The 576,716-nt window shown below is 37.6% G+C and overlaps 1 protein-coding gene across 2 annotated transcripts; it reads right to left on the bottom strand.

The window, feature by feature from the left end:
- Positions 1-111,129: 111,129 nt before the first annotated feature.
- Positions 111,130-537,072, bottom strand: NRG3 (neuregulin 3). 2 transcript variants are annotated; one of them, XM_030487638.1, is made up of 9 exons: positions 535,432-537,072; positions 364,649-364,778; positions 231,124-231,197; positions 188,179-188,205; positions 146,243-146,345; positions 140,544-140,670; positions 132,411-132,538; positions 122,666-122,836; positions 111,130-116,870 (listed from the first exon to the last, which is right to left on the bottom strand). In XM_030487638.1, the coding sequence occupies exons 1-9, from the start codon at positions 536,123-536,125 to the stop codon at positions 116,363-116,365; spliced, it is 1,962 nt and encodes a 653-aa protein (XP_030343498.1). In that variant the 5' UTR covers positions 536,126-537,072; the 3' UTR covers positions 111,130-116,362. The 2 variants fall into 2 exon arrangements, with proteins under 2 accessions (XP_030343498.1, XP_030343499.1); XM_030487639.1 differs by lacking the exon at positions 188,179-188,205.
- Positions 537,073-576,716: the final 39,644 nt, after the last annotated feature.

Genomic DNA, 576,716 nt, shown 5'->3' with positions numbered 1-576,716 from the left:
TATAAAAAAATCAAGTTTACAAATCCATTCTCACTGTAATTTATATTGTTCCGGCTTAAACTGCCACTAGATTGGCATTCTGTGGCAGTAATTGAGGCCGATTTAATTGAGGGCTCAAAAGCTATCCTGATGAGAACAGAATCAGTCCAGGTATTGCACTAAATTTTGGATGTTTTCCAAACAGTGACCCATTTTTTTTCCTAGCCAAAGGGAAGCTTCTGCTTCAAATAGTGGTTGCAAACGCATCTTTAGGCCTAAACTGCTGCATCACATATGCAGGGACTATGATTTATCCCTAGAATTTCTTCTCTTCTACCTTTTTTTCATTACATATAATGCCAGCTCTGGATTTGTGCTCTGTTCATTTTTTCTTTTTTTTTTTTTCCCTAATATTAAAATACCTACCACACACACATATATATATAAATAACCCCTTCTGAGAAATCTCCTCATAAAATATCCACTAGGCAGGGTGAAGAATCACAAGGTTACAGATAGGAAAGATAAGCCACTGCTCTTCATAAGTATTCGAAATGAACTGAAATTAGCATGGATCAGCTCTTCCCATTTAACAGAACAGCAGAGGGAAAGATCAGGTCTTTAAGACAGCTCAAATACTCCTTCCATGACCTACCAACACTTAGAGAAAAACAAAATGAAAACAAAACCAAGATAAACCCAAGGAAAAAAAAAAAAAACCCAAACATGAAAACAGAGGCAGCTTCAAAGCAAAGGACCATGACAATTTCTCTCAAAAAACCACAGAAGCAATACAACCTATAAGCTTTCAGGAACCAAAGGTTAACGACTGAATGTGTTTACTTGGTTTGCTGTACTAAGATCAAATCCCATAAAGTTGATGATCAGTGATGGACAGTTTGTCAAGGGCCTAGACAGTCCTGTCTTCAGCAATGGAAAACAAGGGAGCGGTTGTCATGATAGAATATTCTTCTCATGGTACAAGAAGGTTTCTGCAATTAGTGGACAGTGAGTTTATAAGGATTTTCTCTTATGAGAAGTGAAGGGATTGAATTCTTTTCAGAATTGTCCTAAAATATTCTTAAGGATGGGAGAGGCTATGTATATGATTGACCAGGCCACAGAACAAAAACAGGCCAACTCTTCTGTTAAGAGACAGAACAACTGCATTGACCCTAACATCCTGCTGTAGGTAGACATTAACTCTGTTTAGAGCACATGTGTCTACAATGTCCCATCAGCATCTTGGTTTGTCCACCTCTGACATTTCATCCCATGACTACTAGTTTAATGGCATTAAACAGAGGACTTCAACCTGCATCATACCACCGTACTGACCAACTGCAATTGCCCCGTCAAATCAGATCCAAGGCTATACTATCCAGAATCTTATACATAAGAGAAAACACTACTAAATCATGTTAAAATGGGAAGAGACAAATAACCAGGGAAAGCAGGGACAGCTAATAAAGCTTTGGTTGCTTTTGTTTCATCACAAAGCTCCTCTAAAGATGTCCACGTATAGGCATAGGTAGGTAGTTAACACCTGAAATACCAGTAGGTGGCATTGAAGAGTATGTATTGTTTAGACTTCATCTCCATGCAATGCAAGTGGTTTCTGAAATACAGACATTTATCTAATTTTTTTCATTTACTGAAAACATAAACATGGGTCAAGCTAATGTAACCTAAAACTAGGTTCAGACAGCAAATATCTTCAGGTAGGACTCATTGGCTTGTGACTGAGCAGCTTGTGGTTTGTCACTGATGCACCCATGCAAAAGATAATCTGCCACTGGGAGGTGGAAAACAAATACGCCCAATTTTCACACCATTCATTTTTAAAGAACAGGCACGTAGCATCTGAAGAATGTAAAAGGTGCTGTACAACTAGAAGAATGGATCCAAATCACTATCCAAGTAGGAAAGTTTATTTCAATTTGAAGAATTCTGTTTAGTTCTAATGAGTTTTGGATGAGGAGATGGGAGAAGTGACTGCCAGACGGAATTTATCTCACACTGTCTGAATTCTTTTCACCAGAGGGCCACAGGTTTCTGACTACAAAGGGATAAAGTAAAAAAAGAAATGGAAAGGGTCTGTCTGTTCTAGCATGTTAATTCAGTGTAACAATTCTGTTTTACTTTGGCTGAACCAAGGTCAGAATTCTGAATTGGTTGGTATTTAGAAAAAAAAAAAAAAAAAAAAAAATATATATATATATATAAAGAATTCAACACATATATTCATTCGTGGAATGACCAAAGTTGGAGGTGTTTGAAAGTACAACCAAAACCTGCCTCAGAATATCTATGTAATCCATCATTCAGCCTTTATCACCTTACCCACATGCTTTCAATATTGTTGTATTCTTGGCCTTTCCAGAGACTGCTATTAACTTCAACATTATTGATTAAAAGGAGGAGGTAACTGCAAGACAGAGAAAACAGGATGAAAACACCAACTCATTTCGCACACATTATCCAGCTGCTGGTAGCTGCTAATCAATTCTGGTTATGCAAGAGCCGCTGGAAACACATCTAAAGGCCCCCTTGGATTTGTGTTACTGAAGACTCCCTTAGAAGTTCACCTTCAGTAAAAAAGCCAGTCTGCTTAAGTGTTTCATATCCTTTCTAAAGTAACAACAAACCTTGACCTAATTTGGGAAGCTTCTGACCAGATCGCTCCAAAGATACAAAAAGGTACAAAGAGCAGCAGTGCCAAAGGGGCTTCTGATTTAAAGAAAAGCATGAACAGATACCAGAGAAGACTGTACAAATTGTAAGTAGCACTGCAATAATTTTGCTTTTTTTACAGAAAGAAATTATTTACAAAATTACGTAAAATAGGGAATCTATTATAGATCTGGAAATGAAATTCGGACCTCATCAGGACCAGCCCTGAATCAAAGCCTCTGTTGCTTTACGTCTGATATCTTGCAGGACTGCATATTTCCAGTTCATCCAGTTTCCACATCAAAACAGGGATGCAGCTTAGATTAAAACTTTGAAAACTTTATGTGGTATCAGAAGGCCACTACCAATACAGTTCCTTTATATTTGGATGCATAAGTCCAGATGAAATACATAGGATATGTTTATGTCACTACACTTCTCAAAGAAAAAATGTGTCCATCTGACTTCTCTGGAACATAAAAGGTATTTGTTAAAGTTACTTAAAACACACCTCACACAATGTTCTGGCATTTCTGTGAATATTGGCAGGTTACATGTCCAAGTACTACTCCGGCAGGGTACTAACCAGTTGTGGCTGGGCCACGGGCTCAGAGAAAACAGCTATAGCATTCAAATATACTACGCTTAATGTATTGTGAACCGTGTTCTACTTGTTCAGAGAGGGGAAGATAAAGGGAATTATATATACTTCCCCATAAATAACTATTGCAGTAAGTGTTACAAATGCAACATGAGTGTAAAGATCAAAAAAGATCATCAACTCAAGACGAACAGCATTTCAATATTGAGCATTGTCAAGGCAACACTGCAGCTTTCCAGTCAGGTCCACACCCTACCCACTGACTCAACTCCATTGGGCACCATGACTTACAACTAACTAGATGAGAAAAAAAAAAAAATGTGCCAGTGACCCTCGAGACCAGTAGGTGTCATTTTGGAAGTAGCAAGACTTCCGTGTGTATCACATTAGTGCTGCTATAAAAAGTCTTCTATATCCTGCAGCTGAATAGTCAAGCCTAATAACACATTTGACCTTTATAAATACACAAACAGGATGGCAGAAGAGATTATTTCAATCAGATCTGAATGCATATGAGAGGGCAACATGCAATTATATGGATTATGCAATTATGCTTCTATCTAACATTTCAGCAGAAATCAACTTGGGTAACCAACAGAAATTCCTATCGCAATTGCCACAAAGCGTAATAGTACTCAGATTATAATTTAAAATTAATTTTATTAAACATATATACTTCCATTGGCTTAAAAAAAACCAAAACAAACCAAAACAAAAAAAACCAAACAAAAAAACCCCACCTCAGACTATGACTTTTAGATATATGATGGCATATGTCCTACTGCTGTGTGTCAAAGGGAACATCACAAGCTTGCTGGTCTCTTTGCTGCAGAAACAGGATGTGCTTGCAATTATTTTTGTTGCAAGATTTCTCCTCATCTCTGGACAAGATGGGGAACAGGAGCTCTAAAAGACAGTATAGAAAAAAACCCCACATGCTCATTCCAGTGGAGTAACATAAAGAGAGCATAGAAAAACTGTTTGTTGTGCTAGCTCTACCATCACAAACCATGATCTCCTAGGCCCTCAAGAAAGCCTCCACATACATACGTTAGGAATCAAAATAAATGACTATTGGATATGCCTTAGAATGAACTTTGTGCATGAAGGGCAACACTAAAAATGGGAAACTTAACGAAAAGAAAGACAGCAATGCCTGTGCAGAAACAACCAGAGAAATAAATAATTGAACCAGATGATCCTGTAGATTCCATGGCCCTCAAGACAATTGTAACGAACCATTCAGAGTGGGAAGTAGTTCCGAAGGGGATGGAGAAAAGTATGATGATCACTGAGCAGTAAGTAATCCAAGAACAGTACGGTACAGGGCTAGATTCTAGTCTTCATGCTGATCTCTTGGCTGTGGTGGAAATAACTGAAATCCCTGTTGAGGCAGAGCTAAAAAGGCAGCCAGTTTATGGGCTGGGAGGTCAGGTAAGAGAAGTAAATTTTAACTATGCTGCCTGAGGCTTTTACTTTCTATTTTAATCAGAGCCCTTACGGGGACATGCCTACGTAGTATCTTCTACTCCATTCCTAGAGTATAAGACATACCTGCCAGATTTTGTCTGGTTACCCTAAAGTGCAATATTCCCACAGGATCACTGAAGTTAGCATAAAACATACATTAGCTGTTGCTCCTGGCCACATATGCTGGTTTTACTGATTTCTGATTTAATTCTGCTTTTGATCAAGCTAAATCGAACTTCTCTTTCGACCCTTGGCTCATCTGAAATACTTTCTAATAATACAATAGCACAAAAGACAGTAAAAATTTGCTTCTCACACAGAAATTATTTTCTGTAGCAGTACTACAGAGATGCTGTTAATATTTTGGGAAACAGGAATTTGGAATTAAATACTTTTTTTTTTTTATAAAAACTCCCATTTTTTTGGATGAAAATATGTCTGGTAGAATAAGGACATAATTACAAATGCAGGCTAAAGGAAATGTAGTGTCGTGGTTTGAGCCCAGCCGGTAACTCAGAACCATGCAGCTGCTCGCTCACTCCCCACTTTCTTCCTCCCCCCGCTCCTGGAGGAATGGGGAGGAGAATCAAAACAATGTAACTCCCACAGGTTGAGATAAGAGCAGTCCAGTAACTAAGGTATGATACAAAACTACTATTGCTACCACCAATAATAATAATGATAAGGAAAATAACAAGGGGAGAGAACACAATTGCTCACCACCCTCCAACAGATACCCAGCCCGACCTGAGCAGCGATCTGGGCCTTCCAGGTGACTCCCCCCGGTTTATATACTGGGCATGATGTGCTGTGGTATGGAATACCCCCTTGGCCAGTTTGGGTCAAGTGTCCTGTCTCTGCTTCCTCCCGGCTTCCCCTCCTCCCTGGCAAAGCATGAGACTAAGAAAGTTCTTGGTTGGAGTAAACATTACTTAGCAACACCTAAAAACATCAGTGTTATCAGCGTTGTTCCCAGGCTGAAAGTCAAAAACACAGCACTGCACCAGCTACTAAGAAGGAGAAAAATGACTGCTACAGCTGAACCCAGGACATAGCTTGAACATCTTTTTGGTGGGTTTTTATGTTTGTTTGTTTGTTTTTATTTTAAGCTTTCTGTATTGAAAATTCTACTTATTTCAATGAAGACAACATGTATTAGCTGATCACAGTAGATACCATAGATACTGGATCTGAAATAGAATAAAAAGGTTTAAAAGAATAAAAAGGAGACCCACATTATTCAGGGAAAAAGCTACTGATGGATAACTGTTATTGATCCAGAAGGAAATAATGAGGCCATGGCTAGCAAGTGAAAAAATAAAAAAAGGTGTTAAAAATGATCATGTAGAAGACTGTGACACATTGCACTGGGATCCTTCCATTCTTTCTCTAAGAATGCAAAGAACATAATAAAGAAGAAAGGAGGAACTCAAGTATGTGAATCTAAGAAGAAACATGAAGTAAACTGCAGCCTGCAAGACCTGGTCTAATCAGGAAACTGACAGAACTACTTAGCTTCCAGAACAAAGTCTATAGAAAGGATGGATTCCTATAGACAGAAAAGGGGATAGAAATACATCCTGGAAGAAGAAGCAGCCCAAGGCAGAAGAAAGGAAAGATACATGCATGCTGACTGCAGCAGCACTGCTGATTTGTACCGAATTAAAAGATATATGCTTGGAATACTATGGGAAATTTCAGTAGAGCTCCAAGTCAAGATAAGAAGCCAGACTTGGAAATCTTTAGGAGAGGAAAGAAAAAAGTTAGAACAGTGATCACAATGGGTTTGCATGATGTACATCCTAGACATGATAAAAATTGCAGAATATTGAATTTCTGCAGTGGTGTAAGACCATGCTCATAGCTACTTCCTGCTTGACATTAAGAAATGAACAGAAATCATGTGCTTAGCAAAATAGCAGATAGATAATCAAAACGTGATGAAAGGTAGCAGGGTTTGAAGACATTTACAATATGGCACTGTATATTTATTTCATTCTCTTAATGCAAATATTTCAGGCATATATAAATTTGAGACAAGAGATCTGCCTGAATCAAATCCCTTTTAGAAAAAAATGCTCAGAATTAATTTACATTTCAATTGAACCATCACTCACGAGTGAAACAAAAGAGAGCAAGCCCAGTGCAACCTCAAGAAAGGAAAGAAGCATTGCAGGGAGTTTCTAGCTCTGAAGAAAAAAATTCACATTCTGTCTGTTCTGTCAGTCTTTATTGGAGATGGGACCTCAGGCACTGGAAATGTCAATGTCAAAAACATGTGACACCACAGAACAGTAATGCTACTGTGTATGAATAGGGGAGCAAGTTGGTGGTGGTAAGGGGTTGTGTTTTTAAAGATGATATATTCTTTCTACAAAAGGACTAAATCTAATTCTGAATTAAGTCACTGATACCAGAAATATTAGTATTCAGCAGACTAGGTGGTACAACCCCCATGAGTAGAGCCCAATTAATATTTTGCCACTTCTCCTAGATTGATCTGCAACCACTGACAAGTTATTTGAGGATGCCATAGTTTTAGTTCAGAAGTCAGGCTAACATTTTATTATCAAGTAGTTTCTCATACCTTCACAGCTTGTTACTTTTTCCCACTTTCAACACAATTAGCCAAAACAGGACAACCTGGTAATAAGAACTATCAGACAGGGCAAGTGCCAAAGAACAGATCTTCTACATTTCATTTGATCTACCTCACATAAGAATTTCCCAATCCATATGTGATAACAAGATTTGGAACACCTAATTTTCAGTTACTTGGCAAAAACACACAGAAGCCCATTAAGATAGTCTTATTACTGTGGTAATATACTGCAATTTTAACTTTGGACTTTGCTATTAAGCAACAGCAATGTCAAAAAAATATTTTAATTCAATAAAAATAGCATATATTTATTTTCCTCTCAAGACAAGAAACAAAAAGTGTTTTCACCTGAAAGGTTTCCCCTTCACATGTTATACAAGCATAAATTTTTTTTCCTGCCTGTCTTTTTGCAGAGCTATTTAAAAATAATCACCATTCATGCTGGTTATATTCCTATGCCACAGTTTGAAAAGAAAAGCAAGCCCTCAGTCTGCAGCACTCCACCTACCAAGCTGCCTTGGAATCGTGACTCTTTAAAAGCCTGCAAGTTTCACCTACCAAGGAGTGATGAGCACAGGTGCCAGAAAACCCTAGTATGTCAGGCACTCTATTGCTTGTCAACCTGCCAGGCATCTTGCCAAAGGCTGAGGCAGGGGAGCCAGCTAGAAACCCAGCAGGAATCTGCCAGAGCCCTACCTCAGCTTTGCTGAAATGAAAATGGTCTGTGCAAAACATTCTGACTTCAGTAAACCAGCAAGTTCCAATGAAGCTGCACAGTGATTTGTTACTTTGAAAGAACGGACTATGACTGAGGTGGTCCTTTCCGATATTCCTATGAAGAAAATGTTTTATGAGAATTTTCCTGGTCAGCCTTACGCAGGCCAAGCCACAGATGCATCTTCTTACTAGGTCACCTCCAGACAAGGAAACTTGCATTGCATTGTATAAACAGATTTGTCTCCTGTGTAAGCCAGACATCCCATTCCTCCCTTACATTTCATTTTCCATACAAGAGGGCATAACTATTCTGGCACTAAACTGGGTCAGTTTTATGTTCACAATCAGTGAACTAGACACATAGCTTTTCTGCCAGCCTTCCCTGATACTTTCTTTTGGGTTCTTGTGTAGTCTCTACTCTTGGTTGGGAATGAACCAATTAAAAAAAAAAGGGGGGGGGGGGGGCAGGGAGGGACAAGGGGACAGAAAACCATTTCCAGCTATTTAGCTGGAAATTGAGCAGGTCTTAGATTTAATTCCTTTCCTGACCAATACTTCTTTGCCTTCTGAGTTGCTATTAACTGGTGCATGTCAGCTGTAAAAGTTTTTTAGGCAGGAAAGAGGGAAAGTTGTGAATGAACAGTGGAAACGTGCTGAGGGCCAGAGGGAGCCCTGATCTTCGGCTTATGCAGATAGTAACAGTTTTGTAATTGAGAACAGTTCCTTTTCAAATAGCACAAAGCCTTGTATTTGAGAAAAAGGATGTGAAGATGAAAAGAAAAACTATTTTATAAAGAGACTGTGATGGTGTAAATACTCGTTCTCTACTTCTGACTTGACTCTAAGCATGTTAAATCTCACAAAAATTTGATCAAATTTACTGTTTAGAATTAAAGAGGCAAATATACAAGATCTTTTTATTCTACGGTAATTTTTTAATAAGAAGTCAATTTTATTATATTTAAATACTTTATTAGGAAAGTTAAATAAGATATACTTGCCTTCTTAGAATGTCCAGTCAGTTTCAAATGCATTGAATGCGAAGAAGTGTCACAAACAAAAATTGCTTACCTAATGTTGGCCTATGTTGTTATACCTTCAAGTTGTGCTATAGAGTAAAGCCTATAGTCATACAGTCATTTAGGTTGGAAAAGACCTTTAAGATCGTTGAGACCAACCATGAACCCAGCACTGCCAAGTCCACCACTAAAACTTGTCCTTAAGCGCTACATCTACACATCTTTTAAATACCTCCAGGGATGGTGACTCCACCACTTCCTTGGGCAGCTGGTTCCAATGCTTGACAACCCCTTTCAGTGAAGAAATTTTTCCTAAGATCCAATCTAAACCTCTCATGGAGCAACTTGAGGCCATTTCCTCTTGTCCTAGCATTTGTTACTTGGAAGAAGCGACCAACACCCACTTCAGTACAACCTCCTTTAGGTAGCTGTAGAGCAATAAGGTCTCCCCAGGCCTCCTCTTCTCCAGACTAAACAATATACATATAATCCCTCGTGCTATGCAGGTTACAGTGCTTCCAGTAGTGCAGCAATCAGTTTGGATATTTTCACACCATATTCCACCTTGTTTCTTGTTTTGTGGGTCTACACAGAGCCAACTCAAGCATCTGCTTCCATAGTACAGCTATACCATAGCCTTTGCAGAACACCTTCATGTTTTGGTGGGCTGGTCTTTTTTTTCCACTAACATACCTAGAACACTTGAGGTTTTAAAAAGTGGTTTTCCAAACTCTAGCCTAAGGGAGTCAAACTCTCTGCTATGTTTGCATCTTGGAGAGAAACTCGCTTGAGTGCTAACTACCTTCCAGCTGGTACCAGAAGGCTGCTTTGCTCATCCCCTTTTATTCCATGCATAAAGATCTTACATCTTTATCATTTTTTCTCTTGCAAAAGATGTAAGACACGAGGTATTCCTATTTCAAGGGAACCAATACACATTCATTAATTACTGATACCGATATGATTCAGATGAGATCTAAGCACGCTGTAGCACTTTGGTTTATCAAATTCCTAAGTGTTTAAAGAGTAACTTCTTGGTGAGTACCACATTTAATCTCACTTCCTTTAAAATCTTGCATCATCACAGCATTCTTACATCATGTGGCAATAGCTTAGGTCAAGGCCTCAGAGCACCTCTATGATGAAGGGGCTCTCAACATTCAGGTTTTTGTGGTCTGCATTTCTTGGTGAACCTCATCACTGTCCACTATTGTGGATTTACATATACGCATATATAGTGCTGATGGGGCAGAAGGGTACTCTACAGAACCTCCATTTTGCCATTACACTAACTAGTATATACCCAACATGCCAGCATCAGCATTCACTAAAAAAGGATTTCTAGAAAAAATTATTTGGAAAACATACATTTTTAAGAGGATGGAAACATATACCAGTGATAAATATATGTAGCAATTCCAGAGATATGTGACAGCAGGAAGTGGAGTGGGTTGATCAAGAAACATTGTAATTATAAAACCCTGTAATCTGGAACAGGGCCAGCTGATTTCTGTAATGGTGTAATTCAGCTGTTTTTAACATTACATTATGTAGCTATGGTATTTGATTAGGTAATTTACATGAAGTGATTTGACAGGAATTTTAAAATATCCTTATTGCTTTATATATCTATTAGAAAGGAACATTTCTATTTTACTGTCTAATTATACAATGAGGCAAGGACTCTGGTATCTGTCAGAATATGAATCCAGCAGACTAGAATTTAATTACAACGTACTTGCTACATAGTAGGGACACAGGTGAGATTTTTCTTCCAAAGCACTCCAAATACAGAATTTTTAAATTGGAGGGATTCACGCTTTTAGATGGCTAAATTTTACTAAATCAGCTCGCAGACTACTCAAGATTTTCTGCTTGTTTAAAACTCTGGTCTGCCCACTTCCATTTACTTCGGCCTTCCTTAAACACCACTGTAACACCTTATTCTGTTTTTCCATTGCTGTTTCTCCTCCAGGATCTGTCACACCCTCACTTTTTAGTAGAGGCTCCTTCTCCAATACTCTGCAGCTATGCTTCTTACTTTGTTTTAACTTCGTGCTTTTCTCTAACTGACCTTACCCACATACAATTTTCGCCACTATTTCTAAGCCCGCACCTCACAGTTCTATTATGTACTTCTGACTTCTTCAAACTAATATTTTGCTTTCCTGTACAGGTATCTCCTCCAAGGTAGTGCACATAATTGAAAGGGTTGATGTCATCTACTTGTGCACTGTTCTGCCTTATGCATGTTTCATTCATTCAGTGCGTAATTCAGACAGAGGTTAGGATAGGAAGGATTATCTTCCGATTCCTCTATCAACTGTTGCCTAACATCTTAAACTAGATTCCTAGCTTTTAAAAACAGTTAAGGTGAAATGAACCCTAACCAAAGGTACTTTTATGCTAGCAAATTAAGCAGTGCCAGGAAAGAGAAAGCATACTGTAAGGGGCATTGAAACATACTTGCTTAGACTGTTACGTTTTTAAATCTCAAACATCATACTCCCCTAAACAATTCTCAGGTTCCAGAGACAGCAGCTAACAAGGATTGTTCCCAGAAAAAACAGGACAGCTTGCATGTTTCCTACCTGTCCCTTGTGCTAGAGGGTAAAACAGTTTCATAAAATAGACATGGGGTTTTCCACACCAGCTAACCTTACTGCCTGAGAATGGTCCAAAGCACATTTATTTTAACTGTACAGATGTAACGAGCAAGTCTACTAGTATCAACTATCAATTCTGCCATTTTAAATTACTTTGGAGCTTCCTGAGGGGCAGGAGAGAAAGCAATGCAAGAGTAATTTAGAATAAAAGAGCTAAGTGGGTCTTTAATTATTGAATCCTCAGGCAATGTCATTTGGGATCAATCAATAAGGGATTTTGCACCACATATCACTTTAACTTCTCTAAACTAGCATCGGAGACAAAGCTCTTATTTTATACAGTTTAACCATTGGAAGCTTATTTTGAAATGTTTACATATGGCACCAGGAGATATCTACAAGAACAGTAAACATGACTCATGCATGTGAAGCTTTCTATCTGAACTTTGCATGAGAATTTAGTATTCATGAGACACATGCAGTACATCTTCATTGCTGCTGGCATCCTGATAGCACAGTGCTATTTTACACTGACAACACACCACTTTGGCAATCCAGAATTCAGAGTGGTTACATGGATTCAGGTCAGGACTGTAAATCCTATCCTCCCAGGAGTTTCATGCTGAGCAGCTGACATTTCAGCAACTCCCCCATCTCCCCAGTACAAAACTGACATTTATAGAGGGTTTAAGTAATAAACCCAGCAAATCAACCTTGCTAAACATTACTCTCTCATTCACAAGAACTCAATGATATACGTCTGACGAACACACACAGCATTACAGGCAAACTAAAAGTGCATACAGCAAGAGTTCAACACGTCTTTTTCTAAAACAGGAATATGGAAGTGTGGGAAAACCTCAGAGGAAAATATTCCATGTTGGTTTTGCACAGCAGTGCCAGAAGTCTTCAGCATTAGACCTAGAATGGTCAAAACCAGTTATTTATGATCCACTTTATTCCAAATTCTATATTAATGCTTCAGAAAACTCAGTTCTACAGCATCTAGGTTTCATGTTTCAAGTTTTTCTGAGACATTTAAAGCTCCCAAAATATTTGTTCAGTATTTAGTTACATTCATGGCTGGGTTCCCAGCTGTGAAAAGTGACCCATACTCCATGCTAAACCTGAACTATGCAGTGAGGAATCCTGGAGTCCTTACAGGATCCTCACAATGATCCTTCTCCTGAATCACAGTCAGTTCAGTATCATGAGTTTTAAATTTTGTTACCAAATAAATATAATTTTTTTGCCTCCCCAAATTTAGCATCTCACAAGGTGTAATCCCAGATGCACAAGAATCATGTATCTGCATTTCATCTCCTATTTTATCATTAAATCATTCTTACAGAGTTTACATACCACAGTACTTAAAACCAAACCTTATAACAAGAAGAGGGAAGTCTCTTCTGTTGTCACCATTAAGATGTGGTTTCACCTTTTGCCCTTACACAGGTTCTCATACCATTCTTATTTATGTAAGATTTAATTGCTATCCAGTAATAAAATAAGAGATGCAACTGTTGTCTGTTTTCCCAGTTCATTTACCATCACTTTTCCCCAACGTAAAAATGCTGGGTTCCTGCGGCAGAAGAGGGAAAAAAAAAAAGGAGAAACAGTTGCTTTTCTCTTAAACTTCTTTGGTCTATGTCCAAAAACCACTACTGACAGACTCAGAGGGATTCTTCCCCACTCCAACTGCCTTCCAAAAAACACCAACCCCACTTTCATATCGATTTAGGAGGCATACAGTGAGAGATTCCTTCAGGAAAAACTATGGGGAGGAAGATAACCCTCTGTTTAGATCCTTCCTTAACTACTTCAAGTTGAAGTAGTGCATCTTTTTAAACTACTTTGCCAAATGAAGGTGAAAAAGAGCAAAGGCAATGTGAAACATACATGGACAAATTATTCCCTCTTTTGTACAATTTTACACCAGTGTGCAGCCTTCCCCCTATAAAATATGCTATCAGCATTGTGCAGTACACAACAGGTGACAGCCACAGAAAATGGGCACAGAGCTGTATGCAATGGCACCTGCAGGAATGATTCGGTCTCAAAAAGAAATCCAGTGCAAACTTATAATGGACGGAAATTTCACTAGCCTACTGACTGACATCCCCTCCTCTCCATGACAGTATTAGGCTATGCATAGAGCAAGGCTCATAATTAGTCCCTTAGAGACAGATGGCACCTTCTCAAACAAAGTTTAAAGCAACTCATTCAGATCTCTATCTTTCAAAAACCTTCATATTCTAGATCATGTTAGAGAAGCCCACTGGGTAATACCAAGCATAATACTAATTAAAACAAAAGAAAACAAAGACACTATCTTAGATATAACTAACTGTGAAAAATATTTCTCCATTTTTTCCCAGTCAAAAAGGGATTTGCCAAATTCAAATGAATATCAAACTAATTAAATTCAAGGCTTCAACTAGCTTTTGAATTTTTATCACTGCTAACTGATAATCACTTAGTAGGGCAATAAAATTTACATCTACTACTACTTCTCAGCCTGAGAAATACAGATAATTAACAATAGAGTGAACGCATCATTTAAATGAGGAACTACAAAAAAATAATTCTAAGCTTACCAACAGGCCTGAGCCTCGGAGAACTAACTCCGTTAGGAATAAAACCAATCAAACACTGAGGCAACTATTAGGGAACAAAGTTCTGACTTTTTCAAATGTGCATTTTGCAGAATTGTGCATTTCACAATTTTCACCATTTTCTTGCCATTCCCACATTGATCTGTTTACTTGAAATGGTAGAATCTCTTGTATATTTCTATTACAGCTATACCTGTTTCTATTACTAATGTGTACCAGAGACCTTCGTTTTTAACATATCCAGCTTTCATATTATTTTACTCTTCTGCCAGAAGGCAACAGTACAGTTGTGTTTCACAAATGTTTATCTCCAGCTCACTGCAAAGTTTTCTGGACAGGTAATACAGGTCGAAACCTGAGATGGGTTTCAAATGAGATCCAATCCCAGCAGAGTAGATCTTTACTCTCTCCCCTGCCTCCCCCCAATTGCCTCATTCCGAATTCAGCAGATAGGTGAAAGCTTTCAACTTCAAGACTAAGGTCCTTCTCTAATAAGAATGAAGTTGCATAATAATTATGGTTTTAATTTTTCTTTTACAATATATTGAAAGCTAAACCATTCCTTCTAGCTTCAGATGCAACACACAAGTTGTGCTTTTCATTCTTTCCCAAGGCATCTGATAAAGATTTTTAAATTATTTTTACTGTCAACAGTGACTAGCCCAACCATCTCTGAAGCTAAAACTCAGCAAAATGGGGACACACTGATCACTTTTGACAAACTGGAAGCTAAAAACTTCTTTAAAGTACTCACACATTAAATGGGACAGATGACCAAAAGTCAGAAAGAATCACTAAAATTGTTTTATAGAGATGTTATCAAATAAAACATTTTAACTATCATGGGACTACTCAGCTCAAACTGTTAAGCTCAAGCTAAGTAGTCCTGTGAACGCCTTAAAACAACTGAAATGCAAATATATCCCAAGTGATTGAAAATTGAGACGACACATGGTTACTTACAGATAACAATAACATTATGAAATCAAGTCTTTTGAACAGATACTGCCTGATCTGACAATCATTTGTTTCAGGATAGATTACTATTGTTACTACTATGAGATCTAGAAGCTCTGCCAGCTTGCTGTTCAGCACCAATAAAGAACAAATCATTGGTATGTTAAGCAGTGGAATTCACTTTCTGAAGTACTTCAGCAAAAGAAAGCTAAATATCTGTCAACGATACTGAGTTGGCTCTGGTGAAATTTTGTGATAGGTTTTCATCTGTCCCATCTGATACTTCTGTTCGTTTCTAAATCAGCACAGATTACTAACCTATTGGACTGTTGCTGAACACCACACAGTTGGGCAAAGCATTGTATGCAAGCTCTCTCTCCTCCTTGCTGTCTCTATGTACCATTTCTTTCCAACACACAATGTTCCCTGCAAAACCATTAAAGAAAACACCAGTGATTAAAAAATAAACACTATAACACGTGTTGTTTAATCGTTCCCTAGCTTACTATCTTGTAGAGATCCTCGTTCTCAGAATAATGTTCTACACGACTTCATAGCTTTTATGGACTGTTTTTTTTTTTTTCTACCCCACAAAAAGATGCTTATGTATAAAATACCAAATATTACTGTACCTTTTGTCCTAAAGCAGTTTTTTGCAGTTTAGTTAGACCCCATAATTTCTGTTTAACTGTATCTAATTAGGGTTACTTGTTACTTTATGTGACATATTACTTTATGTGACATTGTATTATTCAAACTATGAAAACCAAATAATATTTCCTAATCACAATGCCTATAGCTGCATATATGCTATTGTAAAGGGCATCTCAAAAGATATTAAATAGGTAGTGTTTCTAAAAATCAGTGTTATTTCCAGAGAATTTATGAAAATGGACAATAACTCAGTTGGCCCTGACTGATGGTTCTTACAGATTGCAAAAATATGTTTCATCATATAATCAGTGAATCCTTTATTTTCTCAAGTATAAGCCCAAGAGGCTTGCAATTGAATAAAATATTGGAATGACCTTACAGGAATATTACCAAAGGCATTCTAATTTATTGCCTCTGTAGATATCTTCTGAGACCTTCTTTGTGTAGAAGTACTTTTACATTCCAGAGGTCAAAGACTACTATAGTATGCCTTTTTCAGCCTCCAGAAAGAAATCTTTGAAAAGCATTTACTAGTCGATAAAGAGCATCAGAATTAAGGCATTTTTATTTCCATGAGGCAGCATGCATTAGCAGCATAAACTACACAAATACAGACGGGAAAATATCACTGCACAGGTTAACAGCAGTGAAGTTAGTAAAAATCCACAGAGTCTTCATTATATATAGCCTGTCATTGGTTAGTATTCAGCCCTTCTTTCTGATAACAGTATATTCCCCAAGCTAAAGCACCTACATGTTTTCTCTCATTTCAGCTAATTGTGGAATGCAGTGTTCTAGTGAAAGGGAATTGGAAATGAATGTGTGGCCTCCCAGCTCCCAACAGACTGAGGTATCTAGCACAGTCTTGATTGAAATTGTGTTAACTAAACAACTTTGGTTTGGTTTTACTCCTCATGCATTATCAAGTTTTCTACCATCAACAACATTTAATGGAACAACAAATGGAAAGAAGCTCTACTTTGATGTGTTCTCATGACAGCAGCAGGTGAAAAGAACTGATCAGGAATAACCTAACAGAATTTGTCCAGACTGTGCTATATTTTTTGCATCTGCTGGTAAGGACAGATGCTCTGGGGACAGGGTGATTTCAACACAAGAGAAACATGATTTACAGATAACATGCCTAGACCATTCCTTACAAGTCACTTTTCCTCTATCCTTACCTTCAAGAACACAGCCACGTGATTAGCAGACAAAACTACTTCTTCAAAGTCAAAACACCCCCATCCCAAAAAAGACACATAGCAAGGCCAATAAAACCCCAGAAGAACATTTTAGAAGCTCCATTACAGCCAGGCTCCTATATTATCTCTTTAACATTTGATTCAGAATGCAGGCACTACAGTTTTCATAACAAACACCAATAACTATTTACCTACTAAATTTTTCTTCCCCCCCCCCCCCCCCGTTTTTTTGTTTTTAAGAATTACGGTAACAGCTCTATTTTCTATGCAGGTATTTCTACTACGCATAACATTTTGCATATCACTTACTTAACGTTTTTCATTTTCCATATGACACCCAGGTTATATGATGTGAAATCCTTCTTACAAAACTGTTTCATTCCTCATATATGCTTTTCCATCCCTTAAAAACTGTTCAGCAAGCTGAGGCAAAGGTAAATATTTGAGACCAGCCTCATTTTTCCTGACATGATGTATTGATATTGTAGAAAAAGCTCTGAAGAACAGGGAGATTCATCTCCCAAAAGCACTAGGACTTCTTGAATTGTTTTTGAGTTGAGTAGCACTTGAAAATACTTCCTTTAAATATTATCCTGGAAAACACATGAATCTCAGTGACATCTATTAAGCCTGTCCAGCATATCCAAAGATTGAGACTTTTTTCCATGTATACTCCATAGAAATAAATGTATTTCAGTGAATACATACATTTGTTAACACCAGTCAAAAACTGGATTTCTTTAGCACCCAAAGTCTCCGTAAGGTATAAAAGTACCAATCATAAAATAATCTGAATTATTACATGCACTATTACAGTACAGTACAGCAGTACAGTAAACAGTGAGTGAGAATATGGAGAATCTCACTTGGATCATTACCTGTTTGATAGGATGCCATGCAGGCACAGTGACAGTTCATCTTCCCTAGAAGATGACAGCCTAAGATTAAGGTTAAAAGGGCGAGGGAATTATTCTCTTTTTTTGGTGAGAATAACGGACTCCTTTTCCACCAGGAAAAGAAATTCCAACCACTATGCAAATAGATCATCAGTAATTGGAAGCATCTGTCCAGGCATAAGTTCAATGGAGTAATAAGCGAGTGAGATGGAGTAAAGAGGGTTTTACTGTTCAGATGTGGGAGACAGCTTAATATTATTGAAATGGTAAGTGAGAGTGAACAAGAAAGAAGGCAAGACCCATGAGATGGATAACAGAGTTGTGTATCTGCCAGGAAGAGCGACAAGATAATGAGTTCTCTGCAGAGAGGAGAAATCGAGAAGTCCAGAGCCTCTATTTCTTTACTTTCCTAGAAGTGTTGCAACAAAGGAATCACTGAACTAAGGCAAACCCTAACTATACTGGACTGCAATGGAGGAACCACAAAAAAGTGTGGCTCCTGTAAGAAGTAAGATAAGTCAGCTCTAACAAAGCAGTAGGTAAGGGATTTTTAGTGCACTGTTTTATCATTGAAAACATCTGGAGAAGTCCACTGCACATAACACTGTAAGCAACTCTGATTTACATACGCTAAGGGGCTAAGACTTTTTTTAACCAGTTTACAGCAGCTCCTATCAAGGTTTACATAACAGTAAATTTCTGAAGGACAACCCAGAGAGTAGGCAACTCTGTAACAATTTATATCTCGTCATGCCAGCTTTGGTAGATCTGGTCCACCAGTACACCGACACTCACTAGGGTGCTGGAAGTTGTATCCTTTCCTATTTGAAAGTGTGATGTGCCAACATATTCAACAATGTGTAAGTTATAACATCCTCTTACAACAAATATTTATTTTACAATGACCAAGAACAGTCAGAGTTCAAGGAAATCCACAAAAGGTACTTTGTGAGAACAGGCACAAACAAACTGTTCGTGTTTACCTGAGTGATTCACTTCAGAATTGGCACACATTATGTAATAAGGCCCTTTTGCATAGCAGGCCCATACAAGATATCAATACTGTTCTGTCAGTTTTAAGTGGTATAATACTGTAGTGATATAATAATAACTACCTAGGATGAAAACAAGATATTTAAGAGTTGAAGCTACTAGTAAGTAATTTTAATAGTTTCCTTTAGCAGCTACATAATCAAGATTAAAATATCTCTTTGAGGGAGCCCTAAAATTTTATAACATAAATAATAAAAATAATTTTATGTTTAAACATAACCTAAAAGCAGGAAGAATTAAAATTGGTTTGATTATATGCCTGACCTTCAGTACAGTGTTACAAAATTATCAAATCTGGATCTGCTTTAGAGTCCAGCAGGGTACACATGATCTAAAGGACTAGGATTACAGAGAGAAAAGGCCGTATTGGCAGATGGCACCAACCAGGAACAGAAGCATACAGTATAAATCACCATGTCTTTAAGGCTGCTGATTTTTCAGTGAATTAGAGGGAAACTTTTTTATTTCTACATTTTTGGCTTTGGGCGGTTTGCCATTAAAAATAGAATCAGTGACTCAGTAAAATTTATGTACCACAATCTGCATGATATTCATGATAAATCTGTCCTCTCTCACCCTGTCAGCTCCTTTAACACTGCTTTAGGTGTCAATGTTGTAATGACTGACACAACCAAAGACAAATTGGATTTTTTTTCTACGTGTTCTACATGGGATCTACTGATTGAACACCTTTCATGTTGTCTAACAGGAAGTTCTGATTGCTTGGCTTGCAAACATATGAGAAAACTTAGAAGCTTAACAAAAAAATCACATTCCTTTTCTAACTAAAGCTTTCACAGTGCCCTCATTATTTCAGAACAAACTACCCATGAGGAAGGAAATATCTTCTGATCCACACACCACACCACCTCCACCCTTCACCCCCCCCAACTTATGAAGGATGTTCAGCATGTCATTTACTCACTCTGCACTTGTCTTCTTGAGTTGTTGTGGTATTTTTTAAACCCACGTGACATGGACAGAAATATTTCAAAGCTGTCTCATCTATGAAAAAGTATACTAAGTTTCTTTTGAGGCATGCTGACTTCATCATACAAATCTAATTAATTATTCCTTACCACAATCATCTCTCCATAGAAAAGAATGTGTCACTTTCAACTCTGTAGATTTTGGGAAGGTCTCTGCTAGCTGGAAGACCTTTCTCTACATTCCTTTTTGTTTCTTCTATGATTCAATTTAAGGGGACAGCACAGAAAGAGAGTTAAGTTCTACTAGAAAATTGCTATCCATCCTTTACTGGCTGGAATTTTGTCCACCAACCAACATATCCACCCCATCATGGCACATACAGTCATACCATCCGTTTAGATTAGTAGAAAATTAGGCACCAGATCCTATTTATTGCCAGACTAAGATGCCATGTCTTTTTTGGGACCTCTACAGGCTGCTGTAAAAAAAAAAATGTAATTTTTTTATTCAATCTACAAAGCATTTTGATTCTCTCCTAAACACACTGTACAACCAAAAGATTAAAGATTATTTCTTTCTTTGAAACTTGCATGTAGTAATGAATAAAAGACCAAAAAATTGTGGAATGGAAACATGCAGGAAGAGTAAAAAGGCAGAGATCTATGCCAAGAATGTCAGTATGAAATAAGACCTCAAACATCACAAAACTTCAGTCAAATTGTCGTTCTGAGATTTGTTACCAAGTAGAGTAACTGGGAAGTAATGAAAATACTCAGAAATTACAAAGCTGGATAATAACTTTGTTCTCCCTGTTGGTTTATTTTTTAAATGAAATCCATTATCAAAATGGATCCCTATAAAATAAGATTGAAAGCAAAAGGAAGAACTGCTTTCTTAGCCTGTAACATTTGCTTTAAAGCCTGCTTTAGGCCCAATACAGCTTAGCAAAACAGAGCATAAAGTTAACACGGATTTTGTCAGACTTTTCCGTATCTGCCTTCTTCACATGCAATGATTACAGACAATTTAACCAGGGACTGCTATTTAACCTGGCTCTCAACTTTGTACTAAGTTGAGAACATACTTCATTTAACAACAAATTGCAAGCACCCTCCCACAGTCAGCATTATCAAAGAGAAAAAACAGATCATCAATATCTGAACTATTTGAAGAGTTGGAGTCACTGCCCTTTCAGATATGCTCATATTCCAAATATTATCATAGTTTTAAAGAACAATAAGATAGGTAAGGTAAAGCCTATGATAGCTCTCAGAAAGACCAAAGACTGCCTTAGTCATTCTTACACAAACCGGATCTAGAAATGCAGCCCATTCTGCAATCCAGTTAAGTGCTTGACATCAGAGACTAGAAAAAGTAAATCAAAACCAAGGTCTCCAAACCATTTTCTAACCTGCTATAAAGAGAGAAAAATGTCCCCAAAATTCATGATAAATGTTTAATAACTGGTATCCAACAAACTCCAGATTTCTTAGCTTGCTGTCTAGGCTAATAAACAGCAGTCTGTTGCCAATGACCAAAGAATACATTGGCACAAAACTACATATTGCAGAAAACATTTAATAAAAAATGAAAACTAACCTGAATTTAAGTGCTTCTATTAAAAAAATTTTGCAAATGAGCACAGAAAAGTGACTTGTACAATAATGATCTAGATGGAAATTAGCCAAAATAGTTTGACTATATGAATAGCTTTCATGTAAATGTTATCCTAAAGATAACAAAGATAAATTTGGCAAATTTTGTGCTTAATGTTGGACCTTTATCAACAGCTGCATGATGAAAGAACAGAACTACTATTTCATAGAATAGTTAGGGTTGGAAAGGACCTTAAAATCATCTAGTTCCAACCCCCCTGCCATGGGCAGGGACATCTCGCACTAAACCATGACGCCCAAGGCTGTCCAACCTGGCCTTGAACACCGCCAGGGATGGAGCATCCACAACCTCCCTGGGCAACCCATTCCAGTGCTTCACCACCCTCACTGTAAAGAACTTCTTTATATTTAATCTAAACTTCCCCTGTATAAGTTTGAAGCCATTACCCCTTGTTCTACCACTACAGTCCCTAAGGAAGAGTCCCTCCCACTTTGAAAGAAAGCTAGTGTGTATCAAGTGATTAAATATAATAATGTACATGTTAAATGAGTTCCTTTATGCTTAAAAATTACACTTAAATTTTGCTTAAACTTTATGCTTAAAAATAAATTGGCTAGCACAAAAAACTACCAAAAAACTTAATCGTTTTGTTAGGTTAGTGTGATCACTTAAAAGATCATTCAAGAATTAGTGCAATAAATTAATATTTAACAACATTCATTACTCCACTGCGCTCACAAAATATTTCAGATCTAGGAACTAAAGTGTAACAAATTTACTATCAAAATAATGATTCATAGTCAATGATGAATTAGAGCTACCCTGAAACACAGGACAGTATTTTATAATCCTTTTCTGCAGCAAGAGATCACACATACTCTAAGATTGCTACTTAATAGTGTAATTTTAGTTGCAGATTCCTGTACAACATAAAGTGGAAATAAACAATCAGTTCCTTTTCAGTATCCTGCCAATTATCAAAATTATAGGGTGGCTTTAGATGTGAATAACAAGGCTTAATGAATCTTCCCCCCAAATCGTCCATCTTGTGGGGTTTAGATTTTATTACATTTCCCCTTCAAGAAAAAAAAAAAAAATAATTCTTTTGAGTAGTTGTTGTGGTGTTAGGTACATACTAGGTAAGAAACTCAGATGCTTTATTTACTGGCTATCATTATTTCTTAATTGAAACACTACTGAAGTTGAAGGAGCTGTTAATTCATGGTCTCAGCTGAAATTGCAGTTGTACGTTACTAATCACCCAGCCTACTGCAGAATTTCAACTGTGCAATTCCAATACTGTAATTTTGAGATGGCGAGTACACACAACACCTTAGATCTCAACATTTAGTCTTACAGTATCCACTTTTGTAAATCTCAGCCTTCATCCCCAGCCTGGATACCGAACTCTTAATATATGATCAGCAGTCAGAGCTTTTGCTACCCTAACATTATGATCTGTTCACATTCATACACACAGTTGCCAAGATACTTCTTTTTCAATTCCCTTAGTTCAATATATGTTAAACATTTCATTTCTGACAAAAGTGCTACACAACTCAGGACCATTTACCTCTGTATCCACAAAAGATAACTCAAGATGCTGCCTGAGGTCACTAATCACCTGCCCAGAGAAATGCAGGACCATTACTTCATTTCTGTTTATGCTAAACTATGCCTGTCTAGCAGTAGTTGTAACTTCCTTAATAGAGTATACTGAAATGTGCTCTTTTATCATTAGGTTATAGTAATGAAAGGGATTCCATAAAAGCAGCAGCTATTCCCAGAGCTGCACCTTCACCACATTATGTCAGGTTTATGACTGCATAGCATGCTTGATATCAAAATAGAGATACAGATACTACCTTCATGTCCCGATAGTTGCTTTAATTAGAACTCAGTATATGAATAATAATTACCTGGTAATAGTGCTCATCGCCTATATACCATAATTTTCAAAGCAGTGCATACCTACCACATGAAGCAATTCATTCTCAGAACAACTTTATGTGACAAACAAATTTTATTTCCATTTTAAAGACAGGAGAGCTGTAGCTGCGAAGTTAAATGATGCTCCCATGAAACATCATTTAGAAGTAAGATTAGACCTCAGCAAGTCATTAATATGACGGTATAGTCATGCTTTCTTCTTCTGCCAATACAACACAAAGCTTTCAAGGTAAGATTTATAATACAACTATGGTAAAAGAGGTATAATTCGCAAGAAAAATAAAACAAAAAAAAAGAGCGGATTGATTAGCTCAGCATTTCATACCTTCATATTATGATGGAAACCTCAGGCTATGTTTCAGCCTTTTACACAGCAGAAATAAATCACCACCAAGATTTCCTGAGTATTCATTACAATATTCACTTCCAAAGTGACAAGTTCTATGGAAACCCACACACTGCACTTAGTTTTCAGTTTCGCTCCTTAAACATTCTAGTATTAGAGACCTAATTTCTAAGACTATAAGGATTTGTAAGGAATACCAAAACATCTTTACTACTATGAATGCTAAACTTGGTCTGCAGGACATTCTGATGCTTTTTGGCTAGTCTAATGGTACAAGGAACATTGATCTGAGTGAAGCTAAGATAAATGAGTTACCATGGCAATATCCTCCCAGGAGCAAGGCTTTGTTTGAAGCTGTTCCAGATTCTGCTCATTTTTACCAGATGCTCTTCCAGTATGCCAGAGTAAACAAAGTTCAGTTTCCGAAGTGCCAAGTATTTAACAGATGCTTCAGTATTTGTATGCTAGAACTGACGTCCAGTTTTAATCTCATCTTTTGCCTCTATATGCAGGAGGCAAGCAGCTGGTGTTAGCTATATTTTTTTGTGTATGTACCATGCAAAAATAATCAACTTACTGCCGTTTCTTGGCCCAGGGTTGCCAGTTTCCCACCTGCTTCATTTGCAGATAGAGCTCCACAGTCAGGCCAACTAAGGCAAGGATTTGCAATCAAGGATGTTTTGGGTTTGTTTGGGTTTTTTTGAGTTTGTTTGTTTGTTTTGGGGGTGGGGGCAGTTGTTTGATTGGTTTTTTGTTGTGTTTTTCCTGCAATTCCAATGTTTTAAACTATGTCCAAAAGTTGAGCTCTACTGTCTCACGTCACCAAAAAGGAGACTAGTGACTTCGAGCTTGATACTTCTGTCACATCTTCAGGCTTCCATAACCACTAACTCCAGGTACCTCCATTACCGGCTGTGACCATGACTACCTTGTTCTTCTCTTCTGTAGTATTCCCATAACAGAAGATTAGGACTTCAGTCTTCATTGCTCACAGAAACAGAAAGAAGCTGAGGATAAATTCAAGTAATTTGAAGGGGCAACAAAAAACTGAAGTAGACAAGAAGTTCATCACTGATATGCATCTAATGTATAAATATTATACTGGTATAATCTAATGTGTAAATCTTACAGTATTCTAAAAGCAACTATCACTTAAGGGATTTTGTGTCCCCAGGGTGCACCTTCAGGCAGATCTCAAAATCTTTTGTGTGAATAGGTAAATGTAATTGAAAAAAGGACATTTGTATGCAATACAGAGAGACTCGTGTTGAAATGCAAAAGATAGCTGGCTCTCTTAGCAAATCAGAGTACCATAGTAAATAAAGGAGGATGACTAGAGGGCTCAATTGTTCTCGATGCAAGCTATTTACCATAAGAAAGAAGAAAACACCCTGTGAAGGTAGGGGGTTAAGCAAAGATAATGTTCATTCCTGCTAACTGTATTGCCATTAAACTGTTGAACAAAAGGAGAAAACTAAAAGGACAGTTCAGGAGACAGGAATGAGGATGCTCAGAACAATCCTAGGCATGAGGTAACTTACAATGCGTGAAAGCCAAATACTGTCAGTTTTCCCACAACTTCCTAAGTATATCTCCCCGCTCATCTTACTCTGTGAGCACAAAAAAGGCTAAATCCATCTAGAGCAAATGTCTCTAGGCCAGGTCTTGAGAGACCATTGTGCAGGTGGTAAAGTTATATTTTAAGGGAAAGAAAACCTCACTGATGTGTCATTCTACTCCATACCCAAAATTCTGTAGTGTCCTTTAAAATAGCCAAGCATCCCAGAGGTCAGCAGCACAGCATGTTTGTTTTGAGTGAGAGCACAGCATCCCTGTTTTGATGTCATTCGCCAATTCCAGGTTATTGAATTTCGTGTGTGATGGTATTCTCCTCCAGCAGAAAAAAAAAAAAAAAAAAAAAATTGAACTTATGGCCATGAATTATATAGAACAGCATGAAGTCTAGTAACAGAAAAACAACTTCAAATTTCAGATTACACACCTGGCTGTGAATTTTATTCTCACTCTGAACTTTTACAACCGGTGAAGATATTATCAGCATTTTCAAAGAGCTTTGAAGTACTTTGCTCTCATTCAAACAGTTAAACCTGCCTTTCTCAGGCACAGCTCTATGAGCTATTATGAATCCTATTCTCATTATTCCTCATCTCCCACCGTATGCATCTGAGCACAACTACACAGCTTAGAACTTCTGGAAAGATTGAAAGGACACAGGGTTACCCATGCGAAAAAAATGAGTATGCAGGAATGAAGTATTCAGAAAGAAATGAAATACACTAGATGAGCATTTGGTGGTGCTCCTCTACCCAGATTCAAATCCAGTGGCAACCACTTTCCTGATTATTCAGCAAAAGAGAGGGTTGCTTATTTCATTATCCATTGACACCAAATAAGGAAAAAACCAAAAAAACCCAAAAAACCCCCACACACTAAAAAAACCACCAGCTTTTCAAACTTCAGGTTTTTGAACCTTAAAATATTAAGTATGCTTCTGGTTAGTCCAAAAGCACTAGGAAAAGTGCAAGAGAAAGGAAGCTGGGCAACTGGACACAAATTTCTTCCAAACAGCTGTTAGCAATACCAGGCATTTCTCTCGGGAAGTTCTCTTGAAACAATAAGCTGTGGTGTTTGGTTGGTTTTTCAGAAGAAAGCAGACACAGGCTCTGTACCATTCAGGTCAAGTTACCTTTTACTACTTTAACTGGCACATTATTACAAGACAAGAGTTCTAGCTAAATTAGCAAAACATGGTATAAGCCCTGTTCTTTATGCAGTTATGCATGCTGCTGGAAAGGCTTTTAACAGCCCTTGTCCATATAGACACTTCTAACACAGCTGCAAGGAACAAGGAGACTATGGGATTGTAATTGTACTGGAAACAGCTAGGTCTCTTCAAAGACTTTGTGGAACTTAGGCATAAGGGTATGTCTATGGTTCTTTTATTCTTTGCTTGGAGTCTGGCTGCAATAGTTGTATCTGTTGCTGAGAGGCCGAGAATAATTCTCGAGCCTCTGGATTGCCTTTTGCATAATGACACCAGTTGTGTGCTCTCCGCGGGGAAGTAAACTATACTCTTAACAAGATTTCAGTGATATGATCTATATCCAAATATCACATAACTGGGACAACTTCAGTACTAAAGGTTATGTCAATGAAATGAAATCAGAAATGCTACATAAAAATCACCATTCATTTGAAAAGAATCATTTAAAATCAAATCTTAATTTATAAATATAAATGCAGCTGTAGAAATGCAAAGATGTCCATCCTATAAAACTGAGTTCCTTACATAAATACACTACACAATAGAGAACACTTTGGATCACTGGCAAGAAAATTCTAGCTTCTAATTAACAAAGCAAGCAAAACAGACTTGAAAGTTATAACAGATTAAACAGGCCAGTATCAGACAGGGTCAAGTACAGGCATTACACACTAAGGTGGATGTGGTTTTGTTAATGATTATCAGAATATTTTTCTCGCTCAATTAAATGACAGCTGCACTTATTATCTTCAGTGCAGAGTAGTGGAATGGAAGTAGGTCAAAGGACAGAGCCAGCAACCAGCTGATAATGAGCTTCAACACAGGCCACAAGTGCCAGGTCAATCTTACTTTTATCCCAATGTTTTGGTTTCTGAACCAACACAGAAAGCTTTTCATAATTTAAACAGGTGATCATGCTCAGTTCAATGACTGTATCACATTAAACTTCATATGTAGAGGGGAAACTGATACAGAAATGAAATATTAATCAATTTGTGTCAGCAGAGGAGAGCATAACATGGAAAGAGAATGCTAGAAAGCATTCATCAATGGTACATTAAATTGATCCTCCACCCTGCTTGTTTAGCAGCTACACCTCACAAGTACATCCCTTCAAGGTTTTTCAGTGGAGCTGCTCTTCACAGTTCTTTCTAGATTTTTTTTGAGAGTTACTCATTTAGGGAAATGAGATTATGCCAGGTAGGTGATCATTAAAAGGAAAGAGTAAGTTGATGGAAGCTTATCTGTAACACCACCTCCGAGTAGTCCAACACTTACTGTCATCACATTTCCTTCTCTGAAGCTTGATAAAGCAATACTGGGATGACACAACACACCATAAACCCAATTATTTAATAAGTCTGATATACCATTGCCACCCTTACCTCTTACTTCACTATGCTTCTCTAGAGGACTCAAAGTGCAAGTAATTACGAAAAGGGAGGAGGAGTCGTCAATTACTGAAGAACCAAATACTTAATCTTTACAATGGTCAAAGAAAACATTTCCTATACACATATATACACACAGAGAGATGAAAACTTTACAATGAAGGTGGGTTTGTTTGGGTTTTTTTTTTTTCCCCTGTCAGGGAATCTGCACAATAGTTTGTTACTGACAGATAAAACAAAATAGTTATCCAATGTAAGTGTTTCAAGAAAAACCCTTAGAAACTAAGTTCTGAACAGTTCTAGTTAACATTTTCACCCAAACTGCAAGCCTCCTCTCAACTTTTAAAGAGCTTTCTTCGGCCCTACTGTCATACTCTATTCTGGTTTGCTTTTCAGTTTTTCCACTCAGAAACCAAATATTTTGTGGTTTATTTCCTCTTATTTGTGAAAGACACCTTATCCTGCCTGCTAAGGTATTTTAGATTTTTGTTAAAAACTGGAAAAGAGCTGTGCATAAGGCAACACAGTAAATAAATCTCTTCTGGGAAGTTTTGTATCTGCTTCAGAAAACAGCAACTCTTCCCACAAAGATAGTGTTCTACAACTAATTTCTAGGTGACAGTTTCCAAGTCATTCATTGATTTCAGCAGGTATTTTTTAGATGAGATGCTACAGCTTTAACATGAAGCCTAGAAATAAAGGAACACAACACTATCAATACATTATTATTTGCTAAAGTGACCTTAAAAAAAATATTCCATAATGCTTTAACATTGAACCAGGTTCATCACAGTGATACAGAACAGTTGGGGAAGGACTTCAGTATTTATTTTTAGTCATTAAACAAACAATACAATAAAGAGCAGAAACAAAAAAGTTGACACCAAACCACAACAGGAATATAAGTTAAATCCAAGCAGCAAAGCCAAGAAATGTTGTTATGGGGGCCTCAAAAGAACACTGTCCCAACTCAAATACACACCACAATGAAATGCTAAAACTACTCCTGACACTTCTAGGTCAACATTTCCATTCCACACCACTTTTACTTGGAGCAGTCTTGTGTTTGTGTGAAGAGCTGGGTGTCAGCTTATCAGTAATAGTCCATGCCTGATACAATCTGTGCTGGAGACCTATAAAGAGATTTTATATATTGCCTGGAGACTTTAAAATATGATAAGTAGAAGAAACGGCAAGTCACAGATTAGCTAGTGCTATTAAAAGGGAAAGTCTTCCTGAGGGATAAGTTTAGTACTGAAATGTTTAGTAAGTTTCTGTTTCTTTTTCAGCCAAAGCAAGATACAGCAAATCCCTGACATTAGGATAATTGGGAAGTAGGAAACTTTCAATAGAACGGCAATCCAAGAATGCTTTGTTAAAATACAAAGCTCTATTTGCATTTGCTGCTTGAAACAGTATTGAAAACAAACCAGATGTTACTTTTGTATTCAAAATGTGAAGACTTAAGTAGCCACACATTAGGATAAAAGCTCGCAAAATAAAACAAGAAAAAAAAAAAAAGAAAAATCCCTTCCTCCACCTGACAAAAAGTTCCTATTTCGAATTTATGCTAGGCAACACTTCCAATGAAATTATGCAGTATAGAAGACTTTTGTTAGCCTGAATACCCAAAACTCTTGTTGGTACTGCAGAGAGAATTGCACTGAATAAACAGGACATTATAGGGGACCACATGGGTACTCCAAGTCCCCTGCTCTTCCTTCATCTGCCCTCATCCATGACAGCCACACTCTTCTTCATGGACTAGTACACACGATGCCCACAAAATGCTCCCAATGAACCAAATCCAGAAGGGTGAAGGCCCCAGTTATAATACACCTAAGGTGTAAAGCAGGCGAACTCATGAGCAGTTCCAGTTCCTCGGGTTTTGCAACTACAGTGCGTACACTAAGAAAACTGTTGCACAGGTCTGACACAAGACAGCAAAGGCAAAACCACAAAAAACTCAAAGCCCCAGCCAAGCCACTCCAGAGAAAGAAAAAAAGCAAGCAGAGGACAAAAGAACCCCAAACAAACAAACAAACAAAAAAACCCAAAACCCAGTAACAAACGACAAAAAAAAAAAAACAAAAACCACCACCAAAAAGCCACAAACAAACAAAAAAAACCAAACCCACAGCTGCAAATTGCTTTTAATTCAACCTATATACACTGGCCAAGTCCCAGGCAACCCTTCACACCTTACAAAGGCTTATAAACTCTCAGCCATCACAAAGCCACGCTTACAGATTCACCGTTACTCAAAAGCTCACATTACTGCCTCTAATTAAACCCGCTGTTTGGCTTAATTAAGGCAGAGGCCTGTGCAGCCCCCATCCCTGCGCACCCGGACAGACAACTCCCGCCGAAAGGCGCCGTCGTGCGGCGACACCGGCTGCTCGGCTCGGCCCCGCCGCACAGGGCACGGCAGGATAAGGTAGGGCGGCCCCGGCCTCGCACCTCCCGCCACCGCACCCTCGCCGGAATTACCGAGGGGATCCATCGGCCGCCGCAGCCCACGCCGACGCGCCGGGCCTGAGGGAGGAGAAGAGGAGCTGTTCCCCCGGCGGCCTTTAAATAGCCCGCCTGCGTCACGTGACCCACGCGGCCGTTGCCGCCCTGTTGCCCAGTGGCCCCTCACTCGCCGTGGGTGCAGCAGGGCCTCGGTGGCTTACCAGAGGGTTTAGGCTGTTCCTTACAAGCCTAGAGGAATAATACCTGAGGGTCTCCAAAGGTTTCTCTCACTGGGTGGCGATAAAACATTGAAAAGACTGCAAGTTTTAAGCAGTTATGAGCACATTTGTGTTTCCAGTGTGATCAGGAATACGTTCTTCGGCCTACCAAAGCTGGTGAAGGTCCTGGAGCACAAGCCGTATGAGGAAGGGCTGAGGAAACTGGTGATGTTTAGCCTGGAGAAGAGAAGGCTCAGGGGGGACCTTCTTGCTCTCCACGGCTACCTGAAAGGAGGTTGTAGTGAGGTGGAGGTCGGTCTCTTCTCCCAATTAACAAGTGATAGGACAAGAGGTAATGGCATCAAGCTGTTCCAGGGGAGGTTTAGGTTGGATATTAGGAAAAATGTCTTCACAGAGAGGGTAGTCAGGCGCTGGAACAGGCTGCCCAGGGAAGTGGTGGAATCACAGTCCCTGGAAGTGTTCAAAAACCGTGTAGATGAGGCCCTCAGTGACATGGTTTGTGATGGACTTGGCAGTGCTGGGGTAATGGTTGGACTTGATGATCTTGAAGACCTTTTCCAACCTGGTTGATTCTGTGGTTCTGTGATCAGTTTTTATATATGTGCTCGCTGCAGAGCTCTGATTTCATCATGTTACGTGGTGAAACAGAGGAGATTATGGTATTATTTCATGAGGAGATCTGGGGTTATGCAAGCAAGAGGAACTGCACAGCATTTGAAAGCCAAGCCAGTCAGTTTGTTAAAAGATAAAGCACACACAAAAGGCTGACTGGCTGAACAATAACAAAAATAGTACATATAAAAGAGAGGAACCAAAGCCACTCCAGTAGAAACTTTCTGAAATCAAAGAGGGTCTCACTGCCAAACCTAACCCAAAAATTAACTAGAGCTTGGAAAACAACAGAAATCACTATGAATAAGCACCTAACCATAAAACCTTATAGCATTCACCCATTAACCTTTATGTTGTAAAATAGGAAACAAAGTACACAGAGCTCACTTTCTCTTCTCTGCTTTGCCACCCTGCGCCTCACTGCTTGCATTTCATCGGGCTGCACTCAAAAGCGAAGCCACCAGCATGATGGTCTTTCCTTGTCATTTACCTTTTTTTTCTTGCTTGCCTTGCTATTTTTCTTGAAGTAGAAATCGCTCACCATGGAAGCATATGGCATTTTCTAGGTATTTAAAGGACAAGACTTAGGGCCATGTGCAGGTGAAATTCCCCTTTGTGGCCTTTTCCCAACATTTAGGCATCACTCTCAGTCACCACCTATCTATTCTTGATGTTTAAATTTTGTATTTAAAATGGTACAGGCTCTTAAATTTTGCTGCTCTACATGCTCTCAGCCATTAGTGGGGTGATAGCATAGATCTGCCTAGTGTCTATGTTATGCTTAAAAGCCCTGCCAATGTTCATAAAAGAGGCTTTTGCCTACCTGTTACATTTGCTGGTCAGATTCAGTGATACATGGACAGCATTGGCTCAGGAGAACAAAGTTAAATGGGGCTTCCTGACCCTCAGGGTCCTGGCACCAAAGCTATTCGCTAAAATGCCAGCAGTGTCTTTTGTAGACAGCTCCAAGCACCGTCTCACAGCTGAGGAGACGTAATACTTCCTTGTGCCCATTCACAAGACTTACTCAAACATGCTGCAGTTTCACACAGATGGAACAGTAATAATAGAGTTGTGGGGCTAGTAACATCCCTATAAGAACAGCAGCTTTCCTAAATAGTGCTCCCAGGTGAGCCTGGTGTAAGATCATGACTCACTCTGTACAGAAGTGTTTTCTACACTCTGTAGAAAACAAACCTTAATACCTGCTCATGATCTAATGCAGAGAAAATTTCCATTTGGCTCCATATCTGTGCTGGGCTTTATGCTACATGGATTAGCAAAACACCAGCCAAACACATCTGAATTTCATGCTCTTTGCTCTTTCTGTCATCTTACTAACACATGTTTTCCACAGAATTCAGATTTTCTCTTGTGTGAAAAACATTAATACATCAAGTACAGATTACTGTGCGTACCTTGCCAAAATCCAACCTGTAGCTGGAGCCAAACACCAATGCTGCAGAAGTTAGTAGAAATAATACCCCAAAGCCAAACAGTATATCAAAATCAAAAACATTCGTCCTGATCTCCCAAAAGTACATCAGAAGAAACCTGGAGGCCTGAGATTAATACGGTATAAACACAGTGCAAATAAACTCTGTGATTGAGTGTTCTGCCATAGTTCTGCAGATATGCAAGTACAGCAGAAAACTAAACATCACTAGGGCAGACTAAGGTAACAAAGATTTTCTTGAAGAGGACAACATCTGTGAGAAAAAAGCTAGTAGCCCCACTTCTTTTATACTGTCCTTTCCACACCTTTATCTTTTCAATGAAGTTAATTGTATGCATCTGTTGTATTTAAGTGCCATTATTTAATCATCCAGACACTACCTCTGTAAATACAAATCATCAGGGCCATCTCTGGGGCCATGCTATCTCAAGAAATCTTGGGTATGGTCTAATCTGCCTCGCAGCAGAGTCAGACAGACCTTCCCCACAGAATAAAGAAGCGAGACCCTCCAGCATCCTTCTACCCTGGTACAATGAAAGGATGGTTGAGGGGGGTAGCATCATGTACTTGAATTTTGCACCCATTCTGTACCCCTACAGACTGCACATTTAGGGAGCAGGTGATGGATGTGCCAAGCATGCAGCAAGAGCCGTGAAGCTAGCACTATGCAGAACAAAAGATGTCCCAGTTTCACATCCCAGCACTTGAGTGCCTTACAGAAGCACCAATCTCATGAACTCTGCTGAACATTAAGAATGCTCCTAAGCAAAACATTTGCTATTCTACTGGTTTGGTCAACCACAGATTAGGAAAGCATTCAGGAGTTACACTTGGATGCCTGGGGTGACAGCCTTTTCCATGGTAGATTTAATGTTTAGCATGCATTTCTCAGCTAGAAGAAAGCTGCTGTTTCAAGAGTTTTTGAAAGGTTCCTGAATAATATATATGGAGTTTATCAGGTTTTGTGCTGAAAGTCCTTAAAATTTCTTTATCAAGTAATAATGTGTTCTTCCAGAAGCTTTGGATTCAAACTGCAGTGTAGTAAGCTTGGGTTTGGGCAATGTATTCAGAACAAAGACATTCAACTACTACAGCTTTTATTAAGAAAGAATGACCACCAGGCTGACATTTGAATAAATCAGTGTCTTACATGAGATTGTTCAGCAGATGTTTTACTGGTGCAACTGTTACTGAGATATTATTTCCTTATAATTCTCTGGTATTCCTATAGGATGATTGATATCCAGTGTCATTTCACATCAATTTCCATTCATTGCTCTTCTATATTTGAGGGACTACATGTTGGGTACCACAACAGAATCTCCTAATACCTGATTCTGGACCTATAGACCCCTTTTAATAGAATTACAAAAGCAAAACTAATTGACATAACTCAAAAGAAAACAAACTATGGCAACATTTGAAAATTTTTGAAGTGTGCTTCTGCTGGATAACGTGCTATCTTTAGGCGACCACGTTTTTGGAGAGGAATAAGAGAGAGAACAGCCATCAGACTTCAAAGCATTTCTAATATTTGGGATGAAGGATTGCATTAGGAAGCCTGTTGATCATTTTTATCATTAAATGCTTCATGAATATTGCTTCCTCTTCTCTTGTAATCCAATCTTACTTCTTTCAGAAAGCTTTCCCTTCAGCTGTTTACAATAGCATAGTGGCACTGAAAAAAAGGCTCAATTAGAGCTTGCCTATTCCTGAATAGTTGCTTTCATATGTTTCTATTCATCTGAGTCGCTAAACATCTGTTTCTTTTTTTTTCTCCACTGCTTCATTACTGTTATCTTGTCATTCTTCCTTCTGTTTTGTGTTTTTCTTCCTAATTAGACACCTTTCACCTCTCAAGTTACAGAACTAAAGTGTTGTTTACCAGTGTTTCATAATTCAGTCTGGATGCATTATATCCATGGCCACTCCATGCACTTTGTGTAGTACCTAAGACGACCTAAGGGGCTCCAAGGCTCAGAACGTGTCTGTGAATCTTGGCAGATGCTCCTTTTACTCAGAAGGGGAGAATCAAGGGGCAGAGCACTGGCACCATGTAAAGGAGCCTAAATAGTATCAGAAGCCAGGGACTATCCTGTGTGCCAGAAAAGGGATTAAACCTCCCAATTTTGCTTTAACTCTAGTCTTGTCAGGATTCAACTTTAGATCCTGCCAAATGTTTTGGTGTAAGTGGGAGAGCTCTGTCACAGTTGCTTCCTAGGCATTAGAAGAATTAATACAATCTTTAATAATATTTGCAAAAATCAGGCTCTGAGGTTTTAGCCAGCATACATGCTAAGCATTGAATCTGGATCAGGACTCATGTTTCAGAACTGTACATTACTCTGCTGTCCTGTTTGGTCATCTTTTTTAATACTTAATGGGGTTTTGCTGCTCATTTAGCCAAAAAAAAAAAAAAAAGTTCTGCCTGTCAGCCGTCACCTGCAGATCTTTTTTGCTATGTTCTTCCTTCTCTAATGCTGTGTTGTACCTCAGCCTTTCAACCAAGTACCCTGTAGGGCTGAGTTTTTGAATGGCAGCTGCATAGTGGATTTTCTTCACTGAGATTTTAGTGTAGCTTTGCAACCCTTAATTGTGACTGAAAGACAGAATTGGTTCGTGTGTGCTTCTTCAAGGTGTTATACAGATTAAGAGCAGTTCTGATTTTTCATTCACTTGCTTCACATCAGAAAAGCCTGCACAAATATTTTTTATTCCTTTACATTGTGATCATATCTGTGAGGAAAATACAATGCTCAAGTCACCGTAACGTCAACTGATGTAGCTCCACTCCTGTATTTCACTAACTGCAGCCTCGTGCAGTTAGAAGACACTTTACCAGTGCAAGACACACAAATATAAATATGTGGAAACTTTAAAGGATTTTATACAACCTACTTAGTAAAAACAATAACAAAAAAGTACATCTGAAAATCTAAATAATTTTTATAGACTCAGTTGTTAGATAAGCAAACCAAATACACAGGAAGAAAAATGATCCCACAACACACATCGTACTGAGACCATGCTAGCAAGAATAGAATTCTATTTTCCTGACCCACTCCTCTAACCAGGAGATCAAGAAATCCCAGAGTTAGATGTGTATAAATTATGGTACAGATGATGTAAAAGTCTTTTGAATTACATCCTCCTTAATTTACATCAGCAAGTTCAACTGCCCTGAGGGATATAGATTTAGGTTTGGAAGTATCTGCTTACTCAGACTCCACCAGCTCACAGTCTTTCTATGATAACTCCCTTAGAGTTATCATAGAAAGAGTTCTACTCCCATAGACCAGAAGAAGAGAAGTAGGGTCAGATACAGCACAATTTCAATTCAAAACACAATAGCTCCCCTAGAGAACTGTATCATACTAGAATTAGCTTATGCAAAACCCCAGGAACTTGCTATCTTTCCCGGCAAAAGTAAACCTCTTTTCTTTACCCTGAATTCCTGTCTTGAATCCCTTCCTTACTATTATTTTCACTTTGCAATTCTTACGGCATCAGCTTATGTCACTGCCATCATGCCCAGATGCAAGAGCTGCTCCAGTGTAGTCATAAAATGTCATTGGTGGTAGCCTGCTAGTGAAGCAGAATAGAGTGGGTCTTTAAAATCATTCCTGGAGCACTTCTAGAGATGAAATGGTATGTCATGGTTCTTGTTCCTGAGATTACCTACAAGCCTACATATTGTTGTGATTTTTCAGTAAAACCATTGTCCACTGGAAAATAAACTGAGACCCCAATTGCTCATCCCCCTAGAAAAATGAACAGTTTTACTAGCTGAGCTATGTTCACTTGTTTGAGCTCAGACCAGTCACAGAGAGGTAAAAGGCTTGTATCCTTCTGCTAATAATTCTGTCTACCTCAGTCATCACTACCTTAATACCGCCTAAAGAAGCAGAGGGCTGCCTCTCACAACAGTAGAATAGAACTAATGAAAACTTTTTTTTCTTAGAGATGGGAAAATATTAAAAAGCTTAAGTTCAGAGCAGTAACTGAAAATGTATTTACAATGAAAATAATTATATAAGTAACTGTACCTTGCACTGCTTTTTCACGTTTCATGTTATCAGCTTGTACCTACACTTTAATCAGATTAGTGAAATCATCTACATATTTTAAATGCCAAAAGACTTTAATAAAATAGTCCCAGAGGAACTAATTGGGAGGGGGGGAACCAAAAAACACCACCAAAACTGAACTAAACCAAACCAAAAAAAACCCAAGAAACAAACAAACAAAACCCACCAAACCGAAAAAACCAATAACAAAAAAAAAACCCCACCCCAAAAAAACCCAACAAAAAAAAAAAAAAAAAACCAAAAAAACCAAAACAACAACCCATAAACAAATAAACACAAACCCCAGACACACAGTTCATAGAACTATCAGAATATACTAAGGCACAAATGGGAATAATACACTCAAGAGAAATGCAAGGCAAGTGGGTTGAGAAAAACAATTCTTTTACAGGGGGAAATACGTTTTTTAATGATCTGCAAATGTAAGCATTTGTCATCTTCTGCAGCCTTTGATGTCAAAGAGATCTGGTTTTAAAATCTTGTCAGCCTCGTGTTACAAATACAAAAGCTGCTTTCCAACAGAGATAGTACCAGACAGCATAACGTCTCCCCCAGTCCTTGAGTATTGTCGGTGGGGAGAGACAGGTGGCCGACAAGCAAAACTGAGATTGCATGTCACCAGCATGGGCTGAGGTGGGGCTGTGGGGTGCTGTTTCATTGTGTCACAGGGAAAGCCAGGCAGTTTTCCCACAGGTACAGCAGGCTTAATCTGAATACCTGAACAGGTGTTTTCTTGAAGGTAAAAACAAATCTGAGTGAATTAAAGGGCAGAATGAGGAACCGCTGATATGTGAAGCAGGAGAATGAAAAAGTAGTCCAAAGTGTCCAGGGCTTGTTATAGGAGAGGAGGAGGTCTATGGATTCGTTGGAATTAATCCCAATCACTTGAGGGTGAAAGGGAGTTTTAAGTTACGTTTCTTTATCTGTTCCCCAAAGTTTTCAAATGGCTTCTTCAAAAGAGATCGGTTGACTTTGAATTTTCTTCCTAAAATCATTTTGTATCAGATTTAGCTGCTCGCTACATACGAAATCCAAGATAAGGTCAACCTCTGGTGGATTCCTCTCTGTAGCAGCCAGTGGAATTCCTGGAAATGAGTACTGCTTTAGCAGAATGATAGTGCTAGAAAATTTAGTATTTTCTGATAGATGCAGAAAAATATGTTTGATGTCTCTAAACTTTAAAACAAAGAAATTGTAAAGCTCCTTCTGCCTTCATTGTTAAAAAGATCATGTCAGATTCAGAATTATCCATTTTAGTTTATGCTTCCTACATTACTAAAAGGAAATAGTTCTTCTAAGATTTTTCACATGGGAGTTTGCATGAAAGAGAAATTTGACTTTGCCAGAATAGCATCTTCTGTCTTCTCTGCATAATGCATTCAGTTCAGATGCATATTGCTCTTTCTCCTGGCAGTTAACATGTGCAACAGTGTGTTTATGCAAGGTTGACCTTCCTGTTCTTCCCTGTCTTATTTCTGTTTGCATGAGCACTGTGAGCTATAAAGTGCAGTACATTTTTAAGGTCTCTCTACCTTGAAAAGCCTTGAAAAGAAGACAACACTTTCTCTGATAACAAAGGTGTTAAAAATAGACCAGACATACTCCTTCCCAGCACAATCATGAAGCAACAGTTAAAGCTCTTCATTTGTTGAAGCAAGTAGATGTATAGTATACAATAGATTTGTGCTATGCTTAGCAAAGTGTCCATGAAACTAAGTTAACAAACCTACACAGGCTGCCAGTTGGCTCTGTGTGGACCCTAAGCCTTGAATGTTTTAAGGACAATTATCAAATTCCATAAGCCCACAGAAGATCATAACCAAGGTTCACGTACTAATTTTCCTTTTTCTTTTTTTTTCCTCCTTCTTCGTTTAAAAAAGAATCATAAAATCATAGAATAGTTGGGTTGGAAAGGACCTTAAGATCCAACCCCCCTGCCATGGGCAGGGACATCTCGCACTAAACCATGTCACCCAAGACTCCATCCCAACCTGGCCTTGCACACCGCCAGGGATGGAGCAGCCACAACTTCCTTGGGCAACCCATTCCAATGCCTCACCACCCTCACAGTAAAGAACTTCTTCCTCATCTCTAACCTGAACTTCCCCTGTTTAAGCTTGAATCCATTACCCCTTGTCCTACCACTACAGTCCCTAAGGAAGAGTCCCTGGCCAGCATTCTTATAGGCCCCCTTCAGATACTGGAATGCTGCTATGAGGTCTCCACGCAGCCTTCTCTTCTTCAGGCTGAACAGCCCCAACTTTCTCAGCCTGTCTTAATACGAGAGGTGCTCGAGCCCCCTTACCATCCTTGTGGTCCTCCTCTGGACTTGCTCCAACAGCTCCATGTCCTTTTTATGTTGAGGACACCAGAACTGTACGCAGTACTCCAAGTGAGGTCTCACAAGAGCAGAGTAGAGGGGCAGGATCACCTCCTTTGACCCGCTGGTCACGCTTCTTTTGATGCAGCCCAGGATACGGTTGGCTTTCTCGGCTGCAAGCGCACACTGACGGCTCATGTTAAGCTTCTCATCAACCAACACCCCCAAGTCCTTCTCTGCAGGGCTGCTCTGAATCTCTTCTCCACCCAACCTGTAGCTGTGCCTGGGATTGCCCCGACCCAGGTGTAGGATCTTGCACTTGGCTTGGTTGAACTTCATAAGGTTGGCATCGGCCCACCTCACAAGTGTGTCAGGGTCCCTCTGGATGGCATCCCTTCCCTCCAGCGTATCAACCAAACCACACAGCTTGGTGTCATCAGCAAACTTGCTGTGTGCACACTCAATCCCACTGTCCATGTCGCTGACAAAGATGTTGAACAAGATCGGTCTCAACACCGATCCCTGAAGGACACCACCCGTTACTGGTTTAAAAGTGGACATTGAGCCATTGACCACAATTCTTTGCGTGTGGCCATCCAGCCAAGAACAAAACAGTTGCCCTGGCCACGATCAATGCCATGCTCCCACACATTTAACCACCCAAAAAGAGAAGGGCTGGCATGTCACTTGATTTTATCAGGGTTTCAAAATTACTTTTTTTCTTTAATCCACAGCTTAATGTCCCTTTCTCCAATAAGCAGTTACTCCCATTAATTAAATAGAAAATTAATTAGTTTGCACCAGCTAACATTACTGTAATATTGTATTCGCAGTTATCTTTTCAAAAGAATGCTAGGTGGTACTTTGCAACTCAATGAAATTAGCTGAATAAATAATGGGGATTTCCCCCCCCCCCCCCTTTTAAGTAAAAAATCAGCTGATAATCCCATTTATGAAGGGAAAAGCCCAGCTGTAGCTTTTTAAAAAATCAACATGAAATCATGACAAAGGTTTAATTTCCAAGTTCACATAAATGTAATTAAATGTTAAGCTTTCCCACAGAAAAAAAAATACATTCAAAAAAGAGCACACTCCTGCAACCTAACTCATAGGAGTTAGTCTCTGGTCTTCAAATCATCTATCATATCTTGGAAGCGCATTTCAAAGATGAATGTAATAGTATTACAAAAATATAGGAAATTACCAGTGCCAAGGGTAGCTTTTCCTAAGTGGAGGCTGTTGATGTAATTGAAACTCCAAACCTAACAGGTTTATAGTGGTAGTCTCTTGACACTGTCAGTTTTGGGAACCCACTAATGGTGGCTTATGGCTTTGCTAGATTTTAGCATCCATAAGCTTTACATACATCAAGAAAATTTCTTTTTTTCATTTACCAGGAAGATTCTGGGGAAAAAGCTCATAGGTTGATCTGTAACAAGAGTATCCTAAAACTGCTTAATTGAGAAATCTAATACCCTGTAGTTTGGCAAATGGACTTAAAAAAATTGGAACCTGTTGTGAGATATAAGAGCTGTTTCCACTAGAAAATGACTAATATCACATCAGTTTCTAACCTGTGTCAGTATGTGCTTTCATGAGAGAGCCTTTCATTGCCTATTCATATTTTGTTCATATGAGCTGTGGATTGTGGTCAGAGTGGTGTAATGGCACCTGTATCATTAATGTTGCATTTGTTGCAAAAAATTATACTGTTTGAAGTGAGACAAGGAGCTTAAGAAAAGAGAAGACAGTCTTATGGTTTAAAAGGGTCTGGAGAACTGCATTTTAACTCTGCCAAAAAAAAAACCCTCAAGTGTGTTGTTGGGCAGCTAATGAAGCCAGTGCTTTTCAGGGGTGCTTATTAAAGTGCATTTCATTCTTTGTGTAAGGAATATCTGGGTCTAGTTTGCAGAAGAACTATTTGAAAAGAAGCTAATCAGAACTGTTCACTGAATCAGTACAATAATATAAATGGCCAACTAATTTATGTCATATAAATTGGACATAAAACAAACAAACAAACAGACAAGCCTTTGCCTCTTGTAGCAGTAATGTGCCTTTATCCTACACTTCAGTTCCTCATAGGTGAAATCGGAAGAAGAAATCTCAGAGAGGAAGACTGTTTCACAGAGGTGTTGACATCAGTTTATGTTAAGTGCTCAGATTCCATAGTAAAAAAAAAAACAAAAAACAAACAAATAAATAAACAAACAAACAAACAAAAAAAAAAAAACCCCAAAAAACCCACAAACAAAAGGCTCCAAGGGCATTAGTAAATCTTCCATCCACAGAGTGGTGCAGTAAACAAGGCTCTTAAGCCACATAATGAATGAGAAAGATGCAAAATAAATATGTTAAATAGCTAACCACACTGTGTACAGCATGAGAAAAGAGGTCATGAGCCAAGAGCAGGGAATGAGACAGTAATCTGGTAGAAGAATAAAGTAAATTGACTTAAGTGATAAGTTAAATGTATGCAGTGATCATTTTGATACTCCCTAACTTCTTAGCAAATTCATTTTATATATTTTCTTTGCTCTATGATTATAATGTCAGCAGTGATATTTTCTGATGGACTTATAAAGATTGGCTTTGTACAAGAAACACATTATATGCAAGCAGTTTTTAACAATTAGGTCAAAGAAAGTATAATAACAAAGTTACAATCAACAAATGCTGTAATTATATTGTACTTCAGGAATAATAAACCCTCTTAGAAACGCTTCAGCATATATAATTTATTTTATCAATTCATGAATTTAGTGTTCTTCCAGCACTTCACTCACCAAATTTTCTTTGTTAATGGAGAATGTGAATAAAAAAACCAACCAAACAAAACCCCCCCACACACACACACAAAAAAACCCCCCACCTCAAAACCACCAAAAAACCAAAACCACAAGATAAAAAACACAGGTGAATTATTCGTGGTAATGATTTCACACCTAAACGTTATGTGAAAAGCACTAACTATGCTATTAAAATAAAAGGTAGCTTGACTTACTGGATGATTCTGAGAACATTTCACTTGTGAAAATGTATTCTGTACATGTTGCTTGACGCAATATAATTGAATATTGCATAAGTTTAATTCCAAGGTCCTGGGTGTTGGAAAGCATTTGCAGGCAGTGGGTTTGCATTTGTATTCCCCTAGGGACATGTGGACAAGTGTATAGAAGTCTTTAAAAAAGAAGGCAGCCTACTGTCAGGTAATCTGAATCTCCCCTGGATAATTTTGGGAAAGTTATAAATCCAGACTAGAATGTTACTAGACTGGAAAGCACTAGCTCAGAAGACCTGACGTCAGGTAGCATTTTAAACAGTCTGCTCTTAAAATTCAATCCAGGGTCCAGCCTCACAAGCACAACATGCCTGAAAGTGCCTAAAAACAAAGATAAGAATTTTAGCACAAGATTATCAAATTCACATGAATGATCTCAATAAAATCTATGAAAAACTTAATTCTAATTCTTATTGCAAATGGGAGCTTAAAAAATGAGTAGACTTGTAATTTATGCAATTACCTCCAGAGGGGCTGCCTATGCACATCAGAGAGAGTTCTGTGCTTTTGTCATGTTTGTCCAGACTTCTAAGTTTCAATTAACACAATATTTTCTACAGAAAAAGACATCTCTGCTCGGCTAGTGGTGTTGGTCAAAATGGTCTGCAAGTGCAGTCTTGCTTCCTGTTCCCAGTTTTTGTGGTAGGACAGGTACCATATTATGAAGCTGAAACTAATGAGAGGGTCCCTCTGCGTGGGAGTTTGGTGGCTGTTTAGCACCAAAGTCCCTCACCAGCTCTTTCATACCATGCGAGTCAGTAGGCTGAAGTGCTGTCATTGTTCTGATGGCATATGGGACCAGAGCAAAACCACAGGCCTGGGGTGGAAACAGATGCAATGCTGGTTCCGTGATCTCCTCTGTTCTTTTCCCTTGCTGGATCCTGGAAAAGAGCTTACGTAGTTTCTTTTGGCTTTCAGCAAAATGCTGTAACTGAACTATTTTCAGCTTCCAAAAAATTGTTCTCAATGACAAATCAAACGAATTGATGGGTTTGCTGTTACTTCAGAGTCTTGGGTTTTGTTTGATCAGCTCTAATATTTAATTGTGGGTGCCACTCATGAAGCAATTTAGCCCATCATCACTTCTACAGTTAACCACCACAAACTTGATTTTAAGCCAGAGGTTACCATGCACAGGGTAAATAACAAGAACAAGTGGTGATTTGGCTCAGACTGAGCTCTTCCTGGGATGTTGGCTCTCACACAAGAAACAATACTTTTGCAGCCCCTGAAAAGGACACCATTAACTTACAACTGCAGGACAGCAACAACTGTTGAAGCTTTGTGCTCTGCCTCTCCTTCTATTTTAGGCCTGGAAACTGACTCTAACCTCCAGGTACAGCCAGAGAGTGGAGCAGATTCCAGACTCCTCAGCTCTGTAGATAAAACTCAGTTTTGCAGTGGTGGTAGAATGGGAGAGAAGGAAAGCAAGGGCTGGAAGGGAGGAAAATTCAGATTTAAAACATGGCTTTGGTTAAAGGTCCAATGGTAACAAGCAGCTGACTGATTCTTTCTCTGCCTTAGCATTTGACTCAGCCTGTGTTACACACCATCCCTCCTTGCCCTTCCTATCCCAAACAACTGTGTGTCCCCGCCGCAGCCACACTTCTTTCATTCTCAAATGTCTCTTTGCTGACATTCACAGTGGAAAGAAGGAAGTTGGTTTGGGTCAAAATTTCAGAGGACTCATGCTGCTGCTGGGAAAGCCCACCACCTGCAAGAGCTGACACCCTCATCAGCATCCGTCATAGTAGCAGGTTAGAGGCGGGGGCAGCTCTTCAGGTTAAAATAGCTGATTCTCTATAGTTTGCAAGCTGCCACCCTTATTTCCTTATACCTGTGCAACCTCTCCTACAATACAGGATGACACTCAAGACTCTTCTCGGTACTTTGCTGGACATGTATGTGGTCATTCTACTTATGTGAGGTTTGGATCCATGCTCAAGAGCAAGCCTTCAGCCTTTTAAACAGTTAGACTACAGTTTATGTTCTCGTATGCTCAAATCTTAAGGCTGTTTTCACTTAGTTGTCACTCAGGCTGCCTCTCGTAGCACTGAGAGTTTGCCTTAGTGAAAAATATCTGAGAGAAAATAAAGTACTGCTGTTGGTACTTAGCTCACAGGCAGGACTGAAGGACATCAGAAAAATGATGCTTAGCTACCTCAGTGGAAAAATAAAGTAACACCATTTGAACAATAGCAACCTCTATAGGCTCTCCTAATTTACGGTAGATGTATGTGCCATTTGGTTTTGGAAAAATTTCCTTCAGTGTGAAGTGGGAAGAATTTAGCACTTACAGTGAAACGAACCATCAATTTTGTTATGATTGAAAATGAAAGAACATTTCCTTTTTATGTTTCTTTTATATCTTTTTGTTATGATTTTCGGTTTTTAATAAAAGGTTCAACATTCGGGGGGGGGGGGGGGAAGAAACGAAATAAGACCTGCATTTTAGTCCTTTTTCCCTGCTAGGTTTTAGAGTGAAAAAAATAAAGTTTCCTCAGACAAACTGCTGTCCTCGATCTTATTGCGTATAGTGTGTGTATGTATAAAGGAAAAAGAAATTTTGCCTGAGATCTCTCAACTGAAAATTTGGGATTATCATTGGAAAGCTGAATGTTTTGCTTTATTTTTCACATGGCAAAGCAAAATTTATAGTCACTGTATCTGACATTAGAGAGACTAAAGTGATGCAAGACTTACTTGGGCTTCCCATTCAGCACAGTCACTCTGTAGGATAGCTGTTGTATGACAGTAGGTTAACTACACCTGTGACAAAATACCTGCCTTAGAGTTGCTTTGCTAGAGGGGGAATCGATAACTCAGACTTTGATTACCTAAAAAAGAATATGGAAGAGTGAGGAGGGAAAGGTGAAAAAGCTAACTGAAATTTGGAGAATTACCTGCACCTGTATATCCTGTGGCAGAACAGGAGAGAAGTTTGCCCAGCAGCAAAGGGAGTAACTGTAGCCTTCTGCAAAAAAAGGGTGAGGCTCATGCAATCATCATGATGCAAATTTCTCCTTTGGAACTGGGAATTCAGATTCTCTCCAGACCTGCCTATAATATAACAACTCAATAGGTAAATATTGGCAATGAGTATCATCAGGAGTGCGTGAGGCACTACTGCTACAGTCTTAGTACTGGTGAAACAAACCAAGGGCCTGAGACAGTTGTGCTGCAGTGATTGTAGAGAAAACAATGGACACATCAGAGATACTCAGTAAATATATATCAAAGCAACAGATCAGTTGTACATCAGAGACTGAAAAGCTTTTCAACTCCAGAGGGGAAAAAGATGCTCTGTAATGTTTGCCACTCATACTTTTCTGAAGAAATACAGATCTCAGGACACATTCAGCCGTATCTATCTCCTGTTATAAATCATCTACCTATGCAGGGCTCTGAGTTGCAAGTCCAGATCTGGGAAAGACAAAGAGGCCCTTAGTTATTGATAATACCCCAAAAAGTAAAGCTGGACTGGAAGACTTTAGCCCAGGGATTGTCATTTTCAGAGCACATCTGTTCAATCCCCCTTGGAGCTGGGACTCAACTCTTACCAGGGTAAATAGCAGGCAGTTACTATTTTCATGTCATCCTAAGTCAGGCACCCAAAATTATTGGATGCTTATTTGGGAGTCATATTCCTTGACAGAAGTTAATTTAACCAGGGAAAAAAAAAAAAAAAGTCACAAATTTGGCGAGGCTGATTATTTACCAAATAATTTGTTTACTTTCTGATGTGTGTGATAACCTTTGTGGTAGGTGCACATGAAAGCGTGACATTTTAGATTAAAAGGAGCATCACTGTGTTTAGCTCAAATACCTCTTGGCAGGCAGTAAAATGGCTGGCTGTATATTTACATGCAAAATGTCACTTATATAAATCAAATCTTGAACACAAATACCTAGAGATACTGTTTTCCTGTATGCAAAAGTTCATAATGATATTTTGTGTGGTTTTGAGTGTGAGGCATGAATTAATCATTTGAAACAGCATTCGGGAGTCACAGACAGTCAGTGTCCCTATCTTGGGCGGCGTGCAGAGAAACAGCAGAATCTTTTCCCCAGTCCAAGGCTTTTTTTTTGTGCTAGAATGTCTACTGTGTGAGAATGTCTTGCAGAGCAGAAGCCCATACATTCAGGGAATCTAAGCTGCAAGTAAGCTAGTTTGCAGTTAAAAAATAGCTGGTCAGTCTTGACAGCTAAAAAACAAAAAGAAAGAAAATGGAATATTTTAAGTGAAAGAAAAATTAGATGAGACATAATCACAGAATAGTGGGGGTTGGAAAGGACCACTGGAGATCATCTAGTCCAACCTCCTCGCTCAAGCAGGGTCACCTAGAGCATATTGCTCAGGATTGTGCCCAGATGGCTCTTGCATATCTCCAGGGAAGGAGACTGCACAACCTCTCTGGGCAACCAATTCTAATGCTCAGTCACCCTCTCAGTAAAGGAGTTCTTCTCATATTCAGGTGGAACGTCCAGTGTTTTGGAATTTAATCGCAATAGTAGTTAAATTCCTCACCTGGGATTAGACCCTCTCCTGTGACCTGTTCTGTAGAGATATCTTAGATTTTAACACAGAGGAAGAGGAAGGATAGAAGAATTGAGTCAGAGAAGGACTACAGGGGATATTTTTTTTAAAGGTGTGCAGAAGCTTGGAATGAAGCTAGTGGCCAAGGGCATTTACAAATTGCTAATTTTCAGTGGAGTGAGGCAGTTAGTTGGCACTGGACATTTGACTTGATGCCTGTTTACTCTGAAAAGGCTTTATTGCTGTTATTTGAGGAACATTTCATAGTCACACACGATGTGTATGACAGTGTCTGGTCCTCAAATCAGAAGAACCTGAAATTTAGCGGTGTCTTCTTCACATAACACTTCAGGTTTTGTTTCTCCCTAAGAGTCATTCGTTGAAAATGGACTCCACCAAACTAGTGTTCACTGCTGAGCACTGCAAGGTATGGAACAGGATCTTTTTTTGGTCTTGTTTATATCTGTGATTCAAAAAGTCACCTGCAGGTTTCAGAGACAAACCACTGCTGAAATTTGTAGGTACCCTTAATATAAAAATAAGCCCTTTCAGTCGACCACTCTAACACTTCGCCATCCTGAACAGTATAGAAGGGAGAAAAAGAATCTTTTGGGATTCATCCTAAACAGAACTGACTACTGATCTGTTAGCAGGAAAAAGAGAAATTAGCTTTTTCCTTCCTCAGGGGCTCCTCTAAACCACCAACCAATAAGGTAGAATAAAATATTTTTGTTTCAAAGTCTCTAAAATTGACTGAAATAAATGTGGCTTGCCCTGTGGCACTCTGGCTTTCTTTGGGTCTGAAATGGCAAAGGTGCTCATATGATTTCAGCCCAAGTTAGAGGCATTATCCCCATAAAAACTGCTTCCTGTGAAATATTCAGCAATCCCAAACTGGATCCAAAACCAACAGGAGATGTTCAGTCTTAATTTCCATTCTATGAGAAAACCCAGAGGCCTGATATGAGTGAGTTTCAATCAGATTTCCAGTGAAGGCTGTTGTTATTTTATCTGTCTGACATACGGAGAGATTGTCTTGTCATGGTCATTTCAGTCATGGACATTCGCTCTTCTCTCTGCTCCATTTGGTTTTACAAAATGTCTAGTTTCTGCAAGAAGACTGGTTTTGCTTTTATGTCTTCAGCTGAATTGCCTTTTACTGCCTTAAGCAATTTTTGTCGGAGAAGCTGGGCACATGAGGATAAGGGGTACTTACAGCAGCTCTGTTTACAGGATGCCTTCCTCATACAAAAGATTCAAATCAGAGACTAGGTGACTTTTAATGACATTTTTACATCCTTTTTTGTGTGCTTGTGCTATTATCTACAGTGTGATTGCTATCAACAAATTTAGTTCATTTTGGGGATCTTGCTGTGTTATGTTTTATGGGGAGAAGTAATAGCTTTCATTAGCACGTCTGATATGGTTTGGAAAAAAGCTGCGTGCTTGGGCCCACAACTTCTTTTCAGATCCAAAAAATAATTTGCATGCTTGCAGTAAGAGTTCTAGCCATGCAGCTGTCTCTTATCACACACTGTTCCCAGCTTTAAAATGTATGAACAAATGTATTTGGAGTGATGAATAATAAATAATCTTTATCTCAATACACTCTTTTATTCCACAAAGTCTCAAGGTACTTCACAAAACGTAATAAACTTTCTATAAAGAATAAGGACCAACGTGCTGCCATCTCAACAAGGAGAAGTGGCAAATCCTCAGATATACACAGCTACGCTGCAGAGGACAGACATACACTCACATAGAGCCTTTGCTGATTGAAACATGCATAAAAGATGGGAAGAGTTCTCAAGGTTTTTCCTTATATCCATAAGCACTTGTCTGCTAAAGAAAAGTAAATGGGAAATGAAAGATAATAAAGGACAAATGTTGCATTATCCAGATTTCTGAACTGAAGCGTTTAAAAAGAATAGATAGTAACCCATGTTTTGCAATGTCAGGTGAGCTTTAAAACAGTGTGGGGCTTATCAGCTTGGAGTTCAGCCAGGACACCAGGTTTGAGATACTTGCCCGTTGTCTTAAGATTCTCTGTATTAAGGAACACAGGACCTCCGGCAGAGAATTGCCCTCTCTGGATTCTGGGCATTTGCTAAGTGCCAGCTCAGGAGCCTAAACATAGAAATTTCCTGAAAATGTTACTGCACTGCAGTGTCATGCACTTGTCTCACAAATTTTTCTTTCAGCTTCGTGCTGCAATTCTTTATGTCATTGGGGCAACTAATGTGAATTGGGTTCCTTTTGTACCCTGTGGCTGAGGGCTTCATCTATCTATGAGCCTCATCCTGGTTTTGCACAACACAATTGTCAATGTGATAGAGTTTTATAGAAAAATGCTGTTAAGGTGGGAGAAAGCCCACGAGCTAAAACCACACAGGATAAGAAAAGCAAAACAATAAACTTGACAGTATCTGCTGAGATGGGGTTACTTAAATCTCAGGGATTCAAGAGGAAAATGCTGACATGAAAAGCTGTAAAATCCTAGGGAAAGAAGAGCAAAGAATAGGAAGATAGCAAATCAGCAATATCAAAGATCAGACTTTGCCAGGGAGCAAGAGGCAGACCCTTCCTCACCTGACTGATGACTGCCTGTCCAACAGAGACTCAGAGCCACAAAATATTTACACAGCCCTGTAGCATGGTAGCCTCAGCTATCGACTGCATGCTTTCACCAACAAATAAATGTACTTTGAAGTTGTTTTTCCTGCTAGAGACTTAAGCACAGTAGAGGTACCCAACCAAAAGTAACCCAGAGGCAGAAGGCTAAAGAATAAATGAGCCTTTGCAAGAGAGACATCTGTTTCCATCCCACTTTCCCTCATTAATTCCCTACAATCCATTTTCCCTGGGAAGCCCAAACTATCACTAACTCCATGTTCATGGCAGCTGGTCATGGTAAAGGAAGAATGCTGCTGGCTGAAGAAAGTAAAGGAGATACATTAGTCAAGCATTTTCTCCCACCTTCCTCTTGGCGAGAGGAAAAGGACATAATTAAGTGATAAAGGAAAAAGAAGTGGGGCCAGGGTCAGGGGAAGAAGGGTCGTGGGGAGAGAGGGTGGATGGGAATCCAGCAAGATAAGGTGATTCAGAATAAAACTGAAAATGAGTATTGCTGCTTTTAGTATGATGGCTGTAAAGACTCATGATGCACACTAGTACTGATCTAACTAGGCTAAAGCCACATTTTTGTTTCTGAAAGGAAGAGCAGGCAGCAATCTAGATCTAAATGTTCCCTGAACAAGGGAAACAATGCTTTTGTCCCCTTCTAGTGCTCTTCCTGCAAGAAATTCAGTAGTGCAGTATGATTTCCACCTAGTCTGGGCAGTAGGAGCTTGCCAGCACCCACACACTTCCAGTAACCCAAATAGGAGTTGCATAAGCAAGGCTGAGGAGAATGCCTGTCTTCTAGACAACTGACATCACTAGTTTCTGCAGTACAAGCCTATTCTGACCCACATTAGCTACGAAACCTGGCTTACAGCCCAAATTGGTAATCCTGCAAGCAGTGCAGATTTTTTGGTACAAAGGGAGTGTTCCTTTCTTCTCATTCTTAGGTTTTAAAAACTCTCTTTTTAAATCAGGGTTAAACCACAAACAAACAAATGCCAATAGAAAAAGATTACATACATAACCCCTGCAGTGTATTTACCTATGTAAATAACATGTAATTTTCACTAATTACTGTTTCATGTCCCATTTCCTGCTGTAGTCTATATTTAAATTGCATATTTGCCTCTATCTACTTTCTTGTAATGTGTTTTGATATGAATATTCATACTACATTGAGTGTTTACTTCTGTGGTAACCTTGAAAATACTGCCCTTGCAACACAGCAAACAGCCTGGTGCTGTGGTTGTATGACAGTGAAGAAAATAAAATACAATAAATAATGCTCAGATTTATTTAACAGCACTCTTTGGGATCAGACCACATTCTCCCTTGTTTTTTCCTCAGCAGTTGTTTTTCTTTTTTATTTCTTTTCCCCTTTTAAGTTAAACAAAGTTATTCCTTGCTATAGTTCCCTGGATAACAACTCAGGAGACTGGAGTTCCATACATAAGGAGTGGTGCAAGGAATAGGCAATGCAGAATTCCTGCACATTATACAGCCTTTTCAGATGGGAAAGAAAAGCAGTTTATATTGCAGCTGGATGCACGTTCTTTTTCCTTCATATGAAATTTGAAGGAGCATTTTCAGTGTTCTAAATCAGGACAAAAAAAGACCCCCAAAACCCCAGCACAGTCTGGAGGAGTTCTCTCAGGACAAAAAAAGGGAGAATGATCAACAGAATTAAGTCTGCTGAAGTATACTGAGTATACTGGAACCAGTCAGAACCAGTTTACTTCCGTGATGACTGTTTTATATCATGAAGTTTTGACGTTCAACTTATTTTTCAAAATCAAGGCATTTGGAAAAAAAATTAAAAGACTCATTATTTTAAGATTTCTCTGTTTCATAATTCAAGATCTGGGAAGAGAAACAGGCTAATTCCCTGATCTCTTTTATAGTTTAATACCTAAGACCGTATGAACCATGCCCTGGCAGTGCCTGTTTCCCTACATTGACTATGGAGGAAGCCTGGAATCGCTCTAAGGCTGTCAAACGCAGCAAGGTGTGTCCTGGGCTGTTAGACTCCCCATATCCAAGACCATTAACTTATGAAAAACAGATAGACAGGCTTGCAGGTGGCAGGGAAGGGGGTTATTTTATGACAATGTCATATTGACTCCTGGCAACATACAAAACAGTCTATCGCTCTTCTTTATCTAGTCTTCTTTTACCCCCTTTTAAGAGACACCTACATAATGCAGTTTTCCCACCCTCCACAGTTAATCTACTTGAGGGCATTTTAAAGATGCCTACATACCAACTGCTCTTCACCCTTAGCAGCCCTGAGCTCACAGCTAGGTAACTTGTCCTGCTTTTTTTTAGAACTTGTTGTTCCAGTCTGCACTGCTTATATGCTTGCTTCTGGGTATCTTCTAAGTATCTTCACACTGAAGGCATCACTCCCTAACAACTTAACAGTTATGACTCAGCGGCTTTAGAGATTTCCAGCCTATAGAAGAGGAAAAGCCGGTCTAAGCTAGGATGTTACTTCTGTGAGAAGCCATGGAGCATCTCCTGTTGAGACACGATTTTCTTTCATGGCCTCCACTGATATATCATGTGCTATGGGGTAGTTAAGAAAAGAGCTGCTGAGAAAATGCAAAAAGTTTAGGCTGATATGGATCTCCAGCTAATTAATGTGTAGTGGCTGAGAATTTACCCCTCAGTTGTCTCCTCTGTTTGCTGTCTCCATTACTGCCTGTAGAAGTAAAGCTCTTTAAATCTATTCCAGTCATGCAGCTCCACAGAGACCAAATAAATTCACTCCTTAGGAACGCAAATGGACACAATCAGCATGGCAAGATTTTGATACAGCTCAATAAACTTTGAGCCTTTTGATAACCTTTATCCTAACTCCTAATTATTAGATTTGTTACAGTACTGGCTAGGGACCAGGCTAAAATGTATCCCCACTCTTCTGCACATGGGGGTTACAGGGAAGGAAGAACTCTAGGATTAGCTTAATGGCACTCTGAAGATCCATTTATGAACTTCATCGTAAGACAGTGATGTTGAGAGCCAGCATTTGGTAGGGGCTGGGTTCTCAAAAGGTTTGAGGGGACTGCACCCGGTATTGGAAGATGACAAAGGTGCGCTCAAGTCAGAGCCCATTTTTTAAAATCAGGACTTAATCACTTTGTTTTATGGATAGATGAGAGCATTATTCACTGAGGACAGCTTCTTTCCCACACAATACATTTAAAAGAGTTCTACCAGGATATAAAAATGTAAAAATGCAATTGCTAAAGTTATTAAAATTAGATCGTTGCTATGTAACATGCTGCCATATTTTAATCTATGCAGGCTGCATCTTGCTCTTGGACACAGTTCAAAGCTGAAATGCACAAACTTTAAGTAACTCTGTAAAGAACAGCAGGAAACTATAAGATCCCAGAAATGTTCTGAGCTTTAACTAAAGTTTCATCTTTAATGATTCTGTTCTGCCTCCAAATAAATTGAATAATGACTAGAATCTAAAGCTTATTTAGGAAGTTGCCATAGTAACAATTAACTACCTCTACGCCTTTCAGCTTTATCTTTTTTCACTGAGGTGCCCTAAATTACTTGAATCCTGAATAGCTACAGTAATATATCCATGTCTTTGAACTAAATGACATGGTTTTGCTAGAAGCCTCATTAAGTGAATATTGACTGAATTTCTAATTGGGCCTAGGCACCATCTTGCTGACACCATCACTGAGAGAAGCCATGTAAGAGTGACAAAGATTATTAACAGAAAAAGTAGAAGAAAATAAGAATGCTGTTTCCTCTAGGAAAGCAGATAGGCTGATCAAGCTGAAGAAACAGTAAATGGAGTAGAATTATCTTAAATGCTTAAGTTTATATGGACTAAAACCCTCCTCCACATGCAGTTCTGTTTGTTTCTGCTATTATCCTCTTACACTCCAATAAATATAAAAATATCAGAGTAACCCAAAGAGGCAGATTCTCGCCTGTGAATTAAATAATTATTCATGCCAGTGCAAAGGGCATATTAACCCTAATTGTTGTAATTTGGATGCATTTTCCACTCACTTTATCCTGACATGAACAATCCTGATATTATAAGTTGTGTCATGAAACATGCCCTGTATTTTTCTCTGCCACTTTGCTGTCATTTGAATTTATCTTCGATGAGATGGAGCTTCTGAAGTGATAGTGCTTCTGAAGCAATTAAAAACAATTGTCGTATTCTCAAAACTTAAATTGTGCCCAGACAACCATTCCTGGGCTTTTTCTACAAACTAGCTTCAGTCTTCAGATGCGTGAATCTGAGCTATAAAAGCTGCATCTCGTCTGGTGCATGGGGCTTGCCCTTGGACAGCAAATCTCTGAAAGGACCATACCACTGTTTTGTTTCCTTTAGAGAAGGCCCTTAGAGGGCAGACTGTAGAAAAACATGCTGTGCAGAATACCCTCGCCCTATGGGTACAACCTCTGTGTGCAGGTGCTAATCAGTATGCTCCATGCACATTCAGTTTCTGCTTATCTTTTGAGTTATTTCTGTGGATTCTTTTCTTAGAGTCGCTCATAGCTGTGAGTGTCTCTGGATTTTCTGAGTTACCTCTTGTAGGCATGGCCTGATTGCCAAGGAATACTTCAGGGCCTCATAAAGAGCAAAGAACAGCCCCTCTCAGTAACGTGTCGGCTTGTTCTTCTTGCCAAGGCAGAGAGGGGCAACTGAGGTGCCCCAGTAACTGTAATAGCTCCAAAGTTTAATTTGGCTCTGCAGGATCCTCAGGGTAGCTGTCTCCATCTCCCAGTTCCTTCTCGTGCTACTTCTACAGTCAACTTTTACTGCACACCTCCAGAGGTGGCTGTGCAGGGCCAGCATCATACTCCCAGTAGCAGCCAGTAGCTTTGAGGAGGAGTTTAAAGAATGCAGTGTTGGTAACATCTCACTCCTGTGTTGCAGCAATTGCCAGTTTGCTTTCAGCCTCTAAGGTCTTCTGGGATCAGAGTTAGCACCTGGACCAGTGCATTAAACAAGTCAGTAATGAACAGAAGTATCCACAAAAGACAACTCCTTATCCATGTTTCTTAAGTGAGACTGAAGTTTGTAGCATTAACACATGGTGCTATTCTTACATTTGTTCTGTATTCACAGTATTTTTGTCACCCACCTTTCAAATCAATCCTACTTCTTTTGTGCATGGCCTTCATTTATTTATTGTATTAGAAAAAGGACTGCATTATCATCTTGTGTTGGTTTTTTTACTATAAAGACAGTGCATGTCTAACTTTTCAAGTGAAAGTGGGAAAAAAGCCAACCCACCTATCAGTGGCACTATTCAGAAAGCGAGTAGTCTTTCTTACATCAGATAACTACAAGCAGTAACTGATAAAAATTGAATTTTAAAGGAATTGGAGCAAAATAATTCCAATTTCACTTGGTATGCCTTTTCTAAAGTTGGTCCTAAGGCAACAGGGATAAAGCAGATGACTTCTCTATTGCTTTGATGAAAACAATATTCATCTGGATTACCCTTAAACCTGTCCTGGGGTTTAATAATCACTTTAACTGCAGATAGCTTAAGAGAAATAGCCCAGCACTGGTTTTGTATTATTTTTACCACATCTTGACAAGAATTTCTGCAAGTCTGCTGAACGCCTTTGTTGGTAATAAAAGAACAATATCCTAAAGCAAAGATGTTAGTGTCATCCCTATATCTGACAGGAAGAAACACAATCATTCAATGCAAATAAAATCTGGAACAAAAGGATAAGATATGGTCATTTTTGAACCAGAGAAAACGATTCAGCAGCCATAGATTTCTTGTCTGCATTGCAGTTCTCAGAATTTTCATAATTTACATGACTAAGAGATGTTTGGCTGCTTAACCTTGTAATTCACAAGAAAATATCATCTAGCTATTTACACTGTTATATTGACCTTGGAGAGCTTCCTGTATGTATTTTTCTCTTGCAAAAATGCCTATTGCTATCACGTAAAGCAAAATATCAGTGATGACAGTCTTCAGAGCATTATATAGCTTGAAGTAGCTCCTGGGTCGTGCAGTGTTTGCACTCAGCATAGGATAGGACAGTCATATGGAATGGAAGAATGAATAGACAGTTTCCAGCCATAGCTGTACTCTATAGTGCAAGATGCAAATACAGACAGTATAAAAAGGTATTTATCACCTGCACACGTTCCAGCCAAGCCACCCTTCTCCTTTACAAGCCAGTTGCTCATTTTTATCTCTTCCTTTTACTTAAAATCTCCTAACAGACTGTGCCTGTTAGGACAGGGCAGCTATAGGTGGCTGACTGTGAAACATCTGACTTGCATTACAGGGAAGATGGATGAGCAGAGGAAAGAGAGGAACTGGGCCTGGGGGCAGTGTCAATGATATACTGGCTGTGGCTATTACTCACTGGCTAGCAGCAGGCTGCCTTATTGATAAGGGGATGAACTGGGCTGGGAAAGCTGGAGAGTAAAAACACTGCCCCCTTAGTGGGTGCTGGCATGCCTGAGCAAACACAGGGCTGGAAGCTGCTCCAAACAAGCTGACCACATGTCAGCCAGCAGGTGAGTAACTTCCCACCCACTCTCCACAGTACTGGAACAAACATCAATTCCATATGCAGCTTCTGCAAGGGCTGCTTGCAAGACAGATGTGAACAGCTAAAAAGATGGTTGCAACATACACAACATCTATTTAGCAGCAGTTTTCAGAAATGGATTCTGAAAGTACTTACCCCTTCTGCGCAGTTTACTTCTCAGGAAGGACGTGCTGCATTTTCCGAAGGCATCTTGCTTTGGGATCACCTCACAGCCATGACATCTTCAGGTCTTTTGTCCCTAGCTCCTGATGCCCTCTGATACTCTGTCCTCCATCTCCTCCTTTCTTCTGCTTTGTTTGTGGTGGCCTCTGGCTTGATGGGGCAACTGTTTGCCAGTCCTTTCCTCTCAGACCTGTGTGGCAGGGCAGACAAGCACTCACAGCTCCAGAGACTGTCCCCCTCCACACCTTATTTTTGAAGAAGGCTGTGTCACCTCACACAGAGGGTCTCCCCAAATATTCCTCTAGCCAGTCTGCTATTCCCTGTCAAGCCAGATGTGGCCTGCACAGCATGTCCCACTCTGCCTGTGATGCCCAACACAGTACCTGAATGTACAAACACAACACACGCTCTTTCATACATATGCTTCATTCGTTCAGCCCTATTTAATTCAGACACATTGATTCATGCATTTACTTTCCTTTGAGATATTAATACCATCTCATGCATACAGAATGAGAAGTAGCAATAGCATTGAAATTGGCCTGTAACACATGTAAGCAAAGATAGTTAGGATGTCTGCCTGGCGTACATCTTTGTTTCTTGGGTGGTGTGAATGATAGAGAAATAGAGGAGAAAGAGAGAGGAGGATTGTAAACCTTAGGTGTGTGTCGGGAAATGGAACAATTTAGTACATTCATTGCTTCTGTCTGGAGAGCAGACATCTTAAAACTCTATGAATTACACTCTGAACCTGAGGAGAAAAAACTATACCTTTGATTTCTTGTGGAAATGTGATGTGTTTTTTCTGTAGACAGCAGAATAAAAGAGTGCACTTTCAAAAGTGGTAACTGGAGGCAGTTACAAAAGAAACCAGCTGTTAAAGAGTCCAGGTATCCTAAGGCTGGAGCCTGGTGCTTAAAGGCAAAATGCTCAGTTAAAACCTAGTTTGTATTGTCAATTAAAATAGTCAATTTTAGACAAATGCACAGGTATTTTCCTTTGATATTTGTGAAAGCACGTTTGCATTTTACCAAGGAAAGTGTTTATAGTTATTAGACATGAAAGATGTACTAAAGAAATTGTCAAACATCTCAAGTGGTGGTTGTGATCAGTACGGGGTTTCCTCCCCTGCTTATTCTTGCAGTTCTCAAATCCCCAAATTCTACTTAATAATTAACAAAGCCTTGTAATAACATCTAGACTGGGCTGCTAATTTACTTCATGTTACCCAAATACTGACACTGAACATTACTGTTCAATATTACATATAAAAGGTGGCTGATTTTTCATGACAATTTCAATGGTGTCTTATTTTGTGATGTGTGGTGTAACTTATGGAGTGTTTGTATCATGGAAAGGCAGTCTGTAAGCCTCATGATATCCCTTGTACAGTTCTTGATCTTTCTGATAGGAAAGACATAATTGCATTGTTTTACTGACTCATATTTAAAATTTGGTTTGAGTTTGTCCTCTGCTCTGCACTGACCACTGAAATAAGTTCACACCCAGCATAAAAAATAAGAACGAGGCAATGAAAGATGTACTGGAATATCACAATGCTTATAGTTGTCACATATCTTAAATCCACATAATTATACTTTTCTTTAGAGACTCAGATATACTGCTAAAACTACACTCACTTTAAGCACATCTGTATTGAAAGTAGTAATTCAATAAATTTCAAGTTCAGATCCCTAAATATTAAAGAAAAAACCGAAGAAATATGCTAATCTCTATACAAATGTTTTCAGAGAAAGAGTGACTGATTTTTTTTAATTATTATTCATAGTGTGTTAGCTTGATATTTAATAGTATGATTTAATATTTTCACTTGGCCCAAAATTAATTATTATAGTGATATCTTTACATTATGACATTTTTGTGTGTTACAGCTTTACTGATTTTCACTAATTATAAAAGCTCAGGTTTTCCCTACATATGTAAACCTATGTATTGCTACTGAGTTGGAAATGGTGTTGTGCATGTCTGCTATGGAAAAAAATATTGCCTCTTTGAGTCTTGTAGTGGTTCACCTATTTCATGAAGCCTGGTTTTACCTTCTGATAATGTAGCTCGTATGGGCAGAAAGTATCTGATTAAAAAAAGAAAATCTCTTCCTGGAGTTGGTGCTGTTTTCCTAACAGTGGCACAGTCTAAGGATATATGAGGAAAATGAAAGTGTACAGGAAGGGAGGCTGAGTCCAAAATCCTGTTTGGTTTTCCACCTGTATGAATTGATCTAATAGAATGTATTACTTCTCCATTAAATTTGATGAACTATTAAGAAGGGGCTGGGTGGCACTTTAGAGAGAAATGGATAGGGAAATACAAATAGTCCACTGAAGCTAAGCAAATGCTCCAAAGCTCTCTGCCTAACTTCATTTCATACTGTATGATGAGTCAAGCATATGTTTACCTTTCTGTATTTTCTGTCCCAATCACAGGAACAGAGAAGCACACTTTCAAAGGCATATGTTCATAAATACCATATTTGTATAAACAGAAACCTCTTCCAACAGAATCTAAGACATCCTTGAAAAGTATAACTTGAAAGACTATTGCTAAAGCAGGCTGAGTCCTGAGCCCTGTCAGGGGCTATACTGACAAACTCTGAGGAGTCAGATTCTCTAACTGGACTCCACAAGAACTTCAGTCTGCTTTATTGGAAAGGTAATTGTTAAAAAGTCAAAAATAGAAATTCATACACAAAAAAACCCCAACTCTGTACTATGCAAACAAAAATCAGTATATTTATGAACCTTGAAAAGTTTTGAGGAAAAAAAAAGAAACAGTAAGCTAAACAATTTACTAGATTAAAAAATAAAATAAAATACATGCACTCTGTACCCTTCAATACACTAATAAATGATCAATTCTTCCTTATACTAGTATTAGATATTTTCAAAAAATAAAAATGCAGATCAACTTCATCTTAGAAATCTAGTAAAAACTTTTACCTATTAAAATGACTTATACTTTTTTTGTTGCTAAGATAATTCACCTATTTTTATTTTATTTTTATTATTCTTCTGGTCAACATTTATTGAGGAATCTCATTCTTTTAGTAAGGTCAAAGCACAGTTTCCTTCATTCCCAACATGCTTGGACCTATGAAGATTTTTAGATTTTACCTCTGGTTGACTTACTTGTATTTCCATCTGAATCTCTGACTTTCCCCCAAGTGGACTTCAGTTGTCCTTTGTGTTGGATCCAAGCTCTAGTACCTGCTGCATCCTTCGCAGATAATTTACAAATTAATAATATTCTTTCAATAAATAACTTCAAATAATTATTTGTTAGTGGATGCCATTACAGCCACTTTATTTGTCTTATATTCTTAGTGCTTTAGAAACCTAGAAAAAGCAGTGGTATCATTTTCAATGGCAACAATTCCCTAGAGATACCTATTGAACAGCTGTAACAGTCAATAAAATCATGCAGCACAGATTAGTTGCTCTGTTTAATAAAAAGGGATTGAAGACAGGGGTTTTGTGCATTAATTAGTAAAAGTCATTGTTAAAAGTTCCTGTTCATAAAATTTCAGAGGATTTTCTAACAACTGAAGCTACCTAGAGACATTAAGTAATTCAATGTAGATAATGTCATAAAATACCATTGGTTAGGATAAAAGCTTATACTGATTTCTTATCCTCAAGTTTCAAGGACAAGTCCTGAAGTGTTTCACCTGAGACAACTAAGTTGAGGAAAGTTGAAATTAGAAGTTTAACAAAATGTAAGCAAGCCAGTTCAAAAAAGCATGCAGAGAAGCAGAACTACTTCCCTTCCCCCCCCCCCCGATTTGCTCTAAATGTCTGTAAAAGCAACTCTTGACAATTTAATGTAATAGGCTTACAGTAACTAGGTGAACAGTTTCAAAAGTAGAGTTTTTATTCCACATGCATATTCACAACATAATTCTAGCATGCCTCTGCCCTCAAAATGAGCTCAGGAAATATCTGGGACGTTATTGCAGTAGTCTTCATACTCCCTATCCGTCAACAGATGCCTGGTATCTGCACTGCAAAGATTTTTTTCTGATCACTGTGTTTAATTATGAATGGCTAATATATACGAGGCTTGCTAGCAACTTTCTCTTTTATGTGATCTTGCAACCTATTTAGAAAATGAAGTATTCTGGAGGAAATAGAGGCATTTATGATTCATGAAATGCTTTGGTAACAGACCTGGAACGACATCAGATCTGTGCTGTATGACCCTCCCTATTCAAATTGCATCAATTCAGACATACACTCCAAGATCATAAAATTCCATAGGAATTAAAATCATCCTTAAATACCTTCCTAAATAGGAAGGCATTCTTTACAAGTTTAAATAAAGGAAGTCCTATAACATTCTTTGGACTGCTGCAAATTATAACTTTTTAAAAATGCCTGCAACTCTTCCCACTAAGGTCCACAGGTTTTGGAGCAGAACTTTTGTAACTAAGTGTTTAAGCATGTTTTTAATATTAATGATGGGTCTCAAAGAAAGCAAAGCATCGCCAAATATTAAAAATTATCAATTAGGAATAGACATTATCAGGTACTTAAGAGCTTTGCTGAGTCCAAGTCTGGGCACATGAGAAATTGTGGCCTTAAAAGGGCCGTGATACAGAAGTTTGTTTTCACAGCAATATTCTTGGAGATGGTCTTTTAGATAGAGTTCTCTGGATGATACAGTAAATACTTGGTTTGGAACCTAAAACTGTATATCTTAAGAGGGTACTTTGTAATCTGCCTTTGAGTACCCAGGAATTTCAGTATTTTGACAGCCATTTTGCAAATTGAGATCCATTGCTTACATCAGAGCTTGCAGCTAAATATACCGAAAGGGAGATAATATGCTGTATACATGCATATTTCCACAACTTACCTTCATTTCCAAAGATGTCACCAACTGCAGTACATTAGCATGTTGTGCTCAATAGTTAATGGCCAGAGCTAGATATGAAGGAGTTGAGCAAGTCTTTTTCCATTTGATACTTAGCTTGTACCAAGTTTTTCTCACTTGTACACTCTGCAACTGTATTTTTCTTTTGCTAATTACTTTTATAATTTATTGGGGTGGGGGGAGGAATGCAATCCATAGGTGCTTTAGAGAGCTCCTTTAGCTCTGAAGTGAAAACACCTGCATGCAATGAGAGGCTTATAAAACAATGAATTGCAACCCTTCAACAGTTGTGGGGAGTTATTTGCATTGCATTTCATTTTGTGTGAATCTGCAGTGAACAGCACTAGAGAAAGCTGTAAGTGCCAGTGCACTACTTGTACTTGCCAAGACCTGAACACAAGGCCAGAGCAAAGCACTTAAGTCGTTTGTCAGATCTCACCCGTGCCACAGTGCACTCCCAGTTAGGCACTGCATAGGGCATTTCTTTAAAAATTCATTATAATGATCTGCATGCCATTTTCCATATGTTTTGAATCAAGGCTTAAATATATCTGCTAAGCTCATCTCAGATGGGGTTGGAATCATCTTGAGACTAAATTCACAAAACTGACATCAGATCACTATGCATCTTGCACAAGTTTCTTCGTAATTTTCGCAGACATAGATCTATGTTCACATCCCTAGCAACTGTATATACATCTATATTATGCTAGATTGATTACCAGACTCACCTGGGAGGGCATGTTTTATGTTCATATGGATAGCCTTCCTCCAAGGCACCAGTAGCTCCCAAAACATAAGGATATTCACCTCAAAAATATTTTGCATATCTTTCTGGTGAGTCCTGTCTTCCACACTGCTTTGTATGGCAAACCCCCTCTATCTCTTACAAGCAGGAGAGAAGCACAATGAAGAGAGTGCAAATTGATCCATGATGGACTTTCTGTAGGTTTTTTTATGGTTAGCCTCTGCACTGGGTGCTACCAACTTCAAGTTAGTTCACTATTCTAATTTTCATGCTCCATAGTTACTCATAGATGGTAAAAAAATGCTTCACAGTGAGCGAAGTGAGAATATTGGGACTTGAACTACAACTGCTGCTGATGTGGGGCATTGAAGTATAGGTAAATAGTAAGCCAAAATTTGTCTAAGTCAATAGAATAAATATAGTGGCAAGATAATGTTTTAAACTACTTAACACAAAACAGATCCTAAATCACATTCTATCTTTAGTTGTTTCTCTTTGTATTAAGGTAACTGTTTGCAAATGGAAACTTATTCTTGTTTTCTGTTATACCTCCCACAACTCTTTATATTTATTGGTGAATGACCTTTCATAACTTCAAATTTATACTAACATGTGCATGACAGATTATCACTTACTTGAAGAGAAATTGAGACCAGAAAATTATCCTGAAATGCTTTGATTCATTCTGGAAGAACAGAGGCAAAAACCATTACCAGCTCAGCTCACTTGTGAGACACTTGTAATTGGGAATCTTGGAAAACATAGAACAAAATCCAAAGCAGAAAGGCCCAGCTGTTTTTGCTGAAAGGCAATTCATTTTAAAAATTCATGTAGTTTACATTTTGCATTGCTTATCTAAGAACCACTTTATGGGCACTCATTTCTGGTATTGCCTTGCAAGGATGTTATTGTTGCCATTGGGAGAAGTAAGGTAAAATTCCACAGTTTATTCTACTACAGCTTGACAGTGGGTCCTATTTTAAAATTAATAGTTATCTTAATATACAAATGTATGGATCACAGACCTCTCTCACTGCTCCTATTTGTATTCCTTAGCATCTACTGCAGCTTACAATTATGTTTCTAACTCTCCCTATTATAAAGCACTCCGGTTGCCTTGTTGTAAATTTGTTTTTGGAAAGCTGACTGTACTTCAAAATCACATTCCTGTTGATGTTGTACACTGTACAAAATAGCACATTTGTTAACATTTTGGTTTGGAAGGATCCGCAGTTTGCATAAAGTAATCCAAAGTGAACAAAAAAGTAGCCATCCAGATCCTTATTGCACACTGGTGAATGAGTTTTCCACAGTGGGAGGTTCATATCTCATCCAAATTCAGAGGTCCCAGTAGTATTCAAGATGGGTTTTTGAGCAACCTGGTCTAGCAGAAGGAGTCCCTGCCCATGGCAGGGGAGTTGGAACTAGATGATCTTTAAGATCTCTTCCAAGCCAAACCATTTTATGATTCTATGATGTCAGCAAATCAGAACTATGCCAGAAGTCAATCAATACTTCCGCTGTGAGTAGTGTGAGAACTGGAAGTAGCTTCCACAAAAGCACAGAAATTAAGGAAAAAAATGGAGGGGAAAGATGATGTTAATTGGCTCCCTGACATGTTACCATTTCCTATTGAGCCCAATTTGAATGTGGATAAAATGTGATAAGCCAGTTTTAGATGAGTTATACAGAAATTCCTCATCTTCCTGCATAACGTTACATTTTACCATTAAAAACACCCAGTCTAGATGTATTTACAATTCAAATATTGGAGAGCTTACTATGGACTAAAATGTTATATAGCCTCAAATTTCTCACCTCTGCCATAAGCTTCTTGAGGAACCTGAAGAAGGAGCTGTCAAATGCTACTGTGAGTTGTGTCAGTATGTGCAGCTATCTATGTACAAGATTTAATTTATCTTTGAAGTACATCTTCTGCCTAGAGAAATTGTATGGTGAGAGGGAGGGGAACCTCGTAAGAAATCACTAAAGAGGGTCTGATGATGGATGAGAATCAAAGGGATCAGTCCAGAGCTCAGTGCAATCACTTATAAAAGATAACCACTCTCTCTGAATACTGACAACTTTGGAGAAATGCTGCATGGTTTATAGATGAATGAGAACGTCTGTTCTGAATAATAAAGATGATATTTAGAGCAATAATGAAGCCAGGACACGCTTGCTTTCTAATTCAGTGTACCCTGTAAACAATGGGCATGCGAGTCTATTATGCTGAAATTCTTTAAATTTAAGTTCATGACTTCATTATGGCCTGGATCCAGACCGAGCTAGCATTTAGATTGCTCTTACTGTATCTAAGCATGAACATGCAGTGAACATCACTTATACATTACACTGCCTATTGTTTTTAATATAGCAGACTAGAAAAAACAGAATTTTGAGGGCACCAAGGGCAAAAGTGAGATCTCAATCTCGTATATGTAACGTGATATCATGTATTAAATCACAGCCTCCTTCAATCTCTTAAAACAAAGAGCCCAAAGTAAACTGTCTTGTTTGACACATCCTGGATCTTTTCTCCTACAGCTTTGTAATCCTCATTCTCCTCAGATGGCCCACTGGCAGGATAAAATAAAACATGATGCCATGACTGGAAGATTCATTCAGATAAGCGAAAAATCAGACACAAAGCGCTGCTTTTTAAATGTGAGAGCCATTAACCATATACTGCAAGAAGAAGCAAAAGAGATTCTTTGGTTCTTGAACATTTTCAACCAAGAACAGACTGAGTATCATCCTCAGAATTTTGTTCCAACTCAGCCAAAATTCATGAATTTGATTAAGGTACTGGCATGTAAAACCTTATGGCCTCTCTTATATAGAAAGCCCAATTTGATATCATAGTAGTCCCTTTTGGTCTTTAAAAATCTATGAATCTGGTTTCAACCATGTCAAGTGCAATAGCTCTTCATACAAAACGGAATCTTTGTTTGCCTTTATCCTCTCAGCAATGGATCCTGCTAGCAAAAATGAAGTCTGGCAAATGAAGAAACTAGAAGACTGATGTATTACTTTTTTTTTTCCTCTCAGACTGCCTTCTGAAGCTTTGGCTCTGTGTTAATTCCATCAGACTGCCCTCTAGCCAGCCTTTGCAATTTTTCACTCCTCCTTGCATATAAATATTTTACTGTGCTCCAACATGAAAATTTGACAAAATTTGAATTGAGGAAGCATAGATGAGGCAAGGATATTCAAGCTTATCTTTATGAAATAAAAATTGTTACCTTGGCTTTCTTACTAAAGTGGTTCAGAAGAAAGTGTATTTCTTGCTCTAAGTTTTGGAGGGAAAGATATTTCATATTCTCCTATTTATCAGGGAACATGTTTAGCTATTACAATATATATCTACTTTATAATGACAAATGACTGACCTCAGTTGATAATGAGATCTTTTCCAATGCCAAAAGAGAGATTGTTAGTCTGTTCTGAGCCGTAACAACTTTAGAAAGTCACACCCACAGAGCATCTTTTCACTCAGACTGAAGTGTTAGGAGGCCAGGCTTTTGTATAAATTTATACCGATTTACTAAATGTCTCTGTGGTAAGATTTTTATGATTTCCCAGTGAGCAGAACAATGGAAGGAGATGGTAAAGACAGTTTCCAAGTAAAATGGTTGTGCAGTTCTGGATATTTTATTGATAGAAGGAAAACAAATTATGACCTAGTAGGTAGATAAATATACTCCAAGCTTGGAAGTATGGATTACTGAACTGAAAAATTATATCTTCTTGACTGTAATTGCATAGCCTCTAAAAATAGCAAGAAGTGTATTTGGAGTGTTGGGTTCAAAGAGTTTGAAAATTAATGATGAAGTAGTGATGTAATTTCGGGCCAATATGTTTCAAGTTATCAAAATGTGAGATATGTCAGGATTTTTCTAAATAGAAACTGAAAAATGCTACCCGCCTTGCAGATACCATCTCTAAAATAGCCAATGTTAGAAATAGTAATACAAGTTTATGCACCATCTCCCAAATGCATTGGCCTTGACACCATACCCATGCTTCTGCCACTTGCTTGTTTTTAACATTTCCAAACCCAAGATTCATGTACTGCAGAATTTTCCCTATAACAATCCCTTAAAGCTTGGCTTATTTTTATCTTAAAAAAGATTTTAAAAAATCAAGCCAATATATTTCCCAAACTTCTTGGTGCTGTTAACATTCTCCTTTTAGCTTTGAATCATATACAACGAGCATTTCATTTGCCTAATGAAAAACATATTTAAACTAATGAGTACACAGTGTTTTTATTTACATATGCAATTAAAATTTACCACTATTAATAGCTGACAGAGAGGAAGAGAAAGTGTGATTATCCCAGTAAGTGCACACTCTTTCAAGAGGATAACACTTCACAGACAGCACTAAAGATAGATGTTAAAAATTGGCACCAGTGTGGAAAAAATAAAACTCAGAGGTATCCTAATCCCCATGGTCCATTTCTGCAGAGAAAACAATTAACACTTTCCCCCTCCCTAGGTGCACCAGAATTTATCATCTCTTTATAACACTCCTAACTTGCATTCCTACTGCTTCCCAGAGGAGTGCAGGTGGGTTCTCCCAGCAGAACCTATTTTGTATTTTTTTCTGCAAGAACAGAGCTGTGGGGACCAGTCAGAACATGTATGTCTTGGTCTGGTGGGAGGTCAGTTAAGAAAATATGCTGCTCTACAGACAGGCGGGAGAGAAAAAACAACAATAAATGTACACTCAGTGAGGAAGGAGAGCCAGGGTTACTTGCTACAAATTGCACAGGAGCAAAAAACCTGAAGATGGGGCTGCTCTCAGCAGGCATCGGCTATCTGACATTGACCTATAGACAGGGCACAGTAAGGTGAGATTAATCAAAGTCAGTGATACAGAGATCTTTAGCCCACCCCATTCTTCTTAGAAACAGTTCAAAGACAAGCGTTGGACACCAGCTATCACTGCATGGACAAACATGGCGAAGTGCTAAATCTTCCATCTTTCTGCTGTTATGTTTCACAGATGTTACAAAACCTGCCAGGGTAAAGCAGATTTCTGCTTAAAGCTGCACCATGTGCAAACATGCTCTTAGTGAAGAGCACTGTTACTTCAGCACACTCTGTTCTAGCAAGTGAGAATTTTACGAGGAACACTATAAAGGCACTCAAATTTCTGGTATACATCATAAATCCTTGATTATTGATGTGCACTGGTATGCATTTTTCTAAACATTTTGTGAATGGTGTAATCATACCTAGGACATGAAAAATATTAGTAATTTACATTAAAAAAAACCCAACTTACTGCAGTTTTACAAGCATCAATAATTTTGCTTTGATTTGAAACTTTGGGTTGCATTGCCCATTTTTTAATTTAAAGGAGGACATGTGAAAAACCAGCATGAATAGAGATGAAGATTTAATAATATTAATACATGTAGTGAACAGTGGGATTTTTTTGTTTGTGTGTTTTTTAGCAGGCATTCTTGAGGAAAACCTTTTCAAGTGGAGAGAGAAACTACAGTTGAAAAATCCTGACTATAAAAGCAATACCTGTTTAGCACAGCAGAAGGTTGGTTACCATGCAGATTGCTGGCTTCAGTCACCCTATGCTCCTGTGAAATCTTCCTGTTTTCAGTGGAAGAAGGGTCAGCAGGGCTGATTGGAAAAATCATCACTAGTTTGCTTGCATAGACAGACACCCACATACTGCAAGGCAAAAATGGTTTGAAAAATTAAAAGGATGTGAAAACCCCAAGTTACAATGTCTATAGATTAACTGTCACTGCAATAACTTTTGTAGGGTGGATAGTTTTTAAAAAAGTTTAATATTCTGGAGAAGTGCGCATGGAGTTCTGAGGTAGAAACGATTAAAGATATTAGAGATAGTTTTTCATATGCAATCTCTGTGCAAATATATGGATATAACCATGGCTAACCACTACAGATTTGTAGCTGGATAATGGAGTACGCCAGTTGTATGCTCAAATGTGGGGGTGCAGATTTAGAGGCTGTAACATCACTGTGTCTCCAGATGGTGCTGTTACAAATTGAGTTTTACATTCTGTTTATGTGAGAATGCAGGAATTAGTTTTCTCTTGGAGAATCTTGTCAGTTGTGAAGTTCATTGTAAGAGCCGAAACAGTTATTTATTGCCTATATTGTGCTAATCCTCAACTCCTAGGTGCTGTTGTTGTTTACAGCATGGACCATACAAGGAAACAAGAGGACTATCCAATGCAAAAAGACTAGAGGTATCACTTCTAATTTAAACAGTCTTTAAGGAAATAGGCAAAAGATAGAAAACAGGCAAGCAAATCAGTAAAGACAGACTAGAGGAATTGCCAAATGCTACATACCTTATAAAAAAACCGATCCTCTTGTTCGCAATGCCAGAAGACAGATTCAGAATCCTGCACTTGGGTAACTATTTCTTCCTTTCTTCCTCTTCTCTCTTTTTATTCATGGTCATAAAGTATGTGTTGGGGGGAGAATAGTCAAGAGGCCGTCTATATGAAAATACGTACCTTTGCTGAAACTTTGGTTTGTTTGTCTCTTTGTAATTATACAGAACCATAAAGCATGTACAGGGTTGTCAGCACAGCAAAGTAAATATTGCTGTGGAAGACTAAATTGTATTCTTTTCCACCTTCTGCTACGTTAACAAAATTGTCTGGTAAGTTCTGATTCTAAGACGTTTGCAATTTGCAGTAGCTGATGATGATGCATGAAGCAGAAAGAACAAGTTGATTTTTAGCTGGATACAATTGTTACAATAAGAATATTTTGAAAATATTATTTCCAAGATCTTAAGATTCATAGTGGAATGCTCTTACTATATTAATATGTGGAACACTGAGATGTTATTTTAGGAGAATTAATTTTCTAACTAACCACTGCATTGCAAATAATAGTTCTAGAATTTTTTTTTTTCTCAGTTAGTTAGTACTTAAAAATTAAATAAATTGTAACATTATGGTAAAATGACCCAGCTAAGTTCTAGATGGCTGTAGCTGATACAGCTGCAGCTTCTTAAGGTCTGCTGCAAGTCTGAGGTCTCAGGTGAAACATTAAAAAGTGTCTCAGCACATGCTTTATGCCTAACGATCACTAAGTTTCATTAAAACATATATGTACCAGTTTGAAGAAACACAGGTTAGGAATTAGTACAAAATGGCTTTCAAAAAGAAAAGAACTATGCATTGTGTGAAGATAAGTTTAGGCCCCTGTCCTTCTTTTTCTTTAAGTTTATGGATTCCATCCCCTTCCTCCCCAGAAATTCATTAATGCTTTTACCTCTAAAATTCAGCATATTTTCACAAGAGTAACTTTAAAAAAATAAAAAAATAAATTTAAAAAAAAATATTGGTCAAATGCAAGGATACTGAACACAAAAATAAATAGTTCAAATAACAAATGCTCTGAATTATCCACAGATACCTAGCAAGCATTGTTTGCAATAGAGCAACTAATTAAGCAGACTAGAAAATGAGTTTTGGCATGATTCTAGGAATTAACATTCTCCATTTCTGTGGTAACATCGATAAAAGGTTGTTAGTAATAATGAACTACATGCAGAATAAAAATAAGTAAGCTAAACAGAAAGACATCTACTGTAATCATATGCGTTTTTCCCTTTTTAATGAGAAATGTGCAAACTTGCACACACCTAAATTTTGGTACATCACAGACTAATGCATATACTATTAGTTTAGTTTGCTTAGTATGATGAATACATATTTGACCTAGAATATCTATAGGAAGACTATTAAAACAGATAAATGTATACATAGATTGTGGTGGTTTCACAGGCATTTTCTAGAATCATAGACTCACTATCAATTACTAATGAACCCAGGGCATATTAAAATTCTTGGCAGGTTTTCTCTGACATGAATGACACAATTACAAAAATACACAGTGGAAACTTTCTCAGCTGGGAAAATTTGCCAAATGTATTTATTTTATTACACAGAAAATAATTTGCTTCAAGCTACTTTTGATCCAGCTACTAACATAACATATAATTCTTAACTGTACATAAATACATATTTATATATTTTCCTTGGTTTATAGCCTTGTATCTAGGGAAAAGAAAGGCTCACCTTACCAGGGATTCTCAAATCTCAGTTGTAGTGGAAGGAAAATCACAAATAAACATAATGCAGATCTTACCATTCCCTCCCCCTTCCTTAGTGGAAAACATGTGGAGGTTCCTGATGATACAGAGGAGAAGTCTGATCCTATCATCAAATAAATTAAAATCCATTACAGGGGAAACAAGAGCAGGAGAGATGAAGAGTAATAAAACCTCATCTGCATATTAATCTTTGCTTGATATAAAATCTGAATGTGCAGCAAAGCTCTACCAGCTTTACATAAGCAGGGCTTTTCATTCATTTTCACAGGGTTCTGTATTTCTAAGTTCCTGATAGATGAAAAAAAACCCCAACACTGAAAGCTGTCAAATATTTCAAGCTTCTGGTGGAAATGAATGTCTGGTATGAAAGACTGATTTAGCAAGGTTTCTGGGGCACACAAAACAAATTCAAATAATTTAGAGTCACTGCGCGGGAGATGAAGCATCTAAGTGAACCAGCAGAAGCGAGAGCAATCAGAAGAAAGTATTGTCTAAATCAAGTGGCAGTAAGACTAAAAACATACTACATATATGCCAGAAGAGGTATCAAAAGTTTTCCCCCAAATAAAAATATATTTGGACAAAAGATACAGTGTGAAACATGACAAAAGCTGCTGAAAGCAGCTACAATCAGTGCTGCTAGTAAGTGCATGTCTCAGCCTGCATTTCTCGAGTTCCCACTTTCACTTCCCTGTGTTGTACCCTGCTTTTGCCTCTCATCCTTTGGGGGCCAGACCCCTACCCTTATATCAGATCTGTACAAAGGTTCACTGTTGCTTCAGATTTCATCCCTCTAGGTAATTTAATCTGAAGACTTTGCATACAATCTTTTCAGTTTGATAGACTTTATCAGGACTAGAAATAGGAGACTCCTTTGAGAGTCCCAGCCGGAAGAGTGGCTGGATGACCAATGCTTGTCTTGCAATCCAGGCATGTAATAAAGCTGCTCAATTCAAGGTAGAAAGTGAAATGTTTCATAACATGTATTTGTTTGGCGTAGTTGCATGAAAATAACGAAGGTATTTAGTTCTGCTGCCTATTCTAGTCTGTAGCTATTAGAAGAGTTGGATGACCAGCATCCAGCAGGTCACCCTCACCTGAACATGCCAGGGTGGACCTGCGCTGATGTTAACACCCATGTGGACAAGCTGGAGCAGACTGGTCCTGACCTGTGAAAAGAGATTGTGAACACTTAGGCCAGACTGGTTTTCTTAAACAGGAAAGGGTATATAAAAGCACCAGCTTATGGAAGAGTAAAGACCCCCACCTTGGTCCTGGCTTTTCTCATCAAAGTCTTGAGGCTGGCTGTCTTGGACTTGGTGATTAAGAAACATCAAATACTGAAGCCACTGGAGACAGAGGTACAGCATCAGAGTCTCAATAATGTCACTTGACTAATCTGTTTGATTAGTGCTTGCTTTTTCAGCTGTTATAATTTAGATTATCATGAACTGCTTGCCAAACAAGTGCCTACTTGAAATTTGGAGATTTGCCTGGTTTCTCACTCTATCAGCCACCCATGGCTATCCCCCAGTTTCCTTATAACGACAGTTGTTACAGTGTAACATCATAGAAACTTTACGTTATTTCCCAACCCCTATCATTGAAAACAGAGTTAACACAAATGGTAAGAAAATGCTGTCAGGTTGAGAGTGCCTTCTACTGGCCCTCCTAACCCAAGCTCATTATTGGATGTTAAAACTTTGCGAGGACAAAACTTGCAGTGATAACAGCTAAGTAAACATGTTTAGTAAATGTATTTAAGTCTTTTCCACTTCCCACTACAAATCAGTGCCGCATGCCTCATTTCTCAGTTTCCCTGTGAAAGGAAACCTTTCCACTTGTTTCCCTGGGGAGAACTCCATCTCTTAAGGATGGTGTTAGGAAAGACTGGGGGAGCTATGGCAATTAATGTTTGAACTGTTTGCAAGCAGTATTCCTATAAAAGCAAGCTAATTTGGTGTCCTGGGTCTAGTTGCCCCCATAAGCAAGGGGAAAAGCAGACAACAGCCACAAAGAGCAACCCATGCAGTGCGAAAGTCTAACGGAGAGTGGAGACTAACAGTAGACTATTGTGGCCTGAATGAAGTCATACCACCACTGAGTGCTGCCATACTGGACATGCTAGAACTTCAATATGAACTGGAGTCAAAGGCAGCCAAGTGGTATGCCACAACTAATGCGTGTGATTAAGCTTTGTACCAGATGGATGGTGTCGAGCCTGCCTTCATATAATGATGTTGGGAGCTGGATAGATAGGATACATCATCTTTCAATTGTCTAATCTCCTGGAACAGTTTTTCCACAGTTGAAATGATGGAAGGGGTGAGATTGTCCTTGAACTCTCAGAGTTGACGACTCAATTCATCCACTGCTGGTGGTGCTGCCTCACTCCAGGTCATTGATGCCGATGAGTGGGCATATGATGATGGCGCACTCCACTTAAGTTTCCGCCACATGGGTTGTGTATATTCAACTTCATCTGGATCTACGGATGCATTCCCAGCATCCGGCCTATGATAGATCATCTCTAGAATGGCTGATTCCCTCAGGGACTGGATACCTCTCTCTATCGTGGTCCACTTGACAAAGCGATTGCAAAAGAGAAATGAGCCCTCAGTCTTTGGAGGCAGCTTTTGGCAGCTGTGAAGGAAAGGTTTCCCTACAAGGACGATGTTATAAGTCAAGGAAATCAAAAACTGAAAGGAAAAAAAAAAAAAAAAATCATCTTCAAGACACTCAGTGAAAATATTGGAAAAGACTATCCAAAATGTTCTTCCATGAGGAATATGGTATATCATTTAGACACCATGTATGTCACACTAGTTATTTTGGAAATTCAAGTTAGAATTTTCTCTAATCATAGCTATACACAAATCAAGATAATTAAAAAATTATAATGCATAAGATATGGGTCTTCCTGGGATGAAGAAAACTAATTTGAAGGGTAATTTTCATAAAAATGAAATAAAGAGCAGATTAGAAGATGTGCAATCCATGAAATATTAAAAAATTTCATTTAGGTAATTGCTTCATTTAGGTAGGACTTGAACTTCAAAAAATATAAAAAGGTAATTTAAAAGATTGACTGGCCTCCCAGGTTGGGAGATGCAAAAACATTTGGATTATTAGTTCTGATGGGTTCTTCATCTTGTTGTTTCTGCAGCTTCATGTGTTTTCAAAATATTAATAATTTATTTCTTTACACAATTTTCTAACTTATTATTAGAATTCTTTATGTGGAGAAATTTGTACTGAGTTCTTTTACACATCAAATGTCAAAAGACAGAATCTTCTCCCTTTTAATTTTACACCATAAGTAATGCAGACTGTATTTGCACTGTAAATGCAAATAACTGGTGTCTTTATTGGTCAATATCATTTTTCAATCTGGCTAATTAACAAAAACCAGAGTCTTGTCATAACCTCAATGCTATTTACGTAAAATACTGAACAAAACCAGATTAACAGGATTGACACAAAAGGTAAATCAGAATCTGTCATTTATCACTTGTGTTTTTCCTCCACCACTTCTGAATTTGCATATTTTACAAGATGGATACTTTTGTCGTTGTATGCATGTCTCTATATACACTGATCTGTACAAAGTGTTCTATATATGTTCTATATATCTATGTTCCTATAGATAATAATCACACTTTAATATTTTATTAACACAATAATTTTTCTCCAGAGCAACTGTATTTATTCTGAAGATTTACCTTAAGCACACAATTCTCAAATACATCTTACTAAACCTATTTCTTACATCACTTTACAGCTGCACTTATCTCAACATATGAATTCCTAAACCCCCTGCATTAAAAACAAAAATCTATTACATCAGTGCTTTTATTTATAAACACAGATTTAAATTGGTACAGAATTGTCTTTTCTCTTCTTGTAACCGGTGCCACAAAGTCTAGATTAATGCCAGGACTCCAGCATAGAAACACAGCTACAATGCATTACATCCTAAGTCTTTTCTGGTTTTAATCAATTTTGCCTTTAGCCGAAAATTGCGGCAATGTAGAAATGAACCCATCAGATGTAATTTCACTTCTCCAGTTCCTCCACTGGAAAGCATAGAGCCGTGCTGTTCATCAGTGGGGATGTAACTCTTAGGAAGCCTTTTGCCAAAGTTCTTTTTTCAGCATATGTCTCCTTGCATGTCTTAATTTAAAAAGAGAGTATTAAAAAAAAAAAAATTTAAGAATTTAATGTGGAACTCTTCCTCATTCAGAGGGAGAGCAAAGATTTCATTGCTTATCACTCGCAGCATATGCTGGTCATCCCATCAAACACAGGTTATAGACTGGGACATTTTTAAGGGTGCATTTATTCACCTTAGCAGAACAATACTTTGCCATAATTGCTTTTCTCATACCATTTATCCCTCCAATTAAAAATCAGAGTTGCTCACTGACTGAGATTTATTGAGCCTGACCATTGCTGGAGCCAGCACTAGCAATGTTATAGAAAGCCCTTGTATAGAGGCCCCTGTGGTAAGCCACTGGGTAGGTGAAATCAGGGAACTGGAATGACTGGCCAGAGAGTTTGAGAAAACTGCTAAAGTGATCCAGGAATAAAATCTGGGATCCAAGGAAAGGAGCAGCTCACAGACTCATCTGGCTGCTCACATGCCTTGTACAGAGAAGCGAAATATTGCTCTTCCAAGTGCATGTGCAACTTGTCTGACAGGGTTATTTGGAGTCCTGTATGGTGCGTTTCTTGAGTGAGAGTGAACACAGTATCAAAACCACTGGGCACCTGATTCTCACAGCAAACACTGCTGCTGACCCTCCTGCACAGAGTACTCCTGGGCGGTGCATGCCAGGAGGCCTGAGCCCAGCCACTCCCTCTGAGGGTGAGCACCGATGCTCTTTGCAAAGATTGCCCTCCATCAGAACTGCAGCATAAGGGGAACAGGGAAAAAAAAACAAACGCATGAACAACATCACAAACCTTTTAAATTGTTTTTTCATTTAAATTCTGGGCTGAGTGCATACCTGGCAGTAATTTGAAAAATACTGAAGACTGGTACCTTAGGGCAGTCTCTCACTGCTGTTCCTTGCACTTCAGCACATATTTTCAGTGCTTTGCCAACAGCCCTCTCACACAGCTTAATCCTTACCCTGGCAAATCTTAACACATGGGGAGTTACAGGAAAGAGATGTAAGTTTTCTTATTTAGGGCTATGTCACATGTATAGATTTCTCCAGGAGTCCCTTTGAGTCTCTGATATGGGAATAGTGCAATGCAAAGAAGCTATGGTAACAGCCAGAATTTGGCCCAAATATTCTCCCTTATAGAAAACCAAGAAGCCACAGCATGTGCTGAATGGCAAGAAAGTAATCTTTGTTTACTGGGCTAAAGCCTGGAGATCCTTACTTGATACAGATAATGGAAGCAGTTTTGTGGCAAGCCAGCCAAGAAAAACATCTGTTGCTCAGCATGACATCCAGCTAAACTAATCTTTGTTTTCCACAGAAGATGCTTTTTCAATAATTTCTAAGATCTAAAGGACTTCATTAAAAACCATGCAAGCATTGATCCAGATGATAAGCCTCTCTGTGCAATGAAAAGCCCTCTTAGAAAGCAGTAAAGAATAATTGGTTAACTCTATCTGGTCCTGAGAAAAAGAGAAGAATATTGCCTATTTTTTTAATGTTACTATAAAACATTCAGATTCAACCTAAATGCCTTCTTTTAGCACTGAAATTTGTTATTGTTGCTAAATCTAATCCAAAGAAAAGTGTAACACTCTTTTAAGTGAAACAGGGCTCATTTTTAAATAACCAGTGCTAAGCAGATGTAATATTTCTAAGTTGTTACTTGTAGTCTTTTCTTTAGTTCTTATTTTTATATTCCTTTTCTATCAGCTTTAACCTTGGAAAATGTAAATGTGAAAATAATTCTTAGAAGGGTAGATAAACACGTAAATGGAAAATTAATCCTGTTCACGATGCCAGACAAATTCGTAGCATGTTAATTTCTCTTCACAAGTTTCTGTATAGGCCTGGCAATGCCATTTAAATATGGTCTTAATCTGTGTCCTTTCCCAATTTCATTAGACTTAAACTATAATTAAGGAAGAAATAAATTCAAAATAAACCTGGCTTTGAAACCTGAGCACTGGGCATCTGTAAAGGGGGTGTTAGGGGGCAATTTCTTTTTCAGTATCTTGGCAAGTTCATCTCTTTCTGCTCCATTAGTGAAGATTACTGTGAATTTTCAGGAAACTTATGCTTTCCTTTATATGTCTGGAACATCTTCCTCAATCTTTCCTGCAAAGCCACACTGCTTCACTATGTTGCTTGCAAATGAGCTGACCAAGTAGACAGGTCTGTTAAAGTCAGTAGAATTACAACACAAATACTTCTGTTATTTTTCAAATGAAAAGAAAAAAAAAATCTACACAACTGTTGCACATCAAACTTTGATGTATGCCTCAGTCCCCACTGTGCAGCCCTGATTCTTCCTGTATTACCTTCCAGCAAACTTGTGTCAATGGTTATGTCAATAAAACACATTATCTTTCTCTCAAATCCCCAAATACTTCACACCTAAATCCAGTTGTTAAACACTTGAGCCCAGTGTTTCACCTCTCATCCTCTGCAATGTTAGAGATCAGCATTCAAAAATCAGCAAACTAGTGTTCTTCGGAGATGTTTTAAAATTTCATGATGTGACTTATCTGGATAAGAAACATTTAGATCTCTGTATAGTCTAGTCTTGTTATCTGTAGTTAGACTTTGGCATTTGTAGTGCCTGACATCAGAGATCAGGCTTCGCGAAAGGTGTGTTTTCATGGAAAAAGCCAACAGCCCGGGTTGGTTCATACATTCTTCAAGTAGGGGAATTTTTGCCTCCACATCCGATATCCCATTTCCTTTGGGATATGGCAAATAAAGTAGATTTTGTCCTATCATCTTGATAGCAAATTTCCACTACTAGTATGGTACAATGCTGAATTCTGAAATATGCTGTTCATCTTAGTTCCTCTCAGCCTTGAGAGTTAATGGATTATTTCTATCAGGGAAAATAATTTTTTAAAATCCTAATTTACTGTGATCTTTAGTTTTTACAAAGAGCTGAACTGAAATCAAATGAGAAAGTATTTTGACATGAAAAACAGATAATGAACTATAATTGTATCTTAACTATGCAACCTACAAAAAATTGGGGTACTGCTTACAGTAGAAGCTAAGTATTAACTACTTGAATTTCTATGATGGAAGCAGACGAGAAACCCCAGGTGAAACATCCAGAATGCAGCCATGGCAAATTGTTGTGCTAAATCCTGTTGACAATTAAAGAAGGGTAAGAGAGGACTACAGGGAAAAAAGTGGGAAGCAATTCAATTATCCTGAATCCTGATAGCATGACAGATTCTTCGGTAAGAACAAATGAACTCGAGTTTTATGTTTCATGGTTAGAATGAGGCAGCAGCCACTGCTTTCTCTGACATGTACCTTGATCCTAAACACAGACTCCTTCAATCAGAAAATGAGAAAATCAAAGCAAAATTTAATTGAAACAGTGAAGACTGAAAACAGAAATGCTGCAGAAGTAAAAAGGAGTACCTTTCAGAAATCAAATAATGATTGAAATTCCTCTTAGAAAACAGATAACAAAACAGAAACAAAACCAAAAGAAGTACTAGGACAGTTCTTGATTAACTTGTATTTCTAACTAAAAATGAAAAACATATGAAGCCATGGTAAATACCTTTCATATTTTCTGTATAAGCTAACATAAGTGAAAAAAGAAATAATAAAAATAAAAATTGTCCAACAAAACAGTTGATGTTAAAGAAAAATATTTGGTGCACGTTAGTACTTTCTACATAGAGATCCAATACAGTGAAGGAAATGTTAGAAGATATTTTAGTTTATAAAAATAACTGAATTTATCTTGCAACTAAACCCCAATCCAGCTAAAGCTCTCCTAACATTAGAAATAGGTGTCCAAGGTTTTGGTTATATGTTTAAACTTTTTTCTAAGTCAATTTCCCAAAGATTGAGGTTTGCTCAGAACTGGTAACCAAACCTTATTTTTTCGAACTGTTCTGCAACAGAACAGTGAATTCACACAAGTGAATTAAAGTATAACCTGTACCAACCCTCTAGTTGCTAAATATGTCTAATATTTTAATTCGAGAGACTTCTTGTCTTTTTTCAGACACGTAAAATTCATGTGCTTATATTTCCTCATCTCAAAAGAAGAGTACCAAAACCCTCTAACAGGGCTGAAGATATTCGAGCACTCTTAGAAGTGACATTTTAATGCCTGGGTTATCCAAGCCACAAAAATTGAACTGAGAACTGAACTGTTCTATTGTGTGCTCATTTTTTCATTACAAAGGAAAAACTGTTACATCTGAAAAAATAATTCTAAACATACACTTATAAAAATTATGTTACTTCACAATTATGCATTTTTTTTCCTGTAAAACAAACCTTCTATACCTAGTAATTGCTTAATAATCTCTTCTCCACCTTCCGTAGTTCAAACCTATTAAGCAGAAGATAAAAACCTGTAGTGCTACATTGGCCCTTAGAGCTTGAATTGAAGATGTTAAGCACTAGAGCAATGTCCTCACTGTTAGATCACTTGCAAACTCCAAAATCAGCATGCTTCAATGCTGACACCTACTCCACACTTAGTTTTAAAGGGCTTTTGGAAAGACTTTGTTTAGAAGACTGGAGCACCTAAGGTTGAGTCCTGCATTCACAAGCAGACTATTTGGATTGACAAGCAATCATTTCATAGTACCTTCACCTGCCTTTTATTGCCTCAGTATGCCTTTATTACTATTTTTATGACCAAATTATTACTAAATCATCATTAGTGTAAAATAGAGAAGGAAGGAAAAATAAACCAATCAATCAGCCCATCCAGACTGAAGAAGGTTGATTCAACCAGGGCACTTCCACACTCAGAAGGAAAATCAACGTTTTAACCTGGTCCTTTCTTACCAAGACAGTGATGGTTTGGGAAATTTTTCATTGTATTTCTAAGATACCAGTCTTCAATATAATTACATCAGTGGTGTTATTGTTATTGAATCATTATAGCCAAGCACTGAAACTACCCACAGAACGTACTGAAACCTTCCATCCGGTAAGTATTAAATTCTTGCCTAATTCAAGCACGTGAAACATCAATGAGTTATTCAAATGTCTCAAGCTAGGTAGATACATTTTCAGAATGGAAACCTTATTTACTGTCACTTTGAAGATGATCATAGAAACATTCAGCATCTTGCAGAAGAGGTTTAACATATAATTAAAATTTGGAGCATGTATATGTATGTGTTTGGTTTTTGTTCTTTTGTGGGTTTTTTTAAGTAATCAGTGTGTTCTAGCATTGCTAACGATCCTGCAATAAACTTGCTTTTTGTAGGGAGCATTTTTAAATTCAGGTATTTCAGACTGACAAGAAATACCTTTTTTTTTTTTTTTTTTTTTTTAAGTTCAGAAGGCCTTGTATGAATGCTTATCAAAGATTTGAAATGTGACACTGGTTAAATTGCATACTCTTCTTGTTCTGAAATAATAAACCTGAGCTAGCTGATGTATATTACCTGCAAAAGTCCCATAGGTAATTTCTAAAAAAAGACAGGACAATTTTTTAAATAATTCGAGAGTTATTTGTACAACATAAGAATGTTCATAGATATATTTGAATGGGGGGAAAAAAAACAACCCAAAACAAACAAAATGTCTTTGGAGGGCAATGATTTGAAAGCCCATTGTTTCAGACATTGAAAACAGGACCAAATAAAGCTGTAAATTACAAGTATCTTTCTCTCCCGGAGGAGGAAACTTTAGATTACTCAATATCCTTCTCCAGCTTTCTCTGCTTTGTGTCTGGTTCTGGAACCAAGCATTTCCTCCTGCAGCAAATTCTGAGCTTACCTGCCCCAAAGGATACTTGGCATCAAAAAAAAAAAAACACCCCAGAGTGGTTATGAGATGTAATGACCGACCATACAACGCCAGACTGAACTTCAGTTTGTTTTACCTCAGTATTTTGTTTTGCAGACCTTTAGATATGTGATGTACTGAAATGTGTAAATCTCAATTAAAAAAGTAATTTATTCAAATACTTGGTGCATTTGAAGATGATCACTGTATGTAGCATTATACATTTTTCTTCTGTAACTGCTTTTTCTATACATATTTCTCGGAAACTAATATGCTTGTGAAAGGCTTTACTCCTAGTAAAAATACAGAGATGTTTTAGATCCAACAGAAGTAAAAAAAGTCAATCTCCAGTATTTATAACGTGGCCCATTGTGAAACATCACACACATTTCAATAAAGACAGGATGAACGTTTTAATGATACCCACTGTGTATGTTCTTTGGGAAATCCTGTGTAATCATTTCCTGACACTAGCATCCTTTTTGGTTATTCATCTAAAGAGTATTGAACCAGCTCAAAAGACAGAGGGACTTTTTAATCACAGATTTCCAATTGCTCAGTGCAGCTTTTCAACCAAATTACTGAAGTTTAAAAGTTTTCTAAGAACAAGACTTTCATTTTTAGGAAAAATATTCATTTTAAACCATCAACCACCTCTTTTGTGAGTACTGTACAATTATTTGTATGCCATATGGTATAAGATGACAAAATGTAAAGGTGTGTTATTATGCTTTCTTGGAAAGATCACTAAACTCAGACTGATATTTTCAGTGGCAACAGCTTAAGATCATGTTGGCAAATAAATTCATAATCTTCAGAAAACAAAATACAGAACAATTGCATTAGACAGTAAAGAGGATAAGAAATATTTTATAAAAAAAAAAAATCAAGATTTTTCTAGTTCATTAGTGCGCCAAAATAAACAATACCTTAAAGACAAAAAATACACTTATTCACCCTAGATCAGGTTCTCTATAGATTTCAGAGAGAATAACTCACCAGGAGAATAACATTCGAATGTCCACAATTTTTTCATTTTCATTTCTCTTGCTATCTCAGAAACCCTTCTTTTTATGGTTAAAAGAGTATATGCAACCCACCAGCACACAAAGTTTAGCAGAGCTCCATAAGAGACTCAAGGCAGTGTGAGGTTGTGATTTCTTGAACACTGAACAGTGATGTCTCTGGCAGCTACCTACCATGAGTGTGATCCTTCTCTTAAATTGTTTTGTCTACCAACCACATTAAAAGTCTCTGATCCATTGCTGGAAAGTTGCCTTTTCAAAAATTTAGGAGTCTTTTCAGTGTGCAGGTCCGGACATACTCACTTCTAGTAGTACATTCTTCTGTCTGAAGATGTGTTTAAAAAAAAAAAAAAAAAAAAAAAAAAAAAAAAAAAAAAAAAAGAGAGGGTCCAGTATCTAGAGACTGTGATTAGACTTGCATCTTCACCACATCTTTATTAAAAAAGCAGAAGGATAATATGCTTAAGAGTAATGAAAGAGACAATTAAGAGACTAAACAAACAAAGAAAACAAAATTGTTTTTGTAATTTGGAGAGTGCCAGACTATTACACTAACAGGCAGTTTAGAAATGCTTATTAACACAGGCAGACAGAGACAGGATTTAAAAAAAAAGGATAGATTAAGAAAGGCTATGGATATAATTATGGGCGTCCTCAGATTCTGACATATTAGCAAGTTTTGAAACTCATTCCTAATGAAAATCCTTTTAATGAAACAATCGTGAAAACTGCATTGGTATTATTGCAGTGATCTAAGCAGAAATCTACTTAGAAGAATTACTTCCATGCCAGTCATTTTTTTCAATTTAATTTGGAGCAGCCTCAATTCACTGAAAAGTACAAGATTGATTGATCTCTGAAGATCAAATCTTGTAATAAAGTGCACTGTTCTGGCTGGGGAAGGAATTTGCCATCATTTCATTTGCGTGCTTGGTGGGGTTGGATCAATGCAACTTCAAGCAAAAGCCTTAGCTCTGGACTTTTTCCTGCAAAGCTGTGTGGAGATAGAGCTCGTGGGAAATGCTCTCGATCAGGGGCATGCTATTCTTTCACAGCCAGTATGAACAATATGAGCAGATTTAAGCTTTTTATAATTAATCTGACCTTTTACATAACTTTCTAAGTGTTTCTAAAGTTAACACAAAAAAGGCTGCTAAAAAAAAAAAAAAAAGTCTGAAGTTTCCGTTTGGGGAAAGATCCTGTTTGTGATCAGATCATCATCGTTATTAAACTTGAAATAGAAGCCATGGAACTTGATACAGAAAAGCCATTTCTGATTGATACTAAATAAATGGTAACTGCTATAATTGTCAAAATCTAAAGGTAACCCATTAACCCATCTCACTTCAAAAAGGAAAAAATAGTATTGGCAAACCCTTCATAGGCCAGCAATGCCACAAGAGATTCAGGGAGCCACATCATTCAAAAAACAAGTCATGCAAATACCATGAAATGAACTTGACAGCCTTCTAAAATGGGCGAGTGATGAAAAAACCTCAAGCTATCAAATACCTTATTGATGACAACACCCAGATATAGGCTATTTATGGTCTACATTAAGTTTCTAGCAAGGCAATGTAAGCTATCATTGCATTCCTGTATTACAGTAACTGCATTGTTAGAGGTATATTCCTGAGAAGTGCAAGAGAAATAACTATTTTTTTAATATATTTTAAAATTTTAAAATGCAAACCACAAGCTAAACTGTGCACTATTCTCAGCTATAGATCTGCTACAAAATTCACACAATACCATTACCTAAAGCAGTAACACACTCTCTAAAAAAAAAAAAAAAAAAAATCCATCTCTACACTGAAAACTATTTTTTTGCAAATCCTGAAAACAGTTAAAATGCATTTATTGGAATATATTAATTTACAAACAATATTTGCTATATTTCAGAAATGTTCTTGATTATGGTTCTGCCCTCTGTAGAAGGAGGCAGATATGTTTTAAACTGTTGGGGTAGGGCTATAAGCATTACGGTTCACTTATTCAGTACAATTCTCTCCTATTTCAGGCTGCGCGAATGAACGCACATTCATTCGTAGCCTGCAAGCAGTCATCCTTAGACACCCCTCTGCTTTAGCTAATCAGCTGTGGTTGATGTTTGATTCACTTGCCAGTGCCCTGCAGCCACTTCTGGGGTTTTTTTTTCAGTCATTACAATAGGTTTTCCAGTTCTTATGAAGAAGAAAAAAATGCATCTGACACGTTCAAAGAGAAAAGTACATTTGTTACCATAAGAAATATAAATACCTCCTCTGCTTTAGACATATAAAGTGAATTTCTTGTAAAACATTTTTTTCACCTGACATTGGGAACTGAGGCCAGAAGGGATATTGATTGCCCTGTACGAATGCTCCAGTGTTGGTTTTAACAACACTGTCAACCAGCTTCACTTATCATACCAATATATTTAGCAAACCCAATCTGCAGTGTGTCATTTACACAATCACTGCACATTTGCCATTTTAAATTCTCATTCCATCACATTTATACAGTTATCTACGTAGTCCCCTTACAGCACAGATTGCCATATCCATTTGAATTTCTGAAGCAGGGAGAAAAAACCCAAAACAAGGATTTTAATGGAGACATGCACGCACCTTTGGCTCTTTTCCCTTTTAGTGGAAACTTAAGTCCATCCCTTCATCTACAGCAAGCCTTTAGATGTAGGTTTTGCTGAGCACAAGAGCTCTCTTGTTGTCAGAGAGTCACTCCACCATTCCTGCTTTAAAATGGAAGAATCAACTGCACCATAACAGTGTTCAAACCTGCTGCATTGCCAGGGCCGTGGTGCACTGTATGATGGTGCATGAAGCCAGCCTGCCTCTCCTGCAACCTGCTGCTTCCCACAGCCTGTCCACTTTTTCTTGCTGTGCTATATGACAGTGTCAGTTTCAGAGAATTATTTCCTCTGCACAGCTGTCTCAGAAAGTGTATGTGTGATCAACTTTGAAAGTGGGGAATTATTATAAAGCAATCAGTATGAAAGCTATTCAGTAATTACTCCCCAAAGTAGCGTAAGACTGTTCCCAGGTCATCCAAGCAACAGAGAAATGACAAGTACCTGAAAGAAAATAGTTCTCTCTAAAAGATGTTAACTACAGCAAACAACCATTGGGGGGAGTGGGGGGTATGGGAAGGGCAGAGGAAGGATTGAAGGTAAAAGGCAGACCAAGGGAATTTGAAATTATTTTCCAATCTTCTTTTGAGTCCTCTGTCTCCCCTAGGAGAAGCAGACACCTGCCATAAGGTAGAGCAAGTGCTTTTGCTACAGCAGCAGTTGAATAAGAAGACAGAAACTGGTATAGGCGTTGCCAAAGCAGAATAGAGTGGTTTCATGCCCCGAATACTGCTGTCATTTCCTCTGTAATGGGCAGCCACCAGCTCACAGATTATCTTTAATGCTTTCCACATGAAAGCTTCATTCCAAACATCTCAGCAAAGAAAGGATTCATCTTAGAAAGACTATTTAAAATAATGTTGATTTGTTTGGCTTTTTTTAGTTAAGATGTGTTTTCCTGCTCTAGCTCAGTATTTATGGCAAACCCAGCATCAGATAAAGCAATTTTTTGCTACCAGATGAAGACTAGAAATATCAAATCTTCCATCCCCCATCACTGAAGAAATATGGCAAGTGGAATTTATGGGTATCATGAGGACCACTAACTCCATGCCTTCTAGGATGTTCAGGGTAATGCCTGCCAGGCAAATACGTTGTATATGCCCTCCTGAGAGCAGACTCAGCAGAGAACATTTAATCCCTCATTCCTTCCCAAATCAATTTTCTAGTCTCCCGTTTGCTCCAATTTAAATCCGCATCAAAGGCTAAGCGTCTGTCCTGTGGTACCTCACCCCTCCCAGACTGTATCTGCCCCTTCATATACTCAAGTAAAGGGCTCAGTGAGCAAAAATTCCCTGTCAAGAGGCAAAAGAAAAGTAGTGTTTTCAGCTGCTGGGATGGTGAAATAACATGTGAACAGGTGAATCACAGCAAAATGTGGGTGGCTGTTTGGGAAAACGCATTTTGTTTTAAGCATAGATACCTGCACTTAGATGAGTCACACCCCATTGTTTTCAAATGAGTAATTTGAACTAGTTACTCACACACAGGATAGACAACATCAGCTCTCGAGGTGTAGGCAAAGCTTTGAACCCAGTGTTTGACTTGCTATTAACTTTATGCATTTTTTGATCACAACCTTGCGTAGCTCATCCACCCATAATGGCCAATGAAGATCAGGTGAGGTGGCTGCAAGAAACATGTTCCCACAGAAGGACCCTCTCTACAACATGATGTAGACGAGAGAGGTTTAGGGGTTCTTTAAACAATATTGGCCACCACAAGGGCGCAGATGTGTTTCCCAGAGGAATATCTCATTCAAATCCCCCCCAGAATGTCTAATTGACCTTGAGAGGTAATAATACTAGAGTTAATTAGGATTGTATTAAAACTTAAATTTTGACAGCTTAGTCTGTTGCTTCAACTTTCAGGATTTCTATGTTTGAGTTTACTTTGTCACAGTTCACAAGCTAGGTAGAAACTCAAACACAAACATGTCCCTGCAGGAATATTATTTAATCTGAAGTGCAACTAATAGGAAGGTCATATTCTACCATTTTCCCTCCCCTCTCTCCCTTAAACACCTTATTTTTTACAGCCACAGAGATTCAGAAAGAAAAATCAGGGCATCATAGAATGATTCATAGCAAAGCACAGCAGCAGCATTTAATCATTCACATCTTTAACACTAAAAGTAGATAAACTTCCAAGGATGATCAGTTGATGAGATGCATTTATATTATAGCTGGAAATCAAATTTAGAAATGGAACATCCTGAACTTCTGGCCAGAGAATAAAGTATATGGAATGCCACAGAGCCATTTTCAAGGAGTCCAAACGCATGGCTTCTACTCATGCGGAGAGGTATCCTTTCATATAAGCAATCCTATTATTTGCAATTCAAGTGGTGATTCAAGAAGATATCACAAAAGATGAGCCAGAGGAGCAGAACAGAGCCAAACATGCTGGGTTGGCTGGTCCCTCTTAACAAGAAGACTAAAGGAAGGATGCTGATTCTTGATAGCAGACTTGAAAACTGGAAGAGACGTAGTATGATTTATCTTTCTGCCTGAATAGTCCTTGGTGATCTTACTAATGTTCTCACTTACATTTCTAGTGGACCTTCTGGAGATGGAAATGATCAAAGTGAAGGCACTGAATGTAAGCTCTGTCCAATGATGTGTGGCAGAAAGAAATGGTATTGAAAACATCCCTAGGGAAAAAAAAAAAAATAAAATCCAGCACACAAGATGCTAGCAGTGACGAAAATCATATGCAAGTAATGAGCAGAGGACAAGGCATGGGCACGCTATAGGATACTTTTTTATGTGTGGTAGCATTTTATGAGAGTCCATAGTCTGAAAACTAAAAACTCCCTTCACCGCTTAGAGTCAGGGTTTCATTGTCTGCGACGGCAATGCTGCAATAAAGGCAGGCTCACGCAGTACCAGGACTTTCACTGGAAGTTCAATGTGTCTTTTTTGCCGTTCTGTATTCCCTTTTGTATTCTTTACAAGAAAATGAAATGCCTTCATATGCTCTTTTACAAGAAGAGAAGAAATATATTTTTTTTAATCTCATAGAAGAACTATTTTCCCATAACACAAGCTGATTTTCTGTGCAAATTAGAAACTATCAAAGCTGTTAAAGTCTTACAGATTTCCCAATTATACAAAATTCAGTAATAAATATTAGGGGAGAAGGAAACAGAAGAGGTCATGGCAAGACCCTCTCACAAAATAACATCTTTTGTTAAATACTTTAGATTCCCTTTATACAGTTAGTTTTCTGATAAAAGAACAATTTATAATTAGGTGCCATTTGCATTATTTGACTTCAAATAATCTAAAAACTCTAACATATTACAAAGCAAACTATTATTTTTTCCTTTCTTCACTTTTAGGTTTACTGTATCAGTAAGTTAATATGCCATGAGTCATATTTGAACTCTAAGGCTATTCTATTTATTTAGTTATCACAACAGCAGCAGTTACCTTCTGGCAACAAGGCAGTAGGAAAAGAATTTCAGTGCTAAAAAAAGCTTTATTATACTGTTGATGTGACTGTTTTGGATTATATACTAGAAACTGAACCAGGACCAATGAAATTAAGAGCAAGTTTTAGAAGTAGCAGCAGAGAAGCTGGCAATAAACTCAGTTTTGTTTTGTGGTTCAAAAGCCTTGGGAGCATATTTCATTTTGGAAAGTGTATGTTGGTACCCCCAAGTGGGCATTTCCTGGAAGACTTGATACTCTGGAAACCACGGGCAGGGCGACCTTTTCATGTTTTTGAGAACTCCCCACTAGCTAGAAATCCTGCTTTTTGGCTGCTCTTCTGCATAGTGACAAACATACAAGACAGCATCTCAATAAAATGGCATCTTGCATTCTGCAGGAGCAGGAATAGTTGCTTGGAATTCAGAGCATGGGCACCTCCCACCTGCAGATGCATTACCCACATCAGCATTATCTGTGGAAAGTCAGCTTGCTTCTGTTACGGAGGAGAAACACCTACAGGATAATAAAAGCCACTAATACAAGATAAGAACTGTTAGGGGAAAATCATTTGTTAAGGCTGAGAAGTGCCTTGGCAGTCCTGTCCTGCCAATGTGGTTGCTGGGGAGAGATACTGGTTTACATAGTAGATAACAGACAGATATATCTTTCCGCCTGTTTCCTGCAAGTTATCACCCGCTGTTTTCTAAGTACAAGTTTTAGCTGTACATTCACTGATGTTTCTTGTCACCACAATCCACAGGCCACAGCAGATGCTACATACCAGAAGTTGAAGCCTCTGCCTCTCCTGCAGCCTCCATCTACCTCAGCTACCACTGATTCTGACCTGCCTACCATTACAGGTATCCTCATAGGCTGCATACTCCTAAAGGATTACACCTGGACACAAACCCAAATGCTGAGCCCCATGGCTGCATTGCATTGGGGCAGCACCAGGGACTGGAGCAGTCCCCTGCACAGAGTAGCCACGATAGGAAAACTCCTTGCTGTATCAGCCACACATAGGTCAATGCCTGCTCCAGACAGGATCAGCAGAGGCCCAAATTCTCCCATCCACCACCAGCAGTGCTCTGGCAAAGGAGTATGTTACTATGATTTATTACTTTTTCCCCCTGAGTTGTAGTTCTTTTGTCTGTGCACAGTAACCTGTGATCTATGCTCCTTTCTCATTTATGAGAAATAACAATATGGAAATATGGTAAATATACCATCTCCTAGGATGTCACTCCATGCTCATTAATAATACATGATCAAATGTAAGAATATTCAAAGTAAAATCAGAAATTTATCATTGCCTTTATCATGAAGCTTGCTAGAAATAAAGTCAGGATGGTGCTTTTAGCTGTCAGGAACCTCTAGGCACCAAAGTTGTTCAGGCCAAACCATGCCGTGGAAGATGGCTGAAACAAAAAAAACCCACACAAAACCAAACCCAGGCTCCACAGCATGTGATTACCAACAAAGCACTAAATGTAGGTTTAGTGCTGCAAGGTACAACTGTGGGCCTGGCTGACGATATATGGAAGAGTTATGGAATGTTTATAGCTCCAGACTGAACTGCAGATTAATATTAGTTTGTAGTTCAGGGCATTTTAAGTGTCTGATATTTTAGGAATCCAGGTTTCCAAGATTTAGATTGCTAGCAGTTAAACCCAAGGACCTGTGTAAGTACCATTGGTAGTCATTAATTCCAATTAAAATTATCCCTGGTCTGACACTGATATAGCAAGACAGACTGGCGAGAAAGCCAGAGAATTCCATTTATTAAATAACTGAACCAAAACAAAGTAAGCTACATAAAAATTACCATTAGTTTCACATACCTGAAAGGTGCACATAATTCTATGCATTTATATGGAAATCAAGATTGGCTACCAACTGAATGTATTATTGCATTCTGTGTTAATATACTGACCTTTGGCTTTCTGCTGCTATGAGCTTCGTCACAGACAAGCCTCTGGTAATGGAAGTCTGCACTTGAGGCAGCAAACTTTCTAAATATCTCCACTCAGGTCATAACTGGTAACCAGTTTGAAAAAAGCTCCAGAAATTCGCAGAACAGTGGCCTTCCACAGAGAGGAGGCAGTGGCTCAGCTACCTGTGAAGGAAGGGAGGGACGGGAAAGGACTTTGGGAATACATGTGGCAGCAAGGAGCCTGGCTAGGGGAGCTAGGGGCACATAATCTTCTTTGCTCATCAAGCAGGTCTGCGGGTGAGCAGCAGCTGTGGCTCAGCTGACCAGCAGTCTCCTCCACACAACCATCTCCGCTGTGATTTAAACCAAGAATCTCTTTTCTGGCCACTAAGAGAAATCCCTGATTGCTCAAAGCTCAGATGAGCTACTTCAAAAGAAAATAAGCATTTGTTGTTTCCTTTCCAGCAAAAACATACCCTAGAGCCTCAGGTTTATTACAGACTCCTACATTTTTTCTCCAGCTCCTAATAATACCCATGGTGAATGGGTATTAAACAAGGAAAGAGTAACACAAAAGCAAGACTAACAGAACCTATACACTATGGTCATTAACACTGTGATCAAGAGCTTCCTGCTGTCAGCAGGTTATCTTTTGAGTGATTTGCTGAATTCTTTCTTGTTTCGATTTCATCAGTCTTTGACACCCTAGCAAGTATACTTGCAAGAAGGGCTGAGTACATGCTGGCAAGCAGGACAGAGCTGAGGAGGACAGATACCCTGCACCCAACCCTTTCCCAAGGTCAGCTGGCACAGATAGCAGCAGCATAAGCCAAGCCAAGCCAAGTGTATGAGGAGCAGCTGTCAAACCCAAATTGCCTAAACAATGTTGAGCCCCCATAGCTCTCTTCTCCTTTAGCCTCACCCATCAGCATCACAAGTAAATAGTGAAAAGTCTCAGTGGCAAGGCCTGGTAGGTTGAAAGTTTTAAGTATTTGTCGTGGTTTAAACCCAGCCAATAGCTAAGCCCCACACAGCCACTCGCTCCCCCCTTTTCCCTGCTTCCACTCCCCAGGAAGGATAGGGAGGAGAATTGAAAGAACATAAAACCCACAGGTTGATATAAGAACAGTTTAATAATGAGAGTACAGTATACTACTACTATGATTACTAATAAGGGTAATAATGAGAAAATATAAAACTACAAGGGAAAAGGAAAAAAACAATAAACAGCAGTGATGCCCAATACAATTGCTCACCACCCGCTGACCAATACCCAGACCGACCCAAGCAGTGATTGGTCCCTTCCAGGTTACTCCCCCCAGTTTATATACTGGGCATGACGTGCTGTGGTATGGAATACCCCTTTGGCTACTTTGATTCAAGTGTCCTGTCTCTGCTTCCTCACTGGCAGAGCATGGGGGTCTGAAAAGTCCTAGATCAGGGTAAGCATTACTTAACAACTAAAACATCGGTGTGTAATCAGCATTGTTCTCAGGCTAAGGCCAAAACACAGCACTACACCAGCTGCTAGAAAGAAAATTAACTCTATCTCAGCCAAAACCAGGACAGTATCCTGCTCTCATTATCTCTTCTTAACCCCCCATCCTTTAAGCTTCTTATTGTGATATTGAACACCTCTGTGACTTGGTAACAGACAGCTTTGTCCTTCCTAATCCAACCATGAAACAGAACCTAGTCCCATCTGATGGGGTTGTCCTCTTTGAAACATAACGGCTCACACAGAGGGAACAATTCCTGTGCTCAAATACACCTGGAAGGACTCCAGCACAGAGAAACTATTCTAGCACATGAGGACGTGCTCAACTTTTCATATGCATTCATATCAACTGTAGAGTTACGCAGTATTTGACTATTTTAACTGGGTATAGATTACAAAGCCCTTACAAATAAAGGATCTTTAACACAATCTTTGAATTTTTCAAAAATCAGTTTACAAAGGAAACAATGTTGTGGATTTTCTCAGCTTTAGTAAACGGCATTGAGTATCTCCTCATATCTATGCTGGCTCTTCCCCCCTCATCCCTATTTAAGTGCCTTTAGAAGGTTGCTACATGAGTAAATCAGAAGCAAGTCCCAGTAGCACTCTGCTTATCACTGAATTTTGCTTTTATTTCTGACTGTTCAAGTTGGATATGTAGGAGGCAGCTGGACAATTTAACCTAAGATGTACAAGGCACTTGGGAATGAACTGACATGTTGATTAGTAAATCCTGCAGTCTTTACCACCTACTTTTTTTTTTTTAAAAGAATGTCTACAGTACTAATGACCTAAGTAACAATATCTCCCATTGTTAACTTTCTCCTTGCAGCTACACAACACCAAATAAACATCCCATTGTGAAGCTGCAGTTAATGGCTTGCCAATACACAGCCCAACAATTAAAACAGCTTTCAGAAATCCTGCTACATCCCAAAAGGGCTTGAGCCTCTTAGCAGCAACCACAGCACCTCAGGCTGCACACTTATTAGCTTTACCCGGCACTAAACTGGGGGAGTGAGAGGGTAGATAATATCAACAAAAAAAGCCGCCAGTCTGTTAATCCCTAGAACAGTGCCATCCCACTTCCATTACAAGCTGAGAAACCTGAAGGAGCAAGGATGCAGCTTACCAAGCTACAGCTACAATACTATAAAGATCCTCTCCAGAGCCTGCTACCCATTACTCATGCCACTGTTTCACTTTGTACTGTAAGAATTTCACACACAGTAGGAAGTTATTTTTAGTGCAGTGTGTGGTTTCAGTATGTCTAATGGTTGTATGGTTTCACCCACCTCCGCAGCTATGGTTCAAGCCAGCGAGATTTAATTCAGGTTTGTTTTTTTTTGTGCCACTCCTATCCTGTTCCTTCAGCCTTCAAAGAGCTGAGTAATAAAGGGAAATATGCCTATAAGATTTTTATTTCTTATCTTTTCAGTCTGAACAATGTAATAGAATTAAAACAGTAAATTATTGCAGAAGCACAGAGCTTAATATAACACTGTTATGGGACACTGAAATTAAATAGCCTTTATATCCTCTTTACAAGCTACCTTCAGGAGCAGCAGCAGGGAATTAGCAATGACTGATACTTGGCCTTTGCTTGGCTTTCCAGGGCAAGTTCCATTGAATACCTGGAAGCAGGAGGAGCAAGTGCCTCCTTATGTAGGTTGCACCAGAGAGAGGGAGGGAAGGAAGGCAGGCTGCACTGAAGTTATATCAATGTTAAATTAATTGCTGTAAAAGCCTGGTTTCCTGTGAGGTTGTTGTCTTAGCTTGAAAGCAAACCAACACAAACTGCATTTTAATACAGCCTACTATACAAGCACTGACAATTTTCACTGCTGTAATTTGAGACTTCTAATGTTTCTCACCCTCTTAAAACCACAGTTCCTCTTGCAAGGCATGCGAGCTTTTGCATATAGCTTACATAGCCTCCAGAATACTGTTCTTTCAAAGCCTAAAAAATAAAGAGGAGAGATCTGTTCATGAGCATGTGGTTGTGCTACCTCAGAAATGAAGCCACCTGAACTCAGCTCTAACTATAAACAGTCATCCTCATCATATTTACCATGTTGACGGCCTGTGAGGAGACAAAAGAACTCCACAATATGAATTTGTTTTTCTTATGAAAGAATCTCTTGAAGTTTAGGATTGTGAAGAACATTGTACCATAGCTGCCCAGGGTGTCATTTGGTACTGCCACAGCATCCTCTGCAGACTTTTAAAGCAAATCTGTACTTGGAAAAAATCTTGGGAGAGGGGAGTCCTTATTTGTGATCAAGATTGTGAATGTGTGTACTGTAAGCAGAGCAAACTGTTAAATGCACACTCGAATACGTGAAAAACCCATTAGTCAGTATTGCTGCATGAGAGGGAGTTAGAGTCCTCATAAATTTACAGCTAGGCATTAAATACATAGAGAAGAGATTTCTTTCCTACCTCAAGTTAGCTTTGACTGATTTACATCTTCAAGTATAAGCAAGAGAACTTGCCTCCTGCTGTGCCATGTACCCACTTCACTCAGATCACTATATTGAAACTGCAAAATACATGGTGGTGGTTTTGCCTGGTGGAGGAACGAGTCATCCTGCTGCAGCTTTGAACCCTCAGCAAATCACACTTTAATTTGAGAGAAGAGGATGATGCCTGTGCTAGATGATGCTTTCAGACATTTAGGGGCTGAACTAGACACCTTTTCTCCTTCAAAGAAAAATAATAAAATTCATAAACTATCGAATACAGCAGCAGGTTTTTAGATCCTCTATTCAAGTATTAAATCAATTCAGCGTGAAGTTATGCTTTGGTTATGGAGGATCCCCTGCGCTGGGAGGTCCATCGCCCTTTTCATGTTCATAGCCTTGACCAGATCCCACGGGAGTATACACAAGTACCTGCAGGGGCTGATAGCATCCCAGCAGCACAGGAGAACTGGGAATAGGTACAATAGCAGCATGATTTGCTATTTCCACTGGGGAAACTTTAAGTAAAAACATAATGAAAATAGCTCAGATCTTCTGCTTCCAGCCCTGAAAGCAAACATGACATGGTTTATCTGAAAAAATCTGAACAGCACTTTCATTGCCACAGCAGTGATGGAGACATTCTGTCTGTGGCTCCAAAACACAAGACACTAGGTACCCCTGATAATTAACATGCGATTTCCTGCAAACACAATCCACCTTCTTGGCTCATGCTCTGCCAACATACCCAGACATTTGACTCCCTGTTAGGAATGGTGAACACCTGTGAGAACAGCTGAAAGCAATTCAGGGTTCCTCATGATTTGAATTCAGTGGATCATTCCACTTACATTGAAACAATGACATTTAATTCTCACTAGATTATGCAGTGTGTGCTTGAATTGTGGGCTACTGAGCACTCCAAAAAAGGGAAATAAATCCGTTTAATTTCTTTTTTCTCCCTCTGCTTTAAAATAGTGCTCAATTTATCTGCCAGGAGTCATTGTTATGATGGGTTACACAGAGATAATGTATGCAGTGGGTCCTAATATTTGATCTACATGTAACACCAAAGTCCTTAAAGGCTCATAAACAGAAAGGATACCTTCAACATGTAGCATACATGCCATGCACAAAGTAAAAGTAGCAATTAATATGCATTTCTTGATACCATTCTGGTCTTATCCTGAATATGAATGAAATTAGTCTTCAGACACTTGGAAGAAATCCATTTGCTTTTCTAACTGCATTAAAATATTTTTGACATGCTTTCAAACCTGATTGTCTGTTAATGTGATGCTTCGTGCAGTTTAAGAATAAAGACTGTTTCATTGTGTTTAGGCAACACTGTTGAGTAAGAACAGTTAAAAAAATATGAAAAGCAAGAGTATTAAAGAGAGTTACTTAGCCAAAGTTTATTATTTATGTTTAAGAGGTTTTCAGTGTGACAGACTGCTTAATTTCTGTGTTTTGTTTCACTTTCCTGCCTTTCTTTTCAACCAAAGACAGCAAAAAAAAACCCCAACCAAAACCAAAAACCCAAAAACCAAAAAAACCCATTCAGCTGCCAAAGACTTTTTTACAAAGAAAACTGCTGGAGTATTCTTGTCTTTAAACTGACAGCATGTACCGCAGCTGGAAGATTCATAAAGAAAAGAAACATGAAATGACACAAAGAAACTCGACAAACATCTTCCATCTACAAGTGCTCTGAAGCTCGATTTCTGCAAACAGAGCTTTGATACCTTTGCAGTTGTAGTCTTACCTGATAATTGTGTTTGACAGAAATTCCTTTAGAAGTCAAAATGAACCTATTACTTAGCACATTTGCTGCTAGGGAGACAAAAAAGGAGCTTTTACCAAGCTATTCATTTTTCTTGCATATTTTTACCTAAGTGCCTCTCTCTCTAAATTTGTGCAAATATTTGGAAGCTGGCTTTTGTTATACAGTTCAGTTTCCCCCACCTGCTGCGAAAGGGAGGATTCTGCATTTCTCACTGCCAGAGTCACTCCAAATTTAAGTACTCTGAGAACAAAATCATCTCCCCCTCCACTATTAAATGCTATGTTTAACATTACTCACCCAAAGCAGTGCTTTAATTAATGCCGCAGGGGAATACATACATCTAACTATCAGTGCAAGTGGCATCATGAGCTTATTTCCGTTTAGCTCCATCTTCTCCTCTCTAAAAAGCTTGAGTCTGTACATTGTGGCCACCTATCATTAGAGATAGACTAGAATAGCTTCAAAGGAAAGGCAAACTTTTCTGCCTTTTCCTTTGCTGTACTGGATTCCTGACGGAATTTAACAGAGGTTAATTTATTCTGCTTCTGGATGTTCTGCCTACCATTTGTTTGATTCTCTGCAACAAATTTGCAGTCATGAAATATTTGAAATTGGCCTCAAGCCAGAATCTGACAAGGTTTCCCCAGGTGACTTTTCCTCTCCATTTAGTTGGTGTGTTCCAACCACCACTGTTTGTCTACAGAGACGTCCCCCCCAAAAACAAACAAACAAACAAAAAAAAAAAAAAAAAGAAAAAAAACCAGAAAAATATGATCCCTGAGAGGTACCAGTACACTTTTTTTTTTTTTTAATCCAGCCTTTAAAGTAGATGTAACAATCATGGATTTATTGGGGTTGAGTTGTACCGAGGAAGTTGGTCATGCAACAAGGCACGTATTATCAGTATCGGAATCATTGGACAATTTTATGATGGCTTCCTGCTCTATGATGCTGATTCACAGATTTGGAAACCACTAAGGTTGGTTGTGTTTGTCCATTAAGAAGAGACATGTTTATGACCCCCCGAGCCACAAAAATAAGCTGTCACTCCTCCAAAACCATACTCTAACAAAGTTGTACTGCGCAGGGAGAACACCAAATTCTCATATTACTTTATTTTCCCCTGCTCAGTTGGCCACAGTTTATCTCTGAATGTCAGTGGCTGCATTCTTTTTTAATCACCATACCGTTTAAATGACAACACTGGTCTTCAAGATAAGATAAAAATGTTATTTTCCCCTTTTAAAATTAATGGTTTCCCTTATTTCTACAGAATCCATAAAATGCAAAAGTACAACATGGAAAGGAATGCACAAGTGAAGTCAATTGCTCTGCAAAATATTCAGAATGTTCTAGCAGAAATCCTTGTGGGCAAGTGCCTTAGGATGTAGGCCCTCACTAGCATCCAGTATTTCCTGAAAAAGCCCATAGGGGAAAACTCTAGAGAAGTTATTTAATCTTAAAATGACATCTTTCTCTGTAACTTACTTTCCATAGTGATTAGAAAGCAATACAAAACTCTGACTTGAACAGGTCTGTCTCATTGCCTGAAATTTTTACTTTTGTGGAATATACTGCAATATCAAATTTTGTTAAAATTACCGAAGGTAGGTGGAGACACATTAAAGTCCACAGTTCTGCATTAGATAGAAAAAATCAGGTGGAACTAGTTGTGTCTGAGGCCACCTGAGTATTAATGCAATTCATCCTTTCCTTTACACATTTGTTTTAGCCCTAGATACAGGGGATTGTTTAGACTATGCTAATCCGATTGCAAATAAAATCTTAAATATTATGTTTACACATATAATTTTTAACTCTGTTTTATATCAACAAGTATGCAAACAGCTCATGAGGGTACCTGCACCCCACAGTGGCTGGTTATATTCAGACTGTCATCTGTCATTTGCCTTGTTCCAATAACAGTGATTTTCTTTCACTCAAAGCAACACATGCCATCCTGTTTGGGCTAGCAAAATCAAACTTATTTTTACACTTCTGCAATGATTTGTGCCACTGCTCATTGCTCTTTAAGCTCAACGGTCTACCCAATCTCCACCTTACCCTCCACAGCTAGGATGTGATTTGTGGATTTGCCCTGGTTTAGCTGAATACCCTGGGTTAGCTGTAGCTGGGTTAGGGCATGTTGCATTGAACGTATACAAGTATAATGGATGGCAAATATTGGGTAAGAGTTGGTACAGGAATACACAGTCATGACAGTCAGCTGAATATGGGAAAGCTATGATAGAGTACAACTGCTGTCAGTGGGCTGGCAAGATGACTACCATGAGTCTGTCTCTTCACAGCTAAAACACAAACAATCCTTCAATCTCAAGTTTGCTTTAATGTGGAAGCGTGTCGGTATTTAATACTAAGATTACTAATTTCTGACCTTCTACATTTGATTTCCTATTTATTCCCTCTGTCAAAGGAAATGCAATTAATTTTATTCAAAAAACTATTAAGACAAAAAGCAAAGATTCACATTTAACAAACTGATTGGCCCAACAGCCAAATGGTAGTGAAATAATCTCTGCTTGAATTTAGTTTAGTTTTCCCATATTTCACCGTTTGATTAATGACTGAAAGGAATTAAGTACAAGTACATACATGGAGGACTCAGCCTTTTTTTATAAACAAAAAAAAACCCTTAACCAAACAAAAAAACCAAACACAAACCACACACACCTCTTAGTCAATTCCCCATTTTTTGTTTTCTTTAGCTGAGAATCCAAAGGAAGAACACTGACCGAAATACATATCATGGTAATGTTATAATCACAAAAGAAAATAGATGCTCCTGATTTTTCAGCTTGAATTCTTCTGAACCCAATCAACAGTATCTGAGAGTAAAAAAAAAGCACCAGAAAACCCAAACTATACACTGTTCCCAGGCCTTTCTTAAAAATACTGCTAGCAAATCTGAGTTAAATTCATTAGCAACCATAGAAAGTACATGCATAAACAGCAACTTAAGCATGAATAGTAAGTTTGAATTGCAAATGATCCATAAACACAGCAAAATTTGAAAGTGAGATAGAATTCAGTAAGATTTAATTAAGAATAAATTAAAGCATTACAACCACTCCTAATACCACTCTTTCCTACCTCTTTCAGTAGGAAAATGAGAACTGTCACCTGCCAAACTGCTGAAATACTGTTTTGTAGAACCATATAGAGGATGGTTTTTTGGTTTTTTTCTGTGTATAAACATTTCTGTGCATGTTCATTACTTTTGTCCCATGTTGTCTTCATCACTAATTGCAATCCTCTGGCTGGAGAGCTACCTAAAAAGAGTGGTGGGTGCAGAAAGAACCTTAGCTGTGGAAACTGAAGCTGCGATCTCCAGAAGTTTCAGTAACTTGATCAGCCTCTCTCTGCAGAGCTTCCCTGCAGTCTGAGCTGTAACTTGTATGCACATACCTGAGCTGCAGTATTTCATTGCATGCTGTCTCCTCACAGTCCTATAAAAAAAAAAAAATAAATCTAATTTTCTGGAAAACTAATGATGGCTCGTATTTCTTCTTGGGATAAAAGTAACATTTTCATTGGGTTTTGGCTACTCAAAATGCTTAGAGGAAATCAGTAGGTACTGGGGAGAGATGTTTTAGCAGGGCCCATTGCAATAGGGCAAGGGATAGTAGTTTTAAATTAAAAGAGGGGAGATTTGGGCTGGATGCGAGGAAAAAAATTCTTTACAATGAGGGTGGTGTAATTCTACAGCAGTACTCCTGGTAACAAATTCACCATCTCTTTTCACAACATCCTATAAAAATAAATATTCTTTAGGCAGGTCAACAAGACAGCATGTGCATGAGCTCTGTCTTGTTGGTGGGAGGTTAATATATTCCTACTCCATTAGCAGGCTGAGAGACATCATTTGTGTTAGATACAGCAATTGTTTATGATTCTAGCTTCAGCTATTTGTACTGAGGCTTAAACTCACTAGGCTGATGTCATTTAGAACATGCTAGGGAATAGCACATCCCTCTCCATCTGCTCATTTTGACCACAAAATTAGATCAACTAAAACAGATAGTAGGAATAAAGAAATCTAGAAGGAAGTATGTTGGAAAAATATGAACAAGGCAGAAGCAGAGAAGTTAAATAGCATTCTTCATTACAGCAACAATTGAATTCTTTCTTCAGATACAAGCACAACAGCATAACCATGGATCTTCTTTTGCTCAGAAAGCTGTATGGCATACTTTAGAAATCTGACTGACCTACCCTGTACTACTTCTCGGTGCTGCCCACAAACACTAATTTGGTGAATGCACTGCAACAGTACTATCTGAAAGACAATAATGAGCTGGGAAATACCTTGCCTTATGGTAAACTCCCTCCTGTCACTGCATCAGCAGGCACTGGTTCTCATCCACATGGTCTATGACATCTCCAACATCCAGCTTCTGGCTGAACAAAGATCAGGTGGGAGCTGCTATCAGCTCACATGCAGGATTATTTACTACTGACAAGCCACCACCAGTCGTCAGATGTGTTTCGTTGCTGCTTTTGGCATTCCTTCAGCCTGCTGCCACTGTTATTTGTTATGTTTAGAAGGTTTGATTGTCCTCCTCAATGGGAACAGAGACCTGAGCTCCTCATTTTAAGGCAGTGATGCAGCCATGATGCAGCCATGGCCTCAGCATTAGCCAGCCACCGCAGTTTACCAAACCTGGTAGCCACTCCCCACCACAATCCATCTATCTGCAGGTTGTTTCTCCTCTCTCCAAAATGTCACAGGTGCTGCTGCTTCAGCAATTGCCAGCTTCAGCAATTGCCAAGCACACAGATACTCCAAAACACCCTCTCAAAACAATTGTATTAGCATAAAAAGCCTGTTATTTGTACCAAATGCTCCTTCCAGGCAACAGAGAGCAACACCACAGTGGAAGCGCTCGTGTGTGCGTGTGTGAGAGAGCCAGTTAAAGCCCACCTGCAGAGTAGCAAAAGAAGGTAAGCAAGAAAGACTGTCACTAATAAGGAGTAACAGAAATAATATTTCAGTATGTATTTTAAAACAGTAGCCACAGTGGAAATGCTCCTTTGATACTAAAGATGATGAGCCCAAAGAATAAAATGAAAATTTGATTCAAACTCTCCCACACATGTGAGCAATAACAAACCCAATTCACATTAGCCCAATTCAAGCACAGCTCTGCTGCAACAGCACCAGCTGCTGTAGCAGCAGGGTCAGGCTAGGACCAGGTTACAGCACACACACAGCACAGCCTTGGAGGGATGCTGGCAGTATCAGTGCCACACTATCTTCTCTCCAGCTCTGCTCACCCAGGAAGGCAGAGAGGTGGAATGACAACACAGCTTTCTATGCACCAAAGAAGGATACCTGTGCCAGTGCAGGAAGCCTGGTAAAATCCCTTCTGTCAACTTTAGGATCAAAAATATCATCTCTGTGTACCCTATGATGGCAGAGAATACTGCTTTGGATCAGAGGAACTCTACTCAGGCCCACGAAATATTTCAACAGCTAGGAAGCCACTTGTGTGGATCTGGAGAATCCAATACTCTGAGAAATACCCCACTGATAATGAAAACAGGTACTCAAGACCTCATCAAGCAATACCTATAACACCCCAGAGTTCACTGAACTGAAGAGCCAGAAAAGCCTTGGAAGACTCAGTACAATTCCCCTATTACAACTGAGGAAATGCCTATTGTAAAAAGCTGAACAGGATTGACACAAATGTTCCTATCCCAAAATGGGAAGAGATTATGGCTGTTAAACCTGTACATGTCACTTGGTCTCAGGTGTTCTCCCACATATTTCAAGATGACGAGAACACAATTTTCAATACAAGAAATAAGGTAGGGGAGCCATTCATTGTTCCCCTATTCAAAAACCATTCTAATTCCTTTATCCCTTGCTTTCCCCACATTCATTAAATTCTCATTTTCATGTCACTTCCCCTTTCAGTCAAGTTAACATTTAGCTCAGCTTGTAAACCATAAAGATAATTAAAATATTTTCTTTAGTTACAAAATCATGTTTTCCCATACATTCCAAAACTAAATTGATATTTTGTGTCCCTCTGCACTTCTTCATGCGTTGCTAGGGGCCCTCCTTATCACTTGTATTTGCTGCTTCCTTGAAGGGCTGCTGCTGGGAATGATTGCCTTTCCCAAGGCGATTACTACTACATGACAAAACCACTCTTGGCTTCCTCTCCCCAACCTCCATTCAAATACAGATGAGGTGTATCACTAGCTTATGCCAGAAATCACCAGGCTTGGATTACAAATATTCAAGTACTCCCATATTCACCTGAGAGCTGCTTGATTTTCCTCTCTGTGCTGGGAAATATTTTAGAACTTTTGTTCAGGTTTTGTTGTAATTTTGTCAGACCAACTGCTAACCTCTGTCAAGAATCCAAAGCAAAATTTGGATTATTTGGCTAATTTGAGATAAATTTTTTTCAAGATTACTGATATGACTGCTAGTATCTGTGTCTTTGATCAATGTCCCAAGCACTTGTTCGCACAATGAAGTTAAATAACCAAAACAAGACTTTTCCCCTCCCCCCCCCCTTTTTTTGGGGGGGGGGAAACAAATACAAATCTTAAAAGCAGAGCAAGAGGGCTGCTTTCCTAACCAGGCATAACTTTGCTTCAGTTTGACAGAAAGCCTCACTTCCCAAAGTCTTTGGCTGGATTCATTATCCCTACAAGTAACTTGCTATAGGGTTATTTTAGTTGCTTCTCAAACTCATTTTTATGCTCCTGAAAACCTTCTTAGGGCTTTGCTGCTGCTTTTATCTTACATGGCATCTTCTAAATTACTTGGAAAAATTCTTAGTTTTCCTTTATCTGTACCAAATACCCCAGGGGTGTGCTATATGTGAATCACGTTTCAAATCAATTTATCTTCGTATCCCGGATGGGGAACCTCTTAACTTCCAAACTATAATTTTCCTGATCTTGCCTAGCATTGTTTTTCTGTCTGACCACAGATCAACCGCCTGCCCACTCCAGCATACATTGCTTTGGGATTTTGCTTTGTTTAGATGCATAGTTGTGAGGGGTTTTTTTCCTTCCAGAAAATCTGATTCTTTTAGATTTTTTTTTTTCTTAACTGTGTTTAAATAGTTAATGATTTGTTTGGCCTTGATTATAAAGCCTAAGAAGCAATTAAATAGACTTCTGTGTACTTCGCTTTTATCAACAAACTTTACGCATAAATACTTAGGTGTTTGTAATACAAATTAGTAATTAATTTTAATTAAACTGAAGGAAGTTTAATCTAAGGAAAAATACACACTCTACCAAAATGCAGCAAAAGCACCAGGGCAGATTATGCAGAGATACCATCAGGGACCTCTGACACCTTTCTAATGAGCAGCTCCAGCATTTGTGGGAAGACCCCATCCAGCTCTTGCTAATCAGTTGCTAAAGTAATGATTGTTTCAATCACCCTGATGAAGTTGATGACAATGATTAAACTGGCTACTTAAGACATCTTGATTAAAGAGATATTTAATCCATAAATCATGAAATTCACTCCTACTTGGCTTTATGCCATATCTTCCATGACATATCTTTCATGACACTCAGGTGAGAAATTTTCCTCTATGCACTGTTATTCCTTTCCAGTATTTGTAAGACTTTAGTAGAAGCAGTAAATTCTAGCAGAAGAGTGCTAAACTGAAGGGCTTGAAGTAATACTGGGGTTGTAATTACTCCAGGCCAATGTAGCCATGTAAAAATAGTAAGTTCTTGAGGAAAGGAATCAATATGCTAGTACAGTAATATAATTACTGATAGCTTTCTAATAAAGATTAATCTATTTAATTCATAGAGAGGAAGCTCTATGTGAGATAATTTAAGCTATATTGGCTCAATTAGCTAGAAAGGAATACAAGGTTCATTTGATCTGAAGTCAAAAGTTACATCTCTATATCTTGCTGGTCTACATTTACAATAAGAGTTACCAACAATAAATCTATAAACATTATTCATTTCAAAGTGAGAAAGCTCAAAGAACAAGGCATACCCAGTGGGGGTTTGGTCAAGAAGCTGTTAACATCCAATGTTAAAATACCGACTGTTAATAAAGAGTAACAACCAAAAAGCACCTGATCTCCGCAGTGCTCTGGAAAGCTTGCATATCAAGCACAGTTCAGAGAAAGGCAACATCTCGTCTTCTCCCAATTCCCTTGATAGCTGCAGGGCTTGTCAGGCACCTGCATCCATCTGTCCCATCCACCTCATTTATGTGTTGCGCACTACAGTGGCTTCGCATGCTCCTTATGCTGCTGGTTGTAAAGGGGACAACCGATGTCCATAAACTGTAGCTCACCATAAAACTTCCCTACCAAATTACTCCTACAACACTAGCTCACCAGTGATTTGACAAGTGATCTTGGCAAGTGAGTCCCCATACCCTAGGATCTCCCAGGAATATGCCCAGGATGTTTCTGCCATCCCTGTGCAGACACCTCCACTAAATGCAGCTTTCTGGCTATATCAGGACCAGCCTCAGGCCCTCCAAATTTCCTGGACACTTGGCCAAAACCAGAGTTTATTTATTTATTTATTAAAAAAGCAAGCCCTGAATAGCTGCCATGTCTGTTATCCCCGGTATAAATCACAGCCTAGAATAGCAGCACTATTTTTAGAAAAAATAGCAGCAAAATATCAAGCATGACAGAAAAAGAACTAGAGAAACCCTGAGAAAGACAACTGGTGACTTTGTATAAGATTCCAAAAAGAAAGCAGAGGACATACTGCAGCTGTAGAGATTTGTATTAACTCTTGGAGATAAGCCATATTCCCTCCATTCCCATTGCCCCAAATCCACTTCATTGGAACATCTTCTGAATGGAGAGAGATACAGCAGGAAGAGACAGCAATATATGAGAGATGTTGAGTGGAGCAAGACATGCATGTGTATGCATGCAGTACCCAATCTGACTGTAGAATCAATGCTGTTATCTACCATCCCAGGCTACAAACTAGTTTGTAACAAATCGTTTTCCCCAAGTTAGCCCGTAAAATGAAATCCCTCCAACTTTCTCTGTCCTGAATTCAGGAGAAAATGTAGAGGAAATAACTAAGCTAATCTCTATTTTTTTTTTTTTATTTTTTTGGTAGCAACAGTAGTGTGCGCTGCTTTTCCTCTAGCCACTTTGATTCCTTAAAGAGAAATCAGCTCTGCTGGAAAGCATCACCTTTGTAACGGATTAGTCAGTCTACTTCACCATTCCTAGCCCATGAGACTGACGAGTTAGGAGGTACAGTGCGGGTCAAGAACACCTAGGCTCTAAACATAGAATCATAGAATGGTTAGGGTTGGGAAGAACCTTAAGATCATCTAGTTCCAACCCCCCTGCCATGGGCAAGAACACCTCACCCTGCTGCGAGCGCACACTGCCGGCTCATGTTCAGTTTCTCACTGACCAACACCCCCAAGTCCTTCTCCACAGGGCTGCCCTGGATCAGTTCCCTGCCCAACCTGTAGCTGTGCTGGGATTGCCCTGACAAATCCCTCTATGATTTTGCTCTCACGTGATTATGCTGAACAAAAATTTGTATTTGGAGCCGCGTCATTTTATTTTATTTTATTTTTTTTTTTTTTTAATAGCTGATTACCAAGAACGAAAACCAAGGAATCTTCTTTTCAGAGTAGATTCCCCCACCTAGTTTTTCAAGTAGCTCCCCTCTACTGACCTGGATCTGTCCATCTAGCTTATATCCACCTGAACGTGGGGGAGGTTCAAGACAGTTTTCTTGTTAAGTCCTTATTAATATTTGGCAGACAGATCTCCCCAAAATCTGTCTGGAGTTTTTCTTTCCCTCATACCTTGGTTTCCTCCAATTCCTCTGCTGCAAACAGCCAGAGCCTCTCAAAACATCAGCTTCTTCCTTACATCTTGGTAAGTCCTATTGTAACAATGCTTATGAATACCAAATTAAGAAAACAGCCACAAACTCACCAAAAAAGAGTAAAATCAGAATTTTGTGAGTAGTTGTTCTGTCGCTGCGCACCCACCTATAATTTCATATCTTACTGTACTGAAAGATAATAAAGGGAAACAAGCTCTTCTGCTCAAGGTTAGAAAACATTGAGAACCTATAAACATACATGAACTATTTAAAGTAGTATTAAATTGGTAACAAACCTTTTATTTTATGGAGCAGTGCTACTCCTCCTGGGACATTTTGCAAGTAACTAGGTGCTTCACTGTGATCTGTGATTGCATATGCTCACCAAGCCCTAGCAACAAAGATGCTTACAGTAAGACATATTCTTATTTTGCATAGTACCAATGACATTCCTATAAGCATTTCGCTAGTAACTACGGTGTTTGGCATTAGCAGTAGACATAACTTGTTAGCATTTTTAACAACTTTCTATGGGTCTGTGAACAGTACAAATTAAAAGTACTTAAGCGATTTGAGGAAAGTTTTTGTTCTGCAGGTGACTGCCCATGCAAAGTAATTTGAATTATTAGGATAAGAATGTCACAAGAAATTTCTGAAGCTTGCTGTAGCCTTGCTTCAGAAAGCAGTAATAATTAACGTGCCTTTAACATTGGCATTCCATAAAACCATGAAGTTTTAAGCGAGTATCAAACATGACTTAATGGGCATTTTATGAACCACTCTCATTGCGTCCTTATTTGTTACATTTTAAGTTGCACCCTTGAAAGTTAACATGGCTCCTCAGCATGTAGGCTGTTTTAGGGGATGGTTGGATAGTATGCAGTGACTATTGTGGCATAAACCACACTCCTCTAAATAAGCTTCAGATTTTTCCGTTCTGGAAGGCAGCAGACAAGAAACTTACAATTTACCCTTGGGTGAAGGGGGAAACAAAGATGATATACTCTCTTACCAAGTAGGCACATTTTCAAAACCATCAACCATAGCTCTGAATGGAGTGAAAGCTGTAAGATAAAACTATAAGACTATTGTAATCTAATACCTTAATCTCTGCTCAGCCTAATAAACTGAGTTACTATTCCAGAGAACAAATAAAATAACTACTACATAAAATATCCAGCACAAACCAAAAGGGAAAGCAGAGAGGAAAAAAACAGCCAAACAACAACAACAAAAGCATTACCAAACACAAACATTTAAACAGAAACAGCACATTTAAGAAACAAACCTCCCGCTAGAGCCATACCTCCACAGCTGCCTCCTCTCAGCAGGACAGGACCCTTCTGGTGCAGACACACAAGGCAAAAAAACCTGAATGGGTGGCCACGGGTGGGGAGATAAAGGGTATCCTCAGTGACTGCAAACCAGGTGAACAGCTCCATCTAATGCAGGTGTGTGGGTTGCTTGTGGGTGGGACTCTTACCTGGGGCAGTGTTATACTCCCACCCAAACCTGTCCTTAGCCCTGGGCAAAAGGAAAAATCTTATTAGACCACTAAGTTTCAGCATCAAACTCATTTGAGTGTCTGTGCCCAGGGGGATGAGATGCCTGGAAGAGCAGCTTTGGAAGTAAAATCTTTTTCTGCAATTTAGTAACATTGGCATGTTCATAAGCACTTGGTCTAACATTAGTAAATTAAGGCAGATTTCAAGCAAAAAGCATATATAAGCAGAAGCCAAATGACAGATTCAGACAGCTCTTCTGAGCTGGAATAAAAAGAAAAACCCCAAGTTAGCAAGGAAAGTGGGGATCTGCAAGGTGGTGGCCAGGAGTGATAGGGTGTGGGGGGTGTTGGTGTTGGTACTGGGATAACCTGACTGAAGCAGAGCAGAGCTGTGGAGTACCTGCTGCCCTCCTGACCCCTAGCCCTGCACCGTCCTTCCAATGCCTGGGAGCAGGCTGCGTCTCAGCTCAGATTTAATGTGCTCAGCTCACTGTGAGCGGAGCCAGCAGTGGCAGGGAGCTGCAGTAACTCGAGGCTTCACCTGGGGGCTACCTGGCATCAACTAGAGAGACATTTTTTGAGGAACTCAGGCAGAAAGTCTTTCTGCGGGTTGGATGATGAATAAGCTCAGCATGGAGCGATTCAGCACAAACCGCTGGGGATGCACGTGAAAGCCGCACCCCTGGGCACAGGGGGAAGGGGAGGGACATCCACGCAAGGCACTGCAGGCTGCAAGGAGGCACCACTTCCCATGTAGCTGCCCCAGCTGGTGGGCCCCGGGAGGGGCCTCTTTGTGGCTTTGCTAACAAATGACATCTCTGCTTTAAGAGATGACTGGCGACAGCAGGAGCACACCACTTAAGCAGGGAAAAAAGACTGAATTCAATAAAACAATAAAACTCATTTGTGACACTAAATAGAAAAATTATACCGTTCAGCTTCACTTACACATATGGTAAACCACCCTGGGTGTTGGGAGTACAAAAACGAGTCAAAATACAGATTGATTCTGAAATAAGTTCTTTTTTTATCCTGTAAACCCATGGACAGGAATGTACAGCTCCACAAAAACGGAGGCCAAACATACCAAACCCAAACATTTCCTGGGATGCTGGGTGACACTTTTTCTAAGGTTATTTCCTCTCAACCACACTCAGTCTAAAAGTGGCTTCCATTTACAATTAAAATAATCGTGGTACACATTGCACAGTCCTTGAAACACCACCTTTGTCATAGGCACTATGATTATTTTTCTTCTGTTTTTATTTCTGCTTGTACCAGTGAAAAAATAAATACAGTTGAAAATAAACACCTTTCCCCCCTTCTTCAATGTGTTTAGGCTATGTGGTTAAGTGGATATTCTGTCCAGCTATTTAGATGAATAAACTTTATGTTGGAGCATTCATTTCTGTGTTCTAAAAGAAGGTTGTATATGTAGCTTTACATATCTATATCTACATATATTATTCAGAAGCCCCAAATCCAGCTCAAGTGTTTATCAGTGACTTTATTGACAGCAGAATCAATTTTGTTGAAATCAAATAGTTGTCTTTCAGTGAATGGTTCAAGACTTTCAGCTGCTAAAATGAAGGTTTCGCAAGACTCACCCTATGCATTGAGAGCGTTCAAACTTCATGTCCACATTAGGTGCTGTTTCATGCATATCTACAAATCAGTTTTAAAGTAAACATAATTTTATATGATATGGAAAAGATCTAGTGATCAATAAAGGAAATCAGGTATAACTCTACAAGTTAATCTACTTGAATGAAGCCCAATTGACTCTACTTGACCAGTGCTGAGCAAAAAGTCTGAAATATTGGAACTGTGACCATTACAACCAGTTTCAGGAACCAATCATTCTGCTTTTCTTTCTGGAAATCTTAATGTCCTTGTTTGACTAAATAGCGAGGACTGAAAAATTATTAACCAATATATCATTTTGCAAAGGCAAATGATTCTCTTGCAGTTATTCCAACTATCCCAGCTGGATATTCACAGTGAACAAGCCATGTTTCCTTCACCTTTGTTTCATTTTTAAGTGCTTTTAGTAGGGGATTTGCTCCAGGTCTCATCGGCAGCCAGTGAGTGAGGAGTGCAGGGCACTGCCTGGTCTTCTGTCAGCAAATTAAGGAAGACTGGCAAAGCACTGATGCCGAGATCCTACCCACAAGGATGTAACGTTGCCTGTGAACTATAGTGCCTTCCTAGAGCATAGGCGTTTGCACTATGTGCATGTGTTCTCTTTAGTCTCTGAAACTGCCTAGAGACAGCTTTAAATTGACCTAAGTGTCAATTAAAAAAAACTACTCAACTACTTACTGGAGAAATTGAAATGAAAACCACAACTTGCTTTGAAGGACTGTGATTTCTAGTTGTTTTTTGCCCAAGTCACCCTTTTATCTCAATCTTGAGGGAGTTTTTCATTTTTAGCTCAGGAGGCCTCCCCTGCTGTGAAGCCTGATTTCTTGCCTGACAAAGGGGCTGAGCCTGCAGGATGCTCCCTCACTGCCCAGAGTACTGCCTGCAAGGCTGAAGGAAGGACTGGTTTACCTTGCTTGCCAAAAAGCTATGCGGGGCTTGGTGCGACACTCATGCCTCCAGCAGTAGGGTGTCACTTCCACCCGTGTAATAGAAATGTCCATTAGTGAAATGAAACTGGGATGGAGGTTAAGGAGAGTGGTAAATGCCATCCTAAGTACTCTGAAACTCCATCCTGAGACACTGCAAAACACTGACAATTTAAAACAGGCTATCAGTTTACATACATCACAGCCTGCAAATAAATGTGACCAAATCATACACAGTCATTTTAGTATTACCAGTCTGTGCAAATACTAGTGGAACTAGCTGGAAAGGTTTTTGGTAATTAGCCCTTGCTTGTGTCCCAGACTCCTTTGCAAAGAAGGCAGAGTCCATGTTTTGCCTTAGCTTTGCTTATGTTTTACGTATTTTAGGTACACTGGCTCTTGGAAGAAAGGTTGCTTAGGAAGAAAGACAGACTAGATAAGCATCTGCTCAGAATAAGCCTCCCCTGCCAGGGTACCAGTTTTTCCTCTGAGGTCAGAATTTTAACAACTTTTTGTCTCCTGAGCTGCTTTGGGAAAAAAACCCCCGCCTACTATTGTTAGCTGAGATGAAAATGCAGACATGCTGAACTTGCCTTCCCTGCTTCTCTATACAACATACAGAGAAGCAGCATAGAAAATTATATTTAAAAGATAGCTTTGTTAAATAAAACAGTGAAGGATCAGCCTGGCAGCTGATCCATGCTTAGATCTGAATGCATACAATTGTGCAGAACAAGTATGGAGAGTTTTGCTTGTACATATTCCTTCACTATGAGGGTGGTGAGGCGCTGGAACAGGTTGCTGAGAGAAGCTTTGGATGCCCCATCCCTGTAAGTGTTCAAGGCCAGGTTCCATGGGGCTTTGAGCAATGTGGTCTAGTGGAAGGTGTCCCCTCTGCCACAGGCAGAGGGGTTGGAACTAGATTATCTTTAAGGTCCTTTTAAGGTCCCTTCCAACCCAAACCATTCTATGATTCTATGATATATACATGATTTTGGACTGCAAGACCCAGCTCTGACCTGTAGAGTTGAAGGACTTTACACCACTATTAGAACTGGAGCTGTGTGATCACAACCAGTTACTCTAACAAAGACACCTCAGAGATGACACTTTAAGCAGACTTTGGAAGCAGCTTCACCTCTACAATAATCAAGGACAATATACAGTGAAGTACAAAAAATAAGGTAAGTTGGAATCAAACTGCTTTAATAATGTTCCGAAGTTACCCTGATGGGCAGAGAAATTTCTGCTCAGATTGCTCCAGATCAGATGATGGAAACTCATGGGTCACATCAAACCAGGAGCCACAGCCTCAGAAACTGTAAATTAGCACCATTGCTGGTGCTCCCTATAACCTGACAGCAATTGAGAATCAGTCCCATCGATTTTTAGTTCATATTATTTCATTTTGATTTAATAAGAGGAGCTTTTGCAGAAGTCAGTGCTGACACCTGCCTTTTGATACAGTCACTAGTGGTGGAGCTGCAGACACCCTGTGGCTTGGGGTGGGCCAGTTTTAGAAAGGAGCATAGGTTAGCACTGTGGAGGTGGAAACCTGGGGTTTATTTTAGTCAGCTCAACTGCTGAGCCATCATAAATATCTTCCTCTGGTAGGCTCATTCCCTTCACATTAACTATGCTTTCCGTGAAACAGCTGCCACTTGTACACCGCTAGATTCTGACCTGGAAGTTTTATGTAGTCCATTTTTTCTTTGCAAATATGTTAGTTTTCTTTACCTTTCCATGTAAAACTCAAAGTGGCCATTGATGTGCACAGAAATCTCCAGCATTTTATGGACGATTCAAAAAATAAAAGAAGTAACTTGAACACGCTTCTCAGAGAACGGTTAGAATGGTTTGGGTGGGAAGGGACCTTTGAAGGTCATCTAGTTCAACATCCCTGAGATGAGCAGGGACATCTTCAACTAGATCAGGAGAGAAACATGACACACAGGTCTTAACCATGCCCTATTATAGTGATATAAATATAAAAGTTTGCAATTTATATTTGTAACACCTAATTGTTTTAAAAATAAAGTAATGCAAGCATTTCAGGTAAAGATGGTTTAAAAAATTTACAGAAGAAATTTTACTTCTTTTTTTTTTTTATTTTTTGAGAAGTCTCTGCTCCCAAAATTCAACACATCAAAGGATACCAGAATTTGGCAATCACTGACCTATAAAACCAGCTAGTGCTGATGACCATGGTTTCACTGACTTGACAGAGATCTGAGAAAGAAATAAAGGTAAGGCAAGTTTCTCAGATGATGTCTCCTGGTTCAACTCAAAATCTATCCCTCCTCAGCCATGGAAAAGCTGTGGCATACCCAGGAGAACCTCCCTACCCTCTGTGAGAACCAGGAGAAGCTCCCTACCCTCTTCTCCAGAAGTTCACAGTGTGCACCTTGCTGGGGTGGTGGGCATAGTAATTCTGCTAGCTGCTGTTTTCCCCATCAAGAACAGTAAAAATCTCAATTACTTGTCGGACATTCAAGTTCAGCAGCATTAATTGGTAGATTTCAGGGAAAAATAAAAGTAATCAATTATTCATACCTATTTTCATTTTTTTTTTTTTTTTTTTTTTTTAGGGATACTCATTCATTCTTTCCTGGAAGAGATCAGAGGTAATCTGAAGTGAGTTTAACACTTGAGTCAGAAAGCCAAAGTGAAACCTATACTGCATTTCTGTTCGGCTTATGCTAAGGTGGGTGATACTTGCCTCAGCTCTGTATAGAAGTAAGCTTTATGTTATGAAAGAAACATGATCTTAATATATTGTCAAGCAATGGAAACTCTAAGCCTGAATTCCTTAAAAACACCATCTTATACATATTACTGGCATGACATAAAATGCCTTATAAAATGAGTCTTTTTTCATTTCCCTGATACATCTCGATAACCTTTAGCTACTACTGTTTATTTCAGAGAAAGCAAGGAACTCTCTTTTGTATTTTAGAATATTAATTATTCTTTGTATTCTTTTCTATTATTATTATTTGTATTTTAGTTTCCAAATATTTACACAACTGAGAGCTCTCATTCCATATTCCTTCAAAGCAAGATATAGATAAAATCAATAATATTTACTATATAATTTTTCATTTTATGAACTTTGGCATTATATTTATTATATAATTTAATGCAATGCATATGAGAGGTCTTAACCTCTGGAGACATTTTACTATTAATAGGCAGAAGTGTTCTGATGTATAGCTATAGCTCAGGACACTTCAGATGACTTCTGGTCATTGGTACTCTGAAAGAAGTCAGAGGCTTCTGGTCCCAGTGCCCAGGAAAACCTGAAGAGAGCATTTGACTCAGAGACTGGAAATGTTGATACCAGCAGGAATGGCAGAAAAATGCCTTGTAGCACATGCTGCGTAAATCTTTCTTCAAGGGAAAGATTTCCCATAAGGGCTACCCAAAGCAGACAAATGTACATGTAAAAAATTTTGAATGTTTTAGGCCTTAAATTTACTCAGCGAACACCCTCAGTGTCCCAACTATTAGGCTATCAATTATACTAAATTCTGAGGGCAAGGTAAAATTGAACATGAATAAAGATGCTCAACCATTGCAAATTCAGTGACTTCAGAAAAAATCAAACAGGCATAGGACAGCACAGAAGTGGGCCTTGCTGGGGATGAATTGGGAAGAGGAATCCAGATTTTCTCCCTACTTACATGAGAAGCAGACATTAATTATCTTCTTATGATCTTATGATTGAACATTTGATTCAGGAACATATCTAGCACATGCATGGTCATGAGCACATGCATCATCTCATTGTTTTTTCAAAATTGAAACCTGAAGCTGTAGGATTCTAATGAGTAACACTGGAATTAGCCACCTGGCAGAAAGTTCATTGTTTTTAGAGCCTGGTCAGTGATACTCAGCCCTTGTAAAAGACAGACCTGACAAACCAATCATTTGGGCAACAAATCTTGCACTGTATTCTAGTGAGGGTGTTCACACACTGACACAAGTATGATTTTCATGAGCAAAATGATGGTAGCTCCATAAATCAGCGCAGAAGTCCTTAGACCACGTGGAAGGTTACTAAACTTTGTGACACTACATTGAATATTGAGTAGAAGAGATTTTGGATGTGATCCTCTATTAATATAAACTGTCATTACTACATTGACTACATCAGCTGGGAGCGTGGCTAGATACCAAAAGCATTCTGAAGAGCTCTTTTTGCATGGATGCATTTGTTGATCAAAATTTAACTGTGCAAGAATCAGAATGTTCCAGTTTTGTGTCATGGGTGTACTGAAGAATTTTCCAGTGGTTAATGCTATGAAATGTGCCCATACTCACCTACATTTCCTATTTCAAATGCTGGGATCATTCTACTGGATTTTTTTTTTTAGGGTTATTTTGAAGAAATTCTATACAGAAGAAAAAAATCAGGATATAGACTTCTCTCACAATTCTGCTCTGGAGTATTATGCTGAAGAGACACAGGCTTTCTCTGTTCAGTTCAGAGGAAGTTCAATTTATTTAGTTAGCTGTTCTCCCAGTTTACTCGAGTGTAATGCTGCATGTGTGAATTTTCACACCAGACTACACTTGGAACTTCATAGGTCAGATATAATTTTTAATTACATTACAGGTAAATTACTGAGTTCAGAGACTCTTTTAGAGGGATTACAGTCTGTTTCCAAGAATAGGAACAGATGTAATTTTAGGAATGAACTGCGTTGACTCACATCCCTTCTGATCCACTGAGTTCAGTGTGACCATAGGGATCAGAAGTAACGCAAAATTCGGCCTACCATTTTGGCTATTTCGGTTCAACTTTCTGTTGTGTCCTCTACATAGTTAATTGTCAGACTTCAGAGAAAATTTTGTTCCATTCACTGTAAAATAGAAGGGTCCATGGAGGAAAACTGGTGCATTAGAGAAACACACAAATGACATTAAGGCTACCTAGTTTGATGTTTTCAAACCTTTTTCTTTTCCTCTGCGAACAATGACAGTTTCAATAGGATCTGAAGCGATACTCTTAACAAATAATACACTAGTCTGTCATATGGTTAATATTAATGTCTCTCTATTCAAACATGCTGAAAACTGAATAGAACAGTTAACATATAACAGTCACACATCCTTTGCTGAGTACAAGATCGCATCTCTAACATAAACTGAAGATATCCTCACCATTTTAAGATCTATCGTTCAGTCAAACATTTCATTCTCTTAAATACATTGCTCTTTCCCTCTTTCTGAGTCTTTCAGGCGTGCTGAGTGAACACATTCTCTCCATAAAGGCATTGCTTATGACATGGTTCTTTCTTCAACAGAAATTTTGCTGTGTATTTCCAATATGTTGGTTGCCAAAGGTGAATTTGCAGAGTTTGGTAGGATTTGGGGGTGAAAAGACCTTAGATCTGGATTGAAAAGATCTAATTTTGAAACATCTGTCTAGGCAAGATGCTGCACTTTATTGCAGGGAGAGCATCTCTTGATAAAATTAATGACGAACAATTAATTAATTGTGATCACACTTTGCAAATTATTGAATCAGAGCTTTATATAGTAGCCAGTTTTTATATTACAGGTATATTCACAGGACTTATGGGCAGAGGCAACCTCACTTTGCTCATGTCCTGAGCTGGCTGGATGTAAATGGTGTTGACAGAAAAGTCATATGACTATAGGGACGTGAAGCTGAGCCCCACCTAAATAACACCTCATTTATCAGAGGGTTTATTTGGTGTGGGCTTGGGGCCATAGCCAGCACAGTTAGCTCAACTCATGCATGGTGAGACTGTGCCCAGCCACAACATATTGCAGAAACATGTCAGGGTGAGACCACTCTTCACGGTGATCGCACATTATGGCCACAACAAAGGCCCTGTGTCTTTGAAGAAGGAATTCTGAACGAGGCAGGCTCCATCCTGGGGCATAAAGCATACTTTGCCCTCAAATATATTTTTATTGAAAATACACAGCAAAAATTACAGCATAGAAAGTTCTGTAAACAAGACAATTTCATCAACTTTATCTTAAAAAATCAAACCAAAACAAAAACCAAAACCTCAAAAGAAACCCAAAATAAGACTTGGTGAATGAAGACTGTGAATAGTAATTTTTTTACTGCCTTAACAAAAAAAATGACATACATCTTCAGCATTTCTTTTGCAAATTTACTTGACAGAGGTTAAAATATTGCTTTATTCTGACTCAACATACAACAGCACTGCATGATTGATTGTGCTATTTTGGGAAGTCTTGAGACTTGTGAACTGGTAAGTCTGGGGCGCATAAATAAATTTAACAAATAATTTGCTGCAAAGGAGTATTTTATTACATTCTGTATATACTGTAAATTTTTTTTTTAATCAATCTTCTGACATTAACCAGGGAAGGCTATTTAGCAATTATTTATTATAGCTGATTTTACTTTTCCCCACGAATAAGGAGATATTTTAACACTAATAAAAACAGTAATGTGTATGCCACTGAATCCAATTCCTTGTATTATTGGCATATTGTGTTATAATTTATGGGGGGAAGAGGGACTCAAAAGAAAGCAAATGCAAAAAATGCTTATAGTGTGATTGGGATATGGCAACCAGGAAATGACATTTCTTCTCTAAGGCCTTGATTCCCTGCAGGGAGTGATTTGGTGGAAACCATCTGCTCTTATATAGCTCAATTAGAATTATATCTGTGCATGCTTGTGGGTCTGCCCATACTGAACCATCTGCAGGGTTGAAGCTTTAAAGTTCACAAGCCTAAGCCATGACTAATTGAAGTGACTGGAGAAGTGAAAGTGGGAACAAATTAGGGCAGTGTGGACACTTATCAGCTGGATTTTGATCATTCTGGATCTTACTGACTCTTCTTTGAAAAACCCATAATAAAAAATTAGTTAAAAAAAATACACACACACTTAGAAGTGCTCCTTGAGAGCTTAAAAATGCCTTCAAAGTATAACGGTTTAGAAATGTTGAGGGGTCATTAATGAACAATAGAATTTGTTCCCACTCAAAAAAACCCAAATCAAATCCAAACCTTCCATAATAAACACATTTGGACTTTTTGTTCTTCCTCACTCTCCACCAAGGTTGCTCTGACAGGCAAAGCAATGGAGCACCTGCAGGTTCCTGACCACTGTATCTCTACAGACCCCAATCCCACTCCACACTTGGCTGAACACAAAGCTCCTAAATGTTTCCATTGACTTTCTTTGACTGACACATTAAAGTAAGGTTGAGAGTTAAGTGTCTGACTCAATTTAGGGATTTATTGTCATTCCACAGTAGGTACCAGACCTCAGAAGTAGATGTCTGCTTGCCATGGTGTGAACCTGGAACCAAGAGGAGAGGGGGAGAGGGTACTGGGTCTGTGGTGGGGTCATGGGACTTGCTCCCCAGGATCTGAGTCCCTGGGCAGCAGCTGGCTGCAGCACTGCCCTGAAACTGGAAATGAATCTAAGAATGGTCTTGGCCTTTACTAAAAAAAAGATGCATAGCCTAAGCCTTTGGACAGCTGAAGAGGACCGTGGTAAAACGCTCTGTAACTGAAACTTTATGTGTAATCCTGCCTAGAAAGCACCTGATGCACACGTCACCCCTCCTGGAACTTTTCCCTTAAAAAAATATTTTGTTAAAAAACACTATGATATGAGGGCGATTGACTATTTGGTTTCTTCTAAGTAGATGCTCTTAAATTAATGCATATAAATAATTTGTACTTAATTTCCTCCCTTCCTGTTTAGCAAAGCATCAAATGAACAGATCTCGTTTCCCCTCCCACAATCCCCACACAAAGTCACTTGATCAATACCGGGTCTCTTTGCGTTTCGCTTTTTAAGACAAATTGTGCCTCTTGCTCTGACTTGGCCATGGGGCTCATGGGCAGAAAGGCCGTGTTTTCACTCGTGCTGCTCTCTGCTTCTACTCTTGCCAGTTCATAGTCCTCCGACCGCCTCGCGTCCGTCAGAATCCGAATCTGCTCCTGCACAGTTTCTAGCAATATTTTCACTTCGTGTTGTTCTGCTATAAGACAATTACTGACTGGGGAACTCACATTGACAAGTTCAGCTGAATAGGAGTTTTTGCACCATTTGATGCCTGTTACTTCAGAAACATTTTGCATTTGCATGCAGGCTTCGTCCAAGCCCACAGATGGGATGATGGGAACAGAGTTGGCTCTTGCAGATGAATAGCCGATGAAGTCCTTCTGATCCATGTTATTAAAATAAGGGGTTGTCTCTCTTGAAGGCAGTTGCATATTTATTGAAGTATTCTGAGGAGTTTTTAAACCACTGGATGAATACCTGGAAAGAGTAAAAAGAAGGTTTTGTTGTACATCAAGTGGTCAGATGCAACAAGCAGCAGGAACACTCTGAGAGTCAGTAAAATGTGCTGAAAAGATGCATGTCATTTTTCCCTCACACTAGGAACACTTGGTAATAGTGTGGCCCTGGGGAAAACAACAGACTCTGGAGACCTGGCTTTGATTCTCGGATCTGCTGGTGGCAAACCATTGCTTTCCTCCCAGCCTCATTTTGCGCACCAGTATATGAGAAAAAAGACAATTCCTTTTTAAAAGATTTCAGGAGTTGTACTGTAATATAATTTTTCTTTGGCATTATATTTGAAATTCCATTCCTACGCTCCTAACTGGGGAAATGGATTAATGCTTTCTTTGCTTTCATTGATGAGTTCAGAACTCTCAATGTCAAATGGCTACTTTAGGAAAACACTTTAAAAAGGTGCAGGAATAAAAGAACTTTAAACAAAACATGGCAGTGTAGTCTTTATGTATATAGAAATGATTGTATGTGCTCCCCTTCAAACAAGCAGAGCACCTAAGCGCAGCGTACCTCTAAAAACATGTGTTTTTTTCAATAGCCCATACTCCTAATGTTGGCCTGATTTGTTTTCTTGGATCTCATCTGGAAATAGAGCTAACATATTTGGCTTCAGCAAATGTCTGTGTTTTCCTGATATTGTAATCCTGTGCTTCAAAAAAAACCCAAAAATCTTTACCCTCCATTAATATATATGATAGCATGATTTTTTATTTACTATGAGGCAACTTAGGTGAATTTTTATCAACATTTCTGATTTGTTTTAAAGCCAAATCCATTACTCTGATCAGAAAGAGTTTTACATTATATACTTAAAAAATAGAAATGGAAAGTATACTAAATATAAACCAAAGGAAACAATGACAAAAAAAAAGTTTCCCATCTGAGAAGTAGCATTACTAGAAATATAGTGCTCTAAGAGTTAGTCATGATTGCCAAGGACCACAGACATTACCTCAGTACCGGAACATATTTTATTTATAATCAGATTTGTGATCGTATCACTATTTAATAAGGCAAGCTAATGGTGAAGTCTAATATGTTTTGTCCATGGATGAGGAAAACAACATTTAGATCTGGTGTGGAAGCAGGTGCTTTGAGCTATGACTTGAAGAGTATTTTTCTGAAAGCTGCTTAAGCTTGCTGGACTTCACTAGGGATATCCTCCTACTCATCCATGCCTTGCTGCTTTTTGGCATTAGCAGAAAAAGAACTAAGGAAGAGAAAGTGAATTGCATGAAAGAGCCATAGTCCAATATTAGCTCACAACACTAATTAACTGGAAAGGCTTCCTTTGGCCTCATCCTCCTGGCAGGCTGTCAGACAGGAGAGAGGAGGAGATATCTTTAGGCTCATTTCCAGCAGAGCGCCACTGACTTGTAAGTAACTCATCTATGGTGGCACTGTGTTTGTACAACTGTTTGACACATTAACCTGTACACATGCATGCATGCAGTTCTGTACAGCCCCTATATGAAAACTCTTCAGGTGTCCTCAAAAGACCAGAAAATGCTGCTGGGAGCGCTGCGATACCGAGGAGGTGGTGTGATCTTTGCTGCTATCTGATGGAAAGACACACTTCTTTGGGAAGTGAAACCCAGGGGAATAATATAGCAAGTGGCTTTTTCAGATGCATGCTAGAACTTCTTGTACATGCTATATAGCTGCGTTTATGTTCTACATCTGAGCCAGCTAAGACTCAGCTTTTGGTTAATGGCATTTGCACTCTGCTTAGACACACGTGTAGCCATTTATGGAGGGTCTTTTTAGACCTGTTTTCAAGAATCAGTATGAATGAAATACTGATCAGGGATATCATTCCCAAGGGAGGATAATTAAAAAAAAATAAATTAAAACAAAACAATGCAGACCTTTGGGTTGTGCCCATTCTTGTTTCCTTTGCTTATTATATAATTCAAACGACTATAGCTGGAGAGATCGCATCAGTTGCATTATTCCCTTTTTTGGTAATTCGGGCCCTAAATATATTCTGGGCTGCACCCTGAAAACAAAGGAAGGGAATGTTTTTCATGAATTCCACATGCAATGGATGCATTATATGGATGATATATAAGCAAAACCAAGAAAAGACTGAATTAAAATGGGTTTGGTGAGAAAACAATAACATTTGCCAATTCCATCATAGAGATTCAGTTTTTCTTGGTATTTTGAACACTAATTGGCAGCAACAATAATATGTAATGCAATGCCTGGCATATTTCCATGATATTTCTTGAAGTACAGATAGACTCACGAATTTTATGCCAGAATTACATGTTTCTGCCCTGTGCTTACAAGGCTTTCAAGGAACGACTGAAGCTGAATTAAAGCATGTACACTGTGTGCAACGGGCAAGGTATTAAACTAGTAAGGATATTACATCTAAGCCATGTAAGAGTCTGCTTTTGGCCAATTATAAACTGATCCATACTTCTACTTGTGACACAAGACTGCTGCTGTTTTCAATAGGCTGAGACTTAGACCTATAATTGCAGAATCTTAATTACATTTTCCTATAATTAACTTTCCCAGAACAATAGTTCCTCCTAAGAATGATATCTGGGTTTTTATGTGAAAAATTATTTTGTCTGAATGAATTCATTCATGTGCTCATATTTCAAAGTGCAGCTTGCTTTCCACCCTTTCCTTAAAACTAAGCAAAAAAGAGAAACTCAAACATTTATAAACATGCAATAGTAATTATGTTATACTCACAGAGTGTTCAAGAGTCTAAATAAAAGAATGACACTGAAAAAAGTGTAATAATTTTACTGCCCCCTTAAAACACATATAAAGAGAGACAGAAGAGATTGGTACTTCACATATAAAATGTTTTTCTGTTTAGCACAGTACCAGTAGCTTTGCTATAAGACCTATTACTATAGATGTCCAGTACAAGAGCCTGACGACAAGGCCCATTAAAACAAACAGGAGTCATTCTAGTGGAATTACTGGGCTTTGGTTCAGCCTTGTAAGCACGTATACCTACATATATATATATACACACCATTTTCTACCTGTAGATATGACACATTGGCTCTTGTATACATAAGCACATTTGTATATGCACATATTCACAGGCTATAAGGCATTACTTCCAACACTTCATACAGTGTAACACGAACAGCTGTCACTGTAAGCATGCAATCAAACCACTGCATGTAAACTCGTGACACCCTCAGGGACTCGAATTGGTCTCTGAGATGTGACTGGCATGGAGATGGTTTGTTTTCTTTAGGGCCCTCATTTCAGGCAGGTTTTTCTACTCCTTCAAGTAGTATACTGATTAAATAACTGATATTAGCTGTCTTTGACTCAAACTCTGCAAATATCAGCTCCTGTTGCAAATCATGAGGTCTGGTGCTTCTGGAAGGTGGCAAAAGCTTTCTTCTCAATGTGGGATGGGAAGAGGAGCCCTTTTACAGCCTAGACAAAAACTAATCAGGTAAATTAGCCTTCTTTCTATCAAGTGTAAACATATAAAATCTGATTAAACTGCTGATGGATGAACTTCAGAAGGGTCAAAAAATTAGGGAGATAAACCACTCTGGTTTGTGCATCCCTATAGCGAAACATGGAGGTGAAAAGGGAGAAGAAGGGAAGTAGTGTAAGTTCTGCAGGGGACAAGGGAACTTTTCATTTCGGCTGGAAATCTAATGAGAACACAAACATTATAAAACTAGCAGATATTTAGAAGATGAAAAGCGATCTGATTTTGGGAAACCTCTTCCTAAGTTAGAAGAATTCCACATAAAGTAGAATTAGTGAATTATTTTTTATATTTGCTCAGAGCTAAGGCGCGTACTTATATTCTGGTTGAAGAGATTACTTCACTGCTGCAACACAAAATAACTTGCAAAAAGTTTTGTTACATTATTCAAAGACTAAATTTTCATTAAAAACATCACCAGTAAAACACTGTAATAAAATAAGATCAAAGAATTGTTTTTATTTTCATGCCTTACATTGACATTTAAAAAATTAATTTCCATGGATACCAGTTGAAGACTTTTGGTATCATCTTTGTGATATACACAGACTGCTGTGACTCCCTGTCACAACACCACCTGTTGATGCTCCTTCAGAGAAAGGTCCAGTTGTTAGAGTCAGTATTAGGAAGATCTAATTCTACAGACATCCCTAGCACACAAACTACAGATGAAGTGCATGAGTGGATTGAGGTCAGAAGGGGTAACTGCCTGGTCCAAATATCAACCTTTTGTAGACACGCAAATTTAAAATATAGGCCAGTACAAGATCATGCTTATAATATCACACACTGATTTCCTAGAGAGGAGAAAATACAACTACCCACAAGACAGCTTTTCTGTTTGCTACCTCACTTAACCTAGGAAGGGGCCACAGCACTCTCCAGAGCCTGTGTTACAAGACACTGCCATTGAAGAGGGAAGACTCTTAGCCTGCCCCTTTCAGGAAGGGTTGCATTCGGAGTCACAATTTTTGTAATGAATTATACACACATTATCATACACATGAACAATAATATATTTACTGCAAGGATTACTAAACAGGTTTTCCTTATAAGAAGCAAATAATAAAAAAAAGTATGAGATAAATTTGTACTTTTAAAAGAGGTTACCAGACACTCAAACCTTTTGCGGCTTTGATTTCTCCTTTCACAGGTAAGCTCTGTTCTTGGTCTGTCTTTCCTAATTACTGATGCCAACTTTTGTCAGGAAGATCAGCTACAAAACATTTAGTGAACCAAGTCCCACTCTCACACTGTTCCCCAGACTGGGCAGTCTCACTGCAGGTTGGAAAGCATGGTGAGGAAGGCACAGGTGGAATGTGTGCATGCCTGTGTGTGTGCCCACAACGCACACATGTAACAGCACTTACTCTCGGTCAGCGCTTGTGACTGTCATTTCCCAGGAGCTCAGAGTGGATAGTGACCTTTCTTCCCTCAAGAAAATTAAACATGTAGGTGGCTTAGTTCTGCACTCCATAAAGCCAGTTCTGATACAGAAAACATACAGCTGCCTTCTCGCCATGTAACTGTTCACTTCGCTGCACTCAGCTGTGACCCACATGTGTCCAAATGAAACTGTATTATTCCATTCCAGATATCACTCCTAGTTTTACATACAACATGTTTGCAGTGATTCTGGAAAGTCTTCGGAAATCTGTAGGGATATGCAATTGCAAAAGACTTCAAAGGCAGCTAGCTGTAGGTGCTCAGGAGCATTTCTGAAATTCAGACCTTATGTACAGCTGGAGCTCACATTCAATATTCTAATAAGCTGAATTGAAAAAGGAAAAATATTGGATTCTTTGTGCACTTTCAAAGACAAACTTGTGTTAAGTTATTGCTATTCAGTCTCTACAGCAAACACACTTTGCAATGTACATTGATTTATTAAAAAAAAAAAAAAAATCTGAATTATTTTCTCTTATTTGCCCAGTGCTGATGGAAGAAAAAAATGCTATGCAAAAGTTACTAGAACATCACATCACCACTAGAAAAACCATCCATTATAAAGAGTAACATTGCCAATCACTTTGTTCTAATCACTTGCTTCTACAGCCTTTGAAAGGCTTAAAAAGAGCAGCCAGCCAAATGAGAATGTATTACCTTCAAAGAGCCAGTACGCTGAAAACATTCCTCTGCTTTCAATACTATAAACCCTGGATCCACAGTACACCACAACAAAGTTGGAAGGACTGTAATGGCAAAGCATATTAACCACATAACAGCAGCCACTCACAGACTGGCTCACTTCAGTTAAATTATTACTTACCCGTGACAAGGTATTGTGTCCTGGTCTGTGATCCTTGACTCTTCTAGCTGTTGATATGCTGGTCCTGTAATTCCACTGAACCTACCCCGAGGTAAGGGAGGAGTCCTCCGAAAGGCATTTCTATGTAGCATCCCACTTTTTTGTCCTGGGCTGCAGCATGAAGAGAGACTTCTAGGAACAACACCAAGAGTACAGTAGAAATTATCACAGAAAAAGCGTAAACTTCTGCAAAGATTCAGGATTAATAATGCATGGATTACTGTTTCTATAACTTTGCTGTGGCAGTCTATGACGTCAGTAGAAATTCTCTATGGAAATGTAATACTATAATCCATAGTTAGCTGCTGTTTATGCCATATTTAATACATCACCTCTCTTGTAGGAATGAAAATAATTGCCTGGTATATGAAATGTTTTCTCATACTTGATGAAGGATGCTTCTTTTTCTCCATGATGCATACCATAATCCTGCTATACAGAGTTGACTCAAACAGTATAAACAAACACTACAGCTCCATCATACCTACAGCTGAGCTCAAAATCAGATCTTAAATTGAGAACCCATTATATCATCTATCAGCCTACAAGGTGCTGCTTCCTGATACAACGTCATTAAATTATGAAAAAAATGTAAGTGAAGAATCTAAGTGAAGCTTATGAACTGCAGCTCGAAGAAACCATATCTGACAAGTTCTCTCCACGTTGAATAAGATTTCTATATTGTTTCATTCATGTTTTATATACAAATTGTTTTCTTCTTTGGATACACTGATAAATACTGTGTTGCTTCTGAGATATAATACAAACTTGAATACGATAAAAACAAGTAATTGTTTTCTTCTTACTTTAGAAAATTGCTTTTGTAAACATTTTTGTCGTGCTTTGGAAGGAGAATGGATTTTTTCCATTACATGCAGGTATTAAAAGTTATCTAGAATCCATAGTTTTGATCTATTAACCACAAATTCAGATGTTGCTGACGCAAAAATAAGGGTACACAGAACTAAGGCAAGACGTAACCTATTCCTGCTGTTAACAGGTCACAGTCCTGCATGGCATGACTGGCTATTCATTTTCCAATTACTCCTATTTCTCTTGACATCTTCTGGATCTCAGAAATGCACATGTATCACCTTATGTTCTGTTACCTCTTTAATGATATTTTAATATAGGTTTTACAGATTAATTTAAGAGTCATTGTTGTTGGTTATATGAATAATTTCAACTTCTGATAAAATTCAGCTATGCAAAATACTTTTCATAAATTTGCTTCTCTTTTCATATTATAACTTGATTTAAAAGCAATCTGCATTTTATACCTAGTGGAAACTCTATTTACAGTTAGGGCCACATCTACTCCCAAAGAAATTCTTGCTTGGACCAAGTATCTTGGACAAATTCTCTTGAACTGTACATTTCCATTAAAAATGACCTCTTCTCCCCAAAGTCAAAACATAAGAAATAAATTCCTATCCTACTACTCAGGCTACCAGTGTTCCACTGCAATCTCCACTCTGTTCTCTCCCACGCTTTTATTTTCCTCATGATTTTTAATTGAAAAGATCAACAACCCATAGCAATAATACTCCCCAAAGAATTTTTGATGCTACCTTAAATAGATTTTTCCTTAGCTATTAAGGAGGCTGTGAAAAAACTTCTTTAAAAAACAGAAGTATTGGCCTTTCAATTCTAAAGGCTAAGTTCAAGTTGTGAGTTACAGTTCACATTCTGTAAAATAACACTACCACATCACAAAAGAATTGACAATTTCTGGTCAGGAGAGCCTGAGATTATTACAAGATGCAGCTGAATGAGTAATTTTTGTTAGATAATGAATTTCAGGGGGTTTTTTTGATTGCAGTATATTCATCAATGAACTACAAAAGTCAGCAAACTGATTAACTTAAGAGACTTTAGATTGATTACAAATATTTGAAACTAGAAAGGCACTGTTTAATTGTGTTTGGTTTTATGCCCTGGCACATCTTCCTTGCTGGATGAGAGCACATGGTCTCCCATCTAATAACATGCATATGCAAATTCACAAAAGCTCGTCTTATAGCATTTTTTATGGACATAATTTCAACACATAAACATAGAACTGGTATAAACTGCAGCAAAGATGCATATAAATGACTTATCTGTACTTCCTTCAGCTTGCACTGAAACTCCTTGCTACGCAGAACACTAGACGCTACAGGCTACTAAAGGGTTGGTTAGAGTGAAGGGACCTGGCACATGCCAATATCTCCCTGCAGTCACAGCAGCTCCAGCACCAGCAGAGCTTAAGCAACCGATTTGTTCCTAATGTGAGGCTCTTATGCTTTGAACATTTCTGGCAGAAAAAATGGAGTGAAAAAATGAACAAAAATAATTTGTGGTCATGGGCAAGACAAACTCACTAAGGACCAGGAAATATTTACACGAGTGCAGCTGCACTCGTTAACACTCATTTCTTGAAGCACCAAAGACAAGATAATAACTTTTTTTTTTTAAAGTTCTATGAAAAAGTAACTCCAGCATAATGAAGTTTTCCCTTTTTCACAAAACTTCCATGAACGTCAGCATACTCCTCCTCCAAGACTGTTAATACAGTCCCTCTCAGACTTCCGCTCTACGGCTCACGTGAAGTGTTCCTCTCTCTGAGGCAAACAATGCCTTTCAGACTTCTTCAGGGAATTTATCCTCCTTTAGCCACCATTATGGTTTCTTCCTCCCTGTACTCCAGTCTAACTAGGTAAGAATACCCATCCAGCATAACTGAGCTGTTCAATAAAACAGACCAATAAGTAAAGATGTAAAAGATATGTCTTTAAAATCTCTTAACTACTCCAGAATAACAAAAATCAGAATATGCTTGAACTGGTTCACAAATAATGCATAAACTAGTGAGAAATACAGTTCTGATGAATTAATGGTTTGAAAAAAATAGTTCAACCATCTCTAAAGTGAATTAAGAACTTGGGATTCATTGTTGCAAATTGTTTTGTGTGAAAATTTTCTTCAGGTTGAGCAACCAAGTAAAACCAAAATCTGTCTCAGCAGGTTCAGTATTCTCTTCTCAAGGCATATACACAACTCCCAAGTGCAGTTAATGATGTTCATGAAGAGAAGACTTGTGGTCAATTTTACAGTAACTCTGGGAATTCTCCCATACTACTTTTTAGCCAATTCTTAAACCAAATTGATTATATATCACATTATGAACACATTCAGAAATAATTTTGCCAACAGAACATGAAAAGCATTAACAAGAGGATGACAAAATGTTAAAACTTTGGATGGGATCTGAATCCTTTCCTTCTTGTTTAATAAGCACAATAGAGCTTATTATAACCATGCTTGTCTGTATATCTATTTTACTTATTCTTTCCCCTTTTTTTATTATTGTAATTCATGAAAAGAAAAATGCAAAGCTGAAGAAGGAAGGAAAGTTATAAAACTGATTGTAAATACTCTGTACCTGAAAAAACTATACAGAGGCATATTATGTTACATACTCTATTACCTATTGATCACGAGATGCAAACAGTGTTGAAGACATGGGTTTTGTCCTTGCAAGACAGAAACAGTAAATACATACCCCAATGACAGAGCTGGCTGCCAGATAGACAGTGTCTTCTGATGTTCGCTAGGAGCCATGTTTTTAGGCTGAGTTAGATAATCTACTGCTAACATTTGTACAGATCAACTATTCAGACTTTCAAGCAATTTTCAGTTTTAATAAAAAGGCTCTGTTATACATGAGAACATAAGCATCACTCAATAAATACCATGCAACAATAATAATGCTGTATCACAAAGTCCTTTTGTCAGACTTCTTACAGGAACAAGATGACACACAGTGAGTGCATCTCTGTTGAAGTCTGTTATAGATGGCTCCGCAAAGGGAGAAAAGTAACATAATGTTTGGGACTTCAGCAAAACTGTATGTGATTAAAAGAATACTAAGATTGTAAGGAGATTATTATGACAAAAAAAGTTGTGGCATATGAAAACTGTACTTCATAGTTTCATCCCTTTTTTCTCCATAGCATCCTGTATCCAAAACACCACTCTTTCCCATGTCTTTGTAAAGTAATCATGTACTCTCTCAGGACATGATTACTGTCTAGGAAAATGTCTTATCTACAGCGGCACAATGACCTGTGCTTCCAAGCTTGTGTTCATGAACTGTTACAGCTGGTCAGGTTCTCAGCCCAGGTGATGGAGTGGGACTGCAGCCTGTTGTTTGCAAAACTCTTCTCCCTTCGCGTACACAGAAGCTTTCTAGCAGCCAGCCTATACCTACAAATATACTCTTGATTTCTGAATGGGAGCACTGTTGCTCCATTATATATTCTGGTATTCAGGAATAGCATGTGCCAGGGCTGACTGGAGACTTTGCAACTCTACATAAATCTTTCAACACTATGTGTATCATCTGGTCACCATCCCAGTTCCACCAGATAGATACATACAATAGGAAAAGGGAAGAGAGCATTTGAAGGTACCTCAGTGGCACTGAGTTTAATCATCTGCCATAACTTCATCATATACTCCGTTATGTATTGATGAACCTCCATCCCAAAACTACAACGATATCCAGGCTATTAGTACTCCAGAAAGTTGTTCTATATTGAAAACTTTGAGGCTTCCATTCAGTTTAAAATTATTTATGATGAGCATATATCTATTTGACATATGTGCTACCATTTTAAATAGGTCTTCATTTTAAACAGGTGTTTTACTTCTCATTATGCTTCCTCTGATGTATTTATAAGCAGCAGTCATATACTCTTTTCAGTCTTCTGAAGACTGAAATGAGACAGATTCTCTAATATTTTCTTATGGAACACAGATTATTCATTCCTCATATTAGCTCATGAATGCAATTTAAGTTCATAGTAATCAGGAGGCCATTTTAACCAGGTGAGATAATAGTGCTGTATTCTCATGCTATATTCAAATGAAGTGACAACAGTGTCGTATGAAGTGGTTTTCATGTTTCTGACTTTCTGATGCAAATGTCCTGATTAATAATTCCTCTCATCCCATTTATCTTTTGCTCAGCTGCATCACTTTGATTATTCTTTTGACCAAGTAGTATATACTGAAACTTTTTCTTCCTCATTCGTTTCTTAAATTTTATTATCAGTTCCAAAATGCCTGACATTATATTTTGTACTGCTGAGCTGGAATCCACCTCTGTTATGCCACTCTTCAAAGTTACTCAATTACTCAATTCATTCTTTATGTCTAGATCCTTATCTGTACTGACTCTATCTTTCAAACTAATTTTTGCACCAAAGTTGTGCACAAAAGCATTAAACAAAATTTGTCCCCAACGTTGACTAATTATTTCAGAGTTCTATTAGTGCTCCTCTGGTAAATGTCTTAAGGCCAGCACTCATCTTCTCAATGTAACTCCTTACTCTCTCCCTTTTAACCACCTCTGTGTATCTGCATTATAGCTCTTCTGTCTCTCCCTGCTTTATCCCTCTCTAAAGGCATTAGACATTTGTGACAACAGAGGCTGTGTAGAGATCTCACCTACACCAAATACAAAAAAAGTTCTCAGTGTAGTGTTGCTAAAACCGCTGCTGATAAATTTTACGACAATTTTTAGCCTTTTTTATATTTACCCAAAGAATCTGCCTCCCTCCCCCACAAGGATTTGTCCAAAATCCTTGACTAGTCTAATTCAATTTAATAGGTCTTCAGTTCCTTCGATGATTTTTTCCTTTCCTAAATATTTGACATTTTCTATTCCATCTTCACACAGCACAGTTCCTTTTTTGACAGATTTTGCTATGGGACTTGAAATGTCATGAGCCGGTTCTCCTTCCAGACTTCTTTGATCAAGATTTACTAGATCATCTTGACTTGAGAGCTTTGATTTCTGCATTTTACTTCCACTTTGACTATAGTAATGTTTATTTTCATACATTTGATTCTATTCTCATTCTACCTTCACCCTCAAATAATCACCCTAGCTGAAAAATGAAATATATTCATTCAGAATTGCCCTAACTGCTTCATATATTACCACTGTCCCACCATCAGCATTGCTTCCTCCTGTATAGTACTCCTTTATACAGCAAGAACAATTGATTGCTTTCAGTCTCACCAGTAATTCTCCCAACGATTTCTGGAAATGTTCACTTCAAGCATGACTTCTTTCCCTCTGCGATATAGTTTGTTTCTTTCCCTACACTTCATTCCTTTTAGGCATTCTTTTTATTAAATTTCTACAGAAAACTATGTTCTTTCCTTGGAAAAATGCAGATTCCTTATGCTTTCTCCCTTTCAGGCTTCCTCTGCCTTTACATTCTTAGTTGCTTTAGTTTATCAGTACTTCTTCTTTGAAATTTAATAGTCTAATTTACAGAATAACTTAAATCTACTCTTTTAGTTTAAACTGAATCAATTATATTGGGAACCTAAAAAGTAAAATAATTACTAAATAATAATAATAATAAAAATCATTTTACCATGGTTTCCCTGGTATTAACAGTTCATTAAAAATTCAAACATAAATAATTTTAAATTTTAGAGTAAGTTTATCCTATTTTGTCATTTTTGTAAGACAATACAACTGCTCTAGGCTGAAAGCCTCTGCATTTGGCTTTCATCATGGTATTCACTGAAATTAATCCCTATAAAATCAATTATGACTGAATCAACGAATGAAAATCAGGATGACTAATTGCCAAGAAAACTGCTGTTCAAAGGGATCACAACTCAGTCCCATAATTATCAAAACTCAAATTTGTTTCTATCTGTAAGAATTTAAGACAGTATCGGTTTTCTTCTTACTAAAATCCACAGATAATCTGAGATGAATTTTTGAGATATTATATACTTTACGAGAAGTTTACTGGTTAAACACATTTGTTACTTTCCAGTTCTGACAGTATTAAGAGTTGTTTTACTTATGCAAGCAGATGATGTAAAATTCTACCATAATAACAGTACATAATATAAGTGAAATATTTTAGGAGTAACGTTCAGTGGAGATTTAAATTTTCAATTCAATCTCTGCAGTAATTCTTTGCATGCAGCTGAGGTTCGTAGAGACAGAAATCTTCACATTCAAGGATCACCTGCTATGTGCTCAAGAGCGTTGCATCCTGACTAGAAGAAAGTGCAGCAGGAGGGCCAGGAGACCTCCATGGATGGACAACGAGCTGCTGAGGAAACTTAGAGGGAAAAAAGAAGCTTATGGAAGGTGGAAGCGAGGACAGGCGGCCTGGGAAGAATATAGGAGCATTGCCCGGGAAGCTAGGGACCAGGTTAGGAAAACGAAGGCCCAGCTAGAATTAAGTTTGGCAAGGGATGTAAAGGATAACAGGAAAGGGTTCTATAGATACGTAGCAAATAAAAGACAGACTAGGGACAATGTGGGCCCTCTCTGGAAGCTATCAGGAGAACTGGCTACCACGGATTTGGAGAAGGCTGAGGTTCTTAATGACTTCTTTGCCTCAGTCTTCACTAGCAAATGCTCTGACCACACCACCCAAGTCTTGGAAAGCAGATGCACGGACTGTGAAAATGAAGACCTTAGGCCCACTGCAGGAGAGGATCAGGTTCGAGACCATCTTAAGAACCTGAACGTGCACAAGTCCATGGGACCTGATGAAATCTATCCACGGGTCCTGAAGGAGCTGGCGAATGAAGTTGCTAAATCACTGTCCATCATATTTGAAAAATTGGAGAGACATCAATTTGACAGACGGACCACTTTGTGGATAAAGAATTGGCTCGATGGCCGCATGCAAAGAGTTGTGGTAAATGGCTCGATGTCCAGTTGGAAACCTGTAACGAGTGGTGTCCCTCAGGGATCGGTGTTGGAACCGGTCCTGTTCAACATCTTTGTTGGTGACATGGACAGTGGGATTGAGTGTGCTCTCAGCAAGTTTGCTGACGACACCAAGCTGTGTGGTTTGGTTGATACGCTGGAGGGAAGGGATGCCATCCAGAGGGACCCTGACACGCTTGTGAGGTGGGCCGATGCCAACCTTATGAAGTTTAACCAAGCCAAGTGTAAGGTCCTACATCTGGGTCGGGGCAATCCCAGGCACCACTACAGATTGGGTGGAGAAGAGATTCAGAGCAGCCCTGCAGAGAAGGATCTGGGGGTGTTGGTTGATGAGAAGCTTAACATGAGCCGGCAGGGTGCGCTTGCAGCCGAGAAAGCCAACCGTATCCTGGGCTGCATCAAAAGAAGCATGACCAGCAGGTCAAAGGAGGTGATCCTGCCCCTCTACTCCGCTCTTGTGAGACCTCACTTGGAGTACTGCGTACAGTTCTGGTGTCCTCAACATAAAAAGGACATGGAGCTGTTGGAGTGAGTCCAGAGGAGGGCCACAAGGGTGATAAGAGGGCTGGAGCACCTCCCGTATGAAGACAGGCTGAGAGAGTTGGGGCTGTTCAGCCTGGAGAAGAGAAGGCTGTGTGGAGACCTCATAGCATGAAATATTTTCAGTCTTTACTTCCACATTTTTAAGTTTAAGTAATGTCATGGTACAGCACCTAAAACATTTCAAACTTAGATATTGCAATCATGTCATTAAAGGTAAGGGAATGTTACTGTATTTTTTCTGAACTTCACCTTGTGACTAAACAGAGATAAAATTTCCCCAAAACTCCCATGGAAAGAATTCTAGGCAGCAGTTCCACCATTCATGTATGTTCAGTAAAATTACTACACATATTTTGAAAATCTCTGTGTCATAGAGAATAAGCCCTAAGAAATGGATCTGACATAACATTTGGCATTATCTTTTCATGCCAAATTAAAGGCTTAAGGAACGTAGAAGTAGATAGAACCCAAATATCCCTTCCTGGCTCATATGCTGTGCTTTGGTAGGTTAAGCAAATAATTTATTCAAAAGAAAAGGAACATGTAGCTGACTGGGGGACTGCAATGAAAATGAATGAAATACTACAGAAGCTAGATCATAACTTCATGCAATCTCACACTTTCGTTTTAGTGATTTTAAAAATTATCCTTTAATAAATGTCTTCCCCTCCAGACTATACAGCTAAAATATTCTGAACTGATTTTTTTCAGCCTTTTTTCTCTCTCTGTATGCAAAGACCAAATGTTATTACCACTGCCATTCCAAAACAGTATTGCTTATACCAGACACGAGTTTGGTTTCTAGTCTCATAATGAAGCACCTGCATTCTTTTTCATCCAAAAAGGCTACTAGCAGAATTCTAATCCAAATGCCATTCAGTGACGGGTGATGTTCCTCTTTTTTTCCTCTTGGAAACAATCATCCAAACTTTTTGGAAGATTAGTTTTCAAGGTCCACCATGTGTTTATAAACAAGTCAGTATCCATTTCAAGTATTATTTGTTTAAAGAAACAGTGAGAAAAGCTGTAAGTTTGCAACCACACCTTTCTGCAGCAAATAATGCAGCAAATATCATGAACATTGATGAAGAAAGTTTTGTTTTTAATGGCTTCTCAAACTACAGTTGTTTCATTCACTGGTCTCTGTCTACAGCTTGGATGGTGTCTTTAAATGCTTCCTCTAGGACTTTTACAAATCACAGATAAAGTTGTTGAGCACTGTTATTGCCTTTTATGTCTGCAGCTAAGAAAATGCTTGGACATCTGCTTAATGAGTCAGCTGAGGCTCTGTTGGTACCATACCATTCAGCATCTCCTCTATTCACAGCACACGCATATCATCAGTTCAATGACATCCCTCAGCAGCCTGCCAAATCTCCCATCAGACAGACATTTGCTTACCTATGTTGCTTGATGGGCTGGGTTCCTCTGTCAGGAGACAAGGCCTCTGGAAAAGACTGAGGGCCTGAAAAACTAGACTCCATAACTTTGTGAAGAATAGGCCCAGGATGCCTATCTGTTTTTGAATACTGTAGCATAGAGAATAAAATTAATTAATACACAAAAGGCAAAGTATATTATTGATGCTATTCAATCAGAGTTCATATCGGAGCAGGGTAAGAAGTGCTCTAATGCATTTTTAAATTAAAATTAGGCATTGCACATAATACATTCATTCACTATTGTTTACATAGCAGAAAACACCCGTACTCATTATCTCCATTACTTTGTCCACATCAAGATGCTGATATCTGCATTAGTAGCGAAATTACTGATTGATCTGCCCACAGTGATAGGGAACACTGATCCCTTTGACTAAAAGCCTATTTTTGTGGCTGTCCATGCAGAGACTGAGATCATAAAACACATCTCAGAGGACAGTCAGCACCTTCTTCGATCATTTGGTGATTTCGTCAGCATGCATAACCATGAAAATCAAACTGAAACAGCATTTGTATCCTCAGATAAGTAATAAAAATATTTGAATCCTATCCATAGAGCCAGATATACCTTCTGAACAGGTCTGAAAACTCTCGACCTCTGAGTATCTGTTCTAGTAAGAACAGTGTAAACATAATTTTTCTTGTGACAATTGTAGGTGTAGGGCAGTCTCTGGGCACATAGTGAGACACAAAGGTCTGTAAAGCTGATACCAGACATGAACAAGAACAGATTTTCTTCTTGCTTTGTGATTCAACTGGAAATTCAGCAAAAATTGTCTCTGATCCTGAATGGATTCAGAAAATCAAAGCATAAAAAAAGCTGCATTTCGGCACAGAAGAATAATCAATCTTGGGTTTGGTTACTGGGAAATATCTCAGAGATATGAGAGGTTACCCACATTTCCACTGAGGTATTTAATTTTTAATGTTGCATTACAATGACCTGCACTAAAACTAATTGGTCTATTTTTCTTTAATCCTTTCTTTCTGTATTAAGTTTGTAATTTTAGTACTAGATACCTAGATATCCATGTTACCTTTACAATAAACTGGTCTTGTGGAAGCTATTACATAATTAAGTATTTTAGAAAGAAAATACAAATTCTAATAATAATATAAAAAAATCACATTGGTAAAAAAAAGCCATGTTATGATACAACAGCATAAACTTTTGTGCAGAAGATAGTAAGATTTCTTTCAAAGTACAGCTCTTTTTCACAATTATTTTGTTGTCTAACAAAAGATCAGTAACTCCTTAAAAATAATTATTTTCCAATTCTCACTTATTCTTACCTACATTTACCCAGACTTCAGCAAATCAAAAAGGAAAGTCATACAAGATTACTGTCTTAGAAAAATAGGTTACATGCAATTTTAGTCCATCTACTCAAGCTTCTTATGACCGATTTCTATAGCTAAAATAATAAATTTTTGCCTAATGCTCCTATCCCTCTTTCTGTTGCGTGAAATACCCACGTAAACACGGCTGCTTATGTGCTTCTGAAGGTAAAGTCATGAGAGTGACAATATGCAAAATGTTGCTGTATGCATGAAATAAACACAACTGAAATAATAAGGAACATATTCCACTCATACTTCTTTAAGTTATAATGATCTTAGTTGTCACTTGTAAATGTTGTAGATAAAATACAGAAAATTCAGACAGAAGTATGATTTTTAAGGTACTCATGTCTTTGAAGGTTTTAAAGTTTAATAGTTATCCTGCCAGTTGCAGAAATGAAACTGTCTTTGATTTCCGACCTGAATAAATCAATTTGAGCTATGTAAAGAATGGGTTGTTAGTGCCAGAAAGGTACTTCTGTCCTTTTTTGTGTTTGTTCATGATACTAAATTGAAGGTCTGAATGGCTTATAAGACCACGAATATGATGTGAATCATGAAGGCTAATTAGAGAAAAGCTGAGCCTTTTGCTATGGGTAAGATGGGTGTAGGCAGGGGCAATGTTATACAGGGTCTTTCCCCATCCCAGCTGAGGAAAACCAGGACCCCCAGAAGCTGCTCTGATGCTGACTAGCAATCTATATTGAAGGTCCAACACCCAGCACCACCCAGGCACAGCCCGCAAAGGATATTTTTTCCCATAACTAAACATTTCTTCTATGCCATTTTCAAACACACCACTCACCAATTACCATAACAGCCAAAACATTAATTACAATGAAAATATGAATCACAATTTAAATTGAGGGTGTGAATATACAGAGAATTTGAACAATGCAACTGAACTTATTTGGATGTATCACATTATTCATACATTTTAATAGGTTTAAAAACATCTGGGTTTATTCTCCATTAGCTTAACTATAAGTGCCACATCCCTTCTCTGAGATAATCTTTGGAAAAAAATATCCTCAAATCTCTGTGAGGAGTTTACAGCAGTATCAGTTGGTGCCCCCAGAAGTATGGTATAGGATAACTCCCCATCTGTACGCCACCAGAGCCCATCACGGTGCTTCCACGGGTCAGTTCTCACCCAAGCGGAGCTTTGCAGAGGCCTCTGACTGTTGTGAGTTACTGAATACTCAGCCATGATGGAGAATAAGCTGTGAAATGCTTTCAAAGGGCTCTTCCAGTAGGCTGAAAGCATCACTGAAAGCTTATATGTATTATCTGGGGGGGTTTATGGTTTTATTGTCTTCTTGTTTAATTATTTGTGCTTGTTTGAGCAATTACTGAGAAATGCTCATGCACATGGCCAAATAAAGAATAATGATAGCATTTAAAAAAAAAAAAATTTTGCAAATTTTCAATTTTTCATGGTTTCATGGAGAAAATCATCTCCATGTTACACGCAATTACTCAACACTCTGACAATAAAATTCCACCCCTGCTAGTTAAAGCTAAGTGTATCTGCAAAGGCAGCCTGGGCCAGGAGACCAGAAATCAGCCTCTGCCACTGACCTGCTGCATGACTGTGAGCATGTAATTCCCCTGCTCCATGCTTTGTATTCTTTACTCTAAAATGTAGGATCCATGGATAACATATGCCACTCGAGTGCAACAGAATAGCTTGACACTGTTGTCCTGGTTTCCTATTATTATGCAAAACAAAAAACCCATCCCTTTCCCTGGCTTTTCTTAGCCCTTCATCCTCAATGATTTTCCCAAAATAGTAATAATAAAGATTCAAGAAACACACGCAGCATTGGAAGAGAGGTGATGTGGGGATCCCATTTCAAAAAGGACTGACAAGGCAATGAGGTCAGCTTTAAATTACATTCAGAGAGGGTGTCTCGAGGAGGTAAAGAGCCAGTGATTTTTCTGGATTGGTTGACCTTGCACAGAAGCCCATCAGGTGGTATAACTAACATCTTACAGGTGTTCTCATATGTGCTATATGTTTTGTTGCCAACACTAGCCGTAGCCAGAGGCCAGTAAATTCAAGTTTGTCTCTTCCGGCAGTTCTTCCTAAGTAGTCATGCAATTCAGAAGTAGGAAATTTACTCTTGATATTAGCTGATAAATCACATTGTAATTCAGGCAAGACCACACTGTCATCTTTTAAAAGATTCAAGAGTAGCTGCTGCTCAACAGATATTAAATGCAATTCTATCGTAGTAACTAAAAAGAATTTATTTCTACTACTATTAACAAAAGGCAAGAAGACACAAAAAGAGCTAGTGACTGCAAGCTATTAGAAACAAGTGTAGTGAAAAGTCATACCATACACTACAGCATGAAAAGCATATTAACCACCTCAGAGGGAAAGTGATGGGGAATTAATAGATCCACTTAGTACCATGGGAGAAGGCATTAAAATACACAAAGATAAAAAAGGTATAAACAACCATGACAGCTCTTAGAATCACTAAAGGAATGGCAAAGCTTCAGATGCCTGGTGTTTTGTCTTGTGGTTTGGTTTTTTTTATTAAATTTTTTTTTTATTTTTGTTTGGTTTTGCTTATTGCGCGACATGTTTGTCAAGTTATGAGTAGTTAAAGAAACAATCTAGTCAAGGTGGAAAAAGGAGCTAGTAATCAGGAGCATGATTAGGACTCATGAAGACTGGTGAGCTACAGAAAAACAGAAAGAGGGCCACAATACCTCCTCTCGCCCCTTGCATAGTATATGAGGGGGCACAGAGCACTTGCTTTTCTAAGAGAGGCAGCTGAGGATGTCAATTTACTTCCTTTTGCCTATGAGGACATCAAACCTTTTGCTGCCATCTCATGGAGCACACTCATTAAATATCTCCTGAAGAGAATATAATTTCTTTGGGACAGAGTACATATTACTAGGAAGTCCTAAGTTTCATGCATTAGGTGAAATAAATATGAATCTCCTGTGTACCTCAAAGTTCCTGCATTAAAAACTGTCACATCTATCTCTTCCTGACTGAAGAATTATAGCAACATTCTCAGTGCATTAGTATCCACATCCAAGACGCTAGAAAACCTAGAATAAAGTATGTTGCTGCCTTGATATTTGGGAAAATCAGTGGACTTGAAAGAGATCCAAGAGAAATACTAGGAGCTGTGTTCAAACAGTTATTTATGAATCCTGCTTACAGTATACAGTATTTTAAATGCAATTTGTATCCCTAACAAAATAATGTAATCAATTCTGACAGAAATAGACTCAGCACAGGTGAAGACAACTACCAGCTATGATCAGGAGGAATTCAGAGAGAATACAGCTGTCCTGACCAAATCTAACCTGTTATTTACTTTTCAGAATCACAGTTGAGCAGAGGAAAGAAGCGGAGGAGATGTAACACATCTGAGTGTGGAAAGGAAAAGCATATGATACTTCAAAATACTGTCGATGCAAAAAAAAAAAATCTTTATTCCCTGCAATATCACAAATGACAGGGAGGCATCCATGTTTTAACTTAAACGCCTAACTCTACTTGCATTCTTCCTCAACCTCAGGGCTTGCCAAGGTGGGTGCTGGGATGTGGCCATTGTTACTTGTGTTTACCCTGCTGATCAGAGGGCAAAAACCTCAGAGTACGTGCCTAACTTCTCAAATGAAGAGAGCTCTAAAAAGCCTACATTTTTGAGTTGGCCAGCTCCATTTTTTTTTTAATATCCTTTTGCTTAATTTCAATATCTGAAAGAGCAATCCTGCCATATGGATGTTTAATGAACCTGGGGGAAAGTCCAACACTTCAAATCCTTTTCTTAAACACTGACTTCAGAAATAAAGATTGCTGCAAGGTAACCCTTAATCTAGGAATGCAGCAGGAGAATTCTGATACAAATGGAGAGTGTTTTGAAAGCAAACATTCAGAGATTTTAACCTGTGTATGTTTCTCATAATGACACGGCTGTTAAAAAAGCTTTAATTGGCACAGAGGTGGGATATCATAGATCTGAAGTCCTTTTCCTTTTGCAATAATGCAAGCAGCTGCAAGTATGAGTTCACCTAGAATAATATACAAACTTTAATTCTTTTTAATACTTGGTTCAAGAATGAAAGGTGTGGTTTTCATGTTAACAACAATTCTGATGCATTCACTTGGCTTCTCTCATTTAAAAAAAGATTAAAAATTGTCTTTGAAAACACATAATGAAAATAATTCTTTTCCTAAAGCCCAGTCAAGGGTAAAAAGTGAAAAAAAAAAAAAATGATGCGGAGAAAAAGTCAAGCTCTTTACAGCCACAAACCACTTGAAACACTATCTGCTATACCATGGGTCTTGGGAAGTATTAAAACCTCTTTCTAAAGCAACTCAGCATTGGGAAAGATCCATGCAGCCTTTACTAAATAGCAACCTCTGAGTCAAAATGTGATGGCTCTTTCAGAACAGATATTACTAGAATAGTATGCAATTATTCTCAGGTTTACACCAATGTATTCTTCTTCTAGAAGAAAAAGCAGGGTGAAAAGCCCGAAAGCATCACCATTCAAAATAGGCAGCAGAAAGATATGGGAGAGTCTTTTAAGGAGAGAAAGGTGACATACATATGAGCGAGACAGTTTTCCCATGTGAGAGTAGCAAAAGAAACAGCTACCAAGATTACATAAAGCAAAACGGTAGACTGGAAGACTAGTTTCCAGAAAATAGCCACCTTAATTTATTTAAGTTTATTTACTGGCTCCTGGAAATAAAGAGAACTAAGATTTCTCCCCACATCCATGTGGTAGGAGCTGCAGATGGGAATTGCAAAGAGATCACATCCTGACAGTGACTGGCAGAAAGGCAGCAGCATAGCCAGAGGAAGGAGCAGCGGGAGTGTTCTTCTCCCGTGGCAATACCTGGTCCCTTTCCCACCCAGCAGATAACGCCTAGGGCAGATCTCTGGTCTCTGGTGGGGAGCCACTCAGCCATTCCTATGAAATGCCATTTCAAAGTCCTTTTCTGCTGCCTTGCCATCCTCCCCTGCCCCTTTTTTTCCACTCCAATCTGCCAAGTTTTCTAAATATTTCATGAACTGCCTACATGCATTCCTGCACTAAAACCTTGCTAACAATAGAAACCATTATTAGCTTGCACTGTTACACTACATCCTGCACAAGGTCATTCTGTTTTTCTTCCTTAGTATCTTTGCTCCCAAAGGGAAAATGCATTAATGGCAAGAAGAAAACAGCTGCCTGCAAGCAGCCACAAGAACAAGAAAACAGTGTGTTAATTACCAGCACTGAAAATGCCAGTCTGAACAGCATTAAAAACAGAAAAGCAAATTTGGATTAAAATAATGAATAATAATAATGGCTTTCAATCTCTAGTATCTGGAATCTCCAAACTGCTACTTCAGCCATTATGACTATTGCCATGGCAAAATAAAAAGACTTAAATAAAGCTTGTTGATGTGTTTGTCAGCTGCTCAGAAGACATCAAATAGTTCATAGTGATGATGGGTCGACAAAATATTGCACTGAATTACAGTGAGAAAAAGGCAAAGAACATGTTCTTAGTGTTAACCAAGACCTACTTTATATGTTAGAACAAAAGGATTACAGAAGCTCTTTACAACTTTACCTTTTGTTGCCATCATTACAACACAGCACTCCCCAAAGCTTTTTTTTTTTTTTTTAGGGGCTAGAAGGGGCTGTATGACTGAATGAACTGAAAGTAAAACAAAAAATTGCACAAGGCTCCCCAAACTGTGATTGTGTCAATTTAGTGAAGCTATCTTCCTTCTTGAAATAGTGTATTTTTCCTCAACCACGGAGCATATCATGACTACAATAGCAGTCAGCCCTTTAAGCAATGCTAAGATACTCTTCTTTTAAACAAACAAACAAACAAATCAACCCCCCCAAAAACCCAAAAAAACCCAAAACCAAAACCTAATAGTTAAGCATTTAGAAAGGCTTGAATAAAACTTATGATTTCCTATTATATTGCTACCAGGTTCCTTCTCAGTTTTTCCAAAGACTTTGTTCAAAATAAGACATCACTAATTGTCTATGTCCATGGGGAAGAAAATGACATGCATTGGAAAATAACTTACACCCAGGGCTAAATAAATTAGTCATCTTCAGGTTCCTTATTTCAAATACATTTTATGAATTTCATGATTGTGGAATTGTATTAACTGATGTGTAACTATACACAGAAAATGACTAACACATTTCAAACTTAGTTTGAACAAACTAACCTCTTCCTGGTATCAAAGTCCTTTGAACTCATGATCCAGCAAAATGAGACCATCTGCACAGTCTTCCCTTGGGCACTAGTTTACACATGTAAATTTAGATCTAGATTTTAAATTTACTCTGAGTTAACTGTGACGAATCTTTACATTTTTTCACGCAGGCTCATTAATTATCGGAAGACTTGAAATCACTTAAGATCAAGGACCCCCACTTCAGCTGTAAACCATACATATGAGCTAAGGTATTGCCGAAAACTCTAATAGTAATTTCCACTGCTGGATGCAGAGCTAGGGAGCTCAGCAAGGGATGTTACATAAACAAAATGTAACAGGACCCACTGAAATAAATTCAGAAAAAATCCTGCTTGGTGTTTTCCATTATCAGGCCTGATAGAAAACATTTTATGAAAGAGGTGAGAATTCTTGTTCCCATTGCTCAGATGCTAATAGTAACATGCCGATGTGCTGCCATCAGCAATAGGAACTCAGCCAGACTATTAAGTGTTGTAGCTGGCAGGATTACTTACATTTTGCAGCTGGACTTGGCTTTGTGCCATACACTCTGACTTTGCCATCATGCTGGAAGCATTTAGGCTGTAGGTTTTCCTATTCTGTGTTTCTTTCAGCTGTTCATGAATTTGCTTTGTTTGTTTCCTGCAGAGAGAAATAAAATTCATGTAAGAAAGAGCTAGTTTGATCTTCTACTACAACCATGATATCTTTACAGCCATGGTTCCCTTTGTTCAAAACTTCACTATATTAGATTAAACATGCTGAGCTATTTCACTAGTGTCTAGTATTTCAATGCTTTCAATGCAGTGGTCATTTTCTGGCAAGGCTTAAGAAAGGAAAAAAGAGCTCTTCTGTTTAAAATATCTTCTATTCTCAGATTACTATAATAGCATGCTAATTGTTTCAGTGCAGAATTTTGTAAGATCATCTATTAAATATTTAACAATAGCTTGCAAGTAGGCCTGAATATAAAAAAAGCATTTTGCTCTGATTAAGAACAAAGATTTTGGCAAATACAGCAGGCATTAGCCCCTGGTGGCTATAAAAAGTGTTGAAGAATCAAAGATTTCTGCTAGCTAATTAGACCTGACCTATAGCCCAGTATCTTTTATAGACCACCTTTGCTTACAAATTTAAACCTTTAAAAAAACATGAGTATGGTATCTGCAGCTGTGTTTTTGACATATTATACTATGATCCACAATGTCAGAGCTAGGAATACCACCAGATGAATCACTTGCAATATTCAGTAGATAACTACACTATCAATAATGGCTTTCTGTTTCTGCCACACTATATTGACAAACTGACTTTTAAAGTTCTGTCCATGATTGAGGATATGAGGCAGCAAACTTTGTTTTAAATATTTCTTTTATCTTCTGCAAACAGGTATCTCAGCTGGGCAAAAACTGTTAGCAAAACATATTCAAGGTGTTCTATCCATCTCCATTCTTTTGATAAGCTACATTGTCTGAGACTATTAGTTTTAAATGATCAATAGAAATAACTCCACAATACTATTTCCTTATTTCCTTCCTTCCTTCTTTCCTGCTTGCCTTCCTTCCCGCCTTCCTTTCTTCCTGCTTTCCTGCCTTCTCTCCAGCAGATGCATTTCTAGCAGTCAACCCACACAGGACCTGGAAACAGCCCAGCAAGGTCAAGGACTTGCTGCAGCATCACTTTGTTATGCCACCAGCAGCTTTTAGACAGCAATTGGTGTGGAGCCATATTTCAGAGGAAGTGATTTCAGGGCAGTGTTGATAAGAAATAAAGGAAATGCAGTATTTCTACACAGAAATCTGAAATTTTAGCAAAGAAGCTTCAGAAACATTTTGAAAAACTTCTTATGATTTTGCTGCTGAAAGCCTTGTGACATTGTCAATTTTGATAGCATCTTACTTGACTCAGGCCAATGAATTTGACACTGAATGAAGCATAAAAGTAATTTTAGCTTCTTCCAGTGTAGTCTGTTTCTAGCTCAGGAAAGTGTAAGAAACTAGAGGAAAATGACTTACTCAAGTGGTCAAAGGGGGAGACGGTGAGAAAGGACAAGTTACCTCACTATGAAAGCAAGCAGTGAGAAGTATCACAGTTGACATATTCAATATTTTTTGATATATTAAAACGATTATACAGGATTTCTTCTGCCTTTGAGTTTGTTAGTTCAGTATGGGAGGCACTCATTTTCTCACTACTCTTCAAACTTCAGTATTGCATAATGTAAGCATTAGCTTAAATTCAACAAGCTGTAAGCACCTGCTCAGAAGTAGGTACTTGTTAAAGCACATTTCCTGAATACAGGTCATAAACTATAATAAATTTTGGACTCTATAAGTATCTCTTATGCCTTCTATTTACATCCTATTTTGAAACAGCACGGCAAATGAAAAAGAATGAACTTACAAATATGAGTGGCATGTTTTGTGTATAGCTCATAGGAGCTCATAATTAGTAAGATTTATGTGCAGTGGTGAGAGGAAATAATTTCTCAAGCACAAAAACTTTCAAAATTTACTTGCGAAGAATAATGTCAGACAATCTGAAAAGATGTAATATAAAGCATTATAGTGTCAGATTAATTGATTCTGAAACATATTAAAACATATTTTTAAAAACAGATTTTTATATCTACTAATTTTTTAAACCAGTGAAATTGAATAATTTAATTTACAAAAAGTCAAAATGAACTCTTCAGCTTCTCATAAAATTCCTAAAAGCAACTCTAGAGTTTGTATGAATAATTATTTTCTGACCATCTAAATTACGTACACTGAGGAAATAAGCTAATGTATATCCATATGTCCTACTGGAAAGCTAGCCTCTTGCTTCTTGTTCTCCATAATAATTATGGAACATCCAGTCTTACTTGATGACTGTTTCTGAGTGGAGAATTCAAATTAAGTCTAAACAATGGCAGCAAAACATGATCACAGCATCAGACTTTGGGAATCTCCTATATATACAATATTCTTAGAATTAATTTGGGAAAATAACAAAGCAAATTACAATTTTTTTGAACTCTAATTTGGATTTATTTCAAAAACCTGGGTTTAGAGGTGCTTCCACATCTAAAAGCACATGTAAGTAAACTGGATATTCAGCTTCAACTGCTGAATATCTGCTGCACTTCAACAATTGAGCTTTCTGAAGGTATTCACTGAGAGGAACAATCCAATAATTAATTTCCTCTTATGTTCATGCAACCTAACATTAATATTAGGTTTATGCATATTCATTTTGCCAGAATATAGGATGCATAGTTATAAAACTAGAAACAATTAATAATTCAAAGTTACTCACCAATTACTGTTTTTATTTTATAATTTTTGTTTTCAAAACAAAAGGGCCTTATCTGTTCTACTTTAGAGAAATATGGCAATAAAGTGTTGTTACTTCAGCAAGAAATAGTCACTAGTCATTTATAAAAGTCTAAACCATAAAGAGAAGCCCATTACTGTACTCGCCCTCTGTTGCTAACACTTACAGCACTTTCTCAATTACCCTAAAAGGAATAATTGGAAGTGTTTAATTATAGTTCTAAATTTCCCCACATTGAATTTATTTTTAAAAAGGACTTTTAATTTAATGGTGCAGAGAGAAGCACATGTTTCCAGCAGTAGGTATTATACAATTGTCAGACTAAGAAAGTCAGGGTCAGTGTCTTTTTTCTTGTAGGGTGCAAGATTCAGATTTTCTGTAGCTGTTAGCAATATTTGGAAATTTCGGTACATCAAATTAAACCAAATTATTATCCCCCATGCAGGAGGAATGCTCTGATAACTCTTAAGCATGATCAAGATACTCCTGCCTGATGAAGAAGCTCCTGCAAATCTGTTGACTAAAAGCTAACATATGATAAGGGTTGAGGCACTTTAAATTTTTTGGGTTTTACACCCTTAAGACACTGGCCAGTGTCGCAGGTATGACAGTTTCACGTGGCCTCTATGCAACCCAGTCTAGACACTATTTACATTTGATACAGTCTGCCAGATGGAGCCAAAGCCAGAAAGTTAGGGATTGATTAGTATCTTAGCATTAATGTGTTTCATATATTTAATAAGACCTCTGGCCTGAATGGAAGGTGCTCATTTTCTCACTACTCTTCAAACTTCAGTTCCCAAAATCTGGCATAACCACACTTAACTCTTCCCAGTAACTCTTAACTATCATACTTACAATGCAGATAAAACCCCAACACCTCCCACCCCCATCCTGCTGAGATATGAAGCACTATAGTCCCATGAGTTCATCTTTGAAGCATTACTTCTACTCAGTAGTTTCAGACATAACTATCCCTATCACCTCATCAAAGTCATGGTATTTTGAAGGCTGTTCCAAACCACTCCATACAACAGTGCAAAATCAAGGGGGCCACAGCTCAATTAACAGAGGGACAGACATTTTATTCACACTATGCTCAGTATTTGACTGCATGCTCTTCCAACTGACTATCCCATTCTGCCTTTTCTGAACCTCTCTTCATGAGCAAAATCCCCAAGCTTTTCCAGGAAGATCAGGAACACCTTATTCTCTCTAAAATGCATAATGACGTTTCTAACGCAGTGGCAAAATGGCTGTTTGCTCACAATTTCATAGAATCATAGAATTACAGAATGGTTAGGGTTGAAAAGGACCTTAAGATCCTCCAGTTCCAACCCCCCGCCATGGCCAGGAACACCTCGCACTAAACCATGTCACCCAAGACTCCATCCAACCTGGCCTTGAACACTGCCAGGGATGGAGCATTCGCAACTTCCTTGTTCCAGTGCCTCACCACCCTCACAGTAAAGAACGTCTTCCTTATATCTAACCTAAACTTCCCCTGTTTAAGTTTGAACCCGTTACCCCTTGTCCTATTGCTATAGTCCCTAATGAAAATTACCTCTCCAGCATCTTTGTAGGCCCCCTTCAGATACTGGAAGGCTGCTATGAGGTCTCCACGCAGCCTTCTCTTCTCCAGGCTGAACAGCCCTGACTCTCTCAGCCTGTCTTCATACAGGAGGTGCTTGAGCCCCCTTATCGTTTATACTACATCAAAGAAGTTTGCAGAGAGGAACTGTGTTGCCACAGCATCCTCCCAGCTAGCATCACTGTCATACTCTAGTATGTCATACTCTAGGTCCAAAGAACAATTAAACACAATCCCTCAAAATATTAGAGCAGATAGGAGATGAAACATGAACCAACTCAAATCTTCACTCAAATCATGCACAAACTATCCCTGAAGTCTGAGGGGAAGAAAAAGGAGTTAGAAAAAGGCCTGGCGACTTTTCCAACTTTTTTTTTTTTTTAAATAGAAATGTAGATTTTTAAATAGATAGAAATATAATTTTTTTTTTTTTAATAAAAAGTAGTCCTCATCAGAGTTCCTACCCATTAAATTCTAAAAAGGGGGATTCGGATAAGCATCCAAACTTTTAAATAGTGCAAACCTCCACATTTTTGGTGCTCATCCACTATGACTAACTCATGCAGGTACTATTTATATTGATACATGTTTTCTCATTAGTTCCAACTGGAACAAGAATGAAGGATGACAACCATACAGAACATATTTATAGATACAGTGGCACTGACAAGCATGTCATGTAACTGCTATGAGGATTTTGCAACTCAGATTACACACTTAACAATAAATATTACAAAATAATGTTCAGTTGGGAAGATAAAGAAGCGTGGAAAGTATTTTACTTTAAAATAGTTTAGTACACTATACTTGGATAGTTCAATGTGCTTATACATTACGGATACTCATTATACAACTACATCAGCAGTTTACATCTATCTGTAGCTACAGGTTACAGATATTTGCAGAGAACTTGTCTCTGCATTTCTAACGACCTTTATTCTCAGCATACAGAAATAAAAGGGACATTCAGAGATATGAAATGCAAAAAGATGATACGTTTAAACTTTTATTTTCAAAAGAGGAAAGTGATTATTGCACTGATAGCAAAAGACACAAAATTCTTACTGTCAAAAAAAGAACTGGAAAGAGCACAATTCTTTCCAGATATGAGAAAATAGAAACAAGACACATATTATTCCCGCTCACTTTTTTTTTTTTTTTTTGAGTTACAAGGGTAGCCGTGTGGAAATGTTCTAGCCTGTCCAGAGATAACAACAGCTTTAAAAGGAGGGGAGAAACTGAAGAATTGTAAGCCATAAAAAGGACACAAGCTCAGTAACAAACACGCTAGATGAAGGCTCTTACTTTGTTTTGAAGTAGAACGCTGCACAAAGCATGCCCACTACGACTATGCCAAAGACGATACAGGAAATAGACAGCACCTGGCGCTGGTACACTTCTTCGCTCTCTGTGAACAGCAAAATTGAGAATTATGAAAGCATCAGAAAACAATACCTGCAAAAAGTGGAATTCACTACATCACGGTTTCACTAATGATGGACAGATATGATTGATTTGGAGGTCTGGGTTGGCCAATTCCTCAAGAGAATGGACGCTTCTCTGAACCTCTTATTTAGATAAGGTTCATAGAGTTGTGGCCTCCTAGGAGAGTTTTAGAAAATGTTCCAATACACACTGAGAAACACGTAATAATAAAAATCAGGATAGTTTAATATTTTCTCTGCCTTACATGCTCATCTTCAGCTTTTTTAGAAAGATTCTACTGTCAATAGGATAAAGAGCCCTACAACCATGGAGTTTTTTTGGCTTAAGGCAAGACCCATCAGAGCTCTCACAAAGTCCCACAAGACTCAGGTTTTTTTTTGCCACCCCAATTTATTTTTTTTTTAATTGAATGGTGATTACAATTACTCCTTGTCATTCCTTGTACTTGAAGCTTAAGTACAACATGCAAGAGTAAAAAATTAATTCAATCAACTTGGACGGAACCCAATGACTACGCTGCTACAATGCACCAAATATTGCTTTCATGGGAGTCAATTTTAAAAAAGAAATTTATTTAATGAATCTCATATTCTTCTAATTAATTTTAAAACAGGAACAGAATGAAAGTTAAAAAATTAAAAAAGCTAAGAAAACAAGAGAAAACACTCATTCATAATAGCAGACAACTGATACTGGAGCTTCACACACCAAATTCATCAACAGCTCCTTTAGTGTTATATTTTGGTTTTATTATTTCAACTATTCCTCTAGGTCTATGAACTAACATGCTAAACAGACTGTTATTTTTTAAGATCAGTTTTCCAATCACACACCAAATTCATCAACAGCTCCTTAAGTGTTATATTTTGGTTTTATTATTTCAACTATTCCTCTAGGTCTATGTACTAACATGCTAAACAGACTGTTATTATTTAAGATCAGTTTTCCAAACATGCAACACACTAACCAGTATTTTCATTCATATATTTTAGACAGAAAACCAACATGTAGGATTATCAAAGCACAGTATAAACACTGCACACTGACAAACCTACATTTTCTTTTATGGTTGGAGATTTTCAGCACAGACCCCACAACAATATGAATACCAGACACACAGGTCAAGTAGGTGACACTAATTCCAAGTTCCAGGTTCATAAGTCCCAGGTACATAAGAAGAAAATATTGTTTGACAATATCCAGGTGAATCTAGGCAAATATTGAAAAAAATCTGCATCTAACTGAACTTCGGTCGACTACTATCTGGTGTAATAATGACTGAAGACTATGTACAGTATCCTAATCAGTACCAATTATTAATTTCTCAAGAATGAATATAATAGTGCTGTTACTAAATATCTGGCATCTTTAATACAGTCATTTGTCTCTAGTGAAAGTCCCAGTCCCTTTTCACAAGGTATTTCAAATAAAATTACAAGTACCAAATCTTTATTTCTTAATTACTTCCTCACTCTAAGAACATCACAGTGATTCAGAAGGCATTTGTAAGATGTAAAATGTCTTCAGCTCCTGCTGACTTTTTCCCTTATTTAAATTTGAAATTCTAAAAGTTGTATTTTCAAAATATAGTCTTCAAAAAAAAAAAAAAAAAAAGGAGGAAACAAAGTAACTTTCACTTTTTACATGTCTAAAATATACCTAGAAAGGTTGCAATTCAATATGAAATCATGACAACATTGCAGTAAAACTTCTTCCAGAAAAATCAGATCTAGACAGTACACCCATCAAATATTTGGCAATGAGCTAAATATTTGGGAGTTTAACTTATTTTTTGTTTGTTTGTTTTTACTAGGCTGTCTAAACACAATGATTCACCTTCCGTTTCCACTGCAGTAGACAAAGGACTCATAAATTTTGAATTTTTATGTTGAAGTGGATCATAGTCGAAGAATTTAAGCAAATATGAAGCAGACAGTTGAAGAATTGTTCAGTGCAGCAACTGTTAATCCACTCTGCCTGAATATCAATACCTAGGGCCTGAGACCACAACTACAACATACTAAAATAACTGACAGTAACAAACTGTCATTTCACTCAAACACTGCATATAATTAAAAAATATATTTATTAATGAAGCTGATTTAAGTAATGTGTGCAAGCAGGCTTAATTTTGCTTTTCTGTCAACCTAAGCCCTCATTAAATACTTATTTCTTTTTTTTGCTTTTGTTATTTTTTGAGAAATGGTGAGTTTAATGCGGCTGTGGTCTTTTGTCAGTCTTGAATAGCTATCACTGTCCTGTTAAGATGCTTTAGAATATGTCTTACCAAGATAAAAGCAATCCAGAGACCAGACAATATTATCTTCCTCAAACAACTATGTGAAGATTTAAGTCTTTTGTGTAGTCAGATTAATCCCTGTCACTAGCTTTCAACACGGATCAATACTTTCTTTCTTTTTTGTTTATTTTGTATAGTGCCTATTTAAAGAACCACTTATTAAGTTTACTCTATTTCTTAGACACCTTTGTTCTTTTTTGTTTTATCTCTCTTTTAAATCTTTATGTATTGGACTCCACTATTTTTAGTCTTCAACATCTTAAGATATAATCAGTCAAGCATTTTTTTTTTCTACTCTTTAATTTTCCACGCTGGCTTTTTTTTTTAAAAAAACCACAACAAAACAACACCCCACCTTCTTACTAATAGAAATGTAATCTGTTTCCCTCTGCAAACTTTGAAGGTCTCCTCATTGTTGCCTTGATTTAACCTCATTATTGCTCTAAACACATATAGCACAGCTGAACCCTCTCTATTCAAGGTATAGTGAATAGGGTCTTTAAATATGGCAGAAGGCTATAGCTAAGTACTACAAAGCACTTTTGCTCTCAGAGGACAGAAAGCTACATAAATTCAATGTGCAGAAAAGAGAAGAAATTAAAACTTCTCCTTAGTTGAAAATGTGAATCAACTTGTGCATACACATACTTACATACCGGACAAAACTTCCCAAAGTAATCTAAAGTGTGTCTGAAATTATGATAAGTCTCTCTTTATTCACATGTATTTGATTATTCCTTGTGAAGTAAACCACCTTAATTGCATTCTATTGAAATAAATACTCCAGGAAGAGGAATTGCCACTTAATGAGCAGCCAAGAAAATATTTCAGCTGAAGAACAAAAAATAAACTGCTATGGATATTGCTGGATAATTTAGCTGGGGAGTTAAGAATACAGAACACAAATTCCACCAAACACTAAAATTATACAAGATACATAACCTATACAAACAAAAATAAAACCACAGACCACAGTGCTGAGAAAGTAACATAGTAAACTGTTTAGATGAAGCCTAATTCGTTTAATAAAAATTATGGAAAGAAAGATCATTCTAGAAAATAAAGACAAGACAAACTCACATGGGACATGAAGCCTGTTGAAAGGCTTCAAGTCCGCATTCACTGTGTGCACTGCTACATGTCTAACCCACTTTTTTATACACTATTGATTCTTTCCTATTTTCATTCCTGCTACAAAATTGTCTCTTCCCTTTAACACTATCATGTCACCTCACTGAATATAAACTTCTCATGTCTTAAGTGTCCCTTTTTCTGAACTTCTCTTATACATTTGATACCATTATGAAACACAAAATGAGTACTGTTGACCCATGGAAGCAAAGTTTCGTCCAGCACTCATATCACAGTCAAATTTCATCTCTCTGTTACTGAAAAAAAGTAAATGCCATATTCCAGCTACTAGGGTTTGGGATTTTTTTATTCTTTTGCTGTTTAAAATGCACTTTTTAAAGGTGTCATCTGTCTGTTCTATGTATGTGGAAAGACTCACTGAAGTATACACATAAGCCTTTAGAGGAATAAAAAGTGTAGGGTAGACATATTTTTCTCATGATTGTTACTTCTAGAGGATATGGTATTTTTATTGTGTAAATAAGCTGAAACTTGCCTCTTCTCTGTGACTTCATTATAAAAAGAACAACACTGGTACAAGGCCCTTGAGAAACAATCACGTATGTTTCTAACCATATTACTAAGAAAAAATAATTTAGTTAAAGCAGATTATGTTAGGCTTTATTAGCACCACAATACCATTACCAGCCATAATCCTGGCTCTCTAGTTCTATTGTGTACCTTCTGAATTCATTGAAATATCTTTGAAAGTTATTTCAAATATGAAGAGCAGCATTGTGCATATGGCCTGAGCAAAATGATAACCAAATATATTAGCTTTCCACTTGTGGTGCTGATTTCAGTGGCTCTTGAATAAACTCTCTAAATGGTCACAAGCATCACAGAGAATAGTTATATAATATATGAACTAAGTCAATTGAGATATTATGGCATTTACCAAACAAATGCATTACTTAAGCTTTGCTCAATAAAGAAAAAAAACAAAAAACCGAAAAAGAGTAAATGTGCAATTCATTTTTCCATTGAATTTTTTACTCCCAGCCCAAAAAGTACCACAAACTCTAACAGCATTCCCTTACCTTCCTCACCCCCCTCCCCTAAACAGACCCACTCTGCATTGCTGAAAGTAACAACATGCTATAGAATAAATATGGATAGCCCAGTATCTTGTTGTTGGTATGCATGACAAAAAATTGTTTTCCATGTACTTTCTCCCATTGACAAAAGCCACTTAAACCTTTATGAAAATAATATTATGGCGTATTTTTCACCAGAAAATTTGGAGATGTTCTTCTGTAATTTTTTCTCAATCCCTGCCATTTATGAGTGTTAACAGAGGAAAGGTAGCCTAATGGATAGAACATAAAAACAGGTTTTCCTCAATAAATTACAAGATAGTATGAACGTAGGCTTTCTTTTTGTCCCCATGCAAAAATTAAACCACGCAGGTGCAGTGAAGTGGGCACACCTTTGCATAACCTTATAGCCATACATTTTTTCATTTAATTTCCCTTCATTCCCTGCCTGTGCATTTTCTGAAACACCTCTTAGCATGCCATATTGTACTGGAATGTTCTGAAGAGCCAGAATCTTCCTACTGAGGAGAACCTCAATTGTGTCATTTGCCAGTTACACTCTAGTTGGTGTCCTGCATCCTCAAAGTCCCATATGTAAGAGAAGAGGATTATATGGAAACCTCATACGCAACATCAAGATTTCTCATAAGTTAAAAGGCACGAGAGAAATTAAAGCATATTTCTCAATATACTTAGATTTTGTGTGACAAGTGCTGAACTATATATGGCATTCTAAATTTATTTCATGAAGAGAATAAGAAAAGCCTACATGTTCCACAAAATCTGTGATTGCCTCAGCATCAGACTTCCAACTCTCCCAAGAATTTCCTCTGTTCTTTCACTTGCAAAAACCTACCGTACAGATTCACTGCCATATGCTGTAGCTTGTGCTACGGCAGAATGATTTAACAGTTGAAATGCTACTAGTCACAGTTCACAAATTCCTTCTTTGACTTGAGGTAAGTCAAGACCCTTGTTCTGTTCTGGATAATATTGCCTATTGTGTTTCAGTGATTAACATGATAAAATTTAATATAAACATATTAACCTCTAAAGGAATGAAGTCTATTCAAATACATGAAACAGATAAACCTGCCCCAGATAATTCTGTTCCAACATCTTTAAGAGCATATGCATTACTTCATATAAAATACCATGTTTTATTCTAATTCTCATCTACCTTTTTTAGACATTAAGTTTTCTTCCTTCAACTTTTGTCTGTCTGGGTAGAATTTCTCTTTTAAAAGGGCTTCAAAACACTTAGGTTTACAAATTAGGAGGGGAATTTTGTATCTGCTATTGTTTACAGAAAGGGCAGAGTCAAGGTTAATTGTAGAGATTCACATTTCAGACTGGAATCAGAGCAAGCTGAATTCTGCTGGGAAAAGTTCATAAAGCATTTCATAGTTGTGATAGTGATTCTCTCTTGTGAAGAACTGTTCAATGATTCTAATTGTAACAAAGATTAAAAAAAATACATGTTCTTCTACTTGTGGAACATCCACAGCAGAAGGATCTTAATGAGAGCAAAATGAAATAGATGTAGCCCACTGAATATTATAATTGCATGATATGATACATTGTTTGACTATTGGTATTTAACACTAGTGAGATCATTTTCTGCATACACAGAAGGCAGAAAAGGAAGGGATGAGTGTTCAACCTGTTTGACTGACCTATTTTGAGTACTTGATTCTACAATATTAATTCTGCATTAGCACTGGTTTTGCATGGAATATTAAAAATGAAGAAATGAATTAAGGTTAATGTTATACACTCATGAAAAGGGATGCAAAGGTATATGCTCTAACTCTCAACCAGCTATTTTAGGTTGGTGAGTGAAAGGTGAAATCTCATCCCAAAATTAATGAACCAATATATCCTAAAAAATTATTTCCATCAAACCCATTCTTAAAACCCCCACAAAATAATATAGCCAAACAGTGAAGAGTTATCTGCAAAAAAGAGAGAGGTTAACCTGGCACAAAAATCTCTAGTGTTGTCTATGGTTACAATAGGAATGAAGGTGGCAATATTCTGAGCAAGTGCTACTTGTTATGAAGTGAAAATCTGATAAGTACTTTTAAATAGCAAGATTGTAATTCTGAAGGTAAATTAATTTTAACTTTGGTTTCCTAAGAAACAATAATTTCCTTTTGTCTGCAGGGAACTTTGGAATTGTGTCAGCTACAACCAGAACTCAAATCTAACAAACTTGCAAAGCCTTAGCTAAGTACATTCAATGCAACATACTTATTGTTGCAGAGTATTGTACTTATTGTACTTATTGTCCAGAGACAGCTAGGAGTAAGGGGTAGCTTTTTCCTTTTTAAGAAAAAATCTGGTTAGGAGTTTTTGTGTATTGACAATTTAAGAGTAAGACAATCCAATTCTATTACAAACTTTATCTATTTTCATTCTATTTCTAAGGTGGATAACGTCACTCATCTATTGACAAAATTCATTACCTAAGTCTCTGCAAGTCTAGGGGGAGGAAACTGTCATAGTACCATTGTTCTGCTTGCTAGTGCCTTAGTACTGAACTAACAACTAAAACTAATAGCTACTGAAATAACAGCTAAAACTACTTGTGCTTTAGGTATTAAAACCTCTTAGCTAATAAATGAAACTTCATGATCTATCATCAAGTCTTACTCTGCTCACTGTCAGTTCTGCTTACTGAGAATCATAGCCCCAACTAACTCCAGCAGCTACTGCAGGTCTAGGAGGTGCAAATTCAACCCCTAAAACAAGGTCTTTCACCATCAGACCACTCTCGGAGACAGGATCATACCAAGTCAGCAGGCAAGGAGTGCATGCAAGATGCTGATAATTTAGTTAGTTGCTGTTAATTTAGTTTCACAGCCAAACTCCAACCAAGCAGATAGTCTGTACAGTTCCAGCTGCCTTTGTGTTGACAGCACTGTTGACCGTTCCCATATAATGGCTTTGACACCATTTGAAATTTAGGTAAGAAAATCCTAAAACTGTAATACATTACAAAGTCTGAATGTCACCTGCTGGTCTTCCATTGAACAAAGAAATTTGCAACATTTTCTGTAGTGTACAGAAAAAAACTTCTATTCTTTCACAGATGCTCAAAAAGCTTCAAAGCATACATCACAAAAGCTTAAAGATTGGAAAATATTTAAAACTTACAATGATTTTTTTTAATGAAATAACATTCTTTCCAGAAGCATTTAGTGGGTTATTTTGTTGTTGGTGGTTTTGTTTTGTTTTTTTCCAGTTGTTATGTTTCCATGTATATGCTTACAGGCTATCAATTATCTGCCAGGTCCTAGAGACCTTTCGTACTACAGATTTCCCACAGAAAGTATTATTTTCTTGCTCTCTCTCTGACAGAGTGTATAAGCTCCACAATTCTGTATGAGAATCTTAAGTGGGGTATACTATCTGGCTCCAAAATGACTCACCCTTAATTTTTGGCTGCTTCGTGGCACATCTCTTCATCTTCCCTCTCTGATTTTGTTATCTTCCTTTCTTTTTCTTATTTTTTATTGTAAATTTTATAACTAAACACAGTTCTGCACTTTAAAAATGTCTTTGCTGTCATCTTTTTTCTCCCTACCATCAGCATGAAAAATCTTCCAAAGTGAAACTTCCATTCAGCATTCATTCCTCTTGTAATATGTCCTTTTATTTCTGTGAAGTCTACGCTCAGCTGAGCTTTTCAGCTCTCCTGAGGCCCTGGTTCAGCCATACTTTGTGCTGGTAAGTGAAAGAAGCAGAGGGAATGACATTTAGATATAAGCTTCCTGTGTGTATCAGCATTTCTTGAGATATATGCATATATATAGGGACTAATCCAAAGACAATGAAATGCAATAGCTGTTAGATCAGAGACATAATCATTGCACTTTGTTTTATGTGTAAGTCCGTAAATATAGTTTCTGAGAGGTTAATTACATAAAAATATCATGGCTTTATAAAGTAACAGCATTTTTTAATTCTGCCTTTGTAATTCCTTAGCTGATGAGGGTAAAGATCCTAAGCATGGCTAGCAGCTAATATAAGAATGTCTTTATTTTTCAGCTGGCAATTTATTTGGTCTCAGAGCTTGCATTGCTACTATCAACAAAGCCCTGCCACAGGAATTTCTGCCAAAAGTTAGTGTTATATACTTGATATCTTGCTCACTTGCTAATATTGAAATTCCACTCAAATCTCGAGCTAATATCAAAGTTGCCGAAGTATATTTGATAGTTATTGTTGATGGCTACATTGCCAGGAGCTCACATTAAGTCAAGCAGTATTACAATTAAGTGCCATCTCTGTTTTGACTGCTGCTGTTTTAACCAGTGTGCTTTTATAGATTTTTAACAAAAAATATGGTGTGAGCAGTGACAGAAGAACCATAGAAAATTATAATTAATAACTTGAATTATTTTTTGCTTTTCTTCTTCATACACCGAAACAGAAATGGAATGCTCTACCTGGGAAGGCTCTGGAGGATGAGGGCACAGACTATAATTACAAGGTGTCCTGGTTTCAGCTGTAACAGCTATTTTTTTCTCCTTCCTAGCAGCTGGTGCAGTGCTGTGTTTTGGCTTCAGTCTGAGAACAGTGCTGATAACACACCCATGTTTTAGTTGTTGCTCAGTAGTGCTTACCCTGATCAAGGACTTTTCAGTCTCATGGTCTGCCAGGGAGGAGGGGCACAAGAAGCCAGGAGGAAGCACAGATAGGACACCTGACCCAAACTAGCCAAAGGGGTATTCCATATCACAGCATGTCATGCCCAGTATATAAACTGGGAGGAGTTAACCGGAAGGCAGGTCGCTGCTCGTGTCGGGCTGGGTATTGTTCAGTGGGTGGTGAGCAATTGTATTGTGCATCACTTGTGTTTATTAGGGTTTTCCCCTATTAGTTTTACATTCCCTTGTTATTTCCCTTATTATTAGTAGTAATAGTTTTATATTATACTTTATTTATTGAACTGTTCTTATTTCAGCCTCTGGGGTTTACATCTTTTCGATTCTCCTCCCCATCTCGCCTGGAGAGAGGGTAGGGGGGAAGCAGTGCGTGGTTCTGAGTTACCAGCTGAGCTTAAACCACGACTTAAACCATGGCTTAGTCAGCTGCAGAAAGATGTGACAAGGGATACTGTTGCTACTGAAGTATGACAGTTTCTGAACAGACTGCAGGCACAAAACTATGTATTTATTCACTGCCTTCTCTTTGTTCCAAGCCCCAATTCCTTGACCTGGTTTCTCCTCACAAGCCAGTGAGCAGGGATGGATGTGACGACAAGGACAGAGACTGCCAGAGAGAGTCAGAGAAGTGTCCTTGTTCACTGAGCTTTGTGTCAATCTGTGTTCCCCTTGAAGCCATCCCCACTCAAAGCTCCCAGATACACAGAGAGTTAAGGGACTGTATACTTGTGCACCCCTTACTTGTTCTGTTGACTACCTACTCCATGAGCCAGTGGAAACTGGGAGACAGAGATCTGGCTTGGTGCATTCTGTCCCTCACCTCTACCGGTGCACTGACATCCCCCTTACCTTGTCACAAAATATTCCTGTCAGTCAGGTCCCCACCACGGCAAGTGCATGTTTGCTCACTGTAATGACTACAACACTCAAATCTGGACTGGATAAATTATCAGAAAGAAAACCAGACTCTGCTGGCAGAGAGAAAAAAGTAAATATGTAAGCAGCTATACTCTTCCTTTAATCCTCCAGAAGCTTTTTGCCAACATGAGGGATAATGCATCCAGTTGTTTATACTGAGCAATGGCAAATGCTTTAAGCTTACTAATGTCAGCAGCAGTGTTCAGACACAATAAAGCCCTCAGCCCACAAAATGTCTAGCAGAGCACTCCCTGCACTCACCCACGTTGAGGGATCTGCTTTGTGTATTTGGCAGTGGCTGCAGGTAGGCAGCAAGCTGCCAAAACCAAGTTCCTCAAGTGCCAACTTGTACCAGTATCTGACTGCTGGGACTACCACAGCACAAGCCTTATCACATCCATTTACTTTGGAAGGATTGAAGAAGGGGATTAAAATCTTTAGCAACTGACATATTGCATAACATCAATAATACACCCTAACCATGTTCCTAGTTAAAGATCTTAAAGTAGTTGAGAATACAGTTTTACTTATTATTGTTTACTTATTATTGTAACTTCTCTTCCTGGCCTCCTGACTCATACATACAAAATCAAGATATAGTCCAATCTCTATGTATTAATATATTTAGGTGGGTTTTAAAACCCATGCAAATCGTAGCTCAAAGGGATGAAAACATACGCTTAAAGGTAAGCATGTACTTAAACACAAATATATTCCTTACTGATAGATTTTTAGATTTTGAAATCCCTTACATATGCTGATTTTTTTCCAAGAGTGAAGCACACAAAATGTCAGAAAAAATCCATAAACTTACCACTTCAAAAAGATGCATGGCTATCCAAAACCATGCAGTGCAACATAACCTATTATAATCTATAGAAGAAAGAGAAATTAAACTCAGCAATAGCAGAAGTATTTTCAGAATGACACATGCAATGAGTTTAAAATGACTTAAAGAAAAAATAAAATCAGATTATCTCTGACCCTGAGAAGACAGAGCCACTGGTGCATGGCAGGACGACAAGACAAAGTTGACAGTATTTGAAACAATACAGTTTCTGACTGGATATGAGGATAAACTTCTTCCCATGAGGACACCTGGGTGGTAGACCAGCGAGTCCATGCTGTGTCCATCCATGGAGGTTTTTGACGCCCAGCCGGTTGACTAGGGAGCTCCTGAGGTCCCTCCAAACCTGAATTATTTTATGACTGCATGAAAGGGAGAAGCTTTACACAGTCACTGTGTGGCAAGCTAAAGGACATATTACACCAATGTCAAATGTTTTCAAGTGAAGCCTGACTGATGGTACCAGTAATAAACATCTCTACACAGAGTGCCTGGGTGGGTGTTACAAGGCAGGAGCTGTCACACACAACAGTGATGCTGGCAGCACAGGGCAGCTTTTGACGTACTTTACAACATCTCTGGCCAAGATTTTTATCTAAAAATTGGAAATGGAAATACTATGCCAGAAGTAAGCACTACCTCTGGTTCATCACATTTTATCATAAAGCTCACTTTGCCAAGCAGTCACGGCAAAGCATTTTCTGACTCATGATTTATACGACAGCCCTTTCTGTACCCTCACTTTCACGACTTTTAAAAATATTCACATTATATACTGTGGCAGTCACAATGGACAGCTTATGACTATAAAGTCAAATGGGTGCTGAGCCTTGAACAAACATGGCTGAAACATCACCACTCTGAGTAGGGCTTAATGGAAAGAATAAAGGGACTTGGAGAGGCTGAACAGAATGACCCAGATGAAGGCAGCTGAATAACATGCAATAACTTGGCCTACTTGGGCCTGCCTGTGACCCAGTTTTCTGTATGGGCGAGAGATATTTTGAAGAGCATGGATAGCACTGAGTGACTGAGGGCGGGCTGACAGGAGGCAGGAGGCAACAGCTGCTGCGTTGCCATGGCATGAAAGCAAAAGGTGAAAGAACACAAAAGGGTAGACTGCAGAAGACAGTGCTGTTTACGATCCCAGAGCTGGCGAAGAAGTGTGCGAGTTCATGGAGATGTCTTTATGATTGCAAATGAAATCCCACATAAAAAGGTTTCCTTGCTGGCTGACCTGCTGCCTATGCCTCCAACTTATTGTTCTCTCCCCTATATCTGAAGTTACTCATGTTTTAAAATGATATGTCTTCATGTTTCCTAGCAGCTTTAAATAGTTATGTCATTAAGTCAGGTAAAATCCAGTTCGCAATATTATCAGGAAGGCAGCTAGGTAAAACCTCTTAAGGGTCTTTGAATTTTTCCTTTGCTGTCACATGTTGCTAAAGCCAAGGAAAATGCATTGCTTTTCCACATTGCTCTTCAAATATCCTCTTTGACATCGCCTATCTGTTTTGCTTCTCTGAGCAGGACTAGAGGGGAGATTCCTTCAGATGACCCTTCTTTACTCATTATCTTAACGGTATACATCTTATACCTACTCTAAGAAACAATCACAAAACATATGATTCATCAAGTTGCCAACATATTGCAATCATCAATTTCAATTTTTACAATACTGTCAGGGAATGCAGAGGTGGTATTCAAAAATGGCAGTTATGAAATAAGAGAAATGAGTTAAATGATTTTTTATTATAAAGGTAAGGACTTACAGCTTTGTCAATTGTTAAAGGAGACATCAAATCTCATTTTAGATGTCTTTTCTTCTAAAACAGTTGCGGTTTGTTTTATGTTACATATGTAACAAACGAATATATATGCTTATGCTACATTAATAGCTGGGAACCAGGTTCAAGTACCTGCTAGACTGACATTCCTCAACCCCCCCAACTCTTCTGATTTGCAGCTTTTATTAAAATTTTCTGTGTATTTCCACCTTGCTTAGACTAATTTTTGACTTGAAAACCTAAGCAGTGTTTTGGATGAATTTATCTCGGAAATCCACCTGCTGGAACTCTTGTGCAGAGTAGAGCAAAAATCGCTATGAATTGTGGGACTGATTCTGGTCTACTTTGCCACATGCAAGAAAATTTCACTGAAGACATAGTCATAGTGATATAAACCCAGAATGTGCATGACCTGTCATTACTATATTTTGGCTGGAATGAGATCTATCATTCAGATATGAGCTCTCCTCTTATATTCTGTCTCGAATGGTTCTTATTGAACCAAAAATCCATTTCCAGGTATACTTAACTGGCACGTAGAACATCAAACATTTCAATAATGCAGAATTGGACGTTAGACGATACAGATAAGAGAATCAACTACCAGATATGTGTCCCAATTAAGCAAAGCCTTCATTGATCATGCTTCTATCAGGTAATGCTGGATTTCAGCTCATCAAGAACATTTTCACAGAAGCAGCTGCAATATTTGAAGAAAACAGATATTTTCCCTGGCAAAGGTTTACAAATCCTCTGACGATATTTTGAAAGGTCTTAGAAATACTGACCAGGATGCTCCCTGAATATATTGCACATTTATGCTCACATGTCTCCTGCTCCTTGTTTTACTTTAGCCATCTCATAATAAAATTATATACTGAATCATTTCTCCCCTATATTTTGCTTTGTCTTTTTTTTTTTTTTTTAACCTTTTGACAAAACCAATATTATATTCTAGGTATTCTAAAATCAGCCTAAATTCCCATAACTTTATGAGCCAAACAATGTCATGCAGAGTACCATAACACTGCAATGATTTCTGACCTATGCTACTTGAATTTATAGAAAGAATCATAACTGACATCTCCATCAAACGCTGTGGATGTCTTCAAATTCATTGTGTCACTGAGGTCAATTATGAGATGTTGAACTTCAGTAAGTGACTATGTCAAAGTGTAGATTTCTGCTTCAGTGAATTCACAAGCAGAAGCCAGTGAATGGAAAATAATTTAGGGATAACTCTTGTACTTGCACTACATTTGTAGTTTACTTTCTGGTTTATCAGATTTTTTTTATAAAGACTAGTAACTTTTAGTCTATCAACACTCTAGCAATAATCCAATATTTGAAGTTTAATGATTTTAATAATAACTGACAAAATTCAGTCTGCACAATCATTCTTAGCTTTATCCAGTTCAAGTACAAAATATTCTGGAAGCCAAACTTTCCTCCTGGTAGGCCCCTAAATTAAAAGGCATAAATATAAATCACCTTATACATTAGCCAGGATTTTCAGTTAATCAAGATCTCCTATTATTAAGTTTATTAAACAAGTTGCTTTTCCGCAACAATAATTATGGAAGTGAACCCCTTTCAAACCATGCAAAATGTAAACAATGTACTTCAAATAATCAAAATATTATTCCTATTTTTATAAATAAATCTATTACATAACAGCTGTTTACATATTATTTTACATTTGTAAAAATAATGTAAAAATTCTGTCATATACTCACTGCAAGTACTGATGAAATAGTATACTAAATCAGTAGGAAACTTCCCACCTGCTTGAAATAGATTTTTTTAATAACTCATTGCATATTGTGTGTAACATAATTGTTTTAACTTTTTAAAACTACCTATGATAACCAAGACCTATTTATGGTAACCAAGGCCAAATAATTGAAAAAAGTAACAGCAATCATTTTAGTAGTATAATTACATGTAACTGTCCTTCTTCCTTCATAAAAGTCTGCAAACAGGACACAGAGAAGCTATTCATTGTGCTTTCAATGTTTTAAATGGTGGAGAAAGACATGCTTGGTTTTTGTTTTGCCTTTGTTTTTGTTTTGTTTTGGTTTGGTTTTTTTCCAGTAGAGTCCTTAAGATTTATTCTTCAGATAAAAACTAAACAAACTGCAATGAAGGCCGTCATCTTTTCACTGTTAGTCAGAGAAGAACCACAACCCAGAAGTAGAAAAGGAACACTGCTGAAGCTTTTGAAAGAACTTTTCTGCAAAATTAATTTCCAAAACTAGAATTAACATCCAATATCACAAAGATATGCAAAACGCTCTTCAGATGTAAGGTCAAAATCTACCCTGGATCAAAGCCCAGCCTTCAACTTTTTCTAGCTTAGTGTTGGCTTACTATGAGAAAACTGTTCAGCATCTGGGAAAGGAAACAGAACAGCAAAATCATCCCCCAATTCAGCTGAAAATCAGGATGCTTTGAAAGCCTCTAAGTTCTGCTGATTCCTATTTCTATCTTAAGTATCTTTTTTTAAGTTCTTGGGGTCTATGTGTTGCAATTATGTACACATGTCAGGATTTTCCTAAAGCTTCCTCAACAGTTAAAGAAAATTAAAATCTTGTTAATGAATCTTTAATATGAAATGGGTTAAAATTGACAGAACAAATTTATGGCTAGCTAGGTACAAGTGATATAAAGCTGTCTCCTGTGAATAATGGAGCAGAAACATCTGAGATAAAGAAAGAAAAGCTGATCTCAAGATCTCTGGTTTTGCTTTCTGGTTTGCATTTGGGTTTAAATTATAATTTTTAAATTACACTTCCAGAGCCCAAGAACAAAATTTTTCAAATAACCACTTGAGAGATGCATGTAAGCATTCCTCTAATTTAGGGAAGTAGCTAGCATGGGGATGAAACGAATGAGGACAAGGAGGAAGAACTTGAAGAAAATGAGAAAACTTGATTTCTCAGAGCTTCCCATACACATACTAGTCACTTCTCACAATGCTGAAATGGATCAGAATTCTCTGCTTGCATGTTTGTAAATTCAGTAATCATGTTGCTACCAATAAAGAGAGGTTGAATAACACGCACATGACGTTTATGGTATCAACATACAGTAGCTTGTCTTTAAGAAGGGTTGGAGCTACAGAATACTGAGCTAAACGCCTTTTTTTCCACTGGCATTATTATTTTTTTTTTTTATATAAAAACACACACACACACAGGCCTCTCTATCTGTCAGTCTTTCTCAAGTGCTCTCTTTCCTCTGCACTAAATGTTTTCTAGCAGTGTAACTGTGTAACCAATAACGTGACCAAGTTTAGGTGACTGAAGCAAGTACCCACAATGAAAGCTTGCCCCTAGTACAATCAAAACAAGTAGTATGTTTCCTGAGAAAAGCCAATAGTCCAAAAAGTCATTGATTTTTTTACAGTGGAACAAAGTATTTCACTCCAAGTCTTCTTTTGTATGTTCAGTGAACTCATAAAATATTTTATTCTAGAAGTAATTCTTCATTCTCTTAGCTGAGTGAAGACAGACTGAAGAACTATAATAAGTTAAAAATTGTGATAGTTAAAGTGTGGGTTGGCTTTTCTATCTTGCTCATATATGCTTCTACAAAACAAATCACACATGTAAATCACATGTTTCTGTGAAAGAAAATATACTGTATTTCAATGGCAAATAAAGTTTCCTAGCAATACCTAGCACATACTTTTGGCATAGTACTATTGTTTGATACCTAGCTCTTAAACTCTGTGGAATATATGAATAGACTCTATTTAAAGTGAAACCAGAACCAGTATCGCTGCCTTACAAGTTGCCATCTGACAAACCAAAAAGAAGTAAGAAATACTTCTTGTCACCTCGTATTTAATAAACTATAATTACACCATAATATTGCCTATACTTATAGTATGAGGAACTCAAAAAGCAGTGAGATCAACAGTGAATTTATGCAACATTTTCTTACAACAATATGTTGGAAGATAAATCTGCTTAAACAAAAATCTTTGAACATCTTAAAGTAAAAAAGTAAAAGACATTTCTCATTCTACCACCTTACAGTAAGGAATAATAATAATAAATAATCTTTTACTGATTGTCCAAATTTTTACTTCTTCCTATCTGCCATGCTTTGTGCCATTCCAGCACCACCTGGAAAGCCTCTTGGATTTAGCAGTAACAAAATAAAGGACAATGCCAGAAATCTCTCTTCAGAAAAAACCAGCTCTTTCTTATTCTAAATAAACTCCAAAACATAGACTTCCTAACTAGCTCATGTACATATGGATTTTAAAGGAATGCATTGGTACAACATGGTACCCTAATGTATCTTACGCTATTTGGTTAACATTACACTTGCTTCTCTCCTAAGTTATAAATAGCCTTGAAGGCCAAGCATCAATTTTGTAGGTACCCATAGGATATAATCTGACTTTTTAATGTCTTCTAAGTCCCCTTATACTAAAATGTCCCATCTACCTATCTAAAAGTCAAAAGACACCTTGTTTTAATATTGACTACTGCTCTCCAGGCAGCAATGCAATTCTCTTGGGAATAATACAACATTTTATATTGAAGTACTTTACACTTATTTCAACCTTCCTGTTCAAAATCTTTGCCTACTGATAAAATTACAAAACATCTAACTGGACTTCTCATAACCTTATCTGCTTTGTATTTGTACAGAAAAAAAGGATGCTAATATCTTATCAGCTAATTATAACGAATTAACTATACTGATTTTTTTTTCTGTTTCGGGCAGAACAAGAATTCTACCTATTTGACCACAAAGACACTGCTCTTCAGGAAAACACACACAAAAAAAAATCTTGTAGTTGAATCCATGCAAATTTCTCTTTAATCCAAACCTCCAATCTCTATGTAATAATCTACTGGATTTTATAAAAAAAAAACAACCCACCAAAAAACAAACAAACAAACAAACAAACAAAACCCAAACCTGCAATAGTTTCTAATATAAGAATTAAATTCTGAGGCTTCCAGTAATCATTATAGATTTAGCTTCCTATTTAAGAATCCAATTAAATATTTTGCTTGGTTTGCAACAAAGCTGGATCCAATACCAAAGGTGGATTCCAAACCTCCAAGAAATTTGAGGAGGGACATTATACACGAGCATGTAGGGATAGGAGAAGAGAGAATAGCTTTGAGCTGACAGAAGAGAGATTTAGATTAGACATTAGGAAAAAATTCTTCCTTACGAGGGTGGTTAGGCACTGGCACAGGTTGCCCAAAGAAGTTGTGGGTACCCGATCCCTGGCAGTGTTCAAGGCCAGGTTGGATGGAGCTTTGAGCAACCTGGTCTAGTGGAAGGTGTCCCTGCCCATGGCAGGGGGGGTTAGAACTAGATGATCTTTCAGGTCCCTTCCAACCCAAACCATTCTGTGGTTCTATGATCATTTTGATCTAAAAGAAATCTCAGGACACAAGAACCTTGCAAGAGCTATGAATTCAACATGGCCCAGATATTTATTTTTTTTTCAGTTTAGGATTTGCTTTATTTGCTATTATCAGTAACTTTAATAACTATATATTTTTATTCAGTATCAAAATTTCCACCCTAAGGCAACCAGTTTATATTATGATTCCAGTAAAAAACTGGTGGCTGAAGAACTCCATAATCTCATAAGATCTCTTTAAAGATAAGAAACACTAGCATCTGCTCCTCCCTAAGAGGCACAAACTACTCTTTTCTTACCATAAAACTAGAGATTATAGATACATTCAGCAATGCAACCAAACGTTTTGTTGTTTTTTGTTTGGGGTTTTTTGTTGGTTTGTTGGTGTTTGGTTTTTTTTTGTAAACCAGCATGAAATAAAAGGATTTTTACATATTAAAAAATATTCAGATATGAAATACGGCAAAAGCCTCTTTATGTTAATCAAACAGCCTAATGTCAGCAATAGCTCTGCTATTTAGCAGCTCACAGAAGCTGCAACAAGGAACAGGAAAACACACATTTGAATAAATCCAATAAATAAATAGATTTTACCTCCTCAGCCAAATTGTACTCTGTCAAACTTCCTCTACTGAAACATTTCAAGTATATGTGAAACTATAAATACCACCATTAAATATTTTTTTTATATTTTTTATATATATGAGTGGTGCAGAGTGAGCAGTGCTTAGACATTTTGTATAAAAAACCACTGAATACTCTTACATATTAAAAAAAAAAAAAAAAAAAAAATTCCTCTCCAGAGAAAAACACAGCATTGAAAGAAACTTTTCAGAAATTTACAGGCATGTGACGTAAGAGATGTTAGGAAGAAAACAATTTTCTAGCTTAAATTGTGGCAAGTATTATCAGGTAATAAAATATAGCGCAATTTAAGTGACCTGTCAAGGGAGGAGAAACTTAGACAAATGCTACACTTGGGACATGAGGTTTTGTTGCTATTTCTGTGACATTAACACATCGATTACAACTTTTTTCACTAATGAGCAGTAATTACCACTAATGAGCAAGTGAAGCTATTTCAGAGATGCAGATAATCAATTTACTTGGTTTACCATGCAGTGCATGCATGGTAAACTACTTGGATTGTATCGAATAGTTTTTCTTTCTGTTAATTTAAAAAAAATGAGCACCCAGTATGAACCTGTATACTAATTGAAGAGACAGATTAAAAACCGAGTTCATGTATTATACTGAAAATTGTACTTTACATATATTTAGCAATACTTGTTATCTCATATCTTAATTATTTTTAACTTAACAGTTATTGCACTCCATTCTGGTAAGATGTGCATCTCCTTCCTGTATTTTTTTAGATGCAAATGCTGTTTCAAAATTGGATATTAATTTGTATGACCTTTTCAATATTTTTTGAAGAGCAGGTTGATTAACTAAAATTGTCTCTAAATATTTGACTAAAGGAAGAGGTGAATTAGCTTCAGTTGTGAGAATCCTATTTGTTTTCCCAGTGCTTGCCTGCACAATTCTTCTAGAACTGCAAGTATTTGAGGTAGATTTTAATTTGCTTTCATTTAAGTTCCTATTAGATATACATTTCATATTGTATGTGATGGAACATGGTAAACATGGTATTTCCAAAAACCAAGCACAGAGATCTGTCAGGATCCCTTCTAGGAAGCTGAGAAGCAACCAAGTGAATCACAGAAAACCCATTCTTTGAATAGGAATCCACATTCCCAGTCACAGGGTTGTGGGGTACTGAAAAGGAAGGAGTGTCCATCAAAACCCCTGTGGCTAGCAAAGAAATGAGTTAGAAAGAATCCATCCTGCTACATACCCGCTTCTTGCCCATCTACTGTCTTCTTTGGCACAGAAGTAAAATTCACAGTCTGTCTCAACATCTGCTCCTGTAATAGGTTTCCATATCTGCCGAGTGCAAGACTTCATTTACTTCTAACGCAGGTGAGTACTTTAATGGCATGCAAGGAATTCCTCTGTACAGCATCACACGGATAAATGCCACTAGCTCACCCTGGCCCCAAGGCACATGTCCTACCAATCATTCCCATCACCATGCTGCTAACTGTATCTGAATACAGTTAGGAGGAACTCAGTTGGCGAGCAGAGAAATTTCAGTTCATAATTTAGGGAGCATAGCTTTATGCTGAGGATTTCAGTCAAGCAGTATGTAAAACATTCAGTTAAGTTCAGTTAAGCCATCATTCTGGCATCATGATCAATGGCATCCAATCAACCCAGTTCAGATATTTTAAACACAAATCGCTGATTTTTTTTTCTAAAGAGCTATTTGTAAGAGTGTCATAGCCTTCAACTGAATGGCAGATGTCAGTACCTCTGATACAGGGAAATGACTGAAGCTAAATAATAAGTGAAAAACATGCACTCTCTGGCTTATGGTACTTTTCAGTACTCCTGGGCAAGCAGGATCTATATTAATTCCCACAATAATATGTTTGATCGAGATCACAACAATATTTGAAGCTCTGTAGAAGGAAGGAACAGCAATCAGAGTTAAAAAGCCAGAAATATATTCACAGAAGTTATTGTCCCAAGCTGGGATACTAGATTTTCAGTTAAAAATTGTAAAGCAAACAGCCTACCTCTCCTCCTCAAAAAACTTAAGATCTCAAACTTCAGTCAAAGCTCCAGAATTAGTACTTTTAACTATTAAAAAAACCCCAAACCAAACCAAAAAACCCAAACAAAAACAAAAAATCAAACCCCAGACAAAAAGCCTGAGGAAAGTATTTAGCCTAAATAGTCAAGATGAGATTTTCCAAGAAGCCTAATGAATGCTTCAGCTGCATTTTGGTTTAAATTAAGTGTCTAATTTATGTTGTGCTTCTTTGTTAACTGCTGCTGATGGGCAGGCACAGCAGTGTAGTTGCAGAATGGCAGTAACAAATTTTGCATGACATGATTAGTCACCAGTAAATGAGTCTGGGGACAGGCAAATACTGCTTTCACTTACAGCTGTATTAAAGTGCCTGGCATGGGCATTTTCAGTAAGCACTGAGATGGTAGTCCCCAGAGTGATCATTGGTAGTATGTGGTTATGAATAGCAAGATTCAAACCAAAGGAGCAATATTCAGCAGCGGATACCTCAAATTCTGCCAACAGGCTTTTTTAGAATTATGAATCAATTTCCTTTAAAATAATTAAATCCTCTTATAAGCTACTGGGGTTCACTTCTTCCTTCACAAAGCAAACTATTCTCCTTTTTGCAAGAATAATCACTCCTGTTTGCAAGACTAAACAAAAGTAGCCTGAGTTCATGTGTCAAAGCCACCGAGTCTTGTCACAGACACCTTGTTCCCAGTTATGGCTCAGATTCTTCCATGCTAAATAAAAAGAATAAATTATAGGAAATAAAATATTCGAGTGAAGTGCAGGTACTGTTCTGGTTCCTGGCTGATCAGATGAACAGATTCCTATGCAAAAATAACAAACCTGAGAGGAAAACATCGCACTCCTGCTATTACTGGATCACTCCTGATCTTTTATTTTAGTTTGAGGTTGAGAAAAATATGTATCTGTATGTTTGTAGTGTCAAAACTACCTTGTCTGAATAGCACCTAACAATTTGCAGAAAAAACTCTCTGGGGCATAGAACACAGTTGTATTGTGCTTAATGTCCTGGATTTTCATTCTGGGTCCTACTCTACATAAAACAAATAAATAGTCATTAAGATCTAAAGCATTTGAGGAAAAGCAGCAATAAATTAGTCTCTCCACCTCAAGCTCATAAGGTATTTGCTGGGATGTACTTTGCACAGATAGGGCTTCAAGTTCAGAGAAAGCTGACTGGAAGATAAAAGCTCCTGATAACCTTCAAAGCTCTACTCTATCACTGAAAAATGAGTTTCCCACATAGGCCTCCAATGGATTAGCAGCTTCATTGTGTGCAAGCCCTCCCCATGGCTTTTCATTATATTTCATAGTCACTTAAGCCTTTTCCTAATAAAAAGACAATGCCAAGGGTTAGATTATGAAATACTCCAAAGTTAAGTTGATAACAGTTTAATTAAATGTTGCTCACTAACAACATTTCTGGCATGACTCAGACAATAAAACTGAAAAATGACTGCTGTAATTACTTCTTTTGCTGCCTTTTCTCGGTCTTCTGAGATGCTCTTCTCGTGACACTGCCTTTCAGAGCATGCTGCAGAATATCTGGTTACATGACACAGTGACAATTCAGTTTTACACTAAGCATGAAGGATTGATTTTGACTCTGGGTTTGGTATGGAGCAGGCTCTGCATTGTCAGATTTGGTCTGGTCCTTTTTAATTAAGAGGGGCAGGTCCTCAAAAAGAGTAAGTGAGCATACCTCTGTTGAAGCAAGTATTTACCAAGTCTTCTCCCAATGTCAATAGCAAAATCTTCCTATTAAGTCCAAGCTGTACTTTCTATGGTGGTGCACATCTCTGTACAGAGAAGGTTCATGGCGCTTCTTATAAGCAAGCTTCATTCACTTAATAAAGTCAGTTAATAAATGCACACTTCTTTTCTGTATTTGTTTATGGAGATGTTGCTTCATTCCTTCATGCTGCAAGTACTGCATAGTTTGTCCTCTATGCACCATGTAGCATGCTTTTACCCTGCAAGTCACCCAGGATAGATAAGCAGATGTTTCCCTAGTGATTAAGTTTACATTTCCCCTTGAAACTGGACTGTTCTTATGGCTTTGAAGTATATAACACAATAATCCTGTATGTTAAAAACTGGTACAGCCTTCTAGTAGGATTTCAGCATAATTATCCATTAACAAAGCCTATTAAATGATGACAATATACTTAGGTTGTATTAAAACTGTAACATAAGGGAGTAATGAGTTTTACCTGGGCAGGCTGGAAATCTAAATAAAAGAACGCACAACATCACAGAAACTAAATAAGGAAAAAATATTTGTTTTCAATACCAGAAATGGTCATAAAAATATGCACAAGAAACGCAATCACATGAAATGCAAAATTAATTAAATCCCAATATGAAAGTTAGCAATGGTACATTTACTAGGTAGCGTACAAATCCATGAACTACACTGAATCAGATGTTCCTATCTCCCATACAGAACAGTAGCAAAAAAAGCCCTTTCTCATGTTTGCAAAAGCAGAAAGTTACAGTAGTTCAATGAACTATAGGTCACCATCCACACAGACCAACCTTCATTTCTCTCCTGATCTTTCACATAAAGGCACAATTTATTGATGTTTTCCCTCAGACAACACTGATTTTCTGATTCAGAAGCAGACTGTCTGTAACACACTGAATTTGTTCCTCAGCAAAACTCCTGGCTTCACTTTTACCATGAAAGCCGTCATTCCTAGACTTTGCTTTTAGGGAAACAACAAGAAACAAATCATTTTCCTCTACAACAACAGAATTGCAATGTTTCACAGGATCACTGCTGCTTCTTCCAGCTGAATACACTGCCTCCTAATCAAAACTGAAGTGGTTTCTCCTTGTTTTCTTGAAGACGCACTGGACTTCCCCATGTTTTTAACTTTACCATTCCTATCTACATCAGCTTCTGTCTTAATCAATCTAGCAAACAAACATGGGTCAACAGGAGGGATTACAGCATTTTACAACTTAGATCCATCATGCTCCATGCTGAGCAAACAATCCTGTGAAGTAATCCAGCAGATGAAGGTGTTTTTCAGACTCTACTTGTCTCCTCCCTAAAAAGCTCCAATTTAGCACTAGGTGCAGAAAAGTGCAGCAGCAAAGAGAAGGGCTCAGACATGTCATACACAGTATTTTGGACAACAGAACATTATTTCTTCACTGTATTCATAACAAATGTTCTTGAAAACACCAAGTGTAACGTGAACTGTGTAAAATAAATGGAATTTGCTTATCTTATAAAGGTATCCTGTGGTATATAAAGAACATAAAGGTATCCTTTTGGACACAGCTTCAACTGTTTATTGTTTTACCTAAGACAAACTAGGCAGATACCAGGGGATATACAGTCATAAAGGAGCACAGTGCATATTCCATATCATGTAGTTATGGAGATAGGTTATGCTGAGCCAAAAAGTATCTATCAGCAGTTTCACAAAAAGGCAGGCAACTCCACCTGAGAGTGCTGAACCTATTATGACCATTAAAATCACACATATACCTGCCCTTGGAGTTACATGTGAACATACCCTGGCGTGTGTGGCAAGTGGATGAGCAGCTCAGCTACTGAGCACAGCACTTTTGCACCTCCAGGGAGGTGGAGGAATACAATACAGACACCAAAGTCATTTTTCCACCACAGAAAATGTATGGCAAGAGCTGCATTTGGCAGGGGGATGCCAGAAAGCTGCTGAGCATATGTACACTTGGCCTCAGGGAAGGACTTGGGGCATAAAAAGGCACCCCAAAAAGCAGGTGGGTACTGTTGTTAAGCAACTGCAAACCCTTCTACGAAGTCCTCTAAAAATCAAAAGGCATCCCTACATCAATAGGTTGTCTTCACATCAGCCAACTCCATCTGTAGAGAAGGAAGTAAATGTTTAGTTATGGCTATCACACCATGGCCAAATCTCGCAGTGGAAGGATCGAACTTTCTCTAGTAATGACGTATGTATGACTGGTTCATCTCAGGAGTTAAAGTCTTCTAATTCAACAACATTAAAATAATGAACTGCGTAATCTCTTACCTCCATGGTACTTTAGATTTTTAGAGTAATAGGAAATGATTTTTAGAGTAATAAAAAACTTATTAACAGAGAATGATTGAATTTACAGTAAGAAATAATTTTCCTTTGCAATACTGCATAGTAGTAAATGATCTGAAATGTTTCTTTCCTACTTTCTGTGCAGAGAACAGAAAGAAGCAGAGCATCCACAACATGACTGTCCATATTAATAACATTCTTAAGTGAAGGAAAATGTACTTTCATAAACTGTTATCATTGTGCCTGGACAAATGGGATGTGTTATTAGATGACGCAGGATTAGATCAGCAGGTTGGATTAGAATGACAGTATAGGATTTTTCTGTGGGTTTCTGTGTAACACAAATGAAAAAAATGTGACTTTCTTTAAATACGTGTGTAGGTGCTTTAGCACAAAAAGAAGCCACAATAGGAAAACAGAAAAGGAATCTATACTCTAGATATCTGGTTTAGGTATTTCTGCAGACAAAAAATAATCATGAGTTCAACCATTTTCCATTAAAAACTTCATTTCATTTTACTTGAATGGTATTTTAGTTCATTAGAACTGATTTTTCTGAGATTTTCTGTCAGGAATTAAGCTTTGTTTCATCTAATACAGTCACATATTGATACAGTTAGCCACTCGAACTTTCATAAGATATAGATTCATTTGCAGGTTACAGCTTCCAATCCCCACCAGAGTAAAAGGAAGCTCTCTTGACAGGTAAAATGATAAAAAATATGCATATCAGGTTCCATAAACAAATCACAATTATATTACTTCTTGGATATTATTATTAGGAAAGTAGGTTTGAATCTATTGTGGTACCCGGGACAAAAAATATGATTTTGATACATATTTTCTTTTAATCACTTATATTCATTTCAGAGACAATTTGCAAATGAAAGCACATGTTATCTGAAATGACTTTTGTTCACCAGCTATACGGTTTCAAATCAGTCTGCAACCATGCACTTTATCGTATCCAGGAATACAGTAGAACCAAACTCTTGAAAAATAGATTGATTTCTTCCTGGTTAGAATGTAAAATTGTGGTCAAAATTTTTTATCTGTTTCTTCCCATCATTCATTCAATTAATCCCTGCCTGCAATTCTGTTTTTCTTCTCGTCTGTGCTACTGTAGCAGCTCACCTTTTCATTAAACCTAATGGAAACACTGGCTAGATGGCAGCCCTCTGCTGTGTAGGGGATTGCTCCGGCCTTTGACATATCACTCTGTGCTATTCCCACCCAGGAACAGGTCAGCTATGACTGAAGATGGCAGAGTTTTGTACCATCAAATATCTCTAACAAATTGCAGGACAAATTTTTTTTAAAAAACCAACCAATCTAGCACACAGTTACAATCATTAAAAGCATAAAAGTTTACCTTTGCCTTCCAAAATGGAAAGATCTTCCATGATTTTTTTGTGTGGCTAACTAAAAAAGCTCACAAAGTTGCATTCAGACTGCTTAGTGAATAAAAGATAGTTAAATGACAGAGGAAAAAAATCATCTATAACACAGAAAGGGACAAAAAAAGGAGGAAAAAACATATTATTTTCTGCCTTTTAACTGCCTATCATGGTTAAGGGGAAAATACATTTTTTAAAGTATCAAAATATTTGATAGCATTCTTTTGAATTTCAAATCTGCAAAACTGTTTCCCTTTAAGCAGCTAGAACAGATTTCCCAAGTTTCTTATCCTCCATTTACAAAAAAACGTTGTTTTCTTCAGAGCATATTTACTTCCACTACCCACTCTTACTAAAATAATCTCAAAAAATCATCAGTTTGATACTGGTTCAAACTGTAAATGCTCAAGACTATCTAAAACACATAACAAAAAACTTAATTCAATCAGGTCAATTTTTGTACTATCATATTTTCAGCTGTATAAGTTAGTACATTATTAATAGATTCTACAATACATTATGAACTTATGTTCACAGTAGCAAATCCACAGTGCTGAGTGCTGCAGAGTGTTAAAAAACCCAAACTGATCTGTCAGACTGTACAATGAACTAAAAACCATTCTCAATCACTCCTGTAAAACAGCATTCCTGATTTATATACCATTTTTAAGTGATGGTAGAAATGTGTCCCAAAGTATAAAAATATCCTCCTGATATAGTGTGGTTTTCAAAATGGATTGTAGCTAGTATTTCTGATGACTCCCTGAAGTTGCATTACCATTTCACTTCATCAGCGGAATGCTGTGTTACCCACCTCCTCTGTTACAAAAGCCAATGATTACAACACCATCTTGAACGCAAACAAGATAGCAAATGGTGTGAATAGGGAAATGTAATATGAAGGCATTACACAGATTGTTAAGTCATGTCATATCAATGCAGAATGGCATAGTGATCACCCATAAGGTGATCTTACGGTATTTTAGAAGTCAAGATTTGCATCTGTCATATTTCAGTACATTTTCAGTTACTACCATTTGATCTCGCAACCTATTTCACTTGTACTAGTACTTCTCAAGCTTATAGCCAATATGCATTCTGATCTTAGGTTAAACACAAGTATGTTCACTTTCATGAGCATATCTGTGCAACATAACCCAAAGCCTTGCAATATTCTCATACTGGCAGTATGAGATCAGCAGCCTACAAAAGCCAGCTTATAGCCTATTGTCTTACCCAACTTGGCACACTTTGTTACCCCTTGTGTTTGTTTCTTAGGTTGGTGCAGAGCACACATCCACACCCCTTGTTTTGTTTGGGAAGTGACTAGGACTTTTGGGTGCTACCCGAATGACATAATGAAATAATAATCATAATTAATAATCAAACTGTGTTTTTATAGGCATCTTTATGAAAAGTGTTCTAAAAAGAAGCTTGGCCAATATGTAAAATAATGCAGGAAAGGAAAGCTGTCCCTGAAGGGAGTTCATTCGTCTTTTCTTTCTTTTGGTTGTCATAGAAACACCAGAAAAGAAAGAATATTCTATTAAATTCACTTGGATTTATTGAGTTGCTTGTTCACTGCCACCATGCACCATAAAAATGGAACAGATGCATCTCAGTCTAGAAGAATGATGTAACAAAATATTTTATGCAAAACATTTTAATAATACTATGGTCATATTTGCTATGTAAATCTGCACTGAAACAGAAAGATGAGTAGCATATGAAACTAGAAATATTATCAAAAAAGGCATTTTAATTATTTCAAAAGTTATTAAAATTCTCTTACAGTTCTTCAATTTGGAACATACAATACAATTAAAGCAATTTAAATATAGATGACATTAGGAAGAAAACAGCACAAGAGCAATCAGAAAAGAACCTATCAGATTTTCAATACTGAATCATGAGTCAATCCCGACTTAATCGACCTTTCATAGTTCTTCTCCTGTTTCAGGCTATTGCTAAAGTATATGGCTATCAATAAAAGCACTTGTGCATTTGCCTAAAGCCAGGCCTGTGCTTTAAATACCTTTTCAAGCTTATTTTGATGGCATGCTTTAGAGTTTGTAACTCTTTTACTAAGGCTTTTTGAAGATTAGACTGCACTGTTGAAGCTGTTTCAAACAGTTTCTAATTCTGTTGCACTAGACCCAAAAGATCTTTAAAAAATATGGATACACTGATGGTGAATCCTACTATTCCTGGTACTTCTATGACTGAGTACTCCTGTTTTACCTACCAAAGCACAACATTCTAAATAAGCACAAAACTGAATATCAATACGAAATTGTCTGAAATATGAAGTATCAAGTAGTAGAAAATACGTAACTCCAAAATATTTCTACATGAATAATAAATTTAAATGAGACATTTTAACTAAATATAAGAGAAATCTTTTACCATTAGGACAGTCAAGCACTGGAACAGGTTGCCTGGAGAAGTTGTGCAAACTAAGCTGGATAATACCCTGAGCAGCCTGGTGCCACCTGGGCTGACCCTGTTTGACCTCAGGCTGGACTAGAGACATTCAGGTCTTCAGGTTCCACCCTGAATTATTCAGTGGTTCTGTGGCTTCCACTGTACAAATACGTTTTAAGTAAACAGGAAGACTCACAGGCACACCAGCTAGTGTTGTAGGGGACAGAAGTTTCAGACGAGCATGGAACAGAAATAAAGAGGTACATGAGGGAGCAAAACAGGTGACATCAAGCAAAAGAAATTTTTTTTTTTTTTATTACCACCTCTTTAAAGCTAAAAGAGCAATAAGTATCCAGTAATATTCTCAGATAAGAGATTAAGGATTAGAGAAAAAAAGATATGTATGCTAGTAAATAATATATAATAGCTAGTAACTAATATAGACCAGGAACCACTTCAAATATATTGCACAGGGAGGTTAGTGATTAAAGACAGTCAGCAAAAAGGAAAGGGATCCTCTAAATTATTTGAACAAGCATGTAGCTCCTTGCACAGCAGTGCTCATCACAAATAACTAAAAGACAGTTGGGACCTTGGAGATAAACATGAGATTGGCAAAAAGAACTCTGAAAATACTGAAGGTTAACAATTATTATTGAATTATAAAAGAGAGTTTAGGCTCTAGCATAAAAGAAATAAAATATGAAGTTCTGAATAATAGATGTAGGTGTTCATGTATGGGCTTGTGAATAATTCAGAAAATTTAACTTTACAGACTTTTGCTAAGAAAGAAAAAAGATAACATCAACAGCACAAGTAATAACAATACCAAATTAATCAGGGAATAAGAGATGGCTGCAAACAGAGGTGTGCCAAACAATGAAAAATAGAAGGAAAGACACCTTAAAGAAGTAACTAGCTAAAAAGCTATTCTCTCAAGAACACAAGAGTAATGACCGTGAGGGACAGACTCCTTCGAACAGCAGAAGACCTTGCAAGCAGGTCTATCAGCACAGCTGTGCTATCAGCACAACCATCAATATTTTTTTAGAACATCGAGAGCAAAGGAATGAAGGGTAAGATGAAGATATCAAAGAGAATGAGCAAGCAATAAAGATGACAAAAAATAAATGAAATGATTGATGGTACACACCTTGATACCATAAAGAATAAGGAGTATAGAATGGGAGAAAACAGTAATATTACATCATGGAATGTATTTATGAGAAGATAATTCCAAGACAAAGGAATCATATACTGGTATTTTAATTATATTTTTGTTAGCATATTTATTGAGAGAAGAAACTCTACAAATTTAAATTAAAGCTTTAAATTTTTAAAAGAATTGGGGAAATTGAGCATATTTTGGAGGGCAAGGGGTCAGGGAATGAGCATCTGAAAAAATGAACTGTTTCCCCACCACATTGTTCACAGTACCAAAAAGGTACATAGACCAGACTATGTCCCTATTTTTGCTGCACGTATGAGATGGTAAAACTATCACCACCAGAATCCAGGAACACAGGCTAGACGCGCAGCAAGATATTTGGAGCACATTTCAATCCTAAATTCACAAAGCGGTTTGTCACAATAGAAGTTGTAGCTGCAAACTTAAAGGTGATTCTGAATATTCTTTGCACAAGGGCTGTTCGATCCTCACTGCACACTAATGAGCAGAATGAACAGATGATTACCAAACTGATTCATGGCCTGCAGATGCTAATTCCAATCCATAAAGTATTCAGACAATGAAATATTAAAAATAGCTGATACATGAATACTACTGAGTCCTAAGAGATAGAGAAAAAATGACAAATCACTTGAAAAAGCAAACCAAAAATATTACATCACTCACCTCTTGACAGAAGAACACCTGCCATAAAAGTTGAATAACACAGCATCAACGAAAAGGCATGTATTGTCTTTCAGATGTCCTCTATCCATGCCAATTTCATAACAGTCAATTAAGAAACTTTGACCCAATCCTGAGAAGTAAGATATTGCCTTTCCAACATAGTTCCTTCAAATCACTAGTCGCATTCAGCAAACCATTAATAAGTAACAGAATTTTTATTGAGGTTTTCATGAAATTGTCTAGTCTTATTGGAGCAAAATCTTGCATAGAACATGTAGCTTAAAGTAAGCAATCTTGGGAAAAACACATGAATAGATATTTAACTTCAAAGAGACAGCATAACTAAGGACAAGTACATCCACCTTTCCTCTTCAGTTCACCCTGAAGTCACTTCTTGGAATAAATTAATTAAAAATGGCTTGATTTGTATCCATAGGATTTTTACAGGATTCACTCCACCTTTTCCCACTAATGGTCAGCCATCTTATTTCAAGACAAGATTCGCTATTAATTGAAAGAATGCTCTGGTACTACAGTACCTTGAAAAGAGACTCTCAATCAGGCAAGAAAAACTTTAAAAGCACACTAAAGAGATTTACAAGAAAAAAAGACTGAAATAAAATGTTTACTTTTTTTGGTGATTTTATCTTCATCATTCATTAAATGAATAGTTAACGGAGGACACTTTCTTGGTTTTGCCTTAAGCACATTACCCAAACTACAGAAGCATAAAGAAACTTCATGCAGCAAAATCAGCAGGAGTCATAGTGCTATCCTCACTGAGGCAAGTTATTAATTTGAATTTAATAAAGGTTTGTTTTTATTGTTTTTTTTTATGGTGCACATTCTAGCAATGCACTTCATGCAACTATTTATAGCTCAACAATTTTAAAGGTCTACCCTGTCAGTCCATTGTAATGTACAAAATTTCCAGCACAGCTGGCTTTATATTCAGTATATAGACTCTACCTTACAGAGCGAAAGAAAAACATGGCACAAAAGACATCGAAACTTTTCTCATCAGAAGTAAATCATCCTCATCCTGAAAACAAATTTAAATTAGTTGAATAAGAGTAATGAGCACAGTATAGAATAAATACTGAAAATTAAGTAGCTGGTATTTTTCATGAATATCCCACGCAAATGTACGTTATAGTGATAAATACATCTGTTTTTCTAAAGCTGATTAACTGTATTAACACTGCTGTATTCACTTCCTGAGCATTCATATTTTATGAGCTGGGCAAGTTAGCATATGTTGCAACTCCCATTTTTCAAATGCTGTATCACCTCGGGATACAGGAGGGGACATTACAATTATAAACGAGTAAAACAGTGTGTGTGTGTCATATTCTCCGTTAAAGCTAAAAAGCGCAATTGTGACACAACTGATTCTGTGGTTACTGCTGTAAACATCAACACACACTGACCAGTAAACTCATGAAACTAATAGAAAAGTCTGCAGGAGAATACAAGAAAGAAAATGAGGTGTGTCCAAAAGAGAAAAGGCAGGGAGAAGAAGAATGAAAGTGCAAGAGAGCAAAGTTAGATACTCCTAGCTTTGCACAATTCTACAAAATTAGTTATACATGCTAGGTTTTTGACTATTGTTGAGGGATTTTTCTGTTTTAAATCTGTTTCAGGATGATTTGAAGCCAATCAGGAAAAGAACCAACTCATTTCACATATGAATCCAGTCACACACTCGATCTTGATTTCAAGATCTGTAGATTATATTAAAAATAATAGAAATTATATTGAAATATCCATTCACTTTGATGTGTGTTTTAGTCAGAAATCACGAGTAAGACAAAAGTAACTCTTACTAAGTTCAATACTGCAATTCTCAAAATGTCCAGTCAACTAGCACTCTGAAAATACCCAAAGTGTTTGTAGGCATCTATTTTAAGCATTTTTGGCTTGCACAAAGACACTTAAGTCTTTACAGCACTGAAGGACTTGGCGCTTATCCCATGCCACACAGACTGGAAAGAAGGCTGCAAGTGCAGCTGGCCACTGCACACCATGGAGCCTTAAGGCTTAGGCAGGGCACCATTCGGCACTGTAGTATGGAAATTTTTCAGTCAATTTAACTCCATGTTCCTTTCATGGCTTAAAAGCTTGTGCATTTGGAGACTAAGATCATTATTTCAATGATGGAAACAACTTACAGTCCTAGCTGTTAATAGCAATGTATGGGAAACTACCAAGAGAAGTACTAATGCTCCTAATTGCAAATAAACTGTCTCTTATTTCCACCTCCACTACAAACTGCTTTAATTAATTTTGTCTAGCTCTTCTCTCTATTATTTTGAGTGGATTTTTTTTTTCATTTCACTGTCAAATAGTGAAGACGCTAAATTGTTTCTGTTCATTCTGCTGAGAATTTTAATACTGTCATATTTTACGCTCCCTGCCAAGTTTTTATATTTCCATTTTGATTTTCCTTTCTATTTTAAACACCAAGAGACCTGAAAGAATAACCATAGAGTAATACTATATTGCAATAGAGTTTACTTGCTAATGTAGGCATGGAGTAGCACCTAATTAACTTAGCATAAAAATAGAAAAGGATCATATTAATACATATGAGAATTACTGGATGAATAATACAATAAAACCACAGCTCGATTTACTACTAAACTACATTAACATGATCCAAATGGTGTTTGAAAATTCTGAGTTCATATTAAGTGAAAATAACTCATGGTCATTAATTTCACTATTCAAAGGTGAAAAGTCAGCACTGGTAAACAGAAAAGCTCATCTGTCATCTGCATGCAATAGTTTGCAATTCTGTGATTATTTAAACTGTTATTAGGAATTCAGCATACAAGAACAATACAAGCACACTAATACACACTACTTGTTTCTCTTCCTGCCTCCTTTTCTGCTACTCAGACTTGTTTCCCAGATGAATGTTGCGCTGTCTAGTCAGAAGCAAATACTGAGAGATATCCTGGGTAACTGGACAAGCTGTTTTTCAGCACAGACAGGTTAGTTCTGAAATGGGAGTAAACTGATGCTGATGGAGACAGGAAATGGGATCATGAGACAATTTTCAGTTAACACAGAAATAACTTTATTAAAAGCAATCAGCCAGAGTAAGAACGTTATCTGTGAAGTTCTCCACGTACCAGTATCTTACAGCTCCTGCAAAAGAAAAGAAAAGGAAGTACATGAAAAAATAATTTTGTGCTCTACATAGCTCATTGTCAATTTTTCCACACTGCTTACCCTTCTCCTCTGCTTTCAGCAATTACTGGAAGGACACTGTCTCTACTCATTCTAGGCACAGAGGACACAAAGTTATATTTCACTGTCAGGAACATCAATTTTTCTATAGAACCATAATATACATTATAAGCACACCACTGTCATGGAACATTTATTGTGATACTTACCTTCTGCTTTCTGAATCCTTGCATCATTTACTGAATGAGACTTGACATCTACATAACACCTCCAAGTAGGAAAAGGACAAAGTACCACCAGTTCACTGTGGTTTCATAAACATGGCACAGCTCAGGCATATGGAGCCTCCTTTCCTGTAGCAAGATAACTTCAGCACACAGTAAGCAACTTTCTACTAATAATCCCCCACTCCCTAATAGCTTAAAAATGGACTGCACATTCACATGGGCATGTCTGGATTGTACTTACTACTTGGAAGCCTCCTGCCAGGTCCTTTCTCAATTGGAGATAAAAAGTCTTACTGGTAAGTCTTCTGGCAGCTGTCTCAACCACCACTTGTGACATGTAGGTATCGCTTTTCTCCTGCTAGGCTCATTTTAGGACCGTACAATATATGCAAATCACGGTCTACATGTCTTTGCATCTGGTTAAACTGCAACTGAGCCCAAACAAGGCCAAGAGTAAAATCTCAACACTGGAAATCATCAAATTGCATTAACATACCTGTGTGGTGTCAGTTTTAACAATTTCTCAAACTCAGCAAAGCATTTACTTAAATTCCACATTCAAAATGCAGGTTACAACACTGACTGTGTATAAGGTCACATTTAAATACACAGCTGTTTGTTCAGTGTTTATGTCATCCAATTACCTGTATTTCATGATGAAAAGTGTTTACCTCTGAGATACACCAGCCATGCAGGAACCTAAGGCACATGCCTAATTCCAAACCAGAATGTACCCACAATTTACATACATAGACAAACATACGTACAGCAAAGCCCCTAAGGCACATGCCTAATTCCAAACCAGAATGTACCCACAATTTACATACATAGACAAACATACGTACAGCAAAGCCCCTCTGTATGAGAATGAGATGCTGTGTCCTTAGTTGAAATCCAGCCTTGAAGCACAGATCCTTTCTCAGCAAGGTGACAATAAAGCATGAATGTTCTTGAAACGATTACCATGCACAAAAGTTTTGTACCTGGCACTAGGAGTCAGATGGAAACTTACCCGGAGGCTTGTATCCATTTTTAAGGTTTCACAAATTCTTTTTTCTAATCCACAGATAACACTTTGACCTTACTAGTACCTCCTGATCAGCACATAAAAATACACTGTACACATTCACATTGGCAGTGACAGACTAATAGTTATATATAGCATTACTGATGATATACACCCACTTTTTCAGACTGACATCCTGCTGAGTGCAACTATACCCTCCTCACAACCCAGCCTCCAGCAAAACAGGGAAAAACGGATCAATTCTCGCTTTATAAACTTGTCAACATAGTGTTATCAAATTTTTAATTTTTTTTTTTACTTACATAAGTGTCATCACAAATGGTTAGTAATTTTGTTATTAACAAGTGTAGAAAGGATGGAGAGAGGAGGTGTCTGGTCTCTTCTCCCATGTAACAACTGATAGGTCAAGATGTAATGGCCTCAAGGTGCACCAGGGGAGGCTTAGACTGGATGCTGGGAAAAATTTCTTAACCAAAAAGGTGACCAGGCATTGGAACAGGCTTCCCAGGGAAGTGGTGGAGTCACTGTCCCCGGAAGCATTCAAAAATGTGTAGATGAGGCCCTTACTGACATGGTTTAGTGGTGGACTTGGCAGTCCTGCAGTAACAGGTGGACTTGATGATCTTGAAGGTCTTTTCCAACCCAGCTGATTCTATGAACTTCAGTTAGAGAAAGCAGAAGAAACCAAACACAGAGGAAGGTCACCAGAGTAAGTTACATACATTAACACTATTTAATCAATTTTTTGCACACAGTTCACAGCATTACTATTTTGATAATGCACTACAGGCAATTAACAGCACTTATAAGTTAGCCGCACAGTAAATCTTAATCTTGCCTTTTAAAAATAACGCAAGTTAATCCAACCCAGTTTGTTGTCAACACAGAAAATGCAGAAAATTGGGAAAATGACATACCAATGGTACAGATGGTAGCACTGAAACAAGATGGTAGCTAGGCTACAAAACAGATAAATCTCTCCTTCCCATAAAGCAAACCATATCCGCCAAACTGAGCCAAGATGTTGTAAGGCAATCTGCAACATGTTCACTAGATGCATGTTGACTTTCACTGAAGAGAGTAGTTTTCCTAAGCAGGTACAACCACTGGTAGAGCTTCCTCCAGCCCCTGAGGAATCTCTGCTTCTTCCATGAGTCTTATAACACACAGGCATCAGCTGTTTCTATAAGACTCTCTCTTCTGGTGCTCATGTCTCTCTTTGCTAGAGGTGATGACTCTTCTTTCCAGCTAAAAGAATCCCGTGGAAAGTGCTGGAGATCTAAAGCCATTTTAGGCCTCAGGATACTATTGTTATGTTGCAGCATACTCAAAAAGGACAGGTGTTTCACAAAGCAAACAGAAAGACAAGGTCCCAAGAGCAAAGTTTTCACTAAGTTTGAAAAGGTAAAATCAGAAGAAGGTAACGAAAATTTGGGGTGAGATGAAGCACAAAGGGATTCAAGGAGCAATGACAATGGCAGTAAACACCAGAAGTATCAATGCCTATCAGAATAGCTCCTCTTAGTTCTTCAAGAATTTACTGAATGAGTGAATATTTATACATTTATTTATAATTATATATAAAGATTAAATATTATAGATGCTTATGATTAACAACAATTATTCGACAGATATGCTTTGATAGTACAGAGAAATGATTGTGATCAGAATCTCTAATAATAATTTTGTGTAACAGGAGCCTAAAAAAAGTCAGTGTGCCATATTACCAGAAAAGGATCTATCTGATTCATATTTTAAAAAAAGGAACAGAGGGAAAACCAAACTTTATTTTTTAAACATATATCCTTTAGAATACATACATTCTTTGCTCATGTAATTGAACATTCATCCTCTCTTCCACTGAGGACAACAGTGTTACAGGGTTTTATAACAGGTAAGAGCTGCTAAATAGTATAGTAACTAAGGCTAGGACCATCCATGCAAACACTGGTTATTTATTTTCATTGTCTGTTTGCTGCTACAAGACATTGAGTTTCAGAGGACAGCTTACCAGCTGCACATTTTGTGAGCTGTGCAGGAACTAATGAACTTAGCCTTTTTTTTTTTTTTTTTTTTGGTCATCTTCGTTAACAGGAAAAATAATAAATTGTTGCAGTTTTGCTTCCACTGCCCATCAGCAAAACCAACTTTTACCATTTGGAAAAATCAAAATGCATCTGTCACAGTGCATGACACAAGGCCACAGAGTCCATTTAGTTAACTGGATCATGTGTTCCTGGAGTCCTAGGCATACAACTGTCTTATCGCAATGAGGAGGCAGTGAGAATCAGCACAGTGAAAATGCAGGATGCACTATCTTCTCCAATATTAACAAATGCTCAGAATATGGAAAACTGAATACATTTCACATTGTAATCTTTGCAAGGAGATATATAAATTTTAACAGGATCTCATTCTTGAGTTACTTTATTGCTCTGTTCAATTAAATAGTATTTAACGATTAACCACTTAGAAGGATATTATATTTCATTCATACTCAACTGACTTCAGTCTAACTGCTTCTGATTTTTCAAGAAAAGATAACTAGTTCTAAGGAAAAATATTAATTTCCTGTGTAAGGCCTAAGTATCAGCAAGGTAAAAGTAGCAACTAAATATAGCAATTTTATTTAAATATAATAAATAAAGCAAGTATCATTTTTGCAGTTCACGCATAGGGAGATTCAGGTTATCACATCAAAACTGCTTATACCATTGATAGTGGTTTAACTGCTAAGCAGCCTAAGGATGAGGGCTGTTTCATGTAATGACTGTATTTCCATCAAAACTGTAGCAACCTGCCTGTTGCACTTTCTTAGGTCATTTTATTTTCAACTGTGTCCACTCTAAATTACTGTTACAGAACAAAAGATGAAGATTCTGGATCATCAGATTAAGTGGTGTAGGTCTATTGCTGAAATAGTCTTGTTTGTTCACATGTTGTAGCAGGTTATTCCAATACTCACTCGCCTTCACTTTCATCCCTTAACACCTTAACTCTACCTATTGTTAGTGTAAGAAATGAGTAAAACTGATGACTCCTTGTCTTGGGCACTGACTCTTTGCCCAGAACACTTATGTCCAAAGACCACCCTCAGGCCTTTGCATTTCCTTGAATTTGGCAGCTAAAGCAATGATTTCACTGCATGCATGATGTCAGTATCCACAACACAGCTTTAAACTGCTACCTGTTGCACCAAAGTAACCTGGTCAGCCATGTTGGCTATCACAAGATATTTGGCTTCATCATCACATTTTCCACCAGACAAAAACAAACCATTCAGCTCCGAAGTGCAGTTAACCACTTGGGTCAAAAAACTCATATCACCATGCTATCTAATGCTAACGGTACATCACTTAGCCTTCTCATTGAATAAAAGCTGCTTCTTTCAATCTCTCTTCTTTCACAAACTCGCTGCCTCACATGAGCATTACCAACACCCGGTCTGTTTTCAATTGACATGAAACTGTTTATACAAGCAGATTTCCAGTTTTTAGGAACACTGTGATAACATTTACTTACCTTTGTGTTGGAAATTTAAAGAAAATTGCATGTATCATCATTGGTGAGACACTAGGAACCATGCAGACATGTTCACCAATCCGGACCAGGGGCACTATGCTCCTGCAGGAGCAGTGCTTATTCTCCCATGCACTGCCGTGCTCTCTTACGAGGAACTGGGGAGCACAGGCAAGGAGGCAGTGAAGTCTGCACCCTCTTGCAAGGAACATACAGTTTGTGTGTTACACACTACTGAAAGATAGTCCCCAGATTGCTGAGGAATCTAAATGCAGAAAGCCTGACAAAAATTATTGTAACTGAGAATCTAAGGCACAGAAAGACTAAAATATCTTGCCCAAAGCCTCTTCCAGAAGATCACACCAGAGAGGGAATTTGAATCTAGCTCTCACGAGTATCAAACACAAGACTTTTTTTTTTTTTTTTCTCTGAGGTACTAGAAAGTGTAAACCATTTCCTTATCACCAGAAATTTCACAAAGCTTGGCCACTCTGATCACAATACTTAACATTTTTAAGGATGTACTGTCGCTTGAACACATGGCTTTCATTTAATGTAACAGAAGCTGCACCTGCATACATCCGAACTGTACGTTAAGTGTTATATTTGAAACATTTTAAAACAGATATGCCACCTTATTATGCCTGCATTTAGCTTTGCTACACATACAAAGAGACAGACACCGCAAAACAAAACCAGCAACAATATTAAAGTATCAGGTATTCATGTCTGAGAAAGCACAATATTAAGTGTTGTATGGAGCGTAAACCTGACATTATCTAAAATGGGAGAAGGGTGTGAGAACATGACAGTGGTTAATACAACAGTCAGTGTGGTAGACAAACTGAATGCATAACTCTTGTTCAATGAGTCCTGCATGAATCTGGTCAGAAGTGGATTTCAACAGGAAATGCAAAGGCAATGTAAACAGCCTTTAACTACTGAGCTCTGGAACTGGCTGACATAGGAGACTGTGGAGGAAGACAGTACCAACTGGTTCACAAAAGGATACACAAATTCATAGATGACAGACTCCCAACAGGATCTCATCTACTTCCTTTGGTGAACGTACATTAAACTAGATGTGCGGCTAGTGTGCTTCTCAACTGTCCCCTGGGGCACCTGTATAGACAGATGTTCCCATCTACATGACATTTTAGCTTTACCTACTGTGGAAGGAGTTCAACCTTCTCTGGGAATCCAGGCTAATACGGTTTTCAAGCAAAATTTCTGGAAAATGATGATGGGAATGGAATTCTTAAGGCAACTAAACCCGCAAATGCAATGAAAACATTGCAAAGAGTGTTCCCTGGATCACATACAAACAAGGCTAAGCTCTGCAGCATCTATATGCTGTTATTTCCCATAATTGGAAAATGCTCTTCCCACTAATTGCAATTATTTTCTATAGTACAGAAGTAAACTCATGGAAGAGGCTTTGCATGAGTGGCCCTAATTTGATAAGTATATTGCCACCTGATCTCTCTGTATACAGGGCAGGGATGTGTACTTTGCTATCAGTAATGATTCCATATGTGCTTACACTTCCAAAGTAATTCTTCCAAAAGACTAGAGAAGGGTTTAAGAAGCACAAGCATTTAATTTTTGCATATGATTCTGGAACTTGCTTTTTTCTAGCCCACAGAAAACCATCTCAAGCCTCATTTTAGACTGCTGTCATAACATTTACAGGCTTGAGACACAAGATTTCATTAGTTTCTCTACCATTAAGATCTGATTTAATATTAAATAAGACAATCAGAAAGCTACTCATATGAGAAGACAACCCTGAGCCAAGACTTTAGGGATTGGCTTTATTTCAAGCTTTAAAGAGATGTCTTAAAAAAAAAAAAAAAAATTGAAAAAGAAAAATCAACAAGGAAACTAAAATACTCATAATAAAGTTAAAATAATTCAGCTTTGCCTCCTGGGTAACGCTTTCTCACTTCCTATGGAAAGACTCATTCTAAGTATCCTATATATATTCCTTATCCTGTTTCTTTTATGTATATGCTTGTCCTTCAACTCGTATGCCTCAAGACTTCTGCTTACAATTTAAGTTAAGCAGTAAAACTGGGATATATGCAGAGCCTTTAAAGTAACCATTTTCCAGTTGTGCTTGTCTAAGTCTGTGAAAATACCTGCATCAATTACACCAGTACTTTTGAAGTTTTATATAAAGTGAAGTGAAACACTAAACTTCTGGAGATCACAAAATATTTCTCTAGAGAGAACTGTTCTGTAGGGATAACTGTACTCTATGTATGCTACACAAGTCCAAAAGCAGTAGGAAAAAATCCCTCAACCTGCTGGCTATTCTCCTGCTAATGCAGCCTGCCACACAGTTAATACTCATCAGCATATTGGTTTCATGACGACTTATACTCAACTTGTCAACAAAATCTCTGTATCACCACTTACAATGACTAGGCTACCATATTTTTAATTTTGAAATATAAAAATACAAGTAAAACTCAACATAGGGAAAGGACACATTAAAACCAATTTTTTTCATTACTTTGATACAAATTTGCAAGCTTTTTATGAGAGGATTTTTCAGCCATACTTAATGATTTATGCAAACTGTTTTTACAGAAAGGATGCACCAGCCCACTAACTCTGCTAACAAGGATACACCCTGGCTTCATCAGGGAAATTGTCTATGTTCTCTGCAAATCACCAGCTGAGAGGTGAAGCAGCAACCTTTTAAGCCTATCATTCCATCAGGCTATGAACTCATTACAGGGCAGCAATTGAGTCAATACAATGCCATTTTTTCCCTTTCAAAATTATAAAAAGCAACTATTCATTCCTGCATTTCTTTCTCCTAATCTGAAGTTAACCTATTTCACAGAAGCACAGATGCTTGTCCCTTTTCTTAAAAGTATTCCTCTGACTTGTCTGTTAAAAGCCAATGAAATGTTTCTTATTAAATCTAGTTATATTTAACATTGTAATCAACACTAAATTCTGAAGGAAAAGAAAATCTATTTTAAAATTTACTTTCCTTTATATGCAGATAGACATTAAATCTTTCAAAAAAATCTCATATAAAATATTATTCCTCAAATCTCATCATATAGCCATATAATATTTATATTATGTTTCATTAAACAACAATAAAATACCAAACCAACATTATGTAGTTTTTAAGCCTACTGGCAGCAAACAAAAAAAAAAAATAAAAATAAAAATCTTCATATAACTTCAAATGTAATCAGCAAATATAACAGAAGCCCAATCCAAAATCCACTGATGGAAGTCATGGGAGTCTTCCCATTAACTTCCATGTGCTTTGGGATAAATATGAGCAGGTAAAAGGAGGAGAAATTAAAACTTACCCATGAATTCAATTCCTAAATGGTCTGCTATATGCAAGAAAGCATGTAAAATAAAGAAGAAAAAAGAGACAAAAATGTTAGAAATAGATTGAAATGTAAATTTCACTTTTATCGTCACTGGTAGCATTCAATATTTGCATGGCAGAGCTGCAGAACACAATGTGGGGTCAGGGCCTCATTGTGTGGGTACTGACCAAAAAGAAAAGCAGAACTCTGCCCTTCGAAGGGCAATCCTAAGACTTGAATATAGGACACTGAGCTGTCACAGAGAAGTGTATTTGGCAAAGGACGTGAATGCCTTTACTCACTATATTTATATTACACTTGAGTGCCTCAAGCCAGCTATCTACAGGAATTTCATTTTCTTTTTCTCCTGAAACTCCTCTCTCAACATGCTAACTACTATTATTACTTTGACAGGTCCTTGCTTTCATTTTCTCTGACAGAGATCAAAACCTAAAGAGATGAATGGAAGGCTTTGCAGAGTGTTGCAGCTCTCACTACAGCACAGTGGCCACACTTGCACCCAATGTGATTGCATAACTGCTATCTCCCGTGTAACAGAAAATCTGACTTCAGGAAAGAGTAGCCGTGTTCTCTACTTAGCCATCTGACTGATATGACGCAGTCATTTCAACACATTTAGAACTGAAGCAAAAATTTTAACATTTTTAGAATACTGAATGAATTTACCCCATGTGAGTTCAAAACGTTCAAGGCCCTTTTTCACATGACAAATTAAGATATATATCTCTAACAGATGTTTTAGTGCAAAGTAGATTTAAATTTATATAAAACACTAATTTTTAAGTCTATAGAAATAATGTTTAAGTTGATAGGCAAATTACAGAATAACAAACTCTCCATCCTGCAGGGACAGGGCAACAGAAAAATGTTAACTGACTTTTCAGAACTGACTGTGTAAGGAATAGTAGCTTCAAGTCCAAACTGAAACTGTGGAAGGCCGTTCAGAAAGGCTGCAAAATGCAATTCTGTTCCACACTAATTAAATATTTTGTTTTTCCATGGGAGGCAATAACTTGCATTATAAAGAACAAAGGATTCTTTTTCCCCTTTAAAATATAATAAAAGCACAATACTTCCATTGTATTTATCTTCCTTTCAATTTATAGTCAGATTTCCTTAATACAGAACAGATTAATACATGATCTTGCCAAAGTTTCCAAGAGCAATGTATGCAGAGGCAGGCAGCAGGGAAAGAGCAGGAGGGTTACAAGAAAGACAGAACAAGACTGATGTGTTGGCTCGTACAGGGAGCTGGGAGGTACTATTGGGAGCTGTGTGAAACACTTAGTCCCATTAACCAATGTACTGCAAATTTCAAAAGCCCACTTAAGAACAATACAGCAAAGTTAAAAGAAGATTTTCCAACATAAATCAAGAATAATTTTAAACTCGTTATCTAATGAATCGTCAGCTCTGGTACTTGTCATGAGAATGTGAAATATTTGGGTTTCTGTTGAAAATGCTGGGAGTGATTCGCCTTTTGCAATCTTTGAATCCTTCCAGTAGAGGGCATTGAACATCAGCTTGCTCAGTTCACTTAGCATACAAGTCTATACAACAGTTGCTAAACTCAACATCTATTTTCATTCAGAAGACCCAATATGCATTTCAAAAGAAAAGAACATAAGATGATGCTATGTGCTATAAATATCTTATCAGCATGATGTTAGGAAAGACACATTATGCAAGTCTAGTGACACCCAAATGAATCTTTTTGGTATTAAATACATAACTCAAAATCATACATAGATGTATTCTATTACATCTACACATTACAATCTTCTAATCTGTGTTCTTGCATTCATGTACAAGCATCACGTACAAACATCCCTGATACACTTGACACAGGGATGTAATTTTTCTAAGAGCATGAGATCAGAAATATCAAAACTGCATTCAACATACTATAATCAGTGAATTGTAATTTGTTTTTTCTTCTTTAATTTTCTCTACCTGTGAAATCTGCAGATACTATCTGCATGAAATTCACATCTTGCATGCTTCTGTAGACTAGAGCAAGATGCAAGTCAATAACTGCTTACTTTAAAAAATACAACAGAGATTGAAGTACCATAATCTGGTCTCCAAGGAGCTAAGGATATTCACACATTAATCGAGATCATGCAATATCATCTTTTTAAGTCAATGTAGAACAGCTGAATAAACAATCCTCCTTTTTTAACTGGGCTATCCACATTTTCTATATGTTTTCCATTTGCAGCCTGCAATCTCCTCATTGAGTTCGCTAACGTGGTTAAAAGCAACTTTCTCAAAAAGAGCATAGCAAATACACCTTCCCTTTAAAAATATGGAAAAAAAAGCATTTTAGTTCATCTTTGGGTGGCTTATATGTAAATGAGAGTCAAGGGCGTCTGTAGCCTTCCTGAGAAATGTATTCCACTGGAGAGGGTGGAAACGTGGCAGGTTATTTATTTTAAATATCTCACATGCCTGGAAAGCAACTTTAGCAACCACCGTAATATATATTGCTGACAAAGCTGATTTACCCAGATTATGATGAAATGATATCTACTGGGATAAACCTGTACACTGAAATATCTAACCTGCCAATTCGTACCATTAAGCATAGTTCAACAAGCTCATGCAGCTATGTGGGAATAGAAAACAATAAAATTATGATTCTTGTGGATTTAGTGCGTGCTGGCACTGGCACAGCCCTAGTACAACGGCAACAGTGTCCAAGCCTGGGAGCTGGCCTCTGTGCTCACCTTTGGGTTTGGGGAATGGATGCTGCACCAGAGCCAGCAGGAACAGAAGAGCTGTGGCTCAGAGGTGGCAAAGGCAGCTCGGCTGGAAGCCTGCTGGATGTACAATGGGAAACACCACAGGTGACAGCAGTGCCTCTGGGACTATACATTCCGATCAAGCCTTCCACACCATCAGGTATCATGCAAGCACTACTCAAATGCAGTAAATGGTTGGTGGTTTGTCTTTTCCTTGCTTCCTCTCTTTTTAAAATTGCAAAAAGTCTGTAACACAACCATTCTCCATGTTGTTCCCCTCGCTCCGTGGTTTGAGTGTCAAGCCTCTGTGTTTAAAAGACAAAAAGACATTCTGATCCCAGAAACAACAGCACTACTTGGGCTGCTCTGAGACTTCAGAAGCAAAAAGAAAAAAAATAAAAATATTAAGAGCCTGAATGTACTCGCATTGTTCCCTTCCTTTCCCCCCTCACTGAAATTCAGCTGCACTCACAACTTACCAAAACCCTAACTTTGAAACTTGTTTTCCTTAATAAAAATATGGCTCCTGGAGCAATGGTGTTTACCAAATGTTCAGCATGTTGAATGGGGGACACTAGGCAAGGAAAGGTCATAGAAGAAATGTCACCAGTCATTAATCATACCCATTATTTGGCTCTCAATGTTTTTATCATTCTAAGATGTTTACTCCAGTAGCTACAGGAAAAAAAATCAACCAACCAAAACAACAAAACCCCACAAAACGTAAATGAACCCAAACCCCATGTATCTTCGCATATGAAAAAAATTAGAAAAGGAGAGAAGATAACTGCTTCCAACCCCAAACCCTTATCTTAACCAAAGACTTCCTCCAAGACCCACACACACCTTTTCAGAAGGCAGAAAGTGAATGCTGGCTGTCTTGGAGTACACGCTTTATACTGTAGTTTGCCATTTCCAGCATAGGAGTGTCTGGACTCTCACACAGGTAAAGGGGTCAGAAACTTCGCTGCTGGAAACAGCGGCAAGATGAGTCCCCAGGGCTCCCAGGACTGTTCTTCCCTCCCTGTGCCCATCGCATGCTGGCAGCACTGAAATGAGGGATGGGGAGTAACACGTGGAACAGGTTCTGACCATCACTGGGCTGCCTTCTGGTGACCAAATATCAGTCTAGTGGTTACTCTCACTAACACTGCTGTGGTGAAAATAAATGTGTTTTGGAGATGGGTTTTGCCCCCTCTTAACAGCAAGAAACTCCCAGCAGGTCCATGTGAGAGACAAGTAGGGCAGTGGGAACTGCACAGCAGAGGCAACGGCGGGAAAGCAAGCTGTGGTGGTAACCTAAGACTGATCCAAACACTAAAATGTAAGGTATTCACCCCTGATATGCCACAGTGTAACAAAGAACTGCTGTATTGCTATATAGTCATAATACATAAATGATAAATCGCCTGCAGAGCACTTCCTTGGACACAGCGAGTGCAATGCCAAGTAATTCACCATCAAGCAATGCAGTTTCTTTAAGGCCTCAGTCCAACAAACATGCATATGAAAGCTGTTAATGTGCTGAAGCATGGGCGCTGCTCCACAAGATGGGGTCATTAACCAAATAAAGTGACTGTATTTAATTTTTGTTATTGCGATTTCTTCTTTCTTTCTGGTATTGTCATGTTCTTAGGAACTAATATGTTACTCAGGAAGATTAGTCACTTTTATATTTTATTTTATGAATATTTCTGTATTCTGTTGTTGATGTGGGGAAAATACTGTGCCTTATGGTCCTTGCACTATGTGAATTTGTTGCTAGTATTAAAGCCATTTTAACTTATACTTTATGAATACATGCACACCTGGGAATACTTGATAACAAGCACAAGAGAAGATAAATTTGCACTCATTAATGGATTAATTTATTAGTACTTCACAAAGAACATGCAGTCTTGTGTCTGGATTGTGGTTTGCTAGGACTTTTTTCTTAGTCATAGAATCATAGAATGGTTTGGATTGGAAAGGACCTTATGATCATCTAGTTTCAAATCCCCTGCCATGAAGGGGCCTACAAGGACACTGGAGAGCGACTCTTCATCAGGGACTGTAGCAATAGGACGAGGGGTAATGAGTTTAAACTAAAACAGGGGAAGTTCAGGTTAGATATAAGGAAGTTCTTAACAGTGAGGGTGGTGAGGCACTGGAACAGGTTGCCCAAAGAAGTGGTAAACGCTCCATCCCTGGCAGTGTCCAAGGCCAGGTTGGACAGAGCCTTGGGTGACATGGTCTAGTTTTAACATGGAGATTTGTTTCCTCAGCTAAAGACAGGTTTCATTATCCCAGGTACATTCTAAGCTATGCTATGAATAGAAATATAAACTCAACATGTAAATCTCACAAACCTATAGAACAAAAATCTTGGATATAAAAATACTCATTGTAGACTACTACAGACATTTTAATCTGTTCTAAGGATAGGTTGACTTTGGTATGAAGGAGACAGCTTTAGGAAATCAATGCTATAGCCAAGTATTTTCTTCTGCAAATGAAATTTAACGTTTCAAATAAACTCATAAGATTTGTTAAATTGTCCTTGGTAGATTATTGTCTTGAACAGAAAATGCAATAATATGCTGCAAGATACCAAGGGACAGCTCAAGTACTCTGAACAGATTATCTGGTTGGAAGTAACAGAACAAAGTTTAACTTGTAAATATCAGACCAATCAAACTTGGTCTGAAATGAAGAAAAGGCCTTCGATTCAGAAAGCAGCTGGATTAGGATACTACCTAAAGATACAAACTGCTGCTGTCTTACGCATTATGTTTTATTCTAAGTTTAACAACACACAGTTATCACCCTATTTGTGTATTTAATGAAGCTAAACCCGTAACCAGTTAAATATATATGAAAATATATTATTTTTTGAATCCTCAAGTATATTATTTTTTGGTGCCTCATTTTGCATGTGAGCACACAGAATTACGGGACAAGGGATTTCTCTATTTAGTAAGAAGGGTACATTGCTCTTGTTTTTTCTCAGACATCCACTGGAAGTTATCAGACTTAGCAAACAGGCCAAATGTTTAGTTTTTTGGTTTTGTTTTTTTTTTAGTATCAAAAAAACCCCAAAGCACCTGCATGTATTAATGCATTTTACAAATCTCAGTTATTAGAAAGCATAAAATTTTATTTTACATTTTTTTTGTTTCAGAGAGATTCTGGCAACTTGTTTCTGTAATTAATTTATACAAAAGTACTCTTCACAATATTTTTTTCGGTGGTGGAAAAAGTGACTGGTGCAGTTCAGGGGAATCAGAGACATAAAATCAAGATAGCTCAACTACTGATTTTTCAAGGCACCTTCATTGAAAGATATGAAAGAAATTTCCCTCTGTGGGACATTTAAAAATGGAACAAACCAAATCCTGAGAATGATTTCGAACAGACTAATACCTGATGCCTCTTTTACCCTCCTGACAAAGAGGACTATTACAGTTTTTCCAGATGTAAAATTTCCCTGGTGACAGGTAGGCTTTTTACTACACATTAGCTGGTATAATAGTAAGTATAGGGAATGTATCAGTAATTTGCTCCACCTGTCAAGACACAGTGATGCAAATCATACATACACACATCCTTTACAAGCTACTCGGTCAGTTTTCAATAAAATTATGTATCATGGTTACAAAAATGATAAAACATTTTAAAAAAATAAAGAAGGCCATAAATCTTTAAAAACTTCATAATCGATTATATTCCCAGTATAAACAATGAGAGAAGATTTAAATTCTTCATTTGGATAGAGAGGGTTAATTTTATTTTAAACCAAATTAAAATCCTCAATCTGCAAAAAATAAATATTGAAGACACTACTTAATCTATCATTAATTTAATTGCTTCATCTATTTATTTTTAAGGAAAAAAAAAAGGCAAAGGAGGGAAAAACCTAGATTTGCTGTGAGTGTCTGTGTGGCTCTGGAGAGGCTATAGCATAGCTTCAGGACAGAATCCCACCCCCCACTATGAATTCCATCAGAAAGGAATATTTGGAAAACATCCAATAAAGCTTGTTGTTATATAAATAATAAACACTGCTGAATAATGGAATAAACTATTGTTTTTCTTTCCCTTTGAATGACAAAAGCTTGTGGCTGTGGTTTACACCACCAAAGTTGAAAGACTGTTTCTAACTTCAGAAAATAAATAATAACAATGCTCCAATCTTCACAGGTTCAAGACAAGTTGGAAATTTCAACTACTTACCTCATCTGCAGCATGCAGGCTCAGAAGATTAAGCTTGCCACCTCTCTACCAATTTTAAGACCTTATATTATAATCTCTACAGCCATTTGACTAAGTTACTTCTCGTTTAGGCACTATGTTGGATTTTGATAAAAAAAATAGCCTCATCAGAAAATGTAAGCAATCCCTACTGATACCCACGATACTGTAAATCAGCAGAGATTCTAACCCTATGTTATTTTTTGTTACTATAGTTATAAATTCATTAGAGCTAACAAAGATGTCTTTGATTTCAAATCGAAGAATTGCCTACCGAAATTACGCCATTAAATTTATAAAATGCCTGAAGAATGTGTTTAAGAATTTTACTAAATCCAGGCTAAAACGTTTAGTGTTAGCAAAATGCAGCAATGTTTTTTCTCTGAATAAGCCATTGTTTTCATCAATGAGAGGAGAGAACAGGTAAATATTAGATGCTGCTGCTATATGCTGATGTATTTTTGCTGATTTACTTAACATTCATTAATCAACATAACTGCTCAACATGTATAAGGACTTTGATTCATCCCAGAAGAGCAGCATGTAAACAGTAAGTCCACACACAACCCTTTGTCTCCAGTCAGTCAACTGAAAGACGCCTTCTGATTTTATTTGTGAAAAATGTAATGCTGTTTCCATGAAAATTAGTAACTACATCAAATGAAAATTAAGCTCTCTATATAAAGCCTCATAGGTCACGGCGACAAGGTTATTTCTGAAGTTTTCTCTAAGTGTATGTTGAAAATGATAAACCAATGTGATCACTCTGAGATCAACTTCCTCACTGCTCCCTCGCAATGAGATTAAAGTAAACACTGCACATTCTATCCTAGTTACTTGATTACTTGATTATTGATATTAGTATAAACTGTGTCATGGTTTAAACCCAAACTGGTAACTCAGTACCATGCAGTCACTTGCTCACCCCTTCCCCTTTCCCCTCCCTGGGTGGGATGGGGACAAGAACTGAAAGAATGTAAACCCCACGGGTGGAGATAAGAACAGTCCAATAACTAAAGTATAATACAAAACTACTACTACCACTAAGAATAATAATGATAAGGGAAATTACAAGGGGAGAGAATATAAAACTAAAAGGGGGAAGGAAAAACACAATAAACGCAAGTGCTGCACAATACAATTGCTCACCACCCAATGACTGATACCCAGCCCTGCCCGAGCAGTGATCAGTCCCTTCTGGGTAACTCCCTCCAGTTTACGCACTGGGCATGATGTGCTGTGGTATGGAATACCCCTTTCGCTAGTTCAGGTCAGGTGCTCTGTCTGTGCTTCCTCCTGGCTTCTTGTGCCCCTCCTCACTGGCAGAGCATGAGAGACTGAAAAGTTCCTGATCAGGGTAAGTGCTACTTAGCAACAACTAAAACATCAGTGTGTTATCAGCGTTGTTCTCAGACTAAAGCCAAAACACAGCACTGCACCAGCTGCTAGGAAGAAAATTAACTCTATCCCAGCCAAAACCAGGGCAACTGTTAAATACAATGATTCTGATATTCTGAGAAAAATCAAGATTTATCTGACATTCTGCAGTTTTGACAGATCAGTAAACTCCTATATTAGCAGTGTAATTGCAAAAAAAAAAAAAAAATCTTTCTTTTTTATTCCTGTTATTGAAGCTTATCACCTCCTCTATAGTTCCTTTCTCTTTCCCCTCCCCCTCCCCTTGTCTTCATACATAACACTTTTTTAATATTGCTATATAAAAGTCCAACCTCATATACCAGGATTTCTGACTATTAAGACAAAACACCAATGTAACTATTTGACCTACTTTTGCAACTCTCAGCTCTTCCTGGTCTTCTGCAACAGTTACTGCAGTGACTACACTTGTCCCACAGGTGCAACTGCATAGTGGGTGATTACAGCAGTGTTACAAGTGAGGAATCATGAGGAGAACTAGGCGATGGAGCAATATATTCTATTCTTCTTTGTGTCATTAACACAATGGTTCCTGCAGAGTCAAGACTCACACTACACAAAATCCTGGTCTGATCTTTCACAACTGCAACTGGATTTGAACTTATTTATCTAAGCTGAGCTTAGGTGTTAAGTCATTAAGCATTTCCACTGAATTTCAGTACCAATTTGCATGGTTAGAGTCCTTTGAAAATGCCAACATCTGCATTTGTGAAACTGGTTATTTTCCAGCTATGCTGTGACCAGGTCCCATAAAGCTATATAGGAGAATGGAGGGAAACCATATTTTCTGTCAAAACCTGGGGAAAAGTAGAAAACATACCCCAAAAGCATGTTTGGTACTTTTGAAACATATGGTCTGGAAAGTTGTTGTAACCATCTATGAATTATTTATCTTGTCATAAGCATGAAAGATTTTATTTGACTGCAGTGTTCTGCGGGAGAAAGAATCCTCTTTTAGTTAAAGAAGTAATGCAAAATGTCTATTAAGGTAGAATAAGTCTATGAGTTTCTTAGACATGACTGTAGGAATTTTTCCACTATTATTTCCAAATGGGTATTTGATAATGAGTCTGTAAAATATAACCAGCTTCACAGAAACATTAAAGGAATTGCTAATAACTCCCTTATCTTATGAACACATGACATTTAATAAACATTTCTCATGCTAAATGTTACTTTATTCCTTTCACAGATCATTAAGCTGTCCTTCGCTTGACTACTACAGGAAAATATTTCAGATGCAATTGTGTTTACTGCTCTCTAAAGGCACAGAAAATTTTGTAAGTTTTTGTCAATTTCTTAAAACCTAATTACTTTCTTCAACTTTAGGACAAGGAATATACATCAGTTTGGGGGTGTCGGGGGGAGCAAGCTTTATTCCCTAACACACCAAGTGATTTAATCCTACTGCAGTCGAAAAGCAAGCTACCAGCAGCAGAGTACAGGTATTTACACTGACTTTTACAATATTGACTGAAATTTTTATTGGCTGTGAATTATACATCTCTACTCCAATGACAAAAGTTGCCATATTTACTTATATCCATACTTAGCTGCTTAGATAACTGGTCTGAGTTTTGCACAAAAGGATTCAGGAGGCTAAAAAATGTGGGATTCTCAGAACTTTTTAGAAAGATGCTGGTTTTTATCTTCATTTGGGAAACTACATTTCTTTAGGCATCCAATTTTGACAACAGTAAGCACGTTTGCCGTACACGGAAGACACTTGTTTCATTTTAAATAATACAGAATGTAGCAAGAGAATTATTTGAACACATTCTTATTACTCTGTACATGTGCCTAGCACATTGTGTAAGCAGCTGCTGTAAAAAGCAGCATTACTGAGCCTCATTTCCAGCAGTCCCATGTTTCAGGCTCAGATGATGATAAAATGGCATAAGGTTTAAGCAAAAATTTCCCAGCATTTGTGGCATTTTCTGCCTTATGGACTCGCTGGTGTTCCCTGCGATAAGTACTGGTGTGTGTCAGGAGTCCCTTAACCAACGTCCCTGAACCATCAAAAGTTTATTAACACCAAGATCTCCAATGTTCTTCCAAATCTTAGATAGTCCTTTCTCTATGAAACCAGGCATAGAAGTCCCTTTATGCCTCAAATCCAGCTGTAGGCGAGCAATTCACACGTACGTGGTGCTTAAAAGGGTTTTAAGAGGTTTTTCTCAGCTATGTAGGTCTCCCCTACTTGGTAAGGAAGAAGAGGAGCATCCCTCCTTTTTGTTATTTCTTTCAATTTCACAGGGCCATATACTGAAAGCTTTATAGAACTTACTGCAGTGAATTTTATTAGAAAACACAGCATCTGTCCAACATCTCTTATGATTTAACGAAACAAATACCAAATGCCACTTCACAAAAACACTCCTATTACTGTGCAATTCTCCCATTTCTGCAAGAACGCAGTATCTATAGCAAGGGAACGACTGCAAATTTACTCACACCTCTTCTTTTTTGAAATGCTATTTTCTATTCATTTTACAACTCAACTGATGGTGTTTGTTGGGGTTTTGTTTTTTGGTTTTGGTTTTGGTTTTTTTTTTAATCTGCTGCATGTTTGTTGGCTGTCATGGAGTGCAAACCATGCACATACACAACATTGTTTGCAGTGCATTTATGCAGTTTGTAGTATTAAACATTAGAGGAACAAAAGTTCAGGCATAAGTGGCTTACTAGAGAAACTAATGTGTTTTATTTTTGGTTTCTTCTTGTTACCTCCAAAATGTCTATGAAAAAATTTTGTGATTACACCAAAACATTTGAGCAGTTTTTTTTGTTTTTTTTTTTTTTTTTTTTTTAAGCTGGTGAGTATACTTATACAGACACTTAAGGTGATTATTTTCTGTATAGTGTTTTCATATTCAAGGTAAGGCTCCTCGAAGGACAGGAACACTTCAGTACTCAGTTTGCATACTCTCTCAAGCCAGCTATCAGATGCCTTCCCCAAATCCTGTACTGTGATGTTGGTGCATGTTATGAACAGTCTTAATGGAAATACACTGGTAATTGTCAGCCTATATATGGTATCAAACAAAAAACAGCAGATGGGAGCAGAAGAGCTGCATTTTCTTCTAAGTTAAAATCCTTTCTTGACATCTGGGAATAATTTGTTCAGGCTAATAAATACTAAGACAGATACGCTGGAGAAGCACACTGATTTGGACAACAGCTCTGCAGCATACAGAGCACTGCGTCTGAATTGCAGGATTTTTGAAGTGAGATATCAAGATAAGATGAAGATGAGTTATTTGTTGATATGTGAAAACTATGGGTTGAGGTATATTATCAAGACACCAAGGAAATTTCTCTCTTACCTGAAGCTGTAACATTTCAAATGGTGTCATTTCTATTTGATTGTGGGTCTTGGCACACATGCCCTGACATCAGATCAACTTGTGTTTATGAACCTGCAGACAGTATAAATAATAATTCCCCATACTATGCAGTCAGATATAGTACATGCAAATGGAATCCATGCCTAAGCTGCCTTATGGAAAGTTTATGGAAATATATTCTGCTTCAAAGCCATTAGCTAATAATGTAAACAAACAAGTAGCAGCAAAAATGGATGGCAAAAAATGACCATCAGATCTTCCTCAGAGAATCTGAGTGTCTTGTGTAATTTTGGATACATGACATGAATTTATGAATTCTGATATGAGGGTAAAAAAATTACTGAAAAATTACTTCATTGCTTTTGTGGTTGAATATTACAGATGTTCACATTCTTTAATACTATAAATACATTAGAATATCATTAACTACTATAAACACACTTAACAAAGGTGGTCTAAATATGTTAATGTTTGGGATGGGTAATATGACTCATCCATGACATTTGAGGCAGACACAGGGCTATGAAAAAAGAATTATTAGGTGCTATCAAGAGCAATTAAAAATAGCATGTTGGAACAAAAGCATATGATGTGCACACAACCCAGAATCACCTCCAGCAAGAGCAGCAAAATTAAAGCTGCTGCTTGCCCTCATTTGTATATGGTGATACACTGCAATTAATTGCTATGAATATAACGTAAGAATAGTGCCAAAGGGCCCCATACATAGAAATATTAAACTCATTGAACATATTCACTCTGTCAGAGCTATTCAAACAAACGAACCGCTTGTGCACACAGCAGATGTAAGCCAGAACGGTACCTATATGTTGATACCTGCAGTACTGGCAGTTTACATCTGGCCCTAAAGCTAACTCACAAATTACTCCAGCACCCCACACAGAGCAGCATATGAAAAAAGTAAAAGGAGGAGAATTCATTCTGTGACCTCCATAAACATGAACCATGATTTAAAAGCTAGGCAAAGTGGTTTACATGAATGTGGAGCTCATTTGTTAAAAGATTCCACAGAAAAAGGCAACAGAAAGCTAGTAGGAAAGACTGGAAGAGCCATGGCAGCCTGCCCTCTGCGAGACACCTTGGTGATGTCTGTGCTTTAGATGATCAAAGTGCATGTTTTCTTTCTTCTTGTTTCTTCTCCATAACACAAATATTCAGGGGCCTCAAAGAATTCATCAGTTTTCAATAAATCCCAGAAAACATTCCTCCATCAAAGGTCTTTTTCATTCCAGGTTTAAGATACAACTTTATCTTACATTCAATTAGATGTTAACAACATGGTGGAATTCAATGTTTCCCTTATAAGATCTTTCTACTAGAACACAAATTATTTTGACAAAGAAAACCAGGGCAAAAGGAAGGTCTGGATTCTTTTCTAGTACAAACAAAATTAGGTATGTCAGTAAGCAAATGAGTTCTGTAGGATGGTCTAGAAAATGGCAAATAAATAAATAAAATTTGATTAGGTTTTTTTTTGTATTTTTTTTTTTTTTTGCTAGTTTTAAATCAGTAGGACTTTGCTTAGAGCAAAGCTGTGAGCACAAGTCAAAACTTTTTACTTATCTGTGGGCTATTCAACCTTCATGAATTATCAACATGGAAAGGGGAGATCACTTTTTCCATGCTTTGCTCCACCTCTGGCCCTTCTTCACAACTTGCAACTTAAGCTCTGCAAAATGGATGAGCCAACACAGTGGGTAACATGCTGCTGAACAGGTATGGCTCTGCAAGTACTGACCCAGCAAAACTGCAGTTCAAGCGCAGGGTAAACACTGTCATTTTCAAGAAGGGGAAAATGGAAGACCCACGGAACTACAGACCAGTCAGTCTCACCTTTGTGCCTGGCAAAATCTTGGAATAGATTCTCCTGGAAAGCATATTAAGGCGCATGAAAAACAATGAGGTGGTTGGTGACAGCCAACATGGCTTCACTAAGGGCAAATCATGCCTGACCAATTTGGTGGCCCCCTATGATGGGGCTACAGAACTGATGGATAGGAGCAAAGCAGTTGACGTCATCTACCTGGACTTGTGCAAAGTGTCTGACACTGTCCCACACAAAATCCTTGTCTCTAAACTAGAGAGACATGGATTTGATGGATGGACCACTCGGTGGATAAAGAACTGACTGGATGGCTGCACGCAAAGAGTTGTGGTCAACTGCTCAATGTCCAGTTGTAAACCAGTAACGAGTGGTGTTCTTCAGGGACCAGTGTTGGGACCTGTCTTGTTCAACATTTTTGTTGGTGACAGTGGGATTGAGGGTGCACTCAGCAAGTTTGCTGATGGCACCAAGCTGGGCTGGAGCACCTCCTGTACAAGGACAGGCTAAGAAAGTTGGGGCTGTTCAGCCTGGAGAAGAGAAGGCTGCATGGAGACCTCATAGCAGCCTTCCAGTATCTGAAGGGGGCCTACAAGGATGCTGGAGAGGGACACTTCATCAGCAACTGTAGCGATAGGACAACGAGTAATGGGTTTAAACTTTGGGGAAGTTCAGGTTAGATAAAAGGAAGAAGTTCTTTCCTGTGAGGGCGGTGAGGCACTGGAACAGGCTGTCCAAAGAAGTTGTAAATGCTCCATCCCTGGCAGTGTTCAAGTCCAGGCTAGACAGAGCTTTGGGCAACATGGTCCCGGTTCAGGCGCCCCTGCCCATGGCAGGGGGGTGGAACTAGATGATCTTAAGGTCCTTTCCAACTGTGATCATTCTATGATTCTATGATATACACACTACAGAGGGGAGGTAAACACCTAGGCAGGATGAAGATGTATTGACTGTTCCTGTAGTGTCTGAAGCATTAATTTCTTTAAAAAGTAATTATAAAGCAAATATAGAGAAAACATCTGTTCCCTCCATACCCCCATCACTGGTGAAAGACCTAGGAGTATGGAAATAATTTTTCATCTAAAAGTGATTTCCATCAGGGTATGGAAATCATTTTTCATCTAAATGAATTTTGAACTAAGGTCTGTAAAAGGGGAAAATTCAACTAATACAGTCTTTGGATAAACTGCTACTCAAATGAAATGGGGTTCCCCCACTTGAAACATACTAGGCTGAGAAATTAGAAGTGTAAATGGTCACAAAGTAAAAACTACTTCATCTCGCATGTAAATTCCAACAAAAATCTCTGGAAAACATTGCAAGCAATTTCTAGCAGAAATCCAGGATACCTTACTGAAAGGTGTATATGCTCGACAAACAGAAAATGTTTTCTAATTACAAGAGAAATACATAATATATCAGCATTTTAGGAGTAAAATAAACAATTCTGCTACCTGCGCACATTTTTATTTTTGCTAAATGAAACTGCATCATGGATTCATTTATTTACAAATACAGTTAGATTGACCACAGCAAGGTGGGAAAACCTCTGGGTTATGAAATTGACTTATTTTTTTTGCCAATGCAGCCTGCTAAAATGGAAGCACAAGCTGGCAGGTGACCTCTCAATTGACAAGACGGTAGTTACTGGGCTGGAAGCCTACATGGATAATTCTTTTTTTGTGATGGCAATATTACAGACCAAATAGTTACAAAAGTGTCAGACACACTGTAGAAAGTTCAGAAAGCTTAATACATTGAAGGGGAAAAGAGTCAGAGACAAACTTCTACTGTTATTTCTAATATAACCTGAGGGTCAGAATTTCAGGTGCAGAATAAGATCTGGTAGGCAAATTAACCTGAAAGATGGCAAAAAGGTGCCACAGTTGAGCAGCGCAATTTTCCAGTGCCCGCTCCAAACCCCACTGAAGTAGAATTGCTGTTGACTCGAGATGAAAGTTGTGATTTCACAGCAAACTTTGGGAAGCTGAGTCTCATCAAAATTTGATTTTGAAGGGGGTTGGTTTTGGTTTGGGTTTTTTTTTTTCCTTTATTATATTTTACCTGTATATTACCTTAAAACTGAGAATTCCAGCTATCACCTCTTTTTCCTCTAGCTACACATACATTTTACTGTCATGCTGGTGGCAGGATTGAGAAAGAGCTTCTAAAGGGTCTATAATCGGTGAGGAAGACAAGTCGCCTTATGATGGCATGAAGATGTCAGACAGCAGTGAAAAAGACAGCCTAATGTTTGCGTTCAGTGGGTATATCCCAACCACATCACTCTAACCCAAATTCATTAATCGGATTGTTAAACAAGCCACTTTTTTTTTTTTTTTTGGAGCATGCATGTGTCAGTAAACAGCAGAAAAGAGAGATCTATAATATGCTTCTGACTCAAATCCTCCGTTTCCCAGAACATTTAAATATGTTTAATGTTTAAATGTTTAAATAAACATTTCCCAGAACTGCTCTTCAGAGGAGCTGTAAGGCTCTGGCAAAATAATACCTGTGTTTTCTGGGACTCTGTCTGCAGTTCCTCCCAGTCAACTGTTCCATTCATTGAATTTAGTAGAAATATCCTGGAAATAGGTTGATATCAACGAAAAAGAACTTTACACTATTGCTACAATACCGTTACCTCTACCAGGTATGCAAATAAAAACAAAGGTGGGATTTTTTTTCAGGCAGATTTGTGAAGAATTCAGTATTCTGCCTTAATATCAGACAACACTGTCAGCTACAGCAATATTGTTTTCCTCAAAGGAAAACAGTTGTCCATTGCAAACTGCAGTCGCCTCCTTTTTTCAGCAGCTGTGCACTACATATAACTAACTTTCAAGAATATTTTAGGCTGAGAAAGCAGCTGTCTTTGTTTTCCATTTGCAAAATGCACTTGCAGTTGAGGATTAGTGATTTTCTTCCCTTAAATAAAACATTAAAGAGAGGCTAACACATAGATAAAAACCTATTTAAGCACATAAGTACCTTTGCAAAATACAAACCCCTATACCTTTACCTTTGTAAAACAAAGCCGAAGTCACATTCAAAATGGAAACCACTCATCTTTGGCTCATATGTCTTAAGCTCTCCTGAAAATTTGATTTCTCTGAAATAACATCTACACTGTAAGACAAGACAAGTGACTCTTGCACCTAGCTTTACATTCAGTCATTCAACTCGTCAGCAGGAGGTATAATCTGCATGTAGTTACTACAACATGGAAGAACAGCCTTGCATGAATTATCATGGCCTAGCAACACCTTGTGGTCTTGCAGCTGGTTCTTCCGTGACATTGCTATTATTGCTCATGCTAGATAGATCAGGTTAGCTTGGAGACACCTAGATTTGCTATCAGATATTCATTTTGATGAGACAACAACTACTACTTTTGCCAAACAGCTGCATTAGCAGAAAGCCAGCGGGGTAAAAGCTGGAGTGTGCATATTCACATGTGGAAAATTTCTACAGAGGTCCAGCAACCATGGCAGCAAAAAAAGAAAGTGAATCTGAGTCACTTGTACCATCACACTATTACATTGACTGCTAAGGTCTTAAACGTATCTTAGGCACAGAACCTGATTTTTCTAATGTTTAAGAATTCATTTTTGATTTTCAGTCTAAATTCATACTGCACCAATTTAAACCCATTCATTCTTTTACCAACATATCTTTCAGCCTCAATCATTCTCATCTTTCCTTTATCTTTATCCACTTGACGTATTTATAGACCCAACAATATCTCTCTGTCATATTTCCCAGGCCATCATTCTACAGAGACGTAATTTCCACACAGACATTGGAACATCTATCAATTACTGTAGTGGATCAGCAATATATTCACTCAAACAATGGTGCTCAAATACTTAAAAAACCCCTGATCACTGCTCCTACCTTCACTTCCTACATTCCTATAAAACACAGCACATGAAAAGAGCAAAAACCATCCTGTGTACCTCTCAGGGCTGCCAGAATCACCAGAAACAGAACAAACCAACTCCACTGAGCAAGAATGAAAGAGGTAAAAAGCAAGAATAAAAGAGGTAAAAAGCTTTGACTGGTGCCTTTGAGTCATACTCTTCAAGGGAGAGGAGAATGATCTGCCACCAAATGTGCAATTTTATCCCAACAGGTACATAAAGGACTGTGCTGGTTTGCATGCCTCCTCGCTCCACTGTGAGAAACTGTCATAATGAATCTGGAGATTTTCCTTAAATCCCTTCTGCCTAAGAAGGAAATTTATGCCCCACTAACTGTATTCTATCTAGACCTATTAAATGGAAAGAATATTTTTAATAGAGAAAATGTGTTTCTCTCATATTTGTGTGACAATTTCCAGATAAAATAATTCAAAACAGTTCAAAATCTAACTCTTTTCCATAACCAAGTTTTGCATCAAGGAACAATTTTCAGAATAAAAATCTTTTATATTCCATTCTAAAACCAAAATGCAAGGCAGAGGTCTTAAGACTGCATTTCTAAAAGCAACTTTTACAAAATCATGTTGTGATAATTACAGGTTATGTGATTATACAGCCATACATGAAATGCAGTCATAAGCTGTTCTTTCCTCTGCTTTTGTGTAGATGCTAAACACTGCTGCACAAGACCATCATAATATGAATATTTTTCTTTACTTCTTTTATTATTTTTGGTAATGCTGTTTCGATTGTTTGGACAATTTACAATAGTAATACTGATGTCTTGTTGACTTCTCTTCCCTGTTCGGTATGCCATTTAAGCAAGTTTGAATACACACAGAGTAATTATATATTGTTAAATATTTGCCTACCAACTGCCACAGTACCTGGAGAAGAAATCCTTGTTGAAGAATTAATACAAGTGGTGGCCTGCAATATGAACCTTACTTCTGGAATTCTCAATCAGTAGTAGAGACATCTATTAAGTAGTAATATAAGTGGATGAAGATAGGCAGATAGACAAATGCCATAAAAAAGTCACACAGCCGCAGTCTTCTTGGGTTGAAGTCAGTGACACTGTGATAGAGTCTTATAAGCTGCTCTGCAATTGCACATTTTCATTTTCTTACAGTCCATTAGGCTGACTTTAACAAAATTAAACACTCTCCAGGGCAAAATAACCAAGTAAACCAAAACAAAACACTTACATGTTTATATGTTTTTATGTGTTTATAAACATTTTCTTAAGAAATTTAAATTTTGAGGATAAACATTTCTCCCTTGAGCAACCTTCCTAGTTCTCCCCTTTGGATGGCCACAGAACTGGGATGGGGGAAAGCAGAGGTATTTTGTTTCTATGAAATACATTCACCAAAAATACATTGCATCTAGCTAGACATTATTAAATGATATCTCCAGCAAAACAAGATAAAATTAATCATAACAATAATAATACAAATCAAACTTTACTGTGATGAATGTATCTCAGCTAAGTGAATGTTACAACTATGTATCCTATTCATTACCTTTCCTCAGTTGTGGTAATTTTTGCTTTCTCTACCTATGGCCATTAAATGCAAAGTATGTTAAGTCAAAGAATCATATGCAGAGAATTATAAGGAATGAACCACACCTTTTTAACATCATCTTTTAAGCACTCAAGAGGATAAGAGAGTATGTCAGATATTGAATGATATAAATAAGACCTATTTGTTAACTTCACTTTCCATATGAAGGCAGTGGGCAGGGATAGCTTACATTTGGATTTGACATTCCGCATTTTACCAGGAAATATATGTTTCATCAAGTCACCGGTACCAATGACAGGGTTGGTTTTTTTTTTTCTTTTTTTTCAAAACTGATGCTTATAAACAAATTAACTGGTATGCAGGATGTGCCACCAAGTCAGAACATTTCATCCATTTCCAGGCTTTAAAGATGACAGTGTGCCATCATCAAGTTAGATATCAGGAAGAAGTTCTTCGCTGTGCAGGTGGTAAGGCACTGGAACAGGTTGCCCAAAGAAGTGGTAAATGCTCCATCCCTGGCAGTGTTCAAGGCCAGGATGAACAGAGCCATAGGTGACACAGTCTAGGGTGAAGCGTCCCTGCCTGGCAGGGGGGTTGGAACTAGATGATCTTAAGGTCCGTTCCAACCGTAATCATTCTATGATTCTATGATATACACACTACGGAGAGGAGGTAAACACCTAGGCAGGATGAAGATGTATTGACTGTTCCTGTGGTGTCCATCACATGTATGATAAACCTGCTTCAAAGAATTCAAACACCAATCCATTTACTTTTGACCTTTTGTAACAAATTTCCCTGACACATTTTGATTTAGGTGATGATGGCATTTTTCACAGGCCACCTAACGTTTTGACATTCGTGTGGTCTAGCCAGAATATTTATACTACTTTTCAAAGATCCAAATCCCAGTGTGATGAAAGTTAGAAATGCCAGCATAAACTGTGCTTATACTAGCTTGCAGCCAATGAAATGATACCACACTGTTCCAGTGCTTTGTAATGAATTCATAGAGGAAATTTGGGATTGACAATTGGATTGTTCAGGCTCTATTATCCCTCAGTGCTCCTTCCCCTTCACCTTTACTGCTCATGTGCATATAAAAAACCCACACTGAAATGTGAATTCCTACTTTTTTACATTCACTAGACAGAGAAATGCGGCAGTAGTATTTTAAGTGTCCACAAAAGTTTCAGTGTCAGGACGCTCTGCTCTGCCACAAAACCCACTCCTTTGTGTAATCAAAGTGGAACAGCAAATGTGCTAAACACAAAAACGGGCACCAGACCTTGTGCCTTGTCTTATCAGACACTGTCCCACCCTTACTTTGAATGCTAAAAAAGGAAAACCAGAAGGCATTCAGCAGCAAGCAGCATAACATGGTAGTACAAGTGGATCAAGTTCATCCCATTTGTTCATGCTGGTCCTTTACTTTCAGGTAGTGTTTAATGTAACTGAAAAAGATGCTTTTGCGACTATGACAGAAAGGTAGAATCTTTGCAGTATTTTTAGATCACAGTTCACTGTTAAATTGTGTATTTTAGTGCATTTTCATCTCAGAAAAAGAGGCTGACAGCTTATATTTTTTCTCAAGTTATGCATGAAGAAGTACAATTCTAATAGAACTGTCAAGGACCCATTCTGTCCAGTTTACTATATAGATTTGTACACCCCATACAAAAACATTATGAGTTTAATTGGAACAGACAGCATGACCAGCATAATTTCATACAACTATTTACTACAATGGCAGCTTCCACAGAGCTCTCAGTGATTTTTCAAGCATTTGCAAGCATAAAGTATGTGTTGGGGGGGGGGAGGAAAAATTTTCTGTGCAAAGTGGATTAAGGAAATCTATCAGTAGTGACACATATTTAGAAATGGAAAATACTTTGCCCATCTGGGCACAACTGTAAGATTTGGTGATGTTACTAGTTTTTTTTAATGGCTAGATTAAATAAATTATTCTATTTATCCTCAGATATATAGCACAAGAGAAAAAGGCAGCCTTAGAGGTGAGGAACATATTCTAGTTGTTTTTCATTTAGGGGGGAGGGACATCAATATGACAGAACCAAAAGCCTCTGGTCCTCCAAATGAGAAGAAAGCCCACAGCATTTGTGAAGTTTTGGCAAGTTATGTGATAGAGCAGCACGAGTAAGACAATATCAAAGGAGGAGTGTAAAAAGCAGAAAAACACAGAGTATGGGCCTAGGAAAAAATGGTGCAAAGGCATTTCTCTGGCAGCTTCAGTGCTGGAGCTGTGAACAACTTCCTTTTGTTTGATGGGTTCTGTTCAGACAAGAGAACTTGCTTGTTCTTTTGTAACAATAATTGCATCAAATATATCTGGATATTACCAGCTTGTCTTCCTAACTGCTAATTTTACAGAATCTTCAGTTCTGGCTAAGCCACTGGGTCAAAACTAATGTTATTATTTATATGCAATAGACACGAAGCCTCCTTTTTATCAGAAGATGCAGAATAGAGACTTACATGGAAGACTTGAAAAACAAGCAAATTTATTTTCTAAAGGGCATGTTGAACATGGACACTAAAAGGAGCTTTGTGAGCGTAAGGGGCAATAATAGAACAGAACACTTAATTAGCCAGTAATGAAAAAAGCTCATTAGGGAAGTTTAACACATTAACAGAGAAGTTTACAGAAGACAGCAACCCAGTTCCTTTTCCTGAAATGATTTTATGGTGATGTAAGTTCTTCTGATTCATTATGCTATGGATTTATCCTTTATTTACTTTTGAAGATATTCTCAAGACACAAAAGGTCCTTTTTGACCTTGAACTTTGTGCTTGTGTTGTTAAAATTGTCATCCACTCAAACCAGATCAGAATAATACAATAAGGACAGACAGGGAAAAAAACTGGGCTGTGATTAATACACATAAATTATGTTGAAAAAGGGGCCCATGAGAGTTATTCCGTTGAAGATGGACAAAATTGCTTTTCTTCTTTAGGGAGGGGGGCAGGCAGAGCAGCCTTTATATGAGCAGGCAGATTAATTGGCTTTTGCTCAGCTCTGTGCTGCTGCAGCTAATCTGCTTCCACAACCTGACCTAATTCATTTTGAATTTGCTTGGGTATTTCCTCATTCAAGCACAGGACAAGCATAATATGCAGTGCACTGCAGAAATGATCTTGGAAAGTTGCACAGCCCCATATGAAATAAATTTCTCAAGAGCAAATTAAAACTTCATAAAACATCACTGCAGCACAAAATTGATCAGTCAAATCAGAAAAGTCTAGATTAAAACTCATATAATGCTGTCAGAAAACTGGCAGAGTAATTTAAATGTACTGTGAGTGGCAATTAGCGAGAGGCTAATAAGCAGCTAAATTACAGGATACACTATATCCAAGTGCTTCACAGCATTAGTGACCCTAACATTTATACACTGACAGGCCTCATTTTCTCCGCTGTACTCATCAGGCTGATTTCTCAGTCTCTTTATTTTCCTTGTATGTACAAGCAAGAAAAGCCTGAGAGTTGCTTTGCCATACAGAACAAGTTTCTTTTACAGATTGCTTGCTCTCTGAAAATGGCCCAGAAGAAGCTGCTCCTCGTTTTGTGATGGGTTTGATAGCAAAGAAGTCTCATGAAGGCAGAATTTCTAGACAGGGGAAAAACACTGCTTCCATTCCCTTTGTGCCACACGAGTAATACAAAAGCAGTGTTATGAGGTGGAAAAATCTCACATTTTATTTCTAGGTTAAGCACCTGCATCTGTGCAGGGTATTAGTGAAGGCAGTAGAACACTGAGTCAAGCAGTAAAATATATATTTATAAATAAAATTCAGCCAGGTCTTACAGTTCTACCAAGCATGCCTTTGAACATTTAAGTTCCAAGAGTAAGTATGTAAATTTTTTTTGTTTTGTTTTGATTGGTTTTTGGGGTTTTTTTGGGGGGGGTTTGTTGTTTTTTTTGTTGTTTTTTTTTTTTTGTTAAATATATGGAAGAGAAAATGTGTCTGTCCTCTGTGAGAACATAACTTCTAACAAATCAGGAAACAACACAGAAATAAAGAGAATTAAAATGTTTTCAAATCATACTTTTAAGCAGATGCTATGATTTTTAGTTGGTTAATACACTGCAAAGGTAAGTTATGAAAGAGAAAGAATAACTTCATGAAAATTACGGGGTTGATTAACTAAAAGAAAGAAAAGGGCTTTGGCATAGAGTAAGGGCATAAAGCAATAAATGTCTATGTACCACGCACAAAATTAAATTTACCTTGAAAAGGCCAGGCTTAAAAACAGAAAAAGCCTATGCTCAAAGTGCTTATCTCTGAAACCAGAAGGATTGTAAGCGCTCAGTGCAGGACAAACACATCTTTAAAATTTGCTGCACTGTAGAGTTTCAGGAGACAGTGCATCCCCATCACCAACCAGCCTGACCTGTGCTACCACTAAACCTTAGAACTCACTGATTGCATTTTATAACTGCAAATAAGATAAGTTACAATCATTCCAAGTAGTAGTCCTATAAAAGTGTCTGTTCACAATTTAGATCTCATTGGGAAGAATTATGATCAGACAAGTCACATTATTTTACATGACTTTGTAAAACAAAACCCACCCAAACAAACAGGTACATATCAAGACTGTTTCTCAGTTGATGTTCCTCTCCCTCTCTGTCTCCTCCCTGTTCTGCACTGATGGGCCTGTATGTCAGTGCTGAAAGTCTCTCTGGCTTTCAACCAGCTTCAGTGTTGATGAAGGCTGCTTTTTTTGAAAACTAACAACAATAGTTATTAGTTAACATAACTGATAACAATTTCCACATCTCTGAGTAGAGACGCTTGTCTCTCTACTCTTTACACCAAACACCTGGGTACCAATTTAGTATCTATAACAACTTCCCATAAGACTACTGAAAACTTGTTACTCCATATACCTAGTGGGACTCTCTGGAAAGGGTTGTTGAACTCTGAACTCTGTCACATTTGCAAGAGTTGCACTCAGGAACAACACACACATCAAATTTAAGGACAGATTCTAGGGAAATTTTGTATTGTTTTGGGGGTCAGCTGTTTCTCCACAACCCTGCACATGTCTGTAAGGTCTCTCTCCTTGTGACAGCCAGATGCTGGAAAGGGAATCAGATACAAATAGTTGCAATCTCATGTAATAGTTGCCTTCTCACTTCCTATCCATTACCAGTTATTCAGTCCAAAGTCTGTTCTCAAATATCCTATCCATTATCAAGCTAGCCAACCCAAGGCACACAATACAAATACCATTTGAGACTCAAGAGTAAAAAAAAATTCCCAAGCCCTAAAATTGCATATAAATTTTTTCCAACAACTATTCATTTACCCTGAGCTGTTTCAAAGGCATTAAGGAGTCAATTTTCACAGTCAACTTAAGACATACAGGAGCCTAAATATTATAAAATGTTCACAGGTGTCGAAATTCCGCTAATAATTTTGCACTTACTTGCCTTTCCTTTTTCCTTTTGTGTAAGCAATTTTGCATTCTTACACAGCAGATGCATTGTTTTACATTCAAATAGTGGTGCAGCTGCTAGTACCTAAAGCTTGAGAGATTTATGCATAATAACGGGAGTGCACAATAAACGAGTACATTTGGATGCATACAAAAGAAGCTGCATCAGTCAGTGAAATTGCTGCACAACTGATCCAAGTTTACACATAAATGTAAAACAAAATAAAATTCTCCAGTAAGCCTAGCTTCTTTAGAAAAATATGGTATGCATTTCATGGTACTGACATGAATAATATAGTTCTTTCCCCTTTGACCAAGGCATACTGTGCAAATTTGTTTTCTAAGCCAGTGAAAACAGTATTTTCTATGCCTTTTTCATGAACAAGAGAGCCTAAAATAAAGAACCATAGCAGTCCCAATCCAAACTTGGCAACTTTCTGCAATTCTTTTTTAGTCTTTATTAATCAAACCCACTGAAATTGAAATAATGGAAAAGAGAAAAGCTCTGAATTGAATTCTTAATTGTAAACCTGTACCAAAAGCCAAAGGTGTCTGAACGCATTTCTCATTAACAACTCTGGGGGGAAATGGAATTTTGAGTTTAACACGCACCAGGGACAAGAAAGTATAAACTGGGGCACCCTACGGTCAAAACCTAGGGAGTAACATTCCTACAGCGTGGATCAAAGCAGCTGTGTCTATTCTAATTTCCCTTTCTCTTCTAGCTTTTTATGGACAGCAATTTAAGACACTCTGAAGTCTTTCAGAGCACCCCAAAGTCCTTCTTCAGCTGTCTGCCTGATCCCAGAGCTAGATCCTGACGATGAGCCCAAGGCAGTGTTAGCAGCTAGGGCTCTGCAGACCTTAAGTCCGAGTTCACATCTATCACCTTGGAACGACTTTCCATCTGCTCCTTCTGGCCTTCTACCCATACTATTCTATTGTCTTAAACCCACACAAAACTCATCTTAAAACTCAATATTTTTCTTGTATTCCTTCCGATTTGGTTGTGTCTTTTTTGAGCCAACCAGCTGTTACTGAAATATTTATCTACCTCTACCCCAAATATTATAATCTGCTGGTAAGCGACTTTGCATAGAGAACAAAAAGGGATGTGCTTAGGCAGTAATCATTAATTCCTTCTCTAAGCTCATATTTTTCCGAACTCCCTCCTCTTGAAGAATCTCTTAGCCAATGCCTAGCACACAGCTACATTTACAGCTTTTTAAACCTTACTATCACTCTTGGCAATATTATTTCCTTTGCTGCTGCTCTTTCTTCCACTCAGACACAGACCATCTGCAATCCTGCTTACCAAACTACTTGTCAGCTTTAATATCTGTAGGCACTGAAGGATATTATAGGCGTGAATTACTTTCACATTTTTCTTCTTAAATTTTGGGTTGAGAGTTTTGTATTGTAATGAGAAACTGACCTTGAAGAAAAAGCAAAAGCCCATAGCAGATAGGACAGAAGGCATGTACCATAAATTTTCAATGTGTACTTCCTATCACTTACTACAATCTTCTTAAAATTCTCTTTTGGCAGTCAACTCTAAATGTATTTCAGCATACCTAAATGTTGGGCAAAGGATTCCAAGTTACACACTTCAGACACTTCTCCCCCCTGCTCCTCACCACCCCCCTCCAGCCAAGCTGATCAATTTTGTTAAGCCAAGCATACAAATTGCTCCTGGGCAGCCTGTTCCAGTGTTTGACAGCCCTTTTGGTGAAGAAGTATTTCCTAACACCCCATCTAAACTTCCCCTGGTGCAACTTCAGGCCATTTCTCTTGTCCTATCCCCTGCTACTTGGGAGAAGAAAAACACCCAGCTCTCTACAACCTTTCATAGGTAGTTGTAGAGAGCGATAAGGTCTCTTCTCAGACTCCTTTTCTCCAGGCTAAAAAATCCAGTTCCCTCTGCTGCTCCTCATAAGACTTGTGCTCTAGACCCTTTACCAGATGCGTTGCCCTTATTTAGACATGTTTCAGCACCTCAGTGTCATCTTTCTTGTAGTAAGGGGCCAGAACTGAACACAGGATTTGAGGTGCAGCCTCACCAGTGCCCAGTACAGAGGCACAATCACTTCCCTGGCCCTGCTTGCCACACTATTTCTGATACAGGTCAGCCTCTCTGGGCACAAGCTGGCTCATGTTCAGCTGGCTGTTGACCAACACCCCGAGGTCCTTTTCTGCCGAGCAGCTTTCCAGCCACTCTTCCCCAAGCCTATAGTGTTACACTGGGGTTGTTGTGGCCCAAGTGCAGGACCTAGCACTTTGCCTTGTTGAACTTCATACCACTGGCCACAGCCCATCAATACAGCCTGTCCAGATCCCTCTGCAGAGCCTTCCTATCCTTCAGTAGATCAACACTCCCACCCAAGTTGGTGTCATCTGTAAACTTACTGAGGGGGCGCTTGATCCCCTCATTCACATCATTGATAAAGATGTTAAATAGAACTGGCTCCAGTACTGAGCCCTAGGGAACACCATTTGTGACTGGGTGCCACCTGGATTTAATGTCACCATCACTCTTTGGGCTTGGCAACCCAGCCAGTGTTTTACCTAGTAAAGAGTACACCCCTCCAAGCCATGAGCAGCCAGTTAGTGGCTGGGTAGTCACGGAATTGGCGGATACACAATGCTCTGAATATGCCATACTACTCTTCCAGTAAAGAGCAGAAAAAGTTTCCTACAAAACCCAACTAGATAGCAAATATTGGCTTATACATATCCAAGCACAAATTCTGAAAATTCTCCTGCTTGCATGACACACTGTGACAAATATTGTCAGCAAATGTTTTTGCTATTTTTTATGTGACATTTTCTTTTGTCTTTAAGGAATAAATTCTGAAAACAAATGTGCATGTTATAACTCTATTACTGTAGGAGAGCCCTGCCATGCTAAACTCAACATGAATTCAAATTAGAACTGCTAATGACTGCAAAGTCAACAGGTAGAAGAAAATAAAAACTGATGAGATTGATACTAGGTAGAAATTGATAAGGGATCAATTTCCCTTATTTTCTCCAAGTGGAAACATATACCATGTCAAGATATGATGGTCTTCCAGAAAATATTTGCCTTTATCCATTTACCAGCTTGCTGCCTGACATGTTGTCCCTGTTGTCTATTTAGTAAGTGGCCATTTAATTGTTTAGTTTGAACAGAGAATAAACTGAGCAACCAAGATCTAACTGGACAGCTCAGAAGAGCTGACACGGTTTGTAGCATAAAGTTTCAGCACATGTGCTTGGCCACATGCAAAAGCCAGTTTTGGACTACTACATCCAGACTGTAAAGTATACTGGAGATAGACAAGGACAGATTCTATATTAGTCTTATCCTTTTTGACAATTCTCTGACAACAGAAATCACTGTACATGTTTGATACACATTAAAACCCAATTATTTATTAAAAAAAAAAAAAAAAAAAAAGCCTGAGCCTCTCTTTCCATGCAGGGATTTACATTCTTCTTTTTAAAGAAACTGTTACTCTCTTAGATGCTCCTACTTGATAAGCTTAAATCTCAAGAAAGCTTTAAACTAGATGTGTTGGGGGAGGGGAGCACTGATCCATCCCAACACTCCTGGTCAGTTGCCGGCACCTGTAATAAGTACTTGGAGCGATGTAGAGATGTTCCAGCTGCCCCAGCCATTGAGTTGGCTGCATTTGGAGCTCGGCTAAGGTGCCTCTATACAAATGCCCGTAGTATGGGGAACAAGCAAGGGGAATTAGAGATGTGTGCAAGGCTATGGGAATATGATGTCATTGGTATCACAGAAACATGGTGGGATGGCTCCTATGACTGGAGTGTTGGAATGGAAGGTAACAGGCTTTTTAGAAAAGACAGGCCAGGCAGACGGGGAGGGGGTGTTGCTATCTATGTCAGTGATAGGCTAGAGAGTATGGAACTCTGTCTGGGGACGGGTGATGAGGTAACAGAGTGTTTGTGGGTCAGGATCAAAGGGAAAACAGCAACAGGGGACATTACTGTGGGGATCTGTTACAGGCCGCCTGATCAAGAGGACTCTGTGGATGAAGCGCTCTATAGACAAATAGGAGCAGCCTCACGCTCGCAGGCCCTTGTCCTCATGGGGGACTTCAACCATCCTGACATCTGTTGGAGGGACGGTACGGCCCGGCACAAGCAATCCAGGAGGTTCCTCGATTGTGTGAAAGACAACTTCCTCTTTCAAGCAGTAGAGGAGCCGACAAGGAGAGGTGCCATGCTTGACCTCGTGCTCACCAACAGGGAGGGACTGGTTGGAAATGTGACGCTCCAGGGCAGCCTTGGCTGTACTGATCACGAGATGGTTGAGTTTGAGATCCTCAGGACAGTGAGAAGAGCATGCAGCAAGCTCACTGCCCTGGACTTCAAGAAAGCAGACTTTGGCCTCTTCAGGAACCTCCTTAGTAAGGTTTCATGGGATACAGTCCTAGAGGGCAGGGGGGGCCCAAGACTGCTGGTCGATATTCAAGGATCACCTGCTACGTGCTCAAGAGTGTTGCATCCCGACTAGAAGAAAGTGCAGCAGGAGGGCCAGGAGACCTCCATGGATGGACAACGAGCTGCTGAGGAAACTTAGAGGGAAAAAAGAAGCTTATAGAAGGTGGAAGCGAGGACAGGCGGCCTGGGAAGAATATAGGAGCATTGCCCGAGAAGCTAGGGACCAGGTTAGGAAAGCTAAGGCCCAGCTAGAATTAAGTTTGGCAAGGGATGTAAAAGATAACAGGAAAGGATTCTATAGATGCGTAGCAAATAGAAGACAGACTAGGGACAATGTGGGCCCTCTCCAGAAGCTATCAGGAGAACTGGCTACCATGGATTTGGAGAAGGCTGAGGTTCTTAATGACTTCTTTGCCTCAGTCTTCACCAGCAAATGCTCTGACCACACCTGGAGAAGAGAAGGCTGCGTGGAGACCTCATACACATAGCAGCCTTCCAGTATCTGAAGGGGGTCTACAAGGATGCTGGGGAGGGACTCTTCCTTAGGGACTGTAGTGGTAGGACGAGGGGTAATGGCTTCAAACTTAACAGGGGAAGTTTAGATTAGATATAAGGAAGAAGTTCTTTACAGTGAGGGTGGTGAAGCACTGGAATGGGTTGCCCAGGGAGGTTGTGGATGCTCCATCCCTGGCAGTGTTCAAGGCCAGGTTGGACAGAGCCTTGGACCATGTGGTTTAGGGCAAGGTGTCCCTGCCCACGGCAGGGGGGTTGGAACTAGATGATCTTAAGGTCCTTTCCAACCCTTACGATTCTATGAGTCTATGATTCTATCCTACTTCAGAAAAACACGATTGCACTAATCTGCCAAAGGAGATCAGTTATGTACAGATTGCAACAACAGCAGGAACACAGAAAGAACTTGGCTCAAAATCCTACTACTATCATGGAAAGAGCCATAGGGGCCAAGAGTCATCTCAGAGAGCCCACTCAGTCAGCTGTCCTTGCTCCACATGGTACCTGACTCAGCGTAGCTCCCATTGATTCCTTCCCTCCCCAAGCTATTAGGACTTTGTTACTTGCCAAACTAAACAAGTTACTGAGTGTAGCCATGTTATAAAGTCATGGTGGGAGATTTGCCTCAATGAAACTGCAGGGCACCAGCTTGCTTTTAACACAGAATAGCTAATTGCACTATAAATCTGCACCGTAACTTGCAGTAACTTCTCACATAGACAAAACCTAAACTAATTTACCCAGCCATCTGTTTTTAAATGCTGCAGCAAAATTTATAACAATATTACAGAACTGGACATGATTTTCGATCTGTAATATGAAAAATTCTAGATGATTCTAATAGTCTGTTCTAGCTTCCAAAAGAAATTATAAATCTATTTTGACTAGCTTTGCCTTAAATACATAAATAGCCAAATATTCCCATTTTCCAGTGGATTAAGACATTCACTACTGCCATATAAGATTGAACCAGTTTATCTGACTTATTTCTTTAGTCACCATTTTCCCATTGCCTAGAAAATGAATAATAATTTTCTGATAATAGTAGTACTGCATTGGTAGGTAGTGATTTTACTTAGAATTGTTCAGACATCTATACATACATCTTAATGAAGTTTCACAACTTTCTTCTGAAACAATTCATCTTTTCTCTAAAAGTGTACAAAAAACATTTTAAGCCTTTTAAAACGTTTAAATCTTTCAATATTTACTGAATGCTGAACAAAACCTAACCAAAAGCATTGCTTACACCTTGGAAACTGATCGAGACATCAAATTAATATGGCATAAATATGGGACTGAAACTTTCGAAGACAGCTAATGCAGACTGGAACACTTAAAGCCTTTATAGTAACAAACTTGCTTTTTGTTTTTACATGTTCAGATATACAAATTTGTAATTACAACTGTTAAATCTCCACAGACCAACAAGCTCCTTCAAAATTACACTCTTCCCCTGTCAGTACTGAATTGTCCACCAGCTGCAGATGGAGCCATTCAGGGGGAGCTCCTACACCAGCAAGAGCTAGCCTCCTACGTTAGCACTGCTCAGCTTCATAGAAAAAGTCTTTTCAGAAGGACTCATTAAATCCAGAGAACTAAAATGTTACAGATCACCTCACTATCAAGAAAACTGCAGATTTGTGAGGTAAACCACAAATTAATGCAAATAATTCAGTTGGATGCTTCAAATGTATTTAGTATCTTTTATATGACTAGTTCTCCTGAGAAACAATATGCATCAGTACATTTTTTTGCAGGATGAAGAGCTAAATCAATATTATACATTCTGTAAACTCCACCAACTTCTATAATAAAAATGAGCATTAAGGAAAAAATTTGTCTTGTGCTCTCTCTAGGGTAGGGCAATACTGTAAAAACACATATTCTAGTATACCACAGTTTTCAGATCTACCAGTTCATCATAAGTGCTAGCTGGGAAAGAGCAGGAAAATCTTAGTGTTTCTCCTTTGGAAAAGAAACAAGAAAAGACACTGACCCACTCTCTCTTTCCTGTGGCATGGTCTAGGCATTCATCTGGAAGAGAGGAAAATCAGGTCAAGCAGAACAAGGGCTTGAACTCCTGTTTCACCTCCTTTGGACAGTATTCTGTTCTCTGCTAACCTGAAGGCTTATTTCCTGTATAAGACCAGAATTATTTTCTTCTGAATCTGAAAAAGCTCTCCCAGCAAAAGTACTGTCAAGGCACATAAAAAGCTCCAGTGCTGAAAATGCAATCCTTTTTCAAGAAAAAGTCAGTTTTATTAAAAAAAAAACAACACAAAACAAAACAAAAACAAACCACAAACCAACAACAAACCAGGTTAAATTTAGATGCTGCCTTTCACAAACAGCCCACACAGTGAATATATTCTCCTGATAAGCATCAGGTATCAACCTCTTTGTGTATCTTCAGAGATCATTAGACACATCTCCTTTGGAAACAAAATGAAATGTGGACATCCGTTCACTGTAAACATGTAAATAACATTTTGTCAACTAAAAAAAATTGCAAATTGTATTTTTATTCCATTATGTGGCAAAAGTAAAAATAATATATAATGAAGAAAGGGAAGCCTAAAGGATACATGCCAGACAGCACATGAAAAGCTATTTGTGATCCAGACATTCATCTGGAAGATAGGAAGCAGATCAAGCAGAGCACGGAGTCAAACCTTGGTTTCAGAGGAGTGAAGGCCACATGTAGTGGCAATGTGGGAAGAAATTACAGCAAAAGCACATGGCAAATACTGAGTTGCAGCACAGATTAGCAGAGAATGAAGAGACATTAACAGAAATGTAATTCAGATGGGGGAAAAGCTGAAGGGGAAAAGCTCCTCAAATGGGGAAGCAACTAAAGTAGGTATACCAGAATAGAAGGTTAGAGAGGGGAGAAAAAGAAGAAACTAGAGAGCAGGAAATTAAGACAGGTGGGCCAAGAAAGAGAGAACCAGTATCTTAAAAAGCAGAATATGTTGCACACTCCAATCTTTGCCTTTTTATGATGATAACCCAGACAAGATGCTAAAATGGTTGGGGAAGATGGAAACAAGATCAAAGACCAGAACTACTTGCAAAAATCAAATGGGCAATGACAGGCGGAGGTTGGCTATTATATTCAGTTGTTCAGTGTTTCAGTAGTTTTCTTCATACAACCATTCAGATCTAGACTGCCAAACCTGTTGTTCAGGCTGTGTACAGAAGTAACAAGAGAAACTTTCTGTTTCCCAGGCCCTTTCTTAACCTACAACCTGATGATGGCAGCAAACAATTAGACACTTTCTCTACAGCAAGCTGATACTTGCAGTGAGAGCAGAGAGCCAGGAGCCCTGGGAGCAGGGTGCTCTCTGAAAAGGCTGGAAGTGAATCAAGTCCTTCCAACATAAACAATCTCATCAAGAGCTGTCTGTTACCATCTGCTATTTGGTTTGCTCATGGGACAACGCTGATTAAGTTTGTCTTTTAAGAAACCATTCCACAATCAAATTTATCACTGAAGAAAATGAATACATATACTTACTGTTGGCAATTTGAACCCCCCGATGGACAATACAAAAATCTCTAGCAAAACAGTTGTCATACACGAGGACAACGTAACTTCAAAGGATTCATTAATAAAGCATTTACCAGTATCAGTGAAACCAAGATTTTATCATTTGATCTTTTTGATCCAGGGAAAAACAGTTTCATAAATTATTGGGTTTGCACAGTAAAATTTTAACCGGAAATGGTTATTCCCTGTTGCCAAATATGATTGTTACAGAAGGCCTGAGAAATAAGCCTGAATATGCCTTCAGAAGTCTCAATAGTATCTTTCTTCTTAGAATAAAATAATTGCCTTGATGTGGTAATCAAACTCTTAGTAATGCTAACCCCAATGTTTTCAGTAAGATTGCTATTATCCTAGGAGGATATGTGTATACACACATTACCCCCAAAGCATCTGGCCTTCACAACTATACAGAACACTTACTACATTAATATTGAACAATATACTTATTCCAGGTCTTCCTTAATAAGCAGAGATTGTTCAAATGAGCTGAATCAAAACTAGTAGAAGCTGCACATAAAGCGAAAAGTCTAACAGCAATAATTGCCTTTATAAGCATCCTTGTAGTGGGGTATAGACTTAATGCAAAGAGTGAAAATCAGTTAAGAGCACATGGGCTCTTACAAAATATTACTTTGGAGAAGATGATTGGCACGCTCAGCATAAAACCTCTGGGAGGAAACTTTATCTTTCTTATATGTGCCACTTAATGTTTTTACTCTCATGATAGCATGCTGGACTGATCTTGAGTTTTGTGCCTGTAAGAATCAGTGCAGAATTTGCCTTCCTGCTGTTTGTTACTTACAGTCATATAACTGTAATATTGAAAGGACAGATCGGAGTATCAGGCACCTCACAACTTCATGATTTATCTACACATGCATTGCTGCACTTTTCACTAGAATAATTTTAACACAGAGCCACTCGCAGGAGAAGGCAAAACACCCAGTTCAGACTTAGATTTAATACAGATAGATCTTACATTCAAAGGTGTAAGATTAGCTGCAATAAAAGAAATCCATCTCTCTCCTGCAACAGGCTATGACATCTTTATGAAACCTATACCATACCATCTCAACCAGTCCTGACATATTTAGTATCAAAAGTGTGACTAAATCACTGAGATAAAGTTAAATTGTATTGCTAAAGTTAAATGCTATTTAGACTGCCAAGTAGCTAATTTACAAAGACAGAACCTGATGAAATTAATGCTTTTCAGCTAAATAATTTTCATGTTTTGTGAAATTCTCCTACATGTCATCTTATGATGACCCATCTTTGCTTATACTTCTCTCCCTAAGCATAAAGAACTGTGGCTGCTGAACTGCTCAATTTTCCTCTTAGAAGGCCTGCAAATGTGATCTGACAATGTGATTGACTGCACTTTGTCCATCCAGGCAAAATCAGAGAAGTCCTTCTGAAAGACAGTGGGAGATTGACACCAACAGTAATATATCATCAGTATGAAGCATATGCAAGTCAGAAAAGTTACTCAAACCAACAGGCTAAATTAGATGCTTCCAGTGTCACAGAACATATACGTCAAGCTGTACCTATACTTACCGTTTTCCAGACATGGGATGGCCAACAGCAGATTTAGGAAATCATAACGTGTTTGTAAGAGAAGCAGATAGGAGAAGTCAATATTTCAGAGGCTCATCACTTCAGAAGATACTTGTTTAGTGTAAGCACTGCAACACCTCTCATTCAGGCACAGAGATGAACCCAGTGCTCACTGCAGAGTGGGCTCACCAGCAGGATAGTGCGATTCACAGCTCCGTCCCTTACATAAGACTGTAACCTCTATTCAAGCCATCTGCTGTAGCTGTTGTGTAACAAGTCATAGTCGAGTGATTCTGTCATCATATGGTAAATTTCCTTAAAATACACGTGCAAAAAATCACTACACGAAGACCTAGAAATTCTTTAACTAGATTCAAGTCCCAAATTTCACAGAGAAATGGCATTTTGGAAAGGCACCCTTCAAACTGCCCTGCTTGGGGTGGCTGTAATTTCCTCCTTGATTTATAACACCTCTGGCTTATAGGAAGATACACCGATGAAAACATTTTGTTGAATGGGACTTGCATTGCTAGATATCTCCATTTTCTGTCTTGCTTGTGATTTATACTAAGATTAAATAAAAAGAATTTTCAGTTTCATAATTATCCTCCCACGTATAGACAGTTTTTAAAGGAGGAGAAGAAAACAAGTGCTTTTGAGGTTTGTTTTTGGCTTTTTTTTTTTTCCTGCTGTCAAAGATATTGCATCTACCTGATTCCAGCTTCTCTCTATGAATTTCTATAGAGATGAAGTCTTCACAAGCTGAATTACAGAAGACCACCTGTGGCCTAAAAGTCACGGCTAAACCAGACATACTTCAATACTTTAAATGAAAAGTTTTGAAAATAAAACAATGTTGAAAAACCAGATGTCAATACATCCTTTTCTTCTAGAAGAGATGGAGAGAGAAGAATAAAGAACCAATGTTCTTTGAAAACTAATAAAAGGATTTTGGTTAAATCTGGGTGAATTCTTACTTAAATGTTATTTTAGCTAAAACTAAATATAGACGTCAATTTGGTAAAGGCTGACAATTCATTTAAAACTGAAATATGAAATGGAAATCAACTGTAAATCCCTCTTTAATCTTTCCAGAAAGAAAGCTGGGGGGGTGGGTGGAGGTGTTGTGCAAACTCATTGCTGTTTTTCTAAACAGACTAGGAATTCAATGAATGTAGGGGGGAAAAAAAGCTCTGTTATTGCACACAAAAGTAATGGAAGCAATTCGATCTAATGATGTTTATAAACAGCTCTCACACTACTGGATTTTTGTTTGTTGTTTCTACTTGAGAAGAGTGACACAATCTTAGAATTCTAGACTCAATTTAAAATATCCTCCCCTCTATATTAGAAACATGAAGAACACCAATACTCTTGTGATTTTAAAAGTCTATTCTGCAGTACTAAACAAAAAAGTAATAATATCTATACTGCACATTCTGTACAAGTCAGTGGTAGCTTAACTATAGAAATAATTTTTACTTCCAGTTGTTTCCTGTGCATTTAAATTTTAAGATTACATTACCAAAACTGAAAGTGATTGAGTGTGATTTTCTTTCCCTATTGCATTAGCAGCAAATTTATGATTTCAATTAATCTCTCTTGGGCTTTAATTTTTCAATATGTTCTGACAGCGAGCACATTCATGCTTCCATTTATCACTGGTAAAACATTTTACTAAAGCTTTGTTAATGTTGCACTTCTGGCTTTGAGCATTTCAGTCCGGTTCTGTAGGATAAAGCCTACTTTGCCAATTTAAGGAAGAAACAAATCCCAAACAAGTAAAGAAGATTCACACTATTCACAAAAAGTAAAATCATACAGCTTCAGCACAACCCAAATTTGAAAACATGCAATCTTTTATAGTCTGCATCCCTAGGTCTCTACCCGCACTTGATCAAAGAGGAGAGAAAACATGTCATTCCTTCCCCCAAGGATGTCTTTTCTTTCTCATTTTACCTTGCTGAGGATTCATATTCCCCAGCCTTTCTCTCATGTGATGCACCTTTTCTCATCTATAGATAAATTCATTAAAACTTCTGCAGTGACTGAGTAGCTTTTCTCCTTTTTTGCTATTTCTATTAAGGTAATTCCCTCCTTCCTTTCAACCTTTAACGCGTCAACACTAGTCTAGGTTGATTTGTGATGCATTTGAACTGGAAGAACTCGGTTTATATATCCTTACAAAGAAACCATAGTTGACAGACATGTCATACCCACTTGATGGATTATAACAGATCTTATACTAACTTGTCATTTTCAGAGACCTCACTTGACCATTGTGACCACATAACTCTTAAAATCTGATTTTACAAGGCAATAAAATACCACTTTTTGATTATTTCATTTTTGTAAAAGCTTACTGTCCTAAAGCAACATTAATAAGTTCTATTCTATGAACAGATAGTTGATGTGGCACTCTACAATTAGATCAGTAAAATGGTATAAAACAGCAATTGCTATAAGAGAAACTTGGTTTGCAGTGCTCCAACCATACGCTTTTTTTGCATACAAAACAGTCTTACACAGATGACATAACTACTTCAGACAGGCTCAAAAACCTTTTCTTTTTGAGACATAGTTAAGCCACAAAATTCAGATTTAGATCCAGATTTCAAAAGGTCTATCTGGGGTTAAACAAGTCCCATGTTAAATCTGTTTTAGCAGGACTCGCCTTCCACAAAACTCAGATATCCACCTCTGGCTAGTCAGTCCTCCTATTTTCCCTAAATTTTCTTCCTCTCATAACTTAGAAATATATTTGAAAACATATTCTATAAATATTTCACAACCTCTGATGTGTTTTTTCTTCTATTTAATAACAGTCCCTTTACAGACTACCTTCATGCTGTCCTGGGCAGTTAGCAGAAACTTCAAAGCCAGCTCTGCTTTAAGCAGAAGGCTGAACCTCCTGAGTTCTCTAGAGAAGTCCAAACTTCTCCTTCTCTTTCAGCCTAAATCAACCTATGATCTTATCAATACAAAATTGGATACACGAAAAAAAAAGGGGGAGGGGAGGGGGGGGCAAAAAGCCCAAGATTTTTTAGGGGGGCTTTTCTTTAGAGGAGGTGAGTGTAGGTCTTGAGGCTTCAAATACATTTCTGGAAAAATAGTCTTTAAACTATCTAGAGTTGTTTTACTTATTTACAGTCCCAATTTTCCAGGAGAGGATTTTTGATCCTTTGCTACATAAAGAGGTAATCAAAAAATGAGTAATTGCAGATTTCAGTCACAACTTTTGCAGGTTTCTCTTTGACAAGATTCAAAAAGAAATACAATATGTACCATGCTGTCACAGGTTAAAGTATTAAAGACAATAGGCTATAGGTAACTCTATAGGAACAAAACTTCTGACATTTGAAAAATCCAGTTTAACAGACCCAAAGTGTAACATGATGGAAACCAATAGAAAGAAATATCAATGTAGAAACAAAGCGTGCGTTTTAACAAAGAACGTAACTGACAAATTTGGGCTGCGCATAAATTTTGTGCGGAAGCTAAAAAGTCTTGATACCCTCTGAGCAGGGATGATAAACAAAACCTGTTTCTAGTGGCTAGTTCACACTGACTTTCAGTGGTTTACAAATGATGTATGATCAGCTTACAAAGGAATTACATGACAGGATTGACTGCAATAGCAGGAGCGTGGGTTAATGACCTATAAGCTTTCCATCCTCATTTTCTTCTTTTAGATAATGCATTTATTTTGAAAAATGATTTGATCTGAGGTCAAATGGGACAACTTGAATGTTAATATGACAAATACAAAATTAATACTGCACATTACAAAACTTAAATACACTTTCTGTATAGGAAAGTAGCTTTCAATGCTAAGTTAAGAACAAAATCGTTGAAGGCCAAGTTCAACAATTTGGTAAATAAGAGGTAATGTGACAAACCCATTCTCAATGCCTTGTTCACCACTTTGGAATATCCACACAGAATAGTCAAAATACTTTGCCTCAGAATAAAAACTAATCAAAAGAAATAGGCGCAGCCTACATACAACTTACCTCTCAAGACTCATTGGGCCATGCAGATCTACTCCAGAACACTATAAAGGATAGTACATGAGTACATTTGTACAATTTATGTCGTACATAAATTCCCAATCCTATAGATACACACAGGACTACACATGCCTTGTACATAAAGTTATACTGCAGTTGTATTTATGATGTTGAAAATGTAAGTGCTTTACCATTGCCATGAACTGTATAAAGAAGTTAGCTCAGATGGAGAAAGCTGAAGCAACATTTCAAATATACTCCTATCCTTTCATTCCATCATGAGACTGCCATTTCTATTCAATTTGTCCCATTAGTACTTCCTTCATAGGTAAAGAAGAAGATGACTAAGAGTTCAGGGACTTGTCCTGCCCAATATTAGCAGGCCTGACATACTCCTTCCTCTTAATAGTGACTGTAAGCACAGGCTGCATTGTCGGGCAGCCATTTCCCTTCTTGGTGACATTATTAATTTTGTTAGGTTTCTTGTGGCTCCTCCCATGATTTAAGGCAGGTTACTCCCATATTCCAAGATTAGCAAATTACTTCTCAAACTACCTGCGTTTGCATTGTTGGTTTTTTGGGTTGGTTTTTTTTTTTTTTCCCTTCTGATTTTTTATTTTCTTTAAATGCCTTTCACCTAAAGCCAGAAAACCTGGTGTGGAGAAATTAAGGGATGTGGAAGCTGTTAATACCTATGATGCTTGAAGGTCCAGTAGAAGGGCCTGTGCTTGCAGTGTTTTAACATTGCTCTATATGTGTCCTACGTCAGTTTTCTTATTAATTTGATCCTAACTAAAGGAAAGTAGAAGGTGGCAGGTCTGACTGCAAGAAGACACAGATGTCAACTCAGGAACTCTGAAACACCATTGGGTAGTTAGAATCATAGAATCAACTAGGTTGGAAAAGATCTTTAAGATCATCAGGGCCAACCGTTACCCAAAGACTGCCAAGACCACCACAAAACCATGTCACTGAGAGCCTCATCTACATGGTTTTTGAACACTCCCAGGGGTGGTGATTCTACCACTTCCCTGGGCAGCCTGTTCCAATGCCTGACCACCCTTTCAGTGAAGAAATTTTTCCTAGTTTTTCCTGGCCCTGCTGGCTATATGTTACAGGCCAGGATGCCACTGGCCTTCCCGGCCCTTGGACACAAGCTAGCTCATGTTCAGCGGCCATCAATCAGCACCCTCAGGTTCTTTTCTGCCAAGCAGCTTTCTAGCCACTCTTCCCCAAGCCTATAGCATTGCATGGGGTTGCTGTGGCCCAAATGCAGGACCCGGCACTTTGCCTTGTTGAACCTCATGCCATTGGCCACAGCCCATCGATACAGCCTGTCCAGATCCCTCTGTAGAGCCTTCCTACCCTCCAGCAAATCAACACTCCCACCCAGCTTGGTGTCATCTGTAAATTTACAGACGGTGCACTCGATCCCCTCGTCCAGATCACAGTGAACATGTTAAACAACACTGGCCCTAACACCGAGCCCTGAGTTGCAAGAAGTTTCCACAAACCAGAATCTTAAGTACCTTAACCATTCACCTTCATTAAACTACATGTACATTTTTTGGCATGCATTAATCTGTATTAAGTATTACATAATTTGCATTCATGTCTGCGATGTAAAGTCAAGACCTGCCTAACATACAGGTAAAATGACATAAAAACCTGGGTTTGGCCTGATACTGTTAAAAGTATTGCAGAGCCATATCACATTATTTGTCACTATGCAACCTCAGGTAACAGCTATGCTGAATAAGCTTGGTTTGTTTTAGAGGGATATTTTAAAAAAAAGCAATTCTTGCATGCGTGAATAACAATTTTAAGACAATATTTTTGCTGTTTTCCAAGTGACTGTGGTCCAGATTCACTTCCCATATAATGACAAGTGATTGTTCTGAAAATGTAACCTGCACTATCACAGGCAAGGTAAGATTAAAAACATACTGCTTCAGCATTTTGTGCATGCAAAACTTTAGATACCCTAAATGTTGTTATCAGATGCATCATTAGCAGTTCTGAACACATTTACTACTGAGAAGCCTAAGCAATCCCACAAAACTCAAATGAGCTGGACTTGTTAATAAAGCTTGACTGACACCAGCCAGTGTTGGCTACATGTAGTCCAGACACAAGAACAGCCACGTTAGTGCTCAACTTCTGGAAATTAAGCCTTGCCTGTAAAAAAAAGTGCTTCTTTCTGAAACCACCTCCAAATTCAACCTCTAGCTTCCTTCAGCAGTTCTCTTCCTCATCCAAACATACATTCAACCACAAAAGTTTTTTGCAGTACAACACCAGAGCCCTTGGAAATGATCATACAGTGCATAGCTACTGTGTCAAATACTTTTTACACTCCTCAGGTTGTGGTAATAGCAAATATTTCTGTGAGTAATGCTTATTATCAGCATGGTATTTATTTTTTCCTCTCCAAAAGGAAGATAAATACATTACTGATTTAACTCCTGAGCAAAATGTTGATGTTGTCACTGTCCAGTTGCAGCAGAAAGTTTCTAATATTTTCCTTTCAGGCTAGTCAGGCTTAGAACAAGTGCATATGCACATACAAACACAGAGATATATCACACTATGCCAACACACAGAAATGTACCTGAACAGAAGCTTTTCCTCTTTTTAATACAGCTGAGGATCAAATATAAGTTAAATTTCAAAACTGACTGAGAAAGTACCTAACTCATGTTAATCTTAAACCAATTGGAAGAGAGCCCTTCTTGGGCAATAGGTGCGTCCAGTGGATCTACATCAGCATCAAGCCAAGGTCCCCTGCTCTTACATGTCCAAAGTACTATAATTTAAAAAAATAAATAATAAAATTGCCTTTGTAGTCAGTAGAAAGTACACTTCAGCACAACCTTAGCTTACTGAGTAGGATCAGATGGCTGAACAATTTTACGGAAACAATGCCGTCGGAAGCCACAGCAAGTAAGCATTTCCCAAGTAAAGAGAAACAAGTCTGTGCAACCAACACATTTCTGCAAAGAAATAAGCAATGCTGTCTGCAGTGTATAAGCACTGTAAGACTTTTGGTCTTTTTAGATGCAGCTTTATCTGGGAGTCTTTTCTGGGCTTTGTATTGTATCTGTGTGAATTTCACCTCTGCTCTTGAGAGAGTAAAGCTAAAATCCCTTGTTAAAACCAAGTCAAACAGGTAACACCCTGTCCAGTTAATTGATTGTCCTTTCTCTCACTTTTAGGACACAAAGTACCATTTTCCTTGACATATACCCCACTTCTATGTTGACACATGCATGCACAACTTGGCAGAGGTAAAATCTGCCTATTCATTGTAGGCTCTGCACTTTACCTTTTAAGGTCAAGCAAAAGGAAAAGCTAAACCAAATAAAAAGCAAACTATAATAGGAGCTATACAACACAGAGTTACAAAACAACAGGTGTCTTTGGCAACAGACTTTCACATGGAAAAGCACAAGAAAATAAAGAGGAAAAAAAAAGTCTAGAAAAACAAGCATTATTCTTCAAAAAACACAAACAAATCAAATTTTAAAGAGCACCCAAAACCAGAAGACTTAATACATTACAGTTTCCAGGTATAAGAACAAAAACAAGAGATTGGATATGACCCTTTGCTGTATGTCATTTAGTTTAAAATTTCAGATAAACAACATTAATTAGTAAATGGATTCACTTCCAAGACATTCATCTTGGGTAATATTTTTGACATAGTTTTATTAGTCAACAGAATTTAAAAAGGGCAACAGTGGAGTAGAAGAACATAGATGCAGATGGTATTCTGGCATACACTGAGCAGTGTAATAGAAAGTTACTTTGTCTCCACATTACTATCTGAAAGTCTAGCTCTACTCTGCAAATACAGAGCAACTTTACTTGTAAAAGTGAGAAAAAAGCCAAACCAAAAAACTGACATCACATATTTCCAATGAGATTAGAATCAATGCAGTGCCAGACACTAGGAATTTATTTTCTTTCGAAGGAACTGCTTTGCAGCCTATACATGGTTTCCTTTTAGATTACGTAATTTTATTTGTTCTTGAGTCAAAAGTAGAGAAATGTGAATATTATGGCTTTAAGCAGGGATTGTAGTATTTCAAATCAAAAGTAATCAAGTCCGCTAATGGCTGCCCTGCTGCTGCAGCAGCACATGTTTTGTAAGAGACTGAAGGATGTGTTTTTGTGCTATCAACAAAAGCAACACTGTTCTCTACACAGAACTGGTCCACAGTATATTTTCTGACAATAGGCAAAGGGTCATCTCACATGACAAGAGTAGCCTCCAGTATGGATTAGAAATGTAAGAAAAACATTTGACGTACTTGGATCTGACAAGATTGAGTCGGTTTTCGGCAAAAATTGGTCACAGCGGACTCCTTGGTAGCCCTCTTTGCACCTGAGAAAAAGGGGATAAATGACAAACATACGCATGCGATAGTAAAAGGTTAATTTCAAGGTAACAAAATGAACTGAAATTCTCCCTGCCAATGCTGCAAGGGACTCGCATATCTACAGTTATTTCAACAATTGTGGAAGCAAGATTATTACTGAAACACAATGGAAGCATGTAAAATCGTTTGTATTTAAAAAAATAACCCTCAAACCTTTGTGATTATTTCAGAAATTTTGAAAAGAAACATCATTGAAGCATAACTTTTCTTTTAAATATCAATTCTGTGAAGCAAAGAAAAATCCTTTATAAAATAGACATATTTGTAATAAAATGAACTCATTAGGTAACATAAAGCTTCCGTACTGTACAAACTACCAGATTAACTTGTTTATCTTTTGGTGTTTGAATAAGCAGGGAACACTTACCTAGCCATTAATTAATAAGACTAGTTTTCTACTGTGAACAAAAGATAACATGTTGAGGCATGATAGACAACATCAGGCATTGTTCGTAAGTGGACAGTCTTAGGTATCTGCGGGATTATATTTTAAAGCACATAAAGCAGAATACCCTCCCTGCCTTAAAAGAACTGGCTTTGACTGTTATTTATCTTAAAACTTTACTTTGAAGAAATTCCATTTACTGTATTTGGACTGTTCTCAGAAGTTGCTCTCACTTCAAATAAGTGTATCAGAATCAGACCTTTAATTACTTATTTGCCAAGCAGTTTTTAAGAGAAAAGTGATGGACACTTCAATTATAAATGATAGTAACAGAAACTCCTTATCGCCCAAAGCTCTTGCACATCATATCAGCATTATCACCTTTCATTAGGATTGACAACTGCAGCTTGAATGATGTGATAATGTCAGAAGCAGAAATTATCTGCTCATTCACAATATTTCTACTCAGGCTTCCTTTAAAAGTTGCCTTTTAAAATGCTTTTGGTTTAATAAATTAATGCTTCAGTGAGAAATGCATCTTACCAGCATTAGTCCATGGATTATTAAGCACATTTGTGAGCAAATAGGTAAATTATAAGAACTCCCATCAGACCCAAAAATGTAGTAAAAATCTACAGTACATACTTAAAAACCCCAAACCCTCCTTTTTGGCCTTTCTCCCTAATGGATACTTAGTGCTACTTCAGAGATCAGCTTCTTACTGGTACTCCCCATTTATAAATTGACTGACTAGGAAAAATTGAATTCAGATCCTATGGCAGTAGTCATAAGTTATCACTTCAGGAGAAAAAAAAAAAAAGTGGTCTTGCTTTTTATGTTAAAGCAGAATATTCGAATATTCAGTTAAAATTGTCCACTAGTCAGAAAAAAATAAGGTCTGCATATACTCAGACACTGCTGCATGCACCTTTTGCCTCCAATTATTAAATATCATAAGTTGTCTCACATCAAACAGAAACTCTTCTTCAGAGTCTTGAGAGTTGGGAGATTTCATTTCAAAGACTAAGAACAACCTACAAGAGTGGGGATAGTCTTCTCTTTGCATTAGCATTTTCTATTAACTTTTTGACATACATTTGTAGCTGCCTCAATTACTATTACCCTATTACAGTCTTAAAACTCTCTGTCCTAAACCGTTGGTCTGCATGACACAAAAGTGTTCATCACATAGCCTGATGATCACAACTTAAAACTTTGATGGTATATGTGAGGATAAAAAGTCACAAAGTGGTATCTCTTGGAAGACCTGTACCAAATACTCACCAACATGTGTGAATACCCCACCAGCCAGGAGCAGGCAGAGCAATGCCACAAGTACCTTCTCATCAGTGAGAGCAAGCCCATTCCTTCCTCTGATGGCCAATGGGGCACACCTGAGCCAGAGGCTCTGCTGCCTTCCTTATCACTCCATTCTTAACAGAACAGAAACCAAACTATCTCATTTCACAGCTAAGAAACAGAGTTTGCACCATTTATTCCAGCTGTCAGGTGGTCCAGGTAGTTAATTTTGGTCCAGTTAATTAATTGCTTATGCCAGAATTAGAGAAAAGAAATTTTGCCACTATTAGCTACTAGGTAGATTTGGAGGTCTCTATTCCAATTCTACCATCTCAGGGCCAAAACAACCATTAGTCTTTAGTTTACTAAAATACTTTTTGTATCTTGCAAAAATGGCAAAAGATGCTGTGGCTATTTTCACTTTCCATTTAATGTCGTCTGCAAAGGTTGCGTTTCATCAATTGCAAATATGGCAGATGCTAATAAAGTTAGTGGCCTCAAAAATAATCTGATGGGAGACTCCTTTAACTGGTAAAGTATCACCCCAGCACGAGACTCTGAGTTAGATGTGTTTCTGTGTCTTTCTCTTCTAGACTTTGTAAGAGCAACGGATTGGAACAGAATACATCACAGAGTCACTCAGATTTACAACTTCTCCCTTGTAAAACTCAGCATCCCTACTACCTGACTGAATTGCATGCTGCTACAACTACACAGTGCAGTCTACAGATAATGACAGGGATGGGTTTCTTCTCTTAAAATGTATTGCCTATCACATCAAACTAGTATTTTTATCTTGACTTTATCATGCATATAATGCTGCTATTCTCCATCACTATGAAGCTGGAGCATAGAGTAATCAGCTGACTGACTGACCTGGATGAGTCTAAAGTAATATTTTCACTTCCCTGTACACTTCAATGAACATGCCAGAAGAGGAATTTATTTTTGTTACTTTCAAAACTTAGTACAGAGGTGGCTGATATATCAAAGAGTAGATATAATCTTTAAATGTAGTAACATAATTTTACACTAAGTAACAACCACTATGGCCATAGATAGCTTGGGTTTTTTTTAAATTATATTAACTTCTTCAGCAAAGATAAAAACTAATCCTCCTAGTTTCAATTAATGAAACCTTTGAAAGCCATAAGACATCAAATAATACCAATAACTGCTCTGCCTATATCGCACCAAAGTTCAAACTTTTAAGTCTTGTGAAACTGAGTCTTGTAGAACATACATTTGACAGTTATAACGTTGCAATATGATAAAAGCTGATCATGTTGTTGCCTCTTATACTCTTTTCTACTTTAGCAAAGTAATGTATATATACATTTATATATATACATCTGCCATCTGTCCTAAATGGGCAGATATGATGGTTGTGCTTACAATACCTGGCATGCACACACGCTGATAATTGGCAACACAGCTCTAAGATAAAACGAACAACCAACAAACCCACCATAAAAAATCCGTACAAAACCAGCACTGTTATGTCACATACAGAAGTTCAGGGAAGTCCAACTGAGGTTGTTCGATACTGCCATATGCAGTGTGAATGACCACATTCCTATTTATGGATGTATTAAAAAAAGCTGTGAGTAATCAGTGAAATCTTGAGAAATGCTTTCATGCAGCCTGTTTCAGAAATGATCATTTGATTATATGACAAACAAATGTGCATTAGATATGCCTTTAAAAAAGAATAGGAAAATGAAAGTAGGATAAGATATTGCTTATAGTGAGGCAAAAGCTCTTATCTGCATGTGGGACCCCCACAACAAAGGATGGAACGAATAGTCTAAGCTCCTTTCCAGCACCAGAAATCATTCATTTCTGTGCTGAAGTGCTGCACTGTATGAGCAGGCTTGGGCACATGCTTAACTGCAGACCGTGGTGAAGGGCTCTATAAATAGTGTTAATTACAGCATCCTTGCAAACTAAATATGAAAAAAGGATTTTCATTTCTGCATTCAGATTTTCACCAAAATAGCTGTTTGTCTAGCCTCTAGACCAAAAATGTCAACAAGATTGTATGAAAGGAATGATTGAAATCCTTCTGATTAAACTATATGAAAGGAGAATTACAGGTAAAGCTAACCTGCAGCTGCTACAATGCTTGCACAAACAGTACATCCCTAAACGATACCTCCCAAATTCAACTAAGATTATTTTATCATATGTTGTTCAGATGTTTCATTGGTAATGTACTTTCTCTACATTATATTTTTTCAAGGTCAAAACGAAACTGTATTGTGCACTGCATTTCACAGAGTCACCCACAAGATCCCTTGTGTGAAAACATACTCACAGAAACACATTTCTCATTCCTGGTGAAAAGTTTTTTCTTTCTACTCCAGCATATTTGCACTTTAGTATTAAAAGAAAGCAGAGTATGAGCGTTTATTCAATCCTCTAGTTTCCATTTTTAATATAAAAGACTATTAATACATGTATATTCTGGACAAAGGTATCAGTGGCATTTTCTGTGGCTATTTCTCGGAAATGTTTCTTGTGTATTCAAACCTTACGGAATCAGGAGAGATTTCAAATAGGTAACTCCATCATCTGATCATCTATCGTGTACGCGCATCATCTATGCATGTAGGAATAACACAGAACTTACAGCACTTCAAATCCCTAGATTTGACGTAGGAGACACCAGTAAAAAGCAAAGTGAAGGGGGGCAGGGAGGTGGCAAACTGCATATTAAAGCAAAGCTGAGGAATAAAATATATCTAAAGCCATCAGGAGAAAGGGAAGATATTAAAAAGAACCCACTTAGAAGAGTTAGGGAATCACAGAATGGTTTGGGTTGGAAGCAATATTAAAGAACGGACACCTTCCACTAGACCAGATTACTCAAAGCCCTGTCCAACCTGGCCTTGAACACTCCTGGGGATGGGGCAGCCACACCATCCCCACAGTAAGATCTTCTTCCTAATATCTAATCTAAATCTACCCTCTTTCAGCTTAAAGCCATTACTGCTTGTCCTGTCACTACATACCTTTGTAGAAGTCTCTCTCCAGCATTTCAATAGGCCCCCTTTAGGTGTTGGAAGACTGTTCTAAGGTCTCCCCAGAGCCTTCTCTTCTCCAGCTCCCTCAGCCTGCTTTCATAAGAGAGGTGCTCCAGCCTTCTGACAATCTTTGTGGTCCTCCTCTAGACTCGCTCCAACAGCTCCACATCCTTCTTATGTTGCAGGCCCCAGAGACAAACGCAGTACTCTGGCTAGGGTCTCACAAGAGTGAAGCAGAAGGGGAGAATCACGTCCCTCAGCCTGCTGGCCACGCACCTTTTTACGCAGCCCAGCATATGGTTGGCTTTCTGGGCTGCAAGCACACATTGCTGGGTCATGTTGAGCTTCTTGTCAATCAACACCCCCAAAGTCCTTCTCCTAAGGGCTGCCCTCAATCTAGTCTCTGCCCAGCCTGTATCTGTGGTGGGATTGCCCTGATCCAGTTGCAGGACCTTGCACTGGGCCTTGTTGAACTTCATGAGTTTCAGAAAGACCCACCTCTCAAGGTTGTCAAGGTCCCTCTGGATGGCATCTGTTCCCTCCAGCGTGTCAACCACACCACACAGCTTGGTGTCATTTGCAAACTTGCTGAGGGAAGGACGTATCAAGCTTATGGCCAAGAAGCCATTACGATCACAGTTTACATTTCTCCCAAATACTTCCATATAGGGCTCCCTATCCATATAAGACTGAAGTATTTTAGTTCTCAAGGGACGGTATTGTATAGAAGGCAGGAGAGAGAGTGGCACCAGCAAACTGCCGGGGTTATGAAAGATGATAACGCCAGGAGTCCTGATCTCTTTCCTCCTTTCCTATGATATTGCCCATCCATTTGAAATGAGAATAATTCTTCATCTTCCTTAAGTTTGGTGATCACATTGCATTTGACCATGTGGAGAAGTATGTGTAAAATAGTTTCTCTGCAGAAGTCCAGACTTTGGCAACTGTAAGATACATGAGCTCCTCTGAAATGGAAATTTTGAAAACAGTATTTGGACAGACTAAGCCAGAAGACAAAGCTGCAATACTATACATCAGCAAAAAAAGTGTATCCTATGCCAAAAGTGACTTGTAACACTTAACAGAAATGTCTTAATAGTGCAGTGCCCAAAAGATGAACTTACATAAACCTGTAATACTCCTCAGAAAAAGGAGTAATCCAATTTTAAAGATGGAATAAATAGTACCTATGAAAAATGAAAGTTAATTTTTGCAGTGTATCCAGACCAATGCATGTTTCCTACCACTTGTAAAAGCTACAAAATGACAATCTCAAAAATGTTATTAGCATGATCCATCTCATAATTTCACTGAATCACTTACAAATTATTTTCTCATGACACCATTACAACCGTTGTAATGACAATCAGATGCCAGTAAGAGTACATACTTCATCTCTTATTTATTCTCTAAGAGAGGAATCAGACATCACGATAAAGAAATATTCTAATGGTCTATAAATTTTAATCAAATATTTATTTTCACACAGAAAATGCAATATACTTTGTTGTGGGTTAGAGAGCCAGTTACGCAATAAATATACAGTAGCAAGCCATTACCCTGTATAGGCCATTGGGCTGTCCCACAATTTAGCCTGAAATACACTATAAACAATGAAAAATAATTCCTCAACTCTGAAAGTAAGCTTAATATCGACTTATGCACCTGTAACTAGAATGACCTTAACTGGAATAAATGGAAATTTATATTTATTATTGTCATTGTTATTAGGTGAAGATTTTCTTCACAAGTGAATAAAAAAGTAATCATAACAGTGAGGGTCAGACAGGATGCCTTGTCATTTAACACGTACATCATGCAACTATAAGCGGAAAACAGGCTTCCTAGATTTGACAGATTAGACTACTGAATCATGATTGAGAACATTTCTCAGTAGATACCATGCACAAAGCCAGACAGAAAATGAACCCTTCATAAAAATCAATAGTTTTCTGGTCAGGTGCTCACCTGAGAAGTAAGAGTTTCACATTCAGTTTTTGGTGTGAAAATGAAGTATTAAACACTTGAACCCAGTTTTTCTGTATTGCAGAAATGTCCAAATCACTTATTACCTATTCTAGGTAGGACTGCTCTGGTATTGTTCTCTTGGGGGGGGGGGGGAAGGAAAAACAGTAAAAGAGGTAGAGTCCATTTAGTTTCAAAATAGACTGGGGGTGGTGGGAGAAGACAACAGAAAAGAACTTTCCGACACAGCTCTAATCATGCATAAGAGAGTGAAACAGTCATGTGTCAAGCCTTGGACAGAGTTACTACTGTTATCAGGTAATTGTTTACACCCAATAGAGTTTGTAGTGAAACACAAATCAGGTGTAATATTTTAACATCAAAATAGCTAATGGCTATCGGAGACTTTTCCAGAAATTGCAGGACTCAGAGAGACAAGGTATCTATTGAGTAGCACTGGCAGAGACGACATTTTTCTCTGCAAATCTGCTTCTCTAGTTTCACAATGGAAAGACTTCTTCAAGTTGACATGACTTTTCCAATATTGTTTCATAAAAGGATCATGCAAACAACTTATGAGCAAACAAAGGAAAAGGCTTTCCTTACTTGTGAGTTTGACTATGTGTGTCGGACCATAGGTGCATGTGGTCTGCTGGCAGTAAGTGCATGGGGCAGGGCGCACAGATAAGAGGAGTGGAAGGAAGGGTGACAGCTCCTAATACAAAATGAGTTACAAAAGCCTACCATACCAACAGGGAAAACTGCCCTTGGTAAATGCCTCCCTTGATCTATTAAACACTCCAACATATATAATTGAATAAAGTTCAATCTCTTCCTGAAATGAAACACTGGACTTTAAAGCCAGATGAAAGAAATGCAGGTTTCCATGAGTGATATAATCCATCTACCTGATTGCACTCCAACCTATCATAGAGAATCAGTTTTTAAAATACACTTGTCAGTGGCAGGCTCTATCCTTCTTCCTTGTCCAAAGATGACAAACTGTAGCTATTTTGTAATCAGACTTTCAAAATACACCAGTGGGATCTTCCAGTAGATTCACTATCTAACACAGCCTTCAGGTCTGTAATGTAATTGTCTAAGTCATATATGACCACAAAAATCCAGCAGCAATTTCACTAGCCAAACCATCTAGCTACCTAGTATTTACAAACACTCTCAGTAAGCAAAGCAGAAAAACCAAACACGGATTTTTGACAGCCTTTAGCAACCTCAATTACAAATAGCCAGAGACTTTTAGCACCAAGAATCAAACAATGATGCAAAAAAGCGTAAACAGAAGCAGTAATTAAAAGGTGTGTTTAAATAAGTGGGTCTTTACTTTAAAACGTTGTATATGTATGACTGCAACAATACGTGCACCTCTGTGACCAGCAAAGTCTTGGGCACTCCTTACATAAAGTTCTAGCTCCTGTGGTCTATGTTAGGTGCAAAATATAACTTACTAAAATGAAATTCAAGTCAATATAAACAGATAAAATCAACTAAATGAAATTAAAATGAATGCATGGCATTAGAAAGAACAAAACTGGGGACCCAATAAGGGCTTGGGTAAAGACACAGTATTTCTTGAACACAAATGTGAACCCCTTCAGACAGGAAGGCCAGAACACTTACCCAGGGCTCTCACCACCCTCCTCTTTTTTTTATTTTTTTCCCCCCTGCATAATAAAGGTTTCACATCAGGGTTTGAACATACTTTATTTTTTGAAGACCTTGCAATCTGTGACTGAATTAAGATGTATCTGCCTTTTCTTTTTCTTAAAGAAATAAGGTTGACTATTGTGTAAAACAAAAAAAAGCACAATTCTTACAGAATGGACAACATCAACTTTAAGAAAAAAATCACTTTTCTGTCAATTTTCTTTTAAAATGTTGCAGCAGTTCAAAATAAGTAGAGCAAGTAACCACATAGAAAATGATATTGAAAAGGCAGCCAGAGAAGGGTAAGGAAAGTTTTTTTCTGTATCACTTCCCCTAGAACCAGACTAGCTGAAACACTCTAACAATAGAGAAATTAAATCAGACTTTTAAAAAATCGTACTTATCATTGGTATAATTCACTATATTTTATTCAGGATGTAAATTGTCAGTACACCTTTCTGAAACAGGGAAGTACTATTATGCTTTTGGTGCAAACGCATCAAGATTAAAGGTCACAGCTACAAAGTCCTGAATCGTTGCACACATTTAGATAATACAACTTTCAACTAATTTGTTGACTCCTGTGTTTCCAGATCCTTTAGCCTCGGAGAAACTAAATGGGAATACTTTAATATATCTGAATTCTCTAAATCTTCTGTAAGAAACATTGAGCTAAATGAGGCTTTTAGCATTTAAAAAGGATTTATGTGGATTTGACTTAGATTCCTCATCCAAAGTTATACAGGAACTACAGAATTATCATTCCTCTCCTGATCTGGTTTTCCTTCTTTGTCCTTCATAAAAGGTAGGTCAGAAAAAAACCAAACAAAACAAAACAAGAGGTGTTAGTAAAGCTATTCAAGCCATCCAGACCTATGGCAGCACCTGAACTAATAATCATTTCCCTCCCCTCAAGAACAGACCAGTTCGGATTTTGTTAGGGGGTTTTTTTGTGGTTTTTTTTTTTTTTTTTCATGCGAAGGTGTTCCCTTAAAGATTTCACATACTTAATAAACACACATAGCCCATGCAGAATCGTTACGTAGTGATTCTAGGCTGCAGTATTCACTTAAAACTCAGGTTAAGTTTTACATCTGAAGATATAAATCTATTGTATTACCCATAGTTACTTGGTATCAAATTTACTTGTGGCATATCCACATGCAGGTCAACATTTCACAGTAATACACAGGCTTTAGACTTTTTATGACATAACTATCTTCACCCACTGAGGGTAATTAAATCCTTAATAAATTATTTTTCCCTTGTGTCTTTAATACACATATATCCGTATAGACTTACGCATAAAAATTTGAAGTCACAACTTAGCAATTGTCTCTAATTTAGTTTCAACGATCAGATTCGGAATCAAAAAATGTTTTTTATTTAGTTTCTTATTGTAGCAAGAATGTGAGAATTTGAAGAGGGTACATTTACAAGTCAGCAACAGGTAGCTAGAATACAGTTATGTTATAAACTCTAGTGCATGTATAATCGCATACTTAGTAGGCAGTGGAATCTAAACAGACCTACGTACGTTGTTCGACCGATCAAAGGCATATAAAGGCATACAAACCTTACAAATGCTTAACTTCAGTGCTGAATGAAGCCTAACTGATGAAAGCCTCCATCTGTAGGCTGCTACAACATCTATTATGTATGTAAGATCTTGTTATGTAGCTTCTAAGAAAAACAAACAAATCAACCTTTTACTTGTGATTGATCTAGGATGAATTTCATGATTTCAAGAAATTACTTCCTCTCCTGTCTTCTATATTTCATTTTCCATCATATATTTTATCAACAAATTGTCTAGTTTTGAAGTCCTTTCATCTGGAGAAAAGTAAGATGGTATTCAGGAACTATCAAACCCAAGCACATTGGGATGACTAGAGAACAGACCTTACAACAATCATCTGGCTTGTTCAGTCATCAATAGAAATGAAATCTTCCCCTCTCCATCCTTAGCTCATTAAATACGCAACAATAGCCTATTGTGTTGGTCTAAAATTCAAATCCAATAGCACTGCATTACTCTGCTTCAGAAACATGGCTGGAAATACAAACTCACCACAGACAGACCTCAGCAGAAGCAGTTATCGCAAATAAATAAAGGCCAAGACTGACCAGATTTACATGCCAAAAATAACCCATTTGTCAAATCTAAGAATGCTTCTGAAGTACTGCCAAATGTTTAGCTCTTGGTATATTCCAATGGACAAAGAAGATGAAAGGAGCAAAGATACAACACTCCCTTCTGAGATCAAGACTACTATTAAATAAAATCATAAAAAACCCAAAAACTTTAAACCAAAGCAGGGTATGGAGGAGCACTTCTAGTTTTCACAATAAAATTGGATTTGGAACAAGCCTGGAGAAAGTAATCAAGAACATGCAGTCAGTGTTGACAAGCACAAGGTCACTCTCACCTTATGCTAAATCTCTTAAAATGATTGTCCCAGGAGACTTATCCTTGCTTATTCTAATTAGAAAGTCATGCTTAGTATCAGCTCAATTTTTCACAGCTGTGCTCTAGTAAAACCAAATGTTATAAGGTCAACAAGTGATAACTTTTACTCAAAAGTTCAGACACACTTCTAATTCCACTCAAACAGTGCTTACAGTATTTTATGACTGCCTAGGTCAGATAGCACTGGGCAGGCAACACGATTTTTTTCATGATATCAGTCTTAATCATTAAAAAAATAGATTACTCCAAAGAAAATATCAGTATCTGGAAAAAAATTAAAGATTAAAAAAATGTGAATAGGATCAGTCAACATTTTTAAGATTTTTATCTTTTTAAATGTTTAGGTTTTGTTACTGTTGGTGATGAAATAAGGAAACTTACAGTCTGTGCTGCAAAAACTGAGTCCTGAGTGCCAATATTAACCCTAAGATCTGCAAATACGAGATTAAATTGAGTAGAGATGGGCAAATATTTAACAGGACCTTTCAGATGCAACCCTGAAAGTGACTGCACTTCAGAACTGCAATTTCTACACTCTCTTTTGCTTTCTGAAGTAAGATAGTGAGATTTAAATGCTGACCTGTACCAGGATCAAGTTGCCACAGCCTGTTCATTCTAGTAATTCAACACAAGTTCATCTCATATACTCATACCAAACCAACTTACCTATGGCAACATTTTGACCAGACCCAAGCATGGCACAATGTAATAGTACTGCCTCTGCTCTGCTGCTTCATTTTTCAAATTTAACTCAATAGAAGGATCAACACAGATTTCTCTAGTCCATGCTGCACCATAAGAAAAAAAAACCAAAACCACAATCCCCCCCAAAATAAACCCCACCCAAAACCCCCCACTCCTCCTTAACAACAAACTTCAATCTGTAAACCACAAAAGCATCAGAAATCATCCTCAAATATCATCTAATAACCAAAATGTTTAACCAACTAACTGAGCAATCACTTCTCTGCTATTTTGGATTTAACCAACCAGAAAAACGGAAAAGCTTTGATTAGGTTTTTCCACAATATATCTCTGCTGTGTGATAAATGATTTACTATGGATGATAAACGAATATAGTCTTTCATTATGTATGGCATTCATCAGATATGAGAAGTCTTTTGAATAAATGAAAAATGATTTCATACCATATTCAAAGCCTCATGCAGCTAAGACACAGATGAAAGCCACATCCAGTACTTGAAAAAACAAATGAAAATGAGACCTCTGCTTTACATTATGTCTGCCCAAGATTATCATCTTTATAAAAGCCCTTCAGAACTGTTCTTGAAAACATCTTTCAGGAACTGGACTTAGGAAGGGAAAAAAGATGTCCGAAAATCAATAAAGAAAGGACTAAAAAGATGTAAGATTTATAGGTGCTATCACAGTGTTCAATAAGAACCTACCTCACCTTCAAGTGGCCATTTGTTAAAGATGGCAATTTTAACAATAAGTGAGGCAATTCTAAAGAGAGGTGCAAATTCACTAGTAAGTAGCGGAACAGATTTGCTGGATGTGTTTCTTTTCCCAGCTTCCTCCCCACACATATTAGAAGCTTGATACTGAAGTCTTTTGCTTCCAGCTGCTTAATGAAAGCAACAGCCCTGGACTTTTTTAAAAAAACTTGCAAATATCTTTTTAATTTTATTTCACATAGTATTTCCAATTCAAAAATAGAGCCAAATATACCCAGGGAAATGAATTTCTCTTTTTCAAGCCCAAGCTAGAAGTATAATGGGTCCTTTGCTTACCATGAAAAAGTCATGAAAGATTTCCAGTCCAGCCCTGCAGATTCAAAAACATTTTTCAAATTTCAGCAAAACTTCCAATTATTTTAATTAGACAAATTTTAAAATACGCATAAGAACTCAGATGCTTGTCTAGTAATTGTATCTATAAGGAATAACGCTTGTCACAGACTCCTCTCCGAAACAGCTCCAGGCCACATCAAGCCAATGCTTATCTACATAGTGCTTCTGCCAGACTCTCAAATACCCTCAGTAATTCAGTGACGTATTTGTTTTGTACTTGTTTTTATACCTGGTTTGGAAAGAATAATTGAAGCCACACTGGAGGTGCCAGTTAAAATGTCCTTAACTACTAACAGATGGTCTACAGAAACAATGCCCTCTCACTTTCTGGAAGGATATAAACATGCCTCTGCTACTGTATTTCATATGATCAGTACACATCATATTTTATAGATTAGAACAATTTGACATGCAATGTAATTGTCTAGCAAAGTTCAAATAGAAAAACATTTTCCAAAATAATTCTTTACCACATTAAGTATAATTCAGAACCCAGAAAATGAATGGTGTTAAAATTCAGACAAGCCATTTTCCAGAGCCATTTAAAGTTGTTAACTAAAAAAATCCAAATCTTTACAGTTGCCCCATTATACAGGAAAATTTAGTAATAAGTCTTGTGTAGAATAGTTTTTTCCTGAAGAGACAACTATATCTATTGTAATGACATTATGTCATATGAATCACTATGTAGATTTAGCATAAAACCAGCAACTAAAGCTCTCCTGCTAACAGATCAACAGCTTACTGTTCAGCCACAAGTCTTAGGGTCAACTGACCCTAGGAAATTTAACACCTACAGAAGGCAGAAAGCTGCAGCATTTGTTGCATTACAGCATCTACTGCACCTGGCAACCCACAAGCTTAATGCTCCAAAACATGCTATAAAGACTCCACCCAAAGTTGTTCTGAGTTTACTCTGCTCTCTCCTTAGTTTGGTGGCAAAAGTCTGTAAGAGCTAATATTGGAGACGCACAAACCTGTAACAGGAACAGCACCACCCAAAAGAAAGAAAACATTTAACTTATCATCCACATAAAATACAGGTGGACTTCCACAGGAGCAATGTGGCAAGATCCTTGCTACATTAAACAAGCAGGAAAATTAATTGAAGCTGAGATTACACGTCTAATGAAAAAACCTCTGTTTTACACAGAATTTTATTAGAATAAGGAAAAAACTCCCATCTTTGTTCCACTGTGAAATCTTAACCTTAAACCTTCTTAATTAGTTTCTTGCTTGTGAATTAAAACAACCCCTATAATCAAAACTTACTAGTGATTCGAGCATTTTTTTCCACAAGTAGCTAATGCAAGCTTATAAAGTTTCACCAGCAAACATATTCGTAATTTTGTAGGGTTTGGATGAATACGTTTCAGACTACAGGATGTGTATTTACTGCAAGAAATTCCATTTGACTACTGACTGACAGTACCTGACCCATCAGTGACATTATTATTTATTTGCAGAAAATGAAAACTTTTCCAATGGAAAACAAGGAATGTCAATTCATTAACTGTAAATAGTAACACAATTCTAGGATATTAATGCAGCTCAAGCTCCATTCTTAGCAGATCTGTTCAAGAATCTTTTAAAATCATAATTATCTCATTACTTCTTATGAACACATTTGGTACACTGCCCATCAGTTGTAGGGAGGTTTGTGTGCACAAAAATCTTGTGACGATATAATTGAATGCAGTTATTTTCTGTACGAGATAAAATTTCCAAGCTTTTTAACATGTAGATTTTCTTCAGAGTGAAGAACTGAACCATACGAAAACTCAAGGATGTCATGATGTAAAAAAAAAAAAAAGAAAAAGAAAAGAAAAGGAATAATATTTGCTTAATCAGCTTGCATTTAAAAGCTGATTCAGTTACTTGGTAAACCATGATTAACCCAAAAATCACTGAAAGAGTTAGAGACATGCTGGTGAGCACAACCTATGCAATATTTTGAAGAAATGTATGCTTTAGTTTAAGAATAAAACCCACCTGATATAATAAATATTAATAGAAAACTTCTCTAAGAAGAGTGGCAAGTGGTTTTGAATCATTTATAGCAGAGATGAAAGCACGGCATTTAGTTCTGACTCCAATATGTTAAAAGCTACTTTTAATACACTACCTCCAAGTAGGTTGGCTACTCAAGACCTGATATGCAGCAAGTAAGGGCAAATTTGTGTTGCTCTATGTACATTTTATTACTTGCCCAACATGCAAAGCAGGTCTCTGTCTGACACGATTCTCACTACCAGCTATGTGATAACGCACAGGAATCCAAAACATGTTACCTTGCGGTTACTTGTGGGCAGAAAATAGTGTAACCACGATCTTTTAATTTGCCGGCTTTCCTGCAGCTTCTATAGGAAGAGCAGCAGAAACATTGATACAGACAAGGGAGCTCCCAACAATTGTGTCAATGTTTAAACCCAGGTTAACACTACTGAGAGGATTAAGTCCTTCCTAGCAGTTCAGCTCTGCAAAATACCATTCTTACACGTTAAGGCATATAAAGTGCTCAAATTCAAGGAAATAAATGGAAGCTTCATTAAAAATAATAAAGCACTGAAGACAACAGCATTCACAAAAAGACCTGCTACATTCAAGTTACCAACTGCTCTGTTCTCAATACTTTTCGAAAAAGTAGAAAGTTGCATGAAAAGTCACCAATGGCCTCACCTGCCAAACCCAACAATAAAGAAAACTGAGAAATGGAATATTACTAAATAATGGTACTCCAACAGGTAGCACTCATCTGATGTGCTTGCTGCCAGAAAATACTAGTCATACATACAAGACTCTTGCTTGATTCCATTTTTCAAAATAATGGCAGCTGAGGGCAATAATCAGGAAAGTCATTATGTCCCACTAAGACCATTTTGTCAATTAGAATTAGTCTCTGACAAGATGTCCCTATGAAATCTGAGGAATACATTTGCTTCTCTTGAATTCTTGATCATAAATCAACTGAACTCCGAGATGTATAATTCTTTTGTGAATTCAGGTGAAAGAAAACTGGCACAGCTCTCATTGCCTCTAAACAGACCAAATTTTGCTCGTCAAGTACACACAAAAGGAGCAGAACAGGTCATTCTGATTTTATTCATTCTTATACCAAGGAAAAAAATACTAAAGAGTAAAGCCTTTATGAGGAAGAAATTAGAGGGTGTCTGCTGCACAGTTCTGCTTCAGGAGCCACACTGCTTTCCTCCTGTGTGACCTTCAGCCAGTACTTAACAGCATTACCACTCACAACGCTGCTGTAATAGCAGCACAGTAGGATCAGCACAGCCTTCCCCTCAGCTCAAACTTTGTGAGGATAAATTATCAAAAAAGCATGCAATAATGGTGGTAGCTTAAGCATCAAGGCCATACAGGTAATAAATACATCTTTGCCATTTTCTGCAGAAAGCAGAGAACTTGCATTGTCAAGCTCATTCATTATCTTTTTCTTCAGAGAAAAAATGAATCTATGTTAATTAAAAATGCATTAAACATTGGTTATAAGGAAAATTAGGATATTCTGATTTCCTGTTTTAAATATACGCTCTAAAATATTAACACATCAAGTAACAAGAAAGCAAAGGTTGGCATTCCCATCCACTTTCATGCAGGATATAAGTTATTTTCTAGAAATAGAATATAAAGACTCCTTGTAATTTGGAGTGCAGAACAGTAATGCACTTGTTTTGGCTGGAATAGAGCTAGTTTTCTTCATAGTAGCTAGTATGGGGCCACGTTTTGGATTTGTGCTAGAAACAATATTCCTAACACAGGGATGTTTTAGCGACTGCTGACCTGTGCTTACACTGAGCCAAAGCCTCTTCTGCCCCTCACACCTCCCACCAGCGAGTAGACTGGGCGTGCACAAGAGTTAGAAGGGGACACAGCCGGGACAGCTGACCTCAGCATATAAAGCTGAGGAAGAGGGAGTAAGGGGGGATTGTTTCAAGTGATGGCATTTGTCTTCCCAAGTAACCGTTATGTGTAACGGAGCCCTGCTGTCCTGGGGATGGCTGAACACCTGCCTGACCATGGGAAATGGTGAATGCTTTCTTTTGTTTTGCTTAAGTGTGCGGCTTTTGCTTTACTTATTAAGCTGCTTTACCTCAACCCATGACAGCTCTGCCCTTGACTCAGCCTTCAATATTCGAAGAGAAGGCATTAGTACCTTTGTAAGTTACAAATTAGTTGTATTTCACTGTCAGGATAACCCCCCGGGGACAATCCACTTCAGTCTTATCCTTTTATCTTTCTTTAGACCTTGTTCAATTCTGCAAGTGTCTCAGAAACTGAAGGTTTGTTGTTTAAGCATAATGTTATACCAGCTTATTCAAATACTTTTATATCATGACACAGTAGCATACAGCTCAACAGGAATTACTGCCCACATATTTACTGAGCTTTTTGGTAAAGGTTGGCAGCTGAGTTTTAGTGTGTTCCATGATGCACCAGTTATTTTATTAGGAGTAAATGAGTTAGCTAACCTAAGGTTAGCTTGGACATTTCTTCACTTCCTTTGCTACACACTATTCTAAGTAATGTGCTGCCATCCCTGATATTTTCACACCACTGTTATTTACTCGTATTTCTCTCCTTATAACTGCAAAGCTAAATAACTACGTTTATATATAAATTGATTATTCAAAAGTCAGACCAGTCCTGCAGTGAAACATGTTTATCCCACTTTTGTGCACGGAATATAAATCTTTTCATAATTCAACTATGACTGAAATCATTACTCTACAAAGCTCATCATCATTATAAGTTTACCTATGCCTCTAATGAGGTGGGTTTTTTTTTTTCCCCAGTGGTATTTAATAAGTTCCTTTCAACATCAGTATACAGATCAGAAAATAACAAATTACCAGGGCTGCTTATTCCAATAATACCAAATAGCCTATTCCTTTTGGTTGCCTTTACTGCCTTTCAAATTTATTAGAAATGAGATACCCATTAATTTTATTTATTTTTACCAACTAAGTGTGTTTCTAAACAGAAGAGAACCCCTCTGAAAAATATCCTATCATGTTTTGGTTATTGCCCAAACATGCTGGCTTTTCCTGTTAGAGGTATCTGCCTCTTTACTCCCCTCCATGTAAATGATCTCCATGGTAAATTTAATTTGAATTCTACCCTGTTAAAGATGATTTATAATATATTTTGCATATGAAACAACACTTACATTTTGAGATATGGAAAAAGAGTAAAAGCTGTTTTAGAGCTATGCTATTCCATTTCTACAGAGAAAAGATAAGATTTGGTAGCATAATAGTATCTTATTACATTCACTTGAAGAGCTAAACCCCCACAATTCTCCAGCCCCAGTATGTTCGTACTGAGTGCTTAGTACGGAAGAGAACTTCTCAAAATATATGTCTATGAATAATATTTTAAAGAAACTGAAAAGATAACCAGTTTAAAACAAGGGGGGAGGGGGGAACCTATATACTTGCAGTTTAAAATACTTTTAATTTACGTCATATGAGTTTGAGTTCAAGATTTGTCAGGAAAGAAGCATCGATTGCCCTTAAACCTGGTGTCCCTTTTATTCTATTTTGCATTCAACAATCAGTAAGTATTCACATGGGATTTAAAGTGAAATGACTTCATTTGATTTGATATAAAATTAAAAATGTACACTGATGCAATAGGGATTGACACAGCAGTGTTACAAGCTTAAAGATACCACAAGGATTAATCATTCGAAGCCTTAAAAATAACACTAAGGAAGACGCATACTTCTGTCCTTTCCTTTCAGATGCTTACTTAACTTCTTAAAGATTGCATTATTGATTTAAATCTATGCTTTTTAAATCCGTGTTCTTATAATTTGTTTCTAGTGTTCCTCTGAAGTTAGAATAAAACAACATGAACAAACCCGGATACATCTGGGGCAAAACTCAAGCTAAAACTGAGCTAAAAATCAGCATTTTAGAGCCTCAGGTTAACATAACCTAATGTGATGCACAAAATTAAGTACTTTGGTTTGTTCTTAGCCATTTTTACATCAGCTCCAGACTTAATCATTTAACCTACACAGCATAATTACAAGCTAATGCCTAAAAAACCCCACACACAAAAACCTCACCAAAATCCCCTAAACCTATCCTGGCTTCTAACACATAAGAAATTGACATTATTCATGCATTCAGAAGCAGAGAGGTGTTACACACAAAATAACATAATATCACAAAAATAATATTAATAAGCATATCTGCATTAATTTTAGAAGGCAGACAAGTAAAAATATTTTTGTGTATTCCAAATAATTCTTTTCAAGAGTCTCATCTTTTGATGGTAATCATAAACACAAGAAAACTGTTTATTTACAAAAACGTGTTCTTAGTTTCATAAATAATGGTTTTCCTAGATATGAAATACAAAATTATGTCTTATTTAAACAAACTCAACCTGCAAAGATTTATAACTTAATATAAAAGCTTCTGTCTCTAGAGCTGTATCGTGGAAAATTAAATCCATCAATCCTGAAAAATGGTTTGGGTTTTTTTTTTTCACTTCAAATTCTACCAGAGTCAGGAAAAAAAAGTTTCAAGTAATTAGCCAAGTTTTGCATATCTATCACTGTACATAACCTGGATCCCAGTGTGCTACATAAGGGAATCAATGAAATTGAAGAAACAATACAGGAGTTACAGGAAAGAACTGCTTCCTTCAGCAACTTCCTGGAGTTTGCTTTTGGAAGACTGAGGTGTTTCTCTCTCCTCCTTTCCCACCAGTTTTCTGCAGGTACCTTTCACCAGTTCTTACACTTGGGAAGACAATCCCTGGTAGCAGGTTTGGAACTCTTCCCCCCGTTCTTCATTTCTTGCAAACTGGATTCATTCTTATTGTCCTCTATTCTACAGGTTAAACAACCTGCCTCAAAAGCAATATAACCTCTGAAGTGTCCCAATCACTTACATGGCCTAGATTGATCCAGAATTTCAACTCTCAAAGAAGCTCTTTTGGAAGAATACCACATAAGAAATCACATCAACAAAGTCAGTATGGCACAGAAGCAGCTGTATGGTGGTTAAAGCTTTTGTGCTGGCATGAGGATAGGCTGAGAGAGCTGGGATTGTTGAGCTTGAAGATAAGGCTCAAGGGGGATGGTACCGATGTGCAGAAATGCCAGGTGGAGGGACTGCAGAAGACAGAGTAAACTCTTCTCAGTGATACTCAGTGTAAACACAACAAAGAATTGGAACACATTGAAACACAGGAGACTCTACTTACACATTAAAAACCCCCCTCCTGTTTTACTGTGAGGGTGACAAAACACTGGAGCAGGTTGCCCAGAGTATCCAAACTTAGAGGCATTCAAAACACATGTGGACAGTCCTGAACAACTTGCTGATCCTGATGAGAAGAGGCTGGACTAAATGAACTGCAGAGGCGTCTCCTTGCGTTAACAATTCTACGATAAATGAATCACAGAACTGTTGGGGTTGGAAGTGACCTCTGGAGATCATCTAGTCCAACTCCCCTGCCAAAGCAGGGTCAGTTAGAGCAGGTTACCCAGGAACATGTCTAGGCAGGTTTTAAATGCCTCCAGAGAGGGACACTCCACAATCTCCCTGGGCAGCCTGTTCCAGTGCTCTGCCACCCTCAACATAAAGAAGTTCTTTATGTTGAGGTGAAGCTTCTTGTGTTTTAGTTTATGGCCATTGCTCCTTTTGTCACCAGGCAGTACTGAAAAGAGTCTGGCACCATCCTCCAGGCACCCACCTTTGAGATATTGATATGCATTATCAAGATCCCCTCTCAGTCTTCTCTTCCCTAGACGAAACACGCCCAGCTCCCACAATCTCTCCTCACAAGAGATGTTCCAGACCCCTGATTATCTTTGTGGCCCTCTGCTGGACCCTCTCCAGTACTCTTTGTCTTTCTTGTACTGAGGAGTCCAGAACGGGACACAGTACTCCAGATGTGGTGTCGTCAGGGTTGAGCAGAGGGTCAACGGATCACCTCCCTTGACCTGCTGGCCACACTCCTCCAGATGCACCCTAGGATACTATTGGCCCTCCTGGCCACAAGGGCACACTGCCAGCTCATAGTCAACTGGTCAACCACCAATACTCCCAGGTCCTTCTCAGCTGAACTGCTCTCTAGCAGGTCAGCACCCAGCCCGTACTGGTACTTGGGGTTCTTCCTCCCCAGGTACAGTACCCTGCACTTGACCTTGTTGAACCTCATTAGGTTTCTCTCTGCCCAATTCTCCAGCCTATCAAGGTCCTGAGTGGCAGCTCAGCTGTCAAGTGTGTCAGCCACTCCCCACATGTATCATCAGCAAACTTGTTGAGGGTACATTCTATCCCTTTGTCCAGGTCCTTGATAAGGAATTAAAAGATCATTTCCCTGAGAATTACAAGAGTCTCCACAGGAAAAAAAAAAAAAAAAAAAGAAAAAAGACCAAAACAAAACAAAAAACCAATCTCCCCCCCCAAAAACCCACCAAACAAAAAACACCCCCCAACTCCTACCCCCCCAGAAAAAAATAAATTCTCTCCCCCCCAAAAAAAACCCCACCCCACCAAACACAACAAAACTTCCACAAATGCAGTCCTTTCTAGAGAAGCAAAATTTGCCTGAAACACAGCATATTTCCTAAATTCCAGTATAATTGTATAACAATCATTTGGCATCATGAAAGACAGATGAGAAGAAAACAGATTTCCACATCTGAAACAACATTCCCTGCTTTCTAAATGAAGTGCTCATATGAGTCATGGAAATCAATCACACAGGCTCCTTTTCTTACTAAAGAAAGATCTAGGCTCTCTATATAGGGATTGTTTTCTCCTTCCCATGCCCCAAAGCTTAAAGGTCTAGTTTCATCATCTTTGCTTTCAAAGTAACTCATCTCACTTAGAGCTATAATACAAAGAATAAATAACATAAATGAAATGCTGATCATATTAAGTTTCATTTTTTCTCTTTTTTATAAAAACATTTGAAGACTTTTGACCTTTGCATCCTATTTTGATTGATACAGTAAATTGCACCCTGGGGAGACAAAAAAGAAGCAGCAAGAGCTAAATCACAGACAGAGGCAAAGCGAAAGATTGCATACAGTTTGGAGAAAGCACTTTACAACAAAGCAGATGGCTGTAAAAAACAAGACATTTTTCTGAAGTCTAGCTGACACGATCTGTACTAATTCACTGTTCGAAAGCAATTACCAAAAATATCAATACAAGTAATTTGTAAAAGCTTGCACCTATTTTTTTTCAGCCACCTCTATCAGAGGCTTACTGAATTTTTCCTCAAGAGATGCTTATTTCAACAATCACCTATAACTTCTTTCTGTACGTTCCCGCTATCCCAGTGTATGGAGCTGTGTCTTTCAGAAAAAGGAGAGCCTTCAATAATTCATAAAGTGAAGCAGCACTAGTTAGATTATGGGAGTACAGCAGAACCAGTTCTGAAGTTCACTGTATATAACTGAGCTTATCCAAGCCTTTTATCTTCCTTAGGAAGAAAGAACATGTACACGGGACAAAGGTTTCTCAGAGGAAGTGGAAATATCAAAATAAGAATTAGTCACAGGACTTCTATTTCAAAGCTTACCTGGAAGTCAAATGTTAACATAATGCAAGTCTCCTCACATGCATTAAGCACAGAATCTATGTTTCATGCCCAACTCCCTGCCACACTTCCAAAATTTTTAAAACCCATGCTGACTTCCATTTAATGCAACTGATACTACTTAACAACACAGCCTTGGATATCTTCAGGAGGACAAACATCAGTACTCTCTAAAGACTGCACTTTAATCCCCTTATCAATTTAGCACTTATTCTTCCCTCCCCAACCCACCACAGATGCTTAAGTAACCCCTACATGACCCAACATTTGCCTAATTCAATTTTAGAAGGACAATATTACCCCTAAACCATTCTGTTCTACTTACTGATATAGCCACAAAAACTGCCATCTCGTGGTGGGATTTCAGTTAATTAAATTAATGTTTCAAGATTTCTGGCCATCTGGTGAGATGATAAAACTTCCTTGCTACAGCAGAGAGGAAATATGCACAGCTGAGCTGTACGTACTTCGCATAGAATCATAGAATCATAGAATAATTAGGGTTAGAAAGGACCTTAAGCTCACCTAGTTCCAACTCCCCTGCCATGGGCAGGGACACCACACACTAAACCACATCAGCCAAGACTCCATCCAACCTGGCCTTGAACACTGCCAGGGATGGGGCATTCACAGCTTCGTTGGGCAACCTGTTCCAGTGCCTCACTGCCCTCACTGTAAAGAACTTCTTCCTTATATCTAACCTAAACTTCCCCTGTGTAAGTTTGAACCCATTACCCCTTGTCCTATCACTACAGTCCCTAAGGAAGAGTCCCTCTCCAGCATCCTGTAGGCCCCAGTACAATGCCTCTTGAGTGAAATAAGTTCTTTACTCTCAAGCAGCCTGGCAAGACCTTCCTGAAAGGAAGAAGCTCAGGCTATGGCTACTCAAAAGCAGAATTCATGCTATGGCCACCTTGGCTTTTTTGGCACTCCAAGAGAACCGTATTTAACTTCAAAAGCCTGAAGCTCAATTGGGCAAGTCCCTCTACGTGGAATGAAATCTAAAAATTAAAGCATAGTGTGGACTGTGGACCCACGCTTTTCATGGGAACATCAATTTTCTTGACTCCTATAAAAATGCAAAGATGCAGATGGAGTCACCAGAGCTATCACCTGATTTTAATACTTTCTCCTACAGCCTATACATGGTGTTATGCGGCCAAGCCCTTACATCACTCAGAACTCTCTCATTAATTATATTAGATTTCCTTATGTGCTGCATGGTGGATCAAGCTCCCTTCTTATTTGATGTGGGTCCTCTCCATAAGCAAAACATCAAGATTAAGAAAGCAAACTACAACTATAGAGAGAACAAAAGACTCGTGACTGTTTTTGATTCTCTTTTTATGCTAGTGCTATACTGGTTATTTTGTATTGTTTCAGTTTTGTTTGCCTGCTTATGCACCTACTTCAGGTCTCAGCAAACACAGATTTCACAACTATAAATAAAACACATATGAAGTATGTTGCCGTCTACAATTTCACCTTTTATGTTTCCTAATCTTCTGCATTCTATGCACCTATGTTCTGTAAACACAGATCCTGTGGCACTTCAATACACTTGTGGATGCTCTAGCAGAAGAGGACTGCTGTCATTGCTAACTATTTTAAAACTATGAGCAGATGTTCAACTGCACAACATAAGAAATAACTTCAGATGAGTAACAAGAGATTATTTTTCAGAGACATTCATAAAATTGCACTGTTTTTTAAGTACTATAACTGTTCCAAGCATGAAAACCAAATTTTTACAACAATGTGGATATTCTACAGCTAACCTGAATTTTTCATTATCCCTAAAATACTTTTTCTTAGTGGCAAAGCCTACAGGAATTACATGAATGTATTTTTCAAATACACAACGTCACTCAATGTCCCAAAATGACGATTTCAAAATTGTTTATTTAAAAAAATAAATAATAAAAAAAAAGACCAACCACTTTTTTAGGCACCGGAATAATAATTAGTCCTTTATGTTCAGAGTTCAAATCTGTGAGGCTCTAACTGGCAATGGAACTAGCACTTGGCCTCTGAGGCTGCTCATGTCAGCTTCTGAGCCTATTTCCTTGCTCCAAAGAAGTGCTTAACCGCATTTAACTTCCAGTGTGAAGTTTCAATGGGAGCACTCACACACCCGAAGTTCAAGTGATTTTTGGAAAGACTGGATGTGTAACTTCCCTTATATCACATAATATTTTCGAGTGATAAACTCCCCCTCAACCCTCTACTGGACAAAATAAAGCTTCCCTGAAGAAAAAAAAAAATAAAAAAATTCTCAAATTCTCAACTCTTGAGAATTTGTCCAGCATCCACTCACCCTGATAACTGCATCATACGTGTTTATATACACACGGAGGTTCCCAATGCTTCAGAGAAGCTGCGTAAGAATAATATTATTAATGAAGTACAGTTCAAGTCACACATCTAGCATTTAAATGGACTGTAATCCAAGTCCTTAACTGAAGACTTAGGTGGACTGTAGTTGACAGCTATTTCCTTACATATTTCTGGATTTTCTTTTAGAAGAATAATAGGAAATAATCTATGATTCTAGTATTTACTATGAGTTTTACATTCAATTTACCTTGCACAAGTAAAACAGAGATTCGTCTTGTATTCTAACCTCAGCAACCTTCTAGTGCTTAGTCAGTAATCTTTTTTCTTTTTTTTTATTAATAGAAAAAAAGAGAGACAGTTTTGCTTGCATTAAGTGAAATACTAGGTGTGTCGATTGAGAGTGGATCAAGCTAACCCCACCAGGCTTGAAACATACAAAGTTACATTATGCAAAGGTTTTTAAGTTTTGCCAACTAACTCAGTGAAGCTGGCTTCAGTATAAATACATGTATATAACAGGTCAAAAAAGTGTGCTATATTTTGGGCTGCAAGAAAATTTCACAGAGCACTTTTAATATAGATTACACATACAGAGAATACTAAAAAAAAATAAAAAAATTCCTAGAAATACTTCATTTTTTGTAAAACCTTTTATTTACAAAACCTGTTTATTTGAGAATGCTTACAACATCACTTTTTGCATCCTTTGGCAACAGAAATATCTGTCCTCATGTTATATTAAATTAAAATGCCACATGTCTTAAGTCTCATGCCACTGTGGCTTACAAGATACTAAAGGCCCAAGAATCAGTATCAACACATTTTCTTAATAGAGGCTTATACCCAGAAAAAAGCTACAGTCAGTCAGTCATTGTACATACACAGAAAGACAGTAAGAACATTAAAATATTAATTCTTAGAATAAGGGTGGAAAGCACAATTCAGCCATGTGGAATTATTTTCAGCTGCAGTCAAGAAAGAGCTGCCAACTGGCTGACTTTCATAAAAAAGTTATTCTTAAAAAAAAGAAAAAAAACCTGAAGGTGCCTGAAGTGTGCTCAAGTGCTATCCTTTTCATGGGCTGAAAATCATCTGGACCAGTTCTAACTGATCACATCGCAAATACACATGAATAATGAAGCTAGTCACTGAAACAAATCAAATAATTTAAGTGTGTATTTATACTGTCTTGTTTGGTGGTTTGTTGTGCTGAGTGGGACAATGACTTCTTTATCTCTGCTGGTGATGCTCTTGTTGATGTAACCCAGCATCCTGTTGGCTTTCTTTGCTGCAGCTGCACACTGTTCACTCATATTGAGCTTGCTGTCCACCAGGACACCCAGGTTCCTTTCCACATTGCTGCTCCACAGCCGGGTAGATCCCAGAGTGCGCTGCACTATCAGATTGTGTTTTCCCAGGTGCAAGACCTTATGCTTGTCCTTGTTGCATTTCATGGGGTTCTCGTTAGCCCAGTCTTCCAGCCTATCTAGGTCTTCCTGCAGCGTGGCTCTTCCTTCTGAAGTGTCCACTTCCGCACTCAGTTTGCTATCACTGGCAAACTTGGTCAGGGTACACTTGATCCCATCTTCCACATCACTTGTGAAGATATTAAACAGCGCTGGGCCCAATATTGATCCCTGAGGGACCCCACTAGTGGCAGGTCACCAGTTTGAAAAGGAGCTTTTACCAGTACCCCCTGGATGCAGCCTGTCAGCCAGTTCCACCCCCACTGCACAGACCACTTGTCTGGACTGTAATGCATCAGCTCTTCTAGGAGGAGGCTGTGGGAAACAATATCAAAAGCCTTGGAGAAATCCTGGTAGACAGTGTCCACCGCTTGCCACGTACCAATCAAGCAGGTTACTTTTTGTAGATGGCACCAGGTTTGTCAAGCATGATGTGCCCCTGGTGAACCTGTGCTGTTTTATCCCAACCACATGCTTCATTTGTCCCGTGATAGCCCCCAGGAGAATTGGCTCCATAACTTTCCCAGGGAACTGAAGTGAGACTGATGGACCTGTAATTTCCTGGATTCTCCTCTAAACCCTTCATGTAGATGGGGGTGACTTTAGCCTTCTTCCAGTCTTCTGGGATGTCTCCTGACCTCCAAGACTTCTCAAAGATTACATACAGCAGCCTTGCAAAGATGCAAGCCAGCTCTCAACACTCTTGGGTGGATATTGCCAGCATCCATTGATTTACAGGGGTCAAGCTCCTATAAGACATATACGCCATATACCATATACCAACTCTTCCTTCATCGTGATGGGTCTGTCATGTCACGGACAGCTGGATCCCCCCCCTATTTACAGCACTGAAAGATTTGCTGTCCTTTATTGCTTTGAAATGCAGTATGAATAAACACAAATGTGTATTTAGCCCAAAGATGAAGTTAACTTTATCATTAGTTATTCCCAGATTTTATTTTTTTTCTCATTCTGATTTAAATTAACTCTGTATTCTGCTAGAAGCCAACCTCAGGGCAGCAATCCCCTTGTTTGCTAACTCCCAGAACACCACCACCACCTAGGAAGAATCAGGTTCTCCTCTCAGCACTAACTGGGAACTACGATGAAAAATATTGCACTGAGGGGTTCTCAATTGCTATTCTAAAATTATCACTTGTATACAAAGAAAATATACTTTGTTTTCATTTATTCCCTTTTTACAAGACCCTGTTCTAGGAATGATAAGCATATTTTAAAATGCTTTCTCAGAGAAAAATGTCTACAACAAATGCTTTTATATTCTTCACAGTTCTACAAATTTTTTAATCACAAGTCTGTAACTCAGAAGTTCCATCTAGACAGTGGGCCGGGGAACCACCTCTCCCAACCTGGTATTCTATGATTCTGTGATTTATTTTCCCCAGGCAAAATACAAATTTAAGAAAATTCTCACCCTAAAAGAATTGCAGAGATTCATAAAATATGACAACAGCAAATAGGCTGATTTTATGATTCTTGCAAGCCTAAAGTCTGGATAGCAGAAGAAAAACAAAAGAATTGCCTCACTGGAGACAACAGAAGAATGCTGCTGGCAGCAAGGACTGATGTGGTCAGAAGAGCCAGCACCATATTTTATTTTTTTCAGCAGTGATTTTCCTGATTTAGCTACTTGAACACCAGTTTTACTTATTTCAGTGCCTTCCTTTAGATTTGGGATTTTTTTTTTTTTGTTTTCTTTTAAGTTCTGTGACAATATAACAGACTCAACAATTATATCACATGTACACATTGATAGCCAGTGGGAACAGCAAGACGATTATTCTAATGATGCAGATATTTCAATGTAAAGATAAGACCACTATATCAATGTAATTTCCAGATGTATACACAGGCCTTGGAAAGAAATAATGTACCTAACCTGAACTCCATTCACTTAAGAAAATACCTGGTAGATGTGTCCTAAATTCTAGAATTTATAAGTGACAGAAAATAAAATGCTGTATTCGTACTTGTCTCTGGGCATTTTTAAATTATCATTTGCTTGCTATTAAAAATATATATATATATGCACTGTATATAAAGAAAGTAAAAGTAGAAAGTTTGGGCAAAATTTTATTTCTCAAAATATCACTGTTTTGTATTATTCTTGAGTAAAGGTAAATTCAGATAAAAACTGAATGCAAATCATAACGCCAGCAGTGGAAGACTGACACCCAGCCGCCAAAGGAGAACTCCTCTTTTCCAAAGGCTCCCTAGAATCTCACCACAGACCCAAGGCAGCCAAGACTGCTGCGGATTACAGGAGAGCTTTGTATGCTTGAATATGATGACAATTATGTGGCAATCGCACCAAATACAGACAGGATGAACAGTTAATATTAAAGTGGCATTTTTCCTATGGCAAAAGCAGTACCTTTTTCACCAGCGGTTCTAAGTGAAATTTACAACTAGCCATCATTTACATTTTATATATCCACATATGTACACACACACATATATACACTACATATTGAAAATATATATGTTAATATATCTCACAAAAACTGGAAAAGGAAAAATCCCTTGTGTAAAGGGCTAACATGTCTATGGCCTGCAAGCCATCAAAGTGGCTGTAAATTATTTAAAGACTTCTGCTATTTTACAGCAAGTGGACAGGTTTACTTACACAACAACCAGAACAAAAAAAAAATACAAGAAGGAACTAAGAAATCTTACACTATCATTTTCATTAATCAAACATAAAAATACTTCATCCTGTACAGTATTCTTTCTATTTGAAGAAAATATTTCATAGGGAAAAAGCGCTCACAATTTACACCGCAAAACAAAATTGTCAACAACTTCCCTTCTCTAAATGTTATTAAAGGAACTATAGGACCAAATAATAAAACACCTTGATAGAACTGTGCTTCATTGATTTGCCTAAGACTGCTGGTAAAGAGCTAATCATAGTTTACTTATGAGAAAATTGGATGTCTACATGAAGAAGCATTCAATTGAATGTGCTCATAACCCTCTGACATAAAGCAGAGATTCAGAATTGCTGGCAAGCAATGGGAGTTTTACATCAATCTTGCCCTACCCTGAGGATCACCTCCCCATCCCTGTTGGTTTACTATTTGTTTGATTTTCCAGAAGCTTATTTGACATCCCGGAAACATAAATGAAACAAAAGATTTCATGAAGTCGAATCCTTGTCACTACACATATATTGATTTCATTTTGGCATGTGTGCAACGTGACACTGCTATGACTTCAGGATATTTATTTACTCCTAAACACATGCATGAAAAATGTCTGTCTTCACTGAGAACACATAGACCCACAGAAATTTAGGGCATCCAAAATTTTCTCATTTCTTAATCTAATAAACATGTATTTGCCAATGATAAACTAAATACAAATATTTGATGGTTTTCCCATTGCTGCTTTTATCAATTCCTATTGATTACCACATGTATCAATAAAATGCATTGCTGATTTGATGGTGGCTGTTAAACATTTGTAGTTTTATCATGAAAAACTAGCTAAAGCGTTACTTCCATATGTGGTACATTCAGAGACATAATGCATGCTAACTGAAAATACAACAAATATTTCAGCTTTGTGCAATGACTTTTATCATAGCTCTCAGACTGAATGTTAGCCCTAACTTCAGGAGCCCAAACTTTCCTCATTCTGCACATTTTCATACCCAGTGTTGTAGATATGAAATGGATCTGTATTCCTAACTACAACAGAATTATTAGCCAATAGAATTTGGTGAATTTTGTTTCTTGGGAAGATCTCTCACCTAAGAGAATACACAAATAAAAATAAAAATTAAAAAAAAAAGGTGTGTGAATATTAAAGCATAGTTATAAAGAAAAATCCTGTTCTTTTCAGGTAGATACATCCCTACCCAAGAATAGCTGTCTTTTTATCAGGATACAGCAATAAGAAAGTTTGCTACTTTAATATCTTAATTTATAGAGGCATTGTTGCATCTTGACGCCCTCACAATTTATTCATTGCCTGCTCATATGGAGGCATTTCACACAACATAAAGGGATCAATGAATCTCAGAGTGGGAAGGCCTAGAAAATCTTATTTCTCTCAGCTTCTGATTACCACTTAGTACCCAAATGGTAAAGATGATAAGAAAATTGCCAATGCCTGCCAAGTAATCAACATAGAATTAGTTAACACCATTTCTCCAGTTGTGAATCATAGGAGTGTATTTTTCCAAACCTCACACCACAATTAGCATTAAGAGGACAGAATGGGTGAAATGAAAAAATATAATTCCCCATGGTCAGAAAGTGTTGTAATCATGCAAAGAATAGATCTTACAGTCAGAGCAACAATACCCTGCAGTGGGCATGAATACCCCATTTTATTGCCCATGCACTTCATCAGAATAATAAAAATGTTCTCAGATGAAATGAGTATTCAGACTTCTTTGTATTTCAATGGTATTAACATAGACTCAGAAGCTACACTTTTTTTGACAGAAGATCCTGCATCCTGGCAGGATAATCCTTTTCAATATTACAGATCTATTTAATAAAGATTATTGTATATCTGGATTTCTGCTAAGTATTTTATGTAGAAGCACCTGACATAGTGATTAGAACTTTCATTATGTGGAAGTAACTACTCATATGTTAGGTTAATTAAGAGCTGCCTCTCAGACTTTAGTAATAAAATTACTCAGGTCTTCTGCCTTGATTGGCTGGGTGGCTCATATTTGTTGAGCTTGAATGGGGAAAAAAAAGGGGTTACTGAGGCACTTTAAAAAGAAATACAAATGATACTCAAAACTTTCATGATGAAAGATAAGCACCACAGAGCTAAGTAGATGTCTCAGAAGGAAACTGGAGCTAAGCTAATAAGGAATTATAATAAATTTTGATGCAGATTGATTAATAATATTTTAATAAATTTCAATTCTGAATAAAATTCAATTCTGATTAATAAATCCTTTTATAGCTCTGATGGAGAAAATAATAGTATCAAAACCCACTGTTTTCTACATTGGAATTGTTATACTGGAATAAGAAATCACTCTCATAAAACCATGTAGAAAATAATGGCAAAACTACAAGGGGAACTCTTTCTGGTAAGTTTCTCTTAAGTTCTATATTGCAGAAATTCTTCATAAAATTGGTACAAGGTTTATGAGAAAGAGTAATAATTTTATGCCATATGTTATACAGAAATGTTGAAAATAATCTATTGCTACATAAAACAAATCTTACTGCAATTTAGCTACTATTGTTTAGTTACATGAATATTAAAAAGACATTTACTTGATGCATCTTATTGCAGTTCTAGATTACTCTTGTTGCAGTTTGTTTCCATTTAGGAACCACTGCTGCCAGGAACTCCCAAATCACGTCGGTGAGAAAGTTTGAAGTCTCTCTTACCCCTCTATTCCACAAAATGCAAATTGGAATAAATACATTAGGTGACCTTATATCAAATGAGAAAAATCTGATATGTAATACTCTTTCATAAATAGGTGATTTAAAAAAGGATAAAAGCTCAGGCACCAGCAGGTTCCTGTAATGTATAGAGTTGGTGGATTTAAACTGTATTTTAGTCAAACATTTGGTTGTAGCTGCAAGCAGGCCTAAACTCATATCAGTTCAGTGTCTAAGTCTGCTTAAAGTTTATTTTGATCTTGTAATTAAAAAGCCTTTCTAATGTAGCTTTTTAACACATGCAGGATATTCAAAACATAAAAGTCATGGTTCAAAGATCTTCACGGTAACCTAAAAACATGGTATTATTAAATCAAAGATCTTCACACAGTAGCTTAAAAATTTGTTATTATTAAATATTTTCAAATTAATTTACTAGTCTAAATTAATTTGAAAATGTTTAATTTTAACAGGCATTGCTTCATCTTCTCCTGTAATACAGGTTAAACTTCACATGAATTCCACACGCCAAAACACTGTCATCTTTTCAAATTTCAAATACAGAATGGACTTACTAGTTGAAGGTTAGTGTTGTAGTAACGCCTAAGTGACATAAAATGGTGCCTTAATGCTGTTTTCCCCTAATTTACTCTCTAGGAAGAAATGCTAACATTTACACAATTTTGGAAATGATTCTTCCGGTGCTGGGAATCAATCACCACCAATGAAATCAGGAAAGACCTATGGCAAAGAGGTATGGTTCTTTGAAACTGCGAGAACAGAACTTTGGCTTTGGTATTTTCCTGACTCTCTCCATATAATTTGACAGCTACACTCAATTTGCCTATTTGTTTCTTACTTTCAAACACTATGTAAGTCAGAACTATGTAAGACAGATGTCTTTTTTATAATTGAAATAGGCAAAAAGTGGGTCTTAATACAACAAAATGGCTATGCACAAGTTAAGCCTTAAACTATTAAACAGTTACTTTGGGTAACACTAATCTAGATTTTTCAGCATACTAAATTTAACTGATCCATGTCTTTACAGTCTATTAGAGAAAATGAATAAGTACATTCTTGGCACAGCACAGGACACAGTAGCATGCAATTGGCAGTTACTGCAAATCAGAATCAGTCCTTCATTCTGGGCTTACAGAAATTTTTGAAAAATAATCAATTATCACACTTTGAGGACATTACAGAAAATAAGCACCAAAAGGTTATAATTAGAGGTTTAGACATGCCCTTAGACAAGAATTTTCAGAGACAAAAAACTGTCACCAGCTATCTCTAGACAAGCTGATGCCATAAAGAAGCAAATCAAACCCGAAAGAAAGTCAAAGTTCACATGGAGAAATTTCAAGAGTCAAAGAATCAAAAAAGCCTTATCTGTTAATAAGAAAAGCCACTAATCAATCACTACTAATCTGCAATGTCAATGACATCTGCAAACATACTTAAATATTGTGAAATAGTCTCATATCTTCAAAATAATGTTTTCCTGGCTATATATATATTCAAAGAGAAGACTAATGCAAGATGATTTACTTCAAGATCCCTAGGCACATTATATTTCTGTATGGTTTTGGTAAATTAAGTTCTATTACAATTCAGAAAGAAATGCTTAATTCTCAGAAGTTAACTTTCTGACAGATTAAATCACCTTTGCATCAAATGTCAAAAAGAATGATTCCGTGACATTTTACAATTTGGGGAATGAAAAGTTGGAATAACCAGCTCCAGTGAGAGTAGTGGAAGTCAGAGAGGGAAGATAGATTTGGAAGTGAGTATGCATGAGAAGTGAGTGCAAACCTTAGCACAGAATAGGGACTGGAAACAAGGATAATGTATTAGGAAAATGAAATGCGGTGGTGGAAAATATGCAAGAAGGAGAAATGAAAGTACAAATATATAAAGTCTGAACTTTAAAGAAAAAGGAATAAAAAGGAATCCATTGCAACACACAGAGGCAGTAATCAATGAGAAGCTGATTTTCCAATATTGTGAACTGCAGATAGATAGAATTCCTTTTTTTAGTTGAGATGTATTGAGAACCATAGCCATTAAAACCAAAAAGAATCATTAAGTTACCTACATTAGTTCAACAGTTGTGAACTCTGAACACTGAGGCAGTAAAACCTAAGGAAAAAACAATCTTTCATGAAATAGCTTGTTTTGTGTTAAGAAACAACTATATTTAGAAATTAATACAAGCACAAGTTTTCTGAATATAGATGGGTCCCACAGTCTACCTGCCTCCACCAGAACACAAGCTGTGTGCTCAATGCTTTGGCATCAAGTGACTCAATGGACTCATGTTTCTTACTCTTTTCACTGTTATTGTGCAAAATGAATTGTTTCCAGAGGGTAGGAAGTAAATTTTCAAAATACAGAGTTCAAGACCACCTATTGCAGGAAAGCTTTTTCCTTCCTACCCATTCCACATAACAGAGCTCAAGATTTTCTACAAAAAATACGAGCAGCCTGGCGCCTACAGAGCCCTTGCTTTTGTTTGTCTAACTTCGCTGAAAAGGAATTTCTGAGCCCTTTAATCCCAACAGACACAAAAGGTAGACACGTAATGTAATATGCTTATGTCTAGGTTTAAATTCATCCCTTATTGACATTCGGTAAAACAAAAAAGTGACATACACCGGATTAAATATTCTAATTGCTTTTGCACACCTATGACTGCTTCATTAAACATGCTTTCTAAGGATACAGCAAAACAAGAGAAGTCCCATATAAACGGATCCATCTTACATCTTATTTTTCTCATGAAAGCTCAAGAAAGTCATTACCTAAGATTTGGAAAATTTCATGAATAGTTCCCAAAAATCCTTCTTTTTCACAATCTCATAATCTCAGCGTGTAACACCTTACAAAGCAACACTACCAATTCTGCTAGGTGGAGAGCTCAGAATTTTTAACTGTGCTGTATGACTAATTATAAGCATTTTATTTTTATTCAAAAACTGTATTTGTGCCACATCACAATTCTTATATTATTCTTTCTAAACTGATATACTAAGGCACATTTTTCATGCTATCATTAATTGTCCACATACATCCAGTATCTTTCTATTTTTACATTCTTCTTCATTATTTAGAATTTTTGGGTGAAAAAACCCCAAACAAACCAAACCATAACTTATGCTTTTACAAAATAGCTGTTAAAAACATCAACAAAACTTTTTGGTTTTCTAGAGTTACCTACAAAAAAATAAAAAAACCTGATACTAAAAGTCTTGAAAAACTGCCATAAAACGAACCACAGATGTGTCTCTTAGCAACGATATTCCGGGATTCTGAAACTAAACTAAACTCCTTTGGCATGAAAACAAAATCTGGTAGAGGTCAAAATAAACCTGACTATAAGCAAGAGTGAAAACGAGGCACACGAATTCAGCCTTAATGAAGAGTGGTACATCTGTAAGTCAGGGTTAGCTCAGGAATCCCAAGACCAATTTGCTCTTGTCATAAACGCTTCTGACACCAAGATCCATTTTCTGTTCAACACTGATTATAGTATCTCAACAACCTTTTATTCCATTTTACATTCCTGAGATCTCAGCACTGTTCTGGTACCATGGGAAACACATGTTTCAGCTCCCTCTTGTCACACCAACAATCAATCACTAACTAATCAGAGAAAATATTTAGTTTTTCAGATAATTTCAGATGGCAGTGGTGACTGGAGAGAGTATAACAGCATGAATTCAGGGAGGGCATGCCCTGTACAGCATCATAACTCCACACTCTGATCTAAGGGACAGAAGTGGTGGGATAACGGGATGATGAGGGGACAGCTTTATGTACTGAAGCTCTGCCATGCCAAATCTGCTCCTTAAGGAGCTTCAGTAGAAAACCTACTCTAACAGAATGTTTACAGCAGTCCAGAAGCTCCTCTGAATCCTACTTCTCTTGCTGACAGGCCTGAAACAAAGTTCTGTACTGTTTAAGTCAGGAATGTGATTTTTAATTATTATTATTTTTAAGAGAACCTCACATAAGCATTGTTAGAAATCAACCAATATAAGAAACATCACATGATTAGACGACACTCACAAAGTAAATACGCTTTGTTTTTCCAAGTTACGATATTCCTGCCTTACCACACCTTTTTTCCACCTTGATTTAAAAAATAACTTTTAATTCTATGATTTGCATCAACTGCCATCATTATTGATTTTATTAACCTCCTACTGCATTCCTGCTGACAAAAATCAAGGCTCATTTATAGACATGCTGGTGAGTTGTTGCCTCAGTTCAGCCAGGTTATCGTATTTGGTTGATATAATGCAGTCTAATTTTCTGAAAGAGAAGTATTTTATCTTTTTCTTTTAAGAACATGCAGTGCTGTCGATCCCGTCAGGACAAAAGAAGAAAAAGGTTTTAACTAAAGACATGGAGACATTGGCTAGTATAATGTCAAATTTTAATACCGATTCTATGCTTCTATCACTCGAACAGAAAAAAGCGAGTTGGATGAGAACACAGTTGATAAAATCCAGCTGTACTCAGAGGAACATTTTGCGAAATACTCACTTAAGCCGTGCTTGTCACTGTGAATATGAGTCACTCCACAGAATAAGTCTACTGCTAACCTTATCCAAATGCAAATATAACCCAGAGGGAACAATCTGTTCACTGAACAAAAATGCATGTATCAGTGATACATAAACACCATCAGCTTCAAATACCTGAACCTCCTCAAGCCAACTCAACAAACAAAAGATTGAAGCAACCGCAAGACTGAAAAGGATGTTTTTTATTTGGATAGATTGTGAATGACATATTGTAACATTGACGTCTTTTAGTGTAACCCTACATGATTAAGAACCTGAACTATCAGCACCGCCAAGCAAACCAACTTTTTTGCTCTGCGATTTCATGAAGATTTCAGCTTTGACCTCTCTGCTGTTGAATGAATGAAGTACGGATCATTTTGAAACGGAAAGACAAAGTGCATGAAGAAAAGACAAAGTAAATCTTTAATTACGTAACTCCTCTTTTGTTGCCTGATTCAGGCAAAAGCAATAGACCATGTGTTTTAAGTGTCTAAATCTGCCTTCAGGTTTCTGAAGAATATGTCTCTGTGGGGCTGTTTCTGTCAATGGCAACATTTTCCTTTTTTTTTTTTTTTATTTTTTTTATTTTATGGCTTAGAATTTGTTTGCTAGCAGCCACCTGCTAATAACACCACTACAAATTAGTAGTGTGCTCAGGAGTTTGGACACAGATTAAAAAGTAATAGAGAGGGTGGGCTAAAATTCATCTAGTAAACCATAATATACACTTTAATCCACTTCTTTCTTGTTTTGGAAATAATTTCTCCTTAGGACATTCATTTCAAACAACAACTGGAAACGTGAGCTATTTTCAGTTCTGTTACTGCGTAATTAGTAAATTCGATTTCCAATTCCCTCCCCACCACTGCCACACACCATTTGTTTCAGGCAGGCATACGTACTACACCAAATTTTGATCAATAACTCAGTGGTGAGAATTACTATCAGTATCAAGTTATAACATATCTAGCACATTCCCTCCATGCCACTGAATTGCCACAGTACATCCAGAAGATGTAGAAAACAAACCACGACAGGATGATCAGTTAACTATGACTGAGCACAGCACAGGACCTCATCTGTCTCCAGAGATCTGAGATGCACTCCAACTATGTCTGTCTCCTGATTGAAGTCGGTTGTCATTAGCTCCTGCCAGTTACTACACTTGTCACAAATCTGTTTTGACTAGTTCAACCTTGCACTTGGCCAGGGAGCAGCACTAACCAAAGGCACCATCACACCACTGTGATTTATTGCTCCTAGTAGTCAGTCAGCTAATGTCCTCTCTCAAATCTCTCTCTGCCAGACAGAACTCGCCCTGTGTATATATTTATGATTTAACTGACTTACCCTGAATCTAAGCATAATTTTTCATGGAGCAGATATGTTGGTGACTAATCAACTGACAAAAAAGAAATGGAAAGAAGCATGCACTACTGAAAGACCACTGGAAAGCCTTGTCTGTCTTGCTTTAATAGTATTCAAAGGAACATAATGACTTTGTAAGTAACTGAAATGGGCAGCCTCCACACCATTTATTTATTCTTTTTCCATCACACCTATTTCCAAAATGTATTTCAACGCTTTAAGTTTCATACAGCTGCTATTAAGTAATGGTAGTTTGAAAAATCAGTCATGTGAAGTTCAGTAAGTACCATATATTAATGCTACAAAGTTTCATGTTACACGTTGTTTTTCTGTTCTTTGTCGCTATAATTCAAAGGTGTTATTCTCCTGTATTAGAGAAATAATGAAAAAAATCTTTAAAGATCAGCAGGAAATTGTCTGGCTTTATAGAGAAGATGAACTATAGAGTTTTCATAGCCATGGATTTTTGAGGAATGAGGTAGCTGGTTTAATCATTTGTGTAACACCTGCCCACAAGAAGGAGAAATAATCAGTTTCTGCAGTTTATATTGTTTTACTGATTCAACACATTTTATCTGGGACAAAGTCAGTGGTTACACTACTTTACTGACTAACTTTTACTTCAGCAGATCAATACTGACATACAGTGCAGAAACCCATGAGTGTGTGTGAAACAGCCTTCATCCCTGTTCAAACACACCTGCTAACAATAATGCTGCTGTAACAGCAGCTCAGAAGAGCCCAGATGAGACTAGTTTCCTTAAAACACAGCACTGCAACATTCTAGAAATTACACTTCTACCTAAAGTTTATTTTTTCTGCTTCTGCCATGACAAATAACAACCATTTTGAGACCAGTAAACTGCAGCTTGCTGTAGCAGAAGTGATGTCTTCCACCACCATGTTAGCAAGGAAATATAGTGCATACTTCAGTTTGACCTGCTCTGTCTCTGCTATAGTGCTGCTGCTGCAGGCGGATCACTTGGAGTACTTATTATTTCAAAAAAAGTTCCTAGAAGTGATGCCAACTGAATGTGCTCTCATCAGTGCGTACACTAAACTTACTCCATGGTTTTTCTTTAACATTTACTTTGTTTCACATGGAAGACCTTACATATCCAAACACACCTGAAAAGCAAACCTTCTCAGAAAACAAGATTTGGGTTACTTTATTTTTAATTTGGGAGAAATAAATGCATCTTCAATTACTTTGGAAAAATCTTACTGGAGAAAAATCAATTTATAATTGACACACAAAGAAAATCAGAGTTAAATGCAAGGATAAAAATGGGAATTCCTCCTTACTGAAATACAGATATGCACATGGGTCAAATTTAATAACCTGACTAAGCTAGCTGTAAATTAACATTTAAGAATAGTCTAAGAAAGTGGAACATTCAATGTCAGGCGCTACGGATTAAAAGTATGGTCTGAAGCTCAGGTCGCAGACTTGCTTTGGCTGAATCATATTTTACCTGGGAAGTTTTAGAGGAAGTCAGAAACATATCTTCATCTTCACATGACAGTGTTCGTCAGAGTGGCAAAGGTCTCAAATGATGAAGTTAGTTTTTATTCTAAATTCTTGCACATAAAGTTTTATTCTTTGCTAATTATTGCCTCAACTATGACAAAGAACTCAGTAGTAGCAGTAAAAAAGTATGTTTCATTAACACCATATTCTAATTTACATTTAAATTGACAGATTAGTAAACAGTGAAAATCCAGGCCAGAGTTTAAGTGGGGTACTTAACTAAAAAGTAAATGAGTATAGAAACTTCCTCACTGCAGGACAACACACAATCCACTGCATTTGGCTGATCATTATTTTTTGAAATCCTGACATTAGCAGCCATGCAAATGATACCATGATTTACTGTCCCTTTACTACTGTTTTCCTTCATGATTTTTCTTAAATTTATCTCACAAATTCATTAGCAACTTTTACTAAGGATGGCAAAGAGCTTTAGAAAGTGAATTAACCAATTAAACAGAGTACCACAGTGAGGCATTTTATGAATGCACATAGTAAAATACAAATCCAAATCTGGAATACATATAAACCGACCAAATTCAAATGTCATGATAACAGTATTGTACTTTATAATTCAGCTGTAATTGAGCCTGAAAATTGGTGAGGACATGAAAATAGAAGTACCTGGGATGGGGCTTTTTTCCAGAGTTCTCCTTTTTTCAGCAACAGTACAAAATGAAAAGTAATCTCTATTCTTTATATGATGGTCTTAATCAGCAAAATCTATTATCTTCAATAAAAGCCTCTTGGGTACTTTGAGCTGTGTAGCTGGTGATGGACTCTGCTTTACTGTTCACCTATTTGCCTTTTCTAAATCTTTGCAAGGACTACCTATGCCTGTGGCTCCCTTAAAGCAACACAGATCAGGAAGAGCTCCTCCAAAGTCAGTAACCTCAGACTTATTTTGGACAGCAGTTGCACTAGAGCATTTGTCACTCATGCAATGATAAATAGCAATCATAGAATTAATAAAAATATTACCTATGTCCAGACACTTCATGAAGGCTAGCCTCATAAACCCATACTCATTGTGTTAAGTTCAAATCTATCCAGAAAGATAAAGTGATTTGCCCAAAGTTGAAAAAACAGACCTAACCTAGCCACTGCAGAACACAAGCAAGAGTGTGAGAGATTTCATTTTATATAAACTATAAAATGACAATTTTTAATGAAGTTCTCACATTTTTGTAAGTGTTGATCTTTAATATGCAACCCTGCCACAAATATATTCTAGTTTACACATGAAAAAATAAGCTAATTCTCAAAGTTAGCATAATAAACAACTTCAATTTTTTTCCAAGTGATATAGTAAGAAAGTTATAAAAAAGAATAAATGTGTAAGTTTATTCTATAATATTTTCCAAAATATTTTGTTCTGAACTTTTATTAGAGAAATAGTTCATGAGAGAAAAATGGTCTTTAGAACAAGTAGTAGAAAAGCCCACCCCAAAACCAAAGCCAGGATATTTCTGTAAGGAGATAGCAGAAGTCTTCCTTACCAGCAGAAATGAATCAAACTCAAAGGGAACCTATTGATTCTAATTTACTTTATGTCTCTGCACATGATTGTCTGGAAGCTTTACACAGCTGTACAACTGACCAAGTAACGGGTTAAAATCTACACCACACAGACCTCTGTATCAAATTATATAAATCAAGGCTTTTCTGCTTCTAAGGTGGAGTTTATGGTAGCTCAAACCCAGTTTGTTTATACTTGACAGATTTCCCATGAGAGCTATTGTGATAATATTTATCAAAAGTATTTCAATGTGTGAGGTCCCATTTCAACAACACCCAGAAAATCAGGTGAACTTCAAGCCTGTGAATTCAAGAGAACTATTTCTCTTCTTTAAGTGATTTACTTAGATTAGGACCTAAACCCCAAATCCCAATCCTCAGCTTCAAAATATATTCAAAACTCAAGTAGACTTTCCTTTATGTGCCATGCATATTTCACAAAAAATGCCTTTCCAACTTTTTATTTTGGCTGAAAGCAAACAATCAAAAATATTCCATATTCCACTCTATTCCATAAAAATAGACTGCACAATATTGCTATTCTGGACAAGATAGGATGAAGAGCGTATCAACACAGAAACCTCTTTCATGCAACATTGTCCATTTTAACAAATACATTTACAATTCAGAAAGCTCTAATCCTCAAATCAAAATTGTTTAGAACCACATTGATTGTTCAAGTAAGTTTGTCTGTCAGAAGATGATCACACTATGAGTCATCATGACTCTTCCTGTCAGCCAAGTGATATCCAAAACATATTTATGTTCTGCTGACCAAGAAAATAATCAGTGGAAAGCTACACAAAAAGTGGGGTTTCCTACACTTCAGCACCACTCTAAACAAACATGTTCTTTAGAAAGACTCACAGGGTGACTAGATGTGCCTTCCAAAAGCCTGCAATAAGAGATGAAATGCTTCATAACAATAGAGTTTATAGTCCTCTCTCATTTAGCATTGTTTCTGCTCTGCACTGCAAACCAGAGATGTGGAGAAAGAGGCATGTTGGACCTGTCACTGTGATCTACTGTCAGATATGATAATATCCGGTGAAAGACCGAGAAGAAAATGTTGGTTGTGGTTCTATTTCACAAACCCTAAAACTGCAGAAATAATTTATTTCTGTTGCACAACTACTACCCACACATTCCTTCCCAGCTACAAATTTTGGCTGCCACAGAAACCCTGTCTCTCCCACTGCTCTGAAACTCAACAGTGGCACCCAGTGGCTATTCTTTGTCACATCTAAGTACTTGCAACACGGGTTCTTGTGGATCACTTAAAACCAATTTTCATTTTTGCAACTGTCTAAAACTCTGTACAAATTATGCTCATTAAAAAGGCTCTGCTAACTCTGCCTAGCTTTAGCAAGTTATTTTTTTTATTTCAATTTTCAATCTGTTTCAAGTTCTAGTTCTCTTTTCGGCTTTGGTTCTCCTTGTCCTTTTTTTTTTTTTTTTTAATATGACATCTCCTTTCTAATAAGCTAGGCATTATTCTAACAGCCTCTCTCTGCTCTGTACTATGAGAACAGTAGCTTCTGAACAAGCCTTCCCCCCCAGTTTAAGTGTTTCAGATGAGTGTTTTGATTAGAGAAATTAAAACAGAGCAATAAAAGAAAATCACACTTTTTTAAAATTCAATAGTAAAGTAAAAACTAGGAAATACTGAGACTGAATGATTAGCTAAAGAAAGAAAAAAAAAAATCCAAACCCAAAACGACAATAGAGAGCTGCTAAGAAGATTTTATATTAAATAATGTGCTAGATCTTTTCTAGAACCCAAAGTTTAACTCCTGTCCCAAGGAGTTCACAGGCAAGGCAGCAAAAGCATGGATGCTAAAAAAATATGACAAAAGTAAATAAACCTGCACAAAGACGATGTACACGCTGACAGTTTGAGGACAATAAGTTGTATTTATATGTGTATTTGTTTCAGGGTTTAAAACCTTACCATCTTGAGGTAGACCAAAGAAGCTCAGAACCAAAAATGCCAAATGACAACTGCACACGTTTCACACATGAAACAAAATCTCTTCCGACAGCCTCAGCTCTCTATTTGCTCAGCTATTTGCTGTAGAAATCTGTGTTTATTACCTCCATATGAAGAGATCAGACATACTTTTGCTTCTCTTATCTCATATCTGATTCCCTATAATATCTTCTTATTATTTTCAAAATTTTGTTGCACTTAAGAGATAGCACAGTAAAATACCTCATTATCATCGTCATCAATATTTTAAAAGGACACTGGGGAAAGGCTGTGGAAGGCTGCTGTGGAGCTAAGCTGGCAGGGGTGTGTGTGAGAGAGAGAGAGAGAGAGAGAGAGAGAGAGAGAAAGAACTCGTTGTTCCTCAAATTTTACAGAGCATAATCAGCTCTACGTAGTAATACTGTTCCCTGAGCAACAGAAATAGCCTGCTTGCAAAAAAGTAGTCAATTCACCTGGCTGTTCTTCAGGAGGCAGAGTGGCCAAAGCCTTTACCCCGGAAGCTGTCCTTCACTGGCACCCACACATGCAAATAAAAATATTACAAAGGTTTCCGATGCTGGCTGAAATGAAACAGTGCACTGGTGACAGCATCAGTTCTTTACTAGTGAAAATGACAACTTTTACTGAGCTTTCTCAGACTCACTGCAAGAATTAGCTGAGGTAAGCACCACGCTAGCTATGCAAAGAATTAATAATCTACCATCAGTATAAATGAAAATACTTTTTTTCCCCCACCTCATTAAATGTGCTTCTAAACATATATTAAAAATAAGTAACTTGAACAACATCAATATGAATGGTGTCTCATGCAAAGACATCTCCAGGCTTACCAAATTATGACTTCATTAGATAAAAGCTAGAGTGAATAGACAAACATCAAGCCACATCCTTAAGGTCAGTAAAATACAGCATAAACGGAGAAAAGAATTCCAGAGCTGATGGCTCTTCATTGAGAAAATTTTGCTTTTAGTCCTTACATGTTTTAATTTACAGGATGCTACTGAAAGCAACTCATTTACTTCCAATATGCAAAGCACTGCAAAAGTAGGCTTTCCAGGTAAAGCTCATCACCTTGAATTGCACCCAGAAGAAATTAAAAAAGTAGCACAGGCTCTAGTGAGCAGAGGGAAAATAAAGAGTCTACTATTAGCACTGTCAGCACAATGCACACATTCTGTGACTGCACACCAACTCCCTTCTCTGCAACACGGCATCCTCTCACGCGTTTCCCACAAACACGACCAGTAAGCAAGGCGCAGCAGGTAAGTGTTCTGAGAACATACCACTGTATTCAAAGCATACGTAAGGGTGCTATAACAACTTCTCATAATATTAAAAATACACATCTATATATAGGACAGCAATCTAAGGAAACCAGAACAAGTGTGGTTTATGTAACTGCCAAATGCCTTGGACATATGTTAGAATATTGGGCAAATACATATCTGTTTTAAAGATATTTTTATGAAAGAAGTTGCCACTAAATGTATTATTCCTTCAAGTATACCCTACTCTTAATCAGAATGATTGCATTGGGTGGAACACTCCTCATAGAAAAACAAAACAATACAGCCAAAAGAAGTAAAACACCAGGGAAAAAAAGAAATTATACTGAACCTGAAGCAGGGACTTAGAATTATGGACTTTCTGATATAACTTTGTATAACATTACTGGCCAGCCTGCCTGCCTGCAAAATCATCACTCATCTAATGTGGACAGCTAGGTGAAAATGATATTATTCCAAGAAGTCCTCAATACCTCAGTTTTCAAAATTAACAAAACAACAACAAAACAAACACACAAATATAGGTCTCCAAGCAAAAAATATTTTAAAATTTCTATTGAGAAGCTTAAATAAGACTTATGAGATTAAATGCTTCATTTAATCTGAACCCTGTCATGCAATGCTACCTCTTATCTATGATCTGAGATCTATGATCTGAGTTGCTAAGGGTAGGCAACTTTCTCTCCAAATTTGACACTGCTTTTATGGTCCCTTCCTACTTCAAATCGTAGCAATTTGCAGTGAAATATTGGCAATTAGGTAATAATTTCAGGAAATGTGAAGCAGTGATTTTTCCGCATCCTCTATTTCCAACACTCCACCTGCCCCCAGTTGAGAACTAAGGCTTTTCCCCTCTCCAAAACCATCATCTTTCAAAGGAGTTCGTAAGTCATCTTGAGCAACAGTGTCTACTGTTGCAAAGGCTGGGATCTAAACTGGAACATAGAAACTCATATTCATGTTCAGAAAGGAAAAGGAATTTATTTTCACAAGCAGTGAACACTACAGCATTTTCCATATGTGGCACTGCTGAATCAGAGCATCCTTGTACTTCATGTCACTTTTACAGTCCTCTTTTGCTGGAAGTGGAATACTTCAAGCCCTCGAGGTCCAGCATGTACCAGCAACCTGTGCCCTAGCTACAGCGCTTGGATTTCATGAGGGTGACAGGGTTTGGCTGGTGAGGCAGTACAGGGAGATTCACTTATCCAAAGGTTTTGAAAATTGGAAAAATAAATCATCAGTGTCTCTTTACTGATCACAGTAGCTTAGAAGAGTAACTGAAGCCCAGTGATAGAGATATAGGGAGCTCAATCCACTGTCCCTCCTGCCCTGAAGTGACCCCACAGCTGTTTTCCAAATGCACTTGTTTCGGAAAATGCTACACATTTTGATTAATTATCCCAAATATTCATAACAGTTCTTTGTTCTGATTATAATGAAAAACTGCGTATCTTTTATCTATTACTAGGTATATTTTCTTGAACAAACTACATCACTACCCCCTTTTCCGGCATGAAAACGACACTTTACAAACATCTCTCTAAAGTAAGCTTCCAGACTAGATTATTAACCTAAAGGAATTCAACACACAATTCCCATTGGTAGTCAAAGAATTTTTCTGAAAAGCCTTGTCCTAAAGTAGAAGGACCCCATAAATAGAATAGCATTTGTAAAGATGCACACAGATACACGATTTTCTTAAACAATAAGTGTTGACATGACAATCTCATTCAAATCATCAAATTTATTTTAGCTCTTGCTTTGCACCAAAGCATATATAAAGACTCCCTCCATCTGCTACTGCAGGAATGACTTCTCTCCCTAAGATACCTTACACATGTCCATAGCAAAGTAGGCCTAAATAATGATTCATTGCTATAGATTAACTGTACAAAAGGCTGCTTTTGTATCTGCACGTGTTTATTTCAGAACAAGACACTGTGTAATTATTCAAAATACATTAAAAAGTCCAGTGTGCACTGATAGGATTCCCAAAGGCATCCTGTTGTAATCGGAATATGCCTCCTATTAAAATACTCCCTTTTCCAATTAAGAATCAAAATGCAAAATTCAGTAGGCTTCCAAAGTTAGAGAGTACAAATAAAAGAGCTGTTTCCTATTACCCTGATCAGTAGATGGGTATGGCTTAATCTGCTTGTTAGAAGAGAAATACCTTGCCAAAATTAACAGATCTAATACCTTAATCTGTTGTATCACAACCATTAGCCTATTACTGAGCAAATTATGGAGAAATCCAGAGAGAGAACCACACACAATAATGTGCTTAGCAAAGCCATGCAGTGCCTTCCAGTGTCTGCAATTAACTATGAATTACAGAGACCTCAAACACCACCAGCTTGCTCAGTTAAAACCTCATTTTGTTTCCATGCTGGTTTCATTGCAACTCAGAATGACTTGAGCTCTCTGAAAATACAATCCAGCCCATTCTTTCTTAGGCACAGCAGGCATTAGTACTCACAATAGGTTCAGTTCTACTGGATGAAGAGAGCCAGATGAAAATATCATCAGTAGAGTGCGAAGAAAGTGACACTAAATCCTTAAAAATTCACAGTGCTCTCACCCAGGCTTCCATATCCCCCGAGAAAGTTGCATCCAAAACATAACAATTATGTGGATCTACATGGATTCCTAGCTACTATTTCTTCTTGCACTGCATCCATCACTGGATGGCTGAGGATAGCGCCGGCAGCCTCGGTGAGAGGCTAGACAAGTTGCAAAATGCTCTGAACACCTCCTCCAGTTCATGCCCTGTTAGCAAAACTGCTATGACAGACAAGCTTCACACAGTAAAACCTCAGTCTCCAGAAATGCCAGCATGGCACTTTCATAAATACTGAATTCATCTGCAAAAGTGAAAGTCTTAAAGGCTCTAATAAAGTAACTTCATCTGTTGAAGCTGTTGATTCAATATGATGGAAATGTTTCATGCATTTGTATTCATATAATTTCGATAATGGTTCCAAAGGAGTTATTTAACGTCAATTAAATGCTATTATAATGTCAAAGGGAGTTCATTTTCAATATATTTTATTCTTTCTTAATACTTTGTTGCAGTATTTTCACACTTCTATTTCAATAATGGTACAAAGTTAACTGACTACAAACGAACTGAAATAATGAACAATTTCCTTCTGTCGCTAAAGCAAATTATACTGGCACTTGCTCATCTGCCTGTCCAGTCTAAAACAGACTCTTCTCTTTGTATTCCAACATTGAACAAGAGGAGTAACTGCATAAAAAGTGTAATAACACATGAACCACTGTCTAAGTAGGTCGCCTTCCTCCTTGATGTATTTCTAACAATATTTTGACCCCCCTTTTCTGGCTTTTACACTTAGCAACTGAGGAGAAACTAATTCCTTTTTGTCCTATTCTTTATCAGTGTTTCATTCTCCCATGCTTCAGCTGGTTCTGGAGCCTCCAATATCTTCCCAGCTGTTCCCTGTTTCCTGCTCTATTTAATGAGTCATAAGAACAGTTTTCCTCATTTTATTTTCCCCATTAATTGTCAGACCAGACCATGGTTCTAACTGGCATTCAAGCTCTGGTTTTTGAGCTAATTCTGATGTAATACCTCTCTTGTCCACTCCTCACAATGAAACTCACACAGATCTGTGCTCTGTGTAAATTTATATAGTTATTTTTATTTAACCAAATCTGTGTTGTTCATCAACTTTTTCTTAATAAGAGTACATGCTGCTATAAATCAGTACTTGTTAACTAGTACCCAATGTGATGGGAGTTTCTTTTATCGTTTATTTATAAATGCTTTCAGATCTGTCTTACATCTGTTCCTTATAAACTGGCACAGAAATGACTGACCCCATGGTGTAACAAATCTGATTGAAAAACATAAAGCTCTTTCTGGGTTACATCTGGTCTTATAGATGAAGGTTAGATTGATAGGGGTGAGAGAGAACAAGATGGTGAATATTTTTCTTCTCCTACAAGTCATACAAAAGACTGGTTAAGTGTGAATTTCACAATTTGCTGTCCAATGTCACTGTTACAAGGCATGTTTCAAATGATGCTGTTTGTCTCTAATGACATCCTTCTTTCTAATTTCATGCTTATATCCACCTGCTTAACACAGAAAACCACTAGTTAAAGAGGGCGATAGGGGAGCAGTTACTGAGAACTGGTAGAAAGGGTCAGTTTTGCAGCAGAGTACCTCACTCCTTCAACACAACACTGTCCAGCACTATCTTGCTCTCATTTCAGACACAAGCATAGAATGCTATAAAGGTGGCTACAGTAACCTTACCAAGGCACTTTTTGCCCAAATAGGAAAAAAAATCCCAAACAAAACCAAAGACAATCCCCTCAAAAAAAACCCCAACCAAACAACAAACAGTAAACAAACAAAAAATGAAACCTCAAAACCAAAACAAAAATACAAAACCCTAAACAACAAGTAAAAAAAAAAAACAAAACCCACACACAAAAAACCCCACAAAAACAAAAAAACAACAACAACAACAACAACAACAAAAACCCTACACAAAAAAACCCCACAAAAAACCAAAAAAACCCCCACAAAAACCAAAACCGTTTAACTGTTTCTGGAGCTAAAGAAACAGTTTTTCTCCTACCAAGTCAGACCTTTTCTATAAAGATGCAACGGACACAATAAGATTAAGCCACGGTAAAGAGGGATCTCTCATCAGCTCCAGTGGGGTTTTTTTATAGCTTGCTGTCAGTCATTAGACAAGCAGGCACTCCCCCTAATGCCTCCCATTCTTCCCGTGTCAGTGGCAACAATGTTCTATTAATATAAAAATGAAACTGTGTGGCAGACTCTAATGCAAGTTGCCTTTGCTCAGCTCTGTCAAGAGAACAGAAAAGTAGAACAATCTTCTGTACAGTCAGAAACCGATGAAATGACTAAGAAAAACCTCCCCAAAACAGCTCAAACGGACTTGCTGAATAAAGACAGCAGTCATGCTGTTTCGCTGACATTTTATGAAAAGATGACCTCTCTGAAAATTTTAAATCTTTCCTAAGAACAAATACAATTTTTTCCAGTTGGAACTTAAAAAATAATGATTGAAAAAGGGATAAAGACAAAAGATTTTAACTAATTGACCCTGTGTTTTAGGCCTTACAGTACTGCTTTAGTAGAAGTATCATTATTGGTTTTTTGAGTCTTCACTAGGAAAAAAGTGGTGCATTTTACAGAATAAGTATGCACAGTTACAATACAAGCTATTGCAAATACTTTTCTTTCAGTAAACTCATTGTATGCATTAGAAGAAACTGCTGAAATGAACTGTGTTAAGTTACAACAGAAATTCTACAAAGTTTGCTTATTTTCTCATATGCTGAAGGACCATTCAGACCATACTCTCACCTTTCCTCCTGCCTTTTTGGAAAGAATAATAATCATACAACCATGCTTTTAAAAGATTAGCTTTTCAGAAGACCCTTTAAGCCTCTGTTTATATCAAAGCATATTAGCTAAGCCCTATCCAACCATATAAACTGTCAAGGTTTGGTACTACAGAACACAGTGCTCCTATCAAAAAAAGGTGTTCAATGACTTTTTTTTATGACTTCTTTCTCAACATATGCAGCACATCACAGTAAAACAATACCCAAGTATCTGTTACATTCTACCCTCCCTTTAGTTAAAAGACCAACTCTTTGCATGGTTTTATGCATTTTTGTGATGTATATCCATCAACTATATCTCTTTTCGACACCTGGAATAAGTAAACAGGTTTATGTTTGGGTTTGGATTTTTTTTTGACATATGTTAATCACTGTGTACCTTTCCTAAGCCTGATCTAGGTAACGAAGATGGGTTTAACACTACATCAAATAAACATCAAATAAATTTGTTCTTTACGGAGATAAGCTACTCTCTTCAGAAACACTTTCTACCTATATGGAGAAACCTACACTTCATAATTTCTGTTGCTCAATTTATCATTGCCTATTAATTTTAAACACAGAAAAAACCTGTACATTAAACTCATGTTTCTGATTTATGGAATACATACTGGTTTAATTTAAAATTACTACCACTGAGTATCTGCTGCAATGTTAATATTTTGTTGTAATACATGGAGATCTGCAAATATCTCAGGTTAAGATGAGTCAGAAAACTAGAAGGAAAGTGAAAAATAAATATGCCAAGAATCATAGCAAAGGTTTCAGCATCTGTTGATCCACATGGTTTCCCATGGCAATCTTACATTACAGGACTGCAAATTACTCATGTATATTCCTTCTTTTTATAATTATGGGCCTCAATTTTATGAAAGCCTCTGTAATTCATAACAAGCAGGTTACCCTTTAGATTCAATGCGAAACGAATCACCCTTGGAGAATAAATCTGTAGCTCATATCTGTTTTAGCCATATAATTTGACAGCAATATTAATTCAGGAGTATTTCTGGTTTTATTCTAGTGAAAGGCAGTACCAAGTTAAAACTCACAGAGACTGAGAAGCAGTACATATAATGCACAAGCAAATCTAACACTGAAGAAAACTCAGGAGTAGTGGAACACATTGCCACAGCATCTAGACATAGAACTCAAAAATAAGGATCCATGGGTCAAAGAAATATCTACTATGTTCAGTGAGAAGAAAAACCATTATGTTTCAACGGTTTTGAGTCAGACAATAACAAATGAAGTAACATAAAAAAATATATATACTCGAAGATTAACTCATAGCTACCCTTTATAGAATGAGCTTGACTGTACTTACTTTTAAAGCATCTGCTATGTTCCAACATTACAGAAAGAACTACTGGACTACACCTGGTACATAAGAATGTTTAAAGGTCTTGGAAAATCTCACTTCCTTTGATTTCCACATTGTATGTAGGAGAAAAGTAAAACCAAAGGTATCTGCAGAATGTCTACACTACTTATTATCCAATGTGTATTTTTTTGCCTCTTTTTAAAGTTGAGACTGCTGGTCCAGTATCTTTTGGAATACAAAGAAGAAATTAGGGCTGTTTGTGCATGTGAAAATGCATCTATCAATAGGATTATTATACTGTCTCTGGAGCATCAACTTTTATCCTGAGTTTATACTGTGCCTATGAAAGTAAGGCTTTGACAGAAAATTTGACTCCCTGAGGCCATCCCAGTGTTAAATAAGAAATCTAGATTCACACCTGTACCCAATACTATACATAACTGCATGACTGAAACTTACAGTAATTCCTCCCTGGAGTTTCTGCTTTAGTATTTTTCTAATCTTTCTAGTATTAACAACTCTGAATCAGTTTATATTACAAGGCTGTAGATGAGTCAGGCATTTAAGAACAAACAAGAGTTCTAGTCCCAACTATGCACTGAAGTGTGAAGAAATGAGAGCAAGCAGGTCTCTCCACCTGCACAAGGTTCCAGCTGAATTCAGTTTGCTGGACTGAGCCCAGTGATGACAGGCTGAGAAAACTGGGGTTGTTCATCCTGGAGAAGAGAAGGCTCTGGGGACACCTCATAGCAGCCTTCCAGTATTTGAAGGGGGCCTACAAGGATGCTGGAGAGGGACTCTTCATCAGGGATTGTAGTGATAAGACAAGGGGAATGGGTTTAAACTTAAACAGGGGAAGTTCAGGTTAGATATAAGGAAGAAGTTCTTTACTGCGAGGGTGGTGAGGCACTAGAACAGGTTACCCAAAGAAGTGATAAATGCTCCATCCCTGGCAGTGTTCAAGGCCAGGTTGGACAGAGCCGTGGGCAACATGGTGTAGGGTGAGGCGTCCCTGCCCATGCAGGGGGGTTGGAATTAGATGATCTTAACGCCCTTTCCAACTCTAATCATTCTATGATTCTGTACAGAAGTGCATCATTACGGAACACAGGCAATAAGTATGGGTTTAAGTTTTCATTCTTTAAAAAGTTACCACCTGGATGCCTGAATCACTGGAATTCTTTCAAAAACCAAACAGGCACCTATCTGCAAAGACTACAGTCTTTCCAAAGACTGCAAGTAATTTCTTCATACTTCATCTTCACTAGTAAGATTTGAGCAACTTTACTGGCTCAGCCACACAGACGAAGATAAACACAGTGGAGACTAATGAATATGAGACTAATAGGAGACTAATGAATGGTGAGACTATGGTGACTAGGTACGAAAATTTTTGGTTTTCATATGGACCGATTCTGCATTCAGGGTGCTGCCTAAATTCAGAGAAAACAAAAGTATTAAGAATGTGGGCTTGTGTCTCTTCGGCGCCTTTGCTCTCTGAGCTTCAAATGGCACTGTAGTTCCTCATACATTTTTGTCCTGAACCACTGAGGAAGCATTTCCAGGGCACTAAAAACACCAAATTGCTGACATAAGCCAAGTGCTCCACATTGATATTTAGGGGATTGAAGAGTATCAGCTGAAGCTCTTCTGTGTCTAGAGACAATTTCAGCAGTGTGGTTGTATCATGTGTTCACTGCATTAGTCCTAGAGAGTTCTTCCAGATGCATTCCTAAAACTGCTACTGCTTTTAAGACAGAGGAAAGTAACTCTGCCAGCAAAACTACTGAATAATATATTAACCAATTAGCACTTTTATGGGATAGGTAATTACCCAGACCTTTAAGAGGGTACTAGAATATCTAGCATCACCTTCAAATCACTGACATCTGGAGACACAGATTTCCAAATCCAGATATAGCTCTTACAGGTGTACCAAATTCTAAAGGGCTCTCAATTATGAATCACAAATGGTCTAAAAACTACCCAAGTAGGAGGATTTTTTTTTTTTTTCTTTTCATGGGAACACTATACACTTTGTCTGCAAAGATGATAAATTAAGCTAATCACAACTCAAATACAATAGAATTTCAAGTATTTTTCCAAATAATCCTCTGCCAGTAATAAGCAGTAATCATCTGCTACAATTATATATGGCTAGAATTATTAAATAAAAATGTGTAATGTTGATGTTTCATTTTGTCTCTTTCTTCTGTAAAACATGCAGAAAGATGAACATTTTAGAGAACTCATACTAAAGATATGCAGCAGAAATACTCTTAAACTGACAGATTACTGCAGAAGAAAATCTGACTCTCATATTCTGGCCTTTTTACTTTTACACTCTTTTAATTTGGATTTACATAGCAGTGTGATGTTTCTGTTCCACGTACCTGTCATCTTTGAAGCTGATTTTAAATCATTAACCTGATTACTCAAAGTAAGTGGTAGCTTGAATAGTAATTTCAACACAGTGTAAGGTAATTTGGAGAACAGAGAGTTTATTTAAAGTGGCAGTGCAGAGAAGTGTGTATGTCTCTTACACATACTAAAACAATTACAGCATTTTAAATTCTAAGGCTAGTTCTATATATTAACTTAGACCTATTCAGAATTAATTAAGGAAGCTATACTTTCCAAGAACAGATTTTAAGAAGTACACCAAGGATGTATTTATAAAATCTTAAAAAGTAACATCTCAAATATATTACAAATTTGAAGATGACTGTGGGCAGACTGTTCTGATTTTGGGGGAAATTTTGCCAGAGACAAGTAATGCAAATAATTTGCAAGATCTTCAAGACGTCTTTCGTATAATCCTTAGGTGGAGACAGCACACGCAATCCTTTGGTCCCTGGTAATTTCCTGCAAACCCGAGGGCAAAGTCAGAAAGTGATATACAAGTGGGTGCCTCAAACCATTTGGAAATGCTGGCCTGTAGTAATTTTAAGTTTCTGGCCATAAGCAAGTCAGGATATAAGCAAAGATTATGTTAATAGCAGTTTAAAGTGAAAAAGTTTTCTGTACAAAATCTAGGCAATGCAAAAAACCTTGCTGTCAAGTGTTTTATTTCCAGCATCACTGTTCTTTGTGGGCCCCACTCTGCCTATTGTTTGAAATCTCATCACCCACTACATAGAGCCTGTGCTAGCTTTCTTCACCATTATGAGGGGGTTATTTTTAAAGCACTCCTACTAGCTAGGGACATTAGATGGATCATGAGATACTAGGAGCAGTTGCAAAATCTACTTTGGCAGCCTCATGAATTCTGGAAGCACAACCAGAAGCACCTGGGACTTGCCTAATTCCTCAACTAAGCTTCGAGAAAAAAGGAGCATTCACTTAGGAGGAGGTAAGCTTCATTCCTGGATCCCAGTATGTGACGCCCCGCATTTCAGTAATACTGAGCTTCAGCTTCCTTTTCACCCTGCGCTGTTTAGACCATGATCACTTCTGCACTATCTCCTGCTATGAATTTATATATGTATGACTCATGCAAAATAATTTTATGAACTATTTACCACTCTCACAATGGGGGGGGGGGGGGGGGGGGAAGGATTTTAACAGATTTAAGGCAACATTCACAAAGAGTTTCCAGAATAATGTCACCTGGATATTCAGTGCAACTGATTTCATTTCTGCTGGCTTATTCAGTAATAGAATTGACTTTCTATTACTTTAAAAATGTGATAGGCTTTTTCACTACAAATCTAACAGGACAGAAATCTGGCCACAGGCTTGGAGATCAGAAATTAAATTTGATAGTTGAGGACAAACCTCAATCCCACTTCTTTGTCATTTGCTTCATTATACATGGCAATATTTTTCATTATTTAAACAAAGCTTTCTGAACAAAAAGCACAATACCCTTTTTCTATAGAAAACAAATGAACTGATATTCATAGCCTGCAGTGGTCAGAACTACACTAGGCAGTACAAGAGCCAGTATAATTCTAGATTTTCTGCTGACATAACATCCAAATTTTTTTCACTTTTCTAGTAGAAATTAACTTTTATTAGAAGTTTTATTTTAGTCTTCAGAAATTTGCACTTAGACCCTCCCAGCAGACCTTTACAGCAGTTGTCTTCCAAAAGAGAAGTAAATGAGTATCTGGTATATGTCTCTTACATTGTTGGAAGTGTATATTTTTTAAGAAAGATATTTAATTTTGTGTAAAAATTCAGCAATTTTAGCCATTGGTCTCCGAGGCTTTCATACAACTATGATATACTTAACTACATTTCATTCAATCATAAAAACTCAAGTGATAAATGCATAGCTAAGCATTTTGAGATTCACATTTCAATCCAGCAAACCATAGCATTTCATTCAAATATGTATGTTATGTTACACCTTGCAAGGTCACTGCAGTAGATTAAAGCAAACGGTCAAGTTTTTAATAACCAAGAGAAGTACAAAAGACAAAAAATTACTAGGAATGAAGGATAGCACTTGAGCCAAGATGATATAGAACAGGAGACTCTTGACAAAAAAAGAACAGGCAAAAAGGTTTTGTATAAAGTCTTTCTCTAAGAGTCCTGCAGAGCTGCTCAGATTTTGTAGAGAAATCCTGCGTTAGAGGATTCCTAATCCTTATCATTATCTTTATTAAAAGAAGTAAGAATCATCAGGATTCTTCTGTCAAATGGGTCTTCAAGTGTCTGTTTCTTCCTAAGATACCAATTATAAACAGAGAGTGCCATTTTTTTCAGTGTAAAATTGTTGGAGTCTTCAATCTGGATACTTCAAGAGCCCTACTGAATAGATTTATTTTTCAGTGGTAAGTGGATGAGAAGGGTCAAGTATGTCAGACGCAAGATATTTTAAAATCATAAAATAAGAAATAACTCAGAAAATTAACTAAACAGAGGAATTGATTAAATTAATACAACTGGTACGTCCTCAAAGTCCTTATTAAGATGTTGGAGACAACTGTATTAATTTGATAACACCCATTAGCATATTCATATTCAAGTATTTTAGAAGTATTTCCATTAATATTTTCAAGGGCATATATGTAAGAATGTGAACCTGCAGTCCTTAGACAATGCTGGTATGGGATAGAGCAAGAAATAAAAGCTTTATGCTACTTGTTACTGAGCTCAGGTCACACCTGTGAGCTGTCTCACAAAGGCATCCCTTTACTCATCATAGAAAAGCTCTCAGAATAAACAAGTGTCCACTGACAGTGATGTCACTGGAAAACACACCAAAATCCATTTGAAATAAGGGCCCCAGGCAACTTGTAAGGCTTCAGAAACTGCTCTCATTCCAGCAGGCTTTAACTGGTATCTTTCACCTCTCTAGCTGTAACCACAAAAAAGCTAGGAGACTGGAGAGGCTCACCTGACTCTTACAAAGATGACCAGACCACAGTGATTAGGAGTCCCACTAGCACTGAGAGGTGTATGCCACAGTCACTGCCCTACTATTGTAGCTTTTTATATTGCTCAAGGGCTTGAAGACTGTTACCGAGCACACATTTTTTTTATAACTAAAAAAAAGTTATAATGCTAGATGTGGTTCAATCAGTAAAATTTTTACTTCCTGATTCTGAAGAGTTAATTCACATCTTCCCAAATTGCTTTTGAGGTGAATCAATCTTTCTTCCTATTTTAATCTCATCTAGAAACTAAAGAAGTTCCTGAAAGAAATATGGTCACGGTTAAGTGCCTACCGCAAAAAAGTATATATATATATATCTCATATCTTGAAACATTCCTGGCTAGCCTTTTACCTTCTGCATTCTCAACTCAGCAAGTCAATTACAAAAGTCACACAGACAATTCGTATTAGAGCTTTATAAATTAATGTATTAACAAAGCTAATTTAACTTTGTCTTCTCTGTGCTGAAGTCCCCATCTCAGGTGCAGATGATATCCACAGTGAGAAATACATCCAATCCACCTTACAAAAAAGAGTTTGGGTCTTTGGGGTGCTTTTAAGAAGGTACCTATTGTGTTTCAGACCCTACTGAGAAATCCTTTAAATTTTCATGAACCTCTACTCATGTAGCACATCACTCGGACTTTTTGCTTGACTCCTAACATTTGCTACTTAGCTGCTTTTTTGTAGATGATTACTGCTTATTAGCCTTTGCAGGATATAGATTTGGCTATTTCATTTGTGACTTACAGTGGATGTAATTATGGTGTCCTGTAATATGTTAGCTGGTAAAAATTATTCCCTTAAACTGCTTCACTGAAAATCACTAATTGATTATAAATGATCATGACCTGTCAGATTCTTCCCTCTAGAGGTCTGCCTGATTTAGCAACAGAATTATTAGACTATGATATATTAAATTCTTTCATAGGCTGATTAAGAAATCCTATACTATACAGCGTCTTGCACAGCACCAGTATATATGAAAATGGTATATAAATACCATAAACTTTACTATAACAATGATTTTATAAATCAAGTATAATATCATTTAAGACGTATTGTTCTTTTGTAGTTATGTTTCTGACTTGACCAATTATGGTTGCTCTAGTATGTTACTTATTTTTTCACTTACCCAAAAATATCACTGTATATCTTACCACAAAATGAACAATAAAACCCCAAACTAACCCTAAAATTATACAGCAGTGCCACCGCTTTTCAGGAGCTTGGACTGATATTAATGCTAACATTAAATAACATTAGAGTTATGTAATGCTGACAAACCATAATTAATGAACATTTTGTCACTGAAAAAGAGAAAATAGCATCACGAGAGAAACTAAAGGCAAGAAAAGGAATCTGTGACTAATCACCAGAAATATATCCTACTATATATTTTTCAGTACTGGAAAAGGATCATGAGCGATCAACCATATCAATCTCAAACAGAATAAAATTTTCCTTTTTTTTTTTTTAATGGTGAATCTTCTCCCAATATCCAAACATCTGAGCTACTGCAAACTGACAATTTCTTTCCCTCCCACACACAGACTCCTCAGAGAAAAATCACTTTACCACACTATTCTGTATTTTTAAAGATCTGCTCATAGTCTACGGAGTCTACTATATAAATCAAATGTAATCCATTCATGTCTCATTACGTATTACTTTATTTAAATCACTTGTTGCTGTCCTTCTATTCAACTTACTAAATTTTTCTTTAAAAAACGGGATCAAAATCTGGACAGAACTTTCTAGCTAAATGCAAACTGGAGTTATGATAATACATCCTTATTAACATAATAAGAAGAAAGCAAAGTAACTTTACTTTCTTTACTTTCCAACTATCACATTATTAACTTACCTAGCTATATACAGAACCACTTCTCAGCACTACTTACACTTTGAGCTCACGTTCGCAATCATAGTATTTTGTATTTTCATGGATTGTCCTTTCAATTTATCAAAATTATTATCCTGTAACCAAGAATGTTTACAGTTCTTCCCATATTGACATCATTCACATACATTAAGTTTCACTACTGCCATTAAAATGAGAATAATTATAAAAAATAAAGCATTAGAACAAGATCAGGATATGGATCTTGGTGCAAAAGAAAACTACTGACCATTATTCCTTAACATTAATTTTCCAACCAGATATATCTTTGCACTATCACAGTTCATCTTGGAACATACCCTAATTTTCTCAAGTAAAGCAGACAGATTCTAATTAAAATTGAGGTACCAATACATAGGTTCTACCAAGTTATTCTGTAGACTACATATTCCAGCATATAAAAAGAATTCACCTAGCTCTCCTGCAGCATAATCATATCAAAGCTCCATCAAAAGTTAATAGCAATAGTCCTGCCATCACAACTGTTACGTTCAACTCAATAAAAGCAAAACTTTTTTTTTCCTCCTGCTAGAAGTCCTCTACAGGCAAAACAGTTTTCAGTGTTCATTACAAGTACATGAGCTAGTGTCATTTTTAACAGGGAAAGTAACTCTATTAATGATTAATATAAATAATACTTTTATTCAAATTCATATGACACAAATATTGCTCATTACCTGTATTTTGGAGGCATTTTAAGAATGGATGAATATTATCTACATCTCCAACTATAAACTGGGCAACCTTCTTCATCAGCTAAAGGTTATACCAGATTTATTTTGGCTAAATGTTACATTTCTGTCAACCAAAATATGGACAAAGATGACCCACTGCTTTGGGTGCCAGGCAGGAATACCATGGTGTATCAATATAAAAATGGGATTTGGGATGCTTCATTATCACAATAAAATATAGCTCCCACTTCATCAACAGGGACCCCAATCCAAATTCATTCTTTTAAACAAATAATCCCTGCATGTCTTTACATGCCAGGTTTTTTTTACTTATCACTTCTAACAAAGTCTACCAACTGCAATAAAATATTACTAAGGTACTTTTGCCTTGAATGAGCTAGCATACCCCAGGCAGACAATCAAATTCAGCTCTGGATGGCTGCATAGCTGTGATCATGTCACATAATACAAGAACAAACATGAAGAAGAGTAAGGAGGGATAAAACCTCAGAACCCCTTTTTTGTGACTCCACAATCTTTTCATTAGCCAACAAAAAGGACAATATACTAAAGTGCATTTTAAATTGTTACTGGAATATTTGGTAAGGCTATTATTCATTTCACACTGTGATCAACAGTCTCTAGCTATCTTTTTTCTACATTCTCCATAAGAACAGGCTGGAACACAAACTGCTACAGTGACTTGAATTAAGCATAATTACACATTCCTCAAATATATTTTCTCCCTTTAAGGAATCAATATACATGATGGATAAAGCTCCAGATAAATTCTTGTTCTCACTGCATCAATTTAGGTACAGGCGTTAACGGAGAACTGAAATATTAAATAGAGAATGCAAACTCTACTGGACTTACAGTTCGTCTGCATGGGAGGGCAAAAGGTTCACACTATTATACAGTAACCATCATTAGTTGCCAATTGCTTGTTATTCTGTGGCTCCCCAACACATTTATAGCTTAGTATGAAGAATCTGAGGTACAAGATGTCACTAATTTTGTGCAGCTATTTAACAGACTGGGACAGCTTTATATCGAAATAACAGATTCTGAACACTCAAAAATTTTCATTCACTTTCATCTTCCCCTTATTTTTGATAAAAGTTGTATTTTCTAGACTACTAATAGAATTGCAAATCAATCTAAATGCTTTACATTGATTTGTGGTTATCCAAACATGACAGAGACAACAGTCGATGCCAGAATGACCTTATCTGACCATCCCCCTTACTTGCATTTTCCCACAAGGGGAACAGCAAGTCTGACGAGACTTGTGTTACCGGCCCACATTTTTTGGTTTCCACCCTAAAAAACAAATACAGATTTGTGGATCAGCGAGATAGTTTCTGTCCTGCCTTAATTAGACCCAATGCAAGAGGTTGTGATGTCAGATACAAGGTATGGCACCTGGCGTTGTCTCTCCTCCTGTGAAATCCTGCTCAAGGGCACAACCTGCAGACCAGAGGCAGTACAACAGTCTAGAGCCAATCATGGAACACAAGGTACCCACCCACAGGTCACCCTGACACATCACGAAACACATCATGCAGTCAAGAGATTCTCATTCCAAACAATCACCACAAATATATTTTTGCACCTATGTGTATAACCTGGTGTTTAAAAATGAGTAAGAGTCACACCATTTCACATTAGAAAAGCATAAGGATCAAAAAGCACATCTCCTGAACAGCTCTGTGTAGGCTGCTCAAAATGAGCACTGGCCCTTAGGCTGCAGAATCTGTATCCTTCTGCTGGGCACAACTGATTCCGGCCTACAGTGGACTGTAGCAACTCTACAGTGAACAGCCTGCAAAAAATTTCTAAGAAATGTATTTGCAAGTATTAAAGTCTACCTATGGGTTAGTCAAAGGAAGAAAAAAATCTAAATTTAAAGTAAAAATTGTTTCCAGCTTGCACAGACCCAGGCCTTCTACAGGCTGTAAGCTCAGCAATCCTGCTTCTTTCTCCATTGTTCTAGGGAAGAATCCCTCCAATTAACAAATCAGCTCTATCCATTACTTCATCAGTAATCATCTATGGTTTGTACCGAAAAAAAATCAGAATCTCAGTAGCTGATAAACTATGAAGTATTTCACAGTAAATTATGTTAGAATATATTTATAAAAAAATATCATATTATAAAATATATCCTATATATCATATATATATTATAAAAATATATCATATCAATCAGATGTAACTCTTCTATTCAATTAACTCCACGAAGCCATGTTTATTCTAACCAATATTCCACTAAGCCATGTTTATTCTTACCAATATTCTTACCAATATTCTTTTTGCTCCAAAGCAAAGCTCTTGATATCCTGAACTCCTAAGCATGTGCCAGGTGATTGAAAAAGTACCATGAGGCTAGAAATAGCCAGAATGCAACACTTCTTCCATTTCAATGAGGGATGGGCAGCCTACCAAAACTTCTGAAAATGTTTTCACAAGGAAGGATCATTTTTTAGACAAAATTCTAAAGATAAAAATAGCAGATTAGAAGTATGTTTATACAGCAAAACACACTACTTAACAAGCCCTGTAACAGATAAGGTCCACACTAAAGTATGGGATATATAGCATGATTGTCCTGCTAAGATATCTGGTAACATGAAAAGCAAAAGTATTTCCAAAATGGGCCCTGCAGGCACTGTCATGAAGTCTTAAATGAGTCTTCATATAATTATGTATGAAGAAAGCTGAGAGATATCTCACCGAGTCTGTGAAATCATTACTTCAAATGCGTGACCTTAACCTGCAGGTCCTAACAAACATTTGAGAAAGAACAGGGTTAAGCCCCCATAATACCCTCATCTCCTCTAACTCTAGGGTGTAATAGGAAAAGAGTAAGAGTGCGCTGTGCACAGAAAGCTGTCTCCTCTCTAATTGCTCGCAATATGAGAGGTTGTTTTACATCATAGGAACAATGACTGAATATAACCTCACACTGACTTAGGCAAGGAAAGGTCAGAGATGAAAAGCAGGGACGCAACCTTCTATTTACATTTTCTTATGCATATAGTATTGCAATTAAAATAAACACTTTGCTTTTCTTCTCCCTGAAGTCTAAAATTTCAAATCGTGCTGCCACACTAATCTTTGAGCACATTTAAAATAGGAATTTGTAATAAGAACATTTCAAATTTATGCTACAGGTATATGAATAGAAAGGAATAGTTTCCTTGTCAACAGCATGAAACATACTAGATGAGATCAGGATTAAGTCTGTCAAAACTTGCCAACGGCATTTAGAAAGAGCCATATTTGTCAGTGTATCATTGCAAATCCAGATAACATCCTCAATGACTGCAGACCAGACTGGGATTTGCATCTGATGGCAAAAATCATTTTGTACCATGACCATAAACAAAACAGTTTATAAACTATGCATTGCCTACCTAAGAGCAAATCACTGCACTGCTTTGCACTGACTAAATTCAGATTTTTATAAAAACTTGAATCAGCAATTAAAATAATCTATTAATTACATATGAGTACTCATAACTGTATATAGGAATAGAGGATATATCAGCAAATAATGGACAATATGCCTTGCAATGATGATGAAGATGGTACAGAATTGTCTGTCAGTTCTGTAGGACACATAATTTTGATTTACAAGCAGCTTTTGGAGCACAGCTCTTCTAACAGGATTTCTGTTGTCTCGGGTGCATGACACAAGCAGCTCCGAGATGGAATTTTGGGTTCAGATCAGATCATCTGACTTTTTATGCCATCGTACGCTTTGCCTCAGTAGTCTCTGAAACCAATGGCTTCTGTGAGTACCTCATAGTACCTCCAGAAGGACTCACATCTAATGTGTGATCAATGACTAACATTTTTAGCAACAGTGTGACACCTGAAGTGCATCCTTAGCCAAATAGTATTAATAGCGAAGACAGTAATTTCTATTGTTTCTTTAACAATTAAGTCCTACATATACTTCATTGTAAACCGCAAGTATTTGTCATCCCTTGCTACAACCAACACAGTTAGTAGCACCAAGAGAAATTTAAGAAACTGTCTCAGAACATCCCAGTACATGCTCTTTGTCTGTTTTTCTCTTTATCCCGTTGCTTTGTTACCCAAGAAGATTCAATGAAATAGAGACTCCTCTTTGGACTTACGAGGTACTTTCCTACTTTAGATTTACGAGAGGCACTTTAATACTGAGGGGTAATTTTCCCGTGTGAAGGGAAAAAAACCCAACTATTTTGACGGAGAACACCTCTCTCCCTCCTGAAGCCAAAGAAAATGCTTTCATTTGCTGAACAAAAAAGCTGATCTAGGAACACTTAGGCTACTGTCAGTTTGAAAAATCAGTTATTTTGACACATATATGTCTACTAAGTGAAAAAAGCTCAAGCTGGCTCTAACCTTGGGAAGGGACACAGAGCAGCACTTTTATTACAATTATCAGCTGCATCTACAAGGGAGGATTAATGTTAAGTGTGCATGTTGGCACATGATCAGGCAAGTGATTACATGAGTAACATTTCAATCAGAGCAGTGTAACAGTTGCAAGTAGAAAATAACATTCAATAATTTCCAGTATTGTTACCAGTCTTGTGTGATTTAAAAGGAAGCATACTGCAGGACAGCACAGATTATATACAAGGATTTGTTATGCAAGTAAATAGAAGTTTCTAGAACGCCTGCCCATCAGCAGGCAATGTTCAGCTATTTTCCGGGAAGTACACATGCTTCAGTACACATAGTGGTTGCTACACTAAACATCCTAACAAATGCCTCCCTTCCTCCTTTCTCTTGGCTGTTATTGTTGAGCAGACATCATATGGTATGGAATATCCCTTTGGTCGGTTTGGGTCAGCTGTCCTGGCTATGTCTGCTCCCCAAGATTTTGCCCACCTCCAGCCTAGTGGTGAGGGGGGAATGTTGGAGAGAGCCTTGATGCTGTGACACTAGCCAAAACACTGGTGTGTTACCAACACCATTCTGGCTATCAGCACAAAGCACGCAACTATGAGCACTGCTATGGGGAAAAATCACTCCATCTCAGCCAGACCCAACACAACATGAATAAACAAGACTGTCTTGGCTGATAATTAATTTTTCCTTAGCAAACCCCAAATCACTCACACTTCAACATCTGTTTTAGGCAACTTTTTCTTGTGCTTCTTTGATTCTATTTGCAGGATTTATGTTGCTTAGGAAGAACCAAACAATGATTTCATGAGTAAAAAGCTGTAGAAATCCCAAATTATCTATTTGAGCAACAGCATTTCCGCATAAAAGATCACATTTTCACAGACAGCTTCTCATTTGATATAACATTTTGTTACTTGAAAAGAAAAATACCTTTTTCTGCTGCATAGAGAAAAAATATTTCTCTGACTAAAATGCCCTCAAGTTTCACTGAAATACTGAACTGAAAAGAGATTAGGTGTTTTTGTGTTATATAGACATATAGTCCTAAATGATTTGGAAAGCTCCGTGCACCTTTAAAATTTATAAATATATGCCATACTTATTTCAAGAACTGTTATAACAAGTACTGTTAGAACAAGAACCGTTATAACAAGTTAATTTCTCTATTTTGATTAACAACTGTGAGGAATATTAAAAGGCTTGCTTTTTTCCAAGCACTTTATTCCCAAGCTCAATTCTACTTAAGTAAGCTGTAACACCTGAATGGAGGTTTATAGTCCAGTTTTCACAAGTTCCAGACATTTCGCAAGAGGAAAAAGTGGAAGCATCTATCTCTTTGCATACATTTAGCAGGTTTAATTTTTTCCTGTTGCATTCTAAAACATAATTCTGTAAGTGTATGTATTCAGGTATACATATATGTCTGTGTATCTAAAAGTATGTTAGTATATATACACTTAAATGGGTGTATAAATGTGTGTATATATGTGTGTATAAAGTATATACATATAAACATATTTAAAAATATATAATTCAAATCAAGATTAACTCCTACAGAGCAATAAACAATATTCTTGACAGTAAATAGTACTAAAATAAAAGATAGACACAGGAAGCCTGCATACAAACATGCATGGGAAGAAAACAGTTAAAAGTAATAAGCAATTATTTTCATTCACTATTTCCAAATAAGAATATTTTCCATTACAGCACACCTGTACACCCACAGGCATACAGTGAGAAGTGGGCCATTCCAACTCACTTTAATACCTTTCAAGCATTTTCCAACAAGAAGGCAGCATCCTCAGGGCAAGGGACACCAGCACTTGTATAACAGATTATGATTTTCATGACGATATTACCATTCTGAAACTTCAGGATTAATTGTACTGCATCACTGTCTCTATTTTGCAACAATTACCTGACAAATCTGCTTTTGACTTCTTCAGCTTTCTAGAATTGTTATTTTCACACGAAAATAGTTGCTGTAGCAACACTGATTCTCACTGCTGCTTACTGTAATTTTACCACTTTATTCACCAAAAGTAAATGAAAATTATGTGTATAAATCCAATATAGTAATGTTACTGTTATTTATTCTACAGTAAAAGATTTTTGTAACTTCTTGCACCATTTCTGAGCACTCCTTTTGCATAAAGGGATTGAAGAGAAAACTCCGGGGCAGAACCTGTCAATTTAACAACTTAACAATATTCAAATTTACTAGGAACTCATTATTTCTGAAGAGATTACCTGTTTCATCTATTTCACTTTCAACAAAGCCTCTGCTTTGAACCATTAAGAAATACATTTTAGTGACAAAATTTGTCCACTGAGGTTTCAGAAATTCACTCATTTTCAAAATGAAGTAATTAAATCTGATTTCTATTGTACAATGGTTCAGACTGGGGTAAGACAAAGTGTCCTGAACATTCAGTCATTAATCCTCTCCAAATGAAACACTTAAAAACCAGAAAACCAAAAGAAAAGAAAAGACTGAATAATCATTTTCAAATAAGAAGCTAAAACGAAAAATCAACATTCAGTATCTTGCAGGGACTGGAAGCTTTATGTGAATAAAAATCTAGGGCATGTTTAAAGGACTAAGAGTATACACATTAAATCTTCTACCCACTAACATTTTCTCAGTATTTAAGAAAAGCCAGAAAGAATAGACAAATTCTGCATGATGAATAAATCCCTTTTGGCTTAAACTGTCATCAAGAAGAGGGGTTGGGGTTTTTTCAATACTTAGAGGAGTGCATGACGACATTGGTGCTTTGGTGGACCTGTGATGCATTTGCTCAGCCTTCAGTAAGGACAATTGGAAGAAACATTCATTTTCCATGGCCTTATTGCCACTGTTGCCCTATCTCACTCCCTCATCTTCTGTGACCAGGAATGAATTTTATTTAGCCAGTGACAGAGTAGAGCAACACTGTAAATAAAATTAATGTTTTAAACTGCCAAGCTTGAACAGAACTTTAATCCCTTACTAGATACAAGTAATACAGGTCATCCTCTCTGGAGTGAAAATACACTGCCTTCTTCCCTTCCCAGCAATAAAGCTATGGTCTTCCATTCCCTTTGAATGAAACATAGAGGAATTGGTTTACACTTTTTTAACGCAGAAGATGACCACTGTGCCTCTGATAACTCTTTTCCCCACTCCCAAGACCAGACTGCAGAAGATTAACCTATACAAAGATTTAAATGCCAGTTAATTAAAAAAAAAAACAAACCCAAAAAACCCACCCAAAAAAAACCCCCAGAAATTAGTTTAGTGCCAGTGTGCCAAATTGTTGAATAATTCTTCCTGAAATATTCTTTCTTCACTTTCATTCCCTCACATCTGAGATGTAATCATTTTATTTCACTAACTTGATCTTTGACTTTTCTTAAAGTGTTTTGTGTGTTCTTCTATATCTTTTGCACATTTCATATTCAGTTCCTCCATAATTTGATTAGTGATAAATTATAGAGGAGAAGAAACCTTAGAAAACTCATATGACAAAGTATGTGAAGAACAAGTAGGTGGTTTATTTTTCCCAGAGATTGATATTCTACAATAAACACTTTCAGATGAATCATTAGTTTCAGTGATTTTCACACCATTTCACTTGTAGTTTTAAAGAAAAAGATGCTATTTTCAGTAACAAACATGACATAGTACGGAAACAGCAGAAAACTAGATTACAAATGATTCAAAAATTGTATGTACAAGAAGGTGTTACAATAAGAGACTGGGCGTCAAACTCCTAATACCAGAATCCATGTAACGCAGAAGCACAAAACCTACAAGTTATTAAAGTTCTATTGTACTGAAAAGCTTCAGAAAACTGAACTCTCCAAGAGGAGGGGGTAAAGATGCAGGTTTTTCAGAAGATGCACTACTTCAGAAAATATTCAAAAGTTGGGATTCAAAGGTAATTGTAGAGAAACACTCCCAAGGCATTGAAAAAGATCATATGGGAAATGATAGTAGACTGACCTAAAACAATGGAAAATAAGAAAAAAATGAAAATATTTATGGGCAGCCATCTCACAGGAATCTTTTGAAGCCTTTTGTAAAAACATTAAACTTCAGCACACACATACACACACCTTCCTCCAACAGATTATTGAAAAAGGTGATTTGAATTTATGAAGTCTGTTTTCTTAGTAGTCCTCATGTTGCTTCACAGCTGAAAACAGAAAACATCAAGAACTGCTACAGAGTGGGTGGTAAAGCTGTTATCCCCTACCAGGTTGTAAAATGAGGGAAAAAATATAACCCTAAGTGACTATTATGACCACAGTACATCTCTGTGCAAAAGCCTCATTATTCACTTAATGATAGACTCAGAAAACAGCCCACAAGACAGACACTATTTTTCAGAATCGCAAAATCCTGTAGGATTCAGGAAGCCCCTGTCTATGAACTTCTCTCTGCTTAACAATAAAAGCATACCAGTTTAACAAACAAACAATTGTACAGGATCTTCCTTTGTTTCAACACTGAACTCTATAAAAAGCTTTTGTGAAACCACATTAAAATACAAGTTTATCTGCCTGTTTCATTTCTGTATGAACTTATGAAATAAAGCTTACTGTAGCTTGGTTCCTCAGCAAACTGTCAAAAAAAAAAAAAATATACTGCCCAGTAATACAATATTATTTAATGTCTCATCTTTCCAAACTTAGTAATAGCTATGCTGCAGTATTAACAACTGCGACATGTCTTAAGGTAACATAAAGTAATTCTAATGTATCACCAGCATGGGGACTAATGCCTGTATGGCATGGTGAAAGTTCCTATGACAAGCACACCTTTATTCACTCACTCAAATCTTTCAAGAAGTTTTAAACAGATATCCTATAAAATCCAATACTTTCATATCATTAGAAAAAATCAGAATGTTTCTTTTTCCGTTAGGACATGGCTCCTGTTTCTAACCTATATAGGTCAGACCAAAATAATGAAATATTTTTCAGGGAAAAAGTTCTTTTGGGTAGGTTATTAAAAGGTCTCAAATATCCTATTTTCCTTTCCCCTTCCCATCTCAGTAGCCTATATAATTGATGGATGACACCAGAGTAAATTTTTTACAACAGAAAACCCATTTAAAAAAAATAGTAAAAGTAAGACTTTTTCAAAGTAATATTTAGAGAAGTTGAGCAGCATTAAAAAAAAAAAAGGTCTCAAAAGGCCATGGATTGCTGATCAGAACATAAGACAAACTGTCAAAAGCAAGAGTTGTCATAAACTTTCTTCTCAATCTGCAGTTCTCTCTTACACGCCCCAACATTTCACCTTAAGGTACTAAGCTGATGGCATACACCCACTTCTTTGGGGGAATGCAATTATGTATTTTATAGCTTTATCACAATAATAAAACAAAACCATGCTAATTACAAACAGAAGAAAAAGGATGAACTAGAAGAGGTACTGGATTAGAATTAACTGTGATTTACAGTCATCTCTACAAAGTAAAACAGATAAAGAATGAGCTGATGAAAAGTCCATTTTCAAACTGATTTATTTTCATGAAAATATCATGGAAAAGATATAATATAAAAATTATATAGAATAGAATGGTTTATAGTCGCGAAAAAAATCTGTGGAGATAAGGAAGACTACTTCATTCATCTGGAACCTGTGCTACTCTAAAATAAACCACAAAATTTAGCTATTACTCCTTCTGAGCTCACAAGCATAGAGGTTTGTTTGATATTGAAATGATAAAACCTGCTTTTTCCAGTGATACTGGAAAACATTTCATGCAATAGTGGCTCTGAACATTTCAAAAGTGCATAAGCATACTGAGTTAAGCTTCCCATAAGGGTTTCCATGCACGGAAAGCATTTTGTTGAATGCTAAAACATAGTACTCTGTTTGCTAAAAGACACCTGAAAAGTATTCCAGGATTCAAAGAAGAGAAATGACAAGATTTAATCAGAGAAGTGAAGAAGCAGTATTCAAAACTCAGTTTTCACAACAGCTCAGGAATTAGAGCAAACAGTTCTTTGTATAAAGAGCAAAATAATTTCAAGAATTTAATTACAAATCTGACTATGGATTTGCATTTCCCTCTACAGAATATATGTTATATAAGCGAGGAAACTTTTTGAACAATTACTGGTATGTTCTTACAGACTTACAGAAAACGTATTCTAATAGCATTATACAAGCAAATCCAATCATAACCTATTATAACAGAAGTGGCATCTATTGTGCACTTCTTTCTGCAGATCGGTTTGAGAAAGCTTTCTTTAAGGTATATTAGGACATGACATCATTGAATGAGAACCAAAATAAAAACTGGAAATTAATCCAGAACTGGAAAGGAATTACATTTTTCTAAGTTTGACTTATGTCAAATGACTATGTATATCACCTTTTTGTTCTTGTCCTAGTGGTAGGACAAGGGGTAATGGCTTCAAACTTAAACAGGGGAAGTGTAGCTTAGATATAAGGAAGAAGTTTTTTACAGTGAGGGTGATGAGGCACTGGAATGGGCTGCCCAAGGAATTTCTGAATGCTCCATCCCTGGCAGTGTTCAAGGCCAAGTTGGACAGAGCCTTGGGCGACATGGTTTAGTGTGAGGTGTCCCTGCCCATGGCAGGGGGGGTTGGAACTAGATGATCTTAAGGTCCTTTCTAACCCTACCTATTCTATGATTCTATGATTCTAAATAGACCTTTTAGGAATGTGTTACTAGTTGATAAATGTGGCGGAGGGTTTTGTTTTGTTTTTAAACTTAAATGGTGTTTTCTTCCCATTCTATTTCTACAAAGCAATCTACTATAGAGCAACAATCAGCTGCAGAAAGTATTTGGTGTAGTTCAATACTACTTCTCCAGAGAACTTTTCAGCCTCATTTATTAAAGAACACTGTGGCAGTTTCCCAAGTTACTTGCTCTCACTAGTAACTGATTGGGTGTTTCACACTTCTGCTCAAGGTGAACATTCTTAATAATGTCTGTTGAATGTAAATACCCCAATAAACTTCGTTTCCATAAATGAATAATTTTAATTTTGGGGGCTGTCAGTTTGGAGTGAATATATTATTTTCCCAATTCTACACAGTCGGTACAGCAGCTATGGACATAAACACAGCAGAATTATAATGTTTACTTATATAGCTCTTACTGAATACTGGATGATATAAACAGCAGGTTAAATTGTGACTTCTCTTGCTTGTGTACATAGCTACTCGTATGCTGATAACATAGTTCTTCGGTTTGCAACCATTCTCTAAACATTAACTGAAATGCAAAAGCTAATGTGAATGTTTCATGCTAATAAACTAAGTTACATGGATGCTGTTAAATAACTACTCAAATAGTATATATAACCTCACACTGAGTCTGTTACCCTGCAGAAAGACTATCTAGAAACATTCTCCTTACCTTTTCAACCTAATTCCACATATTCCCTTTGAAAAATTACTCAAACTTTTGACTTTATTGCATGAATATGAATTCATGTTGTATATGAATATATCCAGGAAAAAAAATAAAATCTTCTACTCCTGAACGTCTTTGAAATTCAGAAAAAAATCCTTTTACAAAGGAAGAAAGTAAACAAGAGAAAAAAAAAAAAAAGAATACCAGAAGAAATAAATAGTCTTAAATATTAGCTAGTCTTCCACGTGAGACTAAAGTAAAGATTAATAGCCTGAATACTATCTTAGCAAGTCTCACATAAGCCCACTGACTTCACTAGAGTCATGTGCACCAAAGCAAGGAAGAACACAGCCTGATTATAAATACATACTGTAGCATGCCCTGAAGTAGAAAGTTATACTGTGGGAATGCATTAAAAAAGAGAAGACAACAAAAACCATCAAGCATTTAAAATATAAGCACTCAGTAGTCACTCAGTCTGAACATTTCTTTCAGCTCTTTTTAGACTTCTTTTTGAGATTTTAGAAAGTCTGAGCTGAAAGCAATTAAACACAACCCAAGTGTATACTCTATAAGTGAAAATAGAAGTAATGATAATTGAAAATACTGCAGTGAAAGCACTGAAGTCCTATCTTAATTGTTAACAACAGCAATTATAACAAGCGTTAACAGCAGGTTAAGAATTTGATGTTGGTAATGAAGAAGCTACAAGTGAAAAGAATTTCGGTCTTATGAAAGTTTACTTTTTCTAGAAAGAAAATTAGATTTAAAAATATATATATTTCACCTGAGATTTCAGAAAGCACACATATACCAACACAAATAGCCAACTTCACTTCTAAGAAGTCTTTGCAGGGCAAGGATTTTTTTTTATGGAAACTGATCTGAAATTAAGGAAATGTTTCTCATACAATAACACAGGACATCAATGAAACAATTTTCTGTTTCTAAAGTAGCAGAAAGGCAATCAGATTATAGTTTTGCTTCAATGTGGGTGCAGGTGGGAGGAAGAACCATCGAGATTGGGAAACACTATAAGAATTTATAGGCAATTGAAGTCTTCTACAAACCAATTTTTTTCCTGGAAAAATACCTATATTGCAGGCAGCATTCATCAAATAGAAATTTAACAGATGAGTAAAATAACCAGTTCAAAACAGGCTATCTATAATCTTACCAGAACAGTGCTGCTCTGTGTCACCTGTCATTGTAAAACTCAAGATTCTTTCCTACATTATAGGAACCCACCTCCTCATCTACTTCTCCAATCTACACAGCATTATTTAACATCACATCACACACTTAATAAAAATTATCTATCATTAAAATTATGAACCAATCCTGAGCTGAGTTCATCAAAGTTGAACATAGTTTTCTTTCTCAGAACCTGCCTGTATGTTTCATCATTTTTTTCTAACAATTTGAACAATAATTTTAAGTATCTATTTGTAATTTTTGCACGAAAAGTACATATGTATACAGCACCTTCATTTTCTAAGTTTAAATTATATAGGACAGACACAGTGGAACTCCCAACTTGCATCTCTGATTGCAGCATTCTGATAGTAATCACTAGGTTTTCACATGCAAATCAGGATACTAACCTCACAAACCAGATTTCTATAGGCATTAAGATCCATGTGGCTGTGTTTGGGCACAGCTGTATGTACCACATGTGAACAGCATGACTGGAATTGAGACACAAAAAAAATCACCCACAAATTTTAAACATATAAGACTGTATCCACACATTTCATATCTAGCCTATTTCTAACATCCTCATTTCTGTTAACAAGGAGGAAAAAGCCAATGTTCACACACTATATTATTTTGAGGGTTTTTATTTTATCATTTTCCGCATCCTCTGTCCCCAAAAGATGTCATAGCACTGAACTGTCTTAGGAAGAAAAGGAAAATTTACTCTTTAGTTTAATACAAAAAGGCATGAGGACAACCCCAGTCTGGATAGCAAGACAATCCTGATATACAATGGAAATAAGGCATACATTTTAAACCAAGATAAAACCACTGGATTTTCCTTTCAGTGAAAACTTCGAATTAAAGTTAGGTGCTTTCTGAAAGGTGTGTTTTAGTCCATTTACTTTGCTGAGGGAGACCTACCCGTTTTCACAGAATGCACATTTTGTTTATTCTGCAGGTGGTAATTTAAAAGTGTGGCCAAGTGCCAAACAAACCACCTGCTCCAATTTCAGCCTTAGACCTGTCCACACATTCTGTCACCATTTTCAGCTTAGTCTAAGAGTTTTCTTGTTCTCAGTAACTGATAAAGTAAGGTCAGGTATGTGCAATATTTACAAGAAGCTTATAGAGCACTCCGAGGCATTTGGGAACCAGAAGTACTACATGACAACTTCATTCCAGTATCGCCCTTCTACAATTCCAGTTCCAAGTTCAATTGCACACTTAAAGACTGTTCATGAAGTCAAAATTTAAAATAGCACAATCAAGCTAGATGCTTTTGAAGTTCATAGCAAGTGCAAAAATTGTACAGTAATCCAGTTATTATTCCACATAGTTTTTGGTTTATAGCAGAACTTCACCATTTGTCATTACCTGATGTTCAATGTATGAGAAAAACAAACACCCAGCCATTACTTCTTGTACACTAAGGGAGGAAATAAGAGTCTCATCCAATTCAGTAATCCGCTACTGGATTTCCTGATACATGCTCTAACTTACTTTCTTTTAGACATATTCTGGCCTGTGAATGCAAAGATACACTAAGTAAAGAAACTGAATGTAACAAGAATAAATGTTTGAGTGTGTTAAGAGATTACAAGGTTGTTCTGACCTTTAATAAAGTACTTGGGGGTAGGAGGGAAGTAATTTTATAAGTCTTAAGTCAGACTCCAAGTAAGAGTTGGGAACCCAAAGCACAAACTAGATTACTGACATATCAGCACAGTAACCTTGATATGCTCTTTCTAGGAAAGCCAAAGCTAGATTTGTACCTCAAAGCCAAGTAACTCAGGTGTTGCTTGTTGTATGAGCTATAGAAAAACATGAATATTAGAGTTCTTTATCTGGTCACATTTTGTAGTTGCAACCATGAACACATGGACAGATGTAGCAAGATAATTTGGGTATATTCACATCATCTGTAATTACAGGAACAGAAAAAAGGATCTGTCCTAGTTAAAACACCATATACTGACAAACTGTAAAGTGGGTTGAGCTTGAGGATAACTCCATAGTGACACAAATACCACCAAGAAGAAAATACATTCCTGCAAATTTCCCTCACTTGAACACAATTCTAGGGCATTGCTTTCTAGTCTTAGATGGGTGCTATATACTAATATACCTGAATGAAATTCAGATCTCAAATAGCAGAGGTGGCTTCTGAATTCTATGTTCACATACTTAAATTTAGTCATACTGTTGCTGTATCTAAATTTAAAAACAAATGAAATAGTAACATTTTACTTCCACACACTTTCAACTAATCAATCAATGGCATTGTTTTGCAACACTTTACCCACTCACCCCTTCAGAACACCAGTGAATACATCTGTAGGTAAGAGTGAACAGCCAGGCCGCCACTGGGCTTTTTGACTGAAGTCAGAAGCAGTGATTATAGAGTTCGAGAAGATTTCTGGGCAGAAATCTGGGTAATTACAAATTAAAGTTGATGAGTAAAACTTAAAGTAAATTTCAGCAGTGGACGCAGGAGATGCACACAATAAAGAAACCCCCAGTGTCTAAAGTCAATAGGTAGTGTAAAATTGCAGCTGTACAAATCACAACATGGCATTAAGAGGATATTTCATTAGAAGTTCTGAAAAGGTTTATACTTTCTAAAATCATTCGTTTCCCTTCATGAAACTATGCATTTATATTTCCCTTTCAAAACATGCACACAGAGTGATTTAAATCTTCATATGATGTTTTACTGCTAAACGAATTCTTCAGAACTACCAAGGCAAGTGCTTACAAAAGCTTATATGAACAATGGCTGCAATAGAGAGCCCTACTAATACCTTTAACAAACATACTTGGCCATGGTCTAGCTTCACAACATAGCCTTTGAATAAATAATTAAAAAAATAAATCCAGTGTTTACTTCTTTGAAAGTGACCCTGAAACATAAAATAAAGGAAGTCTGGCATATAGAAGTAGCAGAATAAAACCTAGAAGGCAGCAATTAACTTGGAATTCATGAAGCAATGCAAGATACTGAGTGGCCAATAAAATGACAGATAGAATAAAATTCACTCTAGACAAACAGAAAGAAGTACAAATGGGGGAAAAAAAAAAATCTTAACCTATCGGTAGTTTTTCAGAAAAATAAACAGAAGTTAGGAGCACAACACCACAGCAGTCATTTTGCTATTGTAGAAATCCATGGTCTGTTCACATCAATGCTGTGTGTCATCTCAGTCCACCATCTCAAAAAAGGATACAGTAGAACTGAAAATTATTTGGAGAAGGGAAACTTAAGGTAGTCAAAGGTAAAAGAATAATTTCTGTGCAAGAAATCCCTACATACAGCAAAAACACTTCAGTCTCTTTCCAGAAAGACATAACTGAGGGGAGAAATAACAAGTGCCTATAAAAATGTGGTCTTCAAGGTCAAGGTGATAAAATTTGATTCTTCACTGTGTCTTCCAAAAGAAGTAGCAGGAGGCAACAGCTGAAACTAACAGGAAACAGCTTCAAAACTAGTGGATGTGACTGATCACCCAACAAATAGTTGTGCTATAAACTTCCTTGCTAATGGATGTTTAGAAAGGTAAATGTTTTACCTAGATTTAAGAGACTGAACACATTTGAGTAGGAGAAAGGTGTTAAAGATAATAAATAAACGGAAACTATATCCAGCACTGAAGTGCTAGATCCAAAAGAAGGCTGGAAAGGTATGAAGAAGTAACACAGTACTTCAGCCATTTTCTTACAGCCATTGCTGTAAACAGAATAAGGGATTAAATGGACCTCCATACAGACCTGCTACAGTCACCCTGACGACATGCTGGATATGAAACTGTAGTATTACAATAAAGGTGTAACACCCTTTTTTATAATTGAAGGAAATTTAACATACAAAATGATGCTACATTTAACATGGAACAGATTGGTAAACTGTACACCTTGTTCAAGATTTTTATATTATCTTATTACTCCACAGCCATTCTAAAGGTAGAATTTTAGGGCCATCATTCATTTTAGGACATTTATTTATTTATTTATTTATTTATTTTAAATTAGAAGCACAAATAGTATGCTAATTCTAAAATTCACTTAAAATTATTTTGTCATGAAAGCCAAAGTATTTAGGACAAGACTACAGATTTGCTTCTCATTTTTGTAAGCAACATCTGGCCATCTCTCACCACACTCCTGTGTTCTGGTCTGGGGTTTTTTGTGCCATTTATTTCAGTTCTGTGCATAATAAGATACAGCTCTTACTAGATATGTTTGGTTTTTCCTCTTATCAACTGTACAGCCTTCACCCAGATCTTACAGACTACCCAGACATTAAGCTACAGCTACATATTGGGGTGATGGAGGGACAACAAAAAATAATGTTTTGAGACAACTTTCCATGACCACTCTCTCCTGTACAGACTTCTGTTCTCATTCTTATGGCAAAAAATGAATCATCTTTATAAATTCCTGATAAAGGCAAAAGTTTTTTTTTTTCACAGAAACAGAGCAGAGAGTATATCAAAACTCAGAACAACTGGGGTGGTTATTATTGTGTTATTTCATGAATACAGTGTATGTTTTGGGTGAGGAATGAAGGAACATAGAAAAATGTCTCTCCAAAAATCACGTCCTCTTGCACAAGATACAAAGATGCAAAAGGACATATCCCATCTGCCTGTCCATGCCTCAAGCATTTAAAATTTCATTAACTAGAAGACTGCATTCTGAAAAATATTCTACAAAAGATGAGATAACTTTTAATGGCTTTTTCTCATTCTTTGTTGCTATTTTCTTTACCTAATGTGATCAAGCATATGACAGCTGGAAATGTCAGTTTTTAGCCAGGAACACACATCCTGAAAGCAGCTGATAAATAAGTTTATTGCAGAATCATACCAGACTGATAGAAATAATCACATTAGCAAGGCTACCTCAGAGCTAGACAAACACAAGAAATATTTTTATTGCAAAGCTTATAAGAGAGAACATTTTCTTTGCATTACGTACCAGTTCCTACAGCAGTGATAGAACTGAGCCACAGGCACCTACAGTTTTATTGTATTTTTTTTCAAGCAAACTGTGCCTTAGGCAGTCACATGCTTACTGGTCTGAAGAGGTGCAGGATGACAACTGGATTTAGAGACCATTTCAAGATCTGCGAAAAGCACAAATGGATACTTCCAGTTTGGAGAAGTCCTGCTCAGGAAAGGACAAGAATTGCCACTGCATGTGGTGATAAAATGATGCTGGCTAGCATGCATCCTGGTTAAATGCTCCATTCCCATCTTCGTATATACACGCACACTCAACGCAGAAACAACTGAGCTCTTAGTGTAATTGTCTTCGCAGCCTAAATGCCCCTAATCATCACAACACATGTGAAGGAACATTTTGTTTAGATACATAGGCTGTACTTCACATGTGAATTTTAATTCTCTCCTCTCAGCAGGAAAAAATGGAAGGACATAATCATGCTTCATGAAACCAGCTGATCATTAAGGTTGGAGCACTCACTGAATTCTTGGGTGCACACCCTTTCTGTGGCAGAATTTTTGATCTTTTTAACCTCAAATCATGCAACAATGGTCAGGATCTTCTACAACTCCCCTTTACCAGATGGGCTTTTTTTTTTTTTTTTTTTTTGTTTAATGAAATAATACTAACATCATTACCAATTTTGGTAAAAAAAAGGCAGTTAGAAATAGAGAATATAAAATATTTCACATTGCTTTCTATGTAGTCAGACATCACCTATCAAAAATTCTAAGCCACTGAGAAATAGACAATATGGCAGGCTGTCACGTTACTCCCTATGTTGAAGTGGAACTGGCTCTCTACATAAATACTCTCACAACCGTAGCTCACAAACAAATGGGAAATCCAGGCAAAGCTTTCCACAGACACCCTCAAACCTATTAGATCTGTATACCTCAGATAAATGAACAACCTGGGTTTTGTAGCTGGGAATTTTAAATTTGGTTACTGCAACATTTCTCTGTGGATCATTTGTTAAAATTATGCTACTTCAAGTATTCTAATAGAATTATTCTTCCTGAGGTATCTGAGTTGCTCATGAATAGCCTAGATAATACATATTTATGAAAAAAAAAGAAAAAAAAGTCAGTATTTCAGCTCCAAGTACCTTACTACAACCTTACCTCAAACTTAAAAAAAAAAAAAAAAAGTAAAATTGTAACATTACAAAAAAGGTTTTATTTAACTTAACCCACATTGGAGGAAGTTTCAATGCTGAAACATAGACCACTAACTGGGCAGGTAAAAGTGTTTTTATCTACCAGCTGTCATATATCTCAGCTGACAAAACAGAAGAATCAAACCCCAGAAAACCCCATTTTCTTCCAAGAGTTGGTAATGCTCATAACTTAGAAACTGTAGATTAGGTCCTAAATAAAGGACCTTATTTTGAAGTATTCCTAAATTGTACTCGCTTCCACTCCCCCTACCGCCCCCCCCCTTTTTTTTTTAAACATGATGGAAAACAGTTTGAGGTTTGCTCTAGAATTACGACAGATCAAGGTTTCCATGTGTTTGTTATTCAACATGAGAAACACACAGTTTACTTGCAGGGGAGGGGGGGATTGGGGGAAAATAACTGACAGAATAACAGAGCCAACTGCAATATGCTGAATGATTAGAAAATGTGTAGAAATGCACTAGGCCTAAAAAACAGGGATGACATGGATAACATGCCTGACTGAGATATGAAATGATGTTGTCAGAACCAGCTACTGAAATTGGTGCAACCAGAAGGATGTAAAGCAAACATCCCCCTCCCACCAAAAAAAAGGCAAGTAAAAATATTAGCCCAAACAAGCTAACTTGTTTTTTCTTTTAATTTTATATAGTGGTAGCTATTTTTGACTATATTTTGGTATAATAATATATATTATATATACTATTTTATTATTATTATATATATTGGTATAATAGCTACCACTGTATACTTGTATACAGTGGTAGCTATTTTTGAGTATATTGGAGTAAAGACTCTGATATACTGCAGTTAGTCTGGCTGAGGGCCACCAAATCATCAGACTGCTACAGCAATTAACACAACTAGCCAATAAATCAAACTCACATGAACACCTCTTTCTTACTACACTTTCCTAGGAAATGACCGAGCTTTCTCGAAGAGACAGTTAACAGAGACCCAAAGTTTCTTTCCACTTTTCAGAAAGGGAGATGTGATGAGTGAATCACTTCCAAAGACTCTAGACCCATCTTCTGAACTGTGATGATGACACGATATAGCCAGACTCAAGCTCCTGTTCTCATCTAGTTTGTTTGTTATGCCTCAGCATTAGAATCACGCAAATCTAATCTGGAAAGCCAATGGGCCATAGTATCAGACCTATCCTTTGCTCCACTAAATTGTGCATTGTGTCTATTGGCATGAATACTGTCTACTGGAATGAAGAAGAATCCAATGCCAAAACACTGTTTCTTGCAGAAACCTCATACATGTGGATCAGCACTTTCTGAGTACATCAGCAAATTCAACAGGACTTCTTAGAAAATAAGGCAAGGAAAAAAAAGCAAACCCAAACCAAACAAACCACAAACAGGAGGAAGAATTCCATGCAGACACTAAAATAACAGCAGAAAATGTAGTTACAGTGGCTTGTGTTTAAGAGTGAATACTATATTACAATGAACTTTCAGCACTAAGTTCAGTAAATTACAAGCTCAGATCTTCATTTTTATTAACTTGATTATACTTTTGCCCTTAAAATATTAAAAAATGTAAAGAAAAAGAGAAAGTATACCTTTTTTTTAACAAAGAAACAGCTGCCATATGCATTGTCATAATCACACTAATGACCTAACAGATTTTGCCAAAGAACATCAAACTAATGATGTGAATGACTTGAATACTGGTTCACATATTTCTATTGCTTTCAAAAGAATTACGCGTACTTAGGACGGAAAAACAGGTTAGCAGTTATCTCTAATGAAATTCTACCTTGGTAAACCCCCCAAACATTAACATTATCCTCCTTTACTTTATAGAACCCTGTGTCTACATTAACAACAACAAAAAAACCAAAACAAACACACCTCTCTTCCCCCCCACCCCTCTACAAAAAAAACCCCAAACCCTCCAAACTAGACAGAACATCAAAACGTACCATCAAGATGCTAATATTAAGCAGTGACCACAGTATACTCAGGCTGATAGGTACAGAAATGCTTTACACAGGTTATCTCTTCCTACTCTCTTCTATGTACAGAAGCAAAAAAGGTGCTTTAGTTTTTATGAGGAATTTAAAAAAGCAACTGCTAGTTTTGCATGCTTATCTAAATGTAAATGGAATGGCATGAAACTATTACTCTGTTTTCATACATTCAAAGCCATTTGACAAACCATACCAACTGTCAAATGAACCACTGTATTATTGTGTCACGTGTGATGTTTTGAAAATTTCATGTATCAAAAGTCTAAATTACTCTAGTTTATTGGTCATAATTTTTATTATATGTAATAGGTTTCAAAGCTATTTCTAAGTATCAATGTGAAACTGTTTTGGGAAAATCAACGTAACAAAGAGTCTCAATATCCAAAGTTACTGCAGCTGATATGAACCATGCATTTTAAACCATGTGGTGAAAACCAAAAATAGTAAAGCAGGTAGGTTAATTCACTACTACTCAATCCTGCAGACCGTGTCTGCTAACTCACCTTGAGTTCATCCAAGTACCCAATACTAGGGTCTAGTTAGTCTGAAGGAACTAACAAGAGAGGGACTCTTGATCAGGGTCAGTAGTGACAGGACAAGGGGGAAGGGTTCAAGCTTCAACAGGGAAAATTTCGGTTGGATATAAGGAAGAAATTCTTTACTGTGAGGGTCGTGAGGCACTGGAATAGGTTGCCGAAAGAAGTGGTAAATGCTCCATTCCTGGCAGGGTTCAAGGTCAGACTGGACAGAGCCTTGGGCAACATGATCTAGTGGGAAGTGCACATGGCAGGGAGGGACTAGATGATCTTAGGGTCCTTTCCAAGCCTAATCATTCTGATTCTATGACTAAGCAAATACTAAATAGTGTCCAAAGATGAAAAACTCTTTTCCATGTGAAAACCACATTCCCTCCATTAGTGTGAAAAAGGACTTTTCCAGTGGTTGGGTTAGCCACCCAATATATAGATAAAGTTTTTTAAAGGAGAAATACAGTTGCTAAAATACAAAAATATTTTTGCCAGATGAATATAATGAATGACAGCTGATGACCCATCAGATGCTGCTAAAAAGGCAGATGTTGCTGTTCATATATGCCAAGACATCTGCACCACAGCCTAGAAAGCACATCGGTTTTATTTAGATATTTAAAAGTTAGATATTTTTAATTATTTTTTTAAATATGCCAGGGTAATATTTGCCCTCCTTGGTTGCTATGTCTGTTTTTAGAAGCGCCATTGAAAAATTTTACTGATTAAGTGTTCCATTCTATTAGAGCATTATACATTTATATTATTTCGGAAACACCATTTTTTATGAGAATAGGAAGCTAAGAATCTACTTATTGCCTAGTGTTTTTCCCTAGTGTTAATCTTTTTCTGATTTTTACATACATATTTGTATGATTTGGAGGCAATAACCAACAGAGCTTTGCCTCGCTCTCATTTTGTGTTCAGTAATAATTACTGGACAGTTGTTATTTCATAATGATTAGCTTTATTATTGTAATTTAATATACTTGAAATAAAATTTCCAGCATTCTGATCCTTACATCTTATTTCTTTTGATCCAAATATACACCTGAAGACTAGTATTAGATAAGTACATTTTTAAACAGCAATTATACATATCTCATTGCCAAAACCAGGCACTAACTCTGTTAAAAAAGATTCAACACATTAAAAGCAAAAATTGACACAAACTTATTAGAGCAGATGACATGCATGAAAAGAAAATAATGGTATGAAGACCTTGAAAAAGGAAATGAACAAAATCATTCAATCTTCATACTAGATATACTGAGTTTATCAAAAAGAAAACACTGAAAGATTTAAGATGGCACCACACAGTGTGTGTCCACACTATTCAGCCTACAATTATTCCTAAAGGACTCTTATCTCCTGAAGATAAAAAATGGTCTGATGGTATTGGCAAAACACAACACTCAGAAGGTTCAAAAATAAAGAGCAAAGTCAGCCAGATTCTTCTTTACATGAGTTACTGACGAAATTAAAACCCCACCTCATGGCTTGTCAGATTATTCAGCTAGTTCTCGGTGCAGGAAGATTTACATATAAATATGGCTATAACAAGAGGAAGTTTTTAGTGCAGATGGGATAATATCTTTTTTGGATAATCCTAAAGTCTTTTAGTTGCTGTTTTTCAGTTGTTAGAACTGTCCTTTCTTTCTTTCTGAATTCTTCCTCAATCCTGAAGAGATGTGAATTTAAACACTAGAGCTGACAAACAAATTTGGCAGAGTTTCCACAATTAATTAAAATTGAATCACACAATATTTCAATCAGATATATCTGAATGCTTTACAGGCAAGAGTAAAATGCAAATTGTAACATATGAAATTAAAAGGCCTGCTGGAAAAATACATAGTTCACTAATATAATGTTGTTGCACTACAGTAATATTAAGAAAAACCTGAATGAAAAATTAAATGCAGACAATAGAAACAAGAGTGGGTTCTTAGAAATAACCTGACCAGCTTCCTCCCCTCCCTCTTTTTTTTAAATGGTCTCTTTTGTTTTATTTCTTGGATACAGTTTCTTGAATACGTTTTTTAAAATGAAGTCTGATTGTAAGAATGGTTAATTACTTATGCTTGGGTTTGTCAAAAACTCTTCTTATATTTACAGGTCACAATACTGATTGCAAAGTTATTCTTCAAGTACTCTAAATGTTGTCATAGAAGATGTAGGATCTTATTCCCAACTCACATCAAGCAAACTTCTGCATGATGTCAGCGTCGTGTACCTAAAGCTACACAGCAAGTGTAGCTAAAAGGCAAACAAAAAACTCCACATACTGCCTTTGGAATTTTTGAATTTTATTGATGATATTGGTTAATTCTTGTTTTATTTACCATGTTACCATAGATTTCTGACCACTTTTCACAACGGAGTAATCAGAGTAATAATTGAATGAATTAAGTTGTCTAAGGATAATTGCTCAATGGGATTTTTATATTATATTACAGGTCATACAAAGAAGACATTATCATCAGTTAAATCCCCCACATTATCTGTTCTTAGGGTGAAACAAAGAAAAGTGATTCTTAAAGTAGTTTAAACTATGAAATCTACACTTTACCCAACACCACACCCATACTCTTCCATGTACTATTCTTATTCTTTCCCCACATACAGAAAAGGATGGCCATACTAGTTCACTAAGCATTAAAAATTTATCTTGCCATATCTTCTCACATGAAGCATCTTAGCTTAAATGCAGATTTTGACACTGAACTTTGCTCACTATTTTTCCAAGGGAAAAAAAAGAAAAGACCTGCAGGTAAGTATGCTTTTACTATATCTCCCTTATGTGGGAGAAGAGTTTTCTGATCAAATGACATTTTATTTTCAGTTTACCTCAGGGTAACCTTTCAGGTGGCCTAAATTCTGGGTATCTGTCTCAGATATTTATTGTATGTTTCCTGAAGGGTTTCTGGATTTGACACTGCTGACACAAGCTCCTGTATAAGGAAAACCTCAAATAGGGACAAGCAAGTCAGCAATTTTTCTGTTTATCGCCTCAAGCACCCAAGCCCTTAGACACTCGCCCTGCCTTGCACTCCAAAGCAGTTCTTTCCCCAATATAAGACCTTTGCTTTATTTTGCTTTCAAGCCCTGCTAGATTATTACCCTGCATGTATGAATACCAATTTAGTGAAAACAACTTTAAAAGATGACACATTCAACAGCTTAGTAGTTATACTGAACAGCCAAACAGTATTTTAAGTGAGAACTGCATTGTTTCTAACTACAAAATTCAGAACACTTTTCAGAACACTTCACTTACACACAAGAGATTTCATTTTCCAATATGTGGGCTACACATCTCTGGAAAAGCACAACTGGGGAAACAGGTATAAACCTCTCTTTTTTTAAGTAAGATAAGGATAAACATAGCATACATGGAAACCACAAGATTACATGTGGAAAACTTGTTTAAGAAAATGTTTACACCTTTATTAAAAATTAGGAAGAGGCAAAATAAAAGCTGTCTTCCAATTTCAGCCTCCTAACAAACCACCTAACAAATTTCAGCCTCCTAACAAACCTTTTTGAGACATTTTCTATAAGAAAACACACCAAAACATAACAAGCCAAACCAAACAAAGAAACACAAACTTTCACAGAGCAGCTTAGCACTAAAACAGGCTGTTCAGATCATGCAGTGTAATCTCTGTCTCTCAAAGTCACCAAAACTCAACTGGAAAAGGTTCTGAGAAACCTGATTTAAACCTTATGATCCCTGCTTTAAAGGCAAGGTTGAACAACATCTCTCTGATGGCAGAACGCTAGCGAAGCTTTCCTAAGTAACCATTAACTGGCATTTCTTTTCTCCTGATACCCTAATGACTAACTGCTCATGAACTGCCGCATATAACCCTTCACAGGTTCCAGCATTTTAAGTCAGGCAGTCAAGAAATGCAGTTAGAGAGAGAAAAGTCTGGTTTAAGTGATTTTACTAGAACCTTGTAAAGACAACGTCGCAGAAACAGGACAACCCCATTTTCAAAGGACTGCAATCTATCCTGTTTCACTCATGACTTTCTACTCTAACAGAATACTCTGTATTCCCCCCATGCTTTTTAGTTCAATGCTTCTCATTCTGCCAGTCATTCCTCTGCAGTAAATACAGAATCTTGTAGAAAAAAAAAAAAAAAAAAAATAGAAGACTTTATTAGAATATACATAAACTATATTAAACATACATGTATGTATACATATAACATGGATGAACAACAACCCTTATGAACTGGTTTATCTAGTCTGCCTTTCTTTTGTCAAGAGATCTCCCCACCAAAAGAGTATTCTAAAATTAGTGAAGAATTTACTAAAAAGGATCTCCCAGTGAAAAAGCAATTACTCAAGGCATTTATGTCAAGCTTTGCTTCAAGTACAAACAACAGATTTTGACTAAAATTTCAGTAAATATCAGTATTTTCTAGTACTTTGTTTTAAACTACAAATCATATTCCAAAACACATTCTATTTGGAACGAAAAGATATGTCTAATACTCCCTAGAAAATGCTTTTCAGCCACAAATCTTTTAAATGCCAGCCCTGCCACTCTTACAGAGCTAGCTGTAATTAAACACACAAACAATATAATAGCTGTAACTATTATACATAAAAGCATCCAATTGGAATTATATTAATAGAAAAAGCAGAACCGTATTTTCAAAACTGACCAGAAAACAGAATGTTTTATAATCTGCAATCTCCCAAAGTAATCTACAGGTTAACAAAATAATAAAATAAGAAATCAAGTTCCTTCCCAAAGTAAACTATATGATTATAGGGGGTTTGGGGTATTTTTTGTTGTGTGTTTTTTTATTTTTTGTGTGTGTGTGTTTTTTTGGTTGATTGGTTGGTTTTGTTTTATTAAGGAAAATAAAAAGGAAAATAAAAAAAACCAACTCTGGTTTAAGCAAATCTGCTTAATTTTGCTTTTCACTTTCTAATCTGCTGGGTAGATGTACATGTAATTATACTACAAGAACTTCGATACTAGTAAAAAGTTGAGAAACATTAATAAGCTGGCAGCTAAAAATTAAAAATAAGAAAGGAGGGTTGGGGCTTTTTGAGATTGATTCAGCAAATGCTTGTTACTGGAGAACACATCTCTTTCACAATGTATCACAGTCACTGTTGAGCTTACCTGACTCTACTCCAAAAACCCCCACACATTCTTCTGCTTAACTGGCCTTGGGTATAGAATCATGCAAAAGTTAGGGGAATTACACAATTTGCTTAAGGTTTCAATAAGAATCCCATCTCAGCATCCTGAGCAAGTATCAAGATACTCGGTACCAATGTTACATGTGAGACTCTTCTGCTCCAGAATTATTAACATCCTCAAATTACTACAAAACTGTTCTAATAAAACCCTAGTGAGTAAAGCTGAGGATGCAGATAAGGGTAAGCACAGAAATGTTGCCACTTTAAGAAACAAGGAGCTTGTTCTCTCCTTGTTACTTGAGCATCATGTACTACATAAGCAAGTGCATCTAACTCCTCTATTTATCAAGGACAGCAAGCGTGTTCCCAGCGTCTCCAATTCCACCATTTGAGTAGTGCTTTAGGAAGTAAGAGGTTCTGTTAATTTTACTTTGGTACTTCTAAACATAATCATATATTTTCACTAAATCTGTCTGCTAAAAGCAAACTAATCTATCGGCCTGTCAATGACCTTGGTTACGCATTATTAAAAAAAAAAAAAAGAAAAAATATGCTAATAGCTAGCTTAAATGTCTCTTGGAATCAAATAATTCTATGTCTCTAGTACTTAATTTTCTTAGCATACATTTTTAATAAATAATACATAACTAGATAATTCCTACTCATGGACAGATTTTATTTATTTTTTTTAAGGCAGAAGAAACTTGCCAAAAGCTGCAGTGCTTTTGCAAAGTGGAACAAACTATTACAAGCCATGCACTCCCCACTGGAAATTGCAACATCGCTTACATTTGCATCCCTCTTATCAGCAGAACAGCATTGAAAATTCTAGTTAGAAAGCAACTACAAAGCAAAGTGATATTTAACTGAATGGCTCAAAAAAGGCCAGCTCACATTAGTAGACTGTTTAGAAATTGAAGTGCTACTTTGTCAGCCAGGATATATAACTGCCGGAGTTTAAACTGACTACTGCCATTCATTATGATTTTTCAAATGACAGCCACAGGCCCCCACTGTTTTCAGTCAGATCACATTACATATCAGATTACAAATATTTTTTTCATTATATTTATGATTGTCATTTCACCCCCACCTGAGGAACTCCTATATAATTTATTCCCTGTCAGTGAAGTAGTACTTGATCCCAGCCCTACAGCTATCTTGAAATCTGTAAACCACAACCCTGACTGCTATGAGTAAGCAGAGCTCTGCCGAGATTAACAAGATCTTGTCCACAGTGCTTACAATATACGTTTTTTTTAAAATAGGATAAGAAAAATTCTTGAAATGTCTGAATTGAAAAAAATATATAGTTTTTTTTTTTAAATTGAAGAAAATTACAACCACTACAGTGCTAAATATCAAAGTGCATGGAGGAAAATGACACAGCAGGCAGCTAATTGAAATTTTTATTATTACCTTACAGGAAAGGAAAAGAGTTCCTGGTTATTTGCTTTGTTCAGTGCCAAGTTACATTAAGGTGCCATTACAATAGACCTTAAGGGTAACTCGACTTTCTTCATACACAAAAACAAGAAAACTCCAAACAGTAATGCTACCCCTTCCATAATGATAAACAAATGGTACTCAAGTTCTCCACAGTAAACACTGCTCAAGGGCATACTGCTGAAGGTATCTGCAATCCTAGATAAGATGGACAGAGAAGGATAACGATCACCTAAATTAAACTGATTTCTTCATAACTGAAGTCTCAAGATTAAGCAACCTGAGCTGCACTCAAGTTGGTCTTTTCAGGCTTTATATTCCCTGTTCAGAGAAAAATGCAGAATGCAGCATACAGATACTCAGGCAAGTCCTACAGAAAATAATTCCCCATGTGGAAGGACTGCATTAGCCAGCACCACACTTCAGGTGATCAGTTTTCAAAAGGCTGAATATCCTCTGAACCAGACTCTGTAAAATTCCCTTCTGCACATGGAATCTATGCCTTTTTTTCTTTAACTCCAGCTTAAAAGTCTGGTATATTCCAAATATGCTCAGAATCAGAATGGCCAATAACTTCTTTCCCAAATAAAGACATATGAGAAGCCCTTGATATCGTTATCATTTCTGTTGCACTTTATTGTAAACTATCTCAAACACTAAATGTAGTCCCAATGACACTGTTAGGAAAAATTATCCCCTAAACAGGGACATCATGTCCAGTTGTGGACAATACAGATCCAGAATCAGCCAGAACACTACTACCATATGTAGCATAAAAATATACACAGTATTAGCCAATTTTTCCAATTTAAGATTCATAACTTGATTTTTGACATAATCTTTACACTATCAAATAGTTCCTCCACAACAAACATCATGCATTATGTAACACAAAGTAACATAAACACGTACAGAGGTCAGATAACTTGAAAGAAGACTCTTTCTGGGGTTTATTTTTTGGGGTTTTTTTTTGATGATATATGGTATCTGCAGAGACCAGTACACATAAAAAGAGTAAATTATTTGCTACAACGTGGATCAGAAAAATGCTTGAAGTAATAAAGGAAAGGCATCAAATATAAAAGCAGAAAGAAGGGAGGAACACAGCAGTACTTATAAGAGCAATTTACGAACAAGGTATCTTTACAGCTCACTGCTAGAGGCTTTGATGCCCTAGATAATTTTTAACCCCCAAAACTATGAAAGAATAAAATTTCCCTAAACTTTCAAGTGCAAATAGATACCATCTTACTTTTTCCTGGTATGTTCTAGAATACATAGGCAGCCTAGAGCTTAAAATATTTTTTGTCTGCGGTAGCAGATAGGCTTTTTCTTTATAAGTTTGGTTTGGATAAGAGGTAATGTCGAAGCCTGAAATAATACACACATATTTAAATGTAAAAAAATGTCAGTGACCCTTTACGTGTGTCATGTATGTACAATACACTGTTAAGCTATATATAAAAAAAGATGCAGATACAGGGAATAGGTTAAAAAGTATAAGCAAACTGAAGACACAAGTTGTTCTTACTAGCTTACAAAAGATACATGCATTCATTTTAAGAATAGTGTCCACAGCATGTCCACTTATATAAAAACACACTTAGAGATACTAGTGATTTCTGACAATTAAAATTGTAGTCAATGAACCATAAGTTTTGCAAAATCACTCTTTTAAAATCAAAAGTCAATCTAATATTGCAGATGGACATAAACGATGAAAGTGAGCACAACCCCTCTAGCATTCTAATAAAAATAATTTGAAGTTCTGCTCAAGAAGCAGGAATAGCCAACAAAAATTACCAAAATGTATCACCTACAAAACATGGAAACTAAATGAGCTGTATACTAAAGAAAATTACCTACATGCTCTTACTTTTCATGTGGCATGACAGTATTTTTCAAGTTGTAAAGCTGTCAAAAATTTCAAGTCATATAGTTAACTGTAAAACTACAATAACCACACGGACCCTCAGAAACATGTTCCTCAGAAAGAACCACAGGCATCATAGTCCTCCAGCTCATGTTTCTAATGTAACTGTGTGATTCTTTTCATCCTCTGTTAAGTCATCTAACCTTGCTAAATTTGCCCTCAGCAATTTCAGGCTAGCCTGGCTGATTTTGAACTGACTGGGGTTTTCACATAATCCTCTACAATATCTCAATAACCACAACCCCAAACGAGGTTTTTGACTCCAGAAGTTTTCAAAACATCTGTATGGTCAAGCCCCAAGTAGCTGAGAAAGAATAAAAATCAAACCGAACTTTCATTCTTATATTAAAGATAACCATACTTTCCTCCATTCCTCTGTTATTTTCATTTTCATATGCACCCCTTCTTCTATATTTTAGGTACTAACAGCAGCACAGCTGCCAAAGGCACTCCCAATTCTTTGAAAGGCTCTCAAGGCTCAGTTGCAAATACAAGAATGAGTTGATATCATTTGTTACCTCCAAGTTTTCAAGCTTGGCAGACTCAAATGGTCTGGGAAAAAAGCAATAAAGATGTAGTCCATTTAAAGACCCGAAAAGAGACAGGGAGATGCAGTTTAGCCTGCAGATGTTCACTGAGCTGTAATCTGGAGCAACAACTATAACACAGCAGTTCAAACTCCATGCATTCATAAACCAAGGTGATGGTAAGTCACAAACACAAAATACAGAAGGGAAGATTTGCTCCTTGTGACTTGAATGGTATTTAGGCACTAGAAAACTGATTACTTGAATTTTGTCAGCATAAGAAATGTTGCACAGTCAAATCACAGTTGCAAATCTCAGCGACAAGGCTGAATGATGAAACTCCACAGTTTTGTTCTGAAAGGCAATGAGAAGATGGCAGTCTCAGTGCCACTGCTTGAATCCATTTATGGGCTTTCAGTTGTGTAAGATCAGTAATTCAAACTGAAGACGAGATGTCAGCTAGTGAAAGTCATACAGAACAACAAAACAGGCGAGTGCTGGCTCATTGTTGTTAATGAAGCTGAGTTGATTCCTCCCTTAAGTAAGCAGAAGAAATCAATATAACTGAACTCGGTAGCCGATTTGTGTGCTCTCAGCAATGAATCTGGTTGTGTTAAGGGCTTTCACATGGGGGATTACTAGAATTAAAACAGAAACCTTTTATTCATGAGATAAGTGGATAAACGTTGAAATTATAACAGAAACCTTCAAGGTTGAGACCTAATAGTATGTCCAGAAGGAGCCCTCATCTTTTACAGTAGGAAGTAAGTCTAAATTGAAATGTGATTCTATAGTTTAGGCAGCTCAAATCTAGCACCAAAGAGAATTGATTCCTCCTCCTACTAGCAGTAATTCAGATCAATGCCATGGGATAAAAGCCCAAACACCCCTTCTACAGATTAAAGCACCATGTGCCAGGCTGACTGAAATGCATCATCTCTGACTTAAAAGTCCACACCTCAGCCTTTGATGAAAGGGCAGATTCAGCCTTTGATGAAAGGGCAGATTCTTGCAGTGGATATTCTCTTGAACCTTGATACTGTTTGTGCATGGCTGAAAATACAAGCCATCTAACTTATTATTTCTTCTTCCAAATTGTTTATGTGTACTGAAAGAGAGGCAGGCACTTACCCAGCAGAGGCAAATTACCAGTCAGCAATATATACAAACTGCACAGACACACAATAAACTGGCACACAGCCCAAAACCCTACAGAGAAAATAAAAGGTTTAGGTCTAAAAACTTCAGAAGACCACACTAGGATTTTTCACCAAAGAATGGCAACAGGAAGCTAACTGTTCGGTAGCCTTGAACTTCTATTTGCCAGTGGAAGCTGGCAGCTGGGTTACAAATTACACATTTATAGTAATTTATTAAAATTAGCCTACAAAATAATGGATGTAAATTCTTAACCCCTCCTGCTTTTCCATTTACCAGGTTAAAGCTCAGTCCTCATCAGCTATGTCATTTGACACTCTTACACAGTATGTATCGCACAGGTTGTAAGATGGTACAGAGGTATTAGAGAGAATAAAGCAAACCCCTGATCTTCAAACATAGCTCTTGCCCACCACGGGGGACAATTTAATGTTAAATTAGTAAGAGAACACAGATGGGTATTCTGATAGAATGTCATGTACATTGGCAAGCTATCAATACAGAAATGCATACAATGTGCATGTGTAACACAAGAGTAAAGTTCTTCAGAACGGCATTTTTTTAAGTGCATCACAGCCTGCAGCTTCAGCTGCTGTTTGGAAATTATTACTTTTTCATTAATGGAAGAAACATGGACAAAACCCACACATGCAATACACAGCACTAAAATATAGAATCTGTTTCTCAACTTTGTTTTTTAATGCAGACACATCTACTGCTGTCCTAACAGGGCAGCCACAGCGGGACCACACAGGAACACATGCATTTAATTATGAAGTTGAAGGGTTTGGGTTTTTTTCAGAAAGTCAAGAAAACATATAAAGATAAAATAAGCATAGGGTCACAACGTTTTTTTTCTTTCTTCAAAATATACATATTACTTGTGTATACAGGAATGCAAAAAACCCCAGAACTAGATTCAGAAATCCATTAAGATGACTTAAACTTTAGTGGAGGAAATCACCCACGATTTTCTCTCAAAATTTCACATATTTGACGTCTTTCAATAGTACAATCAACCAAGAACTCCTTGTACAATAACAAATGTGTTCAGAATTCAGCTACAAGTTCATAATTGACACTTGAAGTCGATTTCCAATGTACATTTTGCATAAGTTAAAAGTTAAAAAAAGCCCAAACAAATCTTTCCTGTAAAAATCCTTCATACTATGTGCAGTGGCAACATATCTCATTATCACATATAGCATGACCAACAAGATACTGTTTTTTCAAGAAAGAGAAGAAAACCTTACCACTGAACTAGACAATATCATGACAGAGGAAAAAGGAATTTTAAGAAATATGTAGAATATTCTTACATGTTAAAAGGCCTCATCCCTTATTACGTCATATAATGCAATGCATAATTGAATTTACATAAGTCAGTTCTGGGGAGAAAGAAAGAAAACATTTTGCTGTAAATAAAACTCACACCACAGATTGTCCACCACGATCATACAGAGAATGCTTCAGGTCTGAGGCATTCTTTCAGACATGATCTTTAGCAAAATGGAAAAGATGTGAAAATAGCTAGCTCTGCTACACACACGGAAAAAAAGAATGCAATGAAATTGTGGAGAAATTGAGGGTTTAGTGTCATCTGGAATACACAAATACACTGCTATGACCTAAATTAAATCCTAGAATTTATTTTAGACAAGCTAGACAAAGGGCTAACTTTCTTAATACACTTAACATCACAACTAAATGTTTTAAAATGGAACATGTGGTGATGCCTCTGCCACCAATGCAAAGATGCTATAATAAAAACAAAAACAAACTCAAAATTAGAAACAAACTGGAAGTCTAAATCTTTTCACAGTAAATGTTCTTTTCACAATAAATATAATTAAATTGTAACTGCAACTGCCATCACCAGCGTATAATTCAGACAAAAAAAAAAAAAAAAGGAAAAAAAGGAGCATTTGTGACATTTCTAAATTTTCACCCTGATGAACAAATAAGTTACTTCTCTTTAACAAATTGTATGGTTACTAAAAATCAGTGAGGTGCAGTTTCCTTAACTGAACATGGCTCTTCGAAGATTGCTGTCACAGGTTTCGCCAAGTGCAGCTGTCTTTCCAGTGCAAGTGCAAAAAAATGAACACCAGATCAGGCAGAGGTTGTATTTCCCAGGCAATTGTTGCTCCTTTATGAGTTTCCTCTGGGAGACTCACCTGATTAAATACACCCAAATCAGGCACGATGGAACTGAGCAGAAAGGTAGACATTTTGGATTAATGCTCTGTTACTTCTGAAAAGACTGGGTGGGATGCGGCAATCAGTATCTGCTAGAGAGAGATTCTCATTGTTTTATCTTTTCAGTGAATATTCTGCCTAATAGAGTTTTTTATGTAAACATTCACCTGCTTTGGACATTCTCCGTGTAAGAATGGCAATATATATTTGCATCTGTTGACCCAGAAGAGATCTAACTTTTGCTAGATGTAATCTGGCAAAAAAATATAAACATAATATATAAAATATAAAAATAGTTTTATAATCTCATCTACTACTTTTAAAAACTAAACAGTAAAGAAAAAAAATTCCAACAACAAAAATAAAGCACTTTGACAAAGGGGTAAGAGGTTATGGGCCTGCACCCCTCTTCAACCCCTGACTCTTTCATTTCTTCTGATATTTCTTCCATCGTGTAAGTGAAGGAAACTAATGAAACCTAATCTGACAAAGTAATAAAAGCACTATGATTTCTTAAAATACCTTATCCTGAAAGGATTAGGTTGGACATGGTGAGTAAATACTCTTTTCTGTAAAATAATATATTTAGGATAAACTCAACATAAGCAGGCAGCTGTATAGAGCTCTCAAAAAAATCCTCCTTTCCATTTAACAGCATCAGGGGGCTGGTCTCTGCCTGCCAAGACTGTCAAGAATCTAGGAACGCTTCAGGAGGTGTATGGCTGTACCATTAAGTACCGAAGCATAAACCCACCTTTAAATATACGAAGTATTTTCAGCAATGTGAGACAAACCATATGTAGAAACTTATATAAATGATCAAGTCAGATGATCTCATACATCATACTGAGGCATCTTAGGTAGGTTTATTAACTTCTGGATTACAGAAGTGAATTTTTTAAAATTCATTTTAGATTATGAATAGGTTGAACTCTTAAGCTCAAAGAAATGCTATGCGTTCTCAAATTTACTAGTACTTCTGCTTCCTTTTCTGAAACCCCAGTGTTATCCTATCACAGAAAGAGAGTAAGACTAGGTTTTGTTAGGAGCGAGAGCAGGAAATAAAACCCTGGAGTCCTATGTGCTCTTAACTACTTAAGGTGTCTGACTGCTAAATTGTAAAAAGGAAAAAAAACTCAAAGCAAATGTAAATTACTTTGCCTCAAATTAGATATATACCGTAATTTTTCCAAGAAGGGAAAGAGTAAAAGTAGTTGCTTGCTTGGTTGGTTGTTTTTGGGGTTTTTTTGTGGTTTTTTTTTTTTTGTTTGTTTGTTTGTTTTTTCCATTAAACAGTATTACCCCTAAATGAAACTATCCAACTTGTACTCTTTCCCTCCACAATTTTTTTTGCATATAGAACTAAATTATGTCAGAAATAATAACAGCTGCATATAATGCCAAATGTTTGCTCTCATAGTTGTGTTTTTTTTTCACTTTATAGTATACACAGCTACGCCTATGAATTCCATATATACACTTGGAAAACTGTATTATGTAAGCAGGTTTATATCTTACATCAAATAATACTGAACATAAAAAATATCACATTGAGGCTTTCTATTTCTTTAGGTTCAAAGAGAAGTTTGTCCCATTTTAAAATATTGCCACATTTTACAACACTGTTCCTATCGAGAGCACAAGAAGAGTTCTAGATATCAGTCTTTGTGCTCACTTACTCATTTTCCTAAACAAAAATCATCAATATGTCCATGAGAGCCTGAACCTATTCTTAATATCTTATACAGAAACTCCTGAACAAGACTTCTTTTTTTTAATTTTCCCCTTCCTTTCTTCAGCTTAGGTTTGAAATTAGGCAAATAACCATTTGTTATTACAAATTGTGCCCCTCTTTGTAATTAACAATAGTTTATCATGAAAGAGAAGGTTATCAAGGATTCTTTTGAATCACAGATTAAATAACTAATAGCCAAAATCAGTTTAGATACTATGAATCTACCTTACTAATTGGCAAAGACCTGGATTAGAGATTGAAAATGCAGTGGTCAAATCCAATGTTATCATCTTAGAGCATTTGGCTTTCATGTCAGATTACCTGATGTGTATCTTAAGAAACCATATTGATAGCAATGTTGTCTACTTAAAAGGCTTATTTATGTTTCCTTGGGAGATTCAGGTAGGGCCATTAAGTAACAGAATTGGGAAGCCTTAAAGCAGTATGAGTATGGAATCAGTAATTGAAATTTAAAAAAAAAACAAAACAACACAACAACAAAAAAACCACACCATAATTTATACAGAAGAGTAATTATGCAAACATAATCAGAGATTAGTAGAAAGAGTACAGTCTATCTCTTAAACTCTCCATCCCCCCAGATTCCCAAGTCTCTTTAGGCAAAGGGAGATCTCATTCGACTGCAGAAAAAAGGGCAGAGCAGATGTGGAAGTTCCCCAGAAAAACTGCTGCCAAGGAAAAGCTGCAAACTGTTTGGGACACTTCATAATGCTTCCTTCATACGTCCACTTCTTCTTACAGCAAATGACTTTTCCAGTCTCTAGACATATGCAACAGAATAAAACCAGGGTCAAGGCTATTCTTGCGGCAATCTTCTTCCCTCAAACTAGAAACCCGATGTGTGAAACAGTACCAGCTCTGCTATATATTTATGGAAAATGGAACTTTTCCTTTCACAGTTTTTAGTGGAATACCACAGTTTGCTCTAGCCCTAAGTGGTCAGAATTTTTTGCAAACATGCATGCACAGAGACTCATTCTTGTTTATGACCTGAAACTAGCTATTTTAATTTCATACTCTTTACAAAGACAATAAATGTTTTTGTTTTGTATAAAATACATTCATGCCCAGCCTCCTAATATCTTGACTAAATTGATATGCAATTTCCAGCTCCATCTCTTCCCCCCTCCTTTTTTTTCCCTTGAGACAAGCATGAAGTTGATCCTTTTCTAAAGTTCAGTATATCCATGAGTTCACAAAGATAATTCCGAATGGACCTGAGATTTTATTAGCAGCTGTTCAAGTGCTTACTCGACCAACTGAACATATTTAACTCACTGAAGTGTTCTCTAAATGGAGGTTGAATTCTTGTCCCTCACTCTACTAATCACAGCTGATTCACTGCAGTTTACCTGATTTATGAAGATTAATGAAGAAAGGAGGTTAGAAGTTTCTTGGCATTATATGTATATAGTAGTATGTTACCAGCATATTGAGCCTTAGAAATTCTCTAACAAGGTGAGATAATAAGATACGATATATGGGACACAAGAAGGCTGCCTGAGATGGGCAGTAAAATCACACAATATTTGCCAGTAGCATGTACGTTATTACAAATAGTTTGCATAATTAGTGACCTCTTCTATTTATTTTTTTTTTTTAGCCAACTATTTTTTATAACATTTTTTGGAAGTAGCTCTAAAAGCAGAGTGCATCCACAGATGTGCAAACCCCAGTGTGTTGCTGGAACAGAATGCACAATTTCTATTAGAATAATACCACTTTTCTGCTCAATTAATACAATTCTTATTTTCCTTCCCCCCCTCCTCCCTCCCCCGTGGCCCCTTTTAGTTGATATTTGGAGCGTGGTTTTTTGTTATAGAAAATGGCTTTGGAAGTAAGTCAAATTTACAAGTCTGTTTCACACATAACATAAATCTTGCCTCTTTTCAACTAAGAAAAGAAAAATATGGTTTAGTGGTGGTCTTGGCAGTGCTAGGGTAATGGTTGGACTTGAAGATCTTAAAGGTCTTTTCCAACCTAGTTAATTCTATGATTCTAAGAATGGAAGCTACCAATTGGAGAGGTCTGCTCCTGCAGTACCCACAGATACAAACACAGAGAGCATGCTCCCAGCTCTGCAAGACTCTGCTCTCTACGCACTGCTTCTCCGTTCTCTATTTTCTTCAGGCAGTGCTGTCAGGCTCAGTAGAGAGGTTAGCAGTGCCTTCTCATTTTGGATCCTCCTCAGTAAAGAAATAAAGATAAAACAGGCTTTTCTAGTCCGTGCAGGGATGAAATATGTAGCACTACACATTACACCACATCTCCAAGAATTTTCAGGTCTATTTATTTATTTATTTTGGAGGTGGTGAGGGGCTGGGAGAAAGAGGGAAAGAAAACAAACAAACAAAAAAAAGCAGCCTGAACCTTCCAAAATACAATTGTTAACACCATTCAAGAAAGAAAGATGGAATACTTAAAAACAGATATGAAAAACAGATGGGAAAAACACACATCAGAAACCTGAAATCTATTTCCATAGATAAAAATACAACAGCTGAGATGTATTCCTCGCTTTTCATTGTTTAATGAATAGAATGAAGGTAAATACATATTAGAATGACTGGTAAAATAAAGAAAAAAGTCTTAAAAGCCATTATTAAATGAAAAGCATACAAAAACACAGCATAACCTTTCTCATTTCTGCAGTGCTAACTGAAGAAATGTAACAAAACAACTGTCTCATGAGCCGAATATTTTGCCAGAAAAATAGCTATAAATAGATGTCGTGGTTTGAGCCCACCCGGTAACTCGGAACCATGCAGCCGCTCGCTCACTCCCTCCTCTTCTTCTTCCCCCCGCTCCCAGAGGGATGGGGAGGAGAATCAGAAGAATGTAACTCCCACGGGTTGAGATAAGAACAGTCCAGTAACTAAAGTACCATACAAAACTACTCCTGCTACCACCAATAACAATAATGATAAGGAAAATAACAAGGGGAGAGGATACAATTGCTCACCACCCACCGACCGATACCTAGCCCGACCCGAGCAGTGATCTGGGCCGTCCGGGTAACTCCCCCCAGTTTATACACTGGGCATGATGTGCTGTGGTATGGAATACCCCTTTGGCCAGTTTGGGTCAGGTGTCCTGTCTCTGCTTCCTCCCGGCTTCCCCTCCTCCCTGGCAAAGCATGAGACTGTGAAAATCCTTGGTCGGAATAAACATTAATTAGCAATAACTAAAAACATCTGTGTTATCAGCATTGTTCCCAGGCTGAAAGTTAAAAAACACAGCACTGCACCAGCTACTAAGAAGGAGAAAAATGACTGCTGTAGCTGAACCCAGGACAGTAGATTCTTAAAAAAAAACAAACAAAAAAAAAAAACCAAAAACAAAAAAACCCCCAAAACCAAAACAAAAAACCCCCAAAAAACCCTATACAAAACGTAAGCATTAAAGCAATTATATAATAGCACCACTTTATAACATTGCTACCACTCCAGATTTTTTTTTTTTTTTTTTTATGACAGCAGAATCAAACTACTTTGTTACAAAGTGAGATTAGCACATGCGTACTGCTTAGTACATAGATGCATGTGCTATAGGGGAGAAATCTGATCTTTCCACAATAGCAAACTATAACTCAACCAAACCAGCTCACATCATATGCCAGAATTTACTTGAACAATTCTAAACTTGCTGTCGGAAATTAAAAATTAAAAAAAAAAATAAAAATCTATGTAGTATCTATTTATATTAAGATATAATAATTTCTTTAGTAATACAAAGACTTAATAAGTTTGCAAAATGTAGTTACAAACTTTATGTGCCTTGATTTTTATAGTACATTGCTGGTATTTTTCTAAGTACAAATACTAAAAGTTACAAAGATGCAAAAGTAAAAGGAGATCAAATAAAATAGGAAAGGAAATTATTTTCATTATTCAGTTTATAAAAGTCTCTTTCACTGTAATTTAACAATCTATTTCTTTTAAAATACACGATTCTTATCACAACGAAACAATTACATGACAAAAGCACAAGAATACTTTTCCAGTGTCCTTTATCAATTTGCTACCAATATCTGCATCAAATGTAAACACAAAGTTAATAATATAAAAAGCAAAATGTATTTCAGGGTTTGCAAACTCCTTCCTAAAATTTTGAATTTATTTCACCAGTAATTATTTGGTATTTACTTCCACAAATAACACACTTAGAAAAGAGGTAACTTGTTTTCTCCTGGCAAGGAAGATGGTGAGAATTACCAAGACAAATTACATGATGGGATTATATAGCATAAACTTGGCAGAAATCACCTCTTCTGATATTAAAAAAACCAAACAAACAAAAAAATAAATCTGCTATGCAAAGATATCATTTTCAAAAATGAGCACATGAAGTTCTCTCAAGGGCTTTTTTTCTGGCAAAAGAAAGATGCTACCTACAACCATATGATCCCATTATAGGTAGAATTCTACGATACGAAACTTGAAAATTACACCATGTGCATCTTTGTCACCTGGCTTCAAGTTTTATTACAAAGTCAGAAAGAGACACACTGAACCGCCCAGTGAGTTTATGACTGATTTGTTTTATTTCGACAGATTTCTGTTTCAGAAAACAAATTATGCTAACTCCTCAGTTGGAGTTAGATAGAATTGCTACAAAAATTAGATAAACAAATAACTTCCATTTCTGTTCATTCTGATTTCATTCAAATCTGAAATTCAATGAAAAATTCCTAAGGATAAGCTGCTTTATACGACAAATAACCATATGGTACAAAACTCATCGGTAGATTTCACAAAGCTTTATTTACCTAAACCATTTCACTAAGATACCCTAGTACTCCTAACTACTCAGTCAACTTCAACTTCATCCTTCTGGGCGCTGCTTGCCTCTGCGCTCCAGAGGTCCTGTCATCATACCACAGATATTTTCTCACTGGTTCAACATGAGCAGAAAACTATTGATGACATCACTCCATTGAACTTTAGTCACTGATCTGAATAACCTTTGGGTGGGCTTGATTCTGTGGAAACTGGCAAGTATGTATGATAGCTACGTATGGTGACAACCTGGTCGTACTCATACCAGCTGCTTTTACCCTGACTTTAGCTAGAAGCTGAATAGGGACCATGAGTCCTGTTTAACCCCAAAACGTCACCATCTGCAATTTCACAGAATCATAGAATCGGGTAGGTTGGAAAAGACCTTTAAGATCATATAGTCCAACCATTAACCTAGTACTGCCGAGTCTACCACTAAACCATGTCACTAAGTGCCATGTCTAAACCTCTTTTAAATACCTACAGGCATGGTAACACCCACCTTGCTACAACCTCCTTTCAGGCAGTTATAGAGAGCAATAAGGTTTCTCCTCAGACTTCTTTTCTCCAGGCTGAAAAAAATCCAGTTCCCTCAGACACTCCTCACCAGACTTGCGCTCCAGAACCTTCACCAGCTTTGTTGCCCTTCTTTGGACACGGTCCAGCACCTCAATGTTGTCTTTCTTACAGTGAAGGGCCCAGAACTGAGCATAGTATTCCAGATGCAGTCTCACCAGTGCAGAGTACAGAGGGACAACCACTTCCCTATCCCTATCCCTGCTGGCCAGACTATTTCTGATACAAGCCAGAATACTATTGGCCTTCCTGGCCCCTTGGGCACAAGCTAGCTCATGTTCAGCTGCCTGTCAATCAGCACCCCCAGGTCCTTTTCTGCAAATCAGCTTTCCAGCCACTCTTCCCCAAGCCTGTAGTGTTGCAAGGGGTTCTTGTGGCCCAAGTTCACGACCCAGCACTTTGCTTGTTGAACATCATACAACTGGCCTTGGCCCATCAATCCAGCCTTTCCAGATCCCTCTGCAGAGCCTTCTTACCCTCCAGCAGATCAACGCTGCCATGCAACTTGGTGACATCTGCAAACTTACTGAGGGTGCACTCAATCCCCTTGTCCAGATCACTGATAAAGATACTAAACAAAACTGGCCCCAATATTGAGCCCTGGGGAACACCACTTGTGACTGGGAACCAACTGGATTTAACTCCATTAACTGCCACTCTTTGGGCTTGGCCATCCAGCCAGTTTTTTACCTAGCAAAGAGTACACCCCTCCAAGCCATGAGCAGCCAGTTTCTCAGGAGAATGCTGTGGAAAACTCTGTCAAAGGCTTTACTGAAATCTAGGTAAACAACATCCACAGCCTTATGTCCTCCATTAGCCAGGGCTGCTGATAAAAGTTGAAAAGTTTTGTCCTCCCCTGCCCCCCTCCTTTTTTTTTTTTTAATGCCTTTATGGGTGTTTTGAGAAATGAATTTATGAGATTAGCAAATACTCTACAATGGAGGTTTAATTTATAGCACATGCAGAAATCTTGTTAGTTTCAAGTCTTTGTAGCTGTGGTTTGGAAATTAAATTATTTCTAGTCAAAACCGAACACAAATGCACTAGGTACTTAGAGAAGCCTTTCAATATAAGGTAAGCGTTTAAAACACTTCAAACTACGTGCTGACCATCTGGAGGCACAGGCAAAAGCAATACAACTTATTAAATACTCCTAAAAATGGGTTTCAAAGCTAATCAAAGGTATCAATGGATTAGATTTTCAGGCTCCCTTACTTTCACATTCAAACTGAAAAACAATCAGATTTTACTGTCACAAGGTCACCCTCTCTAAAGAATTAATACACTCAAACACCCATGAATGACCATCATAAAGTAACAGCTTATGGCTACAATCAACCCTGAATACTTACAAAACTAAAACCTCCAGTAAAATTCTCTGAGCTACTCAACTTCCCTCTTTAACATTCTTTGGGTAGCACCATCCTGACACCTGTTGACTGCTACGCCAGACATTTTTTTCAAATGCTGACTAGACCTGCAAACTCCAAAACAGAACAAACACATCCAGTGTTGTCCCATAAATTCTAAAACAGCTGTCAAAAAGCTTTGTAAAACTGATAAACCATGAAAAAAGTTTCTTTATTTTGGGAGCAGATATTCCTGATCAGGAACAGATAAGTAGCAATTATGCAGAACCAATGTACCCTGCATTGTTATTCTTCAAAACACCTATAGTTTATGGATATCTGCTGTATTCACTTTTGTCCTGCAATGAACATTTGTGTGCAGGTCATGTTTACTGCTTCAGGGATATCTGTTTCTATATTGATTGAAAATTAAAATGGTAATTTATGTCCTGTGCTTCCATACTGGACCACTGCAATGTTTTATTTTATTGATTTCCTGGCAGTTCCTTGCATACATTTAACAGCTTATGTGAAACCCTGACAGCAAGGTCATTTCAAACAAGCCATTCCCAGTTCTGCTCCCTTCAGCTCCCCACAACACCAAACTGTTAGCTTCTAATTAAATCTTGCACATTTGGGGCTTTCATAATCTATAAAGGTTCTTAAATATTAAGTCAAAATTTCTCCCTGTCCTCTGATCTGTGCCCTGTTTTCCTCATATACTCAAACCCAGCAAATCTTTTCTTTAAAGGATTTCCCTATCGATTGAGTGACATTTTTTTCCCTTCTAAGCTTTTAGCTGCTGTTAACCTTGTATGTCAGACCAACAATTTGTTACAATTAGGCTGACAAACTTTCAGCTTTTAACTCCATTCTCAGAGCTCATTTACTTGATCTAATGTAAGCTTAATTACCCAAGTTGCTAATTCTGTTAAAAAAACAAATCTGAAATATTGTACCTGGCATGAAAAATCTTTCAAAAGGACACTTTGATAGCCTGGTAATTGACAAGGCTTTGATTCTTCTGAGTATGTATTGATTTTTGTCTCAAAGGACCAAGATTAAATGATTATCCTTTTAACAGCATACAGGGTGCTTGCAGGGCCCACCCTTGGCAAATGACTTGGACGAAAACACCTACTAAATAAGAGCATGAATGTAAATAGCACATATGGACTGAATACACAGAATTGTCTGTAGGTCGCCTACCTAAAACTGATCATGTCAAAATAGGCTGCACTGTGGGGCCCTGTGTTTATTAAGTAGCTGTGGTATACAAAAATGCGCACAGATGTTGCACTTCACAAGCAATCTTTCACTGTATCTTTTTTAGCATCTTTCCTACTGTTAAGGAAAAATGTAAAAGATTAAGACATTTGCCAGATACAATGAGAAATTAAACAAGTGCAAAATCTAATCTCATGCTTTCTTCATGATAAGATATTTACTAATTACTAAAACTAGGTGTATGTTGTCACTTCACTACAGTGTTCAGACCGAAATTCAGGAATTACTTTTTACACAAGGAACTCTAGTAGAGAAAGTGGGATAAAAAAGAATAATTAGATCATTTTTGGATGGCAATAGGATATTTTCTCCTACATATGAGATCTTGTTGCTGCTCCACACGTACTTCACAAAAGGGAAATATTTTTGCACGCAAAGTGTGGTATATTGTTTCATTCTAATACATTATTTTATTATATAGTCTTATGTCACAAATTACCACCATCATTACAGATACTGTCCTCAGCTCGAGTAAACTTGCAAAGTTACTATTTTAACAGAGCTCTTCTGACTTCTACCAATTGCTGAACTGCCCAATAGACACAGTGAAGGCAATAGATATGCTTAAAAACTAATTGCAACAGATTTAATGAACGTTTAGTACTTTGTGATTCTCGTCTGTTTTAGAAACTACCTGTACACAATACGCAAGTTGAAGCATTAAAAATCTATTTGAGAATAAACCTACATTCAGCATCCACAATGAGGATATAAACAGACAAAATGGAACACGAAGCCCCGCTCCAGTAAAGGCTGAACTCTCTCCAATGCTGATGGCTAGCAGAATATGACAGGAAATACTGTATGCCAATTACATAGAGATCTAACTGTGACACATACTCATGGAATAATTTTATAGAAGGAAGATGGTTTTCATTGGGTATTTACTGATTATCAGAGTTTCATATAATGTTTTTAAAATGAGATTAAAATAATTTTATTTTAAATAATTCATATATTTCATGCATTTATATAACAGCATGTACAGAAAAAGAGTATGGAAATCAAGTGAAAATTTCTCAGGCTACTGATGATTATTACTGCATTTACTAAAAGAGTGATTAACCTTTAATTAACTAGATACCACAGGACATGCATGACTAATCCACACAAGTTCCACAACAGAAAGTGGAACAGAAAACAAAGTTTCTTTTAGGAAATTCTTAAGTTTGTTAGAAATACAATTCCGCAAAATGAAACAGGGGATCTTAATTTCCTTTTCTGACATTCTTTGGTCTGCACAAATAATCACAGATCAATTCTGAATTGGAAGGAGCTCAGAAGGTCACCTAGTCCAGTCTTTGCTCAAAACAGGGTCACAACTGAATTCAGACATGGCTGATTTGAGCTCTCTCCAGTCAGGTTTTGAAGACCTTCAAGAACAGAGATAGCACATCCTTCCTAGAAAGGTCTTTCAATGCTTAATTATCTTCAGAGAGATTTTTACACCTCACCCCATACCGAGTCACAACCTTCCATTTCAGCTTATGACCATGGCCTCTACTGAACCACTATCACTAGAAACAGAAGCTAGTCTGAAAAATAAGTGACGCTATTTACACTACTGTGTACAAAGAAAACTTTATTTTGCATTTTCTGTTCTATGTATTGTTCACTTCATGTTCAGTCACAGGTTTTAATGCATTCGGCCAAGATTTGTGTGTTGTATATCCAATTATTATTTTAAATTAGTGTTCTACTGCTGAAATGACATCTAACCTATGAGTTTTTTACACTGTGGAATTGTACACTTGTGTAAAAATTGAGGACAATACTTTGATATTTGTGTCTGCAATGAAATCTAAGTTAAAACATCATCATAGGTAAGAGCTTAAAAAAAAAAAAAGGAAACATGTGAGCACAGTATATAGGTTTCCTAATTCATCATGACTTCTCATGGAGAGCTATTATTTTGGTTTAATTACAATAAAAACCAAAAAGCCCATCTTTAAAAGACTGCAAGTAATGAGTAGTTGTAATGATAATTACTAAGTATTGACAACTGTAAAAAACCCCAAATATTTCAGAAATATTAGTTTATACTGGTTTATGTGTTTGAATTTATGTAAACACCATCATTCGGTAGTTACTGTTACAACTATTCATGACAACTAAGGAAAGTGATTATCCATGACTACAGAATTCCACCTTAATGACTGCATTATAATACCATGTATAAGGTGAAACATGCCATACTGACTGCTTGCAAATGTGCTGTTTTAAACCAGCGCACCACCATCCTGGTGCTTAGGTTGAAGCAAGTATTCATGTGCTTGGTGCAGAAAATCCAAGTAAGACCTAAACGGAATACAGGTTTGAGAATGTTCTCAGTATCACTGACCTGGGACTAACCAGCACTGAAATGTAATACATTCACAGATCGACCAAGGCATTTGAAAAAAAAAAAAACCTGACAACCCTCACTCCCAAGCTCCAAATAGGCTATATAAAAACTGTTACTAAGTTGATTAACCCTAACTTTTCAACCTGAAAAAAGCAAGTAACCCATTTCCCTGTTTTCATTTGATTGTTTCCAAGATCAGATCCTGAGAGAGACAAGTGAAAAAGCAGAAATTTGATTTGGTGTTTGGTTTTGAACATGATCTATTTATGCATAAAGTGTGCTCTTTTTGCCTGATTATATTTAAAAAGACAAAATGGCAATCACAAAGGATTCATTTCCAGCAGCAGCTGAAAGAAGATAATACCTGTAATAAAAGTATCTAAAAAATCTGAAGTTAAGAGACAATGCAGGCTTTAGTCATGAAAATTTACATTTGACCTTGCTAGGTTCAACAGATTGGTTTATAATACAAGGAAAAAGGAAAGAACATATAAATGGGAACAGGCTAAAAGAACAACTCACAAAATATTATAATCTGAGATAAGGAAGCAGGCAAAAATTCAGTGAGTGATAAATATGCATGTAGACTTTTCACTTAAAAACCACTTCTCATTATTTATTTAGCTACTTCTGTAATTAAATAGCATTTAAGACACTGATCAGGCTCAGATTAATGTAACATCAGAGAAAACTAAAATAACTGTAAGCACATTCCACCTCATATGACAGTAGAAACCAGATAGCTGCCCAACCAGACTTGCACATGCATCAGTCCTTACTAATCAACAGCAAGTTTTATTCCTTGAAGCCATATTGCCTTATTATATCTTTTTTCTTCAGTTATTGGCTTTCCAATTATTTTTTTCAGGAAGCTTAAACATTTTTCACATGCAGGAGGAAGAGATCAGCAGCTAATCTTCAGCATAACCTCATAATTATGGAGATCAGTGAATGATTAAGCAATATAACCCCTACCTAAGAATTTATGTCAAACTGTAATTGTCATGCCTTTTAATGTTAGCTTTCTCATGCTTGGACAGTCTGTAAGTCTGACAGGAAATTATCAGGATTTAAACGTTAAGCACAGAAAAAGGGTGACAACATTTTCATTCGTATTCCAGGTATTTTATCAGAAAATTCCAAGTCATTGCTCTAAACCTGACTGGTTTTAAAATACCTCGCACTTTGACAGGCACTCCATTTCCATAAACAAAAAAAATTTAGCTTCGCAAATCTTCATCCTGGAAATGCTTGTAGAAGCACAATTATGCCATTCCTGGAAAACATTCTTGGGAGCATACAGCTTTTGTGCTGGTCAGAGCTTCAACCCTCATCTAGAGAAGACACAGCTGAGGATAAGACATTAACACCTGTCCCTCCCAGCTGTTTAGTTCAGCCTACGTTCCCCAAATTCCGCTCCTAGGACAAGTCACTAACACGTCTCAGATACTTCCATGCAATTTTTTCTTTAAAAATTAAACTTTTTTTTTTGAAGTGCAGGGATTTTTATTAATCTTCTCTGCAGGAGAAAAGGCTTTTGCCCAATATACCAAGAGAGGCGTATAACACACATTCCCCGATATGCAGCATACACCCAAGAATAAGAGGTATTTGGAGTGAAACTGCTGTCTAGGATACAGTGACCATTTTCCTCTTACGACCTGGGGAACGCTACAGCTCTAAGGATGAGCTACCAGGACCTAGTTCAGAAAAGGCTTTAACTGAAAAAGTAATTAAAAGATTAAGAGCAACTCTGTGCTGTGGTGAGCCTGAGATTAATAATAGACATCTATGACAAAACAGATGTCTTTCTGTCTATGATGGAAAAACAACCAACCCAAAAACAAACAAGCAAAACATCACCACCACCAAGAAAAACCCCAAGCAAACAAACAAACAAACAAAAAACCACACAAAAACCCCATGCTAAAAAAAAAACCCAAACCAACAACAAACCCCCCCCAAAAAACCAAACCACAAAATAAAAGTTTAAACAGGAGAGCATGTGGATTACAGAGACTGATTTGCGATCTGTTTGTTTTCACGAAATGTTTAACACAGTTATGGATTATTGCTTGGAAATAACTGGGGGGAGGAGGAGAAGGTGGGACAGGACACACATGACCCAAAACAAACTTATCCTTGAAAACTAAGATAAAATTACCAAATGCAGCCATAGATGCAGCAGTGTTTCTCATTTATCTAACCCCAAACCACAACATTTGGGATAACTCTGCATCAATGTCCAAATAAATTAATTATTTCATTAACCTAATCTCAGTCAATATGCAGCATCTTGTATTCTGATGAATGTTTACAGCATCAACAAATCAAACTGCACAGGGAAAGAAAGCACAACAAGGTCCCTCTGGAGAAAAGCATGAGTATCTTGATGTCCAAAATTCAGCATATAATAAGATTTAATAGAAACTTCATCTCTGCAAATATTATAGTTATCCATCATGCATAATGAAGTAACTTTGCACTTAAGTTAAAATTCATGATCTGTTTTTTTGTTTTTGTTTTGTTTGGGGTTTTTTTTTGTTTTTGTTTTGTTTTTTTACGAACATGTTGCATATATGACCACTATCTCATCCATTTTCTTATATTTGGAAATATTCTGTTATGCACTACCTGCAAAAATTAGGTAGAAATAAACATCTTCATAGCGCAGTGTGCTAAACATTTCCACTACTCTAAGTCATTTCCATTTTTAGACAGCATGCTCAGGGGCTTACAGGAGTGAGCATTTAAAAACCATTGCTAAAAGAACTTGATAGTTTTTTCCAAAAGAGATTATATCTTTCCTTCTTGTTTTATGATGTTTTTATTTTAGCTGTACATACAGAAAAACCACACCACATTCTAGTCATTGCTGCTGTTTCCTACATGTTCTTTTATCCCATTTTAACCCCACCTCGCAATCACAAACAAGCACATTTCCTTAATCAGTTATTTTCCTTAATTTAAGGAGACATCACCGAATACAATCAATTTTGTATTTCATAAAGTTACAATTTCAGTAGAAAATAAAGTCCTATTGCACTTTCTTTCCTCTAGGAAGTTCCTTCTTACTCTATATTGAACTTATTACTCTTCCTAGCTAATAAGTCTGTATACTTGTCATATTTTTTTAACTACTTGTTTCCTGTAAGTTTCCTGTAAGCTTTTAAGACTTGGTTTTCAAATAAGTGATAGGAACATCCTGAACTCGTATGCAGAATATTTTCTTTTTCAAAATAGCGTGTTCTATCAAGTGCTTACACACTCCATAACTATTCCTAGAAACTGAGCATCAAATGTGACTTTCGTTTTTCGTATTTTCCTCCCAATGGATTAATCAGTAATTGCAGCTGAGATTTCAAAGGGCTAGCACCATATTCTTTTGGCTTAAAGGGGGATAATAAAAGTAAAATTTAGATAAAGACACACATACACATCTACATATTATCTCTTTTCATGGAACTGGTTTTATCTGGAGGAAAGGCAACACACAAAGTTTCTTGTGATTACCTCCAGCTCTAGCTTCTATCACTACCACTGTATAGATACCAAGCTGCATATAGCTTTAAGTTAGATACAGATATAAAAATGTCTTCAACTGGATTGAGATGTTTTTAAAAATTATGATTTAGAATATCTGATTATTATTGCCAAATCAGCATACTTCTGTTCCAACTTCTTTCTGAAGTGAGACAAAATTATTGTGCCTAAAAAACCTGATACATATGAATATCTAAGAAATTCAAATATGTGAGTGCTAATTATAGTTTGATTTCACATGCTGATCACACTGCTAATGCACCACCAGCAGCAAAGTACTGACTGCATGCATGCTATTAGCTTTTGACATGAATTCAGGTTTTCAAAGAAGTTAAGCTTAAATTACTGCTAAAACTAAGTAGCAGGATATCTGGTCATACGCGATGTGTAACATCATCCACACAAAATTATAAAAAAATTAGAGGAAAAAGTGGCTTGAAAAAAAGTACTCTTGATACAAACCCAGCCGGTAAGTAAGTACTAAGCAGCTGCTCACTCCAGGAGGGATGGGGAAGAGAACTGACAGAATGCAAACCAGATGGGTTGAGATAAGAACAGTTTAATAACTAAAGTACAATATAATACTACTACCATTACTACTAATAATAATAATAATAGTAAGGGAAATAACATGGGGAGAGAACATAAAATGGGTAAGGGGAAAAAAACAATAAAGTAATGCCCAATACAATTGCTCACCACCTGCTGACTGATACCCAGCCTGAGCAGCAATCCATCCCTTCCAGGTGACTCCCCCCAGTTTATATACTGGGCATGATGTGCTGTGGTACAGAATACCCTTTTGGCTAGTTTGACTCAGGTATCCTGCCTCTGCTCCCTCCCACTTCTCGTGCCCTTCCTTACTGGCAGAACACTGTTCTCAGACTAGTCAAAACACAGCACTGTATGAGCTACTAGGAAGAAAATTAAATCTATCCCAGCCAAAACCAGGATACTGGGTTATAAAGATGAAACATATGAACTCTATGAGGAGGCAAAGAATATGAATATGCTAATATCTGTTTATAACGGACTCTCTTAGTCATAAATGGTTTATAAAATACATACAGCAAATTCGTCTTTTAAAAAAGGATTGTAATCACACTCTTGGAAATAACACAATAGGTATGGAACAGTCATTTGTATCAGACTAAGAGCTCTGTTTTTAAACCTTCATCCCTATTGAATAAAAGAACAGAAAAAGCTGTGTACAAATATGGATCCTTCTCAAGCAACTCCACAGTTAGGTCAAGAAGACTGTCTATAGTCAGGCATTCTTTGTGGAGAAGGAGATAGGATGGAGTGGATGAGACACTAAATGAGCCTAGTTAAGTATAGCATCAGATCAGGATACCTTTTCTCTTCATAGCCTTTATTTCCAAATGTTTAATTATAAACTAACTCTTTGTAACTTTGGGGTGCAAAGGATTTTGCAAAATTGGGCTGGCAGATATGAGGCACATGACCTAAAAAGGGTATGCAGGAGCTGGATCTACTAGACATACACTCAATTCAGCTTTGCAAGTTACTACAATACTACAAGTCGAAAATAACTCTCATGACTATGAAAAGCACTATCTCCCTTATACTAATGTATTTCTTTAAAGCCTTCACCCTCTTGCTCTAATGTCAGAATTAAAATACAATAAAGATGCATCCACATGTAACTACTTTGATGTACAATGGCAAAGGGAGAGGAGATATTTGGCTTTTTGCTGAATCACTGGTAAAACAGAATGTGCTCTTACTCTAGAGGATTCTATGCAATTCACAACTTCAATCTCAAGTTTATATTTAACAGCATTTGATATGTAAGTAATTTTCCATGCATGCATTTAATGTTTGCATTAAAAGGAAATACTAAATAAATAAATGCTTATAAAAATGTCTAAAACCCCATGTATCTTCATTTCCTTGATTTTTATTCAGGTGTCTCTTCCTTAAAAGACAGCAGAGACAATTTCTGCGTGTCACACATCATGACTACATTTTTTGAATTCTGGCTTAAAAGCTAGAAAACCCCACAGGGCTAAATGTTAAACACATTAGGATCATGACTTAAAGTTTGGTGTTTACCCTAGGAGATGACTGACATCAGCATGACCCAAAGCAAAGGCTTGGCATGTTCACCACTAGCAAATTTCTTCCACGAGGAGCTGGGTACTGTCTTTTTTTCCCAGGCAAATATACTTTTTCCTGACTTAAGTATTACATCAGTCTGTAAAGGATTATTCACAAGGGTTCACTTGTCATGAATTTAGTCCTAGAGAACTTTCATCACTGACTTCTCTTACTTTAAAAACAGCAACAATAAAATACCAGTAATCAATAGCTCTACATTTAATCAGTTTCATTTTCTAAACTAGGTGGCAAGCTTTGTAAACTGAAACACTAACTATTCTTTACAAGTAATGCAGAGAGCCAAATTAATTCACTATGTTAGAAACAATTAAGAAAAATGAAGTTGCATTGGTCTGCCATGTATAAACCTGTGTGTTTTACTAGGGATACAAGATTCTCAAGGATGCCCTTCTCTATTGAATCTAATACCATAGTCTTTAATACCAGTTGTGGGTGGCTTCACTTGGCCTTTTAATTCACTCCTACTAAATGGCAGCTGGTATTTGTGCCTCCTCTCTGCAGCAAGATGGCCCTCACTACGTGACTGGAGGGCACCTAGTCAGATATGTCAACAATTCAATTCTTCAAGAAAAGCAGCAGATCTCAGAATAAAACTGTGATTTTTTTTCTTAGGTATGAGAACAGCCCACTACAGGCTTACTCTTCTCAGAAACAACATACTAATTTTAAGGTATTTTAGAACAGACGTATGATCTTTGCCATTCATGTGTGAACTTTTTTTTAATCATCACAAGTAACATATAGATCCTGTTTCTGTCCTTAAATAGCAAGCTACCAATTTACTGCACAAAAACCATAGTAGTAATAACTTCTTTTCAATTTTAAGTGCCTGGCTTTGTCCAAAACAATTTATTTTTTTTTTTTTTTAATTTTACTTTTCAACAGGACAAATTAATGTGCTAAAAGAAGACATCTTTCTTAAACATCTGGCATTCTTCTCCAGCAGGTTCCTCACTCTTTAAATTCATGTTGGCAAAACTACGTAGTGCAGAACCTGGAAAAGCAGATGCTACAGTAGCTGTGCAAGGATGCGAATGACGAACACAATCTACAAGGCTAGTGAAACTTGGCCAAAATCTGGAGTGTCCTGCCCTGTGGGACATGCCAGTCAGGATCAATAAGTTAAGGATCCAGGAGACTTTGTGAGGGAAGGAAGGAAAAACAACCATAAGCCCTCCACAACTATCCGGAAAAGAATGCTTCTGTCAGTTTAGCAGAATTTTAGTAGAACATGAGGTATTTTGAATAAAATATTTGGGTCCAGGAAATCAACATTTTCTGACAGAAGTTTTTCGTTTTGCTAAGTTAGCAACTCCGGGTTCCACAAGAGTGGGCAATTTTAAAGCTCCAGTACACAGAGGTAAACTCTCAGCCCTACTCCAAATGCAGTAATAGCAAAATAGTAAATAATAATAATAAACCCCCCAAATACTTACTTATCAGCTTTATAGATACCAACAATAAGACACACATCTCTTTTGTGAATGGAATGATCAAAATGGCCAAAGTAATGGAGAAAAGGAAAACCCTAAAGCTTTCCCTTCTGCCGTGCTACTATCCTTTTTTTCATCATCTTGTATAATTTGAACCAATACTGCAATAAGGAGATAATACTCCTCTTTTTTGAGGCCATTTTAGTAAAGCTTTCCTCTATCACACTAGATCAATATCTCATTGATACATATTTTGCCAAGGTGAGCATCTCCAGAGAGGACGCCTTTAACACCGGAGCTGGGGGAAGCACAGCGTCCCGGAGCCTCAGTTTGGAGTGGCAAGAGCTACCGAGGGAGCCTCAAGTCCTCGACAGGACTTGCCCAGGAGCCGGCAGCTCAGCTGGCGCGAGCAGCTGACTCACAGGGGGCGGCGCCAGGAGTGACAGCACCAGTCCTCAGTGGGTAAAAACCCACCCCAGGGAGCGCGAGCGACCAGGGCGTGGCACGTCAGTCAGGGTGTGGCGCCGCAGTTGGCGCAGGCAGGGCGAGCGGGCAGCGAGCGGGATGGTGAGCACTCGCCTCAGGACCAGGGCCCGCTCTGGGAGCTCTGCCCCGGCGGTGGCCAGCGTAGGCACCCAGACAGAGCCGATGAGAGGGGAGGCTGCGGCGCAGACCTCGGAGTGTAGAAAGTGCCTCGACTGGTCTCGTGAGGCGAGGGTGCACAATGGACAGGGCTGCACTCGGTGCGCCCTGGTGGAGGTCCTCCTGCAGCAGGTGGCTGAGCTGCGGGAGGCTGTTGGAGAGCTAAAAGATGCCAGGGAAGCTGAGAGGAAGCTGGGCTGCTTGCTCCAGGCCCAAACTGCGCAGGGGCTGCGAACGTCTAGCACTGCTCATATAGGAAAGAAGGAGAGCAGCAACCCAGGAAGCTGGGAATTAGTCACGAGAAAAACGAACAAAAAAAAGAGGAAGAGGACAATTAACGACAAGGGGCTTCCTCCTAAATCTGATGTCCCCACCCAGAACCGCTTTGCAGTTCTGCAGGGGGCTAATGAGAAAGCACCCACCACACCTAACGAGCACCCTGCTGATGCACCAGTAAAGAGGATCGCTACTGGTGCCTCCAGGAAAAAGAGGAGGGTCACAGTAGTAGGGAACTCTACTTTGAAGTGCACAGAGGCACCCATCTGCTGGCCTGATCCAGTCTCGAGGGAGGTGTGTTGCCTGCCAGGGGCTCGGATCAGGGATGTTGCTGAGAGGCTGCCTGCTCTAGTAAGTCCTGCTGACTATTACCCCCTCCTAGTGGTCCATGTGGGTGCTAGAGATATAGATAGCAGTAGCCTGGAAAACATTAAGAAGGACTACAGAGCCCTGGGAGAGGTGGTTAGGGGCTCTGGAGCTCAGATAGTTTTTTCATCGATTCTCCAGGGCAAAGGGGAGGACCTTAAAAAAGCTAGGCGTGTTTGGCAGGTTAATAAATGGTTAGAATGGTGGTGCCATAGTCAGGGGTTTGGCTATTTAGAACATGGAGCTCCATTTGGGAGGCCAGGTCTACTGGAGGCTGGTGGAGCTGGTCTGACAAGGGGAAAAGCTGTTTTGGTAGGAGGCTTGCCAGGCTGGTCAGGAAAGCTTTAAACTAGATGTGTTGGGGGAGGGGAGCATTGATCCATCCCAACATTCCTGGTCAGTTGCCAGCACCTGTAATAAGTGCTTGGAGCGATGTAGAGATGTTCCAGCTGCCCCAGCCATTGAGTCGGCTTCATGTGGAGCTCGGCTAAGGTGCCTCTATACAAACGCCCATAGTATGGGGAACAAGCAAGAGGAATTAGAGATGTGTGCAAGGCTATGGGAATATGATGTCATTGGTATCACAGAAACATGGTGGGATGGCTCCTATGACTGGAATGTCAGAATGGAAGGTTACAGGCTGTTTAGAAAAGACAGGCCAGGCAGACGGGGAGGGGGTGTTGCTATCTATGTCAGTGATAGGCTAGAGAGTATGGAACTCTGTCTGGGGACGGGTGATGAGGTAACAGAGTGTTTGTGGGTCAGGATCAAAGGGAAAACAGCAACGGGGGACATTACTGTGGGGATCTGTTACAGGCCGCCTGATCAAGAGGACTCTGTGGATGAAGCGCTCTATAGACAAATAGGAGCAGCCTCACGCTCGCAGGCCCTGGTCCTCATGGGGGACTTCAACTATCCTGACATCTGTTGGAGGGACGGTACGGCCCGGCACAAGCAATCCAGGAGGTTCCTCGATTGTGTGAAAGACAACTTCCTCTTTCAAGCAGTAGAGGAGCCGACAAGGAGAGGTGCCATGCTGGACCTTGTGCTCACCAACAGGGAGGGACTGGTTGGAAATGTAACGCTCCAGGGCAGCCTTGGCTCTAGTGATCACGGGATGTTTGAGTTTGAGATCCTCAGGACAGTGAGAAGAGCATGCAGCAAGCTCACTGCCCTGGACTTCAAGAAAGCAGACTTTGGCCTCTTCAGGAACCTCCTTAGTGAGGTTTCATGGGATACAGTCCTAGAGGGCAGGGGGGCCCAAGACTGCTGGTCGATATTCAAGGATTACCCGCTACGTGCTCAAGAGTGTTGCATCCCGACTAGAAGAAAGTGCAGCAGGAGGGCCAGGAGACCTCCATGGATGGACAACGAGCTGCTGAGGAAACTTAGAGGGAAAAAAGAAGCTTATAGAAGGTGGAAGCGAGGACAGGCGGCCTGGGAAGAATATAGGAGCATTGCCCGAGAAGCTAGGGACCAGGTTAGGAAAGCTAAGGCCCAGCTAGAATTAAGTTTGGCAAGGGATGTAGAAGATAACAGGAAAGGATTCTATAGATACGTAGCAAATAAAAGACAGACTAGGGACAATGTAGGCCCTCTCCAGAAGCTATCAGGAGAACTGGCTACCATGGATTTGGAGAAGGCTGAGGTTCTTAATGACTTCTTTGCCTCAGTCTTCACCAGCAAATACTCTGACCATACAACCCAAGTCTTGGAAAGCAAATGCAGGGACTGTGAGAACGAAGACCTTAGGCCCACTGTAGGAGAGGATCAGGTTCGAGACCATCTTAAGAACCTGAACGTGCACAAGTCCATGGGACCTGATGAAATCCATCCACGGGTCCTGAAGGAGCTGGCGAATGAAGTTGCTAAGCCACTGTCCATCATATTCGAAAAATCCTGGCAGTCAGGTGAAGTTCCCGATGACTGGAAGAAGGGTAATATAACCCCCATTTACAAGAAGGGGAAGGTGGAAGACCCGGGGAACTACAGACCAGTCAGCCTCACCTCTGTACCTGGCAAAATCTTGGAACAGTTTCTCCTGGAAAACATGCTAAGGCACATGAAAAACAACGAGGTGGTTGGTGACAGCCAACGTGACTTCACTAAGGGGAAATCCTGCCTGACCAATTTGGTGGCCTTCTACGATGGAGCCACGGAACTGATGGACAGCGGCAGAGCAGTTGATGTCATCTACCTGGACTTGTGCAAAGCGTTCGACACTGTCCCGCACGACATCCTTGTCTCTAAATTGGAGAGACATCAATTTGATAGATGGACCACTCGGTGGATAAAAAACTGGCTCGACGGCCGCACGCAAAGAGTTGTAGTAAATGGCTCGATGTCCAGTTGGAAACCTGTAACGAGTGGTGTCCCTCAGGGATCGGTGTTGGGACCGGTCCTGTTCAACATCTTTGTCGGCGACATGGACAGTGGGATTGAGTGCGCCCTTAGCAAGTTTGCCAACGACACCAAGCTGTGTGGTTCGGTTGATAACGCTGGAGGGAAGGGATGCCATCCAGAGGGACCTTGACACACTTGTGAGGTGGGCCGATGCCAACCTTATGAAGTTTAACCAAGCCAAGTGTAAGGTCCTACACCTGGGTCGGGGCAATCCCAGGCACTGCTACAGGCTGGGCAGAGAAGAGATTCAGAGCAGCCCTGCAGAAAAGGACTTGGGGGTGTTGGTTGATGAGAAGCTTAACATGAGCCGGCAGTGTGCGCTTGCAGCCCAGAAAGCCAACCATATCCTGGGCTGCATCAAAAGAAGCGTGACCAGCAGGTCGAAGGAGGTGATCCTGCCCCTCTACTCTGCTCTTGTGAGACCTCACTTGGAGTACTGCGTACAGTTCTGGTGTCCTCAACATAAAAAGGACATGGAGCTGTTGGAGCGAGTCCAGAGGAGGGCCACGAGGATGATAAGAGGGCTGGAGCACCTCCCGTATGAAGACAGGCTGAGAGAGTTGGGGCTGTTCAGCCTGGAGAAGAGAAGGCTGCATGGAGATCTCATAGCAGCCTTCCAGTATCTGAAGGGGGTCTACAAGGATGCTGGGGAGGGACTCTTCCTTAGGGACTGTAGTGACAGGACAAGGGGTAATGGGTTCAAACTTAAACAGCGGAAGTTTAGACTAGATATAAGGAAGAAGTTCTTTACAGTGAGGGTGGTGAAGCACTGGAATGGGTTGCCCAGGAAGGTTGTGGATGCTCCATCCCTGGCAGTGCTCAAGGCCAGGTTGGACAGAGCCTTGAACCACGTGGTTTAGGGCAAGGTGTCCCTGCCCATGGCAGGGGGGTTGGAACTAGATGATCTTAAGGTCCTTTCCAACCCTTACGATTCTATGATTCTACGATTCTATGATTTTGCCAGACCAGCTGCAATGTCATGTTCTTCTGCTGCTCAGTAATACGAACGGATTTAGTGCATGTAGCTGAAAGCTTCTGCAACATGCTGAATGATGTATAAAATAAATGGATCACTGTTCTAATAAGACAAAAATTGCACAATCCCTGGACAATGCAGTAACATGAAGTTCCAATGATTTCTGCACTGTTTTTTGGTTAGCGAATCATGCTGAAACAGAAGCAATTTAGCATGAAAGTCACACCACAGATTTATGGACAACGTTCCCTTATGCGTAATTTTCCTCAGCACACAAAGACTTTAATGGCGCTTGAATACAAAAGAACTCTATATTTAGGCAGTTCGGCTTATTTAATTGTTGACGGCTTATTAACTCATCACGTTCTAATTTTAGTTTCCCATGTTCTCTGCATAGTAAATCATCCAAATTCTCATTCTCCATCTTCTCCTCTGGAGTCCTCAAAGATGATCAGCATATAGTCACTCTGCTGCCCTAACCATGCCCATTCAGCCAGCAACCACAGTCTTTATTGGTAATGTTGCCCATCTTTTCTTATAAATTTGGCAAGACAATGTTTGAAATGAACTCTTCCAGCTAGAGGGGTTGGGGGTGGAAATCTATTTCAGGGTTTTGTTAGTATTTCCCTTACAGGATTACAGAAAACTTCATTTTTAACATTTGGCCACCCTCATAAGCTGTATCAAGAGCTTCAGTGACAGTTGAGAAATCTAAGCAAAAACATGAAAATTCCTCCTGAAAGCGATCCACTAGAAATGCTCTGTCCAGGACTGTCATCATATGTGCACCTTACCCTGCTCTCCTCCAGACTTCAGAAATGGTAGTAGACCCAGAAAGCCAGAACCTCACCACATCTGAATGGTATCAAAAGGCATTTAAAAATGCAAGAATGAGAAGAAAGGCAAGAATGAATAGAAAGGGACACAAAGAAGAGCAGAAGTGAATGGACAGGGTGACTCAAGTGCAGCCCCTGCACAAAGTTCCATTCTGAAGCACTAGTCTGCCAGGGTAACCTCATCAACTCCAGCCTCCTAATCTTCACTTTAAATGTTGTATTTTTATTCTAGCCCTTACTTTTCAAAAATCAGAATTAAAAAAAAAAAAAAGTTTAAAAGTAGAAAAAAGTCTTACGTTATTTTTGCACGAAACAGGGCTAAAGGAATATGGCCTGTCTCCAGGGATCATCCCGAGGCCAGTAAGATCAAATAGAGGCTTCACTTCATTTCTAATTTCCACTCCTCCATCCCCAATAAACTTATTAAAAAAAAAAAAAAAAAAAAAAAGCATTATAGTATTATTTTCCCTTTTCTTGGTAAGACGCTTCAAAAAGAAAAAGAAAGAAAAAAAAACCCCATTAAACCGGGATGAAGCATCATAGGACAGGAAAGGGACAGACAAAATGCCTGCTGAGAAAACTTTACACATTGACTAAAAAGACCAAGTAGAACTGTTTTCTAAGAAATACACAGTAACTAATGGAAACAAGCTACCATCTCTTCAGCCCTTCCAGTTAGCTAGTCCTTCAGTTATGAGGTATTTGTCTGCTCAGTTTGAAAGTATTTGGTTTCCATGATACTACTGAGATTTATTCAGTCATCGAAGTACTGAACTCCATGCAGGATGCTTCCTGTGAAAAAACTAGCAAAAGTATCAACTAAAAAAACCAAAAAAACATTGCACAAAGATTACCCAGAGCAAGAGTTTTCAGACAGTTTTAAGCATAAACCACAATGATGATAAATTGTCATGCACATATAAAAAAATACATGGCTTGGAGAAAACATTCAGCATGCCTTATAATATATCTTGCAGAATGTTGTTGCTTGTTCCAAGCACACAACTATACCTTACACCCAGTCTTCTTTATTGATATAAATTTCTTTAATAGCAATATACTTTTTTTCATATAACAGCTCAGACTCCAAATCGTATTTTGCCAAAGACCAGAAACTACAGGCTCGACTACAATATCCAATGCTACATGAAATTCAAACTTATTATTTGAATATGATGGTATATTTATCCATATTTAAGGATATTTTTATAAAGAAATTTTAATATGCTCTAACCTTCATAGTCTCACTATATTTTGCTTCAAGAGCAAAAGATTGTTACCATGAAAGCTAGACATTGTGATTGTTTAACCTGAATTTTCATGTATGAATTTTAATAATTTTTAACTTGTATTTGTGTATGTTTTAATAAAAATGTTTATGAAAAAAGACAAAAAAAAACCCCACAAAACTTGTAAATTTTGTATTTCCTTGCAATTAATCCCAGTGTTGCCATTTTCATTCAGTTGAAAGGCTAATTAAAATCATGTGGTTTCAGCTTGTTGTAAAAGAAATCCAGTAACTTTTTGTGTACTCAAAGTTTGTGATTTACTAGATAACTTCCATTTTACTGCTATTACTGTATTATTGCTGTTCCAGCATGGAGTCAGAACACCTTAATGAGGACTACTGAATCAGCTGAATACTGCAGAAAATTCTCACACCAGCTCCAGTGCTCCTAACCAATGCAGGTTCTGCACTTTCAGGGAGAGAACTGCAGCATTTGCAGGTCCTTGCCAGGAGAATAAAAGATATTAAGAAATATAGAATCGCAGGTATGCAGAAAGCAAAATATATCAGTATCCTGATGAGGTCAGGATCAGGATAAATTTCCTTTCAGACCCAGTATCAGCAGAAGACAATAATTAAAAATGCAATAGTCTGTGCAGAGACACTGAATTTTCTATTTGCATTTATTTCAAAGCTAAGACAGTGGTAAATATTGTAACTCAGCAAGTCCAAAGTTTTGCTCATGTTTAGTCATCTTTCTAGAACATGGTGATTTAACAATCAATTTACATTTAATATCCAGTGGTTCCTTTGCACCTTCCAACAAGACTAAAATAAATAAGCAAACACCTAGACATATGTTAAAAATACAGAATTTAAAAGCAGCAGTTTAAAGCTAGATTTCATATTCAACAATCAAGGCATAAATTTATTTGGTTGTGATACTCTTCAGAGATTTAAAATATACATGCTAAATAAAGTATTATAGCTCTATTCAGAATTAAAGCTCTGCTTAAAGACACTCAACTAAAGCTCTGCTGAGTCTTGGTACTTTCCAGAAGACACAGTAATGACCTCACACCATAAGGATTTTCTGACAAGTATTAAACATCCATAATTTATGTAGTGACCTATTTGTACTTTTAATTTGTTGTTACAACTTTCTCAGTTACCAGGTTTGGTACATCATCTAGTTCAGCATATTCGCAGATCACAAGCAGTATGCTAAGCTATGCAACAGAAAACAGGATGTTAACGATACATGGAAATCCTCATGTTTGCTTCCAATGAGAATTGATTCTGTGTTAACGGAGATTTAAAACATAACAGGGAGTTACACATTTACTCCAGGGATGACCACCTTGGAAAACAACAGATGAGTAACGCATGTAGCACGAAGATAACAGAAGGTCATCTCCTGTGGCTAATATAACTTTGGAACATACAAAAACCCCACTATACGACACTTAGGAGTCATCATTACACATCTCTGTGCTTTAAGAGTTTAGTGAGAAGTTAGAAAAAGGCAGTATTTTGAGTCTACCTTTTGTCCTTTTTCTGTCATTCCACAATAGTTGTTGAGGGTTTTTTTGGCCTTTTTTCTTTTTTTTTGGGGGGGGGGGTGTGTTTGTGTTTGTTGTTTGTTTGGTTTTTTTTTTTTTTTTTTTTTTTTTTACACAGATGAAATGTTTTACTAGTTAACAGTGTGCAGAAGAATGCGTCTTGCCTACAGGCAAAAATAGGATTTGAAAGTTTGACATTTTAGAGTTCTATTATAAAAATACAGTCACTGGTATTACAGTCACAGCCCTGTTGGTTTTCCTCCTACAAAGGAAAAAAATAAGCATTTTTGGTTCAAAAAGAAGGGGGGGGGGGGGGGGGAACCAACCAAAATAGTCTCCTCAATATACAGAAGCTGACACTGATTAAATAAGGTCAAATTTTCAATGAAGGCAATTTCATTTGACAAAATAAAATCGATTCCCAAGAGCTTCTGAAGAAAATATTCTTAAGTATTTTATTGCATGCAATCATTCTTTACCCCATCTTATTAGTTTTTGCATTTCCCTTTGAAATGCTTTAGAGAATGCAAAGATTTTTTTTTTCCCCTATTAATAAGCATTTTTATGTAAACTAGCCATCAGAGTGACTCTGAAAGCATCAGCTGATCCTACACTGCATAGACAGTGCTAGTTCAAAGTAAGCTTTGTGGTATGGTTGCAAAGTTAGCACACCTGAAGTCAGAAAACAAGTATAACAACTACATGCGCAATCTACGTAGATGCAACCAACAGCAAATAACAAGCCTGAATCAGTCTTCATCTTCTGCCCCAAAAGTGATACAAACTCCTTTGTAAAATCATTCTCATGAGTTAAACTTAGTTAAACTTTGTAAATCCAGAATTCAAGATCTGAAAAGCATCACTTTTCAGGTAAGACTGGAGAAGTTAGCCTCCAGAAGGCATATTGTGGGGAGGAAATAATAAATCTAAATAAGCTGTAAAAAGAAGTTGCAAAGAAAGTGGTAATGTTTGCATGGTGAACAGCTTGAACCTCTGCTAAAAAAGCATTAGATTGGACCTCAGAAAAAAGTCCTTCCAATGGACAGACAAAAGATCACCCAAAGGTATTGCCTAGGAACATTTTAAAATCTCCATTATGAGAGGTCTTTCAGAGCATGTCAGACAAACATCTGTCAGAAGTTCACTGCCTTTGCATGACCGTGAATGACATCCCCAGATCCTTTATGAGCCCAGCTTTCTGTAATTCTATCAGACATTTACCAAAGATGACAGAATGCTAAAGAGAAGAAAATTTCCATTAATGGTAATAACTGAAAATAAAACTAAAAAAGACCTAACAAATGTACACCATAAAGACCACTTTTTGTTTGTTTTATTCCTTAGGTACATAATGTATGTACTTTTTTTTTTTTATGTCTCTCATCAACTAATTTTAAACACCAAAGTGATTCCAATATTGTAATATTCCCCTTACCGAAATTGAAGATTCAGAATTAAACAGATATACTTAAAAGAATTTACTCTATTATAATGTTAGTTGTCAAGACATGCTCCCATAGTGCTGGTCTTCAAAATCACTCCTCTGGTTCAATGCACATGGGTATTTGTAATATACATTACGCATTTCAATAAATGCATAATAAAAAAAAGGAGTTCAGATCTGGACTCTGAAACAGCCCAAGACACTGGGAAAGGGTCCCATCCTACATAGAGTGACCTTAAAGACACCAAACACCTTGAGCATTTCTGGCCATGTTTTCATTACTCCATAATCTGTAACTTTTTCTCAAAGTACTTACGTACAAGACCTAAAAATCTTAGCAAATCAGAAATTTATTTTAGACTATAAACTAACAGCTCTGTTCTTGTTTCTTTTCCTCTTTCCTCTATTGCTCTATGCAGCAACATGCTCCTCTGTGGTTTACAAATTCAAAGAAACTGAAAGCCTTGGAATTTTATTTTTAATTCAGGTAAAGAGGACAAAAACACAAGCTTCTGACTTTGAACTTCCCACAGCTCCAATTTTAATTTGAAGGGAAAAACCAAAACAAACAAAAAAAAAAAATCAAACAAAACAAACCCCCCAATAAAACCCCAAAACAAACAAACAAAAAACAAAACAAAAACCCAAAAAACCAAAACAAACAAACCAAACAAACAACAAAAAACAAACAAACAAAAAACCAAAACAAAAAACCATGAGGAGAGACGAACCTGTAGAGAAATAGAAAAAGGCTGATTCCATCCTGCAAAACCAAAAACTAAATATTTAGCATAACTAAAAATATATGAAACCTCTCTGGAGCTTGCTTCTGTTTTCTGCAATTCAAAGTGAAAAATTTCTGAGATAAGTTTACTCCAAGTCCCCACACCCATAATACTACTACTAGTAATCTCTTCCTTTGTCTTCATAACTAATATAAAATTTCTGATTTTCAGAGAGTAAGGCAGCAAGAGATGACAGGTGATCACTTCAAATCTAATTAGGCTAGCTGCTGTTCTTCAAGTTGCTCCTTTATGCATGAAATTAAGAACACAAAGAGAAGACGAAAAAATGGATGGCTACACATACCCAAATACGCACAAGTCACTTGTAACTGAGATTGACATGATTTAGCAGAACAGCAAAGAGAAAGAAAAGCATAAGCAGTTGTAATATTTATCAGTTTCCTTAAGTTAATGATCCAGAAGATATTCTAATATAGCACACAACGGAAAATTCAGATCTCATTCAACGCTAGCATTCTTATTCAAATCAGTCTAGGACATAATTATGTACATGTAAGACAAGTTAGGAATGTTTAACTTTTAAAAGTGACCAGAATGGCTAGCAAGCCATTGGAAATATATAAATATATACCTTACATATTTTTATATGCACTTTAAATATATTAAAACTCAGATATTTGTAATATCACTTGAACAGCATTCTGCCCTTATCTAATAGGTAATTAATTGAAAAGTCTCTGAAGACGATCTTAGTGCTTTTTTGTCTCTAAATTGGCTACTGTGTATTAAACTTGGTTGAGTAATATCAAGATTTAAGTGAAAGAAAAAAAAAAAACAACCCCAAAACAAACAAAACAATGAACTTTCTTTCTTATTTACTGGAAAAGTATCCCTGCATAAATTCTCCAAAACTATAATCCTTTCAGATCTCACTTTTTCCAATCATTGCTGTGCATCTAAATGACATCAAAAACCTGTTGATTGATAATCTATCTCCATGATGTTCACCATAAAAATCCAGACTTCAAAACAGGTAAACAGTAATTTTCAGCTGTTTAATTTAATTTTTATATGGCCTTAGTCATTTATAGTAGAAACTTGCCCTTCAGAAATAATTCCAGAGATAATCTCTGATTTTCTCATTCCTTTGTTGATATATCCTTTATATTTTAATAATGCAATTAACAAGATATCATTGGTACATCATACCCATGTTAAGCAGCCTAGAGTTTGTCCTCAAATTTGTATGCTGATTCAAGCAGAAGTCAAGTTATTACTCTAGGCTTCTGACACTAGCCATCTTCAACAGCATAATTCTTGTAAAAACTGCAGTTTGCTGTCTAATGTAGTGGCTGACAAGGCACAAATATAGCTCAAAAGATCTTTCATTACAACCTTCTGGAGGTATCTCTGAATACACTTTAAATCTGCTTCTTATAGATACTGTTGGCAGGTTGCTTAAAGAGTTCATCCCTCTCTGCACTGGACTAACTTCAAGGAGCTTGTTTCAAATTTAAGCAATCCACAAACTCCGAAACACTACATTAATGGGTACAGATTATCTGCCTGATTTATCTTAGATACCTCAGTTTCAATAACAGTACAGAATCCACATACTTTTGCCTCACTTCCCCTCTTTCTATTTGAGTTAGTAGGAAGGACTTTCTTTGCAGAGTGAGTGATAAAGGAAACAGGAGGGTTGGTTTGTTCTTCTCATTTAGATTAATCTAGAGTACTAGTGGATTAAAGTTTTGATAGCATTTTGATAAAGTTGGCATTTGTTTCTATTTAGATGACTCAATTGTCCAGAGTTTAATTCTTTTCCTAGCAAGATTTTTTTTCCTGCAGATCTTCTGGAAGAATATATGCAGATAGGATTAGATTGGAAATGCTATTGCTTTCAGTGTACTTAAGACACTGGCAAGGATGAGAATTTAAATGAGAGATTTCAGATGTCTGCATTACGCACTTCACAAATTCCTTCTTGCCTAAGGGAGGTAAGAACAACAACAACAGAAACCCTAACTCATTTCCAAGTTAATTTAAAAGCAGAGTTTGATGACAGAATATTTGCATGTGTTAGCTTCAAGAAAGATGCAATATATGCATTTGAAATTTACACCCATACTTTTTAAGGCTTTCTTTCCTACAAATACTTTGCACATACTACAAAAGCTATGAAATGTTTTTTTTACTCGAGGGTTTTGGAAAGCAAGGGAGGGGGGAAACTCAATTCTTATCAATTGATGGAATATTCCTTTGCAGGGAAAGGACTTTGTAATTTTTTATTTTTACGATTTTCAGAATATACCTCTTCATCATGCATTTAGTTTCAGAGAGCATGTACTGAGTAAAAGCTTTCTGTAGGACATTTAAATTTATTTTGTTTTAGAATTAGGAAACAAGAGGCAGTTTCTCCCATGAACAGATAAACTTTCTTCATGGAATTTTGTATTTTATATAGAACAGATTTGAGTCATCTCTACCAGTGGAGATGTGCTATACAATCAAGATGCCTTGCTAACCTATAATGACAAGACACAGCTTCAAAACATGTGTAGGCTCAGAAAAGGTGGTGATAAAAAAAAATCAAGATTCCACCAGCTTTAAGTATTTTTGCTAGTGAGACATAAGAATAAATGCTAGGATAGCACTGCTTCCTGATCCCCTGTTTAGGTGCCAAATCAAGAAATCCAAGAATTATTAGCAGCCTCAAGAAAAAGCTATCTCAGCTGCTGAGCCAGCAACTACCTTTGTCACTTCTCTCTACTGAAATTCCAGGCTACAGCCAATCTCTTGCTTCAGCCAATTGAAGGAATCTTGCCAAATGCAAAGAAAGGTGAATTAGGTCTCTTTCCCTTCAGTCCACCAGAAAGACATGAGAGTTTACTTAAAGCTTCCAGAAATATTTTTGTTTCACTCACATTACTGGTTGTTCTAAGAAATTATACTTCTCATGTTTGGGAAATAACTGTGCGCATACATAAATGAAAGAATTAACACTGATTAGACAGCTATTATCTGTGAATTACAAATGTGTGGCTTAAAGAAAAACAAAAAAGAAGTAGGCGGGGTGTTGTCCCATACTTTAACTGAAAACGGATTTACACTGGTCTCTTATTCTGTGAAAGAGAAATTAATTCCACAGTTTTTCAGTACTCTATGCTGACATAAGTTTAAAACATATTCAGTCTCTTCATCTTCAACATTAACTTTGGATGCATAGCTACGCAAATTCTCCTTTATTTCTTCTTCTTCCTCGAACTCTTTCAAGAATATTAAGTTGAATAAGCTTATCAAACAAAATGAAATTTACTATGAATTTTCTTTTATTTTTATGGATATTTTCTTAAATCAAATGAATCACAGGTGAATTAAATTAGTGTGTAATTTATATATGAGAGCATGAATTTTATGTGTACGGTACTGTGGCTTTAACCTTATTGCTCTGACTGAAGTGCATCTTCATCATAACCTGACTGTTATGTTACACTCCTGCAGAAGTGTAAATTTCCTGACTTCAAAAGACGGAAACAGAACCATGAAATCATACTGTTTAGTAATCAAAGTTTTTCAAAGGGAAATCATTAGAAAATCTGGCCTGTTTAAGGTGCTCAGCAGAAACCTGAAATACCATGAAAACACACACCATAGCATCTCAGTAGAAACTTAAAATGATGACTAAATACAAAGCTTTATTTTATTCTTATTTTTTTTTACCATGAAATTAATTTATCCTTTATAGTAAATGGTGAATTTTTGTAAACACTTCCAGGGAAACATCCATTATGATGTTTGACTGCTAAACTGCTGCATTAAAACACTCAGTTTTGCAGATATCTGAAAGTAATTGAACTTCATAAGACTTTTCAAATTGCATATATAGATATTTTTCAAGCTGAAAGTATTTTCTACCACAGAAGTGACAGAAAATTGAAGAAGATAAGTATCTTCTAAATGCAATAATCTTGGGGAAAAATCTGTAAATAAAAACCACAGTAAAATGGAGTGTTGAGACTGTAAAAATTAATCAATCATTAAAATACTTTGACAAGAAGTTTTCTCGAGAGCCTCCATCTTCTGAATGTTAAATTATGAAAGCACGAATCAGGTGTTACTGAATACAGCTGTGTTTAGTGTGCATATCACATAATATGTTCTTGCACTATTTCACCAGAGGAGGATGTTAAAGGCTCAGTCTTTAAATTTAAAACCTATTTGTTATTTATTTGTTACAATATCAGACTTGAAAGGTTTTAATTTTAGAGGACACTAGAAAACAAGTAGGGATAACTGAGAAATACTGGATTTATGTAAGTGAAGTTTAGTATTTGACAAAAAATTTCAGTTTTTATTCTGATCAACTGATTCCAAGTAAATGAGCTCAAATCTTATGTGCTGATTACAGACCATTTAGGACCAAACAGTAAAAATGATGTAAGACTGGGTAATACCAAAAAAGTTATGATACCTAGGTAACAAGTACAAGTCCTGTGGATATCTTGGGCTTTATACCACTTCATTTTGAGGTTTAGAAACCATTTTGCTTCATGGTTAGTATCTCAAAAGATTTAAAAGGATAAACCAGGTACATAACAGTAAGTCATGCAACCTCTTCCCGATATTTTTAGGGGCAGGAGCTTGAAAGAGAATGCAGAAGTGGTTTGGGTTTGGGGCATGGTTTTTGTTTGGGGTTTTTGTATGAAGAAAAAGAAATATCGAAAACTGGACAAGGAAAGCTTGAGGTTTATCAATAAAAAATGGAAAAGTAGTCAAATTGCAGATTTGTTATTAATAGTACATAAAGAAAGAAAGGATGTTATTTGTTGTTTACTAGTTCTGTCTGGAGTATATGAGTATAGGAGCATAGCTGAGCAGATTCTACCCTTGGGATGTGCAGCCTGCGTAACAGACTTCTTGCCCAGAATTTCTGCTTCCTGGCTTCCTATAGGCCTGAGTTTTGAAAAGTATCACAGTCACAATGCTTTAGGCAGACAGGTTATTCCATTTGAGCTAACAGAAACAACCACACTGCTGAAGGCAACCACGAGTTGTGAAACATGATGTAATAATAATGCAATGTGGTATCTATATTAAAATATAGTTGCTTAACAACAGCTTGGAGCTACCTAATGTGGTATTTCAAGTTCACCTCTGCTTTTCTAAAGAAAACATGAAAGTAAAAATGGAAGCATTTGCAGCTAATGACATGTGCAACTATGCAAATATAATCTAGATATGTGTTACAGCTATGCTCATAAGCCAATAATTTTCACAACGGGAGGTCTGTTGATTGCCCTTGACATGTAACGTGTCCTAGATTTTAAGCACAGCTTTCTTCCTTCTTTAAATTCTTGTAGCTGCATGTTATGTTGTCAGCTTAATGCAAGGGATTATTTTTATTGAAACTGACCTTGTAATATTGTGGCATCAATGAAATGTTTTATTATTAAATGCTATTCAATAGTTAATAACTTCCTGGGTTTGCTTTATTCACACGTTGGAAGCATTCTGGGAAAGTGTCACTGTAATTCAAGATTGGGGGGAACATACAAAATGGAGTAGCTGGTATTTTAAAACACCTAGACTGCAAAAGCCTAGATAACAAGGCACATAACTAAACCAGGGCAATTATATTCTTATCTTTTCAGATTTTTAACTTACAGTTAAGTGCACATTTCATATGCCATGCTCAGAGCTGTGCTATATTCCTATCTGGTTTTGACCCCTTTTTCCTTCTTTTACTGACAGCAAGAGAGATGCCTAGATTACAGGTACTACTATGCAAAAGACTCACAATAAAACCTGACAGTAGATAAACATTAATCCAAATTGGACTTTCATAAAAAGAGAATTAAATCCTTCTAGTCTCATGATGGATTTTAAACAAATCTGAGCAAGGTGGGTATAATTTTTTAATCGACTATGTATAAAAATAGAAAGTTTTATGCATAAAAATGAGCAAGATCAACAAGCTCAAAATTCAGCATAACAAGATGGATTTATCAAAACTAGATTGTTCTATGAAATCAGAAATCTCTGGGATAATAACCACAGCAGTGCTTTTTGGATGCATATGTACAACCTGCTGTAATTTGGTTAACTGTGAATGTTTTACTTGCTGTGCATTTCTGAGTCTATTGTTTCATTCTCTGTTGTTAGAAAATTTATTCAGGTTTTATACTGCTTACTTAGTGAAGGAGAGACCGAGGACAGGAACAAAGGACAAAAGTCTTGGAAGACAAGTGCAAGGACTGGGAGAATGAAGATCTTAGGCCCACTATAGGAGAGGATCAGGTTCAAGATCATCTCAGGAATCTGAATGTGCACAAGTCCATGGGACCTGATGAAATCCATCCGCGGGTCCTGAGGGAGCTGGTGGATGAAGTTGCTAAGCCACTATCCATTGTATTTGAAAATTGATGGCAGTCAGGTGAAGTTCCCGACGACTGGAAAAAGGGAAATATAATCCCCATCTTCAAGAAGGGGAAAGTGTTAGACCCAGAGAACTACAGACCAGTCAGTCTCATCTCTGTGCCTGGCAGGATCATGGAGCAGATTCTCCTGGAAAGCATGCTAGGGCACATGAAAAACAACGAGGTGGTTGGTGACAATCAACATGGCTTCACTAAGGGCAAATCATGCCTGGCCAATTTGGTGGCCTTCTTAGATGGATAGGGGCAGAGTAGTTAACATTGTCCACCTGGATTTGTGCAAAGTATTTGACACTGTCCCGCACAACACCTGGACAAGGACTTGGGGGTGTCAGTTGATGAGAAACTGAACATGAGCTGGCTTCAGTTTGCGCTCGCAGCCCAGAAAGCCAACCATATATCCTGGGCTGCATCAAAAGAAGTGTGACCAGCAGGTCAAGGAGGTGATCCTGCCCCTCTACTCCGCTCTTGTGAGACCCCGCTTGGAGTACTGTGTACAGTTCTGGTGTCCTCAACATAAGAAGGACATGGAGCTGTTGGAGCAAGTCCATAGGAGGGTCGCGAGGATGGTAAGGGGACTGGAGCACCTCCCATATGAAGACAGGCTGAGTAAATTGGGGCTGTTCAGCCTGAAGAAGAGAAGGCTGCATGGAGACCTCACAGCAGCCTTCCAGTGTCTGAAGGGTACCTACAAGGATGCTGGAGAGGGACTCTTCACTAGGGACTGTAGCAACAGGACAAGAGGGAATGGGTATAAAGAGGGGAAGTTCAGGTTAGATATAAAGAAGAAGTTCTTTACTGTGAGGGTGGTGAGGCACTGGAACAGGTCACCTGAAGAAGTGGTAAATGCTCCATCCCTGGCAGTGTTCAAAGGCCAGGTTGGATGGAGTCTTGGGTAACATTGTCTGGTGTGAGGTGTCCCTGCCCATGGCAGGGGGTTGGAACTAGGTGACCTTAAGGTCCTTTCCAACCCTAACTATTCTATGAGTATCTCATCCAACATACTCAAATCTATAGAGTACACTGGAGTTCACTGCCAACACCAAGATTTCCAGTGCATACACAATAGTCTTAATGGCTTCTTTCAGAAAAGAAATTTACAGTGCAATCCTTTTTTCTCCTCAAAAATTTTAGCCACTCATTCATCCACTGTTCTCCAGTCCTAAGTGGGTAATCAGAAGAAAATGAAGGGTCTAAGAAGGAAAACACACAAAAACCAAAAAACAAACAAACAAAAAATTCATGCCAAAAAAACCCGAAAGAAAACAAAAACTCCAACGAACCCCCAAAACACAGAGTCACTTGAGATAGGGTCTTTGAAATAAAATTGTACAGATAAAAACTGAACATCTTCTTTTAAAGCTTGCATTACATAATACCCCATTAAACGCTGATGTATCAGTGTTGACAGTGTGCTTCACTTGTTTTGTGTAAATAACAAATAAAAGCAGCCTCACCATTCAACTTAAATTCTCAAGAAGGCAACAGGGAAAAAAAAAATCAGCATATGGAGAGGCTAAATATGAAGTTTCCCTACAGTTGACCTACCCTATCCTTAAAGCAAGCTCGTGTTAAATCATTCACAACATAAATACTTAAGTCACACCTTTAAAATAGCACAAAGAACAGTCAGTTTATCTTGTTACCTAACTACGTGGGAGAACTCTGCCAGTTTACATACCCAGGCAAGTTTTCACCAAGACAGAGTAAAATGTAAAAGTTCAAATGAAAATGGGATTATAGAATTTGAAACTATAACCATTCCTGTATTTCTTTTCCCCAGTTGCTAACAAAGCTAAATAAATAAATAAATAAATAAATTCCCATGACTTCAGGACACCTCCTCTGTAGGTGGATAAGAACAGAAGGTGCACAAGCAGGGCTACTTCAGACATCCTCATTTTCTGTATTCGCAGTGGTCTCCTGCAACATGGCCTCCCTGTAAGCCCTTTACCAATGGTGCACATTCATCCCACTCTCCATGATTACAGGTTTCTACTAGGTAAGGCATGTATCTCACGAAAGAGGAAAAAGTTATAGAGCCAGTGTTCCACAACATCCAGCTGCCAATGTCATTACTAACTGCTGGAGTTATCTCCTCCTATTGTTGAATATGATGAATTTTGTCAACTCTGAAAGGTGTCTGAACTGCCAGTTGAAACTGTTTACATGGACAGTATGGTTCATGAAGATACAGAAGAGGTCCACAATGTAACTCAAGTATTTATTAATTGCTATCAAATCTTCCCCCTTTTTTTTTTGTTTTGTTTGTTGGTTGTCTGGTTGTTTTTTGTTTGTTTTGGGTTTTTTTTTTGCAGGAAGGGAGGATTGCTCTGTTTGGGTTGGTAACAACTGCACAACTGCCTCAACATATCATCTACTAACACTCCTTAAGCCTGACAAAGTGGGATGAAAGTTTTTTGCTACATCAAGGTCTTCTATCTGCAGCTGTTTCAGATGGCAAATTCCCATTTCAGCAAATTGGTGCTCTGTTCCCAGAACAGATTCAAAATCCAACTCCCAGTGAGAATATACAATGCATCTTGATTCTAAGAACAAAGTATCATTTCACTCTCTAAGTCTTCATAATTCTGTATTCAAATGATTCTTTTAATTGCAATGGGAATTCCATAACCCTTTCATTCTCAAGGCAAGTTACTTTTTTTCTTTTTCCTAGTTAGAGGACAAATACAGTACAGCAATATCGTATTTTTCTGTATGTGTATATTCTAGCTGCTATTTCAGAGCATGGTTCTAGGCTACAGATAGGTAGAAATACACCTGCATCTGACTCACTACAGCACTGGCCCTGACAAAGAGACATACAGTCTGTTACCAAGGTAGAGATAAGGAATTTGAAGGTCAAATTAAAATGTTTCTCTTTGTTCATGACATACGCATCAGTATCATAAAAGCAATTCTGAACAAGCTGCTGCTTGCTGTGTTGAAGGTCCTTACAGAATTAAAGAAAGCATTATAACTAGTTTAATCGCCTTTTAAATTTTAATGTCTTCTCTTGCTATATGAATTCTTATTGCCTTATACATGTCTTTTCGTGTTGCGCTCTTCAAAGTACCACTGAAATAAGCATATGTTTAATTCCCAGAGAATGTGTCAAAGCCTGAAACTTGTACAAGCAATGCAAATCTCTTACTCATGGGAGCTAACATATTCACAAATGATACCTGTATTTCCCTGTGGAAGAATAACACAAGAGAAGGCTATGAAAAAATTTCACTGTGCTGGAAACAATGAAAACTCAACACTCTGGTTTGTTTAGTTAAGGGGAAAAGCTTCTGACCATTAGCCAGACTGCAGCACTAGAATCACAGCAAATAAGAATTTGACAAAGGCAGACAACAGGAAAGATCTTGACAGCCAAACAAAACCAAACAACCAACCAAAGACAGCTCTCTCATGAGATATACTCCTGCAGATATTTAAAAAATTAATCTATACACAGTTTACTAAAGTGGTGTGTTCAAATAAATTAGCTATTAAATTCATGAGTGTGTAAAAATTACCATATACATCAATTGCTCCCTGCTATTAGTTTGTATCAGTTTTGTCCAGTTTGAACATTCTGATAATGAAAAATGCTTAAATGAGTGATATAATTCCTTTGTTAAAAGCTCATGAGACTTCTATATGAAGTCATGAGACACCTATAAAGTCTTATGATGGAAGTTGAAAAAGTCATCATTTTTCTATGACTAATGACTCACAATATTTAGTTTAATAAACTTGTCATAAGAAAACATAAAATAAAGAGGAGAAACAAATGGTCATGGAAGTATCACCATTCTGAATGAGAAAAAATTACCAGCAAAGCCTTAAAAATAAAAATCTCAGGAATATTCTGTTGATGATAAGCAGACTTTCATCAATCTTTAAATCCATAAATTTCTACTTTTAAACCAAGCAAATAAGATTTTGTGACTTTTTTTCTACTTTCAGTGGGATTTAGCAGCTTAAGCCCCAAATAATTCAGGAAAGCTTATGAGTGTCTTAGATGCTTTTTATTATTTATATTAGAGATACCTACATATTTAGATGCTCAGTTTAGAATTTGGGCATATAAGCATCTTAGATACATCTTCTATATACCACATACATTATCCTGTCAGTAAATTAAAACATCACAAGTACAGGTTTTCATTTTGGACCATTTCTATTTAAGACTGTTTGAATAAGTCAGACTTTTTTTCATTCTCATCCTTAGGAAGATGTTACAGTATTCCTTCTGCATATCACTCCCTTCTACTGGCCACTACATCTAGTATAATTATATCTAGTGATATAGTTTTCTGATATTTTAAATTCATTCAAGATGGTCACAGACATTAATGGAAGTTCACGAGCATAACTGTTCTGCACCTATGTAGCAGGCTCAGGTAACTATTACAGTCTTCTTTATCTTTCACTAATTAAAACTTAGGAAACCCTAATTCTTAAAATTACTAACTGAACAACAATTCCTCTCTTAATGAAAGGTGCATACAGCTATTGTTAAAGCTCCACCCAAAATAAAGGGACACTTCTGGTATGTAGAGGAACATAAGATTTTAAAATGTATAAACCAAAACATTAATCGTTACTTGTTTATATTATTAGAAAACAGAATATTGAAGATTTTTCTTACCTATAAAAGTAATCAAAATCTGGCTTTTTGCATTCTTGGAAGCAAATCCCATTGCTTTGTAACATTCTAAGTCTGAACTTTCAATGCTGTCTCACTTGGACAGAAGACTTGTTTTGCAACTTCTTTGCAAAGGACTTACCGGCAGTGTTTATGTGATCCTGTTAGGGTTTCAATCACAAAGCATTCCCCTTCATTAAGACAATATGCCAGATCCTTGTCTTTGCATGGCTTAAAGTGCTCAGATCGCTCAGTGGAATACGTTGTAGTATCTATGGAGAGAACAGAAAAATAGAAATGCTGTAAGAATAAATCTTGGACGTTCTTTAAGTATATGTTAAATAAATTTGACCAAATTGGTCTCGGTAACAACAACTGATCAAGACAGACTAATTAAAAGAAAGCAAAAGCACAGCGCAAGCGAACTTCAGTATGACTGCATATCATATGCAATCGAGTTCTTATAAAGATTCACAAAGTGAATCTTATATTTGGAAATATTCTAGACTGCAGCTAAGTTGAGCATAATTTCAACTACTTCCAATTTCCAAAGTATGCCTTCCAAAACGTAAGCACGCCTATTGTATTCTTTTACCAGAACAATATTTTCATATTAATACACTGAAATATGGTTTTACATAAAATACCCTTTTTTCATGAAAAAATGAGCAAAAGTAGTTAATATAGTAACAATCTAAAAAAAACCAAAAAACGAAAAACACCCTGAGCCATAAACTCTACAACAATGAAAGAAAAAATAAAGTAAAAACCCTAAGAACAATACTAATTTGATCTACTAGACACAAAAATTGGCCCAGAACTTAAACACAAGCAATGCACCCCAGATTGTGTCATTTCAGGTATACCATCTGAACACACCTGCAACACAGTTCAAAGAGCTGATTACAGTTTGGACTGTTGGCTGTAACTCTGGAATATGTATTTAGATACCAAGATTTAGGATAGGCTGACAGTATGTCAGGGTGAGCTATCATTCCTGGCTTCTAATATATATCTTTAATCTTTCCAATTCGGTTGGACTAACTCACAATATAGTGAAAATTTCAGAGAAAGATCTTTGACAGAAAGATATTTTAATTTTATTCACTAAGACAAGAATTTTTCTAATGAAGTGTGATTTTCAAAGCAGACAACAATTTCTACACAGCCATGGTTCAATCTTCATACACAATCTTAATTCTCAAAGTTTAAATTCTTACTCATTCTGCAGGGACAAGGGCCAGGATCTAATATACTAATATATATTAAAATTGTAAGACAACATTTCATTATATATCATACAGACTACCACAAATTACTCTGTTGCCTGCTCGCAAACGAATGAAGCTGTGCTTGATGCACATGGAACTTTGCAAACTCAAAATTATATAAACACATTAGCTCGCTTTTTGCTCCTAACTCGATACAAAGTAAACATCCGCCAAAGTACTACTCAGGTTGAAACCCAAAACACTGCAACACAAGACACCTTTAAATACAGTTCTGTGAGAAAATTCAGATAATTCCAAAAATCTTTCAAAGTAACTTTTATCATTCTTTGTGTATTTTAAATAAAATTGTTACCCACACTAAGTGAAAGAAGATTAATAAAATAAATCTGAAAAGAATAAGAAAATCCACACCCTAATCTTTGTATACAATACTTTTTTGTTCCCCACAGAAGAAATATTGTAGTTCAAAGTTTTCAGTGGAGAGAAAAAAAATCCTGGTAATAAACTCCAGTAAGTCTCCCTTAAAATGTTTTTGCAGATTCATAATGAAAGGCCTTGCCATTTTCACTGATAGCAGCACTTAAAAAAAAAAAAAAAAAAGGTAGAGGCTATATAAAAACTACTAGTTTTTTAATGATTGCAAGCAAAAGTAAAATGTATCAAATTGAATTCTGGAAACAATACAAGATGTTTGTAAATGCAAACAATGACTTGACATTTCAAGAATGATCAGATTTTACGTAACAGAAGTATCTTTAGGTAGAAAAAAGGCAGCCCAGTTACCTTTTAGATCAATTTTACACAGGAGCATTTAAATGGCCATTTAGAATTTGACTAGGAAAAAAAAAACAACCCGTAAACAACAGTAATTACATATGTTTCTATCCCCTTTAAATATGAAAAACTGAAGATAACGTTATATAAAAGCATTTGTGATAATTACACAAGGTAACTAAAACTGTTTGATGAGTAGCAGCTCAACTTGAGATGACTTTAGAGAACAGAACACTTGTATTTGTCAGCCTGCTCTGAAGAAACAATCTGTGCAAATACCTTTATGAAGGTAGTTGCATTACATAGACCAAAGTAATGTGAGATATCCCCAAAGGGGAAGAGCAAAACCAAGGAGACACAGTATCAAAAAGCTTGTCTTTGAGGTAATGACATACTAAATTCTCACAGTGTTTGAAGTGCATGATACTCCTCTTCTGACATAATTAACTCAAAAATACCTTCTCAAGGTCAGCATTTTAAAGTTTTAGATTAAATAAATTTTTCAGAGGTTTTGTTCTGTTTTATCTTAATCACTTTTCTCTTCAATATTATTCAAGATTCAATCAAGTCCACGGCAGAAACTTTTCCCAATTCAGCAGTGTCAGAACAGACATGACAATTTATACTGGCAAAAGTGCCACTGAAGATACAGCTACAGCGTAGCTTAATTTGAGCACTAATGGAAATTAAACGAGTGATGGAATTTCTCTCCTGATATACGTTGTTAACAAACTATGGTCAGCCATTGCAGGAAGCCAGCTTTCCAAATGAAGCACAACAGTTGTAGGTAAAAATGCTGACAGCTTCTTATGACAGCCGTGGAAAGCGCACACTATGTTGAAAAGTACACAGTAATTTGTAATTTTTTTTTTCTTTTTTAAACAAATACTGTCTCATTAAAAGTCAGTTTTCAATTATAGCATTCCTGTCTTGGAAGTATTTGTGTTGATGCACATGGAAACCTCTGTCTATACACAGCTGACCTCTGGTCTGCAAAGATCAGACGCCTTAGCTACAAAGGTCATTCACTAACATTCAAAATCTCAAAAGCTCTGTTACTAATTGTTACCTCAGATATCCCTAAAGCTGTTTGGTATTTTCTGCTGGATATACTCACATAGAGAATATGTGAGTTTTCGGAAAGGTTACAATCCTGCTGTTATTTCATGTTGTACTCATGATGAAACAAACTCTGTTACAGTTTCACCAAATACTGGGGGAGGAGAAAAAAAACCAAAAACAAACCAAACAAAAAAAAAAAAAAAACAAAAAACAAACAAAAAGAAAAAAAAAACAACCAAACCCAAAAAAACCAAACCACACCAACAAAAACATAACAAAACAAAACAAACCACAAAACAAACAAACAACAAAATCACACCAAACAACTAAAACCTTGTTCTAAGCAGAACTATAGAAAGAACAAAACAACAGAAAACACTTTAGACACTACATAATTTTCTTGATTCTTTTTCTAACAAATAATAAATCCTTCTGTCTTATTTTCACCCCTGCGCCTCCCCCCCTTCTGATTTTTGGTGGTTGTTTTGGTGGGGTTTTTTTGACTCCTAATCAAATACTGAATTGACTTTGATTTTTGAGCAACCTGGTCTACTGGAAGGTGTCCCTGCCCATGGCAAGGGAGTTGGAACTCTATGATCTCTAAGGTCCCTTCCAACCCAAACCATTCTATGGTTCTATGACTTTTTTTGTGAAATCATCTTTTATAGCTTCACAAACGTGCTAAGTACCCATCACTCTATTGTGAAGTTTGATTTTATTTTTTTTAAAATAACTGATATAATCTAGGCATTCACAAAATAGTACAGCCCCTTAATTTATTTCTAGTCTTTCAGCATAGGTAACAGATCCAAACATTTATGGGAAACTTATGTTAAGCATTCAGATGTCCTTGACTTCAGTCCATAAATAGCAATAATCCATATTCCCATTAAGTCTTCTTTTTGCATTTTTTTTTTTGGTTTTTTTTTTTTTTTGTTTTTGTTTTTTTTTTTTTTACTGCAAAGTGTGAGGGTGTTTCATGCAAAAGCAGCAGGGGCTATTGATTCCTGGTGGAATCTTTCCAACTAAATAGTAACAAAGAATTTCTAGGTACTTTTGCTCTATTTTTCTTGCCTCACTTTATCGGCAAAGCTTTATGCATGATTCCCACACTCCTAAAATGGATATGCCATTGCCAAGTCTGATATTACTGTTTAATCAAATAAACAGGAATTCAGTTCACATTTCGAAGGTTTCAAGATTTTGTATTTAGAAGCATGGACTTGGTAAAAGAAAAAAAAGACTGCCATTGTTTGGGAATATTGAAAAAAAAAAATCAGTAGGAAGTTTTCAGTTATTATTTTATTTTGTTAGGGTCTAAAGCCTGATCTAGAGAACAGTTAGTGACTTTGTATTCTTGTCTCATTACTCCATTTCATCATGTTTATATCAGCACAGGATGGCTCATTATAGCTAATTTGTTGAATGATCTTCAAGGCATGATAAGGATACTATAAATACTATTTCTTACTTCAAGGCTACCAGATTCATTGCTTCCAGTACTATGCTCTGATATTAATAAACCTGTAATTGCAAAGGACAAATGCAGGGAGAGAGATAATGGAAGATTTAAAATATCCTGAGAAACATCGACATTTGTGGCAGCTGTTTCTTCACAGACTACAGCAGCAACAGCCATTCCCACCCACTACATCCGTCTCACAGCATTCTGGCTTTAGAAACCTCAAATAAAATGATACTCGTAACCCATGTTCTTCATTGGAAACATTTTTGCACAGATAAGCAGCCTTAGCTTCTATAGAGAGAGCAAAACAATAAATAAGAGAACAAGAGACAAAAAGACCCTGCGTAACTTTTTTGAAGTCACTAGTGAAGGGGCATCCAAATTTTGTAGCTACGTAGTAACATACACTGATTAACATACCTAAGGCAACTACATAGTGCATTACATCAAGGAGGAATATTTAAGACATCACATTTGGTTTAGTACCGGAGCTTACACACTGAAAGACTTTTGAGAAGTATTGGATATTTTGACTACCATTGGGTATTACCAGCTTTATAGACTGTTTCAACATGCAAATTAGCCTTTCCTGTATCTTGTTATTCATTTAAAACTGATAATTTTTAAAATTATCAAAACCATTGATTTACTGGGACACCAAAAAAGTCAAATGCTTACTTTAAATCACTGATCCCATTTTTAAATGCACCACAAAAAAAGCCAATTACAAAAAACTGGACTTCCTCCAACATTGCAACTCCAGTTACCAAAAAACCCCAAACATTTCTTACAGTAGAATGTAATATCACTACTGCATTCTATAAAGAAGGTAACATAAAAGGTCATTTAATAGCATATAGAGAATTAAATCTGATGTTCAGTCATATCAATGGCAAAACATTTACAATGACTCCGTATAACCAGGGTTCCCTGCAGTTCTTATAGGATCATGTACTGCTTCTCTCCTGGTATTTTAGAATGATGTGGTAGCCCTACTAGAAAGGGTCTTGCAAAAAATGCAAATTACACACAGAATAGTTTATGTATTACTTTGTTTACTCACAATACCCTGAATCTTAAAAAACATATAACCTAAAATTTTTATTCCTGTGCTTTTAGAAGTAAATGAAAGGTGGGTAGAAGGAGAAGAAAACAAGTCCTAATAAGATAGCCATTAAGGGAGAAGGAGTGGAAAACTTGAATATTACTTGCAAGTGTTTATTATGATTTAGCCTTAGCTGATGGTAACTCTTAAGTCATAAATATTTGTAAAGTAAGCAGTCAAGGCATACTCACCTTAAATGCAAAGCAGAGATCTTCCTTTGTCAGTACTAACTGAACACTAGTTGGCATTAGCCATGAGAGACTGCTGGGATAATTGAATTAAAAAATTCTAGTAATAAATAATGAACAAAAACTTAAAGATATCTAGAAATTAAAACATTATTTTAAAAAATAGTAACAGGGTAGTTGTTCTAAACTTACTTGAACTGTTTGCATGCATTTATCTATGATTAAACCCAAAAACCTTACTGAAAATATGAAATATTTTATTGCATTTATAGAGACAGTTTTGAAATAACTAGCAATCAAGTTCTGAATGTTGATTATTCAAGCAGCTACCCCTTAGCCATTCTGTGTCACCCAAAATTTTATTTAATCCAATAACACTTTAAAGGCTTTGATTGCATTGTGATATAAAGCAAAACTGCTACAGATATGGGAATACATGAAGCTTTTCTATTATCCTTCAGATTTAAATGAACAAATCAGTATAGTTCAGCAACAAAATGCTAAAGCAGCAGAGATATCAAAACATTGTCATTCATACTGGTTGGATTCCCAGCCAGATTGTGGGGGTAGATGAAATAGTTATCAGTGAGAGACAGTCAGAATGTTTTTCCTTTGTATTTACTTCGGAGGGTTATGTAAGAAAGCTATTGTGATATTAACTCTACAAGTACATTCCTATGAAATATTTCTTTGTGGGTACAACCAACCACATCCTTGGACAGACTGCTTTTCTCCCTGTATCACCAGAAGACAGCATCACATCGACAACTGCATAGAAACAACAGCTCAAGCTCCAGAAACATACAATAAATGAGACAGTCATCTCTCCAAAAATCAGCACACATTCCCTTGTCAGTGAGTGCCAAAATTAAATCTTTAAGTATTACCCTTTTCCAGAAGCAAATGTTGTTCACATTTCCCAGATGCCTTTATCAGTTTGAAATCAGAGTATAAAAGTACCAATCCATGTCTTGAAAAATATATTAAAAGATTTTCAAGCTACTAGTGCATTACTAGCAAAATATCATGTGCTATTAGACAACTACTTGCATGTTGCAAAACTCTTTAATATTAAAGTATGTCTTTGCTTTCACGACTTAAAAAAACCAAACCAAGCAACCATTATTTCTAAAAACAGTGTACAAAAAGAAGTTTACCTAATGATATCTTGCAACTGAAACTCAAAGGCAGAAAAGCCAATAAAGCTAGCATCGCTTCAGAATGTATTATCATGTTAGAACTTAAATACTGAATCCTGAATACCAATTAAATTTATACATATATGTGCAGAATTGCACATCAGAGGTTGCATTCTCCTGTACAGCTCTAACTGAAATCAGTGAAAGCTGAAAAATTGGGAGATTACTCAGGAGAGAGCCCCATGAGAACAAAAGGCCAGGGTTTTTCAGAAGTTCAATGTCTAGGAGCAAAAGAAACAGGAGTAACTAAAACTCTAAAAGGTTTTAGCATTCAATGTCAAGAGTTATTTTGAAAATTGAGTCATGACAGTTCTGATGGGCACTCTAGGTGCAGAGTGCTTTTGACAATCAGACATGTATTCAGTGTGCTTTAGTAGAATTTTTCATTAATTGATCTAAAAGAAATTCACAGAGGAATTCAGTGAAAAAGCAGCATACTCAAGATTGTGCCAGAAGTGCATCCACCACCACCAGCCGGCTTCTTTCTCCTTTGACCCTAGCAGTCCCTTCCACCTCAGTATACTGCAGTCATTGCAGTCACCAAAAGCCCTTGAGATTGGACGGCACCATTGCACCAAGAGGACACACTGTCTCTGGGGATGTGGAAATAGTTCCAGGAAATACTTTCCAACAGATGGAGAAACTGAAATACAGTTAAATCAAGTGACTTTGCAGCACAAAAGCAATGCAGTAAACAAAAGGCAAAAAAACAAACAAACAAAAAACCAAACAAAAAACCCAAACAGACAAAATAAACCAACAACAAAAACCACCGGAACAATTCTGCATAGCTTAGAAGATGCTAAAAGAAATCAAGCATAACACACTACATCTGTGATGTCTGCAACCACCAGTGCTCTGCAATGAAAAAAAAAAAAAAAAAAAAAGAAAAATTCATACAAAACCAAGTGTATCAAAAACAGAGTAGAATGCCTCAGGAAGCTTGTAATGAAACATGTTTGGCTAGTAAAGAAAATGATAATTTGGAGAAATGATTAATCAATATTTATTAGGAATAGTAATAAAGATGCTAATTCCTTAATTTTTCATGTTCAGCTTCAAGTGATCTCAGGAGGATTCTAATCTTATTGTCTAAGGAGGAGTCTAACTGGATCTGGTGGGAGTTCCTTTTAAATAATACAAAGTCTAGAGTTTCAGAACTCTGCACTTTAAAATCCGATGTATTTGGAACTAAAAGGAAATATAAGAAGAAATAGAGAATAAGGAAATAGTGTTGACCCACCAGTCACAGAAAAAGGGCTAGCCTGCACCTCTTGCAAGGCTGTATATAATATTTGAAAAGTCCTGGTGATCAAGGCATGTGCCTGAAGACTGGAAGAGGGTAACTGTCATACCTGACTACAAGAAGAGCCCCAAAGAGGGTCCAGGACAATATAGGCCCGTTAGTTTTATTTCAGTCCCTGGGAAAGTAATGGAGCCAGGCCTCCTAACAGCTATTACAAACCAAAAAATTATGCAGGTGATCGGGAAAACTGAGCCTGATAACTTGATCCCCTTCTACAACAAAGTGTATGCTGGGAAGCATCCTTGGTGAAAGGCACCTGGAGGTTCTGGTGGACAACAAACTGAAGAGAAGTCAGCGGCATAGTGCTGCAGCAACGAAGCAAATCAGATCCTGGGCTGCATCCTCAGGGGCATTACTAGCGGAGATAGAGGCATCATCATCCACCCTGCTCAGTGCTTGGCAGGCTGCACTTGGAATACTAGTTCAGTTCTTGTCCCCACAATTCAAAAAAGATGTGGACAGACTGAAGAGGGTCCAAAAAAGTGCCATGAAGGTGATAAAAGGGCTGGAGAACCCACTTTATGAGGAAGGACTGAAGGAGCTGGGTCTTTTCTCCCTGGAGAAGAGAAAGCTTGGGTGGAACTCACCACAGTTTTCCAGTACTTAAAGGGCAGCTACAAAGATGATAGAGGCTCTCTCTTCATGAAGTGCCACATAGAGAACACAAGAGGCAACGGGTAAATGGGGCAGTAGGAGAGGTTTCATCTTGGTATAGAAAAGGAAATTTTTAGCAAAAAATTAAAAAAATAAAATAATAATAATAATAAAAAAACCCACAATCACTGGAACAACCTCCCCAGAGATGTGGTTGGAGTCCCCACCACTGGAGGTTTTCAAGACACAACTGGACAGGCTGCTAGATTATCTCATTTAGGCTCACTTTCCCATGAAAGGTTGGACCAGATGACCTTTTTAGGTCCCTTTCAGCCTAGGCTGTTCTATCCTTCTATGATTATAGTTCTTCTCGATCATTTACAATTTAAAGTTGTACTGGAGGTACCCAGAACTGTTTTTTCAACATTTAATAAATAACTTCTTACAGTCACTGACAAAGTACTGTAGGCTAAAAAATGGATACCTACTGAAACAAAAGGATTATTACTAGTAACAAAGGGAAACCCTTCACATTGAAATGTAAAAATATTATCAAAGAAGCTATAAGTAGTTTGGCTAAAGAGTGATGCTCTTTCTCCAAGGAAAAAGGACAAATAATTTGCATGCAAATAAAGGAAATAAGAAATTCAATTTTAACCCTAAGCTTGTGCATATTTCCAAGGCATGCAATCTAAAACTTATTTGCTATAACATTTATCATTTTGACGTTCTTGTTGTGTGGACATGCAAAGTCAGACTATGAAACACTAACATCACTCTCAGCATTTCCTTTCATAAAGAAACCCACATATCCTACATTATATTTTTTTTTTTTTTTAAACCTAATTCCCTCATCTTGATTCTTGTAATTCAGTCTTCCAGAACAGAAAAGCACTATACATGTAAATTATGTATAGCTTTATAATCTAAATCCACAGTGCTTCAACATAGCAAAGCATCAGTGAACTGTGGTAAGGAAGCCAGATAATGAGGTTCTCTTGTAGTGGACTACTACAGCTTCAGAAACTAGACTTCAATCAACAAACCTGGGTTAGGTCTAAGTTTGACTAGAAATGTCAAGAATCTCATATCTAATATCACAACATCTATATGATTAGTTTGTAATATTTCACAGGTTAATATAAACAATCTTTTTGCGTTTCATAAATCCTTGGCCTTTTACGCACATTCCAATCTGGTTTAGTTGCATTCCCTCTGGTCTTGGATTTAACACAACAGAATTATGAATTCAACATCTGTGACTCAAATCTAAGTCACTGCCTAATAACTGAGATGGATTTTTCTGCTAAATTGACTGCAGTTGAGACTATTGTGTTGGTACAAAAGAAATTTAAAATAGGTGAAACTTCTTGGCTTGGTTTTTTACTATTAGAGAGTACACAGTCTTAGTGCAGTAAAGTCTAGTCTTGCTAACTGTGAACAAAGGGAAGAGATAACATGGAGTATTCGACTATAACAACAGATGTTTTTGTAGAGACACAGTACAATGCACTCTGAAATCTCTCTTGGGACCATGGCCACTATGAATAATATTCAGTCAGGGCTCCTGTTGTTCACTTCAGTTTCCACAAGCCACAGTGCTCTGTAAAGTTGCATTTGGAAGCATGCTGTCTACATCCAATGTGCTCTATAATTCGAATTTTATAATCTATTGGCATACTTAGCCTAAGTTAGCATAGGTCTCATATCTTATCAACTCAGTGCTTGATTAGGAAGTTTTATGTAAGTATTAGTTAAAATATGCATTTCCTATTGCAGTGTGTTTAATTAATTTTAATGTTATACTAAAAGTTAATATACATTTTCTTCCTCAAGTGCAGGTAGTTTATAGCATGGCTAACAGGGAGGCAAGAAAAACATGTGCACAGCTCTTTTATATAATGCTACTGAGAAGGTTATAAAGTATTAGAAACTCAATAAAAAAGCTAGCTACCAAAAGGAAGTGTAACTTCTTTGCCTATCATGTTTAGTAATCTCTATGGCAGCCATATCCTGCTACAGCCATTAAGAGAGGAAATTTAATTCAATCATTCAACAGTGACAAGCTAGTAAACTAGTAAGTTTATTATTGTCACCCTTCTCTGCATCTTTCAAGTTCTACTAGGTCCTTCTGAGACCTAAGGACCAGAAGCACACAAAGCACACAAGCCTTAGAGTCTGCATTTATGCAGTGACTCAAAATGATAACACTAGTATCTACTCCTTTTCTAATAATTCCACACTTGTTACATGTGCGGAGATTATAACATTGTACATGCACATAGACACAAAAAAAAAAAAAAAAGCACTGACTGACACAAAGGTTTGATTGCCATTAGCTGTAGAACTCACGTTTCACTTCCAGGAACCCATGGTATAACAGCATTGTACCTCACCACCAATTCTAGCTGCCAGAACATTTTGAGGTTATGGTCATTTCTGGGCACTGTATCTTTCATCCGTAATCAGTTTTGAACAACAGAAGTATTACTGCAGGCAAGCACAGTGTTATGCAGTAAACATACTCTCCCTCAGCATTCTACAGTATAATCTGCTTGTTCTGGTATGAAATATGTTTGGGTTTTTTTTTTGTTTGTTTGTTTTAGATAACCTAGTCAGCCTTTACAGTGCACCCTTCAACAAAGTAGTTGTAAAAGCTACGATTAAGAGCATACCAGTAATTATTTAACTCCACTGAAGATCATGAAGAAAAAATGCCCATGAAAACCAATACTAACCAGAATTTTAAAGTTCTTAGAAACAGTCAGATTAATTTTCTATTTATTAATGACTAAATAAATTTTGTAGTTCTTACGCATTGCCTCTCCCCCTTTTTATTTTTAAGAAAAAATATTATAGATTCTTTTTAATTCAACCACAACTCTAATTTCATGCACCTGATAAAGCAGCATATTTGAGGAAAATAAATAAAATAGTCAGTTCTTCCCTCCAATGTTTTACAAACTCAGAAAACACAAGGTCTACAGGGTGGGCTTCCAGAAGTATAAATTCCAATACCACAGAAACCTCAATCTTCATTCACATGTAAGTTACAAATAAAACAACATGACAGAACAAAGTGAACAGTACTGTCATGTCAAAATAGGTTAAGTCGGTGCTAAAATAGCATCCACAAATTTGCACTGTCATGATATTTTATGGAATTCACAATTTCCCCCCTATTTCCTATTAGGAAAGAAGAAGAACTAAACATCTGTAGCGACTTCTCTTCTCGCTCTGAGAAGCATAAAGATGCAGTCTCACCCTTCAGTTCTCTCCACTCTGCAGTTAATTGGTTTGGATAACATAGACAAAGCACAATTGTAGCAAGCACCTTTCAGTAAACTCTGTCTTTGCAAGAAACTAGCTATGAAGTAGAAAACACAACTATTCCTTAGTTTTTCTACACTCCTGAATCAAATACGTTTGATTGTATCTACCACTGTTAGCTAGTACAGAACATGAGATCTCACATATTGAAGTTGCATCCTTGTTAGGTTAATTCAGAATATAATTGAAATAAAAATTGTATCTCCTACCTTTACTCATGAGAAATTTGGGCAATATCACAAGCACTTTGTGTCTCACTGTATCAGTTTGATGGCTGCAAAACAGTCAGCTTTCCACTGCTAAACAAAGCAGCTTGAGGTTCAAAAAATCAGCAGTGTTAGCATCTGATATAGCTAAAAGCAAGGGGGAGGAGAGTAGTTGTGAGATGGCACTGACAAATTTATTTCCACATCTGTGCAAATTAAATGTAGGCTAGGGCACAGAAATGGAACATAATTAGACATAAAAAGTAGGACTGCAGGCTCTGGTTGACTGAAGATACTAGCACAGTAAAGAAAAAGAACAATTAAACTAGTAGTTTAACTTACAAATTGCAGTGTTAATAATGCTCATAAAACTAGAAGACAATAGCAACAGAAGTCCAGTTCTGGAAATGGAACACCGAACACCTCCAATGGTAGCCTAATTCCATTTTAGTCTCTCCATTAGAAAATGTGTTGTATTCGGTACTCTGGTGCCACCCCATCAGAGAAAAACATATACCGAAGCAATAGCTATGATCACTGAAATATAAGCATAACATATGTGCAATTAACAGCTGAGTAACAAAAGATAACAGAAAAAGTGCATCATCTTCTTTTGATGCTTTCTAATTCTTCTTTAATGCTAATGTATTATATACAACATATGTAGACACAACTGAGTGTTCTAACTTAGATCATGTACAAATCTTTCAACCTGCTAACCAGAAAAATAAGCACAATATTTCACAATCATCTATTGTGTTAGGCTATTTTTAATAACATTTTATAACTAGTGGGAGATTTATTGTCGACTCAGAAGCTGCCCAATAGGCAGCTAACATATCATTGCTGCAGTTGTCTCTGAATTTGTCATGTTACAAAGCTGACTCAGACAGCGATTTTGTGCCAGAAAATTTTTGGCAGCAGTAGCAAAAATCCTAGTAATATCCCCTCTGGAGAGCACAACTGCTACTCCTGGAAGACTGGAAAAGGGCAAGGGGGAAAAAAAAAAAGTCAGCTGATAAATCAAATAAGCGGGTTCTAAAATGCTTCCATAATCACTCTCAGAAGTTCACAGGAGATGAACCTTAATACTAATAAATTTTACTAACAGCATCCCATTTCAAGTTTGTGGAAAAAAGTCCAAAAACAAATGCTCGCTCATCACAGCATCTCTCTCCCTCCTCTTCCAGTGATGCTTTTTCACTTTGTTTCCTCAGTCATGTTGTTTTTTAAATAATTCTCAAGTGAAGTTGCCCAGGTTACACAAAGAAACACAATAGCTGAGGCTTTAAATAATGGAGAAAGTGGATTCAAACAGTAGTTCTTTACAGCAATATACATCACCTAACTCATACAGGTTCAACTTTAGCTGAGAGACAAGAGACAAATGCACACCTTAACCAAGATGCATTTCTTCTCAGCCATTCTCAAAGAAACATGAAGATAATTTCCTTTACAAACCACCTGCCCTACTGTTCTGCTACGTAAATCTTCCTAAGGCAAAGATTGCTTCATTTGTGCAAGTTCTGGCCAAGGATAACAGGAACGGGTGTGAAATGAGAGGGTCAGGGAAAGAAGGAAGGGGGGAGGGATCAGATGCTAATGCGTAATTTCTCCAAATTCCTATGACGTAGCAGTTTTTAATAGCAACATAAAAAAAAAAAAAAAATGGAGGAAGGAGAAGGAAAGTGAGGAAGAAGCTTAACAAACAGAAATGATGAAAATTCAGGATGCCCAAAGAAAACCTGCTCACACAGATAACAGGCCTCTTCAGAAAAGAAACATTGAGAATTGTAGAAAAAAAAACACCAAACATGTCTAAGCCTACTGTTTATATAGTAGAGATGCAACTTGGACTACCTCAAGACTGCAGAAGTATAAATCATTAAATGGTAGACTACATTAAGTTATTAAATAGCAGGTGTATATTTAGGAATGAAATATTTAGGAATCCAATATTTACTCCCAGGTTTTATCCATTTATACTTATACATAAATCAGTTGAAGCTTCCACTTAACCGTTTATATGCCAGTTTAAAGCAGGTTAAGTGTACCACTGTTTTCTCTCTGATTAGACTTACTTATGAAATGAATTCAATATGAAACCAATGCCTATCTTAAAAGGGAAAAAGCCCTAAGCAGCTAAGCCTGGTTTGGAAGTACTCACATTGAAATTACAAGGTGGTCCATTTTTGAATCTGGGATTTTATTTTATTTTTTTTTTTAGGAGTTACTTTTGCATTCCCTCAGTGTTCAAGTTTGTGGTTTGTTTTTTTTTTTTTTTACCAACAGTAAATTTAGACCGAATGCACAGACTGAATGCACTCAGAAGCAGCAGATAACATTTGATGGTTTGGACCTAAATTAAAACCTGAGCAAAAGCCTGAAAAACTTGGGAGTGTGGGGAATCAAAATAATAAAAAAAAAAAACCACCAAAAAAAACCCAACCCAACACACAAAACCCAAAACAAAACCAAAACAAACCAAAAAAACCCCAAAACCAAAAAAAAAAAAAAAAAACCAACCCAAAAAACCCCCAAACCACCATACACCACACAAAAAAAACCCCAACAAACCCAAAAGCCAACAATCTTGAGATGGTGGAATTAATGTTTCACATCCCTTTTGGCAGCTTGTATCTCTCCATTTGCCAGCTACTCTATTTTCTCCAGCTGAGTACGTTTCATGGTTATTCAGTAGATTTATGTATTTTCTTAGGCTATCACCTTAGTAATGTCAAACATCCAAGATGATAGTTTCTGCTATGTAATTCTGTTCCTACTAGATTACAAGGACTTCAAAGACAAAATGATCACTTTGAGTCTTTATTATCCAACTTTCCCACTTTCACATATACTTCGTGTAGAGTTTGTTTGAGGTGGTGTACTACATTTGCATGGTAAGGTTGTGGTAGTGGGTAAGGTGACAGGGTTGCTTCTGTGAAAAGCTGCTAAAAGCTTCTTGCTTCCGATAGAGCCAATGCAAGTCAGGCCCAAGATGGACCTGCCCCTGGCCAAGGCCAAGCCCATCAGCGATGGTGGTGTTGCCCCTGGGATAACACATTTAAGAAGGGGAAAAAGTTGCTGTGCAGCAACAACTTCAGACAGAGAGAGGAGTTAAGAACATGTGACAGAAACAGAGATCAAGGTAAATGAAGAAGGAGGGGAGGAGATGCTCCAGGCAGCAGAGCAGCGATTCCCCTGCAGCCCATGGTGCAGACCAGGATGAGGCAGGCTGTGCCCCTGAAGCCCCATGGAGGTTAATGGGGGAGCAGATCTCCACCTGCAGCCCAGGGAGGACCCCAAGCCAGAGCAGATGGATGTGACCAAAGGAGGCTGTGACCCCATGGGAAGCCCACACAGGAGCCCACACAGGGTCCTGGCAGGACCTGTGGCCCCATGGAGAGAGGAGCCCACACTGGAGCAGGTTTGCTGCGGGACTGGTGGTCCAGCAGGGGACCCACGCTGGAGCAGCCTGTTCCTGAAGGACTGCACCCATGGAAGGGACCCACGCTGGAGCAGTCTGTTCCTGAAGGACTGCATCCACGGAAGGGACCCACCCATCTCCCATCCCCTTACACCTCTGTAGGGGAGGAGAAATTGAGAGTAAGGTTGAGCCAAGGAAGAAGGGAGAGGTCACAGGAAGGTGTTTTTTAAGATTTGGTTTTATTTCTCATTATCCTGTTCTGATTTGATGGGTAATAAATTAAACTAATTTCCCCAAATTGAATTTGTTTTGCCTGTGACCATAACTGCTGAGTGATCTCCCTGTCCTTATCTCAACCCATGAACCTTTGTTCTATTTTCTCTCCCCTGTCCAGCTGAGGAGCAGAGTGATAGAGCGGCTTTGGTGGGCAGCTGATGCCAAGCCAGGGTCAACCCACCACAGGTGGCAACTTGATAGCAAAGCAAGACATAGAGCACAGCAGTATCTGCAAATCCTGTCAATGCAGATGAGCTGTAGGAATTCAGTATAAAAAGCAAAAGGAGCAGTACACACTGCCATGCAGTTTATCATAAGGCTAGTAAACTTATGTATGAGCACACATGAGATATGAACATTACTGAAAATCTCTGCACATTTATCTCAAAGTTCAAATCTGAAGGAAGTGGTTTTTGAATACCAATACCTAAATCACACCTGAACTGACTATTTAAAAATGAAAACTTTGCAGAATCACCAAAAACCAGTATGGAAGAAAATATTCAGACACCCTCTATGGCTGGACAAAGTTTCAGCAGGTATCAGAAAGGTCCACCAATCTGTCTGTCCATGTTGCATACACCACGGCTACTTTTGATCAATATCTGAGTATTGCTTATATTTAGGATGTTTCAAGAGATATTTTTAAAATATTTGCATTCATAATTGACTTAACATGGCAAAACTGTATTGCTAGTGATTGTTTTGAAAACAAATTGATCACTGACGCTGTATTTTTCCACCCAACACAACTGACATGCACCATGAGACTGCAGTCTTGGAAATCTCACTTCGTACAGCATTTTTCAGTTCAGAACCTGCAATGTCCTTCTGCGTGCAGCAACGAGATCTAACAGTGTCTGGCGTTTTTCCCAGGCTCACACTTCACCACAACATTATCAAGCAGATGAAAGATTTCTGAGGAGAGCAACCAACCAGGAAAACAGCTGAAAGCTTACACATTTATAGACTTTTGGCTGAATTCAGCCTTCTAACAGCTGCAGCCACGTTCACGACATTTTGACAAAATCTGAGCTTCAGTCCTACAAAAATTTGCTTCTGTGTGCAAGTTTTTGCTGCCCTATTTTAGGACTCAGAAAGGACTCATTACTTCACATCTCTCTCAGGTTGAAGCTTAATTTTTAATGAATTGTAATTAAGAACTGAAGCACCACCCTCTGTCCACCCCCACACGGCTTACATCTCCAGCAACCATCTCTTCACTATTCCCTTTCCTCCCTCTTTAGCACTGGAGGCATAACGTACATAGTGTAGGACCCTCCCACCTCTTCATAGACTTAGACTGATGAATATACAGGGACCAAATCAGGAAGCAATTCAGATTATGGCATTATTTCAAAAGCTGTGTACTTTGAACATTCCTTGAAATGCCAGCAGAAATCTGAAGATCAGTAATTTTACCAGTTTTCAAATCTGGGACACATTTCACATAGCAAGCTTTCAAGGGCTGAGGGTTTAGCATTCTGAGCAAAATCCAGGACAGAATCCGCCCTAAAACCAAGAACAGTTAGAAGTCTCACACTGTAGATATTTATATTCTCCATAATGCTGTGAGCTATATTTGATATTATTTGTCCAGCACCAGATCTATGCAATGTACTGCACAAAACGAAATTTGTCTCTCCAGTGTTAGGAAAAAACCACAATGCCGTGTAGAGGTTCACAAACTATAGAGGACTACTTAAGTAGTCTTCCCCTTTCATTACTGTTGAAGTTATCCTTACAGACTGACTTTATAACAAAGGATTTATAATTGAATAATTACATATGCAGTCAATTCAAACATCTAAGCTTTTAGGACCTTATTCATAATTATAACATATCAATTAGAAAAATAACAACACTCCCCCCAAACCACCATCCTTTTTTTTTTTTCCTTCAGAGCCACAAAACAATTTCCAATCTTCTCCCTTCCCTCAGTCTTCATTTTCACTGCTTCTATGCTGCTTTTGTCTGGGCTTGTTGATAGACACATGTGCACTTCCCAATCCCATTCTGAACTGGAAGTGTCTTATTTCGAAAGCTGTACTTCATTGGTTTACATTCGTTATTGAGTCTCCTCATATAATTATGGTATACAGAAATTTATACATAAACAAACACTGTTGGACAGCAGTTTCACTAGAACCGATACTAGAGCTAATACTATATATTGGTGGTTTGCAACAATATTTGTGAAAAATTAGGCTGGTGAGTGCACCTATCCATATCTGATTGTTTATGGAGCCATGCGGGTATATCACTGGTAAACACCTTTGGCATCTCATTTCAGTTTTATATGAGGAGAGGCAATAACATGAGAAAGACTAAAGAAATATTCTACGCTTCAGATGGTATTTTAAAAATATAGTACACAACACCCCCCCACCCGCCCTGGAGCTTTGGGTACCCCTGACGACATTAATATTCCAAGAACTACAGGTTCACTAGGAAAAAAAAAAAAAAAAACAGCAAAAATCTACTTCATTATTTTCAATCCCAACAATAAACGTAGTATGTTAAATGCTTCAGCATTACTTAATGATCTTAAATCTTTCTAATGATATGAAACATTTTGAGATCCACTGTTTGTCATAGTTAGAATATTCTCTGGGTTTATTTGCTATGATCCAAACATCTATATTCAAGCAATGTGTATAAAACACTGTTGATAGTAGTTAACACGCTAGGCTTGTTTTAATTTAACTAGAGAAGGCAAACCTCTGTAGTGATAGCAGTACAGAAAATTTTATTCCACTAGATGCAAGTTGAGTTAGCTATTCACTGGAGGAAAAAAAAATTTTGAATAATTCTCCATAACATCAGAGCTCCTTGGCCACATTGTCTGATATACTACAGGACTATAAAGAAAACGGAAAGACTATAAAATGAAAAATCTCTCTTTTCAAGCCCAAGTCTGTTCAGAAAGCTACGAATTTAAGTAGCTGTCATGGTTTAAGCCCAGCTGGTAACTCAGTACCATGAAGCCGCTCGCTCAACCCGCCTTCCCCTTCTCCCCTCTGAACAGGATTGGAGGAAAAATGAAAGAATGTAAAACCTGCAGGTTGGGATAAGAACAGTTTAATAACTGAAGTGCAGTACAATACTACTAATAATAATGATAAGGGAGATAACAAGGGGAGAGAATATAAAACTAAAATGGAAAAGGAAAAACACAACAAACACAAGTGATGCCCAATACAATTGCTCACCACCCGATGACTGATACCCAGCCTGACCTGAGCAGCTCTCCGTCTCTTCCAGGTGACTCCTCCCAGTTTATATACTGGGCATGACATGCTGTAGTATGGAATACCTCTTTGGCCAGTTTGGGTCAGGTGCCCTGTCTCTGCTCCCTCACAGCTTCTTGTGCCCCTCCTCACTGGCAGAGCACGAGACTGAAAAGTCCTTGATCAGGGTAAGTGCTACTGAGCAACAACTAAAACATGGATTTGTTATCAGCATTGTTCTCAGGCTAAAGCCAAAACAAAGCACTGCACCAGCTCTTAGGAAGAAAAAAAAAACAACCAAAAAACAAAAAACAACCAACTAAACAACTGTTACAGCTGAAACCAGGACAGTAGTATAATTTTCCTGCCTCCTCCATCTTTGTTTAGCTCTTAGTTCTGTGGGAAGCCGTCAAAACAGTGAAGATAGAATTTGATCTTTGAACACATCTTTTACAGTGGCTTTAACCATCCCGGAGGCATTAAAAAAAAAAAAAAAATAGAAAAGAAGAAAAAAGTAGAATCAAAGTCTCAATAATGTGCCATGACACAAAGCAGCCCACATGGCGGGGGGGGGGGGGGGGTTGGAAGTATCTTGGAAGACCAGCTTTCCAAAGGTGCCCTTTTTGCTCAAACAGGAGCACTTTTGAACAACAGGCTCCAGTTAAACTCCTGCCTGAACCACAGCAGTGACAGTGGCTTTGGCAACTTCCAGCACGATTAACAGTGAATCACAAAAAAAAAGTGTTCTCAATTTCTCCCACGCCCCCTTTCTTCAAGAAAGTAGACAGAGGCAGACCATCTCCTGAAAAAGTAGTAATTTAAATCAAAAGAAAGAGTAGAAAAGTATCACGATTAACCTTCAAAAGAAAAACGTGAGCCACAGAGAAACTCAGTGATTCACTGGGCACGCAGTGTTTACAGCAGAGCTAGGAATTAAACCAAGAATACCTGAAGTATTCTAGATCTCCTGTCTCATAAATTTTCATTTTTAACAAAGCTTTAATAAATGAGAATGTGCATCCCAAACACCAGACCTTCATAAGACTTAGGTGTAGTTAGAAGCTCTTTAAAATGCAGAAGTCATCATTCGAGATCTGTAAAACATACTGGGAATTAATCTGCTATTTCTCACAGAAAACAAAGTTGAAGGGGACCTTGGGCAGGTAGCTAGTCCAGCATCCCACTCAAAGCTGTGTCAAACACTGAATTTAGATTGGGTTAAGATTTTGTCTAGAATTGTCTATTTAAAATTAAAATTATATGAACTATAGCAAGGAGAAAATATCCTGAAGAGATATCCTATTAAGAACCTTTTGAAGAAAGCAGGAATGTTCATTCTGATCACAGATGATATTATTTCACATTACCTCTGAAATAGTTGACCTGGCTTGGCTGTGCAGCAAGTAAGGGCAACAGGAGTCCAAAAGGGAACACAGAACATTAAATTATAAATCCAACCTGTCTGTCTTCAGGTATCATTTTTCTTTTAATATGAAAACAGTGTAATGACAAACTGTGTTTGAAATCCAAAAACAATCTCGCCCCCAAACCAAGATGGCTCAGAGCATCTATGTGTTTCGACAGACAGCAAGTGCGTAAATATACATATGAATATCCCTTGTTCCATGTTTTGGAGACCATCTTGGGGTATTCATGCAACATAATAAGGTTTTCCAACCATTCAGCTTGGAAGCATCTGGCAAAGCAAGTAGCTGAAATAGTAACAGAGAACTATAAGGAAATTGCTACGAACTAAGAGTTTATTTAAGATACATTAAATCTGTCTATGATTATTTAATATATTTGAGATGTATTCATAATATTTCGGGAGGAAAAGCTTTTCTACTACAAGACCTGTATCATTATTCTTTCTTCCCTTCTATTAAAAAAAAAAAAAAAAATTGTTCTTTAAAAATAATATAAATATTTTTAGAGAAACTTCTTTTTGAGAAGTTAGATCTTGAGGTAACTCAATGTAATGGTGGTAAACTGTAAATCTAAAAAAAAAAAAAACCACCAAAAAACCCCCCAAAAAACAAACAAACAAGCAAAAAAACCCACAACAAAAACCAAAACATCAAAAAAACCCCAAACCACCAAAAACCAACCAACCAAACAAACAACCCAACAATATTTATTTTGGAGAATATTCCTAGCAATCATTGTCATTTGTGCCTTTTAAAGAGCACACGATGTTTCCTGTGTAAACATTATTTTGTTCCTCTGATTGGTTTCAATAAAGTAATTTTTCCAGGCAGAACATCTAAATTACCACATATTGAAAAGCATGATGTCCTACACCCATCTGGCTGGGATTTCTGAAGGAGATTGTTGTTTATATGTTTTCACCTGCATGGAATAACTGTGTTGATGAAGCAGTAAATATTTGCTTATTTGACATGATGAAAGATGAATTCTGAGCACAGGCCACCCTTAATTACTATATGTAATCTCCCAAACATTCACTTAAAACAACATCAACAAACCAACCAAACAAAACAGATCACACTTGCATAATGACCCATGGGGTTCAAGCACACAGCCCAGCAGAGTGGACGTGAGACAGCTTTTTGGTTGCCATCTGCAACTGAAATATCCTCTTGCTTTTTTGACCTCTGTTTACACTAGCTTTTATGCACCTGAAAAAAAATCTACTCCTGTTTTCCTTCTGATATGCTGAGACCGTGCTGAGTAGCTATGACACATATTAAGGTCCCAGTTTATGGAGTTGGAAAATAGCTCTGCCAAATCCCTGGATAAGAAGTACTTTGTAATTCAGTTTAAAAACCCCTACCAAGCCAGCCAGTAAACCCCACTCACCCTCAAAACCCACCCCATAGCTCAAGAGAAAAATAAGAAATTTAATCAGAAGATATGCAACAAGGTTATATGGTAATAAAGGGGGGGGAGGGGGGGTAAGAAAAGCTCATGCTTTTAAATTCTTTTCACTAAACCAAAAAGGAACATTTTCTTTCTCCTCCTCCAGCTCCTTCTTAGCCAGCTGACATGCTGTCTTCTCCAGACAACATAGAAGCCCTGGTTTCTTTTTTCATATCTCTAGGTTATCTTTACATTATGCACATCATAGAGATCAGAATCTCCAGAGAATGCCCCCACTGCTGAGCTTTAAAAGATTTCTGTACATCAGTCTAGCCTTGATTTAAGTTGCTGATTAATTACAATGTGCTTAATTCAAGGCATCTAGAAATGACAGTGAGCTACGAAAAGCAATTACCTTTATTCATCTAGTCCAGGAGAACTTGCAGTCCAATCTTTAGTTAAGTATCATACCTACAGATTAGGTTATCTGCACACATAATACCACTAATTTCACATACTTAAATTTAGGTCTGCCTTTGCAACTTGGGGTTTAGGTGTCCATCTTAGGCTTTTACTGTATACTAGACTGTACAATAGTATACAGCACAGAAACGCCCATCACTCTGGAAATAGCAGGCAAGTGTGGTATTGTCTGCTCTGCTTGCCTAGATTTCAGAGGATACAAGTCTCTCAAAAAGCCCACTTGCAAGAGCACCCCGAGTATCTGCTCAAGTTAAGATAACAAGTACTTCAAGAACTACCCACTGTCTGAAAAGCACTCACATGGAAAGCTAATGCCTTGTACATCTGAAACAGAGGTTATTTATTAAGAACTTAGGTTTACTCATTTCTTTAAAATAAAATTACATGGCATTCTATTCCAGTGCATCTGTACAGTCAGTGATTCACCTAATCAGTTTACTCTTGTGCAGACTAATTTATTAAGTAGTTGCAAGTATAAGTACATTTTAAATTGTTTTACTGAATTATTCCATGGCAGTTACATGAAGATGAGCTGCAATTTATCCTGTCCAAATGTAGAACTTCTAGAAGTGTCACTTCTGCTGTGCCACATCCTAACTTACAGTGATATACCTTCAAAGTCTTAACCCTAAAAGGTCTCTGCATTTGAGAAAGAGGACTGTCTTTTCAGCGTGTTAACACTGGTTGTGTGGAAACCTGGAGTGGAGAAAATCAATCCACATCAGTGTTCCTAAAATTAGCTGGCCATGAATGGAGCATTCTGGCTTTTGCGCAACCAATGTTCAGAAAAGTTTTTGATAGACAAAAATATTATTCAGTTATATTAGTATTCACATTTAGATTGCATTTACTGATATTGTTGCTCCTTGATACTGGCATCACTTCATCAGTTTGCTGCCTGTAGATTTACACATTCGAGATATGCTAACTCAAGGATCTCTGCAGCAGTCTCCACTGCAGAGACCGTTCATAGGTTTGAAGATCCATGGGAAGACTGTGGAACAGATTAAATTGTTACAGGTTCTGAGTCCAGCCTACAGACGATGCCTCTGGTTCTGCATGCTTACACTGCAGTGACTGTGGTGAGTTCTAACTAATTAGTACATGTTCTTCTGGCAATATATACTCTTATAAGCATGAAGCTCTGGTCATCTGAGTGTGAAAATGTTTACACAGTTCTTAGGTTATTACAGCATGTGACGAGCTACTGTGGTTAAGAGCAAGCTGTATATGCAAACTAGGTGAATTAATTCCTGTTCCTATTTGCTGTAAGAAGATAGCAAGACTGATTTCAATCAGTATTTTTAGATGTAAGTTGTTTATATTACATGTCTACAATTTCTAATGACAATCAAGAAAGGGTTTAGTGTACAACCTTCTTTCCCTCCTCCTCAAGAGTTTTAATCTAGAAGAGATTAAGAAGGGCAGGAACTGTGCAAGGGTTGCGACTTAAGGCTGCAGAGCAAATCTCAGTGAGAACTGTAGTTCTCTCATGTGACACCTAGCCCAGCACACAATCACTGTATGCTAGTTTGAATGGGTGGAGTTAAGATCCCATGTTTCAGCATAGTGCCTGTTCATCGATCATGTTTTTTATCTTTGGTTGGAAACAACAGGGGAAAAAGAAAACAAAACTGTCCAAAAATGGATTTGGAGTAGCATAAATTTTTACATTCATGCTAATGTTTCTCATTCATATAGACTTGTTACTTTTGTACCAACATGGCTCTCAATTAGAACTAGTTTGGAGTAAAGACAGTGTACATCACAACAGTACTGGTATCCTTTCCACTGTAATTAGGACTTCAGTTTGTGATACACAATATTTTGCTCAAAATTTTATGAGAACTTCTACTGAGCTTTAGAGTAAAATTTTCATTTTGAGCAAGACAGTATTAATTGAAATACAGTATTTTTTGCTCCTTAGTGCTTAGCAGCCCAGCATACAGATACTTGAAATATAGTTGTAACAGCTGTTGTCTTAAAGTGGTCATATTAGGAATATATAAAGAAATGTGATACATAATATACTGTGTTGCCCCTAGCTGCCAGAGTAAGCACAATTTTGGGGGGCTAAAGCCATTTGAATGGCTTGAGACTTAATACATTTTAGTCTAACTAGAGTTTGAATGGCAAGTCAATTGTAGGGTTTGCCCTTATTTTACAATCATGTAACAAGAGATCTTTCAACCTCACATTCTTCAACAAGAAAAGAACTGTGGCTTCTTATATTCATAACAGAAGAATTTTTATGCATAATATTTTAAGAACTCACTGTTCCAGAAATTAAATCACTCTTGATGAAATAAAAGCAATAAACTGATATCACTTAACATTTAATGAAATGGAAGACAACTGCATCAGTCAGAAATAGAAGCATATGTCTGCAGGCAAGTATACTCAGTTCATACTTGCTAATTTAGCATAATATCCTAACAAAATGCTTCGCATCAAAATCATTGATTTGGGTTTTTTTGTTACTGGCTTGTTTGGGGTTTTTACAGGTTCAGATTTCAGAATAATTTTTTGTTTTGTTTTATATTTGAGCAATTCAGATAAACTATCTCTCATCCTGTGAAAGCAACACTTAAAAATATGATATAGAAATAGCCTATTCCATGAACACTAGACACCAATGGAAATAACATTCTTTGAACTTGATAATGACAGTTCACATAATGTTAACACTTCCACATCAGTGAATATCCAAATGGTAGATTTTTAAAAGCACTCAGTATGCCTGAAGTTCATTTCTACTATTCCAAAGATTTTTTTTTTTTCTGAGAAAGATGCTAAAAAATTCCTTCTGTACACCCTGGCCCATGTCTGTTATTAAGTAAGTGAATTCAGAAATTAATCTCTCTCACTATACATGACTGAATTTTAAATAGTTTTTTTAGGATCAAAAATGGTCAAAAAAAGCACTCAGGTGTATATGCTTAATGATAAAGCAAGCACTTCATAACAATCCATCACCAGGAGCTGCATATGTGGCTGAAAACAAAACTGATTCTATACTACCTACTTAGTAAATGTCATAGTAGCTTATTCATATTAAACACATATGATGAAGGAAGCTTTCCCCAAAAAGCTAGTGATTTGAGTTGAAAGTTTCCCATGGCTTTTTGGACTTAATCTTACCTGTAAAATGGGCTACAGTCTAAGTTTCAGCCAGCCAGACTTGCAGATCTGTGTTAGTGATCCAAAAATTCATTACAGGAATTCGTACTAAAAGCCCGTAACTGAGACTGGGTAGCAGCACAATGCACCTTTAACTTTACTGCATGAAGGTCACTAGTACTATCCTCATGACAGCCTGAGCATGACTGGCTCTTACAGCAGTACATCTGCATGCGCATATATGGCCACAGACTGATACACGGTGCAGCTGCTGTTCTATAACCATGCAATATCAACCCTGTGCACGTTCAGCGGTACTTCTGAATGTATGTAGGTGTTCTCATTGCACAGCATCACGGTGCTTTTTGCCAAACAAAGCATAATGGTATGGATTAAATTAACAAACTTGAAGTCAGAAGTCCCATGAAAGTCCAGACATTATCTGTAGCTTAAATACCCATTTAAGAACATACAACAGGAGCTGTGATAATTCTGTAACTCTAAAGAAAACACATATGCACAAGTACTTCAATTGACTTAATTCTGAACACTCATCTGAATGCTTCTTCGCATGAATAAGATCTGAATAAATACACAAGCTCAGAAATAAGTTCAGCGTAAAGCATAACCAAGATACACGTTGCATTAGCCTTATAACTTCACTGAGGTTTAAGATTTATTGTTCAGATTTCATTGTCAGATTTCTTGTAATTCAACTGAAGTCATGTATGAATCAGCCAGGGAAGTAGCTACAATCATTAAAGAAAAGCTAGTCTCTCTAATTTTGTCTTAAAAAAATGCTTATATTTTTATTAAATGGTTATAGAAGCAAATGTATAAGCAAAGCTATAGCTTCCCAATGTGTACTATTAAAAAAGAAAAGAAATAAATCAAGAAACTGCCGAAAATGTATGCCAAAAAAAAAAAAACCCAAAAAAACGACTGTAATATTAACATTTAAAAAGTTTTGGTGACTGGACATCCATTTGACAATACTTAACTGGTTAGAGAGAAAGGAAGGTAGAAGGCTGGTTAAAGAAACTCCCAATCGATTTTGGAAGGAAATATTCATTTCTTCTCCAGAGTTTTTCCACTTGTAAAATCAAAACAGTTTGTCCCAGATTTGAGTAATTCACTGCCCTACTCCAAATATATTAGATAACTTTAAATATCTGCCTGTTTGCAACATACTTGTCTCGATATTTTACAGCCCCCGTCTTCTCTACAGGACCCATGCCTCTTTATTCAGCATCTCCTGTGATGAGAGGCATCCACTCAACAATTTCTCATTCACTTGGCAGCTCTGTGTCCCTTTGCTTTCCTTCAATGCTTTTATACATTGAAGGAGATAAGCTTACAGACAATATTCTTTCCCGCTGAGGGGTAGTTAGTAGACCATTTCTTATCCTCTGTTACAAAGGCCTAGCCTCAGTGATCCATGCACACAGACACCACTACTCAGCTGTTTGTTTGGGAACATAGCCAAACAGCTGAAGAGGCAGTATGAAAAACCCACAAAGATCAGCTGGTGTAAAATGTAGCAGCTATTTGCACAGTAACACAGGTCATTCTCAAGCTGGTGCAATTTTTCTGTTGCAAGCAGGTCTTTACTTAAGTCGAGAATCAAAGCCTGCTTCTGACTTTCTATACCCTACAGACAACTACCCTGAGTTAGCAGAGCAATTGCCTCTCCAGCTACTCTGCTGATTTCCCAGCACTCTACCAGGACAATGAAAAAGTTATCAATTGCAGGAGACTTATGTGGAAGGTCACGTGAAAACGTTCATTAGGAAATAAGCATAATGACACAATGATAGGTAATAAATAAATAAATAAAGCCACCAAGGGTTAAATTAATTCCTTTTGCTCAGCTTCTCCACATCACCTACAGACAGGAAACTGACAGTTTATAAAAGTAGTCAAGAGTTTCATTGCACATATACTTAATTTGTGAAAAGAAACCAGTAGCCTTCTAGGCAAAACAAATCTGCAGCTAATTCCATAAGGAAGCATGCAGTTATGACTCTGAATTCGAGACTTTAAATCATGAGGGTTGAAAATGCTCTTGGAATGTCCAACCTCCTGCCTAAACAGGGACAACATTGTAGAATAATAGTATTCTAGAATGGTTAGGGTTGGAAAGGATCAGGTAGTCCATCCGCCAAATTTATGTCTCTCCAATTTAGAGACAAGGATGTTGTGCGGCACGGTGCCCAACACTTTGTGCAAGTCCAGGTAGACAATATCAACTGCTCTGCTCCTATCCACCAGTTCTCTAGTCCCATCATAGAAGGCCACCAAATGGGTCAGACATGATTTGCCCTTAGTGAAGCCTTCTAGGGCTTTACCCCATGGAACCTTACTGAGCAGGTTCCTGAAGAGGCCAAAGTCTGCACTCTTGAAGTCCAGGGCAGTGAGCTTGCTGCATGCCCTTCTCACTGCCCTGAGGATCTCAAACTCCACCATCTAGAGATCACTGCAGCCAAGGCTGCCTTGGAGCATCATATTCCCCAGCAGCCTCTCCCTATTGGCTCCCCTATTACTTGAAAGAGGAAGTTGTCTTCCACACAATCAAATAACCTCCTGGATTGCTTGTGCTGGGCCATACCGTCCCTCCAACAGATATCAAGATGGTTGAAGTCCCTCATGAGGGCAAGGGCTTGCAAGCATAACAAGGGTCTGCCAGCATTGAAAGCTCCTGAGCTTAACCAGGTTCCTCAGAGCTTGCTTTGAGCACATCTCAAAAACCTCCAGTGAGAGGGAACCCACAACCTCCCTGATAACCCGTTCCTCTGAGCAGATATTTTCCTTACATCCCATCATAACCTGCCTGACCACCATATCTTGTTCTCTTACTGTGCATGTCTACCAGGGGTTAGTCCATCACAAACACAAAACTTTGCATTTCTCCTCACTGAATTTTATAAGATTTGCATTGGCCTATTCCCTGAGGTAGTCAAGGAGCAGTAACAAAGGTAATTTCTAAGGATACAGATAGCAGGATAAATATGGTATAAAGAAGAATCTAGACAACTTTGGAATACAGTCTTTGAAGGTCCAATTTAATGGCTGTGTGATTTTTCACCAATATAAAAGGATTTTAAAGAATTAATATGCTCATATTACAGCTAGACATCAGGGGAAAAACTTTCTAAGGGTAAGGACAGGCTATTGGAACAGATTACTCGAGGAGAAGGCAATGACACCTTCATCACACTAGATGATCTTGATTGCTACATTACCCTATTATTTAAATAAGTGCACATAAAATAATCATAGGAATAGGAAAAAGTGTGTTTTGCTTTAAAAAGAAATGGGTATAATCTGCAACAGTTTCATTTAGAAAGTATTTCTAAAGAGGTTTTGGGGTCTTGGGTGGCTGGTTTTTGTTTCTTTTCGGGGGGATGGGGAGTGGTTTTTTGTTTGCTTTGGGGAGTTTTTCCCCCATTGGTTTGCAGTGAGTTTGTCCCTTTACCTATCAGAGCAAAAATCTCTGGGTAAAGCATCTGAAATAATCACGTATGTGGCAGGGTTGCCTTACAGCAACACTGCTGCTAGTTTAACTGAATTAAAACAAAATAATAAAAAATAAAAAGGGGGGGGGGGGGAGTTAAAAACTTTTCACTTTCCTTTCCAAACCAAACCACAATGAAAACCGAGAAACATTTTCAAATCCCAAATCATACAACAAAGAAATAAAAGGATTCAGAATCATATATTTACACCCTTAAATTCCAAAACCACCAGAATAATGCTTTCTAGCCTCTGTTAAGTATATATTAGAGTCCCACCACAGCAGTACCATCGCTTTCATTGTATTTATTATTACAACACCTCTATGAATAAAGGAAGTAATTTCTTCCCACACTCCTCCACTTAACAGAAAAGGAAGGGCAGCTCTGTATCTTCCCAAGGTCTTGAAGGCAGTTTCTGAAAAGGTCTGCTGTTCTGAATACCTTCTTTTCCTTTCATTTCTTTATATTTCATTCCCATAATACAGCAAACATCACATATACCAATTGCGACTTAAAATGGGCTATGGGCAGGAACTAAATTTTTTTTGTGAAAAGAAGAAAAGTGTAATCATACAATTAAAGAACACATCAAGTAGGATGCTGATGTATTCATTTAATATCACCCAGAGAAATAAAACAATTTAATATAGCACTCAAACATCTGCTTAACAAAGTCCATGCCTCCTGTAAAACCCATCTGGACCACTGTGGAAATGACCATGTTTCCATATGGTGGTCCCTATCTTTAAAGTAGCTATTAAGTGTATTAACCTTCATTTCATAATGAAAACATCCATAAGTCTCCTGTGATACTCTTCAAGCTTCTTTATAACCTTCACAAGTGTAATTAAAGCTGCACCTGAATCTGCTGTTGATTGCAGATTTGAGTACCGTGTCTAAAAAAACATGTGCTACCCATGCCACTGCTGTAGCTCATTACCTTTAAAAGATGAAAATCAGACAATGAAACACACAGCAAAGTATAACCATTTTTATGCAGCAGAAATCTTAAATCTATTGTTGCAATGAGGAAAAAAAACCCTATAGTGATACACTCCATATGACAAGATTACTTTCAGAAAATTCTAGTGGGGTTAGAAGTTGACATATCTAAAAGGACTGGAAAGTAAAGTTCCCTATTCATCCACAAAAATCTACACCACAGGAACTGTAGCTGGCAGTCAAGACAGTACCTTTACTTAAAGAAAGCATTTATAAGCAATGAGCGTAAGGTTATAAGAAGAAAGGATATAGAAGGCACATGCATTACTGAACACAAAGCTACCGTAATAAAGCATAGAGGCTGAACAGTTTGCCATATATCTGGTATGCATTTCAATCCCTGCAAGTACCCCAGGTAATTGGTAAAATTTAAAATAGGTAAATTTAACAGATAAGATCTTCATCATATTAATTCAGTGAATCTATTAACTCTCGCAACTTCTCAAAGCTAGAGCTATCAGAAAAACGGAAAATAAATACGTATACTGTGTAGCAAGTAAGTACTGAAAAGCCTCTTCATTTTCCATCCTAACATTTTCTCTAACATACATACACCATGCAGTGTGTATAATCCTGCACTTTTTGAGGTGTTCTGGAAAGAATTAATGGCCACTGTCAACCTGGATTTCTCCAAGGCTCTCAATAAAGTTTCCCACAGACTCCTCCTAGAGAAGCTGATGCATTATGGTCCAGACAAGTGGTGTGTATAGTGGGTGGGGAACTGGCTGACAAGCTGCGCCCAGGGAGTGCTGGTAAATAGCTCCTTTTCAAATTGGTGACCTCCCACTAGTGGGGTCCTCCAGGGATCAATATTTGTCCAACTCTGTTTAATATCTTCATAAGTCATCTGGACGATGAGACCAAGTGTACCCTGACCAAGTTTGCCAGTGATAGCAAACTGAGTTGGGAAGTGGACACATCAGAAGGGAGAGCCACCCTGCAGGAATACCTGGCTGGAAGAGCTGGGTAACGAGAACCTCATGAAGTGCAACAAGGATGAGCATAAGGTCTTGCACCTGGGAAAACACAATCCAGGAGTGCAGCACAGGCTGGGATCTACCTGGCTGCAGAGCAGCAATGTGGAAAGGGACTGACCTGAGGGTCCTGGTACACAACAAGCTCAATATGAGTGAACAGTGTGCAGCTGCAGCAAAGAAAGCCAACATCAACAAGGGCATCACCAGCAGAGATAAAGAAGTCATTGTCCCACTCAGCGCTTGTCAGGTAACACCTGGAATACTGTGTTCAGGTTTGGTTCCCGCTGTACAAAAAAGATGTGGACAGGCTGGACACAATCCAGAGAAGGACCACAAAGATGATCAAAGGACCAGGAAGCCTGAGGAGAAGCTGAGAGAACAGTGTTTGTTTAACCTTGAGAAAAGAAGGCTCAGGGGAGACCTTATCACCATGTTCCAGGATTTAAGGGGTGGCTACAAAGAAGATGGAGATTCCCTTTTTACAAGGGGTCCCATGAAAAAGATGAGGGCTAATGGGCACAAGTTACAGGAAGATTCCAACTAGACACAAGACAAATGTTAACAATGAGAATAATCAGTCATTGGAATAATCTCCTCAGGGAAGTGGTGGATTCCCCAACACTGGACACTTTTAAGATTCAGCTGAACAGGATGCTGGGCCATCTTGTCTAGACGGTGCTTTTGCCAAGAAAAGTTGGACCAGATGATTCTTGAGGTCCCTTCAACCTGGTATTCTATGATTCTATGATTAAAAACAAGTAAATACATCTAGTCAGTACTGGTCTTCATTAGGAACACCAGCCACTAAAATAACAATTCACTAATTTTTTTCTGTATACAAATTGTTAACTCCAAAGCTTCCCTGGTGACCCGAAATGCTTCAGTGTGTGACTTCATTAATGATTAGGAGTTTTGTACATAAATGGTTCATTGACAGATAACTCATACACAGCAAACAAAATGCTAGACTGTTGAGTTGTAAGCAAGAATTACACACAAAGATTTAATACTTCTAGGGCTTCCAAGGAAGGGTACTTCCCAACATACTGTTTTTGATGTGGATCCTGAAGGTACTTATTTGATTTCCTAAAATATCTACAAAGGGATTGCTTACTGATTCCCTCCTTTGCAAGGCAGAAGAGATTTGCCACAGTTAGCTTTGGATGCTTCCACTGGATTGTAATCTATATAAACCACTATATTACTAATTGATTACAACTAAAATTATGGGACAGGCATCCACATTTCAAGATGCTGGAACTGTGTTATCAAAACATCTAATATCTCTCTAATGCGCTCAAATTACTCTGACCTTGGCAAAGTACTAGCGAGAGCACATTTCCCCCCACCTCCCCCTGCCTTTTAACTGTCCATTCCAAGTAATCAACTTTTACTACATATTTGATCTGAACATCACACATCAACCTTTCTACACATTTCATGTATACATGATGTAAGGGGTTAATTAACATTAATTAAATGATATTAAGCAACAGAATGCATGTCAAAAGCCATATAAATAATCAGAAGAATTACTTAGAAAGTACATTTCTGCAGTTGTAAATAATTAATACTCTTTGATCATTACAGAAATTACAGTAATGAAAGAAAACAACACAGCACTGAAACCCTTAAGAGATACTTTTTCTAAGTCGGGATTTTTTTTTTTTATGCAGTTACCTTCTTTGCTTAATCTAAACTTATTCCAACAGGTACAGAAAATTGCACAATTTTGAGTGTTAAAACAACCTAATGTTTATTTTGATCGATTCTTCCAGAACTTCTGCAACTTGTGAAAATCTCTGTGAAGAAAATTTAGAATCACTGAATTAAGTAGGTTGAAAAACACCTTTAAGATCATCAAGTCCAACCATTACCCCACTGTGGCGTATGAACGGCACGGACTCAGAGCATCTTCATGCAGCAAATCACTTTATTGCCTACTGCTCTAGCTTTTATACCATTCTAGCAAATGATATTTTTAGCCTACTGCTCTACCTTTTATACCAAGCTAGTTTTAGCACATCATGTTTAGTTCCTGGTTTACGGTTTTGTTTTTTCCAACATTCTTTGTCGTTTCACAAACAGTCCCAAAATAACCAGTTCTGTATCTTTCTGTTCTCCTGCTCCTGTCCAGCTGGGTTGCTTTGCTTAATCACACAGTGTACTTTGCTGCTTCTTTAACTCTTTCTTCTCCAGCCAAGCAGTTACTTCTCTTTGGCAATAACCAAATAGTTTCCATCCTCTCCTACACCCCACAACTGCCAAGACCACCAGATTTTCCACTACCTTTTACATGCTAGGGTGGTATTCTCCATTACTATAGATTAACTGGATTTGAAAAGGAAAATCTTGGCACTTTTGCTAATGTGCCACAAAATGCATATTTTTCTTTTTATTCCTTAATTGTGTAAAGCAGTCTGTGTAGCTGGGGCCTTACTGATTATAATTTCTCCCTTCAATAATTAAGATATACATAATAAACTCTTTAAGCTCTAATGAAAACAAAACCAAAAAATGTTACCATTAAAATCGCATTTAGCAGTTGTCAGACTGGTATATCAAATGGTTTTGGTCTGGGAAACAAAGTATTTCAAATACTAGTCTATGCAAATCGAGAAGTCTTTTGGTCCTCTCACCATGGTTTTTCTGTAAATACCAACTTAACTGCTGAAACTATAGAGTAACATGCCATGCAGTTAAACTTTTCTCTTAAAGTTTGCATAAGCATTCCAGCAAACTAAACATAAATGTAAGTCTATCATTACTAGCATAGCCTTTACAACAAAATAATTCCTTGAATGTATTTGTGTATGTAAAGAATGGCTTCATATTAGCCCAGCTGTGTTTAAGAGCTTTCAAAATGAACACAGGCTGAGAGGTTTGGGCTTGTTCAGCCTGAAGAAGAGAAGGCTCAGGGGAGACCTTAGACTGGTCTTCCAATACCTAAGGGGACCACAAGAAAGCTAGAGAGGGACTTTTTACAAGGACATGTAGTGACAGGACAAGGAAGAATGGCTTTAAGCTGACAGAGGGGAGATTTAGATTAGACATTAGGAAAAAACTTCCCCGTGAGGGTGGTGAGGCACTGGAACAGGTTGTCCAGAGAAGCTGTGGATGCCCCATCCCTGGAAATGTTCAAGGCCAGGTCCGACAGCATTTTAAGCAAGCTGGTCTAGCGGAAGGTGTCTCTGCCCACGGCAGGGGGCGTGGGACTAGTGATCTTTAAGGTCCCTTCCAAACCAAACTGCTCTATGATTCTATGACAATTACAGAGTCCTTAATTCAGTTTAATTCACCAAACTACATGACAGCCATTTTGATTCAACTAAACTTTCAAGTTAACTAAACTACAGCAAACCCTTGTTTAAAACTTGAGGAACTTGACTCCATATGAATTGCTGTGTACAAACTGTGCAAAAGTTCTACTGAATTTATTTGTATTTATAGTCACTTTCTGTAAGCACAATTCCAACGTATATCCCACACTGAAGTTAAAGCCACCAAAACAAATATCCTTCATGTAAATTATGGCCATTGGATCTTGAGAATTCTTACTTTTTTTTTTTTTTTTTTAATTTAAGCAACATGATAAAAGTGAATAACTAAAAGGTTACTCAATATTGCAATGTCTTATAAATTTGCAACTTATTTTGACTGACCAGTTACTGTTTAGAAGAAGAATCTATTGTCAGTCTTGGATTATAAGATCATAACTTTAATAGTTTAAAAACAAAGCAAAGCAATTAGCTTCAGCTTTGATATTTACAAGCATTTAGGTTCAAATCTATGCACAGCCCGATCATCTGCCAAAAAAAACAAAACTTGCAAAGAATCATATTATTCTTTGATACACTATAAGTACATCTTTGTAACAGCAGACTGTGTGAAATGGGAATCCCAGCACTGACCATATTCTTCACAGTAAGAATTAAGAGAGAAGTTTTAATAAAACCTAATGCAATCTTTTTTGGAAGAGAAGAAATCAATAAACTAGAAAACCTATGGATGATATTCAGATTAAGAAAACCAAAATATTAATACAATCTTCCCTTCAATTGATAATTACTAAAGCAATGAAATCACTCCACCCCAGCAAAACTCCTTGTATTGCATATATGATATTGTGGTCCCAAATGTTAAAGTCTATACTTCAGATCAGCTTCAACTCTTAATTTCACACACACACTTTCAGGATGGGCCTTTACTTCAAAAAAGTTCTGCTGGAGTTCAAAAAGTACATGATACAAGGCACTACCGGCTTTTTCTTTAGTGATGAGAGCTTTTGAAGATAAATAATTTTCATTATCTTTTTGTCCAATAAAAAATAAAAAGCAAGCTTATCTTGTTTAAAAATTAAACCACTTGCCTTCTGAATATATTGACATTTTGACCGAAGGAGAAAAAAAACAACTGCTAAGCCAAAGGTTGCACTGCTCTTTGTGCAGAACATCATGGGAAGAAGACTACTAAGTTACAGCTGTATTTGCCATCACACAGTCTTATGGAGATGTAATATTAACACAGCCCCAATTGAATGAAAATATTTGCAGAGTAACCAATTCCAGAGATGTCAATGGTAAAATAAAGACTTCCAGCACAGACTCCTCTGTCAAACTTGATTAACAGACAAGTAGAAAAATTTGCTTTAAATAGTAAAGGAGTGAAACAGGCAGGTGGCATGTGTGTCTGAACTGCAGTGCACTGCAAGTACGGTTTACTTTTGAATTGTAATTTAGGTGCCATGTTACAATGGTGTAAGTAGAATAATAACTTGAGATGTTGAAGATCATAGAACTTTCTCTGAAGTAGGATAGTCACGGTTATGTGGAGCTGATGGACTGACAAGCACCATGAGTTATTTTCAACATTCTGTTACCAATACCAGTGTCAAAGGCGGAGGGGGTGGAGGGGGGAGAGAGGGAGAGGTGTGAGAATGATAGAATTTGGATCATCTTGCCAATCAAGTCCATGATGTACAGCTTTTAACATTTCTCCAGGGTCTTTTACTATGCCTTTTGATCAGCAAATCTACAAAGATAAGGTTTGGGATCCTGTAATAGGTTCACTGGCACAGTGTGTGATTTACAACTAATCCAGGCACACCTGAGATAAATCACATGATGCTTCCTCCTGTAAAGGCTGTAGCACAAAAAAAGGAACATCTCACATGAAAGTATTTTCTTCAGTTGAAGGGCAATAGATCATCCTCAAGGTGTCATGGTTTAACCCCAGCTGTCAACTAAGCAGTACACAGCTGCTTACTCCCCCTGTCCCTGGTGGGATGGGAGAGAGAATCAGAACAGTAAAACTGAGAAAACTCGTGTGTTCAGGTAAAGAGAGTTTAATGAGTAAAGCAAAAGTCATGCACAAGCAAAGCGAAACAAGGAATTCATTAACTATCTCCCATCTGCAGACAGGTATTCAGCCATTCCCAAGACAGAAGGGCTCCATTACACATAATGGTTACTTGGGAAGACAAATGCCATCACTCCGAATGGCCTCCCTGACTTCCTCCTTCTCCCTCCAGCTTTATATGCTGAGCCTGGTGCCATATGGCCTAGGGTATCCCTTGGGTCAGCTGAGGTCAGCTACCCTGGCTGTGTCCCCTCCCAACCCTTGTGTACCTCCAGCCTACTCACTGGTGGAAAGTGTGAGAAGCAGAAAAGGCCTTGGCTGTGTGTTAACACGGCTCAGCAATAAGGAAAACATCCTTGCATTAGCAACACTATTCTCAGCACTAATCCAAAACTTATACCCATACTAGCTACTATGAAGGAAATTAACTCTACCCCAACCAAAAACAACACACAAGGTACCATGATGGACCCACACACACACTCCAGAATACCCAACCATTCCTTCTCCCTGCCTCCCTTGCTCATCTGTACAGTTACAATGCTTATATTCCACTTAAATGTCCCACTCTTCTCTACCTTTCCAGCAGACCCACTCTCACCGTTACACTGAACAGCAATATGAGACCACTTCTTTCCTGAAGACTGGAAAAAAAAATCTCAATCCCATATCTTTCCTTGAAACAAATTTAAGGAAAGGGAAAATTAATGGTTATAAACACAGTTTAAATATCTTAAACCACAGCAAGCGTAACCAAGAGTCCATTACTTTCCAGTATCTTGTTTCTTCATGCATATTTCCCCCCTCCGGCAGCACCAGGGATTCCACTACTTTTTTGCTGCTGTTTACTAATTTATTAATACTATATGTATGCTGTATTCCTTGCTTCCAGTATTTTTGTGCAGCTTTGCTTATTCTTTGAGCTCCTTTATCTACAGTTACTGTTAATCTGAGGTAGGACAAGAAAAGCCTCAGCCTCTCTGCTCTTCAGTTTTTCCCATTTACTTTTACTGTGGTTGCTGCAGGGATTTATAGTTTGCAACCTGTTGACTCTGAAGTTCTGAAACATCCATGTTGAAAAACCAAAAAGGCAAATGCATGCAAGAGAGGCAGCAATGCACAGATTTAAACACACTCCCCTTTTGCTTTCAGTGATCTCGGAGAAAGTGCAGCGTAGTGCAGGTGAAAAATGAGATGAGTTTAGTGCTGCCAGTGTAATCCAAGACATATCTGCTAAAAACACAAAACACAGCAGGAGTGGTGGTGTCTGTGAGATATGCCTCCTCCAAGAAAAGGTCAATACTGATAAGAACTGAGATATAGTGGCAGTACAATACAGGGGTATATCTGGCTTCACCTTATCAAACAGCACTGAGCAATCTGACAAAGGCCAGTGAAGGGCGGCTTTATCAAAAAGAGACAGATTGATTCAAAATCATAAAAAAAGTTTGAGGGTTTTTTTTAAGCTAACAATGTTATTCTATTCTCTGAAGCTATTGCTAGGACATCAGTGGTTTTACTGTACTACTGAATTCAAAGCAATTAAAAGTGATTTTAATGTAGCCATTCTGCAATAGAAAGCACTAACGTGTTTAAATCCAATTAAAAAAAAAAGTACTACCCAATGTTAAAGTAAAAACTTTCTTAGGTAAAGAGCCAAGGGAAAATGCCAACTAGGGCTGAAATATGCAAATCTGGGTCTCACTGCAAGGTTCAAAAATTTCATTAAAATTAAATCTCAACAAACATAGGAAGTATACATATTCATTTTGTTCAAGCGATTACTTTTGTATTTTCAAGTACGTGTTAACAAGAAAATTCTCAAAATCTATTAGCATTACTAAATTGCTGTTCTTTCCAGGCAATTTGTCACAGCAATGTAATAGGGGTTAAAATACAGACAGCAATATATATTTCCTACTCTTCCATAAGTCTGCCAACAGTATGGTAGGGTTTTCACAGATAGCCACAAGCTGAAAGGATTTCAGTCAGACATTCATCAAAAACCTGGAAGGAAACTCAAGATGACAATTAATCCATCCTTTCCCCCAGAAGTTCAACAATACCCTTCTATTTCTGATAAATGTTTGCCTATATATATATAATTTTTACTATTATTATTTTTAATACAGGCTTCAGCAGTAATGACATTCTGGTGCTGTTTCCGTTCCAAACTGCAAAACTCTTCTGCAGGGCTGTTGCCTACTTTGTTTCTCTCCAGTCTCTATCTGAAGAAAGAGTTACCCTGAACAACTTCACATTTGTGTCTGTTGAATTGTACTTGATTTCTCTTCAGCTATTTATCTAAGTTGTCAGTACTCTCTTGGATTGCAATCCTGTCTTAACAACAAACCATGCGGCACAATTATTAGGTCCTATTTAAAAATTTGATAGACTCTGTATTCCCTCATTCAGACAAAGATTAGCTACTTAATGCTTCTTGGACTACTTATTCTAGCCCTTTGATCTGTATATACTTGTTTTCTATGACATAAAAACCATGGGCTCTTTCTTGAGTTAAAAAAGAAGTCGTTAAGAAAAAAAATCAAAATTCTTTTCTAGAACAATCTCCTTTCCTTCACTGACAAACTGAGCATGTACAAGTAGTCTTGATGACAAGAATAGTTAGGTCAGCTTCTAATACATATTTGACTTCTACTGTTTGCATCTGTGTATGCATTTTGTATTTTACACTTTGACTACTGTTTTACTTTTAAATTGTGAAATTCTCATATAACTGCTTGTGTCTGAGAGGTAGTGCTTCAAATTATGCAAGAGTATTTGCACATAATTGAGTAGGATAAGGTTGGCAAGGAACACTGCAAACACTTGCCCTCACTCAAAGCAACAGCAGAATACTGTAGTAGGATGATGCTGTAAATCAAGGGAACAGATGATGTTCCTGCCCTCCTGAACTGAACGATGTGCCTTACACAACTCCATGTGCCAAGCAAGACCTAGAAGTAGGAGCTTGTGTTATTAAATAGTCAACAGGACCTACTGCTTCAGAAAGCCCATTCCATTGACTCTCCAAGTCTCATCTTCAGTCTTGCACCTTCTCTATTCAGTTTGAATTTCTGAGAACAATTGGAAACATAGCTGAAAGAGGAAAGGTGCTTTTTCCCATATCAAAAAGGCTATGCTGCTCTGCTTGCACGGCTGTCTCAAATAATACGGGTGCCAAATTCATTCTCATCATATTAGTCTGCCATTCTATACACTTCTTTTCTGAAGCAAGGAAAAGTAATGTGGTCCTCCTGAAGAACCACCTTTTTCTACTGCAAAACACAATATGGTGCTTTTGTCATTATAAGGCTGTAGCTCACTTTATCAGATATTTCTAGCATATCTATTTCTACAGTGTTCTGTGCTGTACAGATATTCCATTTGTTTCTCTGCATCAGCTGGAAATTCAGGGAAAATTTGCCCAAATAGACAAACATATTAAAGAAATGTGGATATTTTAGCTGTGGAGTCTAAATCTTATTTTTTTCTAGTGCTTCCTCTGATCATAATTTTTACTAAAAAAAAGGTAAATAGACTGTTTCCTATATAACTGGAAATTAATCTGTATTTCAGTCAGAAGGCAACACTTCTACACAAGAGTACCAAGTTTGTCCTCTAACGACGTAACTTCTTTATAGCCATAAATGACATTAGATATGCTTTTTTGCCACAAATGCACCATTTGGCTTTAAGTGAGGCTTTAAAAGTTCTGTCTCTCTGCCACCTCTCCATTAGAGGAAGTAAAATTGGAAATCAATAGCTCAAAAATCAAGAAATACCCTGACATACGGTTTAGCAAAACCAAACTACATAATCATTATTGCTGCTGAAATATCCCCACTTGTTTTAAGATAAAAAAGAATTTAGAAAACATGTAAGTACACAATTCTGTAAGCTTTAGTAGGAATTTATCTAACTCAGAGTATGTAAGAATATATATTGTGCTGTGCTTGTTTGCCTCAAAGAAGGATGTGGCACTTTATCTGCAACCTTAGTTTGTATGAAGTGAATTAATATCAATTACTCTGCATATCTCTTTGATAGCCATTGTTCTTCCTGCCCAGCCTCCCTTAGAGCTAAGAACAAAATCCAGAAGTGTCAAAACACTTCCTACAGGTAACTAGGAAACTGGATATTCCAAAAGAAACCATGGCAAGTTGCCTCACAAAGTATTTGATTTCAATGGTAACTTTCTGATTTATGTAACGCAGAACACTAAAATGAAGAGTTGTGTTAAAAAAATGCAAACTTCTTTTAAAGATGTTGATACATGACCTTTTAAAGCTTTTTAAGGTGTTCTCCTTTGTCCTTTCAAACCTATCAAAAACTAGTATGATTTCATGAAACATTAAGACTCTAAAGGAATGGTTTTCTCCGAGTGTAATGAGTACAATTTGCATCCAGCTCTAACAATAGACAGCAATCTATTCCCTCCTGTTGGCACTGTAATAGCAACAAAGCAAAAGGTGTCTTTTGTAACCAGATAGCAAATACAGCTTGTCAAAATAAACCTACTAATCTCTCTCCCTTTCAAAGAAGCATTAGCTTCTGCTGCTGTCCCTTATCTAATCCAAAATCATCACAAATCACTTGTTATTATAAAAATTAAATGCTTGTTTGGTCAAAAAGATGTTCTATCTGACACATCAAGTGTGCTGTTATATTATTCCTGCTCCTGTTTTATCATATCTAGACTTACCTGAATTCATATCAAAAGTAAACTTTAGCACAGCTCAAAAATCACCATAGTGAAAGCTGATAATTAATGGCAATATTTGCCAAGGGGTTCAAAAATATTTATCCAGCATTTGTCATACAGTTGACATAAATATATTATCTATACATAAAGATTTGCAGCAGAAAGCTTTGTGATCAATTAAGACAAGTAAATTACCATCTAAATTCACCGTACAATTCACATTTTACGAAGGCACAAAAAACTTGGAAGGTCAGAAAAATTAATGTCACATCCAGAGCCTGGCAAGCCAAGATGTACGATACTGAGAACACCTCACCTCAGCAGCCTGTCAGAACAGACTTCAAATCTCAGTGTAAAAATGGAAAAAGAAGATGAAATCAGATGAATCTATATTGAACAGTAAAATTCTGGTCTAACGCAAACCAGCATCACTCCTGGTGAGGGATCTGGAAGGAATATTTGTGTTCCCTATTGTACACACATAAGGAAACCAACATTAAATCTTTCAGGCTGTATTATTTATTACTTCAAACCACACAGACCTCTTCCATCAGGAATGGAACAGCTCTCCAGTTTTCTCATTTATTCTTCAGCTTCCTTACCACTGCAGAGAAGCCACCAGAGAAGGGCTCTATTACATCGTTGAACAAAACTGTAATGGGTTAGCTATGAACTGTAGATAGCCTAAACCTAATTTCATCCTTTAAAGCAGCTTATTGAGTAAAACAAAGCAGGTATCAATTTTACAGGTGATACAAAATAAAAGGGAGTGTCACCAATGCCAACAGAAAAGAATATACTACAAAAATTTAAAACAAAAATCCCACTGCAAAAAGGAAAGTGGACTCTAGATAAAATGAACAGAATCTTACTAATAGACAAAACTGAAGGACATGATGGAAAGAACATACTAGAGTTAACAGCTAGAAACAAAGAAAAGATGTCTATGACCATGTCAGTAACACAGCTTGAACAAGGTTAAAACACATCTCAGATGTATACAAAGACATGTCTTCCTTTAAAAGGTAGAGAGCAACCTTTGTATGAGGTTCCTGCTGCTGCAGCACTGTTAAAAAAGCCTGGACAGCTAAAAAACAAGATATTGAGAAGATAACCTGGATTTTTTGTAAGCCAGTTCCTTCAGCTAATACCCACTTCTCCTCACTTCAAGACTTTAACCATGCCTAAACGAAAAGAAACAGTAAAGCCTTTTACCCACAATAACATTAATGAATTTTTCAGCAGAGGATTTGTAGTATCATTACCAAGAACACTTCAGACCATGAACATGGCTGAGTAACCTACACCAAGCAAATACCAATGTCAACCATTTCTGCCACATTCTGAGACAGGAATCCAGTAGTTGATATATTTGCATATAGACAGAGTTAAAAGCTTGTGTGCTTTAAGAAAGAATTTGGAAGAAAGATGGACTGCTCTGGAATATTTTCCAACTCTAACCCATAACCTTTTGCCTAATCAGTATTCTCCTTTAAAAATTACGTATCTATAGCAAGGGGACATAGGCTTTTTTACCCACAAGTGTCATACAACTTGTCAGTAAACCAAGCCATTTTAGCATATATTATTCAATTCCATGTATTAAAGCAATTGAGGAAACTCACTATCATTACATAAAATCCACTGACAGCTATTCATATGATTAGACAGCGCCAGAGAAAGATTGAAAGATCATGATAAATCATCACTGCCATAACAACAAACAACATAGAGAACTCTGTACAAGTCATTTAGTAACCGAAAGTGAAGATCTGAATACAAATCTAAAATAGCCCATTATATTAATTCCTGTGACATTTCATCTATGAGAAAATAGTATCTGTGGCCAGATTCTAACAGTTACTGTCATAGTTTAACACACACCCCCACACAGATACACAAAACAAAGGGGAAGGGGAAAGTCAGCACACACCAGGAAATGGGAGCATATTTCTACCTTGTAAATTGTTTTTAAAAAATTTCCCAACTCGGACCTTTGCAGCAAAGAGCACTGAATAGCATCACAGCAGATGCAAAAGTCATGCCTGTAGCACCCAAGCCTGTTCCAAATACTTTGTATAACTGTTCTCTGTTCCATGGCCCTTGGCAGGCGTTTTAACTATGAAGATATTGAGTTCAAGACAATGCTAAAGAACATGGCCCGTGCCCTAGAGCTAAGCATGAACCGCTATATGATTCTGGTCAATATCTGCCCTTGGCTGTACTACCTTCCCTTTGGGCCTTTCTGGGAACTTAGGAAAACAGAATTAGATATGACTGCTTTTCTAAAGAAAATAATTGCACAGCACAGGGATACACTGGATGCAGCAAATCCCAGGGACTTCATTGATATGTACTTCATCCATGCAGAAGAAGAAAAAAACAACAAGGAGAGCAGTTTTAATGAAGACTACCTATTTTTTATCATTGGTGACCTCTTCATCGCAGGCACAGACACTACTTCCAACACATTACTGTGGTGCCTGCTCTACATGTCTCTCTACCCAGAAGTACAAGAGAAGGTTCATGTAGAAATTGAATTTAAAATTCACTCTGCATGAGTGAAGAAAGACTTACTTGATAACTGTGTGTGTGAGGAGTAAATCAGAACATTTATTTTCTGGTTAAATTGGGATTGAAACAAAAGGATCACAAATTAACATTAAACAATGACATTTCTTGCTTCCAGCATGGGTTCTCCGTAACTTCACATCTCTACCAATACAAACAAACTCCAAATGGCGGGGAAGGGGAGGAAGAGCAAGACCACTAATTTACCTAATTTGCAAATAACAGGAAAAAAAAAAAAAAGACATTGCAAGATTAAAAAAAAATAAAAAAAAAAAGTATATTTTTTAGTTTTCTACTTAAAAGACCATATACAACATCAAGAAAAAACAAACTGAGATTGGGTGATTATATTCACAGAAGCCAGAATTTCACCCAAATCTTCCTCTTTCTCTATGAAGCCTAAAGATACGCAAGTTTTTAAAAGCCAAATAAAAATAAAAAAACCCTACAGATGGACTCATGTTCTGTGAACCTTTATCACCTGCCACTTTGTTCATCCCTAAAAGCTTCTGGAACATTTTGAGAACCTTGCTTTATTGTGATGTCAATGAGAGTTATATTCAGATCTTCATATATGCAGTATACAAAGAGATAGCATTTAATTGTCTAAATACAGGCTTAGTTATCCACCTGCATATGTTCTGATTTAGTGTTTTGCTATCTGAAGTGCTGCTTTCCCTTTTACCCTACTATCTATTCGTTATCTCCAGAGACATCAGAATTTTATTTATTTTTTAGTAAAGTTTTTGTTCCCTAGTTCCATGTTCACCTATTTAAAATCTTGTTACTTTGTTATTTTTTCTTTGCTCCTTCCTGCTTTCCTTTTCAAACGCAACCTGAATACAATAAATAGTGTAGGATTTTGAACATAAGCAGGATTGCCTGTCTAGGGTTTGATATCGATACCATGGAAAATTTCTACATCATTCAAATTAAGATTTCACAGACAAATTGGATGACTTGACAGCTGTTACTACCTATAACTTTAGTTCCATATCACAAAATAAACTGTGATACTGAATGATGACTTTCAATTATTATTTCTTCATATTTAATAAATTTTACATCAGCCTTTTCTATCCATATCAACAAGTCATCATGGGATTGCATGTAACATCAGTTAACAGTCTTTTTAAAAATATGTATACAGTAATAAACATTTATGGAAAAACTTCAGTTTGCCCAAATTACCACAGGATTGATCCCAGAGCTCACAGAATAAGGGTGCTAACCATTTTCCCAAAGCAGTGAGTAGCTACCCACTGCATACCTTTACTTGATTTCCAGTGCAAAGATTTAGATTTGCAGTATGAATTAATATTAATTCTTCTGCATCTTAGCTATAACCAGTATTTTCAAGTTTTGGTTTCAAAAACTTACAGCTTTATAACCTTGGCAACTCCTTCTGATCCTGTCTCTTTCTGTTTGACACAGGACACAAAAATCCCCTACAAAGAGCAACAAACAATTCTTTCAGCTTTTATTGCTGACACTAGCACTCATAACCCCTTTTATATCCAAGAGCTTATAAACGATTTGCAAAGTTTCAGATTTTCCTATCCACAGCCAGGACAGCAACTTCTCCCTAAATTGGGGGTGGGAGGGAGGGGGTAGAAGGGAGGGAGAAATCCCCAAACATTGGATTTACTTAACTGGAAAGACTACCATACATGCTGTTTCAACAGACCATCTTCCATTGAGTTTTGATTTCTTTCTTTGTTTCCTTACATAGACTATAATGCTAAACACCCACAAAACGAAGAATCACACAAGGACACATCATCATAGACAGGAATTCAGTCCCCAGCAACACTTAATACCTGAAGATCTCACCATCTTTCATAGGATATGCTGCTGCCTGAACTTAGGGGTTGGAAGAAGAAAATTCCCTAAACCGGCCTACCAGATCCTTTATCCAACTCAGCCAGGAAGGATTCGAGTGTTCCCATCTAGGCATGCTCATTTGAAATTATCATATCAAGGAAGGTATTTCACGCACTTGCAATGAAAGAAGCTTGGGAATTAGGACCAAGCATGAGAGTGAAAGAGCTATGTTTGTACTGCTGGTCTGCAGCTAAAGATGTCCTGTGTTGAAGCTCAAGAATTTACCTGAAAATGCTTTCCTGAAAGTTTGCAACACATTCTTAGCAGTTCCCTGTACTACTTCTGTTTCTTTTTTCCTCCACTTTTGCTGCCTTTTAAATCTCACTTTTATTCTTCCATACACTTTAATTAAACACACTGAGCTTTTGAAGTTTCCTATTGAATAAAAGCGTATCTTGTTCACCGGGTGGGCAATTCTCTACAACTCACTACTCTGGTCTGCTGGTGAATTTTTCAAATTAACTTGCCTAGCTCTTATAAGACTAGGAACACATCATTAGACAACATTCACATTCAAAGGAGGCATTAGGAAAAGTGATAAAACTGCATTTCACTTATTTTTAAAATATAAACAAAACTGATGATACAGCCACTTACAAGTTACAAATAAAAGAGGTGAATACTAGTAAGATACATACAAGAAGTTTGGAACTGCAGTATTTTGACTGCTATATTTAAAGACCTGATTACTGCTTTCCTCTCTTTCAGAAATTTTTGGCAACAATAGTAGACTACTATGGAGTCAAACAAGGTAACTACCAAAGGCAGCTAACTCAAGTGAAACTCCTATTTTGGTTTAGATTTTTTCATTTAAATTCTGCATATCATTAAAGCATTTATCTAGTATTTCATGTCTAATAAATAAGGATTAAATCAACCACCAATTAGCAGACACTGTACACCGTAAGTAATTCATTGGGCCAATGTGACAGGCTCTTTCTGCCAAGACAAGCAAAAAAACCAGCTTGAAAGGACCTCACTGAACAAAATTAAACAGAAAGCTGTTTATGTATTGCTTTTCCAAGCAAAAATAAAGGATGCCAGCATCTCACTTGTCATTTTTCTTAGATGTCTGAGACATAGCTGATATAACTTCAGGAAAAGAAAGAAAATTCATGGCTATTCATAAGAGCAGTCTTTTAATTTCAGTTTCTTTACCCCTGACAGATTGATCATAGCATGTGTAAAACTGTTAGAAATAAGGTGTAGAAATCCAGAACCATGGTAATCAACATCCTGGGACAACAAGCCAAAATGTTGACAGGGAAGTGGTAAAAACTGACGTTTATGTAAACATGTTCTAGCTCTTGGGACCTACAATCCTGCACAGATATGCATTTCTGTTGAGGCTGGACATGAGCACATGACATCTCAGTGAGGCAACAAGACTGTTAGCTGCCCTGAAAGACTACTTTCAAACTGAAATGAATACACAGTTTGCAAGGATGTGTAGAATATAAAGATATCTAAGGGCAATTCATCAAAAGAAAAAGGCAAAAGACAGGAAAAGTAATAAATTAACCACCCAGCTGTACAAACATTGAGAAGCAGAAGAGGACAGAAATGATAAAGCAATGATGACACTGCTCTCAGACTCTCTGCTTTGACCTGTATAGTTGTGCTGTGCACATGCCCATCTGCACCTCTGAAGACTGCTCAACCTTGTTAGTGGCTGGACCTAAAAATGGCAATGCAAGAGGACCAAGTCTGTGCACATCACAGAATCTAGTCATACTGTCCAAAGACCTGTACCTGGAAAGAGCTCAAGTGGCCTGGCAGAACTTTTCGCTTCCTTTTCTGTTGCCTTCAGAGATTGCATAATCAATAAAATATGAGGATCAACACTGATTGCAACTGTGAAATTGACTTTTAATGGCAATAAGGGACTCTGTAATCAATTTGAGTTATAATTGGTTGCTCTAAATTAAGCAGTGTGACACAGTACAGCTGAAGTTTCTCCACATACAACCAACTTGTACTAGCAACGTTGCTTCCTTAAGTAGAGAGCACCTCTTCTCAAGCTACTCATGGAATTAGAAATGCCCTTCATACTGTGAAAAAATTTACTTACCAATACTCTCAAAACAGTTCTCTAAATCTTAGATCACTAAATTAAGCGATCATTCAAGCAGCTTATCTCATTAATCATGAGGAGAGAAAGATCTTATGATTTACAATCAAAACCAAAACTAATTTTCTCTTAAAGGCCAAACAATTCACTTGAACATCCTTAAAGGAAACATAAGAATGAGACAGTTCACAATAATTTCAGACAAACCTACTGGGGTTTAAATGTTAATTGCATTTGGCTTATGTGACTGCATTTTTTTTTTTTTTTCCCCCCGAACTGTTCTGTGTTAATTAAGGAAAAAAATCTTGTCAAAGCATAGATTTTTTGTGTGTTTGTTGTGGCACTTCTGGTTGAACAGGATATCTCTCTCCCATGCCTCCTCCCCCCTGCCTTTAAAAAAAAAAAAAAAAAAAGAAAAAAGAAAAAATGCAATTCTATACATGAAAAAAATAAAACACAATTTTCTAGGAAATCTGGCTGAACTTATGCGGCCTACTTTAGTCTATCTAGGCAGCATCACAAATGGCCAACAAGATAAAAATCTACAAGACCAGAACTTGTACCAGTGGTGTATGTAGCCTTGCTGTTACATCATTTTTTCAGCTTTATTGCCTAATCTTGAACGCTTCACTACAAACTTGCTTTCAAGCAATCCACATCTTCCTATATGATCTCACTGGATTTCGCAGTCACTGAATTTATGGTTCAAAAAAAAAAAAAAAGGTATATCTGAAGTGTGATTGTATCTATTCAATTTGTCAAGGAATTTGATACCTATAGTTCCACTTTCATATTTATAGAACAGTTTTTGTATGGATCTTCTATATGGAACTCTCATTGAAACTGGTGGAAATGTGAACAGATGAAAGGTCCAAAAATTAGCTTACAAATCATTCCACACCTACTAATATTTGCTGTTGGACACCTCCCCAGAGTTAAATTCTAAAAATTTTATGACCTGTTTAGACCATGAAAGATAAGGAAACATTGTACATTCCTGAATTTTGATTTTAAGAGAAACATGATGATACCCAAAACACTTCTCTGCTCATGCTGTTACCCTCAATATCCATCATGTTATCTAGATTTTTTGGGTTGGGTTTGGTTTTTTTGTTTAGTTGGGTTTTTTTACCTCAACTGGGATATAGATGTTTCTACCACTTTTTAGATAGGGTTTTTCTAAGTCAGTTACCCCATATGCTCTGCCAAACTTTTTAGTTCCTAGGCTCGGTGACTTCAAAGTAACTAAACTGCTCCCATGGGAACTTTTGGAAGCTACACTATGATATGTGCTGAATTTACTCAAATGAAAATGGGTGACGAGTCACCTCAGCACAAATTCTAAACCTCAGAACAAATTCTAAACCACTTAACTGTAGCAAGTGTCCTGAAAATAAGGGTTAGGCAACACATGGGCACTGTGCAAAACCAAGTCAGGATGCATTTCTACCATGACAGATAAAGCGAGACTCATATGTATATATCTGCAGGTACACACATGTATACGCACCGAAAGGGTTGATCCACTTGTGTTAGACGAGAAGTATAATTTCTACAGCGTTCTAACTATATTTAGATAAAGCAGTTTAATATGATTCATAAAAGCAGCATGGAATGCATGGATTCATACCAAAGGCAAATGAACTGGTTTATTTCTAATCAGTTCTAATAAGACCCTACAGCCGATAGACATAGAATACAGACTTTGAGCTGATTTGGCTTATTTTTAACTCTACCTAGCTGAAATGTTCGAACCCAACTCTCGGAAGTAACACACATTGCTTATGGCAGCTGAAAAAGACAGCCTTATAAACTTGCTAATACTTTGGCTTTGTACTCAGACTCTTCTCATTAAAAGGCTGACAAATTTTCTAGTGATAAATGAGAACAGTTATTAAAAAAAATTAATCTATAATTACCTATTTTGAAATAATTGCTTCCTGCTTGACTTCCTAAAGGTTTTGGTCAGCATGTAAATTAATGCTGCATTCTTCATTTCAGTTCTAATCATTTTTTCCCTCTATTTCATGTTTAAAAGTATGTGCAAATATATTTTTACTATTTTTTTTCCTAACAATTGTAGCCACTGATTACAAAGAAGAATGAATTCACATCTGTATTTTAGCTTGTGGTGGGTTGACCCTGTCTGGACACCAGGTGCCCACCAAAGTTGCTCTATCACTCCCATCCTTAGCTGGACAGGGGAGAGAAAATATAATGAAAGGCTCATGGATAGAGAAAAGGGCATGGAGATCACTCACCAATTACTATAACGGGCAAAACAAGCTCATCTTGGGGAAATTAGTTTAATTTATTACGAATCAAATCAGAGTAAGATAATGAGAAGTGAAACCAAATCTTAAAAAACACCTTCCCACCACCTATCCTTTCTTCCTGGGCTCAGCCTTACTCCCAATTTCTCTAACCTCCTTCCCCACAGCAGCACAAGGGGACATGGAATCGGGGTTATGGTCAGTTCTTCACACCTCGTCTCTGCTGCTCCTTCCTCCTGAGGGGGAGGAGTCCTCACACTCTGGCCCTGCTCCAGTGTGGGGTTCCTCTCACGGGAGAAAGTCCTTCATGAACTTTTCCAACACGAGTCCTTCCCATGGGCTGCAGTTCTCCACGAACTACTCCAGCATGGGTCCCTTCCATGGAGTGCATCATTCAGGAACAGACTGCTCCAGCATCGGTCCTCTGCTGGGTCACCAGTCCTGCAGCAAATTTGCTCCAGCGTGGGCTCCTCTCTCCACGGGGCCACAAGTCCTGCCAGGAGCCTGCTCCAGTGTGGGCTTCCCACAGGGACACAGCCTCCTTCAGGCATCCCCCTGCTCCAGCATGGGGTCCTCCATGGGCTGCAGGTGAAGATATGCTCCCCCATTAACCTCCATAGGCTGCAGGGGAATCTCTGCTCTGGCGCCTGGAAACCTGTAACAAGTGGTGTCCCTCAGGGATCGGTGTTGGGACCGGTCCTGTTCAACATCTTTGTCGGCGACATGGACAGTGGGATTGAGTGCGCCCTCAGCAAGTTTGCCGACGACACCAAGCTGTGTGGTTCGGTTGATATGCTGGAGGGAAGGGATGCCATCCAGAGGGACCTTGACACGCTTGTGAAGTGGGCCAATGCCAACCTTATGAAGTTTAACTAAGCCAAGTGTAAGGTCCTACACCTGGGTCGGGGCAATCCCAGTCACTGCTACAGGTTGGGTGGAGAAGAGATTCAGAGCAGCCCTGCAGAGAAGGACTTGGGGGTGTTGGCTGATGAGAAGCTTAACATGAGCCGGCAGGGTGCGCTCGCAGCCCAGAGAGCCAACTGTATCCTGGGCTGCATCAAAAGAAGCATGACCAGCAGGTCAAAGGAGGTGATCCTGCCCCTCTACTCTGCTCTTGTGAGACCTCACTTGGAGTATTGCGTACAGTTCTGGTGTCCTCAACATAAAAAGGACATGGAGCTGTTGGAGCAAGTCCAGAGGAGGGCAACGAGGATGATAAGGGGGCTGGAGCACCTCCCATAGGAAGACAGGCTGAGAGAGTTGGGGCTGTTCAGCCTGGAGAAGAGAAGGCTGCGTGGAGACCTCATAGCAGCCTTCCAGTATCTGAAGGGGGCCTATAAGGAAGCTGGGGAGGGACTCTTTGTTAGGGACTGTAGTGGTAGGACAAGGGGTAATGGGTTCAAACTTAAACAGGGGAAGTTTAGATTAGATATAAGGAAGAAGTTCTTTACTGTGAGGGTGGTGAAGCATTGGAATGGGTTGCCCAGGGAGGTTGTGGATGCTCCATCCCTGACGGTGTTCAAGGCCAGACTGGACAGAGCCTTGGGCAACATGGTTTAGGGCGAGGTGTCCCTGCCATGGCAGGGGGGTTGGAACTAGATGATCTTAAGGTCCTTTCCAACCCTTACTATTCTATGATTCTACGACATTTCTGGCAGAAAATTTACAAAAAAAGCTAAAATAAAAAAATAAAGACTTTTAATTCTATTATGAGCTGAGAAGCTGAGGACAGCACATACAGAAACAATAAATCATTACTAAAACAGAACATAGTGGAAGTAATTTTATGATATTAATTTTGCACCAGAACAATATTTTCAATTCAAGGAATCCAAAGTGGGCTTGTTCCTTCCCTCACTTGAGAAAATAAACAAGATCCTGTAAATTAACGAAGCAACCTGTAACACATTAGAGTCTGACAGCACATGAAGGAATTTTGTGTAGACTTCTGCATAACTATGTGGAAGTAAGTAACTGTATCTGAACCCGCTAAGAAACAGGGTTGATGGTTTCACAGGCAACATTTCTTGAAAACTACAGTGTAAATAGAAATTCATTCTTCCTCAGTTAAATAATGTAATTTCTGCTTCTTTTGAACACAGGAGCTCTTTGCGCCTGAGATTATGTGAAACTATAGGACCAGGTTGTGTGCTGAAAAGACAGCATACTCAACTCTACTAATGTACTACTAATATAACTGAAAATTCAGCAATACTGAACAGAGTAACTGAAAGATGCAAACGGCTTTGATCTAATATTGCCATTACCTAATATTGCAAACATTAATCTCTGAATCACATACACAGTACAAAGAGTTGTTTTAAGATCATAAAAACAATTAAAATATAATTATAATGAATGATCAAGTCTTCTGATTTAATAAGCCTACACCTGGTTTTACTACATCAAATTTCTTTTAATGTTTTATATATTAAAAGCAATTATGTATTTATAGCCAATACAGTAAGGGGAAAAATCTTCCACCAGAAGCAAATTTTATTTGTTTAGAAGTCTTCTTACAGTAAGAACACTTACAATGCTCATACTGAGTAACACCTGCCTTTGCCAACTTTTAGGATAGACATAATCACTTTTGGCTGATAAGAAGGACAAAGAGACAATGATCACAGAATATTTTGAAAACTGAGTAGCTATACTACAAGCCCTCAAACCAAGCACAAATAAGTTATAAGGAAAGCTGTAAGGTAAGATGTCATTGACCATGAAGACACAAGAAACAGCTCTGCTCATCAACTCTGACATGCAGGTGGGGAATGACATGGGCACAGAAGAAGAATACGTACTGACAGGCTGCTGTGTCCTTTGTAACCAAACTATATATAATTCAAGGCATAAGCTTTCCTTGGTCCAAGAAGGAATTATGTTTTTAAAAAGAACAAGGAAATCTGGAGTACATGAATGCAGAAGCCCCTATGCCCATCTCACGATCTTCTGGGATGACCCAGCCATTGTTCAAGCTTTGCCACTGTGCTATTTTATTTCACGCCTTTGAGTGACAGGGCCAAAGGCCATTTAACTAGAAGTCACACTTTCATACACAAACTCTTAGTTATGCCTGTCCACTCCTGCAGCTGAGGTGATTTTTCTTTGCACATACACTCTTCAGGCAAATGCTAAGCTCTTTGGCTGATCAACTCCATCGCAGCGCCATACAGACTAGCAGCAACGGGGATAAAATAAAACCAAGGGTCCTGCTTGCTTTAACCTTCTTTAACCCATGCAATGCAATATGTCCCCTTGTACACGGTGAGCCACATCCAGGAGACAACTCAACATGCTTTCTATCTTACATCTTACACTATCCTGGTGCAGGTAGGTGCTCTTCCTACCTCAGGCAATCTGGATTTTGCCAGGCTGCTTATCCTGTGCCCAGAACTGACAAGCAAGGAGGTCCCAAACTGCACTAGGACTGCCAAAGCCCAGCAGGCAATGTGATCCTACTGGCAAGTCCAACTGGCTTCCTTGTTGATGATGTACCATTAAAAAAATCAAGCTGCAATGGATTTAAAAGCTGCTGAGATCCTCAACACTTCCTATTTTAAGAACAGACAAGAAGAAAGTTTCTTATAGATCCTGCCTAGAGTGAAATTGCCACCGACACACACATGCACAGTATTTTCAAAAGGCAAAAATCCAGATAACCAAAAGCTTGATAAAAGTAATATAAAACCATACCGGTACAATGATTCCAAATTAACGTCCTGGTAAGATAAAGAAAACAGACAATATAATAGAAGTACTGTCGAACAACTACTGATGTGTGGCTTTTTTAGGTATCACTTAAAACCCATTGATCTGTATGCCAGTAAACACTAACTACTCATACCTGGGGGCTGGCCATAGCAGATTTTGCACAAATTAACCTCAGGATTTGAAGCTAGAAGAAATAACCTGCTTGAGCAGGCTACTGGAGATGACAGGTGGCTTCTCCACTAGAGGGAGAAAAAGGAGCACATTTCCTTAAGTAAAAGGCATGGTCACTATGCAAGAGAGAACTCAATGACAGGCACTGTCACCAACAGTAGAGGATTAGAGAAAAAGAGGAATGGAAGAATCAATAAGAGGAAAATATAAGAGGCCAATGTATTATTTCCCTGATGCCTGCTCTTCCACCCTCCCTCCATTTCCCTAATAAAACATGCACATTTCAACACTGGAAAGAATTACCTCTACATGAGTTTCCTTCATCAGTCTGAAACATGCTGTGTGTAAGATAATAAGGAGAATCAATACCTTTTCCTCCTGTGAAATGTGATCCAGACTCAGAAACACCTCAGCTACAAATAAGTTCAATCAGCTCTGCAGTAATCCCTTATTCTATATTTATGTGACTTAAGTAATCTGAAAATTATTTGCATCTACAAATCTTCAAGCGCTGAATGGTTGGAGCCTAATTAGAGAATTATCTTTCCAGCAGCAAAGTATTCACACTTATTTTGCATTGGCAGGTTCTACTTGCTGTTAATGTTTGCCTATTTGTTCTAAAAGTATGTTAATAAATGTATGGGTTTTGAAAGAGTAGCTAAAACCCCTTGGAAACAGAAATCCATCCATGGGTGCAGTTACATCCAGATGGCACCAAATCATTCCAGTGAAAGAGCTGGGACACATTCAATTTGCCATGACTACAAGTAACCCCATCCTTTTCCACAACCTTCAGATAAACACAGACCAGAAGATTTTGTAAATATGCTTTCTTAGCTTTATCATTTTTATTCTTTGAAAACGTTCACTTATTACCTATTATTCGTTCATATTGGCACATGTTTTGACTATTTGATTAAAACTCCATGAGGATACTATGCTGCGGTTGTAAGTCACCTGATTTTTCAGAAGGAAAAAAATCTGCCAAAAAAGTATTAGCTCCATCTAAGCTTCAGTAGAAACCAGAAAGGGTTGCAAGATCTTTCTCTTTGCACTGTCTGCCCGAATTCCCACTAAGGATGAAGACCTGGACAAGCTACCATTTTCCAGAACATGTGCTTCAGTTCCTCTAGTAGCTTCAAAACTTCCTATGCAGAGCAGTTACAGCTCTGACTCCCCTCTGGCAACAAATCAGAAAGACATTTAGCCTCCACTACCAGTTTTCCAGTACCCTATGCAGCTCTAGTTAGAAGCGCAAATTACATACTAAGTTTTGTAGGTGTTTTGATCTCTAATCGAAATGTCTGTTACTCGTCTATTTAGACAAAGCAGCTCATAAAGAGCAGCTTGTAGTATACACAATTTTCAGAAGTGATGTTACCACACAGTTAAGCAGGAGCCAAGAAAGCTTGAGACATCAAAACAAAACTTGCTATAGTAAACAGGATCAAGTGTTCTTACCCATTGCTGTGCTATGCTCTACAATACTCTCCTCTCTCCCTCCCTCTAAATTCAGGGGGTGGGGGTGAGTGGGAACAACCCACAAATACTGTTTCAACATTAAATATACTTATCAAACAAAAAGTTAGTTGCAAATCAGAACATGAATTTCTTGAAAACAAAAGCAAAAAAGAAAGCATATTGGTGCTTACAAAACATTGCTGAAGTTTTGATGCTATCATTCCATCAAAACTGTCCTTTTTCATAAGTATCCTGAGGGGGGATGAAAAAAGTGATCTAAAGTTCTCATCTAGTTGTACTGGGTAAAATCCTGGATAAAGTTTGGCGGGGGGGGGTGTGTGTGTGAAGAAGGCACACAAGCCCTATGAGATTCTCAAATTCTCTAAATGATTTACAAGTTTCCAGAGTGCATGGGTACCTTTTTTGCCCAGGTCACTTTAGCAAATATCCAGTTCCTAACATAACAGCTGCAGTTTAATTGCAGCAGCAATGGAATTTGCTACAGCAAAGCTTTTTACCTGTATCTTGGGAGGGCTTTGACACTATACAGAGAGCTTGAAACTGCCATGCTAAGTTGTTCTTGAAACCTGACCAAGATTATGTTTGCACTTAAATTTGTCAGCAATATAGACAGACCTCAGGATCTCATTAGCCACTGCACTTTAACAACATAAACCAGAATTGCATTCTCCCACCAAACAAAACCAACCAACCAACCCTCACAACCCCACGGTATAACCTACTATTCTTTAACACCCTCAGACTTCAAAGACACACAGAAAAGCAATCCATTTTATCTTTTGAGAGATCAGTCTAGAAAGCTTAGTTTCATTGTCTGCCCAAGCAAGAGAGCTTTACGAAATCTAAGATCGCATATTCTAACAGGAAACACTGCCAGAATAATGAACGTTAAATAAAGAGTGGGAATAAAGTAGCATTAACGTAACTTCCCTCATAAATGTGGATCACAGATTACGAGGAGGTTGATCACATTGGGGAATCGAAAGATTTTTAAACAAGGTAACATTAGTAGCATTTAGCAAGAAGAAAAGAAATATGTAAAAACATGGACAACATTAATAGAATACAAGGTAAAAAATTGATACTGACAAAAATAGGCTCAGAATAATGATGAGCAATTGTGTTGTACTTTTCTGAACTTAAACCTATTAGTAGCATTATTAATTGAATTAGAACACCACTTTCAGGTGTGATGTCACACCGCATCAATTCTTATAAACACGTACAGCCCAAGGCAATGTCTTGAACCCACACTAGACAAAAGAAGAGGCGCATTAAGAGCCAAATGGAGTGGATGTCTCATTGCTTTCGACACAAGACAGCTGGTAGATTTGTTGTCCTTCCTTTGCGCTGGACTATAATAGCTAGAACATCTCAAACATTAGACAGGCACACACTGCCAGTAAGCACTGAGACTTTATACAGCATAGCTACCATGAAACACCCTGTCTTCATGGAGCAGACTTCCGAACAAACAGTCAAACGTCAGTATTCTCAGGTTGTAATTCAATTAAAGCTCTCAGTAACACAATACAAAAAAACCCCTCTACATGTATGGTGATATCAATATTAGTCACTAGGAACTTTGTATCATCACTTTTACAACTAGACTCATGCAATAAATCTATCAATCTCCAAGTACTATTGGGTCTACTTGACCTCAGTGTCAATTAAAGACTGTACCTGATTATGTAGAAAAAATAATGAATGATCAAAAGGAGTTGAAACTGCAGGAAAGTACCTCATATTTCTCAGGTTTAGCATGGCACATTGTCCTGGGTTCAGCTATAGCAGTCATTTTTCTCCTTCTTAGTAGCTGGTGCAGTGCTGTGTTTTTTAACTTTCAGCCTGGGAACAATGCTGATAACACTGATGTTTTCAGTTGTTGCTAAGTAATGTTTATTCCAACCAAGGATTTTCTCAGTCTCATGCTTTGCCAGGGAAGAGGGGAAGCCGGGAGGAAACAGAGACAGGACACCTGACCCAAACTAGCCAAAGGGGTATTCCATACCATGGCATGTCATGCCCAGTATATAAACCGGGGGGAGTTACCCGGAAGGCCCAGCTCACTGCTCGGGTCGGGCTCGGTATTGGTCGGCGGGTGGTGAGCAATTGTATCCTCTCCCCTTGTTATTTCACTAATCATTATTATCATTGGTGGTAGTAGTAGTGGTTTTGTATTATACCTTAGTTACGGGACTGCTCTTATCTCAACCCGTGGGAGTTACATTCTTCCGATTCCCCTCCCCATCCCTCCGGGAGCAGGGGGAGGAAAAAGGCGGGGAGTGAGCGAGCGGCTGTGTGGTTCTGAGTTACCGGCTGGGCTCAAACCACGACAGTTCTTTTTGGCGCCCAACGTGGGGCACGAAGGGTTGAGATAACGACAGATCTGACCAGAGTGTGTTTAATCATATTTGTGATAAGCATTCATTGTTACTACTCGTCACAATGGTGATTATTTGGCTCTCAGACTTGTTGCGCTTGATCTCAGAGTTTCAGCATGTTGTACCTTACTTACAGCCACTATTTGCTGTTTTAGTGTTTATCGGCTGGGGGGCCTGGGCTAAGGTTCTTGTTTCACTGTACTTCATGGTAATGACTTGTAATACAATAGACTCATTGATCATGAAACTGGTCTGGTTTGTGCTTCCAGCGTGGCCATCACCTCTATACATTGGGAGGTATATAATGAAATATTTTAGCAATTGCATATCTTTTTTTTTCTCCTCGGGGGGTAAACTTACGAAGGAAGCATTCTCTTTCACCCCCCGTTCCCCCACCAGCCTATTTGCAACAGCAGTTGAGAGTTCTGAAGGTTTTAGATGGCCTTTGAATACCCTTGAAACCTGCCTGCTGATTGTGCTGGGGATCAGCATGTTGGCAAACATACGGAGTGTGTTTTACCCATGGCCATCCCGTCGTAGGAACATCCTATTTCGTTTAATCTCAAAAGTTCAGCAGTATCAGGTTCGAATCTGGTCTAGGATTAGACGACGATATAGGAGGACCACCAGGAGATTTTCCCTGAGGCTGGACAGTTATGAGTGGCAGGGTGTGTGGGATAGTATGGGCAAGTATCTAGGCCAGTGGGCCCCTCCAGTGCTTTGAACTTCACCACTGAACAAGTGCAACATCCGGAAAAACTAGTAAAACACTTAAACGAGGTGTGCTGTCGTCCTGGTTATACCAGAGAGGGACAAATCATGGCAACATGCTGGGGCTTGGCCTACGCCTACAGAGCCCTGCTCAACACTATCCAGCACCTTCAAAGGGAAAAAAATGTCTCTGGATCTGATGGCAAAGCAACAGACAACGCAGCTATGCCAACTACAAGCACAGCAGCTACTCAGACCCTGACCACAACAGACAACACAGCTACTCCAACTTCAAATACAGCAGCTACACCAACCCCAGTGACAAGCACAACAGCTACTCAAACCCCGACAGCAACAGACAATGTGGCTACTCCAAGCACCGCAGCCACACCAACCCCAGTGACAAGCACAGTAGCTACTCAAACCCCGACAGCAACAGATAATGCAGCTGTTGGTGTTACTCAACTCCCAAGCACAACAGCTGCACCAACCCCAGCAATAGACATTGCAACCACTCCAATCCTAGTGGCAGACACTGCAGCCACTCCAACCACAGTGACAAACACTGCAGCTAAACCAAATGGCCAGTTTGTGACAATGTCTGTTGCCCCTGTAAGCAAAAGCAGGCGAGAAGCACAAAGAGCAACCCGCGAAGCGAAGAAAGATGAAGACCCAATGCCATTACTACACAGAACAGCATCTGAACAAGAGTTACTACTACGTGGGTCAGAGGAAGAGGAAGAAGAAGAAGAGGTCACTTCTCGACCCCGGACCTCAACCGAGCTGCAGAATATGCGAAAAGATTTCACCCGTCTTCCAGGGGAGCACATTGTCACCTGGTTGCTCCGATGCTGGGACAATGGGGCCGACGGTCACGAACTAGCAGGTAGGGAAGTGTCGTGGTTTGAGCCCAGCCGGTAACTCAGAACCACACAGCCGCTCGCTCACTCCCCCCCCCCCCCTTCTTCCTCCCCCCGCTCCCCGAGGGATGGGGAGGAGAATGGGAAGAATGTAACTCCCACGGGTTGAGATAAGAGCAGTCCCGCAACTAAGGTATAACACAAAACCACTACTGCTACCACCAATGATAATAACGATTAGTGAAATAACAAGGGGAGAGGATACAATTGCTCACCACCCGCCGACCGATACCCAGCCCGACCCGAGCAGTGATCTGGGCCTTCCGGGTAACTCCCCCCGGTTTATATACTGGGCATGACGTGCTGTGGTATGGAATACCCCTTTGGCCAGTTTGGGTCAGGTGTCCTGTCTCTGCTTCCGCCCGGCTTCCCCTCTTCCCTGGCAAAGCATGAGACTGAGAAAGTCCTTGGTTGAAATAAACATTACTTAGCAACAACTGAAAACATCAGTGTTATCAGCATTGTTCCCAGGCTGAAAGTTAGAAAACACAGCACTGCACCAGCTACTAAGAAGGAGAAAAATGACTGCTATAGCTGAACCCAGGACAGCATCCACCCCTTATTCCATACCATTCATGTCATGCTCAGATCCCACATCTCTCAGCATGCCATCACCCCTGTCCCATATATATACACATATATATATACACCCACACCCACACACAGAGAAAGATATGAATGATATCAAACCACGACACTGTGGTACAGGAGAGCTTATGGGAATTAAGTAGAATTATGAGATACATAACTAACTTTTAGAAAAACCTTTCCAATCACAGCACTGCACCAGCTACTAAGAAGGAGAAAAATGACTGCTATAGCTAAACCCAGGACAGGAAGCCAAGCAGCTGGGATCACTTGCTAAGGAAGGAGGAATTGACAAAGCGATTGCAAGAGAGAAGCAAGCCCTCAGCCTTTGGAGGCGGCTCCTGGCAGCTGTGAAGGAAAGGTTTCCCTACAAAGACGATATTACGAGTTGCTCAGCCAACTGGACCATGATAGAGAAAGGCATCCAGTCCCTGAGGGAATCAGCCATTACAGAGATGATCTATCGCAGGCCAGATGCCAGGAACACATCCGTAGATCCAGATGAAGTCGAATGTACACGACCCATGTGGCGGAAACTTACACGGAGTGTGCCATCATCATATGCCCACACATTGGCATCAATGACCTGGAATGACGGAATATCACCAACAGTGGATTGCCTGATTTGTCAACTCCGAGAGTTTGAAGACAATCTCACCCCTTCCATCATTTCAGCTGTGGAAAAACTGTCCCAGGAGTTCAAACAATTGAGAGACGATTTATCCGATCTATCCAGCTCCCCACGTGTACCAACCCATGTCTCAGCTATTAACAGAAGGCGCCCTACTGCTCGAGAAAGAAAATATAGGAGGTACACGCCATGGGCCACCCTATGGTTTTACCTGCGGGATCATGGAGAAGACATGAGAAAGTGGGATGGAAAACCTACTTCAGCTCTGGAGCAACGGGTGCGTGAACTGAAGAGGAGAACAATGGTCAAGGATGATCCCCCCAGGAAAGCTGCTGCTCCAGTCTCTGGTGAGCAGTTTCCCAGATGGAGTGAAAGAGCTGATTTTACTCCAGCTCCTGTGATAAGGAATACTAATCCTTTTCTACAAGACAGAAGTGGAGAATTTTATGATCACTATTAGAGGGGCCCTGCCTCCAGCCAGGTGGAGGAGAGGGATAATCGGGTTTACTGGACTGTGTGGATCAGATGGCCTGGCACATCAGTCCCACAGAAGTATAAGGCTCTAGTAGATACCGGTGCACAGTGTACTCTGATGCCATCAAGGTATCAAGGGGTGAAACCCATTTCTATTTCTGGAGTGACAGGAGGATCCCAAGCGTTAACTATGCTGGAAGCTGAAATCAGCCTGACTGGGAGGAAGTGGCAAAAGCACCCCATTGTAACTGGTCCAGGGGCTCCATGCATCCTTGGCATAGACTATCTCAGGAGAGGGTACTTCAAAGACCCAAAAGGGGATGGATGGGCTTTTGGTATCGCTGCCTTGGAGACAGAGGAAATTAAGCAGCTGTCCACCTTACCCGGTCTCTCAGAGGATCCTTCTGTTGTGGGGTTGCTGAAGGTCGAAGAACAACAAGTGCCAATTGCGACCACAACAGTGCACCGGCGGCAATATCGCACCAACCGAGACTCCTTGATTCCCATCCATAAGCTGATCCGCAGACTGGAGAGCCAAGGAGTGATCAGCAGGACCCGCTCACCCTTTAATAGCCCCATATGGCCAGTGCAAAAGTCTAATGGAGAGTGGAGACTAACAGTAGACTATCGTGGCCTGAACGAAGTCACACCACCATTGAGTGCTGCCGTACCGGACATGCTAGAACTTCAATATGAACTGGAGTCAAAGGCAGCCAAGTGGTATGCCACAATTGACATTGCCAATGCATTTTTCTCAATCCCTTTGGCAGCAGAATGCAGGCCACAGTTTGCTTTCACTTGGAGGGGCGTCCAGTACACTTGGAACCGACTGCCCCAGGGGTGGAAACGCAGCCCTACCATCTGCCATGGATTGATCCAGACTGCACTGGAACAGGGGCAAGCTCCAGAACACCTGCAATACATTGATGACATCATCGTGTGGGGTGATACAGCGGAAGAAGTTTTTCAGAAAGGGAGGAAGATAATCCAAATCCTGCTGAAGGCCGGTTTTGCCATAAAACGGAATAAGGTCAAGGGACCTGCACAGGAGATTCAATTTTTGGGAATAAAATGGCAAGATCGACGTTGCCAGATCCCCACAGACGTGATCAACAAGATAACAGCAATGTCTCCACCAACTAACAAGAAAGAAACACAAGCTTTCTTAGGTGTTGTGGGGTTCTGGAGAATGCACATCCCAAATTACAGTCTGATTGTAAGCCCTCTCTACCACGTGACCCGGAAGAAGAATGATTTCAAATGGGGCCCTGAGCAACAACAAGCCTTTGAACAAATTAAACGAGAAATAGTTCATGCAGTAGCCCTTGGACCAGCCCGGGCCAGGCCAGATGTAAAAAATGTGCTCTATACCGCAGCTGGGGAGAACGGTCCTACCTGGAGCCTCTGGCAGAAAGCTCCAGGGGAGACTCGAGGTCGACCCCTTGGCTTTTGGAGTCGAGGATATAAAGGATCCGAGGCCAGCTATACTCCCACTGAAAAAGAGATACTGGCAGCCTATGAAGGGGTTCGAGCTGCCTCAGAAGTGATCGGAACTGAAGCGCAGCTCCTCCTGGCACCCCGGTTGCCTGTGCTGGGCTGGATGTTCAAAGGCAGGGTCTCCTCTACACATCATGCAACCGATGCTACATGGAGTAAGTGGGCCGCACTAATTACACAACGAGCTCGAATAGGAAATCCCAGTCGTCCAGGAATTCTAGAAGTCATCATGGACTGGCCAGAGGGCAAAGATTTTGGGATGTCACCAGAAGAGGAGGTGACGCGTGCTGAAGAGGCCCCACCATATAATGAACTGTCAGAGAGTGAAAAGCAATATGCCTTGTTTACTGATGGGTCCTGACGTATTGTGGGAAAGCATCGGAGATGGAAGGCAGCTGTGTGGAGTCCCCTGCGACAAGTTGCAGAAACTGCTGAAGGAGAGGGTGAATCGACTCAGTTTGCAGAGGTGAAAGCCATCCAGCTGGCCTTGGACATTGCTGAACAAGAAAAATGGCCAGTACTTTATACTGACTCATGGATGGTGGCAAATGCCCTGTGGGGGTGGTTGCAGCAATGGAAGCAGAGCAACTGGCAACGCAGAAGTAAACCCATCTGGGCTGCTGCATTGTGGCAAGATATCGCTGCTCGGGTGCAGAACCTGGTGGTGAAGGTACACCACATAGATGCTCATGTACCCAAGAGTCGGGCCACTGAGGAACACCAGAATAACCAGCAAGTGGATAAAGCTGCTAAGATTAAAGTGGCTCAGATGGACTTGGATTGGCAACATAAGGGTGAATTATTTTTAGCCCGGTGGGCCCATGACACCTCAGGCCATCAAGGCAGAGATGCAACATATAGATGGGCTCGTGATCGAGGGGTGGACTTAACGATGGACACTATTGCCCGGGTTATTCACGAATGTGAAACATGTGCTGCAATTAAGCAAGCCAAGCGGTTAAAGCCTCTCTGGTATGGAGGACGATGGCTGAAGTACAAGTATGGGGAGGCCTGGCAGATTGACTATATCACACTCCCACCAACCCGCCAGGGCAAGCGCTATGTGCTTACCATGGTGGAAGCAACCACCGGCTGGCTGGAAACATACGCTGTGCCCCACGCCACTGCCCGGAACACTATCCTGGACCTTGAGAAACAAGTCTTGTGGCAACACGGCACCCCAGAGAGAATTGAGTCAGACAATGGGACTCATTTCCGGAACAACCTCATAGACACTTGGGCCAAAGAGCATGGCATTGAGTAGGTATATCACATCCCCTACCATGCACCAGCCTCTGGGAAAATCGAACGGTACAATGGGCTGTTAAAAACTACACTGAGAGCAATGGGTGGTGGGACTTTCAAACACTGGGATACACATTTACCAAAAGCCACCTGGTTGGTCAACAGTAGGGGATCTGCCAACAGGGCTGGCCCAGCCCAATCAGAACTTTTACGTACTGTAGAGGGGGATAAAGTTCCTGTGGTGCACATAAAGAATTTGTTGGGGAAGACAGTCTGGGTTATTCCTGCTTCAGGTAAAGGCAAACCCACTCGTGGGGTTGCTTTTGCTCAGGGACCTGGATATACTTGGTGGGTAATGCGGGAAGATGGGGAAGTCCGATGTGTACCTCAAGGGGATTTGCTTTTGGGGGAAAACAGCCAATGAACTCAATTGTACACTGTTGCCTGCTCTATAACACTTTTATAGCCCACCAGCTAGATATCTTCAGGTCGCCAGCAATTGACCCTGACTTCCCTCCGATCATCACCTCAACAAATAATGAATTTTGAGGAAACCAGACGAGCCCAGCAGTGACCAGACGAGTTTGGCGGTATCATCAGCAGGCAACAACCCAACACTACATACCGTCCTTCCTGCCCTGAAAGACTATTACAAGAGATGGAGCCTGACATCATGGACTGGATGAGTACAGCAATTTTACAGGGATTGGTCCATGGACTAGGGAACGATATCTTTCTCTGTGTGTGGGTGTATATATATGTGTATATATGGGACAGGGGTGATGGTGTGTTGAGAGATGTGGGATCTGAGCATGACGTGAATGGTATGGAATAAGGGGTGGATACTGTCCTGGGTTCAGCTATAGCAGTCATTTTTCTCCTTCTTAGTAGCTGGTGCAGTGCTGTGTTTTTTAACTTTCAGCCTGGGAACAACGCTGATAACACTGATGTTTTTAGTTGTTGCTAAGTAATGTTTATTCCAACCAAGGATTTTCTCAGTCTCATGCTTTGCCAAGGAAGAGGGGAAGCCGGGAGGAAACAGAGACAGGACACCTGACCCAAACTAGCCAAAGGGGTATTCCATACCATGGCATGTCATGCCCAGTATATAAACCGGGGGGAGTTACCCGGAAGGCCCAGATCACTGCTCGGGTCGGGCTCGGTATTGGTCGGCGGGTGGTGAGCAATTGTATCCTCTCCCCTTGTTATTTCACTAATCGTTATTATCATTGGTGGTAGTAGTAGTGGTTTTGTATTATACCTTAGTTGCGGGACTGCTCTTATCTCAACCCGTGGGAGTTACATTCTTCCGATTCCCCTCCCCATCCCTCCGGGAGTGGGGGGAGGAAAAAGGGGGGGAGTGAGCGAGCGGCTGTGTGGTTCTGAGTTACCGGCTGGGCTCAAACCACGACACACATGTTCCAAAAGATTAAGATGAACAAATTCACTTTGCTTTAATAGCCTGTAACTCAGTGACTTACTACACTGCTTGTACCAGTCCCCTGCAACAACGCCATATGGCATAAATACACCATACTTTTTACCAGTGGCCAAAGAGCAGGTCTCACTGTTTTCACATCTTAAATAATCACTTAAATAGAAATATCTAGCCTACACCAAGATGAAACTATTTTGTTTTTCATGAATGCTATGTACTAATAGCTAAGCAGTTTAATATAGAGGTACAACTCAAATTGTAACTGATTTTTAAATGTTACCTGTTAGACTATACACTCTTTAAATTTTTAAAAACAAATTAATAAAAAAAAATCAATAAAAATTGAAGAGCTTCCCATTACTCAGCTATTCACAACACAGCAAATTCAGTTATACAATGGCTTAACACTTTCTAAGTTATTTTCACTACATTTCTACTGAGTTTAGAAAGAATTATGTGCCATAGTTCCTGCTGTAAGATTAAAAAAAAAAAAAATATTACTTTATCTGTTTGCAATATACATCAAAGTGAGTCAATGAGGTTTAAAGGCTACTGCCTATTTTCTGCTTTACTACAAAAGCCCTTAGAAATTAGCAGCCTCCATAAATGACCTCACTATTCTGCATCTTTCATGTACTGCACTTATAGTTTCATTCCTCCCTTTGGGGTTTAAGTTAAGAATCTGCTCATCACTGATAACGCTTTGTATGCATTACAAGCATGAGATTGTGCAAGACAAAAAAAAAAACCCGACAGACAGTAAAGAGCAAATTTCTCTTCAGCCTGTATTTCCTCATTGTCTAAAGCTGCTAATGCCATTTACTCATTTCTTGCTTTTATGAAGAATAAGGCTTGCTCCTCCACCAATTTCCAGCTTCTCGTTTAAAAATCAATGACATCTCAAAAGAAATTAGTACATTTTCCTGAAGGTGTGCATAGTTATTCATAGTATAGATCAAAGCTGGAGTAAATTTCTATGAACACTTTCTATTTTTGGGGCATGCACACTGGGAATTTCAAATTGGCCAATAGGAGATGGCAGCAGTTCCAATTTGTATTGTTTCACAAATTTAACTTTTTTTGGTTTTTCCTTCAAGTAAATGATTACAAAACAGTAGTCCACCAGCAGCCCCCGCTCCCAGTTTCTCAACTGTAAGCACATACATTGCAAACCTATGATAACCAAAGCCTGCTGATCAGCCTGCAGCACAAGTAAGTATTTGAAGCATCTAAATGCAGGCCCCATATATCCCCATAGACAACTACTCGGCAGCTTTATTCCCATTAGGTGAGGCTACAGAAGACACTGATGAGCAAAGGAAAGTTTAAGAGTTAAAGAAATCAAACTCCAATCAAGTACTTATGGTACTAACTGCACATACTTGAACACATCAGTGGTCACAGTGAAAAACATTAGCGTGTATCTCAGGTTACTGGAAGTGTAAGAGTTGTAGATAGACCATTTTCCTATTTTCATTTATAAATAAATCCAGACACAATGTTCTTAATAAATATATTTGCATATACACCCTTTCCACACGGAATCAAAACCAGACAGAGAATGCAGAATAGTCCTTTGGGTAAAATATCTATACAGAAAAAAAAGCAGCTGTGTTCAGTGGCCTAATTAACTTCTTCAAACAAGGCAGCTGGTTGGAACTTCAGAAAGCAATGCCAAGTGGCTAACATGAAGATCAAAGCATTTTATCATCTGCCTTGAGAAGATTACAAAGTAAAAGTGATACAAAGACTGATGAAAGATGAATCAATTTTCTTTTGGAACCGAGCAGTTTGGACATTAAAGTATTTTGGCAATTTTACATTAGGAGTCCATGTCAGAACTGGCAGCTCAGTTCTAATATTCAAAGTCCTTCCTGTACTTAGTTCAGAAAAATACTTCTAAGTGAACATATATAGTAGTATTACATAGCCAAAAGAAAGTTGTAGCAGAACTAGTTAGTTGCTCTTTGCACTGTTGTATGCCTGTCTCTGGACTTGCAGGCTTGTACCAAACTCTTTCGTATTTTCCAGTACAAAATACGTAGCATATTACCACTTATTGGTTGAGATCTGCACCCCTTTGCCTGATAAATGAAGGATAACATACTAGAATAGAATCAGGTCTATCACATCTGTAAAAAGAAAAAGTTCTATCATGACCTCAAAAAATTGGGTAGTTTAATTGTACTCCAAGAAACACTGCATATGCTGGTACTTGCACGCGTTTATAGTATCAGCGGAAAAGCTGCAAGAAGAAAGTGTACAAGGCTCCAAATAACAGCCAGGCAACACAGGCACTCCAGAAAGATGGCCAGCTAAGCAGAGAAGGCAAGAGGTTCCTGCAGTTTCACAGCAGAAGCATTGAAACACCAGTGAAAGATACGTGCAGAACGTGAAATTGCCCACAACCTTCCAAAATGAGCAACTCATGCCTGTTCTCTCATCTTTGGCAGGTTCAAGATGCACACATCCTTACATAAAGTTCATTTATAAGTGATAATAGAATTCTTGACCTCCCTTTTCCAAAGTTCAACTGTAAATATTTGCATGCTCCATAGTAAGCACTGCAGTGAAATGAAACCTTACGTAGGAGGTAACAATACTCTCGCTCCATAAAACATGATTTGGAAACTATGCTAAAGGAGCTTCTGTAAACGCTTGCAGGCTGCCTATTCTAACCAACTAAAGACAGTACAATTCACACATAATTGCCTAGTTCATTACATCAAATTTTGTAAATATTTTATTACACTGCTTTACAGAAAATGCTCTTTGAATCATTCTACACCTACTCAGCTATTACGCTCTAAAGAGGTGAGTGCCATCATCCACAGCCAAGAACACGATATCTGAAGCAATACAGCAAGAGAGCAAGTAACCACAGAGAATTTATACTGGATACTTTCTCTGCATGGCAGGCTAAGGATATAAGTATGTCTTGTTCAAGCTCTGGTTGTCAGAGGTTCACTCTTTTAGCAGAACTCCCGCTACGCAGGAGGTGTAAAAAATGGGCACCAGAAATAGCATGGAAAAAGCTATAACAGAAGTCAGCTACATAAGCCATACATTTTAGACTGAAAAAATAATGCTATATTGGGATTTGCCTAACTATTCCAGCACTCCTATTCCACAGAGTAAATAACTCTCTCTGCTTTCTTGGTCTTGAAGTCTCCTATCGAAAGCAGACAACAAATTAGGCATTGCCCAGAAATCCTTAATATCTTTGCATTTGGTTCAAGCGTACTTCACTATAATATCATGCAGCCAGAATTTATACAAGGCTATTCTTCCACACTTCACTCACAACCTTCCTTCATTTGCTTGCCTTCCTCACCACCCCCCCCCAATTAGTTAAAAAGCTATTAAAAATTTATGCCTAAAAATGATGAAGGTGTTCCCTTTCTATGTACACTGAATGATCCAGTATACTGGAAAAAGACAAGCATCAGGTTTGATTAAGAACAGTTGACTGTAAAGCTGTGCTTTTGTTAAATAGTGATGGAAGCTAAAGACAAGATTTCAGATTTCATTTGCATTACTAACAATTTTCTTGTACTGCCTACACATAATGTTGCAATTTTTATATAAATGTTTTAAGTATAGTACCAGTCTTTAAAAATGAGTATTTGTGGAGAAAATGTTAAAGCTAATAAATAGTTGTGATAGTTTAAATGAGAACTGAGCTATGAAACTGAAATCAATGATTCAAGCATCCATAGTAGTTATAAACACAATTTTTCAGTTAAGAAATATAATGCAGCTCTGTAAAGAGAAGTCATAAATTAAACAACTAAACCCTTTAAAAGAGAAAAACAGATATATATGTACGTATATAAATAACTATTCAATCATTGCTGCTCACAGGATGAAGAATCTACACACAGAAAAGCTGTTACCTCCTCACTTATTACTGGAAAAAGAGATTGGTCCTGGATTTATTAAGTCAACAACAGTGGGTACTGCAACAAAACCTGGCTTATTTAATAATATAATTTTTGAATATACTGAATAAAAATTCCCATTCATCTTAGTTTGCATTTAGCGCCTAAAAAACACTGGTATACTTCCACAAGCAACTATCCTACCAGTTCTCTTGGGCTAGATTTGTCAATGGGAATAATACTTGTCACTAGGAGAAATATCTGAACAGCATGGTTGGTGTTGTTTCAAAGATTGCACAAGAACTTCGGTTTCTGGAGTCGAAAGGCAGAAGTCTCAGAACTAAAATCAATCAAAATCTCAAAGCACACATGCTGTACCATTGCTTGATTATTTGCTTGATTTAAGATCACACTGTCTCGCATTTAGATTTTTACGTTCTTGTGACTGAACTGTGACCATACTTTTAGTATCACTATTTTCCATGGCACAGAAACCCTGTTTATGGTGATATTTAAGTTTACTTTACTATCAATATGACTGATAATTCACCTATTACATGTGATCACTTACCATCACCCAACTGGTGCTGAACAAGACTCAGAACATTCTTTTACCCTTATAATCTTTCCATACTTTTTCTAAATATTTACCTTGGCAACTAATGGAACAGCCAGTCAACACGTTTGTTAGCAAAACACAAGACTATTAAAATGAGTTTAGGAAAACTGAGCTGTAGTTGTTAAAAAGAAACTCCCATAAAAAGTTAAAATTTCTTGCAAAATTAAAGGACTTCTTAAGTTGCCACGTCTATCTGGATGTTATAAGCAGATATATTCTGTAATTACAGGATAGGAATAAATATCCTTATAGTTCCAATTACAGACAAAATTAAAGTGCTTACAATATTCACTGACTTCTGAAGACAGATCCTCACAGCTTTTAATATGAAACATATGAAATACACCATTGAATAACTGACTTCAGTCCAATTGCTTTTGAGTACATTAATTCTCTGTTGCATAGCCTCAACATCCTGCACATGATATTACAATAGTTACATGATAACTGTTACAGTTGTGATAGCAACAGCTAGAAAAGAACAGCAAAAATCACAGCCTGGAAAGTTTAAGTTGGGGCAGGGGAAAAAAAAAAAAAAAAAAAAGAAATTGAAAAACTTGATATGGAAGTCAATAGCCAAACTTACGATTCAATCTTTGCTGTCTAAGAAAGATGTTTGAACTGGGAATATTAACTGTCAGAGGTTTTGATGCTGACATATCTCAACTGTATAATTACAAAATGTGAACATTTAGAGGCTACCCACTTATTTGATCCAGCACTGAATTGTCTTCCTTCTTTAGGAGCAGGAACAAAAACCTCCTTTATCTTCTACGATCCTTTGTAACAGGACATTTACATCCATATATATGTTCCCATGAGCACTTCAGTGTACTTTTGTGCCTATTTTAATGAAAGGAAGAATTATTTTAAACAAGGAAAGCACGGGTGCATCTACAGAGCTCAGAAACACCTATGGCAAAAACAGCTGAACTCTAGATGAGGGTACATAGAGGATACATGTAGATCAACTTCAGCAGCACAAGTCAAGTTCCAAATTATCTTGAAGAAAAATTAAGTTTAAACAAAAAGCCTACCTAGTTTTACTTATTTGGTATTGACAGCTCCAAATAAAACAATGTTTCTTTTCAGTGACATCAGCCATTGCAGGGCTTGGTGGTTTTTTTTTTAATTAATGCAAAACAAAGTCGGATGACTTCTCTCACCTGCACCCTTGCATCTAAGCTCTCACCTAAGCAGTTCATTGTTCTCCACTTACCAGAGAAAACCATCTCAAAGTCACTCTGAACTGACAAGCAGGGGGGGAGTGCTAGACAGCATCATTCATTTCATAAAGACAGCATCTCAGATTTCAATCTGTATCAATATTGACATAAAAGCTACATACAGCAACTTGGTCCAAAACCGTCTCTAGGATCAACTTAAACGGTACCCATTGTCAAGAAACGTGCATGTTAGTATCAAGTTAACTGGTCCCTCCTTATGATATCCAAAGACGGCCATGCCTCCTACAGGATGTGCTCAATAGCGCAGATACTACACTAGATTATGATTAACTCTCTCCATCATAAACAAGAAGTAACATTAACAGGTACTTGTTAGCACTGAATCACATCTCTTTATTGCAATGTTTCTTTTTATTGCAGTATAGTTTTAATTAGCGGTTACAAGACAGGTCTGTGAGATCTAGTGAAGCATGGGGCACACAAGATAGGTTCTTAAGGCATCCATTTATGTCTATTTAATAATTATGGTGATATACTGAACACTATGGAGAATATTAGACACATTTATTAGGATATTATCTTTGCTCTCTAGGAAGGATTTTATTTTTTCATTTTACTTAAAGTATATGCTGTGGAGCTAGCCAATTTTAAAGACTCATAGAAACAGGGAAGATTAAGTTTAATCTCTGCTTGCATTTCATAAACTTACATTGTTTGAAAAATCCCAAACTTTCGATAAAACCCTTGCTTTTCATTCATGCTCTCTGTCCTTGCTTGATACATGAAAATCTCCCCCAACCCAGCTAGCAAGATGTTTTTCTACTTGTCCAAATACACTTTGTAAACCAACTTTCACAAAATGTGACTGTTAGCATAGCATTGTATCAGTCACGTTTAAGGATTTTCTCACTCATTTACAAGCTTTTACAATAAAATGAAAAAATAGTTTATAATGAACATTTATAAAAATATCTTCTTGATAATTTTTTCCACTTCAGCTCTCAAATGATGTGTATTTTTATGGTAGGCTATTCATAGTAGAGTAAATCTTGAATCACATAATAGAGCAAATCTTGTATTACTGAGAGCTTTTCTGGATTTAGGTTGTCAGTTAAGCAAAAGAAATTTTCAAATTCACACTCTGATGATGAACAAAAAGGAACATGACCAAATAACTTGGTTGAGCCTCATTTTTTTCTCTACAAATGCGCATAACTTGTTCTGCTCTGGATTAAAAGCATACCTGAGAAATTTTCACATCTGAACAAGATACCTTCAGAAGAAACATGAAAGGACACAAACTTCTTATAGCTAAATATAAACACATTTCCTTTTCTCTCTAAAACCAAAAACCATTAGAACCTTACTGGCTTTGTACAAAGGATAGCTTTGTTCAGCTTTGTTCAACTTTCGGTTCCAGTGAAGATAGGATTTTATTTCAGTCACACAGCTCTTTGTTTATAAACAGCCATTTTCAAACTCTTAAAAAGCAGCTCAAAAAAAAAAACATGTCTCTCTGTTTCCCATGATTACTCCATTCCCAGTACCTTAGGGGAGGATTATACACATTAGCTCAAAAACTGGCTCTTAAGTTGCAAACTTGACCTCAGCCTTTTCATTTACTCCTTCTCTCCAACTTCCAGGTACCAGTCGACAAAACTTGTATCCCGGATCCACATACACGAGAATTTTCTCTTTATGTGAATTATGTAAAGTTACATTTTAAATGTGTTACAGAGCTAGGCTGAATCAGGAAGCAAACAGCTTTACCCATAGCCACAGAAGTTGGTACATATGCTTCTGATCACGTAAGGCGACAGTGGTCACGCATCTCTCCATTGACAGATCATGCTTAAACTGAAGCACACTGGGGCTGGGCAGAAGCTAAAGGGAGAGTCTCAGAGCTGGAATGTTGTTGTCCATGAAAGTTAAAGCAGCTGCATGGCTTTCACAAGTAACACATATTGATTCAGGCTCTGCACAGTAAATCTTTTTACCACTTTAGTTACTGTGAAGAGGGGTACTATAGTAATATTTTAATATATATGAAGAAATCAACACAATAAAGAGATTAAAATCTTTTCCTAGCAGTTTACTAGGTTTTACACATATCCACACCCACTAGCTTCTATATTTTACAGACATCAGTATTTACCCAGCATCATGAGAATAATTCAGTGTTAGTGATCTCATGAGCTGCATTTAGCTGCTGTTACACAAGCTATAATAAACCCTCTACACCATCACCCAGCAGGACATTTTCCTAACCTGCTAAGCAAAGCACAACTCTGCTGTGGCTGTGCAGCATACTTTCGCTCAGGTCTGACATATTAACAAGTTGTCTGCTTGGCACATAATGCTCAAGCAACAGGACTAATAAGAAGGCAGAACACAAGAACAAGTCTTCATTATACTTAAGAGCATCAGTAGCAAAGCCAGAGGTAGCCTCTTCCTCTACTCAGACACAGCAGACAGATACCTACGGTAAGTTTTCTCCTTACTGCTACTGACAGGGACCACAGTTTGTTTCTGGGACCATCCACAGGTTCTATAAGGCAGTCGATTATGCGACTTGCACCAAATACTTGCTTTTTCCTGCCATCATTCTCTCTTGTACCATAAGCCTCTCCAGGCACAGGACCATATTCACAATGACCACGTTACATATGAGGAACCAACATGTACTGCCTTTACCACAACAATTCATCCAGCCCTCACTTCAGCATAAAAAAAATTCTACAAGGAAAGCAAGTTGAAGGACAAATGAAGTGTAATAAAATGTAGCCTGTGGGCCACTGCATGAACACAGCTATAACAAGAGAATAAACAACAATACCACAATACAAAATAGCCCTTACTTACAGTGGGATCCACAGGCTGCTGCTCTTTCAAGCTCAAACTGCAATGTAAGCCTCAGCCAGAGTTGCTACAGCAGCTCTAACACCATTACTAATCTCACACATATCTTTAAATAGGCAAGTTCATCTCTCTAAGACTGAAAGATGTCTCCAAATCCACAAGTCACATTGCCTATCCTGAACCTTTCCCTGGGTCAGGGCTCCATGTCACCAATGCCATTAATCATCAAAGTTTTAGTTTCCCCTTAAGAGAAACCAAAAACCCTCACACTCTCTCCACAGCAGGTTTCCTACAGGAGCAACACTCCCAGCCTGCCCTTCTCCCAGGTGTTCTCAATCTCTCTCCACACAGCCCTTCTATGGCTACTCCCAACCACAGCTGAGGTTCAGCAGCAGTTTGGCCATAAGTAAAAGATGTAATAAGGGTCATCAACTTCACCTGGGCTGTTTTGGTAATATGTACAGCAGGCCTCCCTCTGCAAGTGTTCAAATATTTGAACACACCATAGCACACCTGGGTGGCACGGTCAGTGATTTACTGAGATTAAAGCACTGGCTACCAGGTGTGGAGAAGAACATGTTTTCATTGTGAAGACAAGAATTTTAATTTTGGCTAGGTGACTTATCCTTCAAGGTTACATATTACAGTTATAGTGCAAACAGAGAGGAAACATACCTGCATAACAATATTTTATTAATGATATTAGCTGAGACACATCAAAGCTTTCTTTCATAGAGACTTAGTATATCCTTACACCTCTCAGGAGGCAGGAAAGGCTGCCTGTATGAGGAGAATGTACTAGATATGCTCAGCCTTCTTTCACCAACAAATAGCATGGGTTGATACTAAAACCTTCGTCTCACTAGACATCCTGGAGAAGAAACTACAGATCAAAACTTTGATAAGTCTCACAGATTGTTTGTGTTTTCATCAAATTCTGGATGTAGAAACAACTCCCTAAAGAAAAGACCTGTTTAGAGCAAAAGTATAGGGAACAAGAACCAGCAAGAACATATCTGCTTACTTTAGTGATTAATCATACCTGTGAGTAATGCAGGCACTCTGCTGTGGCTGGACACTTTAGGGCAGGTTATTCTTACACAACAACATCCTCATTGTGGCTGGGAAAAACAGATCAGTTCTTACCATTTGCCATCTACTGCACTCCTAACAAGAAATAACTGCACCAGCTGCATGAGATTCACTCACAGCAAGTAAAGTCAATACACAAAAAATAAGGTAATACGAAATAAATAATACATTCAGACCCAACTGTGAATAATGTACTATACGATTTTTCAAATACCTAAAGTATTTTCATCAAAACAATTTAAATATAAGCTTACATTTTAAACCATATGAGTCCACTACATCCATGAAGTTGGGGATAAATTTTGAAGGGAATGCATGTACCATAGGCACCATTTCTTTTTTTTATTAATTAATTAACAAAGTTAAACTATTTCTTATCCCTATGTTCATACCCATAAATTTAAACTATGTATTTAAGATACCCTTGCTCATTAGAAACAAGCAGGATTAAGAGATTTTTACTGCAAATAAGACCACATGAAATTAAACCAAATTGTTATTTTTATAAATACAGTGGTTTTTAAAAAAAATCATATACAAATATTTGTCCAAAGAAAATTGATTAGAATCCAAATCTCACATTTTCTGACATGATAGAGATTGCCATCCACAAGTTCATTACAAAATCTGCCTCTTCTCCAAGCAGATTTTATTAACAGCTAGACATAGCTGTGACATCTGCTCTGTTATGGATGAATTTTAAAAAAACACTCCTACAAAGCACTCTAGAAATTACCATAAAAAAGGCCAGCCTAGCAGTAACTTCTTCCATGGGAAAGAGACATTGCATGCAACTGCAATGTTTCTTAACAACATACAGATTTGTATCATTTACTTGCACTTGCATCAATTATTTAGCAAAATTTTCACAGACAGTTTATCCGTCAAAGCAGAAAATCCTCCAGTGAAACACAGGAAGCCAGCTGTATATTCAAGCAGAGATTTCCTTGCTGCGCACAGAAGCTTGTCATCTAAATACATTGTATTTAGATCTGAGACTTTGTATTTATGATCTGAGACATGAGAGACCAGAGCAAAATGTGGACTATTCTGTAATACAAAACAATTTTCATTTAATTTCAGCTTTCAGAGCCCCAATCTCAAGCCCACCAGATAGATGTGGGGTGGAAAAATGTCTCCATCATGCTCAGGTTATTAAAAGGAGCAGCACAGAACCCTTCGGTGGAGGCTTCCTCAAGATTCATGAGATTCTGTAAAAATTACTAGCAGCTTTCAGGGTAAAATGGCCTGACTGTTTTCCATATTTTCGGAATACCGAAGCTGCAAAGGCACAATAATGTTTTATTGGTTATGCGCATGAAAGGAAAAACGATAAAACCATTCCTGAGCCTTCACATTACTGCTCTGACCTGCCTGATCTCAGAAATCACACTAACTTCAGATATGTTTAGAATGACTTTTTTTCTCACTGCGGAGAATTTTTTTTACATGTATTTTACAGAGCATGATATCTGGAGACTTTAATGCCACTACATCCTTCAATCCTTTGTAAGTATTAAGAATTCATGTTTAAAGTTTCAGTAAAGGACATTTTTTGCATAGTCTGAAAAAGAACTTGCTTCCTGCTTCCCAGTTCAAACCACCACGTCATACCATCCACCACAGGACAGAGGACGTGGCACAAGCAAAACCAGAACAAAAAACAAAAAAATAAAAATATGAGGACTTTAACATACTGCCCTAGCAATGAGTCTATTGTTAGGCTCTGTAAACTTGGGAGTTTCTTATAGATAATTCTTCCACCGAGTTTACTGGAGTAAGGGATTTTTATTCTTCTACTCTTTCCCTTGATGATTAAGAAGTTCCAGTAATTAATGACTATTTGTGTACTGCCCATCAAAAAAGTTACATGGATCAAAGATGAGCAAATATTTAATACACTAAAACTGTACAACACAGATGGAAGAAGGAAGTAAAATAAGGAGGAGCATAGATATTAGCATGTAAGCAAACTATCATCATCATTTGGGATTTATTTACGTACTCAAATTTACTTGAGTGGTATCAGAATTCCAGAAAATCATACTTTAGAAATGCACTAATATCTTGCTGTAGCCATAAGTGAATCTTCAAAAATTTATAAAATTTTCAAATTGATGTTTATATTTTCATAAATATACACACAAGCATTGGAATGATTTTTTTCTTCCTAGCTATTCTGATATTGACCATTTTTTAATATGAGTTGACTAATTTTGACACAGCAGCTTTAAACTGGGCTGATTTCATTCAAAGTCGTTAGTGTTACTTTTATGGCCGACCCTTGTTTATCATGTACATAACAGTTAATGTTGCAAATAGTACAACTCAACATTACTAACAGACTGGTTACAAAATCTGTAGGACAATTAATCTTTACATATTTTAAAGCCATTAAGTATTTCTAGAACCATTTATAAACTAAATAGCTCTTTCTTCTATACTGTACTTCCCATGTTAGCTCAGTAAATTAATGCTTTCAGGGCAATTTAAAATGTAAATCAATCTGGAAGCACAAAGTCCTGCTGAAAATGCAGTAATGTATTAAATGCATGTTTTGTTCTCCGAGGAATCAGATTCTGAAATTGCTGTTTTGAAAAAGTTCAGGCAACATTTTTTTGTTAGTTCAGACTGTTTTCCAGCATTAGGTGCCTACATGCACCTCCTGATAAAAAATAGGGAAATATTAGGTGAGCACTGAAATGGCTAATGTTATATTTCAGTGCTATAATGCTAGGGGTTTGAACAATTTTGCACATTTTTCTATCATATGAGAACACAAAAAGCCCAAGTACAACATTTGCTTCACATACTAAATTTACATAAAATCTGGAAACACTGAGAGGTACTACACATATAATTACACTCTCTGGAGTCTGAAATATAACCTGGAAATAAAAGTTTATGAAATCTTTTAATAATAGTTTAGATGAATGAGCTGGAGCAAAGAGAATCTAAGTATGAATGCAGTGATGTTTAGGATGCATTAAACATAGGGACTCAGCAGCGGTAATAGGCAAGTCAAGGTTTTCAAACCTTTTCTGATTCAAGACACCACTCTGCTCCCCAGTTGAAAGGAGAAAGAAATAAGGAACTACGCTCTTACAATACCCATATGACATACACTGTTTGTTGATAGTTGTGTACATAGCTACACAGTTGTACAGCTAGTAAATATACCATTCTAATAGCAGAGGAAAAGAGAGCATCCGCATGCCCATAACAATGTTTAAAATCACATAATTTTCTTCTGCCCGAAGTCAGTGGGTTCACAATCACTTGTATCTGTAATGAACATGTTAATTTGAAGTTCTTGTATTCAACTCTCAAAAACAAGAGAATATTTTTTAAAGTAATCTAGGTTACCTTAATAGGACAAGATATAGAATGTTTCACCATGCAGAAGACTTGCCAAGAAAATACAGGTAAGCAGAGACATATGAAGGTACTTTGCTTTAAACGTAACATTTGGCAACAAGAGCTGCAATTACTAATCAAAGAACATCAAAGACAACGCATACATTCCAAAGAGTTTAAATGTAAATTACTCCTTCAAAAAGACACTGCTTCATGCAATGTAATTAGATGCCTAACAATTTTAGCATTAGAAGCGTAATAGTAAAATACAAAACATAAATAGGAATAGGAACACATAGGACACAACAGAACTTGTATTTTACTCTTTTTCAAAAATTCCCTTCCCTATTTTATGTTAATCAGTTGACAGGCAGACAGAAAAATGGCAAGCCAGGGCTATAAAACTGAGATTTTCTTCCTTTTTTCTTTTTGATTCTGTGCTGTTTCTTTTTGATTCTGTGTTTTCCCAATAGCAACACCTATTCCTTGAGGTTGTTCTCTTCCAGGCCTTGCTCTTCCTCAGGCCCATATTCCTCTTCTCTAACTAGATCTGGCTCTTTTTCTAGCCCAAAAATCCTTCCTCAAATTAAACAATGGTGTCTTATGTGTGACATGCTCTTTGCCAGAGATTTTACGGTTTTAAATAAACCACAGAGTGAATCCTGGCAGAACGTTCCTCTAGTGAGTATAGGGGAGAATGGGCTAAACCAAATGCAAATAAATGAAGACTGAGCCTTAGGAGCCTATGCTACAACATTTCTTCCATTCATAAACCAAATGTAAGGCAACTTTGACTAATGATCTTTTTTTCTGCATATATCATATTAAACTTCCTTTCCATTAAAGATAACTTCTGAAGTTTGTGGCTTGACAATACAGTAAATCTGGCTTTAAAGCTGATAGTCGTGGATCAAAATCAATACAGTCATATGAGATAAAGTGCTGATCTAGCATAGGATCAGCCTGTTCATTCAAATTCATTCTGAAGCCTTCACAAAGTAATTTTATACTAATCACCTTTCTGCTGAATAAGATGTCTCAGTAACACTTTTCTACAAGGAGACATTACAGAATGAATCTCACCACTAACCAAGGCAACATAAACTCCACATATCCTTTGTTTTATAATCTGCCAGAATATTTCATTTCCCCATCACACCTACACCAATTTTGGACAGTAGTGCACTATAAAATTACATGGCATAATCTGTCCCCAGGTTAGACAAAAACACAGATGCTTCTTGGGTAAGAAAGCATCAGCCAGGTCTGCAAGGACCAGGAGTGCAAAAGAGCTGTGACTGTGGGTTAGAAGTACAGCTGGTCACATGAGCTGGATGAACTGCTACTTGTCTCTGATTACTGACGGTTCCCTTGTTAGGTAAATATCTGGTACCAGTAACTTCTCTATTCCCTGCCCTGGAGTAGCTGAGCTGCTGCTGTCAAATCCAAATCTTGGCATGCCTTGATTTCTGTTTCTGAAGGTGGGCTGAAGGGTTGCGTGTTTCCAAGTCCCAGGAGGACAAATGAGCCAAATGATTCTTGTTGTTTGTACAAGTTTGAGAAATATTAACCTAAAAGCTGTATCTGCAAAGGCCCCGAAAGGACGCCAGGTTAACATTGTCCCACAAAGAAAGGGGAGATAAGAAAGAGTCCAAATCTGCTGTCTGTGGGCTCCAGTAGGCTCCCAGCGCCCTTGGCCACCAGCTGCTGCAATAGCAGGGCCTCTTAGGAGGAATGTAAAAAAATTCTGGAGATCTCCAAGGAAATGACAAGATCCTCGTCTGAAGCTGAGCTATCTCCCCACATACTGAGGCACCAGGACTGAGGTGTGCATGTTCATAGTGCAGACTGAGCCTCAAAAGCTCCCATTAAAATACTGTTGTCTTCTCTGGAGGCATTCACTGGTGGCTACTGCGGAAAAGTGTTACCAAATATAGTCAGCTGAAAACATTCACAAGCAGGTCCAGAAAAATAAACAAGAAACCCAGTAGCAACCTAAAAATTATGTTAATTTGGGAAAGAATATGAATCAACTTTTAAGTGTCAAAATATGAAATGTCATTTTGAGACTGACAACAGTGTGGAAACTGAAGATTGTAAGAAGTATGAATTTTGCTTTTACATTGTTTTGTACTGTCTCAGCTTATAAACACTGAGAGTCTACAGCTTGGCAACATAATTCAGTTTTATCTATCATGTTTTTCCCATCATCTGTCTCCAAATAAATATCACAGATAATGTGTAAGCACTTTTACCTAGAATAAAAGTCTGTAATAGTGTTACAACAGAATAGTGGCATTCAGTAAACACAGAAAACAGAATGGGATTCAGTAAGAATATCCTAAATTGATGCATAATGAAAACACATTTTCCACCAAACCTATTTAATGCAGCATGTTTTCTCCAGTGCACCAAGACAGCTAGATCCTGACAAAAAGAGCCCACAAAGCCATTACGGATTTCTTGCCTATCCATATTCTGGCATAAGGAATTAAAAATCCTGACTTATTCTTTGTCCCTTTAAGACTTGTATTACAAAGTTGGAAAGATGCCTTTAAGATTCCAAGCCCCTGCTTCTCTAACGTCCACCTTCTCCCCTGACTAGGCAGAAGACAAAGGATGGCCTTTGAAGCAGGGCAGACCTGAGGAAGGGCTGGTAGGGATTTCAAATTAGTGAAACATAAAAGGCTCTACAAATATTCAGGCTTGACCAGTAGGAAATCCATGTGTATAATTAAAGAGCTCTAGTCCCTCCTTCTAGCTCAGCTATTTGAATATGTTTCATATTTAGTGTCAACAAAGAGACGGTTTTATCCTAGGACAGAGAGCAGACCCTTCAGCAGTTTACAGACAGAGATAAGTAAAGAAACAAAACGCTAGATTATCATACCCTTGTAGCATTGGGGTTAAGATCCAGCCTTCAGAGAAAATTCACACATGGATTTCAGAAATTCCTAGTTTGGGGGTTAGGCCTGTCTTTAATCCCCATATCTGATAATCTGTATCCTATAGATTATAATAAATGTATGCCAAGAACAAAAACAACGTATTTTTTTATAACTCTCACACAATTCTATTTCTTTCTTCACTTTACATGGATAAAAATGCTCTGTGTCATAAATGCTACAGAAGGGACAATATATTTAATAAAACAAATGGAAAGAACTTTTGAAGACCAGGTATAAGATCAGCCATATTTCACTGAAAACTTCAAAGAAGTGAAGAAATTACTCTCAACAAGCTGGCAATAAGCCTGACTTTCAAAGAAAAGGGGATGAATTTTTTGAAAGAAACTTCTTTTAAATTTCATATAATACAGCTATTTATTTATTAATTGGTTGCCTATGTTACAAAGACTGCTTGATGACTTTTACTCTGCCAATGACAATACTCAAGAAAGAGAGGGCCAAAGGTGAGCATCCCCTCTCGGCCTTCTGCATACCATTTAGAAGCAGCAGAGCAGCACTAAAAAAAAAGCCTTCCAAACAAGAAAATAATCTATATGCTGCCTGGTAAAGAATCCAATAGGGCAAGTACCTGGGGAGCTTCCCATGAGTTCTCCTATGTATGTCACAGCGTTAGGGATCGGATTGCAGCACAGTCACTTGTGTGTCTTCTGGCAGCCTGGGGAAAGTTCTCACAGTATCAACAGATCCCAGAACTGTTATTGAGAAAGCAGAGTGCACTTTTTGTTAGGGCAGGCAGACTAAGCCTACCTTAAGCTATTCTCTACCACCACTCTCAAAATACCCATCATTTACATAGCATCTCACCTTAAGAATATCCATGAAATACTCTGCCCAGAGTATTCAGAAAAGTTCGTTCACAGTATGATCTGGTTTTGTATTTAGTACGTAGAACATGATTCTGAGCCCCACTCTACATAACATTATACATGAAAATAAAAAGTGTACATCAGGAGCTGTTACTTGGCCCAGAAACATGCTGAATGCATTTCCTTCCAGCCCAGGCATACGGGAACACAGCAGCACTTCATTTTGTGTTTGCTTATTTTAGATATTTATAACAGAAGGAAATTGAAGATATGAGAAGTTTACCTGTCCTTTCTGCAATTTCATCTGGATGACATTCACTTTTATCTACCAGGCGAGACCAGAAGTTTACTGATCCCACTAGCTTGCTTCAGCAGTGGTAAACAGTCAATGACTGAAGAGTGTAACAAATATAAAGCAACAGCAGTGATATATGATACAACCTTCTTTATGCAAAACATTGTGGATGGGGAAAAAACATTGCTGAAACAGTTGGCTTCAGTCTCCTTGGCTATAGTCTTAATAAAGCTTTTGTCAGATTGGGATTTCAGACCTTTGAAATGTGTATGTCTGTGTTTAAACTGTTGTACAGATTCTCTTTCTAGTCAATGGAAGAAACTGGCACATTCAAGGTATGACCTATTTTGGGTATCTGAAGACAAAAAACCCAACAAAACTAGTACTTGAAGCTTGTAACAATCAATAGCAACAACAAAACCCTTCAAATATTTTTAGTGACCATTTCAAGAATTCTTCCTCATCAACTTTGGATTAATTCTAGGGACAGAGCGCAAATACTCTTACAAAAATCCAGACCAAAAGAGCTGCGTAAGAGATTTTACAATAATATATTTGAACCTCACACATGCAGAACATTTTTTAAAATTACTCCTCTGGAGAATCTGATGGCTAATTCTGGAAAATACCGTACTGTGAGGTGACCCACAGTGCTAAAGCATTTGAATAATTTCATTCCTCTTCAAGAAAGCACATAAACATATGTTTAACTTTAATCACAGATCATCTTACTGCTTTCATCTGGACCTAATCATTAACCATAAACACGTGCTTAAATGCTTCACTGAAAAAGGATAAGATTACTCACACTCTTACAGTTAATTGTACGCTTAGATGTTATAGTGGCCTCTTGGCAGGCTGCACTGTGTTCTGTGACTGTTCAAAGCAGAAGCAAGCTGTAATGCCCTACAGCAAAGATTGTGATTGTGCCCTTCTTTCCTACTCCTTAGTAAGTTAGTTATGTGGGGTACGTCGTGTAAGACTGTCTCTGCATGGAGTTCTCCAGTGAGACTTAGCCAAAAAAGACTTGTAAAAAAGGACATCTAGTGAATTGATCCAATTCCAATAAATTTTCTAACACTGAAAATTACTTTCTTCCCTGTGAGAACTTTGATTAAAGTTAATAGTTATTACCAAGTCCACTTGTTAGACTCAGATAAAGTCTAGTTATTAACTAGCTTAATCATCCACGGTGAAGGCTGCAGAATGATGCTTTTGGTATATACATAGATTATCTTCCGTAAAATATCAAGCTTATTTTTTTCATAGAGCATCAAGCAATGGTACTGGAGATGTAGTCTGTGTGTCAATTCTCCTTCTCCTCTTAACGTATCATATTTATGACCCTCACGACTGCAACGTCTAACTGCCTTCCTAGGAATTGGAAGATAACAGTAAATCAGACAGAACTCATAGCAGCAAGCTGAAATCCAGTTCCAGGGAATTAATTTCAGTTCAAAACATATACCAAATATGAAGTCCTTCTTCTTGGAATAAAACATGTGTTACAAAAGGATCAAACAAATTTCTTCTATATCTCCCTGGATTCCATATTCAGTCATGTCAAATTGTTTAATCCAGTAAAAGGCTGGAAACCAGCACAGGGATAGACTAACAAGTATATGAGCACTTTAAGAAGAAAATAGGATCTGTAAAACTAATAGAGATCAACCCCATACCACAGCTGTTTGGTTTCTAGACACTCACAGTGCATTTTGCATATAAGCCACTTGTCATAGCTGTTTGTGTACTTACTGAAGTATTCCTCCTAACTGGATTGCTGTTAGTACAGTACAGCATTCCATTGCTGTACTGCAATGCAATGCTATGTTGACTGTCACAATTTTTTTCACATCTGGGCAAGTAAATACCCTTTGATAAATGCTACCACTTGTGATGAAAACAAGCATCACTTGTCCCAAGTAACAGTAACTCTGGACTATGTTCATCGCCTGGAAAAGACATCCACATACTGTCCACCACTCTTCTTTCACAGTTCCTGAAAAAAATCCACTACCCCCCTCATAATATTTCTGCAATTAAAGTGTTTTTCTTTTTACAGTATCAAAGTACAAAAAGAGAATTTTAAGTATGCACCTTAAAAAGCAGTGCATTTTGAAAGTCAATTTTACTTTTCCTAAACCGAACATCTATACAGACATGAGGGGTTTTGTTCCTGTAGTTAACCTCATTTCCAAAATCAATTATACTTCTCACAGAGCAGACTAACTTGAAATGGAATATTCAGGTTAAAACAAGGTAGTAATCCAGAATAGTTTTAGGTTTGCATTTGGTTATTTCTCTGCATTTAAGCAATAGACAAAATCTAACTGCCAGTTTTTATTGGTGCAATTCTCTAGTCAACTGAATTCCAGCCTGGCTAACAGAGCAAAAATTTAGGCATTTGCATTGTCATGAATTTAGTTTTTTTCCAGATAAACCCTGCAGAAAGGTAAGACTAAAACCAGTAAGAGATACTAATTAAAATATTTTTAGATAAACTTTGACCCATAATATCTAAGAAAGAAAACATTCAGTGAAAATGACAGCCTATAATACAAACAAATCATGGGGAGGGAATGGAACAAAACAATACCACCTACCCCCAAGTTTTAAGGCAGTGATATGATACATTTAAGGTTCTAAAGCTGAGAAAAACATTTCACTTCTATACTGGGCACCATACTGTCTGTATTTAAATTTGGTCTAAAAATACCCGAATAGGTTTACCTTAATAGTCACAATGTTGCTATTTTCTAATTTAAAGTTCCAGTGGTTGCTTCAGTACATCAGCCTTTTTGACAATCCCAGCAGGGAGAACTGAACAATAGATACACAGAGAACCCACAGCACCTTTTTGCATCTTTTACATTTAAGACTTTTAAGGAACATTAGCATCATAGTGAGGGAAAGCCTGAATTGCCTTTAGCTTTATTGTAGTTAGCACACTACTTGTTTGTAAATAGAATCTCAGGAGAGAAAGTGATGTCTTAGGTTCTAAAAATAAAGGAAGAACTTCATTGAGGAAAGGGGGAGTATTATCTCTTTAAATGGTTGTAGGGCACAAAAAGGATGGAGTACAATTTAAACGCACAGGCAGGCTCCTGCCAGGGGGTAGCTGCGGGCAAAACAGTCTTATGAGTGGAGAGGAATACAGAATAATTAGTTTGATGAGAGCAGCACACAGCAGCCCAGACAGTGGCTGCACATGGCATCATGAGCCAATACATGGGTCACAACATTGCCATGATGTTGTCATCCACGGGGACACAGATGTGGCTTGGAGATGATCAAAGCAGACAGTACTGCCAGGATCTTTAAGGGCTAGCATCCAGCATATAACTCTTAAAACTATATTCCACTTTATTCTCAACCAACTTCAGTTTTCTAAACACACAAATAAGTTCTTTCCAGCAACCCGCTGTTCACATGGAGGAAAAAACAAGCTTGTGGCAACAGAACATAAATCAAGCTGATGTAACCTGCCCTCATGAATTCTACCCTCCACAAAAGAAATAATAATTCCATGACACTGTATTTTTTTAGTTTTCTGAATTAGTCTACTTCTGAGAGGACAGCTGTGGCACAGCTTCCAAGAAATATTTCTCGGATATCAGAGCAAAGGTGAAAAGCACACACTCCAAGATTCCTTGTTGCTCATTTTTTTGCAAAAAGAAATTCTTGTTTCATAGACATGTGCAAATGCCTTAATCTCTCTAAAAACCCCTAAAATGACTTTATTCTGAAGTAGCGTTCTTATTTGCAAAAACTATAGGCATTTAGACTAAGTAGTAAAGAAATTAATTATTTTTCTGGAACAATCTGAAATGGTTCAGATCTACTCACAAGGAGGTGGATTACTGAGTGTAAATTACTTCTACAGATCTCCATTTTTCTAAGTAAATTTACTGTATTTGCTGGCACACAAACAACAAACATTTCATTTAAATGTACAGGTGCCTCTGGTTCTGTCCAAAATTATTTCTAAAAGCTACTAAAAATTTATATTAAAGAAAGATTGTGAAGTCTGGTTTATAAAACCAAAAATCCAGAAAAAGAGCCCAACTCTATTCATTCACCTCTTCTAAGTGGAGCGTGGAGTCCTGGTTGTCCCTGTTAAGGTTTTTTTACTTTAGTTTAATAACAATGATAAGCAAATACAAATGTACCACAGGAACAAGGCACAACTGCATTACATGCACAAATGTTGGAAACAAACACGACAACTCAGTGTCCCCGTGACAATTCAAATTCAACTCTACATAAACATTAATTTAGCCCTGAATCAGCCATGAGGTGGGAAAGGAAATCTATAGCTTTGTTTTAAACATCTTATATCTGCTCCAGACAAAAAGAATAATGCAGAAAAATGAGTTCTGTTTCACAAATCTAAAAAACTGAATAAAACAATTCAAAGAAATAAGAAATAATTTTTAAAATAGCTGTAACTGAACAACAAGAAAAAAGACTGCTGGGGGTAGGGAACTACCTGGAAACCAATGGAAGTTTGGAGAGAGGGAAGGGAAGGGAAACACCCAACATAAAACCAAACTTAATATTTTATAAAGGGTGAATGTTGGAAAAAGACAATACTCATACTTGTTTTCAATAATGTTTATGCCTTACCTTTGTATGACAGCATACACACTACCCGTGCACAGGAATACTATCCACAATGCATAGCGTGCTCTGGTTTCTGCTGTATTATAGCTTGAGGTTTAGGAGGCTTATTACTTCATGTCATCTCCTGCATTTTTGAGCAAAGTACACAGGTCCGTATGGAATACTGATAGTGTTTGCTGTACACATCTGTTTTTAAGAGACAAAGAAGTTTTCTATTTATAAGTCACATTGTATCTGGTAACTGGCCATGCTTTGTGCATGTTATCTTTTTCCCTCATGTTTAAAACAGCAAATGAAGAGACAGCACTTCCCCATTTCAGACATCTTTTCAAATCCAGAGGACATCAGTGTTTGTCTGTTAATGATAACAGCCCAAAATGGACTAAAGCTCCAGGTTCAGGTAAGATGTTCTTGTAGGACGTGAATGTAATAATTGTACTACTGGAATTCTTTGCTTTAACTGCTACAGTCAAACAAACAAGCTCTTTTTGGCATGTAAGAAAAAAGCCTTGCTCCAGTCTTTTGGCCTTTCTTACCAAGTAATCAAGAAAGTAAGGACATGAAGTATTCATCAGAATAATTATTCCAATCTGGCTGACTTTGCTGAGCTGTAAAATTCAAGCTTGTAGATAAAATGTATTATGTTCCTTTAGTTTAATTCCAACTTTTTATTCCGCCCACTTGTACATGCCGTCTGTTTACTTGCTAAGTAAAGCTGAGTTCCTGAAAGACATTATCCATTTAGAGGTCCATGGCAGGTTCTGTTACATGTTTTTATTCATTCTTCGGTAACACCCAAAACCACTGAATAAGAGTTACAGTTGTCTTGGTTTAGATCCTATATGAACCCAATATTTAATAGAAACAATTGTAGGAAGAAAGAAAAGCAGGCAGGCAGGAAGGGGAGAAAGGAAAGAAAAAAAGACTTCTCACAGACTCAGATGTAGGAAAGTCACCAGTGAAGAGAGAGCTACAAACTTCATTTTTCTCTGTGAATTTGTTCCATGTTGAAATTCAAGCTGTGTTCCAAAGACAAGAGCCTATGTATGCAAGTACCTATGGTGATGATCAGATCAAAGAGGAAAAGCATGCTCAGCTCTTGAAGAAATGAATTTATTTCCAAACCTCCTTGCTATCACATAGCAGCTGCAAAAAGAGAAATGTTGATACTTATCAACAAGAGCTTTTCCCTAATGCATGTATGTGGGAGACCACCATGCTCCTAAGATAGCACACTATACCAAGGGAACAGGCGAGTAGTTCCATGGATGAAGCCACATGAGCCAAGCAGTAGGAAAGAGGCTGATACATGCTACCAGAAGATGTACCAGCAGCTACATAGAACTGATGCCCCAAGAGGGAAGCTGCCAGATGCAGACTCTGCCTGCCGGCAGCAAAAACCTCTGCAGCTGCTTCAGGCTTCTCTCAGGAGCACAATGCCATTGACCTACTCCTATCCCGTTTGAGCAAGGCTATTTTTTGCTTTGGGAGAAAATAGACCAACTTTTAGGTCTGAATATGGAAATAAAATAATTAATCTGCTTTCCTTTGAACTTTTGTCTCCTCTATAGCCAAGCACAAATGACCATGTAGGAGAGAAGCATTCAGACAAATCTTTATAGCCATACAACACCTAATTTGCACTTAACCATTATTAGTTGTGAATAAAAGTAAGGACACACACAATGACCACCCACAAAGGCTACTGTGCAGCCTTTTCTCTTATTTTTTAACATTTTTTCCTAAAACAGACTGATGCACTGAGCTGCTGAAACCTTCCTCCTGCCCGTTTTCACAAACAAGCTTTTTCCAAAAATTGTGGTTCGTTTTCAAATTAGATACCATTCTTACTAATTAGAATTACTCAACTTGTGCTTCGTGCGTGAGATACAAACCAAGCCAGGAAGATGAAGATTCTTGTATACGCTAAGACTAAAAACAGACTTTGATCTCCAGTTACCAGTCACAAGCATCAGACCAAGTCTGCACGGATAGCAATTACTCATAAGCAGGTGCTATCAAGTTCTGTTGCTTCTCTAAATAAAAGCCTTCATGAGTGGAATCAGCAAACTGCTAACTGATACACAGGGCACAAATAATTTTCCCTAAAATACTCAGTTTTATAGTCTAAATTCCTGGAGAATTTAAGAGCCAATATTTATTAAAAGGCAGAGCCTACATAAAACTAGGGATTACTTTTTCCCCTTACTTTTGAATTCCTTCATCTTTAAAAACAAAGGAAAGATTAAAAATGTTATGTAAGTTCATGCTGGCTGAAACAGTTTATACAAAATGCAAACAGCTAAAGAAAAAATAACATGCCTGTCAAAATCTTAAAAGCAGATAAAGACAAAAGATTGATTACTTCCACAGGAGAAAGTGCAAATTTTTATACTTTTCCAGAGATCAAAAGCCTAGAATTATACTGATCATTTTATAATTTTTCTAATATCAAAAATGTTGCCAGGCTTGTAACAGTCTTTCTTCTCTGACAGAAAGAATCTGCAGAGCAGGCAGGCTGTGACACCACAGGCAGCAGCGCTGCCTCCCCCCACCGTGGGCACAGGCCCCCGGTTGACTGTTCTACTCCACCTTGAGGCACTGAGTGCTAGAACAGCAGACATGCAACCAATCGGAAAACCTAAACAGTGTAAAAATGGTTTCACAGTGACTGAACATCCATTTTCCCATGATATAGGGAATTAGAATGATTCTTCATAGAACCAGGGAACATACGACTCAACTCTAGTTTCTGGGCAGTCCTTAGGTTTTCTTGATGCATGAAGTGTTTCCCACTCAGGGAAGTAAGCTAGAAGGATAAGTCTACTGGTAGGCTAAATCACATGAACTCCTGAAGTAGAAGCCTGATATTTCATTGTTTACATGGAATAATGGAAACATGTAGAACAGCCTATGAGAGTCTACTTTTAATTCCATCTTTAAAAGGTACTAGCTAATCAGAATAATAGAATTAATTTAAGAAACTAAAAGGAAGATAAAACTGTTAAACTGGTAAAACAGCTACTTCCTCCAGAGCTGATAGCTAGCTCTAAATAATTTTCTTTGGTTAAATAATTACAAGAAAACAAAGCAACAACAAAAGAGAACACACATTTAACTTTCAGGTGCAGAAAAAAGGCAGACAGAGTTCGTATGACAGAAACGTCATAAATCTCAGGAAAAGCACAATTTACTTGATAATTCTATTATTCCAGTTGACAGAGCTTTTGAACATGAAAACAGTTTTCAATAGGTTTTCAAATCTCTGAAAAGTTATTCAAATATTCAGAACAAAAGGTTATGTAAATCTCTCACATTGACTCTATTTGAGAAGTTTTTGCTCTTTTTCTTTTAATACAGTAAATTGTACTCAGTGCAATGATCTGGTTTCGAATTAGCTTGTTATAGCATAAATTTAATCTTCTATGTTACCTTGTACAGTGCATGACTCGGGAAGTGCAGCCAAAATTCAGCTCTTTGAACCAATTTTTCACTTAAAAATGTCTTTCAGCTCAGGTGATTGGGAACACAATTATGTGCTCTCCATCATTTTGCTGCACTAAGCATTAATCTTTTATGCTGGTGTCAGCACTACTGCAGTTTTACTGCTTTCCTATTTCTTTTGTATGTAAATCTCCACAATAATGAACTAGAAGCTATCATGTTGTTTAAAAAAATCTCCACCAGACATGAATTGTGTTTATCCTGACTTGGCATATTTTGTCAAGACTTGGAAGGTGGCAGGTACTGCCTTAAAAGTTTTGACTAAACACTCAGATTGCTTTAAAATAGATGCAACTTCATGAGCGTTGTGCTATGCCAGACATTGCAGAGGGTATCAGACAAACCTATCCTATACAACACAACACCTTGAGTGAAGAGATACTTTTCTTGAAGCCACCAATCATCAGTCATTTATTACATCTTGATTATAAAGGTCTGTCTCTGTGCTTGTTCATCAAGACTGGTAATATGAAGTTTGTCTTGCACACAAGAATTTCCTCCTGCCCATAGGTACATAATGTCCCATTGCTGTCTTACTGAACTTTTGAAATTGGTGATTCACTTCTAGAGTTGAAGTATTTTTTGGCTCACCTCTTCAAAGCCTACTTCTACACACGGACACCTGAGACTATCATTCTGTGGAACTGAGCTAAGCATGCAGTATTGCCTCAAATGGGTTTGGCAAGCTATGGAGATCCTTCATATTCTACTTCTACTGATAAATTATAGTTTATTTAAATACCCACTTATTTAACTACTACTACTGCTCACACTGAAATCAATCTCATTATAACGTAATGTTTTTCCTTCCCCCAGATGATTATGCCAAACCCTGCAACCCATGTACTCCTCCTTAGCTACTCCTGATTGTATTCATTCCCAAAGTGTTTACAAGCGTATTTTCACAGCACGCATGCGAATTGCTAACCCACCGCTGAAATGAAAAAATCTCTCAGGTGAAACAAGGCAATTACTTAGGAGTGACCAACTCACTCGATTCATCAAAGCTGATTATTTGAGGCACTGATTTTTCACAAGGTAATTCATAGCTCTTTCGGAGGTGTAATTAAAACTCTGAGGCCAGTTAGAATATGAAGGCCATGCCCTGCCCTTGCCTGTATGCTTTCTAGAGAAGCAAACAAGCATATTCAAACACATGCTCCACACTAAATCTATTTAATACATTTCCAGAAGGCTGGATCAATAGACTGTTGAATCCATTTGTAGTTTGCTTATCCCAGAGAAAATCAGATACTGTTAGAAAAATAACAAAGAATTTTCAGCTTATATATTTAGGCACTAAAAAAGGTAATTCCTAGGAAGGTTTCCATAGCAACCACCACTGTCAAAAATTAAGGTGAAAGGTGTTGGTTGGTCTCTCTCCCTAATGAACTGCAATTAGCCACACTACCCTTCCCAGCAAGAGACTGCTCAGCTCCTATTCGCTTTATCATTGATGCATCTGCTGAGAACCTGCCTGGGACTGCACCTCACAGGAGGACTGCTACCTCATGAACACATAAAAAGCATGAATTCACTAAAATTATTTTTTTCTTGCTGTGGAGAAGGTTTATCTTGATAATAAAGAATGATCGACAACCACATACCAGACAGAATCCATAGCTGATCTGAGCAAAAAGCAAGAGATTAGAGTAGTGCTTAGTATTTCCTAGCTGGACTGGGGTATTACACACATTAGCTCTTTTCGTTCGATACTACCAAAGCCAATGCAGCACAATATTATTTCTGATTTGTTGTATCTAAGCTTGAACTCAGGCCCTGATAATAAAAGGACAAGTCACTAATCCTGTGCATCACACAGTTGCTATCACCTGACAATTCTACATTCATAGTTTATTGATTCCTGTGAAAGAAATATTCTCTGCTGATTTTTAAATTACATACATACAAGAAATGGCTTAGCCTTATCTCTGCCTTTGGCTGGATACAACAAAGCTATAAAGATTTTTATTTTTTTAAAGGCTGATACTACAAAGGAGCATGCTGACAATGTGACTTAGATGTGCCTAAAACCAGAAAGTAAATCCAGTTTATGACAAAGTTGAAATTATAAGTTCATCTTATCTACTAGCATAAAGGAGAAGTGGGAGAACAACCCACAGCATTTTATTTAAGATTTTATTCTTTCTGAAAGACATAGAATCATAGAATCACAGAATGGTTTGGGTTGGAAAGGAGCTTAAGATCATCTAGTTCCAACTTCCCTGCCATAAGCAGGGACGCCTCACTCTATACCATGTCACCCAAGGCTCTGTCCAACCTGGCCTTGAACGCTGACAGGGATGGAGCATTTACCACTTCTTCAGGCGACCTGTTCCAGTGTCTCACCACGCCCACAGTAAAGAACGTCTTCCTTATATCTAACCTGAACTTCCCCTGTTTAAACTCATTACTCCTTATCCTATTGCTACAGTCCCTGATGAAAAGTCCCTCTCCAGCATCCTTGTAGGCCCCCTTCAGATCCTGGACGGCTGCTATGAGGTCACCTTGCAGCAGTCTCTTCTCCAAGCTGAACAGCCCCAAACTTTTAGCTTGTCATGTTGTCTTCTGCAATCAACACAGAAGCTTAAAAAAAGTCAAGCTTCTACATTAAATGTGCATGTGTGCCAAAACCAAATGAAACAAAAAGCAGGAGAAGCTATCTATGAAGCACTAACTTTTTCTTTTACAAAAGCACCATGTGAATCATCAGGAGTAGAAGCACTGAAGCTATTTGACCATAGTGACAGGTAAGAGAATCCAGACTAATGTGTTACAGTATTTTTCCACGGAAAAATGCCTGGTCTTGCAGACTGTCCTGTAAATGGCCTGTATCTTTGTTAGTATCTCCGTATCTCCTGGAGCTTAAATTTCAAACCACTCCTCAGGACCACACCAGTCAGTTTCCCAATAGGCTTACAAGTGAAGTATCCAAAATTTTAAAAGCCAGAGAACCCCAGCTGCTTTCCATCAACGTGCTGGAAAACACTGCACAAATCTGCCCTAACATAGCTTTAAAAATCAGCCAGTAGTTCCTCATGCATCCTTCTCTTTAACCCCTTTTCATTTCTTCTTCTGACAGAAACAAGCATGACATTCTCTGGATACATGAGCACTTCCAGTACTGTTAAAGGTTTCAGACCTGTCAACCTTCCCCTATAATTATATTATAAATCTGCTCCTTTACATTATGCAGAGATCAAGCACTCCAAGGCACAACCCTCTTACTATAGGTCATACATTAATAGCTGGATCCTGTTCTAATTACCATGATGGTAATCCAATGTATAATTCATAGAGTGAAGAAACAAGACAGTCTGGCCAAGGCAGTGGTACTATTTCCCTTGCTCATTCAGACTAACTCCAGATTGGTTTTTTCATTTGTGCTCATCAAGAGTCAGAGAAGTTCAAGATCAAATCAATAAAAACAGATGTCCTTTCTCTGTAGCCTGGGCAGAAATAGGCACATCAATACAGAAAATCAATTCTTTTTTTTTTTTTTTTTTTGTAGTTGCATAGGATTAGCATCAAGGAAGACTAGACACATTTGACTTTTAAAATAAGCTTAGAAAAGGCCCAAAGAACCACCTATAAATCTGACCTTTATGAAAAAGATTAGCATGTCTCCACTCAGAGGTAAGTTGTTGAAAGTACTAGAAAATACCCATTTTTAGAGATCCTTTACTTGAAAATCTCAGACCTCTTTACCTTTGTTATTTTGACATATTTGTATTACTACAACCATATAAAATGTTAAATTCTTTCTATACCATAACTGTTTACTGAAAGCAAGAGCAATCAATAGCTTTTTAGCTATTCAACTTTTTAGCTATTCAACTCAATCTTATTTCTCAAACAAAAATTGAAGTAGCATTCATAGAAGATAAATCACATTGTATGATGTGATTTAAACGCAAGACACCATGCATAAGCAAAGCCCACATCCTCTCAAAGAAGGAGACTGAAAGGTGCGCACGCTGATGGCAGACAGAGCTTTCCAGTTCATTAGTCGCCATTCACCAGTGAGCTGAAAGACTAACTTCTGAGGCATGAATTTTCAGGTGAGTTATTAAGTCCCTCCTGTCACAAAGCCTGCTGTTTATAGCTCTGTATTTCTAGAGGATCTCTTTATAGCATTGCTTAAGCAGGAAAGAGAGAGATGGAATCTTTCCAATGGACACAGGATCATAAAATACATAGGGATGTCATTAGAAAGTTTGCTTTAATTCTAAATAGATGCAATTTGATCAAATGTACTTTACTGCACCTTGAGGGTGTGATTTATTACATAATTGGAGCAATGCTGCCCAAAAGCAAATGCTGCTTTTAATGCACACTACTCTGATGTGTTTCCTTTATTACAAATATTGCACGCAATTAAAAAAAAAAACAAAAACAAAACAAAAAACAAAAACCCCAAACCACCAATATTGGTTTTAAGGATTCCTAACAGTTTGCAGAATGTCACAAGTTTCATCATACTGTACTGCAATGGGATATATTGTTATTTAGACATATTGCAGCTCCCAGAATAACCTGGTCATATGCTTGCTAAGCAAGAAGAAGAGGCAAAACAGAGCTTGTAACAAAGGATATGTTCTTGCATTTAACTGAATTTGGTGATAATATGAACTAGATTGAGGCAGTGAGAACACTGCAATAAATGGAGGAAAATGTGAAGTGAGTCAGCTGGCTGTGGTGGACATTGAGTGGATAGGATAAAAATTAGTTTAACCCAGGAGCTTAAAATGTTGATAGAATAAAAGGAGAGAAAACAAAAGAGATGGTCCTAACTAAAGACAACAAGGAGCAACACAAGTATCCGAGAAACAACACAGTACAATCCTTAAAATCCAATTGGATCTCACTTAACTGTAGATTTGCTTATTTGTAGTAGACATTTGAAATAACGTATGCATCCTGCAATTGTTGATGATCAAGGCATACATTAGGTGACTCAGTGGCATAGTGTTTCAATGCATTTGTGCTTTGAAGCATCACCGTAAGCTGGAATAGCTCTTTGCCATCTCTGTAGGAGAGAGGAAGTTTTTCTCTTGCCCACTTCCTTAAAACCAAGTATTGAGTGGACTGAAAGCGTTTTGACAGCTGGCTGGCCAGACTGACAATTGAAACGGCCCCTACATGACATACAATGTGTAAATCCCCATGCATTGTGGTGTAATGCACTGACTGTACAAATCACTCTGGTTCACAGCAAGCAACATACCTCAAAATAAAGGCAACACAGCTTTATATTCAACACGATCTTCATCTAGGTTCAGCCCCAGATTCAACCCTAGGCAGAGAATATAAAAATACAGACTTCCAAGTAAGTCAGTATAGCTTGGCTGAAATAAACCCGAAGATCTAATTTTGAACATTTACAATAAAATTACACCAGAAACACCAGTGAAAGATATTCTATCATCACCCTCCACTTAAAGAAAAATAACAAAAATTATAGACTTGTAACACTGACAATAGGAGAGCAAGAATTGCATTTTTAGTAGTGGGAGACAAAATACATCTATTCATCACTCCTTTTATATTTTTAAAGAAACAATTTAATGGTCATGTGTTTTCTTCAGCTCTCTTCTCACTTGCTCACAGCATCTTTCACTTTGAATAAGAGCTAAGTTCAGCAGCCCATAAGCAACTATTTCCAGCAATTTCATGACTACTTTTAAAAGCGTTACGGGATGTTCATGAAGCACAGTAGTCACAAAATACCTTTCCTACAAGGTTCCTCTAATTTATGAATGGACTCAACAGAATTCTGATTAATTCATATTTAGTGCAATGTTTTGTTTATCAAAGAAACTCTCCTTCTAAGCTCCTCATCTCATTATTCTCAGAAAGGGCTTGTAGCTTCAATATTTAATATCAGGAAGCAAGAGATGGAGTTATAAAATAACCACCACTTCATTACTCATTCCATGAGTATATGATAGTGATATACATGGATAATTATGAACAGAACAACTGGTATTGCATTCCCTGCATTAGAATAGTTCTTGCTGTTAGTTTTCACCTCTGGCAATCACACTTCAAAACTGGTTGCAATCAAAGACAGAAATGAAGTAGCAATAATATTGAGCCTTCCCACTTTCCCACAGATATCAACACATAATACAATGCAGGACAAATATAAACGCTTTTAATATTTTAATTTTTATAGGAATAAAATAATAGGCCTCAAAAACCTTATCATATTGTTCAAAAAAGCAGTAAGTAAAAAGGGAAGGAGGACATGTATGGGTTCCAGGTTAAATTTTTTGAAATATTAAAACAGAACATTGTGATATTCCCTATTTTAAATATTTTACCTTTTTGACATGCTGATATCTTACAAATGAATGCTGAAGGTTACTTGAAAAGGCTACAGGTGCTCTATGGGCTATGACAGAAAGACAACTGTGCTCTACACAGCCATTGATGCATTAATAGTTGAAACAGCAATCATGTTGCTCCTACAATTCTCAATGAAGTGAAGTCATAGCAACTCTTTTAAAGATATGATGTTGGGTTTTTTCTTTGGCATTTTTTGAAATTCATTATTGCATTTGTTATTATTAGCATTCCATGCAACAAGAGCCACAGCACTAGAGGAGCTCTACGAAGTCCAAACTGCACTTTTTATCCGTAAGTCATTTAATCACATCAGTGAGAACCCTTCCAAATGCCATGGAGCTGATGTCTGACGCATATGATGATGGAACTGACTCAAATCATGCTTTATGCACAAAACACAAGGCCTAATTATTTCTGTGTTAAGCCTATCAAAACTCAGGTCATCTAGCCCTTATACAGATGCAACCACACAAAGTCAAATCATTCTTTACAGGCATTTTAAAATGTGGCAAAACAACTGACTGTAGATGGAGTAGATCAGCAATGCAAAACGGCTTTGAGAATAACAATATTTATTTAGATTGATAGGAGTAGGCTTGAAAGGTATATGGTCCAATTACTGCCCACTCAATTTATGCAGCTATAACTCTTACCCACATTTTACTTGGCACATGCAAAATCCAAAATTCAGTGTTTTCACTGGTAACAAACATTTTACCAGATGGTCACTTAATCAAGTGTATTTGCTTGCTAATACAGAAACTTTGCAACTACCAGCACATTTTTATAATGTTGACGTATTTATAAATCTAAAAGCTGTTTCAGCGCTTTTTATAAAGTCAAATATTCTATAATAAATACTGCAACAGAATTCCCAGTTGCAAAGAGAGTAGATCTAATACATTTCAGTTTAGAACTTCTTCCTCTACACTTAAGGATTTGCAAGTTTGAGTATATTAGAAAAAATGGTTTTCAATCTATCATCTCTGGAATGCAACTAAGAATATAATGATTGTCTGCAAGCTTAATTTTGATATGCAGAGCTTTAGACTGCACAAAGAGATCTACAAAATTCTTACACTGGAAAACAGTGCATCAGAGGCTATACCTCTGAACAAGAACCTGCCGGCCATAAGGCGTTCTGCTTACTGCTGGTTTATACCACAGTCAACTTCCATGCTAAAAAACTCAAGTGTAGAACTGTAAATTAATTTTTAGGAGAATACTCCAGATGGACCTGTTCAGACAGACAGTCTGATCCAGCCAAAACTGAACTCTTCCATCACACTGGGTTTGTCTGGCACAGCTCATGCTGAGACACCGGAAAGCTGACAAGCATAAGGCTCATCACGAAACTTACCAGACTGCCAAGACAAAGGATTTGCCATGTCCAGACATGTCCATTCATTCATAATTGCTTCTCAGAGTTTTTAGTGATTTTCACCTTTACATAGTTCAGAATTGTCATATATTCAAAAGACAGGAATACAATGGATTATCAGCGAAGCTACTTTGATCTGTATTATCACTGCGCACTGGTTTTGGGTTGTTTTAAAATGTAAGTTTCTCCATGCAGTTTGATTAAATAGAGCTAAACTCTAATCTCCATTGAAAAAATCATGACCACATAGGATGGATTGTGTATCAATGTATTTGTCCCACTGGAACAAAATCTGTCTTTTATTTTTGTCATGCCCTCCACCTTTCCTTACTGAAAAAAAGATCAGAAAAAAGGGGTTTAAATAAACCCTGAAAAAATGACTTCCATAATAGACCAGTTATGGCTACTTATACAGACATGGATAAGTAGCATCACTTGGACTCTTTGTGTCAGCTTGAGAAGACATAGCTCAGAAAAAAAACAGGAACAAACCAACCACCAAATAACAACAAAAACAAACAAAAAGCATTAATGCTCTTTCTAACAGTGTCAGCAGATTTCAAGTCAGGGCTTGAAAGAATGAAACCCACATTAAACAGAGTATGTACACTTGCTTGCCGCAACAGAGTCTCAAGTCAACATCCAACATCCTCCTTACAGTGATCTGGGAAGGAAATCTAATTTTCCATTTTAGTCTGCATATCAATACCATCTTCCTGTAGTAAGCCCAGCTCTCTTATTCCCATGCCATATGGCAAATCAAATTCACAACTGAAAGTCAAGCAATCACAATTGACTGACTGTAGGCAGACTTTAAAATAGGAAATTCCTGTTTTCCTATACATCCGTCTGCATTATCGCTGTTAAAATATTTATTAATTTTAGCTAATGTTAATTATTAATTAAGCTCCAAATGCATTCCTTTTCCGGCAACAGCATAGCTTCAGTCTAAAGTGAATTCAGTAAATGTTTTATTGATCAAATACCAGTTCTCTTTTAGAACATACTCAGTGTTCAGAAACAAAACTTCATAAAGTCCTTTAAGATACAAAAATTCGGAGCCACTTCTTTTAACTACTTACTTATCAGCATGATATCTGAAGTGAAAATACAGAAAGAATTTACTGTGTCAAGCCAAGGAAACTATTCTTCTCAACATCAGAATTTAAAGCCAAATTATAATATTCCAGACACACACTTAGATTGCCCTTGGTTTACCTTTAAAATTGTATATCAAAAAGGATAACATGCTTGTATTCTGTTTTGTGTCATCATACATTCTTTCATAGAAGCAGTATTAATCTCCAGGAACTTAACAGGCAGGAAATGTTTATTTTTATGCTTTATGCTTCTCCGTCTGCTCTCTCCTCATGTCTTTTGTACACAATATACATTTGTACTTATTTTTTATCTTAATTAATCAAATTAACAGAATACACTGGACGATGCATGAAAAAATTTTCTGGTGGGCATCATTATTTACTACTGTCATTTAAATTAATCTTAAAGAAGTCTTATTAAATGGTGTAAAGAATAGGTATTTTAATTTCTCAGGAAGTCATTCCAGGAACCTTCCCCTCAACAAATTTTTCTTGATATTCAGCCTACATTTCCCCACTATGGTTAGTAATTACTACTAGTTATGTTTTACTAGTATTTTTATATTCTTATATTATTGTATTATTTTGATGCTTATATTCTCCTACTACTCCTAGAATGTTATGGTTCCCTAACTCCCGGGCATCACTACTACCATTATTCTACAAGGTAGAATTTAAGAGATTTTTGGTATGGATTAAAAACATTTTGGTGAGAGTTTTATAAAAACATAACTCAAAATACTATCACAATATGAACATGTGAAATAAATGTAATAAGGAAGGTTGTACTAAAAAAGATTTATCATCATGATCTGATCATGTCACCAGAAATTTTCTTCGGACTCCATCTTGTGTATGTTCAACAGGATCGTCTGCAGGAGAAATGGATAATTGCAATAATCATTCTATAACGATTTCCTTTTAGCTCACTATTCCAGCTGCTCAAAACTTTCAAAAATTTCAGCTTTCTAGATGCAATTTCAATAAACTGGATGCAAAGAGCAAATCTAGTGTCTGATGTCTGACTAGAAGTAGAGCTAAAAGTGAAATAAAAAAACCAAACTGAAGAAAGCAGAAAAAAGTGATTCCTCCTATGTTTGTTTTTGAAAGAAGACAATCAATCACCCCAGTCCTTTCAGGCATCTAGAAATTTTAAAATGAAAGACAGTATAATAGAACACTATATAGAGAGAAAGTAAGTTTTGGAGAGAAATGGCTATTTAATCAATACCACGACTTCTGATCTGAAAACTCTGAGCAAAGTTTCAATGTATTATTTGGTATGTTCCTGATACAACCAACTTTAATGATACTATTGCAGTTTCTGAAGTTGGATACCTTCATAGACAACCAAAGGTGATGAGATTCAGCAGTGAATGGAGACCTTATCATTGTTTTCAAAGGACATGGTGTTGTATCTCATGCAGGTAAATAAGAGCTCCTGGAAGCTGCTGAAAGAAATAGAAATTCATCACGGTAAAGGAAAAAGCCTCTCGTGCTAGAGTTGTAGAGCTGCAGCTGCTTCATTATACAATCAATGAAAAATCAAGTCATTCTCCAAGACAAAACCATGCAAAACCACCGTGCTAGTTAAGAAATCCCTGCCTCACACTTTAACACAAAATTCTAGAGTTTTATCTTTTAAGTTAGGTAACCTCGAATTACTGACTATGACCTTAGTTCAGTTACTCTCTTGGCATAAAAGATGGTCGCAGAGGCAGAAAATGCACTAATGCCTTTACACCTCCCTTGTGTCATGTTTTAGTTCCCGACCACGATGATTCTTTGTGTAAGCAAACTAATTATTTTCTTTTCCATTTCAATGGGAACAGAAGTAGACCCAAAGTTGCTCAATTATAAATGTAGTCCATGCCTCACTTCTCCTCTAACCATCTGTGATAACCTATGAGCGCCCCATTTGTGTCTGAACGTTTTCAAATCATGTGAACCCTGCACAGCAACAACTGAAGACGTGCAAGTGAAAAACTTGCTGTTTAACTTTGCCACAGAAGAGCTCACATACAAGTAATCTTGTAATAATTCTCCAGGCAGCTAAAGTGTGTATCCCCCTACATAAAACAAGGCCGAACTTCTAGCAAATAAATAATTTTTTATGCAACATACAAGTATATATTTGTTTTATTTTGTTTTTTTTTACTACAAGTCTGTCTCTGAAAAGCCTCATTACTTGTTTCACTGTTGGCAATAGAGCAGAAAGTCCATCAGTCCATTTGAAAGTCCATCAAACCAGCAAAGTGGTTTCCAAAATGCTACTAACAAGATTGGAGAAAAAAATATGCAAATAATTTTCACTTCTGAAAATATTTTTACTTCATTAAGGATATTTTCCCATTTAGTTTCTCTGCTGGTAACAGCCACCAATAAGAGATGGAACCAACCAAGGAAGAAGCCATTGCTTTTTCTGTTGCTGATCAGATAACAAATTTGAGCCAGCCAAGTTTCCACTGAAGCATCAGGCTGCTGACATAAAGAACAGCACTGCTAACTACTTATTCTTGTCAATCATGCAGTGTTTTCTGAAAAAGTGTTTAAGGCTTCACTTTCCTAAGCCACAGAAATGCTGCAGTAGCATTTTAAATCAGTACACAACATTAGGCTTGAAATCATATGCATATTCATTTTTGTCTGAAATACGTAATTGACCAAACAGTCCATGATGAGAGAATCAAATTTCATGGCTAGTAGGTTCACTGATTATTATGCATTGTAAGTATTTAATTAAAATACTTTTACTCAGCCAAGAAGGTTGGTTTTTTCTAATGGAAGTTGGAACACTGCATTGCACTCTCAGTTGTCATAATATCTTTGGCATAGTAATAATTCCTCTCAAATCAACTGTATTTGCACTGGATTTCTGTTGTGCACATAAAAATAATTCGAAAATTTCCAAAAGTGTTAACCTGCATGACACAGTTCTCCTATTTAAATGCAAGCCTTAATTGGTAAAGGAAGGGGGGAATGGATGGAGGGGCAGATAGGGTTTCTTTTTTGGTGTTTGTTTGTTAGGTTTTTTGTGTTTAAGTTAGATGGACATACACTTGAAAAAGAGAAAAGTATTTATTTTTTTAATCACTTTGTGTAAGCACAGTTAACGTTCTACCTACACAAGCTGGAACAATGCCCAAAATGATAATTACACATGGCTATCAGATAGCTGAACATCTCATCTGGGGCTTCAGAAATTGCCTCAGAAACCTGGTTGTTTGGTTACGCAAATTTATGGTAATTGAGTGTTCAGACACCCAGGTACAGAGGAATTATTGGTGGATCTGTGTGGGGGGAAAAAAAAAAAAAGGGCTTTAAATGATGGTAAAGCAACTACCTTGCTGCCAGGGCCAACATTAACCGCGCATCTCGGGAATCGGCAGAGTCAGCTGCCGGCTCAAAGCCACTGTCTTTCTCCTGTGTTCCTCACCCGAGAAGCATGCTGTCTGGCAGGCCCAGCTCTCCCTGTCCAACAGCAGCCTGGCACCTTGTCACACGTGCAGCACCGCCAATGCTCCCAGGAAAGGGACAAAAGGCAGAAGCCCAGTGAGACCACCAAGACCAATCACAGGACACCGGACGCACACACTAACTCACTTCAAAGGAGGATCTGTAAAAGCCAGTGTTTGCACTTGCTCCCTGCAACCCTGATACATGATCTTAACAGCCCTCACACATGCTGAACCTGAATCCATGAAACTGCCCTCAATGTTCAGTACATGAACAAATGATTCTTTGAATCACAGCATATATACATGATATATGATAACATGAGACTCTCCTCATTATCACTGCAGTAGTTCCCGTACATTCAGCAAGGATAATATGTGGTAAAGTGGTAAATTATAAGAAACCATAAAGTTCCTTAAAAAGCTCACCTTTCCCAAACAGGCTGTGCCTAGAATCTGATGGTGTCTGGCAGATAAGCATAATTTATAGAACAGCACCTGCTGCCAGATTCTCCCAATAGGTTGCAAACAAACGCACAGCTAATAGAAAACACTGACATCTACACAAATCATATAGAAAACTACTCAGAATAGCAATTTGTTATTAAACATTTATACCTCTCTGGAACATCTATGTTACTCGGTTTATCATCTGATAGTGCTAAACACTAAGAAACTGAAGATGGGATAAAATCTCTAGTTTAACTGCAAAAAAAATCCCAAGGACAACAAGCTAATATGATTGACCTTTAAATAAAGAATAACTAAAAAAATATTATTTTTTATTTTTTCTAGCAGCAATAACTGAGAAATTTCACATGCTACCAACTATTAGAATCATTCAAAATTGACAGATACTAGGCCAGGTTGTACAGAATTAACCCTGACACTGCTTTCCAGAAAGTACCCGCTATAAAATCATCCAGACTTTCAGATTGCCTGTTCTGCTAACATGGAACAGAGGACAAAGATGCCTTCTCCTCTGATATAATTTAATACTAATAAATGTGTGCACCAGCATGAAAAAGCTGCATTTCAAACACCATGCTGTAAAACGAATTAGAAATTTTTGCTCCAGTTATACTGGTGAAAATCAGTTTTCTGGCTTTCATTACTGCTGTGAGAGGATTTAGCTGTTTGCAAATCAGTAATAAGATGTGTATCTAACCTGTTTAAGGTCAAAACATGCTCACAATGGCTGACAATACTTCAAAGTATTCATAGCCATCATTCATTTTTAGACCCAAGCTCCTTGCCTTCTCTCTTTCAATCTGAAATAAACCAGCTGAATTGAACATAAACATCTTTGGCCACAATTTCTTTTCTAAAGGAGATTAAATCCGTAACTGGAATTGAGGATTTCATACTGTAAAATAGCAGGTGATCAATGCCTGAACTCTGCATAACAGGAAGATGCAGCACTGAAAGAGTAGTGGGATTTGAAGAAAGATGCGTAGAATGAAAAAGGCACAAAGCTTTCCCCCACCTGTCACATAATCCTTATAAATCTAACCCTCCACATCACACCTTCTTGCTGGTGGGTCTCCCATATACATTGATGGATACAATCTCTATTGCAGAGTATTCGGCCCAGCTTTGGATAAAAAATTTGTACATACTTATCATGGCTTTTAAATGGAATTAACTATTGCTTTAAGATGGCTTGATAATATGAATAAATTGATAGGTAATAATTCAAACACTATCTTTTTTGGTGAATTTGACATTCAAAAGATATGGGGAAAATAAATAGGCTAGGAAGCCACAGTAACTCATCATATAATCTGTGAGAATTATACTTTTCTAATCCAAACTAGGCTACCTTTCATTTAAATTAACTCTACAGAAGATCAGGGCTGACAGCAATTAGAATGTCCTTTCTAAATATTTACAGCCTGGCTGCAGAAGAGAATTGTGTTTTGGATTCACAATACCACATTGGGGAAAAAAAACAAACACTTTTACACAGCTGTAGTAACTCCTGAACATTTGTCAGTTTGATTTATTAAGTTAGAAGTTACTGTCTGTAATATAACCAAACAAATAGCTACTGAAGTTGGAACAGCTCTTTCAATTAGAATTGTCATACAAACACGAACATTTGCGCTGTGAATGAGTAAGTGGCTGGTACAGGCAAGAAGAGCGACTGCTGACGAGGAGACTGAAAAACGACTGCAATGTTAGGATGCGATCACCGATGCCAGCTCCCCCCACTCATTGCACAAGCTTTTCCAAGGCTGCATTCTGTATGCTCTCTCAAATCAGCCAAACATTACCAGTCAGAAGATAGGAAAGTATGACTGACACACTGTGAATGGCTGTCTCTTTTCCTTCTCCACCGTGGGAACAATCCAGAGCATCAGATCTCAAGCAGGGGAAGATGGAGCTGGAGCGGCTTTATAGGCTTACGCAGCAGCGGGGCAGAGAAGAAACCCTGAGACACACTCCCTTGTGCCTCCTGCTTGCCCCTGTCAGCCAGCCCTACACAGGGAGCCTCAGCACTCCTCTCTCTCATCAGTGCAGCCCTTCCACTAGGACATCCTATGGATTGACTCCTCCCCTGTGGTAATAAGGAGAAAGGCCATGACGTTAGCCCGATGCTGGGCAGGATGAGTATCCTAAGGTGCCCTTGTGTGAAGACCAGCACCCGGGGGCTCCCCAGTGCTAGGGCACCATCAGGAAACCACCAACCGAGACAACCGGCCATAACCAGCACACAGGAAAAGCTATGGCGCTGGGGGCAGCTATATCCAGCACCAAGCTGGATTGCAAGGACTGCCTCGTGGGACGCTGCGCCAGAGACTAGCAAACCTGTCAGAGGTTTTAGATAATCAGTCAGTGAGAAAGTAGAGTGTTTATTCTTGATTCAAACACAAAAAAATTCTCCCAAACCATAATGGAAAACCATAAAATCATTCCTAAAAGTGTTTACATTTCCTGAAGGCAAAAGCAGCCCAACGACAGTAAGGCATATCAGAGAAAAGTAGTGGAAGGAGAGAGTGAGGGGAAGACAAATGGAGCCTGTAGAGCAGAAAGAACGAAAAGAGCTTAAGATGCTAACAGCCACGTGTGCATTTAGAACAGAGAAAGTTATGTCCCTGGCCCTAAAATTACAGCACACAAAAGAAACAAAGTAGTAGCATCTACCTTGGTGTGTCCTAACAGACAAAAAAGAAATTAACTCCAACAGTAGAGAGTAACTAGACTAGTCAGATTATACATCCCACACTGCACAAAGACATCAACAGGCTGGACCAAAGAGTCTTCAGTCAAGCAGCTGATGTCTGGATGATTGTAAGCACTTAGATGCTTAAAAGTTTAAACCTTGAATTTAAATGTTCAAAACTTCAGACATACCTAATTTATTCAGATTTAAAGGTAACATGCCGTGTCCTGAGAGTTGATTTAATGAAGATTTAATTATATCACCTGTTCTATTTCAGCAACCTTCAATCCCCTTGACAAAACAACCTGTTGTTAGTATTGATACGATTGGTTTAGCTTTGCTTTAAAATAAAGAAATTCCAGCTCAGTGCCTGATTAAATAGATGGGCAGCAGACACCACTGTACCTTCTCAACAGACACTAGAGTCTCCTTCTTCCTCTCCGAACACTTAACAGAACTCAAACCAAGTCAACTGGGTTGCAAATCAAAGGGGAAAATGAAGAGGGGGAAAAAAAAAATCACACAATAATTAGAGGAAAAAATGCTGTTATAAATCTAAGTTATAAATGCTGTTATAAGCTCCTCCTAGTGATTATCATACCTACTGGCAGCAGATAACAACTGTCTTGCCAGATTTCACAGAAATTTATACTTTTACAGAGTATAAAGTACAAAACCTCTCAAATCACTAAATAAAAACCGACGTAGATTATCTCAAAGCAATATATTTACTACTTTGATTTTTCATGCAAGATACAGTATTTTCAGTATGTAATCGCTGGTATTAATTAATTTTATTAAAAACTATTGTCTTACTTTATCAGATTATATTTGTGCCACTGTAAATCTTATCTGAGGATACACTGGCAAAGCATCTTCAACAGACATAGATTTAGAGCTGCCTGTAAATTGAAATGCTAAACCTACTGTTAACACATCCAGGGTAACAGCCTCATTAATTACATTACTTAATTATTTATGTTAGGTCAAAACTGAAGTTAGCATAATTTACTATTTCTCTGAAGAGCTCCCAGCTACGATACTTTAGCTGACTTGATGAGTACATTAAACCAAATCTGATTATGAGATAGTAACACTGGAGATATTCAGGCTTTGCAGGAATGGCGGTGTTTTCTAATGCCATGCCTCAAAGCACTCTACAGAAATAATGGGATCACATTTTCACTTCTTATTGTCTGCACTGTCTTCATGCTGGGACAGCCACTGATATGACTTAAGAACAGCACTATAGATCAGAAGTGCCCATTCCCTCCTCTATGATTACATCAGCATGGCTCTCCCAATAAATAACAAGAACGGAAATTGTTACTAGGAATAATGGGTTCGGATTCAACGCTGAGGAAAAAAAAGAAAGCAGAGTTTAGGAAAGTAGGCAAACCTGAAAGCAGAAGATAGTGGCGTTCTTCCCCTCTCCTCCCCTCTTATTTTTTTTTTGTTAAGATAGACTAGAACAGGCCTCGCTCTAAGGTCACATTTGCATTTACCACATAAATACATCTTGCCCCCATCTCAGCAGCAGTCAATATGTTAACAGCTGTAACTGTCAAAAAAAATCAAGCAGCTTTAAATTGAAGTAACTTCTATGACCCTCCAGTAAGCAATTCAGCCTTTTATATAATACTGCTTTCTGCCCATGAGCAGTACCTAACACTTAATTTCAGTTTGACAGACCTGATTAGCTTTTTATGTTTGACTCTGGAAGTTTTCCAAAAATATCACACAGTGGAACTATTTTTCCAAGAGACTATACAATACAGTGTTACCTGTCCAGATAAGAAAAGATTACACAATTATACTTATGTATACTATATTGACTGAACTCATTACAATGTTTTTGGTACGCAAAGATGCAGGTGAAGATAGTGCAGATTAGTTTACAGATCATCTGGTCCATCCCCTGCTATCTGGGCTAATGCCAGGTAAGCTAAGGATGTGCAGGGACTTGTCAAGCCAAGTTTTGAATACCTTCAAGGATGCAGATCCCACAAACTTGGGTACTTGTCCACATACTGGTTCTGCTCATTTTTGAGACAGAAAATACAATGAAATATTACATAAGATCCTGCTATCATTAGGTTGCCTGTTAAAGACTAAGTTCACAGCATAAATTGATATAACTAGTTTACCTCAATGGATTTTGTTCTATTTAGATTCTTATCCAATACTTATTACTGAGGGATATTTTAACGGACATAGAAAGTAAACTTGTCTGGGTAGAAAAGTAAGTTTTCATACTGATTTTCTCCCTAGAACTCCTGAACAAGCTCTACAGAATCTAACCCACCTAAATAGCCTGTGAATGAACCAAGACCACTATCTGTAAGATTTAGAAGCTTGATGATTTATTTTTTGTTTGAGGTTTACCTTGTTTGTTTTCTTCTGTTTTCAATTCTTTTTTTTTTTTTTTTTTTTCCAACTCTTGTTGGCAGCAATCAGGAAATTATCACAGATACAGCATTTGTAAATGTTATTTTCCCAGACTAGATTTTGGCATTGCCTTGTAAGACTAAACACAGAACTATCCTAAATCTTTTCTTCCAAGAGGAAATGAATATATTTACTACAGAAAATGCAATTCAACATCTTTCTTTAAGTCTTGGGGCTATTTTCCTACTTTCATTTTGTTTGTCAGCAACATATGCAAAACTCCAGTGGTACAGCTTTGAATTTCTTTGCAAATAATGACTCTGAGGAAAAACAACTACATTGAGTTTCAACCAAAGGAGATTTTGTTTATCATAGAGTTAAAAAAAAAAAAAAAGAAAAAAAAAAGGGGGGGCTAAAAAGGTTTTGTTCCACTTACTACACATCAAAATCGATTACAAAACTATACGAGCAAAAGTTCTAGATTGTGCAAATACAAAGGCAGTTTTCAATAATACGATTATATTCCTCACTATAGGAAGTAACCTGGTCGCTTAAGAGGTGCCAATTTGTGTCTTTCAGTGGTGCTGTAAAAAACCTACGCGGCATCTGCCCACTGCTCTGCACTTTCTGTGACTTCTGAAATATTTCACATCATTGTCCTGGAACTGCCTACTGATATAAGCACACATTCATCAGATTGAACAGCAATTTTCACCTCTTTGCTGAATTGTGGACTATAAAACTACACAGCACCAATTAGTGACAACAGATGTGACTAAAATTTCATTAAAGCTTTCAAGAAGTGACCTTTAAATATGGTTTGAAATATCTGAGTCAGATGTGACAGATGTGATAACTTTCTATACCCCTTTTTTCTGCCTACTTGCTGGATATGCATTAATAACCTGAACATAACTGTCATCATGAATTCAATTTATAAATACAAGCACATAAGCAAAAATCCTAACAATTAGCAAATGAAGCATCATGATTAACTTCCCTATCTTTCCATAAAAAATGATCCTTCTAATAATTCCATTAGCATGTTGTAATTTTAGTGGTAGTGACCTACAGAAATTAGCAAGGCAATGATTCCAGGGTGAGCTGCTTCTTAAACAAGTAATTTTAAATCAACAAATATATATGGGGAAAAAGCAAATATAGAAACCATGCTTCTCTATTACTATCATTAGCAAGTTGTGAGATGTGAAAATTTAACATTTTCCACTAAAACTGATGAATTACATGTGTTTTTCTAAGCCTAGTTTTCATTTTATAGATCTGCTGCAACGTTAAAGATGTTTAGTACTGCTGAGATGCATTGAAAGCTTGAGCTGGCACTGGTGCATGGCACGTTAAATGGCATTTCAAATAATGTTACAGCATTTGCAATCCCTGGGAATTTCATCATTGATTTTTGAACCTGTAGTCCTCTGCAAGGTGTGGCAAGCCCACATCATGTTCCTGAGTGACACATTCAGCAAGTAAGTATCTGATTTAAAAATTAATTAAGTAAAATTGTCAGTACTTTTTCACCCATTTCCTACATATCTGAGCTGCTGAAGAGCTCAAGTCTTCTTTCCACATGCCAACAAAGCAATTACTTTAGCACATATCCTTCAGTATCAGTTTGTCCTCTCTACATTCTTGTGCTCTCAATAAAAAAGTTTCCAGTGGATTTTCAAATCAGACACCTAATGGGCACACAAACATAGAAAGCAGATTCTGTAAAGCATGGAATAGACTCATGTCTACCACATGTTCTTACTGGTAATGGTATAAGTAGACCTCTATATGCAAGCACAAGAAACAGCATGTTCTCAGTTTCGCAGTATGTATACCTAGGTCTTCCGTAATAACACTAGGTTGATTTAATTTCGCCTGTACAGTTACGGTTTGTTAACTTTATCTGCAAATATTCTTATTAACAGGAAGAGTCTGGCCTGGTAGAAGAAAGGCTGTTTATTGTTTCTTCACCTAACCTGGTAGTTCCACCAAATTACCTGCACTCAGGGTATCTGCAGATAGGTGTGAAAGCAATTACAGAGATACTTAGTCTAGTTTTGCTTCTTTTTTCTCCTCAAAATCTACCCATTTCAGAAACCAAAGTAATGGCTTGGAATGAGTAATATTCTGGGCTTCGAAACACATCTCATTTCCCCTATTGGTAACACAGAAGTTGCAAGAAATCTGGTACAACTCAAGAATAGCAATGGATAAAATTATATTTTTTGCCACATTTTATTCCATCATTACTGCTTTTTCAAGAATGACAAGAAGAAAGGGATTTCCTTCTGGTTTGTCAGAAGATTGCTCTTGCAGTCTGTAGAAACCCAGCACAGATATTTTGTTAAAAACACTTGGTGCAGAGGAGACCTGAGGACCATATGGCTTACTGCAAAAGACTTCTCTCTATATTCTGACACATCCTCCTCAAATGTCGATCTTGTTAGCCTGTGGCAGGGGTGAATAACCCCTATGTGTGGGAGCCATCCTCCCAGTGAGGTCCAAGGCCTTAAGAATCCATGATTAGTTGCAGCAGGAACTAGAAGTAGATAAGTTGTTCCTGCAGATGAAAACTTACCTAGAAGTAGCTGACAGTCTTTCAAATGAAACTCACAGCAGTGGTTCCTGAACTGAGACATTGCAGCGTGCCTCCATGTCCACAGAGCTATACGTGCCATAACCGTGAAACATCTGTCAGTTCTTCCTGCTGGCCATCATCCAGGTTTTAGAGACTCCTGACATTTTTGGCATGTTTAGAAGAGAGAAAAAATAACTTCTGCACACATTACATTGATATCTCTTTTGATTCAATCACAAAAAAAAAAGCAGTTTAAAACAAAAATCAAACTACTCCCAAACCAACAGGAGAGAACTCACAAGAAGTTTCTGAACCTGGAAACGTGACATCTGTAACTCTGTTGCATACTCGATAACCCTGAAGTGGACACAACTGCTGCATTATGGAGAGGGATGATTCTCCTACTTACCATGCCTGTCATACCCGACATGAAGATTAACTATCCTCTCTTTAGTTGTATTTTCTCACTTGCAAATAAGGATAGGGTAATTCCAAACATCACATGCATATAGTGAAATACACATCATTGACAACTAAACAACTTTGCGAAATGCAAACACTGCCAACTGTTTCTGATGTCAGCTTTCCTTCTTAGCCTACAGAACCTGGGTTTCCAGAGGTACAATGTTTCTTCTCTATTTATTTCTTAACAAACATTTTTTACTTGGAAGAGTTAAATTTGATTAAATGAATTCCATTTATGCTATAAGGTTGATTTGTTAAATAGGCTGTTTCTACATTTTGAAAGTAAAGCTAGATCACATGAATTATGAAATTAATTCAAACTTCAAGGCATTTCACATTTTAAAGAAAAAAGTGTAAATTTAAATGAGAAATTAGAAATATATATTCACACAAACACACTAATCGTTTTTAAGATAATTATTTTTTCTTTATAATGTTCAGAGACATCAATTTTTCAGGGTTGACTCTTCATGAGAATAAAATGTCCTGAAAAACTGAAAGATGAAGCAAGAATGCCATTTCTTACTCAATTCATACCAATAGATACTAACATTGAAGTAAAATCACCACTGTCATTTACATGTGAATGTTAATCTTTATGTTGCTGATTATAGGTATAAACATTTAAATACTTATCTTCTTCAGTGCCTCTGAAAGGCCAGATGTATTTGTCCTGGTATACAATTAATTTGAAATTATACACTCCTATATTTAACATCCACTGTTAGCTTATATGGTGTACCTGTACTTTGCAGGCATCGCATTACTTATTTTGCTATTAATAAAAAAACCAAACAACCAAAACAAAACAAACCCAAACAACCAAATCCAACAAAAACCACTCCAACAATGTAACCTCACTGATTTTCCTGTGAAAATCATTAAAAGATGAAAAGAAACTCCTGTATATGACTTCTAAGTTGTGAGACATACAGATTCAAATCTAATAATTTATCTCTGTATTGTACAGACTGAATCAGCTTTGGATTATAAAATTTATCTTGCATAAATGCTGCACGTTACCATATGCAAATTGAATAAAATAACCATGAAAGCCATTAACAGGAGCATGACGGTATCAATGTTATTCTGCCTTCTGCAGAACAAGTTCAGAGAACTCCATAAAACATATTAACAGCAAAAGTTTGGCCTAAAGATGGATGTTTATCCTCACTCTTGGCTATCACAACAGCAACCCTTTAAAATGCAATCTAGAAATACAGGAAGTTCATGTACATCCAGGCACTTATTTCATTATCTGCCATGAAGAAAGGCAACATGGGATGGGAGAGACATGATCTTCTTTCCTCCTCTACATCTTGCCCTGAAAGGCATTAAGCTATTCTGTACTATACTGCCATGTGTCAGCATGTGTTTGGGAAGAAGCAGGTAGCAGCTCTTTAAAAAGAGCTAATCAGGTGCCTCCCAGAGGAGACTAGTAAGTCTGTTGCAAAGAAAATCAGCTGTATGCAAGCCAGATCCCAGCATAAACCACAGAGCACAAGGAATAAAGTAAAAAGTAAAGGTCTCTTCAGATATGCACACTGAATTAGCTTTATTATATAATTAAATAATAAAACGAGCCCTGAAAATGACCTAATTCTATCTCCTGGTTCATAGCCTCCTCAATTTCTCTTGTAAATGAAAAGAGACAGTTTATCTATTGGAAGATAACATGAAGCAATTCCTGCTCTAGCATCATGCCATGCTTATCGCCCTTTAAAATCTCTGGTACACAACAATTATTGTTTCCTAGATCAGTGGAATGCATGGAAATGATATAGTAGTATCTTAGGTAATACTTAATTTACTTGACACCCATACAAAACTGCCTTATACCAGTTTACTCATTAAGTAAACCAATACTTAGTTTAAACAAAAAATAGCCACATAAAAATATTCAAGAATACTACTATTAAAAAAAAAAAAAACCAAAAATAGCACTTGCCTCTGATACTTCTGCCTGTCTCCACACTGCATAAGAATTGGCAGAGCACTGACAAGAAACACAGAATGGCCTTGCTAACCTTGAGAAATTTATAAGAGAAATTTGCTTGCCGAAGCAAGTGCTTGACATTCAAAAATAACTTCCTCAAACATAAGCAGTATGACAAGAGTTCAGCCAACTAATGGGTTTTAACTAGGCAAAATCAGTACATTTTTATGATGAAATTGACAGCTTTGGCTCCACACTTCATCTCTTAAGTGCCACATACACCTCAGCTGGAGCACATCAATTTTTTTTATTTTTTTTTCACTTCACTGAAATTACTAATTTTCTCCAGTTGTAATGACACTGCAAAATTAAAGCAACTATTTGGATACTTGAGACCATTAGCTTTAAGGTATATGCCTTGACTACATGTCTATATGTGGCTAAAACTTTAATGATTATCTGTTCATGATTCCCTTCCTTGTCTCCTACTGAAACTCTCACAAAGACACCCAAAATGACAAATAATAATTATACTCTCTATAAAATGAAGAGAGCTTGGAGGAGAAATATGATATGGATCTGGCTTCATACTGTTCTTTCCTCCTCACCGTGGAGAATAATCTCAAATATTAGTCAAGTTATCGGTAGACAGGTTTTGTGCTTCCATTGCTTCAAACTTGCTGCTTCCATAGTTAGAAAGTTTTTTTTAACTGCAGGTGTGTTATGGAAACTTAGCTTTGACCTAGCATCCATGCTTGAATCCTGTATGTTCTCTGGCCTTTACTTGGTAATTGTATTCTGCTAATAACGGTCTAAAGATGTCCATAGGTCATAGAATCATACAATGGTTAGGGTTGGAAAGGACCTTAAAGCTCATCTAGTTCCAAACCCCTGTCATAGGCAGGGACACCTCCCACTAGACCAGGGTGCTTCAAGGCCCCATCCAAGCTGGCCTTGAACACTGCCAGGGATGGGGCAGCCACAGCTTCTTGGGGCAACCTGTTCCAGTGTTTCACCACCCTCACAGTAAAGAATTTTTTCCTTATATGTAACCTAAACCTACTCTCTGTCAGTTCAAAGCCATTCCCCCTTGTCCTGTCACTACAGGCATTTGTAAAAAGTCCCTCTCCAGATTTCTTCTCAGCACCTTTAGGTATTGGAAGGCTGCTCTTAAGGTCCCCCCGAAGCCTCTTCTTCTCCAGGATGAAGAAGCCCAACTCTCTTAGCCTGTCTCCAGAGCACCAGGAGAGCTGCTCTAGCCCTCGGAGCATCTTCGTGGCCTCCTCTGGACTCGCTCCAACAGCTCCCCATCCTTCTTATGTTGGGGACCCCAGAGCTGGACACAGTATTCTAGGTGGGGTCTCACCAGAGCAGAGTAACATTCACAATAACATTCCTACTTTCTTCAGTCTGTAGAAAAACAGACCTCACTCAGTATGACAACACATGCTACTCTCAGTGAGCGCAATTCTTCATGAAGACTAATAGTTGACATCTACTCCAGAGCAGATGGAGGAGTTAGCCCCATTCTCTCTCTGACCTGACCTCTACTTTGAGGAAAACTTTCAAGTCCCTTTTGCTACTAACATCAGGAGTTCTGTCATTCCTTTGAAATATGTCTTGAACTCAATAGACCAAGAAGTAGCTCTAATAATAATCTAGTATAACAATTGTTACCTGATTTCAATCATTACTTTCAAAAGAAATTTGCAGGCCTGACTGATTGCAGTATGCAGCTTTTTACTTTCAATACTTCCACCGAGAAACTTTTCCTTATTTGGCTATTTGCCCTAACTGATAAGTGTTTATACTTCAGCTGTACTGAACGCATCCTTCCCTGTGCATTCCCATCCCAACACTGAGAAAAGCTGAACCAAAATCTTTATAGACCTTACATTTCATAGTTATCCACATGATGTGAAGGTAGTTATTTGGATTAGTCAGGAGACAAATAAATTGCTAGCTACATACATACAGATTTCTATCTGTCTGTATAAATACAAGGGATTTATTTGTTCCAAAAGCTTGCAAATCTTGATTACCCCTACTGCCATAGAGGCTGGACACATGTGAGGATCTGTTGTCAATCCTTACTGAATACGAAGCTAACTAAAGCAGCTTAGACAAGATCTTTTATTCGATGGCAGAGAACTAATCTCGGATGCAGTACAATGTGTACAATCTTGAATCACTATAGTGATTTTATCACCCTACTCTTTTCATCATCTGCACATTATAACTGCAGCCAGACTATAACCCTGATACTCCTAACGCCGCAGTGTCCCATGGATTTACAGTACCCAGAGCCAACACCACTGTTTGCAAAAGGCATGGTCAGATCTCTCACTCATCTCTGTCTCCTCAAACAAAGCTGTGTAAATCATCCATTTAAATCCTCTCTGATCGCCTTGCAGTGATTTTGTTTCCAGAGCTGTTCAAACATATGGCCAGCAATCAGGCCATATCTAACCTCACATTTACCAGAAACGCTTGGAACAGCTCAGTGTTCCTTCTTTGTCTGTAATTTCAATTTATACATGTCATTCGCTTGAGACATTATTACCCTGCTGAAGTGGAAAATCGTATCTATATACATTAGAAAAACAACACTGCTACAGAAAATGTGAAAACTATTGCATGATAAATCCTCTACGATGCTTGCAAGAAATGCCACAACTCATAAAAGGGACAAAGTTCATATAAATGCACATACTCTAAACCTTATAAGCCAATGTTCGTCATGTATAAAATCACAGGAAAAAAGATGCAAGAATGAGTATATTTTTGACTCTTATTTCAAAACTAGGTCTGTTGAGCTACATGCTTACTGGCAGAATTTAGCTTACACAATAGCTAGAAAACTTCAAAACGTTTCTTGAAGTCAGACAGGCACCTACTGAATCTGATTCTTGGGAAAAAAAAATATCTTTATTTGTGTGAAGGTAAAGCATTGTGACACCTCACTGTCCTATCCAAACAAAACAGAAATACATTACTTTGAAGCAAGAACGTATAATATTACAAGGGAGATTCTCAGATTTTAGGTGCTTTCACTAGGAAACAATGTTTCATGAACTCAACAGATACATATTTTTAAAGCATTTCTCAGAAATTTTTGGTTTATAATCTAGATACTTGAAACCACATTTAAGAAAAATACTTACAAAAGCAAATTTATGATTTGGTGACATCTAGAACTTGCAGACCTTGTTCTAGTTGACTTCCACCAGCTTTACTGCCAGTCAATGAGAACTGTATGACAGAATTTGTAGAGAAAAAATACGCTGATGGCAGGCTCGAGTGATTAGGCTGAAACCAAGTTAGGTAGGATGGTTATGCTCTCACTATTTACACAGGATCTCTAACAGAGAATACATGCAAATATGGAATAATTATTGCTATATTTCCTGATGAATGAATACATGAAATGCTGAAGCATGGATTACCATATACACAAAAGCTTCCAACAGAGCATAAACTTCAAAGGAATACAGGAGAAATGATAAAGTTTATTTCTTACTGTAAAAGTCAATATTGCATGCAGCATCGCTTAGACCCACTACTTATTTCCTCATTTTGTTTGGACAAGCTACTACTGGCTCAAGATAATGTGAATATGAAGCTGATTCTGGACATAGGATTTAAAGGCCTGGTTAGAAGAGAGCTAAAAAATATTTCTAGGAGGAAAAGAATTCTGAAACTGTTGCTGAAATATGTATAAATGTATAAACACACATACAACTATAATATATATAAGCATACATATATGTTTATAAATATGCTTATACACATAAAGCATAGATATATGTAGTTGTATTTATATCTATATATATGCAGAGTATAAAATTGTAAAAAAACATTCAAACTTTTTATTACATATATGGATATATGTTTATGTATATATAATGAAAACTTAGTCTTGATAAGCAGTTTTATTTATTATTTTATGCCAACTACCAGACTAACTTCAATTACATTTCAAGCATTAACGCAACTATAAAATATATAGCAGCAAACACAGTCAAGATTAATTTAGTTAAAACCAATTTAAGTACTCTGATTTATCCTAAAAACACTGCAACCATCATCCCACCAACGTGGCAATTTTTCTGTAATGTACTTGTGGGCTTCTCATTAGACATTTCTGAGTTTTTGAAAATATGGGAGAGAGAAAAGCTGGAGTGAAAAATCCGGAACTCATGAACGAAGATCACAATAATTCTTTTTGCACTGCAACTTCCATTTCTTCCTACTGCTCATAAGCTCTGGTTTCTAAGAACATATAAATTAACTCTGCATTTCCTATTTTAATAGAGGTAGAAATTGCCAAGGTAACCTTATCCGGTTTACAATTTTTAAAACTCATATTTCCAGTGTAATATGACAACTTCTATGTACTTTCAAGTTGTATACTGTATATGTGTGCTACAGCTTCATTTTATCTTTCAGATTGAAGCAATATAAACTTGTCTTCCTCATATATGTGGACACTGAAGGAAATAGAGGCAAGATAGCTTTATTGTCATTAAATCCTGCCATGTTACAAAGAGCAGATGCTCAGAATGCAAACACCTCAAATGTCACCTTGTTTCTTTAAAAAAATAAAAAATATTTTGTCTTCCTCAAATTGCAAAATGAAACTTCAAGACATATACCTCTACAGGTTCCAAACACTAAGTGCGAAAGAGTTAAAGGTACCCAATATGAAAAAAGCCCTCTTGTTTCTCATCATTTGTTGTGATTTTTCTAATCACACTGTGCATGCCTTAATTGGATTCAGTCAAATCACTCCAGCTTTTTGTGTTCTGAAAGCCTGAACAAATGGATCAGCATGCTGAAAACAGCACCTAAAAAATAAATAAATAAATAAAATAAAGGAATTATTCTTATTTCCTTTTTATTAGCTCAATTAGGGGATTAAAATGATATTTCAAAACTAGAATTACAGCAGGATCCCAGACAGTTAACTCCAAGAACATGTGCTCTCAAAGGAATATTCCAGAAAAACAAGAAGTTATAAAATAAACATATTCCCTTTAGCTACATACAACAAACATATGCAACACACCCTACATCAATTCCAGTTGTCAAAATTATTTGAATGCCACAACTTTCTGCACATATTCTAACTTAGACGTGTTAAAACCAAATAAAAAAAGTGCCACTGATTCGTTTGTGCCATATCGAGATCTTGTCATTAAAAATTAATATACAGAATTTTTATCATACAGTTTATATAACAAATAATTCCTTGAAATTTGGTGGTGGGGGGGAGTTTTAGGCATACTTACGTATTTCAAGTCAACTTGCAGTCATAACTTCTGAATTTTATTTGACAGAGTTAACGCTGATTATCAAATAACAGCTCTTTAACTGCTGGCTGGAGGGTAGACTGATTTGCAATAAAGTAACTGACACAGATCTGAAAACGCTTTGCCACGCAGAAGAGAAATGATGTTTGCTTATTTTTCTGCACAGATCGAAGGACAGTCTGCATGATTCATCCTTACATGAGTAAACAAAAAGGTTGGTCTGGATTGGATTTGCACCAAAATTTCCTTTAAAAATTTGCTGTGGACGAACAGCTACACTGTGTTGTGCCAATAGTGTTTGCCCTGCTCATATTCAGACATACAGTGAAAGTATGAATGCATAGATAGAACTAGTCTTTAATGTTGAAGATGGGGAAAACCATAAGCATGAACTTACAGTTTTGCAGTATCATCTCTTCAACCCTTTGAAAGTATAATTGGCTTTGCAGCTTCAGTGGTGGACTTCCTCAAGCTACGCTTGAGACTTCTTAATTCACAAAGTAACTGTATTCTTGATTTAGAAAAATGTATGGTTGGAGTTTAGTTTCATTTCAATTTTAGGACTAACCCATGTTCAATGCATATATGCATATCATGTAGCTCATTCAGTGTTTAAAATCCATATCGTACAGAGGAAAAATAGATAATTTATTCAGTCCTTTTAGAATTAGATTTCATATTGAAAACTTCTGAAAAGCACTAAACACCTCCAGGTCCCATAAGCTTCAATGATGCCTGAAATGGAGAAGGACTGAAATCATCTTTATAACCCAACATGCAAAGATTAAGATCCTCATATTTGAAACTTTCCATGCAGATAAATGAAGAGGCTCTGTACGAACAAAGGCTCACAAAAAGAAAACCTTCAAAATTCGTGTTTATTCAGCAATGAAAAAATAAATGTTATGTCTACCTTGAGCAGATGTATAAATCTATGTAAGTCAATAAGCACTTATGAAATTAATGGGACTAACATTGATTTCAGGGCAGCCAGGACTTCGCCCAACATATTTACTCTGAACAAAACAGTATAAACACATTGACTGCAAAGTTAGGGATTTAGAAAGATACAGTATAAATTCCACTGACTTGTTTTAAACCAGTACCTTTGACTCAAGCCTTACCATTATTTGAAATAATTTTCTCTTTAAATTCTATATTCTGAATCAAATCAATAAACTATTATTACCAAGTTTATTTTTATAAAAATAAAACTATACTTTATTCAATAAAAACATAGCTGCTTTCAGTTTATTCACAGGACATGACCAGCTATGAATGCTGGTCAGATGTAGAACTTTGTTGCAGTCAACATACTTTGTGTTTCAATTTTAATAATTATTCTAAAACGATATTTTGTAACCTTGTAACTTGTATATAGTAACCTTGTAACTATTTAATACTTATCAATATATATGTAATTCAGAGAATTATTTCTAAATTATATCAAATCTGTGCTTAGAAAGAGTAAGATCTAGAATTACCACTTCTAAAAACAATGAAAAAAAGTTATTATGTGCAGCATGAATAGCAGTGGCAGATTTCTTCCTAACTTGAGACTTTTTTATATAAAGATTACAAATTTGGAGACAATGCAAGTCAATTTCAACCATGACAAATAAAAGTAAGCATGCCCCATAAGATCTAAATACAAGTTAAAAAAATATATATATGTATATATATCTACTTATAAACCATATTGGGACCATGATTCTTTCATAATCAATTAATAGATTACTTTATACATGACATATGTAACTGCAGTATCTATGGTCACTGTAAATATAAATTCACAGACTGCTTTTTTAAGTTCATTATATTGGTTGAGTTTAGATATGAAAATATATTTCAGCTACAAGAAATGCAAAGGCTTACTAACTCAACTAGAGTCAATAAAATGAATGTGTTGCATAATGAAGCTACACTCTACAGGAACTGAAAAGACATGTGAGGGTTCTGCTTTGTTAAAGCCTCATTTGGCACTGCATCCCATCCGATTCCTATCTATAAAAATACTACTTGTAGTCTACTGGAATAGATATCCAGAAACATTCTTAAATAAATTATTGCATGACAGATATTGCAGAGAATTCAAATTCTTACCCTATGTCTCTTTAAATTTGGCAGCATAACTTTGAGATTTTTAGTCTCCTATTGTTTTTTTAAGAATAGAAAATATACATTAGCCTGGTATACTTAAGATTAAATAGTTCTCCTAGCAATCAGGGTTGGAAGGAATTCCAAAGATTGCAGAATAACTATTAAAAAACTTTATGAGCCTATTACTTAATCATGGTACATGCTTGATAATTAACGGCATTTTTACTAAGATAGTTTATGCTTCCTAGAATCATGCAAAGGGCAATAAATTCTTCTCAATTTTATGAGCGAGTTTTACGCTTCCAAATTTTTAAATCATTAAATCCGGGTTATTAAATATTATCAAATATTAAGATATTTGTAGTTATGATTCAAAGCCATGTGCTTCAGCTGTATCCTAACTATGTGTAGCAGCACTGTGAATACATAAGACAGAATGCAAAGAAGGCAGTATTATCATATCATATAGGCCAAATAGGAAACTTATTACTGAAATTAGTAGCTCTGCTACTAACTTTGCTACTAACTAGATCTGCTATCCCTGGCAGACAGGTACCGGTATAACTCTGATGGAGATATAATGGTTACTGCACTTGAATTACTGAAATTCTAGTATGGAAAAAGAAAAGCATGAAAGCATGAAGGAGCAGATACTGAGTATGAATCAGGATTTCTGAATTACTCCATCTGATACTCCCGTCTCCCTGCAAAAGTGTGTTGTAAGAATAAGGTGAACATGAGAAAGAACTGAGTTAAATGTTTCTGTGGGAGCTTGGAAAGAAAACACACAGATTAATACAGTGATTTTACTTATTGAACAGTTTCAGCATAATTACAGCTATATTAAGACTGTCATAGTGAGGCATCAACAGTGCCATTATAATGCCTACATAAAAGGTGACTCATCAGAGCCCTGAAATTCAAGAGAAACACTTACTGTCACTGAAAATGGTTTAGGAAATGAAAGGCAATTCATACAGCCTAACAGGCTAACTTACTCTGCCATTTAAATTATTTTTCATTCAGAGAGATTTTTCTTGGCACAAAGAACCAATGCATCAAGGAGAAATTTCTTTTGAAAACCATGTAGCAAGATGGTATCAATTAAGAACGCAAGGGTAAAAACAGAAGATTAAAAAAAAAGAAAGAAAAAAGATGCTAAATATTAAAGCTCCGATTTATAGAAAGAGGAACAAGGGAAAGAATAAGGAGAGCCTGCAGGCCTTTAAATTTATACATAGTCACTTAATGAATGGACATGTTTTGTTGGAAATATGTCTGATAGAGAATTACACAACTATTATTCTTAAGGCTGTAAGTAAACTTATAAGCCATTCAAAAAAGCATGTAATATTTCAACAGTTCTACAGCATTCCAAAAGCTTAAAATCTGGACCAAAAATCGTAGAATCATAGGGTTGGAAAGGACCTTAAGATTATCTAGTTCCAACTCCCCTGCCATGGGCAGGGACATCTCATACTAGACCATGTCGCCGAAGGCTCTGTCCAATCTGGCCTTGAACACCGCCAGGGATGGAGCATTTACCACTTCTCTGAGCAACCTGTTTCACTGAATAATCCACAACACATTTTTTATATAACGTAGAACATCATACACCTTCTGTTTCTGTGATCTGAGAAAGTAACACCTGAAAGTAACACACATGACTTTTCCAGCAGTGCTCTCCAGCTCAACAATAAGTGAACCCTAGCACCCCCTCCCTCCTCCTCCTTGCACCTCACTCCATTCTGGGAAAGCAATGGTACCCATTTTGGTTACTGCTTACAAAAACACTAGGTGATTTTTGCCTTGTTTGTTTTCATGCAGGCTGACAATATTTTCATCTATAGAACTGTGGGCATTCGTGTCACATAGCAGAAAAGCACAGGGAAATAGATATTTTTAATAAAAAGTATACTCTAACAATCCCGTGCAGAGTTTATTACAAATTTTCTTTATTGTTAGAGAATGTATACCTTTAAAGCTTCTTATGAAATACAGCAAATTCATCTTCCTCTAGAGTAGGTGGGATTGGCTAATGTAGCCAGAAATAGATTCCATCTTTAATATAAACATCTAGATACTGTAAATATATACATATAGATACAGAGTAATCATAGAATAGCTAGAGAACTGCAACAAGTTTTTGCTAGCACAAAAGGCATTATGAGAAAACCTATCAAAACCCATGAGCTTTGGACAAAGACATCCTTTATTGGCTCTCTAGCATCATGTTTAAATATCAATGTAAATATCAATGTATCAAAACACTGTTTTAACAAAGAGAAAGTTTTTTCAGTTCTTTCTTGTACTTCTTGAAAAATAGTGTAAACTGTAAAATTTAATCTATAAAGTTATACTGCTGACGTATAGATAGAATATAGCAAATGTTCCATTAAACAAAGAAGTGGGACATCTTCTTTCTGTGAAATTCTGGGGATAAAAATAAAAAATAAAAAAAATCAGAGTAACATATTCTGATTTCAACAGAAATTTCCATTTTTTCCAATCAGTTCTTGAAAATGTATTTCTATAGCATTACCATATATTACAGCTTAGTTTCTTCCACAAAACCTGAACCTTTTGGTCTAAAGTTATAAACTTCAACAAATGTACTTAATATCCTTAATGGCTTGTCAAGGTCAGAAACACACTACCTCCTCAGGTGCTTTATGAAGTTGTTCTTCACAATCCATGCATTATAAAAAATACAAGGGAAAATAAATGCCTGAAAAATACCATACATATTAAATAATTGAGAAGCTACTGACCATCAAGTTGCTTATTTCAGAAATACTGAGGTAAATTGTACTAAAATTAAGTATCTGCTAGAAGTAGCAGACATTAAGACAAATACTGGCGACTAATCTCCTGGCCATAACAAAGATTTTAAATGGAAAATTTAATATTAAAGTATCTTAGTACGAGGTCAATCCTTGTGAATGGTCCCTCAGAACTTCTGAAAGTCCCTCGGAACTTCTGATATAAGGCAGACAGTACATACTCTGTTCCACTTGGATGGGAACAAAACATGAAACTAGATCCATGTATGAAAATCGACAACAGACCAAGTATTCTTTGATTGGGATAGTTAAGGCACCTTCAGGCAAAGGGTTTTTTTAAATATTAAACTTGTTAGATTTTTGTTCCAGTCACATTATCAATAATGTAGGAATGTAACCTACATAGTAGCTGCTTCAAGCAAAGCATCCTTCCAAGCAACATCCCAGGATTAGATTGTGCTAGCCTACTCTAAAAATAAAGTCATCTGTCATGTGGCCTTGCACCAGCTATGAGTAATCTGCGTTCTTCCATCTCCAGCTTTCAACTAATACAGCAGTTTTGAATACAAATCTTTTCCTGAGCAGGAAATAAAATAGATGTTAAGCGAGAATAAGCCCAGCAAAGTGGCTTGTACTGCCCTAAGGGCTGCTGTACAATGACACCTAAATGTATTTTCATGTGGCAACTCTTACCCACTTCTATTGTTAAATAAAGTTTGGGTGTTTTTTTTTCTTTAAGTTATGCAACAAGAACCCAAAGTAGAGCATTTACATACTCACTTGTATTTTAAAAGCACAAAAAGCTTCAAGCAATAAATAGCATAGAGCTATTAATTAGTTTTCAAGAGTTGGCTTCTACCACCATAAAATCGAACAGAAACTGGAAAGAAGAAAAAGCAGAATACTCTTGAGAAGACTAAGTAAGGGTATGAACAAAAATTTAGTCTCCAAATCTCATGCTCTGCACCTTGGACTTAAACATTCATCTAAAAGGAAGTATATCATGACAAAATGCAATCATTTTGACTGAAGAAAAAGAAGGCATAAAACAGAAAAATCGGCATTTTACAGATTATAATAATTACAGATAAAATAGATCAAGAACGAGCAAACAAACAAAATATTTTTGAAAGTTCACACATACTCTACTTCCAGGACAAAAACATTGTTTGACAGTAAGAGCCAGGGAACTCTTTTGTCTGGTTTGTGGATTACATCTTTCCTGTGCTTTTACAGGTTATGGAACTCTGAGGACTTCATTAGTTGAAGCTAGAATTAATTCCTTTGGTCTTTTTCTCTTCATACATAAGCAGAGGAGACCTAGAATCACAGAATGGTTAGGGCTGGAAAACCATCTGCTTCCAACACCCTGCCATGGGCAGGGACACCTCCCACTAGACCAGGTTGGCTCAAAGCCCTGTCCAGCCTGGCCTTGAACACTGCCAGGGATGGGGCAGCCACAGCTTCTCTGGGCAACCTGTTCCAGTGCCTCACCAGCCTCACAATAAATAACTTCTCCCCTATATCTAATCTAAATCTCCCCTCTTTCAGTTTAAAGCCATTCCCCCTTGTCCTATCTGTACATGTCCTTGTAAAAAGTCCCTCTCCAGCCTCTCATAGGCCCCCTCTACGTACTGGAAGGCTGCTCTAACGTCTCCCTGGAGCTTTCGCTTCTCCAGGCTTCTCACATTCTTGAATACGCACTGAGAAGCAGACAGATTACTAAAGAATGTTTTCTAAAAGGCAATTACTGCTTTGTGCCTCTAGAACTCATCTTTGAAAATCACCTTCAGTCCAAAGAATATACTCTGGAACTCCACAAAGTATCTGATTTTTACCAGGGAAGAGTGTTGATTTGCTAAATAAATTGGTTTTTAATCTTAACTCAAGGATTTTCCTTTTTCCTTAATCACTCGTACAAACAGAAACAAACATGCACACACACACCTCAGCATGAACAATCAAATTCGCTAGAAGAGCAGTCATTTTTGGTTAGCTAAGCCTTCAAGAAGCATGAATTGTTCTGTCAATGATGAGGAAAAATCCCATGCTATCCATTACAGATCCACATGTACAAATAAACACAATTCACCAATAAACACACAAACTTCTTGATGCAAAAAATCCTCAGTGTCTGTGAGATTTATTCGCATCTTTACCTTAGATGAAAAAAAGGCAACCAGACAACTTCCTACTGGAGCATATTTAAGAGGAATTATGAATTCAAAAATAATTTTCAAAACTGGCATAAAGAAAGTGATTACTGACCTAAGGCATTCTATCTCAAACTTACATCAAAAAAAACCCACATTGGGTGCCATAAAAAGCCTGAACTGGCACAATTTACACCTCTGTGGCTGGTAATTCAAGCTAACTCTGACTAGCAGCATTGCAAAGGGCTGTCTCTAAAAAAGAATGAGTTATAGGTTTAATGTATGTCAGTAATTATACCCAAACTTGTCTTTTCAGAACAGAAATAACTTCTTGACAGTCAACAGCCAACCTACCTGGAACACAAGCTTTGTATGATCCTCATAAAAATTACAAGTGAAAGAATAAAAATTCAGTATTAAAATGCTATGAATATCAGTTTCCTGCAAATCTATGAAGTGTATTCTAGTTTTCTTTTGTACATGAATTTATAGAGATATAAAGAAATTACACAATGTGAGAGAAAACAAGCCAGAGTTGCACTCATTTCATTCTCTGGCTTCAGCTGACCACTTGTCTTTTGAAAGGCAACAGCAACCACTAATTTCATCTGTGCACATTTGAAAACCATAAAGGACTTTTACAAATTTGTAAGCCACAAGTCTCCTTTGAAGTAATACAAAACAAAACAAAAGAAACATAGATTTTTGCTATCTAAAAGAATTCCCCTTTTGTTTGAAGGCAATAAGGCAGAACAAAAAAGGTCAAAAAACCCATTTCAGAATCTGGAATCAAAGCCATAAGCTGTAAGAGCCAGGGTCAGAGAAGATGGGCAGACATATTAACCCAAGGAATCTCTGATGACAAAGGGAGAGAAATCAAAAGGATTATTGTCTGTCTCACCTCTGAAACTAAGTCTGAAATGGGATCTTTTCACATGGAAAGACTCCAGGCAATGATATGATATACACTAGCCATGAAGATACCTTCGAAAATCAGAAAGGCTCTAATGTCAGCATTTCTCTCTCACAGCACTATCAACTGTAATGGGAAAACAAAAGCCTTCTTTAATAATGAACTGTCTAGCACATAAATGAATGAGGTAACAAAACAATAAATATCAAAGGTGTTTTAAGGAAATGTTTCATAAGAAGCCTAAGGACAGTGGATAAATCACTGACATTTTACCTCTGCTACCACAGATCAAGAATTGAAGGACATGTCCTTATCAGATTAAAAAAAACATATCCTGGAACTATCACACATAATCCAGCAAAACTTGGCAGGATTAACACTCTATTAAGACAAAGCAAGTAGACTGAAATACTACAGATAGAGACTTATTTTTTAATTTTGTTTTACCTCTTACCTTTTAACTTTTCATTTCTGCTTCTCATCTACTCAAGACTATTATTTATGACAAACAAAACTGGTGACTCCCTCAAACAGCGGAAGACAAATTCAACTACTAACTGGAATGTATTTACATCCCGAATGAACTCAATCTTATACTCAATACTTAGAAACTATCTGGATCACTTCCATCACAATATGCTGAAATTCCTGAGTAAACTAGCTGATGGATTTTTCGTTACCTTCTGAAGTAATAAATATTATTTGCCAATAAATTTGCAAATATTGTGCAATATAGTTAGTAAACAATCAAACAAAAAAATAAACTGAAAATTTAAGAACACGAATTCATAATTCTTCAAGCCTGACATGGCAATGACCATCAATTTATAAATGACTGCTACTAGGCGCAATTGATTAAAGGGGTTTATACATCTGGATTGCAAAGTGCAGATTAATAAGAAACTAAGGCACCTCAAATGACGCAAAACATCCCTCTGTCTCATCCCCCACCTAGTTACCTGCCACTACTTTATCTGTGTGCCTCACACACAGGACTTGCTTGCAAGTCAGAACCAAGACTTGTAAGAGTAAAAGGGCATAGGATTCCTCTAACCAACATCTGCTGTGTACACATCTACATCTAAACTAGTCTGCTAAGCTTTGTCTGTTGTCAATGAAGAGACTTAGGAGTGGGTATGCGATAATCCATCTAAACTTTTAGACTGAGATGAGAAAATGTTTTAGAAGGAAATGAGAGAAAATTAGTCACATTAGAACTATAGTCTTCACACATTCAGCATACTTCAGTTACTTCTTCTACTCCCTTTTCCTTCTTCACCAAGCCAAGAGCAAGGTCCTACACCTGGGTCGGGGCTATCCCAGGCACAGCTACAGGTTGGGCAGAGAAGAGATTCAGAGCAGCCCTGCAGAAAAGGACTTGGGGGTGTTGGCTGATGAGAAGCTTAACATGAGCCGGCAGGGTGCGCTCGCAGCCGAGAAAGCCAACCGTATCCTGGGCTGCATCAAAAGAAGCGTGACCAGCAGGTCAAAGGAGGTGATCCTGCCCCTCTACTCTGCTCTTGTGAGACCTCACTTGGAGTACTGCGTACAGTTCTGGTGTTCTCAACATAAAAAGGACATCGAGCTGTTGGAGCGAGTCCAGAGGAGGGCCACGAGGATGATAAGGGGGCTGGAGCACCTCCCGTATGAAGACAGGCTGAGAGAGTTGGGGCTGTTCAGCCTGGAGAAAAGAAGGCTGCGTGGAGACCTCATAGCAGCCTTCCAGTATCTGAAGGGGGCCTATAAGGAAGCTGGGGAGGGACTCTTCCTTAGGGACTGTAGTGGTAGGACAAGGGGTAATGGCTTCAAACTTAAACAGGGGAAGTTTAGATTAGATATAAGGAAGAAGTTCTTTACTGTGAGGGTGGTGAAGCATTGGAATGGGTTGCCCAGGGAGGTTGTGGATGCTCCATCCCTGACGGTGTTCAAGGCCAGGTTGGACAGAGCCTTGGGCAACATGGTTTAGGGCGAGGTGTCCCTGCCCATGGCAGGGAGATTGGAACTAGATGATCTTAAGGTCCTTTCCAACCCTTACTATTCTATGATTCTATGATTCTTCTTCGCCCTTCCCCAGAATTTGATGTAGTCTAACATTGAACTTTTTCAAGTCATATATTTACAGGCACTTTGTCACAATACATCCTAGACCGATACATACAGAAAAACATCTTCTGCTAAGTAAATTATTAAGGTCCAAAGGAAAATTTATTTTTTTTTTAAATTCATGGCTCTGCTACCATCCACACTTCCTTCTCTTGGAATCACAGAAATAAGTCATAATTCTACATTTCATTAAAATATAAAGCTACATTTACATATGGTGGTTTCTAAATGCGTTCTCCTAAAGCAGAAGTGCTTCATGCAGCTCCGTGTCCAGCAGTCATCATGGTCAGTGATCAGAAAGCAAAATTATTATCATGTGCCTATGCTGCTACCCCTACATTGCTTAAATAGTCCCTTTTCTTCTGGGTTCTTGGATCTTGAAGGTCATGCTACACAACATATTTATTATGACAAAAATTTAGAAATCTGACATGAAGAGACAGTGAGCAAGCTTTACAGTGATTGAATTTAACTGTTTTCAAGTTACACTAGATTTCAATTGATTGTATTTAGGGATGCACTGTACAAAACTGCATTTTTTTTTTCTTCCTACTCATCTATGCAAGCACATTTTTAAAGGAAATCTGTATTTTTTGCTGACATGCTGTAGTAATAATTTCATTCCCTGAATATCTTAGGCTTAAAAAAAAAAAAAAAACCAAACAAACAAACAAAAAAACCCTTCTTTTTACAACATTGCTAAAGATCACTAAAATGTAACCTTTATGACAGATCAGTGAGCTTCAGATCAGTAAACATAAACATGCCTTTGCCTCCAGTGAATATATTCCATTTTAAGAGCTGTGTTCATCCCATTTACAAATACAATTTAATCTAAGCAGTCTCATTTTATTTTCTCACTTTAAAAATGCCCAGACATCATCTCTAATGTTTATGCTTTGATTTGTTTGAATAAAAGGCTATTTGAAATTTTTGGTTAGTGTAAATAAAAAAAGTTGAAAATAAATAAACATTTCCACAATTCTGAAACAAAAACCAAAATCATATTAGAGTTGGATATCTGATGCATCAAATTACGATGACTGGACACCTATTAAATAAGAAAAAACTCTTAGATTGCATTTTTCACCAAACATAATTAATTTCTATTTTACACAGTTAAAACCATAAAAATAGCTATTGTTGTGGTATTTCCTCCCCATTAAGACTTAGGAAATATTCCCAAAGCTGTGACTCCAAGATTTTAGACTATTTAATACAGACAAGATAATAAAAAGGATGTGAATACTTTATTGACACTTAAGATGCAAAGCTAGAGGTGGAAACCTGCATTTCAGAAACCTAGGACAGACCAAGAAAGAGTCTATGAACAGACCACGTAGAAGTGTTTAAAATGCTTAAACATTTTGCCAGCTATGCTTGTAGACTCAAAAATTGCACAGATTTGCTGGTTCTGATTCACCTCTTGCACCAGCAGATGCTGTGAAGTTGCATAATGTGTGTGAACAGCTCTGTGACACCACAGACAAGGGCAGAACCAGTCATTCTACCTGTTTTTGGTACAAACTTGTCTCCTCTAGAGAAGCAGGTAAAGAAGCAGTTATTTCAAGCAGCACTTGAAGGAGCCATTCAAAGGGATCACAGATATGCAAAGATAACTGGGAGGGCAGCCTTGTATTCTTAACTGACATAAGAGTATGAGCATCACTATCACGAGGATGGTTATTCTTCTGTTAACTACTTGTGCTGTTGTCTGCACTGGTTTGTGAAGGAAAAAAGGGCCAGATGAATGATGACTGTGATTCTGGAAAGAGGGGTCTGAGTGTGTTACATGTACATTTGTAACAAAACAGAGCACCCAGCACAACCCTAGCATATGCTTAGATAATCTCATATTCCGAAAAGATTAGAACTTTTTCACTGCAACTCTGCAGAGTGTTCTTATCTAGCACTTCAGTTAGGCAGGGTGTTTAGGGTTGAAAACATAAAGACTGCATGAGAAACAGGTAATCATTTTAGTATTATCCTTAATTTTCCCAACAATCACTGCCAGAAAGAGAAATGAAAGTAATGGCTTTTTTTTATTCTCATTACAAACTCTGTCTTTCTGAAGCAATATAAGAATTTTAATGATTCATATATTCTGTGAATGAGCATAATGAACACTGCCACTGTGACACTTTCAATGTTCGGTAATTTGATTTGTTAGCAATTCCTATTCTCTCCTGTTTACAGCCTGCAGGAAAGAGGTGAAATATCTAGCCAGTCAAAATAGAGAATATTTGTAAGACTCAACTTTATGGATTCATTTTAACTCTCTAGTAAAGTGGAGAGCTTTACCTTATTATACATCTTGAAAAACCAATATGCATATACCTAAGCAATAGCAATCTTTCTGAGAGCAGCCATATTATGAGTTTCAGTAGTTTCAGGGGAGAACTTAGCCATATGTTTAGCAAGTCTCCCAAAAGTTTAAATTCTTCCACTTAAAAAAGTAGACACACAAATGCTGATCCCTCTTCTTTGGTACAGAGATAAGATTAATTTTTAAATTTGCAGTTTCCATCAGTGGGCTCAAGGACACGAGGAGAAAGCAAAGTGATGATTCCAGTCTGTGGACTGATCAGCTGTCATGAGACCCATGTCCAGCAGTGAATCGTATGGCAAAGGGACAAGCCCATCTCCTCATTTCCAAACAGTTTCAGTGTGCCATCACTCACACTCCCCCTTGTCAGTGTAGTTCCATTGCCAGGATGACCCTGCTGCCCTACAGATAAGGACTAACAGCAACTCTTTTCACGGTAAATGATGCTCTCCATATAAATGATACCTGACTCCTGCTTGGTTACAATAGCTGGAACTTGTCTCTTGCACCAGTTATCTCAGCTGTACTCAACAGGATCCTTTGCACTGCCAGAAAATGAGCAAGACATTTGCTAAAGGTTCCCTGATTAGAACCATTCATAAGGTCTTGTGAAATCAAGATTTGGGCTTTTTTTTAAATTCATTTTTTAAATGGATTAAACAGAAAAGCTTCTAATTTTATAACAAATACACCCAGCATAACTCCATATGTTTATTGTCTAAGCTTTCAGCAGAAAAACAGACACACATCACACCTCTAGCTGAGGAAGTTTATAGTCGCCGTGTGTCATACAATTATTGTCTTAGTACTACTGCTCATGCAACATGCTGCATGGAACGCAGTAAAGATAGAGCCCTCCAGTCTCTCCACCAAGCAGAGAGCAGCAACATGAGGTTTCCTCAACACCTGTCTTCATTCTGAACCGGAAAAAATAAGAAATAGAAATTGCCAGGTAGGGCGGCTTTAGTCTCTTTCCTCCAGTGTTCTCTGTTGCAAATGCTGATATGTGCCTAATTTGGTATTTGCTGCTTTCTACTAGTTTATAGTGATATCTACACCTACTCGGGGCTGGAAATAAATCAGCAAATATTTATTGAAAAGTTTGTTTTCCTTCATCTGCATTTGGACCTCTAAAAACAGTCACTTTTGACATTTCAGGTTTCCGCAACTAACGTTGACATGAAAAGCGTTATGGCCTGATCTCTTGGACTACATGTAATTTTAAAAACTAAGTAATTTTCTTTATATTTTAAATGCTTAGGAAACAATTAGAATCCTCTTTTTTGAAGAAGACACCTTTATAAATCTTTATAGCATTTTCAAACTATTTCCTAGTGCTCCTTCTGAATTACACACCACTTTAAACACTACCACATTTCAAAATTATCTTTGTAATTTTTTTTTTGTTTGAAACAACAGAAAATACCTCAGCAAGGAACAAGATGCAAACACCACCATTACTGATGAAATCCCATTGATACCTTTCATATACATGAAAAATTAACTCAAGATAAATGGTGAACACTGAATAAATTGCTTTTTGCACACAGACTTACATATCATACTTCTGGCTGAACACAGAAGTCTATTAACAAAATTAAGTAACAACCTTGTAAGTTTATGAAATAGTAATCTATCAGGGAATCAAAGAAAATAGCTTTCAGACATAACAAAAATATCTCATCCACAGTGAATGTAAGAACGGTGAATGCATCTATATTTTATTGTAAAATACTATAACCTCATTCAATGGTTTTGAAAGGAAATATATCTGGCAGGGGGGAGTTGTCCCCAAGCTAATTTGCGGATGTGGGGCTGAAGACAATGTTCTCTTTTTAAAAGGTCACATGGTCTTCATTAATGAAATAAAAGTAAGTGTCATGAAACAACGAGGACAGCTCAAATAATAACATGAATAGACTTTGATCCCTGCTTTAACAGCTGCCTGAATCCAGCCCTGAATCTATTCAATCTGATGGTGAAGCAGCCAAATTTATGTTGAAGATCACTGCAAGGTAAAAAATTAATTGCACTGGACATACATGGATGTACTTGGCCAAACTTTACTATGTATGGCGTTCTGACCCACTGCAAAGGGGGTCAAGTTAAAAGAAGAGAACCCTCCCCTTTCAGTTTTACACTCTCAAGCTTAGAAAACATTCCAGAATTTAGAACAACTCTGTATGATAACAGAACACAGAAAACTATTTAGAAACATAAATACCTTACTGAGGGTTTTATTTTGATGGCCAATGGGATAAGTACAGGCAAACAGATACCTATTGAAAGGACAATATGTATTTGCTCCTTTCAATAATTAAAATACAACTTGAACACACTAATTTGTCCTTTACTTAAAAATATATAACATATATATGTTATAAAAATATAACATTTTAATATATACATAACATATATGTTTTTTATATATATTACTATATATATGTGTATATATATAAAAAAAGAAAATAAATATATGAGTTCCAGGTCAAAATTAATTACCATTACACTGAGCGTCAGGGAAAATGGTGCTTTTCCCCTGGAGCTCAAGAACTCATCTCCTAGATCCCTTACAACTCAGAAGAAATGTGTGATGTGTAAAAGAAGTAATTGAAAATAAATATTATACTTATTTGAAATTACAAACCACTTCACACTGTTAATTACTTCAGCAAGCTGTGTATTTTTACACTTGTAATCACTCATAGCGATAAGATTACTGCTAAAGCAGACTCAAAATAAATATACATGCCAATAGCTGTTTAAAAAAATACCAAACTGAAAAGAAAGTTTTCCCCAAACACCTTGAAGGTGTTGATTTGTGCCCATGCTTGCTGAGAATTCCTGTCCCTACTAGCCCTGTAATGATAATCTAGAGTAGCCATTCACAAATCATAAATGATCAATCCATAATTCCCTTTATAGCTACTAGCTCATAAAAGGTTTTACTGCATTACAGAATCAATGTTTCCTATACGATAGAGTGATAGAGCAGTACCAGTCAAAAGGGACTTCCCTGGAGGTTATCTAGTCCAAGCCCCTGCTCAGACCAGGTTTAATTAGATCAGGTTGCTCAGATATTTGATCACCAGATAGCCTAGAGGAAAAGAAAAACAGTTCCCCTAAACTTCTGGAATTAGTAAGGAATAAGAGTAATTTAACATACAGGGAAAGAGATTAAAAGCCCCTAAACTTCTGGAATTAGTAAGGAATAAGAGTAATTTAACATACAGGGAAAGAGAATAAAAGCTATAAAATAACCTTAGGAAAAGGTTTGATGCTTAAAAAGACAAGAAAAAATAAATGCAACTGAAAGAATGAAATTACTGGAAATATTCTTTAAATAATGGTACACGTAACAGGATTTTATTATGGCATGAATCAATACCAAAAAAAAAAAAAAAAATAATCCCTGTGATTTACTTAATGAAGGTAGCCACCCTTTTCTCAGAATTGCATAAAACAAAACCAAACACCTCAGGGATGGATTCTCACTGAACTTTGTAAGAGTGTCTTCCTTTAAATATGAATAGAATGACATCTTTAGCTCTATTTCAGATGACACAAAAGCAGGCTTTTATGAGCTTGAGGGGGCAAGTTTTTATACATTTACACAGCACACGAAATCTTTAACTCAAGATTACAGGTAATATGGCTAAAAACAACTTTGCAACCTTTGCAATCGAGGCCTGATTGACACCAAAAGTGTTCTTGCAGTTAAAGATACAAGTTTCCCAAAAAGATTTATGGGCTAAGTGATTTGTAAAACTTCTATAACATGGCTTGTAATAAGTATATATTTTGATCCAGTAAGAACAGATTACAGGATGAATTTCTATGTCTCTCTAGACCAGAGGCCAGCATAGAACATCATAAAGATTTCAGGTGATTTTAAATCTACAAATTTATAACTAGGGTTTTGTTCATCTATTTTTTTTTTTTCCCACCAAGTTGCCCTCCCTAACAGCAACTCAACACATTCTCCAACTACTCATGTGGGTTTTTATAGCACTTGATGATGAAGCGTTAACATTTTTGTTAACCGCTTAGCTATTCTGTAGCTATTTCTCTCTTTGAAAGGGGAGGGGGAGGGGGTCAACATTTACTTAACTATGGTTACCATGATAACAACTGTCGGGGGTGGAAGCTGGGGGGGAAGGAAAAGAGAAAATGAGAAAGAAACCCTAGATTTTCAAGTAAAAAGAACCCAGGAACCCTGAGAAATATCCTGAGGACCAGATAAATCAGAACAAAAATCATGAAAATGAGCAACATGGAACAGGGTATTTCAGTCTTCTCAGAGCCTCTGCTGAATGTGAATCAGGAGATGCAGACAGGCAAACATAAAGCTGGATTTCACTACATCTACTGGAGTGCTACTATGGCTCAATTTATTTTCTCTGTTTCTAATCTCCTAAAATAGCACATCTTGACTTTAATGTTCTAAAGACCTCAATACCACATTCTTAGAGCAGGACATGGACTATGGAGAACATTCCTTTTTAATCCTGAGCAGACTCCTCATCTCCTGGCAAAGCAGTACTATATCGATCCCTCCGATTTCTCATGCCAGGCAGAGTGCTCCCCTATATATTCTACAAGGTCTCCATAAAAAGTGCAGAGAACATGCTGCTGCTACCTGCATTTTAGCTAGATTATTCTGCAGCTTTTTTACCTCTGTAACTCAGTGAGTTTTTGAATGAGTACTCAGAGAGATTTTCAGAGTACATAATATCTTTACCCTTTCAAATATGTGACACATTACCACTGTCTTAGCTGTAATATTCAACTAATATTTCCATGTATGTCTGGCTCTTTAGTGACCTAAGAAAGCTTTCAGCTTTGATCTTAAATTTCAAAGATACTTCCATTGTTTGCTTGTTTTTCCCAACTAAATAAAGTAGCAACCAATATGGGAGGTAAAAAAGCATGTGAAAACTGCTTTACTGTTTTAGAATATAACCATATTACTGTGTACAGTAATAACCTTGGATATGGTTGATGCCAACTTCTTTACACTGTCCAGTGACCTTACTTCCTGTTCATTATCTTTTTTATAGGCATTTTTCTAAGGAAAACCAATTCTTCAACACGAAAAATTCGAATGAATTTTGCTTTCTTATCAATCGTATATGCTATTTTTTGTGTACGTAAAATTCACTGCAAATTCTGTTGTAACATTCAGAGAATATTATAAGAAAATACATTAATGTTCATGTAAAGTCTGCACAGAGAAGCCCTTCTTTATACACTGAATAGGATTCTATGAAAAATGAGCTTCGTATTAGCTCTTTGACAAAACAGCGAAAAAACAGTTGTTTCAGACCACAGATTGTGCAATAATTGTCTTGAGCAGTTATTATTATACATCTTAACACTAAGTGAAAATTGAGGCGCTTATCCTGAGCATTGCATCAGTAACTGTCACTTCTTCTCTAAGCTCCACAGCAGCATTTCCTATCCCTATTTACATGTCTCTGTCAGATACAGTAACAACAAACTGCAATCGACTACTACTGCAGAGCAGACTGAAAGCAATGCCCAAGTCAATTTTTGGGCAGGAGACATGCAGGTTCATTTATACTTGTATAAATTACCTTATAAGCCAACTGTAAGCAATGTTCTTTCAGTGTAAAAAAATTTTGCTAAATAATGCTATGATCTTCTACCATACTGGTAATATGCTATAATATAAACTAAATTTGAAGTTCTCACTGTCCTTCCATTTGTTCCTTTTAATATTAAACTACCAATGGCTACCGATGGCAAGAGAGTGTGAGAACAAGGAAAAACAAACTACAAGGAGCTCTCCTAACAACTGAAAACACTCAAACATCAGAACTTTTAATTTTTATTTTTTTATTTATTATTATTTGCTCTGGATTTTAAGGACATTACTCATTTAGAATTTCCACTGAAATATGTTATCTTTGCTTTCATTAAATTATTATCCAATTTCAGAAGTTGATCTTAAATTATTAGCGCAGATACCAAAATTTGCAGTACTGTCCTATACTAACCCAGAGATGTTTTGACTCAAGTTCTGCCACTTTTAAAAGAAGTCGAGTATTTCTGAAGAATCTGAATCCAGTCTCTGCTTTCAGAGCTGGGATTCTGGAAAGCAGCATGACTGCTGTGTCCCCGGCCACTTCCACCCCCTTCTCTATGCTCGGCTGATACTCACCCCAGCAGCATCCCTACGCAAGGAAGAGCAGAGAGGAGAGGCAGGCACAGAACAAACAAGAATAAATTTCTCTCTAGTGAGATGAGGGTAAGTTTGCCAAGTTCATCCTGCTCCCAGATTTATCACAGAAAACCAATTTGCATTTGTGGTTTTGTAAACAAAACAGGCTCTGTACTTTACATGCCAATTACCCACCAGAACTTAACTCAACTGCGACTTTGCTTCTCCGTCAATAAAATGGATGTATTATAACATAGATCTCAGGTGCAAGCAGACCTAATGGACCACCTAATAAATGACAAATAACAGAAAGACTCAAAGACTGATGGAAAGGCAAACAGAAAATAGTTGAGGACATGGCAATATTGAAGATTTTATAAGGGTTCTGTACCTTGTCTGTAAGCCTCCAGCGACACACACACCAGGGAAGGTAGGACATGGAAAAAAGGGAAGTCCAGTGCCTAGTATTTTTACTGCATCTAATTTCACCATACATATCCCATCACATATACCTATCTTATGAGTGCAATTCCTCCGTTTCTGTCCCTAGCCTGAAACCGCAATTTGAGTAACTGAAGTTGTGGAGTTTTTTACACATCATTCTCCAGACAGAAGACGAGATTCCAGTTAAGAGGTTTCTGCCTCTTCCTTATTGAGTTTAAAAGACTTCCCAGCAGGACCAAACCTGTTGCTTTTGCAGAGTTCCTAGTACTTCCTGACCTTCTGACCCAGGTAACAAACACAGCACTTGGCAATGACTCCATCTCAAATTTTATCTGAAAACTGTTCTTAGGTTGAGATTTCAGAGAAATTAATGATCTAAAAAAGGAAGCTCTCTGTTTTAAAGATACTCTAGGGAAGTATTTTAAACAATTCCTGTGTGAGAGCAGCCTAATATGTAGGGAATCCAGCTAAAGTACTGAAGTATACTTAGGGAAAAAAGCAAACTAAATGCACAGGGACAAAGCCATCAATGCATTCAGCCAGATTCCTGCTTTTGTTTAGGAACACTCAAATTAGAACGAGGTAGGGCTGAAATACAGGAGGCCTTCCTCCGACTGAATAGTTGCTCTTGACACAGAAGGCCAGGGGTCTCTGCCCTGTGCATCAGCAGTGGTATTTGAAAGACAAGTTTTATTGAGTCAATCGAATCAAAAAGGGCCCTTAAAAGTGATCAGAAAAGTGGTATTTCTAAATCAGGTTTAAACCAGTAATTTACTATTAACCCCAGTTACTCACAGCCACCATGTCCCATAGCAACACACCCCGCTTGACTTGCCTTGGCATCTAGAAATAGGTTTGTAGCATTTTCTGTTAATTACATGAAAATTATTAATTATTCCTTAACACTTCCCCTGAGACTGGTAATTTTCAGGTGCTAACTAATAAATGAATCATTCTGGTAAGTGGAAACCTCTCAATTGTTCATTCCATGAGCTGGAGAGCTCAGCATTACCACTAATTTCAATATTACTGTGAGGGCGGTGAGGCACTAGAACAGGTTGCCCAGAGAAGTTGTAGATGCATACTCAACAACGCAATGAAGTCATGCAATAGGGAAGTTCCAGCTATCTGTATTTCCTGTAGAATATTCTACACAGAGTGACTGCAGTATAGTTTAAATTACTACTGATTTATGCTGTCCCATGTTTGGTACATATAATGGAGTTCTGAATTAAGTGGCACTTTAATTTCAACTATCTAGCATTTACATCCAGCAGGGTCACAGCACAGAAGAATGCCCCATACTGCCACTAGGAGGACTAAGCACTTGGTTGCAGAAGTGATTTGCAGGGAGCACCGTTCAATAAAGGAGCAGCATGCTCTGTTCGTGTACCCTGTGGTACAACTGAAGGGAACCGGCATATCAACTGCACACAGATCACATTTCCAGCTGAAGCACCATGCTCCCTGCTTCAGTTATCGATTCATCACTCTTAAAACAATCTACATAAAGAAACAGAAGGTTCTGCTTAGTGCAGTACAACAGGGATAACATGTTTATTCTGTATCAGTGCAGTACCGCCTTGAGACATAATAAAGAACTAAGGGATGGATGTTGCATGGGTTGTATGTATTTCCTTTTGCTGTAAAGAGCACGGATTTCATTTGGTTCATTCTACTTATCACCAAAAATCAAAATTTAAAATAACCAGCAACATCAATGGTAAGATGTATGTTCCAATGCTAAGAACCAGAAGAATTACATATAATGGATTGTAAGTGAAGATAATTCCTTCCTAAGAGGACAGTATTTTATATACGGAAAAAACATTTAAAAAGTACCAACACAATTTAAACTAACTATACCAGGTATTAGCATAGCTTTTACCCTAAAAATTATCTTGTAGGTTCTTTTGGTATTATTTGTCACACACTCTGCCTTGAGATAAGGAAAAATGTTGAGTAAGGTTTTCTTTTAAAAAAAATTCAACTTAATGCTAAGCACAACTAAAAATCTTTAGCCATTACAGTTACAGCCACTTGCGAAACAGTGAAGAGCAACATGCAGCGAAACGGATTTTTAGTTATACCTGAAAAAACATTTTTTTATTACCCTTTGATACACCATACAGTGAGAGTAGTGTAGAACAGAAAAAGACACATGCATCTTCAATACATATTTAATACATTAATTGTAAAGTGCAGCATATTTGGCAACTCCTTCACTGCTACTTCTACTGAAGTATAAAACAACATCGCTGTGAATTCTGATGTGCCATAGTCTTTCCACCTCAGGCAATGATCTTATACCTCATTAGCTGAGTAGGTCTGAGCAGGATCAGAACTGAAAATGTGCAAAGAGGTCAAGATTCAAACCTGGAGGATATTTGTACGTGATAAGAATTCAAGCATGCAAATGTAACATTCATCTGAACATCTCTAATCCCCTCATTAGACACAAAGACCTGCTCTTTCTTTTATACAGCAGAGTAAGCACCATGCTGAGACTGTTCCTTGAGACCTTTTACAGATCAGTTGTTCTGGTTTTTATTTTTTGGTCTATTTAATATTTTACATGATACATACATACGTTGATTTTACATAGCATTTGTTCAATCAAAAGCGTTATCTCCCTTTTCTTGCAATGCCATGTGATGAAATTAAGTGAATGATGCAAGGGCAAAGGTGTAAAACAGCTGGACATGAGATTCTCTTAGAATATTAAAAATCAGACAAGACTTCCTCTTCACTACTAGAATCAGATTACCGCTAGTTAACTACCAGCTGTTTCCCACATCAGCTTTACCATGATTTTATCCAGAACGGCTGTCACCTTACCTCACCTATACTTATCCTATTCAACACATTTACAGTTTTTCTATATCAGTAATCATTCACAAGACTTTTTGAACCTATGTAAGATACCTTAATTGCTTAAAAATCCATATCAGTCATTCAGAAAGCTCCTTATCCAGAGATGGAATATTCTTTTTTGGTGTAAGCTATCTGGACCTGCAGTTCAAAATTTATACCAAGTTATTCAATGCATTAGTTAGTTACTTGTAAAAATCAAGAGTATTTAATTATCTCTGTATGATATACAGTTTCTCTCTTCTGAAGTATTTTTTAAATTATATTCTTAGCCTTGCTTCCACTATGCTTTACCAAACCTAGCTATTATTAGACCTATGCCATTTTTAGAATTTCACTGCTGCCAAATAGTCTGTAAACTACATTAATTCGTATTTTTTTCCTTTTTAGTTACACTCTTGATATCATTTAGCACTTGCCCATTTCCTAACATGCAGTGCTCTCAGCTTTTCCATTTTTATCTATTGTTCATCCTTATTACTCCCTTCTTGATTAACTTCCCTTTTAATCACTTTTTTTTAATTCAAGAAGTTCTCTTTCATGATTAATGAGTTGTATTCTTTGGCATCTAATGAATCAGACTTGCACAGTTCCCAGTTATCACTGATATTCTTATGTTTCAGTATTACCTCCCACTCCATTTGCTCCTAACTGCTTTCAGTTTCACATACATATATTTATTTATCAAAGTGGCAAGCATGACACGTTTACTCTGGAACATTGACTACACTGGGGTTTTACATATAAAACGAAATTATCATAATCACTTTTGGTTCAGTGATCACTGATTTAAGATTAACAACAGCACAGCAGAATTAGTGTCTTCTATGTAATCTAAGGTAACCATAGTATTTTGCATAGAACACCAACTAAAGAATTCATAGGATGTTATTACCCCTGACAATATGAGTCCTTTCCTCTTACCCAAAAGGGATAAATAAAGAGGAAACGGTATGTGAAAAAGTATGCTACATTTATTCTACTCATCTTCCAAGGCAGGATATGGGGGAGAGGAAAATCCTGTGGTCCATGCAGAATAACACCTAACTTAAACGGCAGGCTGACGAAACAAGGCTCCCCAGGAGCCAACTGCTGAGCTGAACTAGAAACATCTTTCCATGTTTTGAAAGCTGAGATAGAATAATATAAATATTATTCTTGGATACTCCCCAAACACAAATGCATGCTCCAGGTCAAAAGAAAAAAATATCAAACAAACAAACAAATGGAAAAAAAAAAAAAAAAACCACCAAAAAAAACCACCCACAAAATAAAACACAAAACCTCACATCACACCGAAAAAACAACAAACCAACTAGACAGGAAAGTTTTACTACTTGTACTTCACACTTTCACAAAGTCACAGGTATGCTGATATATTTCAAGGGATCTTTTTAATTTGCAATGAGGAAAAATGTTGTATATCTTAGGTTCCCTATTCTTCAGATGTTAGATTCTGTTTTGCACATTGTTAAAAAGTGTATGTTCTGTCAGCAGAGGCTACACCTCAGTAATGAAGAAAGCAAAATGTGTGTGCATGCATGAATATTAGCAATCAATTCATCAATTTTACAAACATTAGGTTGAACGGGATTGCTTATACCTTTTAACACCAGAATCATTTACACATTAGGAAGATAAATATTCCCCTTCTAGGGCTAAGGCTTCCAAGCATCTAAATCACTACTGAAAACAAAATTGGGTGCCCTTGAAAAATGCTACTGCATATATGGTAATAACAGTGTGTTTCGAAAGGTGGTAAAATAAGGACTTAATTATGCAAGTACTCATACATCAGTAACTTGCATGTGAGTAAGCTCTCTGCATAATAATATATACATAATATACATTGATAACACACAATTATAATTGAATGCTTGTAATTATTTTCAAGATCAAAGCCCTTATCAAAAATTCAAATTAAAGTGTTATAATGGTAGTAGTCATGATGGACTTACATGTAGATATAATGAAATTAAGTCCTGTAATAAGTATTATGTTTTGCATATACAATTAGATAATCCTAAAAATGATCACTGTAGGGCTGAGAATTGCTAAAAGGAAAGAGATGAAATTGTGACAGTATCAATAATACTTGCTAAGCAAATAAGAAAAATAACAAAACTCCAGAGAGTACTCCTTAGAAGACACAATGAACCTACCAAATTACCAAAGTGATAGGAAACCTGAAGGGATGGGATGTTTGGCTATCTCTGGGCTAATGACCTGAAACTAATCTCTGGTTAATGACCAACATCAAGGGACTACAGTAAGAAAGAACATCAAGCCTGCTGCCTCCGACCTGCATTAGCAACAGCGAAGCTGAGTTCTTCCCAGGAAAGCAAAAAGAGGAGTTAGAAAACACAACTGTGTACCAGCAGCAGCCACACAAGAAAGAACCTTCAGTGACTTGGATTTTAAAAAGCATATCAAGAGAAACACCATCTCTGTTAATGCATTTAACACTGTCCATAAATGAGCTACCTCTTTTCCCAAGTCTTCTAAATTTGCAGAGCAATAGGAGGTAAGGCAGCTGAAAAGCTGAAATTTTATACCAGAGTGACTGGTCAGTGAAGGATTATTTAGAAAGATATGGAAACTTGATCAGTAAATAAAGTTTTTATAAGTGCTTCTGATTTCCTTAAAGCATTTACAGAATGACTAGCATCATTCTGACTAGCATCTTCCCTTCAATACCTACAAATAGTGGAATAAAAAAATATTACTGTCTGGGGTGAAAGTCAAACCCTACCCTTATGATGAATTTGAAGATCTGTATGATTCATTTCTTTAGAAAAAATGGCCTGTATTTATATTGATTAGAAATAAATTATAAACTCAAAGGTCACAATTTTCAAGGGGAAAAAAGTGAAAGTATCAATTACATACAGAGTACAAATATAGTTTAAACTGAATTACACTGCCTGAACTAGGGCAGACTTATGACAAATAAAGACAGCTCACACATCTCAAACAAAAAAAATCAGCAAAAGTCTGAATTTACAAGTAAGAGCTGAGAAACAGTTTTTTCAAAAATGGCATCCAACCATGCTGTACTTAAGATGACACTCTAGTCTGACTAAAGACTTGTTTGTAAGGCTCAAAGAGTAATCCAAATACTTTTGAAAACTCTCATTCCCGAGCAGAGACTTTTACTACTGGAGCATCACACATAGCGATCAGCCCAGCAACAGAATTTTACAATGGTCTGAGATTGAAGCACAAACTTTGTTCTTTACGTGTATCTGTACATGTCACTGAAGGCTACTGCAAGTGTCATAGAAATCTACAACAAAGCTTTAAAAAGAACGGTTTGAGATTGAAGCACAAATTTTGTTCTTTGAATCCCTTTGAATTAGATGTTATCAACAGTGTTGCAGAAATTTAAAGATTGTCTTGAAGTTGATAAACATTACTGAAAACAGTCATCTTTAAGTATTTATTTAAGGCCCATGAAGATAAATTTTGTACACTTCCAAATACTAGGATTATAGGTCCTATAATCACAAGTCCGCACTTTCAAATATCTATGTATGGGTGGGAAAACTGTTTCCAATCTGACTGTTGAGCATTTCAGCCTCCACTCCTGCATGATGTTTTCACTTAGTCTACTACATCAAAAATCATCTGCTACCAAAAATTTCAGCCACAACAGGGGAAGTCCCTTCCCCAGCTGCTTTAAAAGCAAAAGATCTTAACAGCAACAAAATAAGCAGCACAAAATCAAGGTGATACCCTATGCAGTGGAGCAGGCTGGCAGCCCAGCTCTTACAGCCCTCCGGGCTAACCTGCGCTCTCTTCTGCCAGAAGAAACCAAATGGTGCTGTAAGGAGGACTTCTCCCAGCTAGACTGAAAGTTGCTACCTATAAAGAAATGTTTGTTCATCTTCCTTGCATTCTGCAGGCCTTTTAATTCAGTGCTATACTCAAAAGACTTAACAGAAGTTTTTGCTTCAATATGCTATGTCAGCATTAAGATCATTGAATAAATAGGGCTCTATGGCAACAGGGGTGTGATTATTAAAAAATATTTCCAGTGCAGAAGATTGAGACTAACAAATGCTCTCAACTGATGAGTTAAGAGAAGTTCTGCAAGGGAAGCTATACACAGTCTGAACTCAGTGTCGTCAACTCTCAAAGGCAAAGCTACATCTAAGCATTTGATCTGTGGTATCATCCATGTACCACCCTCTCCCTGTTCAAAAGCTGCCTTTTGTGTTCTATTTAAATCACATGCTCTTGGGTTAGCAGAGCTCCGAGACAACCATAGCGCTGCTAAAGTTAAGACCACTACTGCGAAGAAGTCCCAGACATGTTTCTCTGTTGTTAGGGATAAAATAACACTGCCCAAACTCCTTTTTTAACTGATACAGTAATGATGCCTAGTTTGTGCTTAAAGCCAAATATTCTTCTACTACTAACAGTAGATTAATCATTCAATTGCTTTAAAAATAATATACTACTTCTAGCACTAACATGGTCTTTAAAGGCTTCTGCCATCAGCAGAGCCGCAGGTGAAATGACAATAGCAGAGAGATCTTCAGATGACATTAAAGATTTCTGTTGGCGCTTGATGCTCAAGTGGGCCAGTGCTGCAGGAAGCCCTGGGCATGTCAGCAGGAATCATGAAACCCTGGAGCATCCCCCTGGCTACAGGGTCAAAAGACAGGGATGTATGAGAGCACCACACTGGTCTTCCACATTCAAAACTGAGTAATAGTTTTCATCTGTACTGTAACAAATTGCAGAGACACAGGAAAGAAACCACTCAGGCAAATACCACCAAAGACAGGAAAGACTTATGTTTACTCATTTTCTGGCTTAGTAAGGATTAATATTTGCTTTTGGGGAAAACAAAGGTTAGACACTTAAAGATACCATTTAGGTATAACAAGTTTGCTTAAGAAGATTATATATTGTAATTTGGTTTAAGATTTTAAGCATAAGAACATAAAACTATAAACTAACTTATGTCCACCAGGGAAAATTATTTCTAAGTAAGAAGATATACATTTCTAAGTAAGAAGATACACGTTCACTCAGATCTCAGGAATATATGTTTGCTATCTAGTTCATGTCGTATTCCAAAGAGAATCCACCATCAGCATTAGGAAACAAATGAAAGTACAAATGAAATGGCATCATAAAACCTACAAAAATAATTGCAAATTCCATTCTACTTCTAGAACAGTTTGTCAGATGTGGCATTGCTAACACTGTGTCACAGCTGCATCCTACCACAGGCATGGCAGGAAAGGAAATGTTTCTTGCAACAGCAGCAGCCTAGAGGCTTTTGTTTGGTTATAAAGTAAAGCTCTTGTTCATTACTACTTAAAGCAAAATTTTAAAAGTGTAAAATGGCTTATTTTTGCAGTATAAAATGGCTTATTTTGTATAGTAATTCCTGTAATAGCTTGCCCATACATTAATTTACTGAATTTATAAAAATCGTGTCTAGATCATTTTCCATGTAGCTTTCTCCTAAATATTATTCACTCAGCATACATATTTCATTTCTTCATAAGTTTCTTACTAAAACCCTTTTTTCTCACTCCTGCCCACTGCAGAGAAACCTCCATAGTTAGTTCCTGCTAACAAAGGAAAAGAAAAGAAAAAAACCCACCAAACATTTTTTTCAGACTTTTCACAAATGTATTGGACTTTTTTCACATTTAAAAAGTAAGTGAAGGCATAAAATAAATAAATGCTTCTTTCCACATAAATGCTGAAAATATTGCAACTGAAATATTGTGATTGTATTTATTCAATGTAACTAACCTTTAAAGGGAAGAACTGTCCCACAGTCAATATTCAACAGATATGACAGCTAAAGTTAAGACAGAGAGTGCTTAAATAAGATTACAAGTGTGAGAATACTACTAGAATCAATATAAGGGTTGTGGCTTCCTCACAAAAAGTCCTTTAAAAATAAAGCCATTTTATACCATGTTTGCTATTCTATGATGACATTTGAAATGTGTTTTGGGAGTTCCAGGGCAATTACTAGTTTTAAGTTCAAATAGCAGCAAAATGCGCAACAGATTAAGAAAAAAAAACCCAAACCCAAAAACCATAAATTAATATAACTACACTTTTATTTTGCACATAGGGAAGGCAGGAAACAGAAGGAAAAGAGGGTTCCTTTCCTTCAGTCTCTATTAATCTGGGTGTTGAGGAGCATGTGTGCTGTCTGTTCAGACATACCGCGAACGCTTCCCTTCACATGGTGCAATCAAGACGGGAACTACTGAAGAAGAATTTGAGGATTAATCAGTGTGTTAATTGAGGTTACCTAGATCATGATAGATGGGGACGACATATTAAACAACTTACTATGGAAGCCAAACTCATCTGTTAAAACCCATATTAATGGATAAACAAACAAGTTCACTTTCTCATTGATTTTTATCCAGCTGCAGTGGACTATAAAAGAGCTATCAGGGAAAGCTATCCATTAGCTGTCAACTCAGAATGCCTTAAGAAGCTATTGCTAATCCTCCAACAGTACCTCACTCAACCCTAATCTCTACAAATTGTTCTTGGAAGAATCATTAAACTAATCATCAAACCAGGTCTTTGATGCTTCTTAAGAGTTATTCAACCTGTAACCCATTAGAGACCATAAAAAGTAGTAAAACTTTCAAATCCAGTTAAAATAAATAAATCAGATGGATATTATCAACTGCAGGCCTAAACCTTCCTGTGTCTTATGCACTATGTGGTGGGGGAAGAGAGGGAGAAGAGGGAGAAAAGCGGGGGAGAAGAAAAAAAGCCAAAACACAACACAGGAAAATGGAAGAAAAAAAAAAAAAAAAGTCCTCTTAAGATTCATAAATATTCAGTGACTATTGTTGCGTTTCAACTTTCTTCACAATATTACCTACTATTATAAAAGGGTATAAACCACTCTTATTATGCGGTGTAAATAGATTCATTAAAATTTCAGTGCTCATATCATACCAGATAAACAGTAAAATAAAAAGACACTATTTTTCTCACTTTGTTAAAATCTTGATTGTCTTGCCTAGAATTACATGAGATACAACCACTAAAATGGGTAGAGTTAAACCAGTATAAAGTTGATATAAATTAATAAGGTTCTAAGACCAACTCAGCATTTTAGGAAAAGAGAAAACAATGACGGAGCTCAAAAAAACTATAGAATAGGGATATTAATTTCACGGAATATCTATAAAGACATTGTCTCCCCATATGTTAAAGGAAACAATTCTTCTTGCTTGTCTGTGCCACAGAAGTATTTCACTTGAAGTATTTCAAGTAAGAGTTCTGGTGAGAGCAAAGAGGTAAAAATTACCAACTGTGGATAACAATATAAAAAAATTGAAGTTCTTTAACTGGGACAAACACAAGGTATGATGCTTAAGCAGAAATGATCAACCACACAGCACAGAAAACAAACGGCCATCAAATCATAAATGAAAAAGAAGGGAGGTCAAACTCATGCAATTGTACCTATGCACCTCAGGAAGATCAACAAAAGTAGTGCCATATTGGACATTAGAAAAACTTTCCAAAGGTAAATATCGCAAAACACTGGAATAGAACGTCGTGAAGCTCAAAGACTGGGCAACAAGGTGTTAAAACCCTCTGATTATATGTCAACTTGCACTGAAGAGGAAACTGTGAGAAGACAAAGGAAGGGACCAGTTAGTAGGTTCTGCTTTTGTGATTATGTGAATTCACAAATACTGATCTCCAAAATAGAAAGGGACAAATATAGAAAAATCCCAAACCAACACACTCCCCACGCTAGAAAACTCATAAATGTTTTGGGAAAAAAAATGCACTGGTATAACTTGAGTGTATCAGTGAGATCGGTAATGGTAAGAAGAAAAGTTGGAGGCCCACACACTGCTGTATCAAGGGCACACCATGGAAATTGCAAACTTATGTCAGAGTAACTCTGAAAATAACATTTTTTAGCCTAAGAAAAGCAATGGAATATAAAGGTTACACAGTAAAGTAAGTGTAAATAGTAAGTGGGCATATAAATCGGTTGACAAAAATAACTTTTCAACAGGCGAATTATAATAGACCCACATTTATCATATTAGATAAATGTATTACCAGCACTCTGCATTTTCAGAGACCACTCTGGGCAAATTGTTAGAGGTTTTGAAATGAGTATCCTAAAGCTTATGATGTCACCCAAGTCCATTACAAATCTGAAAATAAAGTATACTATTTGGTGACTGTAAGTCAGAAGTAAAGATAGGCCAACGTTTCCAATAAAGAAAAGGAATGGATGCTAAGTCCAAATGACATTTTTAGCAGCGAGGACTGGTGTTGAATAAGTGGGGCTACATGTAATAGGAATTGCTATTTGCTCAGAATTTTTTAACAGATTAGGGCACTTGTTTAAACAACTAATCCCATACTTTCTATGCTACCATTTTAACATTGTTCTAACTCACGACCTTATATGTAAGGGACTATTTTACATGATAGATGCTTATGCCAAGTTCTACAGAACCACTATTAAGGCTGTATATCATTTGTGATGATACGTTTTAATTGCATGACCAAGAAAATTGGTTAAGTACAGGATGTAACAGAATTTAGCTTAATTCTCTCTCACTGATGTACAGGAGAAGTTTTACTGCATGTGACCTTTTAAAAAACAAATGCATTCATACATTTTGGAACATGTTACACATCTGCCAATAAAAAAGGATCCCACTGTAATATTAAGCAGAGTGAGGTGTTACCTAACATGCAATAAAATGGAATATTTTTAATATTCTGATTGTCCTTTTAAATTCAGTATTGCTGTATCTTCTAAATGTTGAGGAATGTGAACAAAACGTAAAGGCTTTTTCTTTCAAAATTGTGTTATTCTGCACTCATTTACTTGCTCAGGAAAAAAATGAAGCCACTACAAATTTACCGATCAAAATAAAGCTTAGTTAGTACCATGTCTAAGGAATAAAGGCAACTGACTGTATTAAAGTTCTTTTCTTACTGCATTAAAATATTCACTTTAATAATAATTTCTGGAAATCAGGGAGAATATTAAATGCAGAAGTGGAAAGTGTCAAAAAGGCACCAAATTTAAAAAGAAATACTCTGGGAAGTTAAAATTGTTCCTTGGGAAGCAAAAAGGAATCATAAACCCCAGAAATCTTATTTTTAAGTGGAAAATGGGCCTCTTTTAAAATGATGGAACATTTTTGAGGACATCTGTCATTCAGCATACACATCCCTCCACCCAAATTTAATATTATATTGGAATTTTATAGTACCAGATAATGATCTAAAGTGCAGAAAGGTCATTCAGAAATTAGCTGGATAACTTTAATAAAATAAAATAAAAAAACCAATTTTTTTTCTATTGAAATTAGAGACATACACCCACAAGCACAACTTTCCAAAGCAAAAGTGTAGCAGCATACATATGCAAAAGTGGTTATATATAACCAAGAAGCAGTTAGAGGTGAAGCGAGAAAGAAACTACCCATATGTTGAGGAGAGGATAGAATGATTTGGTCTGCCTTCTCAGTGATGTATTTGTCCTTTGAAGACAAATCTGGCAGCTGCAAACCCAATATATTGTAAAGGAAAGGAATGCAGAAGTGCCAAAGCATGGGAAACCCCATCAAAGCATCCTTGGAATTCTCCCCAAATGAGCATCCTGTCTTCTGAAGGAAGAAACCAACAGGAAACTGATCCTTCATCAGGGTCAGGCTGCTCTGATTGTTCCTCAGTCAACAAATAATTCATGCAATTGGAATTGCAGCTCTCAGATGGTCCAGCAGAGAGATGAAATAAAAAAACCTCTAAGTTCCACAGCCACATGTGAACTGGCAGGGAGCATGAAGGATAAGGATTTGCTTATTGGGAGGGCCTACAGCATGAATTCATCTACTTGAGCTCTACACAATGCTTAAGAAAATGCCATGTTTATGCAGCATATCCATACCAAGAATGTAATTTATGGAATCGCAACACAGAATTGGGAAGATAGATCTACATTGCTATAAGAAAACATTAATTTCTGGGGATCACTCTCAAATATTTTATCTCCATGGGTAACAGAATACATTCTCAACATGTAAAGAAAATATAAAAATTACTCACTTAGATGCAATGATCACGTGAAAACTCCAGCAGAGAGGAACTTGAGCATTATTAAAGCTGAAAAAAAGTTTTCAAACTCTTCCTCATGAAATAAGGTAAGTAAAGACTCAGGAGGAGAGTGGATAACCTGACAACTTTGCACCCAATGGATATAAGCAAATACAGAAAATTCTACCCCACTGTGGCCACTTAAAAGATCATAGAACACAGTAAACAGGGGAAAATGTGATTCTATTCCTATAGTCTACTATTTTGATATTTCTAGCAGCAAATCTTCAGCACATTAAACAGCTGCTTCTTGGAACAGCAAGAAAAGGATAGCAAGAACCAGTTTTGACTCAGTTCTCACAGAAAAACAGAAGCTGATTCAAAACATGAGCCTATGACGCAGCTTAGTTATGACAGAAAAGGGAGTTGACAATGAAGGAAACATCATTAGCAAGTAACAGGTAAAGCTTTTCAAAACACTTGTGAAGCTGGGGGTGGGGGGGGAAGAAACAAATTAAATGAAAGGGGAAAAACCTGAGAATATAAAATACCAGAATTTCAAATTACACTGCAATCTAATGCAGGAAGGTATGGAATTCCTCCTCTTCCTAAAAGTTACAACACAGCAGGGGAAGACAGCAAGTTAAATGACAACACATCCTATCAAAAATAAAAACTAGACAGAGCAAATTATTCAGGAAACCAAGAGAATTTTAAAAGCTATTAGGTAAAGGCAATAAATAAGGCATTTAAGTGTATCAGTCACAGGAAAGCTATGAAAGAATCAGATGTTCTGCTAAAAGATCAGGCATCAATTATGGATACTGCAGATAAAATAAATTACTTCTGTGCATTGATCTTTACCACAGAATATGATGGAGAAACATCTCCTACAACCTTTTTATTACCAGAAGGAACCACTTACAAAGAAAATGAAGCACTTACATAAAAGAAGCATCAGAAAAAGGTTCTAGAACAGAACAAACAGATAATCACAAACAGATACACAGATATCAAGCTACACTTTTGACTCTTACAAAGGTGGGCCAAGATATTCCAAATATATCTCTCTCCAAAGACTTCTGGAGGATTTTTGTAGACTAGAGAAGAACTCTAAGAATAATTCTCAAAAAATTAAATGAGGTTTGAATACAGAAGAGTTATTCTCTGCTTAACAGGAAGTGCTGAATTTATGTTTTGCAGTTGCCTACATCAGTATTGCTGACTCTAATACATCTATCAGCAGAGAAATGGAAACTGAGGCAGATGGTACAGGGCAATAAAAAAGCAAGACAATGCCATCATGGGGCTTCCATAGTAGTTACATAAGACACTCTGAATTTAGAATGCTTTTCTTCTTAGCAGAATTTTAAAAGACCTGCCTGCCCTCCATAATGTCTTCTTTTGAAAACTAGGTTTTGGATTAAATAATACTAAAAGGAAAGTAAGAATGTTGTGAGCACCATTACAGGGAACATTATCTCTTGGGGCGTTGCTATCTATGTCAGTGATAGGCTAGAGAGTATGGAACTCTGTCTGGGGACGGGTGATGAGGTAACAGAGTGTTTGTGGGTCAGGATCAAAGGGAAAACAGCAACGGGGGACATTACTGTGGGGATCTGTGACAGATTGCCTGATCAAGAGGACTCTGTGGATGAAGCGCTCTACAGACAGATAGGAGCAGCTTCACGCTCGCAGGCCCTTGTCCTCATGGGGGACTTCAATCATCCTGACATCTGTTGGAGGGACAGTACAGCCCAGCACAAGCAATCCAGGAGGTTCCTTGATTGTATGGAAGACAACTTCCTCTTTCAAGTAATAGAGAAGCTGACAAGGAGAGGTGCCATGCTTGACCTCGTGCTCACCAACGGGGCGAGGCTGGTTGGGAATGTGGTGCTCCAGGGCAGCCTTGGCTGCAGCGATCATGAGCTGGTCGAATTTGAGATCCTCAGGACAGTGAGAATAGCATGCAGCAAGCTCACTGCCCTGGACTTCAAGAAAGCAGACTTTGGCCTCTTCAGGAACCTCCTTAGTGAGGTTTCATGGGTTACAGTCCTAGAGGGCAGGGGGGCCCAAGACTGCTGGTCGATATTCAAGGATTAGCCGCTACGTGCTCAAGAGTGTTGCATCCCGACTAGAAGAAAGTGCAGCAGGAGGGCCAGGAGACCTCCATGGATGGACAACGAGCTGCTGAGGAAACTTAGAGGGAAAAAAGCAGCTTATAGAAGGTGGAAGCGAAGGACAGGTGGCCTGGGAAGAATATAGGAGCATTGCCCGGGAAGCTAGGGACCAGGTTAGGAAAACGAAGGCCCAGCTAGAATTAAATTTGGCAAGGGATGTAGAAGATAACAGGAAAGGATTCTATAGATACGTAGCAAATAAAAGACAGACTAGGGACAATGTGGGCCCTCTCCAGAAGCTATCAGGAGAACTGGCTACCATGGATTTGGAGAAGGCTGAGGTTCTTAATGACTTCTTTGCCTCCATCTTCACCAGCAAATGCTCTGACCATACAACCCAAGTCTTGGAAAGCAAATGCAGGGACTGTGAGAATGAAGACCTTAGGCCCACTGTAGGAGAGGATCAGGTTCGAGACCATCTTAAGAACCTGAACGTGCACAAGTCCATGGGACCTGATGAAATCCATCCACGGGTCCTGAAGGAGGTGGCGAATGAAGTTGCTAAACCACTGTCCATCATATTCGAAAAATCCTGGCAGTCAGGTGAAGTTCCCGATGACTGGAAGAAGGGTAATATAACCCCCATTTACAAGAAAGGGAAGGTGGAAGACCCAGGAAACTACAGACCAGTCAGCCTCACCTCTGTGCTGGCAAAATCTTGAGCAGATTCTCCTGGAAAGCATGCTCAGGCACATGAAAAACAACGAGGTGGTTGGTGACAGCCAACGTGGCTTCACTAAGGGGAAATCCTGCCTGACCAATTCAGTGGCCTTCTATGATGGAGCCACGGAACTGATGGACAGGGGCAGAGCAGTTGACGTCATCTACCTGGACTTGTGCAAAGCGTTTGACACTGTCCTGCATGACATCCTTCTCTCTACATTGGAGAGACATCAATTTGATAGATGGACCACTCGGTGGATAAAAAACTGGCTGGATGGCCGCACGCAAAGAGTTGTGGTAAATGGCTCGATGTCCACTTGGAAACCTGTCACAAGTGGTGTCCCTCAGGGATCGGTGTTGGGACCGGTCCTGTTCAACATCTTTGTCAGTGACATAGACAGCAGGATTGAGTGCGCCCTCAGCAAGCTTGCCGACGACACCAAGCTGTGTGGTTCGGTTGATACGCTGGAGGGAAGGGATGCCATCCAGAGGAACCTTGACACACTTGTGAGGTGGGCTGATGCCAACCTTATGAAGTTTAACTAAGCCAAGTGTAAGGTCCTACACCTGGGTCGGGGCAAGCCCAGGCACTGCTACAGGTTGGGTGGAGAAGAGATTCAGAGCAGCCCTGCAGAGAAGGACTTGGGGGTGTTGGCTGACGAGAAGCTTAACATGAGCCAGCAGTGTGCGCTTGCAGCCAAGAAAGCCAACTGTATCCTGGGCTGCATCAAAAGAAGTGTGACCAGCAGGTCAAAGGAGGTGATCCTGCCCCTCTACTCTGCTCTTGTGAGACCTCACTTGGAGTATTGTGTACAGTTCTGGTGTTCTCAACATAAAAAGGACATCGAGCTGTTGGAGCGAGTCCAGAGGAGGGCCACGAGGATGATAAGGGGGCTGGAGCACCTCCCGTATGAAGACAGGCTGAGAGAGTTGGGGCTGTTCAGCCTGGAGAAAAGAAGGCTGCGTGGAGACCTCATAGCAGCCTTCCAGTATCTGAAGGGGGTCTATAAGGATGCTGGGGAGGGACTCTTCATCAGGGACTGTAGTGGTAGGACAAGGGGTAATGGCTTCAAACTTAAACAGAGGAAGTTTAGATTAGATATAAGGAAGAAGTTCTTTACAGTGAGGGTGGTGAAGCACTGGAATGGGTTGCCCAGGGAGGTTGTGGATGCTTCATCCCCGGCGGTGTTTAAGGCCAGGTTGGACAGAGCCTTGGACCACATGGTTTAGGGCAAGGTGTCCCTGCCCATGGCAGGGGGGTTGGAACTAGATGATCTTAAGGTCCTTTCCAACCCTCACTATTCTCTGATTCTATGATTCTCTGTTCACTGAGACTTGTAGCAGCTTTTCAACAAGGTTCAGGGGTGGTGGACCATAGCACACTCAGGTGATGATGATGAAACGTTCATTCAACTCAAGAATGCGGAAGCAGTATGGACAAAACAACAGGTTCAACTGCCTAGGAAACCTTTCCGCTGGGGAAACTGAAAAGATCCACCAAAATGGCCCATGATATGTGGAATTCTTTCTTCAGCTCATATTACTTCTTTCTCTTCAGGAGTACCACCCATCCCAGGAGAATCTCTGGGAGAAATGCTACAGGATCCTGCTGGATAGTGCAACAGCAACCAATCACAGACTATATTACCTGATTGTGAGCACAGTACATCATCCTGGGGTAATTTCCTTCCTAGCTCTTCAATAATTCACCTGCTGGCAGGAGTTTTATCATAATAAATTAGGCCTACAAGAAAGCATGCTAAATCTTCACAAGACATACGATTCCATTGGCTTTCTGATCTCCTGAGCATATAAATCAGTCTTTCTCATTCCCTCTGAGCACAAGACCTCTGCTCCTACCTCTACTGTTCTGTTCTCTCTGTGTGTTTCTGGAAAAGCTTAACTGAACAGCAACAATGGAAGAATCAGCACAGACCACTGGATACAGCATTCACTATTTCACTGCATTAGTAAAGCACAGGTAACACAGCATATATTGAAAAAATGAAAGGAGGAAAGACAGCTTTTGTTAGGTTTATTGTGTGCATGTCCTTCAAATAATACATCACTTAAGACTAACTGTTACTTGTCCCTATTTAAAAGATTCTACAGAACCCATCAATTAAATTTCTATATAGCTATTACGGTCTATGCTTTAAGAAGCAAATATAGCAGAATAGATGAGATTTCAGGCCTATTGCAAGACAAAGCAAAAAACTATAGTTAATTTTAAAAATGTGCAGTACCAAATCCTCTTGTGATCATATCTTGATTTCATGTAAAAACTCCAAATATACTATGTGATTTTTTTATTTTTTATTTTAGGTGTGTTTACAATATCATCTAAAAAAATCACACTTTCTGTGATGCATTTCACAGTGACTATGCATAGCAGTTACACAATCAACTGCTTGTCTTTATAAGAAGTCGGTCATTTGGTAGACCTTCACACAGTTTACAGAGAAAGTAGCTGGGACTTTAGAGAACTGTGGGGGTTTTTTTCTTCTGAAAAAGGAGTTTGAGACTTCCACCTTTTTTAATGTAAATTCTTGTTAAACGATGGCCTTGAAATCCCTGGAAGTTCACTTCCCACAATATGACTTCACTTTCTGAAGAACAGACACTTTTCTCAAATGGAGACTTCTGAGGGGAAATTCTAACCACTCACACCTCTTTCATGAAGCTCAAAAAAATACTAGAGGCAAGCAGGACTGTTTGGGATACCAGGAGTCTACCTACATTAGCCATTTTTTTCATACTAGAGTAAATATTGGGTCACTGAGGAGGTCTTCAATTCTCCAGAATTAGTGCCGTAGTTGTTTAGGTTATAAGTACTGTCTTAATTGACAGAATGGATAAATATTACTTTACTTCAATAATTTATCTCACAAACTTAATGTTTTATTTTTTACATACTTTTTTCTTTTAAGACCTGAAGTTTACAGTACAGCTTTCTTTACAAATGACTTATGCCATTAACAAAGCTGCACGTGTGGGTTCCCAAGAAAATTCCAAGGCAAGGCAACCACTTCCAAACAAGCCACCTCCCCCCCAAAAAGGACAAAAACCAAAAACATTCAATTTCTCCCAATGCTTCTCTGACTACCAACTGAGCACCCTGCCACATGATCACAACCGAAATATGTTCAGCCTGGAGAAGAGAAGGCTGCGTGGAGACCTCATAGCAGCCTTCCAGTATCTGAAGGGGGCCTACAAGGATGCTGGAGAGGGACTCTTCATCAGGGACTGTAGTGATAGGACAACGGGTAACAGGTTCAAACTTAAACAGGTGAAGTTTAGGTTAGATATAAGGAAGACGTTCTTTACAGTGAGGGAGGTGAGGCACTGGAATGGGTTGCCCAAGGAAGTTGCGAATGCTCCATCCCTGGCAGTGTTCAAGGCCAGGCTGGATGGAGTCTTGGGTGACATGGTTTAGTGTGTGGTGTCCCTGCCCATGGCAGGGGGGTTGGAACTAGATGATCTTAAGGTCTTTTCCAACCCTAACTATTCTATGATTCTATGTGGAAAAGAAGGGGGCATGTCACTTGGAAAGATTTAACTTTGCTTGGTTTTTCCCCATCTGAAATCACAAACTTTTTTAGTTCTTTGATGTTTGTGTAATGAGATTATGATCTAAGTAAGTGTTACAAATCAACAGAACCACTGAGTGCCATGCAGAATATAAAAGCCCTGTCAAAAACCTGCTACACAGATAGCAGCCCACCATTCAGTAAAATGGATGTTCGGGCACAACTGTGCCAGACAGTGTTTGACTGGGTCCCACATCAGGCCACATGCAGAGCTTTCACTGACTTCCATAGCAACAAATGATGGTCCACAGGCTTAATCCATTACTATTAAAATTAACATAGCTTTAGTAGTACTTCAGCAGGGACAGGATCAGTCCCAGACAGACTACTATCTGTAGTAAACCCCATGATTGCCTGGTGAAAAAGACATCCCACCTCAGATGGTGCACATGGTATACTTGGGTCACAAATAGGATGCAGAGCCCAAGCTAGCTGTTAATAGTACAGATCTATTCGTTTATTACTCCTCCTTATTTTCAATCCATTTCATTATCCTATTTGCAACCAAAATACTCCCAGCTCTCCATTCCAAACAGCATATTATGCCACTTAATGGCAATTAAATGGCCTAAAGGCATTAAAAACACTATTACCAAAACATGTTTTCAAACACCGGAATAAATCATTTCATATAGGGTTTGAAATTCATAATGAGTGCACCTTCAATGTGAATGTCTGTGTTGTAGTCTTACGTCTAGGTGATGATATGATATTAATCTTCAATAATAACTACTGATACTAAACCTTTCTCAAGACTACTAAGATGATCTGAATATGTGAGAATTTTAAGATGATAAACAATTTCCTACCCACCTTTGATAATTTTCTCTGATACAGGTATTGTTTTTAAACCCCAAACCTAACAGCAGAATAAATAAGCAAATAGGACGACACTTAGCAAAGTTTATACTTAACCTTTTTATACTTCAAAGCTAAGCATATCAGTTCAAGTTACGAAAAACATTTTCAGTTAATTAAAAAAAATACCTAAACCTTTGTTGGTGTTAGAATCTTACTACTGGAAGGAGGCTGAAAAGTGAAAAGGAAATCAGTTACCTCACCAAAGAGACAAAGTATTTGCCAGTTTTTCTCCTGTTGTATTGATCTGCTGGAATACCTCTCTTTCTTACAAACCTTGTCTCATTCTCCATTTGTGATCCACTGTAATAAATACATTATTATTGTTAGAACAGACTTTTTTTTCTTAAGAGATCAGCATAGCTACATTTAATAAAAGTCAGCTATGAGCGAATGCAGAACAAGAGACAAAGCTAAGCAAGTCATTCCTTTGTAATTGTTTATTTTAAATGTTACCTAGAGCCCACTTATTCTCACTTATCTCATTGGTTTTGGATTTGGCTAAGGATCCCACCTACTCAGAGAGCATTTTGACTCTATCTATAGAAGACTACCTCATACTGAAAGTGTTTCTTCCTTTTGATGTGAGATATGGCAACAATAACACTTCAGTTCTAAAATATAACAAGACAGCAATATAAAACATAGTAGTTCCTAAAATTCCTAGTGACAAGTGACTATAAAATTAAGTTTAAAAGATTTAAATGGGGTTGTCATAATGGCAGGTTTTGGCCTAATGCATGTCCCAGATTCAAACCTGATTCAACTCACTGCAGGACAAAAACTAAAGAATTATGAACTAGAGTAACTGGCTTGTTAGGGTGTCTCACATACATCCCCATTATTCAGAGACATATCTTGGCTATATTTGGAGATTCGCTTTTAAATCGCCTAAAAAAATAAAAGCTTCCGTCCCTTCCTCTTTAATTCTAAAGTCTAACATATTTCATTGACAGAAAATTATTGCAAATGATCACACACACAACCAATAGCACCATCAAGGATATCAGGTACTTTCTGAAATTTAAAATAAGACTTGTAAAGTGTATTTCCTTATTATTTTTTGAACATTCATTGTAACACACCTCTCGCTTCTCATATGTATCTCTTCACCATGAAGTTATTTCACAAATAAGAAAGCCTGAGCTTGAGGAGAAGTGATGGTCCTGGTCTCCTAACTTCCAGTAACCAATGACCTGTGGTCTGTTATTTTCACTGAGGTTTGAGCAACTTTGGGGGATGAACTGCAGATTAATAAGCAAGCCAAAATTGTGAAAATTAAGTCATTCTATAGCAGCTGTCTATTATAACAGCTCTACACTGTTAAAGTCGCCCTTCTTCTGGTGAAAGTGGAAAGACAAGGTAATTTCATTCAATTGTAACAAAGGACAGAGCTCCAAAGATGATAGTGCAGCACAGAAGTGTGTTCAAGGCTGAGCGCTGTCTTCATACAAAGTATCTCTATCTAAGCACTATGATACACTTTTTAATACCTAGTGAAAAAAGTTATTTTGTCCTGCAATGTAGGAAATCATTATACAAAAGTAACTAAAAAAGACGTGAAATAATGTTGCATCTCTGATACTACACTTGGGGTTTAGGGTTTGTTGGGGTTTTTTTACATCAATTTGTTTTCCATAACTACTACTGAAATTGCACATCACGTATATTTAATCTAATATCCTCATATACCCTTTATTTCTGCTTTGATTATACCAACCTTCATTTCTGTTGAGCTGAACTGAACTTAGAAACTTTTAATTACCTCTTGCCAATGCAGAGTTGGACCAAAATCTGGTGATAATTAGAAGAGCTTCATTATGTTTGGACTCTATATTCTTTAATAAGCTTTAATTATTAGTTCTCACGTAAAACATTAAGTCTAGTGCCTGTCTGGGGTCTATTCTGCTTCTTGCTGTGATTCTTATAGAACTGCAGAGCAGCCTACAGCTCCCACTGAATACCCAGTTACATACGAGTTCCTCAGATTCTAATTCTATTCCATTACACAAAATATACTAAAGTTATTTTTAAGTAGTATTTGTTAATGAAAAAGTCCAAAAGTCTATGCTGTCATATAGATTGCATTCATAAACAGAATTACAAACCTGAAAAAAATATTAAGAGTGTTAGAATGTAAAGGGATGGTTGAAAAATAATCTCTAAATAATTCAAATGTATTGAATTAGATATAACCTTACAGTAGCTTCTTAAAAGCATTAAAAAAAGCTCCCTAATAAACCTACACTGCTTTTAAACAGACAAAATTCTCATAGTATGCAAATAAAACATATCACAAGAATCATTAATCTTTTTATCACCTAGCATACCTCATCCTCACTGTAGGACTCTACCCATTATAATCTATTTACACTAAGGACTTTTAGCCTAGGCCTGTCCACTACACTCTATTTTCTACAGGTATATCACTCAGCAGCCAGGATCACTGTTAAAATCAGGGATAAATGTATTTTAATTATTATCAAACTTAAATAAATACCTGTTTATGTTTCCAAAATATGCATCAGAAACAAACAAGGAATGAGGAGCTGTTATTCAGTAGCTCCTCAAACTGTGCTTGATTCAGGGTACTCCACTGGTAGCTGGCTGCAGTGGTAGCTGGCTACACATCCCCTACATCTGCCAAGGTAACAGAGGATAGCTTTTCAAATGTATGCAAACACAAGGTGTAATCAAGCCTTGTAGTGTAGCCAATTACTAAAATTTAGTAGATGCAAGTGATCTCTTCAATCTCCTATAAAATAATAATTACAATATCAGACACTTCTTCCCCTCTTAAACATATCACATACTAACATTTCAGATTCATATATTCAGATTAAATCCAGCCATCAAAGACCTAAAACCTCTAAGAATTCCCTATTGCAGGCAGATATTTCTGAAACCAATCTAAAATATTAAGTTACTATTCTTGCTTTTCATTTAGGACTAAGTAAGCCCCTGTAATGAATGTGCTCCAGATACGAAAAGGTATTAGCAACACTTCTTTCCCTCTGTGCTTTTGTAGAGAACAAGGCAGGATAGTTAATGCTGACAGAGCCAAGGCAAAGGCTGTGTCTTCCCAGGTCAGGCCAAACGCTGCTGAAGAGCTCCTTGTGCAGAAATTCAGGGTGTGTACAGCTCACTCTGTCATCTCCACTGTCCATCCGCCACCTTTCTTCTCTAAGGCAAGGCGACAGCAGTCACCAACTGGCAAATGTTCACTTGCCCATTACAAATGAGCCTTCGAATCTATGATTCTAAAACTATTCTTTGAATTTTCTGTATTGCTTTTATTATCATTACGAGCATTAATGTCATCATCTTCACAGCTCAGAAGGTAATTAGTTGAGGTAAAGGTACAACCTCCTAACAGAACAGCTTTGGCAGGAAGAGAATCTGTGTGCACTATGAAAACCTGCTGCAGAAGTATATAGTCTCAGTTTAGTAGCAGACTGTGCCATTTCTACATTGCTTTGAGATAATCAGTGAATTTAAAAGTGTGAATGTTACAAACACCAAAAAAGCATTCAATAAGTATTTTCACCTATTCAATACTACAATTTATAAATTGTTTTAGCTTGCAACTTTCTCACTAACATTTTTGATTGATTGAAACAAATTGTAATCAACTTTATTACATTGAGCACAGTCTTTACAAATAAGCAGCTAACCCTGTGAAATGTATGGTATGTTCTATTAACATGTTATGAAATAAAGATTGAAATCTAAAAGCAAAAGAAACCCCAATTGTTTAAGGAAAAAGTCACTGCTGTCTGTATTTCTGTGTGGCATTTAGGCTTTTTAGTTATTATAAAAAGAAAAGAGAGAAAGAGAAAAAAAAAGAAAAAAGAAAGGAGAAGAAAGAAAAAGGGACGGAAGGAAGGAAGGAAGGAAGGAAGGAAGGAAGGAAGGAAGGAAGGAGAAGAAAGAAAGAAAGAAAGAAAGAAAGAAAGGAGAAGAAAGAAAGAAAGAAAGAAAGAAAGGAGAAGAAAGAAAGAAAGGAGAAGAAAGAAAGAAAGGAGAAGAAAGAAAGAAAGGAGAAGAAAGAAAGAAAGGAGAAGAAAGAAAGAAAGGAGAAGAAAGAAAGAAAGGAGAAGAAAGAAAGAAAGGAGAAGAAAGAAAGAAAGGAGAAGAAAGAAAGAAAGGAGAAGAAAGAAAGAAAGGAGAAGAAAGAAAGAAAGGAGAAGAAAGAAAGAAAGGAGAAGAAAGAAAGAAAGGAGAAGAAAGAAGAAAGAAAGAAGAAAAAGGAAAGAAGAAAAAGGAAAGAAGAAAAAAGAAAGAAGAAAAAACGGGATTGAACTTTAACGCTATGACCCTTATGTAGCTGGGCCAGATTTCAGCCAAAGACTAATGTGGTTTAGGTACTTATGAAATAACTGTAAAAGTATCTCTACCCTTTTAAATCAGGAGCCCTGACACTCCTCAGAAATCAGAATAATCCCCTCCATTAATTTCCTGAACCCACTGCCCACTGAACCCTGGCAGTACAAATTCTTCATATTTGATACTCCTAAATGGCAGGAAAATCACTACCATTTCAGTACTGGTTATCTCTAGGTTTCAAGCAAAACCCCTGTTCCTCTTCTGTAAATTCACTAAGAGATTGAAAAAGAAAATTAATTTCCTCTCCACACAATACTAACAAAGCACACCCCTTTGGAAGATAGTTAATAGATTACTTTTTTTTTTAGCAAGTATTACGCAATCAATCCCAAGCCAAAACTTCTGGGATAGCATTTAATGATAACCCTCCAACCACTTGCACTGTAATTCACCAGAGAGGAAGCAAATATTCCCTACATCTTTTTTTTAGGTTTCAATAGTATCTCTCTGACACTGAGAAGGCTGGCTAGCTACAACACTCAGCCTCTCTGAGCATATTGGAAACACTATTTTATTATGTATTAAAGTGGGAGACAAAACTTTCACAATGCAGCACAATTTCACAGGTTAGCAACACTTTCTGATGCAAGGGTTGTTTTTTATTCTTTGTTTTGTTAAAATAGAGATTGCATTTACAAGCAGTGCAGCAACTGCAGATTAGATTGTACATTTTCTACTTTCCTTGCCAACCACATTAGGGGAAAAAAAACTTGTCACTGCAGTAAAAACAGACCACCTCAGCCCTTCCAAGAGAATAACCCCATCTTATCTCAGATGCTTGCTTTACAAGTTCTGACATCAGCGAGAATAATCAGATCTGGAAAAGAGGCTATTTGCTATTAATACTAATTTAATGGTATGCTGTTACACGGTGCTATAGCCCCTCTATCTGGTAACAATCAGCAATCAAGGCACAGTTCCTACTTAACAAGAATCTTGAACTTTAACCATAATAATGCCATGAAATGAACAATGTGAAGATAATTTCATAATTTGTATTTCAGAAAATAACTAAATCTTAAAATACAACTTACCATCTCTAACATCTTAGAAAACATTTTCTCTGTATAAGCGTTAGGAAAAAGTCAGTGTTGACATACATCTAGCTGAGAAATACAGAGAAAACGTGTACAAAACTGGAAGCATTATTTTCTGGAACAATTGGGAAGAAAAAAAAAAGGTAAGGAAATAATTTAAAAGTGATGTGCAACACAATTCATGACCCAAAGGTCCTGTGACAGCCTATAGCTAAGCAACTACAGCCCCCCAGAACAGAAAGATTTTACCACAGAACTTATTTTGGGCAAAGAATAAACATGACAATGGTGTATTTTTCAAGAGAGTGCTAAACACACACACAAAAAAGAAAATGCAATACTGGAATCTCAGTTCTAGTAAGTACATTTAAATAATGCTGGCAACTTTTAAAAAGCACTTTAAAGTTGATGTATATTTATTTACACAGGCACGTTCTGTAAGCATTCATAATGCCATCTAAGACACAGTAACAGATTTAATCACACAGATGTTCACAAAAATTGACCCTGATTCTGCAGATGCATAACTCTAAAAAGAGAAAAGGCATTACTGGCACACCCTAAATTGGGCCTGTAAGTTTGCAAAAATTGTCTATAAAGCAATCTGATTATAAAAATGAAAAACTCTAAACTACTTAATTCAGCATAACTTCTATATGGAATACTATCAAGATGTTTTTTCCTCAATTCTTTGCTAAGAAAGTTATGCCTCAGTGCAAAATGCCTCAGTGAAAGGTCTTTTCATACAGATTAAAATGCAAATTCATTTTTCTACAAAGAGCACCTACCACGCTACCAATATATACGCATCACTAATGTGCATCTTCCCTGCAAAATGCAAATGGGGGGGCAGGGATGGGACACAACTGTAGAGCCCTTAGAATTGCCAAGAGATTAATTCAAATCTTAAAAAGAAAAGCCACAAAACCAAAAAGTTACAAACAGAAAGGAGATGTTAAAGCAAAAAGAGGAGACTTTGCAAGTTGCTGGGCTTATTTTACAGTGACTAAAGAAGGAATTTCTTCTGGTATTTCAGACCAAAGATTTTCATTCTTTCACCCAGTTATGTTTTTATTGGACTCTCCGTTCTACCTGAGCTCTTCCCAAAGGTTTAATTCTTGCAGAAATACAAAAATCAAACTACTCCAAGGAAAAAAAACATAAATCAAAAATTAGTTGCTAAACATGATATGAAGTGAATTGTCTTTGAAGCTGATTAATATCAGTAGTATGTTGTAAAAAAGACAGAATCCTATTTACATGCTACACAACATTGGAAATGCAAAATATTGCCCTTGGAGGACAGAAAAGATGGAATACTGAAAGAATTTTCTAGGTTTTGCTTATTTTATCTACAGTTTTAAATACTACTGGAGCAGTATTGAGCATCTTGATCAAGTTTCAGAAACAAACATTCGAACAGTTAGCAATAAGCAATTCGTAAATGTATTTTTCCCTGCTACTATCAGCAAATTTCACCAGGAAGAGTTCATCCCATCAGGTATTTCTTCTGTGAAAAGGACACTAAAATTTATAAATGTAGTTGCTATTTTAATTTTCCTTGTGGCTGCTTTGCTAATTTTTCTCCTCTTGAATGCATTTTACCAAGGGGCCCCAGAAACCTGCGTGACAAAAAGTAAAAACCCACTCAAAAAGCACTTGTCCACCTATGCACATTTACTTCCTCTGTGTGTTACTTAGAAGCCATTTGAATGCTCATCCTCTCCCTTGTCCTGGTCAGAAGTGCCCTCACCTGGCAAGCCTGTCTGCTCAAGCCCTCACAGGGAGCCACTTTTCTTCACTGAAGATGTACTTAGTGGAGTGACTTGAGATTAGGTATGAAGCGGAAGGTAGAACTATGGAAGCAGGTTTAAGAGCTGTCTGCCTTTGAAATTTACATCTGAGCAATGAGAAAACATAGCACCAGTTTTGATCTGGAGCACAGCACCTTATTAAATGACACTTCTAACCCTCACCATATTGATTCAAGAACGAAAATCCTTAGAGTAAGAAATCATCTCCATTACACAAAGCATCTTGTCGGTTTTCCTTACTGAGTTTTGTCTACTCTCGTAAGGCAAAAAAAAATAATGCACCTATGCTTAATAGTAACAGTGACAACGAATCCCTTCCACACAGCAGAACCTGAAAGAGACTTCCAAATTAAAAAAAAAGGATGCACTTTAACACAGCACTCAGTCTAGTTTGCTGCAATGAAACCTCCAGGTTTCTTTTCTGAACGACACTGCAAGGACAAGCACTGCAACCAAAGTAGCTGTCTTGATTAGCAAACACTGATCCTGAGATTACTACAGTCTTTGAGGTCCTGATCCTCCTCAAAACCAGGTACTGTGCAAATGCACAAACACCTGCCGGCATTTTTGTGTGCACACACATACGTGCTGTTAAGACTAGAGCATTGCAAACCTGTTCAAACCACAGAGAATGTAAAAAAAGAAATCACCAGGCTCAGAAACATACAAAAGTCTCTGGAGGTTTATTTATTTGTATTTATTTGTGGCCAGGTGGTCCTACACAATTTTACTAGGCATTTTTCCTTCTGCTTCCAAGCAAGTCATGGGAGAAATCAGCAAAGCCAAACACTAGTAGGTTTTAGGTACTTCCTGAAAGCTACATGAGCTATCAAATTTAAAGATAAAGTCAAAGCCAAATCCATACCAATCATGTATTTACTGGGCTTTGCAGGAGATTTCAAAGCATTGAGTCAGATGATAAATGTACTTCAACACTAGACACAATACTGTAGATGGAGACAGGTCTTTTGCTGTAATTTTTAATTTCCATTTTCTGTGGGTTTAGACAAACCACTGACATCACTTTAGTATAATACTCTGCCATGAATCAATACTTTAATTTAATAATGGTATTCTGTTGTCAACATATAATATATCACATAATGTCCTTGTATAGATGCTAAAAAAAATATGACAAATAAAATGCAAGACTTTGCTTTTACCAGTGATCACAGGTTAAACTGATATAACTAGAAACTTTACAGCCCCCAAAAGAATTTTCTTTGGGGTAAAAAGGCAGCATGGAGTAATTTCAGCAACATTCCTTCCTCTCATCATACTGGCGCTGTGAAAGCTCTCCTAGGTCATGGATTCCAACAAACACTTCAGTAAACGGAACAGAGAGGAAATATATCCTAATAGAATCAATGTATGTATCTATAAGTGTGCCTTACTTAAACATTCCACTTTGTTATGAACTCAGGGATAACTGTGCTAGTCCCTAATTATAAAGAGCATTATAAAAGGAAAACGGTATTAAGTCCAGTGTCATTCAACTTAATTTAAAAAGATGACACAAAATATAGCTGTAATATATGAAAAAATAAAATAAAATTACAATAACTTTCACTTCAGTGGTGTGACTACAATTCTGTATTTATTACTTTTATCTTGACAGTAGCCTTCAAGTATTTAAGGTGGGAAACACAAACCTAATCATGTCTGTGGTACATTGACTCATGGTATGTGAATAGAAAGTAAGTGGGAATGAGGAAAAAGCAAATGCTTTTAGAACTCCCAGTTGTTCGCTTCAGTATTTTTTTTTCCTAATTCAACAGTTTTTGTTCTATTACAGATTGATAAATAACTGACATATTAATATTAGTCGATGCTAAAGGCATGTGCTTTACAGTCATACATGCTCCCCTTGGTTTCAATGACAGCTCATGATCATAATGTGAACTGTTCACAGATACATGTCATTTGTTGGCAGAATGTTTTAGAGCTCTGGGAAGAGTAGGTCTGGTTTTACTACGGTTTGGCACCTCCCACAACACCCTCCAGTTGGTGAAAACCCCGCAGTTCCATCTAAGTGTCATCCTTAATGTGAAAAAGATATTTGAGTCAGTGCAAAATAAAACAAACAGCTTTTACCAAAATGTCAGTGTTGGTAACAGTTCATCTGCCAGAAGCTTGTTACTTAAACCTATGCCGTGCATATCAAACAGGCAGTGACATGACTAGGATAAACGACTGGACCAGAAAATCTTTAGCAGGAAATCAAAGAATACTCAGGCTGCAATCTGGACTCATAAAAAAAGGTCACAATTGGACTTCACAAGATATATTGATTAGGAGTTCTGTAACATCTCTTTCCTTGGTTACCATGCATTAGTCAAGCCCCACCTGCCTGACCTCAGTTCTCTGCATTAGCCTTTGGTCATATGAACACAAGAGAAACCACAGGGCTATTTCATAGCTGAATTCACACAGGAATTCTTATAAGTACTGTATCTCAATTTAAAGATAATAACATTACCGAAGAACCCAGAACACCATGAAAAATGCATATTGGAAAAATCAGGGCATGACTCGTTAGAAATGAAGCCAATGGCTTGATAAAAATAAAACCTCACTGGTGTGTTCCAGTCAGTTGGTTGATTTTTCTGATCTACAGGCTGGACTATCTTTCTAAATCAATGATTGATTTTTATGCTGAGCACTGGATAAAGAAGTTCATGCTGAAAAGCCATAGTCCATGCATGATCATAAGAAACACAGGCAGGCACAAAAAGACAGACAGAGATCTGATGAGTAAGTGGCGTTTGCTTAGTCACAACCTGAAGGATCTTCATCAAGAACTTTCAAAACAGCTAACAGATAGCTTGACTTTGAGTGAAACACAACCAAGAATTATTGTCATTATGTACACCCACAAAAAAAGAGAGATTTCACAACATCTCCTCAGATGAATACACACACAGAGAAAAGGCTTTACCAACATTTGCTTCAGGTGGGCAATCATCCGGCTTTATGGAAAAATAGCTCCTGATTTGCCTTCCATTTTCCTAAGTCATATTTTGAGCCCATTCTAACATGTTAAAACAATTAAACCGCAACATGAACCAGTATACATAAAGACAGCTGCTTCTTTTCTCAAAAGCTGTGAAATGCTAAATAACCTATGACTCCTGCCCACATACGTGCCTTGCCAAGCCAAAGGATCACACAAGGGTGTGCACTATTTTGAAAGCAGGGCGTAAGATTTGTCATGTCAGATTTGTATTCACATGGTACAATGGAATCCATGACTTTCATTTCAATAGCAGCTGGAGCAGTGGGCATAGAAGCAGCTCAACCTGGGAAATGAGGATGAATTTGTTTTAAAAAAATTCCTTCTTCCTAAGAGCTGCTAGCGGTAGACGCAGATACTTGTTTTGGGGTCACACCATGTCAACATCTTATGGCAGAAAGATGGCATTTCTTCTCCCTCTCCCCTCCAGTGGATACTGCAGCCTCAGAGAATTTTACATATATCCTCAGAGATGCTTATATGTATCAGAAAAGTACAGCTGCAGGCTTTAAAAAAAAAATTCCACATGCCCTACAAATTCAAATCCTTTTTTATGTAATCTATTTAATCTTCCATTAATGATAATCTCTGCTATCAATGTGCCCAAACAGGGTCAATTTCTGCTGGATTTGCACTTCTTGCATTTCATCCTATAACCGAGCTGTATTTAATAAGGGGAAACACCCTGCTGTAAAAGGTATTAGCAGTCTCCCTAAAACAAATAATAGTTACGAGACTCTGCAACTGCCAGGAACATTTCAAGATTCTGGGTTTTCTTCTTCCTTTGTATGTCTTGCATGGAGGAGAGTCCTGCCAGATGAACATTACTTATTAATCAGGATATTCTTGCCTTCTGTGCCTTGCAAGGAGACAGCATAGAGGGGTGGAAATTGCTGTGGATTTCTCACACACACCCAAAAAGACAAAATGAGGTAAACCACGACATGGGGAGAAAAGGATAGATTGCAAAGGAGCATTTAGACCCCAACAGATCCTGCCCGACAAGGCCAGGCAGCATTTCAAACTCATACAGGTCACGGCAGTCTGAAACACCACATAATATGTCTGGTTCACGCAAGGCTTGAAAACAGAGACACTGGTTGAGAATCAGGCTCTCTTTGCTGGTTTGTTTTTAAGTGCCCTATACAGCTCCCTACACTCACGTGAAATGTGTAGGGTTCAACTCCACATAAGATTTTCCTTCTGGTAACATATGACTTCCTTAGGTTGTACCCACAAAGCAAACAGGCTCAGACACACCTGTAAGGAAAGGTTCTCTCTCAATTGCTGTAGCAGACACTGGGGAAGTGAGTTACTGCCTTGTTTGCTCTTCTGATTTAGTGATAGTTTTATTCGTAATCATTCCCAGCCATCCGCCACCTGCACACCCACCCACACGTCCAATTTGCTGTTCTCCCGATTTTGTCAACTCACAAGATCAGTTCGCCCTGCTTATACTCCCAGCCCCGGGGCTCATCAGCAAATGGATTTAATGGACAAAATAAAGTTCAAATGACGTGCTAACAAAATCCTTGAGCAGAATAGCCATACATTAGCATGCAAAAGGGGAGCCCTGGGCTGTAAAAGCAATTCAGGTGGTAGCATTCAATTGAATTGACATTCCTAGCAGAAGCAACTAAGAGTTAATGGAGGACACACGGCTCCTCATTTCCTTTACCGCATCCAAGAAAACGCAGAAGATGACTATAATACGGTATAATTGAGCATTTCACTAAATAGCACCACACAGAAGTTCTTTTGGCTCGGATTGCATTTGTCCTAGATAACCTTTACGAGAAGCTGAAAGTTGATGCACCCAAACCAAATGAATTTTCAGATTCAGCCCGTATTCTCAGGCTTGTAACTCGGAGGGTGGGCAGAGCCAGCCACCGAGCATCAATCGGGGAACTAGCCCCCTCCCCTGCTTAAAAAAACCCCAGTCAGTTATGGCAAGACGGAGCGGTGTCTACACACAGAAGCCGGAAAAGCGTTTGGCTGCGTCTGCATATTCGTGGGGTGCCCTGAGCTCCTTCCCGGTAGAACTGGCAGGGGCTCTTTCAGAAGCCGGGAGCTGGGACGGAGGGAGCATCCTTCCGGAGTCCGCTCTCAAATCTCTTTCGAGGGAGATGACTGTGTGGAAAGCCAAACTCCCTGATCGGCAAAGAGGCATGGGCACAGCACCTCCCGGGGACCGCTCTCCCTATTGCCTCTTCCGGAGCCGTCGCTGCCCGGGGGGTCGTCAGTTGTCCCTCTCGCTGAGACAGCTCCCAGCATCTCTCAAATACCTTCCACAGACCAGCCTTGAAGACGAAAGGGGGGGTCTGCACCTTTCCTAAAAACCACGGTGAAATCTAGTCCCCTCAAATGGCTGCTCCTGCCTCACCATCCATCACAGCACACCAGCGAGGAACTTGCCGGTGGGGAAGGGGGCGCAAGCGGGGGAGGGAGAAAAGAGCCGCAAACTTCGGAGCTCTCTGGACTCCCGCAGGGCAGGAGCCGCACGGGAGCCCTACGACTCCTCGAGACGCCCCAGCAGCAGCCTCCAACCGAGACATCGCGCCGGCCCGACCCCGGCGACGCTAAGCAAACGCCGGGTTTTGACGGGGACTCTAAAACGGGCGGCGCGGTCGCTCCGAGGGCGCGGGGCGGCGGACTGTACTTACGGATTTTGGGGGTCGTGCTGGCCTCCGGCGTGGTGGTGGTTGACTCCTGGAAGGGAGACAAGGTCCAGGACGGCGCCGAGTCGTGGACATAGATCTTGTAGGAGGAGGTAGCGTGTGCCGCAGTGGGCCAGGCGGGCAGCGGCGGGGTGCTGGGGGCGGCGGGCGGCGGGCGGGCGCCGCGGCCGGCGGTGCCGGGGGGGCCGCTGGCGGGCGGCGCCGTGTGGGGCGCGGCGGGGTGCCGCGCCGCGGTGGGCCGCGGGCCGCCCCGCGCTGGTCCGCGGGTGCCAGGGGGCCGCGGGGGGGCCCGGCTCATCGTGGTGAGGCGGGGGCTGACGCGGCTGGGCGGCCGCGGCGTGGCGGCGGCGGTGGTCTCCGCGCCGCGGGGCGGGGTGGTGGGCTTGGAGAGGAAGAAGGGGTCCTGCCCCACGCCCTTGGCGTCCATCAGCTCGGTGGGGACGTACTCCTTGACGGAGCCCACCACGATCCACTTGAGCAGCATGAGGCTGAGCCCCAGGCCGATGAAGCCGATGAAGAGGGGCACCACGCACAGCCACGTCTGCTGCCGGTTCCAGACGATGCAGTCGCTGCAGCGCAGCTCCCGCGGCGGACCCCCGGCCCCATCCCCGCCCGGGCCCCCCGCCGCCGCCGCCTCTGCCGCTCCGGGCGCCGCGGCGCCGGCAGCCCCCTCGCTCATCCTAGGGGCCGTCCGCAGCGCCGCCGCGGCCCCGGGGCATCAGCGCGCCGCGGCTGCCGGCGGCATGCGGCGGAGGGGGGCGGAGGGGAGGGCGGCGCGGGCGGCGGGAGCGCCCCGCTCAGTCACGCCGCCAGCACAGCATGTTCCGCGCAGCCTCCCGCGGCCGCGGAGTCAGCGGTACGGCCGCGCCATCCACCGGGTGCCCTCCTCTTGCGCTGCCCGCTTCAGCCTCTTCGCTCGTAGGTTTTTTTTTCCTCTCTTTTTTTTTTTCCTTTTTTTTCTAGGTGATAAGTCGCAAGAATCAGCCTCCTGGATTTTTATTTTCTTTTTTTTTTTTTTTATCCCAAGCGCTGGGCTTCGTCGGTGGGCAGGCACATTCCTTCACATTCACACTCCTTGTCGTCTCTCCTCTTTTTCCTCTCCCCTCGGGGCTGGGGGATCTTTTTTTTCCCTCTTTCCTTGCTTCCTTCCTTGCTTCCCTCCGCTCCCTCCCCCGCCCGCTCGGCTCCTACCTATGCCCGGCCGCGGCGCAGGAGCATCCCTCGGCTGCTCCGCGGGGAGGCGGCCGCGCGGCGCAGCGCACTCGCCACTCCGCGGCCGGCGCCGGGCCAGAGAGGCCGATCCGCGGGCGGAGCCCGGGGCAGGAGGCACGGCTCCGCGCAGCTCCTCCGCGCCAGCTCTAAGTCCGGCCCGGCATCGAAACTCCGGCGAGGGTTCCCGGAAAAAAAAAAAAAAAAAAAAAAAAAAGATAATAAAAATCCACACACACGAAAATAATAATAATAATAAAATAAAAATTAAAATGAAACCCTGAAGAGGGGGCGGCAATGAACCAGTCGGCAAAAAATACGGATCCGGCAAATAAATAGGCACGCAGAAGGCAGCTCCTGCCAAGCTTGCAGCTTCTGTTCAATTGTGTATTCCTATCGCAGCGCAGGGGAGGCAGGCTAGCGCGCAGAAAGTAAGGCGCCTCCCACCAAAGCCTAATGGTGGTTTCTTAATGCGCACAAGATAAATAAATGATCCAGGCAAACCCCACGGGAGGGTGTATGCTACGGCAAGCGGAGCCTAGGAAAGGAAGGAAAGGAGAAAAAAGAAATAAAGGGCGGGGGGCGTCTGGCCCCATCCTGTGGCCGCAGTGCCATGGGCTGCTGCTCGGTGCCAGAGACACGGGGGGAGGGAGGGGCGGCGAGGGGTGTGCAGGTGCGTGGGGGAGGTGGAGACCCCTTCCGAGAGGATTCCCGGCCAAAGACCAGGGCCCAGGGCGAGAAGAGGTTCTCCGGCGCTCGCACTATCCGATAATTAACAATAAGCAGCATTTTATTCTTGTTTTTGAGAGAGATTCCCTAGAGAAAAACAAAAACCAACAGACACCTGCGACAAAAGGAGAGGCCTTTTCAGCAGCTGGGGGGCAACTGATGGCACAGGCACGTGTTGAGATTCAAGTCTCAGGACACTGATGGGCAAGTTTTGATATTGAAACTACTCCAGTGTTTTTATCTACTCCAGAGTTGAACTCCAAGTTCAATGTGATCAACCACTGTCCATCCACTTACTGGATAAATGTTTCAACAGCTAGATTGGTCACTGAAGGGTTAAGAGCAGTCTACCAAAGGGTGGTCTTATCACCAGTTTCAGAATTCTAGAAAATGGTCTATAAAATTACGTATGTACAGATGGTTTTAACCCATTTTTTTCTGAACCATTGCCTCATAGGTGTAATTTCTTGGTACTGACACATAATTTCCTTTGCAATGTATTTAAAAGTATATTAATATTTACACAGAATAATTGAGCAGAAAAGTCAGAAACAAACTATGAAATACATTTGTTCTGTATATACACAAACACAGAAAATTATTGCAGCTGAAATGTATCTGCTTGAATTTTTCTTCAGAATGAATGTTAATAGCACTTATAATATCAGAGTTACATTAAACAGACATCTAGATTATTGTCACTTCAAGCAATCCAACTGGAGTTCGGCAGCTTCCCTAAGACGGGTCAATGCTAACAGCCATTAGGAAGATCTGTAGAAGTGGCTTATCAGGTAAGTGTACCATTCAAACACTTTCTCATAAAAAAAGCACTTTGGCATTGGAAAACACAACTATCTGGGCTTCTACTCCTTTGACGAAGAGGCAAAAAGATTAGGAGAAAGCATTTAGAAACAGCCACATGAGTATTGCCCAGTACACAAATGATGCCCAGTAAAGCAAACAAATGAACAAGATAGAAAGTCTTGAGAATCCAGGGAGGGATTGTCACTGATTTTATGGAATCCAGGATTTCTTATGGAAATTTAGAACTAGATTCATTCAGTTGTGAGTGCCTGTCCTGCACAGTCATCACCTTCCTTGCAAACTATGACTACCTTTGTCCTCTGGGCTTTGTATTGCACAAATGTCCTTTAGCTCTTTCCTCTTCCACAACCATATTGTTGTTCACTAAGCTCAATATGAATCACTCTTTGTATTAATTCTCAAACAATTTGTACCTGCTTCCTGGAAAACACAACAAAAATGCTTTACAGCCCTCACAAAACAGAGAGCTTTTTCCTCACAACTGTGTCCTGAAGTCTTTCAGTGTTTCATCTGTCTCCACTGCACTTCTTCCCCCCGGTAAGATTTTCAAGCTGTCATCTCCTAACTTTTGTAATGGTTCTAATGGAAGACATAAGGATGTGATACCATTAAGATGACTCAAGTGTAGCCATTTTATTGTTTAATATTGAAAGACTTCCTGTATTATGAGTAAAGACTTTCAGGCTTCTTTTCTTACAATTTCCCATTCTTATCATTGAGGGTTGACAAACTGTTCTTGAAATTGATTGTGGAATGCTTTCAGTATGCCTTACTTAAGTCAATCACTTAAAAACAGGTATTACCCTGATAAGTTAATGAAGATCTTAACATTGACTGTTAGCCTCTTTGAAGAAAGTTCTTTGGTCTAAAAATATGAAATGGCATGGATCTTGGTACAGGAAGCTCAAAGCAGCTTTCCCTTAACCCCACAATAAATGCAAATGTGTTTTAAATAGCTTATCCTTCAGTTAAAAAAAAAAAAATGCCATGTACCTAGACACATAAGTGCAGGCAATGTATGGAAACCCCTTCCTGTAATAATTTACTCATGAGTTAAAATTCTATGATGTGTAAAAAACACATTGTCTGAATACTTCCAGATTATTTCTCTGTCCTCAAAAATTAATATTCAAATCATAATCAGTTTCTCAATTCAGCCCACTCTTGTTAAACTGAATCTGTTCAGTGCATTAATTCTAATTTACGTAGGTATTTGGTAAATTCCACTTGCATTTCTTCCTACTCATTCTGTATCATAGCCCAATTCTTTGACTTTTTCTGGAAATATGTTTATCATGATCAGAAAGCATGTAGTTTATTTTTCTTGACTTTTCTTAATAATACGCAAAGAAATCCTTAGTATCTCCTTCAGGACATCTGCGACTGGGATGGAATAAAGTTGATCTACAGTGGAGTCAGTCGTGATGTTTTCTGAAGGACTGGCGACACACACATACTGGATACACTATGATTACATTACTTTGTAACAGTGGGGTTACATTTTGGCTGTGCAGTAGGTAATGTTTTTGTTACAAGGATGCTGTTCCTGACCGGCTTCACACATGCCTCCATACAGCAGAACCACGTACAGCCACACGGTCGTCAAATAGTTAAACCTAATAAATTAGTTAAATGAGTTAGATTTGCTTTAACTGTTATCATGGAATCAGTTCAATAACTATTCTCAAAATAGCCAACAAAAGAAATCTGAAATTGGGAAATAAGACCCTTTTGGAACCATGTCCATTTCAGGAACAAAACAATATGCCAGTGAGATACTTATATTCCAGTTCCACATACACACACAGTTAGAAGCCTTTCTTTCCTCCCAACTTTACAAAATATCTGAAGACATTCATTGTTAATTCATGTAAATATTGTCTGAAGCTGTAAGCAACAAACCCTCTGCAGCCACTTTGCTTTATGGTGTGATCAGCCACTGACAGTATAAATAGTCTCTCAAAATTAGAGTTCCTCCAGCATCCACCTCACTTCTTAAGCAGTTGGATGCGGCAAACAAAACAGAAGTTCACAAACAATGGATGCTGGAATTGGGGCTAGTTATATCAATTAGTGTTACACTACTGGGGTATTTTCCCAAACTAGGGCACTTGAATATTCTTTACTTCATTCTTCCTCTTAGCTTTCATCCCCAGCTCAGCTACAACATACATGTCCCTAATGGTTGATCCACAGTCAGGGAAAACCTTGCTTTTTGTCTGAGGACCGTGCATGTAACTATGTAACTCTATTCCTGTTCTCATGTGAAACATATAAATAGCGCTCCACTGATGCCATTAACCAGTGCTCAGAACCAAAGTACTCTTTCCCACTCTGATTGCTAAAATAGTCATTAGGCAAGACAAATAGACTAAGCTTTATTCAGCTAATGTTGTCAAGAGACTTGGGCTATGAACCTGTGTGTAATGTACAGCCCAAAGTATTCCTCCTTGGATTTTTACACGATCTTATGAACATTCCTGGTACCCAGGAGGAACGGCACAAGTTGCAACAAGGGAGAAATCCACCATGGAGTTCAAAAGCGCAGCAGCCATTTGAGACATTGGCAAGCTACCAGTTAGCATTATGTCAGTCTTGGACAGGTATGAGATGAGTGACAGTTAATTTCAGGATAAGGAGAAGAATCTGCTCTCTCTCACTGCAATATAAACTCTAAATAACAATCCCATGACTAAATTAATTGGATAAAATACACCTATTATTTCAAACAGTGAAGTATGCTGATTCCTCCTCAGCAGTCAGTATGTCCTCAGTTTTTCAAATCATGTGTAACCTATTTGCAAATTCCAAGACTGCCACTAAATATTTAGAACTACACTTCAGTGCATGCCAATTAATATATACAATTCAAATATTTATCTTGGCATGGTTTCTAATGATTAATTGAAATACGTCATCACATTAGCAAAAAATCCCACACCCCAAATCCTACAAAACATGTTTAAATCAGGAAACAACAGTAAACTGAAAACTTTCCTTAGAGGAATTTATTACTAAATAACTGGAATCCTAAAGGTCTGACCCACTTTTTAACAAGCCAAATTCTCAATATTCTCCTTTTTTAGCTGACCATAAATTCTAAGGATTTCAGTACGAGAAATTCTGTTTGGCAAGAGTAAAATCAAAGTAATTTGTTAATTCTGATTTTAGTGGTATTGTATCAGTCCCTTAAGAACACAATAATGATTTCAGACTGAGAAATATAGTGACTAGTCTTAACAGTGCCCTTGCGACAAACTAAAGTTACTGCAACATAACAGAAATGCATGTATTACTCTTCAAGGCCTTGTAGTCCCTGAAATTTTTACCAGGAACTTATATTTAGGATGCCAGAGGAAGAAATATTTGAAAGCAAATATGAAAAATGCCATCAAAAGAGCTTGCTCTGAAGCACGATGGAGTCAGCAGAAATCTTTAGGTACACTGCTCTCTATCTTGCACTAAGCCCTAAATCAAAATTCAAATCTTTCCAAGATTTAGGACAAAATGATTACAAGAGCAAGTAAGAAAGTCTGTGAAGAAATCAGTCATCAGCAGACAAGGAAGTTAAAATTATTTACTATTATAACTCCCCTTTTTTTTCCCTGAAAATCTGCACTTCTTCCATCCCAATTTGTACACTTGATCCCAATTAATCAGGCAGAAAGGGAATATATACTATATTTCAGAGTTTGGCATCTTTTGTTTTTCTGTTCAAAATTGTTTACTGTCTCATGTAACTTCTGCCCAGTGCAGAGAACACAGCTAGTAGGTGTTGCTTGGTGAATGATGTGTCTGTGGATATTGTCACATTACATGAGGTTAGAGACATTGTGGAAATGCTTCCATTTTTAGTAGTCTGTCACAAGGAATAATGGATGAAGATCTAGATACCTTTAGTTCCATTGTCCAGTGCAGAAGCTTCAGTCTTTGCAGAGAGGTGACAAAGAAGTTATTGTTTCTGCAGTGATTTCCATATGGGGGCAAAGTGAGTAAGTTATAAACTCTCAAAATGTACCTGAGAGAAAAGAGGGTCCTCCTCTCCCCAGGAGCCACAGGGATGGGCAGGGATGTGTGACAGCACATGATGATGGATGCTCCAGCAGTAGCTCTGCTACAGAGGTGCAGCCCTGGAAATTCCTCCAGTAACAGGTCTGAAGTATCTAACATATTCTTTCTGAGTTTCCCCTGGAAATTAACAAAAAGTACAGAGGCTGTCAAATTTAAGAAGAGCATGAGGCATCCAGATCCTAAATTAGTTTCACCTATTTCAGTTTCAGAGATGAATGCTCTTTAAAATGGTAAATCTGCAAGAGTAAAAATACAGGGCAAATAGTTCACCCCCAGATGACTTCAAACTAAGCCTTAAATCATTGCTTTCTCTAAAACTACAATTATTTACTAATATTGACTTTTCAGTCTTGATTAGTTTTGATAGTAAATAAAATTACCTTCTGTCACAGTCTTTAGATAAATAGTACATTCATCATAGCTGTTACATTAAAAAGAGAGATTCTGTATTTAAATAAATGACTTCAATTATTTTGTAAAGTGATTGCAGTGATCAAAGACAAAGCAGGGCTACAGAAGCACCAGAAATCTATATCAGACGGAGGAATAAAATAGTGATGGAAAAAGAAGAACTTAAAATAAATTCAACCCTCTCGTGAAGCCCAAAGTGGATAGGAGCAGAGATAGGTTGAAACTTCCTCATCAGTCCCAGCAATTAAATTACATCCAAAAGGACTGGCTTCTCTGCCAAGAATGACCAAATAAAAGACTGATCAAGCCAAATATTGCTGCCAATTTTAACACATAGAAAAACAATGACAAGAGAAACTGCTACGAGCAATTAATTTTGTGTAGATCCTAGAGAAATTAACTTGGAATTATTATTGTCTTCATAGTATTAGCATTTGTCCAGAAATTTATTTTTACCAGAATGTTTTATTGTAGTACAGACCAGGTGCCAAGACTGTAGTAAGCCAGTCCAGCTTTGGATTTGCTTTTAAGTCTTTGATAATTTCTTTTATCACAATTTCCTTATATTCTGAACAATGTTTTCCAAATTACTTTGTGTTTGTGAGTTCCTTCATTTCATTTTGGTAAAGACCTGTAATGGTGTTTTTCATAGCTCTGTTATCAGTGTTTTGTTTGGGTTTCTGTGAGTTCAACCTGAAACAGTGCTTCTTGTATTTGAAATGTCAAAATCAGCCATTGACATTCAAACCTGTATGTGACTAATTTGGAAATTCATGGGTTTTACCTTGAATTGTTCAAATGTAGCAATGCCAAACAACGGTGACCCATACTTTCCCTGCTGTAAAAGGCTGGCTCTCCCATAGCCAATGGGAGCTGGTCCCAAATGTTCCAAGACAGACTCCATAGCATGGAGGCCGTATTTCCATACCCTAATGCATCAGTTAAGCAGCATTTATTTCTGATATGACCTAATTGATATCAAACGTAAGGCAATTGCTCAGAAGAGTTGTATCAAAAGTAATGAGTTCTATTAATATGATATTGGATGTCAGACTCCTTCTACTTAGGAGGTTCATTGGCTTAGCAGGTAACTCTTTAAAAGCTGCCTTCAATGTCCAGAACAGCAACAAGTAGAACAAGCCAAGGGGAGCAGTCTCCTTATCCTTCCACAAAATACAAAAGGAATGCATAGAAATAGTTTTATGGCATCCATCCTGAGAGTTATATTTGAATGACCCTTTGAAGTAGAAAAAGCCCACAGGATCTCATAATTCTCATAGCTTAATCAGGAAGAAAAGCTGGATCTTTCATCTTTAAAGCTTTGAGACATCCACAAAATCATTCACATTTTCAAGCACTTCACCTCTTGGTGAATTTCAACTATGTAGAAAAAACACTTTTTTTTTTTTTTTCCTTTTCCTTCAACACAGGAGTCAGAATAAACTGTTTTTTAGCACCCCTATGGAACTACAAGGAACTTTTCTATACTTAGTCTAAAACAGCATAAAGAATTATTAAAAATAAAGCAGATGAAATAAAGCAGAATCCTGTTTTTATCACTGTTGTGCATTTATATATATATTATGTATTACTTATGTATACAAACATAAGTCTATGGGACCTGATAAGATGCATTCTAGAGTCCTGAGGGAATTGACTGATGTAGCTGTCAAGCCACTCTTCATGACATTTGAGAAGTCATAGCAGTCAGGCGAAGTCCAGTTTTTCATCACCCTCATCGTAAAAATTTTTTTCCCTATACCTATTCTAAATCTACTCTCTTTAGTTTAAAACTATTATGCCTTGCCCTATCACAACAGGCCCTGCTAAAAAGTTTGTCCCCATCTTTCTTATAAGCCCCCTTCTATTACTGGAAGGCCATAGTAATGTCTCCCCAGAGCCTGTCTTCACAGGAGAGGTGCTTGAGACCTCTGGTCATCTTTGTGGCCCTCCTCTGGACTTGCTCCAACAGGTCCACATCCTTCTTATGTTGGGGCCCCAGAGCTCAGTGCATTATTCCAGGTGGGGGCTCTGGAACAGGTTGCCCAGAGAGGTGGTAGATGCCTCATGCCTGGGAACATTCAAGATCAAGTTGGGCAGGGCTCTGAACAACCTGATCTAGTTGAAGATTTCCCTGCTCATTGCAGGGGGGTTAGACTAGGTGAGCTTTGCAGGTTCTTTCCAACCCAAACCAATCTATGATTCTATGATTTCAATTTAACTGCAAATGGAGAGACACTAGGGAGGGACAAGAAGTAAAACGATGCCTAAAGCAAGATAGCTGTTGAATAAATATTTCAAAGACAACAAGAGATGGAATGTTAATTGACAAATACTTACCTGATATTTTTATATACAGAATCTACTGTATTAAAAGCTGTGATAAAAAAGGGGGAAAAAGGAAGAATGTACTCTGAAAATTTTTGGGTTTTGAAAGCAATATAATTAACAGCAGTTAGCCCAACTTTCAAAAAAAAATAGTAGACTTACAAAAAAAAGACAAACCTAAGATTCAACCTTAAACTAATTAAGCACCAACACACAAGTCTATGTTTCCACTTACAAACACTGTAGGTGTTAACATGTATTTGTCCAATGGGAAAATAGAGATGAATTAGTTAAACTAAAATCCCAGTTAGTAATTCTGAATCATAATACTATATTTCTTTGTGTTTACTGCGAATACATAGTTGCAAACTCTCATCATGGTAGTTATTCTCTATAGTTCAATAATCAGTGATATAATATTTAACAAACAATGTTATACCAATAGCAATATGCCTATCATACTCTGATGTTTTAATAGTGAGAATGATAAACAAAGAGATGTAAGGTTTATTGAGAGTTTGTTTGCTTTTATCTTTCGTTTCGTGGGGGTTTTTACCAGACCAGCTGAGCTAGTTGGCTAAAGAAAACAAGCTTTCAGTCACACAAGGCTCTCTTTATTTTAAACTCTTTATTTTCCTACAAAATTACAGCTTCAATGTCACTAACATATCTAAAAGGAGAGTGGCAAAGCCTTTTTAAATAAATATGTATGCATGTATATAAATGTAGACATGTATGTGTGTGTGTGTAGATATATATTTGAGGAGAAAGATGTTAAAGCTGTGGAGAAAACAGAAGAATGCGTATCCCAGCTGTGGAGCAAACCTCTATGAATATGTCCCATTTGGTACTAAAGCAGCCACCAATCAGCTGCTAGACAAAGTCACAGAGCTCAGTTTTGCATACAAATACACATGCGCAAATATTCCTGGTTTTAGAAGCAACACAATACAGAACCACTTTATCGAACTGTATATTAGGGTCGAAATAGACATCCATGAACCACCAGACTGTTCTGGCAGTCAGAAATTGAAGCAAGTCTCTCAGCATCAGCTGGGATGCATGGAAGAATCCCTAAACAAGACAGTGATAAAATGGGGTTTTCAAGAGCAAAGCAGCATCAGAATTCCTGTATCTCTTTTATGTGCAAAATGAAGATTTTTATTTAAAACAACTGTCAGCAAAGGCTAAGCGGCTAGATTTCATATGCTGCTCAGCTATTCATTTGTCCTACAGCCATCCACATTTCCCTTTGTCTTTTTTGGGAAAGTGAACCTATTTTAATGGGAAACCTCTCCAGTCAATCTGTCTATAATCAGGGAATCAGGCTCAGCAGAATGGTAAATCTGTACTCAGAGGCCAGAAATGAAGTTTTCAAAATTTGTTGCTCTAGCATCCTGATCATCCAAACCTGTGGCCAGGGAATCATGAGTGTTCCCAAGGCCTCTGTATAAGTTTCTACTGCTATTTCTTGACTTCCTGTATTTCTACATTAGAATGTAGCACAAAATAACAACATCCACAATGCAGCAAAACATTGTGCAAAACTGAGTGCTTTGAATGTTCATTTTCAATGTTTATTTGGACATCTTACATAAAACACCAATGTCAAAAGTGCTGCGCATCATCTGCTTCCATTAAAGTCACCAGTCAATTGCATGAATTCTGTATAAACCTATTTCTCAAACTTAGGTGCCTGAAAGTTTAACTGAATTTCTATAATTTTAAAGGTCAAGATGTATTGTTATCTACCCTACATACTTCATTCTTGTATATACTTTGAGCCAAGACCAGACCTGCTATCAGGAGAGACAGGGGCATGCTTTAGGTGATAAACCCTGATTTAGTTTTTGGCATGACGAGGAGGCAAGCACAATGCATGGTATAGATTTACCTTATATAACTGTGTTCATGCCACGAATAAAGAAGAACCTGTACTGTAGATGCTGCTGCCCTCCCTCTGAAGGCAAGGAAAGATCAGCTTATGGGTTTCATTACTTCTGTGATGTGGAGGATATGTCCTAGATTCAGCTGTTCTAAATGGAGTCCTCAAATTCAGCCCGTTTCTCAGCCTTGCTGTGCAACAGGCCAAGCCGTACTGGCACCTACAAGAAACTCTCCTCTAGCAGCTTGTGACAAACAGTTTTTTAAATTAAAACTGTCCCTAAAAATAAATATGCTGTATATAAATTCAGAAGTATACATAGGCATGTATACAAAGAATATAAAATCTATAACCTTTGGTCTCAGAAACCCTATTGCATTCATAAACACTGGGATATCCTAGTTGTTGTAAATCTGTCCTTCAGAGTCATTATCTTCATTCGCTGTTTTTGTGCAAACCTTAAATACTGAGCTGCCTTTCTATTCTAAAATGATGAAGCTTTTAACGATTAAGCATTCTTTTGATAAAGAGTGATATAATTTTAATTACTTCCCCAGTAATGGTCTTACCATTAGTTCTTGGGAGGTAAATGTACAGAAGTGTGTATTGCCTCTGGTCCTTGACTCATCTCCTACTTATTCATCCTAAAAGCTCCTTTTGATTGAGTCAGAAAAAAATCAAGCAGGCAAATGTGTACGTATAGCTAATAACATACACACAGTCTGACTTCCTTCACAGCACATTGCTTACACACACAAGTGAGATAAAAATTACTGCTAAGAAGAAAAGCACTTTTCATCTTAATACCCTGTTTCCTATCACATAAAATTTTCTAAAAGTATGTTACTTTTGAGATATATATTTGCAATTTCAACACTAGCAATGCCAGCCAAAGTGGGAACTTTGAAGGAAATGTTAAGCTCAATCAGTTCAATCACTAAAGTTATGCAAATGGAAAACCATATTCCTTCTTTTTAAACATTGCTACATTTTTGCTACAATCATAGGATTCAAGAAGTGAGGATGGCATATAAATGCCAAAAACTTGACAGCATCTTAGGTTGAAATCCAATCCCAGCTGTGGTCAATAGCAGAGCTTCTGTATATTTCAACAGCAACATGATTTTACTCAAAATCTCCACAGAGCAAATAGAAAACTGACTCAAGTTTAATGTGAAACTGTTGAGATTACTTGTCTGCAGGACACTGCGTGCTACTAGCTCAGGAAGTTCTGAGGCAAAACAAAAGAGCAATAGTAAGATAGACTTGTACTGCACATCATATGAGGTCATTCTTATTACATTTTGACAGTACTTGCTGTCTTATGGAAAGGGAGCAACACAAATGCCACGTTCCTTGTCATGAGACAATGGTGGTGCAGCAGTGGCCTCCAGGAGGCAAAATTTTTCTCTGAAGCTAGTGCAGCTTGCTCTTCAGCAGCTATCATTATCTATCCATTTCAAACTTACGAAGAATAAGCTGTATAAACAGTGATGAAACCTACCTCCTCCTACCTTGTTCAGGATATACACTGGAAGATACCCCCCATAAAGCCAGCAGAATTGTTCCCTCTCTAACAAGAATATTTATGTGAGTGGTGGCATGGGGGTTTCCTTCCCCACAAGATTCCATACCTTTACTTACTGAATCAAAAATATTTTAAAATAGAAATTATTTTCTTCATTAAAAGTAAGATAAGGAGAATCACCATTTGATGAATATAGTCCTCTTGTCCTGCCATCTTTCTTCTTACAATAAGATTTTTGGTTTGGCAGTTACCTTTCAAAATGAGTTCTGCAACAGGTGCTTGCCTTTGCCACTGGGTCTTTATTTTTTAAAACCAATACAAACAAATGAAAACCCAAAACAAACAATCAAACAAACAAAAAACCCTTTTGAACTAATTCTAGATAGAAAAATTCTGAATAACATTTTTTCTGAAAATGTTTCTGATTTTTTTTTCTGAAAATGAACATTTTCTGAATATTCATTTTTTAATAACAGTTTTAATTCTGAATGACATTGTTCAAAAACGTCACCTATGGCAGTGCAGTAATTTAGGAGTCAGATGTTTCATACTGAGTCTATTGAATTAAAGAGATCTTTCTTATCAATATAGAATATTCTGTATTATTATAAAACTTCTATGAAGTTTGAAATTTAGTCAAGCAAATGAGGTAAAAGTCAGGTTTACTGTAAGACCCAAGCGTTGACATTCCTACATAATCTGAATTCACTGTTAGCTCACAAGTGGCCATGCTCACTAACCTTAGAAAATAACAAAAGACTTAGCTTGCTCAGTTTTAAATGTACTGTAAAGCCCTCATCTCTCTGAGAACCTTGAGAAACATTAAGAACATACATTTATGTTCAAGGTAGCTGGAAATCAAAACCAACCAGAAAGATAATTAAAATTTTAAAAAGAGCGATTCAAACTGAGAGCAGGAGGAAGTACAATCTCTTCTTTCTTCTGAAGCTATGAAGGTCGGGTTTAATGTTCAAATAATTTATAATATACTGGGGTATAGAGAGTTTGCATTTTTATTCTAATTTGTTTTTCTTTCAAGTTCAGAATCACCAGCAAAGAAAATTACTGTAATTGCAATGCTTTGCATACAAATAGTGATTACAGTTTACCGTATTGTTAAGACACTACACCATGCAACTTATTAGATCAAACTGAGTGAGCCTACACCATACCAATTTTTTCAACTTAGATTAATCAAGTTAAGCTCTCTCAGAAAACCTAAATATTTATGACCAAAAAGTTATGGGTGTCAAACCTGCCAGGCATCAGTTACATGATCCCTGATTCAGAACTATGAAATAATCATAGGAAAAAGCAGTCACAATGTAGGACAGCATTAAAAAACAACAACAGCAGAATCAATTTTAATTAGTTCCCAAAGAATGAATATGTAGAGATCAAAAACCTCTCTCCAATACATTAATATAGCTTATTTTTTACTTGGTTAGTTTTATGGAATTCATCAAATGGATGCTGAGTGATTGAAAAGGTGCACATGAAAGCACTGAAATAGTGAATTGCATAAAGGGATTTCTACATTTCCAGAAATTTTCTATTTTTTTTTTCCTAACATATTCTCTTATAGAGTTCAATATTTGGAGGACGGCACAACTCTCTAAGGTTGTATGTTCAGAATGAAGTATTTCAACATACTATTTATGGCTAAATTAAAATTGTCTGTAGGAAAAAAAAATGGCCACTTAATGTACTAAAAATGGTAATTTTAAAACTTCTAACTAGATTCTACTTATAATGGATATATTTTAGATAGTATTTTACAGATATGTATTATTATAGCAGAAATTAACTGAGTTTTGACCTATTATTCAAGTGCCATTTTTCTAAAGCTAAATTACTGTCTATGTTTTTTCCCTAGAAGCAGAACACAAATCTAGCTAGTGGCAGAGATTTTAAGTTATGCATTTTCATTTTGTTTCCTATAAAGTTTAAATTTCTGGCTTTTAATAAAAAAATTACATTCTGTTGTTATTTGCCAGTGATGACAGGATAATGGATTAGGTCAGGCACAGTCTGTGTATGAGTGGGTGAGACAATGAGACATGTAATCGCTTCCACCACTTATGCATTTCTTGTATCCACTAAAGCAGTTTCTTTAGTTTTAAATATTTTGTAGTTTGTAGACTGCAGACATTATGTACGGTACTTTGCTCATATACCTTTACCCTCATTTCTTAATAATTCCTGCCAGTAGTAAAAGACTCCAGGGCGTTAACACTTGAATAGCTTTCAGTGAGATACAGCTGAAAAGCACTTTAAATACTTTCTAATAGCCATACCTTTCTTGACAAACTCTGTTTCAACACACAGCTGCTGCTTGGATGCTCATATGGTCCACTCCTACTGCATGTCCAGCTCAAGGCTAGTAAGCCGACCAAATGAACATTTTGGTATCTGTACAACTGGCGGAAAACTCAGGCTTTCAGTAGAATTGTAGAATGCATTGTGTGTTTTAAGGAAAGTTGGAAGTGTATGGAACTACTGCCTTTTTGCATGGGTAATGGATTAAAAAAAAAAAAAATACTGTTACGTTCTCTCACCATCTGGTATATAAAATGGCATTTCTTTCCTATAAAAATGTTGCTGTTGGAACTGTAATATCTAGTCAACCAAATCTCAGCCTATAGCGGGAACTGAGTTAAATCAGTATTTCTGCAGTGTTTGTGTGACATACTAACCCTAAAAGCACTACTGTTGATAAATACATCATGAATGTGATGCCCTAAGCAATACTAAAAACAAAATAAAAATGAAAGTGTGGCATGGTAAGGACAATAATAGCTTTTACGAGTAATACTTTTTAAAATATTACTTCATTGGTTTACGAATGCAGTTCAACTAACTTTTTCTTGATAAAAATGTATATGCGTAGAATAATCAGGATTCCAGTGATCCTCTGTAGAGATAATATGGGAATTCTTCTCATCAAAACCTACATGTGTGCTATTAATATCTTCACAGAATATGCTATGAATATGTCCATACAGCTCCACTACAACTACAGCAGACCGAGAGCCCCCATGTAAGCAGAGGGAGGTTTTAGCTATTTACAGAACACTAGCAATCAGTAGAAAACAAAAATTAAAGGAAGGAAACCTAATGATAGAAGAATACCCTGAAAGATGGTAGCTGTTATTACAGAGATGGGATACTGCTGAATTGACCTCTTGGCTTCCACAGTAGACTTTCATCTTAAAAAAAAAAAAAAAAAAAAAAAAAAAAAAAAAGGCATAGGTAGGACAAGAAGTTGACAACAGATTTCATATGAGTTTCCTACTTTTTTACAGTTTGCTTTTGGCACTGTGTTGCTAAATTTATGATTAATAACACTTTTTGGTTGTGGTGGTGTTTGTTTAGGTTTTGTTTTTAATCTCATACTGAAAAGCCTCTGATAATGGTAGTAAATGAGAGGTCCTTCTATGGGAAAGAAAACAGCCAAATAATAGGGCTGCAGAAACTCTTTTGTCTACAATCCAACATAAGTTTGGAAAATCTAGATGGGGCGCTTTTCCCACTAACTTGCAAAAGTCAGTCTGGTTACTGGTAGCATCAAGTGCTAAGTCACGTAAGAGTCTAACCTAGTGCATATTACTTAAGTAGCTGTGGTAGGCTTCACATCAGAAAACCCTGTCACAGACATGTACAGTATTACTGCAGTGCTGTTTGTAGCATACTTCCACGGCTGGGCAGTGACTACAATTTGACATGGAAACAGTTTTCTTGATTTCATTGTAATTGGTCCCAGGCTTAAAATTAAACTCAAGCTTATGTACTTAATTTACCTAATTGCCTTGCTGTATGAAGTCTCTTAAATTGTTACCATATCATCCTGACAGGCTGTAAATTACAGTTTTATATCAATGCATAAATGTAAAAGTATTGATGTACAGTCTGCCACCATGGGACATTGCATAATTTACACATCCATTATGCAGACACACAGATCCATATCATCCTGAGCAGCTGTATCCAAGCTGTCTAGATTTTAGCCAATACTACCCATTTATTCTTAAAGTGTTAGCATTGTTTTAACACATGAAGCAGACATGTTTACCAGAGCAATCCTAAAAGTCATCTAACTGCACATCATATATGCTTTCTATATAGCAAGAAGAAACTATCTTTCTGCTTGCAACCTTTTATCCCCCCAGACAAGTAGAGTTTTGCCTTGTAATCACGGTGCCCAAGTTAAATGCTGTTGTAATAATCTGGAAAACACTGCTGTCCTACACATCTAGATAGAGCTTTCAATGCTCTCACAGAACCAGGGGTAAGGCCTCTCTGCCCTGAGGACACAGCTTGTGAATCTTCTACCCAATACCATGGCTCTAATGCAACAAGCCCAAACAATGAGCTGAGGCAGACTTATACTTCAACCTGTTTGGCCTATTAACAGTCCCTCCAATTGCTAAAGATTTAAGCGTGCTCAGACACAGACCAAAATACAGAGAGGACATGTAATGTGTGGGTTCAGGAGTATGTCATTATGTATGGCTTCATCATACATTGTACTCAGCAGTGACTAATAGTGTTTTACTGTTTGAGTCCAAGTAAGGGGTACATTTTCAAGAGGTGATGCCAAGTACAATTCTGCTGTTAGTGTGTGAGCGGTGTCAGAGTGATATGAAATGCGAAGATAACTTTTTTTACAGGTTTGCAGTATCTCTATCAGATCTGTAATGTTATTTCTCGTACACTGCCAACACATTTTTTATACAGCGTTAAATACCTACCTGATGGGTGGCATCTAACACTGAAGGCCTTTGTTTGGCAGAGACTCAGATTCTTCAGAAGGCATTTAATGTTTTCCTTCCTCTCCCTCTCTTTTCCCCTTTCCCTTTCCCCTATTTTTTGTTTCTTTGCTTGGTTTTTAAGTGTCTGGCCTGCAGACCCATTTTTTCCCCAATTTTATAGAAAACTAAGGCGCATTTAATGTTTTGTTTGTTTTGTTTTTTCTTTACACTTCCTATGTTTCTTTTCAGGAGTATAATAGGTCTTGGCTAGGAGTTTGTGAACCTCTTAAATAATATTCTTGCTTTGTCATAGAAAGGACAACAATGGACTAAATGCATGCATAATTTTCAAAAGAATGATGTATAAGACAGTGGACGTCATTTCAGTATAAGTTCAGCAGAGCAGGATCCATCCTTAAATGTTCTTCTAGTCACTAACTTCTGCTTTGATGACATGATTACTGTTTAAATGTATGAGAAAGCAAGAGAGTTTCTATACAATGTGGGTGTTTTCACCTGCTGTATGTAAAGAAAAAAAAAGCCTACAGCTGAAGCACATCAGAGTAGCAGTGGTAATTAGGTATTTGCGTATCATGCAAGGGAAAAAAAAAAGAGCTGGAAAAATTATACAGCTTAATAAAGTTTTAGTATATAAAGCTACATGAAAAATTCTCAAAGGGAAATGTAAATTGTGAATGGGGAACATGTATGATTCTTATAAGGGTAATCAATAATAAATATATTTAATAATATAACAACATACTAATTATTATTTAATAATATAATAAAGAAAATTATCCCATTTAAGTCTGTGCAAAGAATAGGATCACACATCTGTATTCGGGCCTTCAAGTAGCCATGTAGTATTTTACAAATACCAATTGCCAAATCACACATGGCACCTTCCTTTAGAAGTTATTATAACTGCTAATCTCACCTAATATATTCATGAAGTGACAGCATCTACCAAGACATTTGTACCCAACAGAGATGAGAAACCTTAATGAATATTGTTTTCTGAATCTGCTTAAGATTTGGGACCAAATCTAATATCTTAGAAGACTGTAGTGTCTAAAAGCTTAGAAGACTGTGGTAACCAGAGTCATTTATATATTTGTTTTCTGAAATGAACTGGCAATTCAACAGAAGGAAAAAATATGTTAAACCAAACTGTAATCCACATATTCACACAGAAAACTGGAAAGACCAAGAGATTTAGAACAGTTCGTACCAGCTGAGACTGTCTCGTATCTATTAGGGTCAACAATGAACACTCACAGGGTCAGATGGAGCTGAGCAGAACTTAGACATGCTGGCAGACAGCAGGCTTTTGCTTGCTCCTATTCTTAGAGCCAGCTGCTCTGAGCTACCTCACTTGAAGCCACATAGGTATTTTTGGAGTCTGGAATTTCCAGCCTTTTAGTTTCTGTGTTCAAGTACAGCCTCACCCTACAATTCTAATTGAGTGCAGTAGAAAATGTGAAGATTTGAGCATTTGTTTCAAATTGGAAGGCAACCAAATTTTCGAAAGCTTCCTTAAAATGGAACTGCTTTTCTCTACCCAGATTGAAATGCTGGATGAAATGTTAAAGAAAAATATCAAATTGGCCCTCCTGAGCCAAATTTTTTGTTCACGGGAGGGTTTTCCCCCCTCACTTGTTTGGCCTTTTCCCTTGTTCAACAAAAATGACTTCCAGAGTAGGATATCATACAAGAATATTTCATATATGGGCAAAATTGTCCTCTGTTTCATCGACATTACTCAGTACAAAGACACGGGGAGTCAGTGAAACAGGAGTTTGCATTCTGCAGCTGAATTATGTTACAACAACACAGATGGAACTTAGATGTAAAGCCATATTTTTAGCCAAAGCACAGTTGAAGCGGTGTCATCCAATATAGTTAGAGACATATAGAAAGATGCTTACAGTAATACACATTTATCACTTTTAGTGAATGGCTGATACACAGTACCCTGTGTATCCTGTCTTTGAGAAGTACAATCCTCTAACAGGAAAGAATGAAGTATTCTGTTTCCATTCTATTCCATGGCCTCTTACTACTGCTTCACTTGGCTAGCGTTCAAACTATTCCTCCAGTTTTCCTTTTGTGAGTACATGTGTGTGAAAACTGGTATTTTCATGGGCACTTGTGTAATTTCTCCAGGGTGAAACATTCATTATTTCTGTCAGAGAAAGCAAATATTCATTGTAAGAATTATGAAATTCCACCTTCAGAGCACAGGTACGAATTTCCATAGATTTGCAACTGTCAGAGGGAATGTTCAATGTTTTCATGGTAAAATGATCATTTCCAACAGCAAAATCCCCTCATTTCATGAAGGATTTGAGATGGGATCAGAACCATTTACCTTTATTACAAAGTATTGCTGTAATGTTTCTCTGGTAGGGGAAATTATATTATTTTTAGCTTACTGCGTATCTGAGCTTAAAAATTAGAAAAAATGTCTTATTAAAATAGGAATTTGAAAGCACTGGAAGGATTAAGAATTTAAAAGAACTAAGAAAGGCAGGAGTTTGGGTATACTTCTCTGCAAAAACACATATTCACAGTTCTCAGTTCCTGGGCTTTGAGGTCCCATGCAGACACAACAGCGAGGTGCCAGACAAAACTTTCTGGAAGGATGAATATATACCCCTCCAACAATTTGATCGAGAAACAGCTTGTGAATATACATAAGGGCAGCAGTAGCCCCTTGACAGTGTAGGTTGTCACTTGCTTTAAAAGATCAAAAACCCTTTGGAAGCCTCTCTTCACCTAGCCCTTCCCCATTAAAGAATATTACTGTTACAGCTCTGTGAGGTGTAAAGAAAGGTCTAAAAGATATATTAAATTTTGGAGGCTTTGCAGCCTCTTCTGGAAAATGCTGGATTTCGTACTGCTTAATATTTCTGGTAAACAGGATGCAGATCTTGGGAAAAGGCTAGGGAGAAGTACTCCTAGTAAGAAAGACTTAAAAGAATGAATTAGCCAAGAAGGGGGCATGAGAAGGAACAGGCTGCTTTGTGGAAAGCTTGTTGCTACTCGTAAGGAAAGCACTGCTTACTTTCTTTTCTCCAGCAAGTTCCATACTTCTTAGTACGAAGACTTCAATAGTATTTTATAAAGCAAAGAAAGTAAGAAACAGCTTTTTGAAGGCCGTTTTTCTTACCTTCCTCCTCAATGGGAAATAAGAAAAAGGGCAGACAGCTGCCACACAAGGCTGGAAAGCGTGGGTGGTCAGGGTGCAAAATGTTAAATAACTCAGCCATTCAGTTGATATTACGTGTCCATGACTACATCTTGAGTCCTCCCCAGAAACAGCATTTAATTCATCTCAGAAAAGTAAAAAAGTTAATTATTGAATAAATGATAGAGCCCCACCTACTGTTGTTTTACTGTACACATTTCTAGATACACATACGCAATGCAAGTATAATTCGTCAGTGTATTGATGGGCATTTCTTTTATAGAAGCCCTAATTATGGATTATAATCCCACAGTGTGTATGTTTTGCATACACACATGACTGCTTAACTTGCAGCTAAAGTCTAAAAATATAAGAGCATTTCTTTCCATCACTCTCTGATTCAGGCTTCCCTGTTAATATGAGCATACACACATAGAAAAAGCTGCCCAGGGAAAGACTGAAATTTTTCAAAAAGCCTTGACAATCTTTTGGTCAGCAATTGACAGAATGAATACTCATTTCACTGGCAACACTGGGATTTAGAGTCACAGAGGTTCCATCACCTGTTACTGTTCTTACCAGATTATTTGACATGTGATGTTTTCCACCCAGACTCTCTCTGCTCATGTGTAAAGGACAACAAAGTATTCCAGCAATGTGAACATCCCTTAAAATGACAGAAATTTTGTAGTCCAAATAGAAAAGTCTAAATGGCACATGCATAGAAGATAGGGTACAAAATATTCTCATTTTCCCTAAATTGAACCACACTACGCAAGAAGTTAGTGAAGGTACCGTCCAGACAATTAAATGTCTTGTCCCAGCTGACAACTACCCAACGCGTTCCCTTCTCATAATGAATGCAACATAGAAGTTAACTTCCAGCATACACAACACTTTTAAAAATGCCTATTTCACCTGTCTCCTTATCATTTGCTTCGCTTTTATTTCAGCTTCATCTGTACTGGAATTCCTATTGCAAAGGGAAATCTTGAAAGAACTTCACTGAAATCCCATCTCCAAAGTGGGAGGCCTATTTTGAAAACACCAAAACACATTCTTGTAACCTGTTGCAATAATAAATCGGTATCACATTTTGCAGGTAACATCTTGTCTTTCATGTGTTACCAGTTACTACAAGTTCACAGTTTGGTGCAACTTGAAAATAACAGCCGAACTGTGTCAAAACTACAAAGAAAAAACACCTCATGCAAGCAAAGTGAATTGAAACAGCTAATAAAAAATGTGACAGCTGGAGAAAAGGACCAATTCATGTTTCACATTGAGAATGGCAACGAGCTTCAAAAACCTTCAAAAACCTATTGTTCGCTGGCAGCAATTGTTCTGTTCTGTCAGTTTAGTAGGTGATAAGGCAAAAAGGTGGAAGGACACCTTCCATATTATAAGTACATTTATTTCCACAATTTCATGGTAGTGTTTTGATAATGCTTTTAAACAAAGCTCTCCCAAATATGGTTGCCAGTGTCTTAATAAAGCTAAATAGAAATTATTTTCTAACTTCCTATTTGAATATTAAATGAAGTACAAACATCTGTCTAGCCTGACCTGCCCCTTTTTTGCTCAATTGTAATATTTGCTGGCAACAGCCGGTATGGATTTACTTACCCCCCAAAAGGTACTAGAACATTTGAAAATAGTGAAGTAAATAACATGGTCATAAATACTGACTGTTGTTTAAGTTATGCAAAATATTTGATGACAGGATGCTGAAATTATTGATATTCCTTTAATTTTGGCAAACTTTGAGAAATAGTTTTAACTGAAATTTCTGACAATTTCTAAACAATAAGCATTTCATGATGGTATTTTCAAAACCTGAATAAATAAAATTATATTAAGCATTGATAACTCACGAATGAGAGAGAACACTTTGGTTTTGGTGCTAGAAACCACTCTACACCAACCTCAAAATATATACATTTTCAAAAATTCACAAAAAAAAGAAAATCCTACTCCCCTCACTACCATTAAAATCTGAGGTGAGCTGTGCTCCCACCTGTCTCCAAAAGTCACCCGCTATGCTTGCACAAATATATACATTAGTTGATTAAACAAGATGTGCAACAGAGTATCTCAAATAAGAACAGACCTCCTGCTGTCCTGAGAACAACTTTTCAGAACTTTAAAGCACATAGAGGTACTGGATATAGTGTGACAATATTTGAGTTTAAACTATATAGATGATAAGTTTATTATAACTATTAAAAGCTTGAGGTTTATTTATATAAATGATGTTTAGTATTTATGTAACATATATTACTTCCTTATCAAAGCCAATAGAGTATTAGGAACACAGTTTTGAAAAACACGCTTGTGAGGTGGGCCGATGCCAACCTTATGAAGTTTAACCAAGGCAAGTGCAAGGTCCTACATCTGGGTCGGGGCAACCCCAGGCACTGCTACAGGCTGGGCAGAGAAGAGATTCAGAGCAGCCCTGCAGAAAAGGACTTGGGGGTGTTGGTTGACGAGAAGCTTAACATGAGCCGGCAGTGTGCGCTTGCAGCCCAGAAAGCCAACCGTATCCTGGGCTGCATCAAAAGAAGCGTGGCCAGCAGGTCGAAGGAGGTGATTCTGCCCCTCTACTCTGCTCTTGTGAGACCCCACTTGGAGTACTGCGTACAGTTCTGGTGTCCTCAACATAAAAAGGACATGGAGCTGTTGGAGCGAGTCCAGAGGAGGGCCACGAGGATGATAAGAGGGCTGGAGCACCTCCCATATGAAGACAGGCTGAGAAAGTTGGGGCTGTTCAGCCTGGAGAAGAGAAGGCTGCGTGGTGACCTCATAGCAGCCTTCCAGTATCTGAAGGGGGTCTACAAGGATGCTGGGGAGGGACTCTTCCTTAGGGACTGTAGTGGTAGGACAAGGGGTAATGGGTTCAAACTTAAACAGAGGAAGTTTAGATTAGATATAAGGAAGAAGTTCTTTACAGTGAGGGTGGTGAAGCACTGGAATGGGTTGCCCAGGGAGGTTGTGGATGCTCCATCCCTGGCGGTGTTCAAGGCCAGGTTGGACAGAGCCTTGAGCCACATGGTTTAGGGCAAGGTGTCCCTGCCCATGGCAGGGGGGTTGGAACTAGATGATCTTAAGGTCCTTTCCAACCCTTACGATTCTATGATTCTATGATTCTATATTTAAAATATAAGTTGCTCCCTGAGTATTTGGAGGATATCCTTAAACAGCATGGCATTATGTACAGACCAAAAATCTAACATTTCTAAATTCTTCAGCAGAAGTATATTTTTATAAGGATGAGCCACGCAATGCCTTTGATGTTTTCATGATACTAGGACAAGTGTGCATTAAAGTCTATTTCTTCCCTCAGGGATATCACTGCAAAGCTGTGGCAGCAAAAACTACTTTGTTAAATACAACTGCTAAAATCCAATGGCAAAAGAGACAGGACCCTAAAATGGTGCAAAACACTTCTGGCAAGGTAATATCAATACATTTTATTGTTGTCCATAACACCAGGAAGCCAGCCCATGTAGTCTGTAGACTTTCTTCAGCACTAGCTCAAAGAATTTATGACACACAGTTCTTGTTATTAAGTTCCTAAAATAACTTCCTCGGGGGGGGGGCGGGGGGGGAAGGAAATAATGGGTAGTCTGATATTTAATGCAGTAATTTGCTAAATAGTTGAAAGTTTCACTAGACTGCTGAATAACTCAGCATTGAACACCTCTGATTTCTAGATCTTCTTTTAAAACATAACCCCTCCTCTGAAAATACAGGCTGAAATCTACTAATCTGACAATCTCAGCTGGGTTCTTACTCCATCTTGCTCTCTAAAATGACAGGGCTTCCTAAGAGTGAATGTATCTAAGAGGTAGGAAAGAAAGTATCATTTGGAGTCAGGATGAATGGGAGATAGGCATGTCATAGACAGTTTCTGACAAAGTAAATATGAAATGAAGAAATGTAAGAATACCTGCTACTAATTTTCCAGAATGCTCGCCATTCTGTCTTTAGAAATACACCCAGGTTGAATACACTCCAAACAGATATCGAAGTCTTGTGAAGCAGGACTTTCAACTTCCATATTGCTAAGTATACAACCCACAGAATTCTCATTACCAGTTAGGACCTTGTGTGAATACCAATTTTCACATCACCTGGGAGTGTGAAAAATGGAAATCTCTCTAGGACAGATCAAATGACTGGGATTAAATTTGAAGAGCCAGCCATTTGGAATAACTCCATCGAGTTAGGCAGCTTTATACCACTTGAGAGACTGGCTTGAGGTACATATTAGTCTGTTTAAAGTATTTCAAGCATTCTAGTAGTATCTTCTAATAGCAACTTTTAAAATGTGCGCAGGCCTAAAAGTAGGTTAATATTAGGTGTATTTTTTCCTCATACAACAGTCTCAAAGGAGAAAAAAAAAAAGAAAGGAACTTCTGAATTACTGTAACTGCAAACTCATATTCCAACCCTGATACTATCTATGGATAACAAGAAAGAAGCTTTCCAATAATACTTCTGTGAACTTCAACTTGAGTTATAGAAAACTAGTTTTGACTATCACATATTCAGTACAGTCAAATTAATTATCACAGCAAGGTGTAAAGTGAAACTGGAGACTGTAAATAAAAGGCACACAGGTTTAAAAAGCATGTATGTTTATAGTTTATTTAGAATTAAAGTGTTTTAGAAAGTTAAATATAGCACATCTATACCAACTGGCTCCAGCTATTTCTCTCATGTATAAAATGTTCTGAACCACAAAGATTTTGCTGCCAACTTCAAGTAAGACTGAGTCTTAAGAGAAAGGCAACTTTTAAATGGCAAGTTTAATGCAATTTGATGGTGTGTGAATATTAAATAAAGCAAAGTGAGAGAATATCAGCACAGCTTAATGCTACAGACTGTGGGAACAGATTTCTGGTTGTACTTTTGTCTGCAGCTTTATATTCCAGGTATACGAGCTACATCAGTGCAAGACACTTCAGACTGACTTCACAAGCCTATGTATTTTCCAAATCCAATAACGAAGGTCACAAACTCCCAGGGAGAGCCCTCTGAACTCCTAGCATGCTCTGGTCTCCTTTATTGTCTCGTGTTAGTACACTAATCACAACCTAGCAAGATTATGTAACAACAACAAGCCAAACAACTCCCTCTTTTTCTATCTATACTACCTCTTGTAAAGGTACCCATATCCTTTTAACTTAGCTGTCTATATAGATCAATATTGCTATAGAGGCATACAGGTCAGCATAGTCACAAAACCTCCTTGAGAAGCTACCTAAATTCTCAGCTGCCAGCCTGTGGTGACCTCATGGAGTAGCTGGGCTAAGCAGTTAAAATCTGTCTGTGGTGACTGCTGAGTATACATGCCCTGTGTCATTACAGACAGCGTGGAAGTATGAACATATGAACAGTAAATGCAGTGGTGGAACTTTATAAATAACCTAAAGACGTTGTTATTCATTGATCATTATAAAGAGCCAGAAGTTAGGTTTCCAAATTCCAATAAAAACTAAAAGAAGTTAGGCAACTGACACTCCTTCAAAATCCTATTTCAGAATTTTATACAGAATGATTAAGTAGTTCAAAGATGTGAGAACAACTTAAATTTTGCGGGTAACTGGAGAAATTTCTCCCAAGTGTCACTTTTGTCAGGAGGGCTGCGATGTGCCAAAAAGAAAAAAAAAAAAAAAACAACTGGGGATGGCTTTATATTGGCTGTTGTTACCACTTTATTAGATTTTCTTCCCCTCCATTGCCCCCTCTCGCCCCCCCAAAAAAAAAAGAATTCTGAACATAATTACATATACTGATGGACACTGCCACTTCACTGAAACCTCCTGGCCTTTGTCTAAGTATAGTTCAATTTGATCCCTAACTTTCCATCTAACTCTGAGTGGCGGATTTTCCCTGATTTAACGTCAACTAGCTGCACCTGATATTTAATTGTATTTACACAAAGTATAATAAGAATGACCACCTGTTCACAATACATATCCTTCTTTTGCCTTTTATCTCATGTACCAAATAGTCCAATTATATTGGATCCACAGAAACCCTCTAATTGTTCTTAGATCTATTTGTCTACATTTTTCATCAATGAAAACATTAAGCGAATAGCTGAAAAGTGTTCATCTGTCAAGCCATTTCTCTCCACTGGCACACACTTGACCATCATATGCCTGAGAAACAAATGGCTGACTCAAGTCAATATGTTCTGGCTGAAATAAAAATAAACTTCTATGAAGCATTCAGCTAGCACATATTTTCAGCCAGAACTGCTAAAGATTTGCAAATTTTTAAGTATCTGAAAACATGGAACTTTAAACTATCCTTTAATGAATCCAACTTTTTTTTTTTTTCATAGCAACAGGCATATTAACCTTGATGTTCTACTCTATGATTTAACAAATTATACATGGCTTACTGTGTATAATTTAAGCTAGAGTTTAGTTTCACTTCCTCTGTGGAACTATCATGTTGTAGTCAGGTGAACTCCTACGACATAACTCAATATATTATGTGGCTTGACCTTATTTATAAAAAAATTATTCAGATTGCTAAATTTGATATGAAAATGCTATTATAGTTTCAGGATGTTTAATAAATCAACACAATCCTTCTCAACTTAGCAGTCAGTATTCTTTCAAAGCATTAAAATATTTATGTCACTTATTTTTGAATATTATGTATTTTCCATATTCTTTTTTTGTTATGAAATCTTTTGGAACTTTCCAACTGTAACATTGCCTTTCCTCTCTTTGTGCTTGGCAATTTATTTTTCTACACTCTCCTGGATGTCACATGGGACTATTAACATCATAGGCACTCATTCCTGACTGTTGCACAATTCTGTGTCTAGAAAATCCGGTATAAAAGCAGAAAAAAGAGAATAATATAAGGATTTAGATTTTCTTATTTTACGTTGAAAAAGTAGAGTTTGATCTTCTATTATTTCTGTTGAAAACACAGAAATTATCTTTGGTTATCCCTCAACACGTTTTTCCACAACAATTTCTCAGCAATAACTGAAAAACAAATCTTTGCAACAACACTCCAATATTAGAAAAAAAACCAAAACAAAAAGCAAGATATGTAAAACTTTCCAACAATCAACAAAACTCTAAAAATGAAATGAAAAGCTTTCAATACATCTCAAAAGATAATTCTGTGCACAAATGCAAATGACAGGCTTTTACACAAAGAGATTTGCCTTTGGCTTCCATTTCCAAAATATGAATATAACACAAATTTTATCTTTCAAGACAGAAACATGAATATTTTTTATATTGAATATATACAAATTTGAATATTTGTAGAAAAACCTGTATGGTTATTGCAAGTGTCAATAAATCAATGAATATTCTAAAACACTGATTCAGAAATATTCTTATTCTTCATTGATAAAGGATATTTATTTTGTATTTGAAAATCTTCAAAGACATTTCAACAGAAACATGTACAATGTATGAATATTTATCTTTGTGATGTTGCAGTTCTGTAAGGAATAGAAGATACATGGAGAAGTCCAAGGTGTCAACCTTGGTTGGCAAAATTTATGCTTCTTTTTCCTTTCTTTTCTTTTCCTGCAAAAATGCACAGTACTATCCGTACTAGTGAGTATATAACCTCCTCACTTTCTGTTAAAGGTATTATGTTTTTCCACTTCATCATTTCCTTATTAAGGTTTCTTTAGTTTTTAGAAACAAGAAGCTTGAAACAGGATGAAATCAGTGCTGTAATTCTGCATAACATTATGTAACTTAATCCTACCAGGACAGGCCCTAAAATAGAAAAAAAATGGTCCAATTCTCTTTATGCAAATATGAATTTTAAGAGTTAAGATTGAATAGCATTGATTTTAAAAGTTTTACAGCATAATAAGGAGTAATTTGTGAAGAGTGGGTCCATAACCAAAAATACCTTTAAAACCTTTTGTAGGGCATGAAAATAATATGAATTTTGTTTATTTGATTCTATGTTTTAATCCACAAGAGATGCTAAAATATTTACTTCTGTGAGTAGGAAAAGAAACAAGGTATTTTACAATTCTTGATTATTTCTGTAAATGGGTTGCTCAGTGTAGCTTATTTGCTCATTCCTTAACAGCAAGTTCAGAAAAAGGATATAATGAGCCACAGAGAAGCCAAGGCCAAAGTAACTTACAGACTAGTTTGTTCAATTTCTGTTTTTAATGTTTCCTCACTTGGCAATTTTAATCCATGCTCTCTGTGTCACTTAAGCAGTGTGATATCAGGGGAGAAAATAACTCAGATTTCATTGAAAGTGTTTTCATAGTAAGGAGGAGGAAAAACCCTTTCGCTTTTGCTTATAAAGCGAACTATTTAGGAGACAGATGATATGAACACTATAAACATGAAAGGCATAATTAATCGTTCATAGTTCTCTCCATTACCAGGAAAAAAAGGAAACAAAATCAAAAGAAAGGGCATATGAGGCTTGTTAAAAAACTATATAAGCTCTACAGAAAACGTGGTCCCACTGACACTAGCCAAAATGCCTACAGGCGATGTAATTTGCATTTACTGTTGCATAATTATAAACAAAACAAAACAAACCCCAAAGATAACGAGTGCACAGTTAGCTTCTGCTTGTCAGATGCAACCATTGCTGGCTGTTTAATTACTGACCAGCAATAGCAATGTGTTCTTCCCTAACCTGCAAGCACACAGGCATCTCTTGTCATGGCATAGCATTTTACGACACGCAGCAGCCTGACTTAAAGGGCAAGGTTTGTTGTGATTCCTCTGCACCTTGTAGAGGCTTCTGGCAGTGTCAGAAAGGTTATGGGGTGCAGTAGAGAAGACAGGGAATACACACAGGTTTACAAACAGTTTAACCCCTTTCTCAATCAAAATACTAAAAACTCATCACTGCACAATATTATTAAGGCACAAAGTGAATTAAGAGTGAGAAAATTTATCCCTGCCTGCCTGTATTCTCTTGTTCTGCTAGGAAACTAACTTTGTTGTCTGTACTGGTAAGCTCAATATTCAAAATGCTGCTTGTGGAAAACAATTCAGTATCATAGAATGGTCATCCTAGAACCATAGAATGGTTCGGGTTAGAAGAAACCTTAAAGATCACCTAGTTCCAACATCTTCCACTAGACCAGGTTGCTCAAAGCTTCATCCAACCTGGCCTTGAACACTTCCAGGGCTGGAGCATGCACAGTTTCTCTGGGCAACCTGTGCCAGTGCCTCACCACCCTCACAGTACAGAATTTACTTCCTATTATCTAATCTAAATCTACCCTCTTTTAGGGGGTATCCCTTACCTCCAGAGTGTTGACTGCACCACACAGCTTGGTGTTGTCAGCAAACTTGCTGAGGGTTTACTCAATGTCACCATCCATGTCGCCGACAAAGATGTCCAACACAAGTTGCCTTGCACAAGTCCAGGTAGATAATGTCAGTTGCTTTTCCCTTATCCACCAATGCTGTTATCCTGCCGTAGAAGGCCACCAGATTTATCAGGCATGATTTGCTCTCAGTGAAGCCATGTTGGCTGTTATCAATCGCCTCCTTATTTTCCATGTCCCTTAGCATAGTTTCCAGGAGGATCTGCTCCATGATTTTGCCGGGCACCAAGGTGAGACTGACTGACCTGTAGTTCCCCAGGTCTTACTTTTTTCCCTTTTGAAAAATGGGGGTTATGTTTCCAATCAGTGGAAACTTCACCAGACTGCCATGACTTTTCAGATGTTATGGATAATGGCTTAGCCATTTCATCCACCAGTTCCTTCATGACCTTCTCAAACTGGTGGTTCTTCATTCTCCTACTCTCCATCCTTGCCTTCTATGACTTGAACAGTGTGGCTGTAGCAATTGCCAATGAAGACTGAGGCAAAAAAGTCATAGAATACCTCAGCCTTCTCCATGTCCTGGGTAACCAGGTCTCCCATTCCCCTTTGGAAAATTTCCACATTTTCTCTCATCTTCCTTTCGACATAGACACACCTACAGAGGCTTTCTTGTTGCCCTTGATGTCCCTGTCCACATTTAATTCTGTCAGGGCTTTAGCTTTCCTAACCTGAACCCTGGCTGCTTGGACAATTTCTCTGTATTCCTCTCAGGCTACCTGCCCCTGCTTCCACCCTCTGTAGGCTTCCTTTTTGTGTGTGAGTTTTTCCAGGAGCTCCTTGTTCATTCAAGGCCTCATGGTCTCCACAGAAATTCTAGTCAAGTACCTGTTCTAAGAAATATTTTTATTAAGCCATGAACAGCAGGAGATGGATTTGCTCCAGAAAAGTAGAAACAAGTTTCAGCAAAAAAAAGGCAGCAAAAAGATGGAAAAAGATATGTATAGGGGGACTCATTTTCTTACCTTTTAGGAGAGCAGAATGGGAATTTAATCATTAGAAATGAAAGGGATCTAAAAAACATATCCCTCTAGCAGGGAAAAGTCATGTCACTGCACCAGTGTCAAATTCATTCTGCAATTGTTACCCATTTCGTTACAGTAATACCATCAAGATGTGTATATTTTCTGAGAACAAATACCCTTCTTCCATTCCCAGAAAATAAAATGAATTTGCAAAAGAACTTGAATGGAAATCAAGACTGATTTTTTCCTGCTCCAGGAACTATTCTTTCTTTTTCAAAATAAACTTTACTGAAGACAATAGAAAACAATAAATTGAGTATGTCAGTTTTCTTGTAAGCACAGTATTTTTCAGAGTGCTTCTAAAGCTGGAAAATCCAGAACACAGGATATAAAAGTATTTTAGTCCACAATCAATCTATCATGCTGGCCTACTTTTAGGCAAACGTGTTAAGAAAAAAGAAAAGAAAATGAAAGCAAGCTAAAAGCGACAGAGTGTAATAGCTTGTAGCATGTGAATAGTCCAACCAATGAACTTTTTAGACCTTCACAGAAAATGAAAAAGGAGAGCTTGTAGGAAAATGTTTCATTTATATTCCTAATAACGAATCACACTGATTTACCATACATAGCTGCAGACTGTCCTTCCACTTTGAGTAACAAAATGTTCTTAGGAAAGGTGAATTGAAAATTCCATTTCTGTAAATAGATTTCACAGGTGAGATAATACAAAAAGAGATAGATTTCCCATAAAGAGCAAGCATACTGCAGCTTTAACTAAGACTGTCTAGTCTCTGCAGGATCCCAGAAGTGGCACACTGAGAAAATCCCTATCAGCAATTTTTATTTGCCTTCCACCCCCTACCAGCTCTAATAACACCTGCTAAATTTATTTGCATGCTTTGCTATATGAAATAAAAAAATGCTGTTTTGAATGATACTTCTAAAATGTCATCCGAAATGCAATATCTTTTCTGACAGAACAAAGTCAAATACCCTTTCAAGAAAGTCATGACGTTAAAGATTAGCACAGCTGGTCCCATTCTTTGTGACAAGTGATGTAAGAGCATCTTCTCACATCACTCTATTTTCGTTGTTCACAGGCATATAACTGTTTTATGGATCCTCTGTAGTTCCCCATGAGGCTCAGGATGCCATCCTTTTCTGTCCTCCCCTTCCACTTGATTTCCATCATCATGTGTTTCTTTAACAGTAATGCCTCTTACTTGCTCATTTCCTCAGTTTATCAAAACTGTTCATATTGTTCAAAAGTACAGGAAATAAAGAAGGAGAAAAAAACCCAATCCCTCCAAATCCTGAGATACTGTAGCTATGAAAGAGTGCTGGAAAAACAGAGACAAGTAGCTTAGAGACAGAGCTTTATGAATGTGAAGGGGATTCTCAATGGATTGACATTCCTTGTCAACACTGAATTGTCTTTTGCCCTTACTTCTTGTCGTACCACACCTACCTGGACTACTTTGTATCAGAAGATATCCAGTGGGATTACTTACATCAGTGACAAAAAACATATAACAATGGAAATAAATTAACTGCCAGAGACAGATTTTTGGCAAGAGGGGAAGTAGGGTGACTATTACTCATCACAATTAGAGAATCTAAAATTACCGTATTAGTAATCAGCCAACTGCTTACTTGTCACTCCATCCTTGAAATTACACATCTTACACACATGTTGCCATTTCAGGAAATGACAGTGAACCCATGTAGGCCTTCTTATATAACTAGGATGTTCTTAGTGGAGTGCAGCATTTGCCCCAGTAATTACTTGCATGTCCTATATCCATAAGTACCCACCTTTATATAAGCCTATATCCAGCTGGATACAACAATTTATAACATAATTTAAAATGTCATATATACACAGTGATTTTCAATATCACAACATGGCAGTTAAAGGAGATTGCCTGAGAGTTGGCATGCTTTGTTAAATTTTATTTACAGTTACTTGCAAATTAATTCTTGTTTCCTGCATGCCTAATACATTAGATGAGAGTAGAAAAGTAGGACAAATCCTCATGACGAGACAAATACTAAGCTAGAGGGGAGAAATACTAACTTAAAGAAAACACTACAGGGCTTTGAATCAGCATCCTTCCACTAGTGCTGCCATAAATTAAAGGCTGGGACAATTGCTTGTAAGGTAACCTTGTTTCACTGCATTTTTTTCAAGCATGAGCAACTAAGGTACGATAAACAGAAAATCTGTTTGGCCCTGATGGACTTGTGGTTCCTTCTGATATGTGCTGAGATACATCCTAGAAAAGAAACTTCAATTTCAGCATAACTGAATATTCTGGATCCAAGCCCACTAATAAATCCCTCTGTTTATAAGGCAGTTAAAGGTATGTCTTGGTATATCTACCAAGTAATGTTGGTCTTGTACACCACAGAACAATCCCATGCACATCTATGCAGACACCTTAAGAATTTGACTAGCATTTATGTAGACATGAAAAAAATTGGTACTCATACACCAGCTGATTTACCTCATACAGAGACACTTAATGAAATTTTCTCTTCCGTTTATGTAGTAATTTTTCCCCCAAAAAAATTCAGACAGACTTCAATATCACTTTAAGGAATGTAAAGATATCTTTTATGATGGAACAAAACAAAACAAATAGGTTGATTGACTACACACAGTTCGCACAGAATAGGCAAGAAGGGCTCTAAAAGATCAGTTGAGCCAATAATTGATAAACAAAGAATATGTAACCAACTGGAAATGGCTCATATAAACCAAAGTCCATCCCAGAACAAACAAACACACCAAATCCCCCACAAGGTGTGTTTCATTGTATGGATCTTTAAGATCTTCATGGAAAAATCTATTTAGCTCCTAAAACCCATATAGCTTATCCTTAATAAATGTTTACACAGGGCTTAAATATAGTGAAGTTAATTAGATGAAAAAAGATCTTTTACATATCTCGAAAACATATGATAGAAAAACGAAAAAAGAAAAATACCAAACCCAGAAAGTACTTATTATTTTTTCTCTAGTTGGTGAATGACAGGTGTTTTACGAGTACTTAGTTACTATAACTATGCTCTAGGCAGCAAGGATGAAATGCTGTGTCAGCATTAAACTACCTTTTGTTCCTTGGAAAGTGTAACTCCACATATTTTATATTGTATTTCACTACAAGATAGTAACATCTATACATTTATTTATATCCTGTTTAGTTAATTTGGTAACCTAACAGTCAGGATTTTGTACCTTTCTTTCCGATTCTTTGTAATATGATACGTCCATATCCATATGCTTTAAGACTATGCTGATTGAAACTTCACAACTTCATTAGGGACTAGTTCCCACATGAAAAGAATCATATCTATTCAGCAAGATAAACAAGTCAGTGGGTTTGCATCCTTAAATATCTCATAAATAGCCGGGTCACTGACTACAACAACTGGACTGTATCAAGCAGACGCTCTGGCTCCATCAATACTGATAAAGAGAGCTATGGAGAAAGTAAAGTATTAGACCTCTTGTCATTTACACTGCTTAACTGTTGGTTTAGTTTTCATGCCCTCTGGGACAGCTAAAACTGTCTCCAAGACAATATTCTAGTCAAGCTTTGAGGGATACCCAAGTATTTTATTCAGTATTATTTCTACTTCCCACGTAAAATCATCCTGGTCCAAAACCTGCATCTATAGTTGCAAGCAGCCTGCTCTAGTTGTATGGGTGTTGGTCAGCTTGCACAGCCTGCCTTGGAGCAAGGCCTGACTTCCCAACCAATTTTCAGTTAACATTCAAGCTTAAAGTACACTCTTGGAACACAAAAAAAAAAAACAACAAACAAACAGCTAGATTCAAAGCCCCAAATCCATTCCCTGATGATACCAGCTTAAGTCACAGCAGATTCTGAAGTCAGTGTATCAGAGGTGTTCACACCATTTGCATGTCATTTGTATTAGTAGGTATTAATCTGTTCTGAATCTGGCATCTTACTGAGCAAATATCTCCAAATACTTAATGTTTCAAGACAGTGCTGATTCATTATTTCCTTTGTCTGATAAACTGAACACCAGTCTCATAAATTGCTTAAAAAATTAAACTCCCAATATTAGAAATGATGCAATTTAACCTTGTAGTATTGCTGAACCTAATACCTGTCTATCTGTTACGGGGACAGAAAAAATAATCACTAAACTCTCAGGACAATTTTAGGAAGTGCATAGGCTGCAGCTTTTCTTAATGAATGTACATGGCTACTCAAAGTTCTGTGATGCCTTTTGTGTCTTTACATTTTCCTGTCAATCTCTTCTCTTATCCTTTTTTCCTTTTCTGGACATTGATCCACAGATGAAAATGCTGAAGCTGAACAAAAACTTGGTTTTGATAAGAAGAAACACAACACACTGAACTGCCTTGTTGGGAGCAGGACATGATTACAAGGGATTATGTTGTGCTCTTCTTTTCCCCCTAAAATGCATGGCTTGAGGAAAATAGAATCATAGAATAGTTTCGGTCGGAAAGGGTCATCTAGTCCAACCCCCCTGCAATGAGCAGGGACATCTTCAACAGATCAGGTTACCCGGAACCTGATATCCATTCAGCCTGGCCTTGAATGCTCCAGGGATAGTGCATCCACCACTTCTCTGGGCAACCTGTTTACCACCCTCACTGTAAAGAATCTTTTCCTCACATCCAGGCTGAAAGGATGGTGTCAGAAAAACTGTTTTGGAGGGGATTAGGAAGTGAAGGACTTATGAAATGCTTCCTTCTGCCTTGCTCTTACCACTCCAGACATTAATTCTGCTTCCTTGCATCTTTGATATAAATAAATTAAAAATAAATAAATAAATAAATTTGTGAAGACAAGTGCCTCAGTTAGATTTTACTTGTTTGTCCGTCCTTAATTATATGACTATCAGCAATACTTTTATTTCTGAAGCTCTAGCCCACCAAAAGGCACAACACAGAATCCATCAAAGGCACTCAGTAGAATGAAAATAAATTAGCATGTTCAAACTAAACCATTGCATGTTTTTCACTTGGAGCATTTATTTCAGTCTACAGTGGCACAGTATGCCTCAGAAGCTTACTGAAAATTTGTCTCAATTGAAAGGGTTACACAACTTCTCCTTATTACCAGTATACCCAGATTATATAAACATATGTTACTGGTAGTTTTGAATTTCTCCTAAAAACTCAAATAGATATAACCAAATTTATGTTTTTTCCTTCTTGGAAAGAGTAGGAGAAAAGAACTGTGTAAAGTGTTGGTATGATGCTAAATCTTAAAGCAGAAGAGAAGCAGCTTGCAACAGTGAGCCTCACTGAAAACCATCGTGATAAGTGTATGTTAAATGCTTATTATATGTTAACATTTTCATTCAGCATCAGAACTGAAACTCCCTCTAGCACATTTTTCATATCTAGTGACTATAGTGACTGAAGCTCACTTAAACGTAATTTTATTTATTTAAACAGCTTTACCACAGACCCTTTATAAACTTTTAACTAAAATAGTGGATCCAAAACCCCCATTCTAAATTGTTCTATTTTTTCTGTCACCCTTTTTTCTGGATATCATGTTTATGTCACATAAATTCGGGATTTCACTACAAGAGCCCTGAGATAAGGTATCCTAGAAAGTCCATGCTTCCAGATTGCTACATATTACATTAATCCATATTTTCTCCTTTGAGTTTCTATGTTAGCCAACCCATTTCTTTCCCATAGCTTACGCAAAATTTTAATATGTAAACTTGCCTTATCAGACATAAATTGCGGATACTGAGGAAAAGGCTCTGAAATCAACCCAAAATATTTAACTCTGGCTATGTTGTAAGTATTTATCCAAATGCCGTTATTTTATGTAATAGTGTTGCTCTCTTATTCACATAAAATGATTGACTCCCTCCAAACAATATCCTCAACTTACATCTAATGTATGTTTCATTCATAGAACAATTGCATTTAAATTGTGCTACGTATCATGCAAGATAAAGTTATTTTTGTCTCAGGCGGCAGCAGTCCTTTATATGTATCAGAAAATGAAAAGGAAAATAATAAAAAGTAGTTGAAGAAAGCTATGGCATCGAGGAAAAAGATGTAGTCAAAAAAATCTCCAGTGTTACCTCTCTAATATTTATCTGTTCTCTGTCAAATAATGAAATAATGACTGCCTGAATACCACATCTAACCAAGTTGAGATTTCCTTTATAACAATTACATATGAGGACCTCTCCTTCCCTAAGAAGGCACAATATAACTATTTTGCATAGTGTACAAACTATGTTCCAGAGTGCTTTAAGCTGAATGATAAAATAGCAGTGTTAAAAAGTAAATGAAAGCAAAAAGAAAGGAGAATACTTAAGACTACAGAGGAAGAATATATTGTCAGGAGATTTTTAAAGACGGAGAGATGTTACAAAGTTATATCCAGATACCAGGGATTCTCACAGAAGCAAATGCAAGGTGGTAATTAGGAAAACAGGTAAATATCAGTAGGAAATGACTGGGCAAAACAGAAGTAAGAGTGGAGATGTTCCCCAAAATCTCTGTGCTGTATTTTGACATGCAGAGTAAAGAAACCTGCACTAAACATATGCACATAGCCTTTCACTAACATTCTTAACATCACTGCATTTTTAGAAAGCTCAGATTTTTTACAAAACATTAAAATTTCAACTCAGAAGTATCATCTCTGTGTATGTGGAGTTGTAGGGAACAATAAATTGGTGAAGAAGGTTGATGCAGATCACCAAAATAAGCTTTTGTAAACTTCAGCAGGGAAGGCCTTTGTACAGGGAAACCAACACACACTGTCACACACAGACACACACAAAAGCACAGCGGAACAGCAGAACGGTAAAGTGGACAAAAAAATGAAACTAAAAGTAAAGAAAGAAATCTCTATGTATCTTAGAAAGTGGCATGACACTAAAGGCTGCACTGGAGTCAATGAAAATAAGGAAGAAGTAAAAGCTTTCATCAGTAGGAGGGAAGATGGTAGTAGCACAGAGCAGAGTGAATTCTTTTCTTGCACAGATAGAGCCATTATTGAAAATGGTCAAGGTTATTGCTAAATAAATGGCATTTGAAGGGAAAGACAGCTATTGTGTTTACCTAACATAAGAGGGCATAACATATGCCTCTACCATCTGCTCTGCCCCTGTTTGCAGCTGAGGTCAACTCCTTATCCATTACCAATGTTGTAATCAATCATCTGTCTCTAATTTATATCTCTTCTTGGACAGAATAGATAGAATGCTGTACTACCTTAGTACTGCCTTTACCAGTGGTTACATGCAACTATGGCAGATTTGGAAAATGTATATTATTGTGACATTGCTCCCAAAGGACATTCTGTAAAATCATCAGTATCTCAGAGCTAGGCAAATAGAAGGGAAACATGAACTCAGTGTAAGCAGCTATTCCCCAAGTGTAAGCACTCAGGATATCATATGAAATCACTTTATGATGCACAGGGAAGCACAGTTCTGCATCTACTAGGAACTGTGCATTTATTAATTTCCATGTTATTATGTATAGCATTTTACCAAGAGTTTTCAAAAGTCCAAGGGTCCTTCATCAAGCATTTTAGCAAGCTGCAACCAGGAAAGCCTTATGAATATGCAACAGGAGCATACAAAAGAAAGGAAAAACAAGTAATGCACACCAATATAGTCCATAAGTATTCCATGTCAGTCAAAAGAAACTAGAAAAATGAGACTAATGGATTCCGCACTAGAATGAACACTAAAAGAGCAGAGATTCAACGTATCTGTGATCCTATCTTTTCCAAACAGGAAGAATGATGATATGGAAGGAGGAACACGAGAAGCCAGTAACATCTTAGGTAGAGGCATGAAAGACACTGGAGGAAAAACAGAGAAAGAGATTTTGGCTTACTCTAAGGAAAGAAGAGGGAGCTATCTGCGATATGGCATTCCTAAAGATAATATTAAGTATGACTATTAAGTATATTGTAATACATGTTATGGTTTTCTCCTTTTATAACATTACCCTGTCATTGCAAAAGGACATTATTTTATCCTTTAACCTCATCTAGCTAAAATAGCATCTGTGAATTACCTGGCACATAAAAAGGTACACTCTCCTTTTGCTGACCATGTGCACTGGCATACTTGTGCAGACTTGCATTAGACATGGTGTCATGGACTAAAGAAATAAAGTGGCACCTGGTCACTAGAACATCTGTCTGGCATGTTGCACAACAGTGTGGATTATACCTGAATACTGAGGATCTCCTGGTAAGTCCTGTGTGTAATAGCTGCAATTAAGCCTCCATATTAATTGCCAGAAAATGAGTAGAAATCAAGATTTGCAGAATTTTTCTCATTTGATAATTGATGCAACACATAGAGTTTTTAAAAATCTTTGGAAACTCAAGTTTAAATCTCATGATTATGTATGTATAGCATTTAAGCTACTTAATATTTCAGTGTTTGAATTATTTTTCATGTTAACAACTTGTCAACACCTTTGAGCTGAATCAATATTGATGTTCTTACATTGCTATATTAAATTAAATGCTAAATATTTTTTGTAACCTACAAATGAAAATAATGCATGTGTAGGTCTAACATTACAAAATGAAAATTATACTATGCTGGGGACATTATAATATTTAAACATACAACATTATAACACAATAAGAACGTATCAAAATGTTACTTTGTGAATCTCGCATCAGACGTCTTATTTCAATGTATAATTTGTTTTCAACAAATTTTCTGAAAATATTCATTAAACATGTAAACTATTTGCAATATAGTAAGTCTGTAATTTGGACAAAGGCAAATTCCAGAAACCTGCAGGGTGTTAGTCTTAATTTATGCAATACATAGAAATGGAGAGAAAATATTCAAATGTATTTATGACTCAGTTGTCAGTGTTTCTGCAGAAGAATGGAAGTACTGAATTCCGGCAAATAATACTTAGAAGGCAAAATGATTTATCTGAGATATGCATGTGAGAAGAGAATTACCATAACTTGTAAAGCTGTGCATACTAGGAATCATTTGCAGTTCTAACTCTCAAGAATGTTAACATTCTTATAGGTGCTATTTTTCTTACATATACATTTATGGAAATAGGATAGTAGCTGCATTTTTTTTTTTTTAACTCAAGAATCAATTAAAATTTAAACACATCCAGCATACTGCACTTGATATTTCATTAATCTGTCATCATTGCTCTACTATAAAGTTAGAAATTGTGACTGTCAAGTTGCTTTCTTTAGTAAGGGGGATGGACACCAGAACACAAACCAAACCCAGAGCTCATAATAGATACAGTGGAGGGATGGAAATAGAAAAAAATAAGAGAGACCATTATGACATCCAAAGAATGCATGATGAATAAGAAATAAAGGTAAAAAAATTAACATGGAAATAAAATAAATCAATAAATCAATAAATCAAAACGTATATCCAAATTTACTTTTTATTGTTAGGAGCTAGAGAATTTAGGGTTGTGAAAGTGATTTTTTTAAAACATTTTCTGCTCTCAAGGATCATATTTTTTTCCTCAGGTTAAAAAGAGGAAAATCTACATTCAAATAAAAAAGGATGAAAAATTTCAGTTTCCAGTTCATTCATCTGCCAGGGAAAAAAGACTCATATGATAAAATGCTGACTTGCCACTTAAGTCAATCATTATGCAAGCACCACAGAGTGGAAGTGCTAGTGTAACCACATGGCAGCACTTCAGTCATATTAAGATTGTGAGCGCAACTTCAAACCAAAGAAAGGTGAAACATTGCCACCTCATACTCTGTGAAATTCACCTACCCATATTTGCAACCATCTCTGAACTTGCAAAGTTTTTCATGATTTTGTGTTACTTTCCTCTTCTCTTATTCTCATGAAAAAAATAAAAAATAAAAAAAAAAAAAAAATCAAGAAAGACACCAGCCTTGGGGATTATTGCTGTAGGCAATTCAGATGCTTTACAAAACCCTGGTACTGAAAATTTTATAGCCTATTTTATTGAAGCAACAACAG

This window comes from Strigops habroptila, chromosome 5 (assembly GCF_004027225.2).
Source record: "Strigops habroptila isolate Jane chromosome 5, bStrHab1.2.pri, whole genome shotgun sequence".
Taxonomy (NCBI): Eukaryota; Metazoa; Chordata; class Aves; order Psittaciformes; family Psittacidae; genus Strigops; species Strigops habroptila.
This window is presented reverse-complemented; position numbering and strand designations above follow the sequence as displayed.

Excerpts from the sequence above, each read along its gene's own strand:
- NRG3 (XM_030487638.1), bottom strand. The coding sequence starts at position 536,125 with ATGAGCGAGGGGGCTGCCGGCGCCGCGGCGCCCGGAGCGGCAGAGGCG. Across the intron at positions 364,779-535,431 it reads CAGCACGACCCCCAAAATCC|ATACTACAACGTATTCCACT; the intron begins GTAAGTACAGTC and ends TTCTCTCCATAG. Across the intron at positions 140,671-146,242 it reads GCGTTCTACTTCAAAACAAA|GAAACAAACAAAGCAAATTC; the intron begins GTAAGAGCCTTC and ends TTCTCTCTGCAG.